Here is a 464,939-nt window from a genome sequence, read left to right on the forward strand (position 1 = left end):
TTTGTTTTTGAGGCAAGTAGCCATATGTGATTTGTCAGGACCCCAGAATGAGGTCTGTGGCTTAGGACTCCAATAACATGGGCATATTCAGTTATATGTTTGTGAATATATTTGTGCCATACGGATTTAATAAGTATGTAACCTGTTTACATTAAAATTCTGTGCCTCAGTCTCTTATTTAAGGGAAAAGTATCATAGTATCAGCTTTAGCAAAATTGACAGCTATTATTTCATTATCACTAATACCTGTATGTACTGTTGCATACACATTTGCCCAAAATTCCTCAACAAGATGAAACCAATAATTGTGGATCTCATTTTATTTCATTCATTTAGTGTTTGCTTAATACTGAACCATGTCCCAAGCCTGTAGTGACAAAATGCATTGTTCAGAAATGGCCCCAGCACTATCTCCCCTCTTGTCATCCTCCTTTTAGAGGTACAGCCTGATTTCCCTCCCTTCTGATCTGAGTGAGTTTGTGACTTGCTTGCTGTGGATGAAGGTGGTCCTTGGAAGCATATAACTTGTGAGGCTTGGTGCCATAAAAGGTGATAGCTTCTTCTGGTGAGCTGGAAAGTTCACCCTGGAACCTGGTGGCTATGCTGCTTTGCAGTCTCTTGGAAACCACAGGGAAAGCCCAGTAGGCAAGAACAATTGGTAACTTAAAGATGCAAATCTGAAGAAAGGGGTCAGCGGCTTGCTGACTGCTATCATATGAGCAATCAAGGCAGAACTCAATTCCTCTCCAAATTCCTGACTCTTGGAGATCATAAGAGAGAAGAAAATGATTGTCTTTGTCTTTAGTCATTACATTTTGTGTGCTTCATTATATATCAATAGACAACTAGAATGACTCGGGTTGAAGATAAGCATTAAGAAGATTTCCTTTCTCGGAGTAGTTTCTATTTCAGATCTTTCTCATTCATAGCAAATGAGGAATGATTACTTTCAGGGATGAATTATCAAATAAATAACAGTCAAACTTTGTTAATACAATTAGCAAATAGATCACATTTATTCAGTCACTTTTAATTCTCATTTAATAGATTGTTTTCTCAGATAGAGATGTTAATTACTCTCCTTTGATCCTGAGTTTGAAATTCCTTCTCCTTGTTCCCAAGCATGACCTTTTACCCTACCTTACCAGACAACATTGCTAGTCCTTTTTGCTTGTTTCAGCCAGAATGGAATCAGTAAAGTTCGTTTTGCGCCTATTCTTTGTATCCCTAGTGACTAGGCCATTATATGCACATAGCTGACTTTTTTTTTTTTTTTTTTGGTAGCTACTAGGGCTTGAACTCAGGGCCTGGGTGGTGTTCCTTTACCTTCTTACCTTTTTCAATCAAGACTGGCATTGTACAATTTGTGCCATACCTCCACTCCTGGCATTTTGCTGGTTAATTGGAGATAAAGAATCTCAGACTTTCTTTCCATTTGGTTTCAGATCTCAGTCTCCTGATAGCTAGGATTACAGGCCTGAGGGCTTGGCCCAAGATTCATAAAATAGCAGACTTATTTAACTCCTTGACAACGCCCCCCCTCACCCCAGCTTTAACCTGAAGGAAAGCCGTTAGTTCCTAGAGAAATAATTTATTCAAGGTCAAGTTCCTTGACACCCTGTGGACCCCAAGCCCAACAAATGCACAGTAATTGGGCTGCTAGATTAGAATCCTGGGATGGAACAGTGTGACCACAGGTCAACACACTGGGGGTGGGAGGTCAGGAGGGACACAAATAATGTCCATTACTATTACTGATCGCCCGCCCTGGGCCCAGGTGTTGCGATTGCACAGTAGACAAGAAGGCTGCAGTAGCACGAGCCCTGGTGCAGCTGGTCACAGCAGAGAGGGACGTAACATCGTGTAAAATTCCACTAACTGCTCATTAGGTAAATAACAGACGGCGGCAATTGTCTGAAGGCTGGGAGAGCTCTCTCAGCTGGGGGCAGCCGTAGGCGGGCTTTGAGCGGGAGTGGCCAGGAGGGGGCGAGAGGACTGCAGGCACCTAAGAGCCGGTAATTCAAAGATGCAAACATTTCCCCCTCCCGCTGGAAGGGAAGCTGGCGGCTCTCGGTGTTCTCCGGGGGAGGGGGCTGCACTTTGAGTACAAGCTCCGTCGTCCAGTAGCGCAGGGTCGGGGGGGGGGGGGGCGGTGAATTCCAGCAGCCTTTCATTCCCAGATTTCCCAGGATCAGCCCATCTAGGTCCTTTCCATTCCCCCAGGCAAGCACACTCTGCACCTCGTGCCGGACTCTGGGCCGCAGCAAGCGGGAAAGGCCCGGGTGATGGATGCCCACTCACGACAACGCTCACCACCTGAGCTAAAGGGTCTGTAACCCCGGCCCGCAGAGAGCAGGCGGGGGGCGGGGCTTACTCTGCAGATCTAGGCGGTGGCGTGGGTTCCGCCCACTACCCTAGGCCCCGCCTCCGAGCTTATCTGATTGGGTCAAATCCGCGGAAAGGCCGGGCGGCCCCGGGCGGCCCCGGGGGTCGGGCTGAGAGGAGCACGCTGATTGGTCCATCAGGGATGAGGTCATCGCTAGCATGTTCGAACGGCCGGGACGCCGGCGGGGCTGCCGAGGCTGCTGTGAGAGGGCGCTCGCGGCTGCTGGAGAGCGAGCCAGCTAAGGAGGCGGGGTGGTGGCCGCGCTCTCGCTGGTCCGTCCGCTCGTTCGCTCGCTTCCCGGCGCCGTTGCGGGCCCGCCGCTGCGTGGCTGGCCGTGGGAGCATCCCCTTGCCCACCGACCTGCCCCCGGCTGGGTCCGGGAGTGCTCCACGCCCGCGGACCCCGCGCGCTGGGCGAGCCGGCGCCACACCTGTGGAGCCGGCGGCCGTCGAGGGTGCCGGCCGAGGTCCTGCGGCGTGCGAGCCCCGGGGAGGCGCGGCCCCTGGCTGGGCGCCGCGGGCAGCATGGGGCTCCCCGCGCTCGAGTTCAGCGACTGCTGCCTCGACAGCCCGCACTTCCGAGAGACGCTCAAGTCGCACGAAGCGGAGCTGGACAAGACCAACAAATTCATCAAGGAGCTCATCAAGGACGGGAAGTCACTCATTAGCGCGCTCAAGAGTGAGTGTCCGGGCGGCAGGGCCGCGGCCCCGGGGGCGGAGAACGGCGGGGGCCCCCCGGCTCCGCTCCGCTCCGGACGTCCGCGCGCGGCGGGGTCTCGACCCCCCCCCCCCACCCCGAGCACTGGCGGACGGGGTCAGGGCTTCTGGGAGGCTGGAAGGACACATAACATAGCGGCAGCCGCGTCTGCGGAGGCAGGAGCCCGGCCGCCGGTGCCTCTGCGCCCGGGGATGGCTGGGGAGGGAGCGGGGGGAGCGGGGCTGTCCGAGCGCGGACGGTACTGTGGGCACACAGGTGTCCTCGGAGTCGGACCGCGCTGCCCAGACCGCCCTTCGGCCTGCTGGACAACCCATCACATCCGCGATTCGCCTTCCTTTAGGAGACGATTTGCCCATCCCCGGAGGGCGGGGAATGGAGCCAGGGCCAGGGGGGCGCTGCCGGCTCTCCTCCCACTCCCCACCCCCGGGAAAAGGCGGGTTATGATGGCTTTTTGCTCCCACTGCTGCAGCCCCAGCCTTCCTCGTCAGGACCGCTGGGTTCTCTGGGTGTGGAATGCTTGGTTAGCTCGTGATTCTTTTGCAGGATTGACAGCGAATACCCCTCAGACCTGGAGTGAGTGCAGGTTCTGATCCTCGTGTTTCGCAGAAGGTGACGGGTAGAGTACAGCACCAGAGTGTTCCTTTACTCTAAACTGTGGGCGAGGGTTTAAAAATAGCATGAGCATATCCCTCTCTCTCCCTCTCTCCCGCGTTCCACTTTTTACCTCTCTTATTATTCTTGAAAAAACGCAAGAGGTCTGAGAAAGAATGACCTCAGTTCTCTCCCAGAGAGGAGAAGCTCTGAAAGGTTCTCTGACCTTTGGAAAACCAAGTTTTGCTTCTCCCTCCCATCCCCCCCCCCCGTTTTGATAAAAGGGGATAAAATAAAATTTGCATGTGGCTTGACTTTAGCAAAACCAGTTTCTCCTTTTGGCCCTGTTGGAATACTTTAGGGATGAACTTTGCAATGTTTCTTGGGCCTTTCTAGGCCTACCCTCTTGAAATGAGTTCAGTCCATCTTGCATATTGAGAATCAGGAGCAACGGGAATACAGTGAGGAAGGAATAATATTTGATTCTACTTTACTGTGATGGATTTCCTATAAGTGATCATCTTTCAGCTATGGTTGCCTTAACTGAGTAGGTTTTAGCTGTGAGAATTGTCCCCAGGCTTCTTTAAAGTGGTCTGAGATATCATTTGGTGAGCCTGTTGCTTCTAAAAATGAAGAGTGAGACAATGGAATGCCAAGACAGTGCCAGTCTTTTAAAGGGAAGTGAACTCTAACACCATGATATTGAGACTTCCCAGTGACAGAATCTGTGCAGGAAGCCAGGGTCCCAAAGTGTAGAACTAGCAATTTCTTCTTTCAGTAATTGGGGCCATCGTTGTTTTAGGTTTGAATTGAATTAGAGGCCTACTTACAAGTTGGGTTCAGGAATTTTGGTTGATGCTTAGACCTGCTATTGACAGTTGACAGTCGGACCATCCATCCATCCATCCACGACAAAGGCTCAGTATGTAGCCCAGGCTGGAATCAAGTCTAGGATGGTCCTCTTGTCTCCACCTTCCAAGTGCAGAATTGTAGGCAGGCTTTACCGTGCCCAACTTCAGACTAGCTTTAATTGGTTCTCTGGGTGCTGGGTTCTGCACCGGTCATTGAGGGTGTAGCAATGACTTTCTGACTCTGTGGCTATGGAGGCATATTATTTCATGTCAAATTTATTTCACCTCTGAGCTATCTCATGTGTCTTTATTTTGAAAATGAGAAACCAAGGTTTGGGGGAAAGTACTACCTGAGAGTCACATAGCTTAGCAGCTGAGCTAGACTCTTTGCCTGTTGCTGTTGTTTGGTTAGGAAGAAACATTGTAGTGATGGGATTAAAGGGTTAGCCTGCCTAAAGTAACTTGGTGTTAAGACTGATGGGGTATTCTGGTTGGTCTACCTCTGAGTCTCCTGCATACAGGTTTCCCCAGACACTCCTGACACTGGTAACAACTCTGGGGTATGTGATGTGCCAGTCCTGGGGCCTGCACTCCGGGCCTGGGCACTGTCTCTGAGCTTCTTTGACTCTAGGCTAGTACTCTACTACTTGAGCTACAGTTATACTTCTTTTTTTTTTTTTTGGTGTTTAATTGGAGATAGGAGTTTCATGGACTTTCCTGCCCCAGCTGGCTTTAAACCACTATCTTCAGGTCTCAGCCTCCAGACTAGCTAGTTTTATAGGCAGTCACAGGCATCAATATCTCTTTACCACCTTTCAGGCATTCTCTTAAGGGTTTTGCTTGTTGCATTATGACCTGCTGTATCAATTCCTATGTATTAGTTTTTCTTCTGTCTTTATCACTACTGTAAATGAAGAGCTAGGGGTTTTCCAGTATAGCACAAAAATAAATACATAATTATATATAATTATACAAGTAACACTGGTTTTGTGGTTTCATCTCATGACCTTATTTTACTTTATAGCTATTTTATAACTAGCACTTGCAAACCCTTTAGGTTTAGATTGCTTTTGTGTATGTATAAGAGATAATAAAACTGGCCTCCAGGGATTTCCAAAGTTTTAACTTTATGAATGAGAAAAATAAGGAGCAGAGAGGTCAGTAACTTGCCTGAGGGGACACAGCAATTAAGGGAATTTAAACACAAGCTGTGGATTTTAAAGGCATTACACTTAACTCTAGAGGGGCCTTGTCATCTAGATTGGCCTAAATCAAAGGGTCTCCTACATTTGTCTTTTAGATCCCTTTGGGTGTATGATAAAAGCTGTGGACTTCATAAAAATGAATTCTTGAATTCTTACTCTTGTCCCTAGACCTCTGGTATGGACACAAAGATGAAAAGCAATAAAATAATTTGGTATACATTAAAAATTACCTTTAGAGAAAGTTCTTGTTTGATTTAGAATTGAGCTGTGGCAACTCTTAGTAAGTTGTTTCTGGTGTTGATTTGTCTTGGCTTTGATTTGTGTGTCCAGTGGGAACTTTTTCACCCAGGACCCTTTCCTCTGACCTGATTAATCATGATCTCAATCAAGACATATAGTCTTGCTTTTTTTTTTTTTTTTTAATCTGTAGAGGTGATAGAGGAGGAATTAATTTTAGGATTTCCTGGATTTGAATCTTGACAACTATAATGTACTAGTTGCTTTTGAGCTTAGTACCTATTTTACTCATTGTGAAATGACAATTGTCACACTATCTCCTAAGACTCTGAGGACTGATAGAAACAGTTAATTCCGTAAAGAAAGCACTTAAAGCCAGATGTGGTGATGTAGGCTTGTAACCTGCTACTGGGGAAGTTTGAAGCCAGTATGGGCTGTATAGTGAGACCCTGTTTAAAAGAAAGAGTGAGAAAGAGGGGGAAAGCAGTTAGCTTGAGGCCTAGTACATGACACTGTTAACTATAGCTATTAGCACCTTTCAGTGTTGAGGATTTTCAAGACTTTGGTATTTCTTAGGAGAAAGCCATTAAGAGCAGAAGTGCATACTTTGCTTTGGATACAGGGAGTTATGCCATTTGATTCCTCATACTAGTTGGTGGCAACTTACACAATTGTGTATTAGCCACTGATGGTCAGGTTCTTGCTAATAGTGTTGGTATCAAGTTGTGCTTTTTGCCAAAAAGCTCCACAAGTTAAACAGGGACACAGAAACTCAATCTCCTAACATCTCTTCTGTTCCCAATAATCTGACAGCTTAACTTTCCCTAGGTAGATAAACTTTCACCTCAGTGGCTGGGCTGGTTGCCTCCCTGCCTTGCAGGATAAGCCTGCAGAATGCATTGGACTTCATGTGTGGTTCTCCTGTGGACTCAGTGGTAAGCCAAATGTGGTTTTATAGAAAATCATAGTGAATTAGGCTGCTGGTTTCAGGGGTGGTGTAGGTCTCAGCTGTGCTTTTTCCCATAGTAACAGTTGGTTTCTGGACTTCTTGCTGGGTACTGCCTGTGGAGATAGAATACCCTTATTCTGATAACCTAGAGAGAGGTGGAGCAGAAATACAGGTTTTAAGATACTAGCTTCTTTGAGATACAATTAACATTACCATCCAGTTCACTTAGGCATCTAATTCAGTGGTTTAGTTCACTCAGTTACACATCCATCTATTATAATCAGTCAGAACATTTGTGCCATCTCAGAAGAACCTATATTCATTTCCTCCCAACCCCTGAAGGTCTATCAACTAGTGAATTTTCTATTTCACTAGGTTTGCCTGTTTTGGATACTAGAAGTACAATTCTGGTCATCTTGGTGAAATTCATGATCTGAATTTCAAATAGAAAAACCTTGAATGATTTAGCTGCTGTTCTATACAACAAAGGGGGTTAAGCAGAAGTGGAGGCCCTAAGATTGAACTGTGGTGAAGAAACTTGGATGTATCCTTGTGTTTCCAATGCAAGAAGGGTGGGGACTCAAAGTAGCTCTACTTTGATAGCTACAGAGGGAACAACTAAAATAAGACGAGAACCTAGACCTTCTCTTGAGTTTTCAGTCAAGTTAAGGTGGGGTGTATAACGCTGAATAAAACCATACTTTTTGGTTGCTACCCCGTTGGCTACATTTTTTTTTTTTCTAAATGAAATGAATATATTTGTTTTTCTTAGTTGAACCTATACTTTCAGTGAGCCTTTTGGGATAATGAATGTGCTTTTTCTGTTGCATTCTGAGGTTAGTGATTTGCAAATCTTTGTCATTTTTCTTGGGTCAAATTCACAAGGTAATTGAACAGAATTAAGGAGATAGCCCGATAAGAATTCCAGCGTCATGGGGCTGGGAAGGTGGCTCAGTGGTAAAGCGCTTGCCTTGCATGCATGAGGCCCTGGGTTCGATTCCTCAGCACCACATAAGCAAAAAGAAAAAAGCCAGAAGTGGCGCTGTGGCTCAAGTGGTAGAGCACTAGTCTTGAGCTGAAGAGCTGAGGGACAGTGCCCAGGCCCAGAGTTCAGTCCCCACGACTGGACCCCCCCTCAAAAAAAAAAAAAAAGAATTCCAGCATCAGCTGGGTGTCCAGGGCTCACACCTATAATCCTAGCCTTTCAGGAGGCTGAGATCTAAGGATTGTAGTTGGATGCTAGCCCAGGCAGGAAAGTCTGTGAGACTCATCTCCAATTAGCCACCAGAAAACTGCAACTGGTGCTGTGGCTCAAAGTGCTAAAGCACTAGCCTTGAGCATAAAAGCTCAGGTACAGTGCCCAGGCCTTGAGTTCAAGCCCCACAACCACCAACAACTAAAAAGAATACCAGAATCTTTCATTAGCTCTACCATTTAGCATGTGTAGGGTCTTATGCTAGGCATGAGATATTGTACTATTATTCCATATTACCACCCTGTGAGTGAATACTGTTGCTTCTTGTCCATTGGGGACTGCTTCTAGGACCTCTCTCTGGAAAACCCTCGGATGTTCAAGGCCCTCAGATATAACAGCATAGTATTTGCACATAATCTGCATATATACTTTAATGCTTCTATACTGATAACACCTAACATAGTATGAATACTATGTAAATAATTATTCTATTGCATTGTTCAGGAAATAATGATAAGGAAAAAAGTCTGCAGTTGTTCAATATAGATATAGGATTTTTTTCTCAAATATTTTTCATCCTGCTTGGCTAAATTCTGTGATGTAAATTTGCAGATATGGAGGACTGACTATACTTTTCCCTTTCTGTATTTCTGGCATAAGTCGTCTAAAGTCACTCAGCTAGGAAGTTGTGGTTAAGATTTGAATGCTGCAATGGGCTGCAGGTCCTCCTCTAGACATCACCTTTAAGTGCCCTTGGCAAAGATGCTGGTGATGAAGATACAAATTTCTCATAGAAAGGAGAGACAAACAACAAGTGCTAGATTAAGTAGATATATTGTGCTGGACTCTAGAGCCCTGGGTAGCAAAGGCTAGCTAATATTTTGTCTTATGCCCTAAAGTTTTGTAGTTTTCTTGCCCTCATAGGCTTAAGGAACCTTGAAGGCTAAGGGACGGATGAAAGTGGCTTATGTCTTGGCTTTGTAAGAAACACTTTTTCAGAGAGCATTGAATGATTCACTTTTAGCTGAGTGTAATAGAGTACTGAACATGGAGGCCAAAACATATTCCTGTCAGACTCAGTGAAGTAAATGATTCAAAGCATGCTTGGGCCTGTGCCCAAATCCTCATGCCTCTTATCTCCAATTAAGCACCTCCCTCAAAACAAACAAACAAACCTGGAAGTGGAGCTGTGGCTCAAGTGGAGGAGCACTACTAGCCTTGGGCCAAAAAAGCTTAGAGACTGTGCCCAGACTCTAAGACCAAGCCCCAGGATGGTGCATATGTGCACATACACACATGAAAGAAACAAAGAATGCAAGCAAGCTACTAAGTGCTGGGGGGGGGGGTCCTTAAAGATTGTCACCTTTTTCTTTTTTTCTTTGGTGGGTCGTGGGGCTTGAACTCTGAGCCTGGGTGCTGTCCCTCAGCTCTTCAGTTCAAGGTGGGCGCTCTACCACTTGAGCTACAGCGCCACTTTTGGTTTTCTGGTGGGTTATTGGAGATAGGAGTCTCAAGGTCTCTCCTGCCCGGGCTGTCTTTGAACCGCGATCCTCAGATCTCAGCCTCCTGAGTAGCTAGGATTACAGGTGTGAGCTACCAGCGCCCAGCATTGTCACCTTTTTCTAACACCTTTCAGATTTAATTTAGGCTTTTAACTTTTATGTAGCAGTTTGATGATCCTTTCTTAGTGGCATAAACTTGAATGATTTCCATGTCAGCTTGCTTTGGGAATAGCTGTGATACAGAATTCTTTTTATATTTTTTTTGGGTCCAGTCATGGGGCCTGAACTCTGGGCCTGGGCGCTGTCCCTCAGCTCTTCAGCTCAAGGCTAGCGCTCTACCACTTGAGCCACAGCGCCACTTCTGGCTTTTTTCTTTTTGCTTATGTGGTGCTGAGGAATGGAACCCAGGGCCTCGGGCATGCAAGGCAAGTGCTTTACCACTGAGCCACCTTCCCAGCCCTGTGATACAGAATTCTAATGAAGCAATGGGTCTGGAGTTAGATATCAAAGACGTTTTCCTGGTTCCTTTGGTTTGCTTTAGCATCTTGTGAATAAAAGGAAAAAGAGGCTTTTCCTAATTATTTATAAATGGTGCTAATTTGCAACACTGACATTTGGAGTATTATTCATACAAATATAAACAATAGCAAATTAAATCCAAACAAGATTTTGAAGTTTTTATATAGCATTGGCTCAAAAAGAAACTCTCTACTTTTCTCCATGCTCAATTGCTTTGAATAAATTGTACCCATTCTATGGTTTTCAAGCCATGGACTGTGGCCTAGGACCCTTTCTCTACTTTAAACATAATTAGTATACTTTGTTTTCTTGGTTTTTTTTTTTAGAGCAATTTTAGGTTTTTATAATAATTGAGGGTAATATTCCTTATGCCTTTTTAAAAAGCATCTTTCTTATTTTTAACATCTTTTATAATCTCAGTACATTTGTTGTAGTTGATTAATTGGTATTCTTTTTATGTTTGTGCTCTGGTTTTAACTCTGGATTTAGCCTTGCACATGGGAAGCATATACTATATATACCCTTGAGCTATATTCTAGTCCCTGATATAGCATTATTCCACTAGAGTTTTACTTTTGGGTAATATACATTGTATGCATTTTAATAAATGTGCAATGACATGCACCTACATGATAGTATTATACAAAATTCATTCACTGTTCTAAAAATGCTCTATGTTCAACCTGTGTTCTTTTCCCTCCCCCATCTTCTTGCAATCACTAGTTATTTATTTTTTAGTGTCTCCCAGCTTTTCCTTTTATAGACCGTCATGTAGTCTTTTCAGATTGGCCTTTTCATTTATTAATGTGCACTTAAGGCCCTTCAATGTCTTTCATGGCTTGTTAACTCACTTCATTTTACTGTTGGATACCATTCCATTATGTGAACAAACCAAAGTTGGTTTATTCATCTATTGAGGGACATCTTGGTTGTTTTCAAGTTTTGGCAATTCTGAATAAAGCAGATAGAAACATTTGTGTGCAGCTTTGTATGTGGACATGTTTTCAACTTGTGTGGGTAAATCCTGGGATTGTTGCAACATATGGGAAAAGTATGTCTAGCTTTGTTTTTATAAAGAACTACCAGACCATCTTTCAAAGTGGCCATACCATTTTGCAATACTCCTGTCCTCCCCACCAAGAAGTGAGGGTGCTGATTAATCCATACTTAATAGCATTATGTTTGAATTTTGACCATTTTAATGATATAACTGTTGAATGTTTTTTTTTTTTACATACTTAATTGCTACCTGTATATCTTCTCTGGAAAGGTCTCTGGTCAGATATTTTGTCCATTTTTAAATTGTTTGCTTTTCTGACCAAGTTTTAAAGATTATTATTGTAAAAATAACACATAATAAACTTTTTTTCTTTTTTTTGTCAGTCATGGGGCCTGAACTCTGGTCCTAGGCACTGTCCCACAGCTCTTCAGGTCAAGGCTAGTGCTCTACCACTTGAGCCATAGCTCCACTTCCAGCTTTTTCTGCTTATGTGGTGCTGAGGAATCGAACTCAGGGCCTCATGCATGCAAGGCAAGCACTCCACCACCGAGCCACCTTCCCAGCCCCAGAATAGACTATTTTAACAACCTTGAAACTCTTTTTATAAACTTGAATAGCCTTAAGCTTTGGGTAATCTCTATTTTATTCTGTATTTATGCATCTCAAGCTGGAAATGGGATCATACAGTATTTATCTCTGGCATCTGGCTTATTTTACTTAGGAGAATGTTTTCAGGGTTGCTTATGTTATAGCATCTTCTACTACAATTTGTTTTTTATGTTATTTGTTTTTTATAAATTGATAAATTTATTTGCTAATAGTTATCACTAAGACTATGCTTTAATATCATAAAAAGGATTGATCAGTAACACTTGGAAATTGCATATCAATTTATCATGTGTGTCTTTCTTGGAAACATTACAGTTATATATCTTCCTTTCAGATTAGTTATTTAAGTCAGCATACGTTGGGGGAGTAGCTTTTTTTCCAAAGCCGTGTTGATTGTAATTCATGTGTGATATTATTTACCCATTTTACATATACACTTCAGTGGTTTATGTTTTCAGAGTTATGCCCTCGTCATCCCAATCTAGTTGAGGAACATTTTTATCATCCCAGAAGCTTCCTTATTTCTTTTGGCAGGTGCTTTCTATTCTCACTTTGAGCCTCAGACAAGTATTAATCCACTTTTTTTCTGTCTTTATAGATGTCTTTTCTGAAAGCTTAAGCAAAATTAGATGCCATATGTAATGTCTTGGTTCTTTCACGCGTATGATGTTTTTGTGGGCCATCCATGTTGTAATGTGGATCAGGAGTTTGTTCCTTTTATTTTATTTTATTTTTTTTTGTCGGCCGTGGGGCTTGAACTCTGGGCCTGGGCGCTGTCCCTCAGCTCTTCAGCTCAAGGCGAGCGCTCTACCACTTGAGCTACAGCGCCACTTCCGGTTTTCTGGTGGTTTATTGGAGATAGGAGTCTCACGGTCTCTCCTGCCCGGGCTGGCTTTGAACCGCTATCCTCAGATCTCAGCCTCCTGAGTAGCTAGGATTACAGGCGTGAGCCACCAGCGCCCGGCTAGGAGTTTGTTCCTTTTAATTGCAGAGGAATATATATATATTTTGGGGGTCCAGTCATGGGGACTGAACTCTGGGCCTAGGCGCTATAACTCAGCTCTTCAACTCAAGGCTAGTGCTCTACCACTTGAGCCACAGCGCCACTTCCGGCTTTTTTCCTTTTTGCTTATGTGGTGCTTAGGAATTGAACCCAGGGCCTCAGGCATGCAAGGCAAGCGCTCTACCACTGAGTCACCTTCCCAGCCCCTGCAGAGGAATATTCTCTAGCTGATGCTTTTCAGCTGTTGGCTGGTTTTCTTTTCTTTTTTTTTTTTTTTTTTGGACAGTACTGGGGTTTCAACACAGATCCTCATACTTGTTTGGCTATTACAATATGGCTGAGTTATGCCTCCAGCTTTTTCACTGGCTAATTTTAGGACATGGTCTTACTTCTAACCCTCACACATACATGAACCTTGATCTGCCTACTTTTAGGCTTCCATGGTCATTGAGATCACAGGTAAGCACTGCATCCAACTTTCTTTCTGTAGAGATGGAGTCTGTGGACCTGTATGCCCAGGCTAGTCCGGCACTGCAGTTCATCTTATATTAGCCTCCCATGGGGTTTGGGATGACAGATGGGTGCCACTGAGCTCAGCTATGGATTAATAAGGGGCGCTCTCAAACTTTTCTGCCCAGGTAGGCACTGAACTGTGTTCTTCCCAATCTCAGCCTCCCCAAGTAGCTAGGATCTCAGGCATGAGCGAGTGGTGGCTAGTTTAGCTATTTTAATTTGAGCTGCTATAAACATTTACATACATGTCTTTGGGTAGGTGTTTTCCACTTCTTACCTAGGTGTAAAATTGCTGAGTTATATGGGAAACTTGGGTTAAATTTTTATTTTAATTGAGGTATAAATGAAACTTCTGTTAACTTTTTAAAGCCTGCCAAACTGCAGGATCTTAAACTGTACAGCAGGAATACCATTTTACATACTCATGGGCAATGTATGAAGAGTCCAACTTCTCCATGGCCTCATCAGCACTGGTTTTAACCTCTCTTTTTGATTGTAGTCAGGTAGTGGGAGTTAAGTGGTATCTCATTGGGGTTTGAATTTGCATTGCCCTGATGACTAATGATGTTTAAGCACTTTTTCATGCATTTATTATTCATTCACAACTTCTTTGCTGAAAAATTCAGAAATTTATTACTCTTTACCCTGTAAAACTTTTTTTTTTTTTTTTTTTTTTTTTTTTTTTTTTTGTCGGTCGTGGGGCTTGAACTCTGGGCTTGGGCGCTGTCCCTCAGCTCTTCAGCTCAAGGCGAGCGCTCTACCACTTGAGCTATAGCGCCACTTCCGGTTTTCTGGTGGTTTATTGGAGATAGGAGTCTCATGGTCTCTCCTGCCCGGGCTGGCTTTGAACCGCGATCCTCAGATCTCAGCCTCCTGAGTAGCTAGGATTACAGGCGTGAGCCACCAGCGCCCGGCTACCCTGTAAAACTTTTGATGAATAAGCAATCAGCACTAAGCAATCAGCACTCAGTATATTTGCTCCACTTGCCCTCTTTTGGGTCTTGTTTCCATTAGCTTAGATATGATTGGCTGATCAGTTTCAAGATCTCAGGATTTAGGAAAGTGAGTTTCAGAAGGTTGTGAGGGGTTTATTGTCATTAGTTCAGTCTTGCTCACTCCAGGCAGATCCCAGAGAGAGAATTTCTTAATCCTGGTCCCAACCCCCTGAAGTTGATAAAAATTAGAACAGCCAGGGGAGCATGGTGATGGCCTCTGAGCTGCTGGAGAAAGTTGCTGCTGAAGGGGATTTTGTTATCCTATCAAGGCCATTGCATTTCTGAAAGTTAAAGGAAGGTTGCCAGTGTGGAGCTAACAGTCAAAGTACTCTTTGTAGACTGCAGTTAATGATTTACCTTATGTCTAATTTAAAAAAAATAATAAACCAGCATGTTTGAGATGTTATCTATTTTTTTTTTTTGCCAGTGAAGAAGGCTTTTTTGCAACAAATACATTGTTCTCCAAAGCTCTAGAATACAATAAGGGCTTCTTGGGTGTATGTAGCAGACTCAGAAATCATGTGGGGCCAGGGTGGAGCATGCATGGGGTATTGGTAGATCAGCAGTGAGGCCAGTTGTGGCTGGAGCACAGTGATAGCTCATGACTAGGGAGAGTCCAGGAGCCAGACCATAAAGATCTTCATTCTAAGTGTAATAGACAGCTATGGAAATTGTGATTCGGATTAGAGTTGTGCTTTAGAAAGCCCACGAAGGCAATTGGTGAAGAACAGATGTAGTGGGAGGCAAAGAGATGAGTTAGAAGGCTGGTAAAATAAAGGAATTGCGAGATAAAGGCACCTTGTGCCAGGATGACAACATCAGAAATGATGGTCAGAGGCTGGGTTGTTTTAGAGTTAGAGCCCAAGGAGGTGACAGGATAGAAAAGAGAGGACAAAAATGATGTAAATGTCTTTGGCCTTAGTTTTTGTGGTACAGTTTTCTGTAGAGATTTGGGAAGATTAGGTTTCAGAAGAGAAGAAAAGAATAAGTTAATCTTATAGCACAAAGAAAATAAAAATGGCATAGATGGTCTATGAGTATTTTCTTCTCATAAAAGAATCAAAAAATACGTTTAAGGATTCAGGTGGACCTGTTGCAACAATGAGAAGTACAAAATGTCATGTCAAAACCAGCTTTACCAATGTCGGTGTGGGGGGGGGGAGGGGGATATGATTGGGTGGGGGGGAGGGGGGAGGCTGGGAAGGGAGGTGAAGGGTAAACAAAGGAGGAGGTTGCAATGCTTGGTAAGAAATGTATGCATTATCCTGCCCATGTAATTGTAACCCCTCTGTACAGTATGTTCTCATCTCTCCCCTTCCCTCCCTCCCTTCCTCTCTCTCTTTCTTATGCTAGCTAGGTGCATATGCTAGGCAAATGCTCTACCTGAGATGTTTCCCCAGCTTCAACATTCTCTTTCCAGAGTTAGTATTTTAATAAATCTTTCTTATCCTTCCTCTGTGACATTTTCATAAATGAGATTACATTATAAGAATTGTTTCACTTTCTCAGTTAATATTATGTCTTAGGGTTCTTTTGTGCCCTCCAAAGCTGCATTCTGCCTGTTTGTATACTGCAAGTTGTGTATTACGTTCTTTCTGATGATTTCCCAAAGCTCTGATACATGACTGTGCCGTTGTTTTTTTACCCTGTCTCCTAATGAAGGATATTGGGATTGTCTTAGGTTTTCTTTTTTTAGGGCTTTTTTTTTTTTTTAACTTGAAGATTCTTCTTTTTAAAAATTATTATAAAGGTGATATACAGAGGGGTTATAGTTAAGGTCATGAGTATACAGTGTTATCCCCTCCCTCATTTTCAACCCCCCCCCCCCGTGCCACTGCCGTTCCCCAAGTTGTAAAGTTGATTTCCAACGTAGAGTCTGGGGGCTGAGGGTTTAGCTCAGCGGAAGGGCGCCCACCTGGCAAGCGTAAGGCCCTGGGTTCGGTCCTCAGCTCTGGAAAAAAAAAAAAAAAAAGTTATAAAGACTAACATAGAGTCTGGTGATTATAACTATTGCATTGGTTGACCCTTTGTTCTACCATTTTTGTGATTTCCCTTTCTCTTCCCCCAAAAGTTATATACAAGACAAATAAATCAAAAGAAATAAAAAAACGGTAACAAAACAGGGAATAAATCAAAGGAACAACAAAAAATTAAAAAAAAGGAAATAACTGCAAACAGTACACACACACACACACACACACACACACGCACACGCACACGCACACGCGCGCGTGCGCACGTGAAAAAAGCCCCCAAATCCTTGTTTCCATTTCTTGGAGTTCATTTAGATAAGCATCACTTTACATAGTCATATGCATATAGCTATTGAGCTATTGTGATCCTCTGTTAAGAATATCTTAGACTTATTCTAGTTATTACAAATGAAGGAAACCATACAACCTGTGTTTCTGTGGGTCTGGCTTGCTTCACTTAATATAATTCCAAGTCTTTCCATTTCCTTACAAGTGGGGAAATGTCATTTTTTTCTGATTGAAGAATAGAATTCCATTGTGTATATATACCACATTTTCTCAATCCGTTCATCTACTGAGGGGCATCTGAGTTGATTCCATATCTTAGCTATGGTACATAATGCTGCAGTGAACATAGTTGTGCTGGTGGCCTTGTTTGTAGTCTTTTGGGTAAATTCCCAGGAGTGGGATTGAAGGTCATAGAGGAGCTCTATGTTTAGTTTTTTAATTATAGTACTTCAGTGATCTTGTACACTGGCCTTTGAGTGTGGGTACCAGCATTTCCATGCCATAGATTTCCAAGTGCTTTTATAAGCTCTTTGGCATCATTGTTTAGGTCCTTTACATTTCTATAGCTATGTGATTCTAGGGCTCTTTTGAGTGTGTTAACTTGTTACTAAAGTTTAATCTTTTGTTTAAATTGGAAGCATACTGAACAGGACTCCTTTTTAGGCATTCATACCGAATCTGAATGAACCAGGTGATAGTAAAAAAAAATTGCGTGTGTGTGTGTACTTGTGAATATATATTTGTGTAAATGAGAGATATTGAGAGAGATATGTTATTAGCCTGTCTAATATACCTTCTGAGCTTAATGATTTTTTACATGTAAATGGGAGATGAGCGAGCTTTGCCCACATTAAAGTTTATTACAAACTTAAATTTCATGGACCCCGCAGGAAATTCTGTTTGTTAGAGTGAGAACAGTAGCATTTGTGGCTAGAGAAAATTTTTACAAATTAGTCACTAGTGTTTATCCATTTTTATTGAAATCCAGAATGGAGGAAGAGAGGAAATAGGAAGGAGAACAGCTTGGCAGTGTGGGCCAGAAGCTGTCATGGCATGTTTACGTCTGGCTCATTTCACCTTGGATAGAAGGCACAGAGTAAGGCAAAGGGTGAGCTTGGAGATTGGGCACTTTGCAACTAGTGTGTGTGTGTGTGTGTGTGTGTGTGTGTGTGTGTGTGTGTGTGTGTGTGTGTGTGTGTGTGTGTGTGTGTGTGTGTGTGTGTGTGTGTGTGTGTGTGTGTGTGTGTGTTTCCTATTGTGTGTGTGTGTGTGTGTGTGTGTGTGTGTGTGTGTGTGTGTGTTTCCTTTGCCAGATGGACAAAGGTTCGGGGTTTGAGAATTGAGGACCAAAATAATTAACTAGCTGGCTTTTCTGGGCCAAGCCAGTAGCTACATTTCCTTTCCTGCAGCTACCATACAGGAAAAGCCAAAATAAACCCTTTTTTGGTGATGGTTTGTAAAGATATTGCAGGTAGGTTTTAAAGCTCATCTAATCTTGCTGTCAGATCTACTTTTAGGTTTACTCCAGGCTAATTGGAACTCTTTGAAAATATGAACTGGGTCCTCCTATGAGACTTTAGATAGATTTCCATGCATATTGAATGAACTTGGACAGTTTCTGTGCCAAGGACACTGTCAGGCAGATAGGAACAAAACTGCAACGAATTTCTGACTGCATATCTCATCACATTGTGGGCAATGACCATTAGAGGAGCAAATAAAATTCAAAAGGTATATTTAATTCAATTTATGTTTTATTTTGAAGTATTGTTCTAAGTAAGTAGTATCTATAAATGGTATACAGTTCAAAAGTGGCAAAAACGGATCTGAGTATACCTCCCCCTCTTCCTGTCCCTTGATAATCAGTTCTGTTTATACCAATGTCTTGATTATTTTCTGATACAATTTATGCATGTATGAGCACATAGAACTCTCTTTATAATTACATAACTATAGATAGCCATCCATTCATGTCTGTCAATTTGGAAGGATGCCATATGTACTGTTCTGCACCTTGTTGTATTTTAGATATTTTACATTGGTACACAGAGAGCTAACTTGTTATTAGCATTTGTTGGCATTGCATTGTTTTCCATTATGTGGATATAACATACTTTATTTAACCATTCCCCTAGTGGAGAATGTTTTGTTATTTCCAACCTTTCCCTATTATAAGCATTGCTGCTGCAAACATTCTGGCACTCTGGCATGGGATATATTAGTGAATAGATTTGTAGGGCAAATTACTGGAAGTAGGACTTACAGGCTAACAGGTCTTACGTGTACATTAAAAAATTTTTTTTTGTTCTTGTTTTTTGGTGAAGTTTAAACTTATAGGTTTGTACTTATTACACAGGTGCTCTACCACTTGAGCTATGCCCCAGCCCTTGTTTTGCTTTACTTTTTTTTTTGGTCGGTCATGGGGCTTGAACTCTGGGCCTGGGCGCTGTCTCTGCGCTCTTCAGCTCAAGGCGAACACTCTACCTTTTGAGCCACAGCGCCACTTCCGGTTTTCGTGGTTTATTGAAGATGAGAGTCTCACAGACTTTCCTGCCCGGGCTGGCTTTGAACTCTGATCCTCAGCTCTCAGCCTCCTGAGAAGTTAGGATTACAGGTGTGAGCCGCTGGCCCCCGGCTTGCTTTACTTATTCTTTCAGATAGTCTCTATTTTTGTCAAGGCCAGGTAGGACCATGATCCTTTATCCCTCCCATAGAGTTGGCATGACAGATATGCAGGACCTTCTAGGGTAGAATCTCCTTAGCTTTTTGTCCAGGCTGGCCTGCACTTCAGTCCTCTTGATCTCTGCTTCCTGATTACTTGAGATTATGATGTGAATCACAATACCTATTCCTACATTTTTCATTTTGATAACTATTTCTTTTTTAAAAATGAAAAGTTAATATTCATTCTTTTAATTAGGTAAATTATGCAAAGGTTTTTATTTTGATATATATATATATATATATATATACAAATAATATACTTAGAACAAATTTAACCACACTATATTATTCTTTCTTAAATTTCTCTTTCCTTCTTCCCTCCTTTCAAAGAGTTTTTAGTGGCTTTATATATTATGTATATTTATCATCAATCAATCTATATCTGTCTAGTTATGTACTTTTATGATATTCATAATCACTACTCTCCTCCTCCCTATTTTGATAAGTACTTCATGGGATTGTTTTTAGAAATTTTATGTGTGAATTTAATTTTATGAACCATGATTTTAAATCAGGAAGGAAACTCAGTTTTTTTGAGTGTTTATTACAGAGAGGTCTCTGTAATAAAATTATAGTTAGAATATTCTCCATTTGTTTCTCTCCAGTTTATACTGTTACTTTGGGAACTAAATGCCCCAGCAAAGTCCTTTCCTGAAGTGTGATATAGCTGTACCTAGGTGCCTCACTCATATGGAAGGGCTATGTTGTGTTTATCTTGATGGTGCTATTAAATTTCACCTACTTTCAAGAGCTTTGGAAGTATTAAAGGAGAACAGCCTTTTGCTTTTAGTGATGGTACCTCATGACAGTAGCCAGTAGACATACCTTATGTGTGGTGGAAGCTTCCCTGTGGGCACTGGAATTCCTGGGAACCAGTGAGGGGCGGGGTGCTTGGTTGTATATCACTCTATGGCTGCCTTTCCTTCAGAACTTAGCATAAGCCCTGATGGAGGACAGGCTCCTGCCCTGTGTTCTCTGACAGCTCCTGTTGGGGCAGTCAGCTACTTTGGTGAGTGTGTTTAGCATCTTAGGAGGCAGGTGAGTCACAGGTAGTAACAACATCAAGGCAAGGGTGAGGGGCTGGTGTTGGGGAACTGAACAGAGACCTTTGGGAGGTGATATTCCTTATAATCAGCAATTTGTAGATCACTTCTGTTATTTCTATCTCATCTTCATAGTTGTTTATTAACTTTGAGAAAGTATATTTATGTAAAAAAATATAGAACTAAAGCCAAGGCTCAGATGGTAAGGGCCAGCCATGAATAAAAAGAGTTGAGTGAGGATGAGAGGTGCTAATTTTAAGTTCCATTATTGGAACAAACAAACAAAAACATCAGGTCAACCAAACCAAACAACTCCCAAATAATAAAAAAAAGATATTTCCAAAAAGACGTTTATAGCATTGAGAGCTACAAATTTGGTGTGCTTATCTAGTTTTTTCCTCTAAAATATGTTCAAATAATCCTTACTTTACAATCGTTAAATTACAAAGTGTTTGTCATTATATATTTACATTAATCCTGTAGTTCATGAGTAATATGAGAACCATTCTGCATAACACTGTCTTAAGGCAGACTGGAGAGATAGACATCCATCTGGCCATGATTCCTAGGTGAAGGGAAGCTACAGTTCAGTATGTTGGGGAGGTGTGACTCTGTGTCAGGAGAGAGGTGGCAGGGTGTCCAATTTTCTGAAGTCTGCTCTACATTGTGGGACCACTACTTTCATACAGTGATCCACAGATTTTACAGAGGTGTTGTGCTGGTGTGAATGAAAATAACTCTCCAACAGCATTTGATGAGGATATAGGATAGGAGTTCGATTTGTCCCCAGAGTTTCTCTCATAGGTCTCTGCAGGCTGGCTGAACTGCATACCAAAGGAGAAGATGTAAGATTTATGATGGGAATTTAGAGTTGAAATTTGTTCCTGCTGAATTCTGTGGGAGCATGGGTATGTAGGTGGAGTCACACCTGCAAGGTGGTGGAAAGTACAGGGCTGATGCACTGGAGAGATAAGGGGGCTATGAATATGAGTCTGGGTCTCCCCAGATGGTATTTGAGTGAGTGAATCTGTAAGGGGGAGACCTAGACAGTGTTTCTCAGCCTTAGCTGAGATGCTTCCTTTGGCAGCATCTGAGGAACCTAGTACATATTCCCAGAGATGTGTGAAATTGTAAAAATTCCCCAGGAGACTCTAATGGGCAGGAGAGATGGGGAGCCATGCACATTCAAAGAAGAGAGTGAAGCCAGAAACCATAGGGGCTACCAACAGATGGCAAGTGGGCAGAAGAGTGGGAGAGAATTTGAGGTGATCATGAGGGATTTTGCCCTGGCTGGTTTGGGTGAAATGTTTCCAGAGGCCTTTGAATCTGACTTTTGGAGGAAATTGAAGAAAGTAGTTTAGGTGCAGGGATGGATATTATATATCTACCCCATAATATTGTTGTGAAGAACAGATGAGAGTTTTAAGTGTGCTAAACACATACATGTGTCTTCTGATTGGAAGCTGCCATTATTTTTATTACCATTTATTATTTTATTGCCCATGCTAAAGTGAGGCTGTATGGATTTAGCTAGACGTGACTGTATCTGCTTAAGTTGCAACCCATAATATTGCTCCCAAGTAAATAAGTTGACTGCTCTTTTCCTGAAGTTCTTAAAAGTGAGTGTGTATAAGATTTTCTCTAATGGCAGATTACTTCTAATGGCAGGTACCTTCTAGGAGATTCTGATACATGAGATCCGGGGAAAGTTTAGAAATGTGCCTTTCCTACAGCACACTCCTTTCTCCCTCAGTGATTTGCATGGTGTGTGTGTGTGTGTGTGTGTGTGTGTGTGTGTGTGTGTGTGTGTGTGTGTGTGTGTGTGTGTGTGTGTGTGTGTGTGTGTGTGTGTGTGTGTGTGTGTGTGTGTGTGTGTGTGTGTGTGTGTGTGTGTGTGTGTGTGTGTGTGTGTGTGTGTGTGTGTGTGTGTGTGTGTGTGGATATCTGGGTATCTGGATATCTGGGTGTTTGTTCCTTAGACCACTTACGAAGTTTGAATAGGCCAGAAGAAATTCTGTTCTGGTTCTCTAATCATTTGCCCTACTACTAAGTACAGTCGAGCTGCCCAGCCTCACATCGTGATACCTCAGGTAACTGATGGTGTGTACATTACTGCAGGTCAAGGAATGATGACAGGATTTCAGAAGTGTAAAAGTTCCAGAGACTTAACATTTCAACCCATGTGATATTATTATGCCTGGTATCCAGTTGTCCCAGAAGCTCAGGCTGTGAACCAGCCCAATACCCTCTCTAGTTAGGGCGGAGGTGGAGAGCTTCTAAAAGGAAACTTTATGCTCCTGGGCAATCATAGGACAGGAAGTTTTCCCACAGTGAGTCCTGGAGGTTTTTGTCAGGGTTAAAGTCATTTGGGGTAAAAACCTGTAATTGTGAAGCACATTTTTTTTTTCTTTAGAAACATTTTGGAAGTATAGTGAGCTGGCTGAGCTTAGAGAGGCTGTGTATGTGTGTGTGTGTGTGTGGGTGGGGGGAATGGGCGATTCTGGTTGATAGTTCTGGAGTGTGAGGTGTTCAAACCTAGTTGGGCCACTCAGTTGTGGCAGATTCCTTCCTCCTCAAATGCTTATCTTTAATCTCCTGGTTCTCAGTCTTCTGGGTGACTGAGTAGACCATAGCTGCTGCTAGTAAGACCCCAGGATGTTATCCCAGGAGACCAGTGTTGCTTTTGCCCTGTCATTTGCTTAGGTTTCTTGCTTTGGTATCTAAATAAGCCATAAAGGTTTCTGACACAAACTCTACTCTGGGTGGCTTATCCGAAAGCTCATCAGCCACATGTCTCCTGCTGTGGACAAAATGGCTTTGTGAGAGCTGGAGGCTAGGCAGGCACTGAGGACAATCCTCCAGCATCTTCAGGCCTCAGCTTCCAGCTGCTCCCGCTTCATTCATCCCCAGCTACATGCATCCACATCTGTCTACCTTTGACAAAGCTGCCCTGAACACGGTATTCAAGGTCAGCCAGCTTCCACCCTGCCACCAGGCCCATTCAGAGCAGCAAGTTGGTTCTCTCTGGAAAGACATTCTGTTGCCTTGTTATGTAGCCAGCATGTGTCTAATAACTTCCTCAGCTGGGAAGCTCTGCTCCATGGCATAGGAAATTGGAGTGGAGCTGACAGCTTTTGGCTTCCCTTGTCTTTTGAGAGATGACTTTGGCTTATTTCTCAACTCTCCCACCTCTTTTGGCCAGCCTCACTTCAAACCCTCACAGTACCACAGAGTTTTCTGCCTGAAACAGCACTGAATTCATGCATGAAGAAGATCATGAGCCCATGACAATTTAAAGTTTGCCCAGTTTGGGCTGGAAACATAGCTCAAGAGGTAGAGCATCTGCCTAGCAAGTGTGAGGCCCTGAGGTCAGTACCATCAATAAAAACAATTACTTATTTTTACAAGTCTGGGTTCTGAATGTTGGGATCTGTTCTACATACTCCAAACTGAGTTTCTTTAAGAAAGCAAATTGAGGGGCTGGAAGTATAGCTTAAGTGGTCCAGTACCTCCTAGAAATTATCAGGTCTTGAGATCAAACCCCAATACCATCAGTTTAATAATAAAAAAAAAACAAAATAAAAGCAAATTGAAGTGTTTCTTGATGACTATTTTACATAAGAAATAAAATGTGAGGGTGGAGAAGGATGACTCATTTTTCTTTCATGTACCATCTCAAACAGAATACTGAGTTCCCCAAAGGGAAAATGTGGGAGAGGGGAACAGATAGTGATGGACAGAGGCCTTGGAGGTCCTTCTTTTGGATTAAAAAATATAGTTTTATTGAGACACAAGTTACTTATCACATGAATCACCCATTTATAGCATACCATTCAATGGTTTTAAAATGTGTTTGCAGAAGTTTGCATCCAACTCCACAAATCATTTTGCAACATTTCTATCCCCAAAGAATTATTTCTCATCTCTCTCCTGCTTCTTCAGCCCTAGGCAACCCCTTTAGGATTTTTAACCCATGGCTTTAAGAATAGTGCTGGTTGGTTTGCTTTGTCTTGTGACTTTCTTCCAGAACATCCAAATAGCTCCATGTTGTGATTGTAGTGCCAGGTGGCTCTGTTCTTGCTCTTCAGATTGTAATGCCACAGGCCTTCCTCAAACTCATGCTGAGAATACTTGCAACATGCTGGTTAGCTCTTCTTTTGTCCTGTCATCTCTGCCCATGTGCTGAGCTTGTGCTAGCTGAGAGGGAAGAGCCAAGATTCATGAGTGCATCATTTTGTGGAGCACTGGAGGGAACTATTTTGTGCTGAGAATTGAATCCCTGGCCTCATGCTTTGGAGGCAAGTGAGCTGTACTTCTAAACATGAGGAACTTTTGTCTTTATAAGGAAAAAAGGTCTCTATTACAGTGATCCTTCATCTATTGTGGGAGTTATGTTCCAGAGACCCCTGTGACAGGTGAAAATCTGTGAAGTAGCACTATTAGACAGTCGTCTCTTGCTATATTGTGATTCACTTATTGCCACTTTGTGGTTTTCACCTATTGCGGGGGGTCTCTGGTATTTACACTATTACTATTTATGTATGTGTGTGTGTGTGTGTTTAACTTCGTGATACAGTGAAACTGCAATAAGTGAACGTAGATATAGTGAGGGACAACTGTATTGTGATTTGAACAACTGCATTTTAAGGGTTTCAGCTTTAGCCACTTGAGGAGGTGCTGATTAAAGAAGACTTCCTATGGGCTAACATGGCAATGATATGTTATGTCTGGAGGGTATCAGAGATCTTCCTCACCAAGGACTTTGTGTTGCTTTATGACATTCTAGCCCAAGTGTATAGAACATTTTCTGTCATCAAAGAGTATGTTTGCTCTTTCCCTGATTTGCATCTCCTTTTTTTCCTCCTTTTCTCCCACTCACCGACTCCCTTCTGTACCTTCAGCTTAACAGGGCCAAAGAAGCATCTTGATTATGAGGAACACAAAGCATTTTGTGTGTTTGAGGGACCTGAAGCAATTTTGGAGATAGTAATAACTGTAGCTCAAAAGACGCCTAGATTTGAGGTTGCTGTGACTTGTAGAACCCAGAAGTATGGGCCATATCTTAGTAAACACTGTCTAGGGCCCCTTTTTTGTTAAAGTTCCTGTGTTGTATTCCAGAGATGCAAGGACCTCTCAGAACCAGGGTGGGTACAGAATGTCCATCTCCCTGTGTAGCTGCTCCGATGGGAACATTCAGGTGCTTATTTTGCTTCCCCAGTGGGACCTAGCACCAAGTTTCCCCTTAAAAAAATCATTGGACTGGGACAATGCTGTTTAAAATCATCTTGAACAAAGTAGGTCAGTAATTTATATTTCAAGAAGAAAATTCGGGGACATGGAACAAGAACATATTATTTGGGTTAGTTGAACAGCTTCAAATATAATTACGTATTTATAACGCCACTTAGGGACCAGGTAACCTATTTGGGATAGGTCAGTGTGCCACCTAGAATCTCTAGGACATGTGGCTGTGAATACTGGGTGAATACTGACTTACAGCTCCCTCCCTATGGCTGCCAGACCCACAGTTACAAAGCATTAACAGTAAGATAGCAGCCTGTTCCTTCTGCTGTCTGCCTTCCTCTTGTTCTTGTGTTCTCCCATCTTTCTCTTTACGTAGGTCATTAAAAAAAATCTAAAACCTAGCCAGGCGCTGGTGGCTCACGCCTGTAGTCCTAGCTACACAGGAGGCTGAGATCTGATGATCATGGTTCAAAGCCAGCCCGGGCAGGAAAGTCCGTGAGACTCTTATCTCCAATAAAGCACTAGAAAACTGAAGTGGCACTGTGGCTCAAGTGGTAGAGTGTTGGCCTTGAGCTGAAGAATGCAAGGACAGCGCCCAAGCCCAGAGTTCAAGCCCCATGACCAACAAAATAAAAAAAAAAATTAAATCTTTTCTAATTATACAGGTAATACATGTTCATTAGAGAAAATTTAGAAATTATACATGAATAAAAGAAGAAAATGTGAATTATGCCAATAGTACTGATAGAGTGCCACAGAACAAATAGTCCCACATATTGAAAGCATGATGTAAAATTTATGGTTCATAACACTAGTAATGAAATATCTGGCATCATTTAAATATTTACTGTGTATCAAATTATACATTAAAAAATTTTTGGTGGTACTGGTGTTTAACTTAGGACCTCCTACCTTCTAAGCAGGCACTTTACTACTTGAGCCATACCTCCAGACCCTTTGGCTTCAGTTATTTTTGGGGTTTGAGTCTCATGTTTTCCCCTGGGCTCTCCAGGACTGTGATCCTTCTACTTATGTTCTCTGCATAACTGGGACAACAAGTGTATACTGTTGGTTGTGATGGGGTCACAGTAATTTTACCTCCCAGAATGACCTTGATAAGAAGTCTTTCTCATCTTTGCTTTCCAACTGCACCTAACATTATTTTCCCCAAGTGCTGGGGACCAAACCCAGGGCCTACCATTTGCCAGGTATTATGCCACTGATTTGTAGGCAGATGTTATACCACTGAGCTATATACCTAGCCCAAACTTTATTTAACCAAATCTTCTTCCTCCTCCTCCTCCTCCTCCTCCTCCTCCTCCTCCTCCTCCTCCTCCTCCTCCTCTTCCTCCTCCTCCTCCTCCTCCTCCTCCTCCTCCTCCTCCTCCTCTTCCTCCTCCTCCTCCTCCTCCTCCTCCTCCTCCTCCTCCTCTTCTTTTAATTCTTCTAATTCTTCTTCTTGTGCTTCTTGTGCTTCTTCTTCTAATTCTTCTTCTTCTTCTTCTTCTTCTTCTTCTTCTTCTTCTTCTTCTTCTTCTTCTTCTTCTTCTTCTTCTTCTTCTTCTTCTTCTTTCTTCTTCTTGTTCTTGTTCTTGTTCTTCTTGTTCTTCTTCTTCTTGTTCTTGTTCTTCTTGTTCTTCTTGTTCCTCTTGTTCCTCTTGTTCCTCTTGTTCCTCTTGTTCCTCTTGTTCCTCTTGTTCTTCTTGTTCTTCTTCTGTTATTTTGTCGGTTGTGAGGCCTGAGCTCTGGGCCTGGGTGCTGTCCCTCAGCTCAAGGCTAGCACTCTACCACTTGAGTCACAGTGCCACGTCCAGCTTTTTCTGCTTATGTGGTGCTGAGGAATCAAACCCAGGGCCTAATGCATGCAAGGCAAGTACTCTACCACTGAGCCACCTTCCCAGCCCCTAAGCAAATCTTTATAGCAATCTTTTTATGGTATGTCCAATTAAAACCTCATTAAGACTAACAAACTGAAGGGGAAACAAAGGAGGAGGCCACAATGCTTGATAAGAAATGTAGGAAGTGGCGCTGTAGCTCAAGTGGTAGAGCGCTTGCCTTGAGCTGAAGAGCTGAGGGACAGCGCCCAGGCCCAGAGTTCAAGCCCCACGACTGACAAAAAAAAAAAAAAAAAAAAAAAAGAAATGTACTTATTATCTTTCCCATGTAATTGTAACCCCTCTGTACAGTTTTTTCACAATAAAAAAAAGACTAACAAATTGCTAACAAATAGAAATTAAGAAACTCCTCCAACTTTAAAGTGTCCCAGTCAGGATCTGAACCATGCATGTCCTAATGCCAGTCATTTTGCTTTTAGCCAGTGTTATAAAGTGCTATGTAAACTTAGCCTAGACCCTTAAATTTAATTTCCCCCTTTATGAAACAGGAACAATTGCTTTTATCTGAGTGCCATATGTTTGCAGGTAGTATGTCCAAAGTATCTGGCACAAAATCACAGCAGCAATTGCTACTTTACTTTTAACTCTTGTCAGACATTTTTTTTTTTTTTTTTTGTCAGACATGGGGCTTGAACTCTGGGCCTGGGTGCTGTCCCTCAGCTCTTTAGCTTTAGCTCAAGGTGAGCCCTCTACCACTTGAACTACAATCCCCAGATTTCAGCCTCCTGAGGTAGGTACAGGCGTGAGCCAATGGCGCCCAGCTTTGTTTGTTTTTTTTAATGCTACTGGGATTTGAACTTAGGGCTTTGGACCTGCTAAGCAGGTGCTCTATTACTTGTGCCATATCACCAGCTCATTTTGTTTGTTTCTTTTTCAGATATGGCTCACATCTTTTTCCCTGGGGTTGGTCTTGGATGGGAGTTCTTTTACCTCTGCTTCACTCTAGTTGGGAAACTCCTATGCTCAGTTTTGTTTTTGGAGGTAGATTCTTGCTAACGTTTGCCTAGATTGGCCTCAAGCCACTGTCTTCTCATCTCTGCTTCCCATGTAACTGGATTATAGGGCCTGTACCAACATACCCAGTCAAAACATTGTCTTTGTGCCATTTCTACATCTGACTCTTGGACTGCCTCATTGGAGATGAATACATGTATGAGGAATGACCTCTAGAAATGAAACTGGACCTTGTACTCTGGTCAGTATTAAATGGAATTTTATCTATACATTCCTCCCTCCCCCCTAGAACTGGAAATTGAACTCAGAGATTAGTGCATGCTAGGGAAGCATTTATAACTTGAGCCATATTTCCAGTTCCTTTTATTTTGTGTTTTGAGACAAGGTCTTATTAACTTTTCCTGGGCTGGCCTTGAAGTTGTGATTCTTCTACTTTTGAGTCCTGAGCAGCTTGGATTACAGGCATGTACTACTTCTCCTGGCCAGATGTCTTGGTTTCAGACATGTCCTAAGATTCTTCAACCTCAAGATGGTTTGGGGTGCTGATTTCTCAAATATAATTCCAAACATTGCATTTGAGTGCTTTCTGTTTCATATGGTGATTCAGAGATGTGATCAACTTCTTAGGTGGGTGGTTACTGTTACTAGCAGTACATCTCTGAGTTTAGTGTAGGTACCCTCTGTGTTGCTTAATGAAAGAATGTCATACATGTAATTATTGGTGGTAGTGATGGTGGGGACAGTGCTCTACATTCTCTGGTAAAGAATTGTTCCCATCCCCACATTCAGGAGTCTTATCTTCCCTCTTCCATTTCAGTTCACATTCTTAGCTCTCAGCAGACTCATTCACTAGGACATATCTGAAGTAAACCACATAGACATGTCCAGCATAAAGGGAACTCCTTTTCCCTTGTATCTCTGGATTTTTGACGTCATTTTAGTTGTAATAGCCCACTTGGGAAGCTAATTGCTTTGGAAAAGAATGCAGGATCATGAAGTGATAGGACATTTTGTTTCCTTTAAATAGAGGCTAAGGTCTTCTTGAACCCAGTCAATAAATTGTTGAAGGTTAGGGGAATAGTTCTGAATAAGGCAAAGTTCCAGCCTTGTAGAGCTTGTATTTGGTAGATGAATTAAGGCATTAAACAAATATAAGGGATACTTTAAGATAGTACCCTACCATGATGGGAATCCAATTAGATGGAGAATGACAGGTGGTAGAGGTGGAGGCAATTTTAGATTTTGGAAATGTATCTCTGGAGCAGAATGACCTTGTGTTCATGGTCACCTGCATCCAGTGCCTGTGGTTGTTGAATATTAAACCTCTTTTAAAAGACCCTGCTGGATCATTGTTTTTCTCTCTTTGTTTTTCCTGTATTCTCAGGTACAGTCATTCTGATTCACATCTCAACCACCTCAAACTTTAGTAATCCTGGTACAATCAAATATATTTCCATATAGTGATCAGACCGATATATATATATATATATATATATATATATATATATATATATATATATATATATATATATATATATGGTCAGTCATGGGGCTTGAACTCTGGTCCTGGGCGCTGTCCCTCAGCTCTTCAGCTCAAGGCTAATGCTCCACCACTTGAGCTACAGTGCCACTTCGGGTTTTCTGGTGGTTTATTGGAGATAAGGGTCTCATGCTCTTTCCTGCCTGGGCTGGCTTTGAACCGCAATCCCCAGATCTCAGCCTCCTGAGTAGCTAGTATTATAGGTGTAAGCCACCGGTGCCTGGCTCAGACTGATATTTTAAAAACCTGTCAACCTCATCACATCTTCCAATGGCTTCTTGTGTCATTCATGATAATTTTAAGTCAATATTGGCTTCTGTACTGTCAGTTGGTCAGTTTCCTGACTGCTTGCCAACAGCCTCTCTGGTCCCATGTGTAATCCTAGCTAATTAGGGGTTGAAGATCACAGTTTTAGGCCACTCTATGCAGAAAAGCTCCTGAGACAATTCCTCAAGGGATAGCTGGACACAGTGATGAACAATTGTTATTTCAGTCTCCATGGAAGTCTGAAATTGGAGGATGGCAGTTCCAGATCTGCCCTGTCAGATGTCTATAAGATTCCATCTTAATGAAGTGAAGCTAGAAATGTCTTGGCACATGCCTGTGATCCCAGCAAATTACAGGAAGTCAACAGTAGGTGGGTTGAGGTTCAGGAGGCATGAACTTTCAGGTGGGGTGAGAGACCCTATTCTAAAAATAACTAGTATAAACAGGGCTGGGGACATGGCTCAGCCTGGTATGCACAAGGCCCTGATTTCAAACTCCAGTACTGCAAGTAAAACAAAACCAAGCCAGGGAGACATGGGGGGCCATGAATATTAGGTATACACTGTCCTCCCTACTTATTCTGTTTAAAGGTGTTAAATTTTGACCAGTCATTTTAGGGAGAGTAGCTCAAATGGTAAGCCCCATACTTATTTATACAAACTCATCTTCCATTGTTCATTTAAAAAGATTAAAGATTTTTCCAGTTTTATACTTATTTCAAGCTTCCTATATAGCCTTTGCTACTGTGTCTGGTGGGTCTTCATTTTTTTGTTCTTCAGAAGTTTCTGCAAACAAGTTTTTGAAATGACAAGATTTAATATCAGTTCAGTTTGAGTTTCCTGTGCCTAAATGGGTTGTACCAGGAATTTAGCAGATAGAACAGTGTTTCATGTACAGTCTCTTAATCTTTAGGATTCAAAGATTCTTGCTAAGTAGAATGCAGGATTAAGAGTCACTGTTTGCCTCTGTCTCTATTGGGCTGCAAGCCTGGGTATTTGTTTAATACCAGTATTCTTCCTCTCCTTCAACCTCCCAATACTGGGCATTGCACTTCCTAGGCAGGTCCTACCATGACCAGCTCACCTTCTACCATGTAAGTGAATATCCAGCCCTTTTTGCTCCAGTTATTTTTCAGATAGGGTCTCATGCTTTTTGCCCAGCCTGGGGTTGGACCACGATCTAGTTCTTCTTCTTATATCTCTGACATAAGTAGGATTACATGTGTGTTCTGTTATACCCAGTTTCTTCTCTGAGTAGCATCTTGCTAACTTTTTTCTTGAACTAGCCTCAAACCAATGATCTTTCTGTCTCTACTTCTCAAAGTTGGGATTACAGATGTGAGCCAACACACCCAATCTTATGCATTTAAAAGTGGGCAGGGAGAGAGACAGGACAACTTTCATATCCCTCTGTTTTTGCAAACACAGATGGTTTCTTTGATGACACCCAAGCACTAGCGGGTCAGTCACCAACATTCCTTTCTTTCCTCCTCTTAGGGTACTGACCATGCAAAGTGTGTTGCCACACATCTCTATACCCATTGACTTCTCATTTGTTGGAAATTAGTTCATAGCCTAGACACAGCACGTTGTGCTTTCAGGACTGGAATTCTTGCATGTAGCTGAGGAATGACTGATGTTGGAGAATTCAAGCAAATCCTCATCTTGAAACACAAACTAGCCTATTTTGCTTGTGTGCTCTGGGCCTTTTCCTCTGCTGATTTCTAGAATTTTGGTAAATAGTAAAATGAGCTCTTTTCCCTGTTCCCCTAAAAAGCTGCTTTTGAAGGCCTTTGTCATCTGTTTTGGGGAACATCATAGCTGTGATGCTCATGAGGAACTTTGGTCACTCTGGGAGGGATGGAAACCTGTGGAGAAACCTAAAGACATCAGATGCTTTGTCCAATGCACGGCACCAGTTTTGTAGAACAGAATGGTGCCCTTCTTGCTCTTGAGCACTGGGGCTATTATCAGGACATGCTATCAGACCTGGACATCTGATATTCATTTGTCTGCTTGTCTATTATTGTGAGCAGGTTGAGACTGGTTGCTACGTAACCCTAGACATGATAGAAGCAGGAAAATTGCCCACAGACTGTTTAGAAATTGTTTGCTTTTTGACTCTGATTTTCTTGAGGATAATGGTTATAGGTAGGGGAGACAAAGTACACTGCTTTGAAATAATTGATTTTCTCATTGGCTCCAGATCCAGTCAGATAACTTCATGTTAGATATAGAAGGCCCTGGCATCTCTTGAAGAGTCCCATGTTCTTGAATTTTATTTTCCCTTTTTCTTTTTGGTTGTGGGGCTTGAATTCAAGGCATGGAGGCTGTCCCTGAGCTCTTTTGCTCAAAGATAGCACTCTACCACTTTGAGCTACCGTTCCAATTTTGATTTTTCTGGTGGTTAATTGGAGATAAGAGTCTCATGGACTTTCCTGCGTGGGCTGGCTTTGAACTGATCCTCAGATCTCAGCCTCCTGAGTAGCTAGGATTACAGGCCTGAGCCACTAGTGCCCAGCTTCTTGAATTTGATAGAAAAAAAGTTAATTTCTTTTGGGCTTATCAGGATACAGAATAGCGACAGTAAAGGCAGCTCTTATTCCATCTTTTCTCTATCTACCTATCTACCTATCTACCTATCTATCTATCTATCTATCTATCTACCTATCTATCTATCTATCTATCTATCTATCTATCTATCTATCTATCTATCTATCTAGATCTATATAGATATAGATATATTTATCTATATAGATATGTAGGTATAGATATATTGTAAACCATCAATTATAGGCTTCTTGTACTAGAGTTTGAACTCAGGGTTTTGGATTTGTTCCACAACTTGAGTCATGCCTCCCATCCTCTTTGTTTTAGTTTGTATTTCTTGTGATACTAGGGATTGAACTCAGGGCTTTCACTTGCTAGTCAGGGGTTGTACTGCTGAGTCATGCCGGCTAAACTGTGCTTTCAACCTTTTTTGTGCTGTTTATTTTCTTCTTACTATTGTTCGAAGAGGCTGCAATTCCATAAGTCAGGTTATGAATACAATGCTTCCTGAGCATTGTCATCCTTCTATCATCCTACCCTTTCCCCCTCCCATTCCTACCCTCAAGTTATGTAGTTTAATTTTTATACAGTGTACATTGAATATAATGACTGCATTTGCTCACTCATTTGTTCATCCTTCCTCCCTCCATTTGTGTCCTCTTCCCTTTGCCCTCCCCCCAGAATATGTTCCCACTTCCTTCTTCATTTTGATAAACAATATTAGTTGTTCAGAGGAATTACACTTTTGGATTCCTCCCCTAAGTATATCATCTTTTAGTTAGTGTGTGTAGGCAGAAGGCCCTGTATATGTTATTATTCATGTTTGTACTTTAGATCTAGCTTCTACATATGATAGGAAACATTGCTGATTATTTTTGAGATATGGTCTTGTTTCCTGCCCAGGTGCATGCCAGGACTGAGATCTGTCAATTTTAGGATTTTTGTCATAGTTGGGATGACAGGTGGATACCACCATGCCCAGCTGTGAGTTGAAAAGTCTGGACTGGTATCAAACTGATTTTTCTGTTCTAAGGTTCCCAAGTAGGTAGGAATTATAAGTGTGACCCAGCAGTTTCAAGCTTAGTTTGTTTTTCAAATGGTATCCCACTCTGTAGTGTAGGCCAGCCTCAGACGATGTTGCTCCTATTTATGTTTCCCACATTGCTGGAATGACAGGTATGTGCCACCATGTCTGACTTTTTAATGGGTTGAGCTAAATTTTTGAACGCTCCCACCCCCCTACCCCTCCCCCCCCCCCCCCCCCCCCCCCCCCCCGCTTGTTTCCAGCTATAGTCCTCCTGATTCCTATCTCCCAAGTAACTAGGATTACAGATGTTAGCCTCTGGGCCCAGCTTTCTGATCAATTTTAATAAAATACATTTGTGCATTTGTACATACATTTGCACTGTCCAGGGTACTTGTTGAGAGCAAGAAGAATGTGGTCAAGAGTTTAAGCAAGAAGAGAATTTGCTACAGTATGTGTTAGAAAGTCCAGGGCTGTTCTAACTTCACACTTATCTGGATCCCCTAGCTCCAAAGATATCTGCTAGCTGAGTTTCACTTCATTGGTCAACACTACTTTCTTCTAGGCTGGCACTATTCTTATGTAGCTTCTTCTCGTATATTGTTAAGATGACATGTGTCAAAGAGTTCAGACCAAAGCCCATAGCTTGGATCTTATTGGCTCTTTGTTGAATGAAATGTTCATCTTTGAGATAATTCCTGAAGCTGGTGTGAGACCATAGTGTCATCAACAACATATGAAATCAATGTTTCAAAAGTCAGGGAGGGAAGGTTTCCCAGAGGAATGCTAGGGTGCTATAAATACAGGAGACAGGGGAATAGAAGCCAACACAACCACATTCCTCCAGCCTTCACTCTGGCCTAAGGAAACTAAGCAAGGTCATCTAGGGAAGAGAAAGGGTTTTGCCTCCCAGAGAGATCATGGTTCTGATTCATGTTTGGATAAATTAATTGAGGCTGTCAGCCTATAGTTTAATCAGGTAATCTTGGAAATTCAGATTGGAGTTGGAAGATGAGCTTTTTGTAGCATTGGGCACCACCAGATCTGGGCAGATGGTGAGTAGCCTAGGAATAATGTTTGGAAGCCAAGTGCCTTGAGAATAGAAGGTAGTGGTGTTGGGCAGATAGGAAGGAGAGAGGGTGACTGTCCCAACTGGGACAAACTATAAAAAATGAACACAAAAGGCTGCAGGGGACCTGTGAACTAATGCAGCAGAGTTCCATGAGCCCTTGCCAATGACTCATTGTGTTATAACCCAGCCAGCACAAGAGCTCTCTCTATTCCAGAGTTAACAGTTTGAAAAGACTCCAGTAGAACTTGTTTAGGATCTGCACATGATTAGTATCATAGATTATACTTCAAGAGTCAATAATCTTTTTCTGTAAGGGGCCAGATAAATATATATTTATTTGCTAGGTACTAGTGGCTCACATCTGTAATCCTAGCTACTCAGGAGGCTGAAATCTGAGGACCGCTGTTGAAAGCCAGCCTGGGCAACAAAGTCCATGAGACTCTTATTTCCAGTTAACCACCAGAAAACTGGAAGTGGAGCTATGGCTCAAAGAGCTCAGGGACAGCACCCAGGCCCTATGAATGACCAAAAAACAAATATATATATATATATATATATATATATATATATATATTTATTTATTTTTTAAATTAAATAATTAGTAAATAATGTAGGCTTTGGGGACCACATGTAGTCATGGCGTGTACCTCTTTTTCTCCCTTTCTCCTTCCTTCTCTTCCCTCTTCCCTTACCTCTTTTTGTCCTGGTGCTTTACCTCAGGATCATTAGCTCTTGTTCTGCTTTTTCACTCACGGCTGGTGCTCTACTATTTGAACCATGCCTCTAGTCCAGCTTTTTATGGTTAATTGGTTATAGAGTTGGGATTTTCTGCTTGGGCTAGCTTTGCATGGGGATCCTCAGAACTCAGCCTTTGAGTAGCTATAATTATAGGTGTGAACCATCAGCACCTGGTATCCCTCCTTTCCTCCTTTCCTTTCTCCATCCCTCTCTCCCTTTTTTCCTCTCTTATCTTTTTCAGCAAATAATTCTAATCATTTGAAAACACTAGATTCATTTTTTTTTATTCATTCTTAACTCACAGATCATTAAAAACTGGGACAAAAGCTAAAGTTTGCCTAGGTCTAGAAGTGCTGTTTGGAGTCAGGTAGCCCTGGGCTCCAGTGCTACTTGGATTGCTTGTTAATTGTGTGGCCCATTTAACTTTTCCAAAGCTTAACGGCCTCAGCTTTCTCATTAGCAGACTGCATTGGATGGAAGTACCTGTTGTGGAAGTACCTAGTGTGAGGACAGTGCACAATGTTTGCTCTTTGGAATTAGGATTTTGACCCTTGATAGGCCTGCAGTGTGCTCTGGGAGGGAGGTGAGACCAAGCTCTACTGCAAAGTCTACAGTCTGCAAGTTCTTCTTTTTTGATGCATTTTTTTTTTTTTTGTTCTGTGCAATTCTTCATCAGATTTTTAAGAACTTGTACTACTCTCAGTTTCATTTCTGGTGTGTTCAGGAAGTGACCCACATTTGAATCCATATTTGGCAGCAACTGAAATAATTTGGTTTGATCCATCCCAAATGCAGAATATGTACTTGTTTTGTTTGCAGCCCAGAATTATTATCCATTATCTGTTATTATCCTTTTTTTTCAATATATTCCAATTTACTAGCCAATCAGGGACTCCTATTAAAAACTAGAATTGCTTTTTCCTCTTTTATCCAAGAGAATGCCATAATTGTAGATTTTTGTTTATTGAGCTTAGTGAATAATACATCAGGAGATATAGAAAAGGGTGGGATTATTCCTTAGAATCTCCACTTTTTACATACTGTTTTGTACGGTAACTTATGATGCAGTGGATAGAAATCACATGTTCTCTCTAATTTTTAGTATCCTCCATGCACTGGCCATCTTTTAATCTTTCTCAATGTGTCTATGCTGATGGCCCTTTCTTGTCTCATTTCTCTGATCTGCTCTTGTGTATAGAGCTTATCTCATTCTAACATTTTGTTTCTTTCTTTTTTTTTTTTTTTTTCCAGTTGTGGGGCTTGAACTCTGGCCTGGGTACTGTCCCTCAGCGCTTCAGCTCAAGGCTAGCACTCTTACACTTGAGCCACAGTGCCACTTCCAGTTTACTGGTGGTTTTTTGGAGATAAGAGTGTCACGTACTTTCCTGCCTGGGCTGGCTTTGAACCGAAATCCTCAGATCTCAGCCTCCTGAGTAGCTAGGATTACAGGCTTGAGCCACCAATGCCTGGCTCTAACATATTGTATAACTTAGCTTGTTGAGTGTATTTCTGAATTCCTAGCACTTAGAGCACCTGGTACATAGGTCGGTATTTGTTGAATGATGGAGTGAATGCTTTGATTCTTATGTCAGAGTGTTTACTACATCCTATTTTCTCTGGGCTAGGAGTCATGAGGTTTGGGTTTGAATATTGACTCTGCCACAAATTGCCTGTGTCTTTGAGCAAATCATTTAATCTCTGTGGACAGTAGTTCTCTCATCTTTAAAATAAGGGGTTAGAGTAAATGATTGCTAAAGTTCTTACTAACTCTATAGTTCTGTGATTATAACTCTGGTTAAGAGACTATGTACTGCTATTAAAATTCCCACAAAACATTTCCTAAAAACAGCTTGAATTTCTTTGGTTGGCAAAGTGAATTGAAGGAGAGTTACAGAAAAAGTCTCTGGAGAGACCTTCTGCCTTGACTAAAATAGTTCAAGAACATTTCTACTAGCCCTTTTATGATGAAGTACACCTATCTTGATTAGGCTTCTGAGCCCTGTGGACTCTGGCCCCTGCCTGTGCCTCCAGCCTCCCATTGGCTATGTTTCTGTATTCTTTCCTTTAGTCCTTTGGAATCTGTTTTGGTATTTCCAGTGAGCAATTCATTTCCAAGCTTCAGTCCACTAAATATTTCTTTCTTTTTTTTTTTTTTTAAGTGCCTGGCTATTAGAACCAGGGCTTTGAGCATGCCAGACAGTGCTGTCACTTAGTTATACTCCCCTATGCCCAGTGATTAATTCTGCGCTTTCTTTCCAAAGGCTCTGCTCCTTCCTCATCCTCCTTTGCTTGACTACTGCCTATATTTTTTTAGGTTTCACTACACAGGTGGCAAGGAGTTAGGAATTGGTAATGGGATTACATTTCTACTGGATAGCTCACTACTGAAGGGTGATATCAGGAACAGTGTCTAGTCTAAACTGTCTAGAGCATCTATGCAAAGGGACTACAGGTAAGGTCTGTCTTTATTTGGTGAATACTGAGAGGCCACTGTAAGTTTGTCAAGTAGCATAGTGACATAATCAAAGCTTTGTGAAATAAATAGCTGAGATATACCTCAGAGAGCCTTGAAATCATCCCTAAACCCTCCTTAGGGGAATAAATATTAGAATTCTTGTTTTGTGGATGAAGAAAAACTAGGATACCTAACAAAGAGACATCGTAGAAAAGCAGTACTGTGAGCCAACAGTTTTTCTTTTTAAAAAATTTATTGTAAAGATGCTGTACATGTTACAGTTACATGAGTAAGGTAATGAGTACATTTCTTGTTGAGCATTGTTACCTTTGTTTTATCCTACTATCCCTTCCCTCCTTTACCTCCCCCACTCCTTCCTCCCCCCCACCCCCAAGCTGTAAAGTTCATATCCAACATAGTGTCTTGTGAGTGCTGAAAACAAGGACACAGGATGACCCAGTAGTGTTTTTATAATTAGAGTTGTGGTCTGTAAGTTTGAGGAATGTTACAAGTAGTTCTGTTCACTCTTCACGTGGGCAGTAAGGTGAGTGTTTGTGCTGGCAGGGGCTGCTTTTTAAAATTGACTAATGAGTGCTTCTGAATGCTTTGACAAACTTAGATTCTGTGACATACTTAGCTGTCTGTGCTCACCTGTGCATTGCATATATTGTGTAGACTTGTCAAGATTGAGGAGCAGGTAGATGCTGACTTCCTTCCCCTCCTGGCTAGTGCCACAAACCTCATCTGGTATTCCATTGACTTTAAGGCAGGTATTTGGATTTTGTTCTATTCCAGACTCTTGCTTTGAGCTGGATTTGGAAGTGCTAACACTTCTGTGGTGTGACTGATGATCTCCAGAGACAGTCCTTCTTGAACTTTGATGTGCACATGGATCACTTGGAGAGAACATTAGAGAACAGGTCCTGTGGCTTGAGGTACAGCTCAGTGTTGTGACACTTGGCCTGGTATATACAGGCCATGGGTTCTATCGTTAGCATCAGAGATTAAAAGGAAAGAGAAAAAGGCAGGTTCTGAGGTAGCTTTTGGGATTTCTGCATTTCCTCCCAGTTCAGTTGATATTGATGCTGATGCTACTCAGCTGCATAAGTAGACCAGGATTTCTCCCACTTCCCCCATGGTCTTTTTCCTTCCTTTTTTTTCTTGATCTTTATTTTCCCTTCTGCTCAGACTTTCTCTTTCTTGGTGTTTCAGAAACTTGTCCTTATTAGGTAGCTGCTATTTAGTGGTGCTAGAGTTTACCACCAAGACTCACTGATTAGCTTGTTGGACCTCTAAAGCTAGCATGGTCTTTACAAAATGGAATTGTGACCATGTCCTCTGTTGCTTAAAGCCCACTGGTGGCTTCCTATTGTTCTTAAATTACCCTCAGAAGTGGCTACCTTGCCTCTAGTTTCATCTTGCAGTATCTTTGCTTTTTCCAACCCCATGGCCCATTTGCTGTTCTCTTTGATGTTCTTGTATCTCTGTCACGGGGCAGTGACACCTGCAGTTCCCTCCCAAGAAGCACTCTCACCTCCCTTCATCTAACTCCTCCTGCTTTAAATCTCAGCTTAAATGTCACTACCTCTGGGTACATCTTGACTTCTCAGTCTGGTGACTTTCTGTCTTGGCCAGGCCTATGAAGCATATAGCTGGGCTCAACAGCAGTGGGACAGGCTTGGTGTGGCATGTTGGATATTGTACTCTGTGCTCTCTTGTGAGCATTGTGCAGCATTTTAGGAAGTTGTAGATTGCCCAAGAGCTGCCTTTCAGAGCTACTCTTCCTGGAAGGGTGGTGATGCTGAAAGTATGTAGGAGGAAGAGGAAGAGCAAAGAATTTCCTGCCAGGGACCAAATTACATTATATCAAACTGGTTGTGAAGTTGCTGTTTGTTTATATTTATTCACTTGGTGACCAGTAGTGTGTTCCTCCACTAACCTCAGTGCTTCTTTTTTTATTGCTATAATTTTCTTTTCAGTGCTGCTACAAGGACCTGAACTCAGGGCCTACATGCTGTCCTTTAGCATTTTTCACTCTTAAGTCATTCTCTATCACTTAAGCCACACCTCCACCTGTGAGCTTTTGGTGGTTAATTGGAGATAAGAATTGAATGGACTCTTCTTCCCAGGCTGGTTTCTAACCTCAATTCTCAGATTTCTACCTTTCCAGTAACTAGGATTACAGGCATGAGCACTGATACCCAGATCTATATTGCTATACTTGTTACAAAAGCAGAAACTAACTCCAAGGGAAGGAATTGCTGAGTTTGAGGCTGCAGGATGTATAGCTAAGTTGAGAAGAGAGAATCCAGTTCTGATTGCAGCCTCATGCCTCTTCCTGGCATGCTGTATTCGCATTTGGGTGGTGTCTCTCAAGGCCTGCCAGCTGTTTGGCAGCTTTCTGGGCATGTGAACAGCCTTGTTTAGGTGATGCTATTCCTTCCCAAACTAGAAAGAGCACCTAGCAAACCTCACAAATATGTTCCCTCTTGTCCCCTTTACTTTTGCTGTGAGAGTGTTTGCTAGAACTCTTTGTTCTATCAACACTAAATAATGATATGTTAAGAGGGACAACAGTGGTTATCTAGAGGTATGTCTTAATGTCTTTTTTTTTTCTCTTTAAAGACTTGTTCTTTGCATTTTGTTTCCATATAACCTATCTTAAATGATAATGTACCCTTAGATACTAATACCCCATGGGAACAGGGGCATGGCTGTAACCTCAGGCCTCTGCATGGTAACTGGCACATGATAGCCTCTCGACAAATGCATTCAGGAATGCTTTAATTTGTAATATAGTAGGGCATTTACTCTCTGTCATTGAGCAGTCCAAATGGTGGATTCTTTGAAGCCCAGGCTATTTGTACCTATGAATTCCTTCACAGGATTTATTCCACAAGCCAATAGGAGCCACATCTAATTGGTTTCCTGGCTGCTTGGTCACCTGCTGGATTCCAGGCTTGCTGCTATGGTATGCACAGTATTAAATGACAAAGCTTTATCAATTGGGGGCAAATCTAACTTTGTTACCCTGTTATCCTTGAGTGTAAACTCCAAGAGAATCCTACTTATATCTCCCCATTGTTCAGCATTGTGATTCAGAGAACACTGGCTGCAAAATTAGTAACCACCAGATATCCAGAACAGAGTGGATGAGTGATGAATTCACTTGTTTTAACTTAAAGGTTGGAGTGTGGAGCTAAGAAGGATTAGAGAGATGTGAAGCTGATTATACTTCCATCCTTTAGTGATTTATTGGAATCTGAGTTCCTCTCCCTCCCTCCTCCTTTTGCCCCTGTTACATTAAACTGGCATCAAAAGGCCAAACTCTTCTTGTTAAGTCCATTATTTGTGCTTTTAGGCCTGCTTGTTTAGGGTGTCCATTCAGTGAGTTCCTATTTATGCTATGCAATTCTTCTTGTGAATCCAGCAGTGTGTTCTCATGTGCTCACATGTGATTCAAAGCCCCTAGCCATTAGGTTTATCTGCAAGCTAGAAGGTCTTAGCATCTGTGTTGGGAGAAAACTGGAAGCTGTGGCACAGAGAGATGAGAGTGGTGCCAGCTTCAGTTCTAGCTCCACTCTAAGAAAGTGTCCAAACCTTCACATTGTATGGAGATTCTTCCTGATGAGGAACATTGGTCAGAGCAGAGCCTCTAGGCAGCATTCTGTGTGTTTCCGTGTGTGATCAATCACCAGGCCATGACAGGTGCCAGTGCCTGTTCTTAAGTCACCTTTAATTGCATGATGGTAGTTGTGTGGCTTAATTACTTGGGGCACTAGGCTGATTGATTTTTTTCTTCATTTTTTTTTGATGAACTTACCTTTGATTTCTTTGATATAAGCTGTGAAATTTCTGTAGGAGCCTTTTGCATTGTGGTTTACACATCATCCAGTTCTTCCTTTTAGTCAGCTTCAAATGAATCTAGCATTGCACAGGGGAATAGAAGGCAGTTAGAGCTAGTGGCTATTGGAAATACCCTTTGTTCCAGGCCTTCTGTGAATCCTGCCTGTGTTCTCATTCAGTCCTCAAAACAACCTCATAAGGGAGAGGTACTGTTACCATTGTTACCACCTGTACATTTGAGATGGGGAAGCCATGGGATCTGTTGGAAAGACACTGGATGCCCCTTTTAGGTAAAAAGAAATGAAATAAAAACCCTGTAAGCATCCTGTTAGGACAAGAAGTGGTACCTTGCCTGAATCAGAGGTTTATTTTCTAAGCTGCCTGCTAAGGTATGAGATTTAGTAGAAGCATTTTCTTCTTTCTTTTTTAGAACTGTTACCAAGGAGATAGATTGCCTTCCAAAGAAGGCAAATATGATGAAGAATTTCCCCGCCTTTGACTACACTGAAGAATGTTGCTATACCCAGCTGTTTTCCTTGTGAAGCTTAAGGATGAAACTGCCTTGTTCTGAACTCCTATGGTCACAAAAGCCCACAGAACACCCTGTTTTCAAAGTCTAAACTAAAGTAGGGGCCATTCATGCTCATCCCTAGTGCCAGTTGGTGGTGGAATTGCCATGCATACCATCTCCATCTGTCTGGTGAGACTGGATGGATATGGGTCACATTAGAAACTTTGTGGAGAGGGTAAAACTTGGACAGACATGAATTTCAAAGAGGCTCTGTTCCTTTTGAAATCCTTGGCTGTTCCAGGGGCTTAAAATTGAGAGGAGAAAGCTGTTCTGTAGTATTTTCTATATGCTTGAGGCATTTATTTACAACAAATGTCCAGAGAGTTGTCTTTTTTATAGTAATGGCTACAGTTCTGTGAATCTTAGCTCAGCCCTGTTACTATTGGTGAGGACGGCTATAAAGGGATGTGTTAAAACTTGTCAGTGTTCAGATTTCATTTTGGTTCTAGTCTGATTTTCAGGGCATCTTTTAACAAAGGTATACATCTAGTTAGTAGGATTTAACTTGTTTAGTCCTCCTTTGGAAAAATTATATTAAGTGAATTAAGCCAGACCCAAAGAAACATAGGTTGCATCATCTCCCTCATCTGTGGTAACTAGAATGTGTCTAAAAATATACAAGTAAATGCATTGGGTGGGCAAAAGAAAAACAATACATTGGGACCTGATAAATTATACATGTTTCTAGGCATTCACACAGAGACCAAAGGAGGATATTCTTAGGAGATGTACATCTGACCATATGAAATAATATGAATCAAAATGAACTCTGGGAGGCAGAAGCAAGAAGTTTTTTTTTTTTCTTTGGTGCCATTTTTGTTTTCATTTCCTTTTGTTTTTTATTTGTCTTTGGGAGGTAAGAGGGGAAGCATAAAAATGGAGGGAAAAAAGGTGAACCAAGGCAGCGGTGGTACTTATTAGGCACTATTTTGAAAATGAACTGCACAACTTGTGGGGATGGGAGGGAAAAACTGGGAGAGAGCGAGGGAAGGGGTGACATTGTTCAAAAAGAAATGTACTTGTTACCTGACTTATGTAACTGTAACCTTTCTGTATGTCATCTTTACAATACCAATAAGTAAATTAAAAAAAAAAGATGCCTCCTTTTGCTTTTCTTGTCTCAAATTTTAGTGGGAATCTCTATGAGAGATGGATTTGATGAGACCAGGCAGAAATAGAAGAGAAAAGGCGATTATAATTACCAGTTCAAGGAGTTCGGAAGTGTATTGTGGATTGAACTCTCTTTGGCTTATTGATGGAGAAGTAGTCATTGGAAAGAAACACTTAATTTTTTGAAGGAAACATTTTAATAGCTTTACTGAGACATGGTGTACATAGCAGGACTAAGTCAGATTATCCCAGGGACACAGGAGTAGACAGTATACCTAAGTCTAGGATTCTGGTTGAAGGCCCATAGACTTTATTGTTTAAATTAGAAGATCTTGTGTCCGTCCTCTCTAAACCTCAGTTTCTTCACCTGTACAATATGGATAGCAGTACTTGGGCTTACCACTTAGGGTGAATTCAAGGATGCAGGGAATTGTTAATGCTTATAAAGTTCTTTGATGTAGAGCTGGCCCAACATGAGTTTTAGTATATAGTGACCAGTAGAAACCTCTTAGTCCAGCCTCCAACAGACTCTCATGAAATTTAGAAATCTTGTATCTAGCCAGCATAGTATCTTGTGGTTAAAGACTAGTCACTTAATTGGAATGAAAATCTTAAACTTTGGTACAGATTAAATCTAGAGTTGCCAGGTAAAATACAGGGTACCCAGTTAAATTTGAGTTTTGGTAAACAATGAACTTTTTCTTTTTTAATTTAAATATGTCTTTAAATTTTCATTGTTTACCTTAAGTTTCTGTCATAGTTATTTTTATTTGTGCTATTTGACAGTCCTAATTTAATTCTATTGTTTCCCTTGTTTGCAATTTTATGGCCTCCTTTGTGATCATTACAAATTAATTGAGAGATTTCAGATAGAATGTAGGGATATAATTTTATTTGCATCTGCCCCATAGTTCCTATCCTTTATTGTTGCTAGTAGAAACCCAGGCTTTGACAAATAACCCCACTATCCATTTGAACACTGGTTGCATAGCAGCCTAACATTTTTGTTGAGAAATAAGCCAGAAGGAAATCTTTCTGGTGGAACTTCCTTCTACTTCATTCTATTGCTGAGGTGGTGAGGATGATATTGGAAATGAAATCCTAAGCCTTCTGCAACACTCAGCAGTTCATATGAGAGGTGTTACTGGTCTTCTGGCAGGGACTCTCTTGTGGCCACCAGTGAAGCTATTCCTGAGTTTCAGCAGCCAGTAGGAAGACTCACCTGGGAGGTGTTCAGCAGTGAACACTCCCTGCCTGCATGCCAGGGGAACACATGAGTAGAGAACATATGGGTACAAAGGAAGTAAAAGCTTTGTCTTTTGATAGTTGAGCAATTTCATAGTTTTCTAGAGAGATAGGACCAGCATGTTAATTGTAATTGTTTTACTTTATAGAACACTCCATAAAGCATGTCACAGTAATCTTACAGCAGTTATGTGAGCAAGACCCTGTCATTATCCCATTCTCCTTATAAGGAAGCTGAACTCTGGACTGTGTGGTAGAATTAGTGCTACATGAAGTCAGACTCACTTAAAAGCTGTCCTAGGCTGGGATGGTAGCTCAGTGGTAGAGTGTTTGCCTTGCATGCATGAGACCCTGGGTTTGATTCCTTAGCACCACATAAGCAGAAAAAGCTGGAAGTTGTGCTGTGGCTCAAGTGATAGAGCACTAGCCTTGAGCTGAATAGCAGAGGGACAGTGTCCAGTCCCCGAGTGCAGGCCCCATGACTGACCAAAAGAAAGCATCTGTCATGTTTCTCTTTATCAAATACTTGATGATGGATTGGTTCATATTAAATTAGCCATTTTGATCTGTAAAAAGGACATTTTCATTTAATTCTAAGAACTAGACCTAGCGTATATATTACACATAAGTAGATATTATATAACTGTCACACATAACTTGCTGAGGCTAACTGGAATAAATGAAATATGTGGCTCTAGTTAACTCTTACCTGAGAGGCTTCTGGGAAATTGGTTTTCATTCAATCACATTCACTTTACCCACTCATTCATTGACTTATTCATTGAACAGAACTGTACTGCATTTTGCTAGGTGTCTTATTAAGCATAGTTTTGGGAAGATTAAAAACATTTTTATTATGAAAAGAACTCTCTGGCCTATTTTTAATAAATCTTTATTTGAAGTTAGTATATTCTTAAATTCATACATGTTGTAACATATAGCATTAGCTTTTTTTTTTTTTTACTGCTGAGTAGTATTCCATTGTGTAGATAGACCACATTTATGTGTCCATTTTCTAATTCATATACCTTTGTCTCATTTCTACTGGATATTATGAATATTGCTATTGTGAACATTTTATGTAAATTTTTTATATAGAGGTATTATGCCTTTATTTCTCTCAGATAACTAGGAGTGGAATACGTGGGTTGTATGATAAGTTTATGTTTAATTTGAACATGTTTTCAAGGAGGAAGAGTGAAAAGTGAGTTTCTTTAGAGGTTCAAAAGTGGAACTAAATACTGCCAGTATATGGCAACTATCATTTGGAGTGACTACCAAGAATCAGAAAGATGAACCGGTTGGACTTGAAGCTAGAATGCATTGAAAGGTAGCTGGCGTTAGCCAGGGAGTCCCTGTTGTCTCTTCTTTTCTGCAGAGGATAATTCTGCTTCTGCATATTCAAAAAATAGGGCAAAGGGCTCCTGTTCCCATTGGTGTCCCTGGACTCAAGAACTGGAATGTCATTTTGTAACCTTTCAGTGGTGCTAGTCTTGAAGAGGAAAGTAGCAGTCTACAAACTTGGAATTGGGAACCACTCTCAGATTTCTCTTTGAGAAAATATGAGCTGTATAATATAATGGGTTTTCCTTAAAGCTAAATTCATGTAATATATAAGTCTATGTCTTATTCTAAGGATGTATCTTTATTATTTTGAAATAGTTCAGACAGTTCTTTTTAGAATTAAATGATGGTGTTTATGGTTGTATTTATAATAATAAATGACTGAGCTGTGTGTGTGTATGCATGTGTCTGTCTGTGTGGGTGTTTGTGTATGTGCCTCTGTGTGTGTGTGTGTGTGTGTGTGTGTGTGTGTGTATTTAGTTTAGGTTGGTTATTGACATCCCCAGGTCTTGGACCTGATGTTCCCAAGGTTTGAGGAAGGGCTTGCTTGGCATTGTTGTGTTTTGATCCTTTTTCACTTTCTGATTTTAGTGTGGGGTGTGGGGCACTGATAGTGGTATCCAAATAAAACCCAAATTAAAGATAGGTGGAAGAAAGAAAGCACAGTCTTAGCATGTATTCCCATCCTTTAGCCACTTGTTTGATGAACACATGTCCTGTGCAGTCTGTCAGTAAGCCAGCTCAAGTTGGATTTCTTTGCGTGTTCAGGACTAGCCATCAGTTGGTTTTGTTCAGGATGAGTTGTTGTTCTCTTTGGGTGATGTGTTGAGACAGGAGATGCTGTAGAAACAGCCAGGTGTAGGGTTTTGGTATGGACAGGAGCATGGGATCTGAAACAGGAGGAGCCTGCAGTCTCTCTACAGAGAGTTTATTGCCTAGGTTAGGGCAAGGAGTGGGATTTTTCTGTAATGTGATCCTGAGGTATGCATAGCTATTTTCTCTAATTAATAATGACAATAGCATTGGTGGTATGCATGAAATTACTGAGAGTGAAATGCGTTGAGCCAGCACTATGTTGAGCCTTTTCAGGCATGATGCAATTTGACTCTAGCAATAATTGTGTGTGATGGGTGTGGTTATTCTAGCTTTGTGTGAAGCAGCTTAGGGTCTGGTCTGGCGTGTGTAGTAATGCCACTGAATGAGAGATGGTGGGGGGGCGGCTGAGTTAGGGGCTGAGTCTCTTCTAAGAGCCCAAGCCTCTTAGATCAGCAGTTGCTACCCCAAACTCTCATTCTCAGTGCCCAGAACTTTGATTCAGTTTGGCAGAGGAAATCTTGGGTGTGAGAAGGGAGCTGGGAATGGATTTCAGAGCCTGCCTGTGCTGCTGCCTGCAGAGCCTAGCCAAGCCGAGTCTCCCTGAGGCAGCCTGCAGGACTCTGCCATGTCTAGCACACTTCATTTGTTGCCCCTCTGTCTACAGACAGCTCTATTGATTCAGCCTTGGGAAGTCTTTGCCCTCGCTGCCCTCCACACTCCTTTTGTTGATACATCCCTGGAACGTTCAAGTTCACACCCGCCTTGCAACCCTGGCTCCTGAGTCTAATGAGGTCCTGCCCTGGTGCTCATGGGCATGTGAGGGACAGAGTATTGTGTCTGGTCATGTGATGGTGGTTTTCCCTTTGCCTTTCTTGGGAACTGGGGACTTTTTTTTTTAACCTATTATCCTCTGGCAGTTTTCATAGGTTGTGTTTAAAATACTGTGTCATTTCCTAGCGAGGAAGATGAGTAGAGAAGAATCTGGAAAGTTTACTATTCCATCTCTTTCTCTCGAGCTTTAATTTAGTGGAACTTTGGATTAACCAGTGCTTTGAACCTTTTTTTTTTTTTTTTTTTCCTTCATATGTTTAAACTCTGTCATAGTTTGAGCTGGTGGAATCCCACTCCATCTAGCTAGTATCACATTTTGCTTAGTGAAATTTAAATGCAGTTATTAAACTAATAATGAGGCTCCTGAGAAAGGGGGTAGTTAGGTGATTTTGCTATTGTGTGAATGTTGTAGTGTTATACAGGAATTCAATTGTGAGATGCAGAGAAGCCAAATTTTGAGAGGTCGAATCAGGAGTCTTTATTAGAAAGCCAGCGACTGCAGTAGACACAAGTCCCCAGAAAATTTGCACCCTCAAAATATACTTAACACTGTTAGAAAACTGAGCCATGAGAGCTGGAGAGAAAAGAAAGAAGAAATACCATACCAACAAACCAGATGAACGCTGCTGGAGAGCCAGAGTGGGATGTCATGGTGACTTGAGGAGAGCCAGGAGACATAAAGCATGACAAAAAAAGTAGCTTAGCTGGTTGGGCCTAAATAGGATTATGGTAAAGGGGGCAGGGTAACAGGAAGGTTGAGAGTCTCACGAGTTTATGTCTCAGGACTGGCAGGTCCAGTAACCTATTGTCCAAGTCCTCCCCTGCTTCTAGGAATTCAGGCATGCCCATTACCTGAGCGTGGGACTTGACCTTCATCACCAAGAAGACAAGATTGGTGCCAGTTAAACCCAATTCCCTATTATCTACCATGCTGCCAAGATGGCGCCAGTTAGACCCAGTATCTTAGTTCAGTAGCATGTACTTACACAGACCTACATGGTGTTGAATGGAGAGAAAACAAAGAAGCCACGTTTTGGGAGGTCGAATTTGGAACCTTTATTGGGGTGCTGATGGTCTGCAAATGGACTCCTGTCACAAAGATCTGCAACTCAGCAAATATACTTAACATTGTTAGAAAACTGAGCCCTGAGAGCTGGAGAGAAAAGAAAGAGCAGAAATACCATACCAGCAAACCAGATCGACTCTAATGGGGAGCAGAAGTGGGACACCATGTTGATCGGGAAGGTATTCCGGGAGACATGGAGACATGAACACAGAGACAAGAGGCATAATGTACTTGCACCTGAGCTAGTCCTGGCCTAAATAGGGTCATGTCAGGGGTCAGGGTTACAGAGTGCTTGAGAGTTCCTGACCTAAGATTGGCAGGTCCAGTAACCTGTTGTCCAAGTCCTTGCCTCTGCCTCTAGGAATTCAGGTACACCTATCACCTGGAAGATGAGACTTCACCTTCCTCCACCATGAAGACAAGATGGTGCCAGTTAAATCCAATTCCTATCCATCATGTGGCCAAGATGGTGCTAGTCAGACCCAGTCTCCTCACTTCATTGGAACAGCTTACTATACACTAGGCTGTTTGCTATATACAGTCTTATATGTGGTCCTCTTTGACCAAACTTCTCTCAGTGGTACGTGACAGTGACACTCTCATTCCTCTCATTCCTCTTTTTTTTTTTTTTAATTCCTCTGCAGTTGACATTTACCTTAATGTATGCTTAGCCACATGTGAGATAAGGCTAGATCATTTACCTTTGGTAAAAGGAGTTACCAACCCATAAAGTGGATTTTGGAATGAGGTTTTCAGTTTGCTAGTCCAGCTGCTTTTCCTATTGTCACTGTGTGAAGTGGGCCAGAAATGAGCAAATGAGTAGAACAAGGACCCTCTTAACTTGTGGGTATCTAAGTAGAGTGAGGTCTATCTCTTTGAGACCAGTGATGAGGTACAAGATGGACCAAACAGCCCATGTAGAGGGAAGTTTTCCACAGAGGAGAACTATAGAGCATTTTGTCTTACCATGGATGAACCAAGAACATATGTTCTCTCCATAGATGGCACATGACTTATTAAGGTTGTATTCTTGTACTTATACTTTGGCATTTCACCCATCAGATAGCTGCTGCTTTTATAAGATAAGTGCCTGGTGGCTGTGTGCTCTGATTTTAAGTCATGAGTTTGGCTTTTATCAGAAATTTACAGCTTGCTTTTTAAAGGACATAGCTGAGTGTAATTGAATGAAATGGCAGCATTAGATTTTGTAATGTAGAAATGTAACTTTATAAAGTATGCATTTTCAGTGTCTTCTTTGAATGATCTTATTTGTTTTTTATTGCTCTATTTATATGCTTTTATAAATCCAGTAATCTATGTTCACTGTAGGATGATTAGAAAATATGGATAAGCAAAGAGAAAAAGAAGAAAAGAAAAAAGCTCCAAATAAAAGTTCTCTGAGAGAGAAGCTAGGACTTTGAACTTCTCAGAAGGAAGTGTCTGGTCAGCTGATACAAGTCATTATCATTCCCAGAATCTCTCTGCTCCTTCTGTTCCAGACACTAGAAATCAAGACAGATGATGGGGTATCTGAGTATGTCTTGGAGAAAGTCATGGGATAATCAGTGAATTACCCCATGCTATAAGATGGGCTAATTCAGAGTTCAGAAGTCTTACTGTTGATCTATACCTGCAAGGGGTAACTGTGAAAAGGGAGAACTAGTCCTTTGGAGTTTTCATTCTTTTAAATAGTTGCTAAATCCTAAGAAAAAAGGAAAACAATTTTTCCACAATCATTCTTCTGTACTTACTACTAGCTCTTCTGGAACCACCCATCTGTCCATCTACCCATCCATCCATCCATCCATCCATCCATCCATTCACTCCTTATCTATCTACCCATTCACTCATGGACTCACTAACATTATTTATTCAATACCAGTTTGATATATATATACTGAGTACTAGGCATTGATTGCATTTGGCTCTGGGAATGAGTGTGAAAAATACAAGTCCCTATTTCTCATGGAGTATACTAGGGCTATGTGGGTTGTGGTATCATTGCTTCCCTTTCAGCCTTTCTTCCTATATCCATGCACAAAGTGCCATGAATTTGGAATGGAAGTTGTTTATCTCTTCCCATGGGTTCTGTCCCAGTGCTTAGCCCATGTTTCTACCTACAGCTGACCTGCAACATGATCATCTCTAACAGGGAAGATGCAGTGAAAGCAGCATTTGACTGATTGGATTCTTCTCAAAATAGGACTTTACTTTTGTCTGGGAGGAGCTGAGGAGTAGATCACAGAGGGGAGGGGTTGCTGGCTTTATCAGAGAGAGAAGGCCTCATTGTGTGTTGTTGTTGGAACAGGTCCCAGAGACCTCACTGTAGTACTTTGGACAGAACTGAACTATGCTACCATGGCATAACATAATAGCAAACCAATAGTGTGGGATTTAGGGTGCTATCAAAGGGAGCTCTGTGTTATAGCCTTCTCCAGACAGAGGGCAGGACTTCAGCCCCAGGTCATGCCTTGTTGTTTACTTCGTAATATCTTAATGAACATGCCTTTTGTATCTGTGTGTTTGTCTCTTCCAGTCTCTTTCTCTCTTTTGTGTGTAATCATTTATTAAGGAATTTGGGTGGAACAAGTGTAACTCGCCTCAAACTGAAAGTAAACACAAAAATGTAATACTCTAAAGTTTGTCCCTTCAGATAATTGAAGTCACTGAAGTGCTTGAGACTGACTATACTTTGGGAGCTTTGGCTATAATCTGTAGCAGCTTTTTTTTTTTTTTTGGGTCCGGTCATGGGGCCTGAACTCTGGGCCTGGGCGCTGTCCCTCAGCTCTTCAGCTCAAGGCTAGTGCTCTACCACTTGAGCCAGAGTGCCAATTCCGGCTTTTTTCTTTTTTTGCTTATGTGGTGCTGAGGAATCAAACCCAGGGCCTGGAGCATGCAAGGCAAGTGCTCTACCACTGAGTCACCTTCCCAGCCCAGTCTGTAGCAGCTCTATTCAGCATGTTGCTGGGAATCAATCAGGTCAAAACATTTGCCCTTGTCCATGCCTTTCCTCATCTAACTCTCCCATGCTAAGGTGAATTTGGCCACAAGCCAGGTTGGTAGGCAAGGGTGGTAAAAGGAACATCTTTGACTGCTCTGTGCAGTGTCCGTGTCTGGGCTACTCCTCTCCTATCATCTCTAGGCACCTGTGTGCTTTGTGTGCCTCTGTTCTCTACTCTAGGTGCACAGTGAATTTGTCAGTGCTGAAGAGAAGATGGAGACATTGGGCAGTGTGCTGTAGATGCAGCTGTCCAGACAATTTCTTTCCTAATTTTTTTTTAATTTAATTTAATTTGTGAACATACTGTACAGAGGAGTTACAATTACATGGGCAGGATAATGCATACATTTCTTACCAAGCATTGCAGCCTCCTCCTGTGTTTACCCTTCACATCCCTTCCCAGCCTCCCCCCTCCCCCCCAATCCCAATCCTTCTCCTTACCCCCCTTCCCTTCTCCCGCCCCCCCCCCCCCCCCCCCGCAGCGACGTTGTAAAGCTCGTTTTGGACATGACAACTTGTACTTCTCATTGTTGCAACAGGTCCACCTGTATCCTTAAACAACTGATTTTTCCCCATCTCCTCCACAAGTTATACTGACATCAAATATAGTGAAAGCAGGGGTTATACTGTGGGGGAGGGACATACAAAGCAACAAAGAGATAATCTTATAAATGCATGAAAGAAAAAGACATTAAAATACACATCTAAGGGTTCATTTTCCTGACATCACATTATCTGACCTTTTCCGCTTGACTCATACATATACTAGATATTACAAATAAGGGAAACCATGGGACCTATGTTTCTTTGGGCCTGGCTTACTTCACTTAATATAATTTTTTCCAAGTTTTTCCATTTCCTAACAAATGGGGCAATGTCATTCTTTAATTTCTTTCCTAATTTTAAAGCTCTTTTCACCCATGGTACAGAGAGCAGAAACTGAAACAGTGGCTAACCAGGTAGTTCCTTATCAGACTGTGATAGGTAGTCTTTAATTTATGCAGCAAGTAAATACTGCATGGCATGAGCCAGCCACTGTCCTAGGAATATTCTAGAGAACACAATATGTGTGTGTGGTTGGGGGGGGTGTTAATCGATGCACACTGTAACAGAGGTTTTGGCCTAGTTTTTTTTTCTCTTATAAGTAGTAATAGACTTATCTGCCTGTGGTGGTTGGGAGGTGTAAGTGATCTTGTGCATATAAAGTGTGCTCAGCACAACGCCTAGCTCATGGTCAATGCTTAATAACCACTAGCTGTTTCTTTATGTTCCTTTTGCAAGTATTGCTTCAAGCTTGGAGCCTACTCTGGTCATTCCAATCCTGCTTTAGCTTCAGAATGATCAAACAGAAATATCCCCTCTCCTTTCTCTTAGCCTTTAAGCTGTTCCTGAAACCTCAGTCTCAGAACCATGCATGGCCTGCAGCCTTCTCACCTAATTGTCAGTTTCTCAGGATTCCTGGGCATGCTTGAATAAGCTTCCTCATCACTTAGCTTCAGCGGTTAGTTGACATCTACATCTCCTGCATGAAATTCGTTAGAAAGATTCTTTAGTGGTAGGCTCCTCTGTCTTTTGCCTTCCCCCAGCTAGTGTTTCCTCCTTCCTTCCTATATAGTGTGGGTGTTACTTGGTCAGACATCCTGACATGCAGTTGTGTAAGCATTTGTTAACATAGTTCTTTATAGGCAAAACTTAACTATCCTGTGATTGGTCTTGAACAGTGGTATTCACATAAAGCCCAAACACTTGTCTATGGAGGGTCTGACTGTATTTTTATTCCCTTTCTAAAAAACAAGATTCTTCAGTGGCCATTGATTGACCCCTTCAGAAGGGACATCAACTTTTTGTGCCCTACAATAGTGGTGGAGAACTAGGTGACAGGAGTAACTTGGACAGTATACATTGTAAATTTTCCAGAGATCTAATATAAAAATATCACAGACTGAGTAGTTATAATTTTTGCATAGTTCTGAAAGCTGAAAGCGAGGACAAGGTATTGGCATTGTCATTTTTTTTTTTTCCATAAGCTTTTCTCTTTGCCTTGTAGATGGTTGCTGTTCCCTGGGTCTTTGCATGGTCTTTTCTCTGCATGTCTGTCTGCCTTCATTTCTTTTTCTTATTAGATCACCAGTCATGTTGGCTTCAAGCCCACCCATATAGCAGGAGTTTATTATAATTACCTCTTTAATGTCTCTTTAATGAATCCAATCACATTCTGAGGTTGGGAATCAGGGCTTCAACATACCAATTTTAAGGATCATAATTCAGCCTATACCAATGTAGTTCAGGAGTACAACTCTAAAACACATTAATATTAATACAATAATTTACTAGAGTTTGAGTGCTCAGGAGGACTAGAAAGCCATCTAGATTAGACTTTGATATTGATGCATGACTGTCATTATTAGCTTAATGAGATCTTGCTGTTAACTGAGACCAGTTGACTGATCTTTGAGAGGGCTGCCAGGCCTGAAGGGTGGACAGTTTTATCCGCATCTAATATGTAAACTTTGTCCATTTACCTTTATGTCCTGGCTACTTCCAGACAGGATTTGAAAGAGGGAGGAGTAGGTATAGTTTGGGAAAGGATTTGTTGACGGAAGTGTGACATTGTCCTTCAGACAAGACACAGAAATTTGTCAAGAGTTGGGAAAACCATGGTTAGAGCTTTCCAGTAATCTGTGCCTTCCTCTCATTCCAGTTTGGTGTATTGTAAACAGTGGCTGCCTACAAGAGGGGTTTGGAGTCTGTTTACTTTGGCTGATGTTGCCTAAGGAGATTCATTGGTTTCCAATTCCTGTTCTCTCAGGATATTAAATGTTACAGTGAACTGGAAAACTTCTTTTTATTAAAACTGGAGGAAGAGTGTTTTGAGGGAGACCTAGAACAGGAAGGGAGCTGACAGCAGAAATTCTGCTGTATCCCTTCCTAGATGATCTCTGTTGCATTGTCAGTGGTTAGTGCAGCTAGGTAAATAAATAGGATCTCAGAAGTACTGACATGGTAACTAGGATAGTGTTTAGGAGTACAGGTTCTAGGTTCTAAAGTCCAGTGATTTGGATCTTATTGTTTCTTACCTGTGTGACCTTAGTCTAATTATTTCGCCTTCCATTTCCTTACCTTCACAATGAGAATGGTAGTGGTATGGACCCCATGGCATATTGTAATGATACAGTGAGATAATGAATGTAACACCCTTCATCAGTGCTCAATAATTATTTGCCTCTGCTCTTATTACCAGTGCAGGGTGGTTGACAGCTTGTTTCCCTAGTCAGTTGTCCAGCTTTTGATTCAAGGTTAAGTCAACATTATATTACTTGTAGAACTATATTGTGTTAGTATGTTTCTTAAAATCAGGTTTCAGCCTTGCTTACCTTCCTAATTCTAGATAGGAGAACTTACTTTGATCTTTTTTTTTTAGAGAACAGCTCTCATACCTAATGGGAGAATTTATTTCAAATGGTAGAGAAGTATTAAAAATTATATTTAGTGTTTTGTTATAGATCTTAGGTTAGTTATATGGGTAGAAAAAGAGTCCTAATCAATGAGGTTTATATATTCATAGTCATTCTACTTACTTTAAAATACCCTTGTCACTATTTTGCACCCTTTTCCTGCTTCCTTGCAGTCTCTAGCCATAAACATCCTCTTTTTACCTACCACAGAGCTTTTGCACAGGCTGTCCCTTGGATCTGGAGTACTTTTACTTTTGCCACTTAACCTCACCACTCATCTTTCAGGCTCATTCTAGTATCGATTCCACTGGCTAGTCTTCCTGGTCTTCTGCATTTCTGTAGGACCCCAATTGTTTTCTTCTACACAACTAGGGTATTGCCTGATGTACTTGTTTGGGGAAGGATTGGTTAAAGTTGACTGTAACTAGATGGGAAACCCATGAAGTTAGGAAGAAACTATGTGAATGAATATGTGCTGAACAGTAAATGAAATATTGCTGAATAGCAAATGAAGGCTGTTTTGGTGAATGAGTGTACTAGGTCCAGTGTAAGGTCTGCTTGGGAAGGCCCTATGCAGAACTCCCCCACCTCCTCCTGGCTAAGTCTCCGCCCAGTACCTGTGTTACCTTGGTAACTGGCGCACCTGGAAGCAGTTACCTCTCCCTTCTCTGAGGTCACATCCTGGACCACCCGTGGTCACACCTTCCATCAGATGGTGGAAGGGTCTCTGAGGTCACATCTGCTTCTGGCTTGGCCACTCCTTCCCCCCACCCCCACCTTGCCACACCTTTTCTCCACCCCTTCCCTAGTTAAACCAGGCAGGGCAGTTCCCCATTCCTTTTTGGCCACAGGCAGTCTCCAACTTGGACTTCCTGGGTGGACCTTACATTAGGTTCATTTGATCCCTGCCCCCCAGGACAGTGTCTGAGAACATAATGAAATAGTACCTTAGAAAGAAAAGATGAGTAAAGTTAAGGTTGAAGGAGACAGTCATTCTCCACTGGGTGGAGGGAAAGAAAGGGCATCTTATAGGAAATACCATGTCTGTATTGGTCCTTGGAGAAGTGAGAGTTGGGTCTGAACAAGTGGGAAAAGTCATGGAGCTGGAAGGACCTATGTGGGCAAAGGCGTAGATGGTGCAGTGTGGCTTCAGGGAGGGGAACTTGTGGTTTGGCGGGGGCCCAGCTGGCTCGCACGAAAATAGTCAGAGCCAGGTTGTGGCAGGTCTCCCAGGCCAGGAAAAGCACCTGCAGAGACTGAAGGAACGATGGGAGGGGGGAGTGGGCTATAGGAAATCTTGAGCCAGCCAGTGATACAGTGATACTACTTATGCTGTGCTCCAGAGGATGGTGTCAGTGCTGCTGTAATGGAGGAGGGGGTCAGGCATAGCAGGTGGGAAGCCAGGAGAGGGCTGAATAGTCAGAGGAGAGAACATGGAGGAGACTTGGTTAGTGATCAGATGTGAGAGTGGGCCAGGGGAAGGAGACTGAAGAGTTTTGCATCGTGGGTGCCTGAGATTTTAATGATTCTTTTTTTTTTGTAATGAAGGAATGTGAAAGTACCCAAGATGATGCCTGGCAAGTGTGGGAAGTTCTGTAAATGTTAGTTCTCTTTTGTGTGCCAGAAAATAAGGAACTCAGGTGGGAGGGCAGGGAACAAGATGGAGATGCCAGCACAGCATTCAGGTGAAGAGACTTGTCAGGTGACTGGAAGAGCAGCAGTGGTGTTGCCAAGAGAAAGTAGTGAATGTCACCTTCACAGAGTCACCCCTGAAAGCAAGGGAGAGAAAAGTTGCTTGGGAAGAACTTGGGGACCAGGGATCTCCTTTTGAGAGCAAGAGGAGGGAAGGGGGGAAGTGTAGAGCAGTCACTAATGCAGGGGGAGGGTGCTAAGAGGACAGTGCCCTTAGAACCTTTGTTAGTAAGATAGGTTTTCCTGCTGTAAAGATAAGGAAAGTGCCCATGGGTGGGATTGGATCTTGGGTTGGGCCAGCATTTCAGCCAGCCATTGTTCTGTTGTTTCCCCTGATCTGTAACCCCAGACTGTAGTCTCAACTCTGGGCAGCCTGTGAATGAGTTGGTGCTGCCCTCTGGGAGGTGGTGTGGACAAATTGGCCCAACCTCAGTGGTTTGCCCAGATGCTCCTTGCATCCTTACTTGTCAAAAGTGCCCTGTTCACTCTGTTGCAGAGATGAGATGGTGGGAATTGAATGCCTCAGTATCATTTTTATAGAAAAATCAACCATACTGACCTTGAATATCAGCTGTCATGGGACAAATTCTGACAAGACTTGATATTTGGAGTTCTGGGAGGTAGAGTTTTAGTTGTAATTGGTCTGTGATCTTTGACAGGTTAATTGTCTGCTCTGGGATTTAGGATTTAGAAATGAGATATGAATAATAAAGGATCAGAATGAGCACTGGGGTTGTAATTAATGTTCTGTTTTCTTTCCCTTACTGTGTCATCCAGCCCCAAGAATGTAGTTTCTGTTCCAGCAGTTGTTAGGAGGCCTGACAGTTTGGTTCTTGGCAAACTTGCTTAGTTCTGTCGCCCTGGGAGTATCTTCCCTTCCACCCTATGTGGAATCACAAAGGAGAATGCCATATAGCAATCACTATTAAAAAAAAAAAAAAAGAGTCTCTCTATCTGTGGTCTGGGCCCCAGCCAAGCTCCATTGATTCTCGTTCTAGCCAGCCATACCATGTCTTGCTGGGTACCCTAGTGTGTTTATACTCTTATTGCTGTTGTGCCCAGAGGTGCAGTATTGCTGGTTGGGGTTAGGGACTGGCCAGGTGGTGGCTGTGCCTTACTTTTATAGGGCAGGTCTTAGTGGCTGCACTCCATGCTGTCACTGAGACACTAGGGTTCTGTGTTATGCTTTAATTTCATTTAATAAAGTAAGGGAGATAAAAGGTTAAGAGCTCAGACTCTGCAGTTTGGATTTGCCATTTATTAGCTATTTTGCCTTGGCAATCACTGAATTTTGTTTCATGTATAAAATGAAGAAAATGACATAGTCACTTTCACTGACTGTAAATGAAGAATAACTGGGTTGATAATTGTATATAGCCTGGTTGTTGTCTTTAACATACTCTTGACGGTTACTGCATTCCTTTATTCTTTTCTAAGATTTTATTATCTTTAAGTAGTTGTACAAAGGAGTTTCAATTGATGTCAGTTTTTAATTATTTTTTATTATCTTTAAGGAATTGTATAAAGGACTTACCATTCAAATCAGTTTATCAATACAATGCATTTTGCTTGATGTTACCTCTTTCATCATTCTCCCCATCCTTTCCAATACCCTTTCCTTCCATTTTCTTAATTTTGTAGCATGTTCATTGAATTTTATGACCACATCTCCTTTTCCTCTCTTCATTTGTCTACCCCTCCTTTCATTCTTTTTTTTTTGGTCATGGGGCTTGAACTCTGGGCCTGGACTCTGTTCCTGAGCTCTTCAGCTCAAGGCTATCACTCTACCATTTGAGCCACAGTGCCACTTCTGGTTTTCTGGTGGTTAATTGGAGATAAGAGTCTGTCAGACTTTGCTGCCCAGGCTGGCTTTGAACTGCAATCCTCAGATCTCAGTCTCCTGAGTAGTTAGGATTACAGGTGTGAGCCACTAGAGCCCAGCCCTCTCATTTTTATTCTTTGCTCTCTCATGTGTAGGAGGGGTTCCCTTCTCTCAGCTCTGCTTGTGGCACCTCTCATTTGGAGTAATGGAGAGATCCTCACTAGAATCCTCATTTCCTGTCCCTTTGATAAGATTCAAGCCTTACCCTCTCTTGAGGTAGGTTTGGAAGGATGCTCTCCCTGACCCCTAGCATCACTCAACAACTCCTGGACATCAGAGCCAACTCATGGCCAGTTTTGATCAGCAAAGTCAGTCATAGTTAGGGATGATTTTGAGCAGTTGTTTGATCAAGCCAGCTGAAGTCAAGAAGAGGAATGTTCCTATGGGATGCTGGACTATTCATGATTCCTGAGGGTAGAAAGTACACTTGGCTTGGAACCAGGGATTGGGATGCCAGGAAACTGGGTTGTCAGTCATTTCTTTCTGAGGCTATAGTGTCTTCTTTAAGCCTTTGGAGGCCCCACTCTGCCTCAACAGGCACACAAAGAAGTTTTAACATGTTCCTGAGTGTGTGTGTGTGTGTGTGTGTGTGTGTGTGTGTGTGTGTGTCTAGCATCAACTAAGAAACTCTTCTGGAGCTGGAGGCATAGCTCATGTGGTAGATCTTTTGCCTAGTGTGCAAAAAAAAAAGGCCTTAGTTTCTTTCTCAGCACCACAAAAATAACAATAATAACAGTAAAACTCTTCTGAAGAAGGTCCTCTTGTGCTTTAAATTCCTCCAAAGAGAAGCAGACTGGCCCAGGGGGTCTTTTTGAAGAGGAGACTGGGCTGGAGTAATCTTATCTCATTGTTGAGAACAGATAGGATCAGGCATCTGGACAGACCACCACCTCCATAAGTAACTAGTTTGTGTCCAAAGGGGAAACCCTCTTTCCTTTTCCCATATATGCAGACAGAGGCTTCAAGCCAGGTCTTCTGGAGTTTTTCAAAATCACCAGCTTCCTACATCACAGGCCACGAATGCCTTATAAAATTCTGAAGTGGTTCCACATCTCTGGATTACAGTTTCTTGAGTGGGAGGAACGCTCATACTCAGGTGATAAGGGAGATGATAATGGGTGGTGCAGTGACAAAATATTTTATATTGATAATCATGCCTTTTTAGCTGTAAAAGAAGGCTCAAACCTACAATTCCATTACTATTACATATAAAATTTCATAATGTATGTAAATAAAAATGGGACTATTAAAAATTAAATAGTGTGGATTTGTTTTAAAGCCAAGATGGTATGTGAGGGATTGGACTTGGAAAATGATTACTTGGGGCCCTAAACCAGTAAGCTTCCCATGAAGCTGTGGGAAGACTTCATGAGGTCTGTGAAGCCCTTACATGTGGGCAGTATGTTGTGATCTTGTGTGATTTGTCTGCCTTTTGTGTGTGTGTGGCGGTGGTGGGGGGGGGTATGTCTTTGCTTTGTTTAAAAAAATTAATGTGAATTGGAACTTCCCCAGTTTTTTTTTTTTTTTTTTTGTTTGTTTTCTTTTTGGTTGGTCGTGGGGCTGAACTCTGGGCTTGAGCGCTATCCCTTCGCTCTTTCAGTTCAAGGTGAGCAGGCTACCGCTTGAGCCACAGTGTCACATCCGGTTTCCTAGTGGTTCATTGGAGATAAGAGTCTCACCGACTTTCTTGCCAGAGCTGACTTTGAACAGTGATCCTCAGATCTCAGCCTCCTAAATAGCTAGGGTTATAGGCGTGAGCCACCGGCATCCAGCACCCCCACTTATTTTTGTAGCACTTTCATCAAATGTAAGGACCACTACTGGGTTTGAACTCGACCTTGTGCTCTATTACTTGATCCATGCCCCTAGCTTGATGTTGAGTTTATAATGACAGCTGTGAATGTGCATTTCTTCTGTAGTATTTAGGCAACTAAAGCAGGTTATGCTTGGACCACCCATTGAGGAATACCGCTTAAAGAGGGAGGCACTAACATTGAGACTTCGATTCTGACCCAGTCCAGTATTCTTATATGGTTGGGAAAACTAGTAAAACTTTCTTGTCAAGAGTTTCTGAGATCTATAGACAAAACATTCCTAAATAAATTTGTCATTACTAAAGTTTTCTTAGTGAGGTGTGGTTATCTCTTCTCTGAATAGCCATATTGAATTTGGATTTGGCCTTCTTTATCTTTTTAAAGAACGTACTGACACCCAGGAGCTGAAAGCTTTAGATGTTCTTGAATATGGTGATAAAATATCTTAAATATGAGAGATCTTAAATATGGGGGGGAGAGGGAAAAGGAGGGGAGGGAGAGAAGACAGAGATAAATGTGTAGTGGCTGTTAAAATGTAACCAGATTCAGGCACTGGTGGCTCATTTCTGTAATCTGAGCTTCTCAGGAGGCTGAGAACTGGAAGATCATGGTTCCAAGCCAGCCCAGGCAGAAAAGAACTTGAGACATGTACAAATAATCAGCTAGAAGCATAGCTCAAGTGGTAGTGTGGCAGCTGAACAAACAAGCTAAGTAAGTTGAAGGCATTGAGTTACTAGAGGAAAAAAAAAATCTGTGAGCAGCAATAGGAGCCACCAGTGTGGCTCTCAGCTCTCAGACAGCAGGTATGCATCTGAATAGCGGTGGGCTAGGTAGAGCTGGCTTTGCCCTTCTGTTTAGGAAAGAAAGAAATCCTTCTTGAGTGGATTTTAATCTGCATGTTCATAAAGGCCATTCTAATAACATAATGACAATGAACAACTTTTTAAGCCATTTCAATGTGTCCAGCACATTGTGAATGCACTTTCTCATTTGTCTCCCAACTACTGCGAAATGGAGTCTATTCTTAGTTTAATTTTACATTTGAGGAAACTTAGATTTAAGTGTAATTGGCAGATCAGCCAACATAGCTAGCCACCATGACTAGCTTTCTGCTTTAGGCCTAGATTAAAGCTCATATGAACTGCAAAGGCAATCCCAAAGAGTAGTGGGATCAAACAGTGTCTGTACTTCAGGCAGCCCAGATGCCAGAAAGGGTGACTCCTTGAGGTTGAACTCATGTCAGACATGAGTGATGAGTCATAGGGATGCATAGGGTTGTGGCTTCTCTGTGCCTCTTTTACAATGATGAGATATGCAGACTTAACATTTGTGTGCCTCTCTCTTCTAGATGTTTTTCTACTTCCTCCTTGCAGAAATGAAGGCTGAGTTGGGCTTCCATTCTCCCATTGTCCACCCTTTACCACTTATTCCCTGCCCCTCTCTTTACAGGATCCAAAGAAGAGAGGGTTAATTGATGACATAGGGGACATGCATCTTTCTATCTCATTATTCTACCCCTAGCCCCCCACTAATCAGTGCTGTTGACAGTAGTGTCATTTTTTTGTTTAAGGCAAACTGCTGCTGTTCTTTCTCTTTTCTCTCTTCCTTCCTCCTTTTTCTTCATGATTTTGAGGCTTGAATTCAGGACCTCCCATTTGCTATGCAGGTGGTCTACCTACCTCTTCCCCCCCCTCCCCCCCACCTTGTACCATACTAGAGGTACAGTTATTTAAAAATATATAATTAATTGTATTGCTAATAAGGTGTTATACAGAGGGATTACCAACTCATAAGTCACATAATGAGTACATTTCTTTTTTTGGACAATGTCATCCCTTCTCAAGTTGCATAGTTCATTTTCTACACAGTGTATACTGAATGGCATGATTGCATTTGTTCACCTTCCTCTCTTTCTTTGCCCCTGCCTTGTCCCTTCTAAAAGAAGGAAAAAAAACACAAAGTAAAAACAAACATCACCATTACCAACAATAACAACAAAAAAGCCCATGTTTGCATTTCCTGGAATTTGTTGCGACAAATAGTATTTTAAATATTGAGAAATTGTACCTTTGGGGTTTCTCCTTTGGATACCCTTAGGGTATCCTCCTTTAGTTTGACTGTGTGTATGTATGAATGCCTAGAGTCCAGTGTAGGTTATCATGTCCAGTTATATTTTAGATCCTGTTTCCACATATGAGAGAAAACATGTCATTTTGAGATTGGCTTACCTCACTTAGCATGATTTGTTCTAGGTCCATCTATTTCCCTGCAAATAACAATCTTATTCTTTTTTTTTTTTGGGTCCGGTTGTGGGGCCTGAACTCTGGGCCTGGGCGCTGTCCCTCAGCTCTTCAGCTCAAGGCTAGCGCTCTACCACTTGAGCCACAGTGCCACTTCCGGCTTTTTGCTTATGTGGTGCTGAGGAATTGAACCCAGGGCCTCATGCATGCAAGGCAAGCACTCTACCACTGGGCCACCTTCCCAGCCCAACAATCTTATTCTTTCTTGTTGTATGTATACCACATTTTATTGATCCATTCATCTGTTGTAGGGCATCTGGACTATTTCCATAACTTGGCTATTGCGAATAGTACAATGATGAACATGGATGGAGGCATAGTTTCTTAATGTGGGATGTATATTTCTTTAAAGACTCCTTCAATGGCTTGCAGTAGAGTTGTGAAATTACTGCAAATGTATGTGGACATTTTTCTGGGAGTAGAGTACTTAGCTTCAACTATACTCTCAGAGCCATCTGTAATTCTGAACAGTTACCTTACTGCAAGGGAACATTCACTATCCTGGGGTTAGGTGGTCTGAATCCTTGGTTCTCAAAGTTTATTCATGGACCAGCAACATCAGTATCATTGGGGACTTGTTACAAAGTCACAAGCCATACCTGGACCCCATAGAATTGTTGTTTTACCAAGATATTCAGGTGACTTGATGATGAACTCTAATTAACTCTCCCAGTCTGGAGAATCAATTTCCAGTGCATCTCTGTGCCAGGAAGAATTTAAAGAAAAGGCACATTTCCTTACAGATGTATTTAGATATTAGGATACCTCTAAGTGTAGTATTTTTCATTTTTGTCCTTTAGTTATTGGTGCTCAGATGATCATGTATGGAGTCAGATCTCAATAAAGGGATTTTTTACCTACATAGGTTAATTGACATTAGCTGTTAGCTTGGCCATATAGCTATAGCTCATGCAATCCTTGGAGGGAAATAAAAAGTTGGAGGTGATAAAATATTGATTTGTTAAGCAAGTTGCATCTCCCACAAAGTGTTTCTCAGAAACTTATCATGACTTTTATGGAAATAATGGTTTCCATTTCTCAGGTTGTCAGCTATGTTGGAGAGATCTTTACTGGCCCTTTTCTTCCTCTTCTCATCTTTTGCCCAGAGTTGGCTCAGTCTTCATTTGTATTGCACTTTTTGATGAATTGTCAGTAAGACAATTTAGTCTTACATTTTCCCAGAGAGTTGCCTGATCATTTATCCTCACAGTTAATAAATGCAACCAACAAGATGTCATGTATCTTTTTTTAATAAGTTTTTTTTTATTGTGAGAATACTGTACAGAGGAGGGGTTACAATTACATGAGCAAGGTAATGAGTACATTTCTTATCAAGCATTGTTGTTTCCTCTTCCCTGCAGAAGTAAAGGCACAGATGATGGCTAAGTATATTACTAGATCTCCCATTGTCCATCCTCAAATCTGGCTGTAGAAACACTATGACCTTAGACATCACTCTCTTTGTCTTTGGAACAAATTGAGTCAGCTTGCCATAATCTAATGTTACTGGCAAGTTAGTCTCTTAGCACTTGTCATAAACAAATATTGGGGAAAAAATTCCCTTTTCCCTCCACACAGAGCTCTTGTTTGAAGCATCTTTTAAGAGTATCCTTTAAAAAAAAAAAAATCAGTGCTCTGCTATCTTGCTTAATGGGAATGTCACAGTGTGCCTTAACGTTTACTTGACAGCAGTCATTGCTTGTGACAGCTTGTAGCTTGCTGGTGGTTATTTAAAGGCTGTATTGCCTTGGGTTTCTTCTTTCTACCACTACTTTCAGCAGTATGATTTTTTTCTTTCATCAGGCCTGTCTTACCAGAGTTTCTAATGTTTAAAGGGGGCATCTCATTTGAAGCCCTGAAAATATCTTTTCTCTCTATGGTTTACAGATAAAGAGCAAAGCAATGGGTGGGTATTGTAAATACTTCAGGGACTTACTTTTCTATGGTCTTCGAGCTGGGTTGAACTCAAGCACATTCCGTGACAAACTTCACAATTTTTTGTTTATTCATGGACCACTGTATAGATGGGAGTATTATAGAATCAGGCATCACCTGATTCTCTGTGTGGGGACAGAGCTGCAGGTATGTGGTTTTGATGCCCTGGTCCTTGCTTTTGTAGCTGACATCCCATAGGGCTGCAGCCCCTAGTATCAGCAGCTGCAAGTTCCAGAGTGGGTGTCCTGGCAGGAGAACCAGACAGGTTATTTGTTAAATTATTACCCGCATGCAACTTGTGGCCACTGGTGCCAGGCAGTGTGGAGTTGGGCAGGATTAGAGGAGGCTGATTACATAGCCAGCAAATGTGTGGGAGTGCTAACTGCCATTGTGCTTCATTTACTGTCCAGACACTCACAGCCATGTCTCTGTGGGACTTGAGAGTATATAATGAATGAAATGCCCAAGCCCAATGCATTGACTGTAATACTATTTTATAGATCTTATTAATGGGCCAGAGCACCAGGAATTCTATAGCAGGATCTAGGCTTTTAGCAAAAGGTGAAGAAACTGTTTTTTTTTTTTTTTTTTTGACAATTGAGAAGGGCTCAGTATGTAGCTAAATAATAGACTGATTGCCTAGCATGTGCCTAGGTTTTCCCTTTCTTCCTTCCTTCTTCCCTCCCTCCCCTCCCTTCCCTCCCTTCCTTCTCTTCCCTTCTCTTCCCCTCCCCTTCCCCTTCCCCTCCTCCTCCCTCCCTCCATCTCTCTTTCTCTCCCTGTCTCTCCTTTCTTCTCTCTCCCTCCTTCTCTTTCTTTCTTTCTTTCTTTCTTTCTTTCTTTCTTTCTTTCTTTCTTTCTTTCTTTCTTTCTTTCTTTCTTTCTTTCTTTCTTTCTCTCTTTTTCTCTTTCTCTCTGTTTCTCTCCCTCCCTCCCTCCCTCCCTCCCTCCCTCCCTCCCTCCCTCCCTCCCTCCCTCCCTCCCTTCCTCCCTTCCTTCCTTCCTTCCTTCCTTCCTTCCTTCCTTCCTTCCTTCCTTCCTTCCTTCCTTCCTTCCTTCCTTCCTTCCTTCCTTCTTCTTTCTCTCTTTCTCTTTCCCAGGATATTGAACTCTAGCCTTGGGTGCTGTCCCTGAACCTCTTTTGCTCAAGGCTAGCACTCTACAATTTGAGCCACCCTGACTTGTGACTATTTCTGTGATTAATTGGAGATAACAGTCTCCTGCCAGACTTTCCTGCCTGGGCTGGCTTTGAACTACAATCCTCAGATCTCAGCCCCCTGAGTAGCTAGGATTACAGGTGTGAGCCACTGGTGCCCACCCAGCACTCCAAGGGGGAAATATAGTTGGGGGGAATCTGGCTAAAGTTTACTTACTGAGACTATTGCAGGCAAATAAGTAGACTGGCTCCTCTTATTGGACTAGTGAAAATAGGCAAGACATTCTTCATTCCTTTATAATTATTCAGTGTTTCCTGTATGAGAGGGCTGTACTTCAAATTTCCTTGCAAGCAGCCCCTCCCCTTTCCCTGAAGGGGCCCAGCTCAGAAGTATAGATTGTGGTGAAGAACAGTGTTCCATAGGGGATTATACCTGTGCCTCCATAGAAGAGTTGTAAAGATTTAAGTCAGATAATATACCTAAAGTGCCTTTAATTGTATTTAGCACATAGTGAGTACTTTTATTACTTACTAATCATAACTCTTATTTTTGCTACTTCTGTCATTGAGCAAGGAGGGCTTATTGCTAATGAGGGTGGTTGGGAACTGTCTCAGAGAGGTCCCCTTCCATTCCCTGCTGAAGGGGAGGGAGGACTCATTGCCTCTCATTCTGGAGATGAGTATAGTGACTTGAAATAGAGACTGAGAGGGAGGAACCTAAGGATTAGTCCCTCCCTACCACCCAGTCTAGGAAGGGAGCCATTTTGAGTGGCCTCCCTGAAGACTCCCTGAAGCCATGTCAGCCCCTTTGATTTAATTTCTTCCCTGCTTATAGGCCACCTGAAGTTCAAAAGGTTATTACTTTTCTATTGTGCTAACTTCTTAGGATGATAAATTCTTTTGTGTTCTTTTTTTTTTTTTGGGTCCGGTCGTGGGGCCTGAACTCTGGGCCTGGGCGCTGTCTCTCAGCTCTTCAGCTCAAGGCTAGCGCTCTACCACTTGAGCCACAGCGCCACTTCCGGCTTTTTTCTCTTTGCTTATGTGGTGCTGAGGAATCGAACCCAGGGCCTCAGGCATGCAAGGCAAGCACTCTACCACTGAGCCACCTTCCCAGCCCGATGGATGATAAATTCTTTTCAGGACAATCAGGACTTTTTTCTTTTAAACTAAATTGGCAACACTAACTGAAGGATAATTCAAGAAATAGTGAAAAAAAAAAAAAAAAGAAATAGTGAAGAGCCTGATTTCTACAAGATATTCTAAAAAGGTCTTTCTGTCCAGCAAAGATTTCAGAGCAGAGAGGAGGGAACTTTTCTTGAGCCAGAAAGTATCATTTATCCCTGTCCTTGATGAAGCCAATGCTCCAAATACTTTAAAAATCTGTTGGTGACAATGTTACTTTTCTTCCTGCCAGTCTACTGGCCTGGGATTTAAAGAATTCTACACATGGGGCATGTAGTTATTTAGTTTCTGGTGGCTGGGGAGAGATGATGGGCAGTCAGAAGATTTGGGTTTTTGCAGTTAACCCAAAGGGGTGTTACCTCTCTGCTTTATTTATAAAACTAGTGTATTGTTTTAGCTTAGAAGGATGTTAGTGAACAGTGAGACAATGTCGGATTTGGGGATAGAGTAAAGGAATGTGATATTTGTTCAAACTGCAGTTCATACCAGATCATTGAGCCAATCCTTCTTCCTCTATAACTGTTGAGGAATGAGTACTGCTTCCTAGTCCAGATTTTCAGAGAACTGGAAGTTAGCAGTGTGATTGTCCTGGCACAGTAAAGCTAGTGACCAACAGGCCCTTCACATTATTAACTTATTAGTCCTTAACAACCACAATTCCCCAGTGTATAGTGGCCATACCCATTTTGCAGAGCCGGAAATTAAAGTTAGAAGAGAACAAGCAGTTTATTCAGGGTCACACAATGTCATTGTTCACTTGCTGAATAGCTATTTATTGAGTTTCCACTGTGTGCTGGGCACCAGGGCTGTCCTGGTGAGCAAGCCAGATACAGGTTGCCAGTGGGATAGTCAGGCTTATCCAGAATTGCCTTGGTCCACAGTATGATTTGTCCCCACACTAAGTAGAGGAAAGGAAGACCTGAGGCATGGCAGTTCCTCGTTATTGTGTGTGGTATAACTCCCAGACTAAAGCTCAGGGCAGTCTGCAGCTCTTAGGGGCTCTTTCTGCACAGCTCCCCCTTCACTTCCCCCCCACCCCCACCCCGCCTCTTGTTATTGCAAATGCCAAGATGTGAAAAAAATTTAAATACCTGATAAAAACTTGGCATAAGTGTTAGGCATGTCCCTGCTTTAAGAACAGAGGAGGCCGGATTAGAAGCCCACTCTTTTCTCTATGACTCAGGCCTGTCATTATGTGCTTCATGAGGGAGCATATGATTTTGAGTCTGCATGTTTCAGCACACTTCTTCCCTCTATGTGCCAGTTGTCACCTCACCCTGGTCACTGAGATTGTCACTAAATATCCCACTATCTTTGGGTTGGCTGTTCTAATTTACTGTGAGTAAACAGAGTTTCTGTTTTCTTTTTCTTGTTTTCGCAATACTTCCAGTTCTGAACTGAGGGCCTTATGCTTGTAAGCACTCTACCACTTGAACTATGCCTCCAACACTTTTGTTCTAGTTACTTTTTTAGGTAGTGTCTTGTTTTTGCTCCAGGGCCAGCCTTGAACCATGATTCTCCTATCTGTACTTCCTTTGCAGCTGGGATTATAGAGTGTGACAGCATGCCTGGCCCTGTAAACTTTTATTTTCTGCCTATTTTCTATGAAAAGTAGGAAGTTGATTGGCCAGACTTTAGGAATGACTGTGTGCCAGCCCCACCTGCAATAGTGGTGTGGTCCTATGGTTATGATCTTGCCAGAGGATTGAGAACTCAGATGCTAAAGTCCAGTTGACATGGGCTGGTTTGGATTAAGAGAACTGACTAGGAATCACAGGGCCCCGTATTTACTACCTCTGATCATCTGTGTGACTAATAAGACAGTTTAGAATTAATGAGGGGTTCACTGGGTTACCTGAGTGTTGAAGCTATTTTAGTTTTTACCACTCCAATATAAGAAGGATAATAGGGAGATACATTTTGGGATAGGTGGGAGTAGCTTGATGCATATACACGGCTCTTTATGCAGAGCCTGTACATGAAAGTGTTCAGTGCAAGTCAGCAGTTACTAACCATCAGTATTCACATTGTATTTTACTACATTATTCTTTGAAATGTAGTCTGTGCTCCAGTCTTTTTCTGATAACTGATTTCACTATAATTGGTTTCTGTTCCTTTGTGTTGTCTTGGTCTATTGACTAAAGCAGAACCAGTAGAATTACTTACTTTGGGAATAGTTGCATACTCAGTTCTAAGGGAATAGGTTCTTTGCTTTGTAAGGTATTCATGTCAGATGCCTTCTTCAGGCTCTCCTTAATCTGGTGCTCAGCTTAAACCATTCTGAGACTCCTTGGCAGATTGTATGAATTACCAGAAGTACTTTGGAGGTGAAGTCTTTGTTAAAAATTGAAAGTACTGTTCATTTTGACATTTGTGACATTTTCTTGTTGGAAAAAAATGTTTTGAGGATTATTCCTGCTCTTTGTATAATTCCATTTATATATATATATATTTTTTATCACAGTTTTTCCTTGGTGGGTTGACAGTGTACGCACCATAAAATGAGTCTTTGTGAATTAAGATGATTCACTCCATTTATTTTATTTAAGTATAATATGACTATGATTCTTCCTGGTCAGTTCTAAAATGGCTGAGAAAATGAAATAAGAAAAGAAAAAGATTGAGAATGGAAGTAACAAGCACTTATTTTTTCCCTCAAAAGGTTTTCTCTTCACATATAACAAGTTATAACTAAAGTATGTGTCTTGAGGAGAATTTAAGAAGAAAGGTTTTATTTTCATGAGGCATCAACTATTTGTAAGAGTCTGATGATTAACAGTTGCCACAAGACTGGGGATAGTTTGGGAGGACTTGGTCTGTGAGGAATTCTCCCTAAAATTTGGGGAGTTGGCATCTCTTTTGGAACTCTCAGGAAGAACTGTCTCCTGGTCAAATTTGGACGTTTCCAGGATCTGGTCTTTGCTTCTCCCAATAAGATGTGGACCAATGTGCTAGGCGATCCTGATAAGCAACTGGTCCCTCTTCTTTTATTCCCTACTAGCCTCTGTCCTCAGCCCAAAGCAACTTGAACAGCTGCATGTGGGTTTTATGTACTAAGGATTTCTGCATGCTCCTGACCCCAGCTGTTGGTATCCTTGGAAGGTGGCTGCTGTGTTTCAGAATCTGCAGTTTAGGCATGTGCTAATGTTGTCAGGGGATGGCTGGTGATGATAAGGGGAAGAAGGCCTTGAGATTCCAGGGATCTTTTTTGTTTTCTAGATTTCTGAGGGTACAACTGAGTAGAAAGGAGAAACAGGCCGTATTTTATCTTCCTCCCCCAGAGGGCTCAGTCAGAAGGATTTGGCTGAGTCATACCTTTGTGTCAAACATGATTATCAGCAGTACCTCATTCTCAAAGCCGTCCTTGGGTTGGATATATGGTTCACATAGGTTTCTTTGAAACTTTTGTCAGTAGGAATGAACATGAGCTTCCAGTGTGAAGCTACAGGATGCTTCTGTGGATGGCCATTAGAACAACTCCCATCCTTGTTCACTTCAAAGTCCACCTATATGCAGAATAGATAGTCTTTGAAGTTATCCACTGTAATGGAGAAAGAGAGGGGTACCCTGGGATCTAATTGACACAAGATTAAAACAGTCCCCTCCCCACCCCACAAAACAAATCTTGTAGTTAATTGATAGCATAAGATGATTAGGAAGAGCATGAAAAGGAAATGGTGAACTTTCATCCTGCTGTCTGGCAAGTAGGTAATGGTGAATCCAGAGTGGGTGCCCAGATTTGTCTGGTACTCTCCACTGTCCTTGCTGTTTGCCATTGTGGCTTAGTGTTTTCAGTTTAGGGCTCTAAAATAGGGTTTGGTTCTCATAACTCAGGCAATGAGCAATTCAGAGTATGATCTGCTGTTTCCACTACATATAGCTAGGAAGTGGCAAAAGAAGGTTCACACTCAGGGATTCATGCTACTGTAACTTGGAAATGGTTAGAAGGTGGATATTTTTGACCTGACGTGAATAAGAGGAAGGGACAGTTGGTATGAGGAAATATTAGTTCATTTATAGTGAACTTTTTCAGGCTTGTGTAAGATAAGTCATTTCCCTAGAATGTTGGCCAACTCTCAGCAACACAGCACGTGGGGATGTTACTCATGTTCAATAAATGTCAGATAGCATCCACAGATTTATGGGTTTGTAAATCCAAAGAAACAGTTATTATTAGGGTTTTTTACAAGCTCAGAATTAACAGTTTTATTCTGAACACTTATAATAAAATAGCTCATTACTAGCAAATATAGTTTAAAGATCTGGCTGAGGAAAGTAAGGTGGTTTATTGTATCTTTTAATTAGTACAATTATGAATGACTATAGCAATGATTAATTTTTTAATGATGTTAATCAGTTTTTGTAGAGGATAGGAAGAGAAGTAAGGGATTTTTATAACCCCAGATTTCCTTGTATTCAATTTCCACAGGCTTAGGATATTTCTTGGAGTATGTTGTATCATACATTGTTTTTCCAAATTGTGACTGCTTAGTGAATACTTGACTTTAAAATTCATGATCTCATAAACTCAGATTCTGTATTTACTACAGCTGAGCAGGTGGGTGAGAAAAAAAAAAAAAAACAACAACTCAGCCTTCAGAAAGTGTTATTGATAGTACCAAATTTCACTGGAGCTAACTGACCAGACTGGTATGGTTTTGTGTTTTTCTTAGCAGTTTTCGTGGAGACAGAGAATAAAAGGAGTGGTAGGTGGTAGGCAAAAAGGGAAGGAGGGAGAGAGAGGGAGGGAGGGAGAGAATATGAACTGGGAGTCAGATCTATTTGCCATCATAAATGCTTTGGCCACTGTGATTAGTCACCCAGCCAAAACTGTTCCCTACTCCACCCCTCTCAGTTTGTATGGTTTTCTTTGATACTCGATTCCACCTACATGCCTGCTCTCACATCTCCATAGCTACATCAAAATATGCATGAGAGGTTTATTTTTTTTCAGACAGGCAAATATGACCTTGGAGATGTGCTCCTTTCATTACTAACACAGAGAATGCTCTGAATACAAATCATATCAGCACTTACCATGCAGGGTGTTTGTGAGGGCTAAAGATGATAATCCATATAAAATTCCTGTTGTGATGCCTAATACATACAGGTGTATGCCTACCATTGTTATTCACTCTTGTGCTTTCTGTGATTTCCTGTTTTCTTGTCCTTACCCTGTTGAAACAATTTTCTTGAGGGTCCCAATAATCTATACTAGCCAGATGCAAATGGTCTAGGCTGAGCCATTTAATGGCTCTGTAGCTCATGTTGGTATTAAACACTAGAAACATTTCTTTTCTGGCCTTCATGGTGATGTGTTCTCTTGGTCCCCGCCGCGCCCCCACCCCCCTACTTTCTGGCCTTTGTATTTGCTCCTTTACCTATGCATGGTGGTCTCTCTGTTTCTTGTTGCTGTCCAAAGAAGGCAATCTCTGAGTTTCTGTGTTCAGTTCCTGTAAGTTTTTGTTGCTATCTTATTTATTTCTGTGGATGGTATTCAGCAATTCTCCTTGACCTGACTTCTGTCCTGTGATTCCTTGCATCCATATCCAAATGCCTGCTTTGCACCTCTGCCTGAATGTCTCCTGGCAGCTTGTACTTACCATGTCTCTAATGCAAAGCACTCTCCCTTTCTTCCTCCAAAGCATACCTTCCTCTTGTTTACATCCTTGGGTCTCTGAATAATATAGCTCTTCTCCTACCACCTTGATTTACCTCAACAGTATCTTTGCTACCCCACCCCATTATCCATCTAGTTTGTAGCAATGTCTCATGGAATAGACCTTGGTGATGCCTTGTGTACCTACTCAGCTACAGCTGACTACTCAGTTATAGTAGCTACAGTACTGTAGCTGTTCCTACTTCCAGCACCCACATAGTCATTTGAGTAATCTCATAATAGTTTGCATCAGTAATTCTCACCTGTGTTTCTCCATTTAGATCCAGACATACTGCTTCCTCATTAATCCTTCTAAATCATAGGTTTGTGTAAACTATATTTATGTACATATCCTTCCTTGGGTCCCTGTTGTCCATTAAATTATAAAGATATACCCAGTCTTTATACTTGACCTTTCTTTCTTTCTTTTTTTTTTTTTGGGTCCGGTCATGGGGTCTGAACTCTGGCTCTGGGCGCTGTCCCTCAGCTCTTCAGCTCAAGGCTAGCACTCTACCACTTGAGCCACAGCATCACTTCTGGCTTTTTTCTTTTTGCTTATGTGGTGCTGAGGAATTGAACCCAGGGCCTCTGGCATGCAAGGCAAGCTCTCTACAACTGAGCCACCTTCCCAGCCCCTTGACCTTTCTTTTTTTTAAAAGGTATTTTTATAATCTTTAAGTAGTTGTACAAAGGAGTTGCTATTCAGCAAAGCAGTTTATGAATACAATGCATCCTGATCAATGTCACCCCTTTCAACATCATATATATTTCTTAACTGATTTACTGAATACCTTTATAAGTGAATGACTCATTTATAGCTGCAAAGATCCAAATTATTACATGGTTTTAATATGCTAATTGACTTTGCAGGATTACAACTATCTTCTAAACTGAAGGAACATTCCACTCTATTTTTCCAATAATGAAATCAGAAGAAGTGTATCATTATGGAGAATCACATTGTAAATGTTGCAGATAGCATTTTTGTCCCCACAAAATTCAGTGCTCTAACCTCCATTGGGCCTAGGTTTGAAGTCAGGTCTTTCCTGAAAGTAATTAATAAACTTGTACTTTATTTCATACTAGAGGTTGACAGAAGAAGTGAACAAACGCTCTACCACTAAGCCACCTTCCCAGCCCCTCCCTGAGCTTCTTTTGCTCAAGATTAGCACTCTACCACTTGAGCCACAGTTCCACTTCACACTTTTTTCTGAGTAGTTTAATGGAGCTAAGAGTCTCAGAATTTCCTGCCTGGGCAGGCTTTGAAACACAGTCCTCAGATCTCAGCCTCCTCAGGAGCTAGGCGAACAGGCATGAACCACTGGTGTCCGGCTCATCCATTCACTGACTAGCACAGGTCTTAAGTGTGCTAGGAATGGGACATCTAGGGAGACATTGTCCCTGTAGCCCAGCAGTTTATGTCAGTCCTATGGTCCTTATTCTGATACCCAGCAACTTTCAGTTAAAATATAAGAATAAGACATTGTGTTAGACATTGGGTTCCCCAAAATAATAAAGAACTCATAGTATATAGAGAAAGAAAAATAGAATAGGTCATTCTGATTCACTAATAGTTCTATATGACCAAATGTTTAAGACGTTTTTGGGCTGAGTAGCTTGGAATGCTTGGAATAAATATTTCAGATTTGGAAACATTGACAGTATGCATAAAGAAATACCAAAGATGAGAACGAATATCAAAGATGAGAACTAGATCCAAATATACTTTATACACATACCCTGAAGATGATTTTTATCCACTATTTAAAATTTTTAATGTGAAATGAAAGTTTCATGGCACAGAATTTTATTTTTTAAAATTTTATCAGTTATCAAAAGTTTTAAGTTTTGCACTTTTAGATTAGGAATATGAATGAATATGTGGCTGAAATCAACAAGGAAATAGTGGTAAAGTGGTAAAAAGGATATTAAAGGAAAGGTATGTTAATTATCTTCAGTTCACATTTTCTAATTTTTTACCTTTTTTTCTGACTATAAAAATAAAAAGAAAAAAAAAAACACCTGGACCTTGTAGAAAACTTGCAATGTATAGAAAAATTTGAAGCAGCACATTTGAAGACATTCATAATCTGACTAGAAATAAAGAATTTCCATTTCCTTGAGCTTTCAATCTTCTTGTCACAGGCACTTGAGTGCTGGAATTATGGATATGTTCTACCATACCTACAAAGAAAAAAACGCTTAAAAAATCATGTTGATGTCATTTAAAATATCTATGTACTACTTGTTACTTTGTGTATATAACACGTTCTTAACTTTAAATATAAAGTGAAAAACAGTGCTTCCTTTGTTGTTGTTCGTAGAGCTTTAACTCAGAGCCTGGTTACTGCCTCTGAGCTTTTTCTCTCAAAGCTAGTGCTTTACTACTTTGAGCCACAGCACTGCTTCTGGTTTTCTGGTGGTTAATTGGAGATGAGAGTCTCATGGACTTTCCTGCCTGGGCTGGCTTTGAACCACGGTCCTCAGATCTCAGCCTCCTGATTAGCTAGAATAATAGGCGTAAGGCATCTCTGTCCAACCTAAATGCTTCCTTTTTTATTTTTTGCTATTTTAAAGAAGTTCTTGTACATATATATATATATATATATATATATATATATTTATTAAACATTATTTTGGAATAATGTTCTTCAACCAGATTCTTGAAGAGTAATTACTTGATCAAAGTGCATGGGCATTTTAGGGATTTTAGAGATGTGCTATGTACTCATATCATTTATTGAGTTGTTCTGGGTGAGCATGGTTGTTCTGGGCTTTGGCTTTGGGCAGGGGACACACAGTCATTTGAGAAAGAGATGTGGTTACTGCCCTTACAAGATTTATGTTTCTACCAAAGGATACACATAGAGCATAGAAACTCTGAAGAATTTTTACTTTGTAAGTCATTTATAAAGCTTTTCTGCAACATGAAAATTTCAAACCAGCTCTTGAAAATACCATGACCTTGTCACTGAAAGGTTTTCTGGATTTTGGGGATCATGTTTAGACTTATAAATGAGATAGTTTTGCTTTTGGTAAAGAAGAGAGACACTTATACTTAATAAGTGTGTTCAGTTTTACAAATTAGATTTATATGCATTATACTATTATGCTTCTGAGGAAATTCTGGTTAGTAGACAAATATGAGCATGATAATTTATGACCTTTTGCCACATATCTCCGGGTTTTTTTGCCCCCAAAGAGACTCATTTAGCATTCTTTACAATGTAAGTTTAGCATATATCCAGAAAAAATGTATACCTTAGATGTGTACAGCCTGATAAATGATTACAGTGTCCACACCTATGTAATCACATCCCAGCCACAAAATGAGTTATCAGCATCCTGGAAAGCTCCTGCAATTCTCTTCCTTACTCAACATTTCCCTCCCAAAATAACCTTATCCTGAATTTCAACAACTTAGATTTTAAAATCTCACTGAGTTTAAAAGAATTTTAAGGACTGGGAAGGTGGCTCAGTGGTAGAGAGCTTGCCTTGCATGCCTAAGGCCCTGGGTTCAATTCCTCAGCACCACATAAGCAAAAAGAAAAAAGCCAGAAGTGGTGCTGTGGCTCAAGTGGTAGAGCGCTAGCCTTGAGCTGAAGAGCTGAGGGACAGCGTCCAGGCCCAGAGTTCAGGCCCCATGACCGGACCAAAAAAAAGAATTTTAAAAATTCATTTGAAAATACATTTTTAAAATTAAGCCCCAGGAAAATCTACCTATATCCATTATCTATTATATTATAACCAATCATTCAGACCTTGGAGATGGAAAATGGAAGTGTATCTCATGCGTTGGCTGGAAGCCTCTCCCCATGTGTCTTTCATGGGTTTCTTCATGGTGTGGCATTTTCAGGACAGCAGTCTAAAAGGCAAAGGTGGGGACTTTTGATCCTTGAGCTTTGGCAAGGCTATTTCTGCCACATTTTGTGGACCCAAAGGAGTCCCAAGATTCATTGGCATGAAGAAGCAAAGTGATATTGCAAAGGAGTATACATTAAAAATGCTTGGACATTAAGTAAAACCACCCAATGAGTGCTGTTATTCTTGTGAAGATCATGATTATTGTCAGCAGAGAACTACCACATTGAAGCTCTGTTTAATCTGGTGCGTGTTGAACATTGTCAGTGGACAGAACTGAGTATTCTAGGGAAGTAGGGGATCTATTTATCTTTATTTCATATAAGAGGATTGGCTCTTGATGTGGAACAGCTTTTAAGGATTGATTTATTTTTCAAGTTTGATCTTTATAAAATTACTTTCTTTTTCTTGATATTTTTTCCATTGTTTGAAATAGCTTCTCCTTATCTCATGGAGTGATGTAAAGTTAATGTTTTACCAGCATGAGAACTTCCTGGGGTTGAAAGATTGCCTGTCTAAGCTCATTGTACCTTGAATCAGCAGAGATAGGATTTATGATAGGGAGACCTCATTTCTTCCATTCATGGACTTCTAGCATAATGAGGTACTCAGAAGAGTTCATTCATCTGGCTTGTGGGTCCTGGAAACTCTACCAAACTGAAGTATTCCAGCTAGCATCAAAACTCTTTGATACATGGAGAGTCTCTTACGCCATCAGATTTGATTGATAGGTTACCCAAGTAGAAGTATAGTGATTAAGGTTCACATTATCATTGGCTTTTTTTTTTTTTTTTTTGGTCGGTCGTGGGGCTTGAACTCTGGGCCTGGGCGCTGTCCCTCAGCTCTTCAGCTCAAGGCGAGCGCTCTACCACTTGAGCTACAGCGCCACTTCCGGTTTCCTAGTGGTTTATTGGAGATAGGAGTCTCACGGTCTCTCCTGCCTGGGCTGGCTTTGAACCGCGATCCTCAGATCTCAGCCTCCTGAGTAGCTGGTATTACAGGTGTGAGTCACCAGTGCCCGGCTCTATCTTTGGCTTATTTTTTACCCAGGCGACTTTTCAGAATTAAGTCAAGGGGTGTTTGTGATTTTATTGTGATTTCATAATGGTAATAGCAAGAAGTGAGTCTCCTATTTTGAGCATTTTCTTCGTAGAAGGGAGATCTGAAGTGCTTTACATACATTATCTCACAGGGCTTAGGGTGACTAAATTAGGTAACCCATGCTTAGTACATTATGGCATATAATGAAATCTCAAATTGGTTAGTCAGCAACACTAAGAGGGAGATAATAATAGCTTTCACTGAATTGATTACTTCCTGGGATTAAACTCTTCATCTGGATGAATTCATACAATGCTCATAAAACCCTATAAGCTTGATTCTGGTATTTTACCCATTTTTATATATCTGGAAATTTAGGGACTAATTATTGAAAAAAAAATCAGAGCTAGAAAGTCCTGCCATTGCAGAAACAGGATTTAAACTCAGGCAGGCTGCCTCAGTCCAGGACCTTGATACTCTTTATCACTTTTCAGGAATAAACTCTTTATGGCTAGATGTTTAGATTGTCAGAGTATAAAAGGCAAGATATTTGACTTTGTTCCAAAGTCCCCTGCAGGGCCAGGCACCCCAGACAGGGGCTCTGAACTGGCTGTGCCAAATTGTTGCTTCACTTAGTTAATGATGTCTCTGGGGTTTTGACTTCTCAATCTGTAGTTATTCTCCTCTGAAGAAAAGAGCTGGCTTCCTTAAAGCCTGACAGAGTTTTTCCTCTGTGATGAACCAATCCTGTAAATCATTTACAGCTTACTCTTTGAAAAAAGTGTTCCTTTCTTCCAAGTGTTGGCATTCAGAGAGTTCTGGAAACTAGGATCTCAGTGCCCTGGTTGGGGTGTGTTAATTGGACCACCTGTTCTTGGTCCATTTCAGTGGAGCCTGAGTCTCACAGGCAGCCTGTCTGAAGCAGCCATGATTTCCCTGGGCATCAGTGACTATTGTGATACCTCTCAAAGAAGACCTTTGTTGTCCTAAGAGTAAGGTCAGTAGTAGAAATGCAAGGTGCCCACAATTTAGTCTTTTTACATTGTAACGAGCTCAAAACTATATAGATATAACTAAGACTTTATGCTTACTTCCTTTCCCATTGTGGAAAAACTCTGGGTCACATCCTATGGTGGGGTGGGTATGTTATGTATTTTTTATTTATCTGATAAAAGGATTATATGAGGTGGGTACATTGTCCTTAATGTTGAAGAGGTGGACACTGAAGGAGGATTATAGAACTCACCTCAGGTCAGGTTGGTAAGAAATAACCCAGTTGGTACTTTAATCAGGGCTCAAGATTTTTTGACATCAAATCCTGTGCTTTTTCTTATGTGACTTACTCCAGGTGATAAGGCCTTTAGACATACTTCAAATGTCTCATGGGACAAGTTTTGACATACAGTTTTTTTTCCTCTAAAAACCATCATGTACAATTTGCTGTAGTGAATCCTCTTTCCTTTTCAACCTCACTCCCTTTCCATTTGTCCTCCGAGTTCCTGGAATGAAGTAATCAGTTTGGAGGCCAGAAGGCCTGGGATTAGGTTCTCTTTAAATTACTTGGCAAGATGTCATCAGAAATTCTGCTATTGTATGTCTATGCTGTTGGAAAGTTCCGTTCTTCCCATGAGAAGAATAAAGAAAAGGAAGAAAGATTCTGTTTTATTTTTCACTCTCTCCTGTTGATCACCCTAGTGCTCTGTGTTCTTTCCCTGGTTTCCTTTTCTATCAGTTCTTCAACTACCTAGAAATTTCTCACTGAATTTATCATTTTTGCTCTTACTTGAGCTTGACTTTGAGATGGTAAGAGGCCTACTTCTTAGCTCTGCAGAGCTAAGAAGTAGGCCTCAGCTCCACTGAGGAATTTAGGGATGCACTGGTCTTTTCTTTCCTCTGCAGAAGATAAATTTGGGTGTGAGACTAGTATTAAGTATTTTGTCAGCGCCCTGGTTCCTGTCTTTTTAGCAGGGGTGGCAGTCATGGTTTATGAGCTATTCTGTATCAGAAGCCTTGGGTAAAGAATATATTTGTATCCCAGTTCAGTCTCCTTTGTTTGGACTAACTCAGGCAATACATAGCAGTTTGAATTGTGAATATTTTCAGATGGAATCAGAATTAAAGAGTAATTCTTTATATGTATAAATTTTAGATTAACATTTAGAGCTTTAATTTTCCTTGAAGAGATATTGACAGATGGCAATCTGAGTTTGAAATATTGAGGGTAAAATATTGATCAATTCAGTAGCAGTGTTTGTATGATACCCTACCAGGGAAGTGAGTTTTATATTTTCTTCCATCTTTATTTTCTATTAAATGGAAATTACTTGCAGTCAAGCATTCATTGATTAACTTTTGACTGAGTAAAATCAATGAAATATACAGGATAGAAATTCTGTAGTGATATGGCCAAAGAACAGTGGTGCTAAGATAACAGGTACATTCTATCCTAGGTAAACCAGGGATAGAATCCAGGCTCTTTCCCTTACTGGTTGCATCACTCAGACATGTTGAACTTCTCCGAGTTGGTTTTGTTTATAATAAGACAATATTTCACGACTATTGTCAACATCAGAAATAATTACATAAATTAAGTAGTAGGATGGTGTCTTGCATTTAGTAGAGGCTCTGTAAATAAATAATAGTTCTCACTTTACTACAAATGTACAAAACAAGCTGGCCTGAGGAAGCTCTGTCCAGAAGTCATATAGTGGAACCTAGATTTTGCAGTGCTCCAGATTAAGGGCTTCGTGTATGCTAGGCAAACACTCTCCTGCTGAGCTACTTTGCTGGCCTCCTAGAATGAATTTAGTAAAAAAAAACAAATAAAAAAACAAAAAAAAACAGCTGTTAGATGATTTAATTTGAGACAAAGTCAAGGAAATGGAAATCCAGAGCAGTTAAGTCACTGTCAAAGTTATAGAACTAGTTAGGGGTGAAGCTGACATTAGGACCCAGTGCCTCTGAAACCTGTAGCTCTTTTTATTGCACCATGACTGACTTAGACCAGTTCTTTATACTCATATCTTTTGGATAGAGTTTCTTAGAATCATCTGGGAAGATGGGGTAGTGTAGGTGTGATTAGAAAGTTACATACTTGGATTCCATGCTAGACTAATGAATCAAACCTCTGGAAGTACAACCAGAGATTTTCATTTTAACACACACCTCACATATATGTTCTGAATTTACATTCATAAGAGGTTTAGATGATTGAGTTCCTTTGCCCTTTCATTGCAAGTAAGAAGAAAGAATAATAAAGAGGTCAGTTTGATCAACATACATTATATACATCTATCAGAATATCACAGTAAGCTAAAAATAAGAGAGAGAAAAGAAACGAGTTGACCTTCATAATTATCTCATAGACGTCATGACTTAGGCCCTAAGAACAAATCCTAATCTAATGATGTTAGTTGTACTAATGCTAAAAGCAGTTACTTAAGAGGAATGGCCACTGAGTGCCAGGTATGACTTGAGTAAATCAGGCACTTTAAGAGTGCCTAGCATACAAAAAGTACTTTGTAAGGAAGTATAAGCTACAGTAACTCCATCTGCTTGTCGTAACAATCCATTGAGGCTCTTATTGTCATTTTTGGATAGAGTAACCCAATGGACAGAGAAGTTAAATAATTTACCCAAAGTTACCCAGTTAGCAAGTGGCAGAGGTGGTACTTGAACCTTTGTCTGTGTGTGATGTGGAATAGTAGTCATTTGAATGTTAAATACTTTTTCTGATTAAAATATTAAAAACCAGGGAAATATTCCACTAAAAAAGTATATTTCTGGGTTTGGTTGCTGCAGTCTTTTGAGACAGATCTAAGAGAAACCTCCACAGGTCAATAATTCCTACCCTGGTGGGGAACCAAAAAGTTCAGTGATGAAGGTGAAGAGACTGGTGAAAAGTATTTGTTCAAAAGGGCAATTGTCTGATCTTTAGTTTCTGTTTGTGCAAATGAAAGAAAGAGTAAAGGAAGGGTAACAGCTGGCCAGAGTCAGACTCAGCTGCTTTGAGTCCAAGAGCCCCCAAACTGGGGACCTGGAAAGCTTTGTGTACTGTGTGTGTAGTTTCTCTTTTTCCATTTTATGCTATCTGTTGGCCCAAAAGTTTTGGTGCTTCATAAACTGGGCTCACCAGTTGCACATGGGACTGCTGTTACCCACCCTCTCTCAGCCTAGTCTCAAACCTCTTGGAGTGAGCATGGCTATGAGAGCTGGTATTCTGTGTTATTATAGCTGCTGTGTCTGGGTAACAAACTACCCCAAATGCAGTAGTTTTTAATGGTTTTATGAACTATGTTTGTTTTGCTGTTTGACCTCAAAGTGTGGGCAGGTTTTGTTAGGGATATCTCATTTCTGCTCTACTTGGCCCCAATTGGGGTCTCTGGAGGGCTAGAACTATCTGAGGCCTTGCTCACTCAAGTCTGGCATATGGGCTGGGAAGACTGAGCAACGGGCTGTGAGCAATTGGGCATCTCTTTATCTTATTTGGTCACTGTATATCATCTCTCTGGCATGGTGTTTATACCCCAAAAGGCAACTCCAACTCCAAAGTCATGGTGGAGTGGGAAAGAGAGAGAGGGAGAGTGGGATCTATTTCCCTGCTTGTCTGTCTTTCTATATATAGGGAGAAGAGATATGCTGTTTTACCTGTTATGAGTTAGCTGTGCAGTATCACTTCCACTCTGTTCTCTTGGTTAAGACAGTTGCAGTGGTCTACCAGATTCAAGGAAAGAGAACATAAGACTGCTATGTTTGGTGGAGGAGGACCTGTGTCTCATGTGTGGTAAGAACATTCAGGGTGGGATATATTGGTGTATTTCTCTTTGGAAAATATAATCTGTTCTATGTGTTGATTCTGCTCTTGCTAAGTAGGCTCATTCAGGACCTAAGTAGTTTATTGAATCTCTTTTCTTCATAGTGTGAATTTTCTAGTGTTAAGAAGGTTAAACTTAAATGTTCTTTTGGGTGGAGCTTAAACTGTGTACTCAGAGCCATGTAAATATATGGTGGGGAGTGGCTGGCAAAGCCTTACCTCACTGTGGAAGAACAGTACATAGATTATTCTTTCCTTTTAGGAGGGAATAAATCCTTAGATTTTGTCTCCAAGCTTAGGCAGCCTTGTAAAAATGCGTAGTCATGAAATTTTTTTTGATGATTGTTTAATAGATCTTAACATGTTCTAGATGTCTGTGAATAAGACAAACAAGACCTTACTCTCATGAAGCTTGGATTCATGTGGAACACAAAGAGTTGACAAGAAAATGGGTAAGAATTTTCAGCTAGCCATAAAGTTCTCTGGGAAGTGGCTGGGAGAGCCATGGCGATGGTAGTTGTCAGGATGTTCTACGCGCCTACTTGGCTCACACAAACTTGGCAGCAAAGGCATGCAAGGAGTTTTCCTTCGTCTTCTGTACTCCATTCATGAGCTGAGATAAAATGGGATAGAAGCATGGGCTTGTTCACAAGCCCATACTGCACGGCTAAAAGTCTAGAGTTGGATTAACCACCCCTTCAATATCTATCTACTCAATCAGTTCTTTTTGACCATCTCCTTCAAAAGAAACTTTCATACAGGTAGTGCAGGAAATTAAAGATAAGCATCACACAGTGGAGAGTAAACACGTGGAGTTTATTTTCTCAAGACAAAGTATGGAAAATAGAAGAAATTTTATGAATTCATGAAAACTTTAGTAGGTTATTTAGGGACAATAATAATATTAGAACATGTCTCTTGCTATTTAAACTTACACCAACTTCTCCATGTATTTTTCCTTCTATTGTCTTATCAACTCTATACAATAAATACAATCTGTATGATTTCTTTGTAGCAGCCTCTGGGGGGTAAAGAATAAAGTAGTAATCAGAAATCTCTTGCTTTCATGTTAGTAGACAAAAAAGACAGCAATGTGACAAAATAATCCATAAAAATGGCCAGGAAAAAAAATCTGGGTGTACATGGAGTGTCTTTACAGATCACCATAGGTACCAGGAATCATGGTGCTAAAGAAGATACTTGAGCTGGAAGGTATATTAGGCCACATGTAGGACATTAGTGTATCGAGTCCTTGTAGTCTTGTTATAATTTAACAGTAATCCTTCATTGTGGCTGAAGATACAAGTTGATTATTTAGTGACACTAAGGAAAAGAATCTTGGAAAAACTGCAGTTTCTGAGACCCGGGTCTGATAGAAAGTGATGATCTTGTAGTTCTACTTAAAGCTTGTCCCCATGAGTACATCAAAAGCCTGACTTCATCTTGGCTCCTATTTTTGTTAGAGGGTAGTTGCTAAGCAACTGGTTGGAGCAAAGGAGGTGGTTGAAGAGCATGGCAAGTAGAGTGGTGCTTGAGTCATGTTGAGGGATAGCTTCTAGGAACAGAAATCCATAGAGAGAGTCTTATTTTCAGAAAAAGGTCCTGCTGAAAAATTTCCCATGTTCTTTGTGTCTGTCTGTTTCTTCCTCTGACCCCTACTGTTGGATTTTTGGGGTCCATAGACTTGCTAGTTTGGTAAGAGCCATGCATACCTAGCTTGAGGTCTAGTGCTAATTACTGGAGCAAGTTAGCCAGTTGTATGAGAGTGCATTTCCCCCTTTTCAAAGGGAATAAGGGCTAAACTTTAAATGGGAACATTTGGATTAGTTCCAAAGCCATGACTTGCTTGGGAAATCTAATGGAGAACATTTGCAGGATGTTGTGTATTTGCTTTTTTCCAAGTGATAGTTCCCTTCATTCTTTTGCAGTTATCTTTCCTTCATCTATTGATCCACTAATATGTCCAGAATTATGTTATCTTCTGAGAAGACATCTTCTTGACATTGTTCTCGCAAAAAGGGGTTGTGGAGAGTTTAGGGTATGTCAGTTGGGGGACAAAGTTTGTGGAAGTTTTGTACCCCATTCCCTCTCTTATTATTATTATTATTTTATTTTTTTTGTTGGTCATGGGGCTTGAACTCTGGGCCTGGGTACTGTCCCTGAGCTCTTTAGCTCAAGGCTAGCGCTCTACCACTTGAGCCACAGCGTGACTTCTGATTTTCTGGTAGTTTATTGGAGATAAGAAACTCATGGACTTTCCTGCCTGGGCTGGCTTTGAACAGTGATCCTCAGATCTCAGCCTCCTGAGTAGCTAGGATTACAGGCGTGAGCCTCCAGTGCCTGGCTTCCCCTTTATTATTAATATTATCTTTTCACATACTATTTTGGGTTCAGCACTCAGCACATCTTTTGGACTAAGATAGACTAGTTAGTTCTTAGGATTCTAGGACTAAGAGAAAAAGATGCCTAGGGGTTCCATGGTTAGACCTCAATAATTAATCTAAAAATGAATAGAAGAACATGAAATTTAGAAATCTGTCTTTCGATCAGCCCTATGAGTTTGGATGGGCACTTTTCCCATCAATAAAATGAGCATAGGAGGATGGGTGCCGGTGGCTTACGCCTGTAATCTTAGCTACTCAGGAGGCTGAGATCTGAGGATTGTGGTTCAAAGCCAGTCCAGGCAGGAAAGTCTATGAGACTCTTATCTCCAAATTAACCACCAGAAAACAGAAAGTGGTGCTGTGGTTCAAAGTGGTAGAGCACTAGCCTTAAGCAGAAGAACAGCTTCCAGGCTAAGTTTAAACCCCATGACCAACCCTTCCCTCCTCCCTCCCCCCCCCCCCCCAAAAAAAAATGAGCATAGGAATTTCTTCAAATTTTCACTTTGAGGACTATAGGAAATTTGTGGGGGGGGCAAGGGGGGGTTAGCATACAGTACAACTTTTAATAGATGGCAGCCATTGTTACAGTTGTATCTGGCTCAGAGGTAGGCCTGCTTTAACCTTGACAACTTTTTACATTCATTTTCTGGATTTCTTTCTATATCTGGAGAAACTGAACATGAATATTCCCTAACCCCTGTAATCACCTTGGAGGTTCCAAGACCTCTTGACACCTTCGTAATGGTGGAGAGTTGGCTCTGAGATCCAGGCAACCACTCAAGTCTTGCTGGGTGTTACTGCTGTTGGCTTCCCAAGCATGCAGCTGAGGGGTAGGGAATGTATTCAATCCTGGAAGCCAAACTGAGGCCTCCCTTTCCATGGCACTGGAGTGGAGTTTAGGGATACAAGGAGCTAGGCCCAGTGAAGCAATTACTGTGGAGTTCACAAATAGAAGGGTGATACTTTCAATTGCTAGGACCTGTTGTTTCACACAATTCTGGTGATTTCAGTGATGTTCTCCATTCATTGAGTGCGTAGTCCATGTCAGATAATGCCCAGGCCAACTCAAGTGCTGTGTACATTTTACCTTATTCAATTTCAACGTTGTGGTGACTTATGATTACCATGTTTGATTGAAAAAAAAGGTGTGGAAGCTTAGGATATTCCTATGCCTGCTATGGCTCACCTTTTTTTTTTTTTTTTTTTTTTGTCCTGAGGGCTATAATTTTTCTCAGCATCACTTGTGGGAGAGTAGGAATAAACTAAACTTTGTCTTCTGACATTTTTGGAGCCTATGTCTCTGGGCCTCAGATTCTTCTTCTGGGGATGCTGTTTCCTCCCACTGTATGGCAACAGAGATTATTTGGGAAAGCACATGGCAAGTGTCATTACATGTGAGCTGAAAATTAGAAGTTGTTTTGGTGTTTCTGTTAGCATAAATTAATTGTTGAAAAGCGTTTTGTATTGCTATTTACAACATGTAAGCAGTGAACTTTGGGCAAACTCATTGGGCTCATACTGTTCCTTGCTAACCCCCTTTCTCCTGTCTCCTTCCTTTTTCTTTTTGGTGGATGTCATCCTCCTCCTCCTCCTCCTCCTCCTCCTCCTCCTCCTCCTCCTCCTCCTCCTCCTCCTCCTCCTCCTCCTCCTCCTCTTCCTCCTCCTCCTCCTCCTCCTCCTCCTCCTCCTCCTCCTCCTCCTCCTCCTCCTCCCCTTCCTCCTCCTCCTCCTCTTCTTCCTCCTTCCCCTCCTCCTCTTCCTCCTCTTCTCCTCCCTCCTTCCCTCCCTCTCCTTCCCTCCCTCTCCTTCCCTCCCTCTCCTTCCCTCCTTCTCCTCCCTCCTTCCCTCCCTCTCCTTCCCTCCCTCTCCTTCCCTCCCTCTCCTTCCCTCCCTCTCCTTCCCTCCCTCTCCTTCCCTCCCTCCCTCCCCCTTCCCTCCCTCCCCCTTCCCTTCTTCCTTTCTTCCTTTCTTTCTTTCTTTCTTTCTTTCTTTCTTTCTTTCTTTCTTTCTTTCTTTCTTTCTTTCTTTCTTTCTTTCTTTCTTTCTTCTCTTCTCCCTCTCTCTCTCCCTCTCTCTCTGTCCTCTCTTCTCTCTCTCCCTCTCCCTCTCTCCCTCTCCCCTCTCTCTCTTTCCCTCTCTCCCTCTCTGTCTTCTCCCTCTCTCTCTCCCCCCTCTCTTCTCTCTCTCTCCCTCTCTCTGTCTTCTCTCTCCCTCCCTCTTTCCCTCTCTCTCTCTCTCCCGCTCCCTCTCTCCCTCTCCCCCCCTCTCTTTTCTCTGTTCTCTAAATGACTCAGTCGTTTCAAAGTAGCCCAGGCCTATTTTCCTAGTGAGGCAAATGCTAAAGATTTTCTTGAAAATGTGATGAAAGCTCTGGACTTTCTCCCAAGAAAATGAATGTCAGTCAGTTGATTGTAGTCCCGTTTCTCGAGGGCCTACTCCTTATCTTTCCTCTAATACATGCTGACCCTTAGCTGTGGCTAGGCCTTGTAGAGGGGCCTTGAACTGTGCATGAGGCCCAGAGGGACAGCTTCCTTTTCCTCTGCTGCTCCACTCACTAATGAGCAGCTTCCTGGTTGTTGGCCGAGGTGCTGCTGCTGGGAAGGTCTTTCAGGAGTCTGAGCTCTGAAGGGAGGATGCCAGGAGTGCGGACTGGGCTGTTTCAGGGAGGGAACAGCAGACTCTGGGATTTTAGGAATAACCAAGGTGCTTCACATTTAGTCTTTCTCATCTGTATGAAAACACTACCAGATTGGTGCTGTTACCCCACTTAATACATGAGGACACTAAGACTCAGAGCAGTTTGAAGAATATCAGGTGCCATAGATGAGACTCAGGGCAGGCCTCACTCACATTGTGGGGTTCTTGTGTACCATGCTGCTTCTGAAGGTGGAGTCAACTCTGGGGCAAAGGGTAACTTCACGCCCTTTGCTGTTGATAAAGGAAATGCATTTCCTTCTGGTAGCCAGACATCCGTTGTTACTGTCTTTGTTATGTGCTCTAGATGGTCTTCTCCTTGCCAAACCTCAGACTTGTGTATTTTTAGACAAGGAAGAGACTTCTGTGCATGTACTGTTTATGTACAGAAACACATTGGCTTCTGAATACTAGAATCAGCTAATCAGTGTAAGCCTGGTTGATACTTGTAAGCTGGTGGCCCAGTCTTCTAGCTGGCTGATGCTTACCACATTGGCTTTAGGGGCAGGACTGATTCTCAGATGTTTATTTGATTCACTCAGCCCCAGTACCCCGTAGGCATCATCTTTTAGTTTCTCCCAATCCTGAGCTTGCTGGCAGCATCTTCCTGGGTTGTCAGCAGCAAGGCAGGCTACAGCCTTTTCTTTTCCCTTCCCACATCACTCACATGTCTTTCCTCTTCTTCTTAGACAGTGGTATTTTGAGTTTTTATATTTTGTGCGTCACACAGAAACTAGCCACCTGAGGTTCACTTGTGGTTTGGTATTTCCATGGCCACACTGCTTGTATGCAAGGGTGTGTATGCCTGCAGTGTTCATCCTCTGTGTTACTGCGTAGTCCTTCTACCACACTGATTGCCTGTTTATAGCTGACTCACATCAAGTGCTTGCTGTGTGTCTGACAATAGCTGCACACACTACCTCACTGATTCAAGGTTCTGTCCTTTCAACCAGCATGGTGAGCATGACTGGTATTATCTGGTAGGCCAAAGATCACATGGATAGAGCAGTACCTGTGCTCAGCTAAGGCACATGTGTGGAGTGAGAATGAATCATAGGACATAGTGAGGGTGGGGCATGCCAGCTTTGGTGATTGTCTTTGTTCCCAGGAAGATGTCCTTTGGTGCAGCATAGGTGAGCCTGAATTTCAGGTCCTCTTGAGGATTAGTCTCTTTGACCTCCCTCTCTTCTATGGCAAAGAGGATTTGGATGGGATTTCCCTTCAGTGGGGATTTGGTCTTAGTGAGGGTTGTGGAACTGGGCATGCTACTTCTGAGTTGTGCTATGTCATTCCTGCTTGCTTCTGGGCTGTGACTACCCCAGTCTTCTCTCCTCTGAGTACTGGAATGAAAACAGCATTTCAGAAACATTTGGGAAAAAGAGACTTCCATTTTATGCTGTCCTATGAGGGTTCTATATATAGGATATTGAGTACTCACTTGAAGACATTTTATCTTATTTTGGGAGTTTAGCAGATGTTCTTCATTCTTTACTTTTATTGTCTTCATTTGTTCTCTTGTTATCTGCAAGTAGTATGTTTAAAGCACACATGTACGTGAATATCTTTCCCTTTAAGTAGGTTATTTTGAGGACAGTGAGACACAGAACAGGCAACATCCTGAGACTTTTCATATGTTATCTTGGAACAACCCTGTTGTAGGTAGGAACAGAAGAAAGGGATGGGGGCAGTAGAAGACAGTGATTGACGGAGGGTCCTGGCATAGGGCTGCCAGAGTGAGAATTTCAGCTTGCTGTATAGATTTTGGACAAGATGCTTAGGCACTTCCATCCTGTTTGCTCATCTATGAAAATAGCTTGTAGCCAGGCACCGGTGGCTCACACCTGTAATCCTAGCTACTCAGGAGGCTGAGATCTGAGGATCTCCGTTCAAAGCTAGACTGTATATGAGCTCAAGAACCCTGGGATTTAGGGCAAAGTGGGGCAGGAAAGTCCGTGAGACTCTTATCTCTAATAAACCATCAGAAAACCGGAAGTGGTGGTGTGGCCCAAACGGTAGAGTGCTCACCTTGAGCTGAAGAGCTGAGGGATAGCACTTAAGCCCAGAGTTCAAGCTCCACGCCTGACCAAAAAAAAAAAAAAAAAGAAAGAAAGAAAGAAAATAGCTTGTACCTCGTAGTATTTTAAGGATCAATGAAGCAATGTTTATCTATTTCACCATATTTCTAAAGCACATAGTAAGATATCAACAAAATGAAGCTATTTTTTCTTTTATAATTATTAGGTATTTTTACCTCCTTACTTTTTATTAATTAATTAATTTTTGTCGGTCGTGGGGCTTGAACTCTGGGCCTGGGTGCTGTCCTTCAGCTCATCAGCTCAAGGCTTGCACTCTACCACTTGAGCCATGGCGTTACTTCCGGTTTTCTGAGTGGTTTATTGGAGATAAGAGTCTCATGACTTTTCCTGCCTTGGCTGGCTTTGAACCTCAGTCCTCAGATCTCAGCCTCCTGAGTAGCTAGGATTACAGGCATGAGCCACCGGTGCCCCACTACCTCCTTACTTTAAAGATTTATAAACTGAGCCTCGAATGGACTGTCCCAGGCTAGATGAGCAGTCAAGGATGATGTGGTTACTATCATCATTAGACGGTATAGGTAGAGTGCTATGAAGGGGTTAAAGGTGAGAAGTGCACCTGTTTTGTGTAGGTGGAGGAAGATGCTGCAGTAATGTGGTGTAGGATGGGAGAAGTTCCCAGAAGACATGGCATTTGGAGGAGTAGCCCATCCAGATAACTGAAGTTAGAGCAGCACTCAACTGATGACTAGGCTGTATGTGAGCTCAAGAACCCTGGGATTTAGGGCAAAATGAGGTTGTGGGATGGGTTATTCTAACCTAAGTTAATGATCTTACCCAAGAAGGACTTTATATAGACCGTAGCTGGAGGTGGTAAAGCTGTAGTTGGAAATAATTTGGAGGAAAGAAAATATGAACTTAAGTTGGAGAAGTTGATTTCTACTTAGAGTCTCTGAGTCATGGGATTGTATTTCTATGACAGAATGCCGGCACTTTTGGCCATCTGTACTAAATTGCAACCAGTTGAGAAGCTACTTTGGTTTTTACCTGGACTATGAGGAGTCAGATACCCCTTAAGCTATTTGGTTAGTACTGTTGATGGGAACAGGGGATTATAGGCCTGGGCAGCCATCCTTCTCCCTAGGGCCATTTGAATTTGAAACCATAGACTAAAGTAAATACTTGTTTGAAGTTACATTTCCCTTCTTGACTAGTTTATTCTTATTTGTTGTGGTCATAGTCTCACAGTAGGTGATTCTCAAGCCTCAGCTCATCAGAAAAGGACAAATGCCCTTCTCTTCAGATGTATCTGAGGACAGTGGGGTGCAAGTCTGTTTGCAGTAATGTAAATGATGTTAAGGTGAGCATGGTGTGAAATGATCCTGTCTTCCATGAGTCCATATAGTAAAGCAAAGAATAGGTTTTAGTTTGAACCACTTGTGCTCTAATAAGCTATTCTTTGTTTTTAATATATTTGATTTTTCTAGAGCAAACAACGAGACTACAGGTTCTTGAAATAGGCTCCTGCTCCCTCACTGTGTGTAGCTCAGCATGGCTTATGGGAATGAACCAGTGAGCTCTGAGCTTTAGGCAAGACAACAACTTCTTCCCTCCTGCTGTGTTTTTTGGCTTAAGTAAAGACTGTGAGAGGACAAATGTGGGTGTGATAGAGATGCCAGGAGCAATTAGTTATCTTTGCACTAAATTAGTTTTAACCTGGAGATAATGATCCAAAATGTATTCTAAAGCTCTGCCATGCTGTTTGAGTCCACGGTCATCCCATCCTGACTTTGATTTGATTGTTACAAAAAAAGATATTTTACTGACATCCTTTGAGACCCAAATGACACTTTTAAAAGGTGTAAAGAGATGGGCGCTGGTGGCTCATGCCTGTAATCCTAGCTACTCAGGAGGCTGAGATCTGAGGATTGTGGTTCAAAGCCAGCCCAGGCAGGAAAGTCCGTGAGACTCTTATCTCCAATTAGCCACAGAAAATTGGAAGTGGCGCTGCAGCTCAAGTGGTAAAGCACCTTGCCTTGAGTTGAAGAGCTCAGGGACAGTGCCCAAGCCCAGAGTTCAAGTCCCACAACTGAACCAAAAAAAAAAAAGGTATAAAGAAAGTTCAACATTGTAACTTAGTGGTAGAGAATGTGCTTAGCATGGGCTATGGGATTGATATACTAGCTCCCCTTGCTCCCACACACACAGCAAAAAGACATGGGAATGAAAGTTGGTGGTTTTGACAAATGATTTGAAAGACTGAAACCATTAAGGAAACAGGCTAATTTCATCTTAGCTAAAGTAATTCAAATAGACTGTCATTGTGAGGTAGGAAACCAGCCAACCTTCCAGCCACCAATCACTACTTCAGAGCAGGTGAAGTAACTGTGGGCGAACGCCCACCCCCAAAGCATGCCCATTTATATTCAGCTTAGTGTTTTTCAAATACTTCCTGACATGAGGACTTTGGACATCAGGTGCTGTATGGTTGGTGAGAAAAGAGAGCTCTTGCCTGTCACTGCTGGTGGGTAGCTAGCCAGCACCTAGGGCTGCTTTGCATTCTCTCTGGGTCCGGTCGTGTGGGCCTGAACTCTGGGCCTGGGCACTGTCCCTCAGCTCTTCCAACTCAAGGCTAGCGCTCTACCACTTGAGCTATAGTGCCACTTCTGGCTTTTTTTTTTCTGCTTATGTGGTGCTGAGGAATGGAACCCAGGGCCTCATGCATGCAAGGCAAGCGCTCTACCACTGAGCCACCTTCCCAGCCCGACCTTTGCATTCTCTATGCTAGCCTTCCTAGGTGCAATGCCTCTTGCTTCTCTAGACGCTTGGTCCATGAATTTCTTGCCTCTGAGCATCCCCTCCCCGCTTTTTATTTTTTAATGTATTTTTATTGTTATTGTAAAAATGATGTACAGAGGGGTTACAGTTATATAAGTCATATAAAGAGTGTGTTTCTTTTTGAGCAATGTCACCCCTTCCCTTGCTCTTTCCCAGTGTTTCTCTCCTGTCCTCCTTCCTTTTTTAGTGACAAACTTTCCTTCATTTACAAACATGATGAAAGAGTTATTTTTAAGACAGAATGTTGTTGTTTTTGGTCCAAGACTGGGACTTGAACTCGGTACCTGATACTTTCTCACTCATTGGCTAACATTCTACCAATTAAGCCATGCTTCCAATCCCATAGGGCAGGTTATTTCTTTTTCTTTTTTTCACAGACTGCTCAATACTCACTGCATCTACTCTTTCACCACTGAAAGTCCTCGCTGCTGCTCCTTAAGTTCTCTTTGCTGTCTCAAATACACAAAGGACTACTGGATAATTAGTCAGTGGAATCTTTGTTTTTATTGAAACTTTCGTCTTCATTGATTACTCTCCAGGCTTCCTTTGTCCCTTTCTGAACACCCCATTCTTGCTTACTTTCTCTGTCCTATGGGTCTTCCCAAGGCTCCTTCCCTTGCCTTCTCTTCCCAAACCTGACATACATATTGCTCTTCACTGTTCAGTCCCTGGCATCTACAATCATGTCGACATGTTGCCAAAACTTTTCTCCTTCAGTCCCCTCCACCTTCCAGTTTTCTCATTTCCTGCCACCACAAGTATCTCCCATCTGTATGTTTTGTTGGGGCCTTGCTCCTGACATGTTATTCATCATTTTGACAACCTGTTTCTCCTCTGTGGTCTATTTTTGTTAAAGATGCTCTCATTGTCTCAGTCACCCATACTCTTAACTGTAAAACTCCATTGGATAAGATATTTCCTGTGTTCAGTTCAGTCTCCAAATTCCATGAGTGTTCACAATTCCTTCTTGTCATACTATGTTGATTCAGACCCTCCCAGTACTTATTATTATTATTATTATTTATTTATTTATTTTTTTGTTGGTCGTGGGGCTTGAACTCTGGGCCTGAGTGCTGTCCCTCATCACTTCAGCTCTAGCCTTGAGCTGAAGCGCCATTTCTGGTTTTCTGCTGGTTTATTGGAGATAAGAGTTTCATGGGCTTTCCTGCCTGGGCTGGCTTTGAACCACGATCCTCAGATCTCAGTCTCCTGAGTAGCTAGGATTACAGGCGTGAGCCACCAGTGCCCAGCAAGAGAGAGAGTGCATTTTTAATAGCTCAGTTCAGTTGCTTTATTATCCGCAATTTGACATTTTGCCTCTCATTGGCTCAAATGAAAGAAATTAGTTTCATTTCTAAAATCAAATCCAATTACTTATGCATCACTGATGTCACTGGTACTTCTTGTCAGCTCTGAAGAATTGATTCTAACTGTAGAGCCTGTGTAGTGCCTTTCTACCCTCTTATACTGGCTCTTATATATTGCCTTCTTAGTTACTGTACTCCCCCAGCCCTATGGCCTGGCCATCCTCTTCCTTCTGTTCCTTCTGAACAGGATGCTCTTCCATCTCCTCTTGGCCAAATTGACTTTATTTCTGGTTATTAATTCCATAGTTTGTGAGAGTGAGTACCAGAGAGAATACATGAGGTCACAACAGGTTGTTCATAGAGTCTATTTCCAGGATGAATTCTACATAGGCTCTTCCCTCACCTTGGAAAGATGACTGACTTTGGCTACAAGATAGAAATGAAAAGGTGCTCTAGAAATAGTGTGGATTTGCTAGCTGCCTCGCTCCTGCCAGAGCTTGATAAAAAAATGTTTGTGCCAGAGGATTCTGTAGGGGTTCTGTGAAGAGGTGCGTAGTGCTGTGCAGAAAAATGTTAAGAAGAAAAGAAAGGGTCTTGTGTGTGAAGAAAGCTTAAGCTATAACTTTGGGATAATGGTTTGCCAGCTAGAGGTTCTGAGCAGCCAGACATAATTTAGAAGCAACAGGTCTCAGGTGATAGTCGCTCAGCCTTTGAGGTCTGGTGGGTGTCAAGAGTACCATGTTTTCCTCCTGTGATATGGAACTCATCCTCCTCCAAGGTATTTCCAGATTCCTCTTTATCCAGAACAGCTGTTTGCCAATGTCTTATTCAAAAGCATTCTTGGAAAAGGAAGCCAATATGGCAAGATCTGGATTCTTCACACTGGTTTTCATGACCCCCCCCCTCAGGAAATTTATTTTGATTTCAAAATCTACTTTATTTTTTCTTAATTAAAGCAGTCATGCTATTAATCTGAGTGTCTCTGGCTTTCAGCCACAGGGATTTTTATCCATGTCTCCCATGCATTCTCACATATCAGTACATTTTGGCTGCTCACTGCCCGTGAGCTGCCAGCAGTTGGACTGGTTTTACATGACTTGGATGATTCCTCCTGGTGGACAATGGGAAGTTTCTTTTATCCAGAGGAGCTTTGTGTTCCCTTGACCTTTGTCTTTATTATAATCCTAGTCACCCAGGAAGTTTGCATCTAAGTTCTGTTTTAAATGATCAATGAAACAGAAAAGTTTACCAAATGGAGCCCTGTGTGCCACTCTGCCAGCAGCAAGGATCTCAAGGCTTGTGGCTGTTGTCTTTCCTTTTCCCCTTGCAGTATAGTGACACTGAGTTCTTCCTTTGGCTCAGAGTCAGGGTCTTGTAGAGGACCGCTGTTTTGCTCTGCTGCTTTGATTGGACCTGTGGCTTCTTAAAGTTGCTTTATCAAGCCTCAGAGGTGAAGAAAATACTGATAGGGGAGGGTTGGAGAGTGTTCAGCTCAGCAAAGAACAGTGTCACTGAGTCTCACAGTTCTGCCCAGAATAATCACTGAGATTATAAAGCAGCTTTCTGGGGTAATAGGTATACAAATTACCCTGATGGTGGTGTAGTTGAGATTTTTAAAATGTAGTATCTAGAGCCAGGCCTCTGTATTTATCTATTGGTGCTATCACTGGCAATTTTCTCATTTGTAAAATAATTTTAAACAATACCACATTGGTAGTTGGAGAGAATTAAATGAATAGTAGCTCTAAAGTACTTGAGGACTGGGCACATGGTAAGCTTTCATTAAACTCTTGTTTATCATGATGTTGAACAGCCTTCAGAATAGCTTTAATAATCCAATTCAGAGAATATGGTAAGCCCTCCCCATGTAGGCATATTTTTCTACTTGGGTCCATATTTTCAGAAGGATGCAAGCCCACCAGAGCTGGGTTATGCATCTGTTGTTTGTAATGGAATGGAGAGCACAAATGGGAAGTATGTTACGGCCCATAGCATATGTTTAATAAATTCTTATTGAATAAGTGAATTAAGTAGTGAGCAGATAAAATGGCAAGATGGTATATTTGGTGTGGCCAGACCTTAGGAACCTTTATCATCCAGGAAATCCTAAGAATAGAAGCAGCATAATTGGCAAATGGATTTTTAAGCTTAATTGTCGCCAAAACTTATAGTTGGATGAAATGTTGACATCTGCGTATTACTGTGTAGCTACCACTGTGGTATTGGGGAACTCTTAATACCTATCTCTAAAACATTTATTTAGTTAATTTTTGTGCCATTCATGGTGCTTGAAATCAGGGCTGAGTGCTATTGGTGAGCTTTTTTGTTCAAGGCTGGTGTTCTATTGCTTGTGCTACAGCTTCAATTCCAGCTTTTTGTTGCTGTTGGTTAATTGAGATAAAAGTCTCACAGACATTCCTGTCTGGCTGGCTATGAACCTGGATCCGCAAATCCTAGCCTTCTGAGTAGCTAGGATTACAGATGTGAGCCACTGGCATGTGGCTTCAACTGTTTATTTTTTTGTAGCTGATAAGGCACTTCTTCCTTGGCCTATATCATCTTCATTATTTCCTTCTATCCTTTATCTGCATCTTTATATCTTTTCTGTTTGCTTATTTTTTAAAAGGGTCTTGCTGTGTAGCTCAGGGTCGCCTCAAATTCATGGTCTTCTTGCTTCTACTTTCTGGGTGCAGTGATAGGTAAGTGCCACTACACCTGGCTTTCATCTTTAGGTTCTTGTCACTGAAAATTTTAGTGCTTACAGTGTGAGCTTGTTGAGCATTTGTTTGTACTAGCTTACAGCTTTGGGAAGCACAGCTAGTTTTATTTAGTGTTTTATTCTTATTGCCTTTCACAGTCCTTGACATAAAGGAGATACTTGGTGAGGAGATCAAGGATGAAAGAATAAGCCTCTTGCCAGAATAAATTCACTGTTGGGTCTGAATTAGAAGCAAAGGAAAAAGAATTGTTCGTAGAGGTTATAAATTATTCTTACCTTCAGCAGAGAGAAATCAAAGGGAAGAAAGCTGCTATGGTTTGAATGTGTCTCCCTCACGCTCATATTTTGGAAACTTAATCCTCAAATTTATGCTGCTAGCATTTGGAAGTAGAGCCTTTAGGTAGGAGGTAGTTAAGGTTTAATGAGGACAGGAGTGGTGAGGCCCCCAGGATGTTTGTTTTACAAGAAGAGGAAGAGAGACCTCAGCTTCATGCATGATTTATCTTACCACATGAAGCCCTGTGCCACATTATGCCACAGCAGGAAGGACCTTACTAGATTCTGGAGTATGGCTGTTGGATTTCCCACTCTAGAACTGTGAGCTGGATACACTTTTATTCTTGATAAATTATCAATCTGTGGTATTCAATTACAGCAACCCAAAACAGGCAAAGACAAAAGCTTCCTAGGACCTAAATTACTTTCCACTTTATTACTGATGTGAGATCAAGTAAACCCTAAAAACACAGAGAATCTAGCATGATACAATCCAGACCCAAAGATGAGACATGTGTGGACTGCCTCTGCCATTCTAAGACCCAGCTGTTTTGTGGGAGGGTAAGTGTTTATGTTGAGGCTTCATTTTTAAAATTTGTTTTGTTCTGTTTTACTGCAAACTATTTCTCTATTCAGCTGCCATGGGAGGGGTTTAAGTGAGTATGCTATTAAGAAGGACCCTCAGATCTCTTTTTTCTCTAGCTTGTGGTTTCTCTTACCCCCATCCCCTATCATATATGACAATGAAATTTCCAGAGTCAGCTCTATTTCCCTTAGCGAAGTCTCTCTTAAGGCAGCAGATAAAAGAAGAATCGTAAAAATAATAATTAAAAATGACACAACCCTGCAGTGGTGTGTGGTATGTAGTTTGGCAAGAGTGAAGTCAATATATTAGAGCAGTAAATGCTCTCCATGATGGAGAACTAGCAAAACAGGCTTTTAAAAGCCCTACTACAGAAAGAAAGGGAAGAGAGGGGAAAGAGATATAGCATATTTGCACTGATTAAGCAGTTTTTCTGCCTAACAGGTGCAGAAGAGGAAGAATATGATTCATTTAGAGTTTCTGTTTTTGTATTCTAGGGGGCTGCTGGTAGTTCTGGTCTTGCTGTGTAGAGGTAGAAGTTCCAGAGTTAGCACTTAAAGAGTTCTCTGTCATCTCTTGTACTTCTCTTTTTTGGTGGGGGTTCTGAATTTAGGCTTGAATTCAGGGCCTTGCACTCTTACTCAGGTTTCTTTCTCATGACTGGCACTCTACTACTTTAGCTCCGATTTTTGCTGATTAATTGAAGACAGTCTTGTGGACTTTCTGCCCAGTATGGCTTTGAACTTTGATCCTCAGATCTCAGCCTCCTGAGGAGCTAGGATTAGAGGTATGAGCCACCAATGCCTAGCTGTCTCTTGCAGTTTAAAGTTGTGCTTTTTGCATATGAACTATCTAGGACCAGGGAACCTTGAGCAGGATATAACATAACATGGGTGATAGGCTGGTTAACAAGGTTGGTGTGTTGTTTTCAGTTTTGATTTGAGGATAATATGGCTTATACTTCTGCACGTCTGCATTTGTTAACTCATTGGAGTCACCAGATGCATTTGCTTCTTACCTGGCTTTATCTCTTCAGTGATTTATTTGCTCTGTAATTAGGCACATAAGTGTCACAATATGTAGTTTGTTGTTGTTTTTCAGTGAATAATAGAATAAAGGAGGGATGTCTGTGAGGCTGTTGACTTAACTGTCCTTTTACCCCCATGGGCTGAGTTAATGAGGCGCCCTGGCTGTGGTGGTGTGCAGGCCCACCCTTGTCTTGGCCCTCTCAGAGCTGCCCATACAGAGGAAGTATAGAAAGTTCTGGGAGGAGGGGGTCTAAATATCATAGACACACAGTGGGACCAGTCTGGGACAGTGGAGAGGTGGCCAGGGTTGTGTTTCTGAAGGCACACTTCAGAGGGTTTCCTGGGAGGAACAGGTATTGGTAGTTGATTGGGGGGGCGGGGGGAGGCTTTCAGGCAAAGGTAGACTTTTGAGGGTTGTAGTCTGGAGCAGAAAAGGTTATGACCTGTGTGTGGAGAACTAGTGGGAGAGTGGCTCTAAGATGAGGCTGGAAGAGCAACAACTTTGTTGTTGTCATTGTCACAGAACCCTAAGGCAGCAATATGACTTTAAGGTCTAGGCTTCCTAAGAAGAGAAGTCTATTAGCTTCTTAGGGCTGACATAACAATTTAACACTAATGTACTTGTGTACATTCTCACAGTTCTGGATGCTATGAACTTGAAATCAGGGTGTCAACAGGGCCATGTTTCCTCTGAAAACTCTAAGGAAGAATCTTTTTCCTCTTCCTCGCTTTTGGTGGCATCTTGCAGTCCTCAGTGTCCCTTGGCTTGTAGCTAGTTGTTCACTAAAGTTTCTGCCTCTGTCTTTATACTACCCATTTCCCTGTTCTTCTTGTGAAGTATACCAGTCATTGGACTTAAGACTTGGTCTTATTCAATATGATATCGTTTTGATTGATTACATCTTCAAAGTCCTTATTTCCAAATAAGGTCACCTGGTGGGTTCAGAATCAACACAGATTTTGGGGTTACTCTTCAACCCACTACAGAAGGGTACTGAAGTTGGTGGAGCAGTACTGTCAAACTTCTCATTTTTTCAAGGTTTCTGGTTGATGGGCCAATGATGCTGGGTCCAGAAGCAGCTAGAATTCCTATTTCTAATGAGAGTGTCTGGCTACAAATTTTTTTTTTTTCAGATACCTAAATACAGCTGTGAGACTGTCAGTGGCAGTGCTGCTCATGTAGGCCTCTGGCTCCTTCCTGCAGTGAGGGGAACATGTCTCAGGAACACCTTGAGATAGGAGGAAGCGTCCATGAGAGTCAAATGGCCAAAGTAATTAATGACCTGAGTGAACAATGGCCTAGGGTTTTTCCATGGTCTTTCTCTTCTCTGGGAACAATTTCCTGCTAGTTTCTTGGAGGCATGTTGCCAGGGACTTTCTGGGTCTACAAGACATCTCTTTTCTTTCTTGTTTTCTCCCTTTCTCAGGTTGGTGTTACTAGCTTCTTCCAGTTCTCTGGTATTTAAACATAGCGTGTGATGCCTTCCTATAGCTGTGGTTCTTAAAATTATAGGGTGTAAGAATCATCTGGAGAATTTGATTCCAAGAATTTCTTATTCATTAAGTCTGGGGGGGGGATCTGATAAGGTGAATTCCAAAAGCCAAATCAAGAAACACTTCCCCCCAGGGTTTTATTTGTGGATGTGTGGGGAAGTTCCTTTAAATGATACTTGATGTATTAGAAAGGATGACTTCTGCAATTACCTGATGTTAATAGGCACAATACATCACCAGATTACATATTTAAAATTTGGGTCTAGATACTCTAGTGTGTACACACACATGTAAATTCTTCTCTGAACATTGCCTTTAGACAAATTGGGTTGAATATAGCATTGGTGGTACTTTGAAAACATTATAGGAATCTTGTTAGATAAGGAAGGGAGTAGGGAATACGCTTCTTGTGGCTTCGAGACTAAGCCCAGGAAATAGGGTTCAGATTGTTTTGTGTGTCTTGGATGTTTTCTCTGTTCCAGCTTTTCCTTTCTGAAAACAGGGAAATGTAAGAGTTTGCCATTCTTGTTACTGAACTCATGTTCTGTCCAGGCAGTGATCCTGTGATCAATCCTAGCATATAGATAGGGGGAATCATGGTTTAGGCCAGCCTGGGAAGTATGTGAGACCCTAGCAAAAATAAATACTAAGAAAGCAAAGCAACAAAAATGAGTTACGTTCTTATTTCTATTTTCCTTTATGCATTTAAAAACAGTATCGGGCATTGGGTGTAAAGTACATGTCTGTAATCCCAGCATTCAGGGGTAGAGGCAGAAAGATCATGAGTTTGAGGCTAGCCTGGAGTATATAGTCAGTCTGAGGCCAACCAAGACCCTATTTCCAAAACACAAAAACTTTGGGAGCTAAGGCTGACAAAACTATCCTTTTATGAAAAAGCTGTTGTGGCTACTGCCTGCCTTGACTTTATAATGTCATCAGGAAAAAAATGCACTAGACAACCACCAAAATCATAGGAAATTATCAAGTTTATTAAGGGACAGGAAATTCTAGGGAGCTAACGAGAGCCTCCCCCTTGAGAATGGGTGGGAATGAAAGGGGGCAGCTTCCTTCCCTGGGGAAGTGACCGTTTAAGCAGACTGTGATGGGCGAAGGGTCAGCATCCAGGTGGAAGCAGAAGGAGAGATGCAAGCAGAGACCAGACTTTGTGATTAGAGAGATCCTGGCATCTTTGAAGACCTGAAAATTGGCCAGGGGGTCTGGAAACAGGAAGGGCAAAGCATGGTGCTGAGAAGGCATGTTTTGTAGGATTGGTCAGGCTTGTCTCAAAGGGAATGAGAAGAATTACATTTGGGAAGGGTACGGAAGGGACTGTAACAAGAGCAGATCTGCCTTTTGAATAGGTCCTTTTGGGCAACTGAGTGACAAAAAGGTCTGAAGAGGGAGGAACAAGGAAGAAGTAGGGAGGCCAGATAGAAGTCTAGGTGAGAGATGGCAGTGATGCAGAAGGATGGCATCTTGGTCTCCCTCAAGCTCCTAGGTTGATGGGAGGAGAGTTAAGGTAGCAAAGCTTCCCCAGAATGCTCCTGTGCCCAGGACTAGCTACTTAATCTGCTTTATTTCCTGGTCTTTCTATTGACTTGTGGTACTTTAAATTTGTCATTTAATATAGCTCTCAAAAAGGAAAATTGAAATGTTGATTAGTACACATTTTTCTGTTAATTTGCTTACAGTCAATTCTGAACCTAAGTATAAGATCAACTCATTTATATGCAGAATCACCAAAATTGGGACCTCTTATGAATTTATTTCCATCTTCCAAGAACAATGAAAATGCTGCATGAAATTCTGCTTTTCTTTCACTTCTTTTCATTGCCTGCACATCCTTTAACATGCACTCCCTTCTACTTAGGAAGGATGGAAAGGAAAGGTGCTGCTTGTGGTTGTCTGGTCTTTCTCATCTTGTGTTGTGGTCAGTGTCAGTGTCTGGCTTACCCAGGGAAATAACTCAGGATTGCTGGGCCACTTAACTCTCGTAGACCACCACTGTCTTCTTGCACTTGGTGAGTTTCGGTTGGGGTGCCAGGCCTGGCCTCGCAGGCTGTCAGTGTCCTCTGCACAGCTGTGCATGTGACAGTCACCTTGTACTTTCTGTGAGTCTTGCCAAGCTCCTAGACATTATGGGTCCCCAAGAATTCTGTTTGTGGGCATTAAAGTACACACTGTGTGCACTGGGCTACAAGGAAACCAGTGGTCATCATGGCACCCCAGCTGCACATCTCTCCAACCATGCCTATGCTCTACTGTTCAGACTTACGAACTTCCATTGAAAGAGAAAATTGTTTAAAATCGCACGTTTAAAATTCTGAGTACAGGTCCCCACACAGCTGTTCACTTTGCATTCCATGAAGCTGTACTGCCTGTACTTCAGCACCCATTTTTCAGCTGCCCTGTGAACCTGTATCCTGGACTGACTTGGATCTGTGTGTCAGAGATTAACTGGGGCAGAATCCATGTTGGCAGCCCTGGCCCAGGTCTGTGGTCCAAGAGTGCTTGGCTCCCAGGCACCTACAGCAGCTGTCCCTCCTGTGGGAAGTCTGGTTTCCGGATGGGTTTCTGGGCGATCAGCACCAAGCTGTTCATCAACTCCAGGTGCCATGATCTGGGTCTTTACAAATTGGGTTGTGTAGCCTTTGGAATGAAACTTGATCAAGAGTACTCTTTTTCTTTTCATTGACTCTAGAATTTGTGATCTTTCAATTGAATTGTGTTTCTTCCTTCCACTCAAACCATCACCAGGTTTTTTTCTACCATGAGCATGAATGACCTGCTTTGGGGACATTTGTAAATCTACTCTCAGGAACCAGAAGTCAAGCTTGCCCCATGGAACTCCATTTTTGCAATCTGCAGTAGCTCTGTTATTGATGCTTGGCCCAGAATGCTATGTGATGATAGTTTTTGAACTTCAGCATTAAACTGCCTGGGGAGCCCAGATGTTTGAGCCCCAGACTCAGACATCGCAATCAAGGCAGCTGGGGGTGGGCTCTTTTGGAGAGGCTATGGCAAGCAGTTCTATAATTTGAGGCACACTCATCTTTGGCCTGTGCTATTGTGTGGTGCTCTGGAGCAAGGGAAGGCTCTGAGAACCTGCTGGAGTAGGATTTCTTCCTTGGACTGGGAAAGAGTTGATTTTGGGTAAGGAAGCAGGAATCTGGACATTTCTTGGGAACCTCTGAGGAAGTAAATGTTTGCTTGCTTCGATCCCTCTGCTTGGTCTCAAGATCACTCCCTCCCCTGAGGTATAGTAGGGACGCGACTCATTAAACAGGGGATAAAAGAAACTGAAACCAATTTCTGAGCATGTTATTAGGTGTTAGCTCTCTTGAAAATTGCTAGGTACTTTTTTTTTTCTTCTTCTAGAAATGTTCTTTTAATCCAAAGGGAGACAAACAGATTTTCCTTGTTTAATTGAAATTGAACTTATTCTGATTTTGGGAAGATGCTGCCTGTTTCCTGTGGTATTAGTGTGGAGACCATCTGAACTGGGTGCAGGGATTAGGCTGATTCAGTCAGGATCCTAGTTCAGAGTGGAGCCCCAAGGAAGGAAGGCTGGAGGAAGTCAGTAGAGTGGGAATTTGAGAAAGGATGGGAGACAGGTGTCTTGAGTTGTCCTCTTATCTTTGCAGGCATAAATCAGCTTAGCATTTTATTTACTACATTTTTATATAAAACTGTCTAATACTAATACCTATGGTTTATTGAGTGCTTACTGCAGGCCAGGTTGTGTGTTAAAGTATATTCATGTATCATCTTCCCATCCCCTTGTTCTCCCCGCTAACTTCAGCAGGGAGCATTCCTTTTAGCTTTATTTCACACAGGTGGAAACTGAGCACAGAGGCCCTGTTGGTGGTTGCCATGGGATTTTGCACTCTCGGAGTCTGTTCCAAACCTTTTACATTTTACCAGTCTAGGCATATTGGGCTAATTGATGACCTTGATTTACTTCTCATGCTGTGTTTTTTTCCTTGGCCGCTCTCAAGTTCATCTCAGTCATTGATAAGAGCTACCAGAGCTCTGTGTGTCTGATTTTATAGTTTTGTCTGGTTTCTGCTGTTTGTGACTTTCTGGGTCAACCACTGAATGCCAGTTAAGCCCTGGTTCTTAGGGCTGGATGACTTGTCAGTTTCTTTTTATCCTTGCTAGCAAAGGTTCTGGGGTGAAAGGGAGGTGACAGACCTTGGTATCTCTATTCCTGCTTTACCACTTAGGTTTTTGCTCATCTGGATTTGTTCAGTATAGATGTTATTGTAGAGATCCAGAACAAGGCAAGTATGAAGGAATGGAAAGACTGTAGGTTGTAGAGTTTACAGGTGTTGAGCTGTTTATTCACAAGTCTAACTCAATGGGAAGACTTAGAGAATAGAAAGTACTACATCCCTATGATGACCTGAACAGCAAATAACATGGCTAGAAATACATTATGAACCCATAGTCAGTATTTTGTGGTGTTATTCTTGGAATATCAAAGCCTTATGATTCTTTAGATAATATCTGCAGATGTTTCTGAAGTAGCATTTTTTTTTCTTTCTATACTATGCATACAGGAAATCACCGAAAGAGGGGAAGATGTCAGTCACCTGGTAGCTTCCTGATAGAGATGGTGGCATGTAGATGTGAAAGTGTTTGCCAAATTCTGGATTCACATGTGGACACTTGGGCCCTGTCTTGGCAAATCTGGCACAGAGCAATGCTGCTCCAATTTTTCAACTCCTGGATTTTTCTGGCTCTTCATCTCATCTTCAGTTTATTGGCAAGATCTTTCTTTTCCTTATAAACTTCTTCCAAGAAGGTCTGGCTTTTGCTCTAAGTTTAGGACAATAAATTTTCACATAGTATACGTCACCCTCTTAATCTAATTGAGCCAGCTCATCATTGTGAAGACATCATTTTATTTGGGGGGTATTAGTTGCTATGGTTATTTGCTGAGGCTAACAGAGTCTGTGTTCTCTCAATTAAATTTTTGGAACTTGCTCTCTGAGAATGACATAGAGGTGTGCTTTGTTGTAGGAATATCTAGTATATATTCTTTAAAGAGAATGAAGAGGACAGGGAAGAAGGAGGAGGATGAGGAGGAGAAGGAGATGGAGGATGGAGGAGGAGGGGGGGGGAGGGAGGAAAGAAAGAAGACCAGAAAAGAAAAGAAGAAAGGAAAGATACTTAAGATGGAATTTTAAAGCACTTATTTCAGCTCCTGGTTTTTCATTGTGTTTTCTACAGCTGAGTGTGCCACACATCAGCTTTCCCTTGGTTTACCTGTGTGATGCAGCCCAGTTCTGCTTCCTACTTTAGGTTTTATTCTGTCTGCAACAGTTTAAGTTCCCTTGGGGAATTTATTCATCTATCCCTCCAGGATCTATTGAAGCCTTGTATGTCCCAGGTGCTCCCTGGAAGGAACCTAGAGCTAAATTAGGCAAGTGTTCTACTACTGCAGTTCTTCCCTCCTTCCCCTACTCCCAGTGCCCAAATACTGTTATTTAATTCTAGCCAACTAGCTGCTAGTGAAAGGAAATTGTAAATTTGTAGATGCTTCAGAGTTTTCTAAAGTACTGGAGGAAAAAACCTTTAAGTGCTCTAATGAGTTTAGTAATTCACTAGAATAGGGTTATTTGATTAGTTTGGTGACTCAATGAGGCAAAAGTTGCTCAATTCTCATGCTAATGAAGACAGCTTTTGTTGATTTTCTTCTCTCTAACCTGCTGGTAAACTTCCCCTGGGCCTGTTTTTCTAAGGAAGGCTAAGAAGGAAGGCAGGTTTGCTAGTGCTCCTGAGTTTTGCCCTAACACATTTTATTCCTTTTCTTTTTAAAAAATTCCTATAGCCACCTTGTGAACATCCATATTATCCTTGTACTTACAGAGAAACTTAGACAGTTGAGAAATCTGGCTTCAGGCATATAGCTAGGAAGTGAGACCCTTGTAAGTGGTGCCCAAGTGTGTCACACTCTTGAATTGTCCTGTGGCAAGTGGTGGTTGTGGGATTTGGGGAGGGAGGCAGTTTGACTTTACTTGGAAATACCCTCCTCCCTCCTCTGTCTCTCCCTCTTTCTTTTTGTATTCTCCCCTGATTAGTCTTTTGCAAAATGATCTTCTTTGTTTTAACTAAGAAAATAGCAGTCTTCCTTGGGAAACTTTCCCCTGCACTGACCTTCTCCTGCCATATCATATCTTGGGGCTGCACATGGATATAGTTGCACTAAATACAGTACCTCAGTTCTCCCTGCCCCTTCTGCTTTGTGTCTGGGATTGAGCTTGTCTTCATTGAGCTGATGCTGATTAAATCACTTAATGCAGTGGTCACAGATTCAGCACCTACTATATGACATAAACTGCCATTAAATTTGTTCTGGGCTGGGGATGTAGCTCAGTGATAGAGCTTCTGCCTATCTTATTAAAGCCTGAATATGGAACCCTACTACCACCACCAAAAAAAAAAAAGAAAAAAAAAGTAAAAAAAAAAAAAAAAAAAAAAAAGGCATGGCGTGTTACTAATTTTCTCAATCTGTAAAAGGACAAATACTTCCACTTAAACTTTCAACATTTTTTTTTTTTTTTTTTTTTTTTTTTGGTCAGTCATGGGGCTTGAACTCTAGGCCTGGGGTGCCATCCCTGAGCTATTCAGCTCAGGGCTAGCGCTCTACCACTTGAGCCACTTCTGGTTTTCTGATGGCTTATTGAAGATAAAGAGTCTCACTTTCCTTCCTGGGCTGGCTTTGAACTGTGATCCTCAGATCCTAGCTTCCTGAGTAGCTAGGATTATAGGCGTAAGCCACCGACACCCAGCAACTCTCAACATTCTTATAAGGACAAGCTAATATTTATAATTAATATATTATAAGCATATATAAAGTGTTAGGTTTAAAAAGAGGTAGCCGAGTAAGAACAGCATCACACACGTGGTATTCAGGTAAGGGGTAGGTTTATTCATTGTTCCGGCTGGTACCAGGCCATCTTGGTCCTCCATGCAGTGGGGAAAGGCTTGGGAAAGAGAGCTGGGAAAGAAAGAGAGCTGAGAAAGAGAGATAAAAGAGCTAGAAAAGAGAGCATCTGGGAAAGGTGGGAAAGAGAGCTAGGAAAGAGAAGAGAGCTGGGAAAGAGAAGAGAAGGAAAGAGCTAAGAAAGAGCTAAGAAAGAGCAGAGAGAGCTGGGAAAGAGAGGTGGGAAAGAGAGAGCTAGGAAAGAGAAGGGAGCTGGGAAAGAGAAGAGAAGGAAAGAGCTGAGAAAGAGCTAGAAAAGTGCAGAGAGAGGGTGTCTGGGCCTGGGCTAGGCCTTATCTAGGGTATGGGCGGAGAAAGGTGTGGCCACATCAAATTCAGATGTGACCTCAGTGGATGCAGATGTGACCTCTTCCAGGTGTCCCAGTTGCCTAGGTAACGCAGGTACTGGGTGGAGACTTTGCTGCGAGGAGGGTGGAGTCTGCTAGCCATCCAGGAGCGGACCTTACCTAAAGCACATAAATAAGTGAACAGATATGTTTGTATCTATATACATATAATCATCTGTATTTTAAAATATGAAATGTACAGTATACAGTGCTTTGGAACTACAAGAGCATTTATATGCACTGTTTCTATGTGATCCAGTGTATCTAATGGCAGAGTCACTGGCCATAACAGGACTTGGAGTTTTCAGTAGGGAGCAAGGTTTCTTTGGTTGTTCTGTTATCTAGCTTTCCCACAGGAAGGAGACCTCACCACTGAATGATCTCATATAAAGCGTGATGGGTCAGTAGGAGTGGGTATTCACAAATTCTAGGCATCTCCTAGATCTAGTAAAAGGCTTAGTCAGTGTTTATCTTACCATTCTTCTGTAAAAATATGGTTTCCATCTTCCTAAGGGACAAAGTCTAGATTCCTTTATGTGGCATTCATGCCCTTCCCAGTGTCACCTCCTAACCTTCTAGCTGAATTTCCTGTTATTTCTGGGTCAATCTCCACTTTTGTGTTTCTTTGCTCCCTGTCTTCACTTTTAGAATACCTTCCCAGGCCTGTCTTCCTACCCTGCTCCCCTTCCTTCTACACATTAGAATAGGCTCAGCTCATAGGCCACTCCCTGTTCTTTTCTTCTTCTTTTTTTTTTTCTTCCCCCTTTATGAAGTCTTCAGTGGCCCCAGCTGGAATAATATCCCACTTGGACTTGTGCTGTTTTTTTTCCCTCACTCTCACTGATTGCCTGAACATTTTCTTCCTTAATTTGAAGTTTTGTATATATAGATTAGGCCTTTCTACATTGAATTTTCTTAAGGGTAAAGAATGTATAACTCCCATCATTTTATTTCTCTGAGTACACTGATAGATTCTTAACTATTAGAGAAAATTAGGCAATATAGTCAAGAGTTTTGAGTTGGAACAGATTTCTTATGCTATTAGTTGTGTGATCTTGGACACACTGTTTACCTCATCTGTAAATGGAGATAATACTCTAATGAATTGTTGTTGGGATAGAATGACTTAGTGTACTAGTAGATTGATGTAGCAGTAAAGAATTGGAGGGGCTGGGGGTTTAGCTCAGTGGAAGGGTGACTGCCTGGCGAGCACAAGGCCCTGGGTTTGGTCCTCAGCCCTGGGGAAAAAAAAAAAAAGGAATTGGATACATTAGTGTACAATCATAGCTGAAATAATTTATAATAAAGAGAAGTTGGCTCCCATATTTTTCTTGATAGTAATACCATGCAATAAAATTGAAAATCTCCTTTGTTCTACCTGGTTTAATTTTAAATATCAGCTTGGAAGATTTCATTAATCTTAGTTTCTTGTTTGGAAAAACAAAATTTCCAGAGTCTGTGCTGGCTGTGGCCTCATTTAGGTAATACAACTTTAAGGAAATGATTCAAGGAAGAGCACAATGGTCTATATATAGTCAGAATATCCATCATATAATGTGTGTACGTGGCTGGTGTGATTGGAGAATATAGGTATCTTCTGCTACAGTGAAATACGTTTTCTGAGCCAGCATAATTTAGATTTGAAGAATATCAGCTCCTTTGACTTCTTTCCCCTCCATGTCTTGGGCTTGAATATTTTAAACGAGCATAGGTCCTTTAAATGTATTAAAGCAGCCCCTTCCACTGGAGGCCAGGTCTCTCCTTCAATGGCTGATAGAGCACTGTCTAGACATTTTGTCTTCCTTAGGTGAGTTGTCTTCATTGGAGGGATGAGATATTTCCCAGGCACTGATGTTAAGGTTGGTTGTCATTTCTCTTTGAGAAACTCACCTTCTAGACATGGTTGATTGCCACCTAGTGGCCACAGGAAAGACCATGTAGCACAGATACTAGACATGCCATTGGGACTTTTTTCTGGTTTTGAGATTGAAAATGCTCTTTCATTTTTGCAGGTCTAATGACAGGAGTTTGAGATGTAAATGGCATTTACCCAAAGACTGTCACTCGCTTTCCCCATGGCTAAACACACTGACCTAGGTTTACAATGCCACACAGCATGTTGGGGAAGTGCCTTTCCTCAAGCAGCTTCTGAGAGGATGGGTTCTGTTGGCCTACCTTTGGAGAGAGAAGAAGAGTCTCTGATAACTCTTTCTCAGTTTTTACTCTAGACTTGGGAATTTGTTGAAAGGGGAAGGAGAAAGGGGGCCTGTAGTTGTTGCTAGCACTTCGTTTGTAGTTCATTTCTCCAGGTTCTTAGTACAGAAAAAGTTTTGGTTTACTATCCTGGCTGGTAGTTGGTCTCCCACCAGCTTGGTGGAATAATCCTCAGTATTGACAACCTTAGGGGAGGTAATTCCATGTTAATCACGGGCATATTCCTACAATTCTCAAGTTTGACCAAGATTTACGTAAGCTGCCTTATCTGATAGGTTTTTACTTGTCCACCATGGACTTGGGAGGCCCCCCTTTGATGAAAGCAGGCAGAGTACCTAACTTCTCTCTCATTTTCTTTCTGCAACATCTGCTCTCAGCCAGGCAGTGCAATGGGCTTTGGGGATAGAATGGTCAGCTCATAAGGACATCACTTTGTCTTCATGGAGCTAATGAGGGCATATATGAATCAAAATATTACTTGAGCAAATAGACAATTGCTGTGAAGAAGTACATAATATTCAGGGAATAAAACATAGGGTCAAGTTTGACCAATTAGAAAAGACTGAAAAAGCATCTTGAAGGAAGGAACTTTTGAGCTGATAGCTACAGGGAACATAAATATATGGTGATAGATAGTTGTGAGAATACTATAGAAACTGCAAAAGCCAGAACATCTGGAGCTCAGAGGGGAGGTGATGGGTCATACCATACAGGCAGGCAGAGCCTCTCAGGTCTTCAGAAGGTTTGGTCTTCATCCTTGGAGCTCTGGAAAGCTTCTAGAGCTAGCATAGTTGGGTAGCTGCCACAGTTGGGTAGAAAACTGGTGAGAGGGACAGAAGTAGATGTGGAGAGAGTAGAGAGGAGGAAGATGTAGTCATCCAAGCAAAGGGAAGTTTGGGGGTCAGCTGGTGTTGATGGAGAAGAGTGCATGGGAGGCAGATTAGACAGGCCTGGAAATGGGCATTGTGTGTGAAGCAGGATGTCATTCAGGTGTCAAATGGTGTGGCAAAACAAATAGTGGCACCCTTTCCCATCCTTGGCTGGTTCTTTTGGGAAGAGGAGTGATGGGGAGAAAGTTGGTTAACGTGTAGAGCTTTACCTGGGAATGGAGTGAGGAGTAAACTATACCCTTTTCTAGCTTCTCAGCCCTGGATCCTCTCTGGTGACTCTGATACCTGTAAGCCAGTTTGTGTTGCTAACCCCAAAGAAGTCTGTATAGTAGATCTAAGGTCTCTGTTCAGCCTTGTCTTAGGTACTCCTTGCATTATCACACAAAGCTACTCTGAATAGTTTCAGAATCATTGCAAACACAAGGCAATAAGACACAGAGTGTAAGTGTACTTGGCATTTAGACAAGGGAGAAGTTAGCATGAACTGGAGCTGGTTTTCTGTGCTTTATGAAGCCCATCTGATTGCAAGTTCTGCTTAGCAGTTGGCTTTTAGAAACTGTAAACACTTAAGTCTAGGAAGATGTGACTGGGTAGTAGAAAATTTGAAGGACAGTAATATGCAAGTTGAGTAACTTTGAAAGGCACAGAAATGCAATCAGTCCACGAAAAGAAATAATTGTAAGATTCCTTTGACTTTTCTATTATGTGTATGTACAAATGTGTGCATGTATGCACAGTTATGTCAAATTTTACCCAAGGAGTAAATGGAAATTGCTTGACCTGTGATATTGCTGGGAAATATCTGTACATTAAGGTAGATTCCAGTTTTTGAAAAATTGAGATAAACCTTTAGTGTTAGGAAGAATTCTTCTTGAGTTAAATTCTCTTTTCCTCTATGTAGATTAGTATTTGCTGAGCCAGAGACAACATCTTCAGGAAGGGAAGGGTCCTTACCTCTGGCCCCTGAGTGAGTAGAAGGTTTTGGGAGTATTCTCTCAGGACCCAGACTTCTAATGCTCCCAGATTCTGTCTACCTTGTTCTTCTTACTAGGAGAGACACATCCTTGTCTTTGCTGCATGCAGGCAGTGACAGCTGTGCTCTGCTCTGGCTAGCTTTCTACTTTTCTAGTGACAGCTGTTCTGCAAAGTAAACATTATTGACTCAGCTTGGCACCTTGCTGTGTCTTGTACTGCTTAAACATGAAACAGTGAGGTTATATGAGCAGGGCCACAACTCTTGGCATGCACCCAGCCTGAGCCCGTCACTCCTTCCGTGTCCCTTCTCCTTCCTGGAATGTGTATATTAGAGTCCTATGTGAATCTGAGTGAATGCTCCAGGAATAAATCTTTGGGGGAAGGGGAGCTGTACATCCAGGGTGATGATTTATAGAAGGTACTATCAGTGAGTTTTAGTTGAAATAGTTGAGTTGAATGTTAAAGCCCCTTATTATTCTTTTAAAAATCATTTTAAATTATCCCTAGTTATACTAAAGAGTTTAAATTCAACATGTCAATTCATGTGTACAATGCATCTTGATCAATGTCACTCTTTGTTTTATTCTCCTCCCTTTTCATTTATTCCACTCCTACCCATCCCCTCAAGTTTCCTAGTTCCATTTTCACACATGTACACTGAGTACTATATTATAACTGTATTATTCGCCTACCCATACTCTCTCCAATCATCTGCCTCCCCTTCCACATTTTTTAAAATCCATTAATTGCTTGATGAGCAACTAGGCTTATTCCAAACACTGGTTTTTGAGTATTCTCATTTTGATGTCTTTGTTATTGACCCAAATAATACAGAGGGTTATCTTAATGGGGTAAGGCAGTACAATGTCCCCAAATATTTCAGCATCCCAGTTCAGAGGAGTTGCCTAAAATTATATATGTTTTCTTAGTGTCTGTGTGCCATTTTGCCCGTCCTTTAACTTCTGTGAGTGATACAGATAGACATGCTTACTTTCCTGGGTCCTATGACTAGATTTATCTCTTAGGAAGGAATAGCCCGGCCTACAGCCCACAGTTACTGTCAGATGAATTGACTGAATTGACTGAGACTTTGTGCCTAATCTGGGTTAGTTACACAGCTGATAAATGGTATAGTTTGAACCCTGGAGCCAATGAGGATTAGGCTGGGAGCAAGGAGTTGGGCTTGATTAGCCTGCTACCATGCCTCTCAGAACGCAAATGAAGAAGAGAGACTCCCCCCAAACAGGCCTGAGTTGCCATCACTCCCCCTGTGGCATGGATTTTGATCTAGTAAAACAACAGGTGTCTATTACAACTTCCCCAAGATAAGCTCCTTTACAGGCTCCGTACTAAGTCCAAGGTAAGCTCCTTTGCAGGTTCCAGTAACTGGAATTCTCACTCTAGCCAGCTGTCTTTACTGGCCCAGAGCCTCATACTGTCCATACCAGTCCTCATTACCTCATCTTCCACCAGGTGCACAGGACCCACATTACTTCTCAGCTCTGTGCTACACAGGGTGTGTTCTGTGCCACTGAAAGTGAAATCAGGTTACCTTCTGCTCATCGGCTGCCAGGGCCTGCCCCTGGCTAAGTGGGTCCCCCTGTGAAAGGATCCACAAAGGCCTCCTTGTGCATTATGAGCTGCAACTCTGTTCTCATTGGCAGCTGCCTGGCAGCACAGCTCTTCAGGTGCGTGCTGGAAGCTTTCCCAGGAGCTAGCTTGCATTTCGCCTTTTTTTTTCCACTTTGTTGAGATGATTGTCTAGCACAAGTTTTTCTTGGCCTAATGAGAAGGCACAGGAGAATTGTCAGGTGGACAGTGAAGCAAACCTGTTCAGATTCTTTGCTCAGGCTTTCCTTTGTGAGTTCTGATTGAGGAAACATTTGGACTAAAAGCAAGCCACATACAACCACGCCTACATTTGATACACTTGCCTTTTGGGACTCTTAGAGGGATTTTTCTCTTACACTCTGAAAGTTTTACTCTTTTGCTCTTGTCTATCTGTGTGACCTCCGCTTTCCTTTCCTGAGAGCCTCCCCACTGTGTTCTGACTTTCAGATGCACCGGTTTCTTTCTTGAAATGCCATGGAGTGATTTGTGCTGTGAGAGATGTTCTCTTCTCTGCCCTTGCTGGATGGTTATTAAAGAAGCCTCTTTTCCCTGCCAGCATCTTTTTGACTTTTTGTTAAGGACCATTCCATAAAAGTGACTGAACCAAGGAGGGCTGAAAGTTGGCTCCTGTTTGTTTGTTTGTTTTTCCTCTTGTGGTGTAGAGCAGGGTATTTTGCATAGGTGACTAGCTTAGGGCTCATACCCAGTATCCATGTAGCAGCCTGAGCCTTAGACCTGAGCACAGCAGTCTGGTCAGAGCCTGGCTCTCTGACTAGCAGCTATTGTTTGAAATGAGCGCTGGGGCTTGGATTTTAGGCACAGTGTCCTCAACATGCAAGTATTCAGCACATGCTGAGCAAGGTGCATTGCTAGGTGCCAGGAGAGGAGACAAATCAAACAAAATCAAAAGATGAAAACCATGAGCTGCAACCTCATGGAAAGAGCATGGCTGAAGATCATAGATGCATTTATGTTTATGTTGATCTGTAAAGCCAGGCTCCCCCGCAACCCCAATCTTATTAAATCCAGGCCTTTACCAGTTATGATTCACATTTCCTTCCACTGGGAGTTGGAGCATAATGCCATTTCCCTCTCTATGAGGGAAGCTTGTATGAAGCTAATTTGAATGATTAGCCTAATCTGCAGGAAGGCTGCATATGGAATTAAGCATGTTGTACTTAGCAGCCTTGTCTGCCAGGCCACTTAAAGGTATCTTGGTTAGTTTTGTACCCTTAACAGAAGCTGAGGGCTCAGAAAGGATCATTGGTTTTAGTTTTTGTGTGTGTGTTTTTTAATTTGGCAAGGACCCCAGAGGGTTTTCATTATATATATTATGTGTGGGATGTCTTTTTACCTAGTACAGACATTGCCAGGGCTTTGTTCTGGGAGTGAGGGTTGTAGCCTCCCGGGAAGATGGCTCATGGGGAAGTTTGTTAGGCACTGGGCTTTTGCGAATGGTGGATCTGAGAATTTGGGCATTCTCTGTGCTTGCCTTGTAAGAGGCCAGGTATGCTGCAGAGACCAGACAGCTCCAAGCTCCTTCTATCCATTTTTTCTGAGGCTCCCTCCTTAAAGTTAGTCTGTGTTGTGAGGTTGATTGGTAGAATGGATTGTTGAGTCAGATCTGTGGGCAGCCGTGATGAAACTACAGGAAGGTTTGGCAGGGGGTGGGAACCTGATGTTGGCTCTGATCCTGGCTTCCTTCTGGTCCTCCCAAGGCAAGTAGATTCCATGTATCACATGTAGATATCAGGCTTTACTGTATGGCTGGAGGAAGGAGATCTAGGACTAGAATTCATTAAAGTCATTGTAACAAAATATTAACGTCTACAGCAAATCAGTGCTTCATATTACAAATGAATATTTACTGTTTTAATTTTATATCCATTTGTGTTGTGCAATAGTCTCAGGACCCAATTTGCTCATTATTACATTCATTGAACAACTAAGAAGGACAGCATCCAGGAAAGCTGGATACATTTTAGTAATTACTTTTTTCCCCCCTTCTTTTTCCTGCTAGATTTGTCTTCAGCAAAGCGGAAGTTTGCAGATTCCTTAAATGAATTTAAATTTCAGTGCATAGGAGATGCAGAGACAGATGACGAGATGTGTATAGGTAAGTCATCATTTTGTGAAGTACAAATATGTACCCTCCTTGTTCCAGTTACCAGTGTCCTAGCAGGCCTTTTTCTGGGACAGTAGGCTTGGAAGCTTAGAAAGATCAGAGGTCACAGTGATGGCAGAGAGACAGAGATATGAGGGTCAGGTTGAGGACTTCTCTGAGCTTGTCCTTATTTTCTTGGATCATTTTACCCTCTAGTTGAAGGACAAAGCTGGAAGGTTTTGCACTGGGGCTCTGTTCTCTACTTTCCTTTAGTGTTTTCCTTCTCACTGGTTTTGTGATGTTTTTCCCACCAAGTACAGTCATAAGAACCTAAAGCACAAGTTAATGCAGATAGATGACCTGAGAAATAAACCATAGGTTTGCAAAATGATTGATCATGGGTTGAGATAAAAATGCAGGCATGGTTTATTTGGGTCTAAGTTTTCTAAAAATCCAAATTGCCTTATAAGTTGTATTTGTGTAAAATACTAATTTTCAATCTTCTCTGGAAAGTCTGAGAATACAATCCAGGCTCTATTTTTTGGCCTAATCACAATTGATTGGAGCCATGTAGCACTGCGTGCGGATGGGGAAAGGAGCTCAGTGTCCAGTTCCCTCTGTCCTTACTCCTTCTTTTGCTTCCTTAGTGCGTAGCTCTATCACCTGCTTTACTCTGTATGCAGTCCTGAGCATGGGAAGATTGGCAGGGTCAACATTCCTTTACTAGGTCATGTTAATTAACTTTTTCCTTTCTTTGGTGGTATTAGAGTTTGAACTCAGAGCCTCACATTTACCAGGTAGATGCTTTACTTTAACCACACCCCCTGACCTTGTTATGTACTTTATTCTTAAACTGGGCATTTTGGTTGACTCTACGAAGGGAGAAAGAATTGAAAAAGCTGGAGCTGAAGCTAGCTCAGTGGTAGAGCATGTGGTTATTAGCATGTCTTCAATCTTTAACAACTCCCTTACTCCCAAAAAAGGATTGAAAAAGTTATAGTGAATTAATTTGCTCTTCCAATACTTATTGTGTCCATCACCATGCTGAATGCTAGAATATAGAGATGGGCAAAAACTTGGGAGGATGCTGGGGTAGTGAAAGCACATCCTTGTAACTTGTGATGGATGAACGCTTTTCCTGGAATTGTCTGTGTATCCTCAGGGCTACTACCCTCTGGGCTGTTGCCTTGATGGATGACTCTGGCAAATAGGGCCATGTGCCATGTTGCTGGATGAGTTCTATTACTGAGTGGCTTCAGGACTTTGTCCAAGCAGATGCCAGAGAGGTGTTTTTTGATGCCAGCAGCGCTATTTGTTGAATTTTAATGTCAAAGAAAAGGTTAGGTTCTGACGCAACCTCACAACTAGAGGTTGTGGAGGTTCAATCCTGGACAGGAAATCCTTCACCTCCTAATTGAACTCTCTCCCTTGCAGCCTTAGGCCTGGGAACCTGCCAGTATCTACCAGTCCTGGGAATGCTCAGAAACAGGCAGGTCCCTTCCTTGAAGAAATACTTCCCCAGCTAGAGTGCCAGATGCTATTTAACCTGCATTTGTGGGTCATCCTATCTTTAATGATTAATGATGAAAAGATAAGAGGAGCCTAAGGAAACAATTGACTTAACGCTTGTGCAGGAATTTAAATCCATAGCTTAATAGTAAGACTGGAAAGACTTTACCGTGCCATTACTTTCCTTCTACCTCATGGTGCCTTTCTGTCTTCCAGCAAGGTCTTTGCAGGAGTTTGCCACTGTCCTCAGGAATCTTGAAGATGAACGGATCCGGATGGTGAGTAAGACTGGACTGCTTTTGGTCTTAGACATATGAAGACTGAGGATACAAGGGATTTGTTGTCAAAAGACCCAAGGTCTTTTGAGGACCTGTGTAAAAACCCCAGTATTGGAGGGAAATTGAGAGCGGATGCACATTCTCTGTAGTCTCTACATTCAGGGTTGGAGCTTTTGAGTGATTTAACTTTTGAGAGCCTCAGAGTCTTTACCAGAAGAAGGAGAAAGAATGTGTCCTGCTTTTCTCCTTCCTGTCACATCAAACTTGTCCCAAGGCCCCTTTGATAGTAGGGGGTCACTGCTTCACTTTTACTTCCAAAGTACCTAGCACAGCACCTGCTGAGAGCCAGTAAACAGAACTTAGTAAATACAGGCAACTATAACAAAGTCTTCAAAGAGATAATCTGCAAATTAAAAAATTAAGTGCTGGTCTCTAAGTTCCTAAGAGATACTTTCAAAGTAGCATTTAAAATGTCCAAACAAGCTGGGCATAATGAGTCACATCTGTAATATCAGCTACTTGAGAGGCAGACATCAGAAAAACTATAGTTCAAGGCCAGTCCAAGCAAAAAGCTAGTGAGACATCTTAACCAATAGCTGGGCATAGTGGTATATGTGCCAATCATCCCATCTATGCAGGAAGCATAAATTGGAGGATTTTTCTCAGCCAGTTCTGGGAAAAAAAACAAGGCTCTACCCCCAAATTAACTAAAGCCAGAATGGCTGGGGGAGTTGTTCAGCTCATAGAACGTCTGCCTAGCAAGGGTGAAGCTCTAAATTCAATCCCGAGTACCCCCCCTTCCCTGAAAAAAAAAAAAAAACAGGAAAAAACAACAACAACTGAAAAACCAAAAATTTTCTCTTTCCATAGCAACAACCAATAGTGTAAAGCACTACGTTTAGTAAACAGTACTTTCCATTTATCTCTCACTTTGACTCTGTGAAGTAACATCTATACTATCTCCATTTTCAGATGAAGATGCTGCGGTATTCCAGGGTTTCGTCTCATGGTTCTTAAGTGATAACGTCTAGATTCAAACCCAAATTGGAATTATACCAAAAAATATGAAATTTTCTTTAAAACTCCAAATGGAGTAGAAGCCTCCCTGCTCTGGGAGAAATACACACAGTTTCTCCTGATTATTCCCTGTTGGCTGTTGGCACCAGGATTAGGAGGGTGGTGGTAGCCACAAAGGCAGGATTGGTGGTGGGTGGAGGGAGGGAAGCATTGTGTGTTTGTGCACGTGCCTGAGAAAGGGAAATGGTTCTTTTGAGTCTCATTCTTGGCTGAGTCAGTATTTGGGGGTGGAGGGTGGAGAGTAGTGAAAGAATCACCATGAGCACCCTGCAGGCCATGGCAATCTTGCTGTGGCCTGTGGTAAGGGAACAATGACCAGATTATACTTTTTAGCTTGCCTCTGCAATTTCATTATTAATGTCAGTGAATTGAGTTTCAGCTGTCTGCATCTGAGTATCTGGCCACCGCCAGCCCCTTCTCATCCCTCTTCATTTTGGAACAGCTTCATCATCAATTCAGCTCAGCTCAGCTCAGCAAAGCTGCATTGTCTTTGGGGGTGCATTTTCCTTTTTTCTTTTTGGTGGTACTAGTGTTTGAACTCAGAGCCCTGTGCTTGCTAGGCTGGCCCTCTACCACTTGAGCCATGCCTGCAGCTCTGAGTTTTTGCTTGGTATTATCTACCTACTTTAGACTTTTTATCATTGCTGAGATCTCAAGCACACACGCTGTGTTCAGTTTTCCTCTGTGGAGATGAATCCTGTGGGTTTTTCTGCCCAGACTTGTCTGGCCAGGATTCTCCCAATATCAGCCTCTCATATAGCTTGGGATGATAAGCCTGTGCTGCTGTGCCTATCTGTTGGTGTAGAAGGGGCTTTGTGAACTTTTCTGCCTAGACTGGCCTGTAATCAATCCCAATCTCGTAATGTGAGCTTTCCAAGTACATAGGGTGAGAGGTGTGAGCCACCAGTGCTGTGTTCAATCCTTTCTGTTTTCAGAAACATTCAATTTTCAGAAACATTCAGAACATTCAGAACATTCAGTTCATCCTTCTAACTCTGCATTTACTACATTGTATCCTGATAATTACTGTATGTTGGTACCCATAATAGATGTGAGTTCCGAAGAGCAGAGAATGGTCTCTGTGTCTCAAACATGAAGCACAATTAAGTAAATTTTATAGTCATAGACTCTTATATTGAGAGGGACCTTATTCCTCTCCTTGTACAATCTCTCATTGGACAGATAGGAAAACAGGTTTGTCATGTCTGATAGTAGCCAGTAGTGGGACTGAGAAAAAGCTTGAATGACCTGCTTCCCATATAAGCAGTGGGAATGGGACAAGGGCTTGAATGGCCTGTTTCCTATGTGAGCATTTGAGTGTTTTGTGTGTTGAACTTTTGTTTAGTTATTCAGGCCTATCCAAATAAGTCCAGGGACTTAAAAATATAGATGTCTTGGAGCAAGTCCAGAGGCTGATTCAGTTGGTCTGAGGTATGGCTTGGCTATTGGAATTGTAAAAACTCCCCTGGTGACTGTAAATGTGCAGATAATGTTGACCCTGATTTAGGGCTTTGCCGTACCTTGGTGTGCCTTAGACACCCGCAGATGATTTGTTAATAGTCTGAAGCAAGGGAACCAATGGAGCAACACTAAGCAAACAAAGATTAAGTTCAACACCATTGTAACTCTCCAGTGTCAAAATGTACTCTTCTAAAGTAAGTGTTCTCAAAATTGAGACAAGAGAAACAAGAATACATTTGGAGACCTTTCATTCTCTGCGTCTCACATTATCCAGTCGGTTCTTTACTATGTCTGTCTAAGGCTTCTAGCATGTATTGTGTTGATTTTACTCAGAAGAACAAACATGCATATGATTGAGGAAAAAAATACTGCTCTGTTGCAATGAGATTCTCGAAATAATTAGTTGGACAAAGAGTGAGCAATGAGTAAAGATTATAAAGTATTGTGCTGCTGTAGAAAAGACCATAGACTCTTAGATGGGGAGAAGTTCAGCCCACTCATTTTATGGATGAGAAAATTAGAGCCCAGAGAGGTTAAATGTTTTGCCCATGGTCACACAGTTGGCAGCCAATCAAGAAATAATTCATTCATTCATTTAGTCATTCAAAAGAATTTGAACCAATGGAATAGAATTGAAAACCCAGAAATGAACCTACAGACCTATAGCCATCTAATCTTCGATAAGGGAGCTAAAACAATAGAATGGAAGAAAGACAACCTCTTCAGTAAATGGTGCTGGCAAAATTGGTTAACTACATGTAGAAAACTAAAGCTAGATCCTTATATATCACCCTGCACCAGAATCAACTCCAAATGGATCAAAGACCTCTAAGTCAGAGCAGACACTCTGAAAACATTACAGGATGGAATAGGAGAAACCCTAGGTCTCCTTGGCTCAGGCAGAAATTTTCTGAATAGAGACCCGGAAACACAACAAATCAAAGAAGGGTTGGACAAATGGGATTGCATAAAGTTGCAGAGCTTCTGCAGGGCAAATGACATAGCTAGCAAGATCAATAGAAAACCCACGGATTGGGAGAAGATCTTTACTAGCCATACAACGGACAAGGGTCTCATATCTAAAATATACTTGGAACTCAAAAAATTAAACCCCCAAACAACAAATCCTCAAAGAAACAACTGCCCAATAAATAAGTGGGTGAAAGACTTAAAGAGAAACTTCTCTGAAGAAGAAAGAAGGATGGCCAATAGACACATGAAGAAATGTTCAACATCCCTAGCCATAAAAGAAATGCAAATCAAAACAACATTGAGATATCACCTCACTCCAGTTAGAACGGCAAAAATCAAGAACTCTAACAACAACAGATGCTGGAGGGGATGTGGACAGAAAGGAACCTTACTTCATTGTTGGTGGGAATGTAAACTTGTTCAACCACTTTGGAAAGCAGTATAGAGGTTCCTCAAAAGACTTCACATAGATCTCCCCTATGATCCAGCAATCGCACTTTTGGGCATTTACCCAAATGTTTACAAACAAGACCACACTAAAGCTACCAGCACAACTATGTTTATTGCAGCATTATTTACCATAGCTAAGATATGGAACCAACCCAGATGCCCCTCAGTAGATGAATGGATCAAGAAAATGTGGTATATATACACAATGGAATTCTATGCCTCCATCAGAAAGAATGACCTTGCCCCATTTGTTAGGAAATGGAAAAACTTGGAAAAAATTATATTAAGTGAAGTAAGCCAGGCCCAAAGAAACATAGGTCCCATGGTTTCCCTTATTTGTAATATCTAGGATATGTATGAGTCAAGCGGAAAAGGTCAGATAATGTGATGTCAAGAAAATGAACCGTTAGATGTGTATTTTAATGTCTTTTTCTTTCATGCATGTGTTTCTAACGCATTTATAAGATTATCTCTTTGTTGCTTTGTATGTCCCTCCCCCACAGTATAACCCCTGCTTTCACTATATTTGATGTCAGTATAACTTGTGGAGGAGATGGGGAAAAACCAGTTGTTTAAGGATACAGGTGGACCTGTTGCAACAATGAGAAGTACAAGTTGTCATGTCCAAAATGAGCTTTACAACGTCGGTGCGGGGGTGGGGGGTGGGGGAGGGGTTGGGGGGGGAAAGGAGAAGGATTGGGATTGGGGGGGGAGGGGGGAGGCTGGGAAGGGATGTGAAGGGTAAACAAAGGAGGAGGCTGCAATGCTTGGTAAGAAATGTACGCATTATCCTGCCCATGTAATTGTAACTCCTCTGTACAGTATGTTCACAAATAAAATAAAATTAAATTATAAAAAAAAAGAATTTGAGTGAGTCTTTGTTTCAGCACTGTTCTGAGCTTTGGGGAGAATGATGGATGAGTATTAATAAGATAGGTGTGCGTGTGTGTGTGTGTTTGTGTGTTTGTGTGTGTGTGTGTGTGTGTGTGTGTGTGTCTGAGAGAGAGAGAGAGAGAGAGAGAGAGAGAGAGAGAGAGAGAGAGAGCAAGCTCTTGCCAGAAAACTTCACCTAACATTTTTATTCTTAGAAAAGCACTTGGTATGCTAACTAGCTTACATTCATGGTCAGAGAAGACCTCCACAGACAAGGAGCTTTTAATCTAAAACATTGATTATAATAAGCAGTCATCTGTACAAAGATTTAGGGATAAAAATTTAAGGAGATAGTCAGGAGCAAAGGCCCTGAGGTGGGACAAATCTGGTACATTTGAGTACATTGGCATGATAGTGCTGGTTGGAGTACAGGAGTTGAGGGTTAGCTGTAAGGTGCAGTTGAAAGGTAGCTAGTGGGGGCTGGGAAGATGGCTCAGTGGTAGAGTGCTTGCCTTGCATGCCTGAGGCCCTGGGTTTGATTCCTCAGCACCACATAAGCAAAAAAGACTGGAGGTGGCGCTGTGGCTCAAGTGGTAGAGCGCTAGCCTTGAGCTGAAGAGCTGAGGGACAGTGCCCAGGCCCAGAGTTCAGGCCCCACTACCGGACTCAAAAAAAAAAAAAAAAAAAAAAAAAAGAAAGGTAGCTAGTGAGCAGGAGGCACAGATGTCCTCTCTCCTGTCTCCTGTTTACTGTTGTAGGACAATGCTACAGGTTTGAAAAGTGTTTGTGTTAACAGATATCCAAAGGTACTTTTTTTTGTTGTTATTGTTGGTCATAGGGCTTGAACTCTGGGCCTGGGCTCTATCCCTGTGCTCTTCAGCTCAAGGTGAACACTCTACCACTTGAGCCACAGTGCCACTTCTGGTTTTCTGGTAGTTATTTGGAGATAAGAGTCTCACGGACTTTCCTGCCCAGGCTGGTCTTGAACCGTAATCCTCAGATCTCAGCCTCCTGAGTAGCTAGGATTACAGGCATGAGCCACTAGCGCCCCCACAGGTACTTTGTTTTTTAACCTATTCACTGTTGATCAGTTTTACCTACAAACTGGTTGATGTCACCGAAATTTAGACCCTCCTATGTATGACACCTATTCCCTCCTGACTTTAGGTGGTTGTTTTAGTCTGTTAGACATCCCTTATTTCTTTGTAAATAAGCAACCTTAATGAAAGAGCCATGTGATGGCACATACCTGTAATCCCAGCATTCTAGAGACTAAAGTGAGAGGATTTTGAGTTTGAGGTCAACCAAGGCTACATAGTTTGAGGCCAGCCTGAGCTCTATAGGTAAACACTATCTCACATACACAGGAGTAATATTCTGTTTTAAACTGATGAGCAGATTTTGTTTAAATGTGCTATTTGTCCTGCCCAAGTATTATACACAATGACTCAGGTAATATTGCTTACTGAAACCTTTATTCTGGGGGATCATTTATGTGATAGAGCTGCTGTGATTCTTTACTGATTGATCCTGCTGTTCTCCCGGTGAGCCTTTTGATTTTCTTTACCAGATTGAGAATGCAAGTGAGGTGCTCATCACTCCCTTGGAGAAGTTTCGAAAGGAGCAGATTGGGGCTGCCAAGGTAAGAATTTAACAAACTTTGTTCTTGAATTTAGGGTGGAGATCTGGAAATTAGGGTGGAGATCTGGAAATACATCTTCCTTAGAAAAGTCTAAGAAGGCCTTCAGAATATGGAGGTCTGTAGAAACTTTTTGGTAGATAAGCCTAGAACCCAGCTTCTCTACTCATTGCAGTTTAATTGTATTGCAAGCTCAGAAGCCACCATAGACTATACCTCTTTGTATTATTAGATGTCTGTGTATTGGATGGTTGGCTGCAGTGGACAGAGCATTAATCTTGTGGAATTATGTTTACTGGAGAAGTCTTGGGCTCAGCCTCTCTTTTACAGAGTTGTGCATCAGGCACTGTGGGCAGCACAAGGACCTTTTGGAGAGGAAGCAGCTGACAGTAGTCAGCTTCAGCCCATTTTGCTGCGTGTGGAAATGGGCCTTCTTTTGACAGATCATTACATATCCAAGAGAAACTGAAAACCCCAAGATTTATGGAAAATTTCCTGTGGGCAAATAGCTTAAAACGATGTATGTCCCACAATATAGGTCAGGCTTATACATGCAAGTCTGCTATAGCCTAGAGTCAATTATCACTGACCTGACGTGGAGGTACTGTGGCCAAAGGTTAATGCTAATATGTTACTGGAAAGGAATCTTATTCATATTTATAAGATGTCTTCTGTGGTGTTCTGCCCTGTGATAAATCACTGGGAAATCTAGTCTATTTGACCTTCAGTAGAGTGTTACAGGCCACCAGCAAGGAAGATGTTTTCTTTGGAGTCAGTGAAAGCAAAAGGCTTTCCCACATTTTCCTGTTTTTCTGGAGTGAATTCAACCACAGTCCCTTGTGCCACCTGCAGGGCATTTCAGGCAATGCCACTGCTTGGTATGGATTTTACTCCTTGTGAAATGTCCTTGAAAAGTGGTTAATGTAGTAAGCTTGAGGCCCTTGCTTGACCTCCTGCCTTTCTTTCTTTCCTTTCTTCCTCTTTGCCTTCTCCATCTTTTCTCCCCCTTCCTCCTTTTCCTTCTTCCTTTCTTGCTCCCCTTCTTACTCTTTTACTCTCCCTTTCTACTCTTTTTCTCCCACTTTTCTCTCTCTTCCCCCTCACACATGATTTCTAGAAATGATATGATTACTGAAAAAGATAAATGTATTGTGAAGATCTTTTAGAAGGATAATTGGTCCTAGTTTGAAGAAGACATTGTTTGAAGAAAATAAAATTCACCTAGTTTTTTTTTAAAGAACACATCTGTACCAATTTCATTTTGCATTTTCTGAGAAGTGGAAGCTCATTGGTTTTGTATCAGAGATCATGGAATGTGTGATTGGAAGAAAATCTTATTGCACTAGCATTTGGTCCAGGATACAGAACTGTGTGTGATGGCCGAGAAGATGCTCTGCATTAGGCTTGTTGACCTGGCTGAAGAGCAGGGCCATGGGTATGTGCTCTGGTGTTCTTGAACAAATATCACAGTGGCTTGAGGCTATAAAGAACTTGGAGTCAGAGCAGGCCTGAGTATTGAGTTATCTTTCCTATAGTTACTTCTTCTTCTTCTGAGCACAGTGCCTCTCATTTAACCTCTTCTCTTTCCTTGTTTTGTGGTTGCCACAGTCTGCTCAGGCAATGCAAAATCTGAGTGGGCTTCCTCTGGGTTTCATACTAGTCATAGCAATCATAAGAACACACTTTTTTGGGGAACTCTAGGAAGTGGAGCTTGAAAGAATAAGAGAATTTAAAGACAATAATCACCCTTTTACATATATTTTCCCTCATGCATACTCTGGGCTCTCATTTACCAAATCATTAATTATCTATCATCAATACTAAAGTAGTTTTGACAGTACCATGTGAAGGCTGCCTGAGAGAGGACTCTTGAGCACTCTTAGGCTAATGAGGCTGCCCTGGAGAGGATCATGCCATTGGAACTTGATGTAACCACAGCCCAAGGCTTATATTTCTGCCTTTGGGGAAGTTGATTTTTCCTGAACTGAAGGTAGATTTGCAGTGCTGGGTTCTATAAAGAATAGACATTAGTGGTGGCTGAGATGGGCTTAGAGCTAGGCAACTTGAGTCCAGATTTCACTTCTATCACTTACTTGTAAATTTAGAATTACTGAACCTCCCGTGGCTGTACTCACACAAAGTGCTTAAAAGTATACTTTTCATATAATTAGTTGATATTGGCTATGAGATGTGCAAAGTATTCACTGAGAAAAATGTATGAGGTGCTGGTTCCTCTGTGCCTGACATTGTGCACTGCCCTGGGGTTTGGTGGCGAGAAAAGCAGATGCGATTGTTGTGCTTATGGGTTGAAGGGAGAGAAAGGCATTAGACAAAAAAGATGTAAACAGATGTGTAATTTCAAATTGTGCCGGGCACTTAGAAGGGTTATCTTTGTGGAATTGTTCAAGGCAGGTGGTATTTTTGATGGGATATTGATGCTGTTTATTATCCCTAACATCATAATCACTTCCCCTTCATCATCATCTCTATTACCACCATTCTCAGCATTGCCACTGTCCCCACATTACCATTATTTTTTTTTTTACCAACCCCATCACTACTGTCTTCCACTATCTTCATCATATGACCACCACTGTCACCCCACCCCATCTCTTTCCCACCACAATCCTTGCCATTTATCACCACAACATTTTCCACATGTCATCCACTCTGCTAACCTTGACAATCCCATGAAGAGGAGGCTGTTCTTATCCTTAGTGTATTATACAACTGGAAAACCATACTTGGGCACAAGGGTCCTGTTTCATTTATAGGTAAGGAAATTGAGTCCTAGAGAGGGACAGTGATTCCTTTAGTAGAATTTAGCCCTACAGAATGAATTTTAGGATTTTTAACTCCTTATCTACTTAGCCACCTCTCAGCAACCTTTCTGGAATGTAGATACTATGTTGTGTCCTATGTATCGGAATAAAGCCACCCTTCCATCTTAAGAATACTACCTAAATCTTAGAGTTATTTTCATAGAGGTCTTTGTTTTTCAAGACAGAAGCTGCTTCCCCTTAAAAGCCCTTTTCTTTGTTCTCAGGCTGGGCCTTGGCTTAAGTAGTTAGTCGCGCTTAGCAAGTAAAGGCTAATAAGCTCACACTCTAGTACCACCAACAGCACAACCCAAACCAACAACCCAAACCAACTCTTTCCTTAACTTTGATAATCCTTTTGTACATGGATCATGGAGGCTTGAATTGCAAAAGTCACAGAATGAAAATAACTCACAGGTGTCTGAGCTTTTCTCATCTCTTTGGCTAGCTGGGCTGTGCTAGCCTAGGGCTGTCCTTTTTGGGGTTGCTGAGGAAAGTGGGTGGAAGCTGACACATGTGGATATTAGTTGGACTTGGAGGATCTCAGCTTGAAGTTCTTGGTTGTGTCTAGGAACTCTCCTTAAATTTGAAATAATAATCTTCCTCTGGCTGTTTCTTCATTTGCTTCTGTATGTTGTATAAGTGGTATATACAGTAGTATTTTAATGAAAATTCAGATCTGTAGAAATGGATTCACTTCAACTGAAAGTGTATATGATTATTCTTCCCACTCGTATCAGATCTGTAGAAATTGATTCACTTCAACTGAAAGTGTATATGATTATTCTTCCCACTCTTAGGGCTTAGGATCTTGATGTGAAGCAGATATATTCAGGAGCTTGTCATGGCTGCAGATGATGGCTTCTTGGTTCAGTCTTTGCCACAAGGCATTTTCACTTCCCTACTCTTGTCCTGTCAGGTATATAAGTCTTAGCTCATATCTCTTCCCCTTATTTGAGGTCTTTTCTGGGAACCTTAATAATGACCCTTTGTCTCCACAGAGCTATTTCCTTTGTAGCATTTAGAATTGTGTGTAATTGTATTACTTACTCGTTTACTATTTGTGTTTCTCTTTCTACTAGAACTTTTCCATGGTGAAGGCAGGGACCATATCTGTTCCATATTTCTAGAACCTGAAGTAGAGCCTAACACAGAGTAATTGCTCATTATGAATTAATTAATTTAATACAGATAGTTCTGAGCTTCCTTATTTGGTTGGAAAATTATTTTGTTCTTATAGGCCTGACAGTTGCACAAAAATATTTTCTGTGGGTTCCATGTGAATGAAAAGAAGGAATGATGCATGGGATTAGGACGTTTGAACATATTTGGTGGTCTAGAACCCACCATCACCCCTGGAATGTGGAGGAGACTGGAACCACATCTCTAGCATGGTAGAGAGCTTGGACACGGGAGGGGAGTTAGCCAGGGCTCAAATCCCAGCTCTGTCAATCTCTGTAACAGTTTGCTAGTTAACCTGCTTAGGTCTAAGTCTTTTTACCTGTAATATGGGGAATAGTAGAACCTCAGTAACTCAAGAGGTGGGTAACAGGGATTAATATATATGTTATTGTAATTTCTTTCCTTTTTTAAAAACAATTTTTAACTTTTTTGTTTTGTGTGTCAATCATGGGGCTTGAACTCAGGGCCTTGGTGCTGTCCCTGAGCTGTTTTTGCTTAAGGCTAGTGCTCTACCATTTTGAGCCACAGTGCTACTTCCAGTTTCTTGGTGCTTAATTGGAGATAAGAGTTTCACAGACTTTCCTGCCCAGGCTGGCTTTGAACTGTGATCCTCAGTCCTTAGCCTCCTGAGTAGCTAGAATTACAGGCATGAGGCACCAGTGCCTGACTTTCTTTTCATTTTGAAGGCAATAATTTAGCACAACTCAAAGGGAGGATCCAATTACCAGAATCCTATTTCCTGACTGAATTATTTTCACTTAAGTTTATACCCATCTAATCTTTGTAGGTAGATTTATTATATATGCTGATCAAGTTTGTAGCATGCCATTGACAGTTTTTCTTCTATCATGATCCACTGAACAGTTTTTCACTGGACAGGTTATGTTTATTGGATATTCTGTGCTTTCATTCTTATAAATCCTAGCCTTGGGCAATGATGTTGCTTCTGTTTTTTTTTTTTTTTTTTTGTGGTTTTCTTTTTTGCTGGCATCAGTGGTGCCATCGTGAACACATTTGTGAAGAGACTGTTTATTTTCAGTTATTTCTCAATATAGAGAAATAACTTTATGTGGCAATTCCGCCCAATATGTGGTATTAAGTCCTCAAAGGACAGTGTGGTCTGTATGTGCAAGAGTGCTATTGGGACCCTTAAGGCTGGCTCTAGCTTAGTCTAGCTATAGAGCACTCAGACCAAGGAGAGAGCCTCCTTCCTCACCACTGGCTTCATAGTAAAACTCCCTACTTGATTTAGCTGGGAACATCTGTTGTGTGGTAGAAACCAGAAATTTAGGCCTCAAAGATCTTGCTTTTCTTCTCTCTTTTGTGGTGTTGGGAATCGAATCCAGGGCCTTATGCATGCTAAGCAAGTGCTTTACCACAGAACCATTCGTCTCCATCCAAGTAAACTTCTTGGAAAGTGGAGCCCTGGCTTTCCCACTGTTAAATACTGGCATTCACCTTGTCTGTTATTGTGCTGATGCTTGTAATAGACATAGGGCTGGGGCCTAGTAGTTACAATTGAGAGTAGTATTGTTTGAAGAGAAGGAGCCACCATATTTGTATGCTGAGGGAGTTAATGAGGCCATGAAGAGCAGAGAAGTATGGAGAGACCACTTAATTTCTGTAATTTGTTACTCTTTTTCTTCTTCTCTCTCCCCCTCCCCCCCAGGAAGCCAAAAAGAAGTATGACAAAGAGACAGAGAAGTATTGTGGCATCTTAGAAAAACACTTGAATTTATCTTCCAAAAAGAAGGAATCTCAGCTCCAAGAGGTAGGAAACTTGACAAATACCCTGAATAATGTATTCATTTTTCACGTCGTGCTATGGATATATATTGGTCAGGGTTAGAAGAGAACTTGGAATCAGGAACTTGATTCTAATACCTCATACACTGGCTGAAGACTTGATTGTCTTTGGATCACCTCATATCAATGGCTCCACAGCCTGCCAGTGGCAAGGAAGCCTACTTCTGGCTAGGCTACTATTACCCAGGTGGGCAGCGCTCATTGCTAGATTGTGCCTCTTAATATCAAGCTGAAATTTGCCTTCCTTTTCTCTTATTTTAGGCCTTATTGTGGTACTCTGTTAAAACACCTTATGATTCTTTGCCTTGTAGCAGTAACTTGGCAATCTGGAACATGTGTTCATCCTTTCTAATATTAACTTTTTGATTATTCCATTTTAATCTTTGCATTTCCATTTTGAACAGTGTTTTACTGTCATACATATATTTTGTGCTTTAGTAATCTTGTTTCAAGAAGATATTCTTAAATATACATTGTGGTACATGACTATAATCCCATACTCAGTTGGCAAAGGCAGGAAGAAAGTGAGTTTGAGGGCATCTTGGCTACACAGGGAGATCCTGTTTCAAAAATCCAGTGGGATGTAGCTTATTGTTAGAGCACTTGTCTAACATATGCAAGGCCTTGGGTCCCATCCGCAGCAAAATAAGTCAATCAATCAATCTGGCTTTGAGTTCTGGATTTGCAGGGGGTTCTTTTTGAACCTAGTTCACTTACAAAGAAAAATTAGCTTTTCACTATTGGAGCCACAACCATTTTTAAATGTTGTTCATGGAGCTTTGCATGGTGAGGGAGGTTTTTCTAGGGGGCAGTTTCCTACTGGAACTCCAAATATAACTTTATTAATGCCATCTTGTTTAACTTCTTACAATGTAGCCATTTTGATGAGATGTGCTAAAGAATATTTGGCTTTCAGGCTAGCCTCCTTTTTATGTGTTTCTTTAGAGCGTGTGTTGTGCCAGTAGTGTCAGATGGAAGCTCATGTGAAGACAGTTTGAGCCACAGGCTAACAGAGAAGGCACCCAAGAGATGGTGGTGTCTTACACATCTTCCCATAGGCGTGGGCCATTTCAGAAGTCTTTGCTTTGAAATGCCTATTTAACCCAATTCTTTGAAGCTGAGGAAATATAGCTCAGTGTAGAGTGTGCATTTGTGAGGCTTAAGAGTTTGATCCCCAGCACCACAGAAAACCCAAACCAAACCAAACACCCCCACTAAAATCCTCTTCTTGGAGTAGGGTTAATGACCCTAACTGAACATGAAAGTATGACTATTGGAAGATGCATTGATCCTGATAACTATGTAATTTCACTTCTGCCTTGATAGCCTCACTTTCTACTTCTCCTTTAGTTGACATTTAGAGTTTGGCAATTAACCTATTTAAGGAATGCCTTTTGGAGCAGAGCTGCCATTAGGTAGTTCGTTCCAACTGTGCAGTTTCTCTATGGTCAGAATGACCATGTGTTTTGAATTGAGTGTACAGAGCTGAGCAGGTATGTGGGTGAAGAAGGTATGGATGTCTAGTACCTGTTCACATTGGGAGTCCACAGTGCAGTAGATGTTCCCCAGAGACTACTGCTGACTTGGTCTGGATTGCTGAAGAAGGTACCTTGTCTAAAGATGTATCAGCAGTGGGTCACCTGGGACAAGTTATTCAGATTTTCAGCCTCAATCTCTTTCTTTACATATGAGAAGGTAAATTACAATTGTTGCACAAATATATACTACCCCTTCTTTCTGTCCCCTGAACTCACACTGGATATCTCCATTCCTGTTCTTGAGGTCGTATAGCTACAAGGACATTTTAAAAATTATACTCCTTTATTGTAGTCCTTTGTATTCCTGTTTTTCATTTATATATACTTTCTAGGACTTCTTGAGAGTGTGATTTGGCTATCAGTCTTTTTTTTTTTTTTTTTTTTTTTTTTTTTTTACAAATTCTGTTGTGGTCAGATTAGTTTTAAAGCATTGTATTCAGTTATAGCTGAATATAAGTATTGTATTCAGTTATGAACTGAATATAAGTTATAAAAACCTAATAATGGCATCATACTAGTGGTAACAACAATACCAACAGATGTTTGTCAAGTGCTTATAATTTATGTCTCAGATACTGTGTTTAGCACTTTGCAGCCAATCTGCTAGAATCTTCAGAATTGCTGGATAAGGTATGGATATGAGGAAACTATTTTACAAATGAGGAAACTGAGGCTTTGAAATGTTCAGTAGCCCTCCAGTAGCTAGCTAATTCTAGCGTGCCCAATTTGTTGTTCTTAGGGAGGATCCTGAGACTCTGGGCCCTGCCAGCCATTAGTATGCTGTACCACTTTCCAGCTGATGAACTGGAGAGCAGGAGGAACTCTGGTGATTATCCACTGGAACCTCCTTGAATTACACCTGAAGGATCTGAGCTCTTCACAGAGGTCAAGTGATTTGCTCAAGGTGTTCCAGCTAGTTAGCCATGATTTCCTTTACATTAATTTAAAAATCAGCATTATGAAGCAGCTGGCCCTTCTTTGATGAAAGCTGCTACCTTTGATTGTCTAGAATTGTTTCCTGATTGTAGAGCTTCAAACAAAATGCTTTTCAATTTAAGCTTGTACCTAAAGCCAAGGAGGTGGAAATAACAGGGCAGCAGTGTGTGACGACACTGCCATCTAGTGGATATTTAGTGCCTAAGAAGTTTACCCCAAAAGCATTACATTCAACCAGTATTCATTAGATACTTTTGCAAAAGTCTTTCAGGATATAGGTATGTTTGGGGGAAGGCTGAAATGGTTGCTATAGTCCTGGAGAATATCTTAAGAAGCACAGAATGTTGATGAGCCTGATAATGCCAGAAGGTTTAACATTTAAATAACAGGCATTTGTCTTGAGTGGCTTGAAAATACTTGGGCTGGGAATGTGGCTTAGTGGTAGAGTGCTTGCCTAGCATGCATGAAGCCCTGGCTTCAATTCCTCAGTACCACATAAACAGAAAAGCCAGAAGTGGCTCTGTGGCTCAAGTGGTAGAGTGCTAGCTTTGAGCAAAAGAAGCTAATGGACAGTTCCCAGACCCTGCGTTCAAGCCCTGCACTGGCAAGGAGGGGGAGGGGGAGGAGGAGGAGGGACTTGTGGCTGAGTATATATAAAGAAAGTAGGTTTGTTTAGCCTATGTTTTTGGAAGCTAGAAGCTCCAGCTTTAGTGAACATCCATTTCCTGTGCTGTACCACATGTTGGATGCACAGTGGTGGCGGGGGCATGTCTGGTTACATGGCAAGACCACAAAATAGTGGGAGCAGGGATAGGCCAGTCTGGTTGTTTCACAACAACTTTTTTGAGAGAAGTAACTAGGGTCCCATAAAAACTACTCATTCCCTTCTGGCTCCAATGACCTCCTATTAGGCTACATCTCTATTGCCAAACACTATCACATTGAGGACTAAGCTCCTTATACATCAACTTTGGGGCCACACTCCAGCCATAATGAAACCATAGAAGGTGGTTGGCTAAGTGAGTTAGGATTTTTATTCCCCTCTTTTTTTTGGTTTTGTTTTGCTTGTGTCTTGAACTCAGGGTCTGGGCACTGTCTCTGAGCTTCCCCTGTCCCCTCAGGGCTAGTGTACTGCCACTTGGGCATTATTTCCAGCTTTTTGGTGGAAAGTCTCACAGACTTTCTTGCCCAGGTTGGCTTTTGAACTACGATCCTCAGATCTCAGTTTCCCGAGCAGCGAGGGATTACAGCCACTGGTGCCTTGCTCCCCTATGCAGATTTTAAGGATGTATCAAATCTTTGACCTTGAGCAAGCAGGATCATAGGAAGAGTACCATTCTGCTTGGAATATCTTTGTCTTCTTTGGAAATGTGTTGAGTTTCACATTTCTTCTCTGTGCTGATCACTGGAAACCTGCCTGTGCTGCTGACAGGGACAGATAGGGGTCAGATCATCCTACAGGTGTCTACTGAATTCTTACTATGGACTTGGTACTGGAATTAGAAAATGTGTCTCTTCTTATGGCTTTATGTTTTAGTAGTTAGCACACAAGAAAGGAATAAATATGAATTGGACCTAGTGCTAAGGAAATGTGGGTGGTAAGTTAGAGATGCAATTGGGCAACCTATTTAGGACAACCTGGCTAGTAAATGTTTCTCTGAAGAGGCCAGGAAGGCGAGAATGAGCTATGTGGGTAGAATCCTGGAGAGTGTTCTTCAAGTTGTGGGAATGTCATGAATGTAAGAATTATTGGGTCAGGATATAGAAAAGAATAGGCTGCAATAAAAATGTGTAAGTACATCATATTTCATTTAACATGTGTTTATTGGGCTATGATGTAAAACATTTTTTTTACTGTGCCCTGATGTCAAAAGAAAAGGTATATATTTCCATGCAGAAGGAATGCTTTGCAAGGTGCGAGTAAGAGAGAGGTTGGAAGTTTTGGAGGACAGGAGAAGCGCTAGGATGGGACCTGAAAAGGGACAGGAGGCAGGATGTGCATCAGGCAGGGGCTGATTTAGATTCTAGGGAAAGTCTTCTGGCTGCAGTGTGGAGACTGTGCCAGGACAGAAAAGAGCCTTTGCCAGGGATGAATGCTGGCCTATGGCAGGGCAGAGACTGCTGCCGTTTGCTGAAGAGCCACGTCTCTTCATAGGAACAGCATAGGAACAGGGCATATTTTCAACACACATCTTTTAGTCCATTTTATATTTGAAACAGCTTTATCTGAAATTAAGGACCATTGTTATTACTCCCCATTCTCCTGACAAGCAAGACTAGAGCACTGAGCTAGGCCTTTGAGCAGCTAGAAAACTCTAGAACCAGTTTGTACCAGGACAGTTCCAACTGATGTTGTAGCTTTCTTTCAGCTCTTTCATCACTGCCTTTATCACTAGAAGCACTGTGTGGATTCAGAATGACCTCTTCTCCTACTTCAGTCTTAGCAAGTCAAGGGAGAACGTGTACGGTGTATGTATATGGGGTATTCAGGGGAGAAGATGCCCTCCTTACTGTATGTGGGTCAGGTTTGCACTTCAAGAACAGTAGAAGTTGCCAACAACTATGTATCTTGGGCTGACAGAAGCCCAGGTGGAAGGCAGGTGTGTCAGCCTAGTTGTCTAATCAGCCACACATAGAAGTGGGGAAAACAAGGACTTCTGAAGCCCTGCCTCCAAATTAGGATCAATATCTCCCGGGGGAGGCTTTAGAAAACAACTCCATTCTGGCTCTTCTGTTACCTAGCAGTTGCTTAGCAGACCAGTCTCCTTTTAAGTTGTAAGACTAGCTATGTAATGTGTTCAGTGTGAGGAATTGACAGTGTGTGACTGGAATGTATACACTCTGGCCTGTTTCATAGCATCTTGTATTTAACCAGAGCTGTCTTTTATTTATATGATTATTTGATCATCTGACTAGAGTTAATGCTCAATGTTTTCAGTGCTACAAACTTGAAAGACTTTTGGGTCAGAAAAGTTGAATGACTGAATAATGTGGTTCAGGGTAGCAGACTACTTTTGGAATCATGTAAGTAAGGGTCTACCCCATGTTTTTGCTACAAGAAAGGCACAATGAAAGAAGTAGTTGTTTGAGATCTTTGTCTTTGGTAGAGTGTGTCAAAGAACTTATTCCTAAGGAAAAACAGTGTTTTGTTTCCCCATGGACATGTACTTTCAATGTAACTGCTTTCACAGAACCAGCTGCCATAGCCACAATGTGGAAATGTTAGGAGCTTGATGGTGAGGTCTGGCAGCTCTGCAGTGTAGCATCATGCTGTTCCACACATGCTTGTTTGCTGCTCTGGATCTGAGATCCTGGATCCATAGTTAATTATACCCATTGGGGTCCATCCTAGACAACCCCCCCATACAAGGTGACAAATGGCAGTCAGGGGAGCAATGAAATTGGCAGCAAATCATGTATCACTGTCACAAAGGGTTTGGGATTTGTGTGAAATGTTGTGTTCGGGGGTTTCCGGTCTGCTACGAGCTTGCTTTGCTCATTTGGAAGAAAAGGATGAGGAAGATCCTACAGGCTTTCTGTTTTACTCTAAAAGCCTGCCTACCATGGAATCCTGGTTCAACTGAGGATTTTGGACAGGGGGGGAGTGGTAGTGGCTGAGTTTTATGGTTTAAGAATGATCATGGGTCTTGGAGGCAGATATACCAGAGTGGAAATTCTTTCTCTGCCTTTTATCAACTCCATGACCTAAGTCAGGTTAATGTAAGCAGGCTTCATTTTCTTCCTGAAAGCTAGACATAAGGATAATATCTCCTTTAATAGAAGTTACATAAAAATATTGAGGTTTAAATAAAATAATGTATATATAGCTATGGACATGGTATCTGGCACAAAGTTAGTGTTCACCTTACCTTTATCATCTTATGTCCAGATCATGTGTCTTTATTTGTTCTTAAAATTATCTCCATAGATTTTTTTTCCTTGCTTGCTTAGTATTCTCTTTGAGTAGTGATATATTTTTCATTTATATATTTCATCTTGTTTGTAGGCTGACAGCCAAGTGGACTTGGTCCGGCAGCACTTCTATGAGGTATCCCTGGAATATGTCTTCAAGGTGCAAGAAGTCCAAGAGAGAAAGATGTTTGAGTTTGTGGAACCTGTAAGTAGCTATCAAAGGATTAATGGTGTTCCTGTCTCTTCATTTCAGCTATCTTGTAGATTACACAGTGCTCTGTATCTTGTGCTCACACCCAGTGTTTGTCAGTCTGGCTTCCTGGGATTCTTCTCAGCAGCTGCTCCAGGAGCCCTTTGTGTGTGAAGATGGAGAATGGTGTGAGAACATTTAGAAGCCAAGTAATGCCAAAGACTGTGGGAACATCACCAGAATCTAGGAGAGGAAAGGAAAGATTCTTGCCTTATAGGATTGAGGAACCATAGCCCTACCAACATCTCAAATTAAAATTGTATTGAGTTTAGCCACCCTAGTTTATACTTTTTACAGCAGCTCTCCCAAACTAATACAGCTACCAAGAGTTCATTATCCATGCAATAAAGAGCATAGCCAACAAAAGAATGAAATGAAGTACTGACTGGACTATGTAGGCCACACAACTCATGATTCTCCTAAACTCATCTTTAACAGGAGCATAATAATGGTGTCACTGGTGCCCATGAGTGCTGGTAGCTAATGCCAGTTATCTATGGGATAGTCTTAGCATGCAACTACTGTCATAAACTGTTCTGTAAGAGAATGAGCGAGCAAGTGAGAGAGAGACAGAGACAGAATCAGAGACAGAGACAGAGAGAGAAAGAGAAAGAGAGGGAGAGGGAGAGGGAGAAGGAAAGGGAGAGGGAGAAAATTAAGAGTTAGAAGATTCGCTGTGGTTCAGGTCAGGCTGAGTAGGAAAAACCCAGAAAAGGACACAAGAGACAATGGGGGAGACACAGGAACTGCAGTGGGACACAAGGGTGGGAAAAGAGAGGAAGACACAAATACTGAGGAGGTAAGACTCACAACAAACTCAGAGGAGGTGGTGAAGATGGAGGATCAGTCTTCCATACAACTAAGCAACTTCCATTATGTCAGGATTGAAAACACAACCATGCTAGGGTGGCTTAAAGTCAGACTTTTCCCATATTCTGTCATGGTCCGCTCAGCAGAATCTTTGTGCCACTCTCATGATCTACCATGAGACTTGGCTTACTATAACCTCTTTTGATTAGATGAATGGGATAAAAAGGGCCAAAAAAAGAAAGAACCATGTACATTCTGGTATTTCCTAGGTTACTCCTACATTTGAATTATATGAGAAAGGAATTGTGGGAAAAAGCAAGAAGGTTAGGCTGTAATCACTATTCCCTAGGAAGGTGAGAATGCCTCCTTCTCTGTATGCCCTCTTAGACTCTTCCTTCCTGGAAACCACATAACACAGCAAAGGTTACGAGAGGCAGAAGCTGAGAGCTCTGTCTCCATCACTGAGCAGCTGTGATGCTCAGGGCTTCTGGAGCAGCTGCTGAGAAGAATCCAAGGAAACCAGACTGACAAACATTCTGAATATATCAGAATGTGGCTTTATTTGGAAATAGGATCTTTACAGATGGAATCAATTTGAAATAATTAGTGTTAGAACAAGGTTTCAGCTTCATATAGTCAATGTGTCATTATCTGCCGTCCACATTGCTAGAAGCTTTGTATCTCAAGAAATAAAGGTTTCTGGCATGTGCAAGTGTATTTGTGCTTGTGTGTACACACACAGAGAGGTAATAATACTTACACATACACATATAGTTGGTTTAATCTCAAAAGACTGAGTTTTCTGTTCTTCCTTAGAAAACTCAAACTGTATTTTCCTAGAGGAAAATATTATTCTAGTACTTGAAGTTACTTTCTAAGAAACAAATAAATTTGGTCAATGTGCATGGAGGATCCTTACAAAGCTGGAGGATCCCTTTAACTAAGTACTCTGTACCAAGCAATTTAGTTCACTAGAGTTCAATAGACTTCCTGCTACTTTCCTTTCTACCTGTAAACAATCAAACGCTAGCTGTTCCATAGGGATTAAAGCCAGGTCATTCTAGTTCTGCTATTACAAAGGTCGTATCTGAATATATTTCCATTTCTTCATCTGAAAAGACAGGTAAGGATAGTACCCATCCCTTGGAGATGCTATGAGGATCGAATGACAATATGGGTAAAGCATTTAGCACAGCACAAGACAACTAAGCACATATCAACTAAGACCACTGATATTATTTCATCTTCTCCCTCCATGCAATCTAATGGCTCCAACTGTTCTGTGCAAAGGATATCATGGACGCTGGTTCAAATACATATTATGAGTATCTTTACATTTCAGAACTGGGGTGGACTTAATAATACTCTGAGAACCACTGATCTCAGATTAGCCTTCCACTGAAAGAATACAGTTGTACTTGCCCACCCTTACCCACCCACGTCTATACTTGTACCCCCATCAACAGGGGGCCTTGCTAAGAGTAACCATCAGGTACCAAATATCTGCTATCTACACATACCTATCTACATCACCTATCTGCACATACCTCTGATGAAGTTTACTTTGTAACCTATGCTCAATAATGATAGTTATAATAAAGTAGACCAACTGGAATACATACTATAATAAAGGTTATTTGGTCTATCTGAGAGTATCTCACTCTACAGCACTCACCCTTGAGAGGAAGTGAAGGGTTGATATAGCACTGTAATGTGTTAGGTTTCTACATAAATGTTATGTGAACACAAGCACTGTATTATCACTAACAGCCTTATAACCAAGATGGCTACCAAACTCCCAAATGGCTAAATGGGCAGGTGTTATATATGGCGTGGATTTGGTAGACAAATTGATGATTCAAATTCCAGGCAGGATGGAGAGAGACAGAACTAGATGTCATACTACCAATCAGTGTTTGAGTTCTTTTGCTGAGTGTTGACTTAATTTAAAACTTAGGAACTGTTCGCTTCTGGAATTTTCATTTGATATTTCTAGACCACAGTTGAGGTGGGTAGATGAAATACCATGGAAACGTAGAAATTAGCATTATCTTCCCCCTGTACCCAACCACTGAAGCCACTGACACCTCGAAGCTGAGGTATTCCAAGATAAGAACTTCCTTCGAAAAGTGAAGAAAAGGGACTGGGAAGGTAGCTCAGCGGTAGAGTGCATCCTTGCAAGCATGAGTTCGATTCCTCAGCACCACATAAACAGAAAAAACCGGAAGTGGCGCTGTGGCTTCAGTGGTAGAGCACTAGCCTTGAGCTGAAGAGCTGAGGGACAGCGCCCAGACCCAGAGTTCAGGCCCCATGACCGGCAAAAAACAAAACAAAACAAAAAGTAAAGAAAACATATCAGAATCCTACATTTAGGGTCTCAGCTAACTCACTTAAGTTTACAGTCCTTATCCTAATTTGACACTGGAAATTTCTTTACATTAGCTCTCCAGGTAGCTTACTAAGTGATTGAAAGATACCTGCAAGTGCAGGTATGTTGTACTGTTTAAAACCCTCTGGTACTTCTCTGGTAACCATGCTCATCCATGCTGCTGCTTACTGCTTGCTACCATGGCTAGCTCCCCACTATTGACATCTTGCATCCTCAGAGAAGTTGTGTGCTCTTCACAGTGGCTGGGATGTCAGCATTTTTCATAGTCACTAATAAACACATGATTTTAGATCTATGAAGATTACAGTAAAACGGGTAGGCTCTATTAATATTGACACCTGATTCATTTGCTTATAAAACAATATTTTTATTTGATATTAGAACAAGTAGAGCCAACTTCACGTTCAGTGTTGGTGTCAGAGAAAATCCTATTCTTCCTGTTAGAGGTGAGTAGGATGGAAGGGAGCAGTCATAGCATTTTCCTGCTGAGGTCCAGAGACGGTACAGCTTTCAGTCACAGCTTTGCTTGGGATTCCTTTCCTGATGTCAGGGCAGGAGTTCTAATGCTGTTAGATAGAAGGGCTTCAAACCATGATTTTCAGATCTCAGCCTCCTGAGTAGCTAGTGTTATAGGTGTGAGCCACTGACGCCCAGATACTTAATGTTTTTTTGTAACTAGAGGATCTACCAATGCTTGCTCCCCATCTCCTATGAGAATTTTATTTTGTAGAAAATAAATGATTTTAGAAGGTCGTGAGGCTTACTGGGTAAGCATGTGGATATTGGTGCTCAGATGACCTGGTTTCAAATCCTGATGCCACTTCCTGTGTGTTTTTGGGGAAATTATTTAATCCTTCTGAATCTGTTTCCTTATATTAAAGATGGTCTCAGTTGTATTTAGGTCATAATTTGTTGTGATTATCCAGTGAGACATGTTATTCAGTACCTGTTAGCCATTATTATTACTCTATTAAAGACTTTTAAGTCAGTATTGGAAATTTAGATGCAGCTATCTAATAATGCTTCTTCTATCATCACAGCTACTGGCCTTCCTGCAAGGACTTTTTACTTTCTATCACCATGGTTATGAACTGGCCAAGGATTTTGGCGACTTCAAGACACAATTGACCATCAGCATACAAAATGTGAGTAAATGTAATGACAGGCTTCATTTCTCTAGTCAAGGGCAAAAAAAACCCAGGTAGGGGTGCCTTATAGCTCACTTGTGTGGGTTGGAGCTAGGTGGGAAGGATGAGTCCTTCTTGGATTCAGAGGGCCACTGGGGGCAGGCATTTCTAGAGTTGTTGGTGGTTGGGGCTCAGAGCATCATCCTCTCCATCACTTCAAAGCACTATTTATGTTTTCATAAGTGCTGCTGATTATGTTTTAAATTTGTTGTAACAGAGTCAGGATTTCCTTTGGCAGTTGAAAGCCAACCTCAGCCCAACCTCCCTTCTGTGCATCTGCTACCTGGTCACTTGGGACCCTAGGGTGTATGTCCAGGGGATGGAGCAGGACACAACCTCTGGCTGAAAGGATGTGCTGTTGTGCAACTCTCAGAGAGGTGGCAGGAAATCCAGTCCGTGTGGTTCATCCCTAGTCATCTCTTATAAACTTAGGACCATTGGGTGCTCAGAATCTTGCTTTGGAGTATTTTGGTAACAGCTACTGGGGTAAAGCCATCTTCTCTGTGGAGTTGGCCACATTGGGCTTTGTGTTGTCTCTGAATGCTCTTGTATAGGAAATGGATCTGGGTGTTTCTTGTAGCATGAATGTGTGGCCTTTACAAGTCTGGGACTCACCTGCTTCTTGGTGTCATCTCAGAAATTGAACATTGCAGTGTTAGAAAAGTTTTCACAAAATATCGCTTTCCCTCAGGCTGGCTTCTTCTGGAGGCTGACTCTGAAATTGAGAGCCATGCAATTGAGGTTTACTGGAGCAGGGTTGGGAGATACTGACAACTAGGACCCTGTGAAAGGGAGGGTGTGAGGTGGGCTGCATCAGTGGTGGGAGTCATAGAGGGGATCCTTGGGGCCAGGTGGATGTTAGGGCACAGACTACCCTGGATGAAGGGGTGACTGTGTGTACCACTAAGTGTACCACCACACCAAGCTTTTTTTTTAAATCACCAACTCCCCTTTGAGGAGGAACCTATGATCCATCAATGAACCACATTTCTTGCAGTTGGAGAAGTGAGTACAGTCCTGAAGATGGGCAGGCCTTGGACCATCTGAGTCAAGTGACCCTAAGATCATCTTGGTCACTATAAGTAAGGCTTGGGAATTTGCATTGTGTACAAGTTCTCTAGATGTTTGGCCATGAGAGTTTGAGTTATTCAGGTATAATATTGTAAGGTCCAAGTATACTTACAAGGGAATATTTTCCCACTTTGTAGAGAGTTGAATGTCCTTTATTTAGATTGAATAATACTATTAGGTTGGTCTTCAGAACTATTAGAAATTTCTTCAATTTGAGTCAAATTCCTTTTATCCTAGACAAGAAATCGCTTTGAAGGCACTAGATCAGAAGTGGAATCACTGATGAAAAAGATGAAGGAGAACCCCTTGGAGCACAAGACCATCAGCCCTTACACCATGGAGGGATACTTGTACGTGCAAGAGAAACGTAAGTGCTCTGCCTACCAGTGGCCAGTATGCTTAGACCTCAGTAGAGGGAGAGTGCATTAGGCAGTGCCTGGCTTCCTGTACTGAGTCTCAGCCTTCCTGGGAGAGTGCTAGTCATTCTGTGGTAAAGGTTCCAAAGGGAAAAGGATATCCACAATATCTTATGGACCTCTGAGTGACCCATTCTATTTGCTTTGTGCCTGGGAATTGCCCCTGCACCCTAGAATTCCCTTAGGCATTGTGGTTGCTCCTTTTTCCCTAGTGACTCTTCTGTACTCTTCAGCATCTTTTGCTCTTCCAATGGCTGTATACACCTTGCCCTGAACATTGCAGCCTTGAAAAGATCTTTTGTGCTACAAGATTTTGTATGTTGCGAACAGTCATGGCTTGGACCTCTTTCCCATGGCTTGGACCCTTCCTTTCTTCAACTCCTTTCATGCCAACACTGAATATTATGAAAAGTACAAGGAAAAGCTCATTTTGAGAGCCAGGAAGAAACCCATTTCCCTGATGATGATGAGACAGGTGCTGCTTACATGGAGTTGGTAATAATGACTCACAAGTTCATGCCTTAGGCCGAGAGACAGGCTTTATGGTGGATCTTTGTGATTTAGGGTACCGCTTCCAGGTTTAATTGATTCATGCTGTGCTAGGAATGAAAGAAACGGATTCCCCCCTTAATTATAGTTCTCCTAGTATGTCCCACTTTCTATTTTCGTGTGTGTGTGTGTGTGTGTGTGTCATTGAAAGCCTAGAGGGTTAGCTAATAGGGAGGGTGTGTGTGTGTGTGTGTGTGTGTGTGTGTGTGTGTGTGTGTGTGTGTGTGTGTGTGTGTGTGTGTGTGTGTGTGTGTGTGTGTGTGTGTGTGTGTGTGTGTGTGTGTGTGTGTGTGTGTGTGTGTGTGTGTGTGTGTGTGTGTGTGTGTGTGTGTGTGTGTGTGTGTGTGTGTGTGTCTTGCTTTGTAGCCCAGGCTGACTGTCAATTACTCCTTCCTCTGCACCCTTAGTATTGGGAACATAGGCATGTACCACCACACCCAGCTTTTTCATCATGCTTAATTAATAGGGTACATTGCTCTTCCTGCAGGTTTTGAATTTTTTTCATGTCTTTCTGTTAGGCAGGGCTTATAAGAATGACTTCACTCCTTAAAGCTTCCTGATGGAAGATAATAGAATATTTTGTTTCAGTGATTGTTATACTTAGGGATTAGTAACACATTTGCTTGAACCTATTGCTGTAATAAAGGCTTTATGTTCCTATACTTACAGATTGAACTGAAGTGGAAATCAACTCAGGTCTGGTCCTTATTTTACCTTATGAGGGGATCCTTTCAGCAAAGGTTTTGAGGTCATCTTGAAAACAAATCTTCAGGAATGTAAAGATCTAGTTCACTTTCTGCTCATAATATTACTGTTACTCACTACAAGTATAAAATCAGTATTGCTTTTCTTATACTCATTACTTGATACCATTTTGTTCAAACACTTTCCATGATTTGACATTAATATGTTGATTGTAATTAGGCCCATTATTTGGTTCTCTAACACAGAAGCACGGGACATTTCATTAGGATACGGCTTTTTTATGACTTAAGTTTTTGGAACTTAGTATTTTTGAATAATTTCAGACTTAAAGTTGCAAGAATGGTATAAGGATAAACTATATAAAATGGGCCTAGATGCCCCAAATTTTAGCATTTTGTCTCATTTATTTATTTTTGGTGAGATATACACACATGTGTATGCACACATGTACACTTACATTTTTTCCTGAACCATTAGGAGAATTGTATATCTGTGTTCCTGTAGTTCAAGGAGTTGGATATTTTCCCCTTCTCTAAGACAGTCCCACCATGTAGCACTGACTAACCTTGAACTTTGGAATCCCTTTCATCTCAGCCTTCTGAATGCTGGGATTTCAGGGATGTGCCATTGTACCCAGCTATTCAGTGAATATTTCTTTTCTTTCTTTCTTCTTCTTCTTCTTTTTTTTTTTTTTTTGTTCAGTACTGTTCTTGAACTCTGAGCCTGGGCACTGTCCCTGAGCTCCTTTTGCTCAAGACTAGCACTCTGCCACTTGAGCCACAGCACCACTTCTGGCTTTTTCTGTGATTAATTGGAGGTAAGAGTCTCATGAACTTTCCTGCCCAGGCTGGCTAAGAACCATGATCTTTAGATCTCAGCCTCCTGAGTAGCTAGGATTATAGGCATGAGCCACAGGCGCACAGCTTCAGTGATTATTTCTAAAGAGGATAAAAACTTCACCCAGGAAACTTACTATTTACACAGTATTTAAACTACATATCTTGTTTCATTTTTGCCAGTTGTCCCGGTAGTGTCCTTACACAACACTTTGTTTTCTCTATTGTAGACATTCATGCTGCCTAGCTTTAGTCTCTGTTAATCTAGAATAGTGCCTTAGTTTTCCTTTGTTTTTTATAACATTGACACTTTTGAAGAACACAGTCCAGTTCTTTTTTCGAAGTTTCTTTAACATAGATTTGTCTGATGTTTCTCTGTGATTTTAGATTTAGATGTCTCCATCCTAATCTTACCTATGTGTTCTTTCTGGGGGCCAATCGAGAGGCATGTGGTGTCCAGCAGCTCCTCTAGGGAGATTTTTTAAAATCACTCACTCATGGTCTCTAATACCTGGTTACTAATACATATTTTTTTCCAATATATCATCACTATTTTCCCTTTTAATTGAGTAGCAAATCTGTGGAAGATATCTTAAGATCATGTAAATACCCTACTTCTTGTTGGACACTTTGCCCTCCATAGACATAGTGTTCAGTGATGATCTTTGCCTGCGTGAGTCTTTCCTACCATGGCTGCAAAACCATTTCCCAGCAACATCTCTCCCTCCATATTCACTAGCTGGCGTTCCAAGGGCTGTAAGGAAGTATTCTCACAGCTCTTCCTTTCTCCCTCTTTCCCTTTTTATCTGTCTAACCATCTGTTATCCATCTGTCCATCCTTGTATAGTGCCACTGCAATGTAAACTTATGATTCACATATTATTCAGTAGGCTACCCATTAGATCTCGATGCTCAAAACCACCCAGAATACATTTGGGTAGTTAGTATTTTCAACTGTTTTCTCTACTCCAATGTAAATACTTACATCTTGCTTTTTAAGCTAATTAAAATGCAGCTTGCAGCTGTGCGATATTATTATTAATTATTAAAAGGCCACTGATTCTCTGCTCACGTTTTTTAAAACTTGGACCATTCTGCTTGTGATCTCTAAATGTTGATTGAGGTCCTTTAAGGCTAATTATACCTATTTCCTCTAATAATACTTTGATGTTCAAAATAAAGTAAGTGGTCAGGCACTGAGTAAAATCAAAGATCCTGTTAGACCTCAAGTATATGCCACCTTCCTTTTTCTAAGGCATAATTTTGAGAGACAGACTGCTTAGATTGTATCTGGGCATTTATAGTTACTTCCATTGTGCATCTCTTCTTTGTCTGAAGTTTCCTTGTCTGCTTTTCATAGCTGTTTGATTTATATTAAGGTAAAAACTGGGCGTTTAGAAGTAGGTCTGTGCACAGAGTCAGCAAGCAGCTGTGTAGGAAGTGTGATGTCATCATCCCAGGTGGGAATGGTGGCAAGGAGCCTTTCTGTGTTCTTGCCTCAGTCATCTCACTCCTGCCAAGGGAGAGAACGGAAACTTCAAACAGAGATTGATGATGGGAACATGAACTAATTTCCCCAGGGAACCTCCACTTCCCTTATATTTTAAGATTCACTGGATATAGCATTAGTGGGAAATAGTGCTCTTGGGTCTCTAGGGGGAACCTTGGTTTGGTTCCATTTCCAGCCTGTGGGATGTGATATCTATTTCAGCCTAGCTGATGTGGAGAATACATTGCTTCTAAAACAGGGCAAGGGTGGATGAATATTATGGGCTGTGGGCTATGTTGTCTGCAGTTAACAAGGCACAGCATTCAGTGGATGTGTATAGGTGTTTAATGGGTAATGTCACCTTTCAGGTCACTTTGGAACTTCTTGGGTGAAGCACTATTGTACGTACCAGCGAGATTCCAAACAGATCACCATGGTTCCGTTTGACCAAAAATCAGGAGGAAAGGGGGTGAGTTCACTTTTAAAATTTCATGCTTGATTTTGCTTGGCTAATATTAATCACGATTATATGTATAAAGAAACAGTTCCAATGTTTCCCTGTAAAAGTTTCTTAATTTTTATGTACTGGTTTTATGAGGCCCCAAAGAAAACTAAAATAATTGTTCTTAGCTCTAAGTTATGTTAGGAACTACAACCAAGAGTAATTTTTGTATTTCATATGTATGTGGTATTAAATGTATCAATTGGTTATAAAATGCTAAATAGCTGTATGTGACATCATCGTGTGTGACCTCATTATGTGAGACTAGAAGATGTCAATTACTTGGTCCCTGGAGACCTGCCAGTTGGCAGTTTAGCTGACTCAGAATCCTGGCCTCTTCCCTCTCTCAAACTCTTTCTTGTTGCATGTTGCCTCTTACTCTGGCCTTCTAGCCATACTTACTTCCCATGTGTTTCTCCAAGACTCAAGAACCATGACCAGAGGACTTTTTTCCCTGCTTCTCTCTACTTCTTGTTCCTTTCTCATCTTTTTTTTTTTTTTTACCAGTACCAGGACTTGAACTTAGGGCCTTACACTCTCATTTGATTTTTTTCACTTAGGAATGATGCTCTTCCATTTGATTCATACTTCCAGGCTGGCTTTTTTCTGGAGATAGATTTTTTTTGGATGTTTCTGCCCAAGTGGCTTCAAACTATAATCCTCAGATCTCAGCTTCCTGAGTAGTTAGTATTATAGGTATGAGCCACAGGCACCATCTGGCTTTTATTTTCATTTCTTGTGAATCCTTCTCATCCCAGGTCAAGAGAATTGTCCCCAATTTCCTGAACACCTCATATCCCTTTCATTTCAGCTTTTTAGCACAGATTCATCCTTTCTCTCTCCTTCCCTTCTTCCTTTCATGCTATTTGTCATGTTGTCATGGAAAATTACTGATTGGTTGCAGATTCTTCTTGTAATGGTGAAGGCAGAGAGAACTTTATTATCATGCCAGTTAAAAGAACCTGTATGGGCAATTTAGCAATTGTTTCTCATTTTCCTACCTTCTTAGAAGGTTGGGTACAACTTGGTTTGGGTTTAGTGATGAGAACATTTGTATGAGTGATGCCATGTTCACTTTCCGTCTGGTTTGTTGGTCCAAAGCAATTTTTATTTACTGCATTCATATATCTTACTAAGTGGAGAAAGAACAGTTTTCAATATGAGAAATTAATCTTTTCTTTTTATCAAAGGAATAGATGTAAGGCTTGAGAATATAAACTGTTACTTCACAGGTCTTCAGTTTTCATGTGCTATTCTGTTATCAGTGGGTGGCTAGAGGTATCTTCTGGAGTCTTATTTCCATTATTTCAGCATACCAGTCAAGCTTGTTGATTTCTCCCCTTTAGCTTAGAAAAATGATTGGCAAAGGCAGGAGAAACAGAAACCCTAACAAATTCTGAAGTGTCAGAAAGAGAAGACATCAGGACAGCTGCTTTGGTGTTTTTAGGCATTAAATTAGTGCTATAAGGTAAAAATCTTCACATTCCACATAGTGGAAAACTTCTCAGCCATGAAAAGAAACAGACTCTTAATGTGCACAATATGGGTAAGTCACAGAAAGGTTATTTTTAACAAAAGATGTCAAACAGAAAACAGCATATACTGTGTTGTTTTTATTTATATCAAATTGAAGATGTGAACTAATTTATACTGACAGAGACCAGATTCATTGACCACTTGAGGTTGAGTTGGGCAGAAATAGATTACCAAAGGATATAAGAGAAGTTTAAAGATGATAGAAATGTTTGTTAGGGCAGATGTGGTTACAGTTTTCATGGGTTCATACATATGTCAAAATTTATAAAATTTTACACTTTAAACACATGTGCTTTTCACATAGTATGTATCAATAAGGCTATTAAAATATATTTATAGAATACCTACTTTATCTGGGATCTGGTTAGCTTCAGGAGACACTAGAGTAAGCAAACATACACAGTCTCTGTTCTCAGGAACTCACAATCTAATGGGGGAGGAAGACTATTTTAATCATCAACCAAGTCAGTGGGCAGTTTCAGCTGTGAGTGGTGGTATGATTCCCGAAGCTCTGCAGGGGACTGTGTTATCAAATCCACAAATCAAACCTGACTAAAACAGTATCAAACTGGGTTCCAGTTTGCTCAGGCCTATAATCCTAGCTACTCAGGAGGTTGAGATCTAGGATCACAGTTCAAAGCCAGCCTGAAAAGGTGTCTGTGGGACTCTTCAAGTAACCACCAAGAAGTCAGAAGTGGATTTTGATTCAAGTGGTAGAGCAGCAACTTTGAGTGAAAAAATTAAGCTACAGTGCTTAGGGCCTGAGTTCAAGTCTTAGCACTTCTTCTAATCCCAAGTCACACTCACACGCCCAAACACTCACACATGCACACTCAACAGGCCAAGTCCCATGGACATGCTGTGCCATCATGATCCATCAGTCACTAAGGATATTTTCCTCTTAATTATAACAGGGTTTCCAAAGTATAGTTGTAAGAGGCTTTTGCCTCCACATTCTTGGCCTCAACTTGATAGTCTGCATTTTCCCACCAGGGAGAAGATGAATCAGTTACTCTCAAATCTTGCACACGGAGGAAAACTGAATCTATTGAGAAGAGGTTTTGCTTTGATGTAGAAACAGTAGACAGGTGAGTAGCTATTACATTTTATCAGGACCAAATATTATAGAATATGGATTTCTTTCCTTTTCCTTCTAGTCATAGCAAGTCAATTTCTCCCTCCCTTCTCCAACTCTACTTGTATTCAGTTTGCCTTAGGCTTCAGGCCATTGTGGATTTGCAAGGTATGTACACCCCCCCCCCCCCCGCCACACACACACACACACACACACACACACACACACACACACACACACACACACACACACACACACACACACACACACACACACACACACACACACACACACACACACACACACACACACACACACACACACACACACACACACACACACACACACCATCTTGCAAGGTATGTACACCCCCCCCGCCACACACACACACACACACACACACACACACACACACACCATCTTTCAGATTCATCACTGAGCACTGTGCTGCCTTTCATGCTCAAGAATGTGTTATGTCTCCAGGAGGTGGGCCTTTAAAGAGAATGGTCTCAATTTAGTGTGATTGAATCAGACATTTTTTTTTTTTTTTTGGATCCGGTCGTGGGGCCTGAACTCTGGGCCTGGGTGCTGTCCCTCAGCTCTTCAGCTCAAGGCTAGGGCTCTACCACTTGAGCTACAGCACCACTTCCAGCTTTTTTCTTTTTTGCTTATGTGGTGCTGAGGAATCAAACCCAGGACCTCATGCATGCAAGGCAAGCACTCTACCACTGAGCCACCTTCCCAGCCCCTGAATCAGACATTTTTATTATTTAAAATTCCAAAAAATTATTGCAAGCTGGGTGCCAGTGGCTCACGCCTGTAATCCTAGCTACTGAGGAGACTGAGACCTTAGGATTACAGTTCAAAGCCAGCCCGGGCAGGAAAGTCCGTGAAACTCTTATCTCCAGTAAACCACCAGAAAACCAGACGTGGTGCTGTAGCTCAAGTGGTAGAGCGCTAGCCTTGAGCTGAAAAGCTGAGGGACAGTGTTCACGCCCAGAGTTCAAGTCCCACAAGTGACAAAGACAAAAACAAAAATTATTGCAGTGGTTCAAAAAGAATTGGATTGGGAGAACTTTTGCTCAAATAATTGAACAAAAGGAGTTTTTAATTACAGTGTTTTATTTATTGCTCTCTGGGTCTACCTAGACATCAAGTCAGTTTTAGAAAATCAATCTTAGAAAGAGAGTTGTGTGTTGTATTTCTCAAGATTTATAGCGTTTCTCATTAAGTTGTACCATTTTATGGTGTTAAGCTAGTTTGACAAGATTCCAATTCTTTGAGACACTTTACTTGGCAATGGGTTAATTCTTTTAATGAAACTCATGTGCTAAGCTTATTTGAGCTGCCTATACAAGATGAGCAGTCTTAGCACCAAGATTCTTAAGTCTCAGCCTGATAACTCATTTAATGTCATTTACTTTATTTCATTACAAAAAGCCACATCATTTTGTGAAGCCAGTACTTATACCCTTCCATCCCTGGGATGACTGTTGCCATTTTCCCAGCCCTAAGTGGTCTTGAACTGAAATCTCCTGGGATGTGCCTCTGTGCTTCTCTACATCCTGGGTATGGCAAGTGTCTCCTCCGCACACTAGACTTGCTGGAGACTGCGTGTCCTTTTAACCTAAATCACAAACTGCCTTTTTTTTTTTTTGGTCATGGGGCTTGAATTCTGGGCCTGGGTGCTGTCCCTGAGCTCTTCAGCTCAAGGCAAGTGCTCTAGCACTTGAACCACCATGCCACTTCTGGTTTTCTGGTTGTTAATTGGAGATAAGAGTCACAGACTTTTCTGCCCAGGTTGGCTTTGAACCTAGATCCTCAAATCTCAGCCTCCTGAGTAGGTAGAATTACAGGTGTGAGCCACTGGCACCCAGCCCAAAATTTTAAAGCAATTTGGTGATTACATTTCAAGAATCCTTTTTTTTCTTTTTTTTTTGGTGCTGGTCCTGGTGTCTGAACTAAGGTCTGGGCTGTGCGCTTTTATGCTCAAGACTATTGCTCTACCACTTGAGCCATAGCTCTACTATTGGCTTTTGGGTGGTTAGAGATAAGAGTCTCATGGACTTTGCTGCCCTGGCTGGCTTTGAACCAAGATCCTCAGATCTCAGCCTCCTGATTGGCTTGGATTATAGGCATGAGCCATCAGTACCTGGCCTGGAGAATCTACTTTTAATTTTTCTACTTAAGTCCTTTTAGTTTGTATCTCAAAACTAGACCTTTTCTCTGTGCATCTATCATACTTCCATATTGACTTCTACACAATTTCTGAAACTGTATCCTTTGGCATCATCTTTTTTCAGAACTGGTTCAGGTAGAGGTGTTAAGAGCTGAACCACTGAAAACCCCTGAACTATTCTGAACAAATGTCCTTGGCTTTTTGTCAAAAGAGATTTTATTACTTCTAACATCAACAATATAAAGTTCATAAAAATATTTTTTATTTCTTTAATCTCAAACCCCAAAACATATAGATCAAGATATCATGTCCATCAAATGAACATGATGGTTCTTTGAATTTCCCTTTAGATTCCTTTGGAAATTCAATTTTAGAACTCCAACATTAAGAATATGGCATGGCTTTAAGTAAATGTCTGTGGCTTGTAATGTTCATGGCTTGATTAGGCAACTTGCTCTAAAGGAGACTTATTTTCTTGAAGATATACATTATGGAAATTCATTTGTTATAAGAAATTCATGTTGGGACTGGGAAGGTGGCTCAGTGGTTGAGTGCTTACCTTGCATCCATGAGGCCCTGGGTTCGATTCCTCAGTACCGTATAAACAGAAAAAGCTGGAAGTGGCGCTGTGGCTCAAGTGGTAGAGTGCTAGTGTTGAGCTTAAGAGCTGAGGGACATTGCCTAGGCCCAGAGTTCCAGCCCCACGACTGGCAAAAAAAAAAAAAAAGAAACTTGTTAAAGTCTTTTATGTGGAGTTAGGGTCTTTATAGAAGTAATCAAGTTAAAATGCAGTCATTATGACACGTCTTAATTCACCATGAGTGTATTCTCATCAGAATGGAATCGTAAAACCTGAGTCTGATGTGTCCATAGGGAGAATGCCCTTGAACATGAGGCAAAGATCAGAATGATGGTCTATAGGCCAGGAAATGTCAGATTGCCTCAGTCTCTCCAGTATTAGGAGAAAGGCAAGGATCAGCTTCTCCATAGGCCTCAGAAAGAACCAATCTTGCCAACCTAGACTTTGAAGGATAGTTTATATTGGCTATCTGACTTGATTGAACATTTTTCCCTCAAAGAGTATCTGCTCTTTTTCTTTTTGAGAGGATTTAATGAAAATTTCTCTTAAATTTAATGTAAAAGTTGCCCTTTGTGGTAGTGGTATGTGACTTTGTAATTCTTGCTCATGTCTCTGTTCAGTCAGTCTGAATACGTAAATCCACAATGCAGTATCTCAAGGACATTAATGAACACATGCAGGGAAAATACTTGTTTAAGCCAAAGCATCATGATGGTAAGGATTTGCCAGCATTTCTAGATTGTTTTATTTTTAAGGAATTTCTCACAGATGTAAGTGACACATCGATATTTTCTCCTGAATGCTTTCCAGGAGGGGCCACCACACTATATGGAAAGTAATAGAAACAAAAAGCTTCTTTTGATTCACAGAATCAGTGTAGTCTCTTGGGAGGTAATGTTTCTACTTGGAGAAAGGAAATCATTAGAATCCTTTTTTTTTGCAGGACTAGCTGACTCTGACAGGAGTTCATACATTTGAAATACTTTGCTGTGTTAAATCCTCTTCTCCAGCACTGATCCTCCAAAGGAGCCCAAAGAAGAGCTTTGGGCAAAGGCAGTAATAGTTGTTGTCTTCCTGGGCTTACCTCTGTGGAATGCATACATAGCCCATAGTCAGACATGTATTCAAGCAGCTTAGGTAAAACTACATAAGTAGGGCATTCTAGCGAGCTTGGCGAGCCAGCACATGATGGGGAAATGCAACAAGTAGTAAGGCTCCACCCTTCTACTCTCATAGCATCACTGAATATCCTGGATGCATTTCCTTCCTCTCTTCCTGTCTTGTATATTGAACAAGTCTAAAAGCTAGACATGGGAGATACTTCTTTGGTTAGTAGAGATACTGTACTTATGAAGCACTGTGAATCTCTTGGTCTTTCTTAAAACCCTCTGATTTTCTTTCATGTCAATCTGAATTTCTTTCTTTGCCAGCTTTCCTTGAATAGGTAATAGCTTTCCTCTGAGCCAGTGTCAATATAGTAGGACATCTGCTGTCAACTTTGTCCTCTTCTTCCCAACAGATAGCTTATATTTGCACGCCAATGACCTCTTTGTGTTGACTGTCTGAGTGTTTACTTAAGTGTATTTTGTATATACCCATTCAATTCCAACTATCTCATGTGATTTGCTTTCAGAGGCAGAATCATATCATTTTTTAACAACTTTTAATAACAGTACTATATACATGTGGGTGTTTTTTATGGTGTTATTTTATATTTTTTGTTTTTTTTCCCCTTGAAACTTCATTGGAGATTACAGGAACAAATTAGTTATTAAGTGAAAAGTTCAGCAAGTACCTTCATAAACTGCAGTTTGTGTTTAGGTAGGGAGAAAAATATCTCAAAAAATGGAGGATTGGCTAAAGTCAGAGAAGTGGAAGCTAAAGATTTGTAGAAGATCTGAAATATCTACTGGAATCTTTCAGTCAATACCCTAACTGCAAGTGTGTTTTTATGACAGCCTGTATGTTACAGGTGGAAGATCAAGATAGTTTCCAATTTGAATTTAGAATTGGTTCCCTCCTAGCTATATGACTCCTGGTGAGTAGGTCAGCCACATTTATAAGATGGGGCCAATTGTAATTGCCATACAGGATTGTTTTATTCTTTGTTTTTTATATATTTTTATTGTAAAAATACTGTACAGAGGAGTTATAGTTACATGAGTAAGGTAATGAGTACATTTCCTATCCAACATTGTTACCTCCTCCTTTGTTTTTCTTCTTCCAATCCCCCTATCCTCCCTCCCCTTCCCTCCCCCCCCCCCCCATGAAGTTGTAAAGTTCATTTTCAACATAGTGTCTTTTTCATCTTATTGTTACAATGGGTCAACCTATATCCTTATTTCAGCATTTTGTTATTTCCCTTCCCCTCCCCAAATTAGAAAAATGTATATACAAGATGCAGGGCACCAGAATCAAATACAGTAAAAACAGGGGTTAGCCATGGGGGAAGATCATACAAAAGAAACAAAATCACATGGTACATTATAAGTACATTAAAAACAACAGCAAGAAAGATAAAACCACTTGTGTCTCTATCCTGGGGTTCATTTTGCTTAGCACCATCTTATATGGTCATATGTACATGAGCTTTTATACTAGTTATTGCAAATAAGGGAAACTATGGGACCTGTATTTCTTTGGGCCTGCCTTACTTCACTTAATATAATTTTTTTCCAAGTTTTTCAATTTCCTAACAAATGGGCAGTGCCATTCTTTCTGATGGAGGCATAGAATTCCAATATAATATATATATATATATATATATATATATATATATATATATATAGCACATTTTTTTGATCCATTCATCTACTGAGGGGCATCTGGGTTGGTTCCATATCGTAGCTATGGTAAATAATGCTGTGATAAACATAGTTGTGTTGGTAGCTTTAGTATAACCTTGTTTGTGACTGTTCGGGTAAATGTCCAAAAGTGGGATTGCTGGGTCATAGGGGAGCTCTATGTGGAGTCTTTAAAGAACCTCCATACTGCTACAGGATTGTTTTGAAACTAGAAAAAGTAATAACACCTCTGGTCTGAAAGGTTAGTATTTAAAAACATTTTATTCAAAATTCTTGGGTTTTATTGTTTTTATAATAAACCTTAGGTTTGGTAGGTGTTTTTATGAGCCTGCTTTTGGCCTACAGCATCATGACTTTTCAATTATCCATGAGCTGAGAATGAGTACAGGTGTATTACATACATACATATATAAAAGGTTTATGCATCCCCAAATTTATTGTCTCAAAAGGAAACCATATTCATTTTAAAATAATATTAGGACTGATAGTGGGGCTTAAACTAGTAGAATGCTTACCTAGCCAGCTTGAGATTCTGAGTTCAAGCCCCAGTTCAGCAAATAAATAGCTAGCTAGATAGGTAGCTGGCCAGGTATGTGATATCTGTATACTGGCTTATGTATCTTTGTGAAATTTTGTGATTGTGTGATTATGTTTCCCAGAAAGAACCATCTTACATAACAGAATTTGTTTTCATATTTAGCCTGTAGGTGGCAGTTTTGTGTGTGTGTGTGTGTGTGTGTGTGTGTGTGTGTGTGTGTGTGTGTGTGTGTGTGTGTGTGTGTGTGTGTGTGTGTGTGTGTGTGTGTGTGTGTGTGTGTGTGTGTGTTTGGTAACTATTATAGGGGTTCAGTTGAAAAGCAGCCAGCTGTCTTTTCTGTATTAATGATTCTAGGCAGTGGTCAGTGTTGTGTGTGTGTGTGCGTGCGTGCGTGCGTGCACATGCACATGCAGTGGATGTGATCACTATGATCTTTAAGGGAAAAATACTCTAAATTGCTCATTCTTTGTCTAGGAATTCCCTCCTCCCACCCTTCCACAAATCATTCATACTCACTTTCCTGCAAAAGCAAGTATGCTCTGCCTTTTAATGTCTTCCTGAACTAACATACCAAACTCTTTGCTTCAGCTATGACTTTCTGAAGACAACAGGGGCATGATGATTCTACCCAGTGTGTCCTGAGAACTGGGCGGCCCCAATTTTCCCTCAGCGTACATGTGCCTTTATCTTGTGCAACAGATTAATCCATTTTTCCTGGTTTCAGACTTCCCCTCCCTCCCCTTCTCACCCTTGTTTGAAATAATATTTGACTTTTACCTTCCTGCTGCTTGGATTGGAGTTCTGGTCTCAATGCCATTGACCTTTCAGGCAGGAAATGCCTTTTTCCTTCCTCTGAGGGTGTTATATCGCTCTGACTTCCATGACTTTAGTGAGGAGATACCAGATTTTCTGACTTGCTTCTTGGTTGTTCTGTAAAATAAGCCAGAGGAGAAGTTTTTGGAATCTTTAGAATTCATGTAGTTAGAATGTTCTCTTTTTTGTTTGTTGTTTCTGATATGTTTACTGTTTAAAAACAGGAAACCATTCAACCAGTATATTCTAGTGATACACATGAGATAGACTAGCAGAAATGGAAAAAAAATGAAACAGAAGAAGATATTTTTCAGTTTATTATCAGTAGTATTGACAAGTATTTACATTTTCCTTGACTTCCATTCATTCTATGGATTATTAATGCTTTCACTTGTGTTAAAATGTGTTTTCTCCTACATCCCTGGTTAGGATGGGTACTATATACGAGGCTGTATCTAATAAATGTTTGTTGCATGTAAAGATCTTACAGTTTAATATAGCAAAGATTTCTTGATGTTTTATGAATTTGGATTCTTAAAATATAATTGCAACAAATGATTGAATTCAGTTGGTGATGTTTACTGTTTACACTATTGTTGTGAAGGTCCTAATTGTTTTTAGAACTTTCTTCCCATGAGGTCAGTGTTGTGGTTTCAATAGGTTATGACTCCTTTGATCATTATGATCAGGTTCTTTCTAAGTAATTGATTAGAAATTATTTCTAAAAACTATGTGTGTATGTATGTATGTATGTATACATGCTGTCCTTCCTTCCCTCCCTTCTTTCCTTTCTCAAGGAGCTGGTGTTCTTGCATCCCAGGGCATATACACTGCCTGCACATGGGGGCAGTACAGCATTGTGGTTAAAGTATGGGCTTTGCTTTAGACATGAGCCCTAGATTGCAGCCCAGGCTTTGCAGTTAATAGTAATGAAGGTATTTCGTCTTATTTTTTTTTCATTTTTAAAAAGAGCTATAATGATAGTACTTACTTCAGATAGTTACTGTGAGGAAATAAACAATAATTCAAAAAAGTCCTTAGCATAGTTCTTGGCACATTAAAAAAAAACAGGAAAAAAAACAATAAATCTTAGCAATGGTTTAGATCTTCTGTTTCTGTTTTTTTTTTTTCTTTTTTCTTTTTTCCTCTCCCTGTCTCTCACCTGTACTCTACCCAGATTGTCATGACTCATGGTAATGGATGGTAGCTGCATGTGTGCCTGGTACTTAGACGGTTTTGTTTCTGTGGCTCTATCCAAGAGCAAAAGTACAAAAGAAGAAACAAAAAAAGCTGCAGACTTTGAGGAAATGAGACTAAGCCCTCTTTTCCTTGGGGCAGAATTTCTTGCCTAGTTCCCCTCATTTTGCTTACTTACCTGCTCTCCATAGACATTTGACTGTGCAATGTCATAAAAATACATGAAAAAGATGATGTTCTCCAAGGTTATCTGTATACATACAGATCTGAACCTTGAACCTATTATATTGTCTAGGAAATGTTAGGGATCAGTTTCCCAGTATGCTTTAGAAACAAAGGACCATTTCTCCTTCAAGCCCTCTTTTCCCTGTCTTCCTACAGAAGCACCTTGGAGCTGGTTTCACACTTTGCCTGTGTGAGAACATGTTTCTGTGGGTACCACCGCTCCTTTACTCTGACCTTGACTCTTAAATGTACAGTAGTATAGAGGAAGTTAGGAATGAACTCTTGCTGATTGGAGGTTTTTAGTCTTATGAGTGAATAGACCCTAGATCTTTGAGAACTGATTTAAAAAGAATACGATTGTGAGGTTCAGAGTGTGTTTATTTCAGTGGGGTGGAGTTAGATCTTACATTTCCTTGTCCAATAGGAAGTGGGTACATTGCCAAACTACTGAGATCACCATTGTTGACTATGGTTCAGGAATAAGATTAGAACAGGAAAGCTGTCGAGGAACCCTGGAATCAGCGCTGGTTGTGCTTTTTCTTGCTTTTGCTTGAGGAGAAGCCATGAGCTGGTATTAGTAGACTTAATAATAGATGTAGTGCTAAATGGTAGATTGTTTCCCTGGGTTCTCTTATGGGGGCCAGTGTTGGAAAAGATAGGGTGGTGGCTAGCAATAGATGGAGAACTACCTTCTGTATCCCCTCTGTGGCATGAGTGTTACAGCCTAGAAAAGTTGCAGATCCTTGTTCGTAGTCCTCAAGCTGATTCAGCTTTTGTACTAACCAAAGATACATTCAGAAAGATATTCAGAAAACATGCTGTCTTTCAAGGAAATTTTTAGGAGTGAGCTCTGCAAAGAAATGTTTTTGTTTTGTTCCTCTACCTGGTGGCTAGAAGGGAGCTTCTTGGCAGGCTTTCTGAAATTTGCTGAAGGCCCCTTTTCTGACCTTATTAGTTACCAGATATTAATTTCTAAAGGGAGTAGCAGGCTACTTTGAAGTTTTCCTCAAGAGGAAAAAGGAAACAACCATGATGTCAGAGCTGATGTGTTTCTTCCGTGGGGTGTTTGTGGTAGAGGTGTGACTTTTCAGTGTTATGTGTGAGCATATTGGTGGCAGGGGTGGACATGCCAGCAGTACCTGTGAGTTTCTTTCCTTTCTTAAACTATATACCTTCCCTTCCAGCTATAATACTGATTCTGTCCCTTATTTGTTATCCTCATCCATTTGTTTCTTGAATAACAGCTAAGTTTTGTAATGTTTACTTTGTGCCTGACACTTCCAAATGTATGATACCCTTCTCACTCAACTTTCCCAACACACTGCAAAGTGTAACCCTGCTAATGCTGATGTGCAAATAATTGTTTTACTTTATTCTTTTCTCTTGAAAGTGCAGATTATAAGAGAAGTAGAGAGGAGTGCAGATGTTTGTCAAATCACACTGCTAGGAAGCAGTAGGGTCAGGATAACTAGTGAAATAAAACATGCAAGAAGCCTGGTGCCAGTGGCTCATGCCTGTAGTCCCAGCTGCTCAGGAGGCTGAGGTGTGAGGATTGCAACTTGAAACCAGCCCGTGTAGGAAGGTCTGGGAGACTCTTATCTCCAATCAGTGACCAAAAAAAAGCAGGAAGTGGACTTGTGGAGTAGCCTCGAGTGGAAAAATACCTCAGGAACAGAATCCAGGCCATAAGTTCAAACCCCACTACCAGCACACACATACATGAACACACACACACGAACACACACACACACACACACACACAAATTACATGAGAAGTCTTACCTCTTGGGTGTTTAAAACAAATGATTTAAAAAAATAGTACTGAAGATTGAACCCAAAGCCTTGAACATGTGAGGCAAGTAAGCACTCTACCACTAAGCTACATCCACAACCCTATAACAGGTTAATTCAGATTTATTTACAGCAAAATTCATAAATCTTGGGCCTGTGTTTTGATAACTTTTTATACATATACACATGTACACACCTGATCAGAAAAACATTTGTATTTCTCCAGAAGTTTCTGTTTGTGCTTTCCTTAAACAGAATCATTCTTCTGACTTATTGCATCATGGAAAAGTTTTGCACATGTATGAACATTGTGTAGGATTTGTAGTCTTTTGTACCTAACTTATTTTACTCCTCAAGTCTGAGATTTATCCCTTGATCTTCTGTATAGCAACAATAGGTTACTTTCAATTGTGTGATGTCACATAGTTTAGGCAGAGAACAATTTTTCTTTCTCCTCTCCCTCCCCTCTCTATCTCCTTAACCTCCTGTCCTGCCAGTACTGGGGCTTGAATTCAGAGCCTGTATGTTGTCTTTTAGCTTTTTTACTCAAGCAAACCACTCTACTACTTGTGCCACAGCTCCACTTCTGGCTTTTGGTGGCTAATTGGAGATAAGAGTCATGGACTTTTCTGCCCTTCTTGAGCGGTCTTTGAACCTCAGTCCTCAGATCTCAGCCTCTTAAGTAGCTAGAATTAAAGGTGTAAACATTGACACCTGGTTTTTTGGTTTCTTTTGGAAGATATTTTTGTTGATGTAGTTCACTGTAAGCATTCTTTCATGTGTCTTGTAGTGGGCATATGTCCTCATTTCTCTTGGTGACAAATGTAGGAGTAGAATGACAAAGTCATAGGCTGTGTGTTTAATTCTAGTAAATAGTGTTAAATTCATTCTTCTTGATATTGTCAGTTTCTTTTCCAACCAGAAATGTAGGAGAGTCCTAGCTACTCAGTGTTGTGGTCTTTTTAATACCATTCAGAAGGGTAATGTGGGTTCAATTACATTTCCCTGGTGAGTAATTGTTTTGTGTCTTATTTCTTATGCCTGTTGGCCATTTGGATGTTCTCTTTTAAGAAGTAACTTTTAAGTTTTGTGGGTTTTTTTTTGTTGTTATTATTCTAGTCCTGGGGCTTGAACACAGGGCTTGAGTGCTGTCCCTGAGTTTTTGCGCTCAATGCTAGTGTTCTACTCCTGGAGCCACAGCTCCATTTTTGGCTTTTTTGATGATTAATGGGAGATAAGGGTCTCACAGACTAAACTGGCTCAGGCTGGCTTTGGACCATGATTGTCAGATCTTGGTCACCTGAGTAGCTTGGGTTACAGGTATGCCTGGCTTCCTTTTAAGTCTTTTATTGAATCTCATTGTTTATTCTCCCCATTTATCTGTAAACATTCTTCACCTATGTTGGATGAGTTTTGATGATGATACATACTACAAATATATTCTTACTCTGATTTACATTTTCTCTCCTTTGTTTTTGGTGAATACAAAATTTTCATTTTGGTGAATTCCAATCTGCAAATACTTTTTCTTTATGATACCTTCTGTATTATTTTTTCTTTAAAAACTCACTGTTTTTCTCTCGTAAATATTTTGATGCAAAAAATACATTTGGGAGACCTTTATAGAAATCAGCCTTAGTTCCTTTGGGCAATATTGGATTCTTGGTTTGGGATTGGCTACTTGCTTATAGTGGTAGGTAGTCTGGCCCTAGTATTTATGACGCATTTTAAATTTACAAGCCCTTTTTCATTCTAGCTCATTTGATTCTTTACTAGGGTTTATCATGCAGGAGCTCATTAAGGTACTTGAAAAAGTGGCTTGTCGATTTTGAGACAAGAAAACTTGGGTGGTCATCAGGAGTGCTCTAGAGGTCTCTGGCACCTTTCCATTTGCCATGAAATTATGCATTAAGCAAGGTTTAGAAATGGACTGTTTGTGTTCACATCTAGTTTGTGTAACTTGCTAGCTCCATAATGATGAATGAGTTGCTTAATAAACCTGAGCCTAGTTTTCTTTTCTTTTTCTTTCTTTTTATTTTTGTAATGGGCATTGAACTTGGGGCTTTACTTTTGTTAGAAAGGTAACCTCTTTTCACCACTTGAGCTACACTGCCAATCTCTGGGCCTTGGAATTCTCATCAGCTAATTGGAACTAATGAGAATATACTTACTTTGTGGCATAAATATGAAGACTGAACAGACAAATTTGCACAGGGATAAGCATAGAAACTTGCATGTCATCTTGGGCTCTTGCTATTTTTCTTTCATTGCAGGATTAAAGGATCACAATTCTTTGCAGAACTTGTAAGAGCATTCATCATCTATTCCATTGCTCCTTCATTGTTTTGTTTCCCATTTTTATCCCACATCTGTCTCCCTCTTCTCCTTTTCTCTTTACCCTCTTCTCTCTTTACCCTGTTTTGCTCTGAAAACAACCACATGCATTTCAAACAAGTAACTTCACACCATGTAGAGAAGATCTGAAAGTGTGCTGTCTCACAGGGGCTGACATGGAAAGTATAGGGTCATTGAAGATTTTGTTGGTTTTGAGGGATAGTGGTTATGAGGGGTCCAGTGAAAGTAAATATGGAAAGTTATTGCTTGATTCCAAAATAAAGAAAGTTGACCCTGTTACTTTGGCTCTAGGAATTTCACAAGCAACTAAAGATATCTGTGTAATAGTGTTTCTGTTTGTATTGGAGAGAAACAAAAGAATATTTTCTAGATACCTAGAAAGGACAGTCCTATATCTCATTGTACATAGAGACAGCTAAAGAAAAGTACACTTGGGGAACCAAGATTAAAATGAAATGTGTTGGATTTACTTTCTTTACCACCTGCCATTCGTCCTCCACCACACTCTTTCCACAAGAGGGAACAAGACCATATGAATTATATTTTGATGTATGTTATTGAAATGAAAACAGATCATGTTGTCTTTTTCTTGTTACCATTGCCAAGTGGCCTTATCTTACTGCGTTGAATATGGTGGGCTCTGTGTGTACTTTCATACCATGTGCCATGAAGTTGTGACAAAGCCCCTGGGATCTTGATATTTAGGCATCTCTTGTGCTCCAACTGTTTTCTTGGAGGGAATGAACTGGAGATCTGTTGGCTCATTGATCCCAGTATAGAGAGGAGAGTGCTTATGCTTTCTACTTCAGTGAGACCAGGAAGGAAACGAGTGAGGATGAAACAGGAAGTCCAGAGCATGGGCCATAGATGCATCAAGATCTCCTAGCCTTGGTTAAAAGTCAAGTTCCCAGGAATGGCCAAGAAGTTTACCTTCAGTAGGGTGAGGTTGGGCTGGAAATCCCCATTTTAATAGGTTGCCCAATTTGGAAGTACAGGTACAAGACCTTGAATAGCACTCAAAGATCCTGGGATCTAAGAGTTTCTCAGTAGACCACAGTTTCATAGGCTTTTTATTTCAAAGCCATTAGTTTCAAAGTAACTTTACACTTAGTGTTTTTGAAAGTTGGAAGGGGGAACATCAATCCACTGAGCCTCTAAGCCACAGATCAGTTCTGGAGAGCTGTGGCTGTGAGTACCATCTATAGATACCAGGGATCCTAGCATACTGCTGCTGGTGGAAAATGGGTATTTGGTTCTGAGAATGCAAATTTTTGAGAAGATGGATAGCCCTGGCAAGGGCTCAAGGGAATGGAAGTTTCTCCATGTTTGGAGTCATCTGCATTGGGGTGCCTGTATCCAATGTGGCCATCAAGGACTGGACACCCTCTCAGAAACCAGTCACACCCACCCACCCACTCCCATCCATCTATATCTCTGTTTCTCTCTCCTGTCTGTTTCTTTCTTTTTTTTCTATTTCTTTGTCTTCCTCCCTCCCTCTCACTCTGTCTTTGTTTCTGTCTCTATCTCTCTCTCTCTCTCTGTCTCTGTCTCAAACACACATACTCATTCCTAGTATCAATGCTTTTCATATCCCTAGACCTCCATACTTACATGCTTACAGATATGTTAGTTAAAATGTATGAAGCATAAACAAGTCTATCCTATTCATTGGAACTATGGAAAACAACCAGGACTAGAGAGAGTAGGTGGATTGAAATGGGCAGGTTTGGGTGCTAGGGGGCCTAGACTTGTATATTTTTAGTACATTACTGTTGTTGGATTGTCACAGGGCCTATGGACTCAGATGGTAATCAGGCTTCAGTTCTTCTTTAGTCTGTCTCTTCCTTTATTTCACGATTTTTCAGTCATTAAAAATGAGGTTTAAATCAACTCTTTTTTCACTTTTTCAGGGATGTAGCCTTGATAGCCTGATAGACAGTTTGAATTGTTCCTACAGAAAAAATGCATAAATTTTTGTGGGGGAAGTAATTAATGGAGAATGTGCAATCTATCTGTGGACCCTAAATGTAGGACATCTGCTTTAAAGTCATTTTTATGCACAGTCTTAGAACTCAACAAACACTTTGGTACTGGAGTGCCTGTGCTCAGTTGGAAGGAGCAAGCACATTTCAATGAGAGCATAAAAAGCTAATGCCCATAAAGCACTCAGCCCTTAACACAGTAAGTGTTCATTAAAAATTACATACACTTAATAGACTCATAATTACAACACTGATTAACTCTATAAAGCTACCAAGCGCCGTTTAGAGACATTGGACTAGTTACTAGGAAATGAAGAGAACACTAACTTTGCGTGTTTCTCCCTCTATTTATCCTGAGTTCAGCAACTCTGCTCACCTCAGTAAATACTCATTCCTGTGAGTAAAGCACTGTGTTAAATAAGCATTATGTAGACTAGAAATATGTAAGATTTTAAGGAACAAACAAGATCTAAAAGAATCATTTCATTTACCATGTCCCTTACTTGTATCTCCTATGTTTCTTCCTGCCTCTGTGAGGGAGATGAGCTCACAGAAGTGGCTTAGAAAAGCCGAGTGTTGTGCCTCTGTTGGTGCTGTTGGACTTAGTGGCCTCACATTGTGTTGAGTGAGGATTTCTTTAAGATTCTTCTCTGCCAGTTGGCTGAATGTAGCACTGGGGTCATATCTGTGTCTTTCCTTTCTGTACAGGCCAGGGGTTATCACTATGCAGGCATTGTCGGAAGAGGACCGCAGGCTCTGGATGGAAGCCATGGATGGCCGGGAACCTGTAAGTAACAATTCAGGGAAGTAGAACAAGAATAAAGATCTTGAGTTATTTGTTGCTTCCCTACTGAGGGATTTTTTGCTGTTGTTCTTAAGCCTTGAGTTTTTGAAACCAAGTATCAGAGGCAATTTTTTTACTCCAGGTTGGTGTTTGTGGATTTTGCTGTTGCTTCTTTGAGTATTTAGTTCCTGAGTTTTGGTCTTTCAGTCCTAAGGCTGAAGTTCTGAATGATACTATACCGGAACTTTACCTTTGCAGGGGCTCCTGGGTCTTTCAAAGGAGTTTGGCAAGTTGAATGTTTATTGATTATTGATGTCTTCAGAAAGTAGGGTAGAAATCACAAACTCAAGCTCAATTTTAATGGGATAAATAATCATAACAGTATACACAGGTTGGGCCAACATCTTTCATCATTGCTTTAGGTTCAATAGCCTATTGCCATAGATCTCATTTTAAGCCGTTGGATATCAGGGTAGATAGAAGGAGCTAAACCTGGTGATGTGACCCATGTTCCCATTTCAGAGATGCTTGTCTCAGGAGGGTGATATAATTTTGTGATTGTTCTACAAGTTGTGACATGTAAAACCTCTGTGAAAGCCCTGGGGAAAGACCTAGAACAGTCCTCTTACCTTGGTGCTAAGTATCTCATCTGTAGTGTTCAGCAAATATCAAGGTATCAAAAATCCTAAGGGTATAGTCTAGCCAAAACTTGCCAATAAAGGATAGGAAGAAACCAAACTGTCGGAGGGCCACTAGTTAACATCTGCCAAAGCTCTCTCGAGAAGCAGGGAAAGGTGTGTGCAAGGAAAAGGCAGACTGTGGCCTTCATTGATGTTAGAGTCCTGTGATGAAGGCTAGGAGTCCAGTGCAGTTGATCTCAGTTAACTTGTGTCTTTTTCTCAGCCTACCATGGTGATCTGGCAAAGTAGATTGATAAGTTTTTCTGTTCAACTGTTTTATGCAAACATGGAACTCAATTCAGTCAACTCAGCATAAACAAGTAGTATTTGCATAACACTTAACGGTATAAAGCAAGATATAAGTAACTGATGATTTAGGCAAAGTTGGCTAACCTATAATAAAACAATATTTAATCTTAATTCTTCTGAGCTAAAATTATAAGGTAGTTCCAAATTTCCTTGGAATGTGTACATATTTTTGCCTTTAGGATTTTAATTGGGTTTTGGCAGTTTTGGGCTTTGATTATAGGAACTTGTTATTACTAGGTTGGTGCTCTACCTCTGAGCCACACCTTCAGCCCTGACTTTTGTTGGTTACTTTTTTAGGATAGGGCCTGGTTTCCTGCCTAGCTGTGCTCCTGAGCTATGATTTGCCCACCTTATGTTTCTCATCACTGTTGAACAAGCACATGCTACCATAATCAGCTTACCATAATCAGCTTTCTTATTGCTCAGGCTGCCCTCAAATTGAGATTTTTTTCCAGTCTCAGCCTTCCCAGTAGCTAGGATTACAAGCATGAACCACCTGGCTCTATATTTGGGATTTTTTTTTTTTTTGTGAGCACAATTGCTACTTAATGACAGCAGCTTATGAAAACAGCTTCTTGAAAGCTTTCATTGTAGTAAGAATCCTTTACCATCAGCTTTGACATGAAGTTGAGCAAATTACATCTATCTCTTGACCCATTTATTTTTCTTTAGTGTTGTAGAAATAATTGTTATGAATTCATTTTATGGATAAGCAAAATGAGGTTTAGAGAAATTACTTACCTTGAGAACACTAATGAAGAGTGTATTTGCCTCTCTGAACCCAGAAGTCCATGCTTATCATTCTACTATCCTCACCCCATAGTTGCTCTGATCATTGCAATTTCCCATCTGGAAACCGTCCAGGAGAAGCATTTTGAAGGACTCAGCAAGGAACCCCTCACTTCTACTGGCACTGCCATTAACCCTACTCACCTTCAGAGGACAATGGGGAATTTAAGCTGCACTTAAGAGAAAGGAGGCTGTGGGTGGTTGTCTACCAGTAGATGTTACTTGGGTTTCATCTTTAATAGGGATAAACTTTGAAATTATCTTGTAAGTCCCCTTCTCCCCTCTTTGTCTCTGTCTCTGTCTCTCTCTCTACTGAGGTTTGAACTCAAGGCTTAGTACTTGCCAGGGAGGTGCTTTATTACTTAAGCCATGCCTCCATCCCTCCCCTTTTTTCCTCTTCTGACTCTTGAATGATTTTTTAAAAGAATAATAACATTTATTAAACACCTCATGTGCGTCAAGTCGTGAATGACTCTTTAAATTCCTGGAAATCTCCAGGATGAAAATACCTCTTATGGTATGCTGTTCTTGGTATAAGTAAGAATAACAGCAACCATAGGAAAAACCCCACCCAAAAAGCTGAAATGAATCCTGTTCTAAGCCTTCTCTTTCACTACTTCCCACAACCTGATTTTTGTTCTGTTTGTTGATAATTGATCTCTAACCATTTCAGTCTTTCTGTAGATTAACATCTGGCTTATACAGATGAAAAGTGTGCTATTGAAATGTACACATTAAAAATCTGTTAAAACAACAAACATTTCTGTATCTAAACATGATAAAAATTATTTCCTCACAGGAACATATAGTTTTCATCGAAAGCCATACTTTTGTGTGCTTTTTAGTTCGTTAGAGAGAAATTACAGACAAATGATGACTACATAATCAACAGTACCACAGACATAATTGTTTCTCCCACTACTGATAACTCCTGGAGAACATTATTGGAGCTACATGCCCAGTAGAAAATTAGCAGCTCCAGTTTTAATCACCATTTCCCTAATTAGTTTAATCTTTCCCCTTGGGAGTTTTGGCTTTCTCAAGTTGGCCTTTTCTCTAGCTGGTCTTAAAGCAGTTCCATTTTCAGAGAGATGCTAACTGAGATACATGTCTTCCATTCTCTACTGTTTGTTTGTGTGTGGTACGAGTAACTTTAGTTTCTACTTTCTTTGTTCTTAATTGTTTAATAACACTTTAAGATCTATCAGGATAGAAAAAAGACTCTGAAATGAGTCCCAAATTTTGCAACATTGTAGCTGTTACATGAATCACAATTGCTAGCTTGTCACATTCTAATCTGCAGAAATATTGAATGTCTTCATGGACTGTTGGGCATATGATAGAGGAAGCAATTAGAGTTGTGCTTCTATATAGAACATTATTGATTTTATCTGTGTACTGAATCTAAAATGTTTTAGTTCAAATGAAGGAAATCCAATTCAAATTTGCTTGACAAAAGGCTAGGTTCATTGGGTTACATAATTGAAAAGCATAGTTTTAGAAACTATTTGAATTTAAAGCCCATTAGAATCTCATAACTTACATAATTTTTGATGGTTTCTACTTTGTTCTTGCTTCACTTTGCAATATATTCTTAACATGTAGTGGTCAGATGCTCCCTATTTTAAGCGTACATGTGATGATTAATTTTTGTTATAGTGCATGTTATTGCTGTTATTATTTGATTTTCTGAAAAGAGGGTCTTGCTATATAATGGAAGGTGGACTCATACTTGATATGTGGCCCAAGCTGGCACAGAACTTAGACCTTGCTGTACTGAGAGGTAGAATGGGCCATGTACCAATTTAGGAGGCTAAGATCAGGAGGATTGTAGTTTGAGGACATCCCAAGAGAAAAGATCATGATCTTCTATCTCAATTGCTGGAGGTAGTGTGCCCATTTGTCATCCCTGAAACATAGGAGGCTATGATGGGAAGGATCATGTTTCCAGGCCAGGCAAGGCAATAATGTTCATGACAACCCCATCACAACAGAAAAATCTTAGAAAATCTATTTACCTATCATCCCAGATATGGCAGGAAGCATAAATAGCAGAGTTGTGGTCCAGACTGATTCAATAAAAAAAGTGAGATATATTTCAAAACTGACTAGAGCAAAAAGGGCTGGAGATATGGCTCAAGTGGTAGAGAGTGTTTCTAGCAATCATGAAGCTCCAGTACCTCAAAAAAATTGAGATCAGCAAATTTTTCTGTAATAGATGATCTATTATAGAAATAATAATTATTACCTAAGATAATAAGTATTTTAGGCTTTATGAACCATAGAATGGCTATTGTAGCTACTTACCTTTTGTGTGGCAATTGAAAAGCAACACAGAAAGTATATGAATGAATGCATGTGCCTGTTTCAGTAAACTTTCTTTTTTATTATTTTTAGTTGGACTGAGAGGTTATCATTCAACATGTCATTTTATAAGTATAATGCATCTTGATCAGTATTATTCCTTTCATCATTCTCTCCCATCCCTCCCAATCTTACCCCTCCCCTCAGATTTCCTTTCAGTAGGTCATGGATTAAATATTGTCTTCCTCATATTCGTAAACACTTTCTTTTTTATTGTTATTATAAAGATGATATATGAGGAGTTATAGTTACATAAGTCAGGTAATTAATGCATTTGTTTTTAAATAGTATCAACCTTCCCTCACTTTCTCCCGGGTTTTCCCTTCCATTCCCCCACCCCCAAGTTGTATAGTGCCTAGTGAGTATCATTGCTGCATTTGTTCATTGTTTGTCCCACCATTTCTGTGCTCCCCGTTATGTTCCTCCAAACAGATAAATTTACAAACTTACAAGCAAAACAAAAAGTATAGCAAACAAAAGCAGCAACAAAAGAAAAAAAACCTCTTGTTTCATTTCTTAGAATTTATTTTTGTAAATATCATTTTATATACACATAGCTATTGTGCCTTTGTGATCCTCTCCCAAGAATATCGTTCTGTGGTCTCATTGTGTGAATGTCTAGAGTTCTATTGTGTTTACTTGTAGATTTCATAGGCACATTCTACTATGACAAATAAAGGAAACCATGCAACCTAAATTTCTTTGGGTCTGGCTTACTTCACTTAATATAATTTTTCCAAGTCTTTCCATTTCCTTATGAGGAAAATAGTAAATTCTGTTCTTTTGACCCATTTGTCTGTTGAGGGGCATCCAGTCCATATCTTGGCTATGGTAAACAATATTGCAGTGAACATAGTTGTGCTAGAAGCTTTAATATGGCCTTGTTTGTGTTCTATTGGATAAATTCCCAGGAATAGAATTGCTGGTTCATAGGGAAGCTCCATACTTCTTTCCAGAGTGGTTGAACAAGTTTACATTGCTACTAACAGTGTAATAGAGTTTCCTTTTGGCCACATCCCTGCCAGCATCTGTTATTATTAGTTTTCTTGATAATGACCATTCTAACTACGGTTAGGTGGAACACAGGTCAGGAGAAAGACAGCCTCTTCAAATAGGGCTGTCAAAATTAGCAATACACATACAGAAAACTGCACCAGAATCAAGTCTAAATGGATTAAAGACCTTAATGTCTGTCCAGATACCATGGAAATATTGCTGGAAGAGGTGGGAGAAACACTAGGGCTCCTAGACATGGGTTGAAACTTCCTAAGTAATGATTCAGAATCACAACAAATCAAAGAAACTGGATAAGTGGGATTACATCAAACTGACCAGTTTCTGCATGGCAAAGGACATACCTAACAAAATAAATGGAAAGCCAACTGATTGGGGAAGATTTTTACTAGCTATGCATTAGACAAGGTTCTCCTATCTAAAATATACTTATAACTTAAAAAATTAACCCCCACCAAAATAAACCCTAAAAGAAACAACAGCCCAATTAACAAATGGGCTAAAGACTTAAAGAGAGAAAAAGAATGGCCAATAGATACATGAAGAAATGTCCATAAAAGAAATGCAAACCAATAACTAATATACATTTAGGATAATTTTACCAGACAAGCAGAAAAAGTCAAAAGTTATGTATATATGACCATATAAGATGATGCTAAGCTAAATGAATGTTTTTAATGTACTATGTGATTTTTTTTTGTTTCTTTTGTATGTTCTTCAACCTATGGTATAATCCCTGTTGTTACTGTTACTTGATTCTGGTGCTCTGCATCTTGTATATACAGTTTTCTAATTTGGGGAAGGGAAGGGAAATAACAAAATGCTGAAACAAGGAAACAGGTATACCCATTGTAACAATGAGAAAAAGACATTATGTTGAAAATGCACTTTACAACCTGGGGGGCAGGAAGGGGAGGGGGAGAAAAGGGATAGTAGGGGAAAAACAAAGGAGGGGTAACAATGCTAGATAGGAAATGTACTCTTTACTCATGTAAGTGTAAGCCCCCGTACAATATCTTTACAATAAAAAGTAATAAAGAATGCAAAAATGTGTCTATATATGTGTCTAAATTTCTTAGATCATCTGACCAGTTTAACGTTACCTTGTCCCATTTTACTAAAATATATTTCACTGCCTTTGCTAGTGTAAAGATTCATTTAGAAGTCAGCCTGAGCTTTCAGGAGATGTGTAGGGGAGCATGAAGTAATCTTTAGCCTCTTTTGCTATGATCCAGTCCAGGTTTGGCAGTTCATAATCCTAGTTGTATGCTAGTTGAGCTTACCAGGCCACTACTCTTAATACACTCTCCTTTCTTTTCTTTTGGGGGGGGGGGTCCAGTCATGGGGCCTGAACTCTAGGCCTGGGCGCTGTCCCTCAGATCTTCAGCTCAAGGCTAGCGCTCTACCACTTGAGCCACAGCGCCACTTCTGGCTTTTTTCTTTTTGCTTATGTGATGCTGAGGAATCGAACCCAGGGCCTCATGCATGCAAGGAAAGTGCTCTACCAGTGAGCCACCTTCCCAGCCCCTACACTCTCCTTTCTTTGGTAAGGTACACGTGATTGTATGAGTATGAGGAAGATGGAGGATGAAATTGTTAAGCTCTATTGTAATGCTGCAGACCTCACTTACTTAATTTGTTGGTTTATTGGTTGGTTGGTTGTGGGGCTTGAATTCAAGGCATGAATGCTGTACCTGAGCTCTTTATAGTTCAAGGCGAGTGCTCTACCACTTGAGCCATAGCACCACTTCATTTCCTGGTGGTTAATTGCCAATCAGAGTCTCACAGATGTTCCTTCCTGGGCTGGCTTTGAACTGCAATACTTGGATCTCAGCCTCTTGAGTAGCTAGGATTACAGGTGTGAGCTACCAGAGCCTGGCAACCTTACTTATTTTTGAGTGATGTTTTGGAAGGATAGTTGGGTCTAATTTGTCAAGAGTTTAACTGTGAGATTCCCAATATTCTTTTCATTTCTCCTCTTATCACTGTCTCTCACCATTGCACTACACTTCCATATCATTTTTGTTTACATCTTTTTTTTGATTTTTTTTTTTTGTGGTGGTCCTTGGGTTTGAACTAAGGGCCTTGGCATTGTTCCTCAGCTCAACTAGTGCTTGAGCCACTATGCCACTTCCTCAGATTTTTGTTTGTTTGTTTTTACTTACTGGAATCAAGAAGCCAGTCACAAGCTACATTTTGTGTCATGTGAGTATGTTTATGTAGGCGGAATTTAGGATAGGTGCATAATACATATCATATCAATGTGCTCAAGATTTAAATGAAATGTAGTAATAGCAACATATATCTTTGTTCCTTTGGTTAGTGTTATAGTTTGAATATGAAATGTCCCCACTAGCTCATGTGTTTAATGCTTGTTCTCATATGGTGGTGCTGTTTTGGGAGATTCTGGAAACTTTAAGATTACGACCTAGTTGAAGGAAGTAGGTCACTGGGCAAGTTATATACATTTCCTGATTCTTCCTTCCTTCCTTACTGGGCATCATGAGGAAATAGCTTTCTTAACCTCCTGCTACTGATGCTATGATGCCATGATATTTTACTTGAGGGCATAGGGCCAGGCAACCATGGACTGGACTCTGAAACTGTGAGCTAAAAGAAATCCTCCCTGCCTTAATTTCCTTTGCTCAGGTACTTGGTCACAGCTGTATAAAATCTGACTAATAGAACTGGAATGTTCAGAAGAATATCTTATGTGAGTCAGGGATATTTAATGAACTTGAACTTCAAAATGGGAGGAAAGAAAAATCAGGTGAAATTGTTTAATGTTAGGGAATTGATGAAATTCTTATAAGAAATGGAAATTGTGTCAGCATTAAGATATCAGGAATAAGATATGCTTCATTGATAGAAATTTAACTTGTTTGCTGTTGCTTCCTTATTGGTCTAGCACAATGGCTGACCTTTAGCATTCAACAAATACTTGCTGAATGACTAAAGTCAAAACTAAAGGGAAAGGTTGAAGATGATTAAAATTTGCTAAGGATGTTGAGTCACCTTAATTACCTGACAGTATATAAGTAAGTTTGAAATTATTTGAATTCCTTGATTTTATGGCTCATTCAGATACACATATATCTGCTTGTGGCAGAATTTTGCCAAGTGATCCTTGATTCTCCCTTCCCCCTCCCAACTATGGATTTATTTATCTATTTCTTAAAACCTTCCAACACTTCCATAGAATAATGTTTCAATACATAAAACAAATAGTTTACAAAAGAAAGTAATTTTTAGGTCATGACTTATCAAAATATTAAAATTTGTGGCATTAGTAGCTCATACCTGTAATCCTAGATACTGAGGATGCTGAGATCTGAGGATCATAGTTAAAGTCAGCTGGGCAGGAAAAAAAAAAGCCAGAAGTAGAGCTGTGGCTCAAGGATAGTGCCTAAGGCCTGTGTTCAAGCCCCAGGACCAGCACAAAAAATACAATAAATGTATGTTTCTACATTTTCAGACTAAAAAATAAGGCATAGTACAGGTCTGACAATTTCTATAAATGACATTTCAGGTTTTCAACAGCAATTGTAGTATTCCATGGGAATATCCATAATTTTTTGCTGGTAATGACAGGGTATTGTGGTGTCTTTCCCCCATTTGTATTAGAAAGAAATACTAAATTTCAATTAGAAGTTAGTGTAAATAGAAGTTTGTTATACTGTTTATTCATTCATTCTGCATCTCAGTTCAGGGACTCCCTGTATTCCCTTTATGGGTTCTATTTGTATGTTTCTTTGCAAAAATGTCTTGATTGATTCTACCTAGTTTCCCGACTCTTAGATTGTAATTGTATACTGACTAGTGTGATTGTTTGATTAGTATATACTTTCATTGGATTGTTACCTTATGAAGGGCAAGAGCATTGGTAGTTTGAAGTGAGGAATTTGGGTTTTGTTGTTTTTAGTCTTTGTGGCTTCTGTGTATAGTGTCTGGTACAAAGTAGATATTTGATGCATATTTGTTAAACCATTAAATAAGTTACGCTAAGGAAGATGAAAGTATAGTTGGTGTGGTGTGGTGTGTGTGTGTGTGTGTGTGTGTGTGTGTGTGTGTGTGTGTGTGTGTGTGTGTGTGTGTGTGTGTGTGTGTATGTGTGTGTGTGTGTGTGTGTGTGTGTGTGTGTGTGTGTGTGTGTGTAGTCTATGTCTATGTGTGTCTACTAGGGCATGAACCCAGGTCCTCACATTCTTATTCCACTTTTTAATTCATGGCTGGTACTCTACCACTTGAGCTCCATCTCATGGCTAAGTAAGATAAGAGTTTCTCAGATTGTCTACTGAGGCTGGCTTAGAGACTCATTCTTCAGATCTCAGCCTCCTGAGTAGTTACTATTATAGGTATGAGTAAACAATGTCTGGCTGGTGTAACTTGATTTTAGTCGAAGCTAGTTTCTGATGATTCCTCACTATTTTAGTCTATTCTGGTTGCTATAACAAAATGTCATAAACTGAGTGGTTTATAAACAACAAATACTAGTTTTCATAGTTTTGGTTTCCAGGAAGTCCAAGATCAAGCAACCATCAGGTTTGGGGTTAAAGGGTCTATTTTTGGGTTCATAAATGGCACCTTTTATTGTATCTTCAAGTAGTAGAAGGGGTAAGACAGCTCCCTTTTTTAAAAGGGCACAGGTCCCACACATAAGGGCTTTGCTCTCATGACCTACTCATTTTCAAAAGGCTACACCTTCTAGGACCATCTCACTGTTGATTACAATTTCAACATAAGAATTTTTGGGGAACACAAACACTCTACCTACCTAAATTTATGACTATTCACAAGGCCAGTGTCTAATATTCTTATTGGTTCATTTTGGAGGACCTAAATATCCACAAAATCCCCCTTTTATTGGATCCAGCTTTATACTATAGCCTTCATAGACTTGAGCCCCTCTCCTTTAAAGTTTGATTATACACTTTCTTCTTATCTTTGGCTGTTATTTTTAATCTTTGCTGTTTTTGTTCAACCTCTGATAAATAGGATTGGCTTTGAGATGGATTTTGAACCTTCATTTCTAAATTGTTTGAATTTTTCAGTGTGTGTTTTATTTTTGTTAAGTAAAAATCATTCTGGAAGTGTCATTGTGAGTTCCATTTGTTCTTTTCAATGTCTCTTGACTTTGAGATTTCATTGGTTCCAATTATATTGTCATACTTAATTTGTAGAGCCTACCATCCCTAGCTGTAATATAGGGAAGATGTCCCTTACTAGTGTTAAAAAATGCAGAATGACTCTCTCCTGAGCTTTTTCTGTGTGTTATTATAACATATACAGTATACTGATTTTATTCATGGTTTGGGCTAGGTGCAGTCAGAAATTTTAAGTGAAAAAATTAAAAGAAATCTCAGAAACCAAAATATTTTTTCTGTTATTCTGACATACTTTACTGACTCATTTTTGAATGATTAATGATTGGAAATTTAAAACTTAATTATTACTGTGTTTTGAGAATCTATACATTGTCCAGATTTATCATATCCAATGTGTAGGTCTGTCACACATAGCTTTACAATGTCTTCTTTAGGCCACAGTCTTACTACAGAAAATTTCTTGTTCTGGATTGTGACAGCTGCCACTGATGGAGATAGGAAGTTAATGCAGCTCTGGTTTTTATTAACTGTAAGCCTTAAAGCTTCAAGATTTTTTATTCTATTGCCTCAGTATCCTGTAGTGATGAAGTAGTCTACTACATTCATATGTTTGGTTTTTCCCCCCTCTAACAGCACTCTGTTTACATCCAAACAGAAACATGGTTTAACAGGGTTGTTACCAAAGGAGACATCAACACCAGGACCTCTTCATGATTTGTTTGCCAATCATGGTAGAATCAGTGAAACCAAGTTTGCGGATATCAGGGTGCACAGAAAGGTGCTGTCCCACTACGCCTCCTGTGAAATCAGGGGATAACACCTGATTATGTTTCCATGAATGAAAAGATGACTCGGGTCTTAGGGTCTTAGGGTATCTTTGACTGCACTGAAGTAGACTAGTAAGCTTTCATTTAAATCTCAGTTTTACGTTTTTGGTATGAATTGTGAATGGATAAAAATCTAAAAATCACATCCTTTGTGCAGTGTCAGCCTCACAAATGCAGATGAGTGTTGTGGTTTGAATTTGAAGTGTCTCCCAAGCTCCATTATTGGGGCTTGGTTGATAGCTAGCCGGGCTTTTGGGGAGTGGTTGGGTCCTGAGGGCTCTAATCTAATCACTTGGTCACTCTCTTGATGGATTCATAATCTGAAGGCACTATTGGGCAGTGGTGAAGGGTAAGAGGTAGGGCTTAGATCGCTCATTGGCTACATATCCTTTGGGTTGTATCTTATCCTGGCCCTTTCTTTATCAGCTATGCTCTCCACTTCCTGTCTGCTATAAGGTGAACAGCTCTCTTCTGCTGTGTGGTCCTGCTGCCATAATGCTCTGACAAAGTACATGGGGCCAAGTGACCACACAAAAGGGATGGGAAGGGGAAACAAAGGAGGAGGTAACAATGCTTGATAAGAAATGTGCTCATTACCTTGCCTATGTAATTGTAACCCCTCTGTATGGTATTTACACAATTAAAAAAAACCCCAACAAAAATCAAAATCTTAAATTCCTGAATATTTAACATATGCTACACAGCTCAGTTGATGTAGGGAAGCTTCTAGACAGTCCTGTATTATGATCAGTTGTGTTTAAATTATTGTCTAATCTGCTGAGTATTTCTTTGCTCTTTGTGGATATTTGCCTTCCCAATAGCAAGGTAAAAGTTAATTTAAAACAAGGTAAAAGTGTTTAAGTGATAAAGAGAAAATTATGATTTGTTGAGAGGTGGCATATCTTTAATAGAGGTTGGGCAGACTCATGGGGAAGATGAATGAAGCATCTGCATTATTTGAGAAACAGTGTGAAATAAGACCTACTTTTCAGTGAGCAGTATTGTTTACAGTGGTCATTTTTGTGACAGTAATGTAGCCTACTCTGTGGAGTTTCGATACCTACTTTTTACAGAAGCTCTGGATATTCACACTTACTGTTTATATAGTATAGATAAATTTGAGTAAAATAAATATATGATTATTTTCTATATATATGATTGTATGGTGAGTTGGATGATATATATGTTTATTATTTTAATAGATATTTCCAAATTACTCTCCATACTATTATTACCAGATTATCCTATTATACTACGATTCTTTATAGTCCATAACATATGATTTCTTTTGCAAATTTCTAGCCATGGAATTATACTCATGATTATTCTCAGCTAGATCTACTTTCAAAAAGCCGAAGGTACAATCCTAACTTTTCTTGTGGTCTTTTCTTAGCCAGTAGAGCTTTTAGATATCTCTTGTTCCAGCAGCTACCCGGTTGCCCAGATTTGGAATGGTGAATAGTTGAGGATGTTCCAACCAAGTGTGCATACTTTATCTCTCACCTAGCTATTGTTCTCCTAGTTTACCAGGGTATATAATCTATATATTTATAGATTTATGTTAATTGTCTGTGTATTATCTGCACCTCTCTGCTCTGGCTAGTCAGTGACATGTAGCATTTTCCTAGGTCCTTCTAATTTCTCATCTCTTCTCAGGAATGACAGGAGACTTGGTACCTAAACTGCTATGAGTGCTCTCATTCTACTCCCTTCACCCCAGCATGGCCAGTGTCCTCCAGCTGGCTGATATATGTGCTTTTCCAGCCTTTCTACCTCTGGTTCTGTCTCAGAGATAAGATAGAAGATAACTGTCTCTTCTAGAGGAATAGCCACAGGCACTGTTCTGTCCCACTCCCTGTTTTGTTAATCCTATGCCCAAACTTATATTTTTCTGGAAGTTCCTTCCCCATTTTTGTTGTTGTTTGTTTTTTTCAGTTGTGGGGCTTGAACACTGGGCCTGGGAGCTGTCCCACAGCTCTTCAGCTCAAGCTGAGTGCTCTACCTCTTGAGCCACAGCATCACTTCCTCTTCCCCCATTTTTGTGGCCCAGACAACCACTGCCAAGCCTTTTCAGAGGAGGTTAACATAAGCAAAGCTGAGGTCTTTCTTTCATCAGCTCTTAGTTGCTCTTTTGAGGCAGATTGATTTCCTTATTTTGTTTCTTCCATCTGGAAGGAAGCATCTTGGTAAGTCAGGAATTTATCAGAGATGTTCCCCCCTACCCCCTGTGTTTGTGTGTGTGCCTACATGTACAATAACATATTGAACATATTTTTCATTTGGTAATCATTTCAATCTTTTAAAAGTATTTCAAAATATTACAAAGGATTTTCTACATCCAGATACTATTAAGAGTTAATGTCTTACATAACTGCATTTTACTTATGAAACCAGGAAATTCGCATTGATACAATATTATTGTATATTTTACATATTTCAAATTTTGCCTGTTATTTTACTAATGCATTTTTTCATGTCCAGACTATAATCTAGGGTCAAAAATAACATATAGTTGTCACACCTCTCATAATTAGAGGCTTTGGGTTTTTTTTTTTTAAGGCAACATTACCACTAGTGTATCCAGAGTTGAACATGAGGACAAGATAACTCTCTCTGTTTCTGTTTTGGAGTGTGTTTGGAGGCTTGCCACATTCTACAGTCAAGCTTCTTAATGTTTCTCTCTCTCTTCTCCTAAAGGTTCTCTGTTAATAGTTAATCTCAGATTTGTAGATTTTCTTATATCTATGTCTTTTTTTTCAAAATTGACTTTTTTATTGAAATATAATTATACCTACTTATGGGTACATCGTGATGTTTCAGTACATGTATGTAATGCCTGATGATCAGATGAGGGAAGTGTGCATATCTATCACCTGAGACATTTATCATTTCACCCTGTGGGAACATTCAAACACCTCTTTATTGACTATTTTGAAGGATGCAGTTAATTTTTGTGAACTCAGCCCAATGTAGCCCATTTTCCTGTAGAACATCACCAATAGAAGTCATTGCTCTCATACAGTTGTACTCCTGAATATAGCAGCTGCTGTTGAACATTTTGTCTTCTACATGCTTACCCCCATACAACTAATATGACACACTTGTTGTGCAACCTACTATGTTAATTGTTTGTATTGTAGTGGTTGGTTTAAAGGCATTTGAGGCCTTGGCATGATCTTAATATGCATTTTGTTTTGAGACCTCTCACTTCTAGGCCCAGTGGTACCAGTCACTGTTGGTACTCTCACAGACATGGCTGACAGTCATTCATAGGAGATTATGGTTGACTGGATTTACTTCAATTTATTTTTCAGTGTGGGAAAAGCAGCTGATAAAAGAAAGATCTTGTAAGAGTGATTTTTTTCAATTTTAAAAAATGATTGAGCTGGATCACATGCCCATTTTTGCAACTTTCTCTTGTACTCTAAAAGACAAAAAGTAAAAATATTTATCAGTGATCATATAACAAATGGTATTGAAAATATGTTAACAGAAGGAACTAGAGGCATTTGGAGTACTAGGAAGTCTGTGAATTGGGTTGTTTGCTTTGTGGTGAGGTGTGGAGGAAGATAAGCATTTTTGAAAAATTATGTTTGGTTTTGCTGAATCCTGCTAAAGCATGGTCAAGTCTGAAGGGCTCACCATGCCAGAGTTACCACATTCTTTGTAGCCGTATTCCAAAAATCCTGCCCCTTGACTCCAGAAGAAAATACCAGAGCAAGTAAACACTTCCTAAAGTTGAAGTCCTTTTCTAGTATGTTTTAAAAAGTCTTCCTTTTTGGTTCTGTAGAAAACAGTGCAAGCATGTAGTCTCATGGTCACAGCCAAAGGCGGCACAGAGGGAACACAGCTCTGGCAAACCCAGCTGCTGCTCCTACACACTGTGTGGTCTTGATCCAGTGCCAGAAAATCCAGGATCCCCTACTTGCTACCTTTTTGTTTTTAAAAGTAACAAGAGGAAAGAGGAGGAACCAGAAACTGAGTAGAGATGCCTGAGGTTAGAAATAAGCCCTTTGCAATAATTTTTAGGTAGTTTTTTTTTTTTCTACTAGGTATCTAAAAGTCTTTCAGCCAGCCTAAGAAAGGTATCAACATTCTGAGGCATGTGGATAGAACTGTTTTAGTTAGTGGTGATGGTATGGTAGAGCTTAGAATTGAAATACACTGCAATACTTTTAAACTTTTTTTCTGAGAACAACTTTGCTGACATGAGTGCTATTTTTCTCCTATAGTTGTTATTGGCCATGGTAGACACTTGGATAGATGCAAATGTCCTATTTTGGCTAGTCCTCTACCCAGCTTATACTTTGGTGTGTTGTCAGCCCAGGATAATGCTGGTTTACTGAGGACAGGGAATGGTTGTATCTGCCCTTTATGCTTTTCATTTTACCTTCATCTGGAGCTTAGCAGAAAGCTAAGAGATATACTAAACATCCATTGCTCATTGTATTACCTTGGAGGTAGTAAGTCAAGTAGGATTCTGTTATGTAGCCTTGAATTAAGTTCAATTGTTAGTGTCTTGGGTTCTGCCAATAATGATTGAGCTACTCTAAATAGAAATCCATGAAGGAAAGGATCTGGGTTTTTTGTTGGTTTGTTTGTTTTGTTTTATTTTCACTCATTTCCCAGCACTCAGAATAGCCCTTGGCCAAGGTTGTTTGACAGATTGATTGGGAATCTATGCTCCATAAATTTTTTTTTTATTTTTATTTTTAATTGTATTTTATTTTATTTGAGAACATACTGTACAGGGGGGCTACAATTACATGGGCAGGATAATGCATACATTTCTTACCAAGCATTGCAGCCTCCTCCTTTGTTTACCCTTCACTTCCCTTCCCCGCCTCCCCCCTCCCCCCATAAATATTTTTGTAAAGAACAAATGAATAGATAAGAGTTTGGAGAAGCCAAGAGTATGTTTGCCTTTATTAGCCTCAGGCTTTGAACTTGCTTCTGTTCCTTCCATGCTGCTCAGTCTTGCTTCTCCATTTTTTGTGATGGCTGGAATGTGTAATGCTGTCCCAGAGACAGTCTCATGTCAGAAGGCTTGTTAGAGCCAAGGATTAAGAATTGGTTCAGAGGAGGGGAAGGAGTAACAAAGAGGAGGCAATAATGCTTGATAAGAAATGTACTCGTTATCTTGTCCATGTAATTGTAACTCTTCTGTACGGTATTCTCACAATAAAAAATAAAAAAAAAGAATTGGTTCAGAGATTTGTAATACCGTCTCCAGTGCCAGTAGTAAAATTAGTGTGTGTGTGTGTGTGTGTGCGCGTGCGCGCGCGTGAGTATGTTTTTATCTACATATGTATGTATATAACATGAATATATACTTTTTTGTGCCAGTACTGGGACTTGTACTCACAGACTGGGAATTATCCTTAGCTCTTTTGCTCAAGGCTAGTACTCTTTACTTGAGCCAGATCACCACATTTGGCTTTTGGATGTTTAATCCGAGATAAGAGTCTCATGGACATTTTTGCCCAGGCTGGCTTTGAACCATGATTCTCAGATCTCAGTCTTCAGAGAAGCTAGGGTTACAGAGGTGAGCCACTGGCACCTGGCTATACTTTTGTTTAATATCTAGTCTTACTTGAAGACTTCTGCTGTTCTGTGGTTTAGCCTAATATTATCCCATCAGCATCACTTTTTAGAGATTAAGATAAATTGAGTCTAGGATGTGGTTTATTTCTTTGGGTATACTTACCAGTTAGTAAGTATTACTACTTGGGTTCAAGTATTAATTACAGGTATTAATTACAGTGTCTTGGTTGCTGAACTTCAGCAGCCAAATTGTTAGCTTTATCTCTTTTCATCAACATCAAGATAAAATTGGTTTAAGCAGAGGAAGTAGACATAAACATGAAGTTTGAGAGATAAAGAGAAAGTCTAAATAGCTGGAACTTAAATTCCACTGATTTGCAGAAGCAGGGCTTCTTATCCTGGTATCTGTGGGTTGACATGGAGAGAGTATAGTGGTAATGTTTGTGAACCATCTGTAGTAGCATGTAAGATGTTTGTATATGGGTATGCAAGAAAAAATACATAGCATTTATTTATTTGTCAAAAGGCTTCAGACCTATTGCCAGTGAACTGCCTGGTTATTTCATGAGAATAAATATTTAGAGAGAGCTCTTCATTCTTAATACCCAGTAAAGAAATGGTGTACTATTTTTTCTGGGTCTACTTGTGAGTTGAAAGGTACTTGGAAGGCTTCACTGCCAAGTGCTTTTGTCTGCTGTCTGCCCTCATTTTGAGCTTGCTCAGAGATAAACTACAACCTCATTTAACTCTCAGATGAGTTATAGAAGGAACAGACTTTGAAAGGTCTATATGGGGGTACTTATAGGAAGGAAAGGGCATGACAGGCTAAGAACTGGAGGTAAAGGGAGAAAGTACACATGCATTTGAGGGTTGTTTTTGTGTTTCACAATTGGGTTTCTATGTTGGCTTGATATTGATGGAATTCTCTTATTTACAAATGAATATTTATTGAGCATAAACGATGTTGTACCCACTCTGGAGATGCTAAGAGGGTTTACCAGTGTGTTAGCCTTCTCATTGCTGTGACACAATAGCTGACATATGACAGTTTATATAAGAAGAAAGATTTATTTTAGCTCACAGGTTCAAAGATTTGGGGTCGACCAGCTCCATATCTTTTAGGCATGTGGGAAAGCAGAAACATCATAACAGGACATGGCAGAGGAAAGCTACTCACCTGATGGGCAGCCAGGAGGCAGAGAAGGGGCTAGTTACAAGACATACCTTTCAAAGACCAGCTTTAGTAAGTCACTTCCTCCAACTAGGCCACCTTACACTACGTTTGCTACCTCCCCATTGTCCATTCAGATTTCAAATCTATCAATGAATTAACTATTGATGAGGTTAAAGGGCTACTGATTAATTTACTTCCTCAAAGCCCACCTCTGAACATTGCATTGAGTACTAAGCCTTTAAGACATGAACCTTTGGATGGGAAGTCATTTCATATCCACACCAGATCAACAGGCAACATATTAGAAAGCTATACTTGTGTCATAAATAATTTCTTTTTTCTTTCTTTTGTTGGACTTTTTAAACCAGCCTTGTATACTGTAGTAATTAGTTGCTTTAAATTGAAAACAAGTTGAAAAAATTTCCATGTAAAACAATTTTTGTACACCAAATGTATGTAGATATTTTCAGATACGGTTCATTCGAACTTGAGTCTCATTTATCTTAGGTTTGGAACTTTCAACAGTCTTGACTGGAACACTTTATTTCCTCCCTCTGTCCTTCCGTCCCTCCCCCTTCATCCTTCCTTCCTTCCCTTCTCCCTCCCCCTTCATCCTTCCTTCCCTTCCTCCCTCCCCATTCATACTTCCTTTTCTCCTCCCCCCTTTCTCCTTCCTTCCCTTATTCCCTTCCTCTCTCCCCCCTTCATCCTTCCTTCCCTTCCTCCCTCCCTCCCCCCTTCCCTCATTTGCCTCCCTTCCTCCATTTCTCCCTTTCTCTCCTCCTCTCCTGTCCTCTCTTCGTTCCTCCCTTGCTCCCTCACCTCCCTCATTGGTTGACTTTTCAAGATCCAATCTTTAGAATAGGGAACTGTCTTTGTCATATCAGTTCACTATTGCCAAAATTAAGGTAGCCTGTTTTGTATAGACAAGATTGTGCTTTTATTCCTTTTAGTGAGGCAGAATTTATAGAGCACCAATAATGAGAGACAGGGAGGGAGAGAAGAAGAAAGGGGAAAAGAAAGAGAACAAAAGAAAATTCAGAACAAAAGAAAATTAATCTCATTTTTCCTGTAAGATGCAGTTATTAGCCTCTGCCTAAAGTAAGACTGCTTATCTGAGATTAAAAAAAAAACAAAAAAAACTGTCTCAGTTTGATACCAGAGTTGTCTTCCTGCAGAACTGCCCTTGACTTTTTCCATTTGGGGTGAGATAGAGCAGTGTTAGAAGTAGAGAAAGTTAGGCTTATATATGCGTTTTTCTAAGGCTTTATTGCAGCATTTACCCAGAGCAGAGTCCATACAAGACTATGCTTTCTTTCTCTTCTATGGTTAGAGTTTTGGTTGAGTCTGTCCTACCTCTTGGATTCTAGATAGAGTCTCTTTATTCTTGTAATTAGAAATTGCCAAGGCTACCTCTCCTCTGTGTTATGATAAGATTTTTATTAGTTTATGAATTATTCTCTTCACTCAATACTAACCATTCTGGTGTCATTTTAGTTGGCCTTTTTTCTCTAGCTCTTTTTCATTCTCTGTGAAAACGCTCAGCTTATTTGTTAGTCCCAAGTCCCCAGCTTTCTAGCCAGGATTGCTCCATCTTTGTGTCTTGGAAACCTGCCCAGTCCCCCAGCCTAGACTGGATAGCACATGCTTGCACACAGAGCACTTGGTACAAATTGATTTGTCTCCAGTGGTGATAATGACATCAATGCAAATGTGTTTCTGGTGTTTGGTTCCTAGCTACCAGACTTAGTCCTATGTCCTTATGGTGATGCTGAATTATCTGTGTTAGGTTGTCTAATTTTTTGTTCAGGAACACACAATATAATATAGCTTGTTACTGAGTCATGGTGTAGGGCTGATTCTTGTGTTGTTTAAATGTTATCAGTTCAAAGACATACCATCAGTTTTATAAATACTTTTGGAAGGCAAGAATACAAGATTTAATTAAATATAAACAGGGATTATAAGTTACATTCCAATTTCAGAAAGAACCAAGGTCTTTCAGCCATTTGGCAGTAGCTCACAGCTATAATCCTAGCTACTCAGAAAGCTGAGACCTAGAGATTTCTGTTTGAGGTCAGCCCAGGTATAAAAAGTCCGTGAAACTCCATCTCCAAAATAACCAGCAAAAAGCTTGGCTGAATGCATGGTTCAAGTGGCAGAATGCCAGCCAATCAAGCAAGTTGAACAATGAGGAAAGCCCTAAGTTCAAACCCTGGTAATACTCTACCTCCTCCCCACCCCCCCCAAAAAACCCCGCCCAAAATGGTTTAGAATAAATGAAATAGGGTGACCATATTTGCTGGCAATGTGCTGTGATTGGGCTGGAAGACTGCATAGAGAAATTCCATAAAAGCAAATTTTTTAGTGGGAAGGGTATCACCAGGAACCTCTTAAAAAGGGGTATAAGAAAGGAACAAACTCACCAAATTACATTTTGATACAATATTCCTAATGATTTATGGGTTCTCTGAATCTACCCTGGTTGCAAATCTCTGGCAGCAAGCACTGTAGAATAGCATGTCCTTGTTTGACCCTGCTGGGGAAACTCTCCAAGGAATGACTGAGGAAGAAATTTTATAATGTTCTATATTAGGAGCTGTGTTTAGATTATCAACACCAAAAATTCTTTAGGCCTTTAAAAGGGGGAAAATAGAAATAGACCATGTCACTGGCCAGGATGCACCTCATGCTATCCCTGTGCAGTATGTAGAACAGTCGCAATCAATCCTTGCAGTGTTTTTGCTTGCTTGGCTTTGCTGTAGCAGTGAGTGGAGGAGTCTGTCTTGTTCTTTCTTTAAAACAATCACTGGAGGGCTTCTTTTCCTTAGGATTTTGAAGATAACAGAGGATTTGTTGAGAAGACTTAATTGCACACCATTTAATGAAGCAATTCATGTCATTAAACATTATTATGGAGGAAGGGACTTTGTTTATGTAAGTTTTTATCAACTGAGTCCCTGATGTCATGAGCTTACCTAGGGAAACAGAAATTCCGATTAATTGGAAAGATTAACTGAAGACTGACCACAGCTAAGATTAATCACAATTCAAACAATCTTCCCTGTTGGGCGCGGGCGCTTCATTTATTCTAAGAAATCTTACTGGTGTATTTGAATGGCAGATAAAGGATCAAAGGCAGGGAAATTAGCAATTATGTACCTTTACAAGACATAGAATTTTATAGGTCCTGAGGAAGGAATGGAAATTTTGATCCTGTTCATATGTGTGGAGAGAGGAGAGGACCTGGCATGTTAGAGTAGTCACAGTTGACCAGGGGAGAATGTAAGATGATAACTCCATAGGTACTGGAAAGGAGCATGATTTGGAACTAAGGCTTAAGACTGAGGAAAATGGATGAAGTTCTCAACCATTTGTATAGAAATGACCATCTTTTTATGATTCTGGTGAAGTCATACGTAAAGACTATCTTATGGCATTACAATAAAAGCCTATAGGAGAAGTTATCAATGCTTAATTTATCTTTTAATATTTTTACACAGTTGAAATAACTTAAATTTTTCTCAACTACAAAGGGACATTTGTTTGAATATTTTTTTAAATGTCAGGGCACTATTTTAGAGTTTTTTATTTACTTACATCAGTTATATTGGGGGTATTTCATTGATACATCTCCATACATATTAACACTCTATTTTAATCAATTTTGGCCCTCTTCATCATACCATCTGCACTCTTCCCTCTTAAAAAATAGTGGAATACTCAGTTTTTGTTATTTAATTTTTCAAAATAAAGTCTTCTTTAGCCCTTCAGTCTCACTCCAAGACCATAGGTCTCCATATTAAAGGGACTTACCTCATGACTTTTCTTTTGTACCAATTATCCGACCAACTGGCCCTCTTTCCTGTAGCAATAAATGATGTGTGGTTGCTGGGCCTATAATTCCAGCCACTGGGGAAGCTGGCAAGAGAAGCTTGAGTTTGAGCCTAGCCTGGGCCATTTAACAAGAGTCTTTCTCAGAAAGAAATATATGCATGATAAGCAGTGGTTTTTACATAGATTTTATAGATATTATATAGATTTTATATAGATTTCCCTGTGGAGAGCCTCTCATCTAGGTCTCTGTGCTGCACTATTCTTATTTCTGGCTGCCCTGTATTAGGAATCCTCTTCTTGCATTTTAGTGCACACTACATTTTACACTCTGTGCCATGTTTCAGAGTTCTTAAATACAAGTAATTCAGAAGTTGAATTGTGGAGGCTTAAGCTTATCAAAACACTGCAAACCTCTCTCCCTTATCTGTTTCTCCCTCCCTCACCTCCATTTCCTCCCACTTTCACAAGTTTTCAACCTACAGAGGTCTTTGAACTAAGGCATAATAAGCCTTTTTCTTTTTCTTTCTATATCCAGTATTGGAGTTTGAGCTGAGGGCCTGGAGGCTGCTGGTATTCTACCACTTTAGCCACACTGCTTGCTTTTTGCTGGTTATTTACAGATGGAGTCTCGTGAACTTTTCTGCTCTGGTTGGCTTTGAACCTCAGTCCTCCAAATCTTAACTCTCCTGAATTTCAGACGTGATCTCCCGGTGCCCAGCCAGGCCCAAAGTGTTCAAATATGCTGCAGGTTGCTTTTTTAAAAGAGGGTTTCATTTCTTAATGTTTCAGTTAAGAATGCTTGCAGCTTTAATAAAAATTGAACATATTTGAAATACCGAGGGGTAATGTTGTTTAAGGGCCCTTATTTCTGTTTGTTTTGAACTAAGTCAGTAGTGAAAAATTCAAAGGGCAAGTATGCAATTTTAAACAAAGGCCCTGGTTATTCTTTAGTTAGGAACATTTGAGGGGTGTAAGTCATGTGTCTGTGTACCCCTCCCTCACTCTCTAATTTGGCACTCAGATTATGCTTTAAACAAGTTTTAGGATTGTGTTGGCTCGGCTTTTATGCATAGACAAACTTGGTAAAATACCTAAATAGTTAACTGCAAGATTGAAAAGCCTCAGAGGTACTATTAAAACCAGATCTTAAAATAAATGCACCAATCATATACTACATATATTTAAAATCAGCAGTTTCAGCTATTCTTTCAGCAACCCCCTAAATACAGGTGTGTTCATCTCCAGAGAAAAATGAAAATTAATAATAGAGAAAACTGTGCATATTTGTTTTTAATTTGAATTCTTAATGGAATAGGAATGATTATATTCTCAGACTTGGATTGCTGGAAGAGGCTTTAACAATTACGAACAGTTCTTGGATCTATTGATAAAAGCCTAAAGAAAGAGGATGTATTTACTCACGTCCAGTTTTATGTTCTTTTCATTTAGCCATGCTATTATGTGGCCATTAGTAAGAATGATACATAATCATTCACTTATGATTTATATGTGTGATTTATAAATCATCCACATGATTTGTGTTATAGAAAAATTCCTAGATGCCTACATTACCCAGTATATTAGTTTTCTACCTGTGTATCAGATCAGATCATCACATAGGAGTAGCTTATAGTAGCCTCTGCTTATTGACTTGCAGTTTTGATGCTCAAAAAATTCAGGGTGTGGTATCCAGGTTTTCTTCACAGTCTGAGAATAAAGCACTGATTGGCCCTGTTCCAGTCAGAGTCTATGTCCCTTTCTAAATTTAGGCCTGTGAGTTTTATAGTGTGTGTGTGTGTGTGTGTGTGTGTGTGTGTGTGTGTGTGTGTGTGTGTGTGTGTGTGTGTGTGTGTGTGTGTGTGTGTGTGTGTGTGTGTGTGTGTGTGTGTGTGTGTGTGTGTGTGTGTGTGTGTGTGTGTGTGTGTGTGTATTTGGAAGATTTGACACTAAAAGTTCTTGCTGGCCATTAGCCAGGATTTGTTCACAGTTTCTAGAGGCATGTTTGCATCACATGACCTACAACATCTAGCAAGGAACTGCATAATGAAGCTTACCTATGGTCTAATTCTTTCTGACTTCTTTTGCTACCAGCCAGAGAAAATGGTCTGCTTTTAGAGATTATATGCTTAGGTTAGCCAGGTAATCTCTGTATTTAAGGTCAGTTGACTTGGGACTTCATTTATATCTGTAGGAGTCTCTCAGTAGTACCTAGATTGACTAGACATGCAGTGAAAGTTTTTGAGATGTCATCTTCAAATTCTTCCACACTCAGTTTATCTAGTGTCCAGATGCTGGATAAGCCCACTCGTCTGTGACACTGTGCAAATTTGGAATTGAAGAGAGAAAAGACAAGTATAAGAGTAATGTGTTTTTGTATTCCAAGGGTCCAGGGACAGAAGTGGGCTTAGACAGCAATATGTACCACAGAATTCATGGCTGTTTAGCAAAGGCAGAGTCATTGTATGGGCCATGGAACTACCTGATGAGCAAGAAATGAGTGTTGGTAGGGTGAGAAGGAGAAGAAGGGAAACATTATAAAAGAATGGCGATCTTTTAAAACACTGTCCTCCTCTTGATGATGATAGAATACTGTAGAGTACTAGGGAGCCAAGTCAGTAAAACAAGGTTCTATGTACATAGTTGAAGAAGAGGAATCTTACGACAAAATAGGAAAGAAAATTATATCAAGAATTATTTAAAATGTTGACTCTTAAAAAATGAAGTATAATTTAATAAGAAAAGTAGTCTATAGTGGAACCTAACCATCTTCCTTTTCCTTTGAATGAAGCCTAAAATCTGGTATGGTTAGAGAGTTGAAAGGCCAATCTTCTTAGCTAGCTTTCTAGTCTCCTGTTTGCTGTGCTGTCTCAAGATTTTTGCACATGCCTTTTGGCCTATCTGCAATATCCTCTTACTAGTTTGTTTGTTTGTTTCTTTTTTTATGACTTGCTCTTTCATCAGATCTTAGCCTAAGCATCACATTCTCAGAGAATCTATTCCTAATTTTCCTATGTACTGTATATTACTTTACATCTTTCCAACCTCATGCATTTTATCAGCTCACTGACTGATCATTCTTTAACTCACTTTTATCTTTCTAGCAGCTACAGGAGAGCCAAGCACACAGTGGACACTTAGTCATTATTTATTGGAAGTTAAACAGGTACAGAGAAGTTAAAAGTTCCATTGTCAGAGAGTAATCATGTGTTTGCAGGGTTTAGTACTCAGTTTTAGAAAACTATGGGTATTCCTGATACCAGCTTAGTAATTAGGTTAAGAGTGGCTTAATAACTAGTCCAAGATCATACAGTTAGTCATATTAAAAGATTCAGAATGGAACTATGGCACAGCAGTAAGAGCTCCTGCTTGGCAAGTATATGACCCTGAGTTCAAAGTCCAGTACCACAATAAATAATGAATAAGTGAATGAATGAATTAGGGCATGAAAGAGATAGGGTTGGTTTTCTGGGCTCTTGGTATTTGCGTTTATTTGCTCAGTGAGAGTTCATTTGTGTTGAAAATATGAAGCTTTCAGTTCTTGCCTTATAAAAACAAAATTAAATAAATGATCATCTTATTTCAGGTGTCTTCACTCTTTCACCCTATTTCTTTCTCCTCCTTATAGATTCCATTCCTAATATGTTGTTTTCATTTTCAGTGCCTGTTACACAAAAAATGATGCCAGATTCATCTCCTGGTAGAAACTCAACTTTTTTTTAAAAAAACTCTAGCCAGTGTGGTCCTAACCCTCAGCATTCCTGGATTTGTTAAAAATGTAGTTGATTCTTTGAAATCCCAGCATAGGGGATCTTTTTTTTTTTTTTTTTTAATTGTAAAAATACCATATAGAAGGGTTACAATTACATGGGATAGGTAATCTTGAAACTGAATTAATCAGAAGAATTCAAAGCTTTTAGCCAAGCAGGAGAAGTGTGAGTGGCAGAAAGCATATGGAAGTTATTTCCAAAATAAAACTTTCTCTGAGTTTAGCTTCTACAGATTGTACCAGATATTTCAAAATTTTAATGAGGCTTATTTTATTTGGGCAGCTCCATGTGAATTTTGCCATGGCCAAAGAAACTGTGCTCTGGGGTCTGTTTTGCTTTCCTGCATGGCTAGACCCTTCCTTCCTTTTACCTGTTAGGCTGGAATTGCCTTAAGCTCATAGGAATTCACAAAATATTGTGTGGCAGGGATTAATTTTGACTTTTAACTAATCTGAAAGAACAAGCAAAAAAAATAAATGATTAAAAAATCAAGACTTTTTTGGTCAAGTTTTTAGATTGTCTGTACTATAGGTCCTAATCTGATGAATGAAATTGGATATCAATATATACTTAACCTTATGCCAGTGTATAGGTTGTCAGCCATAAGATCACAAGTTTTCCTTGTTTGACTCTCAAGCATAAATGGTAACAATTTTGATTTATTTTTCAAACTTCTGATTGATAAAGCTATGTATGTGCCAAGTGCTATTTCTGTGTGAAGGGTAAGAGAAATAACACTTGCTCTGCCCCAACAGAACAAGCCAGATGAAAAGGTCAGTGGTAGAACCAAGGGTAAGCATACCTTTTATGTAACTATGGCGAGTACTTACCTCTGAATACCTGAATATCTTACACATAGGTAAGTTAGGGTGAAGTAATTTACATATTCGTGTATGATAAAGTCATTTCTGATCTCTGTACCTCTTCTATTAAAATATTCTTTACAGATCTACCATATTCTTTACAGATCATCAAATACTTAACAGAAGGGAAAACTAAAAGCTGAAGGGTTGCAAGTCATTAATGATTAAAAAGCCATCAGAAGTCAAGATAAAGCAAAGTTAAATTATAATGATTTTTTAAATGGATATAGAGATCAATGAGAAAGTCAAGATAAAGCAAACTTGAAATTATCATATTTTGATGGATTAATGTTGCTAAGTGTTTTCTTTTAATAGATACAAATCTAAAAGGTTTTACCATTCATTTCTATATACTGTTGGTTCCATATAGGATACCTGACAACTGAATAAAGCATGATATTTTTAACCTAGATTTGTTATACAGTGCTTTACTCTTAAGGATTTAATGATTAAGTCAAAGACACCCAAAAAATGCAGTGGACAAGTCTGAGATGTCAATAGGCTTAGTGTAGTTTCCCAGACTTTACATTTTTCCTGCAGCCTTCTTGATTTTAGTCATATCTCTATAATGTTGTTTGCTCAGTGCTTTGACTTGAATCACTTTCTTTCCTTATATATCTTACTATATAAACCAGTATCACTTGGGTGTATAAGAAAACCCTTTCAAAGAGTAAAATGCAACAAAACCGTATTGTTAAGTTCAAACTGGAGGGTTAATGATACAGTTTAGTGATAGAGTGCTTGGCAAATGTGCATAAGACCAAGGGTTCAAATCCAGGTATGTTAGGAGTCAGGGTGCTTTAGAAAGGCAGGCACTGTAAATGGGTTCAAAGGCTTGCCAAAAAGCTTGTGTTTAACCTTTAGTAGATATTTCTATTATAAGTCCTTTATTGTTTTTCTTCCTTCTGTCTTGCATTTTGGATAGTTGGATTCTGCTTTTTGTGATTTGCTTGGCAATACGTAGAATAACTATTTGTCTGTAAGGTAGGTGTGGTACAGAAAGCAGGAGAGTGTCAAATGCATGCACTTCGTTTTCTCTTTGCAAGGACTCAGAACCAAGTGCAAATCTCAAGTAGGAAAACTGGTCCCACTGCATTCATAACATAGTACAGGAGAAGACATGTATACTTAACACACACACAGTTCCTGCGTGTGTGTGTGTGTGTGTGTGTGTGTATGTGTGTATGAATGACTATGATTTTGTGTGTATATAGAATATAATTTCTGGTGCCCCTCACTCTTTACACTTCAATAGAGGTCAAGTTTGTATCATTTCTTAATTTTTCAGAATACTTATATGTACCTGATCTCATTTTATCTTACCTTTTGTTGACGTGCAAAGCATAATTAAGAAGATAAATATTTTGTAAAATATGTGTAAATATTTAGCTTCCCAATTGCAAAGAGACATAACTTGGATTATTGACAATACCGCTTCTTTCCATTAATGCGGAAGGAATATTTAAACCCTTTTTGAGTGCCAGCTTGCCCTTAAAAGTCTTAGAACTTACGTGCTTGTTGCCTATAATCTTAGCTATTCAGGAGGCTGAGATGTAAGGATCACAGTTTGAAACCAGTCCAGACAGGAAGATCTATTTATATCCAATAAACTACTCAGAAAAAGCCAGAAGTGGCACTGTGGCTCAAGTGGTAGGGCACTATTCTTAAGCAAAAGAAACTGAGGGACAGTGCCCAGGCCCAGAGTTCAAGCCCCAAAACCAGTCTGATGATCTCATTGCTGGAAAAGTTTATCCTAAGTCACTAACAGAAAACAAAGAAAGAAAATCTATAGAGCAAGATCATTTATTAATAATATCTAAAAGTGGAATCTGTGTCATCATCAAAAAGCAGTAAGCTGACAATCCTTTGGATGTTTGTACTGCTTATTATTCATCAATATTGAATTTGGGAAAATGCTTACTCAATAAATCAAAAAGTAATTATGAAAATATATACATGTTATAACTACAACTCTATCTCGACATTGTACATCACATACACACCAAAAAAAAGACAAAACAAGGGAAGACACAAGAAAATAATAAAGCTATTGTTAGGGTGGTGTTTTTAAAAATTCTTCTTATTGTTCTTTTGATTAATATTAAGAAACATTTTTAGGATTGAAAGCAAATGCCATAAGGCAAAAGGAACTCTAGTTTTATATATAAGTATGTATGTATGTTAAATAAATATGAATCTTCATGAAAGCACTAAACTTGAAAGCTCCTAGAGGGTATTGTGATTTCATTTTAAAGTTTTGTATGTGTGCGCTAGTACTGAGGGCTTGAATCAGGACTTCACATCTCATTTGGCTTTTCAGCTCAAGGCTAGTGCTCTACTACTTGTACCTACCTCCACTTCTGGCCTTTTTTTTTCCCCTTTCTTGTTAATTGGAGATGATAAGAGTTTCTCAGATTCCAAGCTTAGACTGGCTTCAAACAGTGATGCTCAGATATCAGTCTCCTGAGTAGGCATTTTAAAACTTTTGATAGCATATTGGCTTGCTTAGTTTCAGAAACCTGTCTGGCCTGTCTCATAGCATAGTGCTTGGCTTGTTATTGTTGTTTATGGAAAAAAAAATAGATGATGGATAGGTGAGTAGGTGAATGGATGGAAGGAAGAATACATGAATGGCTTCCTAAGAAAACAATTCTGAGCCAGAGTTTTTAAGGCAGAAGTTGCAGGAGGACCATCAACATAAATGTATTCCAAAGACCATCTCATCACTGAGATGAATAGCTGAGGGGGTAGTATCATTGTAATTGATGTGGATTATCCACTGGAGGCAAATAAACTGTTGGGACAGGGGGATGAGTAAGAGTTTGATACCACTAGAGAGATACACCTTGTGTTTATTAGAGGAATGGCTTCAAAGTAGGGCCAAAGAGTTTGAAATGGGCATCTACTCAGAGGTTTGTTCAAATGAAGCTCCTTGCCTGTGGGTAGTATCTAAAGCAGTGTTGCTTCCTCTTCTTTCCATTTTCTTCCTCTTCTATCACCACTACCATTACATTGTTGCTTTTATTAAAATTAGCTCGTTTAATAACCATAACAACTCTGTTAAGCACGTCTTATTTTTCTCAGTGTATTTTGGGAACTGAGGCATAGGGAGTCTCAGTGCTTTCCCTAGAGCCATCCAGCTAATAAGCAGATGGAAATTTGAACCCAGATCACCTAGTATGAGAGCCATTGCTTTTATCCCTTGCTACAGTGCACAATATCCCTGGATGAGCAGTAATAATTCCATTATTAAAATGCAACTTCTTGACATTTCCCTTCTCAAAAAAGATCACATTATAGTCTTCTGGTTGTTATTTTGTGCATTTCAGAAAGTGTTCAGCATACAAATACTCGCACTTATAAAACTCAAATGATATATATACATAGTATAAGAAAAAGAAGAGTAACTCAATTCTTGCCTTTAGAGATGACCACAGGGAACACTTCAATGACTGCTTTTAATATTCTTTTTTTTTTTTTTTTGGTGGGGGGGAAGTACTGGGGCTTGGACTCAGGACCTGGGCACTGTCCCTGAGCTTCTTTTGTCTAAGGCTAGCACGCTACCACTTGGGTCACAGTGCCACTTCCAGCTTTTTCTGTTTATATGGTACTGAGGAATTGAACCCAGGGCTTCATGCATTCTGAGCAAGCACTCTACCACTAACGCCACATTCCCGGCTCTCAGTATTCTTTGAATACATGCATATACTTATGCCCATAGAATTGTACATTCATCAGTTATGTGCATGTATCTTGTTCATTATTTTCATAATACATGCATATAAATGTGTATGTTAATGAAACTGTTTCACATGATTTTTGGCTTTTTGTATTCTTTGCATTGTTGTCACAGAGATCTTACTGTGGTGAGCTTCACTGAAGTAGATATTACTAGAGTTCTTTGATTTACCATTGTATCTCCATATCCTATCAGACTGCTGGCACATAGTGATACTCAATAAATCTATAATGAATCATGGTGGTTCCATCTGAATGAACCAAAGCTGCTGTGATACTTATGTGCTCTTCTTTCTTATGAACATGTAGTTAGCTTCTTGTTTTCCACAGTTATAAAAAGTACCGTTCCCTTGTTTTAGGTAGGCTGGCTATTTAAGGATGGAACCTTTATGACAGGATCTTAGTAGGATGAGGATCAAGTGTTTTCCTTTTGTCTAGGAAGGTATTTGCTGACCAATCTTTTTCATCCCAACAGAGAGACAATTATTCTTTGAATTTTTAAAAATATTATTAAGGGGTTTTACAGAGGAGTTACCATTCATAAATCAGGTAATAAGTGCATTTGTTTTTGGATAATGTCACACTCAAGACAATTATTCTTGAGACATTATTCCCTCCTCCATGGAGGAGATCAGATTTAAACAGACAGATAAAGAAAGATAGGTTTTATGTTGGCCTTGTTCATTTGGAGATGCTCTATCTTTGTAGGCAAAAGAGTTCCAGTTTGGTTCTTTCTTGTCTTTATTCTGGATGCCTTTTAGTTAACTGAATTAATAGGAAAGAAGATCTGTGTGTGTCTCAGGAATCTCAGTTCCTTTGAGAATGTGACTAAGCTGTGAATTTCCTGCTTAGAGATGTGTGCATGAGCCTTCAGAGAAGAGGAGCCCAGGCTGCAAACCTCTGCTCCTAGGGGAGCCATCACCTCTGCCTGCCTTACCTTCTTCCATGATAGCTTCACTACTTTTTTGTGATGCTGTTTTTGGAAACTTTGGTGGCTTTTTATTGTTCTTGAAATGTATGAGATTGGGGGTATAGACAAAGAATTAGCAAGTGATTGCTTTTTTGGTAGGCAGAAAGGAAAGATGCAGCATTTCATTTTCCACCACAATCAGCTACTTTTCATAGAAACTGTTAGTAATGTGTAGTGGATGAAGAGGGTTAAGATAAAAGCACTTGCTGTAGAGGAAAATTCCCCCTGGCCCAGTGCTGCACAGATACTAAACACTCTTAGACTTGGCTCTGTGTTAGATAGTGGGGACAGAAAGATTATAAAACCTAGTTTATATTTTTACCTAGTAGGAGATAGAAATGAGAAAAGTAAATACATGAAGTCAAATTTTATTACTGAACATGATTTGCCTCCAGATAGCAGAAACTGGTTCAATGCAAGAGAAATTTTTGGTTTATGCATCTGAAAATTCCAGAGGTAGACTATAGCTCTTCCTTGTTTCCCCTCTGATGACTTAATCTTTAGGTTGCACCTTTGGGTGTGTGAGTAGTCAGCTACTTCTATTGGCAGCTACAGAGTTATATGACCTTTAAAACTGATAGTCCTAGTGAGAGGACCTACCGTTTCAGTTAAAGGCTCTGATATGGGTCACATGTCCAACCTTCAGCCAATCTAATGTCAGGATGGAAGAGGATACAACATGCTCATTGTTCAGGTATGGATTGCAAAGTGGGATGAGGGAGGATCCAGCTGGACTGACAAGGAGGAGAAGTTTTCCCAAAGAGGATTTAGATGGTGTCACCTGAAGTTAGTGTAGATGTGGGACAAATAAAAACATGGACCACTATGATAACCTATGGATAGAAATTTCTGGAAAATAGGCAGGTAGAACATGTGCCTATCACTCAAGAAAATATTATGGAGAAAGCAGTGCTTATCCAAGTCATGAATGAATGAGTGAGTGAAAGGCTACGTTAACCATCTATCAGGCACAGATTATTTTATATAGAACTTTTAAAGTTTATTCTGTTGTTTTAAATTCTGATTTCAATCAAATGAAATTTGAGATTGTATAAATATTTGATGTAGCCTTGGATGTTTGACTTTAAATTAATTTGAGGATTGACATATCAGCTTAGAAATCTTTTTTTGTTTGTTTGACAATGACTGTCAGGGTGATACATGGTATGCTGGGTATGTGTATATGATACATATTTGAAGCAGGAGGAAAATAGCTGTAACATTTTCTCTTTAGTACCTATCATTTTCAAAGGACTATGCTGAGTACAGTACTATGAATTCTTGAGTACTTGTATGGGGACAGAATAGCTATTGTTAAAAAGAAATAAATCTAGCATGTTTTAGAAGAGAGTGAAATTGCAGAGGAAGGAAAGACCTAAATTTAGGTTATATTCTGTAGCACTTGGTATTAGCTGGTAGGAGATCCTTCTACCCCTTTCTAATCAGGTATGTCCTTGCCTCAGTGCAGCACTGGATTAGCTGTTATCTCCTGGACTGGGGAGGTTCCAGGTGTGATTAATTAGCTGTACTGTGGGAAGCTTGGTGGGTTTAATCAGATTTGTAAGTAAAAATCTGTGTCCTCTGTTAGAGTTAGAGCTCTTTTTACTATGCCTGTTTTTTTTTTTTTGAAAACAGAGGCGGCTGCTGATATAAATTGCTTTCTGTTCAGTGCCAAGCTAATCTGGAAGAGCTTGAGGGCCTCTGACAAAGGGAGTGAAGGCTAAGAAGGAGGTTAATTTCCTTTCTTGCCTGTATGATATCTCAGTTTAGGATATGACTTCACTGAGCTTTCAGTTTCCTCAAAGGCAAAGGAAGGATGATAATTGTACTCAACTCAGTGAGTCATGAATTAATACAGGTGATGTTCTTGGAGGAAAAATATGGCATATGGTAAAGACCCAAAAGTTGTGAGCAACTTTTGTTGGCTCAGAGACAATTACTACATGCTGGCTGCTCTCTAATATTTGAGCCAAAGAAAGCTCACCTGAATGGAAGACTTAGCAACAATAAGGATTGCCTTATAAGACTCTTACCTTAATATCATCTTATCTGGTCATATGTACATAACTTTTGACCTTTTCTGCTTGTCCCAGATATATACTAGTTATTGCAAATAAGGGAAACCATGGGACCTATGTTTCTTTGGGCCTGGCTTACTTTACTTAATATAATTTTTTCCAAGTCTTTCTATTTCCTAACAAATGGGGTGGTATCATTCTTTCTGATGGAGGCATAGAATTCCATTGTGTATATATACCATATTTTCTTGATCCATTCATCTACTGAGGGGCATCTGGGTTGGTTCCATATCTTAGCTATGGTAAATAATGCTGCAATAAACATAGCTGTGCTGGTAGCGTTAGTGTGGTCTTGTTTGTGATCATTTGGGTAAATGCCCAAAAGTGGGATTGCTGGGTCAGTCATAGGGGAGCTCTACGTGGAGACTTTTGAGGAACCTCCATACTGCTTTCCGAATGAACCCCAAGATGGGACACAAGTGGTTAATGTACCATGTGATTTTTTTTGTTTCTTTGTATGTTTCTCCCCCATGGTATAAGCCCTAAGCCCTGTTTTCACTGTATTTGATGTCAATGCCCACATCTTGTATATACACTTCTCTAATTTGGGGAGGGGAAGGGAAAAAACAAAATGTTTAAATAAGGATACAGGTTGACACATTGTTACAATGAGATGTACAAGGGGGAAGATGGGGGGAGTGTAGTTGTGGAGGTGGGAGGAAAGGGATGGTAGGGGAAAAACAAAGGAGGAGGCAACAATGCTTCATAGGAAATGTACTCATTATTTTGCTCATGTAGCTGTAACCCCTCTGTACAGTATTTGACAATAAAAAAATAAAAAAAATAAAAAAGACTCTTACCACTTTTGAGTCTCTTGTCTAATGAAGGCATGATCTTAAACATTTGTATTATTTTAATATTTTCTATGATATTAAAATGGTAAATATATCCATATGTTGGATATAAGGTGATACAAATAAATATTTTTATATCATATATTGATAGATAAGTTCTAGCTGTTATTAAGAAATGGTTTGGTGGGCTGGGAAGGTGGCTCAGTGGTAGAGCGCTTGCCTTGCATGCATGAGGCCCTGGGTTTGATTCCTCAGCACCACATAAGCAAAAAGAAAAAAAGCCACAAGTGGCGCTGTGGTTCAAGTGGTAGAGTGCTAGCCTTGAGCTGAAGAGCTGAGGGACAGTGCCCAGGCCCAGAGTTCAGGCCCCACGACCAGACCCCCCCCCCCCCAATGGTTTGGGATTGATTTAGGGTAGGACTTCCTAGCTCTTGTCATCTAGAGTTGACTGAAGGCTGACCAGAAAGACTCTGAGAGCTCTGAGTGGGTTAGCAAAAGGCCAATTGTATCAATAAAGCCAGTAAAAATATTTATTTGAACATCATGGAAGAGATGCCAGCCTGGATAGCTAGCTGCATAGCTAACTAGCTAGAGAAAGCCTTGCTGGAAATGGCTTACTAATAGTAGACTGTTGATCTCTTTATGATGATACAGATATATAGCAGAACACTGTATAGCTCTTTTTTACAAGATATTGGGCTGTGTACTGATAGAGCACTGGGACAATGACATTCAAAACTTTTTGAATTATATGATCTTAGTTGCATAAATAGAAGGATGTTTATGAGGTCTTCCTAGCATACAAATAATTTCTAGGGCAGATAGTTAATCATTTAATAGTTGAAATCTTTGGGAAGAATGGATAGACAACTTGAACTTTCCAGTTTTCTGTATACTTTGATTTTACTCCATCTGTATGTATTACTTTTAGTTAAAATAACAGTAAATAACATAACAGCTATTGGTAGCAAATGAATAAAAATGAAATTTGAGTATCAAAATAAGTCCCTTTAAAGTAAAAGCGTGTGTTTCTAAGAAGCTTCATCTGTTATATACTCTAAGACATTGAACATGTTCTGTCTTTTTTTCTCTTCTGTCCTTTCTCCTAGGCCTTATGAAACTGTAGTTATTTATTCCATGGATATTCAAAAAGTAGGTCAGCAGCACAATAAATAGACTAAGTTTGGGGGGAGCAGTGGGAGAGAGGGTACTAGCAGAGGATGTCAACATTGCTTCCTTGATCTGCCTTCACCTTTTGTGGTGTGTATTTTGTTCCTGGTTTCTAATCATTTTTCTCTCCCTTTCTGTGTATAAAGAGATTATTTTAAACTAGATAATGTCCTAACATTTTTAGTTTTTACTTTCTGTAGGTTTCTTTTTTTCTTCCATTACTGGGTTTTGTATTTACTAAGCAGGCACTTGGCCACCACTTAAACCACATCTCTAGCTTTTTTCCTCTGGTTATTTTTGACATAGATTCTCTCTTTTTTTTTTTTTTTTTTTTTTTACACTGATTTTGCCTGGATTTTGATCCTCCTGTTTATGCTTTGTACTGTAGCTGAGATGATAGGTGTATACCACGATATGCAACTATTGGTTGCAGTGATGTCTCTGAACATTTTGCTTGGGACAGCGCCTTAAGTCACAGTCCTTCTAACGTCTCCCTCCTGAGTAGTTAGAATTAATTAGGTGTGAGCCAGTGGCTGTCACTGGCCTGCCTCTTGTGGTTTTATAGCATGTTTTTAGAGTTCTGTCCTTTTCCCTCCTCTCTCATCCCTCCATTCTGCCCCTCTTTTCTTCTTCTTCTCTCCTCTTCTCCCCTTCCCCTTTTTTGTTTCTTTTTGTTTGGTCTATTTCATTAAGTTTTATGTCTAGTGCAATATTATTTCTCATCCTTATTGCTTCTAGTGTAGTTGAGTGTCTGACTATGACCATTCCTTTTTTATCTTATTCTTTCATTCCCGTATCTTTATAGTTTAGTGGTGGTCTTGGAATATCTGGATAATTTGCTGACTATAACTAATATAACAAATTGGATTTTTCTTGACCTTCCCTACTGACAATATTTGCAGTGAAATAACCAAGAACTACCAAGCTAGAAGGGCCCTAGTTCTTAATGTTGTCTGTTCTCCTGACATCTAGATTTTTGCAGGATGATGCCTATAGGCTTCTTCATGTTTGGAACTTAGAAGCAAGCGATCTTTTTATATGGGCCTTTCAACAGAATAGGTAAATTCATATACAGTATTCTTTAGTGATCTGTTTTTAAAGGCAATGATTCTATATACTGATTGTTTACAAAGCATTGTTTTCTAGACATCAGTTCATAGCTATGTTAGCTACAATGCTGTCATCATTTGTGGCTAAGGACATTGAACCTTCTCCAGATGTAGGCTTTCTGATTGCAGGGTTTCAGCCCTAGGCTTTTTCATCCATTCCCATTCATATGTCTCCAGGTTAATATTGTGGGAAGTATTTGACAGGCTTTAATTTAGGAAAGTATACTGCTTGCTGAAGATAGCTATTTAACATCATTAATGTTTTCTCTTTTATTCTTTTTTCCATATCTGCCACCCTACCCACTTTTTTTGTATATATTTTTTATTGTAAAGATACTATGCAGAGGGGTTACAGTTGCATGAGTAAGGTAATGAGTAAATTTCCTATTGAGCATTGTTAACCCCTCCTTTTTCCTCTACCATCCCTTCCCTCCCCACCTTCCCACCTCTTCCCCACTCCCAAAGTTGTAAAGTTTGTTTTCAGCATAGTGTCTTGTACATCTCATTGCTACAGTGGGTCCACGTACCTCCTTATTCCAGCATTTTGTTATTTCCCTTCCCCTCCCCAAGTTAGAAAAATGTATACACAAGATGCAGGACACGGGAATCAAATACAGTGAAAACAGGGGTCATACCGTGGGGAAAGAACATACAAAAGAAACCAAAAAAATCACATAGTACATTAAAACAACAGCAAGAAAGATAAAAACCTCTTGTGTCCCTATCTTGGGGTTCATTTCACTTAGAATCATCTTTTTTTTTCTTTAAATTTTATTTTATTGTTAAGATGTTGTACGGAGGGTTACATTTACATGAGTAAGGCAATGAGTACATTACTTGTCGATCATTGTTACCCCTTCCCTTCCTTGTTATTGTTCCACTATCCCTTTCCTCCTCCAGCTCCCACACTTCTCTCCCCCTTCCCCCCTTACCACCTGATATTGTAAAGTTCATTTCCAATATACTGTTCAGTGGGTAGCCTTGTTGCAATGGGTCATCCTGTGTCCTTGTTTCAGCATTTCGTCATTCCCCTTCTGCTCCCCAGATTAGATATATGTATATTCAAGATGCAGGGTATCAAAATCAAGTACAGTGACAACAGGGGATATGCCATAGGGGAAAGAACAAACAAAGGAAACAACAACAACAAAAAATAATAAAATCACATGGTACATTTAAAATAGTAACAATAAAGACAGACAAACCTCTTATGTCCATATCTTAGGGTTCATTTCACTTAGCATCATGTAATATGGTCATCTATACATGGTTTTTGAGCTTTCCAGCTCATCTGATAAAATTATACTATATGTATACTAATTATTGCAAATAAGGGAAACCATGGGACCTAAATTTCTTTGGGACTGGGTAACTTCACTTAATAGGATTTTTTCCAAGTCTTTCCATTTCCTAACAAATAGGTTGGTGGTGTTCTTTCTGATGGAAGCATAGAATTCCATTTTCTTGATCCACTCATCTACTGAGGGGCATCTGGGTTGGTTCCATATCTTAGCTATGGAGAATAATACTAAGATAAAGATAGTTGTGCTGGTAGCTTTATTATAGCCTTGTTTGTGATTATTTGGGTAAATGCCCAAAAGTGGGATTGCTGGATCATAGGGGAGCTCTATGTGGAGTCTTTTGAGGAACCTCCATACTGCTTTTCAGAGTGGCTGAACAAGTTTACACTCCCACCAACAATACAGTAGGGTTCCCTTTTGGCCACATCCCCTCCACCATCTGTTGTTATTAGAGTTCTTGATTATAGCCATTCTAACTGGAGTGAGGTGGAATCTCAATGTTGTGTTGATTTGCATTTCTTAGGCCAGCGAAGTTGAGCATTTCTTCATGAGTCTACTGGCCATTCTTATTTCCTCTTCAGAGAAGTTTCTCTTTAAGTCTTTATCCCACTTATTTATTAGGCTGTTGTTTCTTTGAGGATTTGTTTTTGGGTGACTTAATTTTTTGAGTTCGAAGTATATTTTAGATATGAGGCCCTTGTCCATTGAATGGCTAGTGAAGATCTTCTCCCAGTCCTTGGGCTTTCTATTGATCTTGCTAGCTATGTCCTTTGCCATGCAGAAGCTCTTCAGTTTCATGCAATCCCATTTGCTCAACCTTTCTTTGATTTATTGAGTTTCTGGGTCTCTATTAAGAAAATTTTGGCCTGTGCCAAAGAGCCCTAGAGTTTCTCCTGTTCTTTCCTGTAATATTGTAAGGGTGTCTGCTTTGACTCCAAGGTCTTTGATCCATTTCGAGTTGATTCTGGTGCAGGGTTATATACAAGGATCTAATTTTAGTTTTCTATAGTTGTTTAACCAGTTTTTCCAGCACCGTTTACTGAAGAGACTGTCTTTCTTCCATTGTATTTTTTTGGTCCCCTTATCAAAGATTAGGTGGCTATAGGCTATAGGTTCATTTCTTGTTCTTTGGTTCTATTCCATGGTCTTCAGATCTATTCTTGTACCAGTACAAAGCTGTTTTGATTACTATGGCTTTGTAGTAGAGTTTGAAGTCTGGTATTGTTATTCCTCCAGCGCTGTTCTTTCTGCTAAGGATTATTTTCCGGGGTCTTTTATTGTTCCATATGAATTTTTGGATTGCTTCTTCTGTTTCATTGAAGAATGGCCCTACCCACTTTTTAAGATCTTCTGTTGAGTCCTGTTTGACACCCTTCTCCTCATATACATCTATATTATCATGTTCTTCAGTTCTCCTGAAGACTAGAAGATGGCTTTTCCACTAATCCATTCTTTTCTGGTTTTTTTTTTCCTCTGTAAGATTTGTATCTGCCACCCCTCTTCCTACAATTCTACTCCTTTGATATATTCATTTTTGATGCTAGCTCTTGCTTACAGTTTTGAAAGCTCACATCTTACATGGAAAGGGTATGTATGTGGCAGAAAGGCAGTTCTGTAATGGTAAAGCTGTAGATTTAATCAGGAAATTTGCCATCTACAGCAGTGCCACGAAACTGCAGAATCTTGGAGGAATTGCTTTTATGCTCTAGGCCTATGATTCTGCTGTTATAAAATGAAAGGTATTGAGATGACAGTTTCATCTCTAGATTAGTTGTTTTCAGATTGTGTTGTGGACATCTCTGGGATGATTCTGGTAAAAGGACCGCTTTTTTCTAGTTCCTCACTTTCATCTTTGATATTCTGAGGCTTCACTTAAAAAATTTTTTTTCCATTCCTCCCCTTCTCCTCCTCTAATCTGTCTGTCTGTCTGTCTGTCTGTCTGTTTGTATCTGTCTGTCTTTCTATCTATCTTTCTATCTTTCTATCTATCTGTCTATCTATCTACCTATCTAAATATCCATCCATCATCTATTATCGATTGATCTAATCTATCTAATCTATCTCTATCTTTTTTATGGTACAAAGGATTAAGCGCAGGGCCTTGCAGCAAGAAGGCAAATGCTCTCCTACTAGATTCACATTCCCAGTTTTTTTTTTTTTTTTTTTTTCTATTTTGTGCATTTTCCAAGGCTGGCCATGGACCATGATCCTCCCATGTCAACCTCCTAAGCTGAGATCATAGGTATGCATTCCCATTCTTGTCTCATGTATTTTTGACAAAAGATATTACTTCCTCATTATTTTAAATGATCAGATCAGATGACCCTAATATGTCCTTACATATAATTAGTAATTCAATAAGTAGTTTTAATTTAGCTTGACTTTGTTGTAGATGTTTCCTATGTACATCATCCCCCAACCCACACTATGTGAATTTCATTACCCTGGTTATCTAAGATTGTTCCAAAGGGATCACATAGAATAAAGAGATTACCTGATATTATTAAGAAAACATGATACAATTTGTCAAGGCACATCTTACTTGCAGTTAATTTGAATGAATTCAGCTACAAGGATTATGGAAATAGCAGAAATCTTGTAAGATGGCTCCAGGCTTTGCCTGGTATTCAGTGGAGGGAGGCAATGTAAATGGAGAAGCTGTCTGTGGAATTCACTGACAGTATAGTAATGAGCTTTAAATGGGGAGAAGGGTGTTATATTGTATGTAATATTTAAGGACTTTTTATGAGTCATTCTCACTCTCTTTTCCTTAAATGTTAGTTTTAGAACCTAACATCCATGTAAGATATGCTGTCACCACATTCCATTTCACATCATTACAAGTTCTTTTCAGTGATAGATTCTGCACATTTTTATTACATGATAATGATTCTGTAATCGTACTGTAAATATACTAAAATTATTTGTTATGGGGATATTAAGCCATTTTTAGAGCATCTCCTTTGTGGAAACAGTAAGTTTATAAAGTAAATAAGGGAGTTAATGCCATGCTGGCCATGTGTGCAGAGCCTTAGTGACAATGCACTGTTGTTGATAGAGGAAGGGCATCCTCTTGGTCTCCATTTGGTCCTGTATACCCTGAAAGTAAGTTCAAGAGGAAGGGTTTTATAATGCTAACACATGTGATCTAGTCATTATTGCTGTATTTTTTGTATAGACTCCCTAAAGTCTTTTAACATTCATATATTATAATGTATCCATTCAGTATGAATCCAGGGAATAAAAGCAAAACTAAATAAAACTGAGAGTTGAGAAATGCAGGGTTTATAAGATAGCCTGCTGGAAAAAGATATCTTTTTACATGCCAGAAATATAAATTGAGACCTTACTAAACCAGATTGTAAAAATAGTTCTATAGAGACATCTGGTTCCCTGTAGGTGGAATCTCAACTCCTAAAAGGAAGCATATCCACTTAAATAGCATGTGAACTAGAGAGAATTTAGATTCTGAACCACTAGTTCAAGCTTTTCTTTGTGTGGCATTATTCTCAGGTAGCTTGTCTCATTGTGTCACAGATAGGCACCCAAAGCTGGCAGCTTCTGGCTGACACCCTTCCACTTATCAGGGAAGGCATTGGTCTTTGTTAATAGTTTCTGTAAACGTCCTGGGCCTGACTTCTTCATTGGCCTGGGCTGGGGTTCTGTATTGTCTCTTCAGAATCACCATTACTGAGGTTAGACCTGAGTCATACAGCATTGGGGTTATCTGCATCTCATCAGGCAGGCACAGATAGGGGTCAGAGGTTGTACCCTAAGTGGAAATTGAGGAATTGTTACTAGAAGAAATGTAGGGAACTGGGTTCTGGTTAGAAAACAGCACAGATATGCTTCATAAGGAACAATTCCAAGGAGTTATATAGATAAATTTGAGAGGGCTTTTATTGGTGATGGGTAAAGGAATCATACAAAAGTAAAAGCTCAATAATGGCTCTTGCTTGAGATTTTGATTTCTCTTGTTTTGTAAGCAGTGTCTTTAATGCCATCACTGGGTTCAGTAAAAAATAAGGAACTAAAAACATTAGACAGATAAACTTTATTTTGTTTTATTAATACACAGAGCATTATTGTTTAACCTTATTTTGCAAAGAAGGCTGAATAAGTATCCTGTTTTGATTTCCTGTTTTCTTTTAAAAGTATGTAGAAGTTTGGCAAAATTTGTTGCACTGAACTGACTGGAGATCCTGGGGCCACTATAGTCAGCCAGGTGGCTTTTCTCATGTGGGATCCAGCTCTTGGGATGTTTGCTTCAGGTCTTTGTGCTGATCCCAGCAGTTTCCTGGCAGCTAGCTCCAGAAGTCACTAGTTGTCTCTTAGGAACAAAAATGGAAGGTGGAAGGGAGAGGAAACAAAAATATTTCACACCTTGTTTCCCCTAAGGCAGATCTGTTACCTTCCCTTGATCACAAAAATTCAAGAAGACATCTGTGAGACAGAGATGTACCAGCATATAAATTAGCATCCTTCAGCCAGTCTTGGTATCTTTGTTTTTTCTGTCCTGACTGTGGCAGTTCTTTATCCTACTGTATTCACCAGCATGAAAAAACAGGGGCAGTACTTTGAAAAGTACTGGGGTGGGAGGTAAGGTCATGGGATAGTAGCCTCTCAACCATTCTTTCTTATTTTCAGTGATCCTGACATTTGAAAATATTTTCCATTTCATTTCCTGGATTCTTGGAGACTTTCCTATGAATAAGCACATTTGATCTTAGATTTTTTTTCTTGCTTTATTATTTGCTGGTGTGTGGGGGATGTCAGATTTTGTCTCCTTGGGTCTTAGCTGTAATCAGAATAGACTGCAGGTACACTTGAGGCCACCAGGTCTTCAGTGGTAGATCCTGATAGGGATACTCAATAGCTCTCCTCCCCCAATTTGCTTTTTTTTTTTTTTTTGTCATAGTCTTTCTTGTCTCCAGTGATAAGGAGATATGAAATAATATCTGAGAAGTCTTCAGGTCCCTTTGGAAAAAGGTGCACTGACAATTTTCTTCTTGAGTCTCCATCTAGAAAATACATATCCAGGGTTAGCCAGTGGCCACCTTTATCATCAATCCATTTAAAACTGAAAACAGAAACACCAGTGTATAATGATGGCCAAGAATGTGGCCTGGTTTTAGACAGCCTGGTGTGAATACAGATCTCATCTCTGATTATTTGAATTGTCTTGTGGCCTAGATTCTTAACTGTTCAATGGGAATGATTTTAACACCAACCTCATAGTTTTCAGTACAGTTAAATGAGATAATCCATAGAAATCTCTTGGCACAATGCTTTTCACATAGTAAACAAATAATAAATGTTCTTATTACTGGTTTAACCCTGAATCTTTGGGCCAAGAAAGGAATTTGCCTGTTTTTTCTTTTGTAAAAGTTGAAATCTTTCAAAGTAAAAATTGGGAGGAAAACACAATGATGCTCAATGAATGATAAGATGACAACCATGTTTCAACCATCAGCATTATCACATTTCAACATTTTACCACATTTACCTGTTGTTTTTTTAAAAGAACTTAAAGTATTATAGGTTCATGTCTTCTGGTAAAGCTATGCTATGGGAAGGGGAGGAAAGGAGACTGTTAAAAATAATTTAAGAAAATCCAATGTATGAATCTGGGTTGGCTCCAAATTTGAACAAACCAGCTACAAAAGACCCATTGGAAATCCTGCCATCTGTGATACCATAAGTGAGGCTGGCCTTGATAACATGATATCAATGTGCAAAAATATATGGAAAGGCAAAACAAAACAACCACCAGAAGACCCTTTGAAGACAGTTTGGGAATCTCCATGGAGACTTTCTGTCATGATATTGAGGAATTTTCATTAATTATGTTAGATGCAATGAGAGCATAATAAGTATTTGTAAAAAAAAAAAAAAAAACAACCCAAATACCATGAATTTAAAGAAGGTGGTAAGTTTATAAGAAAGAAGTTCTTCTCTTTAAGGTTTGTTCTCATCTTAAATAATAGTGTTATCACTTTCAACTGGATGCCACTTCTTTCTTCTTTGTATCTGAACCCCCAAGTCTACTGAGTTCTGAGGTCCTAGCTGTGGCTCCTAGCTAAGTCTGGGCCTAGTTGAGTGAAACTGCTCAGAAAGTGGATTATTCCTGTACTTTTGATGCCTGGTACTGGACTTAGTATCTTTTTGACTTAGTGCTTTCCCCTAGGATTTGGTGCATGTAGATGTATCTCTTGAGGGCTAGGAGGGTACCTCATTGAGCCACATTATGAAGTAATACAGAAGAAATAAGCAGGGACAGACTGATAGCTTTTGACATATTTAATTTTTTGTCTATGCAATCAAGACAACAGGAAAATTTAGAGACTGAGTCCTCTAATTTTGGACCATGGCTGGGTTCAGAGCAAAGATTATATTTGTGTGAGCCCACTACTAGGGGATACTCTCATAGAACATTTATACTGCAGTCACGGCTCTGGCCTGTACGATGAGAGACAGTGAGAGAGGCAGCCAGAACTTCACTTCCTGCCTGCAGTAAATCCTAGTACAGCATCTAGAGACTCCAAAGTGAGGGCTTTGGAAAGGATTGTCACCTGTCATTGACTGGTCTCTATCAGATTTATAAACATATAGCCTCCTCCCCCCACTTCCCAAATCAAGATCTGTGGAGCATTTCTAACATCCCAGAAGCTTCTTAGTGTACTCTAGCTTCCTTTCTGGCTTTGACCATCCAGAGAATCACTGTTCTGACTACTGTCACCAGGAGTTTTCCTGGTTGCTGAAATTCATGCAAATTCATTCATGGTGCAGACTGTGTAACCTTGGTTTCTTTCACTCCATGAAGGGTCTGTGAAGTTCATCCATGTTTATCTGTAGCAGTAGTTCTTCCTGATACAAAGTATTTATTATAGAGACCTAAGAAACTAATCACTATTTCTTTATTGTCGATGAGTCTCACTGGCTTCAAATCATGTTCCTCAGATCTCAGCATCCTGAGTAGCTAGGATTACAAGCGTGAGCCACTGGTGCCCATCTTATGTCAGGTTATTTCAAAATTTGAGCTGTTAAGAATAAAACATTTAGGGACCTTTTTTAGCATGTATTTTTATAGCTGTAAGTGCTCAGTCTGTCTTTTGTATATTTTTTACCCATTGCTGTCCCACTAGCAATATCTGAGGGGTCCAGTTCTTTCACACCCTTCCCCGTGCATGGAGTACAATTTCATTGGCTATACGTTTGCATTTCTTTCACAAAGAATGATATGGAGACCAAGTGAAATGTTTATGCTATCTTCTGTTCATCTTTTTGTTGTGGCCTTTTAAATATAAAGAAAAATAGGAACATGAAGATCATCATGAAGAGAAAAATGCACATAGATAAGCAGCATTTGGCAGCAGCATTGCTAGGTTAACGGTAAAAACATAGACACTGGTGTCTGAGAGTATGCAGATCCATGTCCCAGCCCCATTACCCACAAGGTTATTGCTGACTAACTTTATAATTCTATTTCCTCAGCCATAAAGCTAGATCACAATAGATCTTATTATTACGGGAGGATTAAATCAGAAACATATCTCTTTACCTCAGTGTCTGAGCTAGCAGGTATCAGTACAGCTAGCCATGTTGATATGGTAGTTATGGTAATGAGAAGGAAGGGAAGTTCCTTTTGGAATGGGGGATGATTGAAGTGTGAGAGTATTCAGTTTTTTTAGCACCATGTGGTATAGCAACTACTTCATCCTGTCTGGCCAAGATTAAGTTCTCCTATGCATATTCCTGTACCTAGCCTATTCCAACTGTTATGTTGCCATGATCATTGCCTTACTCCAAAGGATGGCTCAACTCCTGAAGTTCTCATTCTACTTATGACTCAGCCCACTTCTTCTTCCAATGTACATTTATTAAGCATCTTCTTCTTTTTTGATATTTTAGAGCAGGATCTCATTATGTAGCCAGGCTGGCCTTGAATTCATGATCTTCCTGCCTTAGTCTCTTGAGTGTTTCTTAGAGAATACTGTGCTAGCATATTTCTAGAGATTGTTTCTAGGACCCAGGAGTACTAGTTCCAGCTCTCAGGAAATTCAGCATCAATCAAGCATTAATAAGCAATAACCCCCATCCTTTGAGTGTTTTTGTATACGGGAAAGTGTTTTGTGTTTATATATTTGTACATTTAATTGTAATATCAATATCAATATTGGGAAATATCACTCAAAGTCACACAGCCAGTATCTGTCATCATTTGAGCTTAGATCTGTTCTCTTGATTTATACCATTTTTTCCCTAAAATTCCTTTGTGAAGCATCTTGGCATATTCATAAAGCTTTAATCACATGTATACAGTCTGAATGTCTTGGTGGGTTTTGTGTTCTTGTGTGTGCACCTTCCCTTTGTCTCCCTACTTTCCCACCTGGTGAGGACATACTGGAGATTAGGACTTCCAAATCTTTAAAGCCTACTTTATTTGTACTGGTACAAGTGAATGTTTTAAAATTCTTTAAAGATCTGAGTTATACTCCTGATCATCATTATCATTACAAGCAGCAGGCTAGTTATTTTCTTATAGGGCAGAATTATCTCCAACCTAGTGATCTTTCTGTAGGCTTCCTATTTATAAGACTTAATTGCCTCCTCCTTTTTGCTTCTCCTTTATGCATCCATAACTATCAGCCAAAACTCAAGGTAAAGTTTCAGGAAGAAGACACATCACTCACTATGGCACCACCTTAACTCTAGCCTGGTTTAAAGTAATTAAGCACCTTTCCCCATTTCCTCCCTTTTAAACTCAGAAGTTTCTGACAAGGGGATAGGGATAGGCCCTATCACACTGATGCGTCTGCCTGGGTTTTACTTTGTACTTTGCCGTCATAGAAAAGGGACTATTGTAGGAATTCATTGCATTAGCCTACTCATGTCCTTTCTTCAATCCATTTAACCTCAAGCTGCTTTTTCCCTACTGCTGCCAGCCTGTAAGTTAGCCTGATCCCATTTACCTTATGTTGCTTTTACATAAAAGCTTTTATATGAAAAAAGCCCTGTGACTGACTGTTTAGCAGGCTGTTCAAACATGGTAGAATGATGGCTTTATCTAAGTCTTTTTCCTGCCTCTGCCTTGCAGGAACTTCCCCATCCCCCAAGAAGAAGGTGGAAACCCCAACAAGTTACATAAGTTACTGGAGCTGGCCAGATGGCTGGCTGCCCGCCCAGGCAAACTCAGCTTTAGAGCACTTGGGAATGCCTGTGCTGGCAATAAAGTGTGGGCTCGTTTTTTAATGAGAGCAATCATTTTGTTCAACTGTATGACTCAGAATAGCGGAGTGAAATCAGGGCTATGATCCCCTAAATGGCTGACGGCTTCACTCTTGGGCATGATGGGGGGTTTCTTGTGGCAGGAGCACATCTATCCCTCCTCTTTGAACTTTGCTGAACAGAGGAAGTGTGGGCAGGGCCCCAGAATGGGACGACACTATTGTCCAGCCTGACAGCATGGGAAGCCAGTGTGAGAGGGCAAGAATCTGGAGAGGGGGGAAAAGATCAGAACAACAGCCTGTGTGTGCTCCTGACTTGATTTGCCCAGTGTCCCATCCATTCCTTTCACGGTTCGAAGCTAGCCTGGGCAGAAAAGTCCCCATGAAACTCTTATCTCCAGTTAACCACTCAAAAACCAGAAGTGAAGCTGTGGCTCAAAGTAGCAGAGCAGTAAGTAGCCTTGAGCAAAAAAAAATCTCAGGGACAGTACCCAGGCCCTGAGTTCAAGCTTAACAGTCAGAAAAAAAGAAAAGAGAAAAATTAATGTCATATCATTCATAGACAATAGTGATCAATGTTTAGTATGTTACTACTTTCATTCTGTTCATACATGTATCTAAACATACATATCCATATGTAAACAAGATGTTTACTTTTTACATATATTATAAATAAGCTATTTCATTTATTATATTTTTCTCAAATACCTGAATTTAGCCATGAGTCTTGCTATAAATAACTGAAAATGACTAAATGACTAAAAAAATGAGAGTAAATAGGGATGACAAAGTGGGAGAGGTAGTCTGAGACAGGCTTCTCTTTGAAGCCATTAGGCACCCATTTCTTTCCACATTTCTGCTCTTGCATCACCAGGATATACTATTTGGTCTTCCTTATCACCTCAGGATTGCAAGATGGCTGCTATACCTATGGCCCTTACATCTGTGGTTCAGGTAGAAAGAAGAGAACAGAATGTTGTATGTGTCAGAGAAACAAAGGTTTCCCATAAATACCCTCTATATACACACTTACATTTCCTTGGCCAGCCCTGCTTTGAATTTCTCTCTCTAAGGAACACAGTGATTTTAGCTAGGGGAAAATTTTGCCCCCACATATTAAGTAATAGGAGAAGAATGGACAACTAGCACCACAAGCTCCCATTACCTATGTTACTTGTTTCTAAGTGATGTTCTACAACTATAAGCACATGAGTAACTTAGAAACTCCTTTGATCATAGGAAAATTGAGAAACGTGTAAATACATAGATTTCCCATAATAGATAGGAGGCTCATGCATTCACTGAGACATCTGAATGGACTGCTCCCTATGATTCTTTTATTAGCATAAATTCAGAGATGTGTATATTCTTGCTGAACATATATACCCATTTTGACTTGTTTTCCATGAAAATAGAGCTAATTTATACTTCTGTTAACTTCATATGGAGATGTCCATTTCCTTGGGAAATATTTATACAGATAGTACCATTTTTAAATAAAATGTTCTTCATTAAAAATAATCCTTGTTTAACTTTCTTGTTTATGTTTAATTTGAATATTCTTCTTGTGCAAATAGATTATCCTTTCTAAATTATTTTACCTTTACTTTGTCATTTGGAAGAATTGCTTACATTTTGGTTATGAAAGACTTCATATATTCTACCTTAGCTTGAATATGTATCCTCATTCTAAGATGAGTGGGTTTTGGCATCTAAGAATGAGGTAGAGATCTCTCTTTTTCTTCCAAATGATTATTGTTATCTCAACACTACTTATTTGATAATTTGTTGTTTCTCAACAAGATGATGTAAGAAGCAGAGTAGTGAGACTTCTAGTCACCTGGAGTATCAAGGTTGAATGCCATTGCAGAAACTAAGTGAGCTGCCATGCTATAATAAACTGTTTTTCTTATGGCTCACAAACTGCTGGGAACCAGGAAATTTGGGTTCCAAGCCTGGCCTTGATGCTGACTGCTTAACTTCCTTAGTGTGAGCACAACTATAAGTGAGCAATTTAGTACTTAAAATGCCGGTAGGCAGATGGCAATTTACTCTTCCCAGATTTGAAGAGCTCTTTAAGTTCTAAGTTCATTTTTAATTACAAAACTATTGTGGATGATTGGATCAGCACCTTTTAAAGTTAACATAAACCAGTTTTGAGTTGTGCATATACAGCACATCTGATACAGTTGGCATGGCATGGCATGGCATTAACCTAGTATTTATTAAATCTTTACCATGTGCAAGCCCATGGTATCTACAGTGTTGACCCTCTTGCCTTGCTCTATTTCAGAGGGGAAGAGTTCAATGTGAGCTGTGAACACATTGCTGTTAAGATAGAGGTGCATTTAGGTGGAGAGGAAGGCAGTTTTCTAGAAGAAGTACACGTAAAGTAGGATAATGAAGGGTATATCATAGGCGGAAATGGGTAGAAGGGCTTTCTTGGCAGGAAAATGGAAATGAGTACTTTAGACAGGAAAATGTAAGAAATAGCCAGCAATTTCCCATTACTGGCCATGATGGGAGAGTGGGAAATAGATTAGGACATAATGATGACTAGCTTCCTAGAGGCCTCACAGATCTATACATTGTGCTATAAGAGATGATATGAACATGAAAGTTTCTGAGCAGAAGTGATTCTAGAGCTGTGGCCACATACAGGATGTGCTCGCCAGGTGGGGGTAGAAGTGAAACCAGTGTAAAGGCATTGTAAGCCCCACGGGCTTTCCTCCCACACAGGATGATGAAGTCTGGAGAGAAAGGAGTAGATTTGGCCCATCAGGTTGAAAGAAAGATCTTGTTATCACTCAATTAGATGTGAGAGTGAAAAGATGGACTTAAAGATGTTAGACCCAGGGGCTGGGAAGGTGGCTCAGTGGTAGAGCACTCGCCTTGCATGCCTGAGGCCCTGGGTTTGATTCCTCAGCACCATATAAACAAAAAGAAAAAAGCCGGAAGTGGCGCTGTGGCTCAAGTGGTAGAGCGCTAGCCTTGAGCTGAAGAGCTGAGGGACAGCGCCCAGGCCCAGAGTTCAGGCCCCACGACCGGACCAAAAAAAAAAAAAAAAATTTTAGATCCAGCTAGAAGTGACCCCATTGACTAAGACAGTGATTATGAATGACTGTTGGCTCACCTTTATTACATGCCATATGTGGTGTTGGCTTATCCTTCAGTTGAGATGCTACAGTCCATTTTATAGATGAGGTCAGTGAGGAGCTGGGAAAGTAGTAGTTACTATAGGAACATAGATCTGGGTATTTTATATTTTCTGTTCCATGCACTTGACATCAGCCAACAAAAAGCAAGTATTAACTTGGATTTGTGTTCACTAGTTATAACGTCGTGTTCCTCCCACTGTCTCAAGAAACCCTTTTGGTGATAATAAGAGAAACAGATACCGGACATGGAAAGAGAAATAGATGAGATTCAGGAAAATTCCTAGATGGAAATATCCAGAAAACAGTTAGAGAAGAGGGCAACTGAGGTGGCTTGAGGTCAAAGGGTTAATATAGTTTGACACCATCTGCAGAGAATTCTGGGAATGGGCAAGATTTCTAAGTGTTGGGTACACAAAGAGAGAAATAAGTGATCCAAGGAAGGAGCTTTGGGAATGTTTGAAAAGTAAGTTATGGATCTGTGATAATGATTATTGGTGGGAATGTTAATTGGTGCAATCATTCAAAGCCTAGTAAAATTGACCATGCATATTATCCTGAAACAGACTGGTGGAACTGCTCAGTTCTGTTGTGGTAGAACAGAAACCAGCCATGGACAGTATAAAGTGCATGAATATACCTGTTTCCACCCAAAATTATAAATACAATTTTGAACTTACATATATTCATGTATGCATACAATATATGTATCTACATGTATACATTTAGATACAGTTGAGTCTTACTATTCATGATTATGGATTTGTGAATTTATCTCCTTGCTAGAATTTATTTGTAACCCTAACGTTGGCTATTGAAATGCTTTTGTGGTTATTTTTGTATAAATGTAGGGTAGTAAAAAATTTGGATCATGCAACATTTATTTTGTCAACTGATATCACATAAGCTGATGCTTTGCTTTCCATTTTCAACTCTTAGTTATCTGTCCTTTTTGTGTTATATTGAGGGCTACTTTTTTGCTTTCATTTTTTTCTTTTTGTCTTTTCTGTCTTTATTATATATTATGCCATTATATTAATTATACATTATATATTTGCTATTATATATAAAATGTGCTATATATTTGATATATTATATAACATATATAACAATTATTATTTGCTTAAAGATGTCCTAAATGAAATATTAAAGTGATATCTAGCATTCTGAAATGGAAGACAGCTGAAATATACTTTACGATGTCATCTAAAGATGCACATTAGATAATGTTTGTTTAGGCATGAGCATGCTGTTGATTCCGACTTCAGTACTAATAATTTGACAAGGTAGTATTTCCTAATCAAACATCCTTGTTTCACAGTGCCAGTCCCTCAGGGTTTGAGAGGAGAGCTGGTGCCTTCATCAGGTCACCCATTGCCAAAAATGGCATACTGGAAATAAGTGTTCTACCATGGGAATTATTGGCTTTGCTTTTTCCTTTTCCCTCTCCTTCCTTCCAGTTCCCTCCCCTCCCCTCTTCTCTCCTTGTCCAGTTCAGGTCAAAAGTATGACTTGTCCTAATTTCTCTTATCCTCTCTTCTGAACTTAAGCTTTCTCAGTAGCCTTTGGCTGGCTGTGATTGTAACTGGAGCCTGATGGCTCTGCATACGGTATACTTTAGCTCTCTTGAGAGAAGAAGTGAAAGGCTTGGGTTAGGCATTTCATGCTTTTGATGTGAACATAACACTCCCCTTTCCTCCAGGTCAGCTTTGAGCCATATTACTTCGTAAGCTGATTGATCTCTGATGGGTAGCCTTCCAATGCAGCCTCCTTTTTACTTTGTAGTGCTTCCTGTTTTGTTGAAATGCAGGATTTTTCCCCCTAACAAGTTGCCAGCAAAGCCAATGTATTTGTTTGCTGATTCGATTTGAGTTTTTTTCACCCTAATATGAGATGAAACTCTTAAAGTTCATGGAAATCCCATCAGGACTTAAAAGTAATTCACTTTCATTGGCGGGGTGTTAAAAATGATCGGCTCTAGAAGAGTTTGGAATTTGAAAAGCTGGTCTGTCTGTTTTATGTTCCTCTTCTGATGACACATTAGGAAAGTAAAACGTAGTGCCAAGGTGCTTGATCAGGAACATACAATAATCAGTGACTCACTAGTCAAGGCCACCATATTTGACAGCGTCTTGGAATCCCTGCTCTTTCAGATCATGGCTTAGTCAGCTGAGTACCTGAGAATTAGTCTTGAGTATTTATACGTATGCCCTTACCCATTTGTCCTGTGAGCTGAAGGGATAGGGGACAGATGGCAGTGATGCTAATATTATGAGGACTCTCCACGGTCATATAAGTCTATTTCATAACATGAGGACTTCCAGATAGGGAAGAAAGTTGGAAAAGAGGGAGAAAGAAAAGGAGAATGAATGATGGAGGGGGTAACAATGTTTGACAAGATATGTACTCACTACCTTACATATGTAACTATAACCCTCTGTATATCACCTTGACAATTAAATTAAAAAAAACACAAGTCCACATAATGCATTAAATGCATACATTATTTAAAAACAAAGAAAAGGAGAATGAGTTGGTGAACTTGGAAGATGCTACTTATTTCTAAATTTGTGTTTTAACTTTGTGAATTTCAAATCTGGGTTGTGACTAAGAACTACCTATAAATTATGTTTACAAACTTGTAGAACAAAGGGAGTTAATTCAAGATGGATTATAAACATGCAAGCTAAACTTACAAGGCTTTCCAGAACAAAACATGAGACAAAATCATTGCAATCCATGATACAAAAGGTTTCTTCAGGGTTGGGAAGGTGGCTCAGTGGTAGAGTGCTTGACTTGCATGCCTGAGGCCCTGGGTTCGATTCCCCAGCACCACATAAGCAAAAAGAAAAAAGCCGGAAATGGCGCTGTGGCTCAAGTGGTAGAGTGCTAGCCTTGAGCTGAAGAGCTGAGGGACAGCGCCCAGGCCCAGAGTTCAGGCCCTACGACCAGCCCCCCCCCCAAAAAAAAAAGGTTTCTTCACAGGATACAGAAAGTAATGACTCTAAAACAATAAAATAATAACACCAAAATAGCTTTATTAAAATTAATAAATATACTGTTGTCAGGTGCCAATGGCTTATGCCTGTTATCCTAGTTACTCAGGAGGCTGAGATCAGATGACTTTAGTTTGAAGCCAGCCTGGATAGGAAAGTCTTTAAGACACTTATCTCTAAGCCAGAAATAGAGCTGTGACTCAAGTGGTAGAGAGCTAGCCTTGAGCAAAAGGCCCTGAGTTCAGGTCCCCCAGTAACACTCCTCTCTCTCTCTCTCTCTCTCTCTCTCTCTCTCTGTCTCTCTCTCTCTCTGTCTCTCTCTCTCTCTGGTTCTCTCTCTCTCTGGTTCTCTCTCTGTCTCTCTCTGTCTCTGTCTCTCTCTCTCCCTCTCTCTCTCTCTCTCTCTCAGAGTAAGTAGTAAAAGTTTGCAAGCAATCGTGAGTCTTTGAGTTCAACTTCCAGTGAGAGAGAGAGAGAGAGAGAGAGAGAGAGAGAGAGAGAGAGAGAGGAGAGAGAGAGAGAGAGAGAGAGAGAGAGAGAGAGAGAGAGAGAGAGAGGACTTGAAGAGGCCCCACAAAAAGAAAGGTTAAGAATGCCTATAACAATGAAGAAGTGCTTGACATCATTAATCACTTAGGAAACACAAGCTAAACCCATAGTGAGATACTATTACTGTAGGCAGCCATCCCTGAAGACCACACAGACACTGTCATGTACAGGTGAAGGAGGTTTATAAGGATGTTTATCAGAGGGAGTGGGAGCAATGTGGCACCTGCCCCTGTCCAGGGGAATCATTGTAACAGTGGGGCTAGAGGTGGGAGGTACTCTGCATGGGCAGCTAGGTCTGGGTGAAGAGAAGGAATGCCTGTCTATCCTGGAGCAACTGGTGGGAGCCTGGAAGAGTTCTTTGTGAAGGGCAGGGTAGAGTTCAGGTTTGGGTGGAGATGGTTAGCAGGTACAAGCTGCTCCAGGAAGTAAAGTAGGAGGGGCTGAGGACCTGAGGTGGAGGGAATGCTAGCAATTCCATTCCACCAGAAAGGCTGAAGTTAAAATACTAAAAATGTTAAGCAGGGCACAAATGAAGTTTCCTTCCATACAGAAGGGAGTGTGAAATGGTGAAAAGCTGAGTACTTTCTAATTCAATAACAACAAACAACATATAAAAAATACAAACACCTACCTTATGGTTTGTCAATTACAATCTTACGTACTTTGCCAAAAGAAGGTAAAAACAAAGGTCCTCCAAAAGATTTATACCAAAACATTTTGAGAAACATTGTATATGAAACCAAAGACAGGGGAAAAGCACCAATGTGCTGATAAGACTGACAATTTAGATAATAAAATACTATTCAGAAGTAACCCAAAGTATTTATGTTACAACATGGATAAAAATCTCAAATAATTTATGTTGAATAAGACATTGTATCCATGGAAGAATACATACTACATGATTTCATCTTTATCTTGGTCTAGAATGACCCAGTCATGGTGGGAACAAACAGATCATCTTGCTGGGGTGGGATAGGGTTGAAGCAATGTGAGGAGAGTCCTGAAAGAACTAAGATGATGGAAATGTTTCTCTATCAATTGGGTTTTCACTTATATAGGTGAATGAAATTGTCACAATTCATGATTGACATATTTGAGAATTGTTCATTTCATTGTATATTAATTTACCTTAAAAGACTGATGATCAAATACTGAGCTGTAGTACTTGATGATATGCACATTGAAATATTGTGACTCACAGTGCAACTTGTTTTAAAAGAAAACAAGAAAATAGATGGATAATGGAGGGATAGCTCTGTGATAAACAATAAGGCAAATGCAGCAGAATACAAACAACTGTAGATATATGTGTGATTTCCATCCTTTTACATCTTTGTGTGTGTGTTGAGACTTTTCATAATAAGTTGGTGGGCATTGGGAGTGAGTGCTGTTCTTGCTGGTCTGTCATGCTCTCTATCCATGCTCAGTCAGAAGTAGAGTGAAGTCAGCCCAAGGTGAGGATAAAGGGGTAAGGTTCATGGAAGGAGAATAGACTAAATTTCTCTAAGGAAGAGTGAGTGAATGCTGGGTGCCTAAAGAATAAGGAATCATTTCCAAAAATTGAATAATGTCAGCCTTGCCTGGAGCCTGTGGCAAAGCCCAGAGGAGTCTCCATTAGCTCTGAAAGCTTAAAAAAAGATTAATTAGACTTCGCCAGAGAACTATGCAGACGTTCAGGTACAGAGAACAAAGAAAGGTTTATTGCCAGGAAAGGGGGCCAGCAAGACTCTACAAGGGAAAAGTGAGAAGAACCAGCTATTGTCTGGAGTGACCTATATAACCTAGGAGGCTTAGGAGGAGCTAGAAGGGGCTAGGAGGTGGAGACCCTGGTGTGGACATGTGGGCTAGGGGCTTCATCATGGCGGACTAGGATTTATAGCTGCCCAGACTCTAAGGGGCTGTTATTGCCTTATATGGTGGTAGCTGCCCAGAGAAGTGCCATTCCGAGGTAAAGGGGGTTGGAAGTCACTTATTTATTGCCTGTACTACATGGGCATAGTGTTGCCTGGGAAGGAAGCATGCTAAGCTGCGGAGAAGGGAAGAAGCTATGGGAAGGGAGATCATTTTGCTAACAAGCTCTCTTGGCCCCTCATACTGTGTGGAGATGGGGAAGACTTAGTCTAAGAACTTTTAGTTTATATAGAATGAGGAACAATTCTAGTTCTGAAGATCCATTTTGAAAGTACTATTATGCCTTTTGTGAGAAAACACCAAGACTCCTGGTGCCATCAGAGATGGGGATCTCTTCTCTTCCCCTTTAGCTCAGAGCAACAGAATAAAAAATCTCAGAACCTCAGGTGCATGCTCATGGATTGGTATCAGGATTATTTCTGATTTGTGGTAGGAAACTTAGCTTTATATATATATCTGAACTTATAGCCACCAATGGCAAGTGAAGAAGACAGAAGTCCCCTTTCTGAGTGTGAATCTTTAGGGATAACAAGAAGTACTTTGAGTTAACTTTGGCTGACTTCAGTTGGATTCCAGTTACACTGTGGACAGCCCAGTGCCCTTGCTTCAAATCCTCTGAGGAAGGATCAGTGCCGCACTGACTCACATGCTGTCTGTGGCTTCTAGTGGACAGGCCCTGCTTGGACAGCAGATGGATTCACAGGCCTCTACTTTGGGACCCTGCATACTGTGCTGAGCAGTTTCTCCTTTGCAGATTTCAAAGCATAAAAGAACAAGGTTTCTTCTCTTGTTAGTGAGGCTGTGCAGACCTTTCCAAGGACATGGGGGAGGAAGGGGAATGAATAAAGGCATTTGTGTTCAGTATTGCAGGGGTGTGTGTGTGTGTGTGTGTGTGTGTGTGTGTGTGTGTGTGTGTGTGTGTGTGTGTGTGTGTGTGTGTGTGTGTGTGTGTGTGTGTGTGTGTGTGTGTGTGTGTGTGTGTGTGTGTGTGTGTGTGTGTGTGTGTGTGTGTGTGTACGTGTGTACAGGAGATGGTCTTTTCTCTCCCTATGGACTAATGGGTTCATACCCACTTTTTCATGTTGCATCAGCATGAAGCCTAGAAATGTAAGAACCAGAATGTGCCTGGCATTGTGACCTGACTATATCCTATATACATGTCAGCTCCCCATGAACCATCTGCTTAACTCTTGTACATTTGACTCTGACACTTTGACTATGCTCTTTCTGCAGCCTTGGAAGTTTTCCTAAAATGCTTTTTTGATTTCTACATAGATTTATTTTTTTCCATTTTTGTTTCCAGTTTTTGTTTATATTGGCTGTGATACTAATCTTCAGTTGAAAGATAGGGAAGTTGCTTATAAGGGTTTTTTAGGATTTCTGAATATGAATTGCAAGGAAATTGCATAACATTGCAGCGTTTCCTCTTCTTGTTTCTTGCTTGCTGCCCAAAATACAGTAGTTCCTTCTAGAAGCTTGAGGAAATTTGGCAGATCCCTCTCTCTGATGGTCTGTTGTGGTCTAGAGAGTCAATGTTATGCTGATTTGAGGTTGGGTTTTTCTTGAGGTCAAACAGCAAAGCTTCCTGAATAATAACCATGGTAACAGTGTTTATGTAACACAGAAATCAAAGTCTTGGGGTAGGAGCACCCACAATAATCTGTGTTAATAACCCCAGAAGCATTTTGTTCATTGGATACAATGTGAAAATACATGGCCCACCCAGTCCCTGGGCATCTGGGTATAACATTACCACACACATACTCCAGGGGGAGCTGTTCAGCCTTTCCCCTGGAAGCTATGTCAGTTAAATTGGTGATTTCACAAAGAGCACAATTCAAAATGTGAAAACATTGCTATAAGGGTAATTTGCTTATCGAGGTTATTGTGACCCGTTTCTGACCCAAAGAGAAAAACTAGATAGGGAATGTGCATCCTCTCTGTCTTAAGCCCCTGTCCTTTAATCAGAACAGTTTCTTGGGTACTAAATATGCGCTCAGCCCCACATTTGTTATGTTAGACACCTCTCTCAGCCCCATAGACGTGTAGGAATAATCTTGTCATCAGGGTTGATTTGGTTGGAGATTGGAAATGGTGAGGAATGAAAACTTGCGTTCAGAAGTGTTAAGTTCTGTAGAACAAAGTGTAAAAGAGATTGGATGTCAAAAAAAAAAAGGGGAAATGGAGGATGATCTGCAGCCATCAAATAAACTAGGAAATCTTTGTAGGGAAAACAAGGAGAAATAACATTTTTTTGAACAACTTCAGGCACTGAGAACTATTTCTAATTCTCTTAAGTGCTCTCATAAAGTATTATTACCTAGCTCTACCTTGCCATGAAAAAGAACAGACTCAGACTCAGAAATGTTAAATGATCATCTAAGGGCACGCAGCTCAAAAGTAGTAGAAGAAGCTTAATGCTAAGTCTTTTGCTCACCCACAGCATACTTGTCCACTCTACATCTCTGCTTCCATCTAAAGCCTGTACAGGTAAAAGGATAAGTTAACAATGATTGAACTCCAAATATGGCTAACTGTGTTAACCTAAGAATGACCAAAATTGCCTTGTAGATGGAGGAAGCCTATTCCTTTGAGTATGGGTGACTTAGCCAGCTACATTGCTTTAGTGGACATGCAGAGCTATGCACTGGCAATTGCTTATAGCATCTGAAACCTGCCTTCTCGAGTGTCCACCCTGATCTTCACCTCTCGTCAAGGAAGTGGGCATTCTTGTACATGGTAGCTGGAAGCTGGAGTTTGAACTCAGGGTCTTTGCACTGCTCTTTAGGTTTTTTTGCTTAAGACTAGTACTCTACCCTTTGAACCCCAGCTCCACTTCTAGCTTTTTGGTGATTAATCAAAGATAAGAGTCTGAGTGACAGTCCTTCCTGATCTAGCTTTTTATTGGAATTCTTAGATCTCAGCCTCCTGAGTAGCTAAGATTACAGGTGTGAACCAGTGTCATCCTGCTGACTTAACATCTTTATCTGACCAATGCATTTTTCTCATCAACTCTAGTGTGAGAGTTTAAAAAATTTTCAAGTTCTCTCTTATTCCTTTTACTCAAACCCTGTCCATCTAAGCAATTCTTTTTGAGTGGCCTGCTATATGCCAGATACTGAACCCTGTTTACATGTAATTCTGCAGGCAAGAGTAAGGTCTTGACATTTGTTCAGGAACAGGTTATTGGAGGTGCCACCAAGTATATTTTCATTGGCCTTTCTTATGAGAGCCTCCCTAAGTTAGTAAATGCTGAACTGGCACAGTAGAAAAGAAAAGCCTAGAGAAATGCTGCTCTGAGAAATTGAAAATTATTGATAGCCATTTTATTTCTACTTTGGAGGATACATGTAGTCACTTGGATCATGGTGACAAGAGGCACATTCTGATAGGAGAAGGGAGGACCATTACCTAACTCACAAGTTCTGTCTTTTTATCCTCCAAGTTGAGGTATATTACTTATACCTGGCTATTCACACTGGCTGTATCACTCCCATCCTTCAGACTCCAACAGTTACTTCTTGAAAGCTTTGTCAAGTGTGGCTTATTGGCATCCCTGGGAAAGTCTTCCTGATCTAAAAATTCATGTGCATTATTGTGTTTTATGTGTTTTCATAGACTTGAGGTGACTTACTAGTAGCTTCTCAGAAGTGTATTAAAAGTCCCTAGCTTGGCCTGGCAATTAGGGCTTGCTGAGAAATTCAGCTGCCACACCATTTTCAGCAGCCTTGGCCAGTTCTGTCTGTTTGTGCTCATTGATTTTTGGGAAGGATATTTTTGAGGCGTCCTAAGTGTCTCAAGCTGTTTGTGGTTTTCCTTTGGTGCCATCCTGTATTAATTGGAAGTTTGTAGGATTATTATTATATTTAAATTGGGTGGCAATTCTGTTCTTACATAATGTGTGCATTGTTGCTGTGTTAATTACTGTCTAGCTGCTGTTAAGTTCTTCATTAATCGCCAAGCTATTTTTCCACTGGAAGACAGGACTGGGTGGAGAGGTTGTATGAAGTTGTGGTTGAGTATAGATTGTAGTCTGTAGGACTCAGCCTGCTCTGTAGTTGCTTGCCATGTAAGCTTTGGAAGGTTAATTAACCTATAAGATGCTATAACATAGGAATGGTAGGATAAAATTAAATAATTCATGTAAAATGCTTACCTGATGCATAATTAGTAGTGAAAAGGTAATCAGTGGTGAATGGTTATTTTTATTATTGAATAAAGTATTTTTTAAACTGACAATTATTGCTCTAAGCATTGGCCTTAGATTATTTCCTTGCCTTTCTCTTCCTTAATTAATTAGTGTTAGTTGGTATATTACAGTGCTAATGAGACCAGAGCCTTTGAGTCTCTCAAACCACATTCCCATTCTTAGCTATTTATCCTATCAGAGGGAGGAACCTTCCCTCATCCTCATCAGGGAACATTTTTGTTGTTGAAACAAGAAGTATGAAGAGAAGGAAAGAGAATGATAGTGAAAGAAAATTTCAATTGAATGATCTGTGGGCCCTTAAATTTGCATTCCATGCTCTGGTACAATATTCTATATCCATCATTCCATTTCATTCTCATAATACTAGAAGACTGGCAATATTAATATCCCCCTAGCGATGTTAAGTGATATGGGTGTATAGTTAACAGATGGCAGAGCCAGACTTTGAGCAGTAGATTACTACTACCTATTGCCATAAATAGGAAGAGGATACAAATAAATGTGGGGGTCTGCTTGTAAATTCCTCCTTAGGCTCAGTACTTTGGAGCCTAAGGAGGGAAGATCACGAGTTTGAGACCAGCCTAGGTTATATCTTGAGTTCCAGGCCAGTTTAGCATATGTATGAAAACCCAACTTCAGAACAACCACAAAGCACAAGCTGTAGTGATGATAGACTCTTTGTGTCTCAGCGATAAGGAACAAGATAGTACCCAATAATGTATATCCAGCCTGTGAAATGCTTTCTCTTTAAAGTTAACCAGTAGCTCTGTTCACAATGTCTCTTTGCTCCTTTACTAGGGGAGCATCCCAGTGGGAGGAGCTTAGGTATCCCAGACTACATGGAAGAAACTGTAGAAATTGGAGTTTGGGATGAAATAGGTAAACTAGTGCAGTTTAGAGAGGAACAGCAGTTTAAGAGAAGTTTTCTTATGAGTGGTTTATCTAATACCTCCATTGTTGCACTTTCTGAAGTAAAGTGTGGTGTGGACAAGTACAAAACCAGCTCTATGTCAAAGGAAAAGTTAGATTGCTGTTTAATTATTGTTTTACTTAAGCCCTTAATTTACATGTTTATAAAGAAGTGCCTCTGTGCTTTCTCAGTATGGCTTGGGTAATGGTAATAAATGTTACCCGTAGAAAAATTCTGGGAATCTGAATGACTCTGTGTATTTTTTCTCTTAATTCTCTAGGGATATGTAAATTAAATTGGCTCAGCAGTGAAGGGAATTAGTTGCAAAATCGCATCTTAGTACAGAGGAGGCATATGAAAGCTTTCTGTACTGTCTGTTGATTTATTAAATTATGCTCCACTGTAGCTTCTGGGTAAGGACTCATAGATTTGAGATGCCTAGTGATTTATATTAAAGACCTACTTTCCTGCCCTGGTAATTATCTTCAGATTGGAGCTCTGTGGTTCAGAGAGAACATGGAGTGTTACTTCCAGCTTAGTTGCCAGCTTGGTTACAAGGGTTAGTGGTGAATACTTCTGGCTAGACTCTGAAGGCCATTCACAGTTTCATTTTGTGTCTGACTCAAGACAAGTTCTTTCTTTCAGTGACTCACTTGCTTTAGCTGCCCAAGGTAGCTCACTACCACCACCACCACCACCACCACCACCACCACCACCACCACCACCACCACCACCACCACCACCACCACCACCATCATCACCATCATCACCATCATCATCACCATCATCATCATCATTATCATCATCATCATTACCACCACCACCACCACCATCATCACCATCACTACCACTACCACCACAACAATGCCTTATTTATTATATGGTTACTGGTTAAGTGCTTAGAGACAGAATATGGGAGTTGCCACATGGATTGTTCTCAATCCAGCTGCTTCACCCAGGGCAAGAGACCTTACTTCTCCACTGCCTCAGTTTCTCATCTGTATGATGGAAACAATAAGAGTGGTATGAGGACTGAACAACAGAATGTCTGTGGGATTCTTGACATGGTATCTGACACATAGAGCATTACTTTGTCCTCATGAGAATTAGGAAGTTAATCATGTCAGTTGAGTTGAAATTACTCCTAACAGACTCACAGATGGATCCTGATCAGATAAAATTAACATGTTTAATTTCTTTCCTATACTAGCATGTATTTGAAAATGAATATTCATTGGCATGGCTGCTTAACCAATCTTCATGTTCAGTATTCAGCAGGAACTGGAGCATAGGTACATTGAGAAACACAAAAACACAGAGCCCGGCTTTAACTGTGGCCAGGTCTTTCACTGGAATATCCAAGTGGGACTCATAGACATCATAGACTCATAGACCCAGCTTCAATTAAGTTGTTGAAAAGGCACATTAACTTAATTTCTTCCTAGAAGCCATTATTCAGGCATTGTTAAGTGACCATTCCTTATTTGACTTGATCCTGGATAGTTGTATTCTGTGTTGTGAAGATAGAGTTCTTAGGAGACCTGTCTGAAAGCAGGCATGTGATAACTGTTAGTCACAAGCCAAAGCCACGGACAAAGACCTTTCACAGGACATTGCTGTGGCTTCTGAGCCTCAGTTTGATGCTTGTGTACAACCATGAGACCTGTGAAAAAAGGAATGCCTGGAGGTGACTAACGATTTTAAAAGGGTGAAGAGGATGCCCTTTGCTTCCGCTAGTATGGAAATTATTTATGAACCAAAACACTGACCACTGGAGAAGCTTGAAAAGTTGTGTGTTGGGCTGGGAAGGTGGCTCTGTGGTAGAGTGCCTGCCTTGCATGCATGAGGTCCTGGGTTTGATTCTTCAGCACTACATAAGCAGAAAAAGCTGGAAGTGGTGCTATAGCTCAAGTGGTAGAGCGCTAGCCTTGAGCTAAAGAGTTGAGGGACAGTGCCCAGGTCCAGAGTTCAGGCCCAGCAAAAAAAAAAGTTGTGTGTCTAGATAGGTAAAAGTTGATTGAAACTTTTGGAACCTGTAGAGGCAAGGTAGATTAGTACTCTACTTAGTAGCTTTGTGGCCTTGAACAAATAATGGGCCTCCATTTCCATATCTGTAAAAGGAAATTTACACTAATATAATCTATGTGGCATTCAAAGCATTAGGTGTTGTCATGGGAGTACTTGATAAGTACTTGGTAAACACAGCCATTCCTACATAGAGCTATTCCTGTGGTGCCACATCTGGCCTCTGCAGTAGTGAGGCTGCCCATCCTCAACTCAACCTGGAACTTCCTTGTTGGACCATGTGGTCACTTAGTTATGGAAGCCTGGTTTGTTTGCTTCATCTCAAAACTCATTCTTTTTGGCTCATTTATAGAAAGTAGACATAGATTAATGGCCTGGCCTCAGAGGATTGGGCAGCATATGTTTCTGGTGCTATTGGCTCATTGATCACACCTCTCCAATTCAGAGAATGACTGGATGTTTGAGGCAGAGGTCTCCGAAGACCCAGGAAGCCTTGAAGAAAAGTAATTTGGCATAAGTTCACCTCCTAATTAAGGAGGGTTGGAAGCCCTACAATTTACTATTCCTTCTGCGTTTACCCATTTTTAAATAGGAACATGTTTTTCTTGGATAGAAAGTTTTAGTTCACAGGAATATGCAGTGATCAAGGATAGCTGAAAAAATAACTTGCCAAAATATGGTCTCTTTCCTCTCTATTACCCAACATTCCAAAGTCAAGACCAGTTGTCATGGGTCATTGGTCATAGCTGTTACCTAGCTATCCATTTTAGTCACAGGATATAAAGTCTTGCTTTCTTCTTCCTGTCCTCATCTCTTACCCTTCTCTGCCTTGCAGAGCTTGCCAACCATGTCCTTCTCCTTCCATAAGCCATTCTTTTTCACATCTCAAGGACCTGCTGGACATTGGTCCCTAGGTCTTCCCAAGGAAATGCCCTTTCATCATTATGGAGTCCTGCAAATACCACTTCTTCAGAGAAGTTTTTCCTCATGTCAGACCGATTGTAACTATTTCTCTTTTCTCCATTAAACTTAGAGTTTAAATAAATCATATTTATGAATTTGTTTCTCTTTTCTCCACCAATGGAAACGTTCCTTGAGACTAGTTCATAGCTATCCTGTCTATTTGTATCCTTAGCACCTAAAACATTGCCTGCTTTTTATAAGCATTCAATAACTGTTCATTAAACATACACATAAATAGGTGCCAGTGGCTCACACTGGTAATCCTAGCTACTCAGGAGACTAAGTTCTGAGGATCACTGTCTGAAGCCAGCCCAGGCAGAAAAGTCTGTGAGAGTCTACCTCCGGCACAAAACCTAGGCCCTGAGTTCAAGACCCCCTCTGTCTGCCTGTCTGTCTGCCTGCCTGTCTGTCTGTCTGTCTGTCTGTCTGTCTGTCTGTCTGTCTGTCTATTTTCATTCTCTTGTTTGCTAGCCACATAAGGAAACCCAAAGGAGAAAGGGAAGGGCTGTTTGGTTGCTTGAAGTCTTAGCCTCTCTCCCAACCCCCTTGACATTCTTGTGCAGGTCCTATGGAGCCCCGTTTGCCAAACACAATCAACAGTGTTCCCTCTGTTGCACATAATAATTGGTACTGCTGCTGCCAGCCTCCACTTACACTTTGTGGTGACTTTTGTTTGGCTTATTCACCAAATTCTATAATGGCTAAGTCTTTTTTTCCTCCAGTAATATAGGCCAACCACTGCATTAGCTTTGTACTATTTTAATATATTGCTCTTGACCCAATCTTATTTGATTTTCTCAGCAACCATAGGAGTGGTAAGCAGGATAACTATTATCACTTCCATTTTGTAGAAACTAAAGGTCAGCCAAATGAAGTGAACAGTGGTGAACTCCAGGCCAGAATCAAAGTCTTTTGACCCCTAACCTTTGAACTTTGAAGTATGTGCACTGATGCCTGTCTTCAGACCACCCTTCTTAAATATTACAACCCATTCTTTTGTCCTCATTTTTTTGACCTTTGGAAAAAGACTATGCAGCTAGAGTTTTCTTTAGAAAATAGAAAATAATAATACAGTGAGGTCATCTGTTGTGTTGGAAGTTTGACCATTCAATGACCTCTTTGTGCAAGTATTTCAATATAGAGATAAGGCAATAAAGTGTAAGAAATTTAGTGAAACGGCCAGGGTGAAGGTAAAACATTTTTCAGGTTCTGACCACCCATTCCCATTCATGTTTCATAGCAAGTAAGGAAGTTTGGGTCTAGTGGTTCTCTTTTCAGGGACATCATGCTTTGTTATATAAGTGATTCTTACCAGGAGTGGCCACTAGAATCACTTAGTATGTATGGATAAAGAGAGAAACTTAGGATATGGTAACATCTTCACCCTATACCTTTCCATACCTACAGAATCATCCTTCAAAGACGGATTTGATATTATGGTTTTCTTTTTTTCTCAAGCAGATATTTCATCTTATTAATAATTTAATGATGACAGAATATTGTAGATAAATAAAAAATGGCCACAGATTAAATCTAGCCCATTACTTGTTTCTGAACACACAGTTTGGACTCCAGTTAAGGTGAATTACTATTCTCCTTCCAAATATATAAAAAAAAATCCAATCAGATTCTTCTTGTTGGTAAATTTAATGTTTCAAAAAGTCTTGATTATTATACTTTTTTAAATGTCAAAATTATTTGTTTTCTCTCATTATATAACTACCTTCATAATGTTTTTTTTTGTTTTTGTTTTTTGTTTTTGGTCCGGTCGTGGGGCTTGAACTCTGGCCCTGGGCGCTGTCCCTCAGCTCTTCAGCTCAAGGCTAGCGCTCTACCACTTGAGCCACAGCACCACTTCCAGCTTTTTTTTTTTTTTTTGCTTATGTGGTGCTGAGGAATCGAACCCAGGGCTTCATGCATGCAAGGCAAGCACTCTACCACTGAGCCACCTTCCCAGCCCCTCATAATGTTGTTTTTGCCTGATCTTTCAAGGCTGAAAATATTCACTATCTCCTCCTTTTTGTAGCTTGCTGATCCTTGCAGTATATCATTTTCTACTTTATTGCAAGTCATGTGTTCTTTTACTATATTGAGTTTTTATCCTTTTGTACTTCTTGAAAATTTAATGTAAATTTTATGTGAGTTTAATGTAAATGTAATGCATCTCCATCTAACATTCAAATTTACAAAAGCATATAGAATAAAAATGGCTAGTACCTTTCTTCAGTGTTAACACTTGACAGTTTATGATGTATCTTTTCCCTTAGTCCCTAACTGGATATGGGACCTTAGTTCCCCTCACTATGCCTTATATTCTCCAGCTATACAACCGTGATAATAACAGCTTCTACCAAGCAGGATTGCTGTGTAGATTATGTGAGATAATCCACATGAATTGCTTAGCACATTGCTTTGTACACACTTAAAGCTTAGTGATTTGTAACTAATTTGAAATTCCTTCCTTTTTATTTATACATAGCATTTAGTGCTTTTTTTAGAAAAGATTTTTTTTTAGAATACAATTCCATATGTAACTTTGATACATGTACATTTAAGACTTGTTAAAGTATAGAGAAGTAAGTATCAAAGGAGTTTTTATTTGGGGAAGAAATCGCATTGCACATTTTGTGGTACAATGGAGGGTGGTATGAAATGCATACAAGTAAATTTCTATTTCTGTTTTTCAGGTCTACAACTCAAACAAAGACAGTCAGAGCGAAGGGTGTAAGTATGATTAGATCATTTTCTTCAGCTAGTGTTGGGAGGGGCTTTGAGAAGTTGCTACTTGGGGGGTGAACCACCAGGAGGTGCTGTGGGCACATGGGGGGGGAGGGTCAATCCCATTTCCCTAGTGAAGTTGGAGATGTTTTCTTCCCTCTCACTGCTTTCAGAGGACTACATATTTAAATAACCCCACTTTATATAGCATTCTAATATAGATTATCTCTCTTAATACTAGAGAATCTTAAAGTTATATCACCAATCACAAAGTCAAGTTTATCTACTGATATTTCATACCCCAAGAGCTCTGTTCTAGGAGAGCCAAAGTGCCCTTGTTTCCTGTACATTCTGCCCAAAGGACTGGAGAGACAATGACTGTTGTGGGTGATGGCTTACTAACTCACTTTGTTTTGTGTGTCTTTGGAGAGGGAAGAGTGGAAATGGGAAATGTAATGTTGTTCCTCTTCATAGAAATGCCCCTGGGCAGCCTCTGTAGAAGATCTATCATATTCCCCTGCTGCAGGAGCTGAGCACTTTGGTAATCATGATTTTCAAGGGCATAGGTAACCTTGTTTACCTGTAGAGGCCATGAAACGATAATGAAAATCCTACTGACAAAGTATTTGGGCTGATTATCTCCTTGATGCATAGGAGAGGAAAAAAAAATAAAACAACACAAAGTCCTTCCAGGTTGTTACAAGAATACAAAGGAAATCCTGTCCCCTGGCTTCAGATTTGCTTTGTAAAATCCACCCGGAAAACAAATTTAAAGGTGGACCTAGATGAATTTCAGTAGTGTCTGGAAAATCAGCCAGATAGTGCCTCTTCCAAGGGACAAAAGAGTGAGCTTAAAAAAAATAGAAGATGGAGAATTTTCCTTCTTTCATTTCCCCCAAAATACAGATTTTTTTTTTAGAAAATACAAATGCAAAGTATACAACATAAAATATTCAGTAATCTGGAATTTTGGAATGACTGCTGTTGATAGGTTGAGAAGCCTTCTGAGAGAAAAATGTGATTTTTATTCTTCTTCAAATATTAAATGAGGGAAAAGATTTTAAATATTGAAGGAAATGAAGTATCCTCCCCTTTTACCCCTTCCTCCACTGATTGCAAAAGGATTACTGTAGAACATCTGAGGTAAACTCTACCCACAGTGCAGCAGTGAAGAAAGGGACGCTGTTACATAGCTCATAGTAAGGAAAATAATGGAATGCACAGGCTTAGAAATCCACCAGCTCTAGAAACTCAGGAGTCAGGAGCCACTGAGTAATAGTGGATACTGTTTACAAGATGATAAAGCTCTGGAGTATTGGCAATACTTCCCTCAGTCTTCTGATGATTTGGCTTCCCAGGAAAGATACTATCAAGTTGGACTAGCTTGGACCCACCTACCTTGATTGACAGTTTCAATAGTACTTCCTGAAGTGAGAACCGTGTGATTTACTGAGAGAAAGTTGGGAAGCTATTAGGAAAACAGGGATAGATACCAAGCAGACAGAACTAGCAGATGCCTACACCAGACCTCATTGTGGGATATATTGCTTCTATAAGAACCAAAGAGCTGCAAGAGATGTTGCAGTGTGTGTAAATAGAACCAGAAGTGCACTTCAACCTTTTAACCATACAAACCTGCTTCTCTCTGCTTAGATGCCAGCATATTGGAGGGTTATTTGTAATTATTCTATTGGTATGCATACCAGTTGGTTCTGCCATTTCTGGAAGCATTTCTGGACTACATTTTAGAAACATTTAAAAAACGTTTTTTTTTTGTCCTCAAGTGCAAAGATTTTTGTTCCAAACAAAAAGTTCTCTGAAGCATTTGATAATAATGTTAAAAAGCTGAAGTCAATGTAGATATCCAAAGGGAGTCTGATCAGATAAATGTTGGAATTATATACAGCCTTTATAAACAACAAGAGATCTTAATATATTTTTAGATGTGTGTTATTGATTGAAGTAGGCAATGGAACAGTGAATATAGTGGAACAAATTGTCTAATCTAAATATTTGGTATAGAAATATTTGGAAATATGTTTTATCATCACACTATAGGAGGATGAGGGTAGGTTATTATGAGTCATCAACCTTGTAATTGAACTATTTCTCTGAAATGCTCATTCTCTAAAATTAACATGTATTTTTGTGGCAATAGTAAGTGGCAGCTTACTATGTCATAGGAATAGGGATTTATTGCATCCATTCAGGCTAACTGGATAGTTTTAACTAGTTTGGTAGATGAGGAAATGGTCTAGTAAGCTCAGGGAACAAAATTTTGATTAATTTTTGTCTGGCCTCAAAAGCTCTACTGTTAAACATAGAGTATTATTTTACTTCTGTTAATAGAAGAACAATACAAAAGTTTCATTTTGGAAAATCCAGACACTTGTGCAACATTGCGCAACTTCTGGCATCCTATTATGTGCAGATGGGGGAGGTGTGCTTGCATGGGGTGTCTCATAGCCCATTAATTGCTAGCTTTTCTATCTTGCCAGCAGGAGAGTAAAGGATGGGGTAAAAAGTATTGGCTGTCTTCCACGAGTAGTTTAAGTAGGACTTGTTTTTTTTTCATTTTTTAAATAAATTTTTATTGTGAAAATACTGTACGGAGGGGTTACAATCACATGAGCAAGGTAATGAGTATATTTCTTTTTTTTCCTTTCTTTCTTTCTTTTCCGTTTTTTTCTTTTATTGTGAAAATACCGTACAGAGGGGTTACAATTACATGGGCAAGGTAATGAGTACATTTCTTATCAAGCATTGTTGCCTCCTCCTTTGTTTTCCCTTCCCAACCCTTCCCATCCCTTCCCTCCCCCCCCCCCAAAGTTTTAAAGTTCATTTTACAACATAACGTCTTGTACATTTCATTGTTGCAATGGGTCCACCTGTATCCCTTTTTAAACAATTGGTTTTTCCCTTCCCCTCCACAAATTATACCAAAATCAAATACAGTGAAAACAGGGGTTATACCGTGGGGGGAGGGACATACAAAACAACAAAGAAATATCTTATAAATATGTTAGACACAATAGCAAGAAAGAAAAAAAAACATTTGAGTCCTTATCTTGGGGTTCATTTCACTTAACATCAACTTATCTGACCTTTTCTGCTTGTCTCAGACATATACTAGTTATTGCAAATAAGGGAAACCATGGGACCTATGTTTCTTTGGGGCTGGCTTACTTCACTTATCAAGCATTGTTACCTCCTCCTTTGTTTTTCCCTTACCATCCCTTCCTTCCCATCTCCACAACTAAATTGTAAAGTTTGTTTTTTGACGTAGTGTCTTGTACATCTCATTGTTGTAATGGTTCAACCTGTATCCCTATTTTAACAATTCATTTTTTCCCTTCTGCTCCCCAAATTATACCAACATCAAATACAGTGAAAACAGGGTATACTGTGGGGGAGAGAGATACAAAGCAACAAAAAAATCACGTGGTACCTTATAAATACATTAGAAACAATAGCAAGTAAGAAAAAACCACTTGTGTCTTTATCTTGGGGTTCATTTCACTTAACATCTTTTTTTTTCAAATTCTTTATTGTGATTATGTGGTTACATAATTTCCCAAATTTCACAGTATTGTGGGATAGTGATGCTTAGTTAAAGTCACAAACACATTCTAACTTTCATGGGACAAATTGTCTATCATGGTCTATAACATTTATGAGTTCTATGAGCTTTGCAGTGTAATCCAACACATCAGCAGAGCCAAGGTCAAGAATCACATGATTATCTCCATTGATGCATAAAAGGCTTTTGATAAAATACAATATTCATTCATGTTAAAAGCCCTAGAGAAAATAGGAGTAGAAGGAACATTCCTTAAAACAACAAAAGCCATATACAACAGACCAATAGCCAATATTATACTTAATGGGAAAAAGCTACAACCAATTCTTCTAAAATCAGGAACAAGGCAAGGATGCCCACTGTTTCCGCTCCTCCTCAATATAGTCCTGGAACCCTTAGCCAGGGCAATAAGGCAAGAAAAAGACATTAAAGGGATCTGCATAGGGAAAGAAGAAGTTAAACTATCCCTTTTGCAGATGACATGATACTATACCTTCATGATCCCAAAAACCCCATCCCCAAACTCTTAGAAATCATAAATCACTTTGGCAAAGTAGCTGGATACAAAATCAACCCACAAAAATCAGTCGCCTTCCTGTATACTGACAATGTACAAGCAGAGAGGGAAATAAAGGAAGCAACCCCATTCACAATAACCTCCCCCCAAATAAAATATTTAGGAATTAACCTAGACAAAGATGTAAAAGAAAGCTTAACATCATCTTATCTGACCTTTTCTGCTTGTCTCAGACATATACTAATTATTGCAAATAAGGGAAACCGTGTTTCTTTGCACCTGGCTTACTTCACTTAATATTTTTTCCAAGTCTTTTTTCCCCATTTGTAAGGTAGGACTTATTTTTCTAGGGCTTTGTTATCCACTGATTTCTAGGTTAGCAAAAGTAAAAAAGTACGCGTGTGTGTGTGTGTGTGTGTGTGTGTGTGTGTGTGTGTGTGTGTGTGTGTGTGTGTGTGTGTGTGTGTGTGTGTGTGTGTGTGTGTGTGTGTGTGTGTGTGTGTGTGTGTGTGTGTGTGTGTGTACATGTTTTAAAAACATTAGTATCCCTCTTGCACATCATGCAGTTCCTTACCCCACTTCCTCCTGGGAACCAACTCAGGGCCTTGGGTCTGCTTAGCAAGTGTTTTATCGCTGAGAAACACCCTAGCCCTAAAGTTGTCTTGTGGTGCCTATTTATTCTAAGAACTTCCAGTTTTAGCACATGGCCACCTCTGTGACAGGGTTCACCTGGCAGGTAGCACTATTGCTTAGCGTCTTACTAGTTATGTAGCTCTCTTTCAGTTCTTGTCACAATCTGAACTCTTGAAGGTAAGAAGCTGGTCTCATAGGAATTATTAAGAATAGGGCATTGCTCTTTACCAAATTCCAAATGTCTAGCATCTAAATCCTACATGTCTAGTATTTTGTTTTCTAGAACATATTTTGGATGAGTTTGAATGCAAACATTTTATCACTGAGCCAGATCATTTCAGACACTTGTGGATTCCTAGCTTTCCTCTGGAAGTTTCCCTCAGGGAAGACAGTGCCTAAGGGTATAAGACAGGACCATGAATAATGTCTGTCAGCTGCTGGTATTTTCCAAATGGCTGAGTTGCCAAGGAGAGAATGGCTGCAGATAAACACATGCATAGGACCTTGCAGATCTCTTTTTTCCCCCTCTTTCTCTGTTCTCTGTTTTTATTTCAGGTAGAGAGTCTTAGTCATACTCCCCTGCTGCTGCCACATTATCACAAGTCCCTTGATCCATTAGTTCTCTTTTATATTTCATTTCTTTTATTTTTCCCTTTTATATCTGTCTCCTACTTATATTGCCGAACTCCCCTAGAGGCCACTGTTGTAGTGTGTACTTTTAAAGTGCATTATAGAAAGTGTGTATCTTTTATCTGTCTGTGTTTTAAAGTTGTATCAGTGGCTATGTTTATTTTATGTTCTTTCTTTACCCTCTACCCCCAGGATTCTGTTAAAGGGAGACATCCATATCTCTTTGTACCTTCTTTGTATCCTTACCTTTTTGATGGTTTCTGATTGTGGCCTATTCCATAGTTTTATCTATTTTTGCAGACATGTATATCATTTCCCCATACCTCCAACTTGTCACCAACATAATGAACATAATGTACATGCCCTACTGTGTAAGAATGTCTTTGGTTGATGCTTTTCACATTGCTGATCTGTGCATAAGATTACTGTGTTCTCATACTTTGATTGGTCCAAAGTCCCCTCAGCCATACATGCAAATTCCTCTATCTCTGTCAACTCTTACTGCTCTTTGGCCTTCTGATTTTTGGCCATTCAAATAGATAAAGTGATAACTCATTGTTGTTCATTTCTTTGCTAATTAATGAGTTTGAGCAACTATTCACGTGCCAATTAGTTTCCTAGGTTTTCCAATCTGTTATTTGCCTGCTCATGCCCTTTGTCCATTTTTGACATCAATTTCCATCCTTTTCTTGTTGATTTGTAATGTTAAACTTTTAGACATTTTATTTTATTTTTGTACTGCTAGGGATTGATCCTAGAACCTTATGCATGCTAGCCAAATGCTCTCACCCTGATATACAGCCCCAGCTCAACTTTAGATATTTTAAATATATACCATCCTTCCATTTGCTATTAATAATGTTTATGGTGTCTTTAACTAAAGAGTTCTGTTTTTTATGCATTCATGATCTATACAATTTTTTTTGTCTTGTATGATTTTCAAGTAGTTTTTTGAAGAAGGCCTTTTTGATCCATGTCAAAAAGATTTGCAACTACCACTGTTATTACATTTATAAGTATGTCTTTTAGTGTGTATTTCTAATCCAGCTGATACCACCATTCTGTGTGATGTTTCATGAAGAATCATTCTTATTATATCCATACAAGAGTCAGTTTTTCATGAAATTCTCCATTCCTTTCTCCCATCGATTAGTGGTGCTAGCTTTGTATGTTAGATTTGTATATCTAAGTCCTTCTTGCCTTCCTGCCTTCCTTCCTTTTCCTTTGTTACAACACTTCTCTTTTTAATGTAATAATAAGGAGCCAAACCTTAATATCTAGTAGTTTAAGTCTCCTCCTCTTACTGTCCTTTTAAAGGGCTGACTTAGCTATTTGTAGACTATTATCCTTTCAGGATAAATTTTCATTTAGTATTATATTGAATTATGTAGATTAATTTTGGAGGAAATAAATACTTTATAATAGTAAGTCATATCTTCCACGAGCTTTGAGCATCTTTTCATTTCTTCAAACCATTAGTGAGTGTTTGTTGAGTTTTGCTTTTTTGTTTGTTGTGTTGGTCCAGAGGCTTGAAGTTGGGCCTTGAGTGCTATCCCTGAGCTCTTTTGCTCAAGGCTAACACTCTACCACTTGAGCCACAGCTCTACTTCCTGCTTTTTGGTGGTTAACTAGAGATAAGAGTTTCACAGACTTTCCTGCCCTGTCTGGCTTTTGAACCATGATCCTCAGATCTCAGCTTCCTGAGTAGGATTACAGGAATGAGAGATCTTACATATTCTTGGCTGGCTCTGAATATGAAATTGAGAAAGTAATCTGCTGTTTTCCCAGTCCTATGAACCTGTCATCATGACTTCTCCTCCCACTGGAGAATCTTCTCTGGTTGCTCCTAGAATGTGAAGAATGTGGATCTGTTACCCGGAGCAATCCTGGTGCTTATTCTCTCACCTAGTAGAAAATTGGAAGGGAGGAAATGAGAATATAGATAGGGAAGAGGATGAAAGTGTATTTGTCTTTGACTTTCATTACTGAGGAAGTGACCACTTGCAGAGTCACCAAGACTTTACTATTGAAGGATGGGGCTCTGCACTGGGCAAGTAGTCTTCTCCTGTCTACTCTGTTTTCCTTTCCAATCTCAATGTTTGTTTCCTGCAGTCTTCGTGTTTTGTTGCATACCCAGCCCTGACTGATATTTCATTCCCCAAAGAATCATTCCATATTGAAATGAGCCAAGATCATAAGTAGGAGGGCAAGTCAGAAAGGGCCTGTTCACAGTCCAGGCTGTTCTTTCTCTATAGCCTCATCTGAAGTACAGAAAATCATCAGAGAAGATAGGCCAGTCCAGTGCAAGAGAGTAAGGGAATGGAGATATCTTACCATTTGAGCTGATCTCTTCCAAGACCAAAGTTAATTACTGTTAACTGTCTACTCAACTCTACAACGATTAGTTAGCGTAAAAAATGCTGCTCTCCCTCTGCTTCCAAGCTGTTTGAAGGCCGAAGGCTGACGGATTGGGCCAGAGAGGACCCAGTCTGCTAATCTGGTCTTCATTGTGCAACCTTCCTCAATGTAGGAGTTAACTCAAATCCACAGGCTAATCAGAGTATGTTCAAAGGAGTATGTCTTCATTCTATAGGCATGCCTTCTTTTGCACATCAGGGCACAGCACTGCCAATCATCTAACTTTTCAGGATGGCATTGCAGTAGTTCACTCTACTTCACACTCTTGTTAATAATCTTCTCTGTCTCCACCAGAACCTTTAACAATGAGATTAAAGAAAAGATGAGTGCCCAGTTTCCTATAGCTCCTCATTCAGTGAATGTTTCTGGTACTTTATTGTGGCAGGTTGCACTGAGTAGTAAGATTGCTTATAAGTAGAGCTGATCTCTGCCTTTATGGAAAAGTATATGATCTGCCTTGGAGGCCCAGAGTGCTGGAAGACAGGAGGCAGATGGCCCAGTCCCACTGGGAGTGTGTTTTATATTCATGCTATTTACATGATACCCCAAGTGCAGACAGAATGCCCAGAGCCGATGGGACTGAGAGTGAGCTCAGAATGGGATTCCAACTAGGCTAGAATGACTTAATAAATAGCAACTTCCTTCCTACCTTTCCAACCTCTTCATTCTTCATATTTCGCTCCCTTCCCCACTGTATCAGGGTTTGAACATAAGGCCTCCTTCATGAGTGCTCAGCTGGTGCTCTACCACTTGATCCACATCCTTCTACTTTGCTTGTAATCTACTACTCACCCTCCCCCATTATCATTTGTAATGTTAACTTAATTATGTGACCTTCTAGTTTATTATTCACATGGAAGGAACAATAACTAGACAAACAACTTTCTGTGTTGTATCTGTAAACTTCAATCCTTTTGTTGTTGGTGGTAATGTTTTTGTGATAGGCTCTCATTATGTAATCCAGGCTGGTCTTGAACTTATCATCCTCCTGCCTCAACTTTTCAAGTAACTTCATTCTCAAGGATGTTTAAAAATGTTTTTTCAGCTGGGCACCAGTGGCTCATGCTTGTAATCTTAGCTACTCAAGAGGCTCTGATCTCAGGATTGTTGTTTGAAGCCAGCCTGGGTGAGAAAGTTTATGAGACTATCTCCAATTAATCACCAAAAAGCCAGAACGGAGTATGTGCTCAAGTGGCAGAGTGTCAGTCTCGAGTGAAAAAGCTAAGGGATAGCACCAGGCCTTGAGTTCAAGCCCCATTACTTTGGTGTGTGTGTGTGTGTGTGTATATGCTGTACACACGCATCATATATACATGTATATACATTTTCTCTACTGCTGTAAAATAATATGAATTGTGCAATATTAAGGAAATATTGTAGTGATTCAAAAAAATTCAATAAAAGCAGCTAATGATCTCAGAGTTACTTCTTGCCTTTTTTCATGAAGTCTTGTTTTGCTGAAGATATATATCTATAGATAAAGATCTATATAGATATATGTTGACATATATCTATATAGATATATCTATAGCTATAGATCTATCTACATAGATCTATAGATATATAGGTATATATGTATATATCTAGATATAGATCTATATCTATAGATCTATATACATATATACATATAGATATAGATCTATATACATAACTCTGAGAAATATAACAATCATAGGCACCAGGATGGAAAAATAGCAGGAGTTTGACTACTTTCCCTCAGTTTCCTCATTGCTCCTTTCAAGCAATGTTGTCAATCCACTCCTTTCCATTGAGCCTTTTCTTTTTTGTTTTGAGGGAATCATTGGCATAGCTATACATACATACTCACACACACACACACACACACACACACACACACACACACACACACTCTTAATTGGGATTATACTGAATATCATTCTGCTTTAAAACTTTTACACAGCATGAAAATTGTTTATCAATATTATTTATATTGGTTACTTAATATTCTGTTATAGGATTCTATCCTATTATTGGATGTCATTGTCCTTTCTAGACATTTACTTATTTGAATAGCATTGGCCTGTGTATCCGTGTACGAGAGTCTTCATGCATATCTGTTAAGGTTTTCTTTGGGTATTTTTGGGCCATATGGATTGAAGAGAAGTGTGTCCATTAGGGGCACTGTGGGGCCAGTGTAGTTAGTAGGCTGGCCATGGAATTTGGAGAGGTTCTGGGTTTCTTCAAGCTCCCATTTCCCTTTCTGTAAAAATTGGGAGTATTTATAACCCCTGCCTCATAAGCTCAGTGTTGTTAGTGCTTAATTACTCTTGGTAATTATCTTTATGATCATCTAGCTATGCCAATGATTCCCTCAAAACGAAAAAGAAAAGGCTCACTGGAAAGGAGTGGATTGAGAGCACTGCTTGAAAGGAACAATGAGGAAATGAAGGAAGTAGTCAAACTCCTGCTATTTTTCCATCTTGGTACCTATGAGAGTTAAATCATTTAATCCTGAATGTTATGTTTCTCAGTGTTAATATCACACAATCATTTTAAGTTACCACTTAGACTCATTCATGTGACTATTTCATATGTATGGGAAGGCCTGAATACTTACTTACAAACCCCTGATTTTATAAAGGTTATTGCATAGCACAAGAGATAAGCCTTTTTCAGTAAAGGATCAGAGAGTAAACATTCTCATTTTGTGGAAATGGTCATCTCTACAGTTGTCATGTGAAAACAGCTCTAGGTAGTAGGGAAATGAGTGATACAGATGTTTTCCAATAAAACTTTGTTAAACATTTTTGTTCACATGAGTTGTTCCATACATTGTACCCAGATCAAATAGACCTCCTCTATCAGTCTTCCTCTTCCTTTGCCTCCTGCTTCCTAAAGCAATTTCAACAGGTTTCATTGTTGTGTTCTCAAGCAATATTTAAGTACTTCAATCACATACACCTCCTTTTTGTTCTCCTTTGCCTTCCCACTGATTCCCACTCTCCAACCAAACCTGTTTTACATTCCTGTCATTCATTTTTTTTCAATTGTATAACAACTATCCAACAAAACTTTCTGAATGAGTGATTTTGACCCATGGACTACAGTTTGTTAATTCTTTAACAGAAAGTTGTTTTTTAATTTAATTTTATTGTCAAAGTGATGTACAGAGAGGTTACAGTTACATACATAAGATAGTGAGTACATTTCTTGTTGAACATTTTTACCCCTCCCTTGTTTTTCTCCCACTTTTCCTCTCCCTAGTGTCCCCCCAAGTTGTATATTATCTTGTGAGTATTGCTGTTGTATTGGTTCACCCTTTGTCCTTTGTCTCACCATTTTGTGGTTCCCGTCCTTTCCCTAATTCAGATTTAAGAAATTGTCTAAGATAGCATGAGGTTTTGGTAGAGGGAGTAGGAGTGATACATGAATGGTTGCCATTTGCATAAATGCTATTCAAAATAGCTAGGTTTGTAGCTCAACCAACAGGCTTAAATAGAGCTGGTAGCTTAACCCACTCTGATTGCCAAAGTTGTGTGTGTGTGTGTGTGTTTTTTTTCCTTTGCTGTTCTTGATAAGCATGGGATTTTGCCCTGACCACCACTATCCTGTCCTATGTAGCAATGCTATGGGGCTGCAAGGAATTTTATCAGCTACCTCTAACACCTGACCTGGTTCTTAGTTGCTAATGAGCTATTTCATATTCTTTCTAAGTGACCCTCTTTATTAGAAGTAGTTGTGATTACAACGTACTTGTTCCCAATGTGTGGCAAGTCTAGATGTTGTAATGGTTCTAGATTCCCAGGCTCTCTTAACAAGCATACTGCACTGTCCCAGGATCCAGGAACATAACAGAATTACTCTTTGTGTTATTTCTCTTATATTCACTCCAACACTTTAGGCCCTTATTCAGATTGAACCCCCTGATGTCTTATGAAAGCTTGTCTTATTTTATGACATCAAGACTGAGGACCAGGGAAGAGATGGGCAGGGATAAGGCCATTGTTACCATGGTTCTGTTTGCCCATCATTGTGCTTCTAATTTTTCATTCCCTTCATCTCTGTGTTTTTGCTTCCCTTGATCTGTCAAATAGAAAAAGAGTTTTATTCTTGAAGACCACAGAGAAAGCCTTGACTAGGAAGGGATGCTGGAGCACTATTTTAAAAGATTTCTAAAGCCTTCCACCTTCATTACCAGAGGTCTACATTTTTATGAAAGTAACAGGTCAGAAAGGAGTATTTTTTCCCTTTTGATTTCAGTCACCTTCGGCCTTTTGCTGTCAGAACACCCACATGTGAGAGGCAGAAGGAGACAGCCACTGTAACCAGGATCCCTTTGGGATCAGAGCCATTTCAACGCTGCCAGGTCTCCCTTGGTGGGTGGCTTATAAATAGAATATTTCCCCTTTTAAACCTGAGAAGGATGGAAGCATTAATGGGCATGGCAGCCTGGCCTCTTCTGCACTGGTCCACGAGTCAGTCAGCTGAGCACACCTTCCCCTCCAGCTTTCCATCCCTGCCTGCCAGGACTGAGCTGATGGAGACACATGCTTGCTTGCTGTACTTCCAGCTCCCCCTGAGGCCTTCTTAGCCCTTTTTCTTCTCCCTCCTTTCTGAGCCATACAGGTTCCTGTAGCCATCACTTTCATCTTCCAAACCTCAGTCAGGCAAGAGGGTGTAATTCTAGCTTGCCCAGGTGCTGACTTTCTGTACCTTGCTTTTCTGTGAGGAGTTTTGTGTGCAACCCAGTTGCTGTGGCTGCTTTAAGTTCAAATTATATTTAGTTGAGCAGTGACACCTCAGCTCTAGAATGGTCTGTCTGGGGGCAGAGGCTGGAGAGAGAGGAAACATTTCTCAGAGGTTTTATAATGTGGCTTCCCAGTTATTTTATGTGGTGAGATTCTGTCCCTCAAGAATAGGATGAGTAATGGTGCTCCTTGAGCTTGCCTGGAAAATCAGAAGCTTTTCTGCTTTTCCTGAAAGATACCTAACAAATTCACTCTCTTAGCTTTAGATTGACAGAAGCAGCCAGTGCGTGACTTTATCTTGGCCTAATATCCCCCTTTCCCTCATGACATGGGCTCTGCACTGACAGCAGACTACATCCTGGACAGGTGTGAGTCAACCCTTGGCATCCTAGGTTGGGCTGTAGCCAGGCAACAATGAGCAGGTCCCTAGCTGCTGCTTAACTCGTTATGCTCTGTGCAAAAGATTGTTGAGACAGAGACTGACTGTTGTCCATTAGCCACCAAGTGAAGGTTTTCAGTTGTAATAGTTAAGATTTGGTAAGCTTGTACTATGTATTGGTGAGCGTACTCAATGTCTGATATACATTGTGTCATTTGAAAAAAATGCTTTTTATAAAGCTGTCTGCCATACCTTACATATCTGATGAAGCCTTGCTCTGACACAGCTCTTCAGTTTTGAGGTGTTATATTGGATTGAGAGCTTGCAGATGTTGAGTATCATGGGAAATACCTCCTCCTAAGCAGATGTGCAACCCTCAGCTCAGCCTGTGCTACTCAAGAACCGACAAGCTGCCTGCCACCTTTGGCCATTTTACCCTTGCTGAGAATGGGGACAGCCTTTATAGCTATTCCAGAGCCTCCTACCTCAGTGGAGGACTGAGAGGGTTATTCCAGGTCAGGGAGCATTTCATCTCTTTTCCTGCTACTATCTTACTTTCTTTACTGTATATCTCTTTAAGTTCATTTTTCTCTGTTTGCCTCTCAAAACTATGGGAAAGAAAGAATGTGCTTGCGTGTCTGGTAACTCTTGGGAAGAACATTCTGATGGCAGTGTTGGTGCTGGAGGTCAGGGCATGAATGTGATCCAGTCAGGGCTGCTTTTCTCATGCTTTCCATAGCAGGGCCCTAAACTCTTAGTAGGTACTAATGTGTTCATACAGGTGCTTCCCATTTCAGGCTACTGGCCTGTGGAGATCTTTTAACCGATTGGTTCTTGATGTCTCAGCTGGTTAAAGTAAGAGAATTGTACTTGTTCATTCAGGAAGCAATTACTGAACTGTCAGCATGAGCAAAGGAGCTAAAGTCTCTGCTATACTATTTTTAAAAAATGTAATTAAATTTGTTTATACTAAAAAGTATTATAACAAGAAAGTTTTATAAAGTATTAAAAATAGTTTATACTGATACATAAAAATTGTCCATATTGTTGGGATAATTGATGCTCTGGTACAAGTTTCCACTGTGTAATGTGGAGCTTACACTATGGAGAGAAATAGACAATCAACAGGAAATGACTAGCACAAGGTGTAATTTTAGGTGGCAATAAATACTATAAAGAAGTAAAAGCAAGTGGCTAGAGAATAAGCTAGTTCAGCTAGCTGGAGCAGGGGAGGCTTCTCTAATGAGGTGATATATAAGAAGAAACCTGAAAGGAAGGAAGGAGGTCTCTCAGAAATTAACAGATGAATATGGGTGACAGAAGGACTAGCATGGGCAAAGGCCCTGGGGTGGCAAGAGGAACTAGTTATATTCCAGAACTATTAAGAAGAATCACTGTGGCTGCATGGAAAAAACCCTGGAGGAGAGTGATCCAGTAGACTAGAACTAGACCATATGAGGTCAGTAATTAGATTGTGTTCTTAGCACTATGAACAATAACTAGAGGAATGACACAAGCTGACTGTGCCTTTAAAAGATGACCCTGGCTGCTGATGAAAAGCAAACTCTCTAGGGGTTGAAAAGAGAAGCAAGAGGTTATCACAGCAGTCCAGGGAAAAGATGATGTAGACTGGTGTATGGGTATTAGAGATGAGTCTGATGAGAGTTAGTTGGATTCTAGATATATTTTTAATTTTTACTGACAGGCTTGTGAGGTGAGAATTAGATATGTGCTGTAAGAGCAAGTAAGGAATCAAACTTGGCTAGAGGAATCAGACCACTGGTAGGATATGGTACCCTCCATCTTGTCCTTTCAACCAGATTTAATATGGTGCCTAGCCTCTCATATGTATTATTTGTATATTTCCTTCATGATCTATTTTTTAATGCATGTGCACAACATTTAGTATTATTAACCATTTCTGTAAGTCAGTTTATCCCCTTTTACTTCCATTGATTTAAAAAGGAAACATAACATGTATGATAAATCAGTAGCTTTCTTTTTTTTATTAAAATAGACATGTAGCTAGCGGAAATGTTTGGGAGTATATCCAGTGGCCCAAGCCAAGATTATATGTTAAGATCCATAGCGTTGGTGAATCACTTGTGTCCAGTGGGGAAGGTGGTATATTGACTGGTGACTAAGCCAATAATCAGTTTTGTTTGTCTGTGGTGATAATAGTTTGAGTTGCTTCCTGTTTCTCCAAGTGGTGTTCTCACATCCCACCCACTAGGTACTAAAGCATAATCTCAGGGAGAGGGCCAGGGATTTACATTGTAAAGATTACACCTTGCTTCTTTTGTCTCATGGAGTTGAGAAATGCTAGTAAAATAGAAAAAGGGTCTAGAAAACCTGATCCCTATTATCTTTCTGACTACTGGTAAAAGTCTGCAAAACGTAGATGAGAATGAATTCAAGAATTAGATTGAGTAAGAACCCTGCTTCCCTACTGCTTAACACCATGGTTTTATAGCAGCTCCTAAATCTAACTGAGCCTAGAGTTCCTGTCTACAAAACATAGATGATGATGATGAGGAGGAGGAGGAAGTGAAGGATGAAGAGGAGGAGGCAGGGTAAAGGAAGAAGAGAATGAAGAGGTGGAAGAGGAAAAGAAGGGTGAAGAGGAGGATAAGCTGATGCTTTTAAGTGCATAGCTCAGAGCAAATAGTCTGTCAGTAAGTGTTAGGTACTATTAGTAGTGTTACTACTTAACATAGTGAGCCTGGTTTTTCTCATTGTAAAAACTTAACAGAGATGTTGGAAAAATCAAATAAGTGCAGCTTATTTAGTTTCTAAACTGTTATGTATTATACCTCATTTTACTCATTAGTGTGAAAACACAGCAAGGAGTTATTACTAAGAAAAGTAGCAACATTTACCCAATAGGGTTATCATAAGAATCACATGAAATTGGGTATGAATCAACTAGACAGCTAGATTGAAATATGTGGTTGTAGATTAAGGTTGTAGATACATCTTAATATCAATACTCCAAGTTGAAAGTATTTATTGATCACCACATAAATAGTAATTGTTGTCTATTTCATTTGATTTTCATGACAACCTTAGGGATTTGTCCCCACTGTACAGCTGAGGTTGGTGTCTCACCCCATACCAGATACATCTCAACTAGAAGTGTCAGGGATAGGATTATAATCCAGATGTGTCTGGGTTTTTTAAATGACCATTCTTTTTTTTAAATAGAGGAATATATTGAAACTTTATTTAAATATAGATAGATATAGATATACACATTACCTTATATCTAGTATTCTTATTATCTTTAAGTAGCCATCCAAAGGGGTTTCAATTTGACAGGTCAGTTTATAAGTATAATACTTTTTTGTTGTTGTTGTTGGTCATGGGGCTTGACCTCTGGGCCTGGGTGCTGTCCCTCAGCTCTTCCGCTCAAGGCTAGCACTCTACCACTTGAGCCACTGCGCCACTTCCAATACTTCTTGATTAATGTCATCCCCTTCAATCATTCTCCCTCATCTCTCTCAACCCCCCTTATCCACTAAAGTTATATGGTTCTATTTTCTCAGCATTATTAATGATATTTACACATTGTTAAAATAGTAGTATGTGTACTATCCTTTTAGTTATTTTTGTTCTTAATATATATTTGTATTGTAAAGATACTATACAGAGGGGTTACAGTTACATAAGCATGGTAATGAGTGCATTTCCTATGGAGCATTGTTACCCCCTTCTTTGTTTTTCCCCTACCATCACTTTCCTCCCTTCCTCTCCAGCTCCTCCCTCCTTTCCCCCAACCCCTGCAAAGTTGTAAAATTCATTTTCAACATACTGTCTTGTACATCACATTGCAACAGTGGGTCATCCTGTATCTTTATTTCAGCATTTTGTTATGTCCCTTCTCCTCCCCAAATTAGAAAAAAATGTATATACAAGATGCAGGACACCAGAATCAAATACAGTGACAACAGGGGTTGTACCATGGGGGAAGAACATACACAGAAACAAAAAAAATCACATTATAAGTACATTAAAAAGAACAACAAAAAAGATAAAATCTCATGTCCCTATTTTGGGGTCCATTTTGTTCATATGTACATAGCTTTTGACCTCTTCTGGTTGTCCTAGACATATTCTAGTTATTGCAGATAAGGGAAACCATGGGACCTATGTTTCTTTGAGTCTGGCTTACTTCACTTAATATAATTTTTTCCAAGTCTTTCCATTTCCTAACAAATGGTGTGGTGTCATTCTTTCTGATGGAGGCATAGAATTCTGTTATATGTATATGTATGCGCCACATTTTCTTGATCCATTCATTTACTGAGCGGCTGCTCCATACCTATCTGCCTGCATGGTTCAACTAATACTAGCCAAAGAAATGTCTAGGGCATCTTAGGTAGTGGAGCAAAATAGGGTCTTAGGCCCCTGAGCTAGGATTGAAATTGCCAAAGCAGAGAATTTAGATTTGAATTATTAAAAATTTACTTGCTACGTTTCTTGGGCCACACTGGAAGCTTGTGATAGTCACCATCATGGAGATTGGTTTTCCAGGGGCTACAACTCGGAGAACCTTAGAAGCCTGAGCTTTGCATGATAAGGAGAAAGGGCATGAGTGCATCTGGTCCTTTCTTGGAGTGTGTGAGCCAGTCAGAAAGCCATCTTCCAGGTGACTTTGTGATTATTTCAGCGTGGGTGTTTTTCTTCATGGTCTTTAGTGATGCTGAAATTGATTAAACTCACAATGAACAAAGCAGGCTAGACTAGAAAGAGCAAATCATACTGGGAAATTGAGTAAATTTCTGCAGTAAGAGTATGCATCTGCAGCTGCCCAGGAGATGGCCTACTCATAGCAGCTCCAGACAGTCTCCCGTGTCTCTCTAGACAATCTCCTATGTCCCTCCAGACTGGCTTCCATGTCCCCCCAAATAAGCTCCCATAACCCTCTAGACAGGAGGGATTTTCTTGTACTTTCATGAGTTTTTCTTGCACCTTCATATAGTCTTCCAGCACATCCAGAAAATGCCATTCTCTCACACAATGAAGGAACAATTCATTGTTGCTTATGAGATGTAGGCCTTTATGGCCTTGATTTGCAAATAAACTGAGTGAGTTGATTTTTGATTAGTTGAAGAGATCCAAATCCCAAATTATCTCCTGAGTGCTCCTTGCCTGTGGCCACAGGGGCAGTAAACCATAGATGCAGATGGATCAGCCAAGAAAGCTTTGACCCTTTTGGCAAGTGGTCAGTCTACACAGACGAAGCCCTGACCCCCTTATACCTATTGATGGTAGAATTGAAGCATTGAGGTAACAGTTGGGTACCAGTCCACAAGCACTGGCAGTGTTGTAGACACCTTTAGGAAGCGAGAACACAGCTTCATCTGTGATTATCAAGCATTTCAGAGTTGTAGATGCTCCATTGTCAAACATCTGCTGCATAATCAGCCCAGAGGAGAAGCTGGAGGAGTTCAGCACATTTAGCAGCACACCTTCACTGGCTCCTATGTTGCCTCCAATCTTTATCAGCTACCTATCACTCAGGGTTTCAGTGATGTTCCTGTTGACTTTAGTGGTGATGTTAGAGCCTGGGAGAAGACCAGTGTTCTGGGCTGTCATGATGGCTTCACATGGAGCAATGGTACCATCATGAGTGGCAGCTGACACTTCCTTGGCCAGCAGCATGTTCTCATTGGATATCTCATCTGTCTGTGAGGTCCTCTTTGGTGAACTTTCAACCAACATGAACATAGTGAACTTTCCCCAGATATGAGGCAACAGTTTCTCTAGAGGTAGATTGTTTGCCAGATTCTCTAGGATGGCCTGTGCGTCATGGTGTTTTGTCCATTAGTGCCACAGCTTTCCTTCAAAGAGACTTGCTTTTCTGATGCAACTGCTTGGAGGCCACATCATCTGTTCCCACAATGAAGTGTTTGGATGATCATCATAAAGCTGGATGATCATAAGGAAGTAGTTGGACTTCCAGGTCTTCCTGTCTCCTCTGGACATCACAACTATATCAAGGACTGCTTTGTAGAGGTTAAAGAAAATGTCACTCTCAAGAGGACAAAACAACTTTTTAAAAGAAAATTGAAGATTCCTGGTGGATGGTGGAAATTCTGACTGGCAAAATGCTGTTGAATACCAGCTTAAAGTGGTAATCCTTTTTAATGTATGACAAGACTAATTTAGATAATGGGTTCTTCTCTTAGGGTATAAGGCTAAAGATTTATATGATCTAAAAGAAACTAGAGTATTAGTCCCCTCATTTGTCAATGGATTTGTCTTCTGAATGTTTGATTAGAATTCCTAGGATACATATATACAGTAACTTTGAAGTGTTCCCTCATAGTGCTGTTCTTTCAGACTGTATGTTGATCAGACAACCTATACTATGGAAAGTCTCTTGCATACAAAATTAGTGTTTAGCCATTTCTTGCCTCATTGTTTGTTTTTCTGAGTTCTGAGGGTTGAAGCTAAGTAATAGCAGGCCAGTGGTTTTTAAGAAAACCACTTGGGCTGAAGAGTGAGGTCTGTTGGGAAGCACAAGTCTCTAAGGGGAAAAAGCATTTTTGCTTTCTGGTAGCTTTGTCCATGGTCTACTTAGCCTGGTATGGAAAAGACTCCCTGTTAACCCTAGACTCAGACATGTTGTGTTCAATGAAAAGATACCCTAATAAACAAGCAAAGGAATTTTTTAAAAAGCCCAGGAAAATTGTAACTTGGTCTATCTTCCCCCCTTTCATATTTTGGCTTGCACAGATTTTGTTTTTCCTTTCTCTTGGAATCATTCTTGGGACTGTACTAGTAGGTGGTAATACCTCTTTGTATTGGCACAGGAAGGAAGGAAGTGGTTAGATCAGGCCATTCATTTCTTTATTTAACCTTTATATCCTCACAAAGGATGACACAGCCAAGGACCAGAGAGCTTAAATAACTTATCTAGTCTCATAGAGGTTTTATCAGCTGGAATTTTAAAAGGCCATTTTGACTCCACAATATTGACTTTCATCAACTCTAATCAGTCACTGATTTTCCTATCCATGTATCCTGAGAGCGCTCGTGCACACACACACACACACACACACACACACACAGAGTATAACACTATTATACATAGTGAAAGAAATATAATAGAGAAGGAAATAAATAAGTAAAGATATGTGGACCATTGTCTTCATGATTGCATATTTTAGTTTGATATTAAATATGTTTTTCACAGTCACAGAAATACAACTTTGTAGTTGTATGGTATATTCTGAAAGAGACTGATGGCATTATGGCCAAATGTGATATGGAATATTAACCTGGGGTGAGGGGTGGGGGTCAGAGGAGGCTTGAAGGGGATATCTTTGTTACTTGGGCCAAAGAGACTTAGGTATGATCCACTCATAGCCTGTGCAGAGGCCCTTGAGTAGCCACCTGGGACCACTACTGAGTCAAGGTTAGGGTTTGGGTTATCCTCCTGAGAACAGTGTGGTATCACAGGTAGAATGGCACCATGGAAATACAGTCTGATTTTCTCAAGGTCACGTGTATTACAAGGTAGAGGACAGATAATGAGAAACAAGGGGAGGTATGAAGAGACTAGCTTGGAAGCTGTGCAGTTGGTCTACAATAGATGATGGATGTAGGGTCAGGAAGTGGTGGTGGTGATGGAGAGAGCTAGACAAAATGGAGAGACATTAGATAAAATTGAGGGACTTGGTGATAATTTGGACATAGGAGGTTATGAGCAATAAAGGCAGTGCCAAAGGTACTGTTCATGGCTTTGTTACAGTTCATGCAGACAGATAGACAGACACAGAAACACAGACACACACAGACACAGACACACACACACACACACACGTGCATGCGCACCACTATCAGCACCATCTCCTCTACCTACAGCTTCATTTAGAAAAAAATAAAAAGATGATAACAGCCAAGGGAAAATATGTTAGGAGAACAAGCGGCTACAGAGCAAGGTGGTGGCTTTTTGGCCATAATTATGGTAGTTACAGTCATGGTTACAATGATTTACCAGACTCTTTCATTAGGACAAGAAAAATATTTTTTTTTAAATATTATTTTATTTTATTTGAGAACATACTGTACAGAGGGGCTACAATTACATGGGCAGGATAATGCCCATGCATTGCATTACCAAGCATTGCAGCCTCCTCCTTTGTTTACCCTTCACCTCCCTTCCCAGCCTCCCCCCTCCCCCCACCCAATTATACCCCCCTCCCCCCCCACCACCGACATTGTAAAGCTGGTTTTGACATGACATTTTGTACTTCTCATTGTTGCAGCAGGTCCACCTGAATCCTTAAACGACTTGTTTGCCCCCATCTCCTCCACATGTTATACTGACATCAAATATAGTGAAAGCGGGGGTTACACTGTGGGGGAGGGACATACAAAGCAACAAAGAAATAATCTTATAAATGCATTAGAAACATATGCATGAAAGAAACGAAAACATTAAAATACATATTTAAGGGTTCATTTTCCTAACATCACATTATCTGACCTTTTCTGCTTGACTCATACCTATACTAGATATTGCAAATAAGGGAAACCATGGGACCTATGCTTCTTTGGGCCTGGCTTACTTCACTTAATATAATTTTTTCCAAGCCTTTCCATTTCCTAACAAATGGGGAAATGTCATTCTTTCTGATGGAGGCATAGAATTCCATTGTGTATATATACCACATTTTCTTGATCCATTCATCTACTGAGGGGCATCTGGGTTGGTTCCATATCTTAGCTATGGTAAATAATGCTGCAATAAACATAGTTGTGCTGGTAGCTTTAGTGTGGTAGGACAAGAAAAATATTTGATTATACCTGGCTTTGTGTGGTTCTTTTCAGCCCCTTGTGGTACAGCAGTCAGTCCTTGATTCTGAATTCATTTCAGAATGATAGCCTAAACCTAGTCTCTCAGGCACTCTCTTCCATTTCTTGATTTGACCTAAAACTTGTCAAGTTTACTATATGTTTACCCATTTTTACTATGTTCTTACATTCTCCACAGAACTTTGACAAAATGAGCTTGTGTGATTCTGGCTCTTCCTTTTTCATCTTTTAAAAGGAGATACAGAAACAAAGTTTCAAAGATCAAAGTAAAAGTTCAGAAGATGGCACATTTCTTAGTTGGCCTGGACATCATTCAGTACAAGACAGTATGAGCTGCCTAGTGCAAATCTGAGCAGAGTGAACTTAGGCTAAAGGAGGAAGAAAGGCCAGTATAAGCCTTAGCCATAGGAAGGAGACATTGACCCTGGGAACCACAGATCCTGCAGCAAGTCATCGAAAGTCAAATTAAGGGAATAATGCAAGCCTAGTAGATATTTAATGAGAGATTATTTCTGGAGATTATAAGGATACAGAAATTGCAAACAAATCCCTGACCTTTTCCGAGCCTTGGCTCAGGGAAAGAGCTGAATCACCTGCTTGAGGGGATTAAGGACAGCCGCTTCCATCTGGCGGCCACTTTCTCTGTCATTTGTAAACTGTGCTCTGTGGTGACAGTGCTGTAAACCTTTTAGTGGGAATTTACTTTTCAGACTAGGAGATCTCAATTAACTTAGATTATGTACCCACTAGGCAGAGATCAGGGCTAATGATCTGCTTATGTGTACACTGTAGTCCCTGTCACATTAATGGTCCTCAGTCCATGTTAAATAATGAAACAGCTGTTATTAGTAACCTAATTGTGATGTCAGCAGGAAACTAGAAGTCAAACTGTATGTGCACACACATGCACATGTGTGAGTGTGTGTATATAAAAAGAGAAGCAACTGAGACCCAGAGATGGGAAGTGCTGGGGGCATTGTAGTAACTTGTACCATTTCTAGTTTAGAGATTTAGAACAATGCAATGGTCGCTAAACTGTATTTCATGAATTCTTTGTTGGAGAAACTCTTGTTTAATATGGGCTCCACTTCTTAACACAAAGCTGAAAATAATTATCAAACATGTACCGTTATAACAAATTGCTGTCTAGCAGAGAGCAACCTTGATCATAATCATTGGCTTTGTAATATGTAAAGATATATACATTTGACTTTAGACAACCAATGTTTATGTACAAGTTCTGTGTAAAGGGGTTTTGCTGGCATATAGCAAGTTGGAGCAACTCTAACATTGAGGGAAAAAAAAGGACGATAATTTACTCAGAAATTGAATGTAGGGGTTCTTATTTTTGCCATTTTTTTTTTTTGCAAAGCAGTAGTTAATACAGGTGTTGGAATTAAATTCCTTCCTGTATACATATTGAAAGTTCCATTAATCCTTTCTACCACATACTACTTCCACAGATAGGGATATTATTTCTGACAATGTCACCAAAAAAGCCTCCAGGACTGATTTGCCTTGTCAGGCTTTTGCCCAACTCTGTCTTTGTTTTTCAACTAGTTGGGCTTATGCCTTGTGTTTTAACCACTGGAGCCAGGTTTTTTCCAATTTTTCAAAATATTTCTTGATGTTTATGGGTCAGAAAATGGTCCTTTGCAGAGCAGAGTTCATCAATGTGTAGAATAAGACAATTTTCACAAACTTGCTCTTAAAATGCTAAATTCAAAGTTAGTCTCAGTAGCTCCCAAAGCTCTGTGCACAGTGATTACTCCTCTTTCCATAAACTCCTTTGAGGACTATGACTTTGAAAAGAGTCTCTAAAAGACTAAAACTGCCTACTGAATAAACATTTTGGAAACCTCCTTAAGCACAAAAAAAGTAATTCCCTGACAAATACTTTCCAGCAGGCTGTATTCTGACTACTGTACAAAGGAATGAATGTCCTCCCTTCCACATGAAAAGATGCCCAGCATCATTAATCATCAGGGAAATGCAAATCAAAACCACAGACAAATAACTCTTGACACCCACTAGGATGACTACAATAAAAAAAAAAAGACCATAATAAATGTTGGCAAGGATGTAGGGAAACTGGAACACTTACACTGCACTAGTGGGAATGTAAAATGGTACAGCTGCTTTGGAAAACAATTTGATAGTTCCTCAAGAAGTCAGGCATAGATTTATCTTTTGACCCGAGATTATGCTATATGTCTACACAGACTTGGACACAGATGTTCATAGTCGCATTATACTTAATAGCCGCAAATGGAAACAACTGAAATGTCAAACAACTGATGAATACTTACCAGATGGTATATATGGATATAAATAGATATACAGATACACACAATATAATATTACTGAGCCTTAAAAGGAGTGATGTACTTATGCTACATGGATGAACCTTGAAAACATAAGTGAAAGAAGCCAGATATGAGAGATCATATATTTTATTATTTCACAGGTGTGCAGCATATATAAAGAGGAAAGTCATTCATAAGGAAAGCCAATTCATGGTGGATCCTGGAATGGGGGATGGGAAAGAAGGAGGGAATATAGGGTTTTTCTGGAGGAAGAAGGGACCAAAATGTTCTGGAGCTAGTGGTGATGAATTCCTTGCTTTGCAAACATGCAAGCAACAGCCAAATTGTGCACTTAAAGTAGGTGAACTTTATGGTACATTAATTATATCTTAGTAAAACTACCCATTTAAAATGAAAACAAATTCTGCTCTGGATTCCAACTGCTATTTAAACTGTGTGTTGCGTATTGTAACCATATTTGAAAATTTTCAGTTTAATGGAGTTTTATCTGGAAAAATAATCCCAGTCTGGTGTGTACACCAGAATGCTTCTAATCAGAATGCTCACGATAGCACCATTTGCAGAATAAATACTTGACCCATACTGGAAAGCCTAGAGGGTTAGATAGGGAGAGGTGTGTGTGTGTGTGTGTGTGTGTGTGTGTGTGTGTGTGTGTGTGTGTGTGTGTGTGTGTGTGTGTGATTGAAAGCCTAGAGGGTTAGCTAATAGGGAGGTGTGTGTGTGTGTGTGTGTGTGTGTGTGTGTGTGTGTGTGTGTGTGTGAGTCATTGAAAGCCTAGAGGGTTAGCTAATAGGGAGGGGTGTGTGTGTGTGTGTGTGTGTGTGTGTGTGTGTGTGTGTGTGTGTGTGTGTGTGTGTGTGTGTGTGTGTGTGTGTGTGTGTGTGTGTGTGTGTGTGTGTGTGTGTGTGTGTGTGTGTGTGTGTGTGTGTGTGTGTGTGTGTGTGTGTGATTGGACCTGAACTCTGGGCCTGGGCACTATCCCTCAGCTCCAGCTCAAGGCTAGCACTCTACCACTTGAGCCACAGTGCCACTTCTGGCTTTTTCTGCTTATGTGGTGCTGAGGAATCGAATGCAGTACCTTGTGCAAGGCAAGCATTCTACCACTGAACCACCTTCCCAGCCCCTCCCTTTTTGGGCATTTTTATTGTTATTATAAAAGTGATATATAGAGGGGTTACAGTTATACGTCAGATAAAGATTTCTTTTTTAATAATATTTTATTGTAAAGATGATGCATAGAGGTGTTACAGTTATACAAGTAAGGTAATGAGTATATTTCTTGTTAGTTTTACCCTCTCCCTCATTTTCTCCCACTTTTCCTCCTCCCCAATTCCCTCCCTCCCAAGTTGTAAAGTTAATTTCCAACAGCATGTCTGCCAGTATCACTGTTGTACTGGTTCACCCTTTATCCTTTGTCTTACCATTTTGTTATTCCTCTTTCCTTCCCCAAAGCAGATAATTGTATGTACAAGACATAGGGTATCAAAATCAAAAACAGTGACAACAGGGGATAAGCCAAAGAGGGGGTGGAAATGAAAGAAAAAAGAAATAACTTCACACAGTGCATTAAAAACAACAACACAGAACCAATGCAACAGCAATATACACAAGACAATGTATTGGAAGTGATCTGTTAACTTGCAGGGTGAGGGTGGTGGGAAAGAAAGTAGAAGAAGAATGAGGGAAGGGGTAACAAGTTTGACAAGAAATATACTTATTATGTAACTGTAACCACTCTGTACATCACCTTGACAATAATAATAAAAGAAGAAATAAAAGACAAGTATTTGGGTAGAAAAAAACTAACCCTCTAGAAACCTAGCTTCACGGTTTCTCTTATTTGTAATAATTAGTATATGTCTAGGATAGTCCTAGCAGAGGATCAGAGTAGCTCAATAGCTATGTACATATGACCATACAAAATATTGCTAATTGAAATGAACTCCAAGATATTGAAACGAGGATTTTTTAAATCTTTTGTTTTCTTTCTTTCTTTCTTTCTTTTTTCCTTCCTTCCTTCCTTCCTTTTTTCTTTTCTTCTTTTTTTTTTTTTTGATCGGTTATGGGGCTTAAACTCTGGACGTAGGCACCCTGAGCTTTTTCCCTCAAGGCTAGTACTCTACCACTTTGAGCCACAGCACCACTTCCAGTTTTCTGGGGGTTAATGGAGATAAGAGTCTCATGAACTTTCTTGCCCAGGCTGTCTTTGAACTGCCATCCTAAGACCTCAGTGTTCTGAATAGCTAGGATTATAGGCATTAGCTGCCAGCATCCGGCTAAGAGTATATATCTTTTTGAACAGTGTCACTGCTTCCCTTGTTCTCTCCCAGTTTTGTCCTACTGTCCCTACCTACAAACAAGCTCTGTAGTTCATTTTCAACATAGTATCTTTCCAGTGCCACTGGTGCATTTGTTCTCCCTTTGTCCCATCATTTCTGTGCCTCCTCCCATTAATCCTCCCATAGATGAATGAACAAATAAGACAAAAGGAAAAGAAAACACAAACAGCAACTAAGAAAAAAGCCTCTTAGCAGAGCGCTGGTGGCTCACACCTGTAATCCTAGCTATTCAGGAGGCTGAGATCTGAGGATCATGGTTCAAAGCCAGCCCGGGCAAGGACTGAGACTTTTATCTCCAATAAACAACTAGAAAACCAGAAGTGTCGCTGTGGCTCAAGCGGTAGAGTGCTTGCCTTGAGCTGAAGAGCTGAGGGATAGCGTCGAAGCCGAGTTCAAGCCCCACGACTGACCAAAAAGAAAAAAAAAGCCTCTTGTTTTCATTTCCTGAGTTCATGTAGATAAACATTATTTTATATGATCATTGCACATATGTACCAGAATTAATTCTAAATGGATCAAAGACCTCAATGTAAGCCCAGATACCAAAAAAATATTACAAGAAGGGGTAGAGGAAACACTATGGCTCCTAGGCGTGGGTTGAAACTTCCTAAGTAAAAATGCAGAATCACAACAAGTCAAAGACAGACTGGATAAATAGTATTCCATAAAAGTGAACAGTGTCTGCATGTGAAAAGACATAGCTAACAAGATAAATAGAAAGCCCACGGAATGGGAGATTTTTTTTTTTTTTTTTTTTTTACCAGCTATGTATCAGATAAGGGCCTCATATCTAAAATGTACCTAAAGCTCAAAAAGTTACCACTCCCCCCCCCACCCCCCGCAATAAACCCTGAAAGAAACAGTCACTCAATTAACAAATGGGTTAAAGAGATTTCTTTAGAAGAAGGAAGAATGGCCAATAGACACATGAAGAACTGTTCAACATCTCTGGCCATAAAAGAAATGCATACCAAAACAACACAGATGTTACCTCAGCCCAGTTAGAATGGCCATTATCAAGAAAACTGTCACCTTCTTAGCTGTCTTAAGGAATAAGAAGAATGATCTGTGTGGCACGTAATTTTCTGGGGTTGATAGTTGTTATTTTCTTGTTTTTCTTCTGGTTCTATACTTACTATTTTAGAAGTGGAGTACATTTATAATACGTACACTTTGGGAAGAAATTTTGGAGAATTTTTCTCTTTTTACTTTGATTTTGGCTATTCTCAGTGATTTTTCAGATTTTAGATCTGATTATACCAAGGATTTGAGAAAGATTTCATTTGGATGAGCTGAGATAAGTTCAGATATTGCTCAGTTTTCATATAATGAAAACTTGTTTTTTTCCCTGAATGATCACAGATCATTTGGAATTAACCTATGTTCACACTCTCAACCACACCTTCCTTCACTCCCATCATGGATCTATAGAAGGTCTTGTCCCAGTGTCTTGAGGAGATCAAGGAGGAGCCCATTTTTACAGATGACCATACACATTATCCTGGGAACCAAAGCATTGTGGGAAGGGCTGGTAGATTTCCATGCTCCTAGTTGCCAGATTAGAAACTTGGCTCTTCATTGTGGGAGAGGTTGCTGCTGTGGAGTATATATTTTCTGAGTGACACTAGTAGGTTGTGAAGCAAGTTGAGAAGCCTCTCACCACCTGCTGATTTGCCACAGGGAAGGTTGGCTGGACTACCTGAGCATTTCTAACTATAGCAGCTTCTTTGTCCTTGACTGTTTTAATTTTCCTCTGGGTTATTTTCTTCCCCCTTTCCCTCTTCATTTTCCTTTTTTTCTAATTACCTGAACAAGATTATACATTAACTTAGGGTCATATATAAGGCCGTATTTGTTATGGACTCTGGACAAGCCTCCATATATTAACTTTGCAACACTGGAGAAGTTTAGTTTTTACAAACTTCTGTTTCTTCATCTGTAATATGAAGCTGATGATAGACATCATTATCTTGGATGACCAGTTAGGATTAAAAGAGATAATCTTAGTATATAGCACATGCCCAACATTTTTGTTGTTTGGAGGTGACCATAGGCAGTTCTACACTTCCATCCTAAGATCCCTTCACTGTGCTCCCATTTCTTCAGTTATAAATGGTGGATTCAGTTGCTGGTTACTTTAACTTGAAATTACTATGAGAACTCTTAGGCAAAGTGCTTAGACCTTACTAGCATATGATAGTTCTTAATTGGTGCCAGCTCATTTTTAAACTCTATTTTCATTATTTTTATTTCTCCATGGAAAAAATTAAAGGACACATGACCATATCATGCAGTAATTGTCATTGGATTGGTCACAGCTTACCCTGAAGTTGATTTGCACAACCAGAGCTTGACTGCCTTTCTTTTGCTCTTTCAGCTGCACAGTTGGATAGCATTGGCTTCAGCATCATCAGGAAATGCATCCATGCTGTGGAAACCAGAGGTAAAGTAGTTTAACAGATGGCATCCTTTTTCTGGCAGGTCAAGCATCTGGAGAGACGTCAGACCTGCTACCTGCTGTTACCCAATTTTCAATGACTCATTAAGTTCCCCAATAGCATAGTTCATATGTTTCCAAAATCACATTGAGCTGAAGCATGAATTGTCTATCTGCTTCATGTTGTCTATCTCTTTGGCTAATAAGAGGAGTGTTCTAAATACATAAGTGTAAAATACATAGGTTTATAGAAACCAGTAATTGAAATTTATTTATTAAAATACTTCAAGGCATAGTTATGATATAGTAGTAGCTATGTTTGTTTGTGAACAAGTTCTCTTTTTCCTAAGATGAGTCTGATAGTGCTGAAACCTAGAAGCGGTGATATTTCTAGATGTCTGGAGTAACTGTAATATGTTAGGAAAATAGCTATAATTTTTGGACCACAGTGCAGGCCACTGTTAATGCCACTGTGGTTTTCTGCCTACATTCATAATGGAAGGAAATATGTGTGATGTCAGTTATATGTCAGTGGAAATAAGAATGTATAATTACTTTCCTGTCTAAGTCATAAACCTCTGGATTCTTTCAGTCAGTGAACAGAGTTGTGGAATTGGGGTTAAAAACTGCTGTTCTGGGGAGTTGGTTAGGATTCTGGGTCCAGAGAAAGGGTATGGCCCCTGTTGAGTACTGACCTTTCCTGGATCCACTGGAACAGACGTTGAGATTAGAGAGGCTGGTTCAGCCCATAGTGTCTATTCTCTTCTCAGAGACTGCCACAAAGGAGAATCCTCACTTTTGTCAGGTTGGAGCTTTGAGGGCTCTGGTCTGTTGTGCTCTGAGAAAAAACTATTAACCATCTTTTCACTGGATTTTATTTGAACCATTGTCAGAGATGAAAATCTTGTTTATTCCACAGCCTCTTCAACAACCAGCCCTTTTTATCTATTGAAAAGAAAGCCTTCTATTTTAAAACAGGGTCATAACCTTACCAGTTGTGAAATATAAACTTCTTTATAAAGGCCACAAAACTTTGACTAAATGGAGGGGGAAAGGGGTACAACCTCTTGAGCCTCTTATGCCTTATGTCTCATCAAAAATTTTCTTTCCAAAAAAATTTTTAATTGCATTTATTTTTATTTTTTAATTTATTTTTTAGAAACAATTTTAAGTGTTTAGCAAAGTGTCATGACAGGTTGCAAAGATGTATAAAGTATGTCCAGGGACTACAATGTGGAATTACATAGGAATTGATCATAAAGATTAAACATTAAGGTATTTATACAGCAGTATTGTTCACATGCATAATCAAGACCTGGCCAAATGTTATAAAACTTGGTTAAGTCAACAATGGTTCAGTTATGTAGTAAAAAACTACTTTCATCAGTCCAAGTATCTGGGACTCAAGCCTTGAAGTTCAAGACCAGCCAAAGAAAACAGCTTGCAAGGAAAATAATATTCCCAGGTGTGTAGTATGCTTAAATAGGAGGATTGAGGTCCCAGACAGCTCAAGGGTAAAAATAAGACCCTATTTGAAAAAATTTAAAAAAAGTAAAGGGACTGGAGGTTCAGCTCAAAGACATAGAGCTCCTACCTAGCAAGCCCAACAATATGAATTCAAGCCCCAGCATTACAATAATGAAACATACTGCACGAACTATGAATCACTACTATAAATATATTTCTTACATTGTTTCCCTCCCTTTCTATCCATCCTTTTTGTTCTTTTCCCTTCCATCCATCTATTCATTCCTACCTCCCTTCCTCTTTCTATCTTTCTCTGTCTCATTTTCCCCTACTTTTCTCTTTTTCTCTCTGAGACAGGGTTTCTTTATGTAGCACAGGCTGGCCTTAACTCCTGATCTTCCTGCCTCCTTCTCCTCCTCCTCAGTGCTGGGACTATGTATGTACCACAATGTTCAACTATTTTCTTAATTATATACCTTAAGAGGAAGGTGAAGTTACAGAAACCTGTCCAATTGAGCCCATTCTGGTGGTTGCAGGAGAAGGTATATACTGTTGTACAGGTGCCAGTGTGTCATTTTTTTCTACCTTCCTTTGGTTTACCTATTTGCTTTATTCTAGTTTTTAATTTTTAGGTGTTTATATAATAAGGTATTTTTTCAACAGGAGTCTAAATTTGCTTTTCATTTGAAAAGAATTGAGTGTGAAATAAGGAACACAGGGTTAACAAAGTAGAGGCAAAAAGATGGAGCCAATAGTGAATGTACACCACTAGCACCAACACTTTGCCTAAGGTGGGCCACTATCTCTGAGTTTCTAACAACTAAAACCAAGAGGAAGATCTGGTCATTTTTAACTCTTTTCAGAATCTATTACAGATCCAAAGTGTTCCTTTCTTTTTTTCTTTTTTGCTTTTGCATGCTAGGCAAATGATCTGTCTTGAGCCACATCTCCAGCTTTTTTTGTTAATATTCTGTTTCTGAGTTAGGTCCTCCCTAACTTGGCCAGGGCTAGTCTCTTAACTCTCAGTCCTTCCCTTTGATTTGATTTGATGTTAGTGAGTGGTCCTGAGCATCTGACACTGGTCTTTGGGCATGCACTGTATTGATGAGCTTTCTCTCCCCCGCCCGTAGAAGATTTTCATTTGACCCAAATAAGAAAGGAGGACACTATGAGTGAAATAGCATTCAGGAAGTGGGCATTTCCCTCTTACCAGGCATTTGTGTATACACATATCTGTGGGGAGCAGGGATGAACAATAATCCAAATGATCTAGGATTCATTGGTAATTGTCCACTGGGAGCCAGGATTGTGTAAAGTGTTAGGAAAGCTCAGGGGTAAGAGAGAGAGTTAATTCAGACTTTTCAAGTTGACACACTTAACAAATTCTCTGTGACTGAGGAATATGGGACTGTTCCTCAGTGTTCTGGGCTAGGATCCATCTAGAATGAGAGGCATGATCTAAAGTGGCTTCAGCCCTAAAATTCTATCAGTCTTTAGTTTTCCTCCTTGTTTCAGTTTTGTATAGGCCTTGTGGAAGACACTGAAACACGAGAACTGATTTTTTTTCCCCCCAGCAAATACATGTTGGCTTCCCTGTGCAGGTTATAGTGGCTGTCTGTTCATTATTTTATATTCTATACTGACCTAAGGCCTGGGAGCATAATAGTGACCAAATAGAATGCTATACTTGGAGTTTTTGTTTCTATTGTGAAGAAAAATGGACAAGCAAGGAACCAAATTAAAATACAATTTTAGTGACCTATGCCTGTAATCTTAACTGCTGTGGAGGCAGAGATGGGTGGGACTGATCACCATTCAAGGATAACTAGGCAAAAAGCTGTTGGTATTTCATCTCATCAATTAGCTAGATACAGTGACACTTGCCTATCATTCTAGCTAATTGAGAGGATGAGATCAGGAAGATGGAGCCTCAAGGTCAGTCTGAACAAAAAAGACTTTGGGACTTTATCTCAACACAAAAAGTTGGGCATGGTAGTATAGACCTATCCTCCCAGTTATAGTGGGAAGCCAAAAGTAAGAGCCCCATCTCAAAAACTAATCAGAGCACAAAAGGGCTTTAAGTATGGCTTACTAACACACACATGTATGTACACACACACACACACACACACACACACACACACACAGGATGATTCTATTTATTTATTTATTTATTTATTTATTTATTTATTTATTTATTTATTTATTTATTTATTTATTTATTTATTTATTGTTGGTCCTGGGGCTTGGACTGTGGACTTGGGCTCTGTCCCTCAGATCTTCCCCTCAAGGCAAGTGCTCTACTGCTTGAGCCACAGCGCCAATTCCGATTTTCTAGTGGTTTATTGTGTTGACTGTGGGCTGCATTAGATTAAAGAAGATGAACTGAAGCCGACACTTGAATGATGTAAAAATCTGGTGAAAGAGTGAGCCTGGTTTATGAAGGAACAATTAGAGAAAAGGTTGTGAGGTGGGACGTGAGCTGATACATAAGCCTGAGTGTTGATTGGTTGATAATGTTGTCAGAATGGGCTGTGCTCAATCATGTGGCCCCTGTAGGGTCCATAATGAATTTTCACTGTGGTATACATACATTGCTTTCCACTGTTAGGCTTGAAGAGAAGAGGTAATATGAACTTAAGAAGTTTATTTTGGTCAAAAAATGGACAGCAGGAGAATCAGAGAGCTAGCAGGCAACTACTTATTTGAGAAGTGTCAGATATGATGGGCTGACACCAGACAGAAGAAAGCTATTTCAAGTGACTAGGTCCCATTGCTCCCTTTGTAAATGGTGTGGTACTGATTTGAACTATATCTGTAAATGAGCTTTGGTTTCTTTGGTCAGATGTTGGAATGTCAAGTCTAGTTCTATAATACCTTGGATTCATGAAGGTGGTTTCCTTTTTCCTTTATAAACAATATTTATAATGCAAATGCATGGATTTTTAAATTGTCAGTTTGGGCTAGCATTCATTAACATATTAAAAGCCATACATTAATATTTTCATCATATAAAAATAAGTTATCAGGGTTTTGTCCTTTACATGAATTTTTTAATCATGTGATTTTGGGGCTTTAAAAAATGGATTAAAAGCTGAGTGCTGGTATCTCATACCTGTAATTCTAATTACTCAGGAGGCTGATATTTGAGCATTGCATTTCAAAGCCAGTCCAGGCAGGAAAGTCAGCTCCAATTAACCATCCAAAAGTTGGAAATGGAGCTGTGGCTGAAATGGTAAAAGCACTAGCCTTGAACAAAAGAAGCTCAAGGACAGTGTGCAGGTCCTGAGTTCAAACTCCAAGAACAGCACAAAGAAGGTAGAAGGGTCTAAATGCAACATTTATAAAAGGATATATATTTTGTATCTTTCAAAATTCTTGAGTCTCTCAGCTTGGCAAGTGAAGAGGAAGGTGTCTTTCCCCTCTGATAACTGAACTAACATGAGGGCTGCAGAGGGCTGCAGTGTGCAGCACATCCGTGAAATCCTAGACAGCTGTACCACATCCCACTCCTTTGCTAAGAGCTAAGCTGAGTGACAGGGGACTTTAATTACAGCAGCTTTTAAAGGAACTGAGAAAATGAAAATTGAAAAACAGAAAAAAAAGCATTTGGCCTTGTTGGCCTGACTTGTGTTCTGACACACTTCTAATTAAATCGTCACTGCTTCTCTTCTCAGGGATCAATGAACAAGGACTCTACCGAATTGTGGGGGTCAACTCCAGAGTGCAGAAGTTGCTGAGTGTCCTGATGGGTGAGTAAGTGCAGTAGTGGTTCTGGCAGGTGGGTCTCTAGGCTAGCCCACTCTGAAAGCTCACATAGGGCTAAGCTTCTGGGGAAGGAATCGGTATCCAAGAGCTGATACCCAGAAATCTACTGCCTCATTCACCAGTTGGGGATGAGGACGTTGCTGGGAAAGATTCTTAGTGTGACTGTACAAGATAAGAAGTTCCAGATTAAGCATACTGCGTCCTCTCAGATTCAACTACTGCCAGTCCAAGTGGTGTCTAGTCACTCATGTGCCCACCACGCCCTGCCTGCCTTTAATAGCTCATGACTCCCTCTGTTCTCTTTTGGGGCAGGTATTTAGTAGGACACACCCAATGCCCAAGGAATGACATCCTTCTAGCCCACAAGGACTTCAGAGCTCATGTTCCTGTTCCTGAGGGTATCATATAACCCATATAAAATGTATACATCCAGATAAACCTTTGGATCCTTTTTGCTTCTAGATTTTAACCTGGTTCCCATCACTTGAGCAGCAGGATTTCCTTTGCCTTGCTGTTACAAATATAACCATTATCTCTAAATGTGTAGAACTTGAATTAAAAAAAAAAATCCATGAGCCCATGAACCCAAGTTGCTTAGGTTGCAGATTTTCTGTATTTTTAGAAGGGGCAGCCAGCTTCTATGAGTCACATGGATCTAAATGGCAAACAGATCAGATTTCACAGATCAGTGGCTGTTATTTATTTCCCTGGAGCCCCAGCCATGCACTTGCAAAGATGGACCATCACCTGGGGTTCCAGCTTGGTGACCTGGGAAAGGACAGTTGTATTGTTAGTAATTGTTATTCCTTGTACCATCCTGGTTTTGGAAATGTTTTTCCTGTCTCCTCTCTCATGGGAACCAGAGTGGTTCTATTTGTTGCCTGCTTTAAGATTGCTACTCACCCCTCATATGTAAAACCTTATAGTTTTAGCAGTCACAGTGAGATTTGGTGTTTAGAACTGTGATTAGCTGTGAGATCATCAGCACTTAGAATCTGCTTTTTAGCTCAGATTTGGGATATAGCTACTTTCTATTTTAATTAAGCATTCTACTTTGAGGTAATTATAGACCCACAGAAGGAAATATAGGAAATTGTACAGATGGATCTTTTGTACCTATTACGTAGTTTCCTCCTATAACATTTTGTGAACTGTATTTCAATATCACAACCAAGATACTGACATTGATCCAATCAGGATACAGAACATTTCTATAACTGTAGGGATCCCTTCTGTTGCCTTTAATGGCTATAATCATTTGTCTTACTCCTCTCTTCATATCTCATCTGTAACCCAAAGAAACCTGTTACCTGTTCTCTTTTTCTCTAATTTTGTCATTTTAAGATTTATATAAGTATAGTCATACAATATGTAACATTTGAGGATTTTTTTATTCAATATAATTCATAAAATTTTGTTCAGGTTGTTGCATGTAATAATAGTGTGTCTTTTAAAAAAAACTTCTAAGTAGTATTCTATTATATGGACATACCACAGTTTGTTTGGTCATTCAGTTACTAAAGGACATCTGTGTTATTTCCAGTTTGAGGCTATTATGAGTAAAGCTGCTATAAATATTTGTATACAGGTTTCTCTGTTGATATACATTTGTTCTTCTGGGACAAATGCCCAAGAGTACAATTGCTGAGTCATATAGTACTAAGGCTACTTTTTGAAAATTTTTCTTGTAAAGAAGACTGAAGAAGCTGTTAGGTATTAACCTTTTCATGTTTGTTCAGAGTTGCAAACATTTTTGGAGTGTCTGATCTCTGGAACAGATGACCAGATGCTACCAGTTAAGCCTTAGAAAGAGTAGGTGATTGGTAGGGTGAGATATACATGTTCTGAACTGTAATGTAAAAATACATTAGCATTTAGTATGCATTGGACCTGGAAGACTGAGTAATGAAGGAAAGAGTAAAAGAAAATTCAGAAATAGGAAATATGGGTAATAGCATGGAGAAAGAAATCAGGGCAAAGATACTATGATGATGATGATGATGATGATGATGATGATGATGATGATGATGATGATGATGATGATGATGATGATGATGATTTAATATTTACAGAATTACTTGAGGGTTAGAAGCAATGGAGCACTTCCTTAATTTTGTGTGACTTTTGATTTTAAACCCCAGTGCCACAAAAAAAAAAGAAAAGCAAGATAAAGGAAGAAGAGAGAAAAGAAATAAAAGCTGGCCATTGGTCAAGACTGTATTCCTAGCTATTTGGGAGCTAAGTTGGAAGGAACATGGTGCCCAGGCAAAAATAATTAAAAACACTCCCTTTCAACTAGGGGCAGTGGCCCATGCCTGTCATTGTGATTATGTGGAAGGCTGAGACAAGAGGATTCTAGTTCTAGCCAGCTTGTACAGAAACATTCATCAGATTCCAGCTCTGGAAGACGTTAGGTGTGGTGGTATCTACCTATCATCCCAGCTACAGTGGGAAGCCTAAAATATGGAGATTAAAGTTCAGGCACATCTAGGGAACAAAATGAGACCCTCTTTCAAAATAATCAGTGTAAAAAAACTAAAGGTTGGAGATATGGCTTAGTGGTAGAGTGTCTACTCGCAAGTTGAAGATCTTAAGTTCAAATCCCAGTATCATTAACAAAAGATGAGTCTGAAAAAAGGAGGCAACAATGCTTGATAAGAAATGTACTCATTATCTTGCCCATGTAATTGTAACCCCTTTATACGGTATTTTCACAATTAAAAAAAAAAAGATGAGTCTGGGACAAGAGAGTTAAAGCTGAAGTGATAAAGTGGTCTCTTTCATTGAAGAATTTGAATACTGTGCTGAAGAGTTTTGATTGTATGTTTGTTTTGTTTTTTCTGAAGGGAATAAGAAGCTACTAAAAGTTCTAGGTAGTGGAGTGACATATACTATGATTCTTGCACATAAAATTGTCAAGCAAACAATTTAGTATAGTTTACAGGAAAGGGGGAGTGTTTGTTTGCTCCTATAGGTGATAAATCCACGTTAACAGAAGCATGGTGGTGACTGTGGTCTCCAGGGCATCTTTCCTTCAGTTGAAGCCTTTCCCCTTCTCTATTCTAGCTTCTCATTATCTGTGTCCTCTCTTGGTCTTGGTTTTGGTCTTGGTCTTGGTCTTGGTCTTGGTCTTCTCTCTTGGCTTTACTTTCTATGGGAGTGTCCCAGATAGGTCTAGCCACAGCAGCCTTGGAAGCTTGCATCATTCAAAAGAGAGTATCTTTGGGGACACTTTGGGCAAAGGGCCACAGAAAAGACTTTGATTGTCTAGTATGGGACCATTCACGTGAGTCATTTCTCAATTTGGGGCCAGTACAGCAGATGGGTCCAGATGGCCTGGAGCCTGAGCCCATCTCTGGGGATATAGGAGGTGGGGGAAAGGGCGGTGCAGGAACAGGGTCAGTTCATGAAACCCAGTGGACTCAGGGGGATTATTGATAGAATAACAGAGGAATACTTTCCTAGAATAATGGCTTCTGGTGCGTGAGAGAAGCATGTCTAACACAGGAGGAAAAGGATCAGATTCTCAATTTAGGACAATGATCTGGCAACAATGTGGAACATGTATTTGATCATGGAAATGCATGAAAAAGACAGTTACAATAGATGCGTCGGAGTATACTTCCTTGAAGGCTGAACCAAGCAGCTGGTTGGAGGTCATAAAAAGGACAAGCTCAAAATCATTGTAGAGAGAGAATCAGCAAGATTTTTTAACCAACTGGATGTGGGGGAGCAGAAAGGCCAGAGAGATTTCAAAGACAGATGATTATGTAAGATGACACTGCTGAAAAGAAATATGACATTTTAGACTACTTTGCTAATCTAAAAAAGAATCACCTTGGCTCAGTTGTCTGAGCAAAAGAATGGTTTTTCAGAAGAGCCAGTTTTTATCACTCCACTTAGTGGCCCTTAAACAAGATATTTATCTTGCTCTTTTCCTCAGTTTTCCTAGGGATATAAATATAATGATGAACATCTGAGGAATGTTCTGAAAAAGTAGTAACTAGTGTCTGAAAGTCACAAGGCTAGCTGCTTCTTCCAGAACAGTTCAGATCCACTGGAATCCAAACCAATCCAGAGCTCAGATAAACAGAGTGCAAGATCTGGTTGGCTGAAGTTGAGACTGGTAGATTGATTCTCCTGTTAAGTCTGAATCTCACAATCACAGAACAGAGCCACCTGGTAGGTCAGGGCCCAACACCCAGCTCTGTCTCCTCTTCTGGGAATATGCTTTCATCTTCATTAATGTTACTGATACCTGGCTTGGCTACACTAGGCAAGAGTGTGAAATAAAGTGGGCTCCTGTGTTCCTTTCCCTGAAATGGCTGGACTTGACTAGAACTTCTCACCCACTCTTCCTTTGCTATGTTTCATGCTAGGCACTGTGTAAGGTTTGGTTTATTTGTCCTGAGGCTCTCAAAAGTAGAACAGTATGTTGTGATTATTGAAAGTATGGCTTAGAATTAAAACCAGAGACTAACTTTGCTCACAAGTTTATTTTTTTTTTTTTTACTCCAATACACTGGGGGAGTATGGGTTAGAAGAGCAAGATGAGAGCCAGTGTTTTGAGAATGTTTTTGTTTTACTGATTAGGACTCCTTAAGAAAGCTTGCTAGAGCTGCTCATAGCAAATGCAGCACAGTTCCGCACTTCATGCTGGCGGACATCAAGTGCTTCTCTGTCTCTTCCTCCTAGCAACAGACATCATTATTCTTTGGATAACAAAAAAGGACTCAGGAGGACTTGAAAATTCCTCCAAATTAAAAAAAAAATCTCTATATCTCCTCTGGTTCCCCCCTTTGAATATTAAATAAAATAAATCTTTTAATATATATATATATATATATTTAAATCAGCCGTAGGCCTGCTCAACAGTGAATGTCTTTCCTTTCTATATATATTTTAAATAACTATTGCTTTAAGATTTAAAGTTAGGAGTCATTGTAGAAAATTTAATGAAATAGGAAAAGCATAAAGAAGAAAACAAGAGATTGCAGACCACAGACAACTTTTACTGACTTTTGTTTTTTTTGTGTGCCAGTACTATGTCTTGTACTCGAAGCCTTTCTCTCTCTCTCTCTTTGCTCATGGCCAGTGCTCTCCCATTTGAGCTATGTCTCTTGTTCTGAAATGTTACTGAGTAATTAGAGATTAGAGTCTTATGGATTTATCTGCCCAGGCTGGCTTGGAACTTTGGTTTTCAGATCTCTGCCTTCTGAGTAGCTAGGATTATAGGTGTGAGACAATGAAGCCTGTCTCTCTATTGAGTTTTTATATTATATCAGAATGCTTCATTATATAATCATCTTCTTAATATGATGTTTTCTAGCATGTATTTTAAAATAATAAAGTACTAGATTCATATGTTTGCAAGTTTGGACTCACACTATGTCTATATTATAGCCTTTTTATTTTATTTTATTTTTTGACAATACTAGTATTTGAACTTGGGAGCTGAAGCTTTCTTAGCTTGATTGCTTTGCTGACACTCTGCCTCTTGAGGCATGCTTCCATCCCCGCTTTATGCTGGTTATTTTAGAGATGGAATTTCACATACTTTTCTGCACATGCTGTCTTTAACCAGTCAGCCTCTTGAGTACCTAGTTTTACAGGTGAGCCACTGGTGTCTAGATACGCTGCGGGTTTTAAACAGGCATGCACAGAACACTAGACAGTGTCTTAATTTCCCATGTTAATTGAAGTTGTTCTACAGTCTGATGTTCTTAGGAACTGTGTAGAGGTACTATATAACCTTCTAAAATCTTTCTCCTCTTCTTGTATATGTTGCCTAATTGCAATTCTTTACCAACCTAAAGTGCACTTTGATGAATGTCTCCATGGGAGAGGGTAAACTTTTATGAAATCCAGCATCTCATTTTTCTTCTCTGTGATGAATTACAGTTTTAAAGACCCCATTCCAGAGTTTCCAAACTCCTTTGTTTCCCTTAAAAATCTAACTGTAATATATTAATACAAAGTGGAAACCCCCTTTGCCTCAAGCATATTTATAATTGATCAGTAACTATGTAATGGAAAATCTTTTCCATTTCCATTACTTTTAAATATCACCATATAATCAATCTTTATTATTTAAGGGGTCCATTTTTCTAAAGAACAAGTTCTTTTCTGCTTGTTATTTTGCAAGTCTCAGAGTTTTAAGAAGCATATGATCTTCATATTTCACCATTTTAATGTTAATTTTTTTCCTGATTTTTTTTCATTCTGTTTTTGTTGTTGTTGTTGTTTTGAGACCAGGATTCAAACTTGGTACCTGACACTTTGCCCATTGGCTGGCTCTCTACACCTCTCTAAACCCCCTGATTCTTTGCATTCTAGCAAATGTTCTCATTGAAATTTCTGTTGGTTTGATTTGTTTTTTATTATTGCTACTTCTTATTTTATAATTGAATTTTATTGACTTTACTAGCTTACTTTTACCTTTCATCTTATTCTTTCAGTTTGTTTATTATTTTACTTTGATGGCTTGCTCCATAGTCCCCATGTTTTCACTAAATTTTATTTATATAGCAGGTGCTATCTGAATTACTTTACAAGATGCTTTGGTCTGTGTATTTTAGCCAAATACATAGATTTTTAAAAAAATCTTCCATGTAATTAAACCTGAACTCAGAAGTTTATAGACGTCTGTTGTTAAATTTGCTCTGGATAAATGCTTTTTTTTTTTCTGCAGCTACTTTCTATTTAGAATCATCCTCTTATATGAAATTGAAGATGTTTTTATACATGAACCCAGCTAACTCTTAGATATTCACAAATCTTTCATTTAGTGGCACTGGCATTAGGTTTTAGCCCTGGGGAAGATGGGTTTATTTCTATTAGCCCAAAGCTGTGGTCCTTCTCTACCTCTCTCACAATTCTAGGACTTTCCCCCAGAGTTCACTTGCCATGAATTAACAAGGTACTCCTTCACTTCTGTTCCCTAGTCTGATTTCACTGCCTAGGTTCTAATCTCTGTAGTGTTCTGGCTACCAAAGAAAGTAGTTTCCCCCCATGGGTATGCTGTGTCCCGCTGAGGGTAGCTTGGGCTGTGCTTAAAGTTGGGCAGAAGACTATCTTTTATTATGTTGTTCCTCAAATGCGTTTTCCCTAACCCTTTACTTGATCTGTACATAGTGGATATCTTTCTGCTGACAGGAAAGTGTTGACTGAGAACCTTATTTTCTATTCCGTTGAAAACTTTCTATCCTTTATTTTGTATCATGTTTCACTGTGATGGTGAAAAAATGCAAATTTATCATGGTTGTTTTTCTTACATTATGTTGTAAAATTTCCCTTTATTTTTATAATATCGAAACTGGAGTTAGCATTATGGAGAACACCAGAAAGGTATTATAAAACCAAGTAGTGCTTTAAATTACCATGTGTCACATGCCTCACCCATATCTCTGGGACCCTGAATGTCTACATTCCTTTTGTCTGTGTCCCTCATTTCCCACATCTTTTCACAGAGTACCATAAATAAAAGCAACCAAGAACTTCTTTCTGAAGAGATTCAGAAGTGATATACTTTTATTAGCCTACCTTAGTTATACAGAGGGAGAGTTCATATTTCCACACATGTTTATAGTACATTCCAATTCATTTCACCCTCTTCTTTATAATGGTGTCTAATACCTAAAGGCTTGCATAATGATGAGTGAAAATAATTCCCAGATTTTGAAATAGGCATGTGAGACTAGGAGAGGAAAGAGAAAAACCTCCAGTTTTACTCACCAGCAAAGGGAATGAACAAATAATAACATGATTAGGAGGGAATTGACTATTTGGATGAAAGGTTGATTATTCAGGAGCCAGGAAGGGAGCTACTAACTCCAATCCTATGTTCCCAGAGAGGAAGGACCACAAATGGAAGCTCCACATACCCTACCCCAATTGTAGCCTCTTAGGAAATTATACCCAAGCTTTCCTAAAACAGGGATTTGGGAGAACTTTCAGATCTCAAAACAGAGTGTCTGGGGATACTTTGGGTTGGGCACTAAATATGGGAGGGAAGTGAATAGGGCTTTTAAGATGTCTGAATTTATGGTTAGAAAATAATTAGACTAAACAAATGTTCTTTTCAAATTGCCAAAATTTTAAATATATTTTTTATTGTAAAGATACTGTACAAATAGGTTACAGTTGCATGAGTAAGGTAATGAGTATATTTCCTATCGAGCATTGTTACCCCCTCCTTTGTTTTTCCCCTACCTTTCCTTCCCTCCCCACTTCCCCAGCCTCTCCCTTCCCTTTCCCAGCCCTGAAATTGTAAAGTTCGTTTTCAGCATAGTGTCTTGTACATCTCATTGTTACAATGGGTCAACCTATGTCCTTGTTTCGGCATTTTGTTATTTCCTTTCCCCTCCCCAAAGCAGAAAAATGTATATAAAAGATGTAGGGCACCAGAATCAAATACAGTGAAAACGGGTTATGCCATGGGGGAAGAACATACAAAAAAAATCACATAGTACATTAACAACAACAGCGACAAAGATAAAACCTCTTGTATTTGTATCTTGGGGTTCATTTTGCTTAGAATCATCTTATATGGTCATATGTACATAGCTTTTGACCTTTTCTGCTTGTCTGGTAAGATTATCCTAGTATACTAGTTATTGCAAATAAGGGAAACCATAGGACCTGTGTTTCTTTGGGTCTGACTTACTTCACTTAATATTTCTTCTAAGTCTTTCCATTTCCTAACAAATGGGGTGGTGTCATTCTTTTTGATGGAGGCATAGAATTCATATATATGTATATATATATATATATATATATATATATATATATATATATATATATATCACATTTTCTTGATCTATTCATCTACTGAGTGGCATCTGGGTTGGTTCTATATCTTACGTATGGTGATCAAATTGCCAAATATTAAAACTAACTTTGAAGGGATTACATCTGCTATATAAACTTCCTCCTCAAAGATGTAATGGAATTAAAGAATGGGAAAGGTTCAAAATTTTAGCAAAAGATATTTTATAAAAACAAAATAGTAAGCTGGGAATGTGGCTTAGTGGTAGAGTACTTGCCTAGCATGCAGCATGAAGCCATGGGTTCAATTCCTCAGTACCACATAAACAGAAAAACAGCACCAGAAGTGGTGCTGTGGCTCAAGTGGTAGTGTTTTACCCATGAGCAAAAAGAAGCTCAGGGACAGTGCCTAGACTCTGAATTCAAGCCCCAGGACTTGCACCTTTCTATGCAGAAAGTAAGACTGTATGTATTTATTAACAAACATATAAATCAGTGGAGAAAATATAAGAGTCTAGAAATAAGACCCACACATGGTCACTTGATCTTTGCTTAAAGGGTCAAGGTAACTTACCAAGGAAAGGATGATCTTTCAAACAAATGCCATTAGTACAGTTGAACATTCATATAGAGAAAAAATGAAACTTAGTCCTTACTTAACCCTGTATACAAAAATGAGTTTGCAATAGATCATATTCCTAAATATGAACTATCAGTAAAGAGTTCTAGGAGAAAAATCTTTGTGATTCATCTAGTTTTTTTTTTTTAGGTGGGATAAAAAAACAGGAACTATAGAAGAAAATTATGATAGTTAGACTTTGTTCTCAGTAAAAAATTTTCTTCTTAAAAAGGTAGTTTCCTTTTTCTGGTGTTTTATTTTGCCTGTCTAAGGAATTACACTATTTGAGTTTTCCCTTGAATATACTGTATTTCAGTTAATACATTATTATACATTTGCATACCACCCAATGTATTTACTTATACGTTTATAAGATAAATCTAGTTTCCACATATAAAGGAAAAAATTTGTCATTCTGGGTCTGACCTCACTCAATATAAAATTTTCCATTTCTTTACAATGGTACCCACCAGGAAGTGGGTGCTCAAAAGTAATGGGGTGGGGTCAAGGGGATGAGAGTAAAGAGAGGAATGAAGAGAGCAGAGAGGAAGAAGGCAGCCAAGAATCCAATGTATGTCCTATAAAATTAAGAGTAGTGGAAGGGGGGGGTGGGTAGAGGAGAGATGCGTGAGAATGTTGAAAGTGGTTACATCAGTCAAGATGTATTATATTACCAAAAAAGAAAAGACAAAAAAAAAAAAGATGTATTATATTTATAAACTGCTTTGTTAAATGACAATTCCTTTGTACAACTACTTATAGACAATAATAAAAAGAAGGGGGGGGGAGATACTATTTTCCTGGAGGTAGGGCTCAAGTGAGGTAAGCCCCTGAGCTCAAGTTCTAGTACTATTAAAAAGAAAAGAAAAGATGATCTACAGATTAGAAGACATTTGGAAAACATGTATGATAAATTATTTATATCCAAAGTACATTTTAAAAGATTCTTACATCTCAGTTACACAACCAACCCACTTGGAACTCATGGCCTTGCACTGTTACTCAGTTTTTTCACTCACAACTAGAGCTCTACTACTTGAGCCTGTACCTGTTGTCCTCAATTTTTAAAATAGACAAAGGATTTGGGGAAGAAAAAAAAAGTTCACTAAAGAAAATTCACAAATGACCAAAAAGCACACGAGAACACCACTATTCAGTAAGGAAATCCCTACTAAGATAATTAAAAGTTAAAAAGACTGATCAGATTATGTGTTGACAAGGTTGTAGATCAGCCAGAACTTGCATATATTATTGGTGGGAATGCAAACTGCCCCAAACATTTTGAATAGATGGTTGGGTATTCTCTAAAAGTACTGACTATATAAACCTACTCCTCAAAAAGTCCTAAGGACTTTTACCCAGTCCTGCTTGTCGGTGCAGTATTTACCCAAGAGATGAGAATGTTGTCCACAGAGACCTTTGCAAAATATTTGTGGTAGCTTTACAACAGCTACAGTTGAAAAGAACTCAAATGTCCATCAACTAGTGGGTGAATAAACAAATTATGGCATATCCATAACATTGAGTACTACTCAGTAATAAAAGGATTAAACTACTGGTACATGTAATGACATAGATAGATTTCAAAAGCATTGTGCTCTGTGGAAGTGGTTGCCAGGGTGAAGGTGGAGAAAGAGGCTTGACGATAATGGCATACAGAGTGTTTTGGAAGATGATAGAAATACCTTGATTGTGGTGGTAATTACATGGAGTTACATTGTCAGAACTCATAGAACTATACACTTGTAAAACAATAAATAAATCTCATGTTAAAAATACATACTGGAGAGGATTTTTATCTTTCTCTTTCTTAAAAATGCAAATTGAGAAAAAATTTAAACATAACCCTACTAGCTAAGATCAAAGTCTGTGACAGCATATTGCTGTCAAAGATATGGGAAGGAATCTCTGAAACCTAAACCTCTGAGGGTACCTGAGCAATATCTTTTGAAATTAAAAATGCACCTATTTCTACAGGTATGATATTCAAAGAAACAGTTTTATATCATTATCCATCATAGCAAACCCTAAGGAAGAACCTTCATTTCCAATAATAAACAGTGGTGCATCTATACAATAAAGTACAGAAAAGTAATTGTGTTTATATGCCAATATGGGACAGTTTTATAAGAGACTGTCAAATTAAAAGAGGATTACACAGAATGTTATATACATAGCTTGCTTACTTTTGTGGTTTTAATTTACCTGGGGATCCACACATGGCTTTGTGCATGCCAATGAAAAGGTTTATTTATTTATATATGTACTTAAATAGGCATAGATTGTTAGAAATAGGAATGTATACATACACATTAGCAGATGGTTATACTATAGAATCATATTACTTTTTAATGTATATATATTTGTTTGTATTTATTTTTACCAAGTGCATATATTAACTTTAGTTAGAAGTAAAAAATATTTAATTGAACTACATCACATTATTATGAATGTATCTGTTTATTGGCAGTTTTTTTTTTTTCTGTCGGTCATGGGGCTTAAACTCTGGGCTTGGGCGCTGTCCCTACACTCTTCAGCTCAAGGCAAGCACTCTACCACTTGAGCCACAGCTCCACTTCCGGTTTTTGAGTGGTTTTTATTGGAGATAGTCTCATGGACTTTCCAGCCCAGGCTGGCTTTGAATCATGGATCCTCAGATCTCAGCCTCCTGAGTAGCTAGGATTACAGGCGTGAGCCAACCAGCACCCGGCTCAGCAGTTTTTTTAAATACACTTTTTATTGTAAAAATACTGTACAGAGGGATTACAGTTATATGAGCAAGGTAATAAGTACATTTCCTATCAAGCATTGTTACCTCCTCCTTTGTTTTCCCCCTACCATCCCTTTCCTCCCACCTCTCCAACTACACTACCCTCCCTCCTGTCCCCCTTCCTGCCTAAATTATATAGTTCGTTTTTCAACATAATATCTTACACATCTCATTGTTATAATGGGTCAACCTGCATCCCTATTTAAGCATTTTCTTTTCTCCCTTCAAGATGCAGGGCACTGACATCAAATACAGTGAAAACAGGGGTTATACTGTGGGGGAGGAACATAGAAACAAAAAAATCACAAGGTACATTATAAATAAGTTAGAATCAATAGCAAGAAAGAAAAAACCACTTGTGTCCCTATCTTGGGGTTCATTTCACATAACATCATCTTATCTGGTCATATGTACATAGCTTTTGACCTTTTCTGCTTGTTCCAGACATATACTAGTAATTGCAAATAAGGGAAACCATAGGGCCTATGTTTCTTTGGGCCTGGTTTACTTCACTTAATATAATTTTTTCCAAGTCTTTCCATTTCCTAACAAATGGGGCAATGTCATTCTTTCTGATGGAGGCATAGAATTCCATTGTGTGTGTGTGTGTGTGTGTGTGTGTGTGTGTGTGTGTGTGTACCACATTTTCTTGATCCATTCATCTACTGAGGAGCATCTGGGTTGGTTCCATTTCTTAGCTATGGTAAATAATGCTGCAGTAAATATAGTTGGGCTGGTAGCTTTAGTTTGGTCTTGTTTGTGATCATTTGAGTAAATGCCCACAAGTGGGATTGCTAGGTTATAGGGGAGTTCTATGTGGAGTCTTTTGAGGAACCTCCATACTACTTTCCAAAGTGGTTGAACAAGTTTACACTCCCCCCAACAATGCAGTAGGGTTCCCTTCTGGCCATATCCCCTCCAGTATCTGTTGTTACTAGAGTTCTTGATTCTAGCCATTCTAACTGGGGTGAGGTGGAATTTCAGTGTTGTTTTGATTTGCATTTCTTTTATGGCTAGAGAGGTTGAGCATTTCTTCATGTGTCTATTGGCCATTCTTATTTGCTCTTCAGAGAAGTATATGACAATCCTATAGCTAGCATTATACTTAATGGCGAAAAACTAAAGACATTTCTTCTAAACTCAGGAATGAGACAAGGATGTCCACTCTCTCTACTTCTCTTCATTTTAGTATTAGAATGCCTAGCTACAGCAATAAGACAAGATACAAATATAAAGGGGATCCAGATAGGGAAAGCTGAAGTAAAACTCTCCTTCTTTGCAGATGACATGATCTTATATGTAAAGAATCCCACTGACGCCACTCCCAAATTACTTGAGCTGATTCGAAACTTTGGCAAAGTCGCAGGGTATAAAATTAACCCTCAAAAATCAATGGCTCTTCTGTATGCCCAACAATGAGAAGAGCGTGGCTGAAATCAGGAAAGCAACTCCCTTTGTAATAGCCCCACAAAAAATAAAATACCTAGGAATTAACTAACGAAATGAAAGACCTCTACGATGAAAACTTTAAAAACCAGAAAAAGGAAATAAAAACAGAACTTAGGAAGCGGTAAAACCTTCCATGCTCCTGGATTGGAAGGATCAACATCATGAAAATGGCAATACTTTCCAAGACTATAAATTCAATGTGATACCTATTAATATTCCAACCTTATTCTTCAATGAAATAGAAGAAGCAATCAAAAAATACATATGGAACAATAAACGACCCTGAATAGCAAAAACGATCCTTAACAGAAAGAATAGTTCCAGAGGAACATCAATACTAAATTTCAAACCCTATTACAAAGCCATAGTAATCAAAACAGCTTGGTACTGGCACAAGAACAGACCTGAGGACCAATGGAATAGAATTGAAAATCCAGAAATGAACCCACAGACCTATAGCCACCTAATCTTTGATAAGGGAGCTAAAAAAAATAGAATGGAAGAAAGCCTCTTCAGCAAATGGTGTTGGCAAAATTGATTAAATACCTGTAGAAACTAAAGTTAGATCCTTATATGTCACCCTGTACCAGAATCAACTCCAAATGGATCAAAGACCTCAAAGTCAAAGCAGACTCCAGAAAACATTATAGACAGGAATAGGAGAAACACTAGGTCTCCTTGGCACAGACCAAAATTTTCTCAATAGAGAACCAGAACACACACTAAATCAAAAGTTGGAAAAATGGGATTGCATGAGGCTGCAGACCTTCTGCATGGCAAAGGACATAGCTAGCAAGATCAATAGAAGCCCACGGATTGGGAGATCTTCACTAGCCATACAACGGATAAGGGTCTCACATCTAAAATATACTTGGAACTGGAAAAATTAAATCCTCTAACAACAAATTCTCAAACAATTGCCTGATAAATAAGTGGGCTGTCAGCACAGTTTTAAACTAAATCACTCAGGATTGGTACAGTGTGACCTTTCTGAGACCACCCTATCGCAGCACTTCTTCTGGTCTATCTCCTAGTTTTCCTTTTTTTTTTTCCTTTCTTTTTTAATCAACAAAATAATAGAAAAGAAAAGAAAGGGGTATTAATTCAGGGCCTCATGGCACTGTACCACAGTCCTGTTCACTTCTACTTTAGTTCATTTTCCAGACAGCATCTCTGGTTTTTGTCCAGATGTATCTCCTGCATAGGTAATATTACAGGCACATGCCACCATGCCTAGCTCTCTCCTAGTTTTCTGAATTCAGTCGTGAGTGGGTGGAAGAGGTGATCCTTTTTGCCCATCACCTGCTTGATGCTTTTTTGTAAACCCAAACCTTGTTTGGAAAGACAGTTGGGCAGTTTCTAAAAGTACTTACTATAGAATCTACTCCTCAAAAAGTCCTAAGGACTTTTATACAGTCCTGCTTGTTGGTACAGTATTTACCCAAGAGATGAGAATGTTGTCCGCAGAGAGATCTCTGTGAAACATTTGTTTGGGTTTAAGTCTTCAATAGTCAGGGGATTTGGTGAAAACAAATACCCTGAGCCCTACAGAAAAGTTGTTGATGACAGCAACGCATTCAGATGCTACCAGGAAGTTTCTGTAAATGAGGGGAGCACAGGAAGGAGGTATGGAAATTGGCAGCACTTTCTGGAAATGGGGTGGCTTGAAAGCCTGTATTCAATTTGGATATTAAATGAATTAAAATGGATGTGCTCAAGTTAGGAGCCTTGCCTCATCAGTGCTATAAAAAGCCCTTTAGCTGGACTGTAATTTGACTCCCTGTAATGTTACGCAATATTCCTATGGTTACAGAGACGAATAAGTGGAAGCTAATCATTAGTTTGCTAAATGTGGTTCAGGGAACAGTTCACAGCTCCCAGACCTGCCAACTGCTGCTGGTTTTGCTTCATGTTCAATCTTCTTGGGTAGAAGTAGGATTATTCCTCAGAAAAATGTACAGTAACATTTGTATTGCATCCAGAAACCATGCAGTGTGGCAGCTCTCCATGCATACTGTGATGGGAAAGGGAAAAGGTCACACAAAACACAGCTTTTAGAGGCATAGGCTTCTGCAGGAAGAAACCATTCTCAAGTTTGGGATGACACAAAAAAAGAAAAAAAAGAGAAGCTCCAGAAGTTTTGGATATTAGGAAAACCGTATTTTCAAACATTTTAAAAGAAATTTGCTGTGATAGAACTCTGTGAGATCTACCATTCTGTGGCTTCAGAAATAAATCATCATAGACAATTTGCCCCATGAAAGTTAGAATGCGTTTGTGACTTTAAGCATCTCTATCCCACATTACTGTGAAATTTGGGAAATTATGTAACCACTCAATCACAATAAAAATTTTGAAAAGAAAGAAAGAAATCATGCGTTCTTCCTGGTTTGTTTCATGTGACAAGGCAGGCTTTATTATTGCCCAAGCTCACCTGTAAAACATCATACAACTGCTTTGCCTTCAGTAGACTCATGTTGAAGTTGAGGACCTTTTTTGTCTCACCAGGAAGTAAATGTCAAGTGAACATGCAGTCAGAGGCTACATCCTTAATCTATTCATGACGTTCTGGCCTCCTCCTACTGAATGACAAGCTTAGGGGAGAAAGAAGGGTACTGATTCACTTCCATCATTAAAAAGGCCTAGCTAGACATAAGAGCTGAAACCATATTTGGACTTATTCTCAAAATCCATATGGTAGAATCTGATAGTTACATAACCTTACAAGTAAAAGCCCACAAAGAGCTGTTTGTCTCCTGGAAAAGTCCTAAGTTTGTGGTGGTTGGAGTTGCTGAGGTGTTGGGCCATCCCTGAAACCATTGCCAGAGATGATACACCTTTGAATCTTTGATCTGTCAGCCCTGAATCTCCTTTGTCTCCCTGGAAGGAACAAGGAAAGGGTAGCTCCACAACTAAGGAGGAGGCAGAACACAGGAAGAAAAGAGGATTGGGAACCATTGGACAAATCCTGGCCTTTCAGCAATATGTCTTACTCTCCCATCAACACACAGAAACTGTACTTGTCTCTCACCAGTTTCTGACCCACCTCACCAGTGACAGGGTGAGGTTCTGCTGACCTATCAAGCCATTCACAATTCTCAAACTCTGCCACTTCTTCTGAACTGCCCATGTGTTGCTCAGGGAGACTATAAGCATTCTCTGATAATACACTTAACATGCACATGTGGATATGTGTTTAAAATTCCATGCAAGAAAAGAAAGAAAAAATGATCAGGACGAAATGATGAGTTATGTTAGTGGCTCATTGCACATCTAGGCTTAAGGCAGTTTCAAATTTATGTGAAAGAAATGGCATCAAATCATGTACCGTTTAGAAAGAATAAAAAGTTCCACTGCTTAAACCCAGCCACTAATTTAATTTTAGAACATTTCCTTTCAACTTTTGTTAATATGGGTTTCTCACAATTTTCTTATCATTTTTTACTTGACATTATGTAATACACATTTTTCATGCTACACAGCATCATGAGAATGGCAACACAGTATTCCATTAGGGAGACATACTGTAATTCACTGAGCCACTCTTCTGTGGTCAAACATTTAGGTTGTCTCCTTTCTCCGCCCAACCCCTTCACTGTTATAAAGAGTAGCATATGCTGAATATTCTAGGATATGTAACTTTTCTCATGTTTTCTCTTTCTGAGGAGAGATTGTAAGAAATAGGATTACCAGTTCAGAGGGTATAAACATTTTTAAGACTTTTGATGATGCATATTGCCAAATTGTTTTTCAAAACTAGCATTTATCTCTGCTGCCTCCAGGAATTTATGAGAGCATCTGTTTCACTGCCTTTTTTTTTCCAGACATTTGGATTTTTAAACTTTTCCTTGACGTAATAGACAAAAAAAATCATGTGTCATTTTTGTTTCAGTTTGCATTTCTCCCATTTCTAACAAGGTTGAATGTTTTTATGTGTGCTTGTTATATTTCATGCTCTGATTTACACATTGTCTTTTCTTTATTTTAGACCCTAAAACAGCTTCAGAAACTGAAACCGATATCTGTGCCGAATGGGAGATAAAAACCATCACTAGTGCTCTGAAGACCTATCTAAGGTAGGGACTTTCCACTTGGAGAGCACTATGCCAGCCAGCTAGTTCTCATGTAGTTAGGAAGAAGTTTTATTTGCAGCTTCCTGAGAGCTGTTAAGTGGGTGTTTGCAATGTAAAAGGAGCTTCTGTGCCCTTGCATTTAGTTTAGCTGGTCAACTTGATTGCATATCTTCCCTGGTTGATGAATTGTCATTGTACAGGGGTGCCATGGGTGATTTGGAAAGCTTTGATCTCAGTGAGAAATATTTATCATAGTTAGCCTCAAACAGAACCTAAAATGTGATCTTCTCCCTAAATAATCTGTTAAGAAGCCATGTATCAGATTCTGTTGAGACTTCATGCCTATGTGCCTTATATATTGTAATGATTTTGTGCTTTGTAAGAATACATCACGCGGTATATATACACAGTGAAATTCTAAGCATCCATCAGAAAGAATGGCATTGCCCCATTGATAAGGAAATGGAAGACTTGGAAAATAAATCATATTATGTGAAGTAAGCTAGACCCAAGAAACATAGTCTCCATGTTTTCCCTCATTTGTAATAATTAGTATATTTCTAGGATAGTTCTACCAGAGTATCACAATAGCTCAATAGCTATGTACATATGACCATATAAAATGATGCTAATCAAAATGAACTCCAAGATATGGGGGGAAAAGACTACATTGTTTACATTGGTCCTTAAAATTGTGAATATGGCTGTAGTAAAACTCCTGTTAGATTAGGAAATTTTACCTTGCTGGAGAGACAATTTTCCATATATATATATATATATATACGTATATATATACACACACACACACACACACACACACACACACACACACACACACACACACACACACACACACACACACACACACACACACACACACACACACACACACACACACACACACACACACACACATATAGTTGCTACATCTCTTCTCTTCCCTCGTGTTACTGACTTGCCACCCACATCTCAGTTTCATGTATACACTGAAACTTCTGTTAGACTGGAAGAGCAGCAGTACTGTACTTTGTACTGTAGTTATACAGGGAAGTGGTATATAATCTTAAACAGAAAGGAAAACTGTAATTGTGAATCATGTAAGCCATTGTCTAAGTTTTGTGAAGATTTACTTTGCTGGAAAGCAGAGGAAGAAGGCCACAGGAAACAAATTGGTAGTTTAGGCTAATTGGGACATTGGAACCAGGAGTGTAATGCAAGGGATGATGAAGACTTGGATTAAGGAATTTGATAGCACAGCCATAAACTATATACAGTGTATTGAGTTTATTATTTGAACTATTAGAAAATAAAACCCTCACATCTGTACTTAAACATACACCGAGGATAAAATTTGCATAAAACATGCCTAGTGTTAGGGGTTCTACTCTTTTGGCACTCAGGAGCAAAGCACCTACAGAAGTTTTTCCCAGTGTACTAATTGCAATAACAGGCTGCTGGAAAGATGAGAGTTTAAGCCCAGGTGTTGTAAATGTGTAGTTTCTCATATACATCCTCAGATGCTCTTAATGATTGATGAGTCATTGACTGAAAAGGGAATCTTTTAGTTTGTGTCAGACTTTTTGCATTAACAGCTATCCAGTGACTATGAAATGTAGTTATAGCCATTTCTTTAAAGAAAGAAAACAAGGTCTGAATATATTGGCACATACCTGGAATTCCAGCTGTTTGGAAGGCATAGATTGGGAGGGTTTCATTTGAGGCTGTCTTAGGCAAAAAGTTAGATCTGATATCAGTGAACATACCAGATATAGTGACATATGCCTAAATATTTTTAGTTAAAATTAAAGTTGAAATTGTGTTTATTTCTCTGTGATCTTGGTCTTTGAGAAATACAATGCCATCTGACAGTCTTCAGTCTACTGTTCACCAAGAATCTGATTGTTTCATTATTGCAGTGACTAATCTATATATCTTTTTATTCCAGAATGCTTCCAGGGCCACTCATGATGTACCAGTTTCAAAGAAGTTTCATCAAAGCAGCAAGTAAGTCATCATTAGATCAGAGTTTTAAGAGGGAGGAAAATACAGTTTTCTATTTCAAAGAATATTTGGCATCCATATATATTATGCATAATGTATATAATGTATAATATATTTTTTTGGGGGGGGGTCCGGTTGTGGGGCCTGAACTCTGGGCCTGGGTGCTGTCCCTCAGCTCTTCAGCTCAAGGCTAGCGCTCTACCACTTGAGCCACAGCACCACTTCCGGCTTTTTTCTTTTTGCTTATGTGGTGCTGAGGAATTGAACCCAGGGCCTCGAGCATGCAAGGCAAGTGCTCTACCACTGAGCCACCTTCCCAGCCCTGTATAATATATTTTATGTGTAATATATCTCCCATCATATTGTGCATGTAAAGCGCACATGCTCCTCACACTGATTCAGAATAAAAATAAAACTGAATCAGAATGTGTAAAGACTTTGCTACTACATTGAATTTACAGTGGAATAAAAACACTTAAGTATTTTTCTTTGTGGAGGGAGGGAGGTGGTGGGAAGAAGAGAGAGGAGAGAAAAGCAAGCTTATCTTTCTAGTTTTGATTATTGGAGTTCTAACTTCTTGGGGTTTTTCCATCCTTTGAGTTGCATTTCACACAATGAATCACACATTGCACATTTTCCTAAATTGAGCATTGGAAGTGTTTCCCTGAATACGACACCATTTATATAACTTCACAGTCGTCTTTCCATCATGTCTTCCATTTACAGCTTCTGATCATTCTTCAACTACATCATCCAGGCCCTAGCATCATATTACTGGTATTAAACTACATAGGGATTAGTTACAAGCTACCCTAAGTAGACTGGCATCTGTCTACGTGGGGTAGCCTCAGGAAAGGGGCAGTTATATTCTCTATCAGATTGCAATCTGGCATGAATCTTTGTGATATTATTATGCCCAGACTTTAGGGTTTGTTTACTCTGGTCGCTACTACTGGCCTAATTTAGTAGTACCTAATGTTCTGGTGGCCTTATCTCCTCATAGTTGTTCCTTTAAAACAGGGAAGAGGAAGACATGGAGAAAGCTGGGAGTGAAGATGGTGTTTATGTGATTTCTTTCTCTAAGAAATTCCAGCCCCCTAGCAACCATTCTCTAATTAAAGCTCACATCAGTCCTATAAATAGGTGTGATGTGTACCAGCAATCTATTTCCCAGAAAAATGAGGCCACTTACACAAGTTCCACTAAGAGAACATAACAAACCATCATATAGAATATGGGATGGCAGAAAGATTTACTTATTTTTTTCTGCCATTGCTTTCTTGTAGGCTGCTTATAATACTTACCTGGAGAGTATTGGGCATTTCCTTTAATTTCTTCGATGTTGTCTTGTCTCGACACATTATTTTGATATTTGATACCCTTGCAATGTTGTTCACATAAGATTTGTTTATCACTTTACAAGTGCATGAAGTTCCTTCCTTCTTTGAAATGAAGGCCACCCTCTAGGGAGCCAGTTTCTCTGGGTGTGTAGTTGACTGGCTTCATTGTGTCATCACTTTGGCCTGGATTTTTGGACAGTTATTTTGATGAACCCTGTTACACAAAGCATCATTAAAGGGCCTTCCAGATCTTGTTGGGCTGGTCATACTGCATGCATGCAAAATGAGATTATATATTTTTAAGAAATCTCAGTCTCTTAATTCCAAACTTTGGTTTCCCTTGGTTTTGTCTTGTAAAGTGACTTAGCTTTGGCTCTCATATCACCTTCTTCCTTTCTTCACAGAGCTGGAGAATCAAGAGACTCGTGTCTCTGAAATACATAGCCTTGTTCATCGGCTCCCAGAGAAAAATCGGCAGATGTTACAATTGCTCATGAACCACTTGGCAAAGTATGTTTATGACCCATTGCTGACCCTTTTCTACTTCGCAGTTCTTATCTTTGTAGTAAAGCTGGTGTCAGTTTTGCTTTACCACTATTGCATCAGGTAGGCTGAAGGCTTAGGAAAGAAATGTGTGAAATGTTAACTGCAGAGGAGAACAGCAGCAAAGGCCAGATAGCCTTCACTGGGGAGGCTGGTGAAGTACCAGTGCTGCCATGCTACTAAGCAATGTTCACTGGGGAAATTTACCCATAGGATGAAGGGCAAATTCTAGGTCATCAGAGAATTTCAGGCCTTACATATTCTTATGATAATCAGAGACCAACAAGAATATGTTGTTGGTTTATGGAACTTGGATATGGAGCGAGTCCTAGATTCTAAGGGTGTGTGTGTGTGTCTGTCTGTCTGTCTGTGTCTCTGTATATGTGTGTGCTTGAACTCAGGATCTTTTGCATTAAGGCTAGCAGTGTACCACCTCAGTTATACCTTCAGCTTTTTGTTGCTTTAGGTATTAGGTGATTTTTTCCCCCCTCCCCAGATAGAATCTTGAGTGTTTTCCCAGCTAGTCTCAGACTGATCCTTCTTTAGATACTTCCCTCATAGCTGGGATCACAAATCTGAATCACCATGCCCATCTTGTTCTTTGAGATAGGGTCTCACCAAATTTTTGCTAGTGCTGGTCTCAAATGGAAATTTTCTTAAGTAGCTAGAAGTAAAGGTGTGAGCCACTGGATCTGGCTTCGAACTTATTCTTAGTAAGCCAATTAACCACCTTCGGACAAACCACTGAACCTCCCATTCCTTAAATTTCTTTATTTGCCAAGGGTGCTTAATAGACTCTCTTCAAGGTCACAGATTTTTAAAGTACCTGTGATAAAGACGTTGAAGAAGTATAGAGAATAAAGGATTATTTTTGGCAAGTGTGCACTTTCCTTGTGAGATAATCAAAGCATTTAAAGAGGTCTAGATTTTCCTGCTGGGAGTTTTTTTCTGTTGGAATGGTTTTGAATTTCTCTGTATTTACTGTTGCCTGATTCTTTTTCAAATAGCCTGACTATTTACTTTGCTGTGTCAATCATTTTGTGTGTGTTATGTTCTGAACTTTGACTGATTTAGAAAGAACCTTTTTAATTGCAGACAGGAACAAAATATAGAATGAGTATGTAAGAATTAACCTAAATTATTACAGTTGTAGATTCTACTGAACTGATTGTTTTATGAATTTAGCTTTTTCAGTGTTTAATTCATGCCACTGAGTCAGTCCTATGGGATTAGTTGATATTCATCTAAGGGAAATTGTGAAGAAATGAGAGTGTGCCTTATATATGTAAGAAACAACTGAGCATAAGTCAAGGATTTTTCCATTATTTATTAAAGATTTTTTGTTATACTATATTGTATCTGCATATTCAGAAACAATTAAGAAGCATAGCAAAAAAAAAAAAAAAAAAAAAAAAAAAGACCATTTGCACTGGATTGCCCAAAACATGTCAGAGACTCCTGATGAGGTGTGTTTAAAATAATAGGAACTTGGCTTTAAAAAGCAGCTCCAGATGCAGTGGTATGACAGTGTGGTCTGTTCCACCCAACCCAGAGACAGGCATTTGTTAAACTATAAAGCTGGTTCCTATCTTAGTTACTAAACTTTGCACACTTGAAGGGCAGGCACCAAAATAGAGGCGATTCCAGGTGTATACTCCAGCCACTTATATGTGGGAAGCTTATGACTGCTTTGTGACCACTGGATCTTTAGGGGCCTTGAGGCTTGCTGGGAGCAATTGGAGGAGACAGGTTAGGAGCTAACTGAAAGCAATAGGTCTTTTCAGGCTGTACAATTGGACTGAGAGCTTAATTGGACTGAGAGAAAGCAAGAGCAAATGACATTTCCGGCAGAGCCAGTACTCAGTTTTTCCCATTTGTAAATTGCCATGTGGATTTTAGGACTCTTTAAAGAAGAAGAAATGGAAAAGATGAAAATATAACAACATGAACCCTTAAAGTAGACCTTCAATAGTTGAATATTTTCATCTCCTGGTAGATGGTTTGTTTGTTTCTTCTTTTTCACCCTTTCCTTCCCTAGTCCCATTAAGATCTGTCCATCCTCATTCCTAAAGTATAGCATAACTAGAATATGCAAGTTACAGCTTGGATCCTATCTGCCTTCTAGCCAGTTTAATCAGTTTTGTTGCTGAAGTTATTTATTCCATATTCTTAGCTTTTGCTACTTGAGAATGATTTTCTTTCGTTTTAAGAATTTCTTCTTACTCTTTTTACAGTGCCAATACTGGTGTTTGAACTCGGGACTTCATGTTTTTGCTCATTACTGGTATTCGACCATTGAGCCATACCTTGAGTCTAGCTTTTTTTGCTGATAAGTAAAATAGACTCTGCTAATCTTTTCTATCGAGACTAGCCTTGAACCATGATTTTCCATGTTGCCTCCTGAGTAGCTAGGATTTCAGGCATTGAGCCACTAGCACCCACAGTTACATTTTTTATGTCATCACTAAGATCTACATACAGATGAGCTCTCATGCTTTAATGTGGGGTAGACAGAGTTGGTGTTGGAAAACACAGACTCCAGTTCTTACACTGCTATGTCCTTGATCTTGCAGAGCCTCTCTGTTGGAAATGTCCTCTAGGAGGGAAATTAGTGTAAGGGAGCCCTGCTAAATCTAGTACAGTGTTTATCTAGTTCTCAATAAATTCTTTGCTACCCAGAGGAATTCTAAGATTCCACTTAAACTATATTCTTACAGTACTGTCCTTATTTTAAAATCCAGCAGTAAGGCAAAGTTAACTTGGGACAAGAGCTTGGTGTAATTGCAGTTTTCTCAGGTTCAGACTTATCCTAGGATCCGCCTGAGCTATTGTTCCTTTGGGCCACTTGCTTAATGGTCAGCTTCCTTCCTAAGTTTTGGTTTCAGGGTCAGTTCTGTTGGAAACTCCAGTGTTTACTTCTCTCATTACCTACTGTTTGCTGAATATATCTCAGGCTTCTGGTTCAAAAGCAAGATGCTCTGTATTGTGTATTTTTTTTAATTCTTTTGAAGCATTTTCCAAAATGGATTTCCCTTAGCTGTAGAGGGAGAATGAAAGCATTTTGTATTTACTCTTAAGAAAAAAATGTATCAGGGTGGGGGAGGTGGGCGGGGGAAAAGACTTGAAGGAAAGGATACAAACTCCTAACCTCTGAAGCAAATGATTGTCAGGATACATCCAAGTCTCAGACATTCTGGGTTAGTTTCAGACCTCAGAGAGTACACAAAAATTAATAAGGAACCATGCACATATTTTTGTTGTTCCAGTATAAATTGACTACAATAATTAGATGTTTTCTATTTAGGTCTGGGAATCTAGTACGCAGTCTGGTGTCATGTGCCCCAAGCACATTTCCTGGGACACTGGTTTACACTGGCATTTCTGGGCTATACTCTGAGTCTACAAGGTAGATGCTGGGCCTAGGAACCTGCATTTATGGTTTGTTTCCTAGATAACTATGATACAGTCTTTAAGAACTACTGGCTTACAGAATGGGCCATATGCAAGGATTTTCTAGGAAAGAGAAATGATATTAAAGGAATACAGATTAGGATTTATGAGGATATTAGTAATAGGAAAAAGAAGCTTAAGGCTTTGAGTTCAAAAGATTTTATTGTCATGATTAAATTGGCCAGAAATCTGGTTTGATTTCTCAAGATCTTGCAATTGTCTTCAAATCAGCTTGAGCTTCCAGCACATAATTGTTTGAAAACCATACATAAAGTATTTTTAGTTATGAAGGAAAGCATACACAGTCAGTTTGGGATCTTTATGCAAATTATTTTATGTATTTGAGCCTGTTTTCTGAGTGACCTACTAATAGTTTGATATTGTATCTTCATCAGATGGGCAGGCAGGGGATGGGAGAGGTAGAAAGGTGAGAGGGGCTAACCGGAACAAGAAAGAAAACTCCCAATCTTATAATTATAGGAGTAATAAGAGTAGATGAGTAATAAAGACTAATTTCATGGTAGTTTCCTAATGTTTACATATTATGATGACTCCTAGTATGTTGTATATCCCCACACATACCATTTGTAGTGGCTCACTGTAACTTTATTACAGTGTTTATGCTATGTGGGAAGATTTCAAAGGACTCTCCATACATAAGGAGTGGCTATTAAAAATACCTTTTCACGGCTGTTTTTCTCAAAACATTCATTGAGCAATAAATCTTTGTCTCATTCCTTTTTCCTGGCAATTTTCCTTTGTTACCTGGGTATTGTTTAAGAGGGAGAAACTCATCTTGCCTCTTCAAGATAGTATAATATTATTCAGTATGCTTTGAGCTGTATGAAATGGAAAATTCTAATTCAAAATGGCTTAAGGAAATCTATTTTGACATCATACAAAATCATTTTGGAGAATTGGTTTATTTTGTGGCTCATGAAGAACTCAGGTTATTTCCATGTTCCTGCTCAACCAGCCTCTTTGTGCTGGCTAGCTTCTCTCAGGATCATATGATGTTACATCATGTCCTTGCACAACCAGTGCATGTCAGAAGAGGCAGAAGAAGCCTTGTTTCTTCTTTGGTTCTTTTTAAGAGCTATGATGATACTTTCCCAGCTATTTTCTGCTACTTTCCATCACATCTCATTGCTTCAAAGTAATCATGAGCAAGGACAATGGGACCTTCAACAATTATGTCATATGAAGCAAGATTTACCTGAGCTACTTATGGGGTCATAGACACCTGAATAAAAGTAGGCCTTCCTATAATTATCTGTTCCAACTAGTCTGGGTAAAATAATATTCAGTAGGGAGTCTTAAGTTTATTCATTGAATCATCTTGCATGATGTGCTACCTCAAGACATATGAACTAGGGGCATGGTTTAAGTAGAGATCCTGCTTGGCAAGTTTGAGGTTCTGAGTTCAAGCTCCAGTAATATTAAAATAACTTTTGAAAAGGATATGGTTATGGCTCAAGTTGTAGTTCTTGTTTAGCAAATGCAAGGGGAAAAAAGGGGACATATTAAATCAAGAGGAATAAATTATAAAATTGGGGCGGGGGAGGGTTAGGGAAGAAGTAAGAGAGATTAGAAAAGAAAGCAAGCAAAGAAAGCGAAATTTGTTTTAGTCTCAGTGCCTCTTCCCTATTCATTGTTATTGTTTTTTTTATTACCCAATTATATAATGTTTATTTCAATCACCTATTACATGCAGTAATTTTTCAAAAAGAATAAAATTCAGTTGATTCTATTAGGTCATGAAAGAAAATTATTGGACAAATGAAAGGCACATGTTAGATCTTCCTCAAAATATATAGACTCCAGTGGCAGACATTATCAAGGATTGAGCATCTAATGACTTGGCTATTTTTTTTTATTCTGATGAGTGAAGTCTAAGTATTTCTAGACATTTCTAAAAATAAAGAGGATGTATTCATATTTTCTTCAATGAAGGAAATAGTGAGTGATCAAAATAAAAGGAGTTGGGTATTATATACTAATTGGCATTAACTCTTATCTTATAGATACTCTAATATACCTTTTTCTTCCGAGACTGGAAGATAAGAGTTACTACCTTAGTGATGAGCTATTAAACACATATAAGGATCAACTAATTTCCTTGTCATTTATATTAGTTCAAACAAATTAGCTATGGTACTTCATAAAACATATTTCATGCCAATAATACTTTTGATGTAATAGAAGCTCCTCTGAGCCAATATGGCTGTCATCTTTAAGCCAAACACCCTGGCTGCCAAACCTTTATTCTGTCTTGTAACCACTGGATACTTTCAATGCAAAATTGCCTGGCTGCTAGGCCCCAGAGCCATTGGTGGTGTGTCCTTCCCATGGAATCATGCTGACCACTTTCTCCATCTCCATTTGTCTTATCTCCTGCTGATACCTACCCTAAATTGGTACTTCTGATGATTTTATCTGTCCCTTGAATCCATCTATTTCTCTCTGTCTCCACCACTAAGTCCTTTGTCTAAACTGCCATGTCTCTCACATTTCCCCCAAAGCCTCCTCTTCAGTTGCCTGGCTGTTGGCATTCTGGTTCTCCTCCAGTCCACAGTGTACAGGCCCTGACGCCAGGGGACTTTGAAAACAGTCTCATTATGTGATTCCCTTGCTTTTTAAAAAAGAAAACAAAACTTCAAAGGCAGCTTCCCTATTGCTGTTATGATAAAACCCTGGGTAAGACCTCCCAGGACTGGTTCTATGAACCAACCCCTTTCAGAACATGTATGATCATTAGTGTCCCCCCTACTGTGTGGCCTAGAGTAGCTACTCAGGAATATTTGTTGAGCTGAAGCATGAACAATCTCATGAATAAACTCTTGACTATTGCCCAAACATCTCCTTTTTCCAGTTCATTTTCTTGTTTCCGGATGGCTGCTCTCAGCCCCTGCCTGCCAAAGGTTCACTTATTCTAGTTTCACCTCTCATGCCTCAGCTTACAAGAATCCTTCCTGTTTCATGTGACCTGTTGCTTCCTGAGTTCCCAGAGCCTTTGCTATTCCTCACTTTTTGCCTATATCGCTTTCCACCTGTGAGGCACTTAGGTTTGCCAGGTGGATCTCTCATTCCTTCTAGATCAAAATCTCCCAGGGATGGGACTTCTATCTCCCTTGTCTTTGTTTCTTACCTATAAGGTGTAAACACATCTCTAGTTGAGCAGTGCAGGTGTGTTCTATTTGGTGATATTACCCCTAAAATATTTCTCTTTTAAAAATTTGAACATTCATAAAAGGGGTGATTTTGCTTGAAAAATTCAGATATCCTTGCTAACAATTGTCTGGAATTGAGTGCATAGGAGCACACTGTGCCCAGGATGTGCCTTCTCCACTTACTATAGTTTTCCACTGTCCTTTTTGTCCCTTTTGCTTCCCATCCACCAAGCTATGGTATAGACATTTGAGTTTTAACCCCCACCCTACCTGTCTGCTTATCCCCTAAAGAATTACACACTATTTGTTGAATAAACAGAAGTGGGCTGGGTGGGTTTCTTTCCTGACTGGTTCTTTTGGCTTTTCCCTCCTCTCATTGGAGGTTATCATTTTTGATAGGATGGTTCCTGGAAGAAGTAGGAAGTACTGTTTCCAGGCCTATTTATGCTTAAAGGGCAGGGAAAAAGGTTTTTTGTTTTTTTTTTTTTAAGACTAAGAATGAGATTCTCAAATGACCTTCTTAAGCTATTTTTGGCAAAGCCAAAGGAAAATCTATTTAAAGGGATATTGCAAAGAGGACACCACACATTTTAAAGCAAACAGGCAACTTAGCACTTTAAATTAATGGAAATGCAAAAGAAGAAATCAGAGCTCAGTCCTTGCTTAGCCTTCCTGCCAGGCCTCTCTTAACTTTCAGCACAAGAATTTTTCTGGTCTGTGGTTTTTCTAGACTTAAGGGTTAGGAGAAAGAAAGATGCAAATTCAGTCTAAACTTTTTTTTTAAAAAAATCATCCAAATTTCTGAATTCAAGGAACTGCATCTTTCCTAACCCATGGACCGCCTGTTCTCTAGGGGAAATGCCTGACTTCAAGCTGTTAGTCCTCTGCTGTCTCTGAGCTTCTTTGATTTGGGCCTCTTGTTTGTTTTGAGTTGTTTCACTTCTGTTTGGATTTCTTTTTCAATGACTTTCCTGTTTTCATATTGCACTCTTCCTCTTTTGAACTCAAGGAGTCACCCATGGAGTTCCCTCTGACATTCTAGAAGGAAGAAACTATTCTTTTCCCTTCTTAATTGTTGCCCCTGTTTATTTTTTATTTTTATTTTTTATAAAAGTGAGAGTATTAACAAACTGAATGTGCCTTATTTCCTTCTTTGCAAAGCCAGGATTTCTCATGTGTTGGCTCTGAGAGCAGAGTCATTAAATTAAATGTCTCTCTTCAGGGACACTGGCATCCTCTTTTGCTGAACCCTCTTTGTATTGTACAAGAAGTGTTATCTATGATACTTCTTTTCTCACCAGTTCTTCACAATTGTAAATCAAATGCCAGGCAGGACTTCAGATATTTGTGATTCAGGTCAGGACTGAGAGTACAGTGGTTAAAGGAGAACATTCTGGGTCCACACTGTCAGATTTTTTTTTTAACCTTGTCTCTCCTGTAACTTTGTTTCAATTTCTCCCCCATTTCATGAGTCTTACCTGGGGTTTTGCTAAGCAAATGTCACTGAGCTACACCCTCATCCCGAATTCTCTTCTTTATGCCCAGATTTCTTTATCTGGAAAAAGAGGTGATAATACTTACATCAGAAAAATTTTAATTAGCACACTATTTTTTTCTTGCTTCTCCTGCCTTTATGTCAGCTACTACTCTGGCCTTTTTAGCTAACTTTGTATAAGTATAAGCTAATAACACATAACCTCTTGACCCATCACAAGCCCCAAACCCTAACTTAGAAAGACATGTTACAAAAAGCATCCACATACCTGTAGCATGAATACCAGGGATGGTAAAATACCAGAAAGAGAAAACTGAGGCCCAATGGGAATTAAAGCTCCTTTTAAGATAGGTCACAGAGATTAAGCAAGGTTTGGTTTTTCACCCCACATGGTGACTTGCTTCTCTACCTAGTTCCTCCCTAGTAGTGTCATTTAAGCCTGTATTTACTTAAGTCTCATCCTTCTGGGAAACTTAAAGTAAGACAATACAGTACCTGCCCTCTTAGAATTTTGAGAATTTATATCCATAGAAATAAAGCTCTAGAAGAATGTCAAGCATTCAGTATACCCTCTGTAAATGTTTGCTCTTGCAATCTGCTTGAGAAATTGGGAGAAAGAAGAGAGAAAATTGTGGAACTGTTCCTTAAGGTGAGGGAAGATGGAGCAGCGATTGAAGCAATGAAACTAAAACAAGTCATTGTCACTGACTGGACTGGACTTCATTCATAATTATGCTATTGATAAGCAAAACTTCTTGGGCTAGATGCTGAAAATATAACTCCTCTGCTGAATGGATTTCTGTATGTTCTTGTGTTCATGTTTGCTTTGCGTGTGTTTTCTTGGCAGTTTGTGTGTGTTTGGCTTAAAGGGCTGAGCATCTCATCTTTCCTAGCAAAAGATGAGCCACATAGTGCCAGCTGGGAGAAGGAGGTATTCCTGTCTGGTTTCAGGTCCCACTTTATACCTATCCTCCTCACACTTCCTGGTGAGGATTCAGGGCTCTCAACGGTTCAGTCCCTTCAAATAAGAGCAAACTGAGTGTGGCTGACTTCCTACTAGAGGGTGGCTCTTCCTGCCCCTCCCTGTTCCCCTTCTGCTTCTTGGTGTTGTAAAGCTGATTTAATCTCCAAGGCAGCTGTCTTTGCTGCAGTTTAATAACTCTTAATTTCCTGCAGAGGGGGGGAGGGGGGCATGTTATATCATAAAGACATCTTAGTCTGCATGGAAATTAGTCTGGAAATTTCCACTTAACCTTGGGAATCTTTGAAGTGTTTCTCTTTGTGGGAGACTTTCCTTCTGTTTGACTCGTTTTGCTGCCCTCTCAGATGCCTTCCTCGATCAAACATAACCATTCACTGTGAAAACCATCTTCACTGTCACTCTAATTTGTCCTTGATTTCCATTTTGAGTTGCTAAACTCTTAACCCACACTATCACTATAGGAGAGTTATGTATTGAAAGAGGATCAGACATATACATCCCAAGGGACCATGCAGAGGCAGGCAGGCACAGGAGAAAGATTATTATAAGGTTTATTAGAGGAGCCATATTTCCCCCAAGAGGGAACACATGGCCTCTGTAACCATCCAGGTAGCAGGAGGGTCTGAGGGAGTTCAGGTGGGTCTGGGAGGAGAGAGGGAGGGGCCAGCTATATGGAGGGAACTTCAGGAAGGGGTGGGGCATGGCAGGAGGCCCAGGGCTGGGTGGAGCTGAGGACCAAAGGTGAGCATAATACTAACATGTATATGTTCAACTTCATTCTGTCTCAGTGTAGATACTTTTCCCCTTTTTTACTTTAACTCATCCAAGAGTTGGAATAAGTGTTCAGTGCTTTACCATATATATAAGAATATTTTTCTTTAAGCATCTTAATATCCTGATTGGTGCTTCTAATCTGCTATTGTATAAACATATAGTATGAAACATTTTTCTTGATTGTGTTTAGTAAGTGGTAGAGGAACTCAAAATATTTGATCTTATTGATATGTTGCAAGGAGGTCGTCCTGTGTACTTGAAGGGACATAGTATTGGTTAGAATAAAATACCTAGTTTCATAAAGTCAGAACTCCAAGGAGAAAATGGGTACCCCAGATTTTAAAAAAGGAGTTGTTATATTAGTGTTTTGTTTGTGAGAAACAATATTAACTTAATTTTAAAAAATAGAAAAATTATTGAAAGATTTCAGAGAAAAGATTTCCAAAAATAAAGTTGAACCATCAGACATTGCAGAGCTTTGTTCAGGGTTTTCGGGGTGCTTGGCATCCTTCTACATTTTCTTGGGCAATTGCTTCTTCCTAGTTTATCATCTCAGATCTTGCTTCCTATTACAGTGAGAAAATAGAAGAGAACTTCTCTAAGCTACTACCATCATATCTATACCCCTGTTTATGTTTCTACCATCCTTTCCATGAAGGAAAGGAATGAATGGCTACTGTTCCTTCCTAAAGGCAGGTCTTTTCCTCTCCTGGAGCTCTAGCAAATCAATTTCAGTTACATCTACTTACTTCCCCTATGCTGTTATTCTATATCATCAACTTTTCTGTCTCTGATATTATTAAAACATACTATCTCTTGAAAACCAAGAAAATAACTATAAAGAACCTGTCCAAGCTCTGCCTGCCCTTCTAGATACCACTTCACTTCTCTGTGCCCGTCTCCTTAGAACTTTCTGAATAGTTATCTCTACTTGCCATTCCCAGTCCTCTTTTCTGTTCATTATCTCTTGAACCTACTCAGGCTTTTCTTCTCACTACTTCACTGAAAGTCTTCATGCCAGTGTTGCTCATGATTTCACGTTGTTAAATCAACTTTAGACTTCTCTTCCCATGATTGTTCTGAAGGACTTAACACAGTCTCTCCTGTCTTGAAATGTCCTTCATTTAGCTTGAAATGTCCTTCATTCAGCTTCTGGGAGATTGTACCTACTTGGGTTTCCTACTGTCCCCTTTACTGCTGTGGCCACAACTCAGGCTTTCAGTCCTAAGTCTTAAGACACAAATTTCCTTCCTTTTGCTCTTCTCCTAGCTAGTAAGGCCTCCCTCAATTCAAATATTGCAACTGCCCCCCCCCATATTCATTACCCATCAATGTTGCTTCCCCCCCCCCCCATAGCACATGTCACCACCAACTATACTCTATATTTATCTTACTTCATTACTTGTCATTGCATTCTCCCTGAACTGGAGTTCAGTAAGTTTGCGATATTTGTCTGCTCTGAAATAATATATCATTTGTGCCTAAGATAGTCTTTTTTTTTTTTTTTGCTTGTAGTAGGCACTCATCAATCATTTCTTGAATATATGAATGAGAGTGGAAAAATTTCAGAGAACTCATTGGTGATCCCTTGGAGTACTGACTTTGCAAGTCATGCCTCTAGCCTCTTCTGTTTTCCTACGACTTGACTGCAAGTAACATTCATAGTACACAGGATTGTAATAGCCATTGTAACACCCATTGCTATTGAAGGTAGTATGAGATTCTTTGTGCACATTCTTGTAGGACCATATGTAATAAGAGAAAGGAAGCCAACTGAAAATTTCCCAGGGAAAAAATTACTCAAAGGATGCTAGGCATGTAAAAATATCAGGTATTCACAAGATTGGTGTTTGCTAAAGTACATTCCTTTGCTGTAGAGAAGCCCTGCTTCACATTAGAAGTTTCAGGCCTTGGCATAAATATTAAAAGTGCTTGTAAAACTGTTATCATGAATCATTTTGTAGGATATAGGAGCATCATAATAACAAATACAAGCACAGCATTCACTTATTTCTCTTATTCTTTGTTGCACAGCCTAGCTCCCCAGAATACTTAATTCTGTTTTTTTTAAGAGTTAGCATTTCACGAAGGCCTAGCCTTCCTTTGCCTTTCCTTTGAGCAGTTGTACAAAGAGGTTTCTGTCAGTTTATGAGTACAATGCATCTTGGTCAATGTCTACCCTTTTATAATTCTCTACCATCTCTCCCAACCCCACCTATCCCCTCCATTTCCCTAGTTCTACTTCATATCTCTATCTCTATCTATCTATCTATCTATCTATCTATCTATCTATCTATCTATCTATCTATCTATCTACTAATTGTTATTACATCCTTCTTTACTGTGTATCTGCACTGTACCTGAATGCAGGATGTATCATGAAAGCAGATTTGAAGTGAAGGTATTAGTTCAGTTAAGTCCCCAGAACTTGGCATGCTTATGCTTTCTTAAGATGGGGTTGCCCATGGCTAGACATTCAGATTTTCTCATTTTCTATATTGACATTTTGTACTTTAAAATTGTACTTCTGAATGGAACTATTTCCATGCCACGTAGCTCTGAGCTTCCCTTCCTAAATGGTTGCCTGACCTAAAATGCCATCCTCCCCATCTCTAGTCAGATGATTAATAAACAAAGAACAGTGAAAAAACTGTAACTTGCCTCTTCCTTGTCATAGCATTAGTGTATTGTGATTCTTGAGATAAATAGGTACATCCAAAATTGTTTTAATTATGGTTAAATCTGGTCTGACTCAATTGAAACTTCCAGTAAACCTTATATAAATGTCTGAATGTTTTCTGCTTCTTCAGACACTCCTTTTGGAGGATGGGGAGAGGTCAGAAACTAAATTGCTAATAAATTAGTTAAATTCCTAATAAACTAGTAAAGGATACAAAATTGTGTCTTACTTTAAAGGAAAGTTCCAAGTGAGATGCTTTCAGCAGTAAAAATCACATGTTGGTTGCTGTAAATCATGTGCATCTCTAATAAAGAACTGACTTGAGATTATGAAATGGTACCAATTAGCCAGCAGCATCATTCATTTCAGCACTTGATTAGGGATAAGACCTAGCTTAGCCAACTTGCTAGTTATTTATTTCTATGAGAGAGAGTGTTTATGTAAAGTATTGGTCTAACAGGTAGATGTTCTCATCCTGTGTTTTTTACTCATTTTATGTAAACCCTAAGCTAGTTTATCAGGCCTACAGTTTCTTCAGCTATAAAAAGAAAGGAATGATTTATTTGTTTTTGCTAGTACTGGGGCTTGAACTCAGGGACTGGGTACTGTCCCTTAAGATTTTTGTCCAAGACAAAAAACTACTTGAGCCACAGTTCTACTACCAGCTTTAGAGATGAGAATCTCAAGGACTATCCTACCTGGGCTGGCTTTGAACCTTGATCCTCAGATCTCACTCTCCTAAATATTAAGATAACAGGCATGAGCTACTGGAGCCTGGCTCTGTTTTTGTTTTTAATTTAAAAATATGTGCACACATGCATGCACGCATGCGCGCGCGCACACACAAACACACACACACTAAAGTCAAGGAAAACAGTCTACAAAGTAGCCACTGATATTCTAATTTGGGTTTTCTTCTCTTGGCTTCTTTATTTTTGAATTTTTGTGTAAAATAACCATGTGTGTTATTTAAAAAGTTATAATTATTTTTAATGAGAGGAGTAGACTTAGACTCTGAGCCCCTTTTAACTTGAGAGACATGTATGACTTTATGCAGCAGGATTGGGTGGGACAGGGACAGGACAGGACAGGACAATCTCTGGCTATTCTAAGACAGAATCATTTTTGTCTGCTTTTGCCCCTGTCTTTTGTCGGCTTCTCTGCCCATTTGCATCTTTTCTAGGGAGTGGACAGCCGAGACAAAGAGCATACATTTTAACAGTGCCAAAAATGGTAAAATATTATAACATGGAAAAGTCTTGTGTTTGGTTTTCATCTTAGCTAGTTTTTCATCTTAATATATTTTACTGATTTCCTGAGACATTAATTAGATGTGAACTTTATCTTTGCATAGAACTAGTTTTAAAGAAAAGACCAAAAAACCTACATGAAACTACATGACTTCTTCCTTCTGTTTCTGCCTTGTTTCTATCTATTAATTTACCAGTCCTGTAATAATATGCAGGCTCTTCATCTACCCTAGACCTTTCTTCTTTTTCTTCAACTCTCTCTTAGCTTATATGCTACCCCTACCTTTCCGTATTTACCTTTCCATCCTCAACTGTTAGAGAAGGGGTTGGTATACTATACTACTAGTTTTTGAACAATCCACATGCTAAGAATAGCTTTTTGACATTTTTAAATAATTGAAAAAATCCAAAGAACAGTTATATATCATGACACATGAAAATTATATGAAATTCAGATTTTAGTGTTTTTACTAGAACAGAGTGTCTCTGGTTTATTTTCCCATTATCTATGGTACCCATTGAGGTACAGTAGCTGATTGAAAAGTTGAAAGTAGAAGCATCTGGCCTGCAAGACTAAATATTTACCATCTAGCTCCTAAGGGAAAACACCTGCCAGAACTCTTGTGCAAAAGACTCTTTTGGGGGGGGGGCTGGGAAGGTGGCTCAGTGGTAGAGCGCTTACCTTGCAGGCATGAGGCCCTGGGTTCGATTCTTCAGCCGGAAGTGGCGTTGTGGCTCAAGTGGTAGAGCGCTAGCCTTGAGCTGAAGAGCTGAGGGACAGCCCCCAGGCCCAGAGTTCAGGCCCCACGACCAGACCCCCCCCAAAAAAAGACTCTTTTTTTCATTGGAAGCCTTGGGATAAGATCTGCCCAGATGTACTTATTGACAAGTTATACTATTCACAATTTATGTGAATGACAGATACACAATGGTGTACATAAAAATGAACACCATTCCCTGTTAAGAAGAAAGAACTCATAGCTCAGAAAAGAGCATGCATGTCCACAAGTAAGCTACAGGGCTGTGCTGGGTGCCAGGGCCTATGAGTGAATTACAGGCTATGAGGACTTGGGCCTTGGGGTCCTGTCTGCTGTAGAAGGCAGGAAGGAGAAAGGTTACTAGATAGTGGCTAACCAAGCCTGGGTGGCCTGAAGCTACATTCTTCCCATGTTGGTTACTGTTTTTTTTGTGTGTGTGTATGTGTGGTTTGTGGGGATTTGAACTCTGGGCCTGGGCTCTGTCCCTCAGCTATTCAGCTCAAGGTGAGCACTTGAGCCACAGCGCCACTTCTGGTTTTCTGGTGGTTAATTGGAGGTGAATCTCATGGACTTTCTTGCCTGGGCTGGCTTTGAACCGCGATCCTCAGATTCCAGCCTCCTGAGTAGCTAGGATTACAAGTGTAAGCCACTGGTGCCTGGCTGTTGGTTAGTTTTATAGCACTAGAATTGTTCTGGTTGTTATCAAGAATATTATTTTAATAAGTGTGCTATTAGAGTTTCAGTTGCACATAATTATTGTTCTTTTATTAGCTCAACATGCTACAGAGCTACATAAGAAAATTTATATACAGTGATTGTAATTTATTATCAAAAAAAGAGTCACTAATTGACTATTTCTGTGTAAGAACAAATAGACTTTTAAATTCAAATTGCAATTTTTATTTGCTTTGAGTTATTTAAAAAAATAGTTTCCAGGGCAGGTACTGGTAGCTCTCGTGTGTGTGTGTGTGTGTGTGTGTGTGTGTGTGTGTGTGTGTGTGTGCGCGCGCGCGCGCGCACGTCATACACATACAGAGACATAAACATATAACAGACATATTTTTATTTTGGAGTAATAGCTAGATAGAATATAACTAATGCCCCAGGCAATGCTCTAAGTTCTTTTAATGCATAAAGTATGTGGGAGTCCACTTAGCTTGAACTGGAAAAGATGGAAGTTGGTTAGGTTTGATAGACTGTAGGGGTCAAAGTGGAGGTTGGTAGACTACATTGCAGGCCAAGAATTAGAACAGCTTGGCTGAAGGCCTAAGGAAGAAAAAGAACCAAGGAACTGAAAAGGTTACAACTCTTTATAAAACTCATAGGGCTAATGTTGAGCCACCCAGAGAAATCTGACAAACACCTAGCAGCTAGCCTTCTCATCGGCCAGGCCTGGGCCTTGACAGGTCTCATTTATCTGAAAATCTAAAAGCTCGTAAATTTTTTGCCATCAGCCTCCATAAAATAGCCTATTGACTTCCCAGGGGCCAAGCAGAAGCAGATACAATTCTCAAAGGGCTTACTTCTCCTGGATATATGGTGCTACTTTCTCTTGCTTACAAAAGTGATAAGGCCCTGCCAATATCTTTGTAGAAAGTGTCTTTAGAGAATCAGTTTGAAAGTTCTGAGCGGTATTGTCAAAGAGTCTCATCTCAGTATTTGAGAGGCTGAGGCAGAAGGATTTTGAGTTCGAATCCAGTCTAGGCTACATAGAGAGATATTGAAACAAAAAACAAACAAGGAGTCTCTTCCTGCTTCTGGATCTGTACAGCCCTCTGCATTACCTCGAAAGCCTCTTAGGAATAAGGAGGGGACCAGCACTGTTGGTGCTTAGGCTTTTGTCTTCTGGGGTGCAGGTTGAGAGGGCACCAGCCCCTCTCCCCATTTCCCTGTAAGACCTGATCACCTCTCACCTCTGCTACCTGCTTTTAAAGGTCAGTCCGTCTTGGCTTGTCTTCTCATGTGTCGTACTACTAGTGAAAGGAACCAACAACACATTTCTCTACACAAAATGAATGTACTGGAAGACTGGAGGAAGTGAGCAACCTACCTAATGGAGAGAGAGATGGGAAAATCTTAACAATGGTTAAGTTCTTGCATTACCTAGCCAATAATATTGGACTGAGGCTAGAGCTTAGCTGGGGGGTTGCTTACCTCACATGTGAGAAGCCCTGATTTCAACCTTAGTACTCGGCAGGTGGAGTAATAAGGAAGTACCTTTAGCTGTAAAATAAAGTAGGTCTGAACAAGATGATATATTGTCATATCTGAGCTTAGATTAGGCAAGAGAGATACTTGAAAGGAGAACTTAAGGAGACAGTACCCTACAATGAACTTGACAGTGAGGGTCCCCTGAGTTTTGCAGCCTGGGTGTCTCTCTTGCCTTGGCCTAACCCACACCCTAGCTATGTTTAAGTTCACATCTTGGATCATTTTGTCAGCATTTAGACCTGAGTTTCTTCCTCTTGTTCTCTCAATTGTGGACAGTGGTTGATAGTGATCGAGTATGGGTTATTCAGTCTGTCCTTGGTTTGCTATTTCAGGCCACAACTGGAATTTTTGTAGCATTGAACAGGAAAAAGGGTTAAAGATAAAGAATTTTGATTTAGACAACTTTTTAGGAATGCATCTGTTGCAGCTTTGCATGGATAATTGAAAATTTGCCCTCCCCCCATTCCATTAACATCAATAATGGAAAGCTGGCTCTGTGTAGGACTGTGGCAAAATAGTAACAGGTGGGTTAGATTTGCTTAAAACTGGAAAAGCAACTTTGGAGATGTTCTTAGCATGCATGCTGAGTTCTTCAGTGCTTTGTTGACAGCTGAATGGTGATGCCTGGGCCTGTGGAGGAGCCACTGACATTGCATAGCATTTTTGTGTCAAAGAACCAGTCCTTTGCAGTATGCACATGACCTTCTGCACGTGATCTGCAAAAGCAGAGCCAAAAAGTAATTTCCAGCTGCCTTGGATAAGAATACTAGAAAATATTTAGATTATTTATTTCTTTTTTAAAAAATTTTATTGTAAAGAGACTTTACAGTTACATGAGTAAGGCAATGAGTACATTACTTATCGGTCATTGTTACCCCTTCCCTTCCTTGTTGTCCTACTATTCTTGCCCTCCCTACCTGTCCCACTTCTCCCCCCACAACCCATTTCCCCCCTCCACCTAAAGTTGTAAAATTCATTTCCAATATACTGTCCTGTGGGTATCCTTGTTGCAAAGGGTCATCCATTTCTTTGGTACTGGGTTACTTCACTTAATATGATTTTTTCCAAGTTAATTTCCTTTTTTTTGTGTGTGGGGTGGTCTGGTCATGGGGCCTGAACTCTGGGCTTGGGCACTGTCCCTCAGCTCTTCAGCTCAAAGTTAGCACTCTACCACTTGAGCCACAGCGCCATTACCGGCTTTTTTCTTTTTGCTTATGTGGTGCTGAGGAATCAAACCCAGGGCCTCATGCATGCAAGGCAAGTGCTCTACCACTGAGCCACCTTCACAGCCCCCAAGTTAATTTCTTAATGTATCACAGGCTTAATTTTTTTCTTTGATCTCATACCACAAGTCCAAACACCTTTTCTTCCCTCCTTTAACTTGCATTTTGTTGGGATTCCAAATTGAGAATCTGTAGCCTGAAAACCCAAAATCTCAAATTCTCCTAAATTTGACCTTTTGAACGTCAACATGACACAAGTGACTATTTCATACCTGATTTCATAGGATAGATGACACTCAGAATGCAAGCACACCAAAAATATTGTCTAAACTTACCTTCATGCTCTGCGTAAAAAATTTATATGAAACACAGATTTCAAATTTAGACTGAGATCTCCTTACAGAGAGATGCCATTGCATATTATACAAATATTCCTAAGTCTAAAACCAAAATCAGAAGCATTTCTCATCCCAAGCATTTTGGATAAGGGGTACTTATGTATCCCTTATATGCACCAAGAAGCTTAACCACATATGAAGGGAAACAGTGAAATAAGGGAAGCACAAAGGATCAGTATAGTAGTTGAACCATCAAACAAATTAGGTAGAATAAGTCTATGGAAAGAAATAGACTGGATCCTGATCTTTTATGAAGTAAGCACTTCATGCTTTGCAGCCTGCTAGAGCAGAGACTTAGATCCTCATTTTCCTACTCTGTCTTTATCCTCCCTGGCATGTCTAAAAACACCTTTACTTGCATCCTTCACTTTAGCCTTTGCTACCAGGCTAACTCTTGGTCTTCACACTTAGCACAGGAGAAAGGCAGACAGATCACTCAGGAAGCTGGGTTTGCCATTGTGGAGTTACCAGTGCTGTGCATTTATATGGTATCACATAAGTGTTTATAGGCACCTATTTTTTTTATTTTAGTTTTCATTTTTTTATTGTGAAAATACTGTACAGAGGGGTTACAATTACATGGGCCAGGTAATGAGTACATTTCTAATCAAGCATTGTCGCCTCCTCCTTTGTTTCCCCTTTCTATCCCTTCCCATCTCCCCCTACACCTCCCCCTCCCCCCCAAAGTTGTACAGTTCCTTTTTCCACATAACATCTTGTACATCTCATTGTTGCAATGGGTCCACCTGTATTCCTATTTAAACAATTTGTGTTTTCCCTTCCCCTCCACAAAATATACCAACATCAAATACTGTGAAAACAGGGTTTATATCATGGGGGAGGGACATACAAAGCAACAAAGAAATCATCTCATAAATGTGTTAGAAACAATCGCAAGAAAGAAAAAACATTTGAATCCTTATCTTAGGGTTCATTTCTCCTAAAATCAACTTATCTGACCGTTTCTGCTTGTCTCAGACATATACTAGTAATTGCAAATAAGGGAAACCATGGGACTTATGTTTCTTTGGGCCTGACTTACTTCACTTAGTATAATTTTTTCCAAGTCTTTCCATTTCCTAACAAATGGGGCAATGTCATTCTTTCTGAAGGAGGCATAGAATTCCGTTGTGTATATATACCACATTTTCTTGATCTATTCACCTACTGAGAGGCATCTGGGTTGGTTCTATATCCTAGCTATGGTAAATAATGCTGTGATAAACATAGTTGTGCTGGTAACTTTACTTTGGTCTTGTTTGTGATCATTCAGATAAATGCCCAAAAGTGGGATTGCTGGGTCATAGGGGAGCTCTATGTGGAGTCTTTTGAGGAACCTCCATACTGCTTTCCAAAGTGGTTGAACAAGTTTACACTCCTACCAACAATGCAGTAGGGTTCCCTTCTGTCCACATCCCCTCCAGCATCTGTTGTTATTAGAGTTCTTGGTTATAGCCATTCTAACTGGGGTGAGGTGGTATCTCAGTGTTTCTTTGATTTGCATTTCTTTTATGGCTATGGAGGGTTAGCATTTCTTCATGTGTCTATTGGCCATCCTTCTTTCCTCTTCAGAGAAATTTCTCTGGAAGTCTTTAGCCTACTTATTTATTGGGCAGTTGTTTGAGGATTTGTTGTTGGGGGATTTAATTTTTTGAGTTCCATTTATATTTTAGATATGAGACTCTCGTCCGTTGTATGACTAGTGAAGATCTTCTCCCAATCTGTGGGGTTGATCTTGCTAGCTGTGTCCTTTGCCATGCAGAAGCTCTGCAACTTTATGCAATCCCATTTGTCCAACCTTTCTTTGATTTGTTGTGTTCCTGGATCTCTATTAAGAAAATTTCGGCCTGGGCCAAGGAGACCTAGGGTTTCTCCTATTCCATCCTGTAATGTTTTCAGAATGTCTGCTTTGACTCTGAGGTCTTTGATCCATTTGGAGTTGATTCTGGTAGAGTGATATATAAGGATCTAGCTTTATAATGATCTAGCTTTAGTTTTCTGCAAGTGATTAACCAATTTTGCCAGCACTATTTACTGAAGAGGCTGTCTTTCTTTCATTCTATTTTTTTAGCTCCCTTATTGAAGATTAGATGGCTATAAGTCTGTGGGTTCATTTCTGGATTTTCACTTCTATTCCATTGGTCCTGAGGTCTGTTCTTGTAGAAGCACCTAATTTTGTCCAAGAACTTTGAAGAACACTAAGAAAGTAAATTGCTTAGCATTTGTTGAAAACCTAGTATGTGTCATGTGCTTGAGACTCCCAGTATCTATAATCTATAAGCATTACAAGATAATCCCCCTAAAACAGAGAAGAACATTTATATTCAGAGAGTTACATAACTTGCCCCAAGTGGCACTGCTAGCAAGTTTAATAGCCAACATTAAAGAGAAAACACAGGTATATGTTTATTCTCTTTCTCGCTCTCTCATTGGTGGGGCAGGAGGGAAAGGGTCTGAAAATTAAATTTATAGCGTTAAGTAGGTACTCAACTAGGGAATTACACCCCCTAATTGCTGTGCCCATGTTTTTAGCTGATTTTTTCTCAGTATACTTTTTCTCAGTAAGCATAATTATAGATCTGACACAGAATTAATGGAAGTTGGTAGATCTCTTACTTTAAGCAGACTCCTAACATGTTTTTTTGAATTTCTAACATGTCTCTTTTGAATTTCACAAAACAAGATTATTCCCTTTTAAATCACAAAAAGCTAAGGTAAGCGGTGCTTTTTCTATGGTGGCTGTTAAAGATTATTTATTTATTTTAAAACCTATTGAAATGGTGATGAGCAAGGGGGTTACAGTTACATAAGTAGGGTAATGAGCCATTTGTTTTTAAATACTGTTACCCCATCCCTCATTTTCTCCTACTTTCCCCCCTCTACACCCCTTCTTCCCAAGTTGTAAGGTTCACATCCAATGTAGTGTCAATATTGCATTAATTTGTTCTTTGTCCTGCTGTTTCTGATTCCCTTTCCCTTCCATGGAGCAGATAATCTTATATATAAGACACAATGTACAAAAACTAAGAGAAATGAAAGGAAAAAAGAAACAAAAAACTACATGTAAGACATAATAAGAACCTCTTGTTTCTATATCTTGGACTTCATATTGATATGCTTCATTATATATGGTCCTATCCACTAAGCAATTGGGTTATGAGATCCCCTGTTAAGAATATCATAGACATGTTCTAGTTCTTACAAATGAGGGGAACTGTGCAACCTACTTTTCTTTGGATCTGGCTTACTTCACAATATTAATTTTTTCCTTCCATGCTCCTGGATTGGGAGGATTAGCATCCTGAAAATGGCAATATTGCAAAAGACAGTACCCATCCTAACTTCTTTCTTTAATGAAATAAAAGAAGCAATTCAAAAATTCATATGGACCAATAAAAAACCCTGAATAGCAAAAACAATCCTTATCAGGAAAAACAGTGCTGGAGGAATATCAATACCACCAAACTTCAAACTCTATTACAAAACCGTAGTATTAAAAACACTTTGATACTGGCACAAGAACAGACCAGAGGACCAGTGGAATAGAACTGAAGACCCAGGAATGAACCCGCAAACCTATGACCACTTAATCTATGAAAAGGGAACAACAACAAAAAAAAGGTTGGACAGCCTCTTCAACAAATGATGCTGGCAGAATTAAAGTTAGATCCTTATATATCACCCTGGTTTTTTAAAAGAGAACTTTACAAGTATTTGAGTATAACAATGTAAGGAAGAAGTTGATGTGACTTACCCTATTTGGGTGTTGATAGCTAAATATTTTATTATGTTTCTTAAGGTAAAAAGTCATGACTGTTAAGTATACATTTTTTTGAGCCATGACAGTATGTTACAATTTCTAAGAATCTTAGCAGAGTATATTCAGCAGTTAGAGGCAGGATTAAAGTCCATAGGGAAGGCAAGGCAAAGCTGGAGTTTTGTACTTGTTATTGTTGTTGTTGTTCCCCTCCTCCTCCTCCTCCTCCTCCTCCTCCTCCTCCTCCTCCTCCTCCTCCACCTCCTCTTCCTTCTCCTCCTCCTTTCTTTTATTTATTTATTTATTTATTTATTTATTTATTTATTTTTGGTCGGTCATGGAGCCTGAACTCTGGGCCTGGGCGCTGTCCCTCAGCTCTTCAGCTGAAGGCTAGCATTCTACCACTTGAGCGTCAGTCCCACTTCCGGCTTTTTCTGCTTATGTGGTACTGAGGAATCGAACCCAGGGCCTCATGCATGTAAGGCAAGCACTCTACCACTGAGCCACCTTCCCAGCTCCACCTCCTACTCCTTTCTTCTTCTTCTTCCTTCTTCTTCTTCCTTCTTCTTCCTCCTCCCCCTTCTTCTTCTTCCTTCTGCTTTTGCTGCTGCTGCTGCTGCTTCCTCCTCCTCCTCCTCCTTCTCCTCCTCCTCTTCCTCCTCGTCCTCCTCCTCCTCCTCCTCCTCCTCTTCTTCTTCCTTCTTCCTTCTTCCTTCTTCTTCCTTCTTACTTCTGATTACTTACTCCTCCTCCTCCTGGTCTTCTTTTTCTTCTCTCCTTCTCCTCCTCATCTTCTTTTTCTCCCCCCCCCTCCTCCTCCTCCTCCTCCTCCTTCCTGCTCCTTCTCCCTTCTCTCTTCTCCTTTCTTCTTTCTTCTTCCTTCTTGTTCTGTTCTGGAGCTTGGAGCTTGAACTGAGGGCTTAGGTGCTGTCTCTGAGCTTCTTTATGCTCAAACCTAGAGCTGTACCACTTGAACCACTTGGGCTTCTGAGCAGTTTAATGGAGATAAGAGTCTCACCGACTTTTCTGCCCAGGCTGGCTTCCAACTGTGATCCTCAGATTTCAGCCTCCTGAGTTACTACAATTATAGTTTGAGCTACCAGCACCCAGCTTGCTCTTTTTTTTTTTTTCTTTTCCCTTTAGAGATTGCATTATTTCCTGGATGTAATCAGTTTATATTATTAGCGATCTAAGCCCGGGCCAGCAGCCACCTTCCTGAGGAAGTTAGTTTACTATTGAGAAACTTGTTCTAAAGTTCTGGCCTTACTCTGCCTTAAATATATTATCCAGTAATAGTTCAATCATCCATTTTATCCTAGCCCAGCTAATCTTTGTCTCCTTTTCTGCCCTTCTTTCTACTCTTGTGAAGCTGGATATTGAGTCTTACTACTTACTACTTTACACCCCCAGCATGTATCAGCCACATTTTACGTACATAGGAAATGTTCTTTGAATTGAGAAGAATATCATCCTTTATATTTATCTTCTTAACTCAAATTCAGTTTATTTTTATCGTATCTTCCATCAAGGGACTTATCTGTCTGGTTTGAAGGCTTGGAGACATATTAAAGACATACAAAGAATATATAATACCTAGGGTAAAATTAAGGCCTGATTTTCCATTAAATAGTGTTCCTTGAGATAGGATGAGACTCTAGCTCTTTCCACCTCTACTTGGTTGAAACTCTCATCAGCATTCAGGCTTCTACCTCGTAACCCTTATCATATCATGCTAATAGCCCAGTCCATGCACATACATTCAAAGTATAGTAAAAACTGTAATCAAGTGGGAATTTGACAGTCTGAAAAGACTGCTGTTGATGACCTGGTTGTAGGGATAGAATAACTTACAAGAAGATTTGGAATCATAACCGTGGACACAAAATTCCCTATCATTAAAACTTATTCCACCTTTAAAAAATTAAAAATAAGTTTTCATCATATGCTATTAAAATAGAAAAAGAAAAGACAATGCGGATGAGACAGATTTGGCTGGCTGTACCTGGCCATGAGCTCTGGAGTCTCATCAGCCTGCACTGATTGATTTGTGATGGCTCATAGAAATGAATTTGGAATGCATGGAGAAGCTGCTCACTCTGTTTTGTTCCCTCAAGCAGTATGCATGGAGTGATTATGGGAAATTTGGCAAATGAGCAGATAAGGCTTATGGTATGAGTTTCCACAGATTTAGAGGGAGGTACATTTTTAACCAAAAAGGAGCCCTGCCCTTTTTATTGCCCTACTTAAAGCTGAAGTTTACCTTCTCTACTGTGATATAAAAAGGCATCATGACCTGAACACTGCTCTTTCTATATCCTTGCCTTTTTCCACTCCAAGCCTTGCTGCTCTGGCAATAACTGTTTACAGCCCCCCTCCTGCCTACATTTCTGACAGTAGTTCCATCAGAAATACTTTCTGCACAGGTAGAATTTGATGCTCCCTTACTCCATGCATTGTGGATACTATAGTTATAGCCCTTGAAATCCTTGGTTTACTCATGTCCTTCCTCTCTGTCATTGGATAAGCTATTTGGTGATATAGCTAGTGTCTTTCAAATCATTTGTCATAAATAACTCAGCCTGCCCCTCTATGTCCTCTTGTGGGAGGGAGATAGTGGCAAAAATGTATGCCATAGACTCACATAAACACATATAATTACAGATGAAGGTAGAGCACTGGATTCCCAATTTGGGGGCCAGGGTGTGGATAATCTAAAGATTTAGAAGAAATTAGTTGAACACAGAAGGAAACAAGGGAAAAGAACCTTCCAGGATATGTGATGCATAAAGAAGAGGTTGAGATGATTAGCATAGGAGAACTAGGCAGAGGCAATACTGTCAATATAGTCACTACCTATAATGAAAACACGCCCCCCTCTCCCCCCCCCCCACATACATATGAATTGTTGGAGATTGAACTCAGGGCCTTGGCACATATGAGGCAAGCACTCTGCCACTAAACTACACTCCAGTCCTGAATAATTTGTATTTTCCCTTCATGGGGCTTCAACTCAAGACCTGGTTGCCGTCCAGGAGCTTCTTTTGCTCAAGGCTAGTGTTGTACCACTTTGAACTACAGTTCCACTTCAGGTTTTTAGATGGTTAATTGGAGATAAGAGTCTCACAGATTTTCCTTCCCAGGCTGACTTTGAACCATAATTCTCAGATCTCAGCCTCCTGAGTAGCTAAGGATTACAAGCATGAGTCAGCAGCACCCAGCACTGAATAATTTTTAAGGAAAATGATTTGACTGACTTATTTATAACTAGACAGGAAATACCAAAAGACAGACTCATCCTAGATTTTGAATTTGCTTTTATCAAAGTGCTCAATAGCACTTGTTCAGCTAAAGCAAGAGGGTATCTATTATAGGTGGATTTGAGTGGGTGTAAAAGTTAGCTGAGGATTTTCAGCCTGAACTGGTTTAAGTACAAGGAAGAAGATATACCATCTTAGCCAAAAGAATGCCCTGAATTTCAGCTGACTGGAATAATTTTGATGTTTTGATAATCTTATATTTTACAAATGTTTTCTCATAAATTGAAATAATTTTGTTTATGTCTGTCTAATGCAATGAAACCTCTAACCTCCCCTCCTCCAGCCTGACACACAAAAGGTTGATAGATTCTTATAAGTGATTTTTAATATGTCTTTTATTGTAAAAATACTGTACAGAAGGGTTATAGTTACATGAATAAGGTAATGAGTATATTTCCTATCAAGCATTTTTACCTCCTCCTTTATTTTCCCCTACTTTCCCCCCTCCCCAACTCCTCCCCTCCTCCCCAAGTTGTAAAATTTGTTTCAACACAATGTCTTGTACATATCGTTATAAGAGTGACTTTGCCTTGGTGCATGAGAATTAAAACTCTTGGGGCACAAAGCTATAAAGCTGTTTCTTACAGTGGAAGAAAATGAGCCAGTGCCTTAAAGATGAATAAGTGAGGCATGAACAAAGGTGAGGAAAATGATGAGAAGTGAGAAGAGATAAAGTGATTTTTTTTTTTTTTCTTTTGGTGCTGGCCCTGAAGCTTGATCTCAGGCCATATACACTTATACACTAATCTAGAGCTTTTTTTTTTTTTTTTTTTTTTTTTTTGCTCTAGGCTAGCACTCTAACACTTGAGCTACAGCTTCACTTCTGGCCTTTTTGGGGTATAGTTAATTGAAGATTAGTCCCAGAGACTTTCCTTCCTGAGCTGGCTTGAACTGTGATCCTCAAATCTTAGCCTCTTAAGTAGCTAAGATTACAGGTGTGAGCCACTGGTGCCTGGCTTTATCAGTAATTTTAAAAGAAAACACAAAATCTTACCACAGTCCTAGATTGTCAGAGCTCACAATTTAGGATTCAATGTGGTGGCTGCTAATGTAATTCCTACAACCTGTAAAAGAGCAAGAAGTTGATCATATCTTTTTAGGTTTTCTTTTTAGAGGATCAGATAATTGAAATATGGACAGAGCCATTCGGGGAACTAGAAACCTATTAAGTTATTCAAGGTATTCAACAATATAAACCCATTGTTAATCATTATTATTTTTTAGAAGTTTGATGATTGGGGAAATAAAGTCCATCTTTGTATCATATAGGAAGCTAGCCAGCATACATGTGTCTCTGAACTGATGATAAAAATAAATCACTTCAAGCCAGGCACAGGTGGCTTGTGCCTGTAATCCTAGCTATTCAGGAGGCTGAGATTGAAGATTACAGTTTGAAGCCAATCTCTGCAGGAAAGACTGTGAGACTCTTTTATTTTGGGGGAGGGTCCGGTAGTGGGGCCTGAACTCTGGGCCTGGGCGCTGTCCCTCAGCTCTTCAGCTCAAGGCTAGCGCTCTACCACTTGAGCCACAGCGCCACTTCCGGCTTTTTTCTTTTTGCTTATGTGGTGCTGAAGAATCAAACCCAGGGCCTCAATCATGCAAGGCAAGCGCTCTACCACTGAGCCACCTTCCCAGCCCGACTGTGAGACCCTTATCTGCAATTACCACCAGAAAACCAGAAGTTCTTATTGCCATAGAACTCAAAGTGATAGAGCACTAGCATTAAGCAAAAAAAAGCTCAGGGACAGTGCCCAGGCCCTGAGTTCAAACCCCAGAATCAGCAAAACAAATAATAAATAAATAACTTCAAAGAACAATAAATCATAACCCTATATTCCCTTCACATTGGACATCTTAGTCCTAAGAGTTGAAACACTGTGCTAGGGGTTCATTACTTGGAGATTTAAAACTTTTTTTAAATATTAATCAAGATGTTTCCTTTCTGAGCACTTTGGCTGCTGCTGAGATGCATCACATATAAATTATCTTGTCCAGCCTAAACCACAGTAATGGTTTTCTCCTCTCACTGGGGGTCTTATTGCCGCAGAACCCATTTTAGTACATGCAGAGGAAGCTGCTGGGCATGACGGGTTCTTCCCATACTCAGACAGCCACGTACACCTAGAGCCACATTAAAATTTGGATTTCACTTCCTCTCTTTCTCTCTCAAATATTTATTGATATTTTCTATTTAGTGGAACTCCCTCAATGCGGTCTGCTGAGTTTTACAAGCTTGCTGGGTCATGTTCCAGTAAGTTTTCCAAACACTAAATAAAGTGTTCAATGGAGCGATTGGCATCGTGACCCTTTTTTTTTTTTTTGCTTTAGGATGTGTGAAGAACCTAGAGTACAATCACTACTATAGTATTCAGACCTCCCTGGCAATGAGGGCCCTCTAGGGAGCCAGACGTCAGTGTGATTTCTTACACACGTTCAAATTAAACTGTTGCAAGCCTGCCTTGTTTTTCCACATCATGGAGAACCAGAGCTGTTGCAGCCTGTGTTATGAGAACTTGGTTCTTGCCTTGGAATTAAAGGAATCTGCCCTCCAGCAACTATAAAAGGATGAGTATCTAATGTGTGTTTGTTTTGAAAGCACCTTAGTGCCAGGAAGGCATGCCTGTTAAAGTTTGGAGACTAGAGTCTCTCCTAACCCTTCTGATTACTGGGACCAAATTTAGTATATGTCAAGCCCTGACACCTCTGGTAATATGCTGCCTCACATGTCGTCAGTATAGCCCTAAGAACCTTCTCTGAGTTCTTCAGAAATGACTGCCTTTTTCTGATTCTAAGGCCTTTGTCTCTTATCTGGACCTAAAGATTTTTCCTCTAACTGATTAACTGATATTATATATATATATATTTTGGGGGGGAGAGTCTGGTTGTGGGGCCTGAACTCTGGGCCTGGGCACTGTCCCTCAGCTCTTCAGCTCAAGGCTAGTGCTCTACCACTTGAGTCACAGCACCACTTCCGGGATTTTTCTTTTTGCTTATGTGGTGCTGAGGAATTGGACTCAGGGCCTCAGGCATGCAAGGCAAGCGCTCTACCACTGAGCCAACTTCCCAGCACACCCCCCCTTTTTTTTAAGCAATAAGTCTTTTTCAACACAAATCACCAGGGTAAGTCAGGAAGGGACTGGGGAGATTTGGCATTTCTAACAAGCTTTTGTGTGAAGCTAGTTCTACTCATCCTCAAGAAACTGGTCTCCCATCTTCAATTAAGTGAGTGTTCCCTACTTCTGACACTGAGTACCTTTTCTTTGAAGAGTACTTCACAACCACATATTTCCTTTGTCCTTTTCTGATTCATGTTTATCTTTTATGGTGAGTTATATGCCCTATGAGTACAGGGATCACCTGTAATTGGAACTTACCTTTTTGGTTCTAGGACCTGTCACAGTGTGCAATATAGGGTTGAATGCTTTAGAATCAATAGGTAAATAAATGACATGTTCTGCCCTTGAAAGAATGGTTGAATAGATATGTCACGGTGTCATATTAGTTAAATTGTAAACATTTGGTCATGGTGTTCATTACTTTCAAGTGCTTACTGGAGTATTGAAATTTCACATAAATAGGAAGAACTACTGCAATCTTAAATTAGAGAAAAAAATTATGATAGTGCATGTCTCTTGCTGTTAGTTCTGGAAAGGGGATTGTGTCAGATGAGTGAGATTTTGAACTTGTGGGTTCCAAAGAACTGTGTGCTTTCTCTTTTGAATAGTCTTTTTTTATTGAGGTAAAATTCATATAAGATAAACTGTAAATTGTAAAATACACAACATGGTGTCATTTGGTACATTGGCAAGGTTAGACAATTTTCACTTCTGTCTAAGACATTATCATCACTCCCAAAGGAAACCTCATCCAAGACCCTATTTTTAGCACATTGTTCCTAATACTTGGTGGTCTCAGCACCTTTTTAGACCCTAAAAAAATTACTTAGATCTTCAACAGTCTTTATGTTGATTGCACTGATATCTATAATATTAGAAAGTAAAAGGGAAAAGAGTATGTATCAATTCATTAAATATCACATTTTGTATTTTACAAATATCTCTGATATATGACTTGATTGAAGATAACTGGATGTTATATTTTCTTCTCTATTCAATCTGTAATAGTCCTCCCAACCTTCTTAGCCATGTTACTCTTGGTCAGTCATGGTCTGAAAATAGTAGATGGAAAGTTCCAGAATTAAAGAATAAAAAAGTTCTAATAGTATAGAATTCCAAGTAGCATGATGAAATAAAAATTAATAAAATTAATAATACTGCTGGTCTATCTAGGGAATTTTAAAGTAAAGCTAGGCAGGCTGGCTGGCTTGCTTCCGTCCTTCCTTCCTTCCTTCCTTCCTTCCTTCCTTCCTTCCTTCCTTCCTTCCGTCCTTCCTGCCTGCCTGCCTGCCCGCCCGCCTGCCCTCCTTCCTTCCTTCCTTCCTTCCTTCCTTCCTTCCTCCCTTCCTTCCATTACCTGTGATTGACACCACCTATTGACACAATGTGTTACCACTTACTGCCTTGGTTTATGATTCATGTGAAGGCAGGAGCATTGCCTCAGGCTCCATGCTTGGAAGCTCAGATGGGTAGCCTTGCAGGAATCATGGACCAACACTTTGAGAACTGCTGTTCTAGTTAAATAATAAAACCCCAAATAGCCTCATAATAGGCTCATTACAGACACCTCTTAGGAGTTGAGTATACCTGACTCCAAGATGTCAATTGGAAGATATTTCCCTGTGGGTATATTAGAGGAAGATTTTCTGATTCTACAAAAATAACTGGGCAAACCTAAGAATTTGAACAGTTTTATCAAGCAGAACTTGAAACTTTCCCATAGTTGATTAAAATATCTCCAATATCACTGGAATATATTAGAATATATTTTGTATTTTAATTAAAAAGTTTTTATAGAATTTCCAGTTAGAAAAATTGTAGGTCAAATTCAGATTATTCTTAGAATTTCGTGCATTTTTTTACTCTTGAAAATAGCCCTTTCTCATTTTTTTCTATTTGTCCATCTGTCTAGTTAAATGATATGGAATTCAAAGAGTAGAATTTTTTATCCCTTTTAAATTTTCCTTGTTTTAGGAATGTGCTTGATATATTTAACTATAAATTTTAACATCAAAGTTCAGAGATAGTCTTTCTTGATATTTACTTTGTATAGCATACTTGTTCTTAGTGAGTTTAAGTTTTGTTTAAAACCAGTTCTAAGAATAATCAGTAAGGTGTTTAATGGACTCAAAAGTTAGTATGATTTAAATCTGGATTGCTGGGTTGATTTATCTAGAAAATGGAAAAATTGTTTTTAATTTTAGCATTTTTGTGTGAGGCATGATAACATTAATTTTACTGTGAGACATGATAACAAAACAATAGTCAGTTATATATTTGAAGAGAAAACATGGGGGTTGGATTCTAGTCATATTTAATGAAGTTACTGTGTTGTATTAAGCTTGATAGAAGTAGAAGCACAATGAATAGGAGTTTAATTTTCTTAATGATTTTTAGATGTAGCTTTGTGAAAGTGTAGGACAGCACATGTCAAAGATTTATGTAGCTACCAGAAAAAAAAAAACAAAACATAAAGCTGGTTCAAATGAGTTAGCAGACTTGCTTATATAGCCAACAAAACAAAACAAGAATATGATCTTTTATGTTAGCTCCCAAACTGATAGATGATGTACAAAGCAATAAAATCTTTAGTTTTTAATTTTTTCCTTTTTGCTAAACAAAAACTATTTACATTTCAACTAGACAAAAACTACAAAATTACCAAATTAAACTCAAATTTTTAAGTTTACAGTCTGAGACTTCATCAGTAGTAAATAGTGTAAATCAAGGACAGCCCTACAAAATCATCTGTCTCAAAAATTAGTTGCTGAGCTAACAGATGATGGCATGGGTAGAGGGATGTAAAGTACCAGTGTTTAACTTGTTCTCCAGAACCATGTGGAAATGGAGCAGAGGCCTAGGTACTACTTGAAGGTAGGAGTTAGAACTGAAATGTCAACCTATTAAGTAACAGAACCTCACCACCACTGAATGGATTGACTAGGTAAAATAGATCGATTCAACAAACAATTAATTTTTCTTTGCCAGATTAGCATCTTTAAAGAAATTGATAATCACATTCAAAATTTTAAGGTATTTCTCAGTAATACCCCTTGAATACTACCTGAGCAGTACCTTATTTGTGTTGCCTAGGATTTTCATAACCAAAGCTCCTCTCAAGATAGATTCAAAATAATAAAGAAGTAATCCACCATCAGCTATAGTCAGTGGACACAATATAAAGAAATATCAAGACCCAAAAACTTCAACTAATAAAACAATAGTAGAGAAATTTCACAGAGACCATAAAATAATTGTTTAAAATGATTAAAAATATGAATAAGAGATTAAAACAAAAGAATAGGCAGATTTTAAGTAAGTATATAAGCCAATCGTGAGAGCTTATGCCTATAATCCTAGCTATACAAGAGGCTTCTTGTTCAAGTAGGCAGAAAGGTCTGTGAAACTCCATCTCCAAAATAACAAGCAAAAAAGCAGGGTTGGAGGTATGCTTCTCAAGTAGTAGAGCTCTAGCCAAGCAAATATGAGTTCAAATCTAAATACTGCAGAAAGAAAAACAGTAAGAAAGAAGGAAAGAAAGAAGCAGACAAGTACATGGTACAACAGAAATAAAAAATTAGTCACTGAAATGAAAAACTCAATTAATGAAAAACTCAATTGATGAAACAGTTATCAAACTAAACAAAGCTAGTGAAACTTAGTGAATGGGAACACAAATCTCAGAAAATTAGCCCAATGCCATCCATAAAAAATATTTGATGAGACATGGAAGACAGAATGAGAAGATCCACAAGATGGCCATGAGAATTTTAAGAGCCAAGAAAGACTACAAAGTGGGCACCAGTGGTTGTCTATGCTCCTAGCTACTCATGATGCTGAAATTTGAGGGTCACAGCAGTTCATAGTCAACCTAAGCAGGAAAGTCTGTGAGATTTTCAATTCTAGTTAGCTATCCCCCTCACCTACCCCCCAAAAAGTGGAGGTTGACTCAAAGAGGAGAGCACTAGCCTTGAGCACAAAAGCTCAAGGAGAGTGCCCAGGCCCAGAGTTCAAGCCCCACAACCAGACCCCCCCCCAAAAAAAAAAATCAGGGGAAAGAGTTAGATTTTTTTTTTTTTGCCTGACACAGTCTACTTAAAAAGAAAGGAAAATTTATTTCACATTTTAGGGGATCAAAGTTAAAGATCAGAGATAAAGTTTGGCATCTGCTGAGGGCAGCAGATGGTAGCTCATCATACATTTACGAAAGACAGAAGGGAGGGCGGGAGTAAGGGAAGGGGTGGGGGGGAAGAGAGAGATAGAGACCCCACCCAGCAATCCAGCAGACCTACTTAGTTAGGTCTCACAGTCTCTCCTTAGTCACATTCCCAGAAGCCTAAGGACCTCTTACTAGGTTCCACTTCTTGAAAGTTCCATGGCACTCCAATAATAAACATAGGGAAACTACAACATAATATTTGAAAAGATAATGGCTGAGAATTTTCTAAAATTAAGCAATACGAAACAACAGGTTCAATAGTCCTAGCCATTTCCCAAAAGAGAAAATGAGTTCAAGTCCACACAAATATGGAGAAATCCATACAGAACAACATAAATAGTAAGAACCAAGTAGTCATGGCCCACAATGTGTTGGAAAGTAGTGAATGAGCATCCTATTAGTAGCCCTGCCTGACCTTAGCCCTATAGTAGGGTCTTTGTAGTGCTGAATGATAGCCAGCAAATTATTCGTATTCCCATCATTTCCCATTTCTCCCATTATTTCTTGTTTGATGTTTAGTGCTTAATACCAACCGATTTCTTCCTCTTTTTTTGGTGGGGGAAAGTACTGGGGTTTGAACTTAGAGCCTCATACCTGATAAGCAGGTGCTCTATTTCTTGAGCCACACCCCCAACAAATGCTTTGATATAGATTTGTAACTTATGTGCCACCTTTTTGTCCTTGGAGAAGGGCTCCAGAAATGTGTTTTTCCTAGATCTTCAGACTATCCATCCCTTGTTTTTCATTAGTAAAAGGATATTTCTCAGCCCATTTGAGGACTTTGTCATCAGCTACCTCTATTACTTATTTTCTTCTTCCTTACTCAGCATCTGGCCCCACAGTGCTCTGTAGTTTGTCAGATTGAAAATTATTCAAATAATGTCTTTCACTAATTACTTTTTTCTTCATTTCCCAAACACACTCATCTATTGTTGTTTCTAACATGTATTTCCTACTCATTCCTACTTATTTCCCCACTTACCAACTGGAAAATAGATTATTAATTTTTTTTGTCCTTGCTTAGTGAGAATGTCCATTTTTCAATTTCTGCTGTGCTATCTTACCTAGAATTTAACTGGATGAGATGGAGAAAAAAGCTGAAGGGAAGCTGACCACACAACATAAAAGCTTTTTATTTTCCTAATGGCTTAGAGTGTTTCCTTCCTAAGGAGAAGTGGGGGTGGGGGAACAGCTTCCATGGCAACAGGTTCTAGCTGGGTGGGGGGCGCTGGGGTGGCACTGAGTGCTGGAGTCCAGAGTGTGAACAGTAGCCAGGAGCATCAGTGTTCTCCAGCATATGTCTCATAATGACTGCCATTTTCCTGATTGCGACTGGACATTATTTACAGCAGGGTGCTGGCTGGTGGCTTTGCTTTTGAGTGACACAGAGTTGTAAAGCAACAAAACCATGAGTAAGGGGCACAGATGGACCTTCAAGCCCACTCTGACCTTATTAGAGAACAGGTTCAGAGAGATTGCTCTGCTCCAACCCTTGGGATAAGCCTGCCTTCACCTTCTGCCTCCCCTCTCTCCCCTTCACTGCCTTTCCCTTAGCTTGGGGTCATTCCTGATACTCTGCTTTCCTCCATCTGGAATTATGGGAGCATGAATCCCTTCTGACAGACCTTCCTAAAAATATTACCTCACTTGATTTTAGAGGTTTACCTTCACATGGGATGTCAGTGTTGACTGCCAAGCATGCAGAAAATGGGAACTGTTTCTGATTCTTCTCTAGAACAAGTTCTGGCCACAAGGATTTCTTATTCCTGCAGCTCAGAGTGCTGAGCTACAGAAAGCTTTGGTGACAAAGCTTCCTTCCTGGACCCAGGCCAGATACACAATTAAAAGTAGCTTGGTTACACCCCTGAGCCTGTTAGATTGCCCATCCAAGCTCTGGGAGACAGAGATTCTCATTGCATAACACATGGGTGTCTGATTCCTTCCTGAATATCTGTTTGAATGCGTTCCTCATTATCATCCCACCTTGTATTATAATTGTTTTCAGAACTCTCGTCTCCCTTCCTTGCCTTGTAAGAGTAGACCAATGAGAAGTATTAGGATCCTCTTTGGCCTCTTCTGGTAGCCACAGAAATGTCAGAAATGTATATAATGATTCCCAAGTGCCTCCAGACTTACGGAAGCCTGATGGGATAAATCAAAATTAATAGCATTAAAATTCCCAAGCTATGTCCTTTCAACCCCCTTGAACCTAGAAGTATACCTAGAGATATTTATCAAGCCCAGATGTACCAGCTACTGGGCATATACTAACAAACAAGGCCGACATACTTCTTGTTATCATGGACCCTTGATAGTTGACAGAGAAATTGTCTTTGCTTCTCTTCTGGCCTGTTGTATCTATGGACCTCAGCTGACGATCATTCTAGCTATGAAGGCACAGAAATTCACACTGCCCTACTATTGCATATTACTTGTAAAAACTTTGAAAATAATAATGCCTTGTTTTGGTGCAAGAAAAAAATAAGGTCCCAGAAAAACATGCACACTAAAGCATTCTAGGAAGGAATGTAAATTGATACTGGTGTCCTGGGTGATGGTTTGGCAAAATGTATTAATAATGTTTACACCTTTCCATCCAGAAATTCCATTTCTGTACACTTATTCTGGTGAAAAATTTATTAAATAGAGGTTTACTGCAGTGTTATTAGAAATAATAAAATAGCCTGAATACTCAATAATAAGGAATTTCTATCTGCTGTTCTGTCAGATACTTCTGAGTCCAGGTCTTTGAGCAGATTCTTGGAACTCTGTTGCGTCTTGAATCTCAACTTTTTCAATCAGGAGGGATCTTTTTAGGGATTTGTTCTTTCTTTTATGTTTTGTTTCCCTCCCTACCCTTGTTCAATAATTACTTCCAGGTCACTGTGTTTGTGGTGTGGTTGTATGCCAGGTAAATGCCTGCAAATGCTCTTCTGTGTATAAGCCTGAACAGTGGGATCTGTCACTGATGTGTTTTCAGGAGAGCCATTTCCTAAATGGGTTCAGCCCACAGAGAAGGACAGAGGGAACAGCCAGAAGCCACAGGGTGTTCTCATCGTTGTGTGGGACACCACAGGGGGAGCAAGGATTCCCAAGCTTCCAATTGTATGCAGCAGCTGTTGACCTAGACTTCAGGATTCTAATGGAAAAAGAATAGAACTCCTCTGGAATATAATTTGTTGGGGTTCAATTTAAAGAACTCTTGGGTGCGAATCACTGATGTGATTGTAGGTGTGATTCCTAGTCCCATTGTAGATTGTGGACTTCTACACCATACTTTTAGATTCACTGGTCTCATTACAGAGGCCTTCTTGGCTTACCTAAGTTGGTGCTTATCTTGTTTGTTTTTTGGGTTTTTAGGCACACTTGTTTCTTTGCTTAGTGCCACTTTTGCAGTCTACCCTTCTTACTCCAGTATTTATGTATTGTCTACCTTTAGCAGTTTGAATGAAAGCAGGGATTGGTCTGTGGTTCACTGCCAAACCCAGATGCCTAGAAAGGTAAGTGGCATCTCACATAGTCAGACTTGGGAATGGTTTACTTGTTTGGTGTGTTTGGGAGCACACAGAAGGCTAGAGTACTCAGAGAACTGTGAGGAAAGGCCAAGTGGCATAGCATAAGGTTGAAATGGCAGGTGGGGGTCAGACATAGAAGCCATGGTGAAAAGCTGGATTTGCCGGAGGAGCTGATGTTCCCGAAGTTGTTTATCTCTGTGGATTTATACATAATCAGGCTGGCCTGATAATGTGGGTGATTGATAGCCTTGCTCGTGGAATCTAGAATTGCAGTGTCCTTGAAGTACTACTATAGCCCATGTTGCCTTGCTTCCCTGTTCCTACTACCATCTGTGTGGCCTTCTCCTACCTTTCTTGTTGAACAGGCATCACAAGATTATAACAGCTAGAGTGTCAGGCTTTGGTGTGTGTAAAATCTAAAGCATCTAAGTGTCAGTGAACACTTTCAATTTCCCTTTGAACACTATTAGATTTGAGCTTTAAGAATGATGGTTAGTGAAATCCTGAATGTTGGTGGATTGGAGACCTAGATCTCATCTTCCCTCTTGTCTCAGCTATCAGACAGACACTATCTGCTGTTCTCTGTCTAATGATAGATTGGGTTTCTCACTTTCAATCTCTAGTTCCTGTTTGTTGACACTATACTGTAGTTTGAGATTTGTTTGAAAGATAATAGAATTCCATAACTTTCTAGTTTTGTGCTGTGTATGAGAAGAATAAATTATTCTGTGCATGTGTTGAATTAAAAACTATATTACATCATTCCCTGACAATTCTGTTGTTGTGATTAAGGCAGTGATTACAACAGAAAGGTTTGGGTGTTCTCTCTAATTTTAACATCCATCACTATCTATAAACACAATTATTTATATATATATAAATAAGAGGAGCAGTTGTTTCCTTAGGCTTGAAATAAATAGAAATTTTCAGAAATAACAATTGGGTGCAGCAAGGAACTGGGACTGACCCAGAGCTTTATCACTGAAGGAAAATATAAGGTGTAATTCACTCAGATTTCTTTCTAACTTCTGTAGACTGTGAAGAGAGTACATTTTTTAGAATTCTATTCATTAGCCTTAGATATATGAACATAAAGAATATTGATACACAATTCAAATAATTCTTCATGGAGACTAGGGATCTGAGATATTTTTCATCTTTCTTATTGAAACATCAGACCTCCAGCTCTTGTTCATGAAGAGCCATGAACTTTTTCAGATAACAAATAGCAATTTTCTCTATTAATTAAATGTGCTCTCACACACACATATGTGAATGACAATAAATTCTAGTAGTTTGGATAGATTGGTTCTTGAAATAAATCTGGCTTTTTCAACCACAGCTTTTCCATTGGTTGTATACTCAGGGCAGGGAATGCAACTTTCTGTTTCCTTTTTGGGATGAAAGCATACTCTTTTGCAAAAATATGCCAGTCAGCTGGACTACTTCCCTCATTTGAAAGATCTCCATGAAAGGAGCTAGATTACCCAGGATGGGTGCTTGCATGTGTGCTTTGCTTTCTCTATCTGCTTTCTCTGTAATGTTTCTCATAATCCCTTCTGTGGATATGGAATCTTGGTCTTCTTTCCAAGAAGGATTATGGTCATTTCCATAAAGCAGAAACGAGCTTTGCATCTTGTGAGAAATGAGAAATTATTACTGCTGTGCCTCAGAGCTACTTCTCTTACTGGAGCTAAACCAGATGGCTGGGCTAATCCTTTAGCCTTTGGCTTAGCTTTTTTGTCCCTGAATGGGGCTCACAATATGAATCTGGCTTCAGAAGACTGATATTTCTTTTAACTAATTAAAGGAAGTTTTGTAGTTAAGGTCAATGTACTGTGTTTCATTGAGATCTTTAGTGCTGGGATTGCTCACTGGTGACTTATTAGCTGGATGTCAGAGAGTAGCACATAGAGGTTATTGTCACTTTAGGTTCTAGGCCACTAGTTGGGGCTGGCCAAGACTTCTCTTCTCTTGCTGAGTTTCTAGTGGAGTCTTCCCCTCACAGTAACTAGTGGGAAAATGGAACAGTTGCAGAGACCTGCCAGGTTAGTACAGTCATGAGCAAAAGGCATAGAGTCTGACACAATTGTCACTTGAGTACAATAAAACAAGGCTGCATTCTGCTTTGTACATGTCTCAAATTCTCTTACTGATATTATGGTCATTTGCAAAGTAGTTTCTATCTTTGAAAAATAAATGACCCATGGAATTTGAGCATTTAAGTATTAGTAGTTGGGACTATTTTGAGTCTACAGACAGGGATGGCTAATATTAGATTACCCCTCTGATGAGAATTTTCTAATTGCTTTTCATCTCACTTAGTGAAGAACAAAGCCCTGACAGTGGCCTGCAAAGCCCTCCAGGATTTCCTGCCTCAAGTTCATTACTTCTCTGACTTCTAATACTATCCCCTTGGCTTGTTCTTTTCCAGGTACAGGTACATTCCCATCTTGAGAGCTTGTGTCTACTGTTTATAGATGTATACTGTTTATAGATGAGCTTCATAACCTCACTAGGGTCATTATCTCATACCTCCTTCAGAGACTTCCCTCACCACTTTTAAAGATGCAAATATGTCCTAATACTCCCTGTCCCCTTTCCCTGCTGTTTCCCTATAGCACCCTATATTTTATTTGCTTATTATCTGTCCTATCCCCCAAATGCTAAAATTTCTCTAAGACAAGGAATGGTGTGAAGGGGTCAGGCGGTAAGGAGGAGGGTAAGTGGGAGAGTGTCTGGTTTGTTCACTGCTGTATCCTAGCACTCAAAGCAGTCATCTACATAAAAGACATTCAAAAAAACCTTTATAATTGAAGAATAGGGGCTGTCCTGTGACCTCTGTGCTGGTCAGCTTGCACCTCCTTCTTTGGGTAGAAAGCTCTAAAGCAGTGCCTCCATGGCCAGTCTTTTGGACAGGAGTAGCTTGACAACATGGGTTGAGTCATGAAGGAGTAACCCATAGGAACTGATGCCCATGCCACAATTGGTGACATCAGTTTGGTGTGCACATCCACACTTGTGTATTTTGTTTGCCTTCTGGCTGTTCTCTAGATTTAAGAACTAATCAAAAAAAATCATGGTAATGAATATGAAAGCATTTTATAAACTATAAAGTGCTTTGCAAATGTTAATTACATTGGGTCCTAGAATTGATTGTTATGCAATTTGAAATAGTTAAGTAATTTTCCAGGAAGAACAGCTGCCTCCGTCAGCTTCTCTGCAGGTCTTTTTCTAAGTGAAGGCTGTTCTTCCCCATTCAGGCCTGTAGACTAGACCAGGCTGGAGCGAGGCCTCCAGATCCAAAAATGTAAAAGTGAATCAGTGATTTCCTAGATCTAAGGAAGGTGCCTTCCGTGTACATAAGAATATTCAAGTACCTAAGAGCCAACACAGTGTAGGACAAATAAAATTCAAGCTTCTTATTTGGAGGCTTCAAAAGAAAATGACTAATTTACTAAGTAACTCACAACAAAAATAAAGCTCTTTTGTTAATGAAACCTGTCCTAAATCCACAGAGATTCCAGTAAATATAATGACCCAGATTAGCTTATTGCCAGTAATGGCCGGTGGACACAGATGACTCTAATATTGTTGTTTGCTATCAAGTATCTTTCAAAATGAACAGGTTCCCCCTTTGTTCCATGAGTTCCTTAAAGTACGGTCATGTAGAAAAGAAGAGAAGCAAGTGAGGTAAAAAGATATGTATTCTATTTTACATCACACACACTGTATTGTATCCAAGATATTAAAAGTAGTAACTCTGAAACCACTTTTCAGACTATTTGGACTTGAATTCTGAGTCTCAGACCTAGTAGATCTATGACCTAGAGTAAATTTCTGAATTTGTGGGACTCTCAGCCTTTTCATGTGGGGAGAATAATGGAACTTACCTCATGGGGTAATTTTAAAGATCAAATGAGATAATTGATGGAGTGCTTATACCTTTCTCACAGTAAATACTCACTTAATGTTAGTTGCTGTTATTCTTGATGACAATCATAGTAATAATCAAAGGCAGGCAGAAAATAAAGGGATTTCAGAAACATAAAAAGGTATAGGCATCTGTATCCTAGCAGGTTTAGTCAATGTATTGGAAGGAGACTAATATAATAATGTGAGCATTATGCTGTATTATATAATGCATATTAGGTAATGCATATTAAATTAATGATTATTAAACCCTTTTAATACTTTATGGCCTTCATACCTTCCAGACCAGGGTGGCCAAAGAGAGAGATTTAATTTGTTTTGTGCCATTGCTGTAAGGATAAGCCACTCTGTCTATGCCTTCCACTGCCCCTGGTCTAACGATAACTACAACAGCAGTAGATTACAAAGAACATTTGAACCTTGCATTTAGTGTAGCTGGGCATGGGTATACTTACAAGAAAGTGGCTTCCAAAGTACCTGTGTATGTGGTTTCCCCCCCCACCCCCAACACATGATACAGCAAATTGCAAAGCACTTGCTATGTGGCAGTAGGGAGATTCATGCCATCCCTGTCCTTGGAGGTCTTAATAAGCACAGAACTTTAATGAATGATGATATGTTTATAAATCACTAAGTGCCACGAAAGGATCAAAGAATTAGAATCTTAATCAGAGATCTGACATGGAGTGAGAAAGACCCATTTGAGGAAGTGAGTGGTACTGGGGAGAGAGCCAGATAAAAATGGGCTATAGAGGTTCCCAGGAAGCAAGGATCCTCTTAGGAAGATGACAGGAGGCCTACAGAGATTTTTAGCCTACTGAGAAAAGAGTAAAGGGAAGTATGGTTGAAAGGGGTCTTAAGAGGCCAGCAGTATTAGTAGGATCTGCCAAAAGTTTCCTCTAATATTTTAAATTTTATTTTTATAAAGTATACATGACAAGTTTTACCATCTTAGCCATTTTTAAGAGTACAGTTCAGTAGTTCAATAGTGTAATTGGCAACTATCACCATTATCTTTCTCCATAACTTTTCATCTTATGAAAGTGAAACTTTTTTGGAGGGGAGGACGAAGCTGTACTATGATTTGAATAGAGGGCTTTACATTTGCTAAGTAGGTACTCTGCCACTTGAGCCTTACCTCACCTCCAAAACTTGTTTCTTTTGTTAGTTTTTGAATGGAGGTCCTGCTTTTTTGTATGTGCTGGTCTGGATGAATATCCTCCTATTTATGTTTCCCATGTGCACTTTTTCTTGAATGAAGTTTTTATTGGATGAAATGGGTTCTTTCACTCAGGCTAGCATGAAATGATTACCACTGGGTATGTGCCCATCCCTGTCACAAGTAGCTAGGATTACAAGTATGAGACACTGTACCCACCTTGAAACTCTTTTTAACTTTCCATCTTTTTTCCCTAATTCCATGGTAAACATCATTCTACATTCTGTCTCTCTATATTTGTCTACTTTTAAATGAAGTCAGTGTTTGTCTTTTTGTGACTGGCTTGCTTTATGAGATTGGGTTCTTACATGTGTTAGCATGTGTCAGAATGTCTTTCCATTGTAAAGTAGAGACCACATTTGTTTAACCATTCATTTATCCACCCATGGGCATTTGGGGTTACTTCTGTGTTATAGATATTGTAAAAAAAAACTGCAATGAAAATATGTATGTGAACCCCTGTTTTAGAGACTCTGCTTTTAATTCTTTTGGGTAAATACCCAGAACTGGAATTGTTGGGTAATATGACATAGCAGTGCTACATTTTATTTTCTGAGGACCTACCATCATGTGATGCCAAGGGTTTTCAGCTTGAAATTTAAACCAGTTAGATACCCTTGTTGAATTCAGAATAGAGAGTTGAGCTGCATTTGAGGCAAGGAGAGTTGACTGCATACACAAACTTTAGAATGCTCTTGCTTAGACTGCTGGCTGCACACAGAGAGACCTTATTTTTTTTTCTGCGTCACACACATTCTTTTTCCTTTTCTCTAAGGACCAGAGACCAAGTAGGCCTCTGTAAATAGGGTTAAAGTTGGCATAAGTAGTTCTTTGCAACACATCACAACTCATAGGTCATCTATACCCATCTGGAATGTAGTTTGTACAGCTTATCAAAAGCCGAGAACACATTGCTAACTCCTCATAGAGCCTTGGCATCCTTAGATAGAGTAGTACATCCTGGAAAGCTACATGTACAACCATCATTGTGCCTGCCTGGGGGCTATGGAAACCATTTTTTTCTTTTAATTTATTTCCTTTCAATTCAGTAGTATTTATTCTTTCATTATTAGAAAGCAACTCTCTGACTGTGCCAGCCAGCTATAAATGGTATTTGGAAGGCAGTTCATCATTTTTCCAGGCATGAAGACATATTGTACTGTGTCCCTTCCTCCTTCCTCCTCTTATTCTCCTTCTCTTCCTCCCCTTCCTCTTCCTCCCTTTCCTCCCCCTCCATTCCAGTTTAATAATCTGGGTAAAAAATGAGGAAGCATCCTTTTTCCCTCTGTTTTCAACCTGCTGGATCTTAAGCATGTGACTTCTCTGTATGTTCATTTTTTGTGATATTTCCTACAGATAAAGAGTACCTCTCTTAGGCTGGCTGAATCTACCTTTAGTTGAATAGGAGCAGCTGAGAGCAAAGGTTTAAGAAGACTGGGAGGGCTGGGCCCTGGTGGCTCACACCTAGCTACTCAGGAGGCTGAGAGCTGAGGATCAAGGTTCAAAGACATCCGGGGTAGGAATGTCCATGAGACTCAGATCTCCAATTAACCAGCAGAAAACCAAAAATGGCACTGTGGCTCAAGTGGTAGAGTACTAGCCTTGAGCTGAGGTACAGTGCCCAGGCCCAGAGTTCAAGCTCCATGACCAACAAAAAAAAAAAAAAAAGAAGACTGGGAGATAGGTTAAGAGGACTGGCTCTGCTGATTTTGTTTTCCCTTCATTAGCTGTATAACCTCAGGCAAGTTACTTAACTTCCTAGTGCTTTGATATAAAATGGTAGCTATAGTCCCTGTCTGAAGAGATTAAGGAAGTGCTATATAAAAGTACTCTTCATGAACACTCAATTATTTAAGGTTGAAAGTCTGGCTATTCACCAGATAATCATTTCCAGGAAGATGTCAAATAATGAGTGTGACCCCATGCCCACAGAACAAGTTATTTTGTACTCTTTCGGGTGACAGCCATTTGGAGGTTCAGAAAAATTGTATTTATGGCCCTGATGAGTTTTCTCAGCAGAGGCTCTTCAGTACCCTCCAGACTGGTCCAGCCATAACAAGGCCAGATGGTATCCAGGCAACACACTGCAGAAATACTCAGGATTCCCCTACCCCCTGCTCATTCCCCCATTATGTACTAAGGATGAATTTGGAGGTAAATAAAAGGAACAAGATTGAAATCCCTGGAAATTCAAACTTAGCTAGTTAACTGAAAAACAAAACAGAACCAACCAACCACAAAAATCATATAGCGCTAGCCTTGATTTCTAGTAACACCTTCTGGCTCCCAGGCTTGGAATTTCCCTGAGAAAGCATGGAGATTAAGGTGATGCTTACTGTACTTGGTGCCCACTCATTATCCCACTTTCAGAATCAGAATCGAGGGCCTGCCCATGAGGTGGAGGAGAAAGAGGAAGGCAAACAGGAAGAAGAGGAAGAGGAGGAGGCCATCAGGATCCAGCTCCTAGTCCTGTAGCTCTTGGGAGATGGGGGCAGTCCAGTGTAGAAATATTCCATTGGGTCAACTAGAACACATGTGTTAGAGGAGACAGTTTAATGTGGCTGCCAGTGGGCTGGGTGGAGCCTAGAGCAGACCTGTGCAGGGTGATGGGCCTTGGTTGGTTAGAGGCCAGGCCAGGTCATATGGTTGTTGGTATGAGGAAGCAGAGTGACTTGGATGGCTTTGATTTGACTTCACAAGGATCCTCCATAGGGAAGTAATAGAAAATGAATATATTAAACTTTCATACAGATTTGAAGTATGTCACAACTTTAATAAAAACAAAGAAGAGAAGTACAGGTAAATAGGATGAGAGAAATCCTTAAAATACAAGTAGGGCAGATGGGACTCCTTGCCCCAGGCAGAAGCAGCCATTGGAGGTTTCCAGACAGGCTGACTAGTGAAGCCACCAGCTAATGGCATTGCTTTAAACTGGCATTTACTACCATCACCTCAGCCTTAATTGTTACTGTGACAACAGCAGCTGTCACTTATGAAGCCATTATTCATGTTAGGAGATTTACTTACATAGTCATGCTGAATCAGCTTCTATTGTTATAAGGTAGGTATTAATGTTTCCATCTTACATGTGTGAAAGTGGGTTCAGAGGGCCACGTGGCATGCCAGCTGGTATTCTCCATTGGACTCAGCTTTTGTGCTACCGCCTTGTCCTTGCTTTAAGTTCCATTCCTCTATACTCATATTTGCCTGTTATACCCCTACAGCAGTGTTTTTCCATAACACTGTTATGAAACCAATTTAGCGGATTAAAAAAATAGAAAAAATCAGAATAAATTCTACTTACTGTTAAATGAAAATTTTGTTTCTGATATATCATGTGTCTATGTGATTTTCTGCCCATCTGTTCATACATGTCTATATGGAAAAATGTATGATGAAATATTATGTGGGAAGATGCATGTTGTATTTTGAATCACTGTCAGAAAGTTTGAGAGCTGATATCTGGAGTTAGTAATAGAGGTCAAATAAGCATAAAAATAGTTGTAGAGCTTTTTGTAAAATGTAAAACACCTGCAAGTTTGGGCTGGGAAGGTGGCTCAGTGGTAAAGTGCTTGCCTTGTATGCATGAGGCCCTGGGTTCGATTCCTCAGCACCACATAAGCAGAAAAAGCTGGAAGTGGCTCTGTGGCTCAAGTGGTAGAGTGCTAGCCTTGACTGAAGAGCTGAGGGACAACGCCTAGGCCCAGAGGTCAGGCCCATGACTGACCCCCCCCCCCCCCAAAAAAAAAAAAACAACCTGCAAGTTTAAGTTACCATTATCATTGACATTGGAAGCTGAAGCAAATAAAGGATGATAGATAAGTGATGGCACACTCAGTCCATGCAGACACTGCTAACCTGTCATCACATTGTGTCCAGGGAACCTATCACACCAGAGCTCAAGACCAAACCAATTTGCAAACCCTTCATAGGCAAGCATATATACTGGAGTCCTTCCAGATTTGTGTGAGTATAGAGAACTCCTTAGTGCTTAGAGTGCTCTAGCTCTCGTTTCCACTCAAGGAAAACAGATGTAGTTTCCATGACAGCACGGAGGTCTTTCTCTATAGCCTCCCAAAGGGTTGGCTGTTGTCTGCTCCCTCCTAAGCCCTCCTCCCCCCAACCCACCTTCACCATCGCTATTCTCATCTGGAAGCAATTTATTTCCTTCTGTCTCTCAGAGGGTGTTGGACCAACCTAGAGTGTCCAGCTATTTTCTCTGAAAATAACACTGTCAGGAAGTCTCCCTGCAAAGTTCATTTTCATTAGGACATGTTCTTTCCTCATTAATTCCAATTCACAAGGGACCTGCATGGAACATGGGGTGCAGTTTCTCTGACGATTGCCCAAAGGCATGCCCTGTGGGAGATGTACTGCTTCTTGGTTGACAGCAAGCCCCAATGATGACAAAAGGGACTGGGTTTCCCCCAAGTGGAAATCACATTTTGAACTGTTTATCTGCAACATGCAAAGTAAGCCTGCAGGATTCGTTCTGTCTTGGCAGTGCACACAGATGGCACCCCAACAGAGTGGCCCATCTGGACACAGGGATCTGACAGGCATGTGTCAGACTTTTTCAGTACAATGTGCAATGCACAAGATATGTCTGTGTGTGGACTCTAAGTAAAGACTCAACATGACTTGTTGAATGATATGAAGAAAAGCTCAAGCAGCTCAGTTACCAGAACAGAAAGCAGGCAATCTGTGCTTTATGGACCACGCTAATGAATGAGCCCCATGGCCTCTGCTGGACCCACTTCCCAGGGCTCTGCCAGCCCGCTTCCCACACATCTATAAATCCATCAAGCTAGAAGTGGCGCTGTAGCTCAAGTGGTAGAGCACTTGCCTTGAGCTGAAGTGCTGAGGGACAGCGCCCAGGCCCAGAGTTCAAGCCCCACGACCGACCAAAAAAAAAAAAACAAAAACAAAAAAACAAAAAAATCCATCAAGCTTTAATGCATGGCTGGTGCCAGCAGAAGCTGAGGTCTAGGCCTTTCTCTATGGGATACATAGAGATCTCAAGCCATTAATAATTCATTCTAGAGTAATGAACATAGCTGTACTAAGTTATGAGCTGTAATAATCAAGTGACAGAATAATTGATTACTTCAGTGTACCAAAAGATAATGGTAGTTAGCAATGAAAAAGGTGCAAGCTTTCCCAAAAAAGTTTCCTAAGGCTTTGATCAATGTGCATTGTTAAGTTCCCAAATAAAATGGATCATTAAAAGTGAAATGAATTCTGCTGGGTAATCTCAAGTCTATTTATATTCAGACTTGCTGATCCAGAATTACTGTGCTTTTTTTCAAATGCTTTTTGGCATTGGGACCTGCAAATCAGAGTAATTATTACTCATTAATTAAATCTAAGAGGTAGAACATAGCTTGAGATTTTGAAAAGGGAGTTTAAGATCATTTACATGCATTCCCCAAGAATCACCAATAATACTTTGAGGGTTTTTTTTTGTTGTTTGTTTGTTTGTCTGTTGTTTGTAGTAGATGGACTGAGACTAGTTTTATGTTTACCAAGAAGCTCTTCTCATCCTTTAAACCTGCCATGAACATTCACTGTGCTTCACCTGGGTCAAACATCATGCTCAGAAGGAGCACTCTCAAGTTAAATACCATAGCTCCTGTCCTCAGGCTTGGTAGAAATATATCAACAGCATGTAATAAATACAGGAACAGGCTGACTAGTCTGCCTGTGTCAGGGGTAGAGGACTGGGAGGTGACCAGAAAGGAAACAGAAAGAGGGGGAATTTGAGCTGAGCCTTGCAAAAACTTTGCTGAAGACAGAAGAGTAAAGTTTTAGGTAGAAGAATGACATGCACAAAGACAGAGAGGTGAGAAAGCACTAAGAGGATGTAATGAATACTTTGGCACTGTATATCCAATGAATGATCACATTTAATCTTTATATCATGCCGTGTGAGTGTGTTTTTAAACCCTGACCTCCACCCACCCCACCCTTTCTTTTCTTTTCTTTTTTTTTTTTTTTACAAAGGAGGAAACAAATGCTGGGTGTTTAGTATGCCAAGCTACTTTCCCAGTGATACAGATTTGGGAAGTGGCAGAGGAAGGCTTTAAGATGACTTGGGGAAAATGTGCTGTTTTTGAGAGATCTGATTTTGGATGTAGCTCAGTAGAGCACTTGTCTATCGTGCCAGGCCCTTAGTTTGATTGCCAGAACTACAAACAGAAAAACAAGAGAAAGAGGGACTCATCACTAGTTTATTGTCATTATTATCAGAACAATTATACAGCAGAATCACCTATGACAAGAAAGATGTGAGTATAGTTTTCAGCAGAGCTGTGACTGGCAGAGCTGATTTTTATATTGCCTACAGTTTGAAAGTGCTTTCATACATAAATATGCATAGTTTGTTAAGGGGTTAGCATATGAAGTTACCAGAGGCTTCTGTGAAAAAAGGGATAAGCCATTTGGGAGGGAAAGCAAAAGGACACAGAACTCCCTCCTACACACAGGAGCCTGTGTGGGAAGCTATGATGTGACATGCAGCTTGTAAATATGCACACTTGCTGATTATAATTCTGGACCCAAGTCTTTCCTTGCTGGGTCCCAACCTGATCAGCTGTTTTAACTCTTTCAGACTTGGAACTTGAAGTGGTTCTGGGTAGGTTGGAAATATCTAAGTAAAACCATGAGTCTCAGGTAGAACTAGGAAAATGCTCATAAAATATCCTTTTGTACTCATTTCCTTACTCATGTAACTCTAGTCCCTCTGTACAGTATCTTTACAAAAAAATTTTAAAAATCTTTTTGTGGAGTAGAAACAGGCTAGACTATATCTGTGGCCAATCTCTCTGCTACAGGTATTTCTTAATAGTCAAAAAGAAAATTTCCCCCTCCTTGAACTATGCCACAATTAAAATCCCATAGCCCTAACCACACCCTCCTTCTTTAAAAGGAGGAAGTTAAATTAAACTCTTTGCCTCAAAAAATCATAGAAAAGTACACATCTGCTGATAAAATTGGTTGATGTAGTATGTCAATGAAGGCTCAGTTTAAAAATTGGCACTTTAGGTAGAATAATCTCTTGCCCTCCTACATAATAGAACTACACAAGAGAAACAGTGCAAGCATTGATAGAATTGTGTGGAAAAAATGCTCAGTATAAATAGAACTAAATGCTAGGGAGGCAGGTCTGTGCTAACTGCCCATCTCTGCCCAATTTCTCTCTAGGCTCCACTTAGTAATGAATAAGCTTCCTTCTTTCAGCAGGTGATTTAGGGAACCTCCTGATATTTTCTTTTTCTTTCTTTATTTTGGCTATCTCTCCTTTTATTTTTTATTTTTATTATCTTTAAGTGGTTGGCTCCTGATATTAAGGATAATGAAGGTCATGAACTTTTAACTTATTTGTTGCTAGTAGATCACTTTGTGTGTGTGTTTGCATGTGCGTGTGCGTGTGTGTGTGTGTGTGTGTGTGTGTGTGTGTGTGTGTGTGTATGTGTGTGTGTGTTTACACAGGGCCAGCAAATAAACAAGTGACTTTTATGTTGAGATCATAGGGGCTTGGGCATGGAGTTCAAATACATGTTTTGAATAATTGCTTATCTAAAAACACACATATGTATTTAACAAATGACTGTGGCCCAGCTACTGCTAACCCTGTATGTCACAATATTAACAGAGCCATGCATCTGCATATACAGTATTGTGTTTTTATTTCTGTTCATGCCCCATGCTGCACTTAATGGGAGCTACATGCTTAATTGGATGGGACTTTAATACTTGAGTCTAAAGTGCTGAATTGCCTGACTTAGTTTTAAATACTAGATCTGCCCATTTTAAAAATAGGGCTTATTTTGTAACTGAATTAAAGCTGTTAGGAGTTTTTATATTTGTTCTAGAAAAAATATTAATGATTCAGTGGTTTAAGCAGAAACCAAGAAGGTGTAACCACAAGGGATTAGCAGTTACTTGGACTTGCAGATGGATGCAGATGTACAAAGTTTCATATTTTGGCACTGGTTGCTGTGGCCCATATATTGGTTGGTTAGTTGTTTCAGGATGGAACTCTGAGAGACTATCATCCTGATATAGCAATATAACCTGGATGCTTATGAAGATTTGAGAACTTTGGTAGATGGAAATACAAATAGAAAAGTCTCTCTTTTGATTCATGGCATCTGAGGGTATGCTGAATTCTGATGGCTACAGAGTTATATAGATAGAGAGATGAGAAGGTAGGAAAGTTACAGAGAGTCAGCTGTCCATCTCTGCACACACTATTTCTCTCATTTGTGCCTTTTTTCTTCTTCTTTCCCAGTGTTGCTAACAATCACAAGCAGAATTTGATGACTGTGGCAAACCTTGGTGTAGTGTTTGGACCCACTCTGCTTCGGCCTCAAGAAGAAACAGTGGCAGCCATCATGGACATCAAATTTCAGAACATTGTCATTGAGATCCTAATAGAAAACCACGAAAAGGTAATATATAATTAGAATAGTCATTCAAAGGTGACCCAGCTTTGCACTGTTTATGGTCCTTTCATTATGAAGATGGCCAACTTGCTAAATGTGGTAATGATAAATCTGAGGGTTCCAAGGAAGGTAACAATAAAGATGGGGAGGGTGGACTAGTAGCAGTAGAGGGAGAAGCCATATTTGTTGAACACTTATTCTGTGCAAAGAACTATTAAACATTTTGTATATGTTGCTAATTTATCCTCAATCCAGTGCAAAGTATACTGTTATGAGCCCATATTTTTACTTGATTATCTTCTTAGAAACTTAAGTGTTATGAATATTAAACATTTTTATCATTTGTGTTATAAGTATTTTCCTATAGCTTGAATTTAGATTTTGTAACTGGTATATTTTTTCATTGTGTGTATGTGTTTCTGTGTGTGTCTGTGTGTATGTATTTTGTCATTGCTTTAGGACATTGAGACATTGAGGTTTCTGTCTGTATGAGGAAGGCCTTCTCCACCAAATAAGACGAAGCATGCTATAGAGAGCTGCCTTCATGAAACTGAGAATTAGGGCCACAAATTTCCACTGATCTTTATTACCTCATTGCTCCTACTAGTGAATCCCTGTGAAACTTCTTGGAACTTCTACAGGATTCCCTGTACAGGCTACTCTGTAGTCACAACCCTGGGATCTTTTAAATGCATCTCTTCTCAAATAAACACTTTGCCTAGAACGGTGAATTAGTTGTGCAAAATAAATCTAGAATTTTACTACTTTTTTTTTTTTGGCGGGTGTGGGGGGGGGAGTCCGGTCGTGGAGCCTGAACTCTGGGCCTAGGTGCTGTCCCTCAGCTCGTCAGCTCAAGGCTAGCACTCTACCACTTGAGCCACAGGACCACTTCCAGCTTTTTTTCTTTTTGCTTATGTGGTGCTGAGGAATCGAACCCAGGGCCTCAGGCATGCAAGGCAAGCGCTCTACCACTGAGCCACCTTCCCAGCCCTGAATCTTACTACTTCTTATACCTACATTGATAACTCTAATGAAAGCCACCATCATCTTGTCTAAATTTTTACAAGAGCCTTCTACTGTGCTTTCCTGATACTTCTTCTAGGCCTGTCTGTTCTGTTATTGGTCACTGGAGAGACTTTTGACTTAAGCCAGATCCTACCAATTATCTACAGCTAAGAACTATTTTATGGCTTCCATTTGTTATGTGAGAGTCAGGCCTTACAGGAGTCTCAGCGTCCTACATACTAATACTAGTGACCTCTCTATGGGTCACAAGTATTAAGTGGATCTCATTAGGAATCTCTTATAGTTATCTTGACACAATAGGCACACTTACTTTTTTCTTTTCTTTTATTTGTCGGTCATGGGGCTTGAACTCTGGGCCTGAGTGCTGTCCCTCAGCTCTTTAGCTCAAGGCAAGCACTCTACCACTTAAGCTACAGCACCACTTCTGGTTTTCTGGTGGTTTGTTGGAGATAAGAGTTTCATGGACTTTCATGCCCGGGCTGGCTTTGAACTCTGATCCTCAGATCTCAGCTTCCTGAGTAGCAGGATTACAGGCGTGAGTCACTGGTGCCCAGTACACTCACTGCAGTTCCATCTGGAACACTCTTCATCCATAAATAAAACCACATGGGCATGTTTCTTCACTGCTTTTTAGCTTTCTATTGTCCAAGTAGATCTCTGGTGAAACAGATCAGCAGTCCCCACTTCAAGTATCCCCTTTCCCCTGCTTTTCTCTTCCCTGGCATTTAGCATTTTCTTCCTCACTTTTGTTAGCATGTAGCTAGCAGGGATGCATCACAAAGTCCAGGACATTTGTATTTTGTTCACTGTTTGGTATCTGTTCCTAGGTAGGCCTTCAGGAATCAGGTATTGAATGAAAGTCAGTCTTCAAAATGACTCCAATAAGCCCTGTCTCCTCATATTCACTCCTTTATGTAGTATCCTCACTGGCATATGTAGTCAGTAAGATATGACAGAAGTAATGATGTGTGACTTCTAAGCTGACTCATGAAAGGCCTTGTACCATTGTTGTGGTTTCTGAGCCTGCTCTTGCTAGCGGTGGTATATTCATGTTGTGAGGACAGTCAAGGGAGCTGCAGGAGGGAACTAAGGCTTTCTGCCAACAATCAGACTAACTTTCCAGCTATTCAAGCCTCAGTCATCATTTTGAGTGCAGCCTCATGAGAAACCCTGAGTGCCAAATCAACCTGATAAGCTGACCTGATCAATTCCTGACCTGCAGAAATCGAGAGTGATAATAAATGTTTGGGGTGTATTGTGGTGGTGAGTTTTTTGTTGTTGTTTTGTTTTGGTGATGGTCCTGGGGCTTGCACGCAGGGTCTGGGTGCTATCTCTGAGCTTTTGTGCTTAAGGCTAGTTTGCCACTTGAGCCATAGTTCTGGATATTTTTGGTAGTTAATTAGAAATAAAGAGTCTCAGTCCCTGCCTGGGCTGTCTTCCAACCACAATCTTCAGTTCTCAGCCTCCTGAGTAGCCAGGATTATAGGCATGTGCCCCACTAAATGTTTGTCGTTTTAAAATGTTGGAATTTGAGGTAATTTGGAGGTTGTAGACTGTTATATGGTTACTAGAGAACCTGTGAATATAAACTTTAGATGTTTAAACACTGGAGCCTCCTCTTAATAGTTAGTAAGAGACAGAAATTAAGTGTCTGAGGAAAATTTCTTCATTGAGGAAAATTTCAAATTTTAGGAAAACATCTTCTTTGAGAAAAATTTCAAGTCTGAGGAAAATGTCTTCTTTCTAGCCCCAACTTGGAAGCCCAGTGTGCCCACCTCCCTCAAATACAGGAAATCACTTATATGTGATCCAGTTTCTGTTGTATGCAAAAAAAATATGAACCTGTTAAAATGGAATAGAATATAGCAGCACTTTCCTAAGGGCAAATCACATGGCTTCAATCCACCGGGTAACTGTGAACAACTCTGTTACTTAATCCTAGATGCAGTCAGTGACTGAAGACAAAAGTTAATCTTTTGTTCATATAAGTTCAATGTGAGTATTCTCAAGATAGCATCCTCTGCAGTAATCAGACAGCCCCGATGCCTTCCATCCTGTAGCTCTGCCTTCCACTCTTCTCTGTTAGCTAACAAGTAGAGAAAGAGAGAAAGACTAAAAGACTATATCTAGAAGATAACTTGCTTTATTTTCCCCACATTCCATTGGCTATATCATCACATAACCACATCCGAGAAAGGCAGCCTAACTGCCCAGCAGAAAGGGGAAACAAAATTGATGATCAGTTTGCCAGTCTTCCATACTCCTTTGTTTTTTTTTCTTTTACTTTTGAGAGAATTACATGAGGTGGTTTATGTAAAAGACTTATGCAAGGCCTAGCTAGTAGAAAGCAAAGATTCAGTAATTGTAAACCATTGTTATTAGAAATCTTAACATTCTTTGGAAATAAGACTCAAATCTGTCTCTAAATATTGAACATGCCTCTCCCTCCAGTAGTACTTTTATAATTTAATTATTTCTGAAATAAAATCATTTTAAATGTTGAGACAGAATTCCAAAAATGAGCTCATTGTTTATGTTTCATGTCCCTAAAGCAAAGAGTGTCTGATTTTGGGGGGGGAGGGGCGATTGTGGAGCTTGAACTCTGGGCCTTGGCGCTATTACTCGGCTCTTCAGCTCAAGGCCACTTCAGCCACAGTGCCACTTCTGGTTTTCTAGTGGTTTATTGGAGATAAGAGTTTCACAGACTTTCTTACTTGGGCTGGCTTTGAATAGAGATTCTCAGATCTCGGCCTCCTGAGTAGCTAGCATTACAGGTGTGAGCCATCAGTGCCTGCCTTGTCTGATGGTTTTTAAACTATAATTTCTTTGAGTGTCCTTGGCCTGCAAAGCTAGATTGAAAAGAACTAGACAGAAAAAAGTAATCTGTAGCACAATGGCTTAATCCTGAAATCCTAGCTACTAGGGAGGTGTAGAGATCAGGGGATCATGGTTCAAGGCCCAGCAAAAGAACCCTATCTCAAAAAAAGAACAAAAACAAAAAGCCCAAACACAGTGGCTCATGTGTAAAGCTCCTGCCTAGCAAAGTACAAGGCTTCAGGTAAGAAGAAAAGAAAGGAAGGAGGAACAAAGAGAGAGAGACAGAGAGAGAGAGACAGAGAGAGACAGAGAGAGAGAGAGAGGTACTCCCAGTAGTAGTATTAAAACATATAAGGACAAACAGCCATCTTGTATTGGATAAAACATGTGGAAATAGAAATATTAAGTACATGGCAAGGTTTGTAAATATATAGCCAGTGGTTGATGACAAAATGCTCACTTAGTTTGATGGGCTGCAAATTACGTTATCCTTTGATGTTAATTTGTTGTTGTACATATAAGGAGTATTACAGTGCTTTAGTATATGTTCATCTTCATTAGTCTATGCTAGAGGGTGGAATGAATCATAGTAGAATTTGTGTTTCTATGGCCCCAGTAAAGGAATAAGAAGAAAAGTGTACTACTAGGATGAAGGTCATGTTTCTAAGGCAGAAAGGAGTTAACTAAGGTACCATCAAGACAAGGGTTTTTAATCTGGGATGATGGTGGGCTAGTGTTATATGCAAGACCTGGATATATCTATTGTTCTGGAGAAAAAGTCCTTAATCTTTATCAAATTGTCTTTCTAGAAACTTAGAGTAAGCCACTTACCTCCTTTATAAATGTAACTTCATGGGTAGCCTGGTACAAAGCAAGAAGGTGCAGTCTCAGTTTCCTACAGAAGCCTTTAGTGTTTGCCATCCTTTGCCATACCTGGCCTTTCTGTACATGACACTGAACAAACCCCCTGGTGATGGAACTTAACCTCAAATCCAGACAGTTATTAGGTTCTTAGAAAGTATTTCCATAGCTCTGCACCAGTGGCTGTCCTAACTACTCAAGAGGCTGAGATCTCAGGATCACTGTTCAAGCTAGTCTGGTCTGAAAAGTCCCCATGAAACTCTTATCCCCAATTAACCACTGTGGCTCAAAATGGTAGAACATTAGCCTTGAGCAAAAAGAGCTCAGGGACAGTGGCTCAGGCCCTGAGTTCAAGCCGTATGACTGACCAAAAAATAAATAAATAAAATAAAATAAAACATTGTCACAGAGTTATTCTTCAAAATGAACAATATTGAAGACTTAATGAGATTTAATAGCATTCCTTAGGTGTGGCTGTAATTTTCTAGAAAATCACTTTTTGTCTCTCTCATACACATGAATACACATACACACAGATATACTCTCTCACACACATTTCTAGGAGTTACTCATTTTCTGTGTTTTCTTCAATATACAAGGTAGAGAAAACCATGAAACTACAATTTCAGAAATGCCTTTCAACAGAGCCTTTATATCTGATAGCATCTGTCCTTTTGCTTAAAATAAGTCCTAATACAGAGTTTAAGTCCATGCACTATTACTCTTACATTGTTAAGAACATTTTATACGAGGTAGGAATAATGATTAGGTATGATCTGGGAAAAAAATAGACTATAATGGAAATGAAGTTGTGGCAATGCAGGTGTCTAACTGTTGGATTGATCCATAGAGAGAGAATCACAAGATGCCCCTGTACCTCTCTGTTGCTACAGAGCAAATCATCTCCCAGCTTAGTGACTTAAAACAGCAATGATTTTTTTTTAAAGGTGATATAGGACTTTGTACTTGGTAGGCAGGTTCTGCCATTTGAACCATATCCTCAGCCCTTTTTACCTGGGTTAATTTTTAGTCTTGCTTTTTTGCCTAGGCTAGCTTGGACTGCAGTCTCCCTATTTATATTTTTCACAGGGATGACACCTACACATCGCTATACCCAGATTTTCCTGCACAGATGGGGTCTCATGGACTTTTTGCCTAGGCTAACCTTGAACTACAGCCTTCCCAGTCTCAGTCTCCTGAGTAGCCAGGAGCAGTGATCTCATTGTTCTCAATTCTGCAGGTTGAGAATTGGGGTAGGATTATGTATGTCCTATTTAGTGTCAGCTGGGAAACTCAACTAGAACTGCAAGATTAAAATAACTCATACCTTATGCCTGGGATGGTAATACCTAGTGCTCTCTCTCTCTCTCTCTCTCTCTCTCTCTCTCTCTCTCTCTCTCTCTCTCTCCTGCCTTCCCTCTCCCTACTCTCCCCTTCCTTCTATCTCCCCCTTCCTCATATTTCTCTTTCCTTTCCCTTTTTCCTTCTCTCTTTCCTTGCCCCTCTCTCTTTCTCTCCTTCTTTCTCTCCCTCTCTTTCTCTCAATCCCTCTACTACCATGTGATCTTCCTTCACCCAGTAATCTAATCTAAACTTCAAAGGAGTAAAACATAAAAATATGCTTTTAAAGCCCAGTCTTGAAACAAAAAACAATGTCTGTTCTACCTTATTCTGTTGGACAAAGCAAGTCAGGTCCAGCCAAGTTCAAGGGGATAGAACTAGTCTCCACACTAGTTTTGGATATGGTTTGGGGAAGTGACTTTCAAAGGTTCATATGTTGCAACTCAATTCCCATTGTAAAGTATTAAGAGGGTAGAAACTTAATCAGACTATGCTGTTTTTTAAATTTAATTTTATTGTAAAGGTGCTGTACAGATAGCTTGCAGTTACATATATAAGGTAATGAGTATATATCTTGTTGAAATTTTTACTCCCTCCCTCATTTTTCTCCCAGTTCCCTCCTTACTCCCCAGAAGTTATAAAGTTCATTTCCAGCCTGGTGTCTTGTGAGTATCGCTGTTGCATTGGTTCACCCTTTGTTCTTAAAGGACAAAGACTATAGTATTTAGAAGTAGAGCTTTTGAGAGGTAATTATGTTTAGGAAAGGTCATCAGGGTAAAATACCCATGGTTGGCTTTATAAGATGAGGGAGAGACCAGAAGACAGAGAGACTTGTGTGTGCACGCATGCACGCACGCGCACACACACACACACACACACACCACACTATTACATGCACATTTCACATACACTGTCACCTTTCTACCTCAGGCAGCAAAAAGTACTATCACCAGTGTGTCCACCAGTGGACTTCTAAAAGTATTAAACAAAATAAGCCACTTTTCTTTACAAAGTTACTCAACCTTAAGTATTTTATACACACACACACACACACACACACACACACGCGTGCGCGCGCACACACACACACACACACACACTTATAATAGCCTCAGGTATTTCTATGTAGGAAAAATGGACTAATACAGTCCATCTATGGATGGAAGGAACAATGTTTTTGCAGACATGGGAAACTTCCATGACTGCCATCTTTATAGACAGTCTATTGTGCCTTGTGGGTTTGCATTTAATTCCCTTTTGGGAAGGCTTTGCCTTCTTGTAAGTAGTAAACATGGGCAACTGCTCAGTACTTCTAATAGAAAGTATTCTTCTGTTTCCTCTCTGCAAAACCATGTTTTAAAAATCAAGGGCCTTCAAACTTTTGGTGGTAGTGGCAAATTCAGCTCCCAAAAGCCCTGTGTGAGGCTCCGTTTTGAGAACTAACTAATAAATGTCTAAACTGGAAAAGACAGTTTGACCTTATAACCACCATTTTAAAAGGGGGAAGAAGGGACTGGGAGGCATGGTTCCAGAGGTAGAACACTTGCCTAGCAAGCAAGAGGCCCTATGCTCAATAATTAATAACACATACACATGAAATATGAAACTCTTGGTATCTAAAAGATTCAGTTATCCTAACTTAATAAAACATGTTTTAGTTTGTTTATTTTTCTTTCAACAGAGAAAAAGACAGCTGCATTGTAACTGGCTAACATATATCTTTTGTCCCTGTCTGTGGGATTACTTATTTAGTAAAGGTTAGCATTAAACCTTCAGCATAGGGTTAATCATGAAGGTGAACGCTTTATGCTGTCACCAGCACATCTACCTTTCCTCCAGCTAGTGCCTGTGAGTATAGCTAGTTCACCGGAACTGTTATTTCACAAAGAATACACATATGAGTCCTTGGGAGCCTTAATGATGTGTTATTCATATAATTTCAGATTGACTAGGAGAAGCTGTACAGACTACACATTTACCCCATCACAATGGCCCAGAAAATCCATGCCAGCAGACTATGGAGGAGAACAATATTTTCCAGGGTTTTAGGAAATAATTATTCCAGAGTAAGAAGAGATAGAGAGGTGAAGAAGCCTTAACATGCAATATACTTTTGGGGGGGGGGGATCATGGAGACTTCTTTTTCCATGTTTGTAATACATACTGATTTATTTATTCAGTTAAAGTTAATAGAACTTTTTAAATGTAATAATAATAATATTTAAAAGTAATCATAATAATAGTGATAGTAATAGCTTACTTCTATAGCTTATTGTGTACAAGATACGATAAGCAACTTTTTTATCTTTTTTTTAAAATTTTTATTTTTTATTGTGAAAATACTGTACAGAGGGGTTACAATTACATGGGCAAGATAATGAGTACATTTCTTATCAAGCATTGTAGAGGCTCCTTTGTTTTCCCTTCCCATCCTCCCCCCCCCACCAAATCCTCCCCCCCCCCCCCCACCAAAGTTGTAAAGTTTGTTTTCGACATGACAACTTGGATTTCTCATTGTTGCAACGGGTCCACCTGTATCCTTATTTAAACGACTTGTTTTTCCCCTTCACCTCCACAAAGTACATTTCATTTTATTTATTTTTTTGATCTGGGCCTGAAACTTGAACTCTGGGCCTGGATACTGTCCCAGAGCTTTTTCTTTCAGGGCTAGCACTCTACCATTTAAGCCAGGGCACCACTTCTGGCCTAGTATATTGGGGATAAGTGTCTCATGGACTTTCCTGGCCAAGCTGGATTCAAACTGCAATCCTCAGATCTCATCCTCTTGAGTAACTAGAATTACAGGTGTGAGCCACCAGCACCCAGCATTTCATTTAATTTTTGCAGCAACACTATATGGTCAGTATTTCTAGCTTTGTTTACAAATTATGAGCTTCAAGTACTTAGAAGATGAAGCAGGTTGATAGGTAGTGAACTAGGATTAAACTAAGGACCATTTAGAACCCATGGCTATGAAAATCCATTCAATCTAACCTCTCTTTGAGATAGTAAACATTTATTGAGTATCGACTGGTGGCTTAAGATAAATAAGATAGATCCTTTAATTCAAGTGGCAACTATTTTGTTATGATATAGCTAACTATATTTGCTAAGTAACATCTACTAAGATGTAACATCCACTGAGGAAGAATAATTTGATTCTGCTGTCACTGGACTCTGGTTGATGAACAGGTTTTCTAGGCAAAGAATGAATAGAAAGAAGAGCATTTTAGAGAGGAGGGATCAACATTAGACAAATTGTACATATGAAATATGGTCAAAGTAGTTTACATGTGTGAACATAGAATAATGAAACCTAGTGAAGCAGTTTTAAGAAGGGGGCAGGAGAATAAGTGAAAGTAATAGCAAGTGAATTTGATCAGGATGTATTGTGTTCATATGTGAAAGTGTCACAATGAAACACCCCTTGTACAACTAAAGTATGCTAATACATTACTGTAAAATTTAAAAAGTGACAAGATTGTGAAGGGACTGTGGGTGACATTTTGCCAGATAGAATGAGATGATACTGGAATACAGTTGGATTCAGCTCATTTGTCAAAAGTCTTAAAAGCTGCGGAAAGTGGGTTCAATGTACTGCTGAAACCTGGGGTTTTCCAAGGAGAATAGTAAAATGATGGTATCAGCCTTTTAGAAAGATATCCCTGGATGCCGAACCACGCACTGTACTTTTTACCCTGATAGTAGATATCAAAATTTTATATAACAATTTTATATAACAAAGCCATACATTTGACAATGCTGATATAAACATGTACCTCAGGGAGTCTAACCTTTGACCATAGCCTTTACTTGTTTATGTGGATCAATGGGATCATCAGAGACCCCATCAGTTGTGGTAGCAAGTTCAGTCCTCATATACCCTTTGTAAGCCTCCATATGGAGAACTAAGTAATAAATGTCTAAAACTAGAAAAAGTTTTTTTTTAACTTTAAAAATCAGCATTTTTAGAAGGGAAAGAGATATGCTTCTTCTTGCCAGACTTATAAGGGGAAAAAGCTAGTTTATAACATGGTTTCCCATCTGTGACTCCAGACTCTGTCATATGACAGCTAAAGAAGGGCAGACGTGTGGGTGTGGCTCTTTATACCTGTAATCAAGTGCAGGTTGAAAGGGCAAAGGGCAAAAGATTTTGGCTCTTACCTTGCTTAATTTGAGGTATGGTCAATTGTTTTAAGTTACCATTTTTTTTATGGCGGAAGAATCTTTTCTTCAGACTTGCAACTTATCAGCCCAGAATTTAAAAATACCAAGCAGTCAAATATTTCAGGTCATTTTGGAAATAATCTTTGTATGCTTCTAGTTAAGATTTTAAAACAAAAGTATTAAATGTTTCCATTATCCAAGATACTTCCAAAGACTGGAAATTCTGCAATTTCTTAAAAAGTTTTTTTATTTTTATTTATTTCTTTTTTCGGGGGGGGGTCCGGTCATGGGGCCTGAACTCTGGGCCTGGGCACTGTCCTTCAGCTCTTCAGCTCAAGGCTAGCGCTCTACCACTTGAGCCACAGCGCCACTTACAGCTTTTTTTCTTTTTGCTTATGTGGTGCTGAGGAATTGAACCCAGGGCCTCATGCATACAAGGCAAGCACTCTACCACTGAGCTACCTTCCCAGCCCAGTTTTTTTTATTTTTTTAAGGTTTGTATTTCAGTGACTTTGAAAACTTCAGATATCTAGGAAGAACAACTCTATCAAGAAAACAGTTGCCTTTTTGTGGGTTTGGTTAAGCATGAAGGGCTAAGTGTGTGTGTGTGTGTGTGTGTGTGTGTGTGTGTTTGTGTGTGTGTGTGTGTGTGTGTGTGTGTGTGTGTGTGTGTGTTACTTTGTACTGTCCTAACAGAGAGTAGCAGTAGCAGGAATGGAAATGTTGATTTTTGTAACAACCTAAGGCATTTCTTTTGCCAGTTTCCTGAAAAGGGTTTTGCATGTAAAGCAGGATGTGTACATGTATACCTGTGCACGGTATACTTCTGTCAGCATTAGTCCATAATGCCTCTTAGTGTATTTTGTGATATTTATAATGCCTATTAGTATATTTCCTTTCCCAGTCCACCAGTGGGCTTTGGAAGAAGTGAGTGATTTGGGGCAATCACTAGAACCCTCTTTTAACATACTTTAACTCCTAATGTTTCAAAGCTGTGTAACAACCCAACCATGGATGAATATGCTGAAAACTTAGAGTAAGTACCTAGGCCTAAACAACTTTATAAGATGGCTGTGAATTCTATGGAGTTAGCATGATTTAAGTTGACTTGGGCCTGCTAAACTACTTTGAGCCGCTTTTACTAAAATGTTGGTTACCTTAGAATCCATTGCATCATTGGTGGGCTTCATGCATAAAACATAGATGCAATCAAATGCAATTGATTTATCAGTGCTTGGAAGTGCAGTTCATTTCCTTATTATTTCATAATTGCTAATTTTTAATTGAACAACGATGATAATGGTGGTGATATAGTATGGTTGGTTGTACTGTAATGGTTCTTGGTACTCTTTTGGGTTGGTCTGCCTTCAGGTTAAGAAGTAAGGTAGAAGTATTTGTGTGGTAAGCTGGAATGACTCTGTCCAGTCACAGAACCAATTCTCTTTTTTTGTGTGTGGCACATACTATGTAAGATATTCTTCATAAGTGTAGTAAGACACATAAATTCTGGACACATAAATTCCTTTTGGTAAACTCCAGATAAACAAGTAATTTTTTTTAATTGGGAAGCTCCTTTAATACTGTTCAAATAGGAGTGGAGTTTGTTTGTTGTTGTATTTCTCTCTGTCAGCAAAGATAACAGGAAACAGAATCTGGAGATATGGAAAAAAATCATAGCCATCTGTCTATATATACCCTCAGTTACTAAATGTAATTGGTTCCTTTTGAGAGATTTTTAATAAAACTCCCCAAACTGCTTTCCAAATTGTTGGTCCCCCTGCCAAAATGCTGATATCAACAGGACATAAGACTTCCAGCTGTCCTTAGAAAACCTTTCAGCATCTACAGCCTCTGAATTTGGCTTCTCTGTGATTATAGCAAATGAGTTCTGCTGAGGCTTGCCTGGCAGTTTGAAAGTACTGGACCCATGGCTCCTCTGACCCCTGACAGTGCTGTCATGAGAACCATGAGCAGAGTGAACCTCTCTCAATAGCTGTCGCCCTCCATTCCTCAGATTTAAATACTCCAGCCATGTAATAAATGAAACCCTGATGGATTTCTGCCTTGAGAAAATACTTCATCTTGTTTCTTGTGTAAACCTTTCTGTTTTAGACTGCAATCTCCAGGCCTCTACTGTGATTTATTGTCTCAGAGCTGCTTCACAGTTATAGACCAGGAGCTCTTCCTCATGACCTAATTTTCCTCCCATAAAAATAATAGCGCATAATAATGAGTATACTGCATGCTTTGCAGGAAGATTCCTAATCCTCTCAAATTTTTGGGGCATATGACAAATGGGATTGAGAAAAGGTTGTAAGAATGAATTTTCAACATGATTAAGAATAAAATCCACTAGTGTCCATACTCTACAATGTCAAGATGGGCTAGAGGGAGACCAGAGAAATTTGGTAGACAAGAGAAAAAGAACAGCAGAGTCTAACATTGCTGTAGGCAGTTAAGATTGATGTTTTGCAAAGAGCAGTAATTAAATTTACACTTATAAATTAAATCCTTGTGTACTGATTGCAAATAATTTATTATGAAACTCCAGTTATTTTCGTTCTTACACTCTAAGTCTCCTTTATTGTCGAACACAACAGTGTGTTTGGAACAGTGTGGACCAAACTGTTAGTTGTTTTAGTCCTCACCATGGTAATGGAACTTTTTTTTTTCAATTTTTAAAATTATCTTTAAGTAGTTGTACAAGAGTTACCATTCAACAAATCAGTTTATGAGTGCAATGCATTTTGAGTGATGTCACTGCTTTAATTATTCTCCCTCATCCCTCCCATGGTAAACCCTCCCCTCAATTGCCTTAATTTCATAGAATACACACTGAATTTTTTTTGTGTGTGTGTGTGTGGGGGGTCAGTTGTTGGGCTGGAACTCAGGGTCTGGGTACTGTCCCTGAGCCTCTTTGTGCTCAAGACTAGGGCTCTATTACTTGAGCTGCCATACCACTTCGAGTTTTTGAGTAATTAATTGGAGGTAAAAATCTCATAGTGGGCTGGGAATGTGGCTTAGGGGTAGCTTGCTCAACTAGCATGCATGAAGCCCTGGGTTTGATTCCTCAGTAGCACATACACAGATAATGCTGGAAATGATGCTGTGGCCTTGAGCAAAAGAAGCTCAGGGAAAGTGCCCAGGCCCTGAGTTCAAATCCCAGGACTGGCACCAAAAATAAAAAGAAAAGAAAGAATCTCATGGGGACTTTTCTGCCCAGGCTGGCTTTGAGCCACAATTCTCAGATCTCTCAGCCTTCTGAGTAGCTATGATTATAAGCATGAGCCACTAGCACCTAGCTTACACATCGAATTTTATGACTGCTCTCTTTTCTTTTCTTTTCCTTTCTTTCGTTTCTTTGCTTTGCTTTGCATTTCTCTTCTTTTCTTTTTTCTTTTTTTAAATACTTTTTTTTAATTGTGAAAATACTATACAGAGGGGTTACAGTTACATGAGCAAGGTAATGAGTACATGTCTTATCCAGCATTGTTGTCTCCTCCTTTGTTTTTCCCCTACCATCCCTTCCCTTCCACCTCCTCAAATACACCCCCCAACCCCCCCATGCCTCCCCTACCTAAATTGTAAAGTTCCTTTTTCCACATAGTGTCTTGTATATCTCATTGTTGCAGTGGGTCAATCTGTATCCCTATTTAAATATTTTGTTTTTTCCCTTCCCCTCCCCAAATAATACCAACATGAAATACAGTGAAAACGGGTTATACCATGCAGGAGGGACACACAAAGCAACAAAAAAAAAAAAATCACATGGTGTCTTATAAATACCTTAGAAACAATAGCAAGGAAGAAAAAACCACTTGTGTCCTTATCATGGGGTTCATTTCGCTTAATGTCATCTTATCTGATCTTTTCTGCTTGTCCCAGACATATACTAGTTATTACAAATAAGGGAAACCATGGGACCTATGTTTCTTTGGGCCTGGCTTACTTCACTTAATATAATTTTCTCCAAGTCTTTCATTTCCTAACAAATGGGGCAAAGACATTCTTTCTGATGGAGATATAGAATTCCATTTTATATATATATATATTTCACACTTTTTGATCCATTCATCTACTGAGGGGCATCCGGGTTGGTTCCATATCTTAGTTATGGTAAATAATGCTGCAGTAAACATAGTTGTGCTGGTAGCTTTAATATGGTCTTGTTTGTGATCATTTGGGTAAATGCCCAAAAGTGGGATTGCTGGGTCCTAGGGGAGCTCTGTGTGGAGTCTTTTGAGGAACAAGTTTACACTCCCACCAATAATACAGTAATATTCCCTTCTTGCCACATCCCCTCCAGTATCTGTTATTAGAGTTATTGATTATAGCCATTCTAACTGGGGTGAGGTGGTATCTCAATGTTGTTTTGATTTGCATTTCTTTTATGGCTAGAGAGGTTGAGCAATTCTTCATGTGTCTACTGGCCATCCTTCTTTCCTCTTCAGAGAAGTTTCTCTTTAAGTCTTTACCTCACTTATTTATTGGGCAGTGGTTTCTTTAAGGATTTGTGGTTGGGGGATTTAATTTTTTGAGTTCAAGGTATATTTTAGATATGAGACCCTTGTCCATTGTACGGCTAGTGAAGATCTTCTCCCAATCCGTGGGCTTTCTATTGATCTTGCTAGCTATGCCATGCAGAAGCTCTGCAGCTTCATGCAATCCCATTTGTCCAACCTTTCTTTGATTTGTTGTGTTTCTGGGTCTCTATTAAGAAAATTTTGGCCTGAGCCAAGGAGACCTAAGGTTTCTCCTATTCCATCCTGTAATGTTTTCAGAGTGTCTGCTTTGACTCCGAGGTCTTTGATCCATTTGGAGTTGATTCTGGTGCAGGGTGATATATAAGGATCTAGCTTTAGTTTTCTACAACTGGTTAACCAATTTTGCCAGCACCATTTGCTGAAGAGGCTCTCTTTCTTCCATTCTTTTTTTTTTTTTTTTTTTTTTTAGCTCCCTTATTGAAGATTAGGTGGTTATAGGTCTGTGGGTTCATTCTGGGTTTTCAATTCTATTCCATTGGTCCTGAGGTCTGTTTTTGTGCCAGTACCAAGCTGTTTTGATTACTTTGTAGTAGAGTTTGAAATTTGGTATTGATATTCCTCCAGCACTGTTCTTTCTGTTAAGGATCGTTTTTGCAATTTGGGGTCTTTTATTGTTCCATATGAATTTTTGGATTGCCTCTTCTGTTTCCTTGAAGAATGAGGTTGGAATATTGATAGGTATCACATTGAATTTGTAGATAGCCCTGGGAAGTATTGACATTTTCACGGTGTTGATCTTTCCAATCCAGGAGCATGGGAGGTTTCTCCACTTTCTAAGTTCTGTTTTGATTTCCTTTTTCAGGTTTTTAAAGTTTTCATCATAGAGGTCCTTCACTTCTTTGGTTTGTCCCCTTACCCCTTTTCATTTGTTTACCCCTCTTCCCTTGACCTCCCCCGCTACACCTTTCAAGTGCCAGTATTCATTTTGTTAGTTTTTCTAAGGAATTGCATTGTTTGATTAATCCCCTTCAGGCACCATACTTCAATTAATACATCTATGTATACTTGTATATAGTCCATATGTATTTACTTGTACATTTATAAACTAGTTTTAATTTCCACATATGAGAGCAAACATATATCCTTTGTCTCTCTGGACCTGACTTACTTAACATAATTTTTTCCAGGTCCATCCACTTCCTTGAAAATGATGTAGTATCATTCTTCCTGATAAATGAGCAAAATTCAGTGATATGCATGTATGTGTGTGCATATATATATATATATATATATATGTTTCTGTGTATATGCACATATATACAAATGGATCATGAAATGTGTGTATACACATATATATGCACATATATATGTATATGCGTATATATATATATATATATATATATATGTATGTATATACATACACACCCAGATTTCATGATCCAGTTGTCCATTGAGAGGCATCTGGTCTATTTCCATACCTTAGCTATGGAATTGAAATTCACACCTGTCTCACTTTAAAACCCATACCTTGAACATTGCAGTCATTAACATGGGTGTACCAGTGGCTTTACTATGTTCTCATTTGTAATCTTTTGGATAAATGCCTAAGAGTGGTATTGCTGGATCATTGGGGGTACTTCTTTGTTTAGTTTTTTCTTTTTCTTTATTTTTGTTGGGAATCTCCAACTTTTGTAGATGAGCTATCTGAAGGTCACATCACAGATTTACATCCTTTGCTCAAGATCACAGAGCTAGAATCAAATCTGTTGAACTCTAAAACATACTATCTTGTCGTCTGTTTCTCAAATTAATATTAGGTATAAAATGCACAAGAGGTTGAGCCTCACAAGCTGTTGGGCCCTACGCAACTGTGCTCCTTATCTTTGTCACCTTGGACAAATTGGGTAATTTCAGTGAGTCTGTTTCCTCATCCAAAAAATGGCCAGAATAATAGTATCTATCACTATTATTAGGAATGAAGTAATCCACAAAGTTTGTCTGTGTAAATAATTTATCATGGTAAGTAAGCACTGAATGAATTTTGGTTATTTTTTTTGTCATACATACTATTACTATCTCTTGTCCTGATTCTATTTTAAGCATTTTATGTACCTTACCATGTTAGATCCCCATTTTCACAAGAGAATAGAGGTCTAGAAGGCTTAAAAACCATTTGTGTGTGTTCAGCTAGTATGTTGAAGGCCAGAATTCAAATTCAGGTCTGTCGCATTTTAAAGTTCATATACTCTCTTCCTTCAAAATTACTTTATATTCCTTTCCTGTATTTCATATGGTGATATGGTGATGAAGTAGATGTCAATGATGGGTCAGTGAAGCTGTTGGTGTTGTCCTGGATTCATTCCAAGGCTGTCTGACTGCAAAGATGAAATCAACCCAATCCAACTTCTGTCTTTCATGGCTTAAGCAAAAAATAGTAGTCCAGCATTTATAGTTTCCACTTATAGGAACCTTGAATTTGAAAATACTTAGCAGGTTTACCTAGAGTTGTATTTTTATTTTATAATTTTATTTTTAATAGCTTATAGCAGTCTTACAGTCTTCTTAACTTTTATCTGCAAGACATTCATGACTAAATTGGAATTCATTTAAGTTGGTCAGTTTTAACAGAACACCTGGGATAGAATGAATCTCCTCTCTCTGTGTTAATTTGATAGGTGTGTGTAAAATGAGTAGATTGTTCCAGCTGCATGGAAGTGTTTCATGAATCCATTGCTCCTAGTTGACATGAGCTCATGTGCCAGTCCTTCAGCAGAAAGCTTTGACCAGTGTTTCTTCCTAATAGCCTGAAGAAAGCTTCATTTGATTCTCTTCTAATGAAATAGGATTGAAATAACCAACAGAGCTGTGAATGATTCCAATTCGCATCAGAATTCCAACTTGAACTTTGGGCCTACAGGCAAACCCCTGACCTGGCTAGAAAGTGGCCAAGAAAGCAACTTGGCTTGTATTCAAGTTTCAGAGTTAAATAAACAATAGAACTTTAGAGGATGACTTCCTAGACTCCTTAATGAACATTTGTGTCCTGCTCCCACTTGGTCTAATTTAGAAAGGTGTAATGTCTCTGAAGTCCTAGGTTTTATTTGTGGTCTCACTCTTGCTCACATGTATGGCAGATCAGGAGATCTCATTGCACAACAAATCATCCTGTGTTCTTTGCTGAGTTGACCTACAGCTTAGGAATTAGTCACATGAACACTTAGCCTAGTGCTTAACAGGTGCAAACACACATGTAGAGAAGCCACTTTAAAATATTGATGATAATGGTGCATATTAAGGGTGTCATGTAAAAATGGCTATAGCTCATTATGACTTGGAGGCACAAAGTCAAGGGGGAGAAAGTTTCTTAAAGGTCATAACACTTGAGCTCAACATAGCTTTTCACTTTTCTTTCATTGTAGGAGGTCAGAAAGAGACTAGAGACTATATAGCACTGGGAAACATTATATACTTGTTCCAACTGCTCTGGAAGTTAGATATCATGTTGCTTTTGCTTTAAGTCTCCTCTTCCTAGCCTTCTCCCCAGTCCATCTCAGCTATGTGCAGTGATTCCATATATCTTGTGAATTTCCAGTCCCTAGGGAAGATATGATAATGCTGCCTTCAAACAGCTGTGTTTTAGAGGGAGACTGACTTAACCAGCTGGCTGGCATCACTGGAGCCCCAGGACCTGCCAACCCAGGGAGAACAGCTGAAATTCTTATAATTCTTATATAGTTGTTTCCTCTGTGATAGCTTTAGAATTTTGCTTTTAAATGCAGACACAAAGGAGATGATTAGGAGAAAGATTCTCAGGTATGTAGGGTCACCCATAGCTGAAGGGAAATGGCCAGCCACCTCCACCCTCTTGTAAATCATCATGGGGGAAAGAGAAAATTAAGAAAGATGCTAACTTTACTGAAAAGTGATAACCAAATGCATTGATAAACTTTGATAGCTCAATACAGTCAGAGGGCTGGTTATATAACCATTATGAATCATGTTAGAGATTTTTTTTAACAAATAGAGAATACTGCCGTATAATGGAAGAAGGAATATATAGGATATAAAACTATAAAGCATATAATCTCAGCTATGGAAAGTGTGTTTAGCATTAAATGAGAATTCACACAAAGTACTTAGCCCAGTATGTATCGTAGCAAATACTTAGTAAACCGCAGCTACTGGAATGTAAATTCTCTAACCACAGGAAACACATTTGTATCATTCACTGCTAAACCCAAAGTGCTTAGTATAAAGTAGATGTTCAAAAGAATTTCACTGATTGAATGAATGAGTAGTATTATTGTATGCATTTAAAAAGGAATCTGGGGCTGGTGGGGGGAGGCCTGTTCCCATCTAGAACTATATCTAGAATATTGGTAACTTCACCTTCCTATACCTCAAGGTTCACATTGGCTATCACACAGGGTTCTGAGAACTGTGTGAGGTGCATGTAGGCTATAGAGTGAGGTGACTGGCACCTGGAGAGTTCACAGAAAGTGGTGGCTACTGTAGCCATGGTAGGCACCATGCAATTGTTAGCTATTATGATTTGTAGATTCTGTCATACTTTTATCTGTAGAAAGAAAGGTTAAGAGTTGCTGTTATTTTTATCTATCACTTTTTTGTCATATTTTTACCATGGACTTAAATATCCCTCTCACCTTCCCAAAAAAACAAAACTTATAAAGAAATAAAACCTAAACTCGACATGGTAGCATATGCCTGTAATCCCAGTTACTAGGAAGATCAGTGTCTAAAACTGGTCTGGGCAAAAGCACAAGAGCATACTTGGAAAAGAACCTAAAGCATAAAGGACTTGGAGTATGACTTAAGTTATAAAGCTGTGCCATTAGTTCTCAGTCCTGAGGGGGGTGGGGTGGGAAGGATACCCTTAAATGTTCATAGTAATTTTCTCTGAATAACAGAACTGGGAAAGTTACTCTGTTTTCTTAAGACTCTTCTACATTTTTCCAAGTTGTCAAAGATACATATGAGAATATGTAGGTGTAGTGTGTATATCTTTATCTATATATGTATACACACATATATACACACATTTGTACCTTTTATCATGGGTTAAAAATCAACACCTTACTGATTAGGATACACTGTACTCAGAAATGTTATATATAAACCTCTTTGTACAATTATTTGAAGATAATTTTAAAAGGAGGAAAGAATCAACCTCTTCGTAACTTTTCAGCCAGAAAAAGGAAGTTCTGCTTCATGCATACTGCAGAGCTGCTGAAATGGGAAGGCTTCTCCCTCTGAGGACAGCTGTTGAGGGGAAAAGCCCTGCTCTGAGTTAGCAGTTTAAGAAAGTTATGGAATAGTTGAGAAAAACTGGGAAAGAAACTAATAAAGAAAAGTAAAGGGATTTCTGATTAATTGGTTCTGGATAAAGACACTCATAAAACTACTGTTATATGCAATGCATAGCCTATGAAATTAAGAAATTGAGGGAAGGGGCTGGGTTGGGAGAGATTGGGAAGAAGAAGGAAAGGGGTGACATTGATCAAAATACATTGTACTTATAAACTTATTTATTAAATGGTTTTTCCTTGTATAACTATTTAAAGATAATTTAAAATAAATGAAACAAAAAGTAATTACTTTTAATAGACAATGGCTGTGGTTATCCCAATAGCTTCCATTTCTCCTGATCCATGGGCATCATGACAGACAGGGTTAGAAATGTAAGTGAACTGTCACCAAACTCTATGATCAGCTCCTGAATCTAATGTTCCTAGTCTAATACTACTTCCAGATATATCTATAGTGAAGTCCCGAGCAAATGCCAGAAATGTCTTCTCCAATCTTTTCTGTGTATGTGTATGTGTGCCTGTGTGTGTTTTGTTTATTTTATTTGAAAAAGTATTCCAGCAAATGGAATGAGAATGAGCTATTATGGTGTTTCATCTTTATTACTATTATTATCTTTAAGTAGTTGAGCAAAGGAGTTGCCATTTAACAAGGCAGTTTATGAATACAATGCATCCTAACCAATGTCAACCCTTTCATCATTCTCCAATCTTTTCTCCCACTAATCTTTCCTTACCAGTAAGCTTTCAGTTGTACTGATTAAGGCCTGTGCTGTCTTCTTAATTCATAGAAGCAAGTAACCTTTTTGTGAAACTGTATTTGCAGATATTTAACACTGTGCCTGATGTGCCACTCACCAATGCCCAGCTGCACCTGTCTCGGAAGAAAAGCAGTGACTCCAAGCCCCCATCCTGCAGTGAGAGGCCACTAACACTCTTCCATGCTGTGCAATCAACAGAGAAACGTGAGTCCCTGTTGCCCAGAGTCAGGGTGGTGGACCTTCCATGTGGCCTCCTCCTGCTCAGGAGGGATACCTCCAGCTGCTCTGTGGTCTGTTGGCTCTATGTGTTCTTGATACTGTATACCCTTCCAGATACACTGTACCCTTCCAGTTCTATTGCTAAGTAACCCTCATAGGGTAGGAAATAGAATTGCTGAAAATGAAAGGTATGGGCTATTATTGAGAAGTCTCTCTCTAGATCTGTGGGCAGATACCTGAGCCTGTTTTCTTGAGTTCAGCTCCAGCATCACCTCTGTGGCCCTTTTTTCCTTGGAATAATTTTGCCTTTTTAAAAACTCAGTTTGTGTTTAAATGCTTAAAGGAAGAAGTCCTATGCCCTACTGAATGTGCCTTTGTGTTTTTTCCCCCATGTCAGACCTGGAGTTGGTACTTTAACATACTTGGAAATAATTAATGAATTAATTAGAAAATCATTCCTCCTAGTTCCAAAGAGCAGAGAATTATCACCTCAAATGCAATTTTTGTCAATTTTTTTTCATTCCAGAATTTCTGAAACAGGTATTACGACTTAAAATATATAGTTATGTTTCAGTTTTTATAAGAAGAGTCTGGTGAGGGGTAGGAGTTGAGGCCTATGGCTCTTCTGGAAGTCAGTCAGACATTGGTTCCTATGCCATATTACCACAAGGCAAGCCTTTTACCCCTCAATGTCAGTTTGTTCATCTGTAAAAAGGCTTAAGAGTACGCATCTCGTGGCAGTTGTAATATTACGTGTTTTAGCATCTGGCACCAGGCCTAGCAAATGGCAAGGGCCAATATCTGAGAGTTGCGGCTACCATTATTAGGTATTATTTAATCTCATGTAGGTATCAAGGCTGGCTCTTACATATATCTGATGATTATGTTATGCCTTCAAGGGACTGGGTATGAAGAGGCCTTGTCTTTACAGCTCAAAATTGGGATAAAGGGAGTAAGCCAGTAGATACATAGTGATGAGTTGGCACAGTAATTTTTCTTATAGAAATCTACCTCCATCAACTGTTTATGCTAACTTGAGTTCCAGGTTTCCTCAGTGGAAATTCTGCCTCTGGGCTTGTCAGCTATGTGTGATATGCAGATCACTTAACATCTCAGGACCTCGGTTTCCTCTTCTTGTTAAATAAGGGTAATAGCTTCCCAGCGATCAGTATGATACTGGGACATAAATACACAGTGTAGTTTCAAGTTTTTAATAGGAGACCATATAATACAGGAGTTGTGGCCTTATCCTCTGCTATAAATATCAGCCTGTTGTGAAAATTAAAGCTCTTTATACATGCCAGCTGCAGAGTTATTGCTGAGTAAATACTGCAGTGGCAATATCATCATCATCATTATCCTTATTGATCTGTACAAGGCTCAGCAAAGGCACTGAAAGGACCTGAATTACTTTGACTTGAAGAGGAGAGATTCCATATATGGGTTTTTTATGTTTAGGTGAGTTTTTGTTGCTGTTGTTTTGTTTTTTGAGACAGGGTCTTCCTGTGTAGCTCAGGCTGGCCTCGAACTCATAATCCTACTGCCTTAGCTCCTGACCACACACACACCCATCAGGGCCTTATATTTGTCATGGCATTTTTCTTTCTCTTTGTAACACTTTTCTTTCTCTCATGCCCAGCACAGCTCAAGGCCAGCTCAGATCAAAAGTTTGCAAGACTCTATCTCTATCAATGGCTGTGCATGGTAATATACTTGTTATTCCAACTAAAAGAGAAACACAATGCCTGGTTACTGAAGTGGGTACCTGTCACCCCAGCAAAGTAAGAAAGCACAAATAGAAGGATAACAGTCTAGATTGACTTAGGCATAATAAAGCAAGATGCTATCTCAAAAAGTAACAAACATAAAAAAAAGGCTGGTGGCATAGGTTGAGTATCTGCATAGCAAGTATGAGGTCCTCAGATCAAACCCCAGGACTGCCAAAAACTCAAAATCAGAAACTTAAGTTTTTATATCCCCTTGATGGCAAAAGTAATAGCCTTCCTTAATGTAACTCTTGAAACCACTTCTGCCTCCAAGATTTCACTACATTTAAAGATGTCATAGCATTATATAATTTCATTTCCACACTTTGGTATTTAGCACCATTTGGTTTGTTGCAGATACTTTGCATTTATAAGTAAAGCTCTGGTTATTGTCCTTACATCTCCATCATTTCCTTCAGTCCAATTCCTAAAACTATTTCTAGTTCCATGAGTCTATACACTTTTGGAACTTTGATTCCATCCTGGCATTGTCCTCCCTTCCAATAGTAGATTTTAGTCCTCTTAAACATCTGGCTGAAGACATTCTCTCCATGATCAGCACAGGCCCTGGGCCCTGGGCCCTGGGCCCTGCTGTGTATACCAAGGAACACTTGGAACAGGACCAACCTCATCCTCATCTGCCAAGTGAATGGGGGCCCAAGCTACGGGGGATGTGCTTCTCGGGTTTCCAGGAAAGCCAGTCACTGAAGGTTTCTTACTAGGCAATGTACAGTGTGGTTGGGGACAGAATTGGTCAATTCCCCTAGGCTTCAGATAGTGCTGGGCTTGTGGTCAGACTGGAGCAATAGGTCTTGGAATAGGTCTGGAAGCATACTCTCAAGCACAGAGGGAAAAGAAAGAGAAGAAAAATCATTTAGTTTTTTTTTGCCCAAGATGAGTTTTATTACACAAAGCAGAGACTGTAAGTTGAGGATGTGTGAAAGCAAACCTGCCTGAAACTGTAGAACAGGCCACTTTACCCCTGGCTGTAGAAGGGAGACAATGAACCAGCAGAGCTTCTCTCTCAGAGTTAGGGAATGCTCCCTAGTAACAGGACTACAGTTTTCACCTTGTCAGATATTGGGGAGGAAGGATCTAGCTATGCTCCTTCCTCATAGTAAAATATTTTTAAGACATCTATATGTATGTGTACATATATATGTGTAGATACATATGCATATATGTGTATTTGATTGAAAAGTCTGTATACATACAAAAAGTGTGTATGTGTGAGAGTGTGCATGCATGTGTGTGTGTGTGCTTGTTTCATTGTTTGTTGCTGGGACAATGGGAGAAACTCTGGTAGGAGTAGGAGAGTCACTGCTACAAGGAAGACTGGACCAGGAACTCATGACTCCAGGTTTAATGCAGCCTCCCATCACTGTTCAGCAGGTGACAATGTGTTGTAATGTTTTAGTGCAAAATTCACCTTTCTCTTTGTCCAGTCTGTTGACAAGGACAAAATTTTACTTATCAGAGCACTGTTTGGATTTGAAGTACAGGTAAAGATTAGACATATTTAAATATAATCAGTTCTTCAGTTGAAGGCTTCTTTACATATCTAACTCAGTACTTCCCAAACTTCAATGATCTCTATTTACTGTTGTGCCACAACCCTGTAATTCATGATGTTTACTGTTTAATGCATTTTAAACTGATCTCAACTGATTTCTTTATATGGTCTCATCATGAATTGTGAAATCTCTAAAATGATGAATTTGAGGTTTCACTATATTATCTTCTATTATACATTAAAATAAATAAGTAATCATTCATGGAAAAAAACATTCATACTCATTCCCTCTTAGGATTACCTGTAGACCACTAGTGGAATGAGTACCACATTCCACACCGGCATCTACAGCCCTAGGTCTACATTTTTACTAACTCTAATCTTCCTCTTAAATATACAAATTTAGTGATGAAGGTTGACATAGTTGGTAGAGCATTAGCTCTACAAGTTCTGGACTGCGACCTAAAAAAGAAAGAAAAGAAATACAAAACTTAAGTTTCTTCTATCCACTTATCTAGAACTGGGCTCAGGTGTCGTCAGTGGCTGTTTATACTGGTCTGCACACTTACTGTTGGTCTGTCTGTATAATGTTTGCTATGACCCCTGGCAGACATGATGAGAATTTAAACTTTCTTCAGGTTCTTGTCACAGAGCGAACGACCTTTTTGGAAGGATTATGCTGTGTGTGCATGCATTCACAGACAGGTGCATGCACACACCCACATGCCTCCCCTCTACCTTTGTGCTTGCCATGGCTTATTTTTCAGAAGCTTCTTTCCTCTTATGTCTGTTTGCCTGACCTCTTGTGTCCATTTATTCCTGTTTCTCCTTAGTGAAGTGCTCTGCATTCCACCAGTCAGTCTCCTCTGCAGTCACCAGCTGAGATACTTAATAGGACTGAAGCTTTGAGTTTCCAGTTGCTTACTGTCAGTTGACCTATAGCTCACCTCTCTGTTTGGTCTTGTTCTGTGTAGAAACTAGAGCACGTTCCTTTCCCTAGAAGGTGAATCTGGGCCAATGCTATGGAATCAGAAAGTCATTAGCTTTCCTCTTCCCAGAGAAGACACTCCTGAGGGTCACTTTGGAAGCTCTTTAAGACTCAGTCTCTACCTTTGCACTTGTATTTGATATTCCTAGAAGTATATGGCATATTAGGTAATATTCACAGATGTGTCTCTCCTCTTCCCAAAGGAGTTTTCTTCAGTGTTGGTGGAATTATAGTATACCAAGTCACAAGCACATGACTTTCTGCTTCTATCTATGGGAATGAGGAGAGTGTACAGAAAGGAGCAGGACTAAGTCCTACTTTAAGGAACACTGGGGAAATTTGTCTCTAGAACTGAGAAGGGGCTATAAAATTAGAATATTCCCAAGTTGAACTCTAATGAAATTTTCTCACATAAATATTTTTATCTATGTTTAATATATATGACCAACTTATCAAGTAGTTTCTTATGCTGGACATTTATTATTAAAGGGTTATATGACACATGTGATGTCTCTATTTTTCAGCTGGAAGGAAATATTTTTTGTTTATTTTTATTATCTTTAAGTAGTTGTACAAAGGAGTTGCTATTTAATAAAACAGTTTATGAATACAGTACATCTTGATCAATGTCACCCTTTTCAACATTCTCACCCATACTTCCCAACTCTCCTCTTTATTTCTCCCTAATTATGAAAGATTGGAATTGGAATTTTTTATTGTTGTTGCTGGTCATGGGGTATGAACTCTGGGCCTGGGCACTCTCCCTCAGCTCTTCAGCTCAAGACTAGTGCTCTACCACTTGAGCCATGGTGCCACTTCTGGTTTTCTGGTGGTTAATTGGAGATAAGAGTCTCATGGGGGGCTGGGAAGGTGGCTCAGTGGTAGAGTGCTTGCCTTGCATGCATGAGGCCCTAGGTTCAATTCCTCAGCACCACATAAGCAGGGGAAAAAAAGCCAGAAGTGGTGCTGTGTCTCAAGTGGTAGAGTGCCAGCCTTGAGCTGAAGACCTGAGGGATAGTGCCCAGGCCGAGTTCAGGCCCCATGACTGTACCCCCCCTCCAAAAAAAAAAGGGTCTCATGGACTTTCCTGCCTAGACTAGCTTTGAACCAGGATCTTCAGATCTTAGACTCCAGAGTAGCTAGAATTCAGGTGTGAGCCACCAGTGCCCAGTTTGCATGGAATTCTTAAGTGCATTCTTCACCCTTTCTCTTCATTCATCTATCACCCTCCTCTTGACCCTAGAAAAATTGTGTTAATAATGTACTAAGTATCACCCAGGAACAAAACTACAGCTTTGTAGCAACTTGTTCAGCTTCAGAAGTTTGCCATTAACCAGTTGTCATTCAGTTCCACATCCACTGTAGGATAGATCCAGAGAAGATCCATATCTTCTGTGAAGGATAGCAGGTGTGACCTCATTTGCATACCCAACCTTATTTTCAAGGGCAAACATTTCCAGTCTCTCTCATATATCTGGAGGTTAAAGTTGTATTAAACTGAGGGCCTGCCTTTTAGGAGCTGAGGAGCTAGTGTGGAAGGACGAGACAATGTATTTGATAACTCTGAGGCCAAATTAGATTTGAGCCTCAATAGCGATGATTAAAATAATTACAGTTCAACTAAATATGTCTGTTGGCCTGCTAAACCCATCACGATCTCAACCTCCTTCCCTCAGTTGATAATCCTATGGGACCAGCACTCATCCACATTTTACAGACTATAAACTAAGGTCAGAGAAGGTAAACAACTAGCAGATGGCAGAAGGGGAATTTGTTAAGTCTCCCATTCCTCCGCCATGTTATCTCCACAAGGATATTTTTATCAGCTCTAGATCATAGAAGTAAAAACCTCGCTAGGCTGAATTTCAGAAGCAATAAAATCCATCTGTCCCAGCCTCCAAGGCTACCATGGGGGCAGCTAGCCATATTGAATGGGTTCTTTAATATGCAAACTGGTAGGATGCGGCCACATGGCAGCCTCCCTTGTAAATCTAGCACTGGCTTTGTAAAGAGCAGTGTGTATTCAGTGGTGGATTTGACACACTGGGCCAAGGCACTTACTCTCATTTGCAATCACCTCCAAACAGATGGAATGAGGTTTTTTTAACTGTGCTGCCAGACGGATGGTAGCAAAGGAGATTACTATTTAATCTCTAAGTTTCCACACAGATTCATCATCTAGCAGAAAAGAGACTGCTCTATCTAGGTGAAAGGTTCTGACATTCAAGCTGTATTTTTTCAGAACATTGGAGAAAGTAGAACCAAAGGGTTGGAGGGGACATGGACAAGGTTTTGTACCTTTTAGATTTCTTGCAAGATATGACATAGTAACATTAAGAGTGATATGGTCCCATTGTAACAATGAGATGTACAAGGCACTATGTTGAAAAGCGAACTTTACAATTTAGGTGGGGAGGGGTGGGTTAGTTGTGGATGTGGGAGGGAAGGGATGGTAGGGGAAAAACAAAGGAGGAGGCAACAATGCTTGATAAGAAATGTACTCACTAGCTGGGCGTCTGCCCGTGGCTCTTGCCTGTAATCCTAGCTACTCAAAAGGCTGAGATCTGAGGATCGCGGTTCAAAGCCAGCTCAGACAGGAAAGTCTGTGAGACTCTTGTCTCCAATAAACCACTAGAAAACGGGAAATGGCACTGTGACTCAAGCAGTAGAGAGCTCGCCTTGAGTGAAAGCGCAAGGAAAGCGCCCAAGCCCAGAGTTCAACCCCCACAACCGACAAAAAAAAGAAAGAAATGTACTCATTACCTTGCTCATGTAACCTCTGTATAGTATTTTCACAATAAAAAACTTACTTTAAAAAAAAAAGAGTGATATTGTCCCAGATTTTGAGTACTTATAGCAAGATATTGAAATGAGATTCTTGGAACCATGATTCTTAGACTCGAATATGCCCTAGACTATAGAGAATTTATTAAAAATATAGATGCCTCATCTCACCCGTAGGCTTTTTGAGGTAGGAGATCTTGGCTGGAGCTCAGGCATTCATATTTACTGGAACCCTGGTGATGCTGCCTCTCACTCAAGTTACAAAAGCACTGTCAAGGTTCGGAGTGGACTGGTATATTGCGTCAAAGCAGAGGCTCTGAATTCAGACCAAGTCATTTCATTGCTTTCTCTTCCAGCTACCAGCTCTGAGAGCTGGAGGATATTTCTTTCCTGAGCCTCTTGTTTTTTCATCGGTAAAATTGGTCACTAATGGTAGCTTCCCTGGAGGGTAATTACCATGATAAAGTAAGCCAATGTATATAAAGTACTTGACATTAGGCCTAAACCTAGTAAGCACTTAATAACTGTTAGTTGTGATTATAATGATTATTATCAGGCTATGGTTTTACCTCACAGTTGATTAAGGAAATAGTCCCCCCTATGGAGCCTTTAGATTCTAAAGGAGAGGGCTGTAGTGAGGAAAATGCCACTGTGCTGGTTCCAGAGAGAGAACTCCTTTGATGCTTGAGTGCAAATGCACCAGAAACTTGGGAAACATTGTGCAGTGTTGGTAGGGGTGGGGCAGGGATAGGAATGGATTCTTGGGCCTTGTTTCACATGGATCATGTTAACTAGCTGCTAGGATTATGGCTCTGATTAATTCTTTTAGTTCAGCTAATGCATCCTGGACTCTCTCCCAGACAGGCCCAGTGAGAGCTTGAGAATTTAGCTTATGTACTTCTCATATGTGTCTTGCTTGTTGAAAAATGGCTGGAAATGCAAACAATTCAACAGCTTTCTTAATGTCTTTTTCTGAACAATCAGAGCCTTAGCATGTACCATCTCTCAGGTTGCTTCTGGAGATTCTGTGAGCTCTGGACACACCTGTTTGCTTTGGCAGATGGCATGTTTAGCCACATGCATTCATTCCTATTGTCATTCAGGCTACAGAAGGTGTACTGTGGCTCTGGATTTAACTGTGTGTGGTTACTGTGTGTGCCTGAAAGCCACATAGATGATGTAGTTATTTAAAAATGGTGTGTATGGCCAGACACTGTGGCTCACACCTGTAACTAGCTACTCTACTCAGCAGGCTGAGATCTGAGAATCGTAGTTCAAAGCCAGCCTGGGCAGGAAAGTCTGTGAGATTCTTATCTCCAATAAATTACTCAAAAAAGCCTGTGGCTCAAGTGGTAAAGCACTAGCATTGAGCAGAAGAAGCTCAGGGACAGAACCTAAGCCAGAAAGCTCCAGGACCAGAAAAAAAAAAAGTGGGGGTGTAAAAAGGAAAATGTGTGTGTGTATTTATGTATCAGAACAAGTGGACATTCATATTTCCAAACAAATTCAGCTGCCCTGTGCAGGTGCCATTCACCTACTGTAATCTTAGCAGCTCAAGAGACTGAGATCTATGGAATATGGTTTGAAGCCAGCCTAGGAAGAAGTCCATGAGTCTTTTTTTTTTTTTTTTTTTTGTCAGTTGTGGGGCTTGAACTCTGGGCCTGGGCACTATCCTTCAGCTCTTCAGCTCAAGGTGAACACTCTACCACTTGAGCCACAGCGCCACTTCCAGTTTTCTGATGGTTTATTGGAGATCAGAGTCTCATGGACTTTCCTGCCCAGGCTGGCTTTGTAGCTAGGATTACAGGTGTGAGCCACCAGCACTCAGCTGAGACTCTTATCTCCAATTTACCACCAGAAAAGCCAGAAGTGAGGCTGGAATGGATGCTTACCATTGAAAGGGCAACTGGATCTGTCTATTGCCATCTTGGCTGGTAGGGGGCCCCTCCCAGGTAGGGTCTTGCCTCCCAGGTGATGGGCGTGCCTGACTTTCTGGAGGCAGGGGCTGGCATTTGGCTATAAATTGCTAAACCTGTCAGTCTAGTGCCTGGGATTGGGAGTTTTTTGTTTCTTTGCCCCTGACCTGATGCTATTTAGGCCCAGAGCAGCTCAGGTCCATCACACCATGCCATTTATCTCTGTGTTCCTGTTCTGTCTCCTGTCTCTTCTCTAGTCACCATGGCATCCCTATTCAGCTTTCCATTGGCGTTAAATTGGTTCATTGGTATTGTTGGTATTGTTTTTGTTCTTTCTTCCCTCTCTGGCCTTGATAGCTCAGTTTCCTAACAGTGTTAAGTGTATTTGCTGACTGCATTTGCTGACTGCTGATCCTTGAGATCATGCAGTCGCCGGCCTTTTAATAAAGACAAGATTCAATCCTTTCAAAATGTGGCTTCTCCATTTTCTCACGTTACAACACCATATATTGATTTATTTTTAAGTTATTAAAAACAAACTCCCTAATTGTACCTTCCATTTACTCTCTCAAGTTCCTTTTAAATGAGTCATGGTATAAAAATAAGTAAATACATAGTTTCTTCTTTCCAGTGTAGCAGTAGAGTAAGCAGTATGCTGTGAACTCCCTCAGATACCAGGCAATCATAGGTTGAAGGGCAGCAGTCCTACTCAAAAAGTCCCTGCTCTGGTAGGAAAGGGGCCTAAATTGGGAGCAGTGTCCATTTGGCTTTGATCTTTCAATCCCTTTTTAACCATTAATTAGGGGCTTGGTGAGGTTTTTTGTTTTGTTCTGACTCAATTTGAAATGGTGGTAGTGTAGGGCAGACTCCCCACCGTGCCTCTTGCATACCACCTCCTTGAATCAGTTCACCCCTAGAACATCTACATGCCTTCACCATTCCACTGTAAGATTCGGTTGTATTGACATTGTTTCCCTTTGCAAAAGAGAAAGGCATATGAGGAAGAGTTCATATTCCTCAGTCCACACAGGATCTAAAACAGAGTATATTTGAGGTATTTGATGAAGATAATATGCCAAAAGTTGCTACTATGTATTTGATCAATAAAAGACCAGCCATATCTTTTATGCATCAATCATTGTTTAGTATGTCATGGTCCTAGCTGCTGCTTTTTGAGAAAACATTACCCAAATTCTTTTTATATGCTCAAAGATATCACCCAGACTGGTTTTTAAAGATTATTTTTATCTTAGCACCCGAGAACTGAGTCAGCATGAAATTAGACCTCTTCTGATTTTACTGTGGCGCGGTATGCCACTATTATCAGAAGCAAAAACTATAGGAGAGAGAAAAATATGCTGCAGAAAATCTAATTCCAAGTTTCTTGTGTACTTGGGTGTTTCCCAGAGATGGTAAGCTCAGAAACTGCTGTGTACTCATCATTTTTATTGCAACATTCATTAAGCTGCCATGCTATTATCATCCTATCTTGTCAAGATGATGCATTACAGACTTATTGCAAAACTTTAACAAGCAGGAGAAGGTACACCTCTCTCCCAACCATAGCACTAGAAAGCTTCTAGGTATTTACTTGTGATATATATACCCATGTCCCTGTAAAACTTCCATATCTCTGGTAACTCCTTTTCTTCTTGTTTGATTGTTATGTGCGCTCCCTCCTGTCGTTTGGACTCTGGGAGAAGTCAGGAACAGTTTGAGTTCCCTTTTCTTTTTGACTTCTAGTCATAGGTATCATGGAATAATGACATACTATCCTGAATCCTAACAAGATTTCCACACAGTGCAAACTCTTCTAAAGTGATTTTGAGGGCCTGAATTTTGTGTTTTTGCACTACTTCTTTGTATTCAATGAGCTAGACATGTTCAGGCCTGCCAAAAAGTGTGAATTTGGTTTGGCTCTGTGTGTGCTTTCCTGCCCCTGCCTGCAGGTTCTGTGATAAACAGTGATCCTGCCTTCCTTATATGAGGGTTTGCCATTAGAGTGAGTTGCAGTCATTTAGTAAATGTGGAAATTGAAATAGCTGAGCTCCCAGATTTCCATGGCAACCCCAAGAACAAGTACAATATTACCAAAATTATTCTGTAGCCTTTTTTAGTTGTAGTGATTTGGTTGGAAATTTACCTTTTTCCATTCCTGATTTAAACAAAAGAATTTTTTTAACCCACAAAAAAAAAATGCTTCCCATCATCATTACTTTGGTGTCAAAGGCATTAATGGTCCTTCTGAAACACCTGCAAAATTCAGACTAGCCCTTTCTTTTCCAACAGAATAACTTTTTAAAAAAAGTATTTTCTCCCATCAGTCCCAACCAAACCTGTCCTTTCAATATTCTTAGTTTCATAGGATAGTCATTGACTATTCTGACTGCATTCTCCTTCCTTCCTTTCTTCACTCATCTATCCCAAGAATAACGTTTGACTATATATTGTTTTCATATATTTATTATTTAGTATAACTTGTGGCATACATTATCACAACTAGATACCAGGAAAGTGTGACAAATGCTGGTCTCACAGGTCCCTTCAATTGATGCTGTATGGCCAGAAAACATGGGCCTGCTCTTTCAGTTTGTATCCTTAAGGATCAAGCCTACATCAGGTTTTCCAGTCCTTAAGATGTATGTGTATGGAAGCACCCAGCACATTAATTATTGATCATGTTTATGATGGTGGGATTTGTTCTTGTTTTCTGGGACTAATACAAAGAGTTATTCTTGTTGACAAACATGTTCAGAGAAGGCAAATATTATGACTCTAACAGGTGTAAACATGCAATTCTGAGTTTAGATGTTCTTCCTCTTTTTTTGTCATTTATCATACTTTTTTATTTAAAGTCCACTAGCCCACAATCTTTTTCCGCCAGCAGTGGAATTGCCATCAGTCCCTGTATACCTTCTGATGAGGATGCCAGAGCTGACCTGAATCATCAGTGACTTAAGTAATCCTAGCTACTCAGGAGGCTGAAATCTGAAAATCACGGTTCAAAGTCAGCCCGGGGAAGGAAAGTCCATGAGACTCTTATCTCTAATAAACCACTAGAAGACTGGAAGTGGTGCTGTGGCTCAAGCTGTAGAGCGCTCGCCTTGAGCAGAAGAGTACAAGGACAGCATCCAAGCCCAGAGTTCAAGCCCTACGACTGACAGGGAAAAAAAAAAAAGTGTAGCTTCTCTGATGTGAAGAATTTGGTTCATTTTCAGTTAAAAGTACTCTAGACTGCCTATTCTCATGTTTTTCTCTCAAGAGCAAGTACTCATTTGCTTATAGGACAAAAAAAATCCTCCTTTTTTGAATGGCATTATTGAATTATTTTCTGTTTATTTCTCAATTTGTTCAAATGCTTTACAAATTGTCTTGGTATACTTTGCCATAACTGCTGAAACATTGATTTGCTTTTGACTTTACTCTCCACTCCTTCTCAGGAATGTCCTTTACCTTCCTGCTCATCCTCTAGGAAAACTGTAGGCATTTCAGCTTCCATCTTCCACCTAGACGGTTTCAAGTTTCATTTTCTATGATTTCAGATAATGACAAAATAAGGTTGTCTTGAGGTAACGATCTGGATTTCTTTATCATGTGTCATCCCATCAAGAGATACTGGTTAGGAAGCTAGGATGCACATTTGACAATCCTTTACAAACCTTCAAATCTTATGATACTTTTTTGTGTTTATTTTCTCTTTGGGCAAATAACTAGTTGCTTTCCTTGATCTTTTGCTTTTTATTGTTGTGATGTGATGTTATAGGTCATGCATCAGTGAAAAGTCTTAAATATCTATACACATACATGTATTGAACTGAAAGAATTTATTTAAAAAGGTTTCTAATATCCTCCAGGAAATGAAATATTTGAAATGTTCAAAGTTAGTTTGGATGTAGCCATCTGTTGGATTTTGTTGACTTTTTCCTCTTTCCCTAGTATTCCCCCCCAAAAAAAAATCTCCATGCAATTTGCTTCAGATTTTCCTTGTTAACTCATGAAAACACCTAATCTGTAATATTGTAGAGTTAACCTTTTCTTTTGATCTAGCTTTTGGCATCATATGTGATGAAAATCAGGATTCTGATATGGTATAAAGCAAAACATCTTTTTTTTTTATTATGTTCAATGTTGGTTCCAAAGTTTTATTTTAAACTATTCAAACTCCAGTGAAGAATCTGACATATAGGTAAATAAACATGTGCAAGCTGATAACTGTTTTATATCTTAAATACCAAGATATTAGTGTCAGAATCTGCTGTCTGGCAATCATGTTTGGTACTCAGTAGGTTCTCAATAAACATATACTGCATAAATAGAATTAAGGAGATTTCATTTAAGATATTCCTTTTATTCTAACAGTAAATAGAAAAGAAAAAGTGTCCTGGTCACATTTTAGAAAAACAATATACTTTGTAGCCTTTTTTTTTTGGGGGGGGGGGTTGGTAGGATCATAGTTCTCTCTTGTACAAGTAATATAATCATAGGAGGTATATGATTTTATAGTATTCTCATGTTTCCTACAAATTTGGACATCTGTAACATGCATATATAGCCTCAATCTTTTGAAATTAAAAATATGTAAAACCATCCATCTCATCTCCCATACAAGGTAGGCAATGTCCCCAGTTGAAGGTCAAATAAATGTGGTCTTGACTACCATTCTTTCTGTGCTGATTTTTGGCTTTTCAGTTTCTTTAGGAATCTTGACATGAGTATTTTGTGCCAAGGGAAATGTTACTCATATTAATGTACTAATGAGTAGCATATGCATTCTCTTAGTGGTCCCTAATTGTATAATATAAGAGTTTTTTTCTCTTTCTAGTGACAACTTCTGTTAGTACTTCTCTCAGTATAACTCTTAGGTTTCCTCTGTTTGTTTCTACTTGAAACTTAAGCTCTTATAATAATTCTAAATTTCAGTAATCATTTTAATAATCTATTTTCATCCCTAAATTAATCACCTACTTTCTCTACTTAGAGTTCAAGAATCTCGCAATAACCTTATGGGTTTTTATAATCACTTCCTTGGGGCTTTCGGCAGGACTGTATTTACCTAACTGCAGATGGTGGCAGATGCCTGTAATCCTAACATTTGAGAGCTGAGGCAGAAGTATCACAACTTTTAAAGTTGGCCTAGGTTACATAGCAAGACCTTGTCTCAGAAAGCAAACAATTTTTTGTTGTTGCTGTTGGTTGTAGAACTTGAACTCTGGGCTTTTCAGCTCAAGGCTAGCACTCTACCACTTGAGCCACAGTAACATTTCCGGCTTTTTCTGTTTATATGAGGCTGAGGAATGGAACGCAGGGCCTCATGCTTGGGAGGCAAGCACTTTACCCCTGAGCCACTTTCCCAGCCTGCAAACAAACTTTTAAAAAGAAGAAAAAAATAATTTGCCATGATTTTAGTGGGGTAGGAAATGTGTGTGTGTGTAATATGAATAGTAATAGTTTCATAAGCATAACTTGTTTTTACAGATATGACTAGTGGAAAGAAAAAAATACTTTCATGATAATATCTCTTTTATTACCAAAGAGACACAAGTTGAGATGTTGTCTAAAAACTAATATGTAAATAATTCTAGCCTGCCTCTTAGGACTATTGTATAACCTCTGACTCACATAAAAAATTTCTTACAATTCACCCAAATTATTTCCTGACAAGTGAAACAATTGCCAGAAACATCAACTGACTTCAGTAGCTTTTATCTGTACTGAATGTGGTGAGAGAGAGACTGACATTGTCTATACTATTATACAACAGCAGTGGTACCTGTGTCATTTAGCTACATAATCCACAAAATGTTCTCTTAAAACATGGTTCCAAGTCTTTTTAAGATGAGAAGAAGCAGAACATTCATTTCTTTGAGCACTATTCCAAAGTTTACAAAACACATTCCTGAATATGATCCCACTTGATCCTTATGACAGCTCTGTGAACTGTGCAAGGAAGTTCTTGCTCTCCCCATTTTAGAGATTTGTTAACCAAAAATCTTAGAACTAGTGCAAATTATTTAGTCCACAAAGCTGAACAGAGATGAATCATTGAAAGGAATTCAAGTTTTTCTCTTTCCTAGCTTGGTAATATTTTCTAGATATAAATGAATGTGACTATACAGACTCATTTTTTGCTTTTATATACAGACTACTGTGCAGTTTCTACAGCTCTGTTTATGAAAGAATTAACTTTGAAATTATCTATCAAATACATAGATCTAGTAAAACACCAAAGTCTGAGGGGTCAAGAATTTAGACTGATTGAGTAATAAAGAAATTATCACCTGTTTCCTTTTTATCCTTCTCTACTCTTCATTCTGATCCTTTCTTGTGTCCTTTTTTTGCTAGACGCTTTAGAAATCTCAATTTAGTTTCATTTATAATTCTTGTATGTGTAGGAATAGATTATATTTATGTAATCTTAATATAAGACTGTGCCATATTTTTTTCTAGAAGAACAAAGGAACAGTATCATCAACTCCAGTTTGGAATCTGTCTCATCGAATGCAAACAGCACCCTTAATTCCAGTAGCAGCTTACAACCCAACATGAATTCCAGTGACCCCGACCTGGATGTGATTAAGCCCACCCGACCCAACTCACTGTAAGTATGACATCTACTTCCCTGCTACACAAGGGCCTCCATGGGCAATTCTGCTAGAATTTACTCTCTATCTCTGCTTGATTTTGGGCCGTTGTCCCATAAACATGATTTAAACCTCCCTAAACTTAGAGCTTGGCTGTTTTGTTGTGGACATTTTTTTAAGCATCATCATCTTAAATGGGAGTCATTATGCTAAACATACTGTTTCTTGGCTTGGGTAATCTTTGATTTACTGTGCTGTTAAAGATGGCTTTGGTGATGGCTATTGCCTGTGCTGGCTGATGGGCATGAAAAGCAATTTCGTTTAGCTTTACCAACATGTAAGGACTGCAGAAAGTCAGTAAATTATTAGCCAAGTCTGTTGTGATTCAATCATATTGTCTCAGTTTCTCTTTCTCTATACTGAGAATATTCAATACAAATTCTACTTTACTTCCATAAAGAAAAGCTTCCGGTAAACCTCCATGTTTTCCATTCTCAACCCTAAGCATGACTATAATTACTCACCAAATATTATAAAAGAGAAAAGCCCATTTTGCTTTATTTTAGGCCTTAAATATCCATAGCCAAAACAGGCAGTTTGGGGACTAATTGTTCAATCCCCCACAGACACTATTCAGCTATGGCCAAAAAGTTCTCCCTTGTGGCTTAATCCTACATAGTTTAGCATGCTTCTTTAGACCACTCCATAAATCTTGTCAGCTAGAGCCTGTGCAGAAGGAATGTGAGGCTATGACCAGAGCAGCTGGACTCTCATCTGTAAAAGAGTCAGGAAAAAACAGTTGATTCTGCCTTCCTCTAGTGAAACTAGCTGAAGCTCCTCCACACACCATCTTCAGGCAGTTGTTCACTTGGTGAGACCAGCATGAAGTTGAGATACCAAGAAGTCAGCAACATCCTGACCCTTTGCATGCCATGACTGCCATGGTTTCTTCTCTTCCAGATATTTACAGATCCACAGTGGGCCTAATAAGTTTTGTTTTATGAGTAACTAAGGAATATTAGATGATGTGGAGAGGAAAAGTGATCGTGCTAAACATTTCTAGCTTATTATTTAATACATAGTTTTTGTTTGACACCAGAGTGGTGGACCAGTTTAGAAGAGTTGATTTGTCATGCTTATGAGCATCGAGAATATTCATTTTCTGTGACTGAACTTGTTAGTAGAGCCTCCTGGCCTTACTGGATGCTCTTTGGCTGCCTGTACATGCTTTCCTTGAGTTTAAAGAGAGTCGATTTTCTTCTTCCATTTTTCCTATCTCTCTTCAGTTTGGTTTGAATCTCTATACCTAGCAGTTACAGTTATTTGTTGCTCAGCATGGGCAAAGTTGAACTCCTAGCCCAGGTTGCTTAATACCCCCTGATTTTAGCCAACCAATCCAACTAGTGGTCTTTAATATTTGTTTTCAGTGGCTGGTACCTTGAAACCCTGAGTCACCATTGAGTACAGAGTGTACTAAGAGGTTGTTTAGGCAGCTAAGTAAAAGGAAGAGATGTCTTTTAAACAGGTCCTAGAAGAGGATCTTGAGATTCTTTAAGTTACCATATCTCATATGATTTATGTTCCTAACATAGGAGGGATTACACGCAAGGATTATCCTGCATGGTACAGATCTATTTGGGGGGGGGGGGGAGGGGTAGGGGAAGGAATTCCCCAGGGATGAGAGGATGATACAGGAATTATTCTACTTTTTTTTCTTTGGAGGATAATTAGGGGTAGCCAAGAGTGTAGGTGTGTTTTCCAACAAGATCACTGCCCAAAGCTGAGCAAGTCTCTGACAGGTAAATGTGAGTCTTGAGTTTAGGGAAAGCTGATCCTGAAGTAAAAGCAATGCCATGGACAGCACCCTACCAGCTTTTTTCTTCATTACTGAATAAGGACCATGCCAGTGCCCCTAGTCCTTCTGCAGACAAGTTCACCAGCCATTTTGAAGTTGAAGGTCTGTTTCTGGGTGCCTGTGCTCTGGCTTTTCCTACCTATGATTTGTCTAGATATACCATGAATTAGACAATCCTGCTTGAGTAATTTTTCTAAGTAAATTAATCCTGAGAAGTTGGCCATCATACTTTGCTGTGGTAATTTCGATTCATCACAACCAAACAGGAGCTCAGTCATTCTCTCCATCTTTGTTCAGTTTGAAGGTACAGAAGTCCTTGGATGGAAACAGTTGATGTAGAAGGAAACCAAATGCAAAGGCCAGGGATGGCAGTTTCCATTAGCTTGACTATGCCTTAGGCATAAGAAAGTTAACCAGGCAAGCTACTCTTTTTATTCCACTCATTCTTTTTCACTGTTTTCCAAAGTAGATTATTACCATATTTCAGTGGTTAATCTCCCCTATTCCCCAAGGAAATCAGTGTCCTCTGGTTGACATGAGCATAAAGCTACATAAGGTATTAAAATTAGAGTTGCTGGCATTCTGCTTTTACCAAGGCAAGACTGCTGTGTTTAACTTTTTGGAGGTCCTTGATTGTTCATCTGGAGTAGCCACTTCTGAAGATTAAAGGACAGTTGGTAAACCAAGATAAAGTCCAGCTAGTCTGAAATTATGTAATTTTACCTATGATAAATCAGACAAAGAGAATTCTTGTCTTCTTTGAGTTTACAGTCTGGCTAAGGAGGAGAGGCAGTATTAAATGGAGCTTACAGATTATAAGTGTCTTCAGAATTTGATGTAACTGAATATCAATTAGTACCTGAACCAGATCAGAGCAGTGGGAAAGGTAAGGTAGCTGAAATGTAAGGTAGGCATTAGATAAGATTTACATGCATTCCAAGTAAGGACAAAGGAGTAGATGGTCTGAATATAGCTTATGGACATAAGTATTAGAAGAGGAGACTTGGAGGTTGTCTCCTACTATTAACAATGTGGGGAGAGAATGAAAAATGAAAGAAGGAAGGAAGAGAAAGAGGGAATGAAAGAAGGAGAGAGGAAGGAAGGAAACTTAAATGTTGGTTCACATTTCAAATCAACACTTCATATAAAAATCAAGATTTTATTGTTGAATATTCACATGTAAAAAGTGCATATACATGGATCCCAGGTCTAAGTGTAAAATGAAAAACTATAAAACTTCTAAAAGATAACAAAGGACAGAACCTAGATAGTTTGGTTGTGATGTTTTTAAACACAAAACCAAAAGCATGATATGTGGGAAAAAAATGTTGAAGAAAATTGAATATTTACTTTTGTCAACTTGATTAAACTGAAAAGCACCTACAAGATTAGGAAAGTACAGATCGAGGGGTGTATATGAGAGTGTTTTCAGAAAGGGCTTACTAAGGGGAAATTCATAACCTAAATATGGATGGAAGCATCCTACTGGTTGGAGATTTTAATGGAATAAACAGGGGAAGAGGAGAGAGCCACTAGCACATATAGCATTTCTGCTTCTTGGCTCCCATGAGGCTAGAAGACTCCTTCTCCACAAGATTACATTGCCATGATATTCACCTCAACTCTGACACAAGTAATGGAACTAGCCCACAATGAACTTAATCCTCTGAAACATTCAGGCAAAATAAGTTCTTTCCCCTGCTAAATTTATTCTGTCAAGTATTTTGTCACAATGATAAACTCTGACTAACACAAAGATTTCATTTAAACTAAAAATGTCTATCCTATAATAGACACTGTTAAGATAAAAAGATGAAGCACAGACTAGGAACAATATTTGCAAAACATACAAAGGATCAATATTTTAGATGTACCAAAGACCTTTGTTAAGACTCAACAATACATAAAACAATTGGAAGAAAGACAGCCTCTTCAGCAAATGGTGCTGGCAAAATTGGTTAAACACGTGTAGAGATTTAAAGCTATATATCACCTTATACCAGAAACAACTCCAAATGGATCAAAGACTTTGAAGTCAAAGCAGATACCCTAAAAACATTACAGGATGAAATAGGAGTAACCCTAGGTCTCGTTGGCACAAATCAAAGGAAGGTTGGACAAACGTGATTTCATGAAGCTGCAGAGCTTCTGCATGGCAAAGGACATAGTTAGCAAGACCAATAGAAAGCCCACAGATTGGGAGAAGATCTTCACTAGCCATACAATAGACAAGGGCCTCATATCTAAAATATATTTACTCAGAAAATTAAATCAACCAATAACAAATCGCCAAAGAAATAACTGCCTGATTAATAAGTGGGCTAAAGACTTAAAGAGAGACTTCTCTGAAGAGGAAATAAGAATGGCCAATAAGCACATGAAGAAATGCTCAACTTCTCTGCCCATAAAAGAAATGCAAATCAAAACAACATTGAGATTTTATCTCACCCCAGTTAGAGTGGCTATAATCAAGAAATCTAATAAGAACAGATGGTGGAGGGTATGTGACAAAGTGGACCCCTACTGTATTGTTGGTGGGAGTATAAGCTTATTCAACCACTCTAGAAAGCAGTATGGAGGTTCCTCAGAAGATTCCACATAGAGCTCCCTTATGAGCCAGCAATCCCACTTCTGGGCATTTACCCAAATGATTACAAACAAGGCCACACTAAAGCTACCAGCACAGCTATGTTTATTGCAGCATTATTTACCATAGCTAAGATATGGAACCAACCCAGATGCCCCTCAGTAGATGAATGGATCAAGAAAATGTGGTATATATATATTATACATATACATATATATATAATATATATATATATAATGTATACACACACACAATGGAATTCTATGCCTCCATCAGAAAGAATGACACTGCCCCATTTGTTAGGAAATGGGAAGACTTGGAAAAATTTATATTAAGTGAAATAAGCCAGGTCCAAAGAAACATAGGTCCCATGGTTTCCCTTATTTGCAATACCTTGTATATGTCTGGGATAATCTTACCAGACAAGTAGAAAAGCTTAAAAACTATGTACATATGACCATATAAGAGGATGTTAAGTGAAATGAACCCCAAGATAGGCACACAAGTGGTTTTTCTTTCTTGCTATGTTTTTTTTAACGTATTTAAAATGTACTATGTGATTTTTTTTTCTTTTATGTTCTTAGTCCACGATATGACCCGTTTTCACTTTATTTGATTCTGGTGTCCTGCATCTTGTATAAACATTTTTCTAATTTGGGAAGGGGAAGGGAAGTAACAAAATGCTGAAATAAAGATACAGGTTGACCCATTATAAAAATGAGATGTACAAGATACTGTTGAAAATGAACTTTACAACTTAGGTGGGGAGGGAGGGAGGAGTTGGGGAGGTGGGGAGGAAAGTGATAGTAGGGGAAAAACAAATGAGGGGGTAACAATGTTCGATAGAAAAGGTACTCATTACCTTTAATGAGGTAACTGTAACTGTAACCCCCCTGTACCTTATCTTTACAATAAAAAATTTAAATTTTTAAAAATAAAACAATTATAAAGAGGATGAATTATGATCAAAGTACATTAATTTATGTTTGAAAATATTGCATTGATACCCTTAAATAATCAATCCATACTAATAAAAGCACAGTTAAAATATGGACAAGAAACCCAAATAGATTCTTGACCAAATATATCCAAATAGCAAATAAACATATGAAAAAAATGTTTTACATCATCTATCACAAAGAAAAAAATTGAAATAAGAGGCACCATTTCACAATTATTAGAATATTCTGAAACTCAGAATACTGACAGCAGTAGATGTTGGTGAAGATATAGAGCAGTGGAAATCTTCATTCACTACTGGTGGGAATGCAAAGGAATACAGGCACTTGGGAAACAATTTGACAGTTTCTTAACATCTTACACACACTTTTTACCATATGATCTAGCATTCGTGCTCCTTAGTATTTACCCAAAACTTATATATACAGACAAATATATACATGGATGTTTTTCAACAATCATATTTATAATTGCCAGTACTTGAAAGCAGTTATGATATTCTTCAATGGGTATGAGTGGATAAACTGTAATAGCCTCAAACAATTATGGAGCAATAAAAAATATGAGCTTTCAAGTCATAGCAAAATCATGGTACAATCTTAAATGCATATTCCTAAGTGAAAGAGTATAGTCTCCTTGAGTATGGAAGGCCATTAGATAGAGAGGCCACGGTATCCTAGTGAAGCCCTATACCCTAACCTCTAATCATTTGAATACAGCCACATGAGTTAATCCAGACAAATTCTGGTAATATAATCCCCCAAATTCTGGTAATATATTGTGGTTGTTTTTCCTCCTTCCACAGTGATCAACAAGTTGACATGGTACCAACCTCTTCTAGATGATAGTGATTGTTAAGGCAGAAATAAATGATGTGAGGGAAGTTAGGGAATGTCCTAATAGGGACATTGCATACTGCAGTAATTCCTCCAAATTAGAAGCTACTAGGTGTGTATTTTTTTCAGACTACTGAGTTAGGGGTGAAAGGGATTGTTAGGATTCAAAAAAGGATAGTAGAGCCAGGCGCCGGTGACTCATGTCTATAATCCTAGCTCCTCAGGAGGCTGAGATATGAGGATCATGGTTCAAAGCCAGCTTGGGCAGGAAAGTCTGTGAGACTCTGGTCTCTAATAAAACACTCAGAAAACTAGAAGTGGCGCTGTAGTTCAAGTGGTAGAGTGCTAACCTTTAGCTGAAGAGCTGAGGGATAACACCCAGGCCCAGAGTTCAAGCTCCACGACTAAGAAAGAAAAGGGGGTAGTAGATCTGGGACATTTATAGCCATGGTAGAAATCAGCCTGAGTTCCTTGACTAAGTGGTCCCAGCCTCTATGAAATAACTGCTCTGTAGACTCATAAATAAAATAATTTTTCTCATCTTTTCCTCTTTACACACACATGCATTCCTAAATTATTTCTAGTGACCTGAAAGATGTACACATGCCAAATGCTGGTGAGAGCCTGCCAGAGTCAATTATCCCCTCCCTCCTTACTGCCAGCAAGCAATGCTGGAGCTGTCCCTGGAATCCAGAGGGTAAACAAGGCCTGCTTCCAGGCAGACTGGTTTCTCTGGAGCACTCCTGGATCTTCTGTGTTTGATTCAGCTGCTCTCAGATGAAACTGTGGAGGGAGGGGAGGACTTTAGGGATACCCTCTAAATTTCTACATATTCTCTATTATTTGCTCTACATTCATTCAACAATTAAATACTTACTGTGGGCAGGTGAGTTTGGGATTGCTGAAGATACTATGCTTAAAAGAAAAATTAGAGCACTGGAGGTGTGGATTAAATGGTAGAACACTAGCTGTGAGCAAGAAAAAAACAAGAGCAGTAGGTTCTGAATTGGTACTGGTGGGGGGGGGGATAGGAAGAGGAAAATTGGGAGTATGACTATGGTAGAGCATGTAGGACTACTTAGCATGTGGGAGGCCCTGGGTTCAATCTTTGGAACAAAAAAACAACAAAAACAGAATTATGTTGGTTGCTGATGGCTCACACCTGAAATCCTAGCTACTTAGAAGGCTGAGACTTAAGGATTGCAGTTTAAAGCCAACTCAGGAAAATCTGAGACTCTTACCTCCGATTAACCACCAAAAAGCCAGAAGTGGAAGCATGGCTCAAGTATAGAAGGCCAACACTGAGCAAAGCTAAGAGACAGTGCCCAGGCCCCGAGTTCAAGCCCCAATATTGGTGCATGAATACGTGCATACACCCCCCCACACACACACACATAACACCAAACTAGAAATTCTGTACTCATGAATATCATAGTCTAGTGGACACAGGAGGAAAATGTATGCCTACTATATCAGTTGTCAAGAAAGTCTATTGTAGAAAAATCTAGTGTAGAATGAAGGAGATAGAGATTTGGAAGAGAAGGAGAAAAGTTACCTTAGTGCCTTGTCTGTAAAATGAGGTGATCTTCCCCATCATAGTTGGTTGAGGAACTATATATATATATATATATATATATATATATATATATATATATATATATATATATAGTCCATCATGGGGCTTGAACTCTGGGCCTGGGCGCTGTCCCTCAGCTCTTCAGCTCAAGGAGAGCGCTCTACCACTTGAGCCACAGGGCCACTTCCAGTTTTCTGGTGGTTTATTGGAGATAAGAGTCTCACAAACATTCTTGACTGGGCTGGTTTTGAACCACGATCCTCAGATCTCAGCCTCCTGAGTAGCTAGGATTACAGGCGTGAGCCACAGCACCCAGCTGGTAGAGGAATAATTGAGGTCACCCCTTTCTCTCTGTTTCATATATTCAGCACTATGAGTGGTAACTGTTAGTGTTACTTTGGAGTGCTCTCTCCATACACTATCTTGTTAGTAGAGCATGTATATATATGTATATATATGCCATGGCATATACTGTTGCTTTGTAAAGAAATGCCTTGAATGTTCCACCCACCTTTTCCAGCAGCTCCTTACCTGGCATCTGAGCCTACAGTGAAAGCCAGTCCAGTCTGGATCTTTCTGTGCAGAAGAGGACCTGCTTCTGTAGAAAGAGGTGCTACCCCACCTTAACTCAAGACCAGTAAGGGTTCCTGTCCCACAGGATACCTGATGAGTTATGTATGTAGTGTTATTTGTTGAGGCTAAATGAATCATAACATGAATAATAAGCATTAGAAAAGTGATCAGTAATGACATTTTAAAAGTAATTTAATCATTCCAGTTCCTCTGTATGCCAAAAAAGTTACACCCAAAGAAGCAACTATGATTTTACTAGAAATGTCTTTGTCATTCTTTGGAATGCAGGCTTTGGAGAAAGGAAGTTTTCCCCTGGGGTTAGAGCTGTTTTCAGAGGAGGATCTTCCTGGGAGAATGAGGATACTGCTGCTTACCCACCTGTGAGCAGAAAAGATCTCTGTTCTGTCTTGGCAGAACACTTGGGCAGTCACTTGAAAGCATAATCCTTTTCTGCAGGAATCATTTGACTTTCTTGCTACTTCTCAAAGCTCTCCCACTGTTTCCCCACCCCCGCAAGTCCAGCTTCCTTGTTTTCTGCTATTTCTTGGATATGTCTGAAACTTTCCCTCTGTCACCTCTAGCTCCTTGGGCTATAGAGGCTACAGCTTATCTAAGTCACAAGCCACATTCCCTTGATGTGTTGTGTGATTATTGCTGGTGTGACCTGGTTACTTCTCTGGGTAGCAAACACTTGGCTTTTCCCTTTCTTTAGACAAGATCTCTCTAACAAATCAGATGTGCTTCACTTGGTTGAAGGTGGCTTTTCCCACATGATAATTCATCTGAAATTTATTAAATAAATGCTCTTTGTTATTAGTGAGTCTTCATTTTTTAATATAAACACTCCTTGAGATAACCCTCACTCTTTATGACCCAGTATATTTCTCAAGTGTCTCATGTTAATCAGTGATGCTTGGCTTTCTACAGCCTGTCTGCAAAGGGCTATGGGAGGAACTAGGTACCATTTTCATGCATAGCCACATCCCTGTTTCCAGCAGCGTAGAAATCATGAGAATATGTTTGCCATAACATATTATTCTTTTTTTCACTTCTATAAACCAAAGTCACTTAAAGGGTGTATATTGTTCTCTAAGCTTATTAATCTTATTAATAATCTAAAATAATTCTTTAAACTTGCCATGCCAAGATAATGCATGCTTAAAGGCCTTGAGGCCTTGAGGGTTATAATTGAAGTGAATGAGTTTCATTCTGTATTGAACTGTCCTCAAATGCCTTCTGGTACCTTTTTCATTTGTGTAGACCATTGTTAGGTATTTTAAACCTGAGACCTTTGATGAATCTTTAGGGAAGGATATAGGCTTAAGATTTCACATGGCTTTCAGCACTATTATGCTGTGAGGACTTTGAAGGCACTCTATCTGCAGCACTATTTTTCTCACTTAGGGTTAATTTGGAATTGTTTCTCCCACTGTGTATATAATGTGCAAAGAAACTTATTGTAGATTCAGATTCTACTTTGGGCAAATTAAAAATACATAAGTGTTAAAGTACTGCTTTTGAAACCATGTTAGTGAATCTGGGAGGCAGATGCTTCTTAACTAGGGAAATAGCCTCAAGATCTTGGTTTTTAACCCTTCTCTGCATTGAGTCATGTTTGCACTAATTTTCCCAGGTAATCTGAGTTTAGTGTGAATGCTCAGAGTGTGGTTGTATGCAGCATTGCCATGGGCATCACCTTAAGCCTGCTAGGTAGAAATCTCTACCACTATCCCTGCCCTACCTCAGACAAATGGAATCAGTGAACTGGGCCCAAAAGTCTGTGTATATTCCTGTTGTAACTCTGATCTATGCTTGTCTAAGAACCATGGGACATAATAGTATAGGATATTAGGTTGTTGAACTTGCAGAATACAAACCAGAATTTACATTATTGTAAAGCTCTGATGGCTAAGGCTGTGTCAGTCCTTGCATTCTGATTGTGCAGTGAAAACAGTAGTGGGCTTCACAGAGGCCCCTCCCCCCAGCCTTTCAGGTCTTTAACAACTTAAATGGTTACATAGAGGTGGATTTAATTTTCAGAGGAGTCTAATCAGATCAGTTCACTAGTGTGGCATTTTCAGATTCCCTAAGAAAGCTTAGCCAATTGCTGTCCAAATATAGGCCTCTTGGTCCCAAATCAAGAGAAGATGGGTTCATCATTTATGCCAGCAAATATTTTCACTGAACAATCTACTGCACATGTATTATGAGAAAACTAAGATGCTAGAGGTGACGAGAAAGCAGCTGTGATACTGAAAATAGTGGATCTCCATCAACATGGACAGCAGTTTTCAATGAATATTTGCAAAACTGCTGCAGCAAAGGCTGGGTATGGGAATTATCAGACAAGAAATGAGTTGGACAAAATTCAGTAGGTTTTGGCTAGAGTGAAGGCCATTTCTTAACTATGCAAAATTGAGCCAGTAATATTTGCCCTCTCTGAGCTCTTCTGAGAATAGTAATGATTATATCTACCTTTAAGGCTGATTTGATGGTAGATAGAAATAATGCCTTGTTGTCACATTAGGTAGATAGTTTAGTTCAGAGTAAGAAGTCTAAAAATTGGTTGTACTACACATTGTTATGGCATATTGATCTATAAATAATGCATGGTGGCATATAAACAATACCATTTGGGCCAACTGTAATGGATAGCATATATAACAGTGGTTCCTTATGGTTATATCACCTAGTGACACCATAGCTGTCTTAATTTGTTCAATTCTGTTTTGTTCCCCCATTGAATAAATCATTTATGGATACATTTCTCAGAACATATATTTATTAATAAGCAATATGTAATTATTTTTACTGTATTATCTGTTCTAGGACCATCTCCCACCAATGAACAAGCTCTTTGTGTTGATTTATTTTAGTACTGGCATTAGATAGGCAGTCAGTTTTTGGGAGTATTTCTTTGACTTTGATATAACACAAAAGCAACCTTGATTAAAAATAATTTTCAACAACACATCTAACATTGGTAAACTATGAGTATTAAAACACATTGAAATCAGTGGAAGCACTGCCTTATAAAAGGCTTCAAGATGTTTGTACAAATTCAGTAGGCATGAGTGTATTCCTTGAGGAGCCTTGTCAAGCTACCTACCCTACTGTTTTTCTCTTGGGTGGAGCCAACTGGAGCTACACTAATTATACTAGAAACTAATTGCAATCTCAAGCCTTCATTGGGGAATAATTTAGCCTCAGGAATTCCTCTGCAGCCTCTGACTGTGTGTTAATTTGACTACTATTATGACAAAAAGGAAAACAATTCTGAAGAAAAAAATCATTCTGAAACTTGGCATCTTAGTCATTTACTGCATCTGCTCTGTTGGGTTCTATTCCAATGTCTATCAACTTCCTTCACAGGGAAGCAGTGTGTTTATCACTAATACATTGCTTCCATGTTCCTTCCAATACTCTTTACAAGTTGAAGACAGACAGCTGGTGATTGGACTATCCCTTGTCTGTCATTAAAAAAATGTTCAGAAAAAAGGATGCAATCACTTCTTTAAGTATTATCCTGTTAACTCTTATTGCCTAGTGGAAGAAGAATTTCTTTAGGGAAAAACAAGATGGTAACTGTCTATAGAGAAATAAAGGCAGAATTGCCCATTTATGTATGATGTTTTTGGATCCTAGAAAGAAATATTACCCAATCAGAATAGCATAATTCAAAGAGATTTATTCATAAAAGGGTTTGTAGAAGAGAATCACATGACATAGTACAATAAGCCAGGGATATTGACTTCCAAGCAGTCACCACTTTTAGGCTATAGGGACACGAGTTGAAAATGGTACTAGAATCCAGAAAGTGATTAATAGATTCTCTAATAGATGCCTTGAAAGGCGCAGTAACCTGTGCCCAAGGGACACAGGTAAGTGGAAAATGGAGTTAATGCCTAGGCCCTCTTCTTCCTCCTCCTGCTATCCTGACAGAACTCCCCATTGGCAAACTCAATAGAAACCCAGAGAGTGCAGAAATCCTTCTAATGAACCAATGCTGTTAGCTCCCAGAGAAGGGGCAGGAGGAAGAGCTGTCTGGAGGTGTCTAGAGAGGTGAGTACCACAGTCCAGCATAGCTGTGGTGCAAACAGTAGGGATGCTCAGCAAGAAAGGACTTCCTGGTACATTTTGTAAGGTGAAATACTATCCAGTACATCAGGAGAATAAGGTCATCCTAAGTGTTGCTACACAGGGACCTGCAAAGGGGAAAGAGGTGGTAGACAACCTTGACTCGCAAGCCAACTTGCATATTAGCATTACCTGGGGAGCCTAAGATTAGAAAATACCAACACCAAGACTCTCTCCTGTGGTTTCACTTACTTAATGGCTTAGTCTTGGTTTTTTCCAAGAGATTTTGATAGGCAGATAGAGTTGAAAAGCACTCTTGTATATTATGTAATACCAATTATGTAAGACTCCAAGAGTTAGCCATGCAAGTGTGTATACATGTCTGAAATATTTCTGGGATGATGCAGAGGAATGAATCTGTATGACTGTCTCATTTCTGAAGGTGGCAGATGGTCCAGCGGCCTATGGTGGGAAGAACTACCTTTATGTAGTATGGGAATTTTTTACATGTTTACTTTTGTTCACCTTCAGAAACGCAGTTAAAAATAGACTTGCCTGATTTTGAAGTTACCATTCATTCGTTTTCTTAAAACTGTGTGATGTATCCTTTCGAGGAAGAAGTGTTCATTTTAATCATTAAGATCTTATATATCCTTCGTAGCTAGAGTCTGAGCATAGTTTGGAGAACAAAATCTTACACCAAAAAGGTATAGCTGTAGAGGTACTAACAATGAAATTAAGCCATTATGTCATTCTACCAATGGCCACATGACTCTTTCTATCAAAGCTGTCCTTTTCAGGGTTCCAGGTCAGTTTAGGTAAACGTGGTAACTAACTCTCAGCACAGCAAGATCTTTCATGGAGATGAATTGAGCTCTCAAGGAGCTAAGTGGAATGGATCAAGTTAGGCCCCTGCCTCTGAACTATTTCAGACTTTATACTAAAATGTGGAAAGCCTAACTTAGGAAAATAGAAAGTACTTTTGAATGTTGAAACTACTCATGAACTCCTTATACACACCCCAACCAACAATGTGAAAATTAAGTAGTTCAGTTATATTGAGCTATGTATAGTTATTTCGTGTGATCTTTGTCTGTCACTTTCCATCTGCTGTCTACTCAATTTCCCTTAAAAAGCTCATTTTAAAGCAGAATATATAATGGAAAAGCCTTCACTTCTGACCTTTATAGAGATACACTGGAGTTGCTCAATAATAATCAGCAGTTGCCCTGGTAACCTCAGACACACAGCTGAAATCACCTGTGTTCGTCACCAGCCCCTGCCTCAGGAGAGTAAAGATCACCTGCTTTGTGCTAATGGCACAGGGACATTTTAGTAATTTTTCAATGCCTTCAGCTTCAATTGTAAAAGCAGAAATGAGGCTGCTTATAATTACTAAAAAAATGTTTTTTGTTTTATATGCTCGTGACTAGGTAGTGAGATAGAGTAGAAAGCATCCTAGGTTTTGAAGAAGTTGGAAAAAGCTGTTCAGAGTCTTTTGTTCAGCTCTCTTCTCACAACCTTAGAAGATTTAAGTAGGTGGAACTCAGACTTGAATTTGAGGATAGAGACACCAGGAATAGAAGGGGAGGAGAACTGGCAAGTCTGTTATGTCAGAAATCGTTGACAAAGATGACACAAACCCACTACCTCTTGCACTTTGCCTTGAAGAATATTGCTTGGAAGATGACAAATCCAGAGCTGAAGCACAGGAGACATCCTTACTCTTCGTATGAGTTTCCTTGCTTCTACTGTCTCAAGAAGCTGTCATGCTCCTGTATATCCACATGCTGTGCCTTACAGCGTAGACTTAATGCTAGGAACTCCATACGACTCCACTTCCTCTGAGAGAAAAAACAGGCTCCCACCCCCAGACACATATATCCTTCCTTCTTCCTACTCTTCTCTTTATCCATTGTATGGAAATGGAACTAGAAGAAATATGGCCTTAGTTATCCTATCAGCACTTGCAATGTTCAGTTGTCATAGTAAAACTGGCAGGAGATCAAGAATCAAGTAGTAGAATCATGGAAATCCTGGACACACTAATCCAGGAAAGACAAGATTCATAGTAGTGATTGTCATTGCCAATATAATCATCCCAGACAGAAATTAGACCCTTCATTATGCCAAGAGAAATAGGCAAAGATTTAATTACTAGCAAGCAAATACCTACCAGTTGTTCTTGCTCTCCTCTCATAAATCTCTGTAGAACACAAACTTATTTGTACCTTATGTTTCCCCTTGGAGGATGGCACTACCATAGCCCAACTGCACTCTGAAGTATTAACTGGTCTAGAATCAGAATCCATAGGCATCATCAGGAATTAGCATTCAGGGGCTGGAAAGGTGGCTAAGTGGTAGAGTGCTTTCCTCACATGCATAAGGCCCTAGGTTTGATCCCTTATCACCACATAAACAGAAAAAGCGGAAGTGGCACTGTGGCTCAAGTGGTAAAGCCCTAGCCTTGAGCTGAAGAGCTGAGGGACAGCCCTCAGACCCAGAGTTCAATCCCCATGACCGATAATTTAAAAAAAAAAAAGCATCCAGAGTCAGCCATATTTGACAGACAGTTCTTCACAGTCCTCTCACATTTATTGAAAACCTACTGCGAAGTCATTATTCTAGACTCTATGAAATTTGGTGAGTTGTACTCTTGCCTCAAATCTCTTATTGTCCAGATTTGGAGGAAGGGTGGACCTGTTAGCTCACTTATGTAGCAGAGTATTACTGACAATATAAAATTTTAATTATTAAGTGGCTTCACCATTTATTCAAAATATGTAATGTCTAGCCAGGCTCCAGTAGCTCACAGCTGTAATGCTAGCCTCTACAGATGGTGAGATCTGAGGATCACAGTTTGAAGTCAGCCCTGGAAGGAAAGTCCATTAGACTCTTATCTCTAATTAACCACCAGAAAATAGGAAGTGGTTCTGTGGGTCAAAGTGATAAGAGCATTAGCCTTGATCAGAAAAAGCTCAGGGACAACTCCCAGCCCCTGAGATCAAGCCCCACAACTGACCAAACAAACAAATAAATTTAATGTTGAATGAAGTTTCTTTGCAGCTGCACACTGTCTGGGCAGGGCTTCGAGTTATTTCCTTGCTTCATCATCTGTATCTGTATCTACATTTATAGTTTTCCTGTCTATATTGGTCTAACTGTGATTTGAGGAGGAGGCACTCTGGTTTCATAATGTAACTTTTATCTTGTTCACCAACAGGCTTCTTACCTCTCAGACTGCTGATTGTTAAGGACTAGGCTTAGGAAAAATCAAATTTTTTTTCCCCACCAAAGTCTGTAATGGCTCCTATGTTTTAGATGTCCATAAACTTAAAATTTGGATTGCAAAAACGTGATAAAAAGTGTCTTATCATTTGAATGTTGAATTTATAAGTCCTCTTCCCAAAAGAGTTTCCATTATGACATATTTACATATTTGTGCAATTTGTTCTTTCCAATTAGAATTTTACTAATATTTGTAGTGGCAAAAATCCATAACATTTCCCAGTGTAAAGCGCTGCACTAAATACTCTGTTAAATTAAATTTTACCTCATACTTAAAGGATTGTTCCTAACTTTATATGGGAAAGGAAAGTTTTGAGAAGTAGTAGATCTTTAAACTCTGAATCAGTGTAGCCAGGAAAAAATAAGTGGTGAGAGACTGTGCCTTGCTGTGGGTTAGGGAGAGTTTTGCCAGTAAATTTTAATGCAGTACCTAAATCTCTATATGAGGCCAAAGGCTCTTTTTTTCTGGTTCTTTCCTATAAAGAAATTCTAAATGAAATTATCTCTTCCTTGCAAGTCAGTTCCTAAGTTCTGCCTTGAATTTCAGCACAGATCAATTAGATCTTTTGCCTATAAGCAAGCACTCAATTCAGTATTATGTAGGAAGAAACTCTTCTTGCTGTATTTTTCTTTGTATACCTAGTTGATTTTCCTTGGCTTATCTTCCACTTCTGGAAATGTCAGCTTCTAGAGTTTATTTTTTTCTATTGTATACAAGTCCAGAGATAATACAAAGGGTGGACTAATAAAACCAGAGTGGAGTTAAAAACTTCAAATACAGCTGGCTCTGAACTAGAGCATAGCGAGCTCCATGAAGCCATAACTTGAATACTCTGTTGAAATAGTCTAAGCCAGCTTTCCACCTTGTGAATCATTTTGAGTTTACCCTTTACGGGTAAGTTCATACTGTGACCCACTGAACTTGGCACACCTCACGAAGAATTAAATCTGTATGTGCAAAAATGTTGAGTGAAATCTAAGACCCTCATCTACAATCTGAATATATAATCAGTGGGTTGGACACCCAAACAGGAGAGCAGTGTGATTTTCAGCAGAACTATATTTGTATGCTGCGCAGAGCCTTATACTTAGGTTTACTCTAGATTCATGTAAAAGTACAGGATTTTCTGTAAATTAGAAAATGAAAACACTATCTCTACTCAGTTGAGCTGACCTCTATGTTTTGCCACCTATGAAGGCAGCCCCTTTTTTTTTGGAAAGGATACCAGCCTTCCAAGATTACTTTCCTATGTGTCACAGCAGGGCTGGCCTTGTTCCATGCTGCAGCTGTGAAACTGAATTGTGTGTCTGTGTGAAGTTTGAGTTGAAATCAAGAACCCCCCTCCCCCTAAAGGCCATGCTCTGTTTTTTTTCCGAGTATAGGTAAAAGTTTTTGGTGGCATTGAGAAGAAGAGGAAAGAGAGATCAGGTATTTTCAATAGGGAAGGAACTTGGAGAAAAAAGAATGATCTAAAAAAGAAAGTTTGAGTTACAGGGATTTTCATGTGTGGTGTTCCATGTAACCAAGTTACCTCATAAAGCCTTCATTTTGTTTTTAAATGGTACTTATTATTCGATCTTTCACAGTACTAACAGTTTGGCTGCTGGGGACAGAGACTTGAGGTCATATCCCACCTCTGCTGGTCATTAGTTCTTTTACAGTGAACAAGTTATTTCTCTTCTGTAAACTTGATCTGTTCAACAGGAAATAATAGTATCCACTTCTTATACTGTTTTATCAATTAAATGAAGTAGTTCATGGAAACCACTTTGCATGGCTTCTAGTGCTTAATAAAGGTCACCTGCTATAATATGTGAAAATAACTAAGAATTTCACATATCTTTAGAGGTCACTTCATGATGGGCACATAGTAAGAAGGGAGGCTACACCAGGATCCAATCACATTTAAGGAAATGTACTTATTACCTGACTTATGTAACTATAACCCCTCTGTACACCTTTACAATATAAATGAATGAATGAACGAATATGGTAACTCTACCCCCACAATGCACCACACACCTGGCAGTGAGCACAAAAGCTGAGTCACCAGAAGAGCCACAATTCTGTCAGGTCTCTATTACTGTTGCCTACCTCAGGTTAGAGTGATCAAGGAAATATGAAAGGGCAGCTCAGGCCAGAATACTAAGAAAGACTGCTCAGGGGTTCAGGCAGAACAATAGTTACAGGCAACTGGGGCCAGTGGGGGGAAGGCAAGGATCAGAAGGAAGTCATAGGCTCTTTTGGCTCCATATAACCACGCTTCAGCTCCTTGGTATGTTAGTTGTCTTGGCTCTCTGCTTTTGCTTGATGTTACCCACCTGGCTTATCATTGTCACCATTTGGGGTATGTGTCATCCCCCCCTTCATGACTCTGTTTCCTTATAACATTGGCTTGCCAAGCCCTCTTTTGGCCACAGTGCTATCTTATAGCTTCCCTTTCCATGGACTTTCACCCTCAGCTTCTGGTGAATTCTCTGATTCCTTGCCCTGTTTCCTGAGAAACAGTCTGATTGGCTGAACTCAGCTTTCTGCTAAGTCAGGTCATTGGCTGGTGGCCAGTCTTGTGGCAAAAGAGTAATGTAAAATCACCTGTTGCCAGAGAGGCTGGTTACTTACTCTTCCTGCAGAACTGAAGGTAGAGAAGCTTCTAAGGTTGTCTCATGCAGGATAGACCTCAACTTTTACACAATTATAATAAACTTGATTACTAGGTTTCCCCTTTTCCAATATTTTGGAAGCACCTCTCATACAAGTTTTACATTCAAAGAGCTGAAAGTTAATTGCTGATGAGATGAGGTACAGAAGAACATTTTAAAAGTCCAAACAACTGTAATAATACAGTGGCTCAGGTAAAGAGCAAGCAGCAACAGGAACAAGATGTATCCCTAGGAAAAATGCTTCTTGTGTCCCTTTTTTTCTTAGTGTAGTTCAAGAAATTTCAGTGTTTGTGACACAGGTATCCCATGACTTGCCTTTTTTGTGATGCTGGAGAACAACCTAGGGCCTCATTCATACATGCTAGGCAAGCATGCTGCCTGATCTCACTGAATGTCTTCACTGTGTATATTACAGGCTTACTTCATTTTATTGTGCTTTACTTTATTGAGATTTTGGAGAGTGTACTTTTACAAATTGAGGGTTCCTGCATTGAGCAATTCTATGGTCCGTTTTTATCAACCACTCAGATGCTCATCAGCATGTTTTAGCAATAAATTATTGTTAACTGGGGTATGTATGTTTTATACATTATGCTAGTACACACTTAATAGACTAGAATATAATATAAACATAACTGTTATATGCACTGAGAAACCAAAAAATTCATATGACTGCTTTACTGTGATATTTGCTTTATTATAGTGCTCTGGAACCAAACCTACAGCATCTCTGAAGTATATGTGCATATTAAAAATAAGTTATATGAGGAGAGTGTCCTTAATGATGACAGATGTTGAGATATAAAATTACCATAAAACAAGATTTTAAGTTCTAGATGCTATAGACATGAGAGATGATTTTGAGCTAAGCTGGTCATGGAAGGCTTTGTGATCAATGGGTACTTAAGCTTGTATGGTAAATTATGGATTGGATTTAGCAGAAATGGAATAATGGTGAAAGGCTCAGAATCAGGAACATACAGAGTATGCATGGGGAGCTGCTCACAGTTAACTTTGGACATATGCTTTTCATCTATACTATTACATTTGTTTTGTTTCTTGTGTCAATATGATATTTGCCTCTTTAGACACTTAAGTTGGGGAAGCCTAGTTAAATGCTGTCTTCTCTTTCCAGAATTTCATGCTAACTGGATCCCCATGGAACATCTTCTACCAATTTATATTGTGTAATTGACTTGCCTGAGATGGTCCTTATTTTCATCACAGTTTCGCTTCTCAGTCAAATAGACCTCACCATCTGGAACTTCTTTCTTTCTGTTTTTATTTTTAAAGCTGTATTTTCTCCCACAAAAGGCCTGTTTCCATTTGTAAGTGTCACACAGATTCTATGACATGGATTCATCCTCTTTGCTTTGAGTTTTACATTGTAAAAAGCCAGTCCAAATAGGTTTGAAAATAAGCTATATTTTTCTTCATTTTCTTAAGCTTTACCAAGGAATCTATATTCCTCTTTTCTGTGTTACTCCCTCAAACTAAACACCTCAGACAAATCCTGACCCCTGAAGCTTTCAGCAAGAGCTGTTTTCCTTAAAGTCACACTGAGTCTTTTGGAGACTTTTTGAGAGGGTAGAGCAGATCAGAGACAATGAAGGCAGGCCAGCTTCTTAGTGAGATTAATAAGGACAGAGTATAAATAGTGAACCACATAGCCTAACAGAAGACTCCTACTTGTTTTTACACTTTAGACAGAGTTGCTATGTATAACCTTTAGTTACAGTACTAACCCTGCAAAAGTACACTTGCTATTTATTTTCATTTTGAATTGGTAATAGCCACTCTCTTTCTCAAACTGTAAATGATCTATAGAAATTGCATTTTAGACATCCAGCTATATCTGACACATTTTCAAAAAAGTACCAGGTACTAATGAAATTGTTTCTCAGGCCTTTGAATTGGGAAAGCTTGCTTTCATGCAATCTAGGGCTCTAAAAAAGGTATGCTTTTTCATGTCCTTGCATGTTTCTGATAACAAAATGTTAGTATAAACTTCCCTGATATAGCATCTTTTAAATATACAGAAAGTTGTTATGATGTTTTTATTAACTTAGGCAATCAGGATTCTTGGTTGCAAGTAATTGAAAGCCTAGTTCAACTAACATATTCAAAAAGCTCCCAAATGTTTGTATTCAGGCATGGCTGCAGAGACACATGGAAGTAGAGACACAGATACTGCTTCGAGATCCAGCTCTTTCAACTTAGTTTGCATCTCCACTTAGATGAGTTCTGTGCTTGTGATTGCAAGATGGTCATCACTAGCTGGACTTCTGGAAAAGAAAAGAAAGAGACTAGCATTCCAAATGTTTGAAAGAGCAACCATCTGGTTCTGATTCCTTGTGGCTTATCCCATCCTCCAGTCAGTCTCTGGCCAGAGTATTTGATGCTCTCTGGGGCTAGGCCTGAATCACTCATTCATCTTAAGTAGGTAGGAGTGAAAGAATAGATTTACAAAGTATTTGGACACTAGGAATGGGAGATGGTTTGGTTCTCAGAGAAGAAAGCCCAGACCACAGATTTCCACAGGTGCACCTTTATAACAAGACCTGAGTGAAGGACTTGGTAACTCTATGCTCTAGGGTACAAATTTGTGCTGCCTCCTCATCCGGAGCAGCTCCTTCTAAAGTATCTGTAAAATATCCCTTTTATGGAGTGCAAATGATTGTTTAATAATTTATTTTATTTCTGTAGACTGTCTATTTCAAAAATAATACATGTTATAGGGAGTGTGTATGTGTGTGTGTGTTTAAATGAAGACAGGCAATGTCTCCATCTTACTAGTCTTGGACACTGTTAACTCATTAAAAAAAAATTCTGGGAATATGCTTGCATTATCAGTGCCCATTAAAGATCATTAGAAAATACATGACAAACAGTGGTGTGTCGAGGCTGGCCTCCATTACTTTTAATGATAGTATTATAGGAGTCATTCTAATCATCTTATAGACTCTAGTTTTATAGACTCTAGAAAAAAGAAATTGGAAAAGGACTGGTCCTGTTCTCTTCTGTGAGAGCCATGAGCATACATCTTCTACATCACATCTTGAGAGTTCCTGAGATACAGGCAGTTGGGTAGTAGAATATTGTGGGCACCAAGGCCAGCTCACAAGCTATGTGGAAGTCTCTGCCTTGTCATCCTCTGAGTGTGAATAAAAACTGATTCTTTTACCAGGATCCATTGAGCTCTTGGAAAATTGCACCTTAGTTTGATCCTTCAGTTTTTTTTTTTTTTTTTTTTGATCCTTCAGTTTTTGGTTCATATCCCTGAGAACAAATTTTACTCTTAGAGGTTGAAATCAAATCTTCATAGATGGAATGATAAACTAAAATCAATTAAGCACAAAAGCATTTTACCTGTTTTTATTTATTCATTATAACCCATCAGGTACTATTATGACCACCATTTTGGCAATAGGCACCAGGAGGTTACATTGTGTATGTGATTTGAACCAGCCACTCTGCACCATGGTTGAGTATGACAACACTAACTTATGAATGTAGGAAAGAGACTGGAACAGCCCAGACTTACTCTCTCTTTCTAATTTCTCTAATTTCTTTTCTAATTTCTCTAGTATTCCTCAAACTCATATTCTGGTATAGCTAAAGGAGCTAATAAAAACATGAGGAATAGTGAAGGGGGTACATGAGTACCTAAGAAAGAAGCTATCTAGCCAGAATCTAAAAGAAAATGAGAGGGGAAAGCAAGCAAGAAATAGCTGAAATCGCTATAAGAAAAAATAGAGAATAAAAAGTAGGAACTTGGGGGTGGGCATTCAGGGAGAGGAAAGAGATGTAGAACCTTACTATTGTTTTCATGAGACTGCTACAAAAGTCCTTGTCTACTTGCTGTTCAAGAAATCATGACCATATACTCTCTTAGGACATTAGGGTGGATGTTTATTGTTTGTAACTAGACAACAAGCATTAGCCTAGAGGTTGACCTATGGTATCTAATTTTCTACCCCAGAGAGGTAAACAACCAGTATCAGCAACCCCATTTTGCAGATGGAGTTTTAGGAGGATGAGGTAATTTCTCCAGGGTCCGAAGAACAGAATGGGAATTTGAACTGAGGCCACCAAGTTGTCTATGGTCTTGATTGAAGTTCAGTCTCTCATTTCTCTTGAAATTTGACAGGTGTGCTGCTACCATGTTGGTACATTCCTTCCTATGCAGGGAGGCAGTGGTATTTTTTCCCATTCTGAGGAGAGGATAGGAGAGAGAATTACATGCCTCATCTTTCCCAACTTTCAAATTTTGTAGAGCCCACTCTATACTTCAAGTGTGTTGGCAGTGGAGCTCAGCTCTCCTAAAACTCTTCATAAAACTTCCTGGTCTTAGGCAGGCAGCATTTGCTCAGATTCCTGAGACCTCTTAATATATTTGTCCATTTCTGCCTTAAGAAAATAAAAAAGCAAAAATCTTGCCTCAAAATCTGACCATCTGCTTTCACTTCAACTTCCAAACTGAGGAAGCAGCAGCAGGATGCTTGCAAGCCCAGCATTTATCTCTGGCATAAGCACCATCCCAGGGTCTACTGATTGCATTTCCAATTAATGTTAGGTCTGGGCTTTGGGGATTGAACTTCCTCTTCATTTTTACCCCTTTCCTTTTATTTCTTGGAATCAGGTATAATTTTCCCTCAGCATTGGACTGAAAGGACAGTTTTTCAGCATGGATGTTGTATCCATCTCATCATTTGTGCCGGAAACCATCTCTTCTTGCCAGCTAAAACTGGGGCAACATTCTCAAGATTCGGAAATCTTTACTAAGTCCGGGCATTTATTTGTCTTTGTGTGTTGAAAAGTTCTGTATGTGTGTGCATGCATTTAGGGCACAGTTGGGTGACGTGTACTGGGTATCTATTGACATCTCTTCTTTGATAATCAAGAAAAAGCCAGAGACATGATGCTTCTTGCTCATTTTACAAAAATACGCACACTATTGAATAATATTAGAATTTTTAAATCCCAACAGATTAACACAGACTGAGAGAGAAAGAATAGTCCTGGATTTGTCCTGAGCCACCTAGCAGCCACGACAAAGAAGGAAAAAAAATATGAAAGGATGAATCCAGATGTTCAGTTATCCATTCAAAGAAAGCACAGCTATTCATCCAGAGTTTGAAGTTACTAATTTTTCCTGAGAGAGTTTATAGTCATGATTTTTAAACAGCAAGTAGACAGTTTCATGAAAACAATAATAAAGTTCTACAGGTATAGATCTTTTTTCATTTGGTTTGTTTTAAATGTGAAGTATTGAAAGGTTCTTTTTGCTATGGTGTCTAGAGGAAGCATTTGATTTTCTGGTAGCCTAACTGGTTGCAGGTGATGGATGAAGCCAATGTTCCTGGTTAAAGAAATCTCCCCTGAGTTGCCTAACCACATTTGGCAGGAGATACAGGTCTGATGTTTCTAAACTGAGGCTTATAGATATATTGACACCTGAACTGCACATAACCACTGTTGTTGGTTGGAAGAAGATGCCAGAGGCATAGCACCTATTTTATTAAGAAAATTAAGGCTGACCAAAATCCTTATTACAAAGGTTTATTTAAATTCAACAAGCAGTTAACAAGTGCCTGCAATGTGCCAGCATCTTGCTGGAAATTCAGCATTTGCATACCTGGTCCCTTGGGAGAAATCTGACCATGCTGCAGAGGATGTGGGCCAAGAATGCAATGGGGTCCAGAGAAAGAACTCAGCCTCAACCTCAGTGTTGCATCTTGGGAAATGAGTATAAAGGTGCCCATTTGATGTGGAAGGCCATTGCAGGCAAATGGACATGCATAACTCTATGGAAGCAAAAATACAATACACTCAATAATGATGTACACAAAATATAGGGGCATGAAGAGCAGCCAGGAAAGTAAAGGCTCTCCTTGGACTAGAATTCCTAACAAGTGTCTTTTTGCAGATGGTCCAGAATGGTCTTCCCACCAAACCCCCAGAAAGGTGGCTTTGGGTTATTTTATTGATAATGACTAACATTAGTAAAGTTCTAACACTTAGCAATTTTCATCTACATTATTTAACTTTATACTCATAGTCATCTTCTGAAGTAGATTATTGCCCCATTTTACATATAGGAAGAAAACAGCATGAGAAATATTAATAACTTGTTCATTGTCTAGGTGAGCCATCTCTAGGCTTCTTCACCACCATGTTTTGTCTAAAGCCTGCAGTAGTCCTAAGGCAGAGCCCCAAAAGAATTAGAGTACTGAATTATGCTGTGTAGAGGAGGGGTGAGCTAGAGCCAAGCCCCACACTAGGTTCCAGAAAACCCAAGAAATTTGTCCTTTACAGGGAGTTGTCTCGTAATGAAGCCACTTAGGCCTTGAGGCCAGTCAGACCTACAGGATGAACCTGGTTTTGGTAAAACTGAGTAGCTCTCTGTCTAGGATTCAGCTGCTACTTGCAGGTAGCGCCAGAACTTATGAGCTTTAGAGACCAGAGGTTCTCTCCATGTTGTTTTGTCATTCATATTTGTTATAAGGAGGATGGTAGTAGGCCAAACACAACACAGTATTCAATCAGGGCTTCTTCTGCTTTATCCAGCTCTGTGGTTCTCTCGCATTCAAATGTCAAAGCTGGAAAACAACTTCCATGTTCATTGGAACATGGAACAACCTGGTTAAACAGGTTTTTGCATATCTCACAATGGAATGTTATGTAGTCAGTGAGAATAAGGGGGTGACTTTTCATGTATTGCTGGAGCAATTGTCAAAAATCTTGTCAAGGCAAAACTGGCAATGCTTAGAATGATGTGAATGACTTGTAACCATTTGTTGTTTTAAAGAAGACAGTATGTAAAACCATGCACAAAGCCTAGCATGTTCCTGGACTATCTGTACAAGAAAACAGGAAAAATCATTACTTTCAGAGAAAAGGTCAGTAGAAATGAGACTTATTTTTTTCCTATCTACTAATGTTTTTATACTATATGAAAATTTTATCCATTGATAAAATAGCCACTTGAAAACAATAGATTCATACATTTTTTAATGAATAGAAAGCTTTCCCTTCCCCAAAATAAGTTGAAGTATATTCATTTTATAGATAAATGCATGTATCCCATGGTTGTGAATTATCATCATAGGAATATTTTAAATCTGTGGTTTATAACCAGCCAACCCTACAGCAGTATAGGATTACTTGGGATCATAGGCAAATGGAAGCCTCATCCAAATACTTGCTGATAAACTACATCTGAGTTTCTAAACAAGTGAGCAATAAAATTCTACATCAAATTCCTAAGCCTCATACCTGTCAGGGACTGATAAATACACATGGGCAAGTTCTTTGATATGTGTCCAAATCCATTATCAGAGATAAGCAAGCTTAAGTGCAAACCTGGGAGTTAAGTACATTTCCCATTTGGTGGGGAGCTACAGGAAATATGCCAGAGAGAACCTATGTGCTCAAAATGCATTGTGACTCTGTCTCCTTAGATATTTTTCCTTTCCTACCTAGGAAAGGAGCCCAAAGTTTTTTTTGTGTGTATTTTTTTTTCTTTCTAAGGTTGTGCAAGTAACTTAAGGGCTAATGCTTACTTTTTGATATTTCACAAGTAACTAAGCGTGTCATTCCTTTGACCCATAAAAATTCAAGCATCAGTTCTGGATCATGCTTATAGCTGGCAGTATTTAGAAACAGGTAAATGGATTAGTAAGCATCTTGAAATGAAGTTGTTAAGAAGCAAAAGCAAAAAATACTGAGAGAGGTGCTTGCAGACGGGCATGGGGGCCTCTGATTACATAAGGGAAAAAATGTGCTCGATACCATCTTGTCATGGTAAAAGGTCATCTACCACACCTCAGCTTGGCATATGGCTTTCTTTTGAAAGTATGTAAGATATTCGCAAAAATGCTTTAGAAAAACCTTGCTGTGGGATTTTAATAGCAGATTTTTGTATTACTGGCAAAAGGCTGAAAAATAGAGAATCTCTTCTTATGAAAATGAATAGGGAGGGTAGCTAGGTGCCATGACTTACATCTGTAATCCTAGCTACTCAGGAGACTGAGATCTGAGGACCATGGTTTGAAGCCAGTCTAGTAGGCAGGAAAGTCATGAGACTCCTATCTCCAATAAATTACTCAGAAAAAGCTGGAAGTAGTGCTGTGGCTCAAATGGTAGAGCAATAGCCTTGAGCAAAAGAAGCTCAGTGAGAACTGTTCTCTCATTCTCTCATAGAACAGTTCAAGCCCCAGGACTGGCAAAATAAAAAAGCAGGGTAGGGGTGGGGGCTTAGCACTTTTTTTAGGACAACTTTCAGGCTTGTAAATACATAGAACAAATTTTTTTTTTATAAAGAGAAATTGACTCAATACTATTTCTTTTCACTTTCAAAATATAAAGAACAAAATAAATGCAAACATTGCAAGTTTAAAAAAATAGATTCTAAAATGTAGAAAATTCATAGTAGACAGTACATTCTTACTATAAAACTCCATAAGTAGTCTGGAAGTTTTATACTGTTGTATTCTGTTGGATATATTGTGGCAGGTATTGTTTTGTTTTATATTTTTGCAAAAACAAGTTTGGATTTCATTGTAATTCATGTTTTAGAATTAAGAAAGGACCCGAATAAGGAATTCTTTTTTTTATTTTTTTTTTATCTTTTTTTAAGTTTCACTCATTTTATTTAAACACTTCAAACACAATCCATACCAATAACTAATTCTTAAGCCTAATTCTACTAAGCTTGTCCCACACCCAGGGAAGCTCACATGTCATGTCACTTGGGACAAGGGGGGTCCTCCAGGCTGCTCTGAGTCGCTGGAGGGAGAAGCGACCACTTTGCCAGGGTAGGCTCCAGTGGAGGGTCGGTCTAACATGAAGTCACCTCTCTTGGGGAGGTCTTTTTTTTTTTTGGTTAGTCATGGGGCCTGAACTCTGGGCCTAGGCACTGTCCCTCAGCTCTTCAGCTTAAGGCTAGCACTCTACCACCTGAGTGAGTCACAGCACCACTTCCAGCTTTTTCTGGTTATGTGGTGCTGAGGAATCAAACCCAGGGCCTCATACATGCCAGGAAGCGCTCTACCACTGAGCCACCTTCCCTGCCCCATAAGGAATTCTTTTTAACTAACAAACTTTTCCATTTGTTTATTAAGTTCATTTTCTGTAATATGATATATGCATGAAGCAGAATTATCTTTATGAAATGTATTTTCCTCTGACCTAGAGATTGACCAAGTACTTGTCCCTTTTTTAAGAAAAAGTAATGTCACTGCTGCTCAGTTGACTGTGGCTTAGACTGGTCTACCACATTACATTTCATGTTTATGACCACAAGCTCACTTCCTAGATGATGGGAATTAGCACAGTGTGACTTTACTTTGAAAGTAACTTTCACAAAGAAAATCACTCCAGGTAGGAATGTGAGCCGTTTAGGAAGAAGAGTGACTCTCCAAACACCCTAATATGAATGTTTCCAAGAGGATTGTTGTTGTTTTCTTAATTTAATGCCCCTCACCCAGTTCATCTTACATGGAATATCATTTTCATGTTCCTGTGCATTAAAGTAGAAGTCCTTTTACCACTGAATATAAAGAACCAGTTTAAACATGAGAAATTAATTTATCTTAGCCCTAGGGTAGCTTAGAGAATAGTTTTAAATATTGTTAAAAAGCACTTGGAAAGAGTTCATTTTGGAGCCAGAGGACGGAATGCCTTTAGATGGTCATTTAACATAAACATAACTAGCAAGCCATTAGGTGAAAGACTGGATTTGGCATGGAAGCTTAAACTTCAGGACTATAACGAAATTTGCTGCCATTAAAAAAAATCAACAGCCAGGTGCCGGTGGCTCACTCCTGTAATCCTAGCTACTCAGGGGGCTGAGATCTGAGGATCTCGGCTCAAAGCCAGCCTGGGCAGGAAAGTTCATCAGACTCTTATCTACAATAAACCGCTAGAAAACTGGAAGTGGTGCTGTGGCTCAACCGGTAGAGTGCTCGCCTTGAGCTGAAGAGCACAAGGACAGCGCCCAAGCCCAGAGTTCAAGCCCCACAACCGACAAAAAAAAAAAAATCAATAAGTCAGGTTTCTTAAGGACTATTAGAAGGATATAGCTAGTCCCATGGAGAGCAAAGATGTGTGTGACAGCCAATTAGGCTATAATATAAACGTGCTTTGACTCTGGGACTCAGTCAGTACTCTGAGCAAACCATTTGATCTTTATGTTGTATCTAAGGATCATTTGATGATTTTATTTATATATCTTGGTTTACCTATTAATTCTGATTGGTATAAATTTTATTGGACTTGCTTTGGTTGTTCTGGCTTGGTAGTAAATTTTATGGTCAATCATTTTACGTAGTCCAGCATTAATCATAACCTCTTATCATACTAGGGTACCTTTTTCACTAAATGAATCACCTTTAGACCAGGAATCATCTTGTCTATATCCATACCCATGGATCTCAGAATAGTGGTTGGCCTATATTCACTATGAACTACTGATTGAATGGAGGAATTGGTTTATCAAGCCACATCACAAGCCCAGGTTTTGGATCTTTGTATGTAAAATCACCAACAAAAATGTTTCCCAACATGAGCAGGTCTTACCTTATCAAATACAAAACACTTTCTTCACAGAGAACTTGACAAAGATATCATATCTATAGCAGTCTGATATGTGTACTTGTTACTACAATGGTTTCCAGTTCCAGAGCCACTTCATACAGTGTTTATTTTTATTTGAGATTTGCTTCCATCACAGCCCTTTCTTGATCTGTTGTATTAGAGTTGCCTGTTTTCTTCTCTTGTTTTCTGGCCTAGCTGTCAGGCACCTCCAGCCATGCACATTCTTGTTCACTATTGTTTCTCCAGCATTTGACAGTGCTGTGTATAGGCACATGATAGACATGGGTTGAATGAGTGAGGAATACAGGGCAGCTGTAGACTGTGTTTTGTGAATGACAGCTCATGAAACAGAGGACTTTTGTGGACTGTTCAAGTCCATGGGACAATCTTTTAATCTCAGAAGCCTCCATTTAAATCTAGACCTTTGAATTGAATTCCAAGTCCAGTGTTCTTTCTGTTGAATCAGCATCCAGATAGACAATATCAAGTCCAATGTATGAGGATGAAAAAAAATGTAGGTCAGTTCTCTCTGCCTGGGCTTTCTCTCACACACGTGTGTACACACACATGCACACACACACATGCCCCCATCTCTGTTCCTTTAGGATCTGCTGAGAGCTCCTCTGGAGAATATTCCTTTCCTCTGCCTCCCATGACTGGATTAGGGACTCTTTTCAGCATTATCACATAGCCATTGCTGACTTCTGTCACCGTGCTTAGACAACTACTAACACTATTTGAGGGACGCTTTAGTTCCAGACACTGAGAGCTTACAATTGTCCTCCAAGGAGGCTGTAAATGACTTCATTTGTTCAAGTGGGAAAACTAAGACTCAGAAAGATCATTTAACTTTTGGGATGTCACACTGTCCATAAGTAGTAGACCTAGATATTACCTTAGAAGTCCACCACTAAGCTAAATGCATGATTATGAGAAGTTTAGGTGTCAGGTGTCCCCACTGGACTTCAAGCTGCTGAACGGCTGGAACTGGTTCTCACTCCTCTTCAGCCCCCCATACCTTTTTAGGCAGCAAAGTGGCATGTACTAATTTGTTGGCAGGAGAGGCAGTGTAGAGAGCTGCAGGTCTCTACTGTAAACAGTTGCCAGGACAGCTTCTCAGATCAGGTTGGGTTGTCTGTGACGTGTACTTTTCACAGCTGTGGCCTGTGGCCTTCTGGTCTGCTGGCTATGATCACCACTCCTGAATTGCTGCCCTTTTGCTCAGAATAGACACATTGAACTGGGGTTAGAGTCTTGTACCCCTGAATCACCATCTCAGGCCTGAGGCTTGGCTCACACCAGTGAGCTGGAGTTTTTAGCTCCAGGATGTTAGGTGACCATTCCAGCAGGCATTCAGAAGGAAAAATCTTGGAAGGGTTTCCTAAGTCTCTTTTTTTTTGCCATAGAGTCATTTGCTTCAAAATGGTCTTTTTATTTCCTATTTTTAAAAAACAATCTGGAGTTATTTCCAGTGTTTGGTAAATTCACCCTTGATTTGTTATTGGAGGAATGTCCTGTGCTGAATATTTTTTATCCCTACTCTTGACACTAAATATAGGCAATCTCTCTTGTCTCCCTCCCTCCTCACACAGCTTGGAATTTATCCCCACACACACACTGTCACTGAGATCACCATGACTTCCCTGTCAGACCTCATAGGCCTTCTTTGGCCTGTTCTTGGTTTCTGGCAACATCAGACACTGCCAACACCAGAGCCGTGGCATTGGTGCTGCACTCTCCTATTGGACTTGGCCATCTCTGTCTTTTTTGAAGCTATTTTTTGAGGTCTGCTTTTAAATCCTCTTAACTCTTGGATTGGCCTCATCCCTTTTCAGTAGTTCCACTTACAGTAATGTGCCAAAGACTGTCTCTACTCTGGATCTCTTCTGCCTGTTCTTTAGATACCCAGCTACCTGCCAAGCCTGCCTGCTTCCCCTTCCTTCTCTGCACCCACAGCTGTTCCCCACCCTGTACTTCCTGCTTCTGTGAATTCCACCATTCTCACCCTGGAGCCTGGAAACTTGGCCTGCTTCCTTTACTCATCACTGACTTGGTGTCAGTGATCCATACCTATGAATTCTGCCTGTGTCACATCAACCCATTTGACCCCAGGCCCATTGCTGAGGTCAATCCTTGTCTGTCTGGTTTTCCTATCCCCTGACTGGCCCCTCCTTTTCCTTCTCCCTGTTCGAGACCATGGCACTGGTCTAATATATAAACTTGAACACATAACACTCTTGAACACATGTCTTTCAGAGCCCTTCAGTAAACTCAAGGATCCTTTTATTAATTGTGGTTGACACTGTAGCCTTTGTTTAGACTAGCTTCCTTGGCTGTACTGAACTTGTCACTTCCTCAAACTTGCCCTGTTTCTTCTTGCCTCCTAAGGAACACTGTGCTATGAAATGTCACTTCTTTCAGAAAGCCTTATTGGTCCCCTTTTTACTCCTTCCTGACCACCTCAGATTGGGTAGAATAAAACTATAGCATATTTGGGGAATATTAATCCCCCAGTAGAGATGGATCATGATGTATTTGCATCATCTGGTTAATTCTTTCATATTCCTTATGAGCAAAACATAGTTCCTCAGTGCCATAACAACTAAAAATTTGTTTATTATGTGGATGAATAAACAAAATATACTGGGGTAGATCTCTGGACAATCCAGTTTTCAAAAAGAGGCCTAGGAGATAATTCACATAGCAATTGACTTATATACTCATAACCATTTTGGCTGACATTTCTTACATAGAAAGACAAATATTTTTCCTTCTCTATAACGTAGCTAACCCGTACCAGTTCCTATGCTGTTACTGTGCTGTTGGCCACACTGTTCTCAAACTCGGGTCCTGTATAAATAAGTAGTCATGGCTTCTACAAGTTGTAGAAAACAAACTAACTTTTTGAGGGTGCATTGTTTGGTTAATCCTAGTCTTCCTGACCCTATAGCTCACAGGTTCATTGAAAAGTTGGTGCTACTGGCTGGCGAGAGTCCTGGTTGCCCCTAGTTGTCGACTCATTTGAATGCCCAAGCCATTGGCAGGGATTGGATTGGCTGCTTTAGTTTCAGAACTATTCTCCTTAGACCGTCTGTATTTTAATAAAACAACAAAAAAATCCCCAAAACAACAACTTCCTTTTCTAGGTAGGTGTTGCAGGAAAATTTAGGCTTTTCTGTATAGCAACATAACCTCTCAACAGATCTATAAGCCCAGTGCTCTGCCAGGTGTTCATGGAGATGAAGGGTGGGCGTTTTGTTGGCATAGCCTCAGAGTAGAGTATCCTAGAAGGTTTTTTTTGTGTGTGTGTGTGTGTGTGTGTGTGTGTGTGTGTGTGTGTGTGTGTGTGTGTGTGTGTGTGATTTCCCAGAATACCAACTTCATAAATTATGGTCTCCTCACCTTCCTATGATAGGACCTACCTGCTAGGCTTGCTGTGGAGAGTAAGAGATACTGAGAACAATGTGCAAGTGACCTACCTTATAAGAAGCCCTCATTCAACATTTCTTACTTAACATTTGTTAAGTCATCTCAGATACTGTTCTGGCAGAACACAAGTCCCTGGGCTGTAGTCCTGACCCTCAGGAATTTGCCTCATCTAAGCAGTTACAGAATTCTCCTACAGTCCATTGTCTCCCAGGGAGCAGTTCACTATTTGAACTGACTCCAGGCAACTCATTTCTCAAGCTCTTCCCTGCCCACATGTACTGTGAGTTATCCAGAAAGGAACAGCTGTGTTCATCAGTGGAAATTCCCCGGGCATCCCCTTGGTGGCCACTCCCTACCTCTTGTTTGGGGGAAGGTGTATATTCAGGGTCCATCTCTGGATCCCAGTTGGAGACATGAGGTGCCATAGCATTGTCCCTGCTCTCCTCGGAGGCTTCAAGCAAGGCTTCTCTCTCTCTGTTGTCCTCTGAAGCAGGCAGATTCCAAATGATTTGAGGGAAGAACTACATTTTCTTAACTTTCAGTGGACGTTTGTACAATCTATAATTAACTACTACAGTTAATGGCTACAGTTTAACTATAATTTGTAGTTTTTAAAGATTCATTCTTCTCTCTTCCTTCTACTTACAAGGGCCACATGATTAGAAACCCTTAACTCTCTGAAGAGTAAGACATTGGGATTCTGGAAGTTTCGCAAAGGGGAAAGGGTTAAGGGAAAGCAGTGTGTGTGTGTGTGTGTGTGCGCGCGCGCGTGTGTGTGTGTGTGTGTGTGTGTGTGTGTGTGCATGTGCACATGCTGACAGTCTGAATGTTACATTATCTATTTCAACAAATAAACCTGGGACCAGATCCACTTATCAAATACAGAGACAGCATTGGTCTTTCAAGAAGGATTTGTGACTCCAAAATGCCAGCTGTCATTTTCCTGCCCAGTGGAAGTAGAGAATGCCTTTTTATGACTTACTAAACACTTAGGCATCCAATCCAAATGAATTTATCATCTCCTTACCTTTTCTCTCACCTTTGAAAGAAAACAAGGAATATTGCCCCATTCCCTGAGGGTTGTGAGAGGATGTTTTACTTGCCAGCATGCATTGAGCATCTCAGCTGGAAGTACAGAGGAGGTGTTGTGCATGTGTGTTTATGCTCAGCATGTGGGTGCCTTCTACATATAAGCTCATTCTTTCTCTTGCTATATTCAGTGTTCAGACTCAGCTTGCTGACTGATGTACAGGAGGAAGCCAAGTCATTTTCAATTCAGAACAAATACATCCTCCATCCTTTACCCTTTGTTCTGTAACACTGTAGCAGTTCAGAGTTCTTAGAGTTTTCATTTATTTTGGAGGGATACTTTGAACATAGACTGGAGCTGTCCCATTTTTTGAAAGAGAGGGGAGAGGATTATGTAGGATTATAAATTAGAAATGCCTTTCTTAGGGGCAGTACCAGTAAAAGCCTATGGTAGGATTTTTCAATTGAGTATTATGTGTATGTATATTTCATCAGATTGAGTTGTTTTTTTTTTTCAGTTCAACATGTCAGTTTATGAGTACAGTGTGTCTTGATCAATGTCACCATCATTTCCCCTTACAGTGGGCTTTTGACTCAACCAAAAACCCTTTGACTTAGCCACTACACTTCCGCTGTTTATCATAAAGAGTAGGCAGAGATCTACACATAAGCAAATAGGTTTTCATTATATATGATAGCAAGAGAAGGTAATGATAAGTTTTCAACAAGGCTGATGATTTGGTAATTATCACACAATCACCAGCACCATTATTAAACATTATGCTGCTGATAAATATTTTTGACAAGGTTTGTTTCATAATAAACTACTTTATGAAAGCATAATAAAATCAATACATTATGGTACCTTAAATGCATAAATTAAAAATATGTTTGGATGCATAGGTGCTTAAAGAAAAGTTCTTAAATAAATTCCAGTGTGTTAACAATGGTATGTAAGGCAGATGGAGTGAGGGCTCGTTTGGTTTTATTTTGCAATTATTATTGTTCCCTAGTTTTCTACATTAAGCTTGAAATCCTATTATGGTCCAGACCATTTATGTACATAAACTCCTGTGGTCCTTGCAAGTGCCCCTGGGTCTAATATTTTCCCTAGCATCCAAGGAAGTGGTAAGACAGAGCTACACAGCTGTGGAGTAGAGGAGTGACACTTCTCAGTCATTCCCTCTGCCCCTACAGCATTTAGCCTTCCCATCCTACCTTGCATCTACTATCGGAATGTTTCTCATTGAATATTCTCTAGGTTTGTCTATCTAAAGGAGTCTCCCTATTTAAAGAAGCAATATTTACCCTATTGACAGAGGTAAGGAAAGGGTGAGGGAAAGTTAATTGGGATGCTAATGGCTTATGAGGAAAAAATGGCAGAAATCTGTTACAATGGCCCACCTGCCACCCCAAGATATTCAGCTATTCACAGAGGCCTACTGTACAAGGATCCATCCCAATATACCTTTTCCAATTTAGTGGTAGGGAACTACACAGAATTACAAGAATGAGCAGAGCCATCCCTTGTAGCATTTATATGAAAGCTGTGACATGCTACACCAGTGTAGCATCATCCTTAGAGTTTAAGGAACTATAGTTCCACATCCATAAATTCAGTCATGTACTCATCCATTCTGCATTGCTATAACAAAATATCCAAAGTAGGCTATTTTATAAGGAAAGAGGCTCTGGAAGTACAGAGTCAAGGGACCATATCTGGTGATTGCTTTTGTACTGGTAAATCCCAAAAATAGTGCAGGAAATCAGGAAGCATATGTGTTGTGCTTTTTTAAATCTTAATTCTTTTAAAACCACCAATATTTAGATATAAGGGCTCCACTGTGGTGATCTTATCTAATCTTAATCACCTTTCGAAGTCCCAGCCTTTAACTATTTTCTTTTTGTCTTTTCTTTTTTTGGTACTGGGGATTGAACCCAGAACATTATACTTGCTAGGCAAGCACTACATCCATTAAGTCATATCCCAGCCCCAAAGGCCAAACCTTTAAACATCATAGTCGACTGAGTTTCCATCCTCTTAATATCACTTAATAGGGATTAAGTTTCATCAATGAACACTCGGAAGATACACATAACCCATATTGAATCATGAATCAAAAATACTTCTAAACTGGGTGCTGGAATCCTAGCAACTCAGGAGGCTGAGATTTGAGGATTATGGTTCAAGTCAACCCAGGCATACTCTTATCTCCAATAAATTACCAAAAAAGAATGGTGATTTAAGTGGTAAAATGCTAGGCTTGAGCAAAAGAAGCTTAGGGATAAAACCTTGGCCCCAGGACTGAGTTCAAGCCCCAGGATTGGCAAAAACAAAAAACAAAACAAAACAAAGAAACACTTTTTTAAAGACTGGGGGTGATGTCACACACCTATGACTTGAGCTACTCAGAAGGCAAACATCAGGAAGATTATGGTTTCACATGAGCTGGGGCACAAAGTTAGCTTGATCCTCATCTTAATTACATGTTCCTGTAATGGCAGATTCTCAAGAGGGATAGGTAGGAGGATTACCTTCTAAGGCCAGGAAAATAATTGTAGCAAAAAGGGTTATGGTTGAGGCTCTAGTGGTAGAGTGCCTGCCTACCATATGTAAGGCCCTGAATTCAAACCCCAGAAATGCCAAAAATGTATTTTTAAAGTAAAATTTTATCTGTGCTGACACAGACTTTTGTTGCCATATTATATTATTTAGGGAATAATGAATCTATACAAAACATTTAGATCAGATATTATCAGCAGTATAGAAATGATTTAAATTATATAAGACAGCTGATTGCTGGTTGGTTACACTTTGAATCCCAGCTACTTGGGAGACTAAGAATGGGGAGACCATGGTTTGAGAGCAGCCTGAGCAGAAAAGTTGAAAAAGTGCATGCCTATCATCCCAGTTTCACAGGAGATTGTATCCAGGTGAATTAGTTCTAGGCCAGCCAAAGGCAAAAACATCTGTGAGAAACTCCCATAACAATGGAAGGAGTTAGGAACAGGTTCTTGCCTGTCATATCAGCTATAATGGGAAGCCAAGAATAGGTGGATTTTGGTCCAGGGCTACACCTGAGCAGGATGCAACTCTCTCTCAAAAATAACCCGCAGAGGATACAAAATTAACCCTCAAAAATCAATGGCTTTCCTCCATGCCAATAACGAGAAGATCATGGCTGAAATCAGGAAAGCAACTCCTTTTGTAATAGACCCACAAAAAAATTAAATACCTAGAAGTTAACCAAAGAAGTGAAGGACCTCTATGATGAAAATTTTTAAAACCTGAAAAAGGAAATTAAAGCACAACTAAGGAAGGGGAAAAACCTCCCATGCTCCTGGATTGGGAGGATTAACATTGTGAAAATGGCAATACCACCAAAGGCTAGCTACAAATTCAGTGAGATACCTATCAATATCCCAACCTCATTCTTAAAGGAAATAGAAGAAGCAATCCAAAAATTCATAAGGAATAATAAAAGACCTAAAACACTTAAAGAGAGACTTCTCTGAAGGAAATAAGAATGGCCAATAGACACATGAAGAAATGATCAACATCTATGGCCATAAAAGAAATGCAAATCAAAACAACATTGAGATTCTATCTCACCCCAGTTAGAATGGCTATAATCAAGAACTCTATAACAATGAATGCTGGAAGGGATGTGGCCAGAAGGGAACACTACTGCATTGTTGGTGGGAGTGTAAACTTGTTCAACCACTTTGGAAAGCAGTATGGAGGTTCCTCAAAAGACTGCACATAGAACTCCCCTTTGACCCAGCAATCCCACTTTGGGCATTTACCCAAACAAGACCATACTAAAGCTACCAGCCCAACTATGTTTATTGCAGCATTATTTACCATAACTAAGATATGGAACCAACCCAGATGCCCCTCAGTAGATGAATGAATCAAGAAAATGTGATTTATATATATATATATATATATATATATATATATACACACACACACACACACATACATACACACACACACACACACACACACACACACACACACACACACACACACACACACACAATGGAATTCTATGCCTCCATCAGAAAAAATGACACTGCTCCATTCGTTAGGAAATGGAAAGACCTGGAAAAAATCATATTAAGTGAAGTAAGCCAGGCCCAAAGAAACATGGGTCCCATGTTTTCCCTTATTTGCAATAACTATATATGTCTAGGACAAGCAAAGAGGTCAAATGCTATGTACATATGACCTTATAACCTGATACTGAGCAAAATGACCCCTAAGATAGGGACACGAGATTTTATCTTTCTTGTTGTTCTTTTTAATGTACTTATAATGTACTATGTGATTTTTTTTTTTTTGTTTCTTTGTATGTTCTTCCTCCATGGTACAACTCCTATTATCACTGTATTTGATTCCGGTGTCCTCCATCTTGTATATAATTTGGAGAGGGGAAGGGAAATAACAAAATGTTGAAATAAGGATACAGGATGACCCATTGTAACAATAAGATGTACAAGACACTATGTTGAAAACGAACTTTACAACTTTGCAGGAGGGGTTGGGGAGGAGTTGGGGAGGTGGGGAGGAAAGGGATAGACAGGAAAAACAAAGGAGGGGGTAAAAATGCTTGATAGAAAATGGACTCATTACCTTGCTCATGTAGCTGTAAGCCCTCTGTACAGTATCTTTACAATAAAATATATATATTAAAAAAATAACCTTCAGAAAAAAGAGCTAGGGGCATGGCTCAACAGTAGAGTATCTGCCTAGAAAGCTCAAGGTTCTGAGATCAATCCCTATCAAGAAACCACCACCAACAAGGAAAGTGTACGTTAGAATGGAGTGTGCAAAGGTCATATGCAAATACTTGAGCATCTTTGGATCTTGCTCTGTGGAGGTCCTGGTCTTGGTCACCCTCAGATATTCAGGTACAAAACTGTACTGTGCTGCCACTGCATTGACCCCCACTCTTTCCATGAGGACTTCTCAGGAAGCTGTCCACAGGAGCCCTGAAATTCACTTTTCTTCTAGCATCACCAGAATGAACATGGGCTGGTGGGTAGCATCTGTCTTCTACATCTTGACAGGCCATTGGTGCAACATCAAGTCCTCCAGTGATACTACACGCTCTTCTTTGAGAGAGTCACTGCAGAAACAGACCTCTCCTTGCTTGCTGTGAAAGAAGAGAACTGGGATTTAATGAAGGCTCACAAATGAAAATGAAATTCTGAGCTTTGGGTTTAGGCAATTAGACCTCTGTGGCCATTTGTCAATGGTGACAGCCTGATCATCCATGAACTTGGCCTTTGTGTGTTGTCTATTGGGAAACTTTGCTATGTAGACACAGTGATAGGCTGTGCAAGGGGCAATAATTCTAGGATGAAAGTCTGGAACTTGAGGCATAATATTTACCATAAGTCTATTTTCTATTCTAAAACAAGAGCCATTTTTTCAGGACCAGTCAAGCATAACCCGATCTTAGCGGCTGCCATCTGCTAAGCATGCACTGTGAGCTGTGCCTTTGTTGTCCATTAAGTGTGTCATCTTCTTTTTGCCTCACTAGTGCTTGCAGGTGAAGACATTACTAATGATCCCCATTTGCAAGCAAGGGAAAAGACACACAGAAGTTAGGTAAATTGCCCCGGGTGATACTGGGAATAAGTGGTAGAACCAGTATTCAAACCAGTAGTGACCCCAAACTGTTGACTTGATTGTTGAACCCTGATTCTAAAGAATATTCTTTTTAGCTGGGCACTGGTGGCCCACACCTGTAATCCTAGCTTCTCAGGAGACTAAGATCTGAGGATCATGGTTCAAAGCCAGCCCAGACAGGAAAGGCCGTGAGTCTCATCTCTACTAAACTACTCAGAAAAGGCTGGGAGTGGTGTTGTGCCTCAAGTGGTAGAGCACTAGCCTTGACAGAAGAAGCCCAGGGATAGTGCCCAGGCCATAAGTTCCAGCCCCCGGACTGACAAAAAAAAAAAGAATATTTTTATTTAGAAGTGTTTCTGTCATGTATGACAACTATTCTCTGAAAACAGATAACCCCTCAAATTATTGAGAAGTTTCTAAACAAGTTTTTCCTTTTCTCTTAATGTTTGTATGAGCTCACAGAACTGAAATTTTGCCTGTTTCAACAGGTCGCAGGGCATTTCAAGCAAATTCCCCTTAAGTCTGCTGGGCTTGTGTCAGGCAGGTCCCTGTGGCCACCAAGCTTGTTAAGTAAGCATGCTGGAGACTTTCTTAGGAACTGTCAGCCCTGTGAACACCTCCGAGCGAGGCACCCCTTTCCACTGCTTAGAAAATTATTCAACCTTGCTAACCTTCAGTTTGTTACCCCCCCCCCCAAAAAAAATTAGGGCAGCCTACACAGAGTTGCTGGGTGGAGTCAGTGACACAAAGTGCCCTGCCCAGCCTGGCTTGTCATTAGAGCTGCAAGGGGAGCTGGTATTTTGGAAACAAGGCTTCCTATTGCTGTGTCTTGTATCAGCAGAAAGCCCATTTTTGTCCTTGACCCTGACACTATTCTCCCTACCCAACCACAAGACAAACTCCCTCAGCCTAGACTGATCCCTCCCTGTTCAGAATTCATTCTTTTTGACCAAATCACAGATTAGCATCGAACGTTCCTTAATTTAGTGGATAAGAAGCTTAATGTGTCTCTGCAGAGCCAAAAATAGTAACACAATCCATACAAATGAATCAAAGGTTTTAAAGGAACAAACTAATCACAAGGTGTTTTGCTATGATCCTCAGTGCAATGTTGCATACGCTTTTCTCAGTCACCTGGGAAAAGCTTGCAACACACTAAAAACCAGAGATTAGTGGTTTCCTAACTCTAGTTGCCCTTCAGACCACAAAGCTAGGTGAGATGACTTTTTTTTATGCTGGTACTGGAGCTTGAACTCAGGGCCTTTGCTCATTTTTCCTTTTTTCATTCATAGCTAGAACTCTACCACTTGAGCCACACTGCCAGTCCAGCATTTTGTTGTTTAATTAGAGATAGAGTCTCATGGACTTTTCTGCCCACATTGCCTTTGAGCCACGGTCCTCCAGGTCTCAGCCTTCTGAGTAGATAGGATTATATGTGTAAGCCCCCATCCCCCAGTGAATAACATTTAAAAAATAGAGATTCGTAGGCCTCAACCGTACTGGTCTCATTTAATTGCTTGCAAATAAAAGGGTTCTTCATTTTAGAAAGGACATTTTCTTTCAGTTTAGTATAGTAATTTGCTGAATTGTGGGTTATAGTACTTTTCCTTGGAAGGATATTTCTTCGTAGTTTGCTGGGAGAATGATAGAAAATTTAAGCATACTTAGAGTAGCATTTTGTTGCAATCAGTTTAGGTGACAATGAGACTTGTACATCTGGAGGTGGCTTTCTAGAAAAGCTTGTCCTTGCTAATATCAGGAAATATACACTGATACTTTCTGAAGGGAACACCTTTGTGAATGATCTGACAAACATACTGACAAAAAGTGAATAGAACTTGAGAAATGTTAGACCTCAGGCAGGAAAAGTCAGAGTTATAAGGAAGTGTGAATAACCACGATATCTAACTATGTTAACTTATATAATTTCTCTTTTTCAGTAAGACAAGCAGCTTTTCCTTTTTAGGGCGCATATTGAAAAGGGAAGCATTTCTTTCCCCAAACAGAACAACTTTTTAACTGTACCAAGAAACAATTTCTTGTAGGAAAAGCACATTTTGCTTTGCCAGTTAGTACTAGGAATTCTACTACAGCTAGGTCAGTGTTTGTTACTGATTTCTTTTTGGTAATTTTCTTTCAAAATAGGATTGTTTCTGTTAAGTTGACCCAGAATTCTGGGGAAAAGCTGTGTAATTAAAGAAGAGAAAAACAACTGTGAGAGAGGTAGGAAAAAGAGGTATTAGTTTTAATACCAAATGGCTAACATGAAAAGATGCAATGGTGTCTATGCTTTCAGTAGTTGACTTTATTGAAGTCTCAACTGAGTATCCTAGAAAGAAGCTGTTCTCTCCACAGACTCCAAATCACCCTGCCACCTACCATGCCTACCCAGACGCCAGCTTCACACTGCTGGTTCTCATTTCTTAGCTCTCCTAGCATCTCAATTGGTCTGATTTGGTTGTCTACTTACTTGTTGTCTGTTCTAGGCACACACAGATAGTACTTTCTAAAAATGTTTAATCACATAAATTAAAATATCCAGTAAAAGTGTTTGGGGTATTTACCTCTTAAATATACTTATTGTTTGTATTGACTTATTTCTAAAGTCCTTATGATACCACACATTACAAAAACACATTAAATATAAACCTAAAATACAAAAAGTACAGATAAGAACAGGTCTGTGTTGTCCCATGTTCTACCTTCAAGTTCACTATACTGAACATGAGCTGCCTGAGGGCAAGCCTCCCAAGGCTTGTTTCCTGCTAAGTTCCCAGGGCATGCAAGGGTGCCTGGCATGTGGAGATGGCCCTGTAAACACCCATTAAATATTTCTCATTCAGATACAAACAAGGCTAAGACCCAGTTCTCTCCTCCAAGCTCTTCAGAGAGCAGAAGGAGAGAAAAAAAAAAAGCCTCTGATGTGAGGGTTAGAATGTCTTCCTAATACAATACATGCTGAATAAGGGATTTGCTGTAATGATTCAAATCCTTCAGTGAGAAGATAATTACACCTTCCTTGATAAGAGTGAAGCTCAGGCAGACAGACAGGTGGTTTCTCATTTTTCTTAGAACAGATGGTTCTAGCAGACCCGCTTCAGGGCTTCTTTTGAAGAAATTTGCTCAAAAAAGTCTTAAATATATTTTTCCTGTTTTCCCACATGTGCTTCTCCATAAAATGAGAAGGCCTCAGTAGATGGAGTGTCAGAGCATGCATTAGGAAGGCTGTCTTCTGCAGAGGGAAAGTGTTTCCAGTATCAGGAACACCTGAGGGGCGCTATACTCCACAAAGGCTGGCTGTACATTAAAATTTCAAATTCCTTAAAGATGAAAAAAGGCAATCAAGAATTAGTTACTCAGGGTGGGGGGAAAAACTTTTTCCAAAATAAAAGCAAAAATTAACAGCATTAAAAACTTTGTTCCTTCAAAAACTCACGAAAGCCTGATAATGGTGGCTTACATTTGTTATCCTAACTACTTGAAAGGCTAAGATCTGAGGATCATAGTTCAAAGTCAGCCAAAGTATACATCAACTAATAGCTGGTTGCCATCATGTTCCTTTGTCATCCTAGCTGGAGACTGAGACCAGGAGGGTAGTGGTTCCAGACTAGCCCAGACAGAAAAGTGCTTAAGAATCCATCTCACCTGAAGAAGTTGGGCATGGTGACACAGACCTGTCATCCTGACCACAATAGGAAGCAAAAAAGGTTCATCATTGTTCAGATGTACATCCGAGAAGAAAGCAAACCCGATCCTAAAAACAACTGCACTTTTACAAAGGGCTGGAGATATGGCTCCACAGAAGAGTACTTGTTTAGCAGACATGAAACCCTGAGTTAAAACCACAGTAACTCCAAAATAATAATAATAATAATAATCATGGTGATGATGATAATGATAAAAAGAAGAAAGACAATGCATATTAGTAAAATACATTTTCAAATGTCATCACTGATAAAGAATTTGAATCTATAATCTATGCAATTTATATGAAAGTCCTACTACTCAGGAATAAGCTGGATCATGCCTAAAACCCCAACATTCAGGAGGTTGAGGCAGGAGAGCAGTTACTTCAAGGACTATGTAGTAAAACCCTGTTTCCAAAAAAATGAACGAAAGAGGAAAAGAAAAACAATTCTGTAATAAACTGTGAATTGACTACTATACTGCTACCATATGAATGACCCTCAAAAGATCATACGTTGTGTAAATTATCCAGACAGGTTAAATAACTAGAGATAAAATATAAAGCACTGATTGCCTGTGGCTGGGAAGTGGAAATGGCAGAAGGACCCTTGTATGGCAAATAGAGGTTGCACAGCTGTATCAGTACACTAAAACGTGTACACTGAAAAACATGTGAACTTCATGGTGTATATGTTATAGCTTGAATAAGTTAGTGAAACTCTCCTATAATCCTAAGTATTCCAGAAATGTGGGTTGGGATTGTTATTGTTTTTATTCTATTGGGAACATAGATAAACGATGTCTAAATTAAAGGGAAAAATAAAAAATAGATGTAAAAATGTAAAGCAAATGGACAAATACATTTTTATTAATTTAGTTTTTCAGGCTGACTTGTCACATTTCTGTAAGAGTTAAAGGTTTTTGTTTTGCTTTTAAAAAGCATGTCAGTGGCAATTAGATGTGAAGGGTACAAAAGTGAAAATAGAAAACTAGGTGAAGTTCATGGTGACATGGATTGGGATGATCCTAACCCATGTAGAAAAGAGATCAGATTCTGGGCATATTTTGAGATGAGAGAAAACACAATTTTCTGATGAATGGAGTGGAAGGGATCAGAGAATAAGAGCTCAGAAATTATCCCAATGTCTTGGCCTGATGTTCTCTGTCTTGATAAATACCCCATTATAAATTCCAGTGAGGATAGAGATTAAGTCATATGGAGAATTGTGGCACATCTCAAGACCTTGATTACCATAGTGACTTTGTATGTGGTAAACATATACATGGTAGTTCACTTGGTTTGCACAACAGTCTTGTAGAATAGCCATTACCTTCCCTTTGACAGATGAAAGCAGGTTGTAGAACTTGGAGTAGCAGGGCTAGTATCCCAGCCCTTGTCTCCAGAGCCTGGCTGCAAAGCCTTCTGCTGCTCAGCCTTTGATATTCCATCAGTTTAGCAGAGTCTGACAAAGTCTTGTAGCCAAGTCCATCCCCATATTTATTTTCCTACAGTCTGTGAACAGAGAAAAACTTTTGTTTTCACAAAAATTAAAACAGCTGGGTGATGGCTCAAGCCTATGATCTTAACTACTCAGGAGGCTGAAAGCTGAGGATTGCAGTTCAAAGTCAGCCTGGGCAGGAAAGTCCATGAGACTGTTATCTCCAGGTAACCAACAAAAGGCAAGAAGTTGTGACTGAAGTGGTGGAGCTCTAGGCTTGAGTGGAAAAAGTTAAGGGATAGTGTCCAGGTCCTGAGTTCAAGCCCTAGCACTAGCACAAAGAAACTTTTATCCACAAATAAGTTTTATTGGAACACACACACACACACACACACACACACACACACACACACACACACACACACACACACACACACACACACACACACACACACACACACACACACACACACACACACACACACACACACACACACACACACACACACACACACACACAATTTTAAAACAGTTAGTGGTCAGGAACAGAAGATAAACCAAAAGATGAACTTTGAGGCATTGAGATATCCAAAATAATTTTAAATGATACAAGGACTAACTTTTTTTCTTTATCTTAATAATACCAATGTCTCATTATTTAGAATGCAGTAAAGGAAGTACTGAGATTCAGAGGATCAGCTTGAAGAAGAATATTAACAAAATCTTAGTATTTAAAATACATGGAATACAATGATACCTCATAGCATGAGGTGGACATACATGCATGTCATTGGGCCATACTACCCAATCATCAGGAGGAAAAATGACAATAGTGAATTACTGCAATGAATCTGGGAATATCTGAAATTTCTGTCTTCCTCCCTATCAGAACTGAGATCTCAGAAGTCCCCTTTCTGTCATATTTGTCACACAGTTTAGGCAAGCAAACAAGTCTGTAGAGCTGTCATGACAACCCCAGAGTGAGAGCAATCTGTTTACCTCCCATAATCCTAATGGGAAAGGTCTGGCTTCCCTGGCTAACAGCAGTCTTACACTTAGCTTCTAGCAGACCCATATTTCCTTACCCCTATTTGCTTTGATTTTATGGAGGCTTCTTTCTTTGTAATACAACTTTTGAGTACTGACAAATCCAAAGAGGTTTTTTAAAGCATTCACAGTACACACACAACAACAGGGGGCTGTAGGGGAGGGGAGGAGGCAGGGTCAAATATGATCCTGGAGTTGGAGGAGAAAGCTACAAGATATGATAGCAAAGAAGCCTCACGAAGAAGGTGACACTTACATGTGCTTTGATTATTGGATGGACAGTAACTAGAGGAGAGGCAGGGAGACATTGAAGGTAGGAACAGCAGCACCAGCAAGAATATGGACACGGTCACGTAAAGCAGGTTCGTGGTACAAATAATGTCAACTTGACAAGAATAGGGATGGAAAACTGAGTCCAGTGGTCCAGAGCCAGGCAGGTGCCTATCTGTTTTATGTCTTGGAAGACAAAAGTGTTTTTCCATGCTAATAAAAGTGAGTAACTATATAAAAATGTTTGCCAAGGTTGGGCACAGATGTTCATGCCTGTAATCCCAGGTACTTGGGAGACAGAGAGAGGAGGATTACAGTTTACTAACTTGGGCAAAATGGTAGACATATTCTATCTCAAAAACAGGCCAGATGTGGTTGTACACACCTGTATTCCCAGCAACACCAGAGGTAGAGGTAGGAAGAACATGGTTCCAGATCAACATAGGTAAAAATATGTGGGACCTTATCTGAGAAATAACTAAAGCAAAAAGGGCTGGGGATAGGGCTTAAATAATAGTATGCCTAGCAAGTGCAAGGCTCTGAGTTCAAATCCAAGTACCACCAAGAAAGTGATCATTGGTTTTATGTCTGTCCCAGAACAAGTTACAGGGCCAGAGGTTGGGGAATACGGTGATTGGCCAACCTGAGTTACATGCCTCTCCAGCAGTAAAATTAGTAGGATACTGAAACCCCTGGATTACATTTGGTGGACAAACTTACATATGGAGTATGTATGTATAGAGTATATATGTATGGAATATATGTATGGAGTATGTATATATATATATATATATATGGAATATTGTCAATGAGTACAAAATTATAAACAAGGCACTTGAAAAGATCTGCCCTACAACATTATATGTACTTAGCAGTAAGATATGAAAAACATTTTAAGAGCCATCATAAAGGTCAATCCCATGATCTTTGTTCTTACCCCAAAATACAAAACAAAACAAGGGAACTTAAGAAAATGTTTGGTGGTGACATACTTCTCACCTTGATTATAGTGAGATGACATGACTACATGTTATATTATTCAAAAATTAAGTGAGATTCTATAAGCTTGGCTTTTTTCCAAAAAGATGGAGAAAGAGCAGTTTCATTTTAAATTTACATACAAGTCTATTATTTTAACAGTTATTCTTGCATAGCATGGATTTCCTTTTATAGTTTATTTCTCTGATAATGAAAGATGTGCACTCAATAAATTGTTTAGTTATAAATAAAAAGGGGCTAGGAATGTGACTTAGTGGTAGAGTGCTTGCCTAGCATGCGTGAAGCCCTGGGTTTGATTCCTTAGTACCACATAAACAGAAAAAGCCAGAAGTGGTACTGTGGCTCAAGTGGTAGAGTGCTAGCTTTTAGCCAAAAGAAGATCAGTGCCAAGGCCCTGAGTTCAAGCCCCAGGACTGGCTAAATAAGTAAAATAACTTGTTCAAGAAACTAGAGGAAGAGAAGTATGAGAGCTGATAAAAAGGAATAAACTGGAAGTTAGTCATCCTACCTGGGGAGATAATCAAGTCTTTAGTTAGTAGACAATGGGATGTTTGTGAACAGGACAATGCTATTCATCCAACCCAGTCAGAATGAGAGAACCAGACTCAAGATCCCTACAATAGTGTGGAGAATGACCCTGTGCACAGGAGGCACTGAAATATTTTAAGTAGAGAAGTGACATAGTCAGGTTTGCATTTTGAAGTGGTCTCCTAGAATGATTAAGCATTTACATTAATTTTTTTTGTTTGCCCTCTAAATTTGCTTAGCAACTCATATTGTCCAGAGTAAATCTGGATCCACCTTGAATTTGGGGTAAACAGAATTTCTAATTTTGTGAGATCAAATGAATGATCCTTTACTATGTTTGTCTTTATCAACCTCTCTGTGTCTGTTCAGTTTTGAAGTATTAAGAACTAGAACAGAATATAAAAAGCATTTTTCTTCCATTTGTTTTTTATTCACAGATGTTAAAACTTTTCCCCCCAGTGGAAAGGGTAACTTTGCTGGAAAATCATTTAGAGTTTTTTTCCATTCGAGTCAATATGCTCCTCAGAACCAGAGGAATAAGGAGCAATAGATCGCCTTGAGGCCTAGATTACATTCCTTCATGGTAGCCATGGAGAGCAAGCAGTATAACATGGAGAGCATGAGCTGTGTGGAAGGTCTCATTGGAGGAGCGAGACCAAGCAGGGAAGAAATAAGTAGAGAAATTTGAGTGGTTGAAATCAGATCAGAAACATTTTTCACATGTTTAGATTACAGAATAAACACTAGAACTAGAGGGAAGTCAGCTATTTGCTTGGAAGGAAGAAAAGAATCAGAGGCTATTGGCCCTTCCATCAGAGTTCATCTCTTTTTATCTCTGTCTCATATGCCTTCTGTGGTATCTGGACCAGGGTTTTACAGTGGCAGGAACTTAGTCCTCCTAGATATCACCCTTTTCAGAAGTCTTTTTTCTATTGCTGAAAGTTCTAATCACAGTGAAGTAGTTTAGGCTCTCGTTTGAAGAATTCACTGTCCCCAGAGTAACTGTCAAGCAGTAGTAGCTCAGGCCACCACTGCTAATTTTAGATATTCTTTTGTTTTCAGCAGTGGACATTTAGATTCTATTAAATCCTTTACTCTTCTTTTCCTCTCACTAGTCCAAACAGGAAATAATCCCTAAAAGTAGACTATATAGAAAAAACATGCCAGATGGCCAGGGCTTTCAGCCAGTGTTGTTCACACGTTGTCCAGCCTAAGCAAACTGTGACATGGGAGACATTCTCTTGACTTCCCCATGTCCCAGTTAAGGGAAAAGGCCATAGATTTACTTTAATAATTTTGCACCCCCAAAAAAAATTAGTCTGTAGAATAGTCAATATAACTTTTCAGTGAGGCAAGCAGGCTAGGAAAATTCATTCTTACATATGGAAGTTGCTCAATGTCTGTTTGCATTTGACTGAAAAGGTAGAGAACAGTGGAAGTTGGGAGCTGCCAACTGTGTTATGCAACCTGATCCATGAATTCATAGAACAAAGTCTAAACTGTCTTCTTGCCTTCTAAAGAGTACAGTTAACACTTCAGATAGCTGGGGAGGTTATTTTTCTTTATGGCATTAATCTTTGTTATAAAATGCTATGGAAAATATTTTAGGTACAAAATTGTGCATTTGAAAGGGGACAGAAATAAGTACAACACTGCACTCACTATCTGCTCAGATTTATTGTAACTCCCAAATGCCTCTAAAAAAATCAATTAATGTTACCATTAATCCCGTAATCTAGAGACTCAAGGTCTCCTGATAGTTGATGTACTTACTATACATAAGTACATTTTAAAGAAGTTTTGAAAATATATGGAGACAAGTATATGAGATACAAATGCATAAGTGTGTCATTATTTAGCAGACACCCTGTAACTACAACTCCTACTAGAATAGGAGGACAACCTTGCCTATATCTGCATCTCTTGCTTCTCCATCCCAGTTCTCTTCCTCTTCAACGTGCTGATCACTAGCCTGATGTTTATAGTAATATTCTCATTTTTATATTTTTACCTCCTATATACTTAATATTTACAAAACAGTTACTGTACAGTCACTGCAATCACTATACAATGTCTATATGGTAATACTTTCTTTTTCTCTATCTCTATCTATTTCTATGTCTATGTCTATCTCTATCTCTATCTATATATCATGGCTTCTAGGAGAAATACCAGGTAAGTAAGGTTCCTAGGAGCCTCTTGTCACAACATCATCATCAACTAAGTTATACAAACCATGTTTTGCTTTTAAGACAACTTATTTAATGTTGTTGATTTATTAACACCATACTCATGACCAGCAATGCTGGAGCTCATGCCTGAAAGAAACATTCAAGCATATATGGGTTCTGTGAGAACCATCACAACCTTCTTGTGCTTATGAACACCAGTAGAACTTCAGCTGTATGCCTCAGGGCCATTTTAAACAGAAATCTTCAATAGGAGCACAGAAATCTGTCACTAAACAGACCTGGAAAGCAAGCTTATTTACAGTGTGATAGCTGAACTCAGAGGTAGGCTTGCCTCATTTGATCTCAACCGTGCCTATTGGGTGACTCAGGTTTTCCACTGCTCTGCACAAGTCCTCATAAGACCTTGAAATCTCCCAGGTATTTATTTTGGTGTTACAGGTGTATTTAAGAGAATAGGTCAGTTTGCAAATGAGGAATCTGTGGAAATAATAATAAGAGTCAGTATGTATCCCTCAAAGCAATATTTATTTTTTAAGTCTGGTTTCTTTTGTTTGACTATTTGAAGAGTTGCTTATACCTGTAGCTCAGTCATTTTTATTGTAATAGAATAGAGTGCATCACTGTATCAAGACTCTAAAATTATTTTTCCATTCTACTTCTGTTGAAACTTGAGAGTGTTTCAAATCATTTCCTCTGTACTGCTGTACAGATATGTGTCTTCTACTGTACACATAAACATTCGCATAGGGTATAGCTCTGACAATGGAACCGCTCTGTCATGGAGGATGAGACCTTATGACTTAGTCATTTTGTGTATCATCATTAAGTATCATCTCCCTATGGTTTTAATTTGCATTTACTGAATTAGCAAAATTAGAATTTCTTATCTATTTTCACTTGTGTTTTTATTTCCAATTAGTAGTAGTTCTTCATATACTTTATGTGCCCTTATATGTTATAGACTGCTTTTTTACTCTCTTTTTATATAATCTTTTGATGAAAAATGTTAATGTTGATTTGTTTGCTTGTTTGTTTTGAGGTAGAGTCTTGCTCTGTAGCATAGCTCAGGCTAGCCTTTAATTCATAATCTTATGCCTCTGCCTCCCAAATGCTGGGATTACAGGCATGTGAACCATACCTGGTTCAAAGTTAATATTTTAATGTGGTAACCAGCATTTTCCCTTACAGTTCTCTCTATGTATACTCTATTGGCTAAATCCCAGCTGTAAGTTCCTAAAGTTACTCTTTCTTCATGATCTTTATTATTTGACTTTGGTATTGAGAACTACAATCCATCTGATTTGTTTGGTATAAGTAGGCCTTAAGTGTTATTTTAAAAATATAAATGCCTAATTATTGTAGCACACTTTATAAGAGGATATGACTATTATTATGTAGTATGGGCCTATGAAAATGTATCAAACTATAAACAAATACAAGTTAACTCTGAATGCCTAATCCTTGCCTGTGGACCCAGTTCCCCATCCTCAGTCTCCTACAGCAGACACAGCCTTGTGCTTAAAAATTTTAAGAATTATGTTCAAATATCCCTGGCATTAGGACTGCAGATGTATATTAGAGCTTATAACAGAGAACAGAAGATTCAGCCTAGTAGCACTATGTCTTTTATTTTATGTGTATGTTACATTGAGTGAAAATTTGGTCTTAGACGCACCATGTATTTATTGTATAGAGTAATACACTTTGCTGAATTTCAGATGTTAATATGCCAACTCAGGAAAAAAAATGGAGATTTCTTCAGCAGCCATTCACATAGTTTAAAATAGAAAGTATTACCATATAGACATTTTATAGTGCCTCCAAAAAGTTTTAGGGTTTCCTTACCAGTAACTTCATACCTCATGCAATTTTTTATTGTTGAAAGAAGGTAATTACATTTCATTTTTTAGGAACCAATTCTGATATACTTGAATGTTGAATTGAAAAGCACTGAGAGACTCTACTTAGGTTCAACAGGAAAAAATACTGAGCTCAATCTGTATTGTGAATTTTGCACACGATTCATGCATTTGGCATCTATTAACCTTTCTCGTTCCTTCCCTTGAGACTTTTTCCTTTTTCTGTGCAGTGAGCAATTGAACTAGGATTGCTGTTCAGGCATCTTCATTTCACATCCAGAGTTTTTCTCTTTACCTTTTACTTCTGTACTGTTCTATGTGAAAAGTTTCAAATTATTGACTGGGGAAATCTTAAGAACAGTAAGGGCCCTATCTTAAGATTTTGAACTGTGTTTAAACCCTGAAATTAATGACCAATATTATCCACTACATCTGAATTTAAAATTCACTTGAAACTTAGTCTTCAGAGATATTGTAATGTTGGGGAAAATCTTATTTGTAGATTAGTCAAACTATTTTTAATGCAGATTCTTTTGAAAGGAAATTTTTAAGCATCTGCTTGTAATAGTTAAGACCCTGAGGGGATCTCACCACTTAATGTCATTAAAATAAGAAATAGAACTCTGCCACTTTTTGAATAAAAATATTAAATTACTTTGGATGAGAAAAAGAATCTGTAAATACTCACTAGTAAGAGTCAGAAAAAGAACACAACACGTGGGAATCTTTTTTTATAACTGTAAAGTTGTGAAACACATTATAAAATTTTTGAGAAGGTTGGCATGTATATAGGATTTCTGTGTTCTAAAAGCTTGAATGAACATACATGAAGGCATGTGTGTTTGTGTATGCGTGTATATGTTTTTAAATTTCCAATAGATAAATACCAGTTTTTAGTCTCTGATTTATGCCTTTCCTAGCTCAAATTTGATTTGATTTCCTTTCTCCTTTTATGGTATCTTAAACAGACTTTTTTTTCTTTTTCTTTCTTTTTTTTTTTTTTTTTTTTTTGGCTGACCCTGGAGCTTGAAATAAGGGCCTAAGCTCTGTCCCTAAGTTTCTCTGTGCTCAAGGCTAGCACTCTACCACTTCAGCCACAGCACCACTTCCAGCTTTTTCTGAGTAATTTATTGGAGATTAGAGTCTCATGGACTTTCTTGGCCAGGCTGGCTTTGAACCACAATCCTCAGATGTGGTTCCTGAGTAGCAAAGATTGCAGTTGTGAGCCACAGTTGCCTAGCTAGAAAGAAGTATTTCTAAGGAACGACAATTTGCTGGTCTGGGATTAGATTCAGTAGGAATCTATAGGATTGCATCAAATTTTCTTATTTTTCATTTTGGAGAACAGTGGTAGGGATGAAAGAAGCTTCCCTTGGATTTGATAGCATCATCCCCAAATCTAGGTCTTTTCTGGAAGGACAGATACATCATTAAGATGAGCCATAACTAGCCTAGGCCTGGGTGGGAATCTGAGCTATAGATCCTGTACCACTGCCTGACAAGATAAAAATGCCAATTCTGTGTCTTCTCTACAATGTGCTAGCACAAGACTCTTTGGCCCCACTTGTGCATCTTATTTCTCATGGCTACTCCTGTCTTTTCAGAGTCCCAGACTAAGCTCACTGCTTGTTTCTCTTGAAGCAGTCACATCATCTGTCTAGGAGTCTTAACTTTTCCAGGTTAAAACTGTCTGTCTCTCCATCTGCCTGTCTCCTTCCCACACTATCTTCTTGGCATAATGCCTTTTGGAAAATGAAACATGCTTCCAGAGAGAAACAGAATGTTGAAAGGGAATTATATTCATTTATACATTATTGGAAGTGGTAGGAAAAAGAAGTAACCTTTGGAAGCTTAAATATAATAAAAATAAAAATTGTCAGTCTAGTTTTTAAAATGAAAGTGCTCAGTATTGGTGAGGCCATGGTATGAAGGAATTGCCAAATGTGGTAGGAGTGTAATTTGTTAAGTATTTTTGAAAAGTTACATGACAAGATGTATCAAGACCCTTAAAAGAAGCTTCTAGCCTTTGACCCACTAACTTGACTTCCAGGAATTTCTGCTAAGGAAACAATTGGTGACACAGACAGTGAACCTCCACAAGGGTGTGATTGCAGCACTATTTATAATAGTGATCTGAATGTACAGAGTAAAAAAAAAAAAAAAAGGTTATATAAGCCATGCAACAGAATACCCTGGAGCCATTTAAAAATATATCTAGGACTAGATAATGACATTGGAAATCTTTATTAAGTGATTTTTTTAACCAACACAGGCGATTAATTATATAGGCAGCATTATGTGTCCCCCAAAATAATTAGTTTTATCCTCCTAAGAAATTAACCATGATGATCAGTGATATCAATTATGTATAACTGTATTACTTTTCTTCTTGATTTTTGGCATTCCTCAATTCTCTGCAAAGCTACTGTTCAGAACGATCAACTTTCTACTTAATGGTCAGCTTACCTCTCTGGCAAGAGAACCTTTCCTCTTGTCCCAGCTCCAAGACCATGGGTGGTGTGAAGGCTAGTAGAAGGTCTGTGCATCCACGCTCACACTGGTCGGAAGCTTTCCTGAGCACTGCTGTGCACAGCACAGCAGGCATGCCCTGGCCGGTGCATCAGACATTCCATCATTCAAGTGACTCACCACAGAAGGGTGTCAAGCTGATGATATTGCTACACATTGTACTTGAACTATCATCCACAAGCCCAAGTGCTGCCAACCTTTTAAGAACCTTATCTTCCTGAACTGTTATTCTTTCACTGTCCTGTGAGTGTCAAAAGAACTGACTAGGACTGTCTGATTCCTTTTGAGGACGCTGAGGTCCAGCAAACTCCAGCTGATGCAAGCCTTCCAATTGGACACAGACCAGATCAGCAAACGTTCCTTCTAAGCTAAAGTTGAAACTCCTGTTGTTGCTATAGTTGGGCTTTGATGAGGGGCTTGGCCAAGAATATTTAGGGTGAAAATGTGCTGGGGCAGTCAGCGTAGAGATGCCCAGCTGGACCAAGCAAAGCTTTTTTTTGCAGGTCATTTGCTAAAACTGTAGTTAGAAAGATATGTCCTCCTATCCTAACCTCAGTTGTTTGTTTCCTTTGACTTCATTAATGGAAAAAGAGGTTTAGAATTCTTTTTTTTTGTTGTTTTTTTTTTTGTTTTTGTTGGTCGTTGGGCTTGAACTCTGGGCCTGGGCGCTGTCCCTCAGCTCTTCAGCTCAAGGCGAGCGCTCTACCACTTGAGCTACAGCACCACTTCCAAGGTTTAGAATTCTTTATTGATGGTTTTAGAGCCAAGAATGATATTTACCAGGCTGTTGTTGTTGTTGTTATTTTTGTTATTTTCCTATTTTGCCTTAGATTTTGATGGTTGAGTTTTTTGTTTTTTGTTTTTAGATATTAGTATAAAGTAACTGTATACTGTCACCAGACTCTGCTGGGGGAAGAACTTAAGCTTGTATAATGATGGGCCATTATTACCTTCCCCTTATATGTTTTATCTTACATCTTTTTATCCACCCTTTGCATCTTTTATCTTAGATATTGTATGAATTGTGTCAAAACGAAAACACAATGTTCTCTGGGTGTTTCTCAGAGGATCATCTCTAGGTATACAGGCCTCCTGTTGCTATACTCATCATTACAATACATAAAAATATGCATTAGTATTGTTGGTAGTGACATTTATGACACATCTCTGAAGTACAAATGAACAAAAGGCATACTTTTTTAATAGTTGAAAATTTCATAGAAGTACTGTAAAATGTGCATTTTATTTTTTATACTAGCTCAAATGTAAGTAATAAATTTTAAATTGTGGTCATTTCATAGCCAATAAATGTCACTGCAAAAATGAACAAAAGAAATTCTGTTGTTAAAAATTGTACTTGAAACTAAGGCAGTTGACATGGGGATTGAAGATAATTTCCTACAACAGTTTTGGATACCTTGAGTTCCAGCCATATCCCCAGATAACTTCAGCCCTGCAATACCAGCCAAGAACCTCTTAGGTATCTAAGGATGTAAAAAAAAAAAAAAAAATTCAGAACTCATCTTGTGTTCTTAGAATAGGTTCCTGAGTACTATTAACCAAAAGCATAAGTCTTGGTATAAATGGAATAGGAAGCTGGAGATACTTTTCCTATGTATGAAAGTTATTTTTTTTAGTTACACACACACACACACACACACACACGAACAAAAGTGATGTGTACATTTATTTATTTTTTGCGGGGGAGGGGGAGATCTGGTTGTGGGCCTGAACTCTGGGCCTGAGCGCTGTCCCTCAGCTCTTCAGCTCAAGGCTAGCACTCTACCACTTGAGCCACAGCGCCACTTCCGGCTTTTTTCTTTTTGCTTATGTGGTGCTGAGGAATTGAACCCAGGGCCTCATGCATACAAGGCAAGTGCTCTACCCCTGAGCCACCTTCCCAGCCCTGAAAGCTATTTGTTTAACTATTACAAGGACACTTTAATTGTCCTGTGGTACTGCTGACCAAAGAAACAGATTTAGTCCAATCCTCTGGACTTGGACTGTTCCCGTGAACCTCCAAATTACTACTGATACTTCTCAGCTTCCTGGGCTTGGCTGCAGTTTGGAACTGCAGCCTTGGAACTCAGGCCTTGATTGTAGAAGTGGAAGGAAGACAGAGAAAATGAGATGTCTCTTATTAGCACAGAACTAAGGAAGACTGCATCATGGAAGTAAAGTGACACTGCTCCTTGGACTCAAGGAAACATCATGTGTGAGCAGTTTATTAAAATCATAATAGAGTAACACCCCTCAGTTATTGAATTTTACTATCTTCTATTACACTTTAAAAAAAAATCTGCCCTGTCTTGCCAAGTACATTTTAAGCTCTTTGAAGTCAGGGACTATAGCAGATTTCTACTTATTGTCTTACTCATTCTAGGTACTCAATGACAAGTCTTGCAGATTGAGAAAAATGTTTTAAAAATGGATCATACTCTTGGAATTTAATTTTTCTCCACATATATATGAATTCCATCTGCTATTTGAATCTACGAGACAGAGCACTGGAGGCAGGGTTATAGAGTCTGTTGGAATTTACAACGTGTTGAGTCTTATTGAGTCTGGCTCTTACAATATTCCCATGCTCCCTTGCAAATGTGGTAGACATCTAAAAGAAACTTGTAAATCAGCAGTTGGGAAGATTGCTAATGGTATGGCTATCTCTGTTAAGAAGCATGGTAGACCCTAGAAGAACAGAACAAGACCTGAAGGAAGACCAAAAACAATGTATTGGCACCAAGAGCCCAGGCTTGGGCTCAACAAAATTGGGATTTGAACCCCAGCTCTTAAGTTTTTGTGCTAGGTATGTTTAAGCAGGCCATATAGCCCAAGTTTTTGATCTATTAAATGGAAAATTTAATAGTGCCTGTGTGTGGGCTTGTTGAGTGTTGAAATTCATTAGTTTTACTCACTAGTAATCTGTCAAATACAAACAGGCACTTATGTAGGCATTGAAGATACAACAAGGAGCAAAAAAGGAAAAAACAATCCCCACCCTCATGGAATTTATAGTCTAGAAATATAACACATGCAATAGCATCTAATAAATGGTTAATCAGATTCATCTGATGATAGCTGATGAACCTCAGACAGTAGGCTTTTACTGCGTGCTTCTATAAGTGTTCATTATTAGTGTAACTTTAGGGAAGAACCATTAAGTAGAACATTTATGTATTTTTGCTAAATTCCACTCGGCTTTGAAGTCTTTTCCCTTTGGGCTGGGTTTCTGTCATTTTTACCTCCATTAAGTGTTTACTGGAAGCAGTTCAGCAATCAGATAAGATTCAGGGGCTGTGAATGAGTGAGTTCTGGATTTCCATGTCTTAACCATCAGTGTTTGCATTATCTGTGATTTTATATGATTTCATGAGCTGCACAGGTATTTGTGAAATTTGTGGAATAAGCCAAAAGACTAGCCCAACCAATTAAAATCCACAAACCATATTCTAGTGAGCAACTTCAACCTTTACTCCCCAAACCCTTGGTCAAACCCATTCAGCAAAGAAAAGGTGGACAAGTTTTTGGTTTATTCTTTTTTTTTTTCAATTGCCTTCCCAGTTTTGAACATCATAAAACCCCAAATGCATGAAGGAGAAAGGGTGGACTTGGGTATCAAACCTCTAGAGAACAGAGCACTGTTTCATGTTGCTCCTCAGAGGTGTGTGTCCGTACTGCCTCCATCTCCCTGTCATGCTTCTAATGAAGTTCTTCAGAACACCAATGGCACACTGCCCATTTCATTACCAATGTAAACAGGAAATTATTTTCTCCCTGAACAGCCCTTGTGGCCCAGAAAAATGGCCATTTCTTCTGAGACATAAAAGACACAAGAGTGAGGCTGAAGGCTGGTTATGCATGAGGCCTGCGTGAAAACAAGGCTTGGTGCTAGGACATAGGTATAGGAACTCATGTGCATGGATTCAGGACATTGTTCACTGATGGCCAACAGTCTAATGGACATGAGTGAAGAAGTGCCTATCACCTAAAAAGCAGCTGTTCTACAGGACAGAGACATGTGCTTTGAGGATCTGCAGCGCAGGCATTCTGGGGAGCACGTAGAGGTATGGTCTGGGGAACTGTGATATGGCACTGGCTACCTATCCCCGGATTCAGGGCTCCTGTGTTCTGCTCCAGCACCCATCATTTGGCCTCCTGTGCTCCCATTGTGGTTTCCCTGTGTGCTGACAAGTTTTCTGGTTGTTATGTCTTGCAGCCCCCCGAATCCAAGCCCAACTTCACCCCTCTCGCCTTCTTGGCCCATGTTCTCGGCACCATCCAGCCCTATGCCCACCTCATCCACGTCCAGCGACTCATCCCCCATCAGGTCTGTTGCAGGGTTTGTTTGGTTTTCTGTTGCTGCCGTTGTTCTCTCATTGGCTTGGTCCTCTCTTCATGCAGTGTTCAGCCTCCTCGTCAACTTTGTTCCCTGCCATCCAAACCTGCACTTGCTTTTTGACAGGCCAGAAGAAGCGGTTCATGACAACTTCAGGTAAAATCATGGATGATGACCAATCTGTTCCTGTCAATCCACAGATGGTCGGGGACAACAGGGGTCTCCTCTGCTCACCTATGGTTCTATCCTCAAAGACCAAAGCCAGGAGGAACCATTTGCATGCCCTTGCATGGCATTTTTTACTCCCTTTCCAATCTTAATCCAAGTTTCTGAATTCATCTCTGGTGCCTGGAATGTGCAAACAGGGTACCTCCTGAATAAAGCTCCTATTTTATGCCTCTCTGAGCTATCTGGGCTCTTTAAGCTTTGGTATAAAATATAACAGTGTTGAGACATGGGCCAGCCCTTTCTTCTCTCATTTTTGTCAGGTAGCATCAGGAAATGTTTAATTAAGTTTGGGCCACCATTCCTGACCATTGACACATAATTACTGAGCTCAGACCAGATATACTGGGTGAGAGACTCAACTAGCAAAATAAATGATTGAGAGCTGAAGCAATTTCTTTTTAAATTGCTCATGGCGAAGCCTCCTTTGCCTCCTTAAATTCCGGGCATCATCTGGGATCTCAGCCTTCTGTTGGCTGTGGGTTATGAATGCTGAGTACTTGTGGGAATGGGCATCACCTCTTTTTAAGGGTGAGAGGCCAAACCAGTTCCCCTCCCCAAGGGCCATCTGCAGCTTTCCCTGTCTTGATGATCACCACAGTGAAGTGACACAGTTCTTTGCTATGGAGCTTTTTGTAGAAAATAATCTCTTCAAATTCAGAAAAAAAATAATGAATAACAATCCCACAGCATTCCTCTCCTGTAGAGGCTCCAAGCATGAGTCCCTCCCAAACTTAAGTCTTTCAGAGAACCAAAATGTAGAGCCTAATTATAACCATCATAACATTTGGGGTTTTGGCAAGATTTCCTCATCCATCTTTTTCTCCTAAGGGGTGGGTCTAGCAGAGAGGCTTAAATAATTTATCAAGCTGATTCGCACTTTTTAAAAAAGAAAATCCCTCGCTATTTATATATACAGATACATACATAACTTTATTCCCCTCCAGGCATTTCATATGTATCATTTCATTCTATCCTCCTGGGACAATCAGAAAAGAAATGACCAGAACCCTATTGTAAAAAAGAAAAAATAAGGTACAGAGAGATGACTAGACAGTCCCTTGACTTAAATGTAAGCCACTATAGAATTCAGGAGTTCTCCTCCTCTGCCTAGCACTTGTGCTCCAAATACATGAGGACCTCAACTTTAAGTTACAAGCAGCTTCCAGCCCCAAAGTCTAGCTCTTTTTCCAAGTTAGTTGTAACTTTCCATTTAGCTTTGTCCTGGATGATGGGAAAGATCAAATTTTGTTATATATTCTTTTCTTCTCCTATAAATAAGGTAAAGATTCAGATCCTGTTCTCCTGGTCTTTGCCACCTCCTGGGGACTTTGGAGATGTTTACGTTCTGGAGTCACTCATTGTCCCTTATGGCCCTGGACATAGAAAGTATTACAATGACCAAAGATAGTCACCAAGTTTGAATAAACAAACTTGGGCATTAGGAAAATGAAGCTTGTTCATTTTCACCAAAAAGGAGTAAGATCTTAATCTTCAAACATTTGCTCCTTGAACAAAAGTGGTTAAAAGACCTGGGACAATGAAACAGTTCATGGAGTGTGAGGAACCTCTCTACTGCCTACTTTGAATATATTTACTTTCTTTGTGTTTTAAGGCCCTATTACTTCTCAGGCATCTATCTCTCCACTTCCTTCTATCTCCCAAAATATTCCTTTTTTTCCCCCTCTCCTTCTTCCCCCACCTCAAGTATTTCTTTCTATCTCCCAATTGACAGAGGGGTCATGGTTACTCAGTACTATCCCCTCTGGCTATTGCTAGACTAGCACCATTTCTTGATGCTGTTCTACAGCTCTTCAGGAAGCTGCCATTTTGAAATAGACAAGGCAAAAGTAAGGCTTGGAATTGGATGTCACTGAAGTATGCACAGATAGAGAGATTGCTGGAGAAGTAGCCCAGCAGAGGAACAAAGAAGGTTCTATCCCCTAACTGCTATTGCAGTGTACAGTCAAGAGACGGGGGCATACAACCAATATTCAGGCCCAATGAGGACTTTCTCCAAATCTACTAACAAGTCTACATGAAGCTCCAGATTTCCTTCCTTGAGCAGGGCTTTAAAAAACAAATTCGGGGGGGGGGGGGATTCAGAGTGAGACCAAATTAGTGGTTCTATGAACCACCGTCTCTTCTGGAAATGGTTTCCTCTCCCTTCCTCCAAACACATTAGTGTTCCCCCAGCACCACACCCATAATGTATCTTTGCACCTGAGCCTGTAGAAGTGCTCCTTTATAACCAAACCACTGCTGGTCTAGCTGGCTCCACCCTGATAGTGTACATGGTAGAGAGGGGGTTGTCATTTTGCTAGCTTGCAAGGGCATTTGAGGGAAACTCCTCTTGAGTGCTTTCCTGGCTTCATGCCACACTCAGAGGGGAAAATTAAAAGTGAACCAGCAGAAGGATCATTCATGTCCTTGAAGGCACAGCTAAGGGCTGAAAGGGTGCTATGACAAGAGCAACTGAAACCACCCCAGGCTCCACCACTCTTGAGGTATATTGAAGAGAGTAGGGAGCCAAAGAGCCAAAGCCAAAGGTACTTGGTGGGGGTCAGGGGATATCTATATCTATATCTATCTATCTATCTATCTATCTATCTATCTATCTATCTATCTATCTATATATATATATATATATATATATTGCACAGAGCCAGTGCCTACAGACACAAACTTTCTGCCAAGATCTGACTGGCTAGGAAACCTACCTAAAACAAACTTCCCAAGGCTTCTGAAGAGGGTATTGTAAAATAGTGGGCCTTTTGGAATGACAAACTTAAAAGATTAGAATTGTCAGCTTTAAAAAATGAAAAAAACCACCCAGTTTAATTTCAATTATCTTATAGCAAACAGTTTCTTAGTATGTACTTATAGTGATGGGACATACATATACAAAAGAATGTCCATTATTTAAATGAAATTCCAATTTAACTAGTTATCCTGTATTTTATTTGGCAGACCTATTCCTGGAGAATTAGAATTTGTCTTTGCACTTGCATAGGGAGCCAGATTTGATCTCCAGTACTGCAAACAAATAAGTAAATAAATGTGCCTCTGACATCCCTTCCCCCCTTATTTCTGTCCATAATCTAAGGAAATAAAGGGGGAGATCCCTTCCATAGACTATCAGTCACCTATTGAGAGAAAAGGTTGTTCTCTGACCTTTGTTTTTACTTTTGGTGGTACTAGGCTTTGAACCTAGGGCCTTGTACTTGCTAAACAGGTACGCTCCCATTTGAGCCACTTTCTAGCCCCTGTTATTATTTTAATGTACTGTTTTTTCTCACTTTATTACTCAATACTACAAAGCCAATATTGGTGGAAAGTCTACTCCATTTGAGTTGCTCCTCTTGCATACAGCAGATCATTCCCTTCACTTTTTGCCTGCCAACCACCCTGGCTATTTTCCCCAGATTGCCATGATTTTGTCCCATTACCTTTATTTAATGAGATTAATAAGTAATCTCTGCAAAACTCCAGCCAGAGGATACTTGCCTAAACTGGTCTTTTTGTACTTTACCCACCTAGTCTGTCATTTCCTCAAGGAGCAGTAATTGTGCCCCATACCTTACCTCTAAGACCCTGCTCCCTGGCCTTACACTATTTCCCTATCTTCCATGGCAGGACAAGCTTCACCTGCCTGGTATTATGGGTTGTTGGCTGTTTTAGCTGTTTTCAGAACCAAGGACTCCTATCTCCTCTGCTCACCACCCTTACAAAACAAAAAGCAGACTTTTTATTCTCCTGGAAAATTACACATAATATGTTTTTCACTCATATCCAACAAGCATATTTGGTTTAGTTTTAGCACAGAGCATACCTATATTCCAAACCTTATTTTTTTAACCTGATAATTAGAGCTATTTTCCAGTTGTAGTTAACAAATGCTAAAACTTCTTTTCCTTCATTCAGTGGCCCCATGTCATTTTCTTGCATTTTCCTGGTTTTCTCCCGTAGTCATCATTTCATGGCAACTAGAAAACCAGAGAATAACAGTAAACCGTTGTCTCTCTAGCAACAAATTCTGGATAATCATTTACTCTGATCACCCTGCTATAGAAGACAATAAATGATTTTTTCCTTCATGGAAAAGATTGGAAGATTTAAATTCTTTAGCCCTGATTTAGGTTTTCACCCATCTATGGCTCTTTTTTTCCAAAGAGAAGCTGTACTTAGTGACCCCAAACAATGACAGCTCTAGAATGACCTTAAGAAACCCTGATCCATCTGATTCTGTCTAGCCCTAGTGAACACTAAAACCTTCCTTTACAAGTCTCATCCAGCCATTAGAAATCAGAGCACCACAGAAGCCCTACAGTGTGTCTTTTTGAAACTCCTTACTGATAAAATGAAGATAAAGCAGATAACATATATCCCTTGGATAAGTGTCTAATCCAGAGGATCTCCTTACTCCTTTTTAAAATTCTGAACCCTTTAATATACTTCTCTAGATGGCTTGGAGAGAGGTCAGTTGTGAGAAAGATCTAACTTTTAACAATTAAATGCCATTCTGACCCTTAAAAGGTCTGTAGACTATTGGGAATGAGTTGGATATCAAAGCCAAATTCAACAGACAAGAGGATTTATCTATTCTTACAAATTGCTCTAATATCCAGGTTAGCACATTATGGCCCTTGCTTTTTGATAAATAGGCATACATTTGTTTTATTGGCACATAGCCACACGGATTCACTAACATATCATCTGTGAGATTCACTCTCCAACCCTTTGCAGAAAAGTTTCCAACCTACCCTCTAGAGCTGTGGTTCTCAACCCTGATTGCATCTGAGAAGTACTTAGAAAGTGACATCTACTCAGTATTTTTAAAATTTCTAATGCATATGTTTATATCAAGTCAGAAGGATCTTCGAATGCTGCAATCTTCAAATGCTCCCTGAGTTTGATGCAGAGAGTCGTACAGGACAAGAGAAGGAATCAGAGTAGTTTAGTGTCTCCTCCCTCTTTGTCCTCCTCTACAACGCACATTGGGGCACATGTGTAATACAACACATGTGCACCTTCTCCATTCCCTGCCCTACCTTGAGGGCTGAGGAGTTCCAGCTCTGGAATGCCGCCCCACCAGCAAGACCTTGCCTAGTGAGAATGAGGAACATGAGAGCTCATGGGTGTGAGGCCTGGGGCTAAAACCTGGCCTTGCTGGAATTACTCCTTGATTCACTAAGCACCAACTTCCATGTGTCCATTGGTAGCAATCTCCAGAGCAGTCGGGAGGTTCCTTCTGCCTTTGCCTCCCCTCTTTCCTAAGTACTCTTGTTCCAGTATAGGGGTCCTGCCTGCCCTCCACCTGCCAATGTAAGTCCTAGAAAAAAATTAACATGGCACAGATGATCCCTGAAGTGTGCTTGCTTGGAACGTGAGGCTTTTTCCTCTATTTCTCGTTTTTCTCCTGTGACTTTTGCAACCTTATCACCTCCTGTTTTACTATCTGACAACCTTGACAGACTCTTCCCATGAGAGAGGACTAGGTGACTGGTAGAGAAAGGGAAGAAGAGAGATGAAGTAGTTGGGCCTTTCTGTGGTTGAAAAACAAACGTTAAGTAAACTACTATTTCTTCACAGCACACCATTCCGGAAGGCCAAGGCCTTGTACGCATGCAAAGCTGAGCATGACTCGGAACTCTCCTTCACAGCAGGAACAGTCTTCGATAATGGTGAGTTTCCCATGCCCTAAACTAAAATACAAGGGAGGCAGACAAATGACTGGCATTTTTCAAATTCACCTACAGCTAAAACTCAACAGTAGGTAAGATAGAGAGAGAAAGGGAAGAGAGAGGGAGAGGGAAGGAGAAGGATGGAAGAGGAGGAGGGAGACAAAACAAGAGAATAAGAGAACAGCAACAAAAATAGACAAGCAAGCGTGCCCTCAGCCTCTAGCAGAGTTGTTCTCAACCTAAATGAGATTAGACCTTCAGAGACCTCAGTACTGGGCAGTAGCTTTCAGAGTCTGAGGGCTGCGCTGAGAGAGGACTAGAGACTAAGGAGCAGAGAAAGAAGTGTCTGCAATTGGAAGCACAAGCTGGAGCTTGAGTCTGCCTGGTCTGTGGCCTCTTTCTCTTGGGAAGAAGGTGAATGCACTGTCATCAGCAGGCAGGGCAGACCAGAGAGCAGGACACTTAGTGGGCTCCGAAACCAGTTCTAATGCCACTCAGGGAAGCCACCTTGGGTTCTTATTTATCCTCTTTTTAATTTGGGCGATCATAGAGAAGACCTTCCTATAGCAACCTATATAACTGGGATGTAGTACTTGGTGAGTGTTGTTTTCTTGTGCCTTTTTAATTTATTTTCCTCCTGAAGAAACAGAATTTCAAGTGAGAGTTGGTGTCATAATTTGTCATAACATTATTTACACAAGAGAAAAGTCTAGATTCTGCTGACAAGCCCAGGTTTCTTTGACAACTGAGCTTTCTCTAGATGATAGCATTCTCCTTTGGGGTTAAGCCTCCTGATCACTAAGCCAAAGAATCGGTTCTACTTTCCTCAAAGGAGGCAGCAAAGGCAGCCACCTGGTTTCTAGCTGCCTCCCTGGAATTAGGTATGGTGAGGGCAAAGGTCTGGAACCATCCTCATGGACATCTCTGCCTTGATCTTCCTGCCTCAATGGGAGCTAGCAGTATGGGGTGGGACCAGGGCAGCCAAGGCAGCCACACAGCACCAGAGAGGTTGACCCACAACACACATCCAATTTGACCATTTGCTCTTGTGTGATGTCAAGGCAGTGAGTGACTTAGTCTCTGTGCCCCGGTTCTCTCCTCTGTGGCACACTGCCTGCCTTTTAGGGCATTGTGAGGGGGAATAGAGACAATGCATCTCACATGTTTAAAGTTATATTTGACATGTGTGGACACTCAAGATATTCCTGCCTCTATGTTTAGGATCATTTTGTACATCTTAGCGAAGACCCTGGCATCATAGTTCACAAGGACAACTCTTCCTCTCTAATGTAGCTCATGCCTGGCTTTTGATTGGGCTGTAGGCATTATACCTGGATAACCTGAGTCCTGACTACATCTGAAAGGGCCTCCCAGCCCAAGCCAGAGCAGAGATGGGCTCCTGGGAACCCACCTTTGACTGGAGCTGCAGCCAAGGAGGCTGCCAGCCCCCTGAAGCCAAGTGTCTAGACCCTGCTTTCTGCACAACAGCACTTGCTGTCCGGCATGGGTGGGCAGAATGGGAAATATGGCCCTGAACATATGAGGACTTCCAGTCACACTCAACCAGCATGATTCAGGGTAAGCCAGAAAGTGCATGTGGCTTGCTGAGCCTGCCTTCCTTGTTCTTCAAATCAAACACTGCACTGTCCTTAAACCTTTGCACTGTTAACTCTTGGCCAGACCTGTTGCCTCTCCTGTCAGCAGCTGGTGCTTTCAGACTGGCAGGTGCAGTGGGTCTGTCCAAAACCATGTCATTGGTGAGTTTTCCCCACACAGACCCAGGTGGAGGAGTCACAGCCCAGATGTAACATGACACAACTTTCATGACAGATGAGCTAGAATGGACTGCAGTGCTTGTACCCCTGTGTCCTGCAGTCAGCAGGGGAGTGGTTTCTCCCTGTAGATGGGCAAGGTGTGACAGGTCCTCACACTTAGAGTGACTCCAAGACCACAAGTCTGACCAATAAGACCCAAATCACTGCACCCAAGGGCAGTGAAGAACCTATCAGTTCTTTGCTCTTCCGGCATGGGACCTCTGACACTGTGGGTCTCATTTGGGATTCTATTAGGTGCAGTCTTCTTCCATTTTTAACAAGCTTACTAAGATACACACATATCATATAATTTATCCATTTAAGTTCAACATTCAGTTTTGTGAGTTTTTATTTTATTTTGTTTTGTTTTTATGGTCCTGGGGATTGAACTCAAGGTTGCCTGCTTGCTTGGCTTGTTTGTTTAGCTGGCACTCAGCCATTTAAGCCACACCTCCAGTCTGGAGGTTATTGTGGAGATGGAGTTTTGAAGACCTCTCTGCCCAGGCTGACTTCAAACTGTGATCCTCGGGATCTCAGCCTCCTAAGTAGCTAGGGTTATAGGCATGATCCACTGGCACCCAGCTCTTCATGACTTTCAATTGCAAGTCCTTTCCTATCCCACAGGGTGCTCTTCTCAGCCAATTCAATGAGTATTTCCACCCCACTGTTTGGCAATCATTGAAACTACTATAGCGATGCATGAAAGCAAGAGAGAGGTTTGATAGGACAGTCAGAGGACTTCCCTGATCTGTTGTGATCTCTAGGAGTCATGGCAGAGTTCATGGACCCGACTTTGTTTTTAACTAGCAATGTCAGTGACCTTTCAAATTCCCTGAAGAGCAGAGCCAAATTAAACCTCAAAGAAAAACACCTCTCTGTGTTGACTGAGCTGTAGTCAAAGGTGAATCTGACAAAACTTGGTTTGGCTGATACTTATTAAGGCCTATTCCAGAAGGAAATGCTACATATACACTATTTCCTCTTCCCTTTTCTACAGAAATCAGGCATTACAGGAGAAAAAAAAAACTGTAACACGTTAGGTCTTTTCCCTTTTTCCCTAGTTCTGCCCCTTCTATGTTTGCTACTGGAGATTCTAGGAAAGGGCTACTTAGCTTGGATGCGCTATAACTGTCAGATTCCAATATCTGGCCAATCAGAAGAAAGTACCTCAGTGTAAGGTTTAGACTGCTCATAATCTGGTTGTGTGTGTGTGGTGTGTTGTACTTTGTATATTTTCTTTTTCAGGAATCAGGAGGTAAGGGAGGGAGGAGCACAGGGAGACAAAAGTCTGCCCTTTGATAATTATTAACCTCTCAGCCTTGGGGATGCTTGGGGCCTGAGCTGCAGCTCTAGAGCAGCTGCTTAGTCAGCTCTTGGACTTTATGCAGTGCAGGGAGGAGGAGCAGTACTCAGAAATCTCAGAAATAACTTTCAGCCCTGGCTGATCTACTAGGAAATTGTCCACTTCACCAGGAGCACCTGCCACAGTAATAGGAAAGAGAAACAACATGTGTTCTCAGGAACATTAGTCACCTGCAAGCAGAGTAATTCCTGATACCTGGAACAGTCAGGAGGTAGTTACTACTACAGTTGGGTTCTTGGGATACTGCTGTCACCATTTGAGATGAGCTGGGTCTCTTCACTGGTGCAGTGCCAGGTAGGACTGTCCCAGGTGCCTCTGTTGATAGAAAGAGTCTTCACCAGAGTGTCACAAGCTGCATGGGGTGAAGTTACAGAACCACTCAGAGTCCCAACCACATCTATTTCTCCTCCTGGCATTGCTACCAGCCCTTATCAGGCCTTGTTCTTCCCTCTGACCTTTTGGCCATTTCCCTATACAGCATCCAAAGTGGCTTTCAAACAATGGCAAGCACATTCATTCTGTCTTTCCCCAGTTCATACTACTCCAGGGGCCTCCTGTTGCTCCAGCATGATCTATGAGGCCCTTGTGGCCCTCTGACCCCCTCATCATCCTTTGACACTGTCACCTCATGGGTCACCTTCATGTTCTGAGACAGAGTTGACAAACTTCAACCTGCGGGTCAAATTCAACTAGTCACTTGGTTTTTGTAAGTAAAGTTTTATTAGAACAGCTAGGCATGCCTCTTCATTTACATGTTATCTAGGGCAGTAGAGTGGCAGAATTGAGAGGCACATTCAATGTCAGGCCCTTGATGAGAATTTGCTAAGCACTGTTATAAAGTAACAGGAAACTTCTCCACATAGTACAGCCTTTGTACCTTTGAATCATGTAGGTTTTAGATTTTTTATATTCTCCCCTAGATCTCTGTCCTTGTGTTTGTCTCCTCTGTCTCTCCCTCTCTCTCTTCCTCTCATCTTCCCTTCCTCCCTCCCTCCCATCTTTCCTTTCCTCTCTCCTTATTGTCACTACCTGAAAGCATATGCTCATTTCCTGATACTGAGTCCCTCTGCAAGAACAGAATCTCTCCTGCTTGTTCTGGCCTGTGTACAAGGACCAAGCACCGTGGGACACATGGTGCTTCAGTAGGCATCTGTTAAACAAGTAAATGTAGTCTAACTACACTGAGGCCAACACCTTTTTCAATGGAGCCTTCTGTCCCTGCAGGATACTAGCTATTAGAGCCATAGAGATCATAGTCATCCTCTTACCCCTAGTCCACAGTCAACTGAGGAGGGGAGAGAACAGAAGCTGTATATGCAGGACTATAGCTTGTATGAGGGATATAGCTGAGAGGGGGGGGAGAGAGATTGAGGCAGAAAGAGAGAGCAAGGGTGGGAGGAAGGGTAGGAGGGAAGGAAGGAGGGACGGAAGCATATCCACATCAGCAGCAGTTTAAATTTATTATATACTTGCTGGGCTCAGCCAACTTGCTGCAACACCTTATGTGTTTACATCCTACACTGGACACTGATGTGATTCAGTGTTGGACATTGGTGCAATTCAGCCCAGTAAGCATTTACAGTAGTTATATATTTTTTCTTTTTTGGTCGGTCGTGGGGCTTGAACTCTGGGCCTGAGCACTGTTCCTCAGCTCTTCAGCTCAAGGCCTGTGCTCTACCACTTGAGCTACAGCACCACTTCCCCAGTAAGCATTTACTGAGTAACTTTAATGCACAGAGCACTGGTATAGGCAAAGCTATAGAGGTGAAGACCACAGATTCTGGGCTTAGATATCTCTCACTGTGATACATCTCCAATATCTATCAGCTACAAAATTTAGGGGAAGAGCCCGGAAAGGTGGCTCAGTGGTAGAGCACTTGTCTTGCATGTTTGAGGCCCTGGGTTCAATTCCTCTGCACCACATAAGCAAAAAGAAAAAAGCCGGAAGTGGCACAATGGCTCTAGTGGTAGAGTGCTAGCCTTGAGCTGAAGAGCTGAGGGACAGCGCCCAGGCCCAGAGTCCAGGCCCCACGACCAGACCCAAAAAAAAAAAAATTTTAGGGGAAGATGTGTAACCTTTGGGAGCCTTGTTTTTTTTTTTATCAGTAAAACAAAGATAATAGCAGAATTAATTCCAGATAAAAGGAACTGATGCAGGTAGAACATTTATTAGCAAAGCACGAACCATTTAGCATATGGTAAATACAACAGATCTTCTAGTACCTTCCCTGGTTGAAAAGAGTCAGGATATAGTGGGAGTGGTCTGGGTCTTTGGAGTCCATCAGATAATCTGGGCTCTAATTCCAGTTCTCCCCTAAGACCATGTGCACATTAATTTACCTTTCTGAGCTTTGTTTTCTCATTTGGGATGATAATAATACACATTAGAATTGTGAGTATCAAATGAATCAATGGCCCATGGCAGCTTGATAGCCCAGTTGGATTATGTCATAATCTGTGAGGGGAATTATTGAAGGTTTTTGAGTCATGCTTATAGCACAAGACAAAAGTTCACTGAAAAATCAGATCAAGAAGCAAAGTTCTACTTCTCAGCAGTCTGTTAAGAGGACCATGACTATGATACAGGATGTAATATGAGCCTTCTAGAAGTCAGGAGGAGGAAGGCAGCAGGTACACGTGATTCCATAACACTGTTTAGGAAGGAGGTGGGACTTCAGCTGTGCACTGAAGTGTGCAGACAGGAAGCAGAAAGAGGAAGGTAGAGCATGGGGGCCCTCCCTCAGCTAATGAGATGAATCTTTTTTTTTCTTCTAAAGCAACTTGTTGTTGTTTATTCTTTTTTCCAACTTTTTCCCTCTGAGCAATTAGTTATATAAGGGTTTTCATTTTGACATGGCCAGATATGTATACAACATACTTGATCAGGCCCTCCCTCTCCATCACTTTCCATTCCCTCTTCTCCCTTCCCATACCAGTTTCTTTTTAGCAGAATGAAGGGAGAGGGTAAATGGAGAGTGTAAAGGATAGATATGTTCATTTTAATTCTTTTTTTTTTTCAACACTAGGGACTAAACTCACCATCTTGTACTTGCTATGCAAACACTCTACCACTTGAGCCATGCCTCCGATCCCTTTTTGTTTTGGTTCTTTTCAAGGTTGGGTATAGCTTTACACAAGGGTCAGAGCCTCAGACTACTAGCTCCTACCTTTACTTCCTTCAAACCTAGGATTGCAGGCATGTCTCACCATACCCAGTTTATTCTTTTAGATCAAGCCCAAATTGTCCTCAAACTGCAATTCTCCCATCTCTGCCTCCCAAGTAGCTGGATATACAGACATGAGCGAGTATGCCTGGCCTTCCCAGGAGTGTATTCATTGACTTGAATGGGGCCAGAAATCCCTAGTTTCAATAAGCAGTCCTGTGAGATAATGCTCATGGTCCAGCACTATGATTCACCCAAGTCTGGCTTGAAGACTATCATCAGACTGACACAAAGGCTCCTGTGAGGTATTCCCCTTGGCTTTTCATTGGAAGGGCCTCCCTTGACCCCCTGATCCTTCCCTTAGTCTGTATATTCCACTTCTAACATATGCTCTACCACCTTATTACTTATGCTGTTTGAACAGCTGGCAAAGAAGGGAGAAAGGCCTGAGAATGTGGACTTGGTACATTTGGTTGGGCAACAATTCAACTAGGAGCTATGCTGTAAAGTCAGATAGGTCATTTTTTTTATTCTCAGTTGGTTAGTTTATTCTATATCATTTGTTTTGAGAAGTGGGTTTGTTTTGTTTATTTTGGTTCTGAACATCTGAGATTTCCAGAAGCTTCAGTGGTTATGCTGATTAGGCTCAGCTTAGATTTTACTGAGAGTCTTATGAGCTAGTCCATGCCTGGCCTACTAATGTGGTGGCCCACACTGACTCACCTGCATGGGACATTTACAGTGTACTTGGTTCTGTGCAGACTGTCCACATTGGTTCCTTTAATCAATACAAGAACCAACTAGAGGGAAGAAATTTGATTATTACTACTTCAGAGGTACAGTGGCAAAAGTCCTCTGGACAGCATTGGCTGAGTAGACGGGGAGAGGGCAGGGGGCATATGGGTATAACTTAGGGGCTACCTAGGAGTGCTTTGGTGACTAGAGTGGCCAGGTTGCCTCTAGGTGATGCAAGATGGCCCATGGTTTCTCTCCAGCATCTTCTTTGTGTAGGCTGCCATGAATCTATGGGATTCTTGATATTTCGACTTTGTCCTTGAAGACTGGTAGTAAGAAGTTGGCCATGATATTGGAAGCCAACTAATAGATGTTTGCCCTTGTCTTTTGCTAAGGAAGCATTTGAAGTCTATCCAATTTGATCGCTGCACCTCAATGGAAGTCTTTTTGCTGCCTCCCCATTTGCTTCCTCTGATTTGTTTTGCTTTTGTCCCTACAAACCGAAACTAGAATTATATAGTAGTGTTGGGACGGAAATGCTTTTCTAAAACAAGCTCAGGAAGGCACTTAATTAGCCCAGGAAAGGAACAGGGAAAAATTCATTCTCTCCAAACAATCTCAGATAATTGGAGTTTTCCTAAAACATTTAGTTTAAATGCCCTCCCCCAGAGTGATCTGTATACTGATCCCTGGTTCACAAGCACCAAGACTCCCCACCTCCCAGTTTGCAATGACTTCTCTCTTCCTTCCTGCTATTGATTGCTCTGCAGACTCAGCTGGATTTTCCCATAATCATCATAATATCATATGGTTTCCACAGTTTCTGTGGAGAAGGCCTGTGATGTCACAGAAGCAGGTCTAGTATTTGGGGGCATTAAAACATCAAAGGGATAGTGACTTTGAAAGTTGGGGTAGAAGGAAGAGAACAAAGCTTTCAGACCTGTGTATAAGAAAGGGGAAATTCTAGAGCACAGGAAAGAAAAATAAGAGTGTAGGCGGAACAGGAGGAGGGCATTCAAAAGCTAAAACATGAAAGAAAGAAAAGACAGACTCTGCAAAGGAATCAGAAATAGAGGTAAAGATTTAAAGAAAAATAAAATGCATTGGTTAAAGCTAGATATCAGTAAAAACTAGTACTAGTTCTTCTCAGTCTTCCATGGGCATTCCTCTTGCTAGTGGAGTTGGTACTGAGTTGTAGGTGAATAAGTGTGTTAGTGGGTGGATGGATGGAACAACAAATGGGCAGATAGGTAGATGGATGGAGCACCACAACTGTAGACTTCTAACCAAGAAAAATATAAATCTGTTGTTTATAGTTTAAAACAGGAACTTCAGAAAATCCACAAAAACCCTAAACTTGCATGCAGAGTTTTGAATGTCTGAGTCTGTTTTCCTTTTTTGTTGTGGAAAATTTTCAGCCTTCATTAGAAGGCGTATAACCCCCAAAAGGTTAAGAACCTCTGGCTTAAACCAGTCTTAGAATTATGTGACATAATCAGCACTCATTCCCCAAACTACATAGAACACAGCACACATTCACCTTCTGCTTTGCCTATAATGTCATCTCTTCTCACTCTCTCTCTCCCCTCCCTGTGCAGTTCATCCGTCTCAGGAGCCTGGTTGGTTGGAGGGGACTCTAAATGGAAAGACTGGCCTCATCCCGGAGAACTACGTGGAGTTCCTTTAACTGTGGGCCCCAGAAGAGCTGCTGAGCTTTATGCGGTCTCCATGGCAACTGCTCATTCTAGTGTTGTGGGCCACATCTCATTGAGAAAGCAGGAAGACTGCCGATTGCTACCTGTCAACACAAATGTGTCTGAGAACTCACCTCACCATTCTCCATGATCTCCTCTCAGCTGACACGTGGCAACGCTGAAAGAAGCAAAAGTCAGTCAGCAGGAGAGGCCATTTGATTGTGATAACGTAGAGAAAGGCTTGCAAAGCTGTTCTCTTGTGAGTGCCCTAAATAGGGAGAGCTGATTTTTGTGTCAAGTCACTCAAACCCCCCAACTTTGGAAAGAGGAAATGAGACATGAGAAGTCCCCAAGAGCGCACAGCAAAGAATCTTGTACCCAGATCCAGCAGGGACCACTGCTTTTGTTTACAGCAGAAACACTTTCTCTCCACCTCCTAATCTTGGAGACCCACAGTGCTGCAGGCAGCTGGGTCCATCTGTTTGCCAGTAGGATGGAGAGCAGTTACAGCCCTGTTTATTTAAGATCTGATCTTTTGCCATCTTTAAAGTAGCCTTTATCCCATCATCAGCAAAAGTCAGTTCATTCCTCTCAAGCAAAGGAATACGTGCACCCCACATTCACCCTTCCTGAGCTAAGAACTTCTCTGCTGCTGCCTGGTAACCATGGCAACCTAACCTATTCTAAAATCAAACAAAAAAAAATACTTAACACACTGTCTTTGCATGGCATACTTCCTTTCTCTTCCCATTTTGGTAGTTTTATGGAATGGTCTTCCAACAATATGGAGCAAAGGATCAAAGAATTGAACTGGCTTACCTGGGACAGACAGAATAACAGCTGAGGATTTGTTCCCTTTCTGATAAATTTCAGCAGCATCAGGATATATTTGGAACAAATTCTAGTAACCCCTTAGAGTTAAACCACACACAGGCTTAATATTTTCTTTCTCCATGCAGTTGGTGTTTACTTGCTAGGGGGAAAATTTGCTTCTATGAGCTATGCCATCTGACTAGTTCTTCATGTTCTCGCTTTCACTCATTCCTGCACCTGCCCTTGCTGTCATTCTCATCTGGACCATTACTGAGCAGCCTCCTGGCTGTGCTTCAGGCCACTGAGCACTAGTGCCCTGTGGACTTGGGGGACAACTCCTGAACTTGACGCATGGCCTAGAGTTAAGGACGCCTGTGTTCACTGCCACCCAGAAAAGGGAATTCATCTCAGACTTTCTAAGCATGAGCTTAACATCACAGTTCATTGTGATTCAGGAAGACACCAACAGTTTGGGCATGAAGGCTTTCCATTTTAAGTAAGGGAATTTCCTGGTTGAAAGGGCTGTGGAAGATTGCATTGGATGGGAAGTTCCATCTGAATATGGTAAATTCACTTGACCTCCAAAGAACAAAGTAATCATATTCTACATGTGAATGTCCTTGAAGAGGGACTCCAGAATGTCCTTGAAGAGGGACTCCAGACAGACTTAACTGTAACACTTCCCAAGAACCCCTCTGATGGCAGCGATGCCCTGGAGAATGTTTCTTCTGGAATTCCGTTAGGGACCTCTCAAGAAGAAAAGAAAAACTTGAATTGTGTTGAATTACTGTATCTTTTACTTTTTTAAAAAAAAGATAAACTTGTACATAGAGTGATTTGAAATACTATATGGCAAAGTTTTATATTTGATATTCTTGAAGCTAGTTGCTCCATACATTTAGGCTTTGACTGCTGAACAAGCTTTTTAGAGGATGGGGGAGAAGGCAAGGCTGAAGAGTTTAAGGTCATTGTCCTTTCTGGCTCAGTGAAAGGAAAAGGTATTTCTTTGTGTTCTCTTGTTAGTGAGCCTAACACATCAACAGTGTTCAGCATTCAGTGTTCTTGATCTACCTATGTTTCTGAGCATTCCTTGGGCTTTAGATTTGGAGTTGGAAAGAACATCTTGAGGTAATGAGATTTCAGATAACACATGACAGCTCAGGATTTAAATAGATGGGACCAGGGGTGAAATTTGGTTTTTCAGTTTTCTTCTCAGGTGTATTTCTTGGTACCCCAGATGTCAGGACAGAAGGAGATGAGGCACTTATTGTACTCCTTACTCCTTACTTTCCACAGCTTCTAAGGCTTTATAAATTAGACCAGGTTAGTTTGCAAACTATGTACATGCGCTTGGTAAAAAGCTGACTGCTTAGATCTTTAGGTTCTTGATATGCTGCTGCTTTCCCTTTCTGTAGTGATGTTCTGCTCTTTCCATTCATATCCAAATTCCCTATAACCCTCATATAAAAAAAAGATCCCCAGAAGAATGTAGATTGTGCCATTACAGGTGGCTTTAAAGTTAACAAGAGCTCATCATTGTGATTGACTAGTCATGAGTTTTCCAGCTGAATTAGTACCCTTAACTCTCATTGCCAGGCACCATTGACTCAGTCCCATAATCCACAAGGCAGAGAGTAGAACGATTGTAGTCCAAGGCCAGGCTGGACAGAAAAATTCTTGAGACACTATCTTTTAAAATAACCTACAAAAGGCAAGGCTTGCAGGTATTACTTATATGATTGAGCACCAGACTAGCAAGTATATGGCTCTGAATTCAAATGGAATAAAAGATAAGAAAAAAGAAAGCTATCATTGAACACCCAAGAAGAAAAGCAATAATGGGTACTAGAATTGTTTCCCTTGAACATTGGAAAAGAAGTTAGGAAATGGGTCTCAAGGCATCATTGCACTTTCCAAATCAAAAGAATACAGCATAATGCTTTTGATTTGTTTCTTTAAATTGTCACCTGCCCCATCATAATTGAAGCACACTTGTAAATACATGTCATCCAGTCTGCCATTTGGGAGCATGCTCTTCCCTCCTGAGTTGCTACCAAGAGGATCTCTTAAGTGTACATCTTCACCTCTTTGAGGCCCTGTATGACAGATGGCCACGCTAGTATCTGGACTGACATCCTTTGTCTCCATTAGCTATAGAACTAGAGGAGCTGTTTAGCATATGAGCCCAACAAGAAGGAAGGAATTTGAAGATTAAAAATAAATTCTCTCCACCATCCATGCTCCCACTCTACTCCTAACATACTCTCCCTCTCTCCCAACACCCTCCTCTCTCCCTCTCCCTTTCCCTACACCTTTCCCTCCCTTCCTCTCTCTGCTTCTTTAGGGAACTTTAGAGCTGATCAGGGGAATAAATATCAGTAGAAGTACATTGACCAAGACCCCAAAGTTTTTCTGGGAGCATCAGGTTTTCTTTGAAAGGCCTTAGGAGGAACAGTTAGCCATAGCCAGAATTCCACTGGGTATTAAGATCAGTCTCATGCTTCTACACCAAGTTCCATAGCTCAACAATGCTGTGCCATTGAAAGCTAGTTTCAGATCTCTGCCTCCAGGCAAATGGAATCCTGATTTGCTCAAGACTAATGAAAATTCTCTTTAGTATTTCTAACTGAATATATGGGAATAAACCCTCTATAGTACAAACTTTATTGGTATTCTAGAATGGGAGCCAACTGTAGATACTTCTAAAGCTAAAATGTATCTTATGAATGCTGTTTGACAGAGGGGCAAAGAAAAAGAAAATGAGCAATAAGTATTGTCATCAACAGGTCAAAGCTAATGACAAGATCATTTCACGCACCTGCGTAGGACCCCAGAATTGTATGTGTCTCCTAAAAGTCACCCTGAAAGGCTCTCCTAAAACATCAGTGGTTGAGGGACAAGGTGATAGAACACCGAAGATAGTGTGACAGTATGTTTGTGACTGTCTTTTGGCACTTTTCACCCTCTGGCATCTGGCTTCAACTATAAACCTGGATCACTCGAGTTTTATGGACATGGGACTCAGGTAGGGCCAGCGGCCATCACGACACCAAAAATTCTCTCTAGTATTAAATGTTCTGTAAGCAGTCTTATTGTCTAAGTAGAGAGCCCGCATCAGTGAGACCAGGGATCTTCTTAGCTACTTGACTTTCCAAAGAATGCTCTAGGTGTTCTGCCTAGGGAGTTAGTTATCTGTTATCTTTGTCCAACTTGACAATGATCAGTCAAGTTGACAATCCTGCCCCACAACCCTTTCAAGTCAGCTGGAGTCCTCTCACACACCCTGTGCTGGTGTTTTAAAAATGCACCTTGTCATGCTCAAATGTGCTTGGCAGCCACTCTGATATGCTGGGTGCTGAAGCACTTCTCTGTAATTGTGGCATCAAAGGTGACAACAGCACAGAGCAGTGAACCTTCACAACCTTTTAGCCTGCCTGAGACAAGACTCCAACAAGTAATAATTAGCTTTCTTCCTGCCTGCCGCCTACAGTACTCAACGAGCTGAAAGAGCCTCCCAATGTAGATAGGGGCCAGATGGAGAATCTGATATCATTCAGAGGCAGTCCTGCTGAAATGCAGCTTTCTCAAGGAAGAAAAATACTAGGTAGAACCAAAGCCACCAATAAAGAGGAGGTGAACCATTCTGAGGAATTTTAGATTAGTTTTTTAGAGAGAATATTCTTAAGAAGAAAAGTGATATCACAACTGGTATTTTGTACAAAAGTTTGCAAGACATTATAAGGCAGACGGTTTAGAGAACAAAGACTGAACCTGGTTCTAGACTCACTGGAAGGGGAGCAGTTAGTAATTTTGTCAAAATTCACAGTAGTGTAGTTGGTAAGAACCAGGGTTTGATAACCAAAATGTCTTTTGGCACAATTCCACAGAGGCTGAGTCTCTGCCATTCTGTATCACCCATTCCTATAGTCATCCAAATGTATACCAATTAAGTAGCTTTCTTGAAGACCAGATCCATGTTACATCTATGAAAAGATACATCTGTGATTCTAAAGTAGGTGTGTATTGTGTGTGTGTGTGTATGTGTGTGTGTGTGTGTGCATGCACATCTGTACATGTTTGGGTAGGGCACCTCTCTACATTGGTAAAGTGACAGACTCTCACCTAGAGACCCACAAGACCTGGCATTTCCTCAGCTTTTATAACCTTTAAGATTTGGAGGTTGAGAATTAGAAAAATGAGCAGCTGTTGATTGCCTAGCAAAAGATCAAAGATGTATATTAAGTGCCATTTAAAAATTGTGGTCATATTTATAAAATAGTTATCTGCAGCTATCTTCCTCATTAACTTATTAAAAGTCATGTGGAAAAAGAAATCAAACCCATGAATGCTTAGTAGCTAGTGCTAGGCTAGTGTTCTAAAGCACTCTAAAAGACATTTTGTCCATATTTTAGGAGAGAAACTATTTGCATGTTTAATTCATAATTTAGGCTACATTTGAGTATACTGTAAAGTGTGTGATATATCAATAAAGTACTTAAAATGGCACTTTAATGTTTTCTTTTAAAATCCATAAATAATGCACTGCTTTAAATTTCAGTATTGAATATTGACTGGTGCATAGAACCAGATTCCATAATTAAAAAGTAATATGTGATTAGGATAGAACTTTTTCCCTGTTACTAGAAAAAAACCAACTTTTGCCATGTTCTGGCTTTTTAAAAACTGTACTTTTGTGTCACTATGCATATCTATAAAGAAATCACAATTTCTGTCCAGTGGCTTTCCTACCTTTCGTTGGTTTATGTGACAATCTATGAAATGAGTGGAAGTATGATTTTTGCATTAAATGACTTTTCCATTTGGTGGTATGTTGGTTTCTTGAATTTCTGATGAAGTATATTTTAATATTTCTTCAAATAAGCAGATCGATACTGTGGTCAAAGGTCCCAAGTCTAGATTCCAGCAGTTGCTGGACAGACACAGAGTTGTCTTGTATGAGCTCTAAGGAGCTTTGCTTTTCATTTAAGAAGTAGTCACCATTATACAATATGCACCATTTCCAAGTCCTACCCCACATAACCATCCTGACTCTTCCTGAATGCTTGTTTTATTCTCCCTCAATTCAGTTTTCTAATTGCTTCTTCTCTGGATCTTTGTGAACACTATATGAAATAATCAAGAAAGCCAGCAGGCCTCTTATTAAGCCCTCTCATTCATCACATCCCCTTCTAGGACCAGCTTGAGTTGCAGCCTGTGACCCTAATGCACAGTGAGCACCCAACCTCAGCTGCTTGGTCAGAGGGCTGAGGGACTTCTCTGAAGCCAGGAGCGTGGGGAAGTCAGGGGTTGAAGGTGAGGCTTCTGACTTCCAAAACCGGCCCAGGGTGGAAGAGGAAGAAGGTGAGTCTCCCTTGCTGCCTGGGTGTAAGTGGGTGGCCGTTTAATGTGTGGATCGTACTGAACTGCCCATGTTAATTTTGTTCCTTGGCTTGCTCTGCAAACAGCACAGACTTGTGGCATCTGCCATCTACACCAAGTTTGCAGGCCTTCTGGAAATCTCACTCAGCACCTGAAGCCTCTTCTATATGTGGGGTTCTCCTGTACCTGGGGGAGGCTTTCTGAGTGTCATCACTGGACAGAACAAAATGTGTGGTATGGGATTGTATCTTACCTAGGGCCTTGCCTTTCCAACGCTCATCAGTCACTTCAAGTTTCACATCTTCCAAACAGGAAAGGCTTTGCTTTTCCGTTTGTTCTTAGCAACCACCCAGAGCAGAGTTCAGACTGTGTCATGTCCTGTGGTTTGCTTGGTGTTTTTCACTTGTTAGTTCTGGCTGTATGATTAGTTATAAGAGCACTTGGTTAGAAATGGACTTGATTGACATTTGAAATTAGGTAAATGTTATACTGTGTGTGTAGAGAAAGGTATTCTCAGACCTCAAACAAGACTTGCTCTTTTTTGAGAATTATGTCACGACTCTTGTAATTTCTGTTCTCAGTTCTTTCTCAACCTCCACTCAGATACCACATCTCTCTCCTACCCCAAGTGTCAATGTCATTGGCTGGTCTTGCTTTTAATAGCACTAAGCTAAGCTGCAACTAATTAACTGTGCTGAGCTCCTCAGTATGGGCGGACGGTGGCCTGCACAGCAGCCAGGGGAAGCCCTGGCCACGGCCAGGACTGCTCAGGGTGGATGGTTCCTGGCATGAGACAACTTTCATTGGTTGCCCTCGCAGTGGGCGTCCTCATACCACAGTATATCTCAGAATACCACCCTGTTAACTAGCCCGCATCAGACTGGGGACTGAGCAGGATGGTTTTCCATTGATATAATCAAAACCATACCCCACATTCTTCTTACAACTCCTGTCACGCTATGTCTCTTACGTAATTGCAGGAGGCTGGTGGCAACCTCTTAACTAAAACCCATGTAGCTAGTAATGCCTGCCTCAGGCCCCAGCAAACCATTGAAGAATTAAACTCACACTCCTTTCTTCAGGTACCCTGTCCCATCTTATCCTCCAGAGCTCAGGCTCACCCCAAAGTCCAAATACATGTTCTCACACTGTGGTTGGACTTCCTTTTAGCATTTTGTGGGAGCAGATTATTGCAAAGTTATTTTTAACGTTGTTAACTTGAACCCAGGGTAACAAAACATTTCCGTTTGCTCATGTGCTTGGATTAAAGCCTGTTGGAGCAAGACTTCTGCCTTCCACTCAGGCATACACAACCACATTCCCAGCCATGTCTGCTGGTGCTCTGCACAAGAAACCATCTGGATAAGCAGCTGCTAGCAGCAAAAAACCCTTCACTGTCATCTAGGTTACTTAGGAAACTCATGCTAAGCTGAGGGCCACTCAAGTAAAAAAAAAAAAAAACCACATTAGAATAGCCCCAAATGTTTCAAGTATGATTTTCTAAGGACCCATCCAGGAAATTCCACACTGTCCCATGGGAACTGGGTCTGGTATCTAGCACTTTCCCAAAGGGATTTCTTTATGTCTCACTTTCCCTATGTTACAGCTAGATCTGTTTCCATTCTGACTTTCTGCAGTGATGACCCCTTACATGCCAAAAGCTGCTGATTCCAGAAATGAAGGACTTGACCCCTGTTCTTATGGCACACACAGCATAGGTCATGTGACACTGCCATTGCAGTGGCATCAGCACCCAGGGGGACAGCACTGAGGAATAATGACCCTTTCCACTTAAAAGGTAAGAGCCAGAGAATACTTCCTAGAAGAGGTGACATTTGAGAGAGGTTTTGAAAGACAGCAGTTAGCTACTTCCAACAAATGGAGAAGTGTCCCAAGCAGACAGATAGACAGGAAAAAAAACAATGTCTGATGGCTGGGTGGGATGGTTCCCGGTAAGATAAGTCTGACTGGAGAATTGAAAAACACTCACACACACACACCCCAACCTTAGCCTGGGCCTTCTGTTTGCTCTCAGTGCTGACAATATTAGCTAACATTCAGAACTGTCTCACTACCTACCTGGTACTGTGCTGCCATATTAACTCACTAAATCCTGGTGACCTAGGAATGAAGTACTATAATTACCACCATTTCATAGATAAGAAAACTGAGGTCACCCAGCTCGGGAGAGGTGAGCCTAAAATTCTCACATAAGTTACCTGTTTCTAGAGCCCTTTTACAATTTCTAAATAGTCTTTAAAGATAACACAATATATACACGATCATATGGGATTGTTGCTAAGTTTGGAGGAAGTTTATCCTTCCATCTCTATGTATGTGTTTGTGTGTATGTGTGTGTGTGTGTGTGTGTATGTCTGTGTGTACCTGTATCCTTTCAATTTGAGTCAGCCCTTCCATCCCCCACACAAACCTCCTCCCTTCCCATAGGCAGTGCCAACAACCTCATTTTGCCCTTCTCAGCAAAGAGCTCGTCAGACAGCAGAGACTCTGCCAAACGCTCGGCTCTGATTTTGCAGAAGCAGAAATTAGGTTTTGATGGAAAATGTTCTTTCCTCTGAGCCCTTAGCTCACTTGTTTTGGGGAGCAACTCCCAGTTACTGGGCTCCTGGTTCTCTGGGCAGCCCCAGGGACTCCAGTGTGCAACTTTGGCAGGTCCCACCCCCCCTGGAGCACCTGGTATGCAGGCAGCTTCTGCAGAGGGCTCAACCATGCTCTGCTGGCTGGAAACATGTCATAGGATTTTTTTTTTTTTACTGAATATTTGAATAAATGGTCATTTTCTCCACCCTGATCCAGCTGCTGCAGAAAGACCTTCAGGCTCTTACAGAATTGCCAAGGAACTCCCACGAGTGTGTGTCTTCTTGTGGGAGAACCGGTGTTTCTACTCACTTTGCTGATGCTCCAAAATAGATTGTTTTCATGACACTTTAACTGCTTTTTAAGCCTATTGAGATTTGGTGAATGTCAGAGCTAGAAGACAGTGCAGGCAGATAACAGGCAAAGAACTTGTGGGGCCAGGAGGAATCAGCCTGCCAGTGAAGCTGGCTTCTAGAGCAAGAGCCTCTCGAAGCCCTGAGGGTTTGAACTGGAGCTTGCTAAGAGGACAGGACAAAGAGGTTTCATATACAGAGCAGTAATTAGTACAGTGCCATCTTACAGGCATCATACTAATTGCTTTCCATTTATCATCTCATTTAGTAGACAATACTATGAAACAGGTACTGACTGCTGATCCTCTGTCTTGCAGGTGAGGAATCGAAATATTAGATTGGGCAACTTGTTCAAAGTCACTGAGTTAAAAAGTAATGGAGCAGAGATGTCACCCCAGCTGACCCCAGAGCTTATAACATACTTCCTACATAGTCTTTACTCTGGGACAGATTCAGAAGTCCCAGTCCCCACTACCCCAAGGGAATAGCTGTCGATCTTATTCCTTTGGTATCCAGTACCCCTTCTTCTGGTAACAGCACCTTAGTTTCCTTTGGGAGACCCACTTGTCCCTGACCTTTGGGTCCCAAAGGTTTGTATGCCTGGCATGAACTCTGGACGTGATAATGACCATATGGCTCTGGTCTGGCTTATGAGACCATCAGGTCTACTTAGCCAAAGTGATTGGTTGATTCAGGAGTGGGCCCAGGGCCTGCAGTGCTAGGGTATTGGCCTGGCTCAAGGTGCACAGGACACAGCAGGGAACTGCTCATTTCAGCAAAGAATAGTAAGCACTGTGCCCACCCACAGCTGTCAGTCATTTGTGTTTATTTGAAGGCCAAGTAGGAGGGCCCACTACTTCATGTGGACTGTGTGCTGAGATTTAACAGCATACTTCTTAGAAATATTATTTCTAATAGCAAGCAGAAAATTCAGAATATTCTTTTGTGGGTATAAAAAAATGGATAAACATTATCCCGGTTTGAGCAATCCTGGCATTAGTTCACCAAAAGAATAACTTGATGCCTTACTTCACGCAGCAAGCAGTGCTTATTTTTAAAAGTCTGACATTTGTTCTCCATTCTGAGCCAGAAGAAGCCATGCCTGGATCCCCTAAGAGCAAGGAGGAACTGTCAGTCTGAGCCCTCAGCAAACACTTTTCCAGCCCCAGTTGATTCAAGTTGTCACTCGATGACTTGGCCCCTCCAGTGATGCATTAGCATTGAGACGCTACACCCTCGAATTCTCACGAAGGACCCCCTAGTCAGTTGTAACAAGGAATTACAATACATTAAACGTAACCGCGAGATGGGATTGGGTGGTGGAGAGTGCTCCTCAGCACAGAAAGATGTTCCCACACCCCAGAGCCACACCCAAACCTGTTCAGCCATCCCACAAATCTGAAGCTGAGAAACTCCAGGGCACCCAGTTCAGACCATCTTTGTTTGGGTGGGGCGACAAGTTGGAGGCTCTGGAAGAGGATGGGTGTATCCAGTCTGCCTCTGTACCCCGGCTCTGCAATCTTGGTCTCAAGGACTGCCAGATAAAGGGAGTCAAGTCCTTACAGGCAGGGAGAGCATGCCTGGTCCTCACAAGATCATTTTTGCACCCAAGGAGAACATTTTACCACTCTCAAGGGATAGTTGTAGAGTTCAGTTACCCACCTCCCTCTTCCCCCCCACCCTTCCACATTTTAACCCTGATATATTCCCAATCAACAAATCTGATCAGAATCTGCACCTGGAAGGAGGGAAGGAGGGAGAAAGAACAAAACAGGAGGGAAGGAAGGAGGGAGAGAGGAAGGAAGGACGAGAGGGAGGGAGAGAGGAAGAAAGGAAGAAAGGGAGGGAGAGAGGAAGGGAAGTAGAAATGGAAAAAGTAAAGGAGGGAAGATAAGATTAAATGGGGGGGGATGAAGAGAGGAGGAGTCTAGCTTCTTAATTCATGGGTTCTTAGCTCATAGATTCTTCCCATATGGCTCCAGTTTCTATTTGAACAAGTCTCTCCAGTCTTTTCTCTAGTCTCTGTTCTACCATGAGCCAAGCCAATGGCTTATGCTTAGTACTAGTGGCCATCTTCTATGCCCACATCCAAGTGGTAGCTACTCTCTCTTGTGTTCCTGCAGTTAGACTTGAATGACCTTCACTTCTCCCATTTCAGGGCATCTTTTGGTTTTGACTGTTTGGCATTTATTACTTCTTCTAATAGAAACTCAATTTCCTTTGTGGAGAGACTCCTATCTGCCCTCAGGTCTCATGGTTTGTGTGGCTTGTATCCAGTGGTGACCATGTGGCTTTTGCCTGGCCTAGGAAATCATCACATCCACCCAACTAAAATGATTAGTTGACTTAGGAACTCGGGGCCTAATTAAGTCCAAGTAGAATCATTTGTTGTTTTTGTTGTCAGACCAGTAGGTGTGAGAGACTCTGTCTGCTGGAGGTTATTTTGTCCTCATGATGGTGAAGTCTGTCTGAGAAGTAGGTGGTCTATTGGTAGGTACTAAAACAGACAAAAACAAAAAACAAAAAAACAGTGCTCTGTCCACATCATCAGTCCATATACACCTGAGCTTTTCCAATACAGCAATTCGTTTTCATCAAAATTTCATTGGGTTCTTTCCCTTGAAACTGAAGCTCTAGATAAAGCTTTGCAACAATTTTCCCCCCTCTTCTGTACATGTGATTCTCTGGTTCATTGGGATAGAACACTGGCCTTGAGTCAGTAAATCTGACACTAACTGTGGGTCTGCTTTTTTTCTGATCATAGGATCTTGAGGTAATGGCTTACTTTCTCTGAGTATCAGTTTCATCATCTTTAAAATGGATGTAAAAGTGCTTTCCTTTTGACGTTGTTGGATTAAATGGAATGACACTGGTATGCCTTATAAGGTACATTCATTGTCCTCAAAAATCAATTACATTGTATCACATATGTAATTCTTCAATATCTTGCAGAGTTGGAAATATCTGGACAGTTGTTATCTGCATTTATCCAAACAGGGCTGGGAAGACATGTGGGCTGTATGAGTTCTGTCCATCACTCCTTAGAGGACAACCCCACACAGCATGTATTTTCTCTAACTTCTCCCCCTCCCCCCGGGACATAGCCAAAAGGACACCTAAGCCAAAAGTTGTCAGAAGGCCACTGGTCTGTAACTGGTGTCCACACACAACTCACACCAATCAGATGTCTGTTCCTGTGAAGTCAATGCCCAAGGAAGGAAAGGCAAGAGATGAGAAATTATACTGAGCTAGGATCCAGGGTCATGTCTAAAGACACGAGGAGCCCTGTCTCCAAAGGCAGCAGGTTGGCACAAGAAGGAAGAGATCAAAAGGGAGACCAGCTGCCTGAGTGCTGAGCAGCCTTTTGTTTTCCTACAAGGGTCTGTCATACTTCATGCCTGGCTTTAGGGTCCCAAACAGTTTCTACAGCTTTACAATGAACTCTCATATCTGGGTGAACTTGAATGATTTCTATTCCTTACAGCGAGAAAAAACATCCTAAAATTATAATAGATCCCAAGAGGAGTGAGGGAACATAGATTCTGGAGGCAAAATGATTGGCCCAAAGAAGGTGTGGGTATAGAGTATGCAGCCCTTGGGCTTTTACCCTATGTATAAGGCTCTAGGACTGGGGCATCTACTCTGAAGTTTCATACCAGCAGAAATTTGACCAAGTGTGTGAATCTTGTGCTGACCTTGCTTTCTAATCAGAATGGGTTTAGAAATGTACAAAGGAGCTGAGCCACTGATTCCATTTCCCTTCCCCCCCCCCTTTGCTCCAGTAGACTACTCTCTTCTTCACATTTCCCAGGCCTCTTTACACACACACACACACACACACAGAGAGAGAGAGAGAGAGAGAGAGGAGAGAGAGGAGAGAGAGAGAGAGAGAGCAGTGTTATTACAAGAGCCAAGGAAAAATTTTCTTTTCCCTCTGCCCACTTGAAGTTCCTTCCATTGGTAACACCTGGGCAGTTTCCTAAGAAAGGAAAACACCAGTGCTCTGAGCCTCATGGAAAATCTCCAGCATTCTGTCGTAGTTTTCAGATGCTGGGGGAGACTATAGAAAATGTGGAGAGGATTGTTGGGGATTGTTCTTCCTCATTGTCCTGCTGACCATGCAACAGCATGTCCATTCATCACCTTACAGCAGAGTACACTTCAGCTCTCCCCTGCCTCGTCCCTGGGTAAACCCCAACTAAAACTGATGAAATTGATTCTTAGAATCCACAGTGGGCTGGAGCCACCTTACCCTGAGTCACAAGAGCCAATTGTTAAGTACCCATGAATCTTGTGAGTGGCCAGTTAACACTGCTGGTTATTTGGAACTAGTGAAGATGGGCTTTTTTTATACAATGGAAACCACTAAATTTGCATGTCAGCCCCTCCCAAAGAGAGCCTGTTGTTGAACATTTATGAGCACACCTCTGTGTAGTCTGCTTGAGAGCTAACATACTAGGTAACATCTGAACTCGGCTTTATTTTCAGCCTAGTTCATTTCAGCCTGAGTGGGGGAGGTGATTGAAGTTGAGTCACATGGAACTGGAGAGAGGCTACACACACCCCGATCTGGAGCTAAGTCAGTAGCTCCATAGGGACCCTTTCCCAAGTGACTTGGAGATCAACAGCTGGTTTTGTTTGTTTGCACAGATTTTAACCAGACCTAGTAAGAGGAATTTGGTTCCCCTCTCCCCTCAAAGAAGCTTCTCAGAACTTGGCTCTGAGCTGCCAAGTGCTATATGTATATGGATTCTGAGCATCAGAATCCTTGGGTAACGCTTCGTCCTGTCCCCTCTGCTGCTCAGTTTCCTGGACAAGGGGGTCGAATCACAGCCAGGGGGAAGTCACTGCAGGTCACTCCTGAGGTCAGTGCAAGTATCCTAACCATTGCAGGCCTGATGCCGCCTCTGGCGACTGAGGATTTGTTCCCTCCCTTGGTGGCCCAAAGGTGGCAAGAGGCCCAAAGGATGATGTGGCTGGTTTAAGGCTCGTGGGTTCACTCACAGCTACCAAGTTTGACATCAGACCCTGCAAACGAAGCTCACCATAGTAAGCTTCAGTGTTCTAGAGAGATGGAGAAAAGGCTTCAGGTTTTGTGAGAGTCAGTTGATGTCCCAGATTCTGTTTCCAATGGAGGTTGGTGGTCTTTAAAACTCATTTTTAGGTACAAAGGAGAGGGTCAAAACTAAACCTGACTGCTTCTTTAATGCATGCAAATCTATATTTGCATCGATGATAAATGGGAGGATGAAAGCTACAGGATGAGAGACCTCACTGAAGTTTTCCTCTGAATACTGAAATACTTGAAGACATAAAATTTTCAGTAATGCAGTCACCATCAGTTATTCCAAAACACAAGGATTCTGGCAGAGGCTAAATTGCTATAACTTCCTAGAGTTGGTGCTGATTTAGTGCAAGCAGCTTTGGGGCAGAGTAAAAGCCAGCTTAAGTAGCAAATCTAGACCATATATTAAAGTATCTTATCTTCAAGTGGAAAACTGACTTCAAGGGGCCTTGTGGGCTGCTGGGAGGTAATGTGGGATTATCATCTTTGATTTTCTAACAGTGTACTTCTATGAGCCTAGGCTCGCATTTTAAAATAATGGTGGTGAGGAAAAGGAGGTGATTCCTACATGGTAGAGACATGGAGAGAGAGGATTAGGGGAAAATATGTATTCATACACATACAGATCCCCAATTAATTGACATGTTTGGAAATCACTGATTAAATGTTGCAAAAGTTAATCTCATTAAACTTCTGCATCTTTGTATACAAAACATCATCACAGTACCTGTGGCAGAAAATTTATAAGAATTAAATGAAATAGTTTATATGATGTACCTAGCATGAGTGAGGGTCAAAGATAGCAAAGAATTGTAGCAAACTGAATAAAGCAAGAATTCATGAGTCTGTACTAATATAGACCAAAAGAGAAAGTTTCTCCTTATGCTTGAGTTGAATGGATTATTTACATAAGATGATTGTGAGGTCTCAAAATGTCTTCTCACAAGATAATCATCAAAAGGATAAAGTAAGCCAGAATACTGTAAAGACAGTCACTTGCATTTCTATGTCCACTATTCACAATAGCCAAGTTATGGAAATAGCCCAGATGCCCTACAATAGATGAATGGTACCTATACAGAGTGAGATTTTATGCAGCCCTTAGAACAATATTATATCATATCCTGGGCAATGGATGGACCTAGAACAAACCACATTAAGTAAGGTAAGCCAGATACAACAGGTGCATGTTTTGTCTCATATGCAGAAGCTACATCCAAAATGTATGATAAATTACACAGGACCAGGCACTTAACACACAGGAGAACACGCTTAGGGGAGGAGCACAAACATACAATGCCTCTGTGTCTCTGATCAAATAAAATAATATTTATGGAAATGAACTCTGGGAAATGGAAATGAGGTTTTTTTCCCCTCTTCTGTCTTGTTTGTTCATTTCTCTGCCTTTGGGGATAAGTGGAGGACACAAAAATGGAAGGATTTAAGGTGAAAAAATGCAGCAGTGGTACTCAGTAGAAATTATGTTCAAAATGAATTGTGGGAGGGAACGGGAGGATAACAGTGATAGAGAATGATGGAGGGGGTGACATCCAAGCAGAAATGTCCTCATTACCTGGCCTATGAAATGGTAACTCCTCTGTACATCACCTTTATAATAACAATAGATAACTAAAAGGGGTGAAGTAATAACTTTAGCCAGAGGCCTGTGGCTCAGGGCTGTAATCCTAGCTACTCAGGAGGCTGAGATATGAAGATTTCATGTTGAAGCCAGCCCAGACAGAAAACTCCATGAGACTATTATCTATACTTAACCAGAAAAAAGCTGGAAGCCGTGATGTGGTTCAAGTGGTAGAGTGCCAGCCTTAAGTGGAAAAAGGCAAGTGAGAGTACAGGGCCTTGAGTTCAAGCCCTAGTACCAGCAGAGAAATTAAAACAAAAACTTAATTTCTATATAGAAATTTGTGAGGAAGTATTTCTTGATTCCTTTGGTTTCTCTTTTTGGCTGGCAACATAGTTTTATTCATGATTTGTCCTGCTGGTGATTGATTATCCCTGTCTAAAGTCTCTTTACTCAAACTCCTTCTAATTAATTGTTCAATATCTATTAAAATGACTTCTATGATCATTTTCCTCATATGTCTATAAGTCTAATCTTTTTTTCATTGTAAAGGTGATGTACAGAGAGGTTACAGTTACATAAGTAAGGTAATGACTACATTTCTTTTCAAATGGTGTTATTCCCTCCCTTGTTTTCTCCTGCTTCCCTTCCCCTCCCTCCCCCCCCCCCCAACTCCTCTCTTAACTCCCAGGCCATAAAGTTCATTTCCGACAGTGTCTAGTGAGTGTCGCTGTTGCATTGGTTCAGGCTTTGTCCCACTGTTTCTGTGATTCCCCTTCCCTTCCCCAAATCAGATAAACTTCTATACAAGACAAGGGGTACAGAAATCAAAAACAGTGATAACAGGGAATAAAACAAAAGAAAAAAGAAATAGCTGCAAACGATACACTAAAACCAAAACCAAAAAAACCCAAAACCCTCTTGTTTCCATATAGGAGTTCATGTCAATTAGCATCATTCTTCATAAATAAGATAATGAAGTTCAATTAGTAACAATGTAATAGGATATTTGGAAGAGATTTTAATTAGACTTTTCTAACAGGAAGAAAAGAAAAAAAAGTAGCAATTGTAATGAAACCTAGATTCTTTATTTTTTCAACTGGGATCTCACTGCCTTGCTTAGATTAGCTCTGAACTTCTGGTCCAAATGGTCCTTCTGTCTCAGCTTCCCCAACAGTTTAGGGGTACAACAACATACTACCTCTCCCACCCACCTAAAGACCAACTTTTAATGAGACTATAACAGAGTCCATGCTCCTTCAGTGCATAACCTGAATCTTACCATGAGAAAAAAAAGACATTTTACAAAACAAGTGACCTTTTCACTTCTAAACCATCAACATTATGAACTAAAGAAAGATTTGGGACTGTTCTAGCTGTCCAGAGACAAGACAAATAAACGCAACACATAATCTTGAATTTTCTTTTGCCAGATGGGGCATTATAAGGACAACTTACAAAGACCTGAGAATAGTTTGTGGTGGACATAGCTATTACATTCATGGTGATACCTTGACCTAGATAATTGCATTGTGGCTTGAAGAGGCAGAATTTCTAGGCAGGATTTTAGGTAATATACATCATTAAGCATGAGAGGCATTGGGTCTGCAACTTAGTCTTAAATATGAAAAACATAAACAAAAAAGCAGAGACAGATGATACATGAAGCAAATGTAATGCTAATATTTGAAATATCTGGGCAAGGGGTGGGTGTCTAGAATTACTTCAGTATTTTAACAACTTTTTCTATAAACCTGATACATTCTTTTTTTAATTTTTATTGTAAAGATGCTGTACAGAGGGGTTACATTTACATGAGTAAGGTACATTTCTTGTTGCACATTGTTACCCACTCCATTGTTGTTCTCCCACTATCCCTTCTCTCCCCCCACCCCCTCCATGAAGTTGTAAAGTTCATTTCTGGCATAGTGTCCTGAGACTATCATTGTTGCAATGGGTCACTTTTGTACTTCTTTCAGCATTTTGTTATTCCCTTCCCTTTCCCCAATCAAATAAATGTATATACAAGATGGAGGTTACCAGAATCAAAGACAGAGATTGCCAGGGATAAACCAATGGAAAAAGAAAAATGAAATGAAATAAGAAGAAAGAACTAGATACGGTCCATTGGCAGCATCAAGGTTGACAACTAAAAAAAAAAAAAAAAAAAAAAAAAAAAGACCTGTTGTTTCCATGTCTTGGAGCTCATTTCAGTTAGCATCATTTTGTTTGGTCATATCACTTGAGCTATTATCATTCTCTGTCAGGACTAATCCAGGCTGAAACTAATTATTACAAATGAGGGAAACCATAGCGCCTATGTTTCTTTGGGTTTGGCTTACTTCACTTAATATGATTTTTTCCAAAATGATCTTTCCATTTCCTTATGAAAGGGGTGATGTCATTCTTTCTGATAGAAGCATAAAATGTCATTGTGTATTTATACCACATTTTCTTGATCCATTCATCTATTGAAGAGCATCTGCACTGGTTCTATATCTTAGCTATGGTAAATAATGCTGGAATAAACATACTTGTGCTGGTAACTTTAGTGCCTAGTTTGAGATCATTTGGATAAATGGGTAGGAGTGGGATTGCTGGATCATAGAGGAGTTCTATGTTTAGTCTTTTAAGGAACCTCCATACTGCCTTCCAGAGCAGTTGAACCAGTTTACATCCCACCAACAGTTTAGTAGCATTCCCTTTTGGCCATATCCCCGCCAGTGTCTGTTATTATTTGTTTTCTTAATAATGGCCATTCTAACTGGGGTGAGGTGGAATCTCAGTGTGGTTTTGATGTGCATTTCTTTTATGGCCAACAATGCTTAGCGTTTCTTTATGTGTCTATTGGCCATTCTTACTTCCTCCTAGAGAAGTCTCTTTTTAATTCTTTGGCCCATTTATTAATGGGGTGGTTGTTTCTCTGGGGATTTGTTATGGGGGGGTTAACTTTTTGAGCCCTAGGTATATTTTTGATATGAGACCCTTGTCTGTGGTATAGCTAGCGAAGATCTCCCAATCTGTGGGCTTTCTATTTATCTTGCTTGCTATGTCCTTTGCCATACAGAAGCTCTGGAGTTTAATGAGATCCCCATTTATCCAGACATTCTTTGATTTGTTGTGTTTCTGGGTCTTTATTTAGAAAGTTTTGACCTGTACTGAGGAATCCTAGTGTATTCCCTATCCCTTCCTATAATATTTTCAAGGTCGATGCTTTTACTTTGAGGTCTTTGATCCATTTGGAGTTGATACCTTATACATTCTTGAAAGCATCAAGTAGCAGTGGGGCACCCATGGCTCATACCTGCTATCTTTGCTACTCAGGAGGCTGAGATCTGAGAATCATAGTTGCAAGCCAGTCATGCAGAAAGGTCTATGGGACTATAATAAACTAGCAAAAAGCCACAAGTGGCTCGATTCATCAGAGTGCCAGCCTTAAGAGAAAAAGCTAAGAGAGAGTGCCTTAGCCCTGAGTTCAAGCCCAGTACCAGCACACACAAAAAAGTATAGGGTACATAATAAATCACTACTGATAGATGACTGAATTAATAGACACTGAGTCTACTCTAAAGAAAATTTGAAGTGAAAAAAAGTACAAAACCAACATAAAAACTTACTAGAAGATACTTTTTGTTTTACCAGGAAAAAAAAATCTAAGTTTCCATTAGCCTTCTGTCATTCATCTTGATTGAGTTCCTCTTGGCGGCTGTGGTTCTGGGGGTTGGGAGTGGGGTGGGTTGTGTGGTCTTACAGGAAGCCTCAGGTGTAGGTGTGATGTGGAGGCTGTGGTTCCAGGGGTCAGGACTGGGGTAGAACGTGTGGGTTTACGGGAAGCGTCAGGTGTTGGTGTGATGTGGAGGACAGTGTGCTTCACTGTGAAGCTGCGTCCTAGGCTTATACACTGCCTGGGCAGTATACCACATATTGGGTCTGTCTTCCCAAAGAACACCGGGAAAAGCCCTTTCAGGCCAAAGATTTACTCTTGGCTCTGTGTCTGTCCATTTGAGGGCATAATTATGAGAGAGTGCTTTTAGCAGTATAAAGTGCCAGATAAATAACAGCAGCCACACATGTACTGATGGAGCCTGTGGCTTTGTGGTGCTCTGAGGTCAGCTATTCTGCTTCCAAATCCCAGAATCACCACTTACTCCATAGGTGATTTGGGGTGGGTCATTTAGCCTGTCTGTCCTTCCTTTTCTTCATCTACAAATTGGGGATAAGAACTATAATATAACGGTGCAATAACTGACAGGAACAAGACAGTACAGATGACACAGGGTTTATGATATGAATCCTAAATAGCTTCAGGTATACAGTTCCTTTATTATTGTATCATTGTTATAAGATTACTCCAAATCTGAATACCTCAATCTAGAATATGCTTCTACATCTCTTTCCTTTAGCTCTCCGGGCTAGCCTATTTTCTGATGACAGTGATTGCTTAAAATACTGATTTTCCCCTACTAGCGATTCCTGCCAGGCTCCCAAGCAAGGGAGCTGGCCCCTCCTTTCCTCTTCCACCTCTAGGCTTCTGAGGTCTCTGTTCTGGAATTCTGTGATTCTGCAGGAATTCACCCAGCCTAGAAAGCTCATCTGAAAAAAAAAAATGTGTGACAAAAGATAAATCAAAGACAGCCCCAGACCTGTGGCATACATTTTCAG

General features: G+C 39.9%; 1 protein-coding gene across 4 annotated transcripts; it reads left to right on the plus strand.

The window, feature by feature from the left end:
- Positions 1–2,723: 2,723 nt before the first annotated feature.
- Arhgap26 (Rho GTPase activating protein 26) lies at positions 2,724–450,125 on the plus strand. 4 transcript variants are annotated; one of them, XM_070036291.1, is made up of 24 exons: positions 2,726–3,064; positions 115,063–115,158; positions 116,872–116,933; positions 123,337–123,408; positions 129,076–129,177; positions 135,693–135,803; positions 140,088–140,192; positions 141,543–141,672; positions 145,669–145,769; positions 148,332–148,426; positions 163,586–163,664; positions 229,731–229,767; positions 258,497–258,562; positions 263,701–263,775; positions 281,384–281,471; positions 283,414–283,472; positions 285,214–285,319; positions 335,113–335,272; positions 356,113–356,251; positions 371,681–371,831; positions 429,692–429,802; positions 429,938–429,967; positions 435,629–435,720; positions 444,395–450,125. In XM_070036291.1, exons 1-24 carry the CDS (start codon positions 2,911–2,913, stop codon positions 444,481–444,483), a joined length of 2,310 nt encoding a protein of 769 aa, XP_069892392.1. In that variant the 5' UTR covers positions 2,726–2,910; the 3' UTR covers positions 444,484–450,125. The 4 variants fall into 4 exon arrangements, with proteins under 4 accessions (XP_069892391.1, XP_069892392.1, XP_069892393.1 ...); XM_070036290.1 differs by having other exon boundaries at positions 2,724–3,064; positions 429,692–429,967; XM_070036292.1 differs by lacking the exon at positions 429,938–429,967.
- The last annotated feature ends 14,814 nt before the right edge of the window (positions 450,126–464,939 follow it).

Source organism: Dipodomys merriami, unplaced genomic scaffold (genome assembly GCF_024711535.1).
Source record: "Dipodomys merriami isolate MVZ:Mamm:240054 unplaced genomic scaffold, mDipMer1.0.p SCAF_27, whole genome shotgun sequence".
Classification (NCBI taxonomy): domain Eukaryota; kingdom Metazoa; phylum Chordata; class Mammalia; order Rodentia; family Heteromyidae; genus Dipodomys; species Dipodomys merriami.

Coding starts and splice junctions, on each gene's coding strand:
- Arhgap26 (XM_070036290.1), top strand. CDS start 2,911: ATGGGGCTCCCCGCGCTCGAGTTCAGCGACTGCTGCCTCGACAGCCCG. Junction 140,193..141,542: donor TGACCATCAGCATACAAAAT/GTGAGTAAATGT, acceptor CTTTTATCCTAG/ACAAGAAATCGCTTTGAAGG. Junction 285,320..335,112: donor CTCATGAACCACTTGGCAAA/GTATGTTTATGA, acceptor CTTCTTTCCCAG/TGTTGCTAACAATCACAAGC.